General features: G+C 40.9%; 5 protein-coding genes across 8 annotated transcripts; 3 read left to right on the top strand and 2 right to left on the bottom strand.

Annotated features, from left to right (window-relative positions):
* Window positions 1-264,684: 264,684 nt before the first annotated feature.
* Window positions 264,685-410,454, top strand: KLHL29 (kelch like family member 29). The gene is made up of 12 exons (XM_058802019.1): window positions 264,685-264,798; window positions 272,038-272,179; window positions 272,917-273,465; window positions 338,924-339,062; window positions 353,869-354,068; window positions 360,967-361,226; window positions 373,761-373,959; window positions 376,639-376,821; window positions 379,578-379,758; window positions 388,225-388,418; window positions 396,510-396,654; window positions 408,213-410,454. Exons 1-12 carry the CDS (start codon window positions 264,697-264,699, stop codon window positions 408,394-408,396), a joined length of 2,478 nt encoding a protein of 825 aa, XP_058658002.1. The 5' UTR covers window positions 264,685-264,696; the 3' UTR covers window positions 408,397-410,454.
* Window positions 410,455-418,443: 7,989 nt separating this feature from the next.
* ATAD2B (ATPase family AAA domain containing 2B) lies at window positions 418,444-492,266 on the bottom strand. 2 transcript variants are annotated; one of them, XM_058801103.1, is made up of 29 exons: window positions 491,942-492,266; window positions 476,860-477,014; window positions 475,341-475,387; window positions 474,171-474,324; window positions 472,018-472,120; window positions 471,375-471,483; window positions 470,089-470,205; window positions 469,010-469,085; window positions 467,112-467,210; window positions 466,081-466,192; window positions 465,536-465,651; window positions 464,583-464,757; window positions 463,736-463,824; window positions 462,799-462,958; window positions 461,775-461,865; window positions 455,639-455,950; window positions 451,895-452,027; window positions 449,778-449,964; window positions 448,931-449,116; window positions 448,146-448,281; window positions 447,638-447,834; window positions 444,923-445,082; window positions 441,727-441,849; window positions 437,556-437,693; window positions 426,361-426,831; window positions 426,136-426,279; window positions 424,428-424,555; window positions 423,126-423,254; window positions 418,444-421,760 (listed from the first exon to the last, which is right to left on the bottom strand). In XM_058801103.1, exons 1-29 carry the CDS (start codon window positions 492,095-492,097, stop codon window positions 421,719-421,721), a joined length of 4,245 nt encoding a protein of 1,414 aa, XP_058657086.1. In that variant the 5' UTR covers window positions 492,098-492,266; the 3' UTR covers window positions 418,444-421,718. The 2 variants fall into 2 exon arrangements, with proteins under 2 accessions (XP_058657086.1, XP_058657085.1); XM_058801102.1 differs by having other exon boundaries at window positions 426,136-426,831.
* A 627-nt stretch (window positions 492,267-492,893) lies between these two features.
* UBXN2A (UBX domain protein 2A) lies at window positions 492,894-519,346 on the top strand. Of its 3 annotated transcripts, XM_058801885.1 has the most exons (10): window positions 492,894-492,929; window positions 493,258-493,335; window positions 497,762-498,016; window positions 498,222-498,403; window positions 503,843-503,896; window positions 505,320-505,455; window positions 507,255-507,364; window positions 508,922-509,062; window positions 513,781-513,945; window positions 516,745-519,346. In XM_058801885.1, exons 5-10 carry the CDS (start codon window positions 503,856-503,858, stop codon window positions 517,031-517,033), a joined length of 882 nt encoding a protein of 293 aa, XP_058657868.1. In that variant the 5' UTR covers window positions 492,894-492,929; window positions 493,258-493,335; window positions 497,762-498,016; window positions 498,222-498,403; window positions 503,843-503,855; the 3' UTR covers window positions 517,034-519,346. The 3 variants fall into 3 exon arrangements, with proteins under 3 accessions (XP_058657868.1, XP_058657867.1, XP_058657869.1); XM_058801884.1 differs by lacking the exons at window positions 492,894-492,929; window positions 493,258-493,335; window positions 497,762-498,016; window positions 498,222-498,403 and adding an exon at window positions 500,065-500,132; XM_058801886.1 differs by lacking the exons at window positions 492,894-492,929; window positions 493,258-493,335; window positions 497,762-498,016; window positions 498,222-498,403 and adding an exon at window positions 500,157-500,469.
* A 1,435-nt stretch (window positions 519,347-520,781) lies between these two features.
* Window positions 520,782-559,960, top strand: MFSD2B (MFSD2 lysolipid transporter B, sphingolipid). The gene is made up of 14 exons (XM_058801840.1): window positions 520,782-520,832; window positions 526,160-526,276; window positions 530,359-530,483; window positions 533,919-534,042; window positions 535,243-535,321; window positions 539,291-539,460; window positions 543,665-543,755; window positions 543,850-543,971; window positions 546,307-546,390; window positions 547,679-547,759; window positions 553,170-553,279; window positions 554,796-554,939; window positions 556,732-556,908; window positions 557,903-559,960. The coding sequence occupies exons 1-14, from the start codon at window positions 520,791-520,793 to the stop codon at window positions 557,958-557,960; spliced, it is 1,524 nt and encodes a 507-aa protein (XP_058657823.1). The 5' UTR covers window positions 520,782-520,790; the 3' UTR covers window positions 557,961-559,960.
* A 5,964-nt stretch (window positions 559,961-565,924) lies between these two features.
* Window positions 565,925-571,652, bottom strand: LOC131556012 (WD repeat and coiled-coil-containing protein). Its single transcript, XM_058802389.1, has 3 exons — window positions 569,793-571,652; window positions 568,241-568,358; window positions 565,925-566,467 (listed from the first exon to the last, which is right to left on the bottom strand). The coding sequence occupies exons 1-3, from the start codon at window positions 571,641-571,643 to the stop codon at window positions 566,196-566,198; spliced, it is 2,241 nt and encodes a 746-aa protein (XP_058658372.1). The 5' UTR covers window positions 571,644-571,652; the 3' UTR covers window positions 565,925-566,195.
* Window positions 571,653-576,716: the final 5,064 nt, after the last annotated feature.

Genomic DNA, 576,716 nt, shown 5'->3' with positions numbered 1-576,716 from the left:
CAGGGGAGAGCGGAGCCGCGCTGAGGCCGCACCAGGGCTGCTCTGCCCTTCTCTCCTTACTATTTCACACTTTTTCCCGTTAGAACTCGAGCTTTTCACATACTCTGAAATGGCTCCAAATTGTAAAAAACACGTATCCTTTCATTTTCATACTTCAGTAGGACTGTAAGAGATATCGAGGAAGCCAAATTAAGGCAAACGGTGCTCCTCTTGATCACTTAAAGTTTGTGCTTTCGAATTTCAAGTCTGCGACTAAAATGGGCTTTATAAAAGTGGATACTTATGATGTCATTTTAATGTCACTGAATGTAGCAGAGGCTAAGCAAACAGAGTGCAGACACAGGTAGTGGTGAGTGTGGCATGAAATGAGAAAACAACAAAAAAAGAGGAAATAATAAACCTTGTATTTATCACAGGCAGCAGCATAAAAGGGATCTAAAGAGAAGAGTTCAGTTTGTCTCACAGCTTTATCTGAAATGAAAATATATTTAACTGTCTATATAAGGGAACTGACAGAGCTTCTGCCTGCAAGGGGAGATTTCAGAAACCTGAAGATCAGGTTTATGAAACAGAAAGTAAGGGCAAAATCCTTGCTAAATCAGGAGCCCTATTCCATGAAGTCTCTAATTTAAAGAGAGACGGTGCTATATGGCTATAAAACAAGAGGTATTTACAAGGTGAGAAAGTTGACCACTTTGACCCTTTACATTGCTACCTATAATTCAAATAAGAAATATTTTAAAGTACATCTTAAGTTCTGTCAGGTTTTTCTGAACATCAAGCCCTGCTTTGTGTTGCCCATTCAAAGACCTTTATAGGTTGTATAGAGATCCAGGAATCAAAAGACAACAAAAGTATAGTCCCTTAACTTTACTTAGATCCTTCCTCTATATATGGATACATACAGAGATGAATAATTTCATTCCAGAACTGTAAATATTCATGTGAGTGTGTCTCCAACAGCAAATGGATCTCAGAAAGAAAGTTCTTAAAAATTGAAAGACACATTTAAAACCCAAGCAGAACCATTTCGTAGCTGTTGCTTATACGTAGTAAGGTTAAAAGTTAATGCACAGCCAAGGGCCTTTCCTGGTGCAAGCACATCTCTCCTGTTGGAACTCCTTCATACAGAAATGTAGGATGTGTGTGGCAGAAATCCTTCATTCTCTTAAATTCAGTTATTTCCCTTTTCAGTACCTGCTTCATTCCCCTCTCTTTCAATGGAAGGCATCTGGTGTCAGACCACAATCACCGTCCCCCCAAAAAATAATTCCAGTATTGACATTTACAACTCTATATAAATATACCCAATAAAGGCATTTGGATGAAGTGTGGCAGGTAAATAAAGATGATGACATAATGGTGCATGCACTATTTAAAGCAAAAAAAGAGGGGAAAATGCTGCATGCTGGCCCTCGGTAAGATTAAACATCCTGCTCTTAAGGAGGGAAGTGAACCAGAACTGATCGGAGCTGGAGTCAGTGGAGTTTGGGAGAACTGCCTGTCTGTGAGGAGGGTCATTCCAGTTCTTTTGGAAATCGATTACATTCCCCAGCTACCTACTGTTATATTGCACCAGGATATTATTGTACAGTCTTGCTACAGAGCCCTCCATTATAGAGCAGCTCTATTGGCATTTCAATGTTCAATGAAGGTTAGAATTGCCACAGAGGTTTCAATTAAAGAAAATTCAAAACGAAAATGGAGAAGGAAAAAAGAAGAAAAAAGGCTGGGTTGAAAGTTTCCAGCAAAGGTATTTATGGCTGTCTGTGACTTTTCTTTTTTCTTCCTAGCTCCTGAAGGGAAGTCTAAAGCGTCCATTTAAACTGATGTGTTTTGTAGAATTTTTGGGAGGAACCCTAATGCATCATTCCAGTGGTGTAGCAATAAATAAAAAAATAGATATCCTTACCCATTTGGTGTAAACTCAGCACTGCCCAAGTTAGAAGGGGGTAAACTACATTTACCTGTATTCCCCCTTGGCTGCATCACTGCAGGATGCTGCTAGGACATATCAAAAGCAGTTATTCCATCCATAGCAGGCTGTAATCACTATTTTTCCTAACTCTTGGTCTGGTTCAAACACCTCGTGGTACCCACCACAAGTACACAAGACTCCATATATCCTTTTCTAAACCAAACAGCCCAGAAGAACAGGTGTTTACTGATTACTTTATACACATCAACATAGTAAACCAGAGCACTCCCTGGACTGGCAGAGAACATAACTGCTTGAAAAATATGGCTTAAGTTTGCTTCTACTAAGGTTTGATATTTTTAATGCTTTATCTATTGTATTTATGAACAAATTGGGTTAATTGTTTTATTGGCTGTACCAGATCCTATATTTGAGTTCAAGATTAACATTGCAACCAGTTTCTAAGGTGATGGCCATTTAATTATTGTTTATGTAGAAGTGATTAACTAAATGCCAAAAAAAATTCCTAGCTAAAACTTGAAAACAAGGAGGGTCTGTAAAAAGCTAAACAAAAACCTAAAGAATTCAGGCGAGCATGTGAGATCCTGTCTATAAGGGGGTTTAATTCCCTTAAACAATTTGATGTCAAGAACACCTTGCTGTTTACAAGGAATTTACAAATCTTTAATTGCACTTTCCTCATTCAGTTACATTCTTTAAAACTTTCCACAAGACAGAGTCAGATGTTGTTGTGGAGGGCAACAGCCATAGTGCAGAGGGTTCTTTTCATGAACAGGTCTCTCTTTAATCCTTATTTTTACATCTTGATTGCATTTCACAATAGTAACCAGGCACTCCAGGCAGTGTTTTTAGGGCAATTACTACAATTCTTGGGTGGTCACTCTGCATTAGATTTCATGCCTTATAAAACAACATGAGGTGTGCCATAATGACTCAGAAATATACAGCCTTTCATGTCCTATTGCTTAATTAAGGAGGGTGTTTTGCAGGACAGATATTATTGCTAGTCTGTGGTTTTTAATTTTACTACACAGTAAAAGCACCCTAATTCATACCAGGAATTGGCAAACCTGCAAATTAGTGCATTTTCTGAATTAGAAAATAAGTGAATAAAACTGCAGAAAGAAAATCTAAATGTGAACATGGCAATATTAAAGCAAATGTGCTCATTTATCCTGGGAAATATAGCTGAGTCTCATTCTGTTGATATTTAATAGCCTAACACCTCGGCTTTTTTGAAACATAATGAGTCTTCAGACCCCACACCTACAATGAGCTCACTTGTGTGCGGACTCCTGCACAAACATGGATTTCAGCAAGGCTCCCAGGAGAGCTGTCTGAGCATCACTTGTGGCCGTATTGAGAACAGGGTAACAAGGTACTGGAAGGACTTGTTGAGACAGCAGGGTCTTGTGGCAATTATCATTTCTGTGAGGTGGTGAAATAAAAGCCAGTGATCTTCCAGTCACTTTTACATTAGCGTAAATACTGTAACTTTTAAAGCTATGCTTAATTTTTCAGAGGCACTGATAAGCAGATAAGTCGCAAAATTTGACCTACTTGAATAAATATCTATAATCTGACAAACAGTATGCTGCAATTTCCTTCTCCCTTCTTTATAAACCCACTGGTTTTTTTTGCTGACAATCTAAAATGACCAAATGCACAGACAACACATGGATTAAGTGCAGTCACCTCCACCTTGCTCACCTCCCTTTCTCCCTGTGTTAGAAGTTAGCAAAAATGTTGATCCCAACCTTTACCCCAAATTATTTTGACTCAAACAATTTTCCAGATGTAGGCAATGAAGAGTACAATTTCTAACAAATGCCAGTGATGTTAATGCTCTCAGGGTTCAAAGCCTAGTGTTTGAAGGCAGTGGGGCATCACATAATGAGTACAGGATTCTCCAGCTAAACCCAAACATTCTTTTTCAACCCACTGGTCCTTGCTGAAGGCCACTTTGCTCTATCATTTTCCACTGGCCTTGTCTGGACAACTCTGCCTGCCTCATTCCTCATATAAATATACCCTGGACCACAGCACTTCTTTGAGCAGGAGGAGATGAGCAACAACCACTTATTCAAGCTTTGGTGAAGTTGGCCAAAAGAGATTATCGACCAAGTTGGCCAGATAAGATTATCAGCCAAGTTGACTAAACACCTTTCAACCAAGGCTCTGCACAGTTTTGTTGACTCATTCCAGCAGCATACTCCAAGAGCTCAGCCAGAATTGTAGTTTTCATCCTACCTTGGGAGAGTCTCAGCTCACCAAACAGGTGCCTGCACCTGGCTAGCAATCATTAAGGCTGAATTATAGTCCCTAGTCTAATGGAAGCACATTCAGTCAGCAGAGAGCTAGTTGCCTATCTACTCAATAAGTTCATGGGGTCATCCCTACAGCTTCACACAGAAATCCTAAATCATCCATAACTGCCTAGTTCATGGTTTGCTGCTTTTTTCCAACAAATTATACTGATATCACTCTAACCTGCAACAGCAACTTCTGGGCATGAAAGTGTTATCCCATGGAGAATAAGGGAATTTTTCACCTGTATGGGAGCCAGGTTTCATCCTAGGTTCCTGAAGAAGTGTGTGACGTCCCTTCTGAAAGCAAAGAAAGACTGTAGTATTGCCAGAGGAATTTTTCAGGGCTCTTCAGTCTGAGACTTGACTGTTTTGGGACCATGAGCCCCAAAATTACTGCATGCTTTTGAAAATTACTTTGGGTCCCTGACCCACAGCAGCCATTATCTTAACAGCCTGTCTACCGTACAGCATGAGAAAATATTTCCTTTCATTGACTTAAAATTTATATGTTGCATACTTCAATGAAATGCACTTATTTTTCTCTTCCCCTTAGAAAAAGAGTGGGGATAAAAAATAAAATAGCTGCTCCAATTTTATTTATGTTCTCTGAAGTCATAAATATCTGCATTCAGTCTCTCTTTTACATGCAAAGCAATACTGCAATCTCTCATGCCAGGCCCGCTTCTGCTGTCATTCTAGTCAGTGGTCAAAATTCATATGGATCTTACAGGGAACCAGAATAAGGTCTGTATATAAGCTGTCCTTCTAAATCTTACCATCTGCAGCAAAGTAAACAAAAAATGCCATCTTAACATAGCTGGAAACAGAAGGAAAGAAGAATATACCAGCATTTGCTAAATAAAAGCGATGTATAGTTTTAAAAGGTGCTACAAATAATGGATAGCTTTAAAAAAAGAAGTTACAGCTGTACTATATGTGACTTTCTTAAACAGTCCATGTTGAGACTCTTTTTTTAATGATTATTGCCTTTATTAATATATTGCAGCAAACAATATGTAATATTAACAATATAGACAGCAGTATAAAATAATTAAAATTATTGACAATTTTTCAGCCTTGCAAGGAGAAAGATTTCATTATAGCCCCATCTTTGTCATGGGCTGTGTGTATGCTCAAATTTGCACAGTTTCACTTAACAGAGAACCACACAAGCCCTGGGATTTATCCCCAAAGATTTTGCTCAGGAGTGACAGGGTGAGAGTCTCATTCTGTAAAGTACGATGATGTGGCACAGGCTTTAAATCAGTAAAGTATCCCTGTTTAGGAAAATACACCTAAGACAAGAAGCCCTAGGCATGTGCTTATGTGCTTCCATGAATCAGCCTGATTGCTGTATTTTTCCTGAGGCAGAGATAAGGTTTACAGACACAGGTCCCAAATTTGGGCCAACCTAAATATTATTTAAATAATATTTCCTCTTTCCTCTCCCTCTTTTTGCTGAAAGAGCTGGGTTTGCCACACATCTTATTCCTATCTGCCTTTATTAAGCTTTTTATAAATGTGTAAGAAAAAAAAAATAATTCAGCATCCTAGACATCTTCTTGGGTTTAAGATCTTAACAAATGAGGACACAGCTGGGCTACTTGGTCTGTGGATTTGCTAGCTGCAGGATTAAGTCCAGCTGAGCTGAAGTTTATAAACCAAGTTATTGACTTTAAAAATTCTCATACCGCTTATCAAAACACACCACATTGAAAGAACACCCTTCCCAGAATCAAATGTGGCAAAGCTTTCTCAATTATAGACAGCCTCTCCCCATACAGCTGGCCTTACCATAACCTTACTAGTCTCCTGCATCTATTTTATTTCAAGACTCACTCTCAACTTGCTGTAAAAAAATAGTCTTTTCTATCTCCCATCCTAAATAAGCAGGGTCTGAGCAGCAAAAGGTTGGTGGCATATAGCCCAGCACTGAAAGTGGAAACAAATCATGCCCCAGCAGGCATCATCCTCCCCTGGCAAAGCTCAGGCTGCCATTAGGTGCTACTCACCTGAAAGGATTTGTCTCTAGTCTGATGTTAGCACAGCGCCTTTGTACATTGCTTTTCACTAAAGGTCTGATCCAGCTGCCATTAAAATCAATGAAAAGGCTCCCATTGACTTCAAAGGAGTTGAGATATACAGTATATTGCAGCAGATGAAAAATACCAAAGGAAAAGAAAACCTGTCTTTTAGGATATACTTTCGATTTTTATATAGTCTTCACCATAACAATGTTCTGAAGAAAGGGACTGGAAAATTTTCCATGTCTGTCAATGCTGAAAGCTGGTGGTGGGGGGAGAGGGGGGGAGGAGAGTTTTGACAAAAGAAGATACTTCCCCATTCACTTCAAACTGCATTTTTCTGTCAAAAATTGTTTTCATTAGCAAACATGATTAAATTCTAAACTGACAATAAAGGCAGGGAAGTATTTTAAAACAGACCATCTTTGGAACCATACACTTACTCATCAGTCACTAGAATTTCTGCAACTTTGAAGGCTTAATAAAAAGAAAAAAGGTCGAATATTAGTGCTTTTATTGCTTGTGTCTATAGGGAGGATCCCAGTGCCTGAGTCAGCCCAGTGCTCTGTGACAGACATAAGATGGGATAACACATAGAGGAAAGAGAAAGATTTATTTGAATACAGAAAACTGGACCAGACATCCATCTATGAAGCTTTATAGATGCATGTATTTAAAACACCTTTCAGCAGCTTTTTATACCATTACAGTTATTGGATTTTTCATCTTTGACTTAGATATGAATTATTTAATTAGAAACTTCAACACCTGTATAACTATGAAACCCTTCCACTATTATTCTTTCCCCAAAAAAGAAAAAAAAAATATATGCACCTAAGAGAATTTCTCAGCAGTTAAAACTCCTATAGAAAGCAGTAGTACAACTGTGGTAGGCTAGATTATTCAGGGATTTGGATCAGGCCACACTTTGGTTCAGATCACATCTGGCTTTCCTTGAATGTAACGACCCAACATTTGGTTATTGCTTTGTGAATATGATTTACTACCAAATTATTCCCTCTGGATTCACTGGAATCTGACAGAAAGCATCTTGAAAGCACACATATGTTTCCAGTTTTTTAAAAAACATTCAATTAATTCTCTGGTTTTAAAATATTTTATAACTCAGTATCTCCAGCAGGTTTTTCTTTTTTCCCACCCCCAGTAGACTACTTTGAAGGAACGACAAGCTGCTGAAACTCTACGCAGGGCATTTGTCCATTATGGAAGGGAGATCACAAAAGCATTTCACATCCTGCTGTTCAGAGAAAGAACAAGTCTATTTCTACCTCACATGGCAGGGTCGTGCACATGGTGGGTTCAAAGAAGAATGATGGAAAAATACTCTGTATATCAGATACAATTATAAGAGACTTAAAATCGACTGCACAAGTGTAACTTACCTAAGGGATTCCTGCTGACCCTCGCGCAGAATGGCTTCATCTCAGGGATTCCCATCCACCAAAGGGTTCTGCAGACAAACAGTCTTTCCTCTGGGTTTAACCCCTTGCACACCCCGGCAAAGACAGCATCCTTCCAAGGTACCCCAACAGGGGTGCTGGAAATTTCTGCTAGCAATATGACCTGCTGGAGTGTGGGCTGCTGCTGGGAGGGCAACACATGAAGTTCCTTCCCTGCAACCACTGACTCCCATCTCTGCTCAGAAGACCACTTAGAGCTCAGGGGCCTGATGTATGTCTACAGGATCCACTGTCTGTGCTCAGATCAGTCTCACACTTCACAGTTGAGCATGGGGCACCATTGGAACACACTGCACTGAAACACTCTGGTTTGTAAAACATTTTTATTAGTGACTACCAAAATACTACTAGGAGCTGGCAGAAAACCTGAATGTTTGGGTGAATGACTGAATAGCTCAGGGCTACAGCTAATGCAGTTCTCAGGACAGCAGCCCTCACATCAGGCAGGAAGGGAATAGCTGTGTTAAAGGTAAAATCCCTGGTGAGCCTGATTTGAAGTCTTGATAAATAATTAATGTCACAAGGAAGAGATAACACAGTATTTTTCACTGACCCTAATGTCAAAATGTTTCCTTTTCACTTTGCTTCATGTTGGAGAAAGTATGGCGTTAGCACCTCACTTTTACCAACACCACTGTCCTGTGAAAAGCAGAAGCTGGAAGCAATTAATTTTGGAACTCCAGCCCTGGACAAGCTAACCCATGTGCCTAACTCCACATGAGTAGCCAAAGACCAAGGGATTACTCCTGAAACTCAAGTGACAAACATGTGCTTTTCTGGCTGAGGGTTTCTGACACGAAGGAATCCCAGCTTCACAGGACAAAAGGATTAGGTTTCATCCCTAGTGCCTAACAAGATATTGCTCTTTAAAGCAGTCATTGGTGCACAGGAATAGGAAATATAAATGCCAATTCTGAGAGAGACAAAGATTTTTTTCTGTGTAGTAACAAATACCTTGAAATAGTCTGTGCTGATAAGTGAACAGAGGATTAGATTTAAATTCAACATATTAATGTACATTTCTAATCTTAAATTTCAAAAATTATCAGCCATTTATAGGCTGAATAACACCTTCTGACTCATTTTAGCGAGTATAAAAATCATAAAGGTTAGCAAACTGTGTGGATCAGAATATAAACTAATTGGCATCTGGGATTAGGAAGAAATCTCCTCCAATTCATTGGTAAAGGCTTCCTCAAATACAGAACAGAGCCCATTATTGTTTGGCTGTTAATAACTCAAGTGACATTTGCCATATGCCATCAAAGGACCCGGAGTCAATATGGATTTTATCTCTGTTAAGGCCTGCAGATTCAGCCTCAAATTGTGAATTCACAATTCAATAGCGAGTTGAGCATTCCCATTTTAAAACAGTTTTTGAAAATGGTGGGGATTACTTGGAAACCGTGTGATGCCAAGGTGCAAGGGAAGAAGTCACAGAGGAGCAGAAGAGAAAGGAAATAAGATTTTGACATAGGACAAATATCAAAGTAGGTGATCTTTTTTCCTTCGTCAACTGTGCTAAAGTTGTCTTTTTAAACTAGAATCACTGTGTAACTCCAATCAAATCACATTCAAAGCAGTTATTCCAGTATGTCCCTAGATGCATTTCCGCAGTAATTTAAGTACGTTATTCATATGCTGAGTTTCTCAGAGAAAGGGAAATAAACTGAAGGTGGTTTTTTTCCCACAGTTAAAAGTACATTGCAGGTATGACCTTAAAGTAAGGATAAACCTCAAGATATTCCTCATTGGTTTTTTTTCTGGAATAAATTTTTATATATTAATATTAATATATTGATATATTGATATTAATATAGCCTAATATAGGTGGAAGCCTCAGTTTCTTATGCTTCAGTATCTCTAGAAAAGTCACAATTTGTGCTAGAGGGGTCTGCAGGAAAATGTCAATGTCTCTGAAGGTGCCATCTCTGCCACTAAGAATTAATGAGATGTCTTTAGAGGTGGTGATAGTCCTTTCCCAGAAGTAAAAGTTGGGTCCATGAATTAGCATTTTTCTAGAGCTGCCAAGCATCTCAGCCTGGAAAAACCCTCACTCCCTGATGTCTCTTGATGAAATGTCTGCATCTCATGTCCCTGCAGTGCAGACCTGCTGCCTCACCTGCACCTCCAGACAGCCTGTACTGTCCTTGAGGAATGCTGGTTGAAAGACTAGATAGTCATAAAATCACAGAATGGTTTGGGTTGGAAGAGATCTTAAAGGTCATCTAGTTCCAATCCCTTATCATGGGAAAGGAGCACCTTCTACTAGACCAAGTTGCTCCATCCAATCTGGTCTTGAACATTTCTAAGGATGGGGCACCCACCACTGGGTTGAAAAGTTACATTTTCCCCAGAAGAGTCCAACCACCAAAAGCTTTCCTAAGGTTTGGTTACCATCTAAAATCAGAAGTCTGTCTGTACCTGGCACGGCAGGGACCAAGGGAGGATGCCTTGAGAAGAAGGCAAGATAGGGAGCTTATGCAGGAATAGCTCACTGGCATGCCTTCCCTCACTCCAGATAACTGCAGCAGTTGGATTTCTTGGGCCAGTGACAGTGCCTCTGTGTTCAGCATCTCCCCACCAACATTTTGCCTTTGGGAATTCATCCCAGCCCTTTCTGAACCACACAAACTCCTGGCATTCAGTGCACTCAGTGCTGTGCATGTCCTGCATTGAGAGGCTGCCCAGTACAAATCATGAGCTGAGCTCCCTTGGGCTGTTTTGAAGCCAGTGCCTGTGATTTGCCGGTGCTGGCCCCAAGTGCAGAGGTGATGCTGTCACCTGCCTGGAAATGCTGCCAATCATGATGCCTGCCAGAGCAGCCAAACATGCTCCAATTTCAGGAATATGAGAGGTTATTGCTGTTATTTCTTAATGCTGAGTGAGGGTCTGCAAGCCTACAGCCCCAGGACTATGTGAAATAAAGGTTTCCCAGAGGTTCTTCCTTGAGCTCCCGCCAGCAAACACCTGCTCACACACAAAACTCTCCATTCAAGCCAAAGGGACAACACCTGTCAGCACAGTCATGCCTGCCACGATACCTGTTTGGCTTCCCAAGTGGAAGAAAACCTGCTCCAAGCTGCACCAAGTGCCTGATGAACTCCATGCTAATATTTGATTCACAAGTCATAAATCTGCATTGCTCATGTGTATCTGGGGTAACAGTAAAACAACCACTGAAGGTGGAAACTGGCACAATTTCAGACACTGCCAATGTTAAGTTACTGTAGTTTGAATACTTTATGCATTACTGAATCTAAAGTTTTAGAAGACACTAATATGATTCTTGAGCCTCTGGATACCTTCTAGATCTATTCTTTGAGCACTGTAATTTTTAGCTATAACATGTACAGACCTGATGCTGTAAAATACTGAGAGTCCTGTCCTGTGATCTCCAGTCACTATTGAGAGTTTTCTGCCTGGGCTTTACATCTACATGCAATCATTGCCAGAAACTAAGGTGGGTATTCACAAAAGTAACTTCGATTACTTCTGAAAATCACTAAGATATTTGGGATAAAAGACAGATTCCTTGTGAAAAATAATCATACAATCATAAAATAGTTTGGGTTGGAAGGGACCTTAAAGATCATCTCATTCCAACCTCCCTATGCCATGGGCAGAGACACTCTGCACTAGACCAGGTTGCTCAAATTCCCATCCTACTTGGCCTTAACACTTCCAGGGATGGGGCACCCATAGTTTCTCTGAGCAACCTGTACCAGGGCCTCATCACCCTCACAATAGAGAAGTTCTTTCTTTCTAATGCCAATTAGATGTGTTATTATTGTCTGCTTCTTCTAATGTCTATTATAGAAGTAAAAAGACAGATTTCTATTAAACACTCACTCTATAACAGTGAGACTAGTAACAAATCATCTTTTTGAGACAGAAGGAAATATCTCCCAAAATATTCAGACAGAGAATGAGGTGTAAAGAAAAATACTTTTCAGGAATGATAGTGCCTCTTTTTTCGTGAGTATGATGGAGAATACTCAGATAGGGTGAGTCTGTCCAGCCACAATGCACAGAGAATTTAATGGAAAACACAACAGACATAACTACTTGTTGGCAGCATTCATGCTTAATTTATCTGTATGTGATCCCCTGGCTTAATTTATCTGTGTGTGATCCCCTGGAATGTATCCCTTTCCCTAATACTCAAATAAAAAGGGTTTCAAGATGCAGAAAACTTGTATCCAAGTAAAACAGGAAGGAGGATGTTCCCTTCTTCTTCACTGAACAGGCTATGGGATTTATTGCATTGTATTGTGCCATTTCAAAATGGTTGTAAAAGTTTGTCCCTAGGCATAAAACCTGCTCACTTACTTTGTAGCAGTGCATCAACTAATGAGCTCTTATTTGCCTTTCCAAATTAAATTATTCGTTACAGGTAGAAGGAATTTTGCAGTGGTGGGTTAAAAGTAAGAGAGTGAAAAAAGCACATTAAGCAACTTTTCTAGTTTGTTCTAATTCAAAGGTACTTTACTGTTCTTCTAACACAGAAGCACTAAACTCACACATCAAGTAAAAGTTGCTGGCAAACTCTCTGGAAAGGTGCCCTTTTCTTTCACCGTCGTTCAGCAGTAATGCTGCCTTTCCCTCTGCCTCCAGTGGTTATGTCATCTCTGAGGTCAGTTTTCTGCTTCTTGAACATGACTTGGCTGTTTATGAAACGTGAAATCAGCATCAACAACCCGTAGCAACTTCAAGAAAGAAGCCCTGGGCTAACAAATAATAAAAAACCCCTTATTTTTGCCCACAATGAGAAAAATCTACAGAGCTGCTACCTAAGGGCTTTCATTGCCTTCGGCACAGAAGGAATCCACATTTAGAGAGTGCAGCCTAAACATTTTCACTCTCTGAGCTCATCATTTATTTCAGTGGCAGATGTCCCTATGTGAGACAACCTCGCCAGTCATCAATCCCTCTTTAGATTAAACATGAAAGGGGGTCTATCCTCCCATCAACACAGGGGAGATGTACTAATATGGCCCAAATTAATGTACTAATCATCCTTTGACAGAATAGAATTAAAAATATCCCAACTCCACCACTCCAAAATCACACAGCCTGAGTCTGATCCTTTGAAAATCAGTGTTGGTCATCAGGGATCTCAGATTTCAACTGAATTTTTTCAGGGTATTGGGCACAATCACACATATTATGCTGGGGCAGAGGGGAAGAGAAATGAAAGGGACAAGTCAGGGGACCTTGATGAAAATCCCAACACAAGGCAGTTCAGCTAAAGCCCAGCTTCTCCCCAGTTATTTAGTTACAAAACAGAATTTTTGTCCAAGAGTGCATTCACGGAAAACACTACCTTTGCACATACTTGCTTGAATACTCACTCACACGGGTTTTCATTCTCAGTGTTTACTGGGGCTCTGGTTACATTCTCCAGACAATTTACTCATATAATGTGGTTTTTTCTCCCTCTGGCTACCATGAAACAAAGCTTCAGAAGGGGTAGGCAGAAAAAAAAAATTCCTCTTGCTAATGTTTTTCCTCTCCTAAATACTGAGGAATTCTACTTCCCTGGCACGGTTCTCGCTATTTACATGCGTGTAGCTGTGTACATACCCCAGCTTGCTAACCCATGCTCTGCACAAGGGATATAACTGAATAGGGTTATTCATAACCAAACCCTCATACAGCTCAGTCGGTGCCAGGATTTTAGTCTGTGCTCACGAGGCTGTGATTAGTCCTAGAGAACATTATGAAAATCAACCTGGCTAATTATTACTCCAAATAACTGAGACAGGAATGCAATAGAGTCTCCAGGAAATACTATAAGAGAAGCAAGATTTGAGTGTTTGCATTTGTTTGTTTGTAAATGTTCTCATTAGCTCATCTGTAAGATTTATGCTCCATGCAAGAATTACCAGGGGAAATTCTATAGACTGTTCAAAGAAAGAAGGCAGAAAGATGATCATATCACTCTTTTAGGATACAAAAGCCTCTGAATGCAAAAATTTTGTGCAGAATGTTCATCACAACATTGTTAATCATATCCTTATTGACTATACAAACCATATATAGAAAGTTTCTCAGCATTTAAAAACAGAGCTGAGACCCTGATTTTCTATGTATCTCCAAGCAAAATGTTTTTCCCTATTTTAAACCCCTAAATTAAAACACAGCAGTTTAGTCCTTGGGAGAGTACATCTATGTATGAAACAAAAAGAACCTGTGAACAATCTCAAGACCTCTGCAAAAGCACAAATGGAAAAAATGAGAAACATCTAGGTGATCCCAGTATGAACAGTGTGCCCTACACACTGGAGACACCATGTAACCTTCAGGACTCCTGCCAGTCTGACATGAGGCAAAAGACCTAATCAGTTTAACTACTGGAATTAATTTTACCATAAATATGAAAGGAAAATAAAGCACTGAGGCACCTATGATGAGAGGAGGGTGGGTCTGCACCAGTGCAGAACAGTGGTAAAAAGCCATCCAAGGCATCTCTGATACTCCAGATGAATGCAGAAAAATGAAACAATTCCCAAATTACCAAGAAAATATGTGGCCAGTTTCATCCAAGAGAAAAAATAAATCCTTCCTGACAGTCTGCAAGACCTTACTAAAGCAAAGAAATGAGACAGCGATTATTTGCCAATAATTATTCTATTTTGAAACTGTGGGTGTTACAAGGATGGTGAGAGCAACCCTGGCAGTGCTGGTGCCCGGAGCCTCACAAGGGACTGAGGAAAAGGAGGAATAACAGGTTCCCAGAGTGAGAGACAAGGAACTGCCACCAACATCCTGACAGGGCTCCCACTCACACATGCGCAGAAAGATGTACAGATTTTTCCACAAGGCATATGAAATGAAGTATTTAAATATACTTATTTAACATCCTCTTAAACATCACTACCTGTGACAGCTTTTACAGGGCAAACAGTGTTATTATTTAGGGCTCTGCAGGCTAGGAAAACATTTTTTCTTTTAAGAGTGGATTTGTCTGACTTAAGTTGGCAAACACTGGGTCCTGTAATGCCTTTGTCAGGTAGATAAAGAGGCTCCTCCCTCTTGGGTATATTTCCCGTGGGTCAGTACCTACCTGCAGTGACCAAGTCACTTCTCAGCTGCTTCCCTGATGAGCTAAATAAGTTGAGCTGCTTATGCCTTGTGTTGTCATGCTTCTTTTCTGAATCCTTTTTCATACCTTTCCTTTGAACTTCCCTTACTATTTCCACATTGCTTTTGAACTGCAAACACCAAAACTGGACACGGTTCCTAACAGTAGCCTTACCATGTTGTGCAAGTGAGCAACATCAAATCCTCTTATCTGCTTGACATTACTCCTTTTTACATCTCAGGATTGCATTGCCCTTTTAGCAACAGAATTACAGTGAGATTCCATTTTGAGGTGCTTATTCAAAAAGAATCCCAAATCTTTATCATAGTCCTTGTTTTCCAAAAAGAGCTCCTACCCCGCACAGCCTCTTGTCTTCATGCTTTACTATACTGCCTTGCACTAACCTAATGTTCAGAATTTTTTCATTTTATTTTGACCTCTTCATAAACTGAAACAGGGTAAGTTTAAATTAGATATTGAAAAGTATTCTTTACTGTGAGGGTGGTGATGCACTGGCACAGGCTGCCCAAAGAAGCTGTGGCTGCCCCATCTCTGGAACTATTCAAGGCCAGGCATGGGGCTTTGCACAGCCTGATCTAATGGAAGGTTCCCAGCCCATGGCAGGAGAACTGGAATTAGATCATCTTTAAGGCCTCTTCCAATACAAACCATTTTATGATTCTATGATTAAGTACTTCAGGTCACTCAGCAATAATAATTTGTCCCTTTATTACTTATTCTTCCATTTGTTCACCATTAACCTGTGCTATGTGTAAACGTGATTCTGTATAATTTCTTTGATAAGTGATAGAAACACTTGGCCTTTGCTCAAAACTTGATTCCTAAAGGAATCCATTAAAAAAGTGTTTTATATAATGTTCAGAATCTGTGAACAGCATTAACCAAATAAAAACCAGAAGCATCATTGTAATTTTAAACTGACTTTTACAAGACATTAAAGAAGGAAAAATTCTTTTTATAATCAGAGCAATGATACCACCCCCTTCCAGGGTGGGGATGAACTCACCTAATTTCTGTAAGGTACTGAAGGGACAATCTGTTTGCCTCAAACACCTAACTCACATGTAAACTTCGGGGTAAATCAGGCCTTCTAAAATAGGTGTTTATAGGTATGTGAGACCTTCAGTGCCTCCAGGTTCCAAGGTATGCTGGCAAGCCTGGCTGTACCTCAGTTCCATCCCCAGGAAAGCCCAACATATCCTCAGTCTTCCCCTATCAATTTTCTATGGGTCTGAAGGGACCTTCTCTGATCATTCTGCATAGAGGGAAAACAAAGGCTGTGGAGAGTAACACAGTTTCCATCTCACTCCAGAGCCTGGATATGATTCTCTATATTATCAGTAGCAACTAATGCAAGTCGTCACTAAGTCTTCTGAGAGGCTTCAGCAGCACCTACTTGTCTCATTTTCCTCTCTGTGAACCTGCTTCTGGTTCTTTCCACAGTCAGGTTTATGAGGTACTTAACATTTGCAGGGAAAAATCAGTATTTAATTAAGCTGAATTACATCTCAGCATTTTGGTGAGATTGTTTGGGAGGCCATCTAAATATACAGAAAAATTATGTGTATATGCTGAACCAAAATATTATAGCATATATTTTGGTCCTTCTATTAAATGATAGAACAACAACATCTCTTCTCTGTGCCCAGAGTGTCATACCACTGCTTCATTCAAAGCTGCAATGAATTATCTACAATTAAAATTACCAGAATCACAGAATATTCTGAGCTGGAATTGACAAGAATGGGGGGCATGATGCCTCTCCTAAAGGAAATGTGACTGAGTCATTTATATTTTTTTGTTCTCACTCTCTGTTCTAGTTATGCCACAGATGGTAGAAAAATAGAAGTCAAACCAATTTAATGCAGACATTCAGTTCAAAATGGCACATATTTTAGTTCTCCCTGTATAATTATGAGGAATAGGTGGAAACATATTGTTACTGTTTTAGACAAACAAATCAAACAACACAACTCCCTCTAAAATCACCTTGAAAGTCCAATTCCTCCCACATCCTCCCTCATAAACCAGTGTAGTGGAGTTACTCTGATAAAACTCAAGCAGCTGATGCAGTGACTTCAATGGCAATGAAATGCCTTTCCATGTGACTGAGTGGGACTAGAGGTGACTGGAAATAAAGTTTTTAAACAGAACCTTCATAAACTTTCAAGAAGTCCGACAAAAACCTGACTTCTCTGCTATCCCTAATGATTAGAGATTTTCAAATAATTCAAGACAGTGCTCTAGACTCTGCCAGTATAGTGAAATAGATCTTACTTTTTTATTACTGCCCATCAGAAATCACAATCACAACTCCAGCAGAACCCACTTCTGTCTTCTGGGGGAAGTTTTAGCAAATGGTTCTGTCATGGCTAAGAGAAATCAACTCAATATACTGCTTGCTCTTAGAGGATCAGACTCTTCTCATTCCCTTGACAAGTCAGGGACAAGGACGTTTTGGCTCATACACCTAAAATCACACAAATCTTTATTTCACCAATTCCAAGCAAATGACTTCATAACCTCTGCCTGCAGAGACAGGCAGAGTGTGTCTGCAAATGGTTTGTGGTCAGGTTAAAGAGCTAAATGCCTGGGGAAATCAGGGATATGTAAAGTAGAGGAGTTAGAATATAATCCCCTTGCAAAAAAAAAAAAAAAAACAGGAATACAGTCAGCTCTTAGGGGGATGATCACATATCTTCCTCATCTCTTGGTACAATAATTTCCCTCAATAGGTTATCAACCAAACAGTGATGATTGGACACTCCTCTTCCTGTCTGAAGGTTGATTCTTTTCACAATAGTTGCCTGCCTTGATGACTACCCTGTAAATGACATGGACGTGGGCATGGTTTGGGATGTATGAAGGACAGAATTCTTTTCTAAGCAGCTCGTGGTGACAGGACATTGTACCTGCCACCTCTGCCTTCCCACCCCTGAGAGCAGCTTTAGTTGCTCAGCCAAAGATAAAAGATTTGCTCAGAGGAGGAGGTATTTCATTTAACATGGTGTGCCCACTGAAGTCAACTCTGTTTTTCAATAAATTCCACAGGTTAGTAGTTTTAATCCATCTTAAATTCATATTTTGGCAATTAACTCAAGCTGCGCAGATAAAAATTACTTTAAATGTCGTTTCCTGCTTCCTTTGGGCATTATCTTTCTGTTAAATGCTAAGGATAATTGTAACAGATATGTATATATGAATGCTAAAGCAGAAGCAAAGAGTCTTTACACTTCAAATAAATAAAAATAGATGACTGAAAAAACCCCTAAGATATCTTTCAAATCTCCACTGACTTTATCAGAACCCCTAAACCCTGTGAATATACAAAATATCTACTACCGTACTTTCCAGATATTCTACCAGATCTATTAGCATTTTCAGACAGCAGAAAATTGATGCATTGACATTAGAATCTATGTTGTAAACCTGTAATTAAGGGGATCTTCAATAGCTGAAAGCAGAAGTGAAACCTTCCAGTTAAGGTCTGGGTAGCAGATACTCCTCTTTGGTTATGCCTTAAAAAAATCTCAGGCAATGCTTTTGGAGATGAAATTTCATTACCTTTGAAATGGCTTAACCTGCATAAAAAATAATTTAGTACCACTCTAAAGAATTATATTTTGAGCCCCTTAAAATAAATAATAATTTCACTCCCTTAAGCATGTTCAAACCTAGGGGATAAGTTTTACCACAAAGTAGGAAATATTTGTAGGAACCCCTTTGCAAAATCCTAGTACTCAACTACTGTGCTGGTCCCTGTGATACATGCCTACAGCTAATCTAATAGCATTGCCACCAAATATTTTTCAGACTAAAATGAAATCTCCAATAAGATGAATAGATCTGTGTGTCTTCCAATATTTTATCAGAAGATGGACTTGATGCTCTGACAATTCAAGATGCCATTAGCTTTGATATGATCAGCAAAGACAGGGGAACTTGTATTATTCTCATTCTAATACACGCCTTGTAACATAATGATCTATTGCTAAAAGAGGAAATCTCTTCTTTCAGAGGAGCAAGCTTTACCAGCCACCAAAGTCTTGCAGGCTATCAGCTACCTAATCCAAAATTGGGATTCTTTCAAATAATCCTCAACCTGTCAAGCACAACCCTTTAACAGATTCTATTAAAAAAAACACAGCCCCATCCAAATAAACCCCTCACCCAAGAATATCTGTGTTTCTGGAAAAAGGTATTTTGTTTCATTAGCACTGGAAGAATTCTTATTTTCACTGTTATTTTGTGGACAGAGATTTGCATCCCTTAAAACTTAAACTACGTAAGAGTAGGGACAGGATTTCCCGAGTGCTGAGAAAGGATGGGAGCGCCAGTGGGTCTTTTCCAGTGCCAGGAATAGCGTGCCAAGCATGGGGAATTTCTCCAGATCCAGGTATTCATCTTAATTTTTAAAAAACTTGCAGACTGTTTCTTCACTTCGTCAGGAGCAGGATGCCCCCAAACTTTTCAGCCCCCTGACCTTCTCTACAAAACCTGCCAGCTTTTGTCTCAGAATCAGAGCAAAGAAAAAAAGGAATTTAAAGAAAAAAATGAAGCAGTTTCTTCTTAAATTACTGAAGTCACTAAAATAAAATTGGAGCAAGAAAATTAAAGTATAATGGTATATTCAATGTAATCAAATGCTTATTCTTCATGAATATGAAATTGTGATGCTAATTCTGAGTCGAACTGGTTTAGATTTAGAGCAAAGTCACTGAGGATCAAGAAATTCTCTGAAATTCATTACCTGCAACTGAATGCAGAATCTGACCCAATGTCAGCACTTGTAAATCAGGTATTTGACAAAATTTGATGGGAAAACTAAAGTCAAGATTTGAACTCTATCTTCCAGAAGTGAGAGTATGGAAGTACCTTTCTAAACTGAAAATGCAGAAAATGGTCAGTATAATAGACGTATAGAGCTTCATAGCTTAAATGTGCTGTATAAATATTAGCTAAATCCTTACTATAAACCTGTGAGGCAGATAAGATGGAAGCACTTATGCTAAAAATAAATAAAACCTAGAACTGTCTCATATAACTGTAAGATTTTATTAAAAATAAACAGGGCTGGTTGATATCCTTAACCTCAAGGTCACAAAACAAAGTACTAGGCACTGGAGGATAGCAGCAGAAGCCAGTACTCCAAAATCACTGTGTCTAATTAAGGATTCCAAAGACTCTCTGCTTTATGCTCTCTCCTGTCTCGAAGCATTCGCTGCGAGAACATTCAAATGCCACCAGGAGACTGACATGCTACTTGTTAGGTCAACAGTCCCATTGAGACTTCTTCTCATCGGCTTCATCAGATCCTGGGCCAACCATACATGCTGGGCAAATAATGCTCCACCAGGGCAAATAGCACTGGGCAGGGCTCTCCTGTTCGAAAGGGAGAAAATCGAGGGGGCAGAAATAACAGTGTGGAAATCAGAAGAGTGTGTCGTGTGTGCACGTGCTAAATAATTCAGCTTTAAACTGTTCTGAACTTCTGACCCTCACACTCCACTGTGATGTACAGGACTGGAGGTTTCAATGTTAGTCCATGATATGTGAAAGACAAAAATGTATGAAGCCTGCCTGTTCCAGTGTGAGGCCATATTCGGCTAAAAGCATTCTAATATTAATGATGACGGTAGGGTTTAGAACTGTTTTAGTCCACTGCAATAATTTTCATTTGTTTATGAGGTTGGGAAGAGAGAAAGTGAAATTGCTCTGTTAGTGCTGCACTGTGCTTCCTCCAGGCATTGGGCAGCATGTGTCCCTTTACCAATAAAAACACAGATTTTCCCATTTCTCTGGGTTGTGTGCTTCCCTCCCTTCCCTTTGCTGGCATTTGGCACAACTGCCTTACTTTTAACACGTTAGAGCATAAATGCATTTTTTTAAACCAGCAAAGTAAGGAGAAAAGAATTTGATTAAGCTTATTTTTATGCTTACAGGAAATATAAAAGACAAAGTGTTCTATGTTTAAAACTACAGCATATGCAGCTTGTGTGCACATCAGAGAGATCCCTACAAAGCAGCACACGCAGATACAAGATTATACAGAAGAGAGAGACAGATGCAGATTTCCACGCGGAAAATCTCTAGTGACTCCGAACGCGATGGATATTAAAAACAAAAAATCGCGTTGTTGGGTAAGAATGCTATCAACGTATTCCAACACTCCTGTGGACTTGGAGAGGCCCGGGACCAGGACCTGGGGGAGCGGTGATTTCATAAAGCGAGGCAATATTTCTTTCCAAGTATCGCTACTTTCCCGCAGGCAGCGGCAGCGCGGTGACCTTTGGATCGCGCTGTCCCCTCACACGTCCCCGCCGCGGGCCGAGGGCAGAGCTCGGGGCCCCGGCGCCGCCCGCACCTGCGCCCGGCCCGGGGAACGCGGCGGGAGCGCGGCGGGGCGGCCCCACGAGGCGGCGGCGGGGCCGGGGCTCGCTCCGTCCTCTCTCCATGCCTCCCTCCCTCCCGCGGGGGCGGTGCGGCGGACGGGGCGGGCCGGGCCGGGCTCCACCGCCTCCCGCCGCCGCCGTGATTGGCCCGGCCCGCCCCTCGCCCCGGCGCCCAGGCCACCTCCCTCTCTGGCTAAAGCGGGCAGTAGGTGAGGGGAAGGCGGCCAGACGGGAGCATGGTCGCGGCTCCGCAGCAGCCTTCGCCGCCGCGCCGCGCCTTCCTGCCCGGCCTCCAGCGCGGCTCCCGGCGCCCGCAGCCGCGCGGGGCTCTGCGTTAGCGGCGGAGGCTGCGATGCACAAACCGCCGCTGCCGCCTCCCGCCGCCGCGCATCCTCCCGCCGCCTGAGGACGCGGCCGCCTGCGCCCCCGCGGAGGGAGGTAAGCGGCGCGGCGGTGCCCTGCGCCCGCCGAGCCCCCGCCGCCGCCCGCCCGCCGCGCCGGGCATCGCGGGGCTGGGGCTGCCCTGCGCCTGCGCTCGCTGCCCGCATTAAAAACTTCCTGCGTGCCTCCCGCTGCCTGGGGGGTGGCATGCAGGGGCCAGCGGGCCCTCATAATGTTGCTGTGGTGGTTTGGGGTTTCTTCCGGGTTTTTTTCATCTTGGCGTGGGGGTTTCCGCCCCCGCCGCGCACCCACAACTTCAGGCGCTCGCTCGGGGAGCGGCGGCGGCCGCGCAATTCCTCCCCCCCACCCTCCCCGGTCCCGGGGGCGGCGGTGTCCCCGCAGACCCCCGTCCCTCCGGGGGCGGCTGTCCCGGTGGAGCCTCCATCCCATCCCCGGGCCCGCTCTCGGAGCCGCCGCGGAAGTGCTTGGCGCGGATCGGCGCGCACCCCGCAGGCAGCCTGCTTCCCTCCCTGCCTGCTTCCCAAACGCCTCGGCCAGCCCCGTCCTCTCCCTGCGCCCGACATGCATTCTCGAACCCCTTTCTGCTTCTCCGCATCCCCACGCGTGATGCATACGAGGAACTTTTCAGCACAATGTTTCCAAAATATATATATATATATATTTGTGTGTATATACATATTAAAGCATTTTGTACGATTCCCATGCCGATGACATGTCCTCGCCGGTGTGAGGTTTGTTTGGCTGCTGCTGTGCTTTTCCATTGATGCTAGCTTTTTTTTTTTTTTTTTTCCTTCTCTTCTCTTCTCTTCTCTTCTCTTCTCTTCTCTTCTCTTCTCTTCTCTTCTCTTCTCTTCTCTTCTCTATTTTATTTTTTTTCTTTTTCTGAGGGTTGTTTTCCTGTAACTTATCTCCTCACCCGAGGGCTGCCTGGTGCCGTTCGGAGCACAGAGGTGCATCCCTTGGGTGCCGGTTTTCCGAAGGTCTGGCTTAGGCTGGGAGGGAAAAGCTACTTTCTGTTTTGACATTGGGTGGACGTGGCGAGCTGTCCTTGTCGTGTGAGGATGCAGGTCTGTGATCCCCGGGATTTTGAGTTCATGTCTCTGTGCCTCCCCGGAGGGTGGAGGAAGGTCTGGAGGAAGGGACTTGTGGAGATGGATGATGGTGTTTGTCGTACACTTCATAAACAGTGTGTGCTCATCGTCTCAAAGATTATTTTATTTTTCCTCCCCTGGTTTCATTTATTAAACTGAGAATTTCCCTTGAACGCTGGAGACAGATTTATCTCCCCACCACAACCAAAAATGATGGAGCCCTGGTCATGTAGTTGGCTGCTTATCTTTTGTTACTGTATATGAAAACTGCATAGAAAAAACCACAGCATTCTGGTAACTAGATTAAGGGGGATTTAATCACTTTTCCATCAATGAAGGAAAAAGCCATGCATGTTTGCTGCAGGCTTATTATTGTTTAAATGGAAGATTATATAGAGCATATTTCCGATAAATGGAGAAACTTTCTTTTTCCTGGTAATCTTGAAAATAACTGAGCAGTGTGTGTGTGTAGGCACGTGTGACTCTCTTGCACCGATTTAGACACATTTATCAGGTTCTTCTTTTGGGGTACTTCCAAAAACCCAAACTACTGTAGGTTTAAGGTGACTGCAGATAACAGTGTTATTGTTTCTTATAATTAGCAATCTGCTGAAACTTTAAATCCTCCTTGAAAGGTAGGATCTGTGTGAGAAAAAGGGTAGTGTTCCATAAGCTTTATTCTTTTTTTATTATTGTTTGCCTCCAAACCAAAGCAACAGAGTGTCTCTTATTGTTGTATTCCAGCTTAAACGGCTAATAGTTTTATTTTTTTTTGCCCATGTGGAGAAAAATCAAGTACAGCAATATTTTACTCTGACATTTATCTGCGTCAAACTTTAGTTATGCTCGGGAGGTTGTTTAATCTTCTCTGAGTAATGTTCAGGATTGTGGCTTTTTGTTTGTTTATTCTTATAACCTGTTCTTATTGTGTGTATTTCTAGAAGTTGACTTCAGTTTAGGATGAAATATTGGAGCTATGCAAATAATTTAGTGACCCTACCAGAATGAGACTTAGCCTGCATATGTAAACTGTGCTTTTCATTTCCATGTTTTGCATAGCTGTTTTTTTCCCCATAACATCCATGTTGCTATTTCCTAGTAATGCCTAAGGTATTTTAATTGAAAATTAATATTTGGTGTTTGAATAACTAACTCTGAAAAAATGAGGGTATCACTGTGATTTATTTAAAAGGGGAAAAACATCCTGTCATACCAAGTACTTGTCTTGCAAATAATGACCTGTAACACTTAATTTGGATGAATTTCTGTTCGTGTTCATTTTGCATACAATGAAGGGTGTTAAATGAAGTCTGAAATACAAGCTGGGCTCTTGGTCTCAAGCTGCCTGACTTTCCTGCATTTGTTGTCTCCAGTAGCTTATGAAATGTGTGCACAGTGTGTCAACCTTTCCCTTAACAACAAAACCTATGAGCAAATGTTCAGTGTGAATTATATTACGGAAATAAAATATTCTATAGTTGTCATGGTTACAAATAGAGGCAGGGTTACTGGTTTTCATCTGCATGCTGGGGAGGGGGGGATCTAGTTTTGTCACTTTTTAATTACGTTTCTATTGAGTGATGGTCATACTTCAGATACCCAATATATTAAATACATGGCACAGTGAATTAGATTTTGTCCAAGTCTTGCTGAAACGAAACAAAAAGTGGTGGTGTGCAGGAACAAACCCTTGTTCATTGGTTTTTTTGAAGCAGAAATCTTGAGGGAAGAAAGTAACCAGCTCTGTTTTGTCTTGGTTTCTAGATTAGCATGCTGCCGGCGTTGCTGCTCTTCTTCAAACAATAATAAAAAGTGTATAGTGTGTATGTTGACTGGAAATCTTCTCAATGAAAGGAGAGGGAGGCACGGATCTAGGAATTAGATGTGATTTTTGGGTTTACTGAGCGCCGTGTGGTGCTATCACTTTCAGTGCCTGTTTGGGAGCAGAATTCATTATGCCCAGGTTTGTGTGATAGTCTCTCCGGCGATGCTCTGCTCCCACGCGTCCTCCTGTGCCAGGTAGTGCTCCGTGGTGTCCCTGGGAGCTGCTCAGCTTTGGGCTGCGCTGGCAGCCACCAGGATCGGACCGTGAGTGTTTGCAGTTGCTGACGCCTATCCCAGTGCATGTCTCTCCTTCTCCGTGCTCATCTGCAATTCAGTCTTGTCCATGCCTACTTGTTTTCCTGACCTTTTAATTTAGTTCCAATACCTGATGGACCCAGTTCTTCTGAAGCACAGAAAAAAAAAATTAAATAAATAAAGGGCCAAAAGAATTTTTTCCTTCCGTTCTTGTCTTTGTGTGCTGTGGTGAAAACTCACACAGCATTAGGGTGGGAAAAGTACCCCATGATCTGTGAATGGAGAGAGGCATTCCTGGCTGCCCCACCTTGTTCAACCCTTGTAACTTACATCATACCCCTATTGTGCAATATTTTTTTTATCTTAAAACTCATTTGGAGTTTTCTACTGCACTTTGAAGCTTTGGTCTCTCTTTATTATTTTTGTTGAGTTTTTCTATCATCCCTTCTTTAGGTTGAGCATGGTCTTACTTGAGTTCTTGTCATGACTTGTCCACTAAACTCCATGTATGACTTGGATTTGCTGCTGTAGGAGCCCACGCAGGTGAAGGCCTGATCCCAAAGCTGCTCTGCTTGCAGAGCCTCAACTTTATAGTGCAGCACTGAAGTCTGCGTCGTCTTCGCATCACTAATTCTTTGTGCTGCAGTCGAGGTTCCAGCTAGCTAAAAATCTCAGCATGGGTTAGTGACTTACTTGGTCCTTCTGCTTTTTTGTTTTTCCTTCCAGATCTTCCATTTTGCACAGTTTGCTGATTCAGTAATTTTAAATATGGCATAGTATCATTAGGTTCTGTGATTTGTGTATCTAATCACTTTCTTAATGTACTCACCTCTCGGCAGAAGAAAGACAGTGTGAAACCTGTATCCTAAAGCCCATAAACATACAAATTAGATATTGTTGAATATACCTGCAGGTAACTGAATTACTGCATTAACCCTTTGTCATATTCTTAAAATAATTTCTCTTCTTTTATATTGGCTTACTCAGTGTGGAGAATTTCAACATCCCTCTGTGCAGTTAACTCTTCCATAAAGTTACTTGCAGGAAGGTGGAGCTCCTACATGGAGGCTTAAGATGCTCTTCCCAAGAAGTAAACTGCCAACAGCAAATCCGAGTGTGAGGCTGTATGAAACATAAACAGCTTTGACATGCTTCTGTCACTTCTGTGTTTCCTTTGTTACCAGAAGTACAAAGAACTCCTCCTCGGCTATAAAGACATTAAAAGGAAATAGATTGGAAATCTCTTATGGGAACGCCTTTGTCAGGTTTTTGCAAATCACCGGTGTGTCCCAGGGTGTGAATATGCATCATGTACCTGGTACAGTGAAACCAGAGCTGGTGCCAGCGGTGCCCAGAAACCTTCCCAGTGCTGTTGTTATGCAGCCAGTTACCTCTGTGCTGTCTTGACCATCTGATAAATGACAGTAACTGAATTCCTAGTCACACTCTTCCATAAATAATTTTATGTTGTGGATTAGGATATGTGGAACATGGGACCGTTTTGTCTAATTTTTATGTGCTGCCTGCCTTTTTTTTTTGTGTGTGTGATGCTTAGGTTTGGGTTTTCAGATATTCACAACTTGGATTTTGGCTGTAATTGGTATTAACATAAGAAAAACACAGTTTTTTTTGGTGGCCTTAAATTTTAGGTAAAGTATAGTACTGGCTTGCAATAATAATACTGATTCTGTGATCGAGTCTGCTGAAATATAGACAAAGACTTATTTTAAAATGAACTCAGTGTTCCTTTTGTAGTGGTCTGTGATTTATGTTTTTAATTCCCTGCCATTCATTACAATAAGCTATGTGATGGGTAATGGTGAGCTGGGATTTCTGTTCAGGTTTGGTTTTTTCAGGGTTGGTCTCCAATTTTAGAGCTCTCCATAAGTACAGGTAGTACACAGCTTGATTGGGAAGCAGATTATATCTCAAGGTGTGCAATAGAACTCGTTCAGTGCAGCAGTTTGCAAGAAAATCTGCCACTGATAAAATTCCTCTGCAACATTGCTGTTAACTAAAAGCTGTTAAGTATGCCGTGGCAGGAGTGTTTCTTGGACTCTCAGAGTAGTTGAGAGATACTGTGAAGAATCCTTCAGGTTGATATGGCGGTATCTGAGACAATAACCATGTTTGGGAGTAGGACTCAAATCAATCTCCAGTCCTGTTTTTTATTTTAAAGCCCCCCCAGACAAACCCAAAAACCTCCACCCCAAAACCCAGATCTGCATGACAGGGCAGACTTCAGAAATCCTGGGTTTAAGGTGTGATTTAAGGCCTTTTGCTTCAGACACTTCTTAAAGTCCATGCTGATGAGTAATTAATATTTAAATTGGATAATTCTGCTCTGAGATCTGTTTTGTCAGACCTTGTTGCAGGATTTTGTTTTTGGTCTGCAAAAGCAATGCTGGTGGATTTGCAGATTGCAGCATGCTACAGCCACTCAGAGGAAGGTTTATTTTCTCAGTCTGAGGCTTTAAACATGCTTTCTCCCTTAATTAGAGGGAGAAGGATTTAAATGCAGTTAGTTTTTCCAGCCACAGGTAAACCCCAGATCAAAAGGAGAGGTGAAAGAGTTCAGGAAGTTCATTACAGTAATCACATGACATGGAATAACTTTGAAGTGGATGCAGCTGTGTTTACCCGTGCTTTGAAATCTATATGTATTGCGGAGTTCGGTTGATTTGTAGCTTGTTGAGCACCTGAATTCATTAAATGATTCCTAACATATTGTATACTTCACAAACTTCATTTTTCACTTTCTCTTGATTTTTTTATTGTCTCTTGCCTGCCAAGGGTGGAACAATGCCAAATTGGAACACTTCATGTTACAAAATGTTGTTGGGTATATAAATGTCTGGAAAATACTTTTGAAACTATATGAAATGCTGCAGAATGAAGTTAAGCAATATCTTTTTAAGCTTATTCATTAACTCTTCTTAAAGTTTGGAAGAGCAGTGGCAGAGAAGCTGCTAATTCTGTATGAAGTTTCTTATGTTCTAATACAAGCAGTAGAGCACAAAAATATACGTGTATGTGAAATGTATAAACTATTTCAGCTCTATTGACCTATACACAATAAAATGGCTCCTTGGCAGTGCTTATATTCTTAAGTGCATCCTTAATATGGGGTGGCTCAGTAGAGCTCTTTGGCATGAAGTTTTTGCTTGGATTGTGAGGGCCAGGAACTCCGGTGGCACTGGAGGTTGGTTCTTCTGGTTGAGGCTCTTTACTTTTGCCCTTTTATTGAGTGACTTTTTAAAAAGACTAGTTGGAGGTTATAAGGGATATCTTTGAAGACTCCATGAATGAAAGAAGGAAAATAACAGAAGAAACACTTTTCCTAAAATTTTACTGGCAGTAAAATTTACTGGAGTAGAGAGAAATTTCTGGAAGGTTGGAGTAAGTGACTGCTTGATTATGAAATACTGGTTATATTTTAAGGGTTTTATTTAAAAACTGGATCCTATAAATATCTACTTCAAAGATGCATCTTGTTTCTTTCTCATCCTCTCTTCTCAATTGTGGATAGGAGTAGATGCAGCGAAGCTTAGCCAGATGTTCCTCATGACAGTGGACTGCCCTGCTTTCCCCCCCAGACAGTGGGTTTCTCCCCAGTTGTGCAAACAGCTCAATAGATTACATCTGAAAAGCCTCTCTACTACCACAGACACTTTGCAATCCATCCTACTCAGAGAAGAGAAATACCAGAAACACTGAGGATATTGTGTGATGAGAGGTTATGAAAAATGCTGTGCCTTCTTCCTGTGGAAGGGCACAAAAATTGTGTGACTAACACTCTCAGGTAATCTCTGACAGACTTGCTAATAAAATGCAAGGCAAAATGTTAAATGTACTGCATTGCCCTCTTTGTTATGCTATTTTTGGCTGATCATATGAGGAAAGTATGTATCATTTAAACAAAAGTCACTGCTCTGTCTTCCTTTCGTTCTCACCCCCACACTGTTTCACATTTCTAAACATTGAGCATACCAATCAATATTCCATTAAGAGGAGAATTAACTTGGGAGAAGCTTGCATGTATTTGCATGTAGTAGCTTATTTCTTGGTCTGTGGCTTTGTGTTGCCTTTCCCAAGTGTCATATTCTCCTTTTTTTTTTTTTTTAAGAACACTCCAAATATTTGTGCAATTACTGCTAGTAGTGAGGTTTGCCATGCCCCATCTTAATTTTGTCAATATGAATTGCTAGTAGAGCTGTCTGCAATGCCCTGCTTGCAGGCAACATCAGTCAAATGTTTGTAGTTACCTTTTTGCTTCTGTTTTACAATAGCTGGGCATCAAGGTACTAGGCTTCAGATCAAATGTTGCCCCCGGTTACACACATGTAGTTAACAGAAATCAATGTTGCATAGGCGTAAATGAAAGTTGGGTTTGATCTTTGGTGAGTTAACTCTTATCTCTTCTACATTGATGCTAGTCTAGATTTTCTGCAGGCTGGGTTGAATGCCCATTCTCAAATTCAGAATTCGTGAGGTTTTGGCTGTCTGTGCCAACATTTTATGCCTTACGGTCTTTGTATGAGACTGAAAGTAAAAACCTCCCGCTTGCTTTCTGAGGTCTGAGCCTTAAGACTGCAAACAAATGTAATGAGATGTGATTAAAAGCTGCCTGTAGCACATAAGAGTGTGGGTTGTGGCTGCGTGGGACCTCCTGGGGAACCTCTCAGTTGATCTTGATGTGTGAATTGTCACAGGAGCTGCTGAACTGTGGACCAAATCCCGATCTAGTTAACACCTGTGGAGCTGACATATTCCAATATGTATCTGATGTTGCACCGTGCTTCTCTACCCTGAGGAACAAATCACTTGTGAAATTCAACTGTGAAGGTCTTGAGGTCGAAGAAAAAGTCTGCAAATCTCAGTAGATGACAGCAAATGGAAGAGAGGGGGAAGGAAATATTTGCTAGTTTCTGATGTGTATGGTCCAGCTGCTTCAGTACCCTTTCTTCTTTCCCCTCAGTTCTGTATTATATAAAATGGGCCAAATTTGTCCTTGGCCTAGATCCATGCAGTCAAATAATGTTACATTTGGTATCCTGAAAACATTAGATAAATTCTTTAAATTTATTGAATCTTTGAAATAAAGCTTCCTTCCTAGTATGTTTTTTCCTTTTTGAAAGAAAAGTTTATAGTTTTATGATTAAACTTCTGGATAGTTTGAGTTTTGCAACAGTACAGCCTCATCTCTCTGAGAACTAAAAGGTAATGAGAAATTTAGTTACTTGGAGAAGGCAAAAAAAGCCTAGAAATGGTGTAGGAGTTAAGAAAATAATAAGGCTTGCCTGAAGTCCCTAACATGTGAGATTGACTTTAGAAGTGGTACTTGGATACAGAGCTGCAGCCAGAGATGAAGGGAGAATTATGATTGCCCTAATACTCTTTATTTTGGTTTGGTTTTCCTCTGTCTCAGAGAGAAATTTTGAAAGCCCATTTGTGTGTGTATAGGGTATGTTCTTGCTAAAAAAGAAATTGAAGCAAGTTTTCCTTAAATTCACTGTTTCAATATCACACTTGAACAGTTCACAGCAGCATCCTTCAAGCCTTCTAAAAACTATTCTTAGACAAATATTGTTGTTGCAGCAGCTAAGTTACTGAAGTATTGTATTTCAAGAATAATACAAGTAAAACGAAAACCCCAACCTTTGTGCCATGCTGGCATCTTTATTCAAAGAACTGCATACAGCTGCAGTGCTCTGATGGCAGAGTTGAGGGAGCGTGGGCTGGAGATCAAGAATGGCACCCAGTTGGGTCAGGTTGAGAGGCTTAAACACTAATTTATGATGGAAGTGCAGGTGCAGCTTGAGCCCAGGCATCTCCTGCTGGAGGTGATGGTTAACCAGGGCATCATCAGGCACTCATCTGGGGAGGCCAGGGGTCTGATTAGTCTCCTGCTGGAAGTCCTCGTTAACCATTGCCTTCCCATTTTTAGGCTGCACTGTTTATCAGGCAGTTATTCAACTTTAGGAAAACATGAACAGGCTCAGACTTCCTCAAGATATTTACTAAAATGGCATCACACATGACTTAGTAGAAGTCTTTTCCTGTCAGAATATTATCCCGTGAAATTAGAATCTATCAGTTCATGGCTTTCAGTAGACCAGTCATCTCTTGAATTTGACTATAGCCACTTAAGGGTTGGCTTAAGTGGATAGTTTTACTCTATCAAACAAAGCATGAAACCCTTATTTTTTATGTAAAAGAGATTGCAAATTTAACAACAGTAAGAACTGTTCAGCCTTGGGCCATCTTGATTAGAAAATTGAAAGATTATAAAACCTCAAGATTAACCACCAGGATAAGATCCAAGAAATGTCAGTGCTCATTTTACCTAGCTAATATTACTTTTAATTTCAGGCAAAAAATTTAGGATTAATGCCTGGGTGTCGTGTGCATAACTATTACATGCACAAATAGACTGTTTAATCTTGGCTTGCTCTGTCTAATGAAACAAATATGTTTCACTGTAACTGCAGTCAACATAATGTTTAGAGATGCTTACAAGAATGATTATCTGACAGCTCATACAGGAGAACACCAAGTGACAGCATTGCTCTGCAAAACTCTGCCTTCAGAAAAAATGGTAAATGTAACTCTGAATCTCTGTGTGGGCTGTTGGGCAAGAAGAATTTTACACGAAAAGTTTCTGATCTTCGCCAGGCCCGGAGCAGGTTCTAAGCATTGGTATCTGACCTGTCTGCCACCAGAGAGGGAAGGAGCTCTGTACAGAGCAGGGATGCAGGACTTGGATAAAGGCACGTGTCAAATAAATGAGTGAGGTTTTGATAGTTTTTTGGGTTTTTTTTTCTGAGGGCATGAATGTTAAATCATACAATTTCTTTAAACCCCAGAGCAACTTTGTGAGCAAAGTTTTGTTGCCCAGAAACATCTATAAAAAGACAGAAATGCTTTACATTCTATGTATGGAGGAAAGTTGCAAGCATTTTTGCCATAAAGCAACAGTTAACTGCAAATTGTACTGTGGAATCTGGAAACAAATACCTAACCATCCCGAGGAACCAAGAAAGTGCCATATTCTGTATGAAATGGAATCACAAAGACCTTCCAGGGAAATCTGGAAAGCAGTGGAGTTCTTCCATTTTCCTTCTGTGACCTCAGTGTTCTTGACTGGCTTTTTATTTAGCTGCCACTCTGAAGCTTTGCTGTTGTGCACACACACAGAAAAAGTATCCCTAGAAACTATGTGGGGTCATCTTGAGTTCTGTGTGTAACTGCAGCTTTTTTTGGCTGCTTTAGGGTCAGGCTTGTGCAGTCCCATCTGCTTGGTAGCTCTCTCCTCTTCCAGTGTGGCTGGTTTGCCAAAGCAGTCTGCTTTACATAAATCTATATAAATATTCTCAGAGTAGCTGTACATGCACTCTGCTCCCAAGTTGCTGCATTATCTCCTCTGTCACTGCCTCTTAAACCTTCAGCTCTCTTTTTTTAGATTTATCTTGTTTCAGATTAATGAAAGCACCACCCACAATTATTGAGCATCTGAAGGATAAAGCACATCATGTTAACTTCAGTTTATATTTGAGGGGGTTTTTTTCAATCTTTGATTTTTCTGTTGAGGCAATAAGCTCTTCTGGAACAAGGGCTGTTATTTTTTTGCCTGTACAGTTAGAGCTGCCTCCCTGGTTGTGCCTGGTGCTTTAACAGCACAAAAATGATTCATAAACTCTGAAAATGCTGTTCTTTTCCACCCCTCCTTTCTCCAGTTCAGTCGACAAAGATTCTGTTATGCTGAGGCGAAGGAGAAGTTTTCTCTTTCTCTTACTTATTTTTTAAGATGAAAATATATCCTAGAGAGGTAAAATGAAATGTTAAAAAATGTTATGATTTCTATTTTAACAGGATTTAAAAAAAATTTTGAGATTATTCTAATCCAGAGCTAGTGAGCAGTAAGACAGGCTTGTTAGTCAGGGCTGTATCTGTTTCTTCTGGAAGGCAAGTATGTGCTTTGTCTCACTCCATTAAAAATAGTAATCCCAGGAATATATTGAAGGCTCCAAAGTATTTCGGAGGTGGTTGTTGATGTAGAGGTCCACAGTCACGCCCACCAGAGGGCATTTTATCACCAGTTTCTTGGGGAAAAAGTTTTTTTCCTGAAGTCATGAATAAAGTAGTAAATATTGGACGGGAAAGCAATGTATGAAACATTGTACAGATAGCTTTTTTGTTTATATATAAATACATATGCTTATTTCCTGGCTGTATTTATATGTAAATAAGTAATGATGTAGGCTTGAATGGTTGGGTTTCCCCTCTGCTTTCTAAATACTTTCTAATTTTACTTAGGGATAATCTGGGGGAGAAAGGAATGCCTTAAAGCTCTCCCACAGCTGGTGTAGCCATTGGTTACCAGGACTCTGCCCTCCCTTCCACACAAGTGCAGCAGATGCTCTGGATGATTGCAGTGTAGCCTTGCTCCCCCTCTCCAGGGCACTCGGAAGCAGAGGCTGCTGTTCAGGAGCCCTACTCATTTAGGAGGCTGGAATTTGTGAATATAGTTCATAGCGAAGCCCCTGGATCTAAAGGAAGCACTTGGCAGCTGGGGAAGTGTACATCTGCCAGATGGACCTGACATCTTGTGTTTGGCAGCAGTTAATGCTAAGGCATGATATGCAAAATACAAGGATGACAGCTAGGAAATGAATTTTTATTCTAAAAACTGTGTTTTGATTTTGGTTTTTGCTTTTTTTACTCATCTGTTTTCCATTATGAAATAAAGCTCTGTAGGAAGGGAAAAAAGAAATCTGCTCCTGAAAATACCTTTTCTGGCCAGTTTTCAGGGTGTTTCCTCATGTAGCTGACATCTGTGCTGAAGGTTGGGCTGCCCTAGTTCAGATGTGCGACCTTCGTGGGCCTGATACAGCACATAAAATGTGATTAATTCCCTTCGATTCCCTATGGATAAATAGATCCTCTCCAGCAGAGCCCCTGTGACTTGTTTGCAGTCTCAGCAGAGGCATGGGGTCATCTGAGACCAAGCTGCAAACCCAGGCAGGGCTCTGAACAGCCTGCATGTGCTGGGACATGCAGACAGAGCAGTGGTAAAAGCCTTTCTCTTTGCAGGACATTCTCTGTGTCTGTGTGGGATGTGCTCTGAATGATTTGATTGGAGATTTGGAGACTTTGTGATCTTTGAGAATGTGGCCCTTATGCACAGTGATCTTGTTTGGGGTGAAGGAGGCCCAGATGCAAGGCAAGAGCCTGGTTCTTTGGAGCACAGCCTCTGGGCAGGGCCTGCAGTAGGGATGGATGCACTGGTTGTGTGTGCTGCTGGTGAGGAGGCACAGAGTGCTCTGGCTCCCCCTGATCCCAAGGGTTTCATGGGGCTCTGGTGTGAACACTCTGCTATGCAAAATGGGGTGAAGACCCTCAACCAAACGGTGTCTGCGGGGATGTGTGGAAACATTTGCTCAGACCTTAAGATGATTGCAATGAAAAAGTGAGGTGAAGGATTAATCAAGACTAGCTGTGCTTCATCAGCAGCAGGCAGTCTCCTACTAAACTACCTCAATGTTTTTCAGCCTCTTTTTTCAGATGATATATCCTTCAGCCAGGAAATATTTTTTTTTTCCCAGCAGTTAGTGTCTGTGCAAATAAATGACCTATAAAAGAATTTTATTAATTCTCTAGGACTAAAACTTTGAATAACATTTTTAGCTAGATAAATTTGCTTTCTAGAACTGTCCAGATGATTTGATAAAGACCTATGTCTTTGTCACCTTGTCATCACCGAATTTAGTAGTTTAATATCTCCAGGGATTGTAAAAGATATCTTGTGGTTAAGACTTGAGAGAGTTGTGGGGTTTTATTACTATTTGAGGGCTTGAGTGTAAATTAGTGTTAAAAGGACTTTAGATGTGAATCTGTATTTTGTTTCCTTGGGTTTTAATTTTGCCTGTGGTGATGAGCTGGACCACATATAAACGTGAGGACCCAACTGTAAAGACTTAAGTGAGGGAGTGTTGTTGTAGTGGGTGAGTTACTCTGCTAAGAACTTTGCTAGCATAAAAAACCCCAAATCTGTTTGGATGAAAAAAAAAAGTAGATGGCAGCACTAAGCTGTTGTGAAGGAGAGAGAATCTGAAGGTAGGAAAGATGAAAAAGCCTGTTAAATCTGTAATTATTGCAACAGTGCAGAGCTCCCACAACATGATAGCAACTCATATTAGCAAAAGAACCTTGCAATCTGGTTTCCCTGCTGTTATGTTGGGAGTAGATGCTACTGCTTCTTCTCATTTCATTAGGAAGGACCATGTGAGGTCTCAGTGTAACTCTGAGCCAAAACAAGCTCATATCTAGGTTTCCTACAGAGTGACTTAAGGATTTGACCTGACTGCTGTTTGTATCTTGGTGCTGACTTGTTAGCACTATTGTTACTGTATCAGAAACAATTCCTTTGCCTACCAAGGTATGTTCAAAGACATATGTAACCTCAACGTATTTTCATTGAGGCATGTATGTCTGTGGCAAAGTTCTTGAGTTATTTGTTCTGTTCGTAGGACTACATAGCCAGTAGTGTTTTTTTGACAGATTTAGCCAATACCAGACTGAAATCTTATAAAGATGCTGATTATTCTGCATTTGAATTAGTATTTTAATGTGCCTCAGCAGAAGCCTTTTATATTAAAAAGAACGACTTGTCACCTTTTGCTTACTTTGCTGCTTTTCTCAGTCTGATGTCAAACACTGATTTAAGGCACTTCTGGAAGAGGAGGGGGAGGAGATGCTTGCCTTGGAGCCAGGTGACTGCCTTGCTTGAAATCTGTTTCTGAGCAGCAAAAGACCGTTTTTGCATTTTGTGAACTCCAAAATAAGGCAAGCAAAAAACCAAGTTCACTGTTTTTGTTATTGTACTTGCGCTTTGAGGCAGCAAATAAACTAAGGAATTGGCAGCATTGTGAGGGCATAAAACTTGAATACTTTCAGGACATTCAGCTTTGAACAGGACGGGAGAAAATCCATGTGTTTTTAATTACCAAACTAGCTGTTTCCAATGTTTTGTCTGACCAGCACTCTCTTTTGGGAGGAGAGCCTGCTGATGGTGCAGAAGGTGAGCTGCTTGGACTCCAGTCAGTGGTGTGACAGCTTCCCTTGGGGGAGCCTGTTTTAGTGCTCAGCCACCCTCTCAGTGAAGAACCTCTTCCTAGTGTCTAATCTGAACTTTTTTTGATCTTCTTTTGCAAATGGAAAACTAGTTGTGTGGATGGATATTTGGTGTAGCTAATCAGAAAACCCTCAAAGCAATGTAAGAACCAATAAATCAACAAAAAGGAAAAAAACAACCAACCAAAACAACATACCCAACCAAAAGAACTCAACCCAAGAATTTTTTACATGGGTTGATTTGTAGCTTCTGCACTGAAAGTAACTAACTTTATATGGTGGTGATTGCATGTATTGTTTGTTATTATAAGTATTATAGGAATTTGGCAGGGTTTTAGACTGCTAAAATAAACTGTTATTTTAGGAAACAGCAAGTAAGTTCTGCTTCTGGAGAAATGGATATGTTTTGAGGACATAATTTTTAATATTACAGTTTTTATATTTTCTTGAGCAGCTAAGGCGGTTAATTGATATACACTAGGAATGAACTTGTTTATCACATGGATCTTATTGGTCCAGTTGTGACCTCAGAAAGATGGGAAATATGGTATTTTTTTGTCTGAATTTAAGTTTGTGATACTCCTCTTTTTAAAAGATATTTAACTTAGTGTTTTTTTGGAAAAAAATACTCAGTGCTTTTAAAGGTCTTAATGTGTTGTGTCCAGATGAAGCTTAAAAACAGACTGACCATGGAGCTGCCAGACTTTAGGTCCATTTAATGAAATACCTACTCCCAGAAGTTCCCAAGGGGAACCATTTATAAAAGGGGAAATGATATTTTGATTTGGGCTGTTGTAATTATCTTTGTCTCACAATACCTTTCAGGGGTTATCCCAGAAGTCTAATACCTTGTACCAAGATTTGTTTTATCCTATACTCTTTAATCTATTGATGTTCTTAGTCATATGTGTCTGCTTTGGGGCAATTCTTGCTTTTTTTGGCCATGACAACTTCTGGCTTCAAGCTCTGCAGTCGTCTCTGCAGTAGACATTTTTGAGATGATCTTATTTTTATCTCTTCTGTAACTTGTAGCTTTTATTGAATTTCCCTTTATTATGTAACCAAGAAGAGAGAAACTGAAGTTATGATTTCTCTCTGCTAGTGATGATTTTACATTTTTATTTCATCCCTGAAGTCTGCTATCCAGTCTTCAGTCTGCCTTCAAATAAGCTTCTCCACATCCATAATACTGTTGTTATGGTCCTCTGAGCATTTTCTGAGTCTCCAGTATTTCCCATGGATTTGGGTGCCTAGCACAGAGTAAGGAAGCAATACTGATGATTTGATAGTGGCACTTCAAAACTGCATTATTCCTCAAGCTAACACACTGAAGATTTCTTGGTATCGTTTTCCCTGCCTCACTGAGCAGTTGTTGCAGAGTTTTCTGTGACCTCTCCAGACTGCTGCCCATAGGAATTTAGCTGAAGGACTGAAAGTCTGAATTGCTTTCCTTGAGATGAAATTAGTTGATATACTCTGTTTATTTTAGTACAGGTTATCATTGATGTTTTTAACTTTAGGGGTTTCCCTTTCACTAAGATCAGTGGCTCTTCTGAATGATTTTACAGATTTTGGGGAATCTGAATTGGATCTTATTCTATCTTTGGAACTAGGCTAACATCAAGAAATTCTCATTTTTTGTGTGCATATCAAGGGTCCTGTAGTTCCACAGGTTTCCTTTCTTTACCAAGCTTTGCCTCGGTAGGAGATGGTGATTTGCTGAAGTCTGGCTGTTCCCTTACTGTGCTCAGGAGTAGACACTAAGTTTTGTCTCTGTGTGGTTTTACTCTCAGGAGCAGATCGTGGAGAGGAGGGGAAGGATGAGCAGTATGACTCAGTGTGCAGCATGCCCTCTCTGTCTGACAAGCTGTGCAGTCCCTGAGGTTCCTGTCAGCTCGGGCCAGAGCAGTGGTATCTTTAGTGCAGCCAGGCTTGTGTTTGAGTCCTCCAGGTCTTCGCATCCATGTGTGATGGATTCCCCCAGCTGAGCAATGCTTGTCTCTGCTTGTATGTCTCATCCCCATCCCACCTATTTTCCTCTGTTGCCTTTATAATGAGTCAAGTTGAATTTCTTTAAAAAAACTTGATACCCAACTTCCCTCACTGGCTTTGACTTCTGGCTATCATTTCTCAGGTGTCTGAACAGTTGCCTCAAGGCTTCTGCTTCTCTGTTCATTTGTGCTGATTTAAGCTGAACACGGCTGATTTATGAAATGTATCTTAAACAAAGTTGGCTGAATAGCAAGGTTTTTTTTCTCTCTTTTTCTGTTTTTTCCCCTCCCTTCATGGGAACTTAATTACTGAGGGGTAGAAATGATTTTGGTGGCTGGTATTTTTCTGTTTTTATTCAATTTTCATGAAAATTAGATCCAAACTTAAGTACTGTGCATTTCCTTCACGCTGCAAATTCTAAGAAAATATCACTTATAAACAGTGAAACAGACAAATAAAAATGTATCCATTGCTTGTTTGCTTTGAAGTAATACTTGTATATAATCAAATGACTCCAGGAGCTGGCAGGCAGCTTTAAGAACAACATCAAATGTGATTAAAGCAAATACTCAGTTGGCAACCATTGGACCTTTATCACAGTTAAGGCTTCTCAGCATCAGACTTCCAGCACTCCTGAAACACTGTGAGAATGAATAAATAACCATCTTCAAACAATCTGAGGTGATTGCATCTGTTTGGCCTTTGTTGTGCCGTTTCTGCTCTGTGACTTTCTGCATTTCTGCTTCATGACTTTCTGCGTTTCTGCATTTCTGCAGTGTCTCACGTCAGGCTTTGCAAAGCTCCAGGAACCGGGGAGCTGAGATGCAGAGAAGAGAAGGGATTTGCCCGAGGCGCTCAGATCAAATGTACTCCCAGTTCTGGTGGCAGAAATTGCACATTTCTCTCCAGGCTCTAGTAATCTGTTGTCCTGGAGGGCAGCACTGTTTGTTTGTGCCTGGGCAGTCTCGAAGGTGACCTGCCCTCAGGGCTGGGTTGGTGGCTCTTGGCTGCAGTGGGGAGGTGAAGTTTTGCCTGTGATTTGAGCAGGCTGCAGTGGTGATAATAAAACCATATCTGCCCCACTGCCAAAGATTTGGCCAGTGCTTTTTTAATTTTATTTTTTTTAATTCTCCAAAAGTAAAATGGTCCTTCCCCTCAAAAAGATCAAGAAATTTTCGTTGTCATGTACTGCCACAATAATGCCTGTGGCTTTCAGCACTTGAATTTTGCCACTTTATTTTCTGGAATACTTGTTTTTATTTCAGTTGTACACTGGGCTGTAGAATGTGGTAGGCTCCTGTAGCAATTCCCTCAGTCTGCCCCAGTGTGCTTCTGTGATGGCTGACAGTCCAAGAGACCTTACCAGGGAGCTGCTGAACACAGCATGCAAAAAACTTACAGAATTGAGCCCTAGCAAGCAAAAAAAATATTCCAAAGCTGTGACTGAGGCAAGTTTTTCTGAGCTTGGCAAAGGAGGCTGCGATGAAGGTTGCCTTGGAACTGTCGTCGTGCTGAAAGGGAACTCATGGTCTTTGGCTTGGATGTTAGCATGGATTAGAGCCATAGGGTCCTAAAGGGTTTGGCTGTCTTAGATAATTTTAGCTACTGTGAGTAGCTGAATTGAGGCAGCTCCTCCAGACTGCTCAGTTCCTTAAATGAGGTGCCTCTTGCAAGGAGTCAGCAATGTTCTGGTAACCTGGAAGAACATGGGTGACTAATCTGCAGTACAGTGCAGAGTCACACCTCTGGCACCAGTGCTGTGCAGGAGCCTGTGCATTGAATGGAGCTGCTGGAACTGTGTGCAGGGCCATGGTCTGTCAGAAGCTGTCTTGATGAGTAGTCCTCATCCTATAGCTGCTGGATGGCTGTGGGGATTATTCTGTATTTCCCAGAGGTGTGGTTTTTGCTTGTAAAAACTGAGTCATGAGGTAAGAAAAGCCCTTTACACCATTCTGGGTGTCTGATGCCCAGACAGGAGCAGCAGCTGTCAGGCATCTCTTTCTCAGTAGCACAGAAAAGCTGGGGCTGTGGGGCAGCACTGAAGCTTCAGCACAAGGATATCCTTAGAGCACTGAGCTGGGGCTCAGCCCTCAGAGCAGCAGCAGGAAACTCTGCTGCAGAGACAAGGGCTGTAAGGGGAATTATCTGAGCAAACGGTGTGTTGGAAATCTGAAGCGCTGTCCAGAAGGGAAATGTCCTCTAAAGCAAAGTCGGCTGTGCAGGAAGGAGATGATAGAGCTCTTCCTGTTTGCACTTAAAGGAGAATTAAGAGGATAATCTGCTATGGCAGCTGCCCTGTACCTGCTGCACTGCTGCCTTAGTGATGCCCCAGTCCTTGCCCAGCTCCTGTGGTTGCCAGCTGCTGATAGAGGGATGCAGCCATGGATGGCCCAAGTGGAAACACCACTCCTTTTGGAAGAAGGAAGAACTTGGCTTGTGGAGAGTAGGAGAACAATTACAGATAGCAAAATTCTTCCTTTGTGCGTGGAATTGGGAGTTCCAGCTAAAGACAGGTGGTAATATTGCTTATGCAATCCTGAGAACTTTCAAGAAAGGAAGAAGTAGCAACTGAAGACATTGTTCATAACTAATCTTGTGCGGAGACCTGTCAAGTCTTTGCGTTACTTGAATTGTTTTATTTCCATATTTTAAAACCATCTGAGAAGGAAATTACTGTCCATCTGTCTTCCAGCTGTATTTTCATAAAGTTGACCCTGCTTCTAGCTTGAGAATATGTTGCCAATTACCTCCCTTTCTTTGGTTACTTTATTTAAATGCCTTATCTCCTAGTTCTTGACTTGATGAGGTTTCTCCCTATCAGTCATGAACATAATTATATGAGTGTTAGGACAAGTCTTCAAGCTTTGAATGGTGGCTGTGGGAGAAAACATTTTAATTTCTTTCACCCTTTTGGGGGAACATGCTCTTTCTAAAAGTCTGCATGGGCCACGTTCTTTTAGTCAATGTAACCAAGCCAGTGCTGCTGTGATCTGGCAGGACTTGCTCTGACCTGAGGATGGAGAGGTCATGAGGTCCCATTTACCTCTTGGACTCTTTGTGTTTGACTGCCACTTGAGAACTAGACTGAGAGGCTGTCATGGGGCAGCATTTCTTGAAGTGACCTGCTTCTTTCATCTGGCAGTGACACCTCACCCAACCAGCAAGGCTGTATGTGCCAAACTATGTGTGTACTTGGTAGCTCCAGAGTCCAGACCAAATCTTTTTGTAGAATAGAAGCCAAACCCTGGAGTTGGGCTAGTCCTCTATAGTTACCAGCTGCTTGGCTGGTAATCTTGAAGTAGTGCACCCTACATCTAATGTATTTGTCTATAAAAGCTTTCACCTGTATCTTAACTGAGAGGCAAAGATTTGTGCTTTCAACACGAGAAGGGTCAGGGTTTACACTGTCCTATAAAAGCTTGTGGTTATGGACTGAACTCCTTGCTTTTGATGTAAAAAAAAATCCCCAAAAAATCAACAAACTAAAATCACTAGTTAACACTCTTAAGCAAGTATCCCTTAGAGCATGTTGAGCAGTCCAAAAAAGCCTCTTGCACACTTAGGAAAGAAAGTGCTGAATGTTTCCAGAAATGCTGTGTATTACTGGCATAGGGCACTTCTGTAGTCAGTAGTTAAGCCATATTCTAAGCAGGGCAGCAGTAGGGAAATTCCCACTGATGGAGAGCTTGCTTAAACTATTTAAAAACTTAAAATGGTCAAATCTTAAGTCAGATGAAAATATTGAAATGTGTTCTTTCACAGAAAGGGTTTTCCTTTTGAACCCAGCTGGACATTTTTAGCCTGAAAAGAAAATCAGCAGCATAGGTAGATACCAAATCTGTTCTGCAAGGAGCTGTTCATCCCACTGGAAAGATTCCTGAAATGAAAACTTCTCCAACACAATGAAGTATCAGTAGTGCTTCCTTCCCCACAGTGGAAGTTCAGAAACACAAAATGTGGAGCATCAGTCAAGCTGTTTTCTTGAAGTCCTTTGCTACTTCATTACTTATGAGAGGGGGCAGCCAATGCTTGCTGTATCAGTTTGTTTTGGGATAGTTTTTTTGTTCTGTTTTTTTTTTTTTATGGTAGCTCTGAGGAGAAGTGTAATAGCAATGGGAGTTCAGCAAAATAGGCAGCGTAGTCTGCTGGGAAGTGTCATAATTAAAAGTAAGGTACATTTGTCAAAATAAATGAACAAAACAAAGTTTATGGTACATTAACTTGTTTGCTTACTTGCACGTAACCAAATTTTTTAGGATTAGTAATTGGTGTCCCACTCATTAGTGAATGTTAATTAGGTTCTATTGTGATACTTATTGGCAAGTTTGAGAACAGAGAAAGAAAAGGAAACAAGTTATTGGGACCAGGCCCAGTAAACTGCTAAGTACTCTGGTTTGTTCTGAATATAAAGGTATTATTTAAACTTTCCTTCAGAACGGGAGAACCAGCTACCTGCAGCCCGCCAGGATGGCAGCAAACTTGCATCGTCTGTCATAGCCCAGCTGCTCTGTGATTCAGATTTGATTTTTTGGAAGATGTCAGAGGTGTTGCTGACCCTCCTGTGCTGGCAGGCCTGGGCCAGGGTCTGGCCTTCACCTCTCCCTGTCGTGCTGGGGGCTCAGCTGCTCTTGTGTTCCACCCTTTGGAGCTGCAGCTGCTTCTCCTGTTAAGCACAGCTTTTCCAGAAGGTACAAAGCGAAATTGGGGCGAGTCTTGCCAAATCCTTTGCTGACTCTGAGGCTGTGAATACCATTAGTGAAAGCTGACTGTAGAAGAAATTCTCATGTTGCTGTTGGGAGAGGTAATGGCTGTGTCTGAAGGATTTCCATGCTACCGACGTGAGGAACGAGGCACTGGTTTGTGTCACAGTCACAAGCCAAATCCCTGCGACAGAGCAGGCTTCTACATGTGTTTGAAGGTGGCAGAGGACCTGTTTTGGCAAGTGCATTAATTCTTGGAGAATGATTAGGCAGGATGGAGCTCTTCCCCCTCTGTATCAAGGAGGTTTCTCTCCTGATTGTCTGATTTTTTATGAGTAAGGTACAGGAAAGAAACTGCGTAATTCATGAACCATGTTTTAATCAGATGTTAGCACTTTGCTGTTCCATATGTCTTACTAGGTATCTCAGCAGTTTTTTTGGGTAACAGTAAAAAGTAAAACACGAATCAAGCCGCTCTTATCTCTTCTTGCTTCACCAAGCAGGACTCAAACGAGGAGATCAGTACAGTGGTCCCGAGCCAAGATCCTCAGAGATTTTTAGCAAAGACTGCCGTGACAAAGATACTGATGAGGTGACGTAGCAGAAACTTCTCAATGTTTTTAACATTCAGAATGTCAAGGAAGAAGCCATTTTTACTCATACCTGAATGTTGTTTCTTTGTCCTAGGTAGCAGGTAAAGAAGCTTGCTGCTCTCTTTGAAGCACTTACTGATCATTGTCTCCTGCCTGGTATAAGTGTACCATCTGTGGCCAGGGATGTATTCCTTTATATTGTCCTGGTGAGCTTGGCATAGTATTGGTGCTTTCTCGTATAACTCTTAATTAAATCTCACCTGAAGTGTGCATCTAATATTCTAAGTTTTGTCACCAAACTCTTACTTCTATTAGCAATATGATTGGCATATACATTTAGTGATGTTTTTTGAAGAAGTTTCTTTATCTAGAGAAATATGATGAGCAAAACCAGATTGAAGGAGCTGGTTATACTTGGTCTCCAGTGCAGCATTAGCTGCATACTGCTGACAAGTTTGGAAGATACAAATAGCTATCTTTGATGCTAAACCCCTTATTTTCAGGGTATTACAACCTCACTCTAAAATGCTGAAGTACTTCCAATGGCTTTAAAGAGGTGCAAGTTAATTTCAGAACCTGTGGTAAAGCAGATTGATTAGTAACTTGGGGCAGTTAGAGCATGAAGAGCAATGGGATGTCATAACTCTGGAAGAGAGAGTGTCTGTGTCTGAACTCAGAATGATGTCATATCCCAAGCCATTCTGTGATCACTGAAGTCTGCAGAGAAAGATTTTCCCCTTTGTTGTCATGGAGAATCATCTGGATCAACTCCAGGCTGCAACTTGTTTGGACCTTCTGGTCTCTGGCTGAGAATTTTTTCAGGCATGCTGGAAACACGGTTCATTTAGCAAGGCTTATCAGCAAAGCCAAGAGCTGTGTTAAGGTTAATATTCCTGCCTTAGAGAAGGTTTCTTGCATTATTTCCATATGAGTATTTTTATTTTGCTGTGATTGATGGCCAGTGGTTATTAACCAGAACATCTTTGGTTGTGCAGAGCTGAATGTTTGAAGGCTGAGCTGTGTATGACCAACAGTTGAAATACAAAGATTCAAATTAGATACCTTCATACTGAATGCAGTTCAAGGAATCACCGAACAGTTTGGGTTGGAAGGGATCTTTAAAGTCCAGTTCAATCCACCTGCCATGGTCAAGGATGTCTACAACTACGTTAGATTGCTTGGAGCCCCATGCAGTCTGACATTGAGCATTTCCAAGGATGGGGCACCTGCCATCTCTCTACAGAGAAAGATGTGCCAGTGTTTCACCACCCTCATTATAAAAAACTTCTTTGTATTGAATCTAAATAAACTCTTTCAAAAAGTATTGCTTCTTGTCCTATTGCAACAGGCCCTGCTATAAAGTTTTTACCCATCTTTCTTATAGGCCCCTTTCAAGTACTGAATGGCCGGGATAAGTTCTCCCCAAGACCTTATCTTCTTCAGGCTGAGCAACCCAACTCTGCTTTTCCTTACAGAAGAGGTGTTCCATCCCTCCAGTCACTTTTTGGCCTTCTCTGGACCTGCTCTTTCTGTGCTGAGAGCCCCAGAGCTGGATGCAGCATTGCAGATGTGGCCTCAAGAAGGTGAAGTAGAGGGGCAGATTCCCCTCTCTCTCAGTGCATAAGAATTCCTGAGCTCATGTCCTTGAGATAAACTGGATGTAGGAACATTTAAATAAGTTCTCTTGTTGTGCTGTGAAAACACTGTAAGTGCCTGTCTTGGTCCAGTTGATAAGTGAAGAAGTGGAAGTGAGGCTCTCCCAGGGGGTGCACTAGGGCAGCATCAGCCTGTTGGCACCACTTGGACTCAGCTGGGCTTTGATTTTTGTACCTGTCATTAAAAACTTAAACACTGAAAAAGGACATAATTGGAAGAATATTATATCAGGATTATTCTAGTAAAAGCCATTGGAGTTGGGATTCTTAAAACCCATACACTAGGGGCACATCAGTTCCTGTCTTGATCTAGTCTCTGGATTTTTTTAAGATGACTTTATTCTGTGTAAATTAAAACCAAAACTGAGACCAGACTCATTCTGAGGAAATTATTAGACTCTATGGAATTAAGCATAGTGCTTCTGGTCTTCTAAAATCATGCTTTCAACTTCTGCTCCAGGAATATCAAGTTGAGACTTTCTCGCAGTCATTTAAATCTTGCTGAGTGCTTTGAGTTTATCAGCAGGAGTACATGATGTGTTCTTCCCTTCCTACCCTCTACCCCCTCCCACAACTTTTTATTTCTTCATGATTGGCCCTATGGGATATAAAATAAACATGCTTGCTCCAGAAGGCTCTGTAATGCAAGGAAAAATAGAGATCTTCTCTTCCCATGGTGACAGAATGCCTAAATAAATAGTTGCCAGTATGAGCATAGAAGCTGGAGTAATGGGAGTTTAACCACTAGGAAATGTATTCAAAGAACAATTGCTAGTAGAAGAAAATAAGCTAAAAATAAGTATGCCCCTTCCTAATGTTGCATGGTGCATAAAAGGGAAATATTTATCAATTTTCTATACCTCCCCGTCCTCCCCCCCCCATCCTTTATTTGAAAATTCTTGTTCAAAAGCATACGGGGATTGTCAGCAACTGGGTGCACAACTATATATTTTTTTCACCCAGTAAAACTACTTTTATAATTGGGAAATACTGAAAATAGCTGCCTTCCTGTAGGAGGGTGGAAAGTGCTGCAAAATGAGATCTTCTTTGCAGAAAAATGTGTCCCTTTGTTTTAAAGACAGCAGTAAAAGGATTTGTTTTAGGTGTTAAATATGTCAGCATTGTAAAGACCCAGCAACCCACTTTGTTTTTAAATGTTTAAATAATTGTTCCTATGCTATGCTGCGGTGAATTATCATTAATTGTACAAGTCACAACTTGGTAAAAACCAACCCATGAATGAAATACTATATTCAAGGGTTTGTTTTCCTGCACTTTTTTTTTTTTTTTTAATTTGTGAGGTTTTTTTATTAAAAAAAGAAAAAAAAGGTTGGCTAAGAGAGGCCAGCTGGCACTATTATAGAGTGATAGGGGAGAGCTGTGAGCATGGAGGAGGCACAGCGTGACGGAAGGCAGCCAAAAGGATTAAGGTATCTTAGAACTTCTTTGCCGCAGGCTTAGTCTGATGGCAGAGGGAACGTGTAATTCCTGCTTTATTTTATTTGTGGCACAAGTGAGGAAGGGGGTTGGAGTTCTGATGACACATTTTGAGGGATGGGGCCAGTGGAGCTGCTGCTGGGGAGTCATTCAAGTGCAGAGGGATAAAATGGGAAAGATGTTTTAGGTCACCTTTTTTCTAAAGCTGCCTTCGTGTGGGTCTGTTGACATAAAAGAATAGTGAACGGCACTGTCCAAATGGCAGAGATTTCAAGGGAGGACTGGGAGTAAGAAAAGAGTGCTGTGCTTCAGTATTAATGCTGTGTTGGTAGAACTCTGCAAATATTTTCAATTATTTTCATTGGACATTCAGTGCCTACAGTAGTCTCCTATATTAGACAAATGTCCCATTTAATTTGTAATATGATAGACTGCCTTTCATTTCTGCCCTTTTTTAAAAATAAGCAACAACCATAAAGTAGTAGATACTGATATCTTTGAAATTTGTTTCTGTGAAAATTCAGAGACACTATTTTACATTCCAGAGATATCATTGATACCAATTTGTGTGTGTGCATATATTTGCTTACTTATGTATACACTTACATATATTTATGGGTGTGTAAATATATAAACTGAAGGCACACAAAATTAATAATAAATTTTAAAAGGCCCAAATTCTAGTTGGATGTTTTAATATTTTTTTAAGAATCTAGGTATGAAGTTGGTGTCACTTTAATGCTTTCACTGGCAGTATCTCTTAAATACTTCCATATTCAGTTTTAAAACATAAGTACTTGTGCCTCTTATCTTCTGTGGCCACTGTTCTAGGAAAGAAAATCAACATTCTTTGTAGTTTTTTTACTCTCAAGGTATTGAGCCTTGTGCCCTAATCTCTCTCGGAAGGGATTGTAGGAAGTGAAGTGCTGACTTGCTGCCTGTATTTAAATCCTCTTTGAGAACTTTTAATCTTTTTTTATTTAATATTTTCAAGGCAGTTTGCAGCACAAGACTGCTCACAATTGCAGGGAGACTTGCATTTTGGGCAGGTGAGCACAACCTGTGTTGTGATGATTGAGATCTGGACTGTGGCATGGTTAGCCAGCCCTTGGCGTAGAGGGTGGCTGGCCCTTAGGAGCAGCCCGTAAATGCACACACATTCACCTTGCATAAAGCTGCTCATACTTCTGGAAATAGCCAGTGGGTGTGCCAGAGGGCTTATTGCTGGTACTTTGGGGTTGACTAACATCATTGCCTTAGCTGGGCTGAAGTGGACTGAGCTTATGGCCACCCTACCCTTTGGATGTTATTTACAAAAGTAATTTGAGAAAACCTGAGAGCTGGCAGAGATGGGCACATCTCAGAATGGTGGCAGGTAAACACTTGCAAAGGGAATACTAGTTCTTAGAAATTCTGAGTTTGGAAATCCTTGACCACAGTCAAACTTTTTGGAAGGAAATTTTTCAATTCTCCCATACCTCTGGGGCATTCCTGACTCAGAGCTTTGACTGTTTTATTTAATATACTTGTTTAACTTACAGGTCTGATTGAGGTTTTTGAGTTGTGGGTTACTGTTTGTTTTTTTGATTCACGTTTGCTGTTACAGGACAAAAAAATTTTTGTTAGTATGTGTACTTTATAGCTTCCTAATACAATCTAAGCACTCTTTAGTGCAACTTGACTGACCTAAAACATAACAAGCAGGGAATGCTTTTATTAATATTTTTTCCTCTTTATTAAATTGCCGTAATTATGCAAGATGAGCACCTTATGAGGAAGTAGGAGGAAAATTGCAGCTGGCAAGGTTAAAGTCTAGTCTGAAGTGAGTGTTGATAAGACGGATGTGAAGAGGGAGGCCATGTTGCCGCTGTGGCAGTGTTAAATCTCTCTCCCAAAACAATTGCATGTAAAGCTCCACCTATGTGGCTAATCATGTTTACATTGTTGAATGTTTCCATAGCACAGCAGTGCCTGCGTGCTGCTTTAGATTAGATTAGCTGCACACTGTGTTGAATAGATAGAATTTTGACTGTGTGTCAAATGATACAGCCGCTATGAAGTGACTGAAGCAGCATCTTCCCCCTGCCCTACCCAAACCTGCAGGTTTGTCTCCATGAGGCCATTTAAAATCATTAGCATCAACAGCTTAGTAGGGCTGACCAGAAGAGGAGATCTGAAAAGATTTTTTTTTTCTGTCTGTTGGAGATTGAGACTGTTTTACTTGTAGGAGAATATTCATTTTCAAAAGCATTGGTTCCCAAAATCCACTTTGTCCCTTACAAAGGGACAGCTCCACCATTTCTGCTGCACAGCAATTTTGTGATCAAATCATGGATGTACAATCCTTCATAGACTAATATCTGGAAGTAGGTTATTAAAGAGAAGAAATGTTTCTGTTGCCTAGATGCTTAGGCCCTAAGTAGAGATTTTTATTTTTTAAAATCTATCTTCAAAGCATTTTGGCAGTTTGTGGATGCCTGTTGTTGTATAGAGGCAAAAATAAGTACACAGTTGTGGCAGTGTGCATTGCTTGACAAGGCGAGTTTGTTTCCAAAGCAGAAGCCTCTCCATTCTGCTTATTTTTAGAGGGTGGGGGAAAACTGATTAAAGTTAGTTTGGAGGAGCAGAAGCCTTCTAGACCACTTTAAAGCTCTACTGACTGCTGCTTGGATGGACAACTGCCACAGGTTTTCTTCTTACTACATTCTCAGTGTCATGACTCAGGCAAGCAGATACTCAATTATTTATGACTTATCTACAAAGAAAAATAATTAAAAACAAACCCAAAGCAATAGAGCACTTAATTAAGAGTTAGTGGTGGAGTTTCTGCTGTCTCTTAATGGAAAGCTTCCAAGAACAATTTACCTTCCAGAAAGAGTACCTGCATCAGCCTCATTAAAAATGCTTCCTGCATAAACCAGAAGTTGGATCTTACTTTTAGGCTGGCAAATAAACTTATTGATTAGACACTAATTGGAGTTCTGCAGAGCAGAAGGGAGCCTGCATGTATTTCAGAGACTTCAAGTAGAACCTTGCATTGGTGTTGCATTGTTGATGATCCCAAGAACAATTTGCAAGAGGCCTAAGGAAGCTTTGTCACAAAGATGAGTTTTAAGACATTTTACTCCTCTATCTTTTATGGCATCTCTTGGTATCTCATTGGCTTAGAACTCCCTTGGGCATTTAAGCAATGTCATTGTTATTGTGTGTAGAACCATATATTTTTTTTTGGTTTTCATCCCTTTTCCATGTCTTAAACAATTTGTAGCAAAACTCCCCTGAAATAGAAGGAAAGCCTGAATGTCTGAAGTAGAATTAGGGTTTTTTGAAAATGCAAGTTAGCAGTACCTACTCATAAGATGTAAATCCCTTGTGGAAGAGCTGTGTATGCAGCATGTGCAAATTAGTCAGTTTATTTCTCCAAGAGGACGCATCCACCCTGGCTCCTGCTTTCTGCCCTGTTTTCCTGGAATTCTCTCCCCCAGCATGACTTTAAAGCTATTGCAGTTTGGAAAACTCAAGCTTATTCATTACTGCAGTAAGACCTGCATGAATGTAAAGCTGTCTGGGTCTTAGGAATTCAGTCATCACTGTTCCTGGGGCAAAAAGAATATAGTTAAATAAAATCAACTCATTTTAGTGGAATCAAATTTCTGAAGGTGTTTATATCCTCACACTTATGTCTTATTTCTCTGTGTTGCTGTGTGCTTGCTCCTTTCACAGAGTCATAGAATGGTTTAGCTTAGGAGAGACACTTCAAAATCAGAGCTTCATCCAGCCTGGCCTTGTCTTTGGTGTCTTCCTCCCTACCCTGTGCTTCTGTGATTTTTTTTTTTTAATCTCCATGTTTGTAGTATAAGGTCTTTGTGTTTGAAGTCCTGTTCTGTTCCCCTTCCATCTCTGAATGTGTCAGTAATTCCTGAGGATGCACAAACAGAAAGCATGCTAAGTAACTCTCTAAGTGCAATTTGGTAGCTGGAAATAAAGAGCAAAACCAGCAGGATGTGACCAGCAATGGCTTTGCAAACCAAAGGGCTGAGTGTTGAGTTAAATGAAATCACAGTCCTTTCTCTATTATTTTTTATTTTGAAATGCTGGCAGTTTCATTGCTGGAGGGTTTTATTTCCCCTTTAGTCCTCTGTATGCTGTCTTAGCTGACAGTAACTGGCTGGTGAGGTAAATGATCTCATGACATTACTGTCTGTGATGTTTTTGTTTTGCTTTTCTCCCCTCTGTGGGAGGAGAGCTTTAATTTAATTGCTTGGTAAGAAGAGTTGGTGAGTGGTTACTCGAGATCTTGCAGAGGGTTTTAACCTACAACTCGTTAGTGTGACTTGGTAAAAACCCCAACTGGGCAGGCAGCTTTTTGCAATCACTGTAGTCATCTTCTTTAATTATGTTACTATGTTCCCTATATAGAAGTAAGTAGCCAAATTTATATTATATTTCTCAGCTGTTAATGAAGAGTAAGTCACCTAATTTCTGAGTTTTCAGATAAATTAGAGATAATAAATAATTGAAACCTTGGTAGTGTTTGTTCTAAAACTTGTTCTGACTCAGCTGTGCTTTCTCAGAAAAAGAAAAATTCTTTAAGCTACACATTTTCTGTCATTTGTGTTTGAGTTGTGTGGGTAAGAGGCTCAACAGTGGCAGGATGCCCTTTATGTGGATGGGTAGAGAAAATAGCATTTATAAGACATTAGTCTCTTCCTGTTTTACATCACTGATGGACCCAAATTCAGTGGCAGAGAGAAGAATTGAAAAAGGAAGAGTGAAGTGACATCCCTACCTGCAAGATGACTTTGGCAGCAGTGGTGTCATGGCATGCATATCCATGTTGCCATTTTGAGCCCTTGTTCCTTGTGTGTATTTAGTAAAGTTTTGTTTTCTTTGAAGGCTCAGCTTACAATGGTTTTTTGGCACATAGGAGCTCTTGGTTGGCACAGCCAACAAAACAGTGCCTTCGAAGGGGCTTTGTCAGAGAATGCTTCCCCCAAGTGAAGATACTTAGATATTTTTTTCTTTTCTTTTTACTTTAGCTAGTTCTGAAACTTAGCTATTGATCTTTCAAAAACCTGTATAGTCTAAGTTTTTGTAAACTGCCTGTAATGGGAAATCTGAACAGGGCTGCTCCTGCAGGCAGCTCATCCACTAAAATGGGGCCCTACATTGAGAACAGCATGTTCTCCCTCTCGAGACAAATAAATGCCTTTTGACAGGTAACTTGCTAACTGTGTATTTGTGCATTGTGTTACACATGATTCCTGACATACCTAATTACCTTGAAATAACAGATAAAGGTCCCTTTAGACTGACTTGACAAAAAATGTTTTGGTTGTAATTTTTATTTATAAGAACGTGGCATTTTTTCAAAGATATTTTTAAGTAAACCTGTTTATTCTTTAAGTGCAGCTGTAAAACTGCTTTGACAGAGGATTGTTGGTTACCCTTAAAACTACAAGACAAATTTTGGTCCATTTAAGAACTTTGTGTGCATGATAGAAAACAGTCCAGCTGAAAGCATGTGGTGTAGCTGCTCCTTTTCACATGTAGGATGTTTGCCAGTGCGGGATTGTTTGGGTATTTTTTTTTCTTGTCTCTCTGATTCTGTTACTAAATGTTAGAGGAATCTTAAGGAAAATATCATCTGAATTTTTAACCTTGCTGAACAGCCAGCCTGCTCTGAAGCTCCTGATTAGTGCAGAATTTGATCACAAAGCATGATTGAGAGTAGCAGCTTGTCATTGTGTGTGATTAATGACAGCTCCACCTGCCATGGAGCTTCCTAAGTGGTAAAAGCAATCCAAACTGGAGTGTCCTCTTCACTCCGTCGCAATTTAGGTTGCAGATTTATTCTCTCATCTCCTCCCCCCTGGGCCCCCCCGAAGAGTGTGAAGCTGAAAGAAATGATCAGAAATACCTGCAAAGATTCAGGATTACAACAGGAAACTGCTGGCTGGTGAGGGGAAATAGTGGCCCAGAAAGCAGAGCGTGTGTGGTGGTGCTTTTGGTTGAGGGTCAGTGGAATGTATGAAAATGGGCTTGCTGTGCTGCTCCTGATGGAGGAACAGCTGATGCAAGAGGCTGCACAGTGAGTGCAGGTGCACTCACCTTGCCCAGGCAGGGTGGACCACTGGCTACCCAACCTGCTCTGACTGATTTTAGTAATTTTTCAGGCTAGTTCTATACTAAGTCTCAATAAGAATTTTTTTTTTTTTTTTTAGAGCATTTGCTACGCAGCAACACAGCACCTCTTCCAGTTAAGGTCCAAAACCTTCATAGCAGTAGCAGCAAACCTGTGTATGCCCTACTTGGCTTTTGAGGGCAATTCAGTTTGGTACTATACCTGGAGAAATGAAGGTACCTGAAGTACATTCCTCAGTAGTGAATGATTTCTGCATGAATGAAGCCTTGCAGATGCACCTAGTCATCCTGACTGATCTCACTAATGTTATTATGGAGCAGGGTCTTTCATGTGGCCATGGTTTGCACCACAAGCACAGATTATAGGGACATGCCTGGGGAAAGTGTGTATTTCTCTGTAATGGGAAAAGAAATTAAACTTCTGCAAGAAACAAAGCTATCATTAGTAGTAAATAATGTGCTTCAAAATAATGTGCTTCAAAATTGTGTATCAGTGAGGGCTTGCTCCTTTGTTCTCCTGCCTCTGGTAAACACTCCATATAAATGATGCTTACAGGTTTGTAGCTGACAGATCAGAAAAAAAAAAAAAAACATTTTTAAAAAAAAAGTTTTTCTGGCATTCTGCACCAGCTGCAGGAGGTTTGTCCTAGTAAAGTAGGTGGTGGTCACAGGGATGCACAGGACAGTGATAATGTCTTGTGGTAGGAAGCACAGACAGGCTGAGGGAGTCTGCCTTAATGCTGGAGGTCCGGAGGAGAATTTGAGAGGTGGCCTTGGATTGTGAGAATGACTCAAGCACATTCTAGCACTGATCACCTTTCTTAAAATAAAAGCTGTTTGCATTTGAGTCAGTGAGGGTGGGATTTGTCTCCCCTTACCTCAGACATCTAAGTTTAAGCTCCTTGCCCCAGGGTGCCTGCATGGACAGGAGAAAGAAATAGATTGCCCTGACCATGTGCCTCTTGTGAAATTGTTGGTGCTGAGCTTAAGATGGGCTCAGTGTCTCTCTCTTGTGGCTGGTTTGTGCTGATGTAACTGTTTCCTATTGTTCACCTCATGAAATTCATCCAGGCCAACTGTGAGGTCCACCACATGGGTCAGGGCCGTCGCCAGTGTCGGTGCAGACTGGGTGGTGCCACCTGGGGGTGTTGGTCAGTGAAAAACTGGACGTGACCCAGCAACATGGGCTTGCAGCCCAGAAACCCCACTGGGATGCATCAAAAGCAGCAGGGACAGCAGGTCCAGGGAGGGGATTTTGCCCTTCTGCTCTCTCTGGAGGTCCGTGTCCAGCTCTGGGATCCTGGGTACAAAACAGACATGGACTTCTTGGAGTAGCTCCAGAGGAGGGCCATGAAAATAGTCAGAGGGCTAGAAGGGTTTTCCTGTGAGGGCAGGCTGAGACACTTGGGGTTGGTCTGAGGAGATATTGTTGTGGTGTTTCAGTGTTTAAAGGATGTACAAGAAAGCTGGAGTGAGGCTTTTTTACCAAGGTCTGTAGTGCCAGGACAAGGCGTAACAACTTCAAACTGAAGGACAGCAGATTTAGGTTGCATGTAAGGAAAAAAAACAAGATTCAGAAGGGGAGAAAAAATGGTGATTTAGAGAAAATCACTCTTGGGTCCGTCTGTGGTTCCACTGGATGTAGGGATGCTGCTGCATTTGGTACAAATTCAGCATGAAACTTTCTCTGGCTGCCTCTGTGGTGCCGCTTGCTTCCAGCGAGCCTTCTTGGTGCTCTCGGCAGGGTAAAAGCTTGACACTTGATTTTAAACAAAAATATCAGTTTCCAGAGCTTCTGTTTTGAATGCAATATGAGAGAGTGTGTATATAAATACTTCCTCTGGCTCATGCCTCTGTCTGCAGTGTGAATTAACATCAGTGTTTTGTCTTCACAAAAATGTTACCACACTATGTTGTTATGTGCCAGTATGACAACCTAATAGGATCACTGCTTCCAACTTTCCCCTCTCATTGCAGGAAATAATATCAATTTCTCTAATAAGGAACCCAAATACAGCAACTTGCAAATATTTGTATTTTGGCAGGCTGGTATCTCTGCAATATATGGGCCTGTCTCTCCTAGTCCTTTGGTATCAGAAGATGATACACTAGTTATTTCCATTTCCTGTCCTTACCACAGAGTCTAAAGAGCAATGTCTCTTTAAATGCAACACAGAACATAATGTCTGGAGAATTACTTGATCTGATTTGCCTTAAAAATGTGTATTTATGGGAAAGGAAATACTATGAGATGTTTGGATGATAGGAACTTTTAGAGTGTTTTTATTTATAGGTTGACATTGCTAAGTGGACGAGCATATCAGCATATCCTTTGAGATGTTAAGGAGGTATTTCTGTTACTAGTTGAATTTGAGGCCAGGAGGGAGATGGTGGCCTGGCCCAAAATCCCAGAGACCCTGGTAAAAGAGGCAGTGAGAGCTTCGAGTTCTGTTTCCTCTCAGGCTGGTTGGAAACGGGATGTACAACATCTCCAGTGTGTAGAGGAGCATGGCATTGAGACACCATGGGTGTCCTTTGGTCCTGACACAGTTCAGGTGATCCTGGCTGTTACCCAGGCCTGGCAGCAGTAACACCTTGCCTGTGACAGTTCCATGTACAACTTGCCACACAGTCAAGGAAATTAAAGTCAGAAGACAGCAGTTAAAGACTTACCTTATTCCCTGCAAGCAAAGAGGGTACAGCTGGGAACCTGTCTTGCTATCCTGTAGTGACTTGCAATGACTTGATCAAGAATCTGTGTGATTGGAGAAATTAAGTCATTTATACTGCAATGCTAATAATGTTTTTGTAAGTTTTGTGAAGCTGGAGGTAGTTGTGGAGTTTTATTCCTTCATGGGTATTTCAGTTTGAGCAGTTGTGCAAAACAAATTATATTTATTTGGTTGATACCAAAATATATTCCTGTTCTGTAATTTTGATCTATCTCTTTCCTGATACATAATTTAGTTACTGCCTTAAAGGCAGAAATAGCTTTAAGTGTACTGTTGTTTACTTCCATCAAAGCAGGATTTTACCTGCTGACCTATGAAGGACTCTTAAAGTTAGCTTTGCTATACATGAAATGCTGTTCAACTTTGATAAATCTCAGCAGAGTGAATATGTATGTTCTGAAGTCCCAGTAATGTGCAGAAAATGTAGCATATTTTCAAGTTGCAAAATAATAAAAGCCCTTGGTAAAATTGCTTAGCTGATAACTTAGAATCCAGAGGCTTAAGTTGTTCAGAAACAAAAAACCAAAAAAAAAAAGTAACTTTAGTTTCTAGAAAGTGGAAAATAAGTGTTAACATAGCTGCTGTCAGGAAAGGGACTGTAAAAAAGGGGAAGTCTTGCCCAGCAGGTCTTAGCAGACCTGTTAAATTTCTAGTCTGTATTTTAGAGTTTATTTTTCTTGCTTCCTTCTCCCCCTTCCTCCTGATGCACGCTGTGCTCCCTTTGGTTTCACAGAGCTAGCAGAGCGCTGATCCAGGGGGAATGGCAGGTGCAGGAATTGGAATTGCTGACACACAAGCTGTGCCTGGCGGCCGCTGCGTGACCCTGTGGGGACAGAGGATGTGCAGGAGTGTCCCCAGGCTTGGCCAGTGCTCCCAGCACTGCTGGGAGTGATGGGCAGTGAGAAAAGAGTCCAGCATGACTCAGGAGCGTGCTGTGGGGGTATTAAGAGAGCATCTTTTGCTTGTAAACTGAGACTTGAGATAGAAACCTGGAAGCACAGTCAATCTGGAATATCACATAGCCTCTTAAAGTCTTTTTTTACCTCCTCTTCTTGTCCATGTACACTCAAATGAAGTACTGTTTTCCGTCCACTTGAAAGAGAGCTGGTTGCTTGGAGTATGGGAAGAGCACAAGAAAAAAAGCTGAAACTAGTTTCTTCTATGTGGAATGTTCCATTTTGTGAAAATTGCCTCCAACTGATAAGGCTGTGGAACAAGTTCTCTGTGAATTCAGGCCATTTTGTGCCTTAAAGGCTTCTCCCTCAAGAAGCAAAATAAAAAAAAAAAAAAAGGAATAAAAAGAAATCTACCCATCCAATTAAATATTGGAATTTTGAAAACTTAGACGTAGCAATTAAACACAGGCCCCTTCCTCCTTTTATTTTTTCTGCCTATTCTAAACAAGCCCAAAGCACTTTGCGAGCTACAAATGGAGGTCATACAACAACTTAGTCCCTGTGGTCATTAGCCAGAAAACTGAAATACAGATGTCTCTGGGGCAAAACCAAGTAGTTTTTAAGTAGGACACAACTTTAGGACAAGAAAAGAATGTCATCGAGCCAAGCTGAGATTCTCAAGGTAACAAAGAAGTTGAGCCCTTAGGTTGTAATTTTAAGGGTCTGCAGACAGCTCGGAGAGGGACCACAGCCTTAAATATGTATTTATTGTTGCATTTACCTGTGTCTCCAATGCCCTTTCGTGTCCCATCTCCCCCTTGATACATGAAGTTTAGTTTGTAGCATCCTATTTTAAAGTCATTGCTTGGAAATTTTGTGGTTGTTCATTTAAAATGTCGCTGGAAGGTTGAAGGACTTTCTCTTCAGCCAAAGCATAGGAAATATTTTCTTAAGTTGGAATAATTTTACTGCTGTGGTAACTGGAGAAATAAAATAATCCTGCAGAACCTGCCAAAATGGAAGCATAAACAGAGGCTTTGAAAGCCCACATTTCAAATGGAAAAAAGAGCATGTTCTCAAGCTGTGATGGTTGATAGATGTTTGCAGTATTTTGACAATAAATGCCTAAACTATATTAAAAAACAAAGGAAAACATTGGAGTTTTTTAATAACTAGTATTTTTTTAAAGACACTTCTGCTAAATTCATCATCTCACTTAATTGTTTTCTTAAATTACCAATATTCATTGTAGCAATTACAAGTAGGTTTGTTTTTTAATTTTAACCTACAATAGTGTTATCCTGCAGGTTGCAGAAGAGCACCCAAATACATAAGTCTGAACAGTGTTTTTGTGAACATGGGATTTTTAACAGTCTTCCTCTTCTGTTTAAGGTTTTTTTAAAAAAAATTATTGATGATTCCACCATCTGGGGACTCATAATAATTTTTCAGGAATGTGAGAAGTGGTCCCTTTCTTCATTCTGTGTAGTACATTATGGGAGGTGTGGTAAAGCTTATGAAGGCAGTGCTGCCTCTATCCAAAATGAGTGGTCAGGCAGGATTCCTCAGGACTTGCTCTGTGCAGGTGCCATCTGTTTGTATTTCTACCTTAGGCTGTGGTTTGATAAGCAACCAGACCTTGTTTTTGGGAGTTGTGGTGGAACATGGGGCCAGAGTAATGAGATAAGTGATACTGAACTTTCTTACAGAATTAAAGTAACATATACTGCTCTTCCTACAGCTGTGTGATGTTATTTCAACACATGGAAGCCCTAAGCATACTGCCTGTGGGAGGGAATAATGGTGTTAAAAGGGAGTGAGTGCATGGTCTTCCTCCATAACCTACCTCCAGATGTGGTGGTGACCATAAATCTCTGGATGTGGCTGGTTCTAATATTAAACAGGACTCTGCATTTTAATGGGATGAGCATAGAGCTGAGACATTAGGTCATGAGTCTTAATCCACCACTGCCTATGATAATTCATTAACTTTTCTGTCTGCCTGCCTTTGAAGCTGTGAAATGGGTAAGTTCATAATCCCTTCCAGAGGAAACTCTGGGAAGGGCTCCATGGCAGAGCAACCCAAGGGAAGCACTCGTTCCAAGGATGCTGCAGCAAGGTCCTTGGAAAAGAGAGAAAAGGACCAAGATCTACAGGATGTTCACTGTCCCACAGAAAAGTGTGGAGGTGGTGGATGGAGAAATGTCCTGGGGGGGTGGCCTTTCCCAGCAGGGGCTAAAGGGAAGCTGTGGGTTTCTCTGGAGCCCTTTTCTCCAGTCTTTCCGCACAGTGTCCTTTGCTTGCTCTTTTATTAACATGGATTTTAGACCTTCCCTCATCCTCCCTGCTATGTCAGTTTTTCCTCCTGTTTTTTCTTTGCCTTAGAAACATCAAGACAAAATTAAACAGGATTTGAAAAATGACATCACTCACATAAACCTTGTTGCCTTTTTTTTCCTGTAGAGTCTGCCTCTTTTTCTGCACCTGCTGCCATCTCTGCTATTTTGATGGGCTTGATAGAGCAGGCAGTGCCAGTTGTGCATTGCAGATAAAGCTATGACAGTGGTTTGTCCCAAATGATTTTTACCATGAGAATAGTAAGTGCAGCGTGGTAACCTTACTAAAATCTAAATACCCATAAAAGAACAAGAGGCAGTTCCTCTCAGGTGATGTTTGCCTCTTCTCAATTCAACTTCTCCTACTCATCTGCAAGGTCACTGGGGAGGTCCTGCAAATCCTGTGTTTAATTTGATAATTTAACTTTGTCCAGATGCTTATTGTTTAGGTTTCTTGCTGCTGAGGCTGTTGAGAGTGATCCTGCTGGGTCTGTGAACACCCCATCTGTCTGACATGAAGTCTGAGTGGAAACGTAGGTAGTAAATATACAGTAAGCCTGGCTGGTTGCTGGGTATGTTTCTTTTCTCTAGGATTGGGTTTTATGCATAAGGATATTGCAGCAAAATCACTGGAGTTCTTAAGGGCTACTGGTATTTGACTTCATTGTTTTAGATGAGCATTGTTTTAAGAGTGGTAATCTTTTACTGATCTTTCTGATTCAGATAATGCTAATGTAATATATATTTCTATTGATATATGTAGTGGGGAGAGAGCAACTTCTCACCAGAAGTGCAAGCTGAAATGAATGCATTGCACTGAAGAGAATTATGTGTTTAATTTGTTTAGTTTGTGGGTTTTTTGGGTTTTTTTAAGAGATTTTGACATAATTCTTTCAAAGACAGGCTCTTTGTAATTTAATGTCTGGACTTTTCTTCCTTTTAGAAATGTGAAAATTGTTCTTTCCTCCAGCTATTTTCAGTGAGCCGGTTCCTAGAATTTTATAGAGAAAGGATAATATTTAGGTCATAGGAAGAATGCTGTTGGAAGTTGCCTTCAAATGTACTGTAAATATCACAGCAACAGTTATGAAAGAAGGAAAATTGTAGCTTCTCACAGTATAAAAAATCAAGTAGCTCTGTTAAGCTATTAATTAAAACTATGAAATGCAGTGTAGTGGCACATTACACTCCGTGAATGAACCAATAAGATTTTCTATAAAAGAGGAGAAGTAACCATCCAACAAAAGTAAAAGTGGGTAGACTAAGGCTGGAGTATTTTTTAATTTAAGTAGAATAAACTAGAAAGGAAAAGTGATAGTTCTGTTGTCCACCAGAAAAGGCCCTGTAGCTTTTCAGCCAAATCTTTGGGACTGAAAAGCTGCAGATGCCATCCAGGCATACCCATATCACAATGCTGACAGATTTGCAAGGATAAATAAAAATTGAAGACTTATGGATGTAAAAATTAACATAATTTTTTTTCCTGTAGCTGAAAAGAGGTTTTTTTTTAAAGCCTGGGAATGGCTTAACAGAAATTGTTAAAAATTAAAAAGTTTGGGGTTTTTGTAATTGTTTATACCAAAGTTGTGCAGTATCAAAAAAGAATGTTAGAAACTGGCCTAGATAAGCATTCAGCTGAGTACAGAAAGTCCCCCAGTGGCAGCTGGTCAAATGAAGAAGTTAATCTCCCTGCTCTCACAGGCTATCAAACATTACACTTTGGCTCGTGGGTGAGTGCTCGTTAGTGACTGGGAGCTGCTGGTGTTGGTTTTCAGGGGCCTGGGGAGACATTCTCTGGGGTTTGTGGCTCTGTCAGCTCAGGGAATCCTCAGTCAGGCCAGAAGAGGCACTGGCATGGCTGTGTTTCCTCGTCTTTCCCAAACAAGGGGGTTGCTTGAGTGCTGAAATCTCTGAGGGCGCCAGTGTGGAGGTGCCCAGGTGGAATGCTGCAGCCTTGGACCGGCTGTGCAGGGAGTGTGGGGCAGCTGTCCCGCAAGGATGGGCACACAGGAGGCTTTCCTTGAGTTCTGCCTCAGCCCTGCCCTGAATGTGCTGCTGAGGAAAAGCAGGCACTTGGTAGGAATTTGGCCACCAGCCCAGCTTTCAGGCCTGTCATACGGAGAGGGAAGAGTTCTTCTGTGTCCCGCAGTTGGGCACTGTGGTTTGTCTCTGGCAGCTGTAGGGAACAGATACAAGCAAGGGAGGAGTGCTTGGGAAGTTGCTGTTTGGAAAAATGTAATGTGAGAGGTGGAAAGCAGAGGGGTTTTCCTCACCTATGTTTTCATATAATCATTATTTCACATTAGTTGTCATTAAGAGGGGTTGTTGAGACAGTATCGAGTGTGCCCTCACTGCTTTTTCCTTTGGAAGGGCAGAAGGAAAATGTTTGGTAGCCTGTGGCTTGTTTTCATCTTGCCTGACTTGAGGTGTGAGTGGTTCAGCACAGAGCTGCCTCAAAAACATCCACAGCTGGGAAGTGGATTGGGTGAATGGAGTAGATACAGCAGACTATAACTACTTGTCCTTTGAAAAACAGTTAAATTTGCCTGTCACTTGCTATTTAAATGAGTGTAAGTGGTATGTTGATGGATTAGTTTTGGCCTGAAATGCTGTTTTGTAGAGGAGGATGGAGAGTTGTGGTTTTATATGGTGGAGTTCTTTGGTACCTGCTAAGACTGCTCTATAGTAAAAGTTTATGGCACTGAAAAAATGGTTGAAACATACCCTCAGTAAAGCAGATGTGTGAGGAACTCTAAAGCAAAATCCTCCCTTCTTCCAAATAATCAAATTGGGGAAAAAAGCCAGGAAAACCCCAGATTATCTGAAAATCAAGCTCTTCGTCATAAAGTACCCAGCTGCAGCTTAACTTTCTCTTGCTATGCTCCAGACATTGATGGGACTGTAAATGGCTCTCTGTTAAATGTATGCAAACCAGATTGTACAAAGCAATGATTTAAAACAACAACTGTCTTTCATCTTTGGTGAAGACAACAAATATTATAAAATCTAAATTGTCTGGAAAAAGTAGTTTATCTTTGAATCCTGACAGCATTCAACAGCTGAAATATATAAATGCACTCAATTCTAGCTTTGGAACCTAGATTTAATGAGATGCTCAGAGGAAAATCTTTGGAAGGGCTTATATAAATTGTAGAAATGGGCCACTATGTTGTCACAGATAACTACGTTTTTTCAACTTTTGATCCATTTTTATAAGCAATCATTTTATCAGACAACACTTGGGTCTGTGCTTTACCTGTCCTTTTTTGAAAATAATTTTCAACAGTAACAAATAATCACAGGCTGGAAATGGAGTCCTGTCACTGATGCCGCCGAATAACAATTGGCAAATGTGGAGCGTGAGCTGCTGGGATCTGCATGGTGCAGGATGCACCTGCCTGCACCTCAGCCCGTCTTCCACTTTATAAACTGTGGTGCAGGAAGAATGGAGGGGAGACAGGGGAAGGGTGTGGGTTAAAGCAGAAAATAAAGTACTTTTCTGTTGGTTTCTTATCCTAAAAAAATTGTGTACCCTGTATCTGAGAGGTTGCAGAGCTCACACTTCCTCACAACTGACTTTCTTCTGATGCAACAGATTTCACTGAATAATCTGCCATTCTCATTTACTACTTGGTATAGCTCAGTGATGAGAGATGATATCTGGCCTCATTGTCTTCCATTTAGTTAGGAAACAGCCCAGGATGTTTTTCAAAAGAAACAGTCCTACATTAACATGAAAACAAAATATGTTTTGACAAAGATATCCTGATAGGAATGGAAACCCATGGAAATGCTGAGGATTGCATCAATCTTAGGAGAAAGTTATTAAATTTGAACTGGTATCTGCTCACTAATTATAAACCGAAATTCCTGGAAGCCAAGGAATGCCCTTTTTATCTTCCCTGTTGTTGACAGCTAAAAATAAGTTATGCTAAAAGAGATGTGTTCTTAGTTTTGTTTTTGGTGTGAATGTGAGCTGTAGATACTGGAGGCTACTGCTTTTTCTTCAAAGAGTTTTGGTGTGTATCAGAAAAGCAGTGAGGAACCACAGTCAGCAAGCACTGAGTCCCACTGTCCATTCCATCTCCAGCTCAAGTTCCTGAAAGCCATCCTGCCCCACATGGGCAAATTAAAAGCATGGAGCAGGGAACCAGAAAAATGCCACATACCTAAAGCTCAGCTCCCTATATATATTTCTGATGTGAATCTTTTTATTGCCTTGCATTCTGGGTTATCTAAGCTTGCTTCTTTCTTATGCCACCAAGGCCAGCAGTCTTTGATGTGATCTGGTCTCAATTTGCCAAATAACAATGACTTTTCAGGTACAACAGAATTTTTACCAGCCATTTCTGCATTTTTCCCCACTGGCTTAGCTACCCATCTAGATATTGGCAGATGTTGTGGCCTTATCAATATGACAGATTTGAAATATTTTGATCTTTGCCTGGGAAGTACCAGTTATGGTGATTCTTGTTTATTCATTGACTTCACTTACTTTAATACTTGATCCTTTCCAGGGGATTTGTTTTGAAGGTATTCAAATGTCCAGCTGTAGTTTCAGATTTTCCTTTCATTGCCAGGCAGTAAGCTGGAAATAGCTTTAAAGTCATCACCCTTATCCCTCCTCCAGTGATCTGATTATGCCAGCATGTGTCCTGTCTGTGCTGCAAGGGTTTGTTTCTTCTTGGTGATGAACTGTTTGTGCATTTGTATTCTTTTTCCTTCTTTCAAAATGTTTGACTTGAGACTGATCGTTGCATTTTGCAGCTAATTAATGTTAAAAAATATTAAAAATTCAAATGCAAAAGTAAATTCAGTTAATACTTAATTCTGGATGGGTTCCCCTTCCCTGCATACTTCAGTCTTTACTCTGCACTGGCTGAGTCATTACTCAGAGAAGATATGCTTATAAGTAAATTGCATTCTTCTAATTAGAATCACAGATTGGTTTGGGTTTGGTGGGACCTTTAAAGATCATCTAGTCCAACCCTTCTGCCTTGAGCACCTCCCACTATCCCAGGTTGCTCAGAGCTCCATCCAGCCTGGCCTTGAACACTTCCAGGGATGGAGCAGCCACACCTTTGCTGGGCCGGGGCAAACCTGTGCCAGGGCTTCACTCAAGATGTTATTGAGGTGCAGTAGTGGGTAATTTTTCATACATTTTGGAGTGAGGTCTGGGGTAATAGTGCCTTTTAGCAGGATGTGAGGATGGCATGTTGGAACTGATTGGATGTTGGGATTTGGCACTAGTAACTGTTTTAACACCATTTCTTTTGGATTAACCATACAGGATAAATGCAGACTGTGATCTTCTACTTTTGTTCCATGTTACAACATGAAGTCATCATGGGGGGGTCATCCTGTCTCTTTAGTTGTAGAAAAGAGTTTTCCATTTGGTATGCACTTGTTACATTTTGAGCTGGAAGACTGTATGTTAACTCTGGGTTTCTGCTTCCTTTTTCAGTGGTTAAGATGATGCTGGAGGAAACGTCTTGTTTACTGATGGAAGGAGCCTAATATCTCTTTAAGTCATCTTGGTTTGATATTTTGAGTATAATTTAATTTTCCTGTTTTTTTCTGTGTGTGCTTTTCCAGATCTGGAAGAATTTGGGGATTTTTTTTTTATCAGTCATCTCTTTATCCCAGTGTTTCAACATTTTCTCCAGTTGGTTTCCACTGGCAGCTTTCCCTTAAGCTGCTGTTATTGTATCTTTTGTGCCATTGTCTGTGTTGCGAAATGTTAAGCAGCTTAGCCACGACTGTTTAATTTCTCTGTTAAAGCTGATGTTTTTAAATAGACTTGGCTTGCTTAGCACCTCTCCGAAGTTGGTGGACATCCTCCCTTTACTCTTTTGATGCAGGCTTTCACCTTCTAGGTGACAGCAGATGTCTGGGTCAAGCCCCTGAATTCAGAATGCATTTTCTTTTAGCTTCTTTCAAAAACTACTAGTTTAGTGTAGTTAATTCTTATTTTCGGGCTGTATTTTCTTCATTTCAATTTATTCCTTGTGTCAGCTGCAGATTTCTCTGAACTTGAGCATGAGAATTTGAATATGTTATATCATCTTTCCTACAGAGATATCTCTTCCTCTGATTTCTGCGTCTCCAAAATTCATTTCCATTGTGGGAAGTGATTGGTGTACAGCCTAAAACATGTCAATTCTGAATTGTGTTGGATATGCATCTTGCAGTCCATAAAATCTTTTATTGATATTGATCTGAAATTGCTGCTGTAATCGTATTTAGTCCCCCAACGTGGATTTCTCTCAGTACTTTTTATTTTGCCTTTTTAAAGTTGGGGTTTTGTTCTTGCTTTGCATGAAAGGTAATCAGATCAGATGTCAGCTGCACTACACACTTTAATATCCTGGATAAGTTGAGCTACGTTTTCATTCCAGTAGACGGGTTTTTAATCTGATCTATGGGTAGATATCTTAATAGAGGAATGAATATTCCACCAACAAGAAACCCCAGAGCGAATCTGTCAGTCTTTTGCCATAATGACTTTTAAATATTATTTTTATTTATTTATGTACTTATTTATTTCCAAGTGTGCTTATGAATTCCATGCTGGTTGTTGTCTGGCCTCTCCAGTGTAAGCAGGTGTCATGGCTGAGGACCAGACACAGTTTGCTGTAAGATTCAGCAGTGCAGTCATTTTTCATTGTGCGGAATCCTGTAATTGTTGTTTTCCTGTGAAAACATGTGAAATGCAGAAGTTGGCTGCTAATTGGCTCCCAGTCCACCAGCAGCATTTCAGCATTAGAAGTCCTAGTTAAATGTTCTTTCTGCAGTGAGGGAGAACCATTTTCCCATTTTGTTTCATCATGTCTATAATGAATTCTTATATTTAGCTATGTCTTTTAACCTACTCCTCAACATCAACATAAGCTGTGGATTTTGAGAACACACTCCTCTGTTTTCTGTTACTTGTATAGCTTTTGACCTTGCTGATTTCTAGTATCCCAGAGAACTATAATTGCAGCTGGTAGAGAACCACTCATTTTGGAAATTGCTGTTGCATTTGGACTATGTTACTGCCTCTCCTCTGTGCCTTCCCCAGCTGTGTGGTGCTCTGCTGCAAGTAAAGGGGAGATGGGAGCACTCCAGCATCCAGTTTTGTCAGCCAGGCTTGCCTGAGAAGTCATTGAAAGGCATTTGACTAAGCCAGGCAAGGAGAAGAGGCTTGCAAAGTGCAGTAATGAAAACATTACTTGACAGGTAACTATTATGAGTGGCAGAGCACAGTAGCTGTCTTCAGCTGCTTGTGAATGTCCACAGGCACAACTGACTTGTCAGAGCCTCCTTACCCAGATAATTTCTCTAAAGGCTCAATCCTTGAGATATTCCTGTAGCATGGTTTCTTGCAGAGCCAGCCTTGTTTGGCTTACTGAGTTAACCTGCCCTACTTGGGTGCCTCTGTTGGCTTATCAGGTCAGCTCATTCCTGGGGGTGATTGGAAGCTGGTGGGTCTGAAACACAGAAAATGACTTGCTTTTTTGTGTGATCTTTGCTCTTCTTGACCTACCTGACTTGGCTTACTGGAGAAAGTTGCAGCTCTTGGTGTAGCTTGGGAGATTCCCAAGATGTTCTGTGGTCTCTTCTGGCATGTCCACGTGTAGATCCTCAGGAAGATACCACTGGCCCACGTGATTTTAAATTCTAAATTATATCTTTCTCTACTTAGAGATGGATGCTTTCCTATTCCTGATTGTGCTCAGTCTTTTCATACAAAAAGTAGGCACTTTTGAGGAGTGGCCATGATTCCATAATTTTTATACTTGTGTTGTTGTTGCTGTGGGGTTTTTTTGTTTGTTTGGTTTTTTTGTTGTTGTTGTTTGTTTGTTTTTTTAGATCCTGCTTTGTGTGTGTGGCAGGAAAGTACCTGTTCATGTTGCAGTTGCGAAGTTTCTCTATTAAGGAAGTCAAAAGTGATACTTGACTTGCTGTCATGTAGTAGAGGATGCTGATCTTCAGTCCAGTACCACATGCAGGTTTCTTGGCTGTCATTTTAAATCTGTAAATACATATAAAGCTATATGTATGTCATATATTTAAAAAACAGAGAGTGTCTCCTGAATGTAGCAGGAGTATTATGAATGTCTTTTTCATTTATGTGACAGGGAATTGCAGTGGAAAAAATGTGCAGGCATGCATCTCCAGCTTTCCTTGGGATGTTGGACAGTGTTACAGATTAGTGATAACACATGTAATCACAGGTTGAGATTCTGCTGCAGGGGATAATTCTCTTGTTGTTTGTTACATTGAGTGCTTTTTCTTTCCTTATCCAGCCTTTTCATGAGTCCCTTTCTGGGGTAGATGAAGCCTAGTTCTCCTTTTATGAAATCCCAGTTGGTGACTGCTATTAGCAACACATTAACACATTTCCACAAGCTTGCACCTGGTTAAAAAACAAAAAAACCAGCATGTGCTGCTTTGTTTCTTGGGTTGTGAGGTTCAGTTTGAATAGCTGATTCTTGCTCTGTGCTGAGGTACTCAGTACTTTGCTTCTGAAAGAAGTTGAAACATGTATTGTTGTGTTTGTTGGTTACCAAATTAAGTAATCTGGAGAAGTTTAAAATGCAGGTATCTTCTGTCTGTTAAACAGTAGTGGTGGACAGTTGTCACAAATGGTAGGCAGAAGATGAGGTGCTACTGTAGGTGTGAGGATTTTTGGTAAAAGGTAAAGCTTGCTGGCTGGAGGATCCTTGTAGCTGTGATGAGTTAATTGTTTGATTAGAGGTTGGGTTATTACATCAACTTTGAATATCCATGGAGCAGTTACTGAGGTCCTTCATAGCAGCTCTTCTGCAGACAGAAAAGGACTGATAAAGCTGAATGAAACATTCCTTAAAATCAGTGAGAAGGATGTTTTATGTTTGGGAAATTTGGACTTGGTCCTATGATGCTAGAAACAATGAAGTGATTTAAAAACTTGGCCTGTGTTCTTCTTGTTCCCCACCACCCTCCCCACCACTTAGTTTGGGTTATTAATTTTACTGATAGAAAGTATATTGAGTTTATATAGGATTCTTGGTAGTATCTCTATGAGCTTCTAAGATGCCAGCAAAGCAGAATTTGGGGAGACTCTAATATTACAAACTGATGTGGAGCGGGGAGAAAAAAAATTAAATGGCATTCTAGCATATGACCCCTGAAATTTGAATGTGTCATCTGGAGAAAACATAAGTGTCCACAGTTTACATATCTGAGTCTGTGCTTAGTCTTCTGATTGACAATAAGTAGCATTTCCATGTTCCAGCACTGAGTAAACATGTTTTTAGGAAGCAGAATATATCTGTTCTGGCTGAGGAATATACAAGAGGAGTTGTACTATGTCAGTTGTTCAGGTTAAGTTCTTCTTTACCATCTCTTGGGGAAAGAAAGCCAACCACAACAATGTAATAAAACAGATGGAGAACACTGTTTCTTCATATCTTTCTGTGACAGGCAACATTCTTCTAACAGAATTACCTATATTAAATTATGGATGAGCTATATTGCAAAACTAACACAAACTTCTGTATTTTCCAGCCATTCTCCCCGTGTTTGTCCCAAATGGCATTCATCTACAGATACTCATGTCATTTCGTTGTGGAAAAGCAAAGCTATACTCCCATGCAGCAAAGTCCCTGATGAAGGGATCTCAGTGAAATGAGTGGGAGCAAGTCACTCTAGATCCATTCTCTGCAGCCCTCAGGCAAATATTGCAAGAAACTTCCTGGAACTTGCTGAACTTCCCAGGGGAAATAAAAAAAAAAGAAAGCTTTTCTTGGTGAATTAAGTTGCAAATATTTTATGTGAAGGTTGGCTGGGAATTCCATCTCGGCATGAGAGACTGTCACCCTAGCTGCTGGGGAGATGCTGTGTGTTCTCCCTTGGGGCAACCAGAGCCTTTGCCCAGCAGTTTGGAGATACCAGGGAAGAAAACAAGATTGGTGCTAACAAGTTCCCGAGGGGGCTTTTGTTCAGCCCTCTTGCATTGTTGTAAACCAGTCTTCTTCTGGGTGAGAAGCAGCTGAGCCAGAGGAGAAAGCAGTGGGGTCCTTGCAGAAGAGCTTTTAAACACAGACATGCCCTTTTGTAATTAACTCCCTTCCCTGCCTAGTATGTCTTGCAAGAAGTTGGGAGTGTTTCACAGGAAATAGAGCAGCTATCACAACAAATGTGGGGTTTGAGGGGTTTCGTTCCTCACCCAGTACTGACCTCATTAAATTGGAGCACAAGTGTTTTGAGGAGGAGCTGGGGGTATCTAGCCTGGAGAAAAGGAGGCTCAGGAGGGATGTTATTGTTCTCTACAAGATCCTGAAAGGAGGCTGGAGCCACGTGAGGTGTTGTCTTCTCCTGGTTAACAAGCAGTAGGGCAAGAGAAATTGGCCTCAAACTGTGCCAGGGGATGTTTAGATTGAAAACTAGGAAAAATTCTTCACTGACAAGGTGGGCAGGCATTAGAACAGGCTGCCCAGGGAAGTGGTAGAATCACCATCCCTGGAAGTGTTTTAAAAAAAAGTGTAGATGTGCTTAGGTTTAGTGGTGGTCCTGGCAGTGGTGGGTTAATGGTTGGACTCCACAATCTGAGGTCGTTTCCAGCCTTGGTGATTGTGAGCTGCAATTAAAGCAGCATGGGCTGAAGGCCTCACTTGTGACTTAGGTCATCCAGATGTTTGCTGTTACAGTCCTTTTTTAGGCTCTGAATTCCTGAAGGTACTTTAAATGCTGTAATTTTATTTTGGTTTGATTCTGTATAGCTGTCTCTATATTAGTAGACTAAAGAGGGCCAAGGCACAGGCTCAAGTGTACTTGTGCATTTGGGTGATTTCCACATGCTCTTGAGCTGGGTTTTGGGCGAGGGCTTTCCCTAAATCATGCCCAGGTGTGGCCACATCTGTGGAAACAGGCTGGACAGAAATGCATCCTGGGGGAGAGTTCAGGCAACTGGAGTGGCAGCTGCAGTGTACCAGAGAATTGGCACTGACCTGCTAAATGCATCTTACTGGTGTCATACATTTATTAAAGTCAAGAAGCCTTTCTGATGTTCTGTTTAGGGGTTTTTTTTGATGCCTGGAGCTCACACGTCTGTGTATGTACAAACAGGTGTGTGACATGAGAGGCAGAGCTGTTTCTGCCCCATGTGGGAGAGCTGTGGTGGGGAGCAGGTTTGCTTTCCTCCCTGCTGGGAGAAGTGGGAAGAGTTTTACATGCATACTCACATCCCATACCATGCTTTGATAGCCTGGTGGTTGTAGCTGGCTCCTGGGGCTGATTTCAGGTGGGATTTCAGGTCTCAGGCAGTGGAGAGGTTTGAAGCACAGATCTCTGTGTTTAAGGCAAATGCTTTAGCCACTGAGGCGTTGAAGGGAAAGGGAACAATGCTTTCTAACTGCGTAAGGGGAAAAGGCAAAAAATCTCCACTTTTTATTGCTCTTGGCAGAGGGGAAGGGAGAGGAAATGGAGCAAATTCCAGCAGGGAGATCACTCCTGAAAAACAGAAGTGAGGGTTTTACCTACCTGCAAAAGGTCAGATTTCATTATTTATTCCTCTCCATAGTATTTTCCTGGGCTTATGCTAGTCTCCTGGCCACCCAGTATCCCATGATGTGCAAGCCCTGCCCTGGTGTGCCTCACATGGTGCCTGGTGGGGAGCGGAGCACTGCCCTGCCACAAGGCAAGCCCTGCCTCCCTGCTGCTTGCTTTCTGCAAACACTGAATCATCTTTTGTGATCTGTTTTAAGAGCTAGGAGTATTAAGTTGCATTCTCATACTGTTTTAAAGGTGGCATATAACTACAGATCAATGTGGTTTTTATTTTTTAAAAACGTGCTTTACCTGATGTTTATGTTAATTCTTCCTTAATGGTCTTGAGTTACAGTACTCTGAGCTGATTCTGTTACCTGGTCAAATCTCATTCTGGTGCTTTGGAGATACTTGTAAAAATAGTGGTGGGTTTTCACCCCCTTTTTCTAGTATGGTGTTAATTTCTGAAAGAGTTCCATGAAATACAGCCTTAAGTTAATGAAATTAACTTTTCTTGATCCAAGAGATTAAATGTGGCTGTAAATTTTTAAGCAGAACCAGTTGCTGCAATTCTCCATCAAAGAAAATCTTGTGGACTTGAATGAGTAAGACTTACAGAGAGCATTCTCCTGGGGAAGCTGATTAGTTAATACTTGAGTAATACATTTTTCTTTCCTCTCCCCCTGCATCTCCAGACCTGAAACAACAGAAACGATTCCTAGATCAAAAGACCGCTTGAGTCCCTTTTATCGGACAAATACCATAAATGGTAGGCTCTTAACTTTTCACTTGAGTAACGGCTCAGGCTGTCACGATTCCTTTAATAAATTTAAAGTAGGTCATAATACCCACCACTGCATCCTTAAACTGGTATAAATCTTGGTTTTTAGAGTTTTAATTACAGTGGCTGCTCCCATTAGGTGGTCTTGTTTCATGGCAGGATGCTCGACAGCTCTCTTGCTCTAAGTCATTTATGTGGACTGCGGGTATGTCTGTCAAACCATAATGAGCAATGAAAGAATGAAGAATGTTAATTTAACCGATGCTGCTTTTGCTGTTAACGTAAGTACCACCAGCTGCACCTCGTAAACATTTGCTGTTTGCTTGCCGGCGCTTCGCTGTTTAGCGAGGCCTCGCGTGATTGATAGAGGCAGAATCAGACTGATGGCTGGCGTGCCGCAACTTCTCCGGAGCGCTGCTTCTCCGAGTGCCTTTTTGTTGCAAGAGACAGCTCCTAAATTTTAATTGCTTTTCAAGCTACCAAGTGCTGCTCGTGTCAAATGCGGATAATTGTTTTATGACACAGAGGTGCTATAAATTAAGCAGAGGTCAGCGTAGATAATGCGTGCGTTACCTGCTGGAGGAGTGATGGCTGGGTGGAAGTGACATGTAGGAGATGCTCACTCCACTGTGCGGGGGTTCTCGGTGCTCACACACAGCTTCTTAAACAATGGGCCCTAATGGGAAAAGACTGGCTGCAACAATAGCAGTACTTGAAATCACTTTATAATTAGAGAAATTACTGAATAATGCAGAACTCCGCAAATGGCTTTTTTTCCCGACCCATTAAGCATTCAGGTGAACATTCAGAATAAAGCTGCAGACCTCCATTCACCTGTCAGTTGTGGTATGCACTCAGCAAAAGCACATTTTGTTCCCTTCTGGTGGGTCATTAAGAGGGTGATGGACCCCAGGAATTTGACACAGGCCACATGTGCTCCAGTGCAGTTCACCCAGAATCATCTTGCCTTCCTGCTCTTGCTTCACTGATTAAGGTACTCTTGTACTTCTTGGCATGAAGCTGCTTCTCACTGATATCCTGTCCAGCTTTTTCCTCTTTGCCTGGATAGTTTCTTGAAGTGTTTTTGATCTCTAGCATAGTTCCTTTCTCTCTCTCTGTCCTGATATACCCAGTTACTTTAGAGATGATTTACTACAAATCTCTTTTTTACGCCAAATGTATGTCAGGGTGAAATGCTCTAAATCAGAATTACTGCAGTCTTTAGGATTTAAATTATTTAGGGTTAAAACAAAGAAATTGTCAGAGAAGTAATTGATTTCTCTTTGTTCTGTATTGCATATAACTTATTTTCATAATATACTCCAGTTAGTAATAATTGAAATGTTATGAATTGCAACTAAATATCTTAAATTTACACCACTCTTTGCTAATTGTAGTAATATGCTTTTATCTCTGCACACTATTAGGTTTTAAAGCTTTATATTCTCAAAGTAACAAACAATGTACCTTTATTAAATTTTTAACAGATTAATCTGTGGCAAGTTTTTTTTTTTTATGCAACTACAATCAGTGGAACTCTTTGTTTTGAGTAGAGATAGGAGAGATGCAGAATAAAGTAGAACTGGTGGTTATGACTCACAGGACTGGATGGTTATGGCACCAGACCACAGGCCAGAATCTCATCCTGGCTTCTGGAATACTCCAGAGGGATGAGAACTGTAATCACCATGGATAGAAACTTGTAAAACATGCCAAAATTGTGTGTAGGATACCAGTGTCCTCCGTGGGTCAAAACCTAGCCCATAGTGTGTGTGTTTTTAGGCTTTAGAGTTAAGTTTGATTTATTTCAGAGAATTACATTTATGTAAACTTCCGGTGTCTGTGTACTGAGATGCTGTAGTCAGATTTTTAAAAAATGCTTTCATGTATATTTTAGTTCTAGGGACCTAAATAGGTTATTATAGGGATTCATGCCTGTAAGGCTTTGATATTAGGCTGCGTTATCTTTCCCAGTTGGTTCCCTTTTTCAGCCTGTGACTGAGAAATTAACTTGCCGCGGTCTTATGCTCAGTGGATTGGTCCCAGTAAAGAAAACACTTTCTGTGTAACAGATGGTTGTGTTGAAACAAACAAAATAAAAGTGTACTTCTGGATGGCTGAGGCTGAAAAAACAAGACTTCCTGAGAAAGATTACCAAAGAGAAAGACAAATATATTAGCAGTTATGAAAGTAACTTACTTTACTTTTTAATACACAAACATGCTTGAGTTGACTAGATGTATAATTTCAAGTTGTGATCTTTTTGGCCATAATCTGAAGAGAATTCACTGATACAGAATAACAGAATAGTTTGGGTTGGTAGGGACTTTAAAGATCATAAAACACATCCAATAAAATTTTCTTTAAACCTTAATCTGTTTAAACCCTTATATTAAACCAGAGTTTTAATACTTCATTTTTTAAATTAAATCTGAAATTATTGCATTTTAATCTCATGTAACTGAGAAATATTTGTTTTAATACAACATAGTATGAATTTCATTATGCTTTCTTAAGGGATAAAAGATCATTTCACTGTGTCGTAACAATATTTCCATTTAGTGGGCTGTCTAATTTATAGCTACTAAAAATAAAAGTATTTTTTGTGTAACTCAGAGGATTGCCTTAATGGCCCTGACCAAAAAAAATCCATTAAAATTTCATATCAGCTCCAAAGCAGGATGTTTCCATTTACTGTACAGTTTTTCTTTTGGTTACTCTTTTTTCCCCCCAACCCTTGACTGTATTGTGAGCAAACCAAAGACAAGACCATGTGGCTGTATTCAAGTCCTGTTTCCACTGTTCCAGTGTGTAACTTCATCAGGAGACCAGTCCTCTCCCTCAGTGTGGATTCCTCACCCTCTTCCCATTGGCCAGTACAAGCTTTGAGTGGATTGAGGGAAGCAAATCCCAATTCCTCGGTCTGTGTTGGCTCCCAGCAGCTTTTCCAGTGCTGCTTTTAGCAGCAGCCCTGAAAGCAACTGAAGACTTGAGCTGTGGTAGGAGGTGACAGAGGTTATTGTTGGGTCCTCTTGCCACAGAACTGATTTGAAGCTCACACCTGAACACAGTTTATGGAAATGAAGAAGGGATAAGAGACCAAGCAAGCTATGGGTGTCCTTACCACCAAGTATTTCTTACTGCTGGTTTCAGAGAGGTTAATGCTGCATTGGGGATTACAGTGGTCTGTAATCTGCTATATTGCTAACCCCATGCACACAAATATGTGCTTATATTTTTTTTTTTTTTTTATTTTAATTTTTTTTTTTTTTCCCTCCAAGAAGGAAAACCTCGGGGCAGTAAGTCTAACTGGGTTGTGTTCACCTTAGTTTTGTAGGCTGGAGATGAGAAAATGAACAAGGAGATAGATACTCCAGCTTTCCAGCTCTTTCTCTTAACCTATGGGGAGTCTGGATAAAGAGTAGTGTGTTTGTCCATGTGGAGGCCACAAAAGGGGGATGAAATGAGTGAGACCCACAACTTCATGACTTCTCTAATGAGTTGATAGCAACATTTCTTCCTCTCTGGCAGTGGTCTAAATTTTGCTTGAAACAGATCTGCTGTGTGAAGAACAAGAGTGCTTCAGTGGATGAAATATTCCATGTTTAAAATTGAATGGGTGGAGAAAATTAACTTCTGCTGAACAAAAAAACCAACAATGACTTCTGATCTTCTATTAGAAATAGCTGAAGTCAAGTCAGGCTGCATTGAGCAATCAACAAGTAACACTTTTGTTTTTCAACAACTTCACTTACCTCCTGCTAATTTTCATCAAGATTCCAGACAATATAGTACTAACCATTATTTTCTCACCTGGTTTGCTCAGTACTGACAGATAATAGATGATCCTATTACAAATAGATTTGACACTGCATCCATGAAAATGTGAAAATTGGAGTCTCTCGTCATTATTTAAAATGTGTGCTCACTCACTCAAATGAGCTATAAGAGTCTACTTTGGAGATAAAGTAGTCCAGATTGCTGGAAAGGCTGCTCTAGTGTCACCCAGGTTAATGTAGATATATTATGTATTTATATAGCCTATAGGAGGATAACTTTTTAGCAAGTGATTTGAACTGAATATGTACTTGATCAGGACTCATTAATAACCCATGGCCACGCTGTTCTCCTGGTAAGAACTTAGCCTTGCAATCACAAAGATTAATTCTGGGCCTGTCTACTGCACTTTGGGAGAATGCGTCCAAAGAAACGGGTGAATCATACAGAGATCTGTGTAAACTGAGCTATAGATTAAGATCCCGCACTGTCCTTGATATTTTGATTAAAATGACCATTTTTTAGTCACAGTTCTAGAATTTGGAACAATAGTGTTTTTTTCTGAAGGTGGTGGGTGCTTACTCACACTGCATCTTAGTTGAGGGTCTGGTGTCAAACTGTAACTTCTGTGCTTGAAATATCAGAGATAAATTGACTTCTTTCCATGAGGCTTGAGGTCATGTCCATGTTTTCATAAAAAATGCTGTCATGTTGTTCAGCAGTTAGTAACTGATGGATTGACACCCAAAGTAGGATTTGATGTGAAAGAGGGAAGAATTGGTTAAAAGTGAGACAAGAAGCATTTTCTCTTTTACTGGTAACTGGATTTTCCTGTTTGATGGGTCATGAGAGACCAGCATATTTGAAGTTCTCTGAAGAACAGACAACATCCATGGACTGTTAGGAAATTCATTATTTTGCACATCTCTGAATCCTAGTTATTACAGAAGCCCTGCAGCTCAGCAAAACAGTTTTGATAGACTTTCTTCTCAATGGTGTGTACCTCTAGCATGGCATTTGGGGAAGTGGTCTTGGACCAGAGAATTGTCTGGATTAGTCATGTGAAGGCAGGGAGTGTTTTGAGAGTCTCTGAATTACACTTATGACAAATGTGGATTGTAAGAGAGGACACTGAGGGGGGAGCATTTGGATGAAGGTAACAGGTGAGATGGAGAGCTTGCACCTGAAAAGTACATCACCAGAGAGCTGAAGCTGGGGAAAGAAGGCCTTTTTACTAATCCTGACATTGCTGTTAGGCCATGAGTTAAAAAATGAGGATGTAAACAGCAGCATCCCTGGTGCTGGAGCATGATCATTGTACATTCTCTCTGTCATCAGCATATTCTCTATGTCAATAAATGGGAGTGTGGTAGTCTTATTCAAAGCCTTTGATGACAGGCTGCAGGACACTGCCTGAGGCTGTAAGACAAATAACAGTGCTCTTCTCCATGGGTGCTATCTGACTTGTAAAAATGAGTACCTTCCTGCCTGTGCCAGTGCTGGTTTGTTAGACACAGGCAAGCTCTCTGCTCCCTGTGCAGCTGCTGAACTTGCACGTGTTTTAGTCAGAGCTGTAAACAGGAGTTTACAAGGGAAGCACTACACTTTGTCTCCACAGATATGGCAAAGCATGAGGAAGATGGCAGTAATTTAATGATGGAAAATTACTTGTTGTAATGCCTCAATTCAAAGTAGTTTTGTGTCGTCCAGGCTTATTGAGGAAGCTTGCTAGTTGGGAGGTACTGGAGGTAGCAGTGATGTGTCACCCACCTAGTGTGCAACTGAAAATATGTGATGGCCAGGATAATATAAATCCTCTAGGAAAATTATTTTTCTTCACTTATCTTGTATGTAGGCATCTGGATGACTGTGAGCAGTGCTGACTCTCCTTAGGGAAGGTTAGTGCTCAGGCTACCCACTGCTGCAAGTTTCTTGGCACCATATGTAAAAACCCTAACCCTATGTTTTTATATAACCTAATTCTTAAATTAAATCTAGCAGCTCAATTTTAACAGCATGATGTCCTCACACAATTGAATGAATTCTGTGATGGTCATATGTGCTAAATTCAACAATTTACATCTGGAGAACAAGTTCTCACTGTGAAGGAATTGCTTCTTTTTCAAATTATTCTCATGGAATCCAAAGTTTGATTGACTGTAACCTGCGCACCTCCCACACTTCCTTTCTGTCTTTGCTTGCTTTCTTTTGTTTTCTCTAAAGGGGATCTTTTGTAAGTGATCTGCTTGTTCTGCTGTTTCGTTGGGGATGACAAATTAAGCCACAGGTCTTTTTATAGTGTTGCCATTGGGAGGGGGAGAGAGGGGATTTAGGGCTCCACTACTCTGGTGTGCTGCTGGCAGTCAGTTTTGGAAGTTTGGTTCATTCCTTTGGAAGAGTGGCTAAGATCTATGCCTTAATGCTGTGAGGGTTTCACTCTTGTCATTTTAACAGTGAATTAGGATGTAATAAATGGGACAGTTTGTAAAGGGTTGAATAAGAGAATTATAATTAATGCCAGGTCAACAAGAGCTTCTGGAAAACAGATGTTGTCAAGCTAAGCTGGTACTTATTAAGTGTTTTTAATGTGATTGCAAGTTTGATATTTATGGCTTCTGCAAGGTGAAGCCATAAATACTTGGTGAAACTTGACTTGGTGAAACCATTTTGATTAAGAAACAAGAGCAGTATAGAAACATAGGTATAATTTGGTTTTGCAGGTCTGAGGGATGGGAACTGAGATTGCCCAACTTCACTTTTCAGTTTTGCATCCTCTCCTAAGTCAATTGTCCTGGTCTCCTTCTGAAGTCGCTGAAGAGGAGAGAGTGCCATTGCTCCACCCCGAGTTGACAGTAGGGGAACATGAGCTTGTAGAAAAAGATTTTGTTTTCTGTGTCAACAATCTCTATGTAGGTCCATAGGAGAACTTCAGGGAGGCTGTGCTAAATCTGGGTCTGTCCATACTGCAGACATTCCCAGAATGTTGTGTTCAGGTCTGTCTGCACCTCTAGGAGGTGGCTGAGATAGTGAGGAGATTAGATGTAGAGTGAAGAGTGATGATGGTGGCTAAGGGTGGAAAAACACACATTACAGCCACTGGGATTTCTTGCAGACATTCATTACCCTAATCCAAGAGAAAGAATGAATTTATTAGATTTTCTAGAAAGGAAAAGTCTTCAGTCTCTTTAAAAAAATATAGCAAGATTCCTTGTCTAGAAATGAAAACCAAGAAAACTCAAAATAAATTATGAAAAAAAACCCAAATAGGTTTTGACAGCCAGAATAATTAATCACTAAAATCTTTTGCCAGCACCAGAAGGCCTCACTAGAACTTTGGTAACTATTCCAGTCTGAGGGTTTTTTCTTCCTGAAAAAAGCAACAAATTAAGTCATGTGCCTTATAATGCGCAAGAGAATCAGACTGGAGTCAAAAAAGGACTGCTGTGATTATGCAGTCTGTTAAAAGTATGTTGGTCCCTGTGAAGAGGATATGGTTTTCCCTGTTCTGGTCAGCTTCTCAGAGCCTTAATTGCATAGGGATGCTGCATTCTCCTGGCATATGGCAGTGTTAGTTCACATCGTAGCAGAAGTGGTTGCTTTTGCCCTTTTGAGCACAGGCTGTTGTTTCCAAGCTATGGTACTGTGCTCTCCCTTCCCTTTTTTGTAGCATCAGACCCAACAGAATGAGCTGTCATCATCCCTCATGTCTCTGGTACATCATGAACCAAGTGCAGTTCCTGCTTGGTTTCTTGGCATTGTGCAAGGCTTCAGATAAGACGGAGGGACACAAAGACTCTGAAGAGCCAAGTACTTACTTTGCCACCATCCTGATTTTTTTTTGCAGCAGCCTGATCCTATCCTGCTGCTCTGCAGCTGCCTCATAGCATTTCTCCCACACTACAAAAGGCAGGATCTGGCTGCTCTTAACATCACCTGCAGTTGGTTGTGTTACCTGACTCCCCAGCAGTCTCTGAGAGTCTTACTAGAAGAGTAGGGCTTTGTATTAAAAACCATCAGGAAATAGCAAACCAACAGGTTTTGTTCTGCTTCTGTTGGCTTTTGACAAATATCTGGAAAAGACATTGAACTGCAGAAAGTCAGTTCATGGTGTCAAATAAGTTGAGGTCTTCTCAGTCTCAAATGTTTCAGTGCTTTTAATGTGAGTCTCTCCAGCTGCTTCAGTGAAGCATTGACATTGAGAAAATATGTTAGTCAAGCTGTCCTAAAACTTTCAGTCTTTTAATCTCAATGCCTTCAAGGTATTTCAGAAGAAGATATCTTTGCTGGTCTTTGCTTCAACAAAGAAATAAAAGATACTTCAACAAATGTACTTCCTTGCCTGCTATCTTTAAACAAAAAGTTTAGAGGGTTTTAAACTAAAGTTGTCAATGGAGAGGAATCTCAATCCACCCCACTCCTATCAGTGTGATGGCAATGCCAGCAGGAGATGCCCAGAGCCAGGAGAGGGAATTGCAGGTCTGCAGGAGAGTGCCTGAATCCAAGCCAGCTTCCTCTGGGGCCCAGCTTAATGCTACTGTGCAGAAGTGGGGAATAAACAAGAGATAGAGACATGTGTGCCTGCAGGGCTGTGGTCTTACTGGCCTGGTGGAGACATGCCAGGATGGTTCCTGTGACTGAAATGTTGGAATGGAAGGATGTAGGCTCTTCACAAAGTGCAGGAGGTAGAAATGAGGAAGTGTTAGTGGCCAGGGGGAGTGCATGGAGATCTGCCTGGGTGGGGATTGATGAGAAGCTGACTGAGAGTTTATGGGGCAAGATTAAAGGGAGGACAGGGACAGGTAATTTTTCTGCCTTGGTCTTCACTGACAGGTGTTCCAACCCCACTGCCTGAGTTGCAGAAGGAAAAGGCAGTGATTGGGAAAATGAAGAACCACCTGCTGTAGGAGATTATGACTTTGAGAACATCTAAGGAAGCTGCAGGGGCACAAGTCCATAGGACCTGATGAAATGTGTCTATGGGTTCTTAGGGAACTGGTGGATGACATCACTAAACCATTATCCGTCATGTTTGGTAAGTTGTGTCAGTGTCACGAAGCTCCCACTGATTGGAAAAGAGGAAACATACCTCCCATTGAAAAAGGAGGACATGGGGAACTGTAAAACCAGTCAGTCTTACCTCAGTGCCTGGCAAGTTCATGGAGCAGATTTTCCTGGAAACTATGCTAAGGCACGTGGAAAATCACGAGATGACTGGTGACAGCTGGCATGACTTCACTGAGGGCAAGTCATGCCTGACAAATCTGGTGACCTTCTGTGATGGGGTTAAGGGCATTGGTGGATAAGGGAAGCACAACTGATGTAACCTACTGAACTTGTGCAAAGCATTTGATGCGGTTCCATGTGAAATTTTTGCCTCCAAACTGTGGAGACATGAATTTGATGGCTGATGGATAATAAGTTGGCTGGTTGGTTGCACTCAGAGTTGGGGTCAGTGTGTCAGTGTCCAAATGGAGAGCGATGATGAGCTGCATTCCTCAGGGGTCAGTTTTGGGACTGGCTCTGTTTGCCATCTTTGTTGACAACATGGACAGTGGGACTGAGGCACCCTCAGCAGGTTTGCTGGTGACACTGAGCTGTGTGGTGCAGGTGACACACTGGAGGGAAGGGATGCCATCCTGAGGGGCCTGGACTGGCTTGAGAGGTGGGACTGTGGGAACCTCATGGAGTTCAACAAGGCCAAGTGCAAGGTCCTGCATCTGCATCAGGGTCACCCCAAGCTCAAAAACAGTCTGGGCAGTGAATGGATTGAAAGCAGCCTTGTGGAGAAGGAGTTGGGAGTGCTTGTGGATGAGAGGCTGGACAGGACCCAACAATGTGCACTTGCAAAGTCACCAAGGATCTTCTTAGGGCCATGATGATGATCAGAGGGCTAGAACATCTCTCCTGTGAAGAAAGACTAAGAGAATTGGGGTTATACCTTTAGGTACTGGAAGGCAGCAGTAAAAAAGCTGGAGAGAGACTTCCTACAAGGACATGCAGTGATAGGACATGGGGGAAAGGCTTTAAAATGCAAGAGCAGATTTGGATTAAGTGTTAGAAATTTTTTACTGTGAGGATGGTGAGACACTGGCAGAGGCTGCCCAGAGAAGCTGTGGCTGCCCCTGGATCCCTGGGGAGTGTTCAGGGCCAGGTTGGATGGTGCTCTGAGCAATCTGGTCTACTGGAAGCTGTCCCTGCCCATGACAGGGGGTGTGGCAAGGTGATTTCTCGGGTTCCTTCCACCCAGACAATTCTGTGGTTCTGTGACCTTCTTCCCATGTCCAGCAAATCCAGTGGACTTCAATGAATTGTGAAGTTGACTCTACTTCAGGGCAATCTACTTTTTCGCTAGAGTGTATATATTTGTTGTTCAAGAACTGTCACTATTAGGGTTAGGAATTTTTAACTGAACATTTATAATCCATTAAAACTCCATAATTTTTGAATAAACAATCTTTTTAGTACTTTATTTTTACATGGGAATATTTTAGATATCTCTTTTTGAAGCCTGGACATATCAGCAGCTCTTTTTGAGCTTTTAATGGGAGTTAAAAAGTAAATAAACTGGGAATGAGTTAGAAGTTTTTACTTGCATCCTAAGAGTGATCTCATTTTGAGTCTTAACTACAGCATACCACAGAACTTAATGTCATCTGGATAAAGCAATTCTATGTTTAACATGGTTTGGGGGAGGAATAGTGAATTACATCCTCTAAGGATGGGCTCCTAAAGTGTCTGTCTGCATTTCTTTCTGGAATTTTGTTTAGTTGGTTTGGTGTGTATGCTTTAACTTCATTTGCAGCATCAACTAAAGGCCATTTAAAAAAAAGGATGGGACTGGACAGACTATTAATGCTGACTAGCTGATCTTCTAGGTCTCTAAACTCACTACTAACCTGTAATATCTGTACATCTTTTAGTGTTTTGAAAGCATTTTTTTAAATGAAAATGTGTCTGTAAATCATCTTGGCAAACTTTGTCATAATTGCTCATTGCGTTTGAGTTTGCAAAAATAGCTTTGTTTATGATGTGGTATTTTTAATGGCATATTTCACTGTTTCCATTTAAACTTCGAAGTGACATCTTTGTTTTTCCCCTTTAAAAAGGAGCATAATCCAGATGTCTGTCAAAAGAGTTGTTGATATAGCATTTTATGAGTAATCCTTATGTTTGAGGTTTTTGTTTTGTCAGAACTGTTTGCCAAGCTCTTATGAAGCTCCCCATGAATATTATTGATGTATACTTCCTTTTAAAGAAGTGATTATCCAGGCAGGAATACAAACTCAACAGCCAGTTCTAAACCACAAATGTTTTCTCAAAATTTATGTGATGTCACAGGAGGAGTTAATTTGTCGATGTTATGGAACAGGGGGAATACTGAGTGAATATTATTCTCCTCTTCCCTTTCCACTTGTTAACCCTTCAAAACACAGGCCAGCAGTTGAGTCTGGGGACCTCAACTATTGCACAGAGTGACCTTAGGGGTTATTGGGTGTCTAAATCTTTGATAAAGAGATGTTCACAGTTCCCAGCCTGTTTTCAGAGAGATCAGCGCGATTGCGAGAAACTCAGTAAAACATAGCAGGTAGCCTTAGGTGTCTAGCAATTATCATTTCAAACCCAGAGCTGATGGTACAGTGATGCTCTCATTTGTTGCTGCTAAAAAGTTTTCTATAAATATTTGAACATTATGCGTGTGTAGACATCCTTCTCTAGTAGTTTTTTCTCATGTAGTTCCTTAGTTTAGGTGGATATGGCTTAAATTCTTTGGACCTCCGTGAGGACTGGCAGCATTGCCAGGCTTTTCCCAAGCATTTCAGAATCCTTATGGCTTCCAAATGCCCTGGGATCTGCAGACCTCGCAGCATTTTAGCTTGCAAATTAGTAGTTGGCTTGTTGTCAGTTGGGGAAAAGAGAGAGCTGTAAATTCTGTAATAAATAATATATTAGGGTAAACAGAACAATAGTATTCTGCAGACATCGTGGTGCAGAGCAGTCACTCCTTTCCATAAAGTCAGATGGGACTGTGAAAATGGATGCATCCTTCATTTCCAGCCCTGTGTTTTATTTTTTTATCCCAGCCTGCAACTCTTGACTGCAGCTCTGCTGAACTTCAGAGCCTGTGTAGCTCTTATGGGATCTGTAATTACTCCCTTCTCAAACCACTTGCTTGGCTTCTGGCAGCAGTAGGACAACAGGTTACCAGGCATTATAGAGCTTTTCATGGTAAACATGCTCAAGATAACAGATAAAGACAGCAGCACACAGTTGTCCCCAGCCTGGCAGCACTGACACCTTTGGGTGTGTTGGTCTGTCCTTACCTCCCGTGTCCATACAACTTCCCAGCCATGCTGAGCTCAGCTCTTTGACTGATGTGATTTGGCAGATACAAAGCCTATAGCACCCTTCTGCTGCCTGTAAAGCTTCCACTTAGCCTGCCTAGCAAGTGCTCATACTTTATGTTGGAGTTGGCTTTTCCCCCTCCCTCTGATTTGCTTTCCTTGGCCTTGTTTATTTGCAGAGAGGGTGTTCTGTGTCTGGTATTTCATTCCTGTTCTTCAGCCCCTGCCCCAGGCTGTGGTACCTGACTTAGGAGAGGTTGTTTGCAGGGCAGAGCATCTTGTAAAGGGCATTTTAAAAGCACTTTATGCTTCAGAGTTGATTTATAGCTTGTCTGCACAGGCAGGCTTTCATAGAATATTTTTGTCTTAAACTTTTTCTGGGTAATTAACCTACAATAACTGTGTCCACATCCTTGGCTTCATCCTTCTTGTCCAAATACGTTTTTCAACCACAGGTGAGACATGGGAGGGCACTGCATGGAGCATTGCATCCTCACTGAGGTTGATGTTGTGCAGCTCTGCTGCTAAGTGATCTCTTATTCAGGGAAAGTGATCTCTTATTCAGGGAGGCTCTGGAACAAAGAGTCCCTCCCTGCAGTACTGAGTTGCAAAATGTTGCTGCCTGCTCCTTGCCTTTCTTCAGATCTGCTGTATGGCTTTTGGATATTTTGTCTGTGACAGAGAAGCTCTGAAGGACTGTATTGCTGCGTAAGAAAATTGTGGTTTTGGCTTGACATTGTATGAAATCATTGTCTCCCTCATCCTCTCTTGCCTTTTGGACGCTTCTTTTGTAATTTACTATTTAAAGCTGAGCTTTCTGCTTGCTCCTTGTGCTGTTCCCATATCTCATTGTTTGCTGGTGCAGCTGAACTCTTCTTTGGCCAACCCACAACTGTAGAGGGGAGTCCAACTGATGCAGCTCCTCCCTTTAAAAGATCCAGACCTGCTTCTCACTGACCAGGTCTTTCATGCCAAAGGCACTTCTGATTATTCCATCTCTTTGTGAAGATACTTGTGTTGATGAGAGGTGAGCTGACTCCAACTTTTCATACCATGGTCTGCAGCTGACTTAACCTGAAGAAAGAGCTCTCTCCTTCAGAAAAGAGGAGATGCAGTATCTAAAGTAGATAGCTTTAGATCCAGTTGCTTCAAGTCACTTAATTTAGAAGCGTAGGCACAGGACAGAATCCTTAACCTGTCTATTTTGCAGTAGTTAGGCTCCCAAAGGAGAGATAAGGCTGCCTGTAAGGCACCTTCAGCTTCATGAGAATTAATACAGGGAATGCAGGTTTTACCTCTGTGCAGGGTAGTGCACTATGATGAGAGACAGCCTGGGTTTGCTGTTAAAGCTCCTTGCTGTGCTTCTGCCTTTTCCAGTTTCAATATTTTATTTTAGTGCTTCAGAACTGCCTGGCAGGTGTTGCTCCCCCACAATGGTAACTGCAGTAAAGTTCTGGTAAGCTTAAAAGCCTTTCCTATAAGGAGCCAAGATTTTCTAAAGCAGGGGAAAGAAAACTTACCCAAATGCTAGTAAATCATGTAAGTTGCAGTATGTTAAAGACCATTAAGTATGCCTTTGTATTTTCCCAAGTGGTTTTTTACACTTCTCTGGAATTGTATGTCCAAGAGTAAGTGAACAGATTTTGAACTTTGGCCCATCTTTGTGTACCGTTTTCACAGTGACAAGTAATTGCTTTTCTTGTTCCTTCATTTCCTTCTGATTCTTCTTTCTTCAGGTGTCCCATATCCAGCTGTGAGTTGTTTTGCCTTTCTATATCACACTGCTGTCTAGAGCCTGCCATGTGCTTTGTCAGTATTCTTCATGTCTTTCATTACTGAGGTGAGAGAGAAAAAGCTTTCCTTCATGTAAAACTGTCATTGGCTACCCAGGCTTCTTCCCTATCTGAAACCCATTTTAGTTTTATTAGTCTCAAATGTTTTTTGCCATTCTGTGAAGTTCTGGAACAAGAGTCCTGAGATGGCTTTGAGAAGCGTGTGGTTCCCTAAGGAGATCTTTCAGAGTTGCTCTGGCCTAGTGTTGCCCTTGGAGATGATGGGGTAACTATGATATGATGAGTCACTATGCAAAACAGAAATTACTCCCGTGAGTAATTTCCCTTTTCTTCTTTCCATAAAGTGCCTCATGAAAACAGTGCTGTTTTTCAGCAAACTAAAAGCTAAATAAAGATAATATTCCCTTTTTGTTTCAGTATTTTTGGGTAGTCCATGGTATATTCCTTCATTATCTTGTGAAAGTCAGAAATACTAAATTAAAAAGTCAAAGCAATTTATTCAAGTAGTGTTAAATAAATAAATAAGTAGACCAGCTATTAGAAAATCCTTAGCTCCAAAATGAGTCTAGACCTGTAAAGAAGACAGGCTCAGGAAGAGCATGGAGCTCTGTTTGATGGACTCAATGGTAATGATGAGGGATAATGTTGCTTACATTTCCACATTTTCCCCAGCCTTTCATGTGTTTCCTCTTCCATCATCTTTCAAGAAACTAATTGTTTTCAAGAAACTAATTTGCAGCTGGCTAGTGCTTAGACAGCACAGAGTTTTTTCTACTTGGAGCTTTCCAACCCAAAGGTGGCCTTGAACACCTTCAGGTCCAGAGATGGTCTTTGCTCTGATCTTCTCTCATAGTGGGTGGTTCTTTGTTTCCCCAGTCCCTGCTTGCACCTCGGGTAGTGTTGGTGGAGCACCTGCGACTGAAGACTGGGGCAAAAAAGTCATTGAGTATCTATCTGATGTTTCCCATTTCCTTCTGGAGAGGGCCAGCATTTTCACAAGTCTTCTCTGTTGTTACAAAAGTACCTATAGAGGCCTTTGGTGTTGCCCTTGATGTCCTTGGCCAGATTTAGTTCTATCAGCACTTCAGCTTTCCTAACCTGATTTGGGATGTCATTCATCTGGCCCATGCTTTTAAACTTTTTTTTAGTGGTTCCGTCTTTTTCCCCCATTTCTCAGGCTGATGGTGCATTGTGCCTCTCAGCCAGCTCTCATTACAGATCATTCATTGCAGCATGAGCCATTTGGTCAGCTAGTCAAGCCAAAGTTGCTACATGCTTCATTTGCAGAAATATAGTAGGATTTTAGCAGTTTTGTTAAACTCTTAATGGAGCTCATTGCCTGACTGATCTACAAAGTGACCTTGAAGTCATTCAGTTTTTTTATGTGCTTGTACCCTTACCATCCTCACCTTCACCCCACCTCTTTGGGCTGTAAATATTCAGCACTGAACCAATTTTAGGCTTTCACAAGGGAAATTATTTGGTCAGGCTATTTAAACATAGCAAAAGTCATGCATATATTCTGAAATAATATCCTAGCAGTGTAGGGAGATAACTTCCAAGGGTATGTTTAGTGTGCTAAAGTTTCCAGAGCTGGCAGGTTGGATTAGTGAAGTGTTACTCTACCACTTCAAAATTATTATAAATACATAAAGTTTATATAAAGGAAAAAAGGCTTAAGCTGAGGCAATGGGACGGAAGCCCCAATTGCATTGCAGAGGGAAGTGCACTGTAAACTTCACACTCAGATTGTATCAACTCAATTACATGTATGCAGCAATCTTGTCATTGTAAGAATCTTCTTGGTAGAAACTGAAACTCTAGGCCTAAAAACATGAAATCAATAGGCACAGTTATATCCACTTAAAAAAAATTTGTATTGATTTGCAGATAACAACAGCAGTTCATTCTTGCAGGATTACATGCCACTTCCTGTCATAAAGATTACTTCAATATATATTGCATCTGAGATGGAGACTGTAGGGATAAAACTGCTTTGCTTTAATGAATAGTCATTTTACTCTGTGCATTAAAATGAGATATATTCCTTTAAATTTATCTCCAGGGATTATTTTGATTTCATGGGCAAACTCTGTGTTACCAAAGACTCTAGAACACTATTAAACTTTTAAATAGTCTTAGGTTGCCTTGTTTTTGCAAGTGCTTGAACTCATCCTCTCTTTGATAGCAACTAATTAAGCAAAATATCGTGCTCTTTCTGGTCTCCTCCACATCCTTGATTAGAGGGTTAACACCATGTTATCTTGGGTATTAGGTGTTCTTTGCTAAACCCTGAGTGCCTACCAGCATCTAACTGTCTGTGCTTTGGAACAAATCTCTGTCACCTTCTGGGGTTTGAGTTCTCTATTCTGATCATGGTGGTCTCCCATTGAGCAGCTTTTTTCTGTTTTTTATTCTGGTGCTGTGATTCATTTGAAGCCTATTCTCATTACACATCGGTGATTTCATCTTTGTGTGTTAAAGTAACTCTTTTCACCTCTTTCTAGATAATCTGGCTTCCCAGAAGTCTTCTGCTCAATGCAAGGGTTTGCTGTCCTGTTTACTGACTGTTACACCTGAGGCTGATTTTGATACAGATTGTGGATATCGCAGGGTAAGTGCGCAGATGTCTCTTTTTCTTGTGGCTTTTTTTTTCATGGTCTCTTCCTTGCTTACAGAAACACAATTTGGGCATTGCTCTCCATTTCGGTGGCTGCAGCAAGTCTCTATTGCAGCACATGCAACTGAGCATCTGTGTTATAATAGAAAAATACTGTAATATGATAAATGTTAATGCTGTAAACCTGATCAGGAGTGTTTTAATTTGGTGGTGTAGCTCCAAGAGAGAGCAAAGTTTTCTGTGTGTATAGGCCTAGACTCACAGGGCCATATCTTATAAAACTGTAAAAGCTGTAAGAGGCTTATTCGGGTGTAGTGAACTTTAAGTTTTAAGCTGATAAAAGTGCATGTATTTTTATATTACAAATGAAACATTCTTCATAATGTACATAGTTAAAATATCTGTGAAGTTTGCAAGATTGAGTTCAAATATTTGGAAAAGGGAGATTAAAGGTTAGTTGGTTTCTTAGGGGCATGGGAAGGGAAGAGAAAGAACTGATTCCCTCTCTTATCCAAATCTACTATGCACATTACAGTAGAAACTTAAATACTTGACTTCATTGTTGAATGACTCTTGTGGAATTTTTCACCTCCTGCCTATGGGAGGAAAGTTCAATTTTGTGAACAGAGATTTGATTTTTTTTTTTTTTTTTTGCTTCTTCCTCAGTCTTGATCCTGCCTGCTATTTTCTTGCTTATTCCCTTTTCTAGCTTCTTTTTGCACTTCTCTGTTTTTTCATTATGGAGCTAATCCTGTGCCTTTATGCTGTTTCTTGTCCTCTTGGCCTCCTTCAACCAGCTTTCTTGCTTCTTCCATCCAGATACGTAATTTTTTGGGGATAATTCAGGCTGGAAAACACCAGTCTAGTTCAGCCTCCTGTTCAGAGCAACGTCACTTTTAAAGCAGGTTGCTGGGGACCAAATACAGTTGGGTTTTGAATATCTCCAAGAATGCAGACTCCAAAACCTTGTTAGACCCCTGTTACCATATTTCACCACCTCATGAAGGATATTTTCTTCATTTATAACCTGAACTTTCGTTGTAGCTTCTTTGTACTTGTTATATCACTGCCCTTTCAAGAATAGGCTCACTCTGTTCTCTTTGTACCTTCCTTTTGGGGAATTAGAAAATGCAGTAAGATCTGGGGGAGACCTCTGTTCCAGACACCACTATCCTCCACTGGACTTTCTCCAGTATATCAAAGCCTTTGTGTTCTGGAGGGCTCACAAATCCTTCAGGAATGGGGAAGATTGCTTCCCTGGGCCTGCTGGCTGTGCTCTCACCAGCGCAGCTCAGAATGGACACACTTGGGTTTGTGCCAAGGGCATGTTGCTGGCTCAGATTGTACCCACTGTCTGTCAAGACTACTAAGTCCCATATTATTTTTCATATTTTCAGTTTGTTTGATCTTTCTTATACACTGTCATGCATTCCTTACTTCCAGCATTTGCTCTTTCTTCACAAGATTCCTTATTGAACACCTCAGTATCCCCAGTGCACCTTCATCACAATGTTTCTGGCAACCTCTTCCCATAAATGTGCATGAGCTACACTTTGGAAATAGTGAAACTCTCTTGGAAATTAGTTTATTTCTTTAAGCTTAGCTAGTTTAAAGAAAGCTAGCTAGCTTAAAGCTTTCCATGTAACTTTAATAATTTAAAATTCTTTTTCAATTCCTCTCATTAATATATTCACAATAGATCAGGAAATTGTGTGTATGCTTGGGTGTGTACAAGTGTGCATGAGAGAGTGTATTTAATCCTTTTTTCTGTACTGCCAGTACACAACCATAAATATTGTATATAATAATAATATGTATATGAAACTTGCTGGAAATCAAGTCTGAGTTATGAACAAGACTTACTTTATATTCCTTCTTTATGTTTGTCCCTGCATGTGTGTGTGTGTGTGATGCTACAAATTGCAGATGCCAACAACTGTAATTATAGTAGTGGTTAAATCAAACGTTCTGCTCTTTTTCTTTTTTTGGTGGCCCTCACGATGAGTAATGCATCTGCTTTTTCTGTATTTTAGTAGAGCATGTATGTTGGGAGATATACCAGAGAAGAAACACCCAGGAATACAGTCTCGGCCTTAGCTTGACATGATGATCAGATGGTTCTTGGGGAAAGGAGATGTAGTCCTGTCTTCCTGGAAGCTTTGCTGTCTGATTCCCTAGGGGAAGCACCAAGAGGACAGTAGTAGTCCAGTGCTGAGTTCATCATTACTAGTTTGGCCAGGGTGGCTGGAGCTCCTGTGCAAATCCCTCTGTTTGTATCTGCCAAGGATAACAAAAGAATGCACTGGAGTGCAAGTGGAGCAAAGGGGGTTAAAAATACTAAGTCAGGGGAGGAAAAAATTGAGCAAAAAATAAGAGAAGTGGAAAGGAAAAAAAAATGTGCAGAAAGGAGGATAAAGATTTGCAAGAAAGTGTGTTGGTTTTAATTCAGAGGAGTGTTGTTCAACTCATGAAGTAGTTGTTACACTAGTGCAGCTCATACGGTGATGAGTGACAGTTTAATTCACTTTCTGTGGTGGGGAATGTCTAGTAAATCTGGCTTGTGATAAGTTGCCACATTGCCTAGTCACATCAGTATGAAGTGTCTGGGATAATCTTAGGCTGAATATCCAGTTACTGCAAAGTGATTTTGTTGAGCTGTAGGATGCCCATGGGCGTTTCTGCCACGGTGGCTGTGATCTGGTTATGTAACGTATGTGTAACAAAAGAATTAAAAACTAGTAATTTGGAAATGAGAAGCCAGCTGTGTCCAGGCTTCCTCTTCGAGGCTTCTGTTGCAGGAGAGAAATTGTTAGAAAAGGCTGTGAGTTTCAGGATGGACTCCCACTGTCTCCTTCTGGTAGTGAGTTGCATGTAGGAGTTGCACACTTGTCTGTCTCACCCATTTTTGGATATTCCTAGCTCAGCTGTTCCCCTTAAAAAGCCTTTTAACTCAATTTTTCTGAAGGATATAAATAGTATTTCTGCATGTTGACTGTAGCCCTGTATATCCTGACAGTCACGTGTGGTTGCAGTTTTTGTATTCCAGTTGAAGAAGTACTTAACCCCAGTGTTTTCTGGTTCAAACTGAATTAATTTTCACCATATGCAGCATCTCTTACAATAGTACGGGTGGTGGGGAGGAATTTGAAATGATGTTGAGAGCTGTTTTGGTGATGAAGTTATTTTAATAACTGTGGGTCTCCCTACGCAGCAGACTGATTGTTTTTGGAGTATTTCTTAGGAGGAGAAGTCAGGAAGGTGTGTAAACTCTAAGCGAGACCTCAAATGACCACGTGTGTTTAGGAGCTTGAGCAGAGTGATTGTGTTTTGCTTTTCATTTTTCACAGTTTTCAAGTGGGTGAAAGAAAAGATTTGGATTTGTTCCATTTTATCCCTTTCAGAAGAAGGAGCAAGCCAAATAAAGCAAAAAACAGTTAATCACAGAAATCCAGGGTCACACTTCTTGGGTGAATTTGTGATAAGCTTTGGGATGCAGCAGAGAAACCAAACGGCAACCTCACTTGTCTTTGGGATGGTGTTCAAAGAACAGTTCAGTTTGGGAATGACCTTGGAGGGATTATCTTGCCCAAGCTCCTGCTCAAATCAGGCAAACTGCAGAGGCAGGGCAGGTTGTTCAGGGCTGTGTCCGTGTCCAAGCAAGTCCTTTAATACCCCTGAGGGTGAGGCCTCTGCAGCCTCCCCACAGCCATTCTGCTGCTTGAGCATCTGCTCTCAGTCCTTCTTCCTTTTCCCTTCCCAGACTTTCCCTTGATGCAGCTTGCACCTGTTACCTCTCTTACTGCACACCCCAGGGAGGTTCTGGCTCGCCACATCCTCCCCACCTTTAACCATCCACTAAATCATGACAAACTGGGGATACATGGTAATAAAAAGCTCAAATCAGTGCTTCCCAAGCACCTATGAATCAGGCAGTATTTTCTGACTTTGCATCCATTTCTTGGGGTTTTTTTGGGGTTTTTTTTTGAGTTGTTGTTTGGTTGTTGTGTTGTTGTTGGTTTTGGTTGGTTGTTTTTTAGAGGGGGTTGGCCTGTGGGTTTTTTGGGGGGGGGGGTTTTGGTGGATTTTTTTGTTGGGGTTTTTTTGGAGGTTTTTTTTTTTGTGTTTTTTGTCTGTTTGGGTTTTTTTGCTTTTTTTTTTTTAAGAGAACTCTGATTTTACTGTGCTGTTATGTCGGGGAGCAAGGATGGAGTGAGGCACAGACAAGACTCACTCTTAACATTTCTTTAGGTGCCAAAAATACCTGTGTTCATTTCTGCCTATAGATAATACATGTCAAATAGACATGGATTTAGTCACAAAAGCTTGGGGTTGGATATGGTCCCATTCTTGTCTCTTCCACAGCTGTCTTAGTAATAGCTGTGCCTCAACTTCCATGCCTTTAAAATAGAGATTATGCACTCTTATTCACAGGAATTGTAGGAATGCTACAAGTCCTACAGTATCTTTAATGGTTTTAGTTACTTAGGAGAAAACTGCTGTAAAAAAGGTTAAAATATATATTTTTATGGTATAAACTATATGTTTGTACTTTTACAGATTTATGTTAACTCTATACTCTTTGTAGGCTGCTTTTAAACCTTAGAAGTGTTATTCTGCAATGCATTGTGTTACTGTACAAATTGGATGCTTTTATCCAAATTATGTGTTGGAAATCAAAGGTGACACACACAGGGGTTGTTAGGATAGCCTTTTTTCACACAGAAGATTTGGAAGTAGAAAGAAAGCTTAGAAACTTGATTCTTTTTTAAAAAAGTAAGTTCTTTTATAAAAGCAGTTAAGTATTCTTTCTGTCAGCTTTAATAATAATGAGCTTTTTGGTGCTGGGATGAGCGATAATTGCAAATGGCAAAAAGTCATCAGAATGTTGTTGCTCTGATTGCAGATTTTATTAATCGTAAAAGAAATGATTCACCTAGAAAGGCTCTTTTATAAGTACTCATTTATATGAAGATTTTTCTGCCTAATTTATTTTGTTTTTAAAAAAAAATTTAAAAACCCCACAAAACTCCACAACCAGGAACCTGCATAAACGTAGTCCTGTCCTTCAAAGCCCTGATTATTTTGTCCTTCCTATCTAGTTTGCTTAAAATGTCACCTGTGCTCCTTCTTATCAGTGGCACCAATCTTAACTTTGCCTCCTCTTCCTCAGAAGTATACATGAAGCTTCTTGGAATTATTTTGTAGTTGAGTACTGTGCATCTTCTCTGCATGAGTTTCCTCCACTTTTAAAAAGGATGTTTATCTTTTATGAATGACTTCTTGGGTAGATGAGTTGTTTGGCCCTTTACATGTTTCTGATCTCATGATGTGTTGGGATTTGCAGATGTAAATTAAATTTTCATCTGTTTTCTCCCACTCCCTTTTATGTTGTTTTCAACATGAGTCTTGAGTTAATAAAAAAATGGAGCACATCCTTCACTGTAAGAATACAATTAATCAGTGAGCCTGCCCTGTGAGCTTAAAGCAGGGTACATGCTAAAGTATCTCTTTAATTGGGGTTTTGGATGGTAAACTCTTTGGGGTAATGGTGCAGCCTTTACATGTGCCTGCTAGAGAATTCATACAGAGAGCATTGCTACAGCATGAATATTCAACAGCTGCCTGCCCCTTATTCCTTATGCTGAAATATTAATAGAGCAGTGATTCTTCCCCTAATCATGCCAAGATCAGGTGCCTGTCAGTAATCCTACTGACAATATCCCAGTATCCTGCACACAGCCCAGCCTTCTTGAGGGATCACACCTTCCTGGGCCACACTGAACACCAGCTGCTCTCAGTAAATGCACAACTGCTGTTGTTAAAATCGTGACGGGATCTACTCCTGGCTATGTGCCACCAGGTCATCCTTTCAGCCTGTGGGAGGACAGTAACTCTAACGGGGCAATAAAGCTGCTACTCATCACAGCAAAAGAGACTTCAGATGTGCAGATGGAGAAGTACTTTGCTGTAATGCCCATGTGACAAAGCTGTCTTTGAACTTTGCTGTATTGAGATCCTTCACCTGGCATTGTGATCACTTGGGCCTGGGTTGCAGGAGAGTTTGTGGCAAATCCTCTAAGGAAGTGCAGAATTCCTGTGCCCTGCCATGCTTTGGGCTGTAACTTGAAAACAGAAATTCACAGGATTGATGTGGCAGACTTCTCAGTGTATTTTCTAAACTAATATTTAAAGTATGCCCCACTAATTCTGTTCTCAGAGTTGTCTGTTGAAAGTCTAATGTATTTTAACACAAAATTATGCAGGCTGAAGTGAAGTTGGGTATGGTAGTGCAGCAGATTCTTCTGTTTCCTGTGTATTTGAAAGCTGAGAAAGCTTCTGCTGAAGTCAGACAACACTGGCTTGTCAAATTGCTCACGAACGAAAAGATTGTTCTTGGATGGAATTAATTTGCAGTATCTCATTTACTATCTTAGTTTTGTCATGAATTTCCCCTACTCGGCAGCCTGAAATGCCAAGTGAAAAAGTGTTTCAGTGGGAGATAATATAATATATTAAGAAAATGTTATTGATCACAGTATGCTTTTACTGGAAGATGACTTTTTCTGACCGGAACACCAGGGACTTTGCCTTGTTATAGTAGGAAAATGTATTGTAATATGCAAACAGGATTATTGTTAAGGTCACAGCAACTTTGTTTTTACATTCCACTTCTACTGGAAGCAAGCTTCTCCGCAGCTAATGCTGTCAGCTGTGCTAGAGTAAGAAGAATTTCAGTTTTGAACTTCCAAGCAAGAGATTGCTGCAAGTGTTCTTAGTTTTTGAAGTAGGGAATAAATACTGTTTTCCACATCACCAAAGATCAGGACTATAATTCCATAGGGATTACTGTAAGCATTTCATTATGATGATGGACTGCTTTGTGGTGGTTCTTTGTCATAATCAATTAATGTATGTGTCCTCATCACACATGTATTTTATGCGTACCTTGCAGACAGAAAATGTTGCACATTTGGGTTTAGAGTGGCTTCCATACACAAGGACTATGAAACACTTAATTTTTCTATGTGATGTGGGAAGATTAGCTGGGTGGAAGAGTCCATGTTGCTCACAGACATTTTATGTGGGTCCATGGACATAATTGCCCTGCCAAGCATGAGGGCATAAATTTGTGATAGGGTGCCCAATACAGGCAGCCTCAGAACAAAGACACTTTTAAACATGCTTGATTTAAAGAGGGCTTCCACTGCATAAACAGTAACTCATAGCCATTAAAATCCTTCTTGCAGTGAGGTTGCTTTCTGCTGAAGGGCTCAAAATTTCCCCTCAAGGGTAAGCATGTCATTAAGATGATAATTCTTAAAGTTATTTTGAGCTATTTCTAAGGAAACTTATCTAAAGAACATTCTGCAAAACTTTGCTTTTCACCAAATCTTATCTCTGTGTGTTATAAGTTATAGTAGTAGCCATGTTGATTTAGACTGGAAACACAAACTCTCTTGGAATAAATCAGGGATGGTTGTACTGCAAATCCAAGAATATTGTCTTTTCTGTGTTAGTTTTCCTTTTGCCCTGCTCCACTTGCAACATATCCCTCCAGTGGTTTTCTCTGGTTTTGTTACAATAAATCTCCACTTCAGTGAATTTGAAGATACAAAGCTGTCTGCAGAAATTAATCTCAGGTACAGTAGTGGGTTGCTAACCTGCTCAAGGTTTCCAAATGGCAAAATGATTTCTTCACTTTAAGGAACCATTTCCTGCACAGACAAAGCTCTGTTACTAAAATGGTTGTTATATTCTGAAATTTAATTGTATTTCTTTGCAGGTTTTTCTAATTCAGTTTGTACAATGAGAAGTTGTTGTAAATCAGAGGAACAGACCTTTGTTGTGTGCAAGACCTATTTCCCTGCTCCTCTTTTGCAGACTCCTCTTCTAACATGTGCAGGAGAGAGATCACTGGTGTTATTAAAGCAAGCAGAATGGAACGGTTTAGATTTTGGCTTTTAAAAGAGTAAAAAAAAACACAAGCCCCTAGATTTTCTTTTTGCCCTTTTTAGCTGCAGGAGTTCGCTATGGTTTATTTAGCACAAGAAATATGACTTGACATGCAAGTATAGTAAAGGTTAATTGTTGGACTTCCTGAAGAATTAATCCATTGTTTGTACTTAGGATGTTTAAAAATGCGCAAAATACTTTCTACTTTCCTTCATGGCTTAAAGAGAAGCAGAGTTACTACCATCACTTCACTTCCCAGTCCCTATGGGACCTTGGTTTAAGGCAACTTGGCTCACAGGATCAGCTCAGCTTGTGTGGATGCCTGCCCTGTGGGACTCGTGCTCCTAAAGATGCTTTATATTGCCACATGTTTTCCTGCTACTTGGCAGGAAAACGATGCTCTGCCTTTGTAATTCTCTTCGTCTTCCCAAGATGTGCCAGAGCTCACCCCACTCACAAAGCCTGTCTTGTGCAGGCACGAGTCTCCAAAAGGCAGTGGCAGTTCAGGACGGCTGGGAATGTGTCCCTGTCAGCTGTGTTCAGTAAGGATAGGTAGAATTTCAACACGTGTTGTTTAAAAACAACTCTATCAACACAGCTGTTCAGCATTTCCTTGCAGCCTTTTGTGACCAGCTCTCCAGAATGCTGTTTAAAAATACCACTAGAATCAGCTACATCTGGCGAACCCCTTGGATGAACTCAGGTATTAGTTTGATGTGCCTGAAAAGATGAATTATTTACACATAAATCCATTTAGTTTTCATGTTCCCTATCTTCATGAACTGAAAGACGAGTGGGGGGAGAGAGGAAAAAGAACTGCATGGGAGAACAGTTTGTGCTGTTGAAATCATAGTTAAGTTGTTTTATTTGGTTTTTTTAATGGTTCTTGGTGGGCACAGTAAACACAGGAAGGGTATCGTTCACTTTTACTGCGTCTTGTGCTGAGTGTGAGAATTCAGTAGTAAGCAGAAAAGACAACAGTCTATAAAATGCCTTTGTATGTTTGTAGAAGAGTTTGATATAATGACACGAAAGGTATCTCTTTATGTATCTAATTGGAATGCAGTAAAGAACAACTTATCTGCTTACAAGTATGTGAGCAAAAACATTTACGCTGAGCATTTATGGGGACACAAAGAGGTGGTTCCTGAAGAGCAGAAAAGGCTTTCTAATTTGTTTTTCTTGCTTACGGGAGTTTTGGTTTTTTTAAAAAGTCTTTTACACAGAAGAGATAAATGGAAAGATGCAGATAAATTGGAAGAGGTGGTGGGGTTGTAGTGGGAAGATCATGGCCAGATTTGAATCTTCCTTTGCTCAGTCATAAACCTGCTCCTGAGCTGCTTCGTGTCCCCATGAGACGTGGCTCTGTACAGCCTGACTTTGAATAATAAAGTTGCCATTAGAGTCCAGCATAAAAAAGATGATTGGCTGTGTGCTTGATTTACTGGAAGGCAGCAGTGGTGAAGCATACGGTACACCAGGGGATATTTATGCTGCTAATGCTTAAAACACAGCCCAGTGTTTTGTGTGCTGGAGATGCTTTCAAATGGCAAAAACAAAGGTGCGAATGGCAGTAAATCCAGTTATTCTGATAGTTGAATGGCCCCAGATCAAGATCAGGCTGTGCAGTCTCTTCAACATGCAGAGCAAGTCTGTTAAAGCTCCTGTTTAGTTACTGCCTGTTACAGGATTATCGGCTTTGAATCAAAGAAAATAATTTCAAATATGTTAGGATTTAGGGTATATTGTTTCATCTTCATCAGTTTATAATGCAAGAATTATTTTTTCCAATTTATGTGCAAATAGGCTTCCAAAATCTTTTGCTGTGAACTGAGATTTTGTCAGATTTTTTTCCTTCATCAAATTACTCCTGTTCTGCTAATAACTGTCAAATTGCACCTCAACTCAGCATTTTCTTGATTTATCTTCCCTGCAGTAGCTAACAGTAGCTCTCTGAGGTGTATCACTTGGCTGCTGTGCAAACAGGCTGTTCTTAAGGTACTGAGCTGTGCATTTAAATTTTTTTTGAAATGTTACAGCAATTATATTTGATTCTTAGATGAATTCATTGTTGACTCAAACTGGAAAAATTTTTCACATTGTGGAGGGTTTTTCCTCAGATGTTCATAAGCTGAGCGGTCATTTGGCATTCCATCATTCTGCGATGTCTAAAACAAAATATTAACTCTATGTTTTTAGTCTGTTTTTTCCTAAAGAAAATACTAGTCAGATCTTTCTGCTAAATAATACATTCTGCTCCATTTGCACAAATCCACCCCTTTCTGTGCTTCTCCAGGAAAATACTTCATGGGGAGGGAGGTCCTGGAGAAGCTGTTTTGGGGTTGGTTAGTAGCTCCCTTAATATAAAGATGTTTGTGAGGGTTACTTTTGGCTGCTTCCTTTCTAAAGGTGTTTCTAATTAAAGAGCATTTGCTGAGCTTGGATTAATTTTGTGTGATACAGAAAATTCACCTGTATTCCCTGAAATACCATTTCTAAACAATTTTCTGCATTTAAAGCAATTTATTTCTCTCAACCCTCTATTTGGGGAAAACAGCTAGAGGAAAAAAAACACCCTAGTTGTCTACAAAGCCTCTCCATGCAAAGTGCATCTTAGCCTTTCTCCACTCATGAAAGAACTCACAATTTTATAAAGTTGCTTGATGCTAAGAAAATGTAGATGCACACCTGCCTCTATGTGCTGTGTGGACTTGAACCAACAAGATCGATATATCCAAATTATAGTAGCTTTGTCTAGTGTGAATGAGATGCTACTTACATTTTCAGGTAAAAGAAATCAACAACTATTAATTTGGCAGAATTATTTATTTCTTACTGATGATATTTTCAGTGTATCTAATCAGAGCACTCATGAATAGAAATGAAACAATTTAAATAGAGGCAGTGTACATTGTATGATCTTGTTTTCTCAAACTGTTCCATAATGCAGTGAATAAATTCATCTGTTCTACTGAAGAGACTTCTGCAGAAATCATGCACAATGCTTTCACCTCTATTATTAAATACAACTGTTTTATAACTCTTGGAAGATGGTTATTTCTGCTGCTGCTACGGGCATCTGGAAAAAATGTTCATTTTCGGGCAACAGAAGGGAAAACAGACTTAGGGAGTCTGAAAATCATCCAGGAAGATGCACCAGGAACACTTAACTGAAAGGTGTGTAGAAAATGATGAAGTGATCTTACTTATTGCTCCCCAACCCCTGGAATAGCAAGGCTGAGATTTACAGAGGGTTAAGTAATGACTGGAGAGAGGCTGGTCTGAATCAGCATCTGAGCCCCTTGGAGGGCTGTGCAGAGGCAGTGCTCACAGAATGTCCTGGTTAAACTTGAAGTTTACTCTGAATCATTGGATAAATGTGGGACACTCTGGGAGAGAGGCAAGTTTTAGGTGGCCTCACCACCAGGAAGCTTTTGGCTGTCCATCAGGCCTGTTGGGAACCTGGTGGGCTTGGCAGAGGTCTGTGTTCTCCTCAAGGTGTTGTACTCCGACTGTGCAGTTTGGGGTGGTGGTGGCTGAGGGTGCCAGCAATGAACTTTGCACTTGATGCTGATGGAGACCACTCTGTCATAAGGGAATCTGACCAAGATGCTGTGGTCTGCACTGTTTAAAAGGCTTTTTTAGTAAAACTTTTAATCCAGAATTCAAATTTGTTTATTAAAAGTTTGTGTTTACTTAGAGGTCTTCGCAAGATAATTTTTTTCTCCTTTCTGTTTTTTGTTTGTTTGTTTGTTTTTTCTGGGAGTTCTCTTTCGCACACTCCAGATTATTTTACATGAGGAGCTTTGTTTATCCTTGGTAACTAAGAACATAAACTGATCTTAGAGGTGGATCTACACAAGCTGGAAGCAAACTAGGAGATCAACATGTTGTCTTATCCTGCCTGCTGAAAGGATGCAGATACAAAATGCCATCATCATTCCTTTTACCATGCCTTTAAAAATTGCAACTCCAGTGTCCAGGCAAGATTTTGGTAAGCAAAATCTCTGAACTCAAACAGGTTTTAGATTGCCATAGTCTATTCATAGATACCCGAATAGAAATACTTGCTTCTCCTCTCTAAAGCTGCCCTAGGATCATTCAGTATAAGCCATGGCATGCATTTCACTTTTCCACAATTAATTCTCTTAATGCTTGGGAAATGGTTTTGGGCAGTGCAGGTGGAACTGGCTGCCATTTATGATCTATCCTTTACTTTTTTTTTTCACTTGAGGAATTTTAATCCCAAAATGAATTCCAGCACTTACATGCTTTTAAAACCTTACTGGCAACCATCACCTCTTAATCTTTTTACATTTTTTGTGATTAGCAGTGCTTTCTAATCCTAACACCAGACCCAACAGCAACTGTTAACTGCACTACTTGTTTTACAGCTAAATCTAATCCTTCTAGCAGTCTGAGGCCAACATTATATTTATCACTCTGAAATTACTAACAGCAAGATGTTGTGGCAGTTCTTCCATTGTTTTTTGGGTTTTGTTTTTTGTGGGTTTTTTTGTTTTTGTTTTTTTGTTTGTTTGTTTTTTGGTGTGCTGGTTGTGTTTTTTTCTTCTTTTTACTTTCTCATTCCTTATCATGAATTGATAAATACAGCAACTAGTATATTTTCAGAAAAAGATGAAAATAGTTGCTTTTCCCCTCTTTTGTCTTATTGTTCTTTTCTTCTTCTCCTGGTCCTGGAGAAGCAATTTGCTTTCTACCTGACTTTATGATTAGTAGTGAGATGTGTAGGTGGAATGTGTTTTAGTGGCTTTTTTTCCCTCTTCCTTTCCCTCCCCCCACACCTATTAATATATCTGTTAGTAAGCTAATGCTGTTAGGCTATGCAGGCTGCTCAGGGTGCAAGGAAAGCTAAGACAGCCATCAAATCCTCACACTGCCCTGAAACATCTCTCCCTGGTGCCAAAGGCTCTGTGTGTGTTTGTCCATGAGGCAGCAATACATCTTATATGCAGCGACTTCTCAAAGAAAGGGTAAAGAAATTGCTGATGTAGATTTACTGGTGTGAAGTTTTTTACAGAAACTGCTCAGACTTTACATTAGGAAATGGGGAAGAAATTGTCAGAACATTGAAAACTTTTCTTTGTTGCTGCTTGAATTTTTTATTTTTTTTCCCATGGGAGGGGCCAGGGAGGTTTAGCCAGGAGCATGCAACCCCCAGATGACCCTTTATTTACATAAATCCTGGAATCATTTTCAAGGTGGATGAAAAGAATGGCAAAGAGAGGCTGCAGAATAAAAAATAGCATTTTTCCATAATCACAGTAGGTAATAGCTAATGGCATCTTCTGCTGCTGCTGGGGTCTTCCGTCGTCTGTTTTTCTTAGTTGTGATTTTCTTTCTCCAACCAAAGGAAATTTGAGCTTTATTTGTTATTGGCAGCACTGAGAAAGCATTTTGGATTTTAAAGCAAGGTAGGAAGTTTTTATATATGTGTATATACAAACATGTCCATTTGTGTTTATGTATTTAGAGAGCAGTGGTCCTTGCTCTGTGAAGATCTCCTGTCTGCTGGTCCTGGTGTCTGAAAGCTCATCTGTATTCTCTGTCAATTGACTAATAGAAGATGGTACTTCTCTTTTGTGTTCTTTGCCTTGCTTATATACACATACCATGTCAGCTCTGGCAAAAAGTGTTACCTTTTTATTTAAAACAGGAGCAGAATTGCAAAGCAATATGTAGTTTAAAACAATCAAAATGTAATTGTGTCGTTGCCCTTTTCACCTTATTAAATGTATAGTTACTTAAATCACTTTAATCCATTACTAGCAGGATTGTCTGGCTGCTGGAAGAGGATACAGGGCTTTCATCTCTGCTCAGACAGAGCTGCTCCACATCTCTGGAGGGGAGAGTGAGTCCATGCCTGCTCATCTGGGATCTCTTCTTTTTCCTTTGAGCAGCCAGGAAATTTCAATGAGCTGTGTCTTTCCCATGTGCATGTGTGCCTGCCCAACTGCTTCCCTGCTGTGGCTGTCTCCTGAGGAGAGGTTCTGGCTGCCCCTTTCCCTGGAAGTGTTCAAGGGCAGGCTGGATGGGGCCCTGAGCAACCTGGTCTAGTGCAAGGTGTCCCCCAAGGGAGAGGGGCTGGAGCTAGGTGGTCTTTTAAGGTCCCTTCCAATCCAAACCATTCTGTGGTGCCCTTTCTGGTTTCCCAAGGTTGTTTTGGAGCTCTTCATGCTGCTTCTATCAGTTCCCTCTCCACTTTCTCTGTTTTTCTTTTTCCCCATATTCTAGAGTTCAGTCAAGGTCCCTGTTGAGTTTGTACAAGCTTGTAAAATATTTTAACTGTGATTAATTTAGTCTTGACTTTCCAAAGGGATAAGTGCTTGTAATATATTAGGAAATCAGGCTCCCGCCCTTTTAAATTATTTTTCTGATTCACACCTTTGAGTTCCTTCTCCCAGATAATTTCAAAATTTTGTGAGGTGGGGCAAAAATATATAAACATATATAAACTCTGCACAAGTCAAAATTAGGCTTTTTAGTCAAATGCCCTGACAGGGGAGAAGCTGGGATGCTGGTGGGACTTTCCCTGGCAGCCTGGCAGGAGACACTGATCCCTACTGCTCTTGTGAGCTGAGAATACTCATGGCTGTGGAAGGAGGGGATGAAGTGAGAGCCAATCTGTGAGTTGGCACAATATTGTGTCTTAAGTTACAAGTGCAAGTGTGCAGGGCTTTTGGTGCAGAAAGGAGAGGTTGTAGGGGTAGCCCCAAATTTTAGTGTCCTTACACCTTGAATACCATCTTCAGTGAGAAAGTGGCTTAAGGATTGAATTAGGAAACTGTGATGATTAAAGATTGGGATGAACAATACAAGAGAAGCATGGGGTAAATAAACAATACAGGAAAAATGAGGTTGGTGGGTACCCTGCATAAAACATAAAGAAGTCGGGGTGATGTTTGCAGACTTGCTGTAGTGTTGCTGATGGCCAGAGAGACTCTTGAGCTTGAGTGCTGCTGTTGTTCTACTGTTCACATAGTTTTATAATTTCCCAAAGAGAGACATTTCCTGAGCCCTGCCTGCATAACTCTCCACTCTCCAGTCAGTGCTCCTGTTTCCTGCACAACAGTATACCTACTTACAAAGACCACTCTAGTTAAAAAGGCAAGCATATTTATCTGACAATTTTCCATTTTAGCAAAGGCAGAATATCTGTTTCTTTCAAGTCTTCTGACTGAAAGCCATGCCAAGCTGATTTATGTAAGAAGTTGGATCTTCCACCATCTCTTTTTTTAATTCAGCTTTGAGCTCCAACTACAGAACACATGTGGTGTGGGAAGCAGACAATCCCATTACCCTGCTCCTCCTTCTCTATATCTGCCGAAAACCTTTTTTTTCTGGTAGATATTGTAAAAATCAATATTCCAGTTGCTGGGAAGGAAGGAGCACTATGCAGGTTGATGCTGAGGGATCTGCGGTCTGTTAGGTGTGAGATTGCTTCCTCCTTGCACTGGTTACAATCCTGGTCTTGCTGCTTACACGTTTTGGGTTTATATACGTAAGACAGATGCTTTTATGTTTCTGCAGTAAGTTTCAAAGAAGCAGAATTGATCAAGGCTGCTATCATGAATAGTAAATGTTCAGTCCCATAAAAATTGCTTGTATAAGTAAACAGTGTTCCAGAAAGTGACAGTCCTAATGCCTTATGTTGAATTTCATTAATTCTTTTACCTCTTTAATTTCTTCAGTGGCTTTTGAGGCATGGAAACTGATAACCTTCAGGCTACTCTGTTCCTTCAAAACCTCTCTACCTTAGAATAGCATAGGCAGTGACCAGTGAAGCTGAAAGGAAAGAAGATAGTGATTAAAAACATAATACAGAGGTGTGGAAAATGGGAAGAATCTTGAGTTCAGAAGATACTGCGATTCAAGGATAAGAAATTTTTTAGCACTCACAGGGCCCTGAGTTCCAGCAGGGCAGCAATAATCATAGGCATAGCAGTACTTACTTAAAAATCACTTAAAAAATCACTTTTCTTACCAATTCCTCTCCCTAATGCCAGCTCAGGTGTTGGGCTGGAGGACAGGGGTGGCTCTGGCTGTCAGCACTAAGGGTGGAGGGGTGAATCAATATGCAAAGCATGTTTTTAACTGCTTGAAACCCAGGGACACGCTGTACCTGACCACAGCCTATTTCAAGGTCTGTCAGCTTTGAGGAGTCAGCGAGCTGGCGGTGTGGTGTCTCTTTCTGAACATACCCATGAAAATAATTGTGAATTATTAATTTTAATTACTGCTGGCTGAGGGCAGATCCTTGGCTGTGTGGATGGGTTTTATCACTCCGTGTCAAAGAATTGTCTGAGCTAGAAAAGTCTCAAACTTCTTGCTGTTAGAAAGGTGTGTTTGGGAAAGGATGTATCTGCAGAAGGCTCTCTTCCCAGCACTCACAATCACTTGATGATGTAGCAGCTTCAGCAGCTGCCCATGGTGTGTTAGTGCAGAAAGCACTTGAAACTAATGGCGGGAGGTGAAGATGACTGACGGCTGCTCCTGTTGCCTTATGGTCTCTCTTCCACATGTTGTGTTCCTCTAAGCTGAGATAAACAGACAGGATGACTACACCAATCTGAAAGGACTGTATTTCTGTTAGAGCTTTATGGAACACTCCCTCTGCCTCATCATGCAGTGTCTTTTAGGCTCTGTCAGTGGTTAGAGTAGCTCTCCTCCAAAACAATCATGTTGGAGTTGCTCAGTGTGCCTCCTGTAAAGCCTAATCTGGGAGCAGTGATCTGTTTTCTCTGTTTCAGAGATGTACCTGAGACAGAGTGATCAGCTGCTGCTTTACTGAAATCTCTGGCTTTCTCATCGTTTGTGTGGTATCCCAAAGGCTGTTGGAGAGAAATAGGTTTGAACCTCTTCTCAATGAAGCAACTAGTTTCCTCTCAGGCATTAAACCAAAGTGTCTTCATTCTGGTTTAGGTATGTTTATTTATTTATAAAGGTGGACTATGCATTTAGACACCCAAGAGCCAAGAGGAGGTCTATCAGGTAAGCTGCTGGCCTCAAACTCTGAAATCTATAGCTGAAATCATGTGCTCGCCTTCACTCCCAGTTCCCCACTAGCTTGCTTTTTGGCATTGATCAAATAATTTGACCTTTTTTTTCCTTACGTTTTTGCTTTTCTATTAAAAAACATGCATCTGCTGGGCAGAGGCTGAATTTGTTTGTTTAATCCTTTTTATATACTTGTACAACATTAACAGGAAAAAATTTTGGTTTGGAGTGTGTAGATGAGAATTGAAATTGCATGCAGAAAATATCTTCCAGTCATTATGAAAAACCTAACAGCATCCCTAATTTAGAAATGTCTGCTCATGGAAATAGTTACTCTCAGCCAGTGAAATTCAGTTTGGTACTACTAGACTTTGAACTATGAGAGTGTGCAGATCAGCAGCAATGATTTATGTCCCTACAGAGTTTTAAGAAATATTCCTAATCCAAGAATGGTTTTTGCAAAGGTTTCCATAGAAGGCTTACTGCTTCTGATTTGAGTAGAGCTCTGTAGACAGCTGAAGTTCAGTCCCTGAGCTTTTTATATATTCTTAAAATTTTATAATTTTATTATATTTAAATATTTATATAGACCATATAAGCTTGACACGACCTTGCTCTTGTAGGTGGAGGCAAGCACTGCATTTCCCTGGGAAATTGCACCATGGTGTTGGGAGTGGAGCCCAAACCACCTGAACTTCCCACCAGGGCTTGGACCATAAATAATGCCACCTTCAGTGCCTGGCATGGACGGTGTGTGTGACTAAGCTGTCATTGCAGCACACTGTGATGGTAGATCTTCCTGCTTAAACTAATCATGGTCATGTTCACAGCACTTAATGGGGTGCCAAAAATTAGCACACTGGGCAACAGCTGAGTCTTGTTCTAGCCTGTGGTGTTGGTAGGAATATGTCAGCTTTAAAGGTTAGCAAGGTGCGCTTGTTTTATCCTCTTCCTTTAGTTCTGTTTTCTGTTCAGAGCTAAGATACAGTGATCATGGCAGTCTGCCATTTTATTGTCTGTGCAGTTTCCTTTTGCCAGGATAATCATCATCTGGACCCTATTTTAATTAAATTAGCTCAAACAATGAGCCGTATGAAAACTGCGCTGGGACTTCAGCTGCGTTCTTCTGGGTAGACTCGCACGGCATTGTTTGGTTTGGAGACTGATGAGGGGACTTGGCTGGGCTTGCAGAGGTGGGGAGGCATTTCTTCATACTTGAATTTTCTTGGGCTGAAGTCTTCAAATTGGCAATTTGAACAGGAGTAGGCTTTTTAATAGGCAACCTCGGCTTTTACTGTTTCTCAGAGGAAAGAGGTCTTGTAAAAAACTGCTTCCATCTGAAGATTTTTCCTGTATTTCGAGTTGTTAAATGAATAAATGAAGAAATTAAGTTTGTTTCTACCATAATTGTCCAGATCATAACTGGTCAGTGGGAAACCTGCTGTCAATTACTGACTAATTCTTATTAATCTCTAATTTTTCCTAGCTCATGTATGTTTTGCTTTTTTTTGGTAGATCAGTGTACAATCTTTTCCTTTTCACTCCACTATCAACTTCTAACCTCACACTTCTTGTGGCAGCCTTTACTTATTTCCTATATTTTTGTCCTCCCTTCGTTTTTCCTTTCTGTGCAGTTGAAACAGATATCAAAATACATGCTTGTATAATATACAATGAAATAGGGACCAAATGGAAGAAGAGGGAAAAATCATGTACATTATCCTTAAAGCTTGCAATTCCTTTTTGCCTTTTCTTAGGCATTCCTGATGTAACGTGGCTTGTTGAATGACCTGTAATTATGCAAACATCTTTATTTTTTCTAGTGTTCTATATGGACTAAGAATTAAGTTAATGGTCTTTTCCATTCCAACATACATGGAAAAGGGGTATTGTGGTGATGTATGCTTGTACAAGGAGAGTGTTTGTTCTTCCACAGCCTAAGTAGCATTTAAGGTGTCAGAACACTTTCCAAATCATCAAGAAATTTTCAGAGAAAATTTCCCCAGTTACCTGCCTGCCTGTTTGTCAGGAAATGGTGGAGAAGATGTGGAAGGATCTTTCTTTGTGAGTGCATTATGCTGGAGCCCCAGCTGCTGGTTTATTTCTGCCTGTGTACATTTTGATGTGTAAAAAACATGGAGGCAATGTGATTTATCCTCACTGAAGGATTTTGCAAAAGGGTGGATTCCATTTTCTCTATAGCTCTGTTTTGATAACGACGACAATTACACTTCAGCCAGATATCAAAAACCAGCAATGTAATTTCAGCACAGAAAACAGAAGTCTGAGGATGACTCTTAATCATCCTTACCCATCCAAAGCAAGGATAGAAGTGTTTCAAAGAAAGCACATCTGCAAAGTACAGTGGTTTCCACCCAAAAATACAACTGTATTTACCTCCCAGGTGACAGCTTGTTCTCTGGCATCATGACAGTGCCTCTTGGTGCTACAGGATGGTCTCCAGGAGGTCATTATTGCAAGGAGAATGTACAAGGGAGATAGGGGACCTGCCTTAGCTGCACACCTTTATTTAATGCCACATGCATGGCAGTACCAGGGATGTGCACTGGAGATGGTGTTGCATGGATTGGGGAGAGGACAGCTTGAGTCTGAAGCCTTTGGGGGTGGCGGTCAGGACTTTGGGAGCTGCAGTGCCATTGCTTTCCCCCAGGCTGTGGGCTGTGTGTGACTCCCACAGCAGGTGCCCAGTGCTGAGTGTCAGGGAGGGCACGGCCACCCTTGACCGCTTGAGTCAGCTGGTCCCTCCCTCCAGAGCTGCAGTCACCCTCCTGGGCTTCCTGAGCTGGCCCCACAGTGCACATGGATTAACAAATAGCCATGGGTGCCTTCGGGAAACCCTGACTGACCCCCAGGAGATGATTATGATTTGCTCTTTTTTTCTTAAAGGCTGTTTTGATTAAGTGCCCTGCCCTACCACACAGGGCAGCTAAGACATTGCTTTTGTTTGCTGAATAATGGCTGAGGATTTGTGTCTTTGTGAGCATGCATCAGTGTCTGCTGCTGCTTTCTGCAGTACCAGCTCTAAGTGTGGTGAGGAAAAGCTAGGAAAAAATGAAACAACACCCTAAAAATCACAGAAGAAATAAAGAATCCATATTTCACTTTTAATAAGTCTCATGATTTTTTTAAGAGGATGATTTCTAATTTTTTGTGTTGTCTTTCGCTACTTTGAACTACTCATCACTTTCCTTTTACTGAAAGATTTTGCAGACTGCTAGGTTCATATTAATACACTAGCTTTATATTAATAGGAAAATTATGCAGCTTTTGTGCAGTTCCCTTCCATCTCTTTCTTCTGCTGTTTTCTTCTAATTAATGTGCAACAGAGTCCAGCTACATCAGGTAATTTGCCATTTGTCAGATCAGGTGAAGGTAGTTTGGTGCAAAAGGCACTTTAATGACATCTGGATGAGCTTCTTTGCTAATTGGGTTTCAACATAGCATTATTGCTCCCTTTAACTCAACAGAATAATTTAAATCTGATTCCTTTACTGTTATTTTACACTTAGAATTTGTGACATTCAACCTTTATTTTCCAAGGAATAAATATTATTTAGTTATCAGAGATTGACAGAACCACTGAGGTTGGCAGGCCCCTGATATCCAGTCCAACCTGAGGCTGCCCTGTGTCTGTATGGCCTAATGCTTTGTTCATGGAGTGGCTGAGAAAATCCAGAATTTAGTGATCTTATTGGGAGAGTACTATTTAAGGTTAAAAAATAAACCATGCTTATTTAAAATGCCTAAATTCTGGTTTACACATATATCCTTCTGCATCCTTCAGGGAAATGAATGTGTGGTCCCCTGACCTAGGACACCCTTTAGGTACTGTCCTTTATGCCTGTAACTGTAGAGTATCTTGATTTTCATACTACTATGTATTTTCTTTCTCATCTCAGATTCCCTTTTTTACCCAGAAGAGAATTATATTTTCTACCTGTGAGCACTGCTGCTGCAGCAAGTTGGAAAACAGGATGCTAAAGGCATTTTGTTGGTACTTGCTGAGTAGGTTGATGTTGCAGTCACAGAGGGAATTGCAGTGTCATGCAAATACACCCGGTCTAGCTTGGTATCTTCAAATACATCAAACCAGCTCGTTCAGAAGCTTGTACTACTCTACCCACAGTCTGATGGGGTTCATAATAAGCTGGTGTACCCTGCTGCTGCTTCAGCTGATTTATGGTGCTTGTATTTTCCTTGCAACCCTATGACCATGTCATAAAATTGCTGAGGTTGGACAAGACCTCTGAGATCACTGAGTCCAACCAATAATCCTGCACAGCCATGTTCATCACTGACCTGTGTCCCTCTGTGCCACATCTGGATGTTTATTGAATGCTTCCAGGGATTGTGATTCTATCACTTCCCTGGACAGCCTGTTCCAATGCTTGACCACCCTTTCAGTGAAGAGTTTTCTCTTAATATCCAATCTAAACCTCTCCTAGTGCAACTTGAGACCTCTTGTTCTATCACTTGTCCTTTACTCCTGCATGACATACTTGGAGGTGGGTTGTTTTATTTATTCCTTTTCCTAGGAAAAGCCCTTCTTTCTTAACATTTTGCATTTCAAAAGCCCTTATTTCTGTGAATGTGTTTTTTGGTCAGACAAGAGTAAGGTTAATCACTGGCCTGTTTCCCTAGGGGTCACAGCTGTTTGTGGCATGGATAGCATCACCTCCCTGCTGCAAGGGTCCTTGTGAAGAGAGTCTTTGAGGAGAGCATTGTCCTGTATTTTAATTTATCTGACCTACGTCAAAAGCACTTATGCCTGTAGGGCACCATGGGAATGCATAACCCTCTTTTTGAATCATAACCACAGTAATGCAATCTTGTCATACAAAGGAAATTAGAAAAATAGATAATCGGGCTGGAGTTATTCAGGAATTTAACTCCAGGGGATCCTGACTTGCACAGGTGGCACTTGGTTTCCTCCTTCCAGTGCAAGAGCATATTTCTAGCAGCCCAATTGCCCTGTGCCTGGGGAACGGTTAAGGGAGCTGCAACGCAAAATGCCATGAGAACCAGATTTTGTCACTGATAAGCAGTTAATGTTTCTTTAAAACTGCAGAATGTGCAGGATTTGGCAACTTCAGAGAATGTGGCAGCTTTGGAGCAAGCTGGGCTCCCTTGATGTGATGGGATCCACTCCTGACGTGCCAGCCTGTGAGGGCTCGGAGCCCTTGCTCTAATTAATGCTGATGTTGGACACCAATGCACAGAACCACTTCTTTTTGTCTTCTGCAAAAATCTAAGCTCCTGTGCTGAGAATTGTTTTGACAGTTGGCTTTCCATTAAGCAGTGGGGAGAAGAGCGAGGAGCTCCCGTCTAGACCTACTTGCAGAACTGTTATGGAGAAGAATAATCTTACAGGAGAAGTTCCTATTTCCAGGACCTATTTGTACATTCTGACTCCTCTCCGTATAATAGGATTACACATTTCTTATCACAACCACAAACTGGATGTGAGCCAGCCATAAACTGTGCACAGTGTAACAATATGACTGCAGGTGATCTTTTTTTTCACTTCTCTCCTTTTTCTCTCCATTTCTTCCTACTCTGGGTTAGCAGGGGAAAAAAAAATCATATTAGTATAGAATGAATCATAAAGCATCACTTAAAACATTTCTATAGCCCAGTATATAGAGGCAAACCCACCTGACCAATGGAAACTAATTACAGACAAGAAGTGTGCCTTAGGAGGAAAACATATTGGTGTTTGAAGTGTTTCCTGAATGCATACATTTGAATCTGGGGAGAGAATTAAGATTCTGTTGCTTTGAGGGAATCTTCATCTATTCATATGATAAACGTGGGAGTGACACTTAAAGCTGAATGGCTGTGGACTGGCACTCATTGCATGCATTGCTGTTTTCCTTAGCATGAGGGTTTGATTTACATAGTACTGTGACAGTGTTCTGTCTGCCCTGAAGTGTACCGGACTTTAATATAGTGAACAGATAAAGTTTGTTTGGCCTGAGGTATCTTAAAGCTAAATAAAAAAGGGGAAATCTGAGCATGTGGTGACTACCATTAAATAGGATTTAAAAAAAAAAGGGTAGAGGGGAGAAGCCCACCCTCTTAAAAAAATAAAATCATAATATACATAATTAGAAGTGGAAGTCTTTTATGGTTCCTACTGTTAAATGTTGCTGTAGCCATATGTAGGAAAATGTGCATTCCTGGAGTCTGGCCAGACTTCAGACTTCAGCATTGTTCTGGGAGGAGAAGACGACCCAGATTGCCCTTCCCCACGTCTGTACCAAGCACATTCGCTACAGCTATTTTGGGATTTTTAAACCTTGGTCTGGGAAAGTAGGATGAGTTGTAGCAGTCATTTCAAAGATAGAGCCTCTCTTGAAACTGGGCTGAACTATGAACAATGTTAAATGGTATTTGGGATCTGCTCTGCACCTCGAGGCTGCAAAATAGAAATGTTTGTCACTTGCTAACCTCCATTTCTGAAATAAGTTCTTGAAGTGAGAGTGTCATTGTTCTCTTGCTGTTTATACTTATACTAGCTTGCAAATTTGGGCTGAAGAAGAAGAGCTTTTAAATAGTTTTGTACCTTAGTCCTAGTTTTGGAAGGACAACGCTTTGAAGATATTTGCTGGGTTATGTCAGCTCTGAGGTCTTTTGTTTGTCCTGGATCCCTCTTTTAATGCATCTTTTCCTCCCTGAAGCAAATGTGAACTTAAGAAAGGAGTGTGTGGGAGTGAGGATTCTGTACTGGCAGAGATGCTGACCTGAAGGCAGACGTGGATGGGGGGAACTGTAGGGCTTTCTCTCCCTTTACCCATATGAATTAGGGTGAAACAGTTTGTGCTAGATATTTGCATTTGATGTCTTACTGAAGAAAGCCTGCTCACTGACTTGTTAGAAAAAGAGCATTTTTAACTAAATTTTGCTGGCCCTTTGTAGGAGGCTCAAAAACTTCTAATCAGGGTAGAAATGCCTTGCTAAGTATATAATGAAAAAGCATAAATGTTCAAATTGGGTGGGAAAAACTCAAGTCAAAGCTGTGGTCACTAAAGGCACCAAGTGCTTCTCAAGCAGGCGTCGGTGGCATCTTGGCTGGGGCAGCTGCTGCTGTGTTCTTGGCCCACAGATTTTATTAACTCAGTTACAGAAAAAATTGTCAAATGAAACTGTGTTAGTCATGATTCTGAGGAGGGGTTTTGGGAAGGGTGGGGAGGAAGGCTAACACAACATGAACCAGTTCTCTATGGGTGGGGCTTTTTGGATTTCCAAGTCCCCTTCTTCCACCCTGAACCTTAACTGTGTTGTGTCTTTTGAGCTGTGTGAAGTAATTCTGGAGGTTGTTGAGGTTCTAGTCACACATCCATAAGGCTTCTCTAAGTGTTAATATGCAAGGCTCCAATTACATGTGCTGTTGGATTCTGCACACTAACTGTGGTTGTTTCAGTAATTGATTTGAAAGGTATAGATGTGAGGTGGATTGATACATTTAGTCTGTAATTTGTATATAAAAATTGGCAAAAGTTATCTGCATTTATTTCAGTATTCAAATACTGTTTCATTCATTTATTTTAAAAGCATGGGAAATAACAGTTTTTTTAAAATAAAAAAAAACCAAACCTAAACACCACAACCACAAGACAGTTAGTATGAAGCTTTATTGGGAATTTAATGTGCAAGTTAGGAAATTAAAAGTTCCTGCAATAAATGTGACTCTCCTGTTACAAGTATACTGCAGCATAAATTCCCCAGCCTCTACAACAACACTAATTTCTGAATATGTGCAAGACGGTTGACGTAGAGTGGTTAGGAGAATTACAGCCTTGTTTTTCCTAACTACTTCATTTAAATTCTTGACCTTAATGTTCTGTTAGCCTTCCATTTTCTTGCTAATCTGCTTTAGCAAAATAAACAAAGTACAAACTGTAAGTATCTTGCAACTCAAAGTATTTGGAGGGAGAGAGAGATTGCAATAATTTTTTGTGGCTCCTTCAGTGTTGAATCCTAGACCACTAATTTTGGTGCTAACATCCCTTGTCTTCATGGAAGTTGTGAATGGACCTATTGGATCTGCTCTCCCTGAGACTGAGAAAATGGGATAGAAAGCAGTTTTTCATTTGGAGAGTGTGTAAAGCATTTTTGTGTCCCATGTAGGACACTTTTGGGGCTGCTGGAAATGGGGAGATGAGTAGGAGAACACATCTGTGGGGTGCAAGCTGGAACCATTGCATCTCTGAAGAGGTAAGGTCCATGTAGGGGACTACCCTGTGCCCCCCAGCCTTTGAGGTTCTGTGTGCTCTTTGCAGATCTGTCCCTGTCTTGCTGACTTGATCTCCTGCTGGGATCACGGTTGTGATATTACACTCACACAGTTGTGATGTGTAGCATTTTCATGGGGCAGTATCCACTCAGAGCAGGACATACAGACTTCTGAGGGCTCTTTCCCAGCTTTCCAGAGCTACAATAAATCACACTTCTCCAATTTACAGGAAATTTGATCCATCTTTGCTGGGCCTCTATCAGCAAGTGTTTACCACAGGGCATTGTACAATTTCCCACTTGCATGGGAAACTGGCACACAGAACTGATAAGGAATCACTTCTGAATGTGGGTCACCCTCTGTGTGGCATCAGGCTGGATGAGGTGCTGGTAGAGCTGAGAGCGAAGAAAAACTAAGTTTCAGAAGTAGCCTCTACAAACTAGTTAGAGACCCCTGGGAGAGGAAAAACTGATTTTGTAAAATAAATCTCTGTCATATTTCATATGCAATGCAATGCTATTCCCTTTTTGAAATCTCTTGTGACTAAACACTTCTATCATGTCCTTACCACCTGCTGCAAATCCAACAAGAAAACAAAAATAACCAAATCTTAAGTTGTAGCAGCTGAACCCATTTCAAACAGATCGTAAAAGCTATTGTTTACGATAAGTGTTATCTGATTGCTGGCAGAACCTGTGTTTACTGCTTTTTGCATTGTACAGAGAGATTTGTAAGTAGACAGAAGTCTATAATTATACTTAGTGGGACTGGAGAGCATATAAAACATAAAATGAAATTGCTTGGTTTTAATCTGAAGTAGCATCATCACATCAAATTTTCCCCTTTTTTACATATCTTGGAACAAATATTTTGCTTTGAATAACATTGGAGGACATTTAGGAACTATAAGGAACATATTCTGTGTAGAATGTTTCCATGTACTTAACATTTCAAAATGTTTTCACTGAAAGTCAAACAGTGGGTGCTTATTGTGCTGGTGGTCGTGAAGAAAAGCTATAAAGTGCAGTCTGACAAGTGTCATTGACTCTCCAAAGTGAATCTTTCATTTCAGAACAGTAATTGGGTCTTTTTCTCTCTGTGATTAAGAAAACAACAACAAGCCAAGTGCAAATGGATCATATAGTTCATTTTTTTCATTTTTTTTCCATGTTCTAGCAGTCCACTTTAGAGCTCTTTTTTTTTTTTTTTTTTTTTTTTTTTTTTTTTTTTTTTTTTTTTTATTTCCCACATGAGGAATAAAGAACAGAAAAGCCCAAATTATGTATAAAATCCCAAGTTGCAGCTATGAAGTCTCAGCTCAGATATATTCAGCTGTATATTTTTGGGTGTGCTTGGCTTTGTGTCTTTATTTTTTATTTACCGTTTATAATATATTAACTTTTTTGTGGGGATAGAAAAATATGAATATAATATTTTCATATTTTGATTTTCTCCAGTAGTGTCACATTTCATGCTAACAGAGCAGTCAACAACCCAGTCCTCCTGGCAGTCACAACAGTCAAGAACAGAGAAGTGTGATCCACCATGACCAGGGTTTAATTTGATATTAGATGAGCCTTACTGCTGCCCTGTTTTTTGTACTGGTGATGCTGGCCAAGGCTCGTGGTTGTGACATTTCTGCCAGCTGCCTCAGTCATAAAGTCATGGAATGGTTTGGATTGAAAGGAGCCTTAAAGATCCTCTAGTTCCAGCCCCGCCATGCCATGCCAGGGACGTGTTCCACTGGAAGCCATCCATGTTCATACCATCCAGACACAATGAAGTGAATCCTTAAGAATTTGAGATGTTGGCTCAGTGACAGCTGCCCACTGTTGTCCAGCAGAGATGGTTTTAGTTAGGGGCAAAACTGCATGTTGCAATCCCTGCAAGATGAGGAATGAGGTTACTCACCAAAAGAGAGAGTTGTTCTGTGGGTTTTGTCTGTTAAGGCTCCATCTGTACTGGGAAGGTCAGGATACAGGCATTTGACTAGGTAGGAGCTAACCTTGGTGGTGGTGAGTGCTGGACAGTCACAAGGGCTACACCTTTAACCTCCCCAAAAGCAGGGGAGGGAAGGGGAGGATCACGTCTGAAAGAACCATTTTAGGAACACACTGAAAGCATTTCTCTGCTTTTAAATCAAAAGCAATGGAGAGTAGGCCCTGTGAAAGAAAATATTGCTCAGAATTTCATGACCCAAATTCCATTGAACTCAGAATACTTTGTCTTAAGTCTGGACCTTACTATAAATGCTCACTGTCTTGCAGAATGTGCCTGTAGGAATGGCACAATCTGAATGTCAGATCTTTGAAATCCTTTCTTCCTGTATTTGTCCCTTAGACTTACACATGCCTGGTAGTAACACAAATTATATTGAATCATGTGATCATGATGCTGGGTCAAGAAAAATGTATCAGCATGTCCAAGAACAAGAGGAGCAGGCTGGTTTGGACTCTCACCAAGCTTGACTAGTCTACTTAAGTCTTTCAAAATTGCAGCGAAAGCTAATGGTCTAGGTTGGAGACATGGAACAATGATATTATCTGCTCAGCTGGGTGGAATTCATTTCACAGATGCTTGTGCATGTTCTGGTGCTATAAAAATGAAATGGTAGTTGGTCAAGAAGATTTTAAAAATGTCAGACTCTTCAGGTCATGACAGGTATGCCAAGAAATGTAAGATCATGTGAGTACTGTACAAGAACAGGCACCAGCTGTCTTACACATGCAGTCCAGACAGGCCTGCAGGTGTCCACTCTCTGTCCCTTCTTCCATGCTACTAGCTGCTAAATTTATCCCAATAATTTAGAAGAACATAAAGACTTGAAACCAAAGTACACCATTGCCCTCTGCCAAGAGGAGGAGCCCTCATGGGCATGCCAAGTCTTGAGGCTCCTGGAACAGCTGGGAGATCCATGGTAGACCTTGAGCTGGACCTGATGTACATTGTTACTTCAGGGTGCTGCATCAACTCTTCTCCTTTATTTTCAGTATTAAGGACAGGTTTTTCTTTTCACCTTTCAATTTAAATTAGAATTACATTCTTCTTTCTGCTTTGAAAGGCTAGATTAAAAAAGTAATTTTAAAATGTCTTTGTATTGGCCAAAAAAATCTCTTTCACTGTTTGTTTGCTTGTGCTCTTTTAGACCTGTGTCCCTACCTCTGATCTGTGTACCAGACCTGCCAGGGTGAAAATCAGATGTGGTTTAGAGTGTCTCACCCTGGTGGCATGGTCATCTCTGACAGCTTTCTTGCCAACCCGTGGCAGTAGTTTCACATGCTGAAGATGGGTAATAAATGTCTGAAAAGCAAATACAGTTGTAAAGCCCAGTGACAGAGACATTAATTTCTCTCTCTGAAAATGCACCATCATTCCCATTTCAAAGATAATAGAATGCATCCATAGAAAACTAAACCATCTCGTTCACTGTGTTTCTGTTGGGAGCATTCCTTGGAAACATTGCCCGTTGGTGGTATATTTTGGAAACCAGAAAACTTTCTGTGGAAATTGCTGTCAGTAACTGCAGGAAGTTTTTCTGTGTTGCACAGTCCAGTTTGCTCTAGGTGATGCCTCTCCACTGAGACTGCTGTCAAACCAGTGGGTGACATGTGGGCAGCACTTGGGAGCTGGTCAGCAGTCACTGGAGGCCACTAGTTTAATATCTAGAGAGCAGTCAAATTGTAAAAGTGTAGGATCCTTAGATAGGCTGTTTGACTAAAACTGAATAGGACTGTTCTTTCAAAGTGTTTCTGTTATATCTATATCCTACAGCCACAACTGTCTTGAGGATAACAACAAGAAAGGTTCACCAAATATGGGCTATATATGTAAAAGAAATGTTTACTATTTAAACAAAAAAAAAAAAAACAAAAAAAAAAAAAAAAAATCCATTTTCCTTTTACTGGTGGAACAGCTGAAGTTTAGAAAAGATGGACATGTAGAAGTTGCTGATAAATTGGGGCAGATGGTTTACGTGTCATGCCTGGGCTCTCCTTACCCAACAGAGAGATTTAGGCTTCTTGCCTTGAGTATGGGGCTGCCTTCTGCTGGTTGCCAGAAAACCATAGCATTAAATATAGCACTAAATCCATTTCCCCCAACATGTCGAAGCTTCAGGCATTCACATCCATCTACTCGAATCTTATTTTTTGGACCTTTCCCAAAGGCAGCCTCTCTACTCCTCTGACCAAATATCCAAACTGGCATGTGATGTTCTTTTTTCCTGTTGTTACAAAACCAGTGCCAGCAGTTGAGGTACAAAAGCTGACAGGTGCTTTGGTGGGTAAGAGCAGTCAGTTCACTGGTAGAGATGCTCAGAAACGAAACTCAGATGCAGCTGTGAAGTTCGGGAGTTCACATAACTTCAGTTAGGTGGCTCCTGTCTGGGTTGTAATAATATTGCAGCTGTAGGCATGAGAGGCTCCTTCCTTATTCTTTGGGGCACTGAAAAAACTGACAGGTGAAGGAAAACTCATGGAAAATGTAGGATGACTTAGGTTCCTGTGCTGATGTACCAGAGCCTGTGGAGAGAAGCTCTGCATGTGGCAGAGCTCCCCGGGGTTCAGGCAAGGCAAAGGTCCCCCGAGCCCCAGCAGCACTCCTGGCTACACTCTGCACCACGCCCCTGGGATGCTCCAGCAGCCCTTTGGATATTTTTCATGATCTGCAGCAGTATTTTCCCTTGGCCCATATGTTTTCCCTTTTGTATAGGGCTCTGGTTCCTTGCCTGAGGAACTGTTGCAGACATCTATTTCCCTCATCCTTTCTGAGCCTTTTCCAAGCTTCCTTCCCTTCGCAAGTCTTTGATATATTCCCTTCCCTTCCTGATCTGAAGACTGGTAAGCACAGCAGGTGAGGAGTGTTAGTGCTGCATCTGCTGCTAATTGGGCTCACAGGCTCATTCAGATAGCGCTGGCAAGTGATGTACTGAGTTAATCAGGAGCTGGGTTTGTAAAAGAATGTTCATATTATGTAGGGTAAGTAGAGATTTGCATGTCAGCTTTTAAAATGGGAGCTTATCAAAATGAGCCCGGCTGTTGCTTTCTGTTGTTGATATCCCCATGACCCTCATTTACCTGGGGTGTCTCAGCACCTTGACTTTATTTATCCCCTCTAACAGCCTGGGCACATGAAGGGTGTTTCCATCCCCAGCTAGGTGATGCCTGGGAATCCAGGGCTTAGGGAGGAGGTTAAACAGTGCATTGCATCCAGTGCTGGTGCTGGTTTCAGCAAATTCCTGGCTGTTTCTTCCTCCAGACAGCAGCAGGTGAAATGTTGACGTATCATTCCTTCTGCTGCCCTTGCTAGGAGGGCAGACATCCCTGCCAAGATGGCTGGAGAGGCAGCTGGAGAGAGGGAGCCACATTCATCACAAGCGCCAGTGGCTGACGCTGTCCAAACGCATCTGGCAGTGCTGAGGAGGTTCTTTCACCAGTCTTGGACAGCACCTTGTCTTTGCAGCCTTCCTCCTGCTTATTCCAGCCCTTGTGCCGCCATGGATGGGCTTCCCCAGCTTCACCTCTTCAGCTGCTCCAGCTTATTGATTGTGGATCCTTTCATCGGTCCAATGCAAAATTACCCTTCTGCCTGTAAATGACAACTAAAACTTGCTTTTAACATCATCCCGTTCAGTAATTTGGTTTACAGGATAGTGCCTGTGGGCTCTTAGGGCAGCACGAGTGTGGAGGCAGCAAATGACAGGCGGGGGCAGGCAAGAACTTCTTAGGCTGACTTTGCCTTTGAAGCCAAGGTATCCGCTAACTACAGCTTCAGTGTTTTCGCCTAAGGTCATGCAAGAACGCTTGGCAGAGCAAAGAACTGAAGTGGGTCTCCTCAGATCCAGGTTACCACTCTAACTCCAGGACTGTTTTTCTTTCAGCCCTTGAAAATGGTCTAAACCTCCCATGAGGTGTATGTGAGAGCTTTTTAGGCAAAGATTTTGCTCTAAAAAAGCAAGACTGTTTTACTTTGAAAGAGGAAGTTCTTGTTCCTGTTTCCTTTTTGATGTAGTCCTTCTGTTCTTGGCTTGCTAACTTGATACCACTCCCCATGCATTGGGCAAAAGCTATTTTCCCTGTATTCAGAGAGCCGGGGGAGCAGCTGCTCTCCTGCCTCTAATCTCTCTAGTTCTTCCTCCACTCCTGTGCCATGCCAGTGGGAGCTAGGACCAAGGAGCCGTGTGAAGAACACAGATCCAGAAGTGAATCTGAATCTGTGTCATCCCTGAGGCCAAGAAATGGTTCACTTACGTTTGTTCGTGAAGGATCTGAAGTTTGTGCAGCATGTCCAGCAGTGACACGGCTGTGGAGCGCACCCAGGCTCGTTGTCAGAGCCACACCTGCGGCAGAGGAGGTGGAAGCCCTCACCACCTGGTGACTTCCCTGTGACGCAGTATGGGAAATGAGACTTTAGTGCTTTCCACCTGCTGCCACAGGATGCCCATATTGGAGCTGTGGGTACAACAGCATCTTCTGGCTTGCCTGCATGCTGTGGAAAAACTATAAGCAATTAATTTCACTTCTTACAGGCAGCTTCCTTCAGTCAGGTACTCTGACCTCCCCTTCTTCCAGAGGACCATCATCCACTTGGGTCCTTGATGCTTAACTGCACTGATTTTATGTGTTTGGAAAAAAATTAAACTTGCTCCTTTTCCTTTATGTCATTTTCTGATGATGATATCTCATTCTTTTAAAAAATTGAGTAATTGCTTCAGCACTATCCACAGCTCAGTTGTGCAGGTGCCTGACTAACTTATCCCATGCATGTATCTAGTGTTCACTCCGGCAGTCTTCCGTAATTGACAATTAATTTGTGAATCTTTTTCCATGCTGTTCTTTCACCTTGAGTGCTGGGCGTACTGGATCTCTGCCACCTCATATTTCTTGGATAAAGTCACTGTGGCTTTTTGTCTTACAATATCTGACTCTGAGCCAGTGTAACTTGTTGAAAAAAAAACCCTGCAAAATATAGTGTGCGTCGGAAGATGCAATTAAAAAGGTGGAGTAGTTGCTGGACAATAGTCTATAAAGCAAAGAGAAAGTTAAAAATCTTGATGTGTCCAGAGAAATTTCAAGAGAAGGTATTTACCAAGTAACGTGATTAGGCAATACCTTTGTCACCATTGCATTTTTCATTCTTTTGTTGTGTGAAGAGGGGATGATATTAATCATCTTCTGGGATGCCTTATGTCCATCCCATTCAGTTGTATAAAATTACTCTGTGTGGTGCTTTGATTTCTAACCTTTAGAAGTTATGAGCTATGACAAAGAAAATTATAAACTCCCATTTGTTTTGTGTGCTTGTGTGGGGAAATTCTGTCCCAGTCCAAGCACCATGAAGCCTACAGTGCCTTAAACTGATTTATGAAGCCTTTTCCTTGATTTGCTTGCAGCTGGTGTATGTAAAGCCAAATTCAGTTACCACACCTGCAGTAAATCAGCAATATATAAATGTTTTCTAACTTGGGAAAAAATCCATTAGTGGTTGAATTAAACCTTTAAAGGATTCTTATTTCCTGAATGTTAGGCTACTTTAACTTTTATACGTGATTTTAACACATTCTGAAGTGTTAGGCAAACTACAAAGACCCATTGGGTATGTAGGTTGTTAATACATTTTTAGAATGGTTTGCCTCTAATAAAAAGGGTTCTGTCATGTAAATGTTGGTGTATCAGGTCTACTGAGGGTCTTCCAAAGCGATCAGAAGTTGGTGATTTGGTAGGTTTTATTGTTTTCTTCACCTACGAGACCACCTCTGCCTTTCTAATAACATTTAGTTTTTATTAGGGAGAAGCCAAAAGCCTTAGAGAACGATGGGAGAAATGACAGAGCGTCTGCTAATAAACATCCCCTGTATCCATATTCTGCATATCCTTCTTGCCTCTGCAGTCACTGGGACTCGAACAGGGAGCAGAAGTGACCTCCAGCCCCCTCTGTGTTCCCCATGGCAAAGGCTGAGGATGCCCCTGTGCTCCCTGAGCTGAATTCCCAAGGCGTGTCCCAGCAGGAGGAGCCCAGGGTGCAGGGGTGGCAGATCAGGCCAGTCCCATCGGAGCTGCCCTCTGAGCTCGCCTGGGCATTTCCATCACGTCCAAATGAGCCAGAGCTTAAACGGTTCAAGCACAGCAAGGCTTGGATAACTAACCCATGTAATTCTGCTGGCATGCTGGTGGCCATATGGATGCTGCTTGCATGGACTGCTGGGCAGTGGCAGAATTGGAGGCCTGTCCTACAGTTTGCTCTTCTTTCTACTCCTGTAATTCCCTCTCTCCTTCCTTCCCTTTCTCTTTTCTTCCCTTTGCACCTCCCAGAGTATATTTCAGGCAACACAGCTGAGCAGGTACAGAGAAGTAAACAAGTTGCATCACTACACTAAATTGCTTTCTCTCCTCTTTCCTTCTCAAAAGCACAGAAGGGAATAGAAAAGGAAGATTAGTTGTGTTGGAGTTCCATCCTGGAGCTGTTCCTGTGCCATGGATTGCTCAGAGCTGAGCATGTATGCTTTGTCTGGGATAAATAACACTGAAACTCTGTCTCAATTTTCTCTGCAGTTTCTCCCTCTTGCATTCATTTTAAAATTTCATTCCTCACTCATTATTGCCAGGCCTGCTGTTGCGTGCCCAGGGGAGCCAGGTAAAACATTTTTATTTACTTTTGGTTTGGTTTGATTCCACTTTTAGCTTCCTCTCTCCAAATTTTTTTGTGGGTTTTTTGTTTTCCAGTGACTTTGGGAGGAATGGGGGCAGCAAGGAAGGAGTGACATTTATACCACGTGTGAGACGCTTTCAGATGTAAATCCATCTCCAGCAGTGTTAGACTGCTGGCTAATTCTTTCCCTATAAAGTCATCCCAGTCTGGGCTTTCTGTCTCCACCACTGGTTGTAGTCTTGATCTCAAAAACATTTACATGGAATGAAAAGCACCAGGGGCTGAGGAAATTTGGGAGTTCTGGATTGGATTGCTTAGATTATTATTGGATTATGGATTATTTGGCAGTTTAGAGGTACCAGTGAAGTACCCTGACTTTGCAGTCTGAAAGCCCCAGGAGCAGCAGTGGTTTAAAGACTTCACCCTTTTTCTGTGTATTTTCTTCCCTGCAGCCTTTTCAGGCTGCCTGTTCAGTGGTGCTGATGCTGGAGTTTGAGACATGCCATGAAACAGATTATGAACTGGTCTGGGCTAAAAATAATCCTTCAGCATAGGGAGGATGGGAGGGGTGCTGGGGTTTTTTTCCTACTTGCTTTAGTTCATCACTTTGCAGGATGACCCACAGGTGGTTGCTGCAGCTCAAACCAAGGGATGACACAATGGTATACAAGGATAGGAACAAGACAGTAGAGAGTTGGGGAGATGCAGGAACTCCATAAAATGTCTTTCCCCTAGGAGTTTTGACTTCATACTTGGCAGCTGTTTTTTGATGCACCTTGCTGTAGAAGTTTTCAGATGTTCTCACCATGCCTCTCTATGACAATTCCCACACTTGCAGCAGCTGCTTTCTGGTATCTCTGTGCTGTTGTTCTGTACTTGATAGGTTTTTTCAAACCCACCTTTACCAGCAGTTGCTGTGAGTGCTGGAGGAGAGACACACATCCCGTGTGGCTACTGTTGATCTGAGAACAGTAACCTTTGCAGAAGGCCGGAGCAATAATGTTTTAAACCACAGACACTAAATCTGCAAGAGCATATCTGTCAGAACACTCTAATATAAAAGGTAATATCCTTCTGCAGGATTACAAAAGGGACATCAACTGATACAGAATTTACACAGCAACTTCCAAATCAGTGACTAAAACAGCTTCTGGAGTGAGGATGATGAGCATTTTCTTACATGCGTGACAGATAAGTAAGGATGAGGAGGGGTTTGCAGAAGAGGCTCAGAGATGCTCTCTGCCTGTTTGTAGTGGAGGAACCATGGACAAGCCCATGTGGGTTAGCAGACCACTAGACTGTCTAAACACTCTTAAGGGACAAAGTTCAATCAGCTTTTATTCCAAAGAGCATTATCAGTGTGTTGCACTAATCCCATGTAACGGTACTCCAGCCTGACATAGGTACCGTGAAGTAGATTTTGGTGGCATGGATTGGCCATGCTGGTTTAGCAAAGACATTAAGATGCTGTCAAAGTTGATAGCATGAAAGACTTTCTTAAATTACACTGCTCTTCTGATTGATGGAAATGAGGCTTTGCCCCAAGCAGGTTTCAATAGTTAACATGCCATGAACTCTGTGATATTAAAATTATTGCCCAGTTACTTTTGATTCTCCTGACTATTTTAGTGTTTGAGGTCTTGATTTTTTCCCTTAGATGTGGCCATTGTGCCTTGAAGTTGAAAGTGTTTTGCTTGGTCAGTCGAGTATTTGTGTCCCCGTGTGAACTGTGCCAGACTAGGTGACAGAATAGCCTGCACCCTGATAGTACCTGGGTCAGATTTCAGCTCTTCCAGCTTCTGCAGTATCATTTTGTTTTTCATTTTAAAGCACATGGTAGAGGCAGGAGGGAGTAATCTTAAAATATTCACAGATACTCACATGCACAGACGGGTTGTAGCAGAGATTTCCTAATCTTTCCATTTTCAAGGAATGAGATAGGAAAAAACCCTTCAGGTCATTCAAGGCTTTGCTCAGAAAACGCTGGATTTATTGAGGCTGGAGACATCCTGCTGTTAGGGCTGCTGGGAAAAAGAGGGCCTAAGGTTCCTGTTCATGCACAATAGTCCTATTTCCCCCCATTTCTTTCTTTTATTTTCCCTGTGCCTTTGTATTGCATTACCGTGCTCTTGCCCCCGCCCCTCCCAGCCGAGCGTGCCTCTCCATCACTGCACATTGTGCTGCTTTTCCCCCGCTGTGTCACTCTCCGGTGTGCAATGGCAGCAGCAAAGTAAAACTGACTGAAATGCTGATCTCTGAAGCCCTGGCACACAGTGCTTTAGAGATTAGGATTTTAGTGCATTATACTCAGCTGCTAGCAGAGCAGAGCGCTGTGACAGGGAAACACAACGCCAGAGCCAGGGGATCTGGCTTGGAGCTGAAGACCTGGTCCCTCCAGGCAAAGCTCTTCACACATCTCCTCCTGCAAAACATCTTGGTGAGCGTATGCATGGATGGGCTTGAGTTTATGCACAAGATGAAGAGGGATATCCAAAGGCAAGTTGAGAGCTTTTTCATCTAAATTGTATCTATTATTAAGAAATTTTTAAAAAATAATCTTAAAGTGAAACAGAAAAGCTTTTATGGCAAGATTTTTCTCATTGTTCTATCTACATCCTCATTCTTCCTTTTCCTTTGCTGGATTTAGCTTTTTTGTTTTCCTAGAAGCTAAGGAAGACTGATTTTTTCCTAGTTCCCACAGACGTGCAAGCTCATATTGCTGCAGTAGCAATTTGCTCTAGATCCAGATCCCCAAGGTTGGACAGTACAGCAGGCATTTGGGGCAATGCAGTGTTGTAGGAGGACTAACAGCAGGCTTGCTGCTTGTCCAGCTTCCAGGGAGCCTGGCTGGGTTTTGCTGGGCACTTGCCAGCTGCCCCTGGAGCTGCTTGGTCTGTGAGTATCACAGCCAGTCCTGCAAGGTGGACCTTGGGATTTTTTTCACACCTTTAAGGAGGGCCTTTCTAATTACTGCCCTCAGCTAGTGCCTGCTCCTCATTGCTTTTGAAAGAATCATTACTTAATGACATAAAGTCATTTTAAAAACTTGGTAGCCTCTAATACCTTTATCAAATATCAGATAATCACACATTTTTCGGTGTATAGTTTTTCCATTGTCTTAAGGCCACTTAGTTATATAAATATTAACACTTGCTGCTGCCAGGTTTAAATCCTATTTAAAAGTGCATCTATTCTGTATTCAGAAAGAGAAGAAATGATATCAAGTACCAGAAGAAATTCTCTCTTCTGGAACAGTGAAATGTTTCTCCAGCATAAGAAGCTGAGGTTTGTGCTGCCTGCAGATGCTGGTGAGAATCTGTCTCTCTGCTCTTGCTCTGTTCAGCAGCTCCTACTGCTGCTTGCTTCAGCATCCCATTTCTCCTTCACCTCAGCACTATGCTTGGTTCCTCTTCCTTCTTATTTTCTTTGTCCATTGGGAGCACTTAGCCTCATGGCTTCTGCTGATTTTTGTATGCCATTTCTTTCCTGGTTTTTTGCTTTGACCTTGACCTGACCTTCAAACGGTAATGAATTTTCTCTTCTTTGAAAGCGGCATCTTCTTGCACCTCGGTGCTTTTGCACACTTTCTTTTCTGATCTCCTTCTCTGATCCATGATGTAGGTTTCCTTCCTGCATATTCTGTGACTTTAACCATCCAAGGCTCTTTTTCTCCTTTTTGCTTATTATAACTTCCCTTCACAGTCATTCCTAAGTGGGATTTTCCTGTTTTTCCTCCCCTGCTACCCTGTTGCTGTGAAGCCATGAGGCACAAACCACAGATCTCCCACTGATTTCCTGCTTTTCGTGTTTTTAGTAGCTACTTTTAACAACAGTTTTACTTTTTCATCACATGCAGCCCTGCACTTTCAGTGATTTCCAGTAACTTCTCTCAGATTCTTGCTCTGACAGATTCATGGAGTATTCTACCCAGCTGCAGTTCATGTTTTGCTCTCTAGCACATTTTCCTGACTTTGGTTTTTTACCTTTTCTTTCCATGTTCCTGATTTTGCTACCTTCCACTTACTGTCCTCTTACAACCTGTCATCCTTTTTTTGTGTTTTCCATATAAAAGCAGATTCTGGTAGCTTTGAAGCATCCCACAAGTGGCCATTTGTATTTCTGTTGTCTCTTTTTCCTTATAAACATGAGAAGTCAGCACTCACCCTGCTGGGGTTAGGCACAGTGGGAAATAAAAAATAAGAGTCCTTGAGATGAAGTCCTTCTTAGTGTGGTTTGAAGCACACACCTGGCTCCTGTGCACACAGACTGGGAGCTGCATATGCATGAGCCATCCCATACCCCATTGCTGTGGCTACAGACATCCCTCTCTAATCATTTGGAAGCACTGAGCCTGTGAGCCTGTGCATGAGCTGTGCTGGCTGCCTGTGATTTGCTCTTGGTCCCCTCCAGTCACCCTGGATTCTGGCTCTGAAGGGCCTCCCCTGTTTATCTTCTCTCTTTGAGAAGAGGCTGAAAAGACAGCCCTGGAAAGGGAAGCGAGACAAGGGAGAGGAAAATATCAGAGCCAGGAAAGTGGCAGAAAGGTCAACAAAAGTAGGGGTGAATTACAGCCTTTCAGCTTAGCCAGGAACAGCACAAGGGAGACTGTGATAGGTGTTTCTCTAGCAGGGGAACACAGGTCACAGAGTTTCCAGCTTCATACTATACCTTCTAAATAAATAAACCAATAAATAAGTAATGTGCATATGGCAGAATTTTGAATAAAATAGAAAATGCCTGAATTTTTTTTCCAAGTGGAAGGGTTGTTGTTGAAGTTACAGGACATAGCTTTTCACCAGAAGCTGTGGATACTAGGCAAACAGTTCCACTGTCAGGGTTGGTCTGACTGACAGTCCCCAGTCTGCTGCCAACAGACACATGACTGAAATGACATGACAGTGAGCTGTCCTGGGCACTATTTTGTTGGATTTAGTAGCATTTCCTAGCTCTTGCGTACAGTGCCTGCTGTGGAGGTGGCTTGACACTGGGTTCACCATCATGTGCCATGTTTTCCATGCACAAGAACAAGAACCCTGATAGTGGGTGTCCACTGGGGACACATGGTGACACCAGCTGTTTTCCCACAGTCCAGAAGAAACTGTAGCTCATGGGTGCAACCAGTGATGTATGTGAAAAGCACAAAAATGGGTATTTGCATTGGAATTTTGCTTATTTGAGTAAAAGATAGAAAAAGTCTTGCAATTGACACCTTTTTACATTGATTACCCCATATCACAGATTGTGTTGATCATATTTGCAGTCTCCCATCATTGTGCATGTCTGACCCGTGAGGCTGTGTCAGATCCAGGACAGTGCCATTGCTATAATGAAAATGTGCATGGACAGGCTGGATGGAGCTTTGAGCATCCTGATCTAGTGGAAAATGTGCAGCAAATCTGGGTCTTCAGCAGGTCTGTTTGATGAAAAAAATGGTACTGTTCTCTTAAAAATATGTCTGTACATTTTCTGTAAGCAGCCTGATGCCCTGCATTTAGAGTTTCTGTGTGGCCAGTGCTGGTCACTGACCCAGGGCTTCTTTTTGAACAGGGAAAAGGGAGGAAGAAAGGACTGAGAATCCTATTCATTTCTTTAATTTATGCTTTCAAAAAGTAGCTGCTACAATATTTGGGCCATGTAATGATTTCTGAGTACTGGCTGTATTTCACTACTCATATCTGGCTACCCAAGAGTGGGTTTTTTGTTTTGTTGGTCGTTCCCCCCCCCCCCCCCCCCCCCCCCCCAGTCTCTCAATTTGAGTGATGTTTTGGGAGGTCACTGCTATGGGTGTGGTGCAGAGCTGGTGCTTGGTCTGTGCTGGTTGCTGCAAGCCAAGAAGCTCGTGTGATTTCTGACCTTGAGCCAGCTCAGGAGCAGCTCAGAAATACCAGACACAGAGAGTTCCAGTGGCCTGAAATCCTGGGAGCTGGGGACTAATGGCAGTGACACACTGATTCTCCCTGTGCCCCCAGGTCCTGCGGCCTGCTCTGCGCTGGGGACCCATGGCCATATGGCTGAGCACAGCTGTGCAGCCCTGAAGCTCCCTGCTGCTTGCCTGTGCCCAGAGCCTGCCTTTACAGGGCTCTTGCTGCACAGGAGTGAGGGGAAAGCCCGGTGTTTGCTTGGTGCAAGCCAGACTAGTTTCTATCCTTGTGGAAGTGTTCCCACTGTCACTGTGCCTTGTGGTGCAAGGCAGGATTGCTGGGCCACAGCCACAGGGAGCTCAGCAGAGCTGCTGCTTTTCCTTACCTGCTCTCACTGCCAGATTTACACAAGAGAGAAGTTAAAGGCATGGCTTGAACTGTGCAGAGCCAACAGACGTAGCCCCTGCTCTGCCCCAGCTGTGTAAAGCCAGTATATCTGTGCCCACTTGCTGGGTAGAGCAGTGTCGGGTTTGTGAGCAGGCAAACCTTGCTTTCCTGTCTCTTAAGTATTAGCTCTGGGAAGGGCAGGATAAAAACAAACAGACAAAAAAGAGCCACATTCCAGTGGTGACTTTCATGAGAGGATGATGCCAGACTCTTCTAGAAGCTGGTGTGTACAGAAGTAAGATAGGGCATGGTTGCTCCTCTCCCTGGTGGGCAGCAGTGCAGAGAGGTGAGAGCTCTGGGGATATGCAGCTCTGTGCTGCTGTGCCAGTTCCTTGTGAGATTCTCCTGGTGCCAGGCTTTCTGTTTGTGCTCTGCCTTCTGCCAGACCACACGTGGTTAACCTCAGCTGGCAGCCAGTGGGATGGGATGGGCATGAGCTGGTTTGTTCTGGATGTCCCAGGAAACCTTTTCAGTGCTCTGGAAGACTTCACAGCTTAAAATTCCAAACCTGACCTTTACTTTCATACTGTTTATTCACATAACACTGAAGCACCTTTTTCTTTCATGTGGAAGAGAAGTATCCATTTGCTCAACATCTTCCAGGTAGATGGTGTCCTGCCATGAAGGATTTTGCTGCTTCCAGAGCAAAATCTTCTGTTAAGGACAGACGAGATCCATAATCTTGCCTGAGCTTCTGAATCAGATTTTCCTGAGCTGAGGAGGGATCTGACTGGTGGTCAGACCCACTCCAGAGTCTCCTTCTCACAGATAAAGTGATACAGCCACACAAAGGAGCCTTGCTTTTTAATCGCCACTTTAGGCTCTGTAAATAGCTACTTTTATTTACTTCTAGTTTTACTTGTGTCATACACATAGACATACATATTAAAAAACCCCAACTCTACCAAGAAAATTACACTGGAGTGGGGCTCTTCAGTGGTTTTTTTCCTCCTGCAGCTCAGAACAAGTGCTTTAAGCTTCAGATCATTTTCAGAAACCTCCAGAGCATCATCATCCTATATTTGCAGAGTAAGGCATCCTATATTTGTTGAACCACCATCTTCACATGCTTTAGCTATGATGGCTGTGATGGCAGCCACCACTTGCACTACTTGCTTACTCACATATTGGTGCTTCAGATGTGCAGGGTTTTTATTCACTGTTGAGAGGCTGAGTGCTTCCAGAAGGGACTTGCACTGCGGCTGCAAGTGGCTGTAGTGGATAATGAGCACAAACCTATTAAATAGTGAAACATGAGATTCCCTATCAGATAACGTGGTGCTGCTAATTCGGGTGTGAGGGAGACAGGGAGGTCATGAGGACATACCACTGAGTAAGCAGCGAGGGAACAGTCAGCAACACTGGGGGTTTAATCCTTGTACCAAAAAAATACAGGCAGAAATACATATATTGTTGTGATTGCTTAAAAACAACCAAACCAAAACAACAGAACCCAAAAAACTAAACCAGCTGCAAGGCAGAAAACTCCACCAGAAAGGCTTTAAATATAGAGGGAGTTAAATCCAGGTGGTATAGATGGACTCAGATATGGTCATAATGGCATTTTCCTGTTGTAATTCCTGAGAGTTGTTTTTCGTAAACTCTTTTTTTCATATTTCTGTACAGACACTGTATTACATTGGCATTGATTCACTGAATTTATTCATTGTCAATAAAATGAATGAAATTGTAGATGTACAGTTTCAACCACCTGCTGTTGTTTACTAGTGAGACTACCAGTGATCCTTGCTGTCTATAAATACTTTAATGTGAATTAAAAGTAGGGGACTGTCCAGTAGTTTTCTCTTCCTCATCTTTCCCAGAAACTATGATGCTTTGCTTTCCCCTCCCCCCCAGTTGTTCTTTTCAGTCTCATCTCTACCACTTCAAGAAAAGGCAAACATTAAAAGGAAGATTTAATTTCTAGTGAACAGTAGACTTGGTCATTTGTTAAAAGGCTCATCAAGTTGTTAGACTGTGTGAAGATTTTTCTCTGGTCTGTATGGTGCTGACTTTTGGTAATGGCATTTTAAAGTGAAAACTCAGATATAAAATATCTGAACATTATTTTTGGCTCTCCTGAGCTTGTAATTCTTATTAAGGAGAAAGTTGTTTGCATTCATTGATTAGTTACAATTGTAACTTCAAATAGCTTTAGGCAATATTACATCAGGACTGCAGTTTCTAATCTCCTTTTCCAGCATTTTTCCCCTACTTTTGCAAGTTTGACATGGAACAACAGATTTTTTATTTTATCATGAGACATTAAAAAACCCATTGTTTTTGCTGAAGCCTTGTTCAGCCTTATGAGCCACTAGGAAAGATTTTTCTCCTCTGTAGTCTCACCAAGTAAAATTCACCTGCTCCCTCTGTGTCGTGAGCATCTCAGTCAACAAGACTATTACTTGCCTTTTGATAAAAGCTTGGACAACATCACCATCCTCACATCAGAGTTTCTCAAGGCCTTATTAGCTGTTGTTAGAGATTTTGGGCTGGTTGGATGTTCAGCTTTCCCACCTGCTGTGAGGGTATGCTGAGCTCACAGCTCTATGCTCTGGCTGAGAGGAGGGAGGCTATGAATTTGACTTTGATGCTGCAGAGCAGGGCAACACTCCTTAGCTGGCTGTGCTGGTTTGGGCTGGGATAGAGTTAATATTCTTCAGAATAGCTGGTATGGGGCTGTGTTATGTTTGTGCTGAAAACAGTGCTGATAACACAGGGATGTTTCCATTATTGCTGGGCAGGGTTTCCACAGAGCCAGAGCCATTCCTGTGCCTCACCCCACAGCGAGGAGGCTGGGGGTGGACAAGGAGCTGGGACAGGACACAGCTGGGACAGCTGACCCCAGCTGACCCCAGGGGTATCCCAGACCATGGAGTGTCGTGCTCAGCATTCCGAGGGGGAGAAGGAGGAAGAGGGGATGTTCTGAGTGATGGGATTTGTCTTGCCAGGTCACTGTTACACGTGAAAGGGCCCTGATCTCCTGGGGATGATGGCTGAACACCTGCCTGCCATGGGAAGGGGTGAATTAATTCCCTGTTTTGCTTTGCTTGTGTGCATGGGTTTTGCTTTTCCTGTCTTTATCTTAACCCCCGAGTTTTCTCACTTTCACCCTTCTGACCTCTCCCCTACCCCACGGGGGGCAGTGGCTGTGCAGGGCTGAGTTGCCTGCTGGGGTTAACCAGGCTGCTGCCCTCACACCTCTGTCAGGCAGGGTTGATACTGCTGACAGCGCTGGGCTGACTAAAATCTCTGATAAAAGGACAGTTTAGTGCCATTCATAAAAAACCCCGAAGAGCCAGACGGTGGTGGTAGATCTCTGTGGGTCCGTGATGGGATGTGAAGGGAGATCTCACACCTCTCACAGAGCTCCAGACAGCCTCTGTCAGTCTCTGCCAGTAAAGCTGTTCTGGTTTCCATGCCGTGTTTCTGCATTTATGGAGTTGGAGCGAATGAGAGACTTCTCAGCCTCAGGATTAGGGCCACTGGTGTTGCTGCTGGCTGCCCCCCCACCTTTGCACACAGCAGAGATGCTTCCAAAGCAGAAATACGGGAAGGACCCACCCAAGAAAGGGGGGAGTTTTACAGGAGCATCTCCATTTTTACTAAAACTGAGCCAAACCAAACATTTTCTTATTAATAAACAAAGCATTCTTTTGCTTTGTGCTTTATGTTTTACTTTGCTTAGCCACCAATTTTGTGTCCAAACCCTGTTATTCATACAGTCCCAACTGCTACAGGATATGAAGTTAATAAACACCTAAGGAGAGGCAAAATTTGTACTGGCTCAAAATGACAGGCAGCAGAATACTGGGAATATGTAAACGAAAGAAGCCATCGGGTTTGGGGTTCAGCTGCTTTTTGATCATAGGCAATGGGGATTTTTCTTCAGCAAAATACATGTCTTGTTTTCTGGTCAACTGAATCTTCCTAAGGGGATATTTTTTCAGCTACAGCTTTTCTCTTTCACTGATGAGAGCATCTTTTGTTATCTAGAAATAATAATTTTTATGACAGGGTAGCTGAAGTCATTTGAGGACTTAGCCTTGCAGTCTGCTCTCATTGAGCAGCCACAACTTGATGAAATAGTCGAATTTGAAGATACAATTTCCAACTTTCCTCATTAATTTCCTACATTAAAAAGTAAAAAAAAAAAACAAACAAAAAAAACCCCCAAACTGCTTCCAAACTCTCCTGATGAGAAATTCTCCCAAATTTTACTACTTGTGTCCTGACTAAAATGAGAAGCATTCTGTTTCTTTCATGATCTTTGTGGTACCACCAACAAGGACAAAAAGATGTTGATGTTCAGAAGGTTTTGTAGAGAAGCCTATTACTGTTTGCTAGTGTTTTAAACCAGGAAATTAATTCTAAGCTGTTTTGCCTAAATGGCAGAGTTTTGTCATTTTACCTGCAATTAAGAAAAAAACCCCAACTTTTATTGAAGGGAAAAAAGATAATTATATAGTAAAATTCTTGCTATTCTCTTTTTTAAAGACAAAGAAACATCCATCAGAACAGATGTGAATATGCAGACCTGTAGCAGTTTAGAATAATTGCTGTACTCATATAAGCCAGTATTTTTTTTCCCTCTGTAATTTCAGTGTAGTTTATCTTGTGAATTTCCAGGTTGGCTGTGCTTTTTCATTAGCTCCTTCTTGGGCTGGTCCATGTATTCTGAGCTCGATTAATCCTTTTTTTGGAAGTGGTGTGCTTTTATTCCCCATGTTGTTATCGCAGCAGGAGGAAGGGGAAATGTGTGATGATAGAAGAGTTTTAACGTTTATGTATGCCACACATGAAGTTAGAGATCCCATGAGAATTGTTTGTGTTCTTGTATATGTGTGAATGAACATCTGTGGAATGACAGCTTAACAACTTCCTTCTGACATTATAAAGGGGCCATAATGGTACTATTTATTTTTTTTAAGTTGGCTTTCTTTTGTGTTAACACTTCAAGTTCCATGCTGATTTCAAGCTGTGTTCACACTATAATCAGTTAAAAAGTTACATTGTTTTGGGGTCATTTAGACCTCAAATTTGGAATTAATGTCAGAATAGTAAGGCCTTGAATGTTCAGGTAACAAGGGTCTAAATCTGGGCCCTTTCCCTGTTATTTCCTGTACTAATTTGCTCAGATGAGACATTATCTTTTTCCTTCCCCTTCTAATTTCCTGTCCATGGCCTAAGAAACATTTTGCAGGTAGTCAAATTGTCAGTTATGCCTCAGCACCCTGAATATGCAGAGGTGAATATGCTTCACTGCTTTGTGTCTCAGATTAAACATAATTTTAAGGAAGCAGAGAGATGTTGGAAGTTCTCCATGAAGTTTTCAGGCTGTAAGGCTTGGGAGTGCCGGGCTTGGAAGGGCTCTCACTCACTATGTCCAGTCACTGCTGGTGGATCTCCATGGTATCAGCGCACAAATGTGTATAAATGTATCCTGAATAAAATTCAAACTGGAAATGGGAAATCAGATTGAAAGCAACATTTTACTAAGTTTCTACATTAACTTCCCAATAGGAATAATAAAGACTAAAAGGAAAAAACAACCCCAAAACCCCAATAACAACAAAATGCCTCTCAATCTATTTTTGAGGGCCTGATCCAAATCCCAAAGCACAAACCTAATCAACATCCTAATGATTAGAAAGTCTAATGTACTTTCCTGGTAATCTCTGCCTCAAACCCTTAATTTCTGTCTGAGCTATAGCAGATCTTTTAGGACATTAACTTGTCTGGTTTACAAATTCTGAGCGATTAAAAGTCCACACCATCCTTATGTTTTTTTTCCCAGTGATTAATTACTACATGAAACCAACTGGTATTTAATATGTATTAACTATTTCTGTCTTACTTTTAATTTTGATTTTGTCTTCCCACTGAATCTTCCAATGGCTTAAAGACCTGTGTTTAGAGATGTTGATGAAAAACCTTGTTAACCTCCTTCTTGATAACATCGTGTTTCTTGAGCCTGTTCTTTGTAAGCCAAGTTTTCTGTGCATTTTCAGATGTTACTTACTGAGTACTTTTTGATTTAATTCCTGTACTTTATAGTAGAGATAGCAGTACAGACTTTACTTATCCTTTATATTTTTCCTATATACTGAAGGATTTATTCAAATGCATAACTGCGACATTGCATAGAAATCTAATGCTCAGTTGGTAATTTATGATAACCCCTTCTTAGCAATGGAGTATTGATTTCCCCAGCCTCTTCTAAAGGAAGAAGGGGTGGCTTGAATATTAGAATTCTCCTACCATGATAGCTCTGTTTAATATTGATTATCATAACCATATAAACTCTTGAGATCTAGTTGATAGAAAGTTGCTAGAAACTTTGAAAAACACATAATAGCTTCCAAGTAAATAGTAGAATACCCAGAACTGATATTTCTGACATCAGGCAATTCAGCTCCTGTGTGAGAGAAATATGTGTTTATGCTAAAAATCCTGCCATAATTTTCTGCTTGGGGAATTGAGACTTGCTAAAAAAGTTTAATATGCAAAGCTGAAAATCTACATTTTAAAGTCCTTTTTATGCAAAGACACAAAAAAATTAGCAATTTTTAATAAGCAAATGTATAACTTAAAGAAAAATGTGCACCAACAGTATGAATTGTATTGGTGGCAGACACTGAGCTTGGCAGACACTGAGCTCTCCCACAGAGGAGCAGCACAACATTCCCTGCAGCAGCACCCAGCCACCCTGTGGGACTGTGCAGGGTGGGCCCTGCAGGAACCCCACCTTTAGTTGAACCTCTGTGAGGAATGCAGGTGGGCAGAAGGTTATGATCCAAATTTGACCAGGATAGCTGGGGTGAGTGCTGCTGCTCCCAGGATAATTACCATCAGTCTCACTGTGGGGCTCACAATCTCTGCTGAACAGCTCGTCTGAAGAAGAGCTGCAAAACCCCATCCAGTAGCCAGCACTCAAGAGAAGCCACCTCGGATAACTAACCTCACTTTTAAACAGCATTTATTTTTCCTTAGCAAATGGCTTTACTTTCTGCTGTGCTATATAAAGGTTTTCTGATACTCATTGTGAAGTTTGTATGTAATGTGCTTTAATTCAATCTGATTTGAAAAGTGCAATGCATGGAAACAGGCAGCCCAAAAGAGCTCCTGAGCCTCCAAGTCCTGGCTAAGAGAAAGATCCATGTCGTGAACTTACTGTGCTCCCTTGTGAAACTCTTCAGCTTAAAACTGCTTTTGGAAGCTATTTCCTTCTTCTCCTGTCTTGTGGTTAGAAGTTTTCTGGTTTCTAACCTAATTCTATTTAGAGGAGGTTTATAACATGATCTCTCAATGTTATTTTTTCAGTATCTTTTGTAGTGTACAGTCGGGGCCCTCAATTCTAGATTATTTTCATCAGCCATGAAAGAAAATACTGGGTTATGTCTGAAAGCCCTTACCAGATTTATGCTTCCAATGAATGTTTAAAATAGAGTGTGGAACACCCAGTACTCAGTTTGTAATGAAAAACTTGAGTTTTTGTTGGAGTAGAAGCTACTGCAATTACCAGTAACAGTTTTGCTATCCTAGCCTGCTTGTTCTGACTCCTTGTCTCTGAAGACCAGCAGCACTCAAAAGCCATGTATAATTCTATTCTTTAGGGCTGCATGTTTCCTGCTGAAGTTTTGAGTTCTGAGATGTGACTTTGTGACTCCAATGATAGCATTTCCCACTGAGATTTATTGTGAGGCTTTACCCAAACATCTTATTCAAAAACAAACCTAGTTTCCTGTTACAAGGAATTTTTGCTGGTCTACAAGTGAAAGGAGCTTTAGCCAATCTTGTCTTGCTACTCTGCAGACCTATTATATAATAATATGTATTCATTTGACCCTGCAACTCCATTAAAAAATGCATTTTAATCCTGAAAATATATGCATCAGAATATCAAGAGTACAGAATCAGTAGTCATCTTTTCTGTGCTTTACATGCGTCATTAAAGGTTGGGTTCAGTGGTGAAATTTTGTGTTTCACTTCACCCCCCTGAAATTTTGGGTTTGTTTTCTGCAGAAGTTTAGTATGCAGTGGTGCAAGGAGGTTATTTAAGAATACTCCTGGTTTCAGCTGATTTCCTTAGCAAATAATTTTGTGTGCTTCACTTTGCTCCAGTAATTTCCACAGCCTCTCGGATAAAATACTAAAAAGGATCACATAAGCTTTACCCCTCCCTGTAACATTTAGCCTGTCTCTTTCATTATAACAAAATATTGCATTTTACATGCCAAGTCTTAAAACCTTCCTTCTAAAAATGGTAACTGTATTTAATAACTAATTACTCTAATGATCCTACAGAAGTGCTCGAGACCTGTTTTAGTAGTGGTGTCAATTACAACCATCTGCACGATGAATAAAGGAAGCGTGGCCCAGCTGTAGAGTTGAAACATGTTGGCATTTTCCTACGGGCAGCCATATGGTACTTAACGAAAGCGAATTGTTCACACTGCAAACAGCTCTGCTCCTGATGAATGATAACGTTTTGTTCTGGAAAATGGCTCCACAAACACCGGGAGTATTTTTAAATGCTGGAAGTGTGTCTGTAAGTGACAGGCTATAAATGGGAAGGTCTTTGGAAGGAGGAGAGAGGGTTGAGAAAGGAATTGTTTTGATTGCCTAGGGGTGTTCTAGCACAGCCTTCCTGTCTCTAATAGCAGTATCTTTTTTGTGCATACATAGCCCTGAATCTGTAAATTTTATTTATTTTGGTGAGGAAGCAGATAATTAGAAATGTAACTCTCATTTCCCATCAGCATGCCCAAGCTTGAAGCTGGTGTGAGCTTTAAAATAGCGAAGCTGAAGCTGTGAAGAATTAATAACTCTTTGCCTCACATATGTGCAGACATTTTCTTATACTCAGAAGAGGACGCTCAGAGTTGTCACCGCAGTAAGTATGTGAGCACACAAGTTGGGAACAGGTCTCGGCTTCTCAGCACTTGGTGTTAGTCAGGCAAAAAAGGGCAGATAACTAATCAGCTGTAGAAAAGATCTTCCACTTCTTTTTGTAGTGTTTTTTTCCCCCCACACACACAACTGTCAGAGGCTGGCTCAATGAACTCATTGTGAGACTGATGGATCTTTAACCCCCAAATCATTACCCCAGATCTGAGCTGAATCAACAACAGGTTGTTCCTATTTTATGGTTGATAGGTAACATTTGTGTAATATGTTTGGTCTCAGTTCAGTATCTGGCTTAGAGACCTAACAGCTGCTAATGACCAGGATTGATCATTTTATTAATCTCAGAAATTGATTTTTCCATGTGGCTTACTGCTTCTGTACATGATATGTAATCAGGAATCTTGTATCATCTGAATTCCTGTTTGATTAATAAATGCTTAATCTGGGGATTTTTGTTTTCTCCTCTGTGATGCAGCTGTAGGTGGAGGTTGATGATTGTTCCTGAGGTGTCATGCCCGGATCTCACTGGGGTGATACAGGACTCCTCACAGTGAGGTACCCTCTGCATTTTGCAAAGAGATGACTGGTCTTAAGTGCCAGCACTCTCTATGTTTGCAGGCATCAGGGCTGCTTAAAACCTCTTGGTAGGTCTTGCAGCAGTTTTGCAGCAACAGCACAGTAAAAAGCCTCACAAAGGAGTGCCAACCAGGTTCTCATTACATGCGCCCAGAGCTATTTGCAAATGCACAGCAGCAGCACAAGGGCTACAGCTCTGAAGCCTTGTGCTTTTGGTCTTGGAGCATCTGTCATCTGAGCTCAGAGCAAATCTTCCTTAGCTCTCCACAGCACAGGGTGGATCACAGTGCTGAGAAACCCCTGGTAATGAAACCATCGTCTGCTAAAGCCTCCTAAGGCCGAGTGTAAGAGTGAGCACAAGGCCAGGAAATTGCTCCAGAATCAGCTTGGATATTTTTTTCTTGCAGCTGTCTTGTAAGACTGTGTTTTTATCTGACCCTTCTTCACAAGCTGTGGTCTTATGTTATAGGTTTATCTGCAAGCAGGCAAGGAACCCAGACATGGTGGGGTGCAAGCCCACCCTGACACCCATTAAACACTGTGGGGCTGTGATCTAAAAGGCATTAAGCTTTCAACTGCAGCACATTGTGCCTCATATCCTTCTGCTGTTTGATCTGTTGCAGCAGCACTGCCTAATGCAATAAATCTTCCTCACTTTTAATTAATGGTTGTTCATCTGTACTGCAATAATTTCAAGTAATATTTACATTAAAAAGAACGCACAGGGTGGAGTAGGGAAAAATATCTCCAGGCAGGAGCACAGTAAAAAAAAGCTTCTTCATCCAACTGAGAAGTAAATATTATAATTTGGAAGCAGTACATTGAGTGTGTGTTTTACAGAGGAAGGCATAGCCCTTCCATAAGAAGCCAGCATCGTGAATCAAACTCAAATGTCTTAAAGCTCTGCAGTGTTATTTAACATGTAATTCTGCATTGCATTTCCTCAAGGGAAGGTTCAGAGGTTCCTGCAGCTCCTGTGTTGCAGTTTGCAGCCTGTCCACCTTCCTCTTTTACCCTCTCACCCCTCCTGTACAACCTCTGCTTTTTTACACAGCCTTATTATCCACTCCATCACAGAGATTCAATTGACTTAGAATGGAGGGGGAAAAAAAAGAAATGTAGACCTATGGTATCTAAATGTGGAGATATGTACGAACTTGAAGGCAAGGTTGTGAGTATTATAACTAGTACTTCCCAGCGTGTAGCTCTCTAATCGTATTACAGGTTTCCATGATGTTTGGTCCTGAAGGGAATGAATGAAAAAGTCACAAGGCACAGATTCTGGCCATGTGGGCTGCAGGGCCTGCTGGTAGCCCATGGTGCTTGCTCAAAAGGCAGTCTGCAGAAAGCTGATTAAAACCAAATATAGTAGTGATAACCATGTTCAGGCAGAATGTGTTGCAGGACCCAGCTCAGGATGCCTAAACTGAGTCTCAATATTTTGTGTATTTGTTGCTGTTGTTCACTCTTCTGGATTCCTGTGACTTCGTGCTAAAAATGCATTGGTAAAAGCTGGGAATTTTGGTTCGTAGCCATGTGGACATGGAGTGGAACTTGAAAATGTCACCCTCTAAATAGTATAAGCATAAGAGCATTTGAAATAAATAAATGAGTAGTTTCTGAATTGGAATGCTTGTGTCCCAATTCAGTTGGCCCAACACAGGCATCCAGTGCCATTTAAGATGCCTCAGGGTCTCCTGTGGTGCCTCCAGCTTGCCATGCCATATGGGTATGGGTTTCCTGTAGGTCTGTTGTCATGTTTGCCTAGCTGGCTCTGTGAAGATGTCTCATATACCCTGGAGGGTCACAAGTGGTGCTAAATGCCTGTGTTTAGGCAATGGAATCAGCCCTTCCTGTTGGAGAGCTGTGCAGCCAATCTGAGCTGTTTTTATATTCTCAACATAAAGGACATCTTTGAATTTGAATTTCAGATCCAGATTACTGACAAATCTGAGACATTCCCTTTGAACCTAGAAGAAGCCTTTTACTATGAGGAGAGTCAAATGCTGGAACAGGTTATCCGGAGTGATTCTTGAGTCTCTGTCCTTGGAGATGGTCAGAGCCTGACTGGACATAGCCCTTGGACACCTGCTGTACATAACCTGGCTTCTGTGGCACAGCAGGGCTGAACTCTCTCCAGAGGTGCTTCCCAGCCTCTGCAGTTCTGTGTTCTATGTGACTCTGTGACCCTTAAGGCTTAGTCAAATAAAGAATTTGGAATTTAACTGCTATTGCCATGTGTCAAAGGTCGTTCCAGCGATGTGGCAGCATTTCAAGCTTTTCTGTGTCCAGACTTAGGGAGTTCAGTTCCTGCAAAAGATGCTGTGATCTTTGGTATAATTCTCTCACAGCATCTGCTGAATGCATCAGGAATTGCAGTGATCCATCTCTTTTTCACAAATAGTTTTAAGCTGTGAATGGAGAAACTTCCCCTTTCTCACTCCATAGCAATGCTTTTGTGGTAATCCAGCAGAGCCTTCCTTCCTTTAGCAGGGGAGGCAGACAAATAGATGTCTATGCTGGAGTATTGAAACAGCCGTGTTCAGTATTTTGGCCTGCAAGTTTGGTTTTAATCACTGAAAGTCCCTTTTCCAACTCACCGTTTAAAAACAAATTTTTTAGCAAAATGGAAAATTTGAACCAATGGAAGATATTTTGTTTGGACTTAGCAGTTTTTCCACATACTAAAGAAATGCCTTCTCTGATCAAGTGAAAGCTCTTCTCCAGTTTCCTTTAGGAAAATATTTACAATTGTTGTTTCAGTTTGGAAACCTCTTCCATATTATAGCACTTCAGCTACATTAAATATTTAAAAAAATAATGACTGTAGAGCTGTGCCATTGGATGAAAGACAGAAACTGAAACCACTTATGAATAGAATTGGAGCAGAGCAGTGTACTTTCCAAGCAGAATGAAATGCAGAAATGAAACATCTAATCAGTACTTACCCTAGAATCATACTTACTTGTAATGTGTGTACACACCCCAGAGTATTTTAAAGATAAGAACTCAATATTATATTTATTTAGTAAATCTGAGTTTGTTTTGATTGCCACAGTGTAGTGAGACAGACAAGCTTCCATTCACTCATGAATTTCTGCTCCACTTTTTTTTTCATTTTTGACTTTATTTTGAAGATAGGGACAGTCTACTTAGATGAGTGGCATGCAGCAGTTAGGGCACTGGGGTGCCACTGTGGTCCCCAAGCTCTCCAGCTCCTCTTGGTTTCCTTTCTTTGGCAGGAGATCCCAGCATAGTCTGGAAACTTTGTAGATGCATCTCACAATAGACAGTGAGTGACTCCTGAGGTAGGATAAGACAGGACTCTAGGAAAGCCATGACACAGAGTCAGGGGAGGTTTAGGTTGGATATGAGGAAAAAGCCTTTCACCCAGAGGGTGGCTGGGCTCTGGAACAGCTCCCCAGGGCAGTGCTCACAGCACCAAGCCTGAGAGAGCTCCAGAAGCATTTGGACAATGCTCTCAGGCACATGGTGTGACTCGGGGTGTCCTGTGCAGGGCCAGGAGTTGAGCTCTGTGGTCCTTGTGGGTCCCTTCCAACTCAGCATATTCTATGATTCTATGAAAAAAGGTGTTTAGTGCTGGGGAGCAGCACAAAGTAACATTTAGCTGAGCAGCAGAGATCACTGCAGTCAGTCAGATGCTGATGGAATTGGAGCAGCCAAAGTTCCCAACTGCCAAGTTGGATGCTGTGTCCAGAGAAGAAGGTTACAACATGGTGCAAAAAGGTCAGAGGAAAGTGTCAGCTGCTCTTGTTCAACATTGTTTTTATTAGTAGTAAATGTAGTTGATTATATATTTTCTTTACTTAATCCCGCAGAAAGTGCCCCAAGCCAGGCCATGGGTTTTTTATATTAGAAGGTGTGTGCATGTGGAGTAAAACCAGCATTCAATCTCCCTCCAAGTGTCCCGTGTGCAAAGTGTAATGCTGGAAAGATGGGCTGGGCATGGCAAAGGGTGGCAGTGAGCTAGAGCACAGCAAAGCAGTTATTCCGAGGGATAAGCAGGAGCTGGAGCACACCCTGTGTCAAATGGGCACATCTTCTGAGCATGGCACCAAGCATTGTGAAAGGAGGGGGAGGTTTTGGTTGGTTGTGCCCTGGCACAAGCTGTTCTGTGAATGTTGCAGGAGTGTGGGACAGATGAGTGACATTGGAGCGCTGTGGTGAGGTGATGAGGGCTGGCATGGCTGACCAAAGGTGGGAGTGAGCGCACCAGGGGCGCAGAGGGGATAACAACCCAAAAGGGCATGAAGACCGAGATGCATACACAGATACAGTGGGGAATGGGGAGGGCAAGCAGTCTGGAAAATAATCCCTGTGGCAGCCGTTTGAAGAGATCACCAGGCTGCTGCCTTGCAGCCCTTGACCTTGATAAGGTTTGAGATTTCCAGTGAGACGGCCCCAGTGACACAGCTGGGGGAAGGAGGCTTTGGGGGATGTTGTGACTTTCGTAAATGAGCCAAGCCGCATGCGCTTTCATCCCAGAGAACATAAAAAAAAACTATTTAAAAATTGATGTGCATACATTAGACCTGTTCCCCAGCCTTTCTCCCCTACCTTGGGTTTCACAAGTACTGAGAAATCAGCATAGGATTACATTGAAGAGTAGGAACTAAAAACCACTTCAGCAGATCAGAAGTAGCAGTATCACTTTCACAGCATTTGGACAAAATACACATAATTGACACAGCATAGTGGTAGCATGAGCCTCATTTTTAATGCACTTGGGGAGGGAACCTTGAGATACACTGGTGTGATACAGAGAGAGTAGACTTGTTAAAGCCAAAGCTGCATCCAGATTTCACAAACCAAATCTGACCCTATTCTTCCACAATGTCACACAGCTTTTACTAGGAAAAAAAAAAGTAAACACTCCTAAAAATTACTAGAATTTGTCTTGAGATTTCAAAGAAAATTAAACAGATTGAGTTTTATAGTCCAGTTGTCTGGTAAAACCTGCAAGGAGGGTAAAGTGGGGTATATTTACTTCTTCATTTGCTTTATTGTTCAGCTTTCAGTCTCATATAAATGTCAACCAGAGTGGCCATCCAAACATCTGGGTGCCCCTGATGTATGTTGTAATATATGGGAATATTCCAGATACAAAGTAAAATGCCTATGAAAAGGCATGTAAGAATAGTTTGAGGGATGGTTTAGTTTTCATTTAAAGCAGATATTTTTAGTCTTTCTCCATGCCAGAAGCAGATAGCTAACCCATACTAGAAACTCTAAATGGATGTCTGCTGTAAATGGAAATTACTTCAAGGAAAGACCTTTTTAAAAGGTAAATTTTTCATTTTTAATTAGTTATAAAACTAAAAGCTGATATGCTGGTATTGTCACCAAAGTAATTAAACTGGACTTCAAAAAAATTAGTTTAATTATAGTTGTGCAAGTTTCGGTATGGATGGCCCTAATTTCAGAATAAATATAGCCTGTATTGAGATAGTAAAAGTCCACTTTCTAAAGAAAAAAAATTGTGGCAAATTCGGTTTTGGAATCTGAATGTTCACATACATTTACATGGCAGTAATACAGGTGGGAGGTTGTTTATTTTCAAATTTTTTTTTTTTAATACTGGTTCTAATATATTAACTGAAAAACCCATTTCAGGCATTTGCAGTTTTACTCCCTCAGGTAAAATGTTAGAAACACAGAGAAAAACTCTTGGACCTGCTTGTCAATTTTTTCTCAGATTGTCACAAGTATAAAAGGGAAAAGCAAAGGCTAGGCTTTATTAAAAATTCAAAAAAAAAAAAAAAAGAAACAAAAAAGACTCAAATATATTGTATATCTTGCTTTGATGAAGTCCCAGACTCTTTTCTGTTGAAATTAAAGTGGATGTTATAAAATGCCTGCTAACTCTGCGCTTGCCCTGGTCTCTCTGTGTTTTCCAGACCCCACAGGCACTTTCCTCACAGCCTCTGATTTTGGAAGGTTTCTTTCTGCCTGTTGGTGATAATATCAAGGAGAACTTCATAACACCTGAACACAGTTGTTTTGATTTTTTAATTTTTTTTTCCTCCCTGAGGGTCTTGAGCAGCCTCTGCTTACCACAAATCTCCTGAAATCTCTGAAAATGAAGTTTTGTATTTCTGTATCCTGGTTTCTTGCTGTGTTTGCCCATAGCCATCCCAACATGACTGTGAAAAAGTGATGAGGGAACTCAAGTTAAAACTCTGGTTTAAAACACATCAAAACTCTGGTTTAAAACACTGCTTCTGCTTTGGGTTAGGTGGTTTTGTTTGGTTTGTATTTTCTTAAAATGATCTTAAAAGCCCATTAGCTTCCCCACTCGGCTGCAGACAACCGAGGTGGAAAGGGAGGATGGTTTCTCTCCAGCTCCTCCTGGGCCAAGCTGCTAGGAAAGTATTCAACAAATGTTTTAGAAAGTTCCCTCTTTTGGCACCTCAGAAATCTCAGAATGGAACTGTAATTCTCCTGCCCAGCAGGAGTTACAGCAATTAGCTCTTCCTGTCTTTTAAATATCCCTTGGGTTGTGAGATATTTAACATGTAAACACTGACCACATCAGATAGCAAATATGATGGTGTGTAAGTAAAATTAATTCCTCAGACAGTGATATGACACACAGTGTGATGTCCAAAAAATACAGAGAACACCAAATTATTTGTGTAAAAGGGAGGCTTCTATTTAAACTGCAGGGAGCTGCCAGTGCCACCCTTGCTGCCGCCAGGACGTAGAGGGAGAAATGGTTGTAGTTAAGGTTGGTCCTTAATGCTTGTCTCCTCCCAACCATTCACTAACTCGACCTCCAGTCATGGGTGGACAACAAAGAGAAGTATTAACTCTACAGTATGGAGAAGGAAGCTGAGAAAGAATTGAAGTTCCTGGCTTTCATTTTATCTTTCTAATTATTGTTGTCCAGCTGAAGGAGTCAAAAGGGAGATTTCTACAGAAGTCCAGGGTCACTGAAGCCCTTGTTGGAACAAGGAGCTGCAAGTTTTAAGTACCTCTTCAAGCCCGGCGCAGCAAAGCATCTCCTGCCTTCAGTCTTTCTCTTGGAGAAAAAAAAAAATCCAAATATATTTATAAATCTTTCAGTGGTATTTTAACACTTTTATTCTCAGTGCTTTTAGTATATGCTGCTTAAAATGGGCATGTGTGCAGCCGCATTATCCGCCGCCTGAATGACAAATGGTTTATCAAGCCCTGACAGAGCACCCGCTTCATGCTGAACGGAGCAAGGCAGCGGCAAGGACTCTGGCTTCAGAGAGATTAACTTCCAGATAGGAAAATAATAATAAACAACAGCCCATAAGCAAAGGACTAGAAAAGAGGAATCGAGACCATAAAGCGGAATCACAATGATCCGAACGGACAAAGGAAAGCGGATTTGTATATCTGAGCTTGAAATATGATAAATGAGTGGCAGATTAACGTTGCTAGGCTCCATGATCGCAGTGAGATCTGAGAGAGGGAGACGTGGGAAGGGCGCTGCAGGAGAGCTGCAAATCTTGCAGCAGCCAGGGAGCAGGGAAAGAGGGGGAGACTTGGGTGGGGGTGAAGAGTGCCGGTCCCCAAAGGTGAGGCTGGGGAGCTGCACCCTCGTGGAGGGTTTTGCAGGAGAGGGTGGCATGGTCTGAGCTCTGAGATGCCTGGCATATATGTCGGGGGGGCTTAAGGCTGGAAGAAAGGTGGTGAGAACATCCAGTTTAATAATTTAAGCGCTATAAATTAACTATTTCAGTGCCTGAACTATGAACACCCCCAGGATTTTAAAAAAGGAACATTTAAATGATATCTCGGAGTTTATCCTTTCACACTCAGATATTGGCATTCACATTTCTATTAGTATGTGTTGATGCAATTTTTCTCTCTCATGGTGGAAATTTCTTTTGAATTATCCAAGTCTTTTGACATAAGATCCTGTTTGGACCTGGCTATCTGGGTTGCCTTGGGCAGTTACATGAGTGATTGAAAGATACTGCTCACCTGATTACTCTGGAGAGTGGCTCCCAGACTGCTGCCTTGTTTTCAGGTTCCTTTATTGGCTGGGGGGACTTGTAGTTTGGGGTGTAGCAGGCATTGAGCATTAGTGGTAATTCCCAAGGTTATGCCTGGCTGTGAATGCAGTCCCTACCCTGTGATCCTCATAGGGATACTGAGTATCTCATGCTGTGGCATGGGAGAAAGTCAGTTCACAGAGAGCCCGGGAAAGAATGAAAGTTTTGGTAGTAGTGTCACATACCACCTGTTAACCTTCATAAATCACCCTATTACATGGTATTATGGCCTAACAAATCACCCTGTTACAGCAAAGATTTTGATGTTAGTCCTTTGTGCCAATGCATTAATTAGAAATAGTTAATGGAAATACAGCTGATAGCATCTGAGAGCTGAAGAAGCAGCATGGCCCAGTGGCTGGACTTGGATCTCAAACCTCTTATGGCAATCCGTTCATGACATAGTTTGGGACTTGAGTAGGTCACTTACTCCCTGCCTCAATTTCTCCATCTTGCCAAGATCATAATCTACCATGCTTTTATGAAATATTCCATACTCTAGAGCTGAAAACTTTGCATCCTTGCTATATTTGGAAGAAGAATGGAAATGCTAGAGTAGTGATTGCATTTATTTTCAAAGAATTTGATGAAGAACTACAATTCAGATACTTTGGAGTGAACGTGCCCTGATTTTTGCACCTCTGCTATGAGATGGCATCACTCTTGGAGAAATGTATGGATAATAAAATACTGTGAAATGACAGTATTGCCAAATGAGATTGTGATGAATAGAGCCTTGTAGTATTAAATCTATGGGTACTTTACATTGTTATGACAATAATAGTTTGCACTGTTGTAATAAGTTCCACTTCTTCTTTTAAAAAATAAATTTAGTTGGACCTTAATGCATCTTGGAAAACATACCCTCCACTGAAATCAGATATACATCTCTTGGAATAAAATTGCTTTAAACATATATAAATGTACATTGTATGGCATATCATAGGCAGTTGTGAAGTAAATGATGTTTATCAGTGCACCTTATGTAAAAAGACTGCAAATACATGTTCCTTTTTGTAGTTCAGGTTTGACACAGTCATTGCCATAAGTCTTTTGCTTTTAATAAACAAGATTACATTGCAGCTGATACTTAAAACTCTTTTATTAGAAAAACCCAGGTACAAAGTCCTGCAGTGAGGGGCTGCGGGGTTATACAGAGCATTCTAGAGATTTTATTCTCCTTTCCCTAATTACAGATAAGGGGTGCCATGCTTACAGCTCAGCTTCACAGGCCCTTGAAGGATTTTATGATTCTGCAGCTGCCAGTGCAGTTTGTTGAAAATCTTTCATTTTCATAACAGGAGCTGGGATGAGACTCTATTCCTAAACCGGCAGGATAAAAGTACTTTGACTTAATAGGTGCCATCCGTGTTAAAAGGATGATTTTGAAGATTATTAGCTGGCATGACTAAGATTTATGATGCAATCTGCTTTTTTCTCTTCCTTAGTACAGATAAGGGGGGTTATTATTGTTAGTAGAAATACCTATTAAAATAAACCCCATGAAGCAGTTTCAAGGATTTGATAAAAATGAATATAAAGTTGAAGCTCCCAGCTTATCTTTAACTCAAGTGATTTTCATGGGGTTATAACTCTTCTGGCATGGGATGAAGGAGCAGGAGTGTGATTTTTATCCTCACTCTACAATAGAAGGGAAAACCAGATTTTGTATTCCTTTCATTAGCACATTACTGCTCATTACTGCTCAGGTTTGCTTCTGCAAGGGAGAGTTAACAGAGATTGCAGGTAGGTGGGAACGAGTTGGGGATTTGCATGAATGGCTCGTTTTCAGGCTGCAGTCAGCAGTGTCTAAATGTCAGGTTCTGCGAGTAGTTTTAGGGAGAATCTTTCCTGCCAAAGTCGTGCTCAGAAGAGCTGGAGAAGCCATGGGTGGGAGAAGCTTTAAAACACACCCCACATGATGCTTCTTGCTGTCAAACATCTGGGTTTCAGGCTTCCAGTCCTGCCTGCTGAGTCACCTCATCCCTCTCTCCTACTTGTTGCTATCCTCTTACATCTAAACACTGCCAGGGCTCGACCTGTCACTCCTGAGGAGTCGTCAGCAGCATCAGCTGGGGATTTTGGCCACACTGTGTGTTTTCATGTCTCTGTAGGTGTCCATCCCAGGTACAGTGGGAGGGAATGATACTGAATTTGCACAAGAACAATAAGACATGCTGTTGATTCTTTCCTTGACTTCCCAGCTTTTATATTTTTTTCATGCTTCTTGTTCTAGGTTTCAAAGGCAAATAAGCCACTTTTCATTTTTGCACTGGTTTTTGGGGTGTGTGCATTTTGCTGTTGCTGGATTACTCACTCACAGCTTTGTATTCTGAAGTGATCTCCTGTACAGCATCTAGGGAAACCAAATTATTACTTTGATTTAACTAAAAGTTAAAATTTTTAGGTTTCTTTTTTTTTATTAAAGTAAAAGTATCAGTGTGAGTGACTCAGAAAACATTCAGAAAATATTGTTGCTGAATATTAAAGGAATAATATATAATTTGTCATTTTAGGATTTTTTTTTCTTCAAATATTACCTAATTTATTTTTTTAATTAAACCTTTTGCATTTTGGGCCTTTCTGAGGGTTTGGGGGATATTTATAAAGTGCTGAGGGTTTAAAAATAATATGTATACTATTTGTGCTATCCAGATTTGAAATGCTGTTGACTTAGACAACTAATTAAATTAGTTTTGTAGTTTCCTTCCTTTCTGTGCTGAGTAAGATATATTTGCAGGTTGTACAGCTGAGCATGATCTTCTGTCCCCAACAATGCTAGGGAATGCTGCATTTGCAAAAATATTATTTTTGCTTTTGGCTTCTTGTAGCCTGAAAACTTAACCTGGAGTCTAGTGGCATTGGTTTGACCAATATTGGTTTTGGCAATGCATTTTTTTCTTTTTCAGGGGATTTTGTTTCTGTTTCTTCATGTTCTGCATACTGCTGTTTAGGATTTGCAAAAGAAAAGGAGTTGTGCTCCCAAGGAACAAAAGATTTTGCATTGGTGGAAGAGCATGGGGATCATTCCTCAGCATTCAGATGCTGACTGAGAAAGGAGAGATTGTTACTAAAATTGATTTTGAGTTTACCATCAGTCCCATGGCAGAGCACACAGGGCTCTCCACAAGCAGGTTCTCCAGTGCAGGGATTCCTGTCTTGGCAGAGCTCTGGGATCTTGTTAAAAGCATCAGGACCTGGCTCTGCTTTCTCCAAAGCCTTTTTGTGTCTTAGCCAGGTGGTGAGATGTTTTGAGCTGTTTGGTTGAAAGTTTCAGTTCCAGGTATGATCCAGTGATTTCTTGGAAGCTGGTGCAGTTTCCTCTCGGTAGTCTGGGCAGGGAGGTGTACGTGGCATTGCTCAAACAGGTCACTTCAATCTGCCCAGTGCCAAGCCTTTCATTCTCACTTCCTTCATATTTATTAAAAATGACTAGAAGGAAGTTCAGAACTTTTGTATCCGAGATGTGCTACATCTAATATGGTTGTCAGACAACTAAGAAAAAAGTCACTGGCTAATGAGTCTTAATTGTAACAAAACATCAAATCATTGTCACTTCTGCTGCAGTAAATGGCATTCATTAAATTAATCCACTCCATTACAGAAGTATTTTGCAGAGAATACCATGACCCAACTGCTTCTGTAACAGTAATAAGCTGAACATATCACTGTGGCACTATTAGGTATATTAGAAAGCAGTTTGAAGCATGGCTGCATGACCTGGAGCAACATCAGGAGGTCTCAGGTAGCATGTTTGAAAAAATAAGCTGCCTTAATTAGAGACAGGACCAAAGCAGAGCCTAGATGTGAACATTCCTGTAGCTTAGCACAGCAGCAAATCAAAAGCTGGATCGAGAACCTCTTTGGCTCCATTTGCAGAGCAGCACAAGCCAAAAGAAAACTTAGACCTTGAACTGGGAACAGGGGATTTAGAAATCTGAATATTGCTTCTTTTTCTTCACTCATATGATTCCCTTTTAACTTTGGAGCTAAACCCACTGTTCTGTCTCTCCTCTTTTCACCCAGTATCAGAAAACAGAGAACTGCATCGTTGCCCAACGCCGCTTTTACAGCGCTGCCATCAGAAATTTCTGGCAGGAGTTGCTTTGACTTGTAGCTGCATTCAGTTTCATGCCATATGTGTACATACACCCAAGGATGATATAGCGCCTTTGTAGCTGGGGAATGGCCTGCTTTATTAAACATACCCCTTGCCAAGGGGGAAAATGAGCAGCCACAGTAAACACAGATGCAGGGAGGGAGGAACAGTCCGAGCCGTGTGGCAGCGCATTGTACCTGAGGAAAAGCGTCAGCCCTAATTGGCGCTGAGCGCAGCCCACCTACTTAGCGAGAGAGGCTGCCAAGAGCAAATTGCCCCGGTGCTCTGTGCACCGTGCTGCCTTCCCATTGAATTCACTCAAATGGAAGGCTTTTGCCTTCATTTTCAAAACTCTCCATGTGTTGGCAAAACGCTGTCTTGGGGAGAGGCTCTCTGTCTAGAATAAAAACCTCCTGAGGATGCGTTCCCTACTTTGCCTCCTCCAAGGGCGGTGCCACTCCAATTCTTCTCGAAATTTGAAGATGACTGCGGGGGAGGAAGGGGGGTGTATTTGTTTTGGGAAGAGGGGATTTATTTATTTTTTTCTGGGAAAACACATTTTGGCCCAGGAAGAATGAGCAAAATGACAATCTGTCTTGGAGCTCTTAAGCTACTAAGCACAACATTCAGTGCTTATATGCTGTCACATTGCCAGCAGCGGGTATGCAGAGGCAGTGCAGAAGAGAATAAATTAATGTATGCCATCCTTAAAACGATTCTATTGAGAGCCAGTGCTTTGTTTTTACTTACAAATTCATAATCCCCTGTTTTGGCCCTTCTTTTGCACCCAAGCACTGAGATGTGGCAGGGATGCTCCTGGAACAAGCTGCACTGTGGGATTAACTCCATGAATTCCATCACAAATAGAAGTGGTTGGTCGATTGGCAGGTTTTCCTGCTGGTTGCTTACATTTTCCCTTCTAAGCTAATAAAATTAATTGTCCAATACTAAAGTCCCCTATGAGGGGTTAGCTGTAGACGGCTGAATTGGAACAGAATGGGGTTGCTGGTTCTCTTAAAGGTTTCTGCTCAATACCTAATTTAGGAAGGAACTTCTTTTGCCCCTGGTTTTTGGATGAAACTATGCTTAAAAACTTAATAAATTATAAGCTTGTCACTTCCATTTCATCACTGCTACATTCACACCTGCTTCTTCACCTCAGTTTCCTCCTCTCTACATCTGAGAATAGGATACGAGTCCTTTGTTTCTTTTTAATGTTGTGAGCTTGCCAAATTCTTGGTACATCAGGTCACTCTTGCTTACCTAATGACTTCACTTAGGGATTTTAAGTTGGATAAAACAAGGTGAAAAAGGTCTAGTTACATAAGTAAAGGAAGTTTTGCAAATCACCTATTTGAGTCAGTCTTGTTTGAGGACTGGGGAAGGTCTTGGAGGAACTCTCCCTTGGACATGAAGCAAAGAGAGAAAGGGAATCTGGATGTGGTAGAAGGTGGTGAGTAGAAATAGGAGATGTGGTGAGAATAAAGGGGAAAATTTGATTGAAAGCTTAATTAACACTGGGGGAGAAAAGTGGGAAAGGCATCGGGGGCTGCAGAGTCCTGGGTTTAAGCTGCATCTGAAGGTGGGTTGTTGTTGCTCCTTCACCCTCCCAGCCTTCCTCCAGTCTAACTTGGGGTGTCCTTTTCTGAGCTTTCTTCAAGCCTTTCCTTTCACTCTGGGGAGCCAGTGCTGCCAGGGTAGAGAGCCCTGAGCTCGCCCCAAGTCATGGCATTGGAGGGGTGAAAGGATGGGCACAGTACCTTTTAGAGAGCTTGTAGGGCCAGTGAGTATGATTGATGTTTCCTTGGCTGCTTCAGAAAGACAAGTGGTTCAAGATTAAAAAAAGGCAGTAACAGCAAACTGTGTTTTGTACATTCCTGAAAAGGACTTTAATCCAGTGGTGTGTGGTATTTCCCTAGTTGTGACAACTGCGTGGTTGTTTTTCTCATTAGAAAAAACCAAAACCACAGTGACATCATGAGTAAGGTTTGGCTTTCCCTCCACGAGGAATTCAATCTTGGCCATTTTTCTAGGTGTTTTAAAATGCACAAGAAAATTGTTGATTCTTTTTTCTTCCATATGTGCATTACTGCCACCATATGACTTTGTGCAGACTTTACTGTAACCTGTACTTTAGCCGGTCAATGTAATTTATAAGAGAAAAGCTACATTTATAATGCCAGAGATTTCATAATATGTGTGTGTTGCCTCCACTCTGCTCTTTCATGGCAGTGCTGCAAAATATTTTACTAGAATAAGTGCAAATCCTATAATCTTCAAAATTAAATGGGGAAAAAAGAAAAAAACAAACCAGCCTCCATCGAAGCAGGAAGGCAGAAACCTGTACCTCATGTAGTAGCTGAGCATGGGGTTGCCTGAGGAAGGTAGTGGCAGGCTTGCTGAACTGCAAAAACACCAGTGCCCTCTCTCATGAGCTTTGGCTGAGATGAGGGTGTTGGCTAAGCCTGCCCAAAAGCTCTGTTAGAACATGATGGGGACGTGGTGTTCATTTTCCATGTCCTTGGTTGTTTTTCTCATGTCTCTCCAGCGAACTCCGGTGCTCTGTTGAGCTGAACCCAGAGTGACATTGGACATCTGAAAGAGCAGAGGATTATACCCACTCCTTGTCTTGGGTCTAAAGCTGGAGTTAAAAGCCAGCAGCATCACCTTAAAGACTGCTCAGCCCCAGTGCTGAGCATGGCCATGCTGGGCTCATCGTCATCCGGTTTCTGGCATGGAAACTCTGAGCCCAGCAGATTTCTGTAATGCCTTGTGCTTCAGTTATATAGGGAGCCAAAGCTGGAAGCCAGACCCCTCAGCAGGATGAGTCACAATGCATTACCTCCCCTTGGTGCTCAACTCAAAGCATCCCTGTGTTTTGGAGTGACATGACACCAGAGGATTTGGGCAGTGGTACCTCATTTGGGAATTTCCAGCAATCCTGCAGTGATAAATGGGCAAATGATGTTCCCTTTGGTTTATGCAACAGCAGGACATTGGGCACCTAAATAGCTTTGTTAGCAATAATGTGGCTTCCTGCAGATTCTCAGGTACATAAGCCTAGAGGGGTTTTGCACGTTTGAATTGGATATAATGTCTGACCTCTGCTCTCTCTACCTGAGGGCATCTTCTAGTTTTGGTCCATATTTTTTCCATCCTTATCTCATCAGCTGAAGGGGAGGGATAATAACTTTCTTGACCTCAGAAGATTTTGTCAGTTTTAAACAAGTATCAAGGGTATTTGGTTATGGTGGCACCGGAGCAGTGTAAACAGTGAGACAGAATCCAGTGACACAGAGGAGGCAATTGTGTAATATGCAGATTTATTTTTTGTTTATGTTTGGCTCCTACCATTACCATGTTTCTCTAAAATTCTGGGTGTGTTTTGTGTACTGTTGGTCTTGCACATGTGCCTGCATTTTGCAGAGGAATTAAAGAGATCCAGTGTAATGCCAGGAGCACATCCCCCATGTGAGTGGTACTGCAGACTCCCTGTGCTGTTTCCCACGTGTGTTAGCAGAGGATGCTCTGGCACTCAATGTCACAGTATCTGAGGCTGGATTTGGCTTTCCATTCAGCCAACAGATGATGTTTCCAAAAAAGAAACTTCTACAAAATGGGGAGTCTCTGGGAGATAATTACGTGGTTGTATAAATAATGAGTGAGATATTATCTGCTAGCTCTATAGTCACATCCACGGAGAGAAGAGATGAGCTTTCTTCGAGGGCAGTAGAGTTCTCTCAGCTCAATTAAATGGACGTATAGTACCAGCCTGACACTGAACATTTGTTCCCATAGGAGCCTGTTAAAGGGAAATACAGTTAGTGTTGCATACAGCCTGTGTTTAGACCTCCTGCTTAGATTATGAAAAATGTTAAAGCTAAAAAAACCCCCTCATTATTTGAGTTCCAAAAGCTGCCTGGCTCCTGCATGCTCCCTGCAGCAGGGCACACCTTTCGCACTGCCCGATTAGCTCCGTGTTATCTAGTTGCAAATGCCTGGCTTCACTATTCCTGTACTTTATTTTAAAAGGCTTTTGCTGTATGCAATTGCATGTACTGTAATCTTCTTATCAAATACTGAAGCTCTTTAGTGATGCCATTTTGAAATGTACTTCAGTTTTTAAATTGCAGATTCTTCTCTGGCTGGAAGGTCTCTGTTCTTGGTTTAGGCAGTGGTTGAGAGTGTGTGTGTGTGTGCATTTGGCTGTATATAAATGCTTGAAACATGCTGACCCCTTTCCTGATAATGTTCAATTGTGGGTTTCCCTCTAAAACACTGGAAAAGGAAGACAAAGCTTCTGGGTAGGGTTATGAACCTGGTAGCTGCCCTCCTGGGTAATTTTGGGGTGCTTTGCCCGTGTTGTTGTTGTTGTATTTAGAACCTCCAAAGAGCTAAGTTCTCTCTGAACAAGAGCAAGGATTCTCATTATTATTTATATTATTTTAAGTGAAAGAACAAGGCTGGTCTAGTATTGAGTACGGAACTGGAAATCTGAGCTCATATATTCTGGTCTCACATCTGTCAGTAACTTGTGATGTGACTTGAAACAAAATCACTTAACCTGTGAGTCTCTTTCCCTACCTGTAAAATGGGGTTGAGAGTAAGAAGGATACCATAAGCATTAAATATTTAATGTTTGTAAAGTGCTTTGAAGACAAAGAGTGCCACAAAAATGCTTATCATTGTCTTAAAATACAATGAACTGGGTAACCTTGTGTGGGAAAAATTTGCTAGATACTGTAACTTTACAAATGAGGACCAGAGCAGGAGAAGAAGGGACATCTTACAAAATTGAGTATTAAGAGTTTTTTACAAAATGCACTGGAGAGTGTCTCTAAAGAATTAGCAGAGGCAGTCTTCAAGAACATTGAAAATACTTTCAGAACATCATAGGATTCAGCAAGTTGGACTTTCCTGCTAATAAAGAAGAAAAGAAGGGAAAGTTCTCAACAAATGGCTCTGTTTAGCCGGGCCACAGTAATCAAGCATGCAATGGGGCCGTTATGGGAATGCTGGGAAATAAGACATCTAGTTATAGACAGGCATCCTTTTGAAGTGTACGTCTAATCCATCCTCAGTGGATGTGATTACTTACCTAGAAGATCAAGGAAATGGTATGGATATGTACTTTATTCAGGAAAGCAACTGGAAGAGCACTCCATCTGTGAAGATCATTCCAAGCAGTTCGTTCACTTTCATAATCTTAGAAATTTTTTACAAGTGGATAGACAAAAAGATAATAATAGAATGCATGGGGAAAAAAATGAAAGAAACTGGGAATGCACATGTCTTAAAAGCATGAAATTAAGCAAACCCCAGCATTTGAAATTATGTAGAAGGTCTTCTCCATGGTTTCTTTCATAAATACATTAATATATTGCAGATACAGAAATACTCAGTCCTTTCTGTCCCTCCTCTCTACCTCTACAGAGGATGAATGCGTGAACTTCCCTGGGAGATTCTGGGAAAAACTTAAATATCAACAGGGCTGCAGTTCCTCCAGATAAACCTCTTCCAGGATGGATCCTTCTCCACAGGCTGCAGCTCCTGCCTGAATCCTGCTTCAGAGTGGATACCTCTCCGTAAGGAGAGGTCTTCCATGGGCTGTAGTGTGGGTACATGGGGAGAAAAACCAATGCTGGAGATGGACTTCTTGCAGGGGCATAGTAATAGGACAGGGAGTAATGACTTGAAAATAAAAGAGGTTTAGATTGGATATTAGGAAGAGATTCTTTATTGTGAAGATGGAGAGACACTGGCACAGTTTGCCCAGAGAAGCTGTGGATGCTCCATCCTACAAGGGTTCAAGGTTGGATGGGGAATGGAGCAACCTGGTCTAGTGGAAGGTGTCCCTGTCGGTGGCAAGAGCTGTTGGAAATAGAGGGTCTTTGAGGTCAATTCCAACCTAAACCATTCTATGAGGGTCATATGGTCACCTTCCATTATGGTCATCTCCATGGGCAGCAGGGTCACCCCTGCTCCAGTACTGAGAGCACCTTCTCCTCCTCCTCCCTCTTTGATCTTGGTGTCAGCAGGACTGTTTCTTATACTTTTTTTCCTTAATCCTCACTGCCTGTGCAGTGTTCTTGCCCTTTTCTTAGGAATGTTTCACAGAGGCCCCACCAGTTTGGCTGCAGGGCTCTGTGGTTCCCTGCAGTGGGGACAGGGAGCTGGCTGTGGGCAGCACAGGGCCACCCCTGCCTCCCCCTTATAGAATCCCTGCAGCTTCTCCCAGTCAGAGAAACTGCAAGGAAGAAAGCTGTTAAGGGATACATGAGTGTACATTCAGTGATCAATAATTTTACATTTTTTCCCCTTTTTTTTGAGATGGAACTGTTGTGGTGCTCGCAGGCAAGCTTAGACATGTGTTACAATTTTATGTACGACATTGCTGGTCCCTGTTTGTGCCCGGCAGGCAGGCTGCTGGAGGAGCCAGGAGAGCAGAGCAATTGTAACAGCCTCCTGCGCTTTTTGGCCTAAAAATCTATAAATTTATAAGACTTACAGGAGTGGTGTGGTGACTCATCCGTGCAGCAATCAAGGTGTCACAGCAAATCAAAAGTTTCCATCTCTTCTTTGAGACGGGGATTCGGAGAAAATGCTGACGGTAATTAAAAGAATTGCTCATCCCTGGCTGTGAAGCTGCGGTGTGCCTCATAAGATATGCGTCTTATCTCCAAACTATTTATGGCTCTGTCTTGGATAGTGCATGCTGGCACCCAGAGCTGTGGAGCAGGACGTGGCTTCCCAAAGCGGGGTGTGCTGCTGGCACCTCATGTCTCATGGGGCTGGATTTGGCATTTGATGTTTTCCCCTGGTGTCCAGAGCTCTGACTTTGTTCTCTCAAGTGCCTTCATCTATTGGGATTATTTACTGGGAGTGCAGTACCTGTGCCTGATCTTCCCTTGCCTGCTTCTGTCGATGCCTAAGAATTGCTTAGATGATGGTAATTCTCAGTGTCAGCCTTTGACCACTGTTTGTGCCTTCACAGAGAGCCTGAATTTTAAGCTAGACTGATTAGTTAAACTGCAACAGCATAATTGGATGGATGCTTCTCGTAAAAGCTGTAAGGTTTTGCATGTGAGGAATAAATGCTCACAGTGATGTCTCTGTAATATTTTCATTTATGTTTCCTTGTTATGTTTTGGATCTCTGAAAACAAACGGCATAGTAAGTTTTTGTAGCAGTAGTAAAATAATTTGTTTCAACAGCTCACTATTAGATGTCACAACATACTTTTGGTTATCCTTCTTATGTGTATGGGGAAATGGCAATGTGAAGAAAGATTAATCAATCAGGAAAATGATCTGTTATTTCCCTTCTCTTTTCATCTATTCCAAAAACCTGATGGGCTGTGAGGCAGTGTCTCTAAGCAATGCATATAACGTATGCAGTTACTGCATGCTCAGCAGCCAAATGCAAACATTGCAGAGTAGAAACACAAGGTTTATCTAAAAATAAACAAAAAGGAAACAGAAATCTGTACTTCAGATTCTACACACAAGCTGTTCAAACAGTAAGATCTTAATAGTAGATTTAAAAGTGTCAACAGCAATGGCCTTGTGTTTTTGCATGGTTAAAACTTGTCAGCAAATGCAGTCTTTTGAGTGATAATAGCACTAAAAGGCTTACAACAGACTGTCCTTGGTGTACTGCAAAACAAAAAAACCTCACAGGAACAACAAGTATCTGTTGACCTGGGGTCAGCCTGGCAATCGCAGGTCACTCTTGTAGGCTGAGAAGCTTCTTGAGAAAAGAGCAAAATCCATGAAATCATTGCATTGCTTAACCACGCAAGTGGAAGGTCAGAAGGGAACAGACCTCTTCAGATTATATTTAGTAACTATGAAGATTTTGCTCCTAGTAGGTGCTTTGCACTGCACAGTATTTTCCCCCCCAACTCCTTGTGCCTCCTCAGAAAAATTTCATCCGATCCAATCCGAAAGTAATCACGTACTCATCAGCAATTTTTCAGCAGACCAGACAAAATTATTCTAAAAGCAAAAACCAAATTATTTTGCTCTACGCATGTTTATGGACAGATGAGCCAGGCCAGATCCGTTCAAGAAGATGTAGGGATGGGATGGGATGGTGACAAATAAATATGCAGTGCTTCCAAATATTAAACTGTCCCCCGATGCGCTACTGTAAATTGAAGTGAGTACTGTTGCTGTTAAGGTTGGCTTTACACATATTTTTTGCTGGTGTTGACATCTACTGGATAAATTTGCTACTGACAGGAGGAATATGCTCTGTTTCAGAGAACAGGAGAGTGCTGTCCCCTCCTCTCAGCTCTGTCTTGAACAGTCATACATCCTCACCACTGCCTTTTTTGTTGTTTTCTTTTTGTTGTCTTCTGTTCCCAAAATTGTCCTGTGAGCAAAAATTCAATTTAAAGATAGTAAATGGCAAACACATTTGGGCAACAGACTGATGAAGCAGCTGCTGTCTTTCTCCCATAGACCTGGATTTTTCTGTTTTGCCCGAGGCAGTAAAGGGAAATTAGTTTATTAGTTTCACGTTGGTCACTGGTGAATATCATCCTCCCTCACAAAAATAACACTTTAATTCTACTTGATTTGAAATAATTGACTGATCAGGAGTGAGGCATGTGAAAGGAGCTACCAAGACGGAATTACACTGTTGGGCTGGAAGATCAATTGTTGGGGAGGAGAGCTGAGACACTGCAGCCTTATATTACACCTGCCTGTTTATTACACTTGGCCTGAGGGGAAGGCAATGCACCATTCTGATCTGTTGCCTCGGAGAAGTACGGATGTAAAATGAATGCAAAATCAGGGAAGAGCAAGTTGGGTTTTTATGTTAATACATTTTATATTGATATTGAGGACATTTCAGTAAACGGAGCTTCTAGTTTATAGAACAGCATATGTGTTTTTCCTTTTCTCTCTGCCAATATACTTTCCTAAATGTGGTTTAATTTTTATTTTTGTTTGCTTCTCAATAATACTTGTAGTGATTGACTGGTAGCAGTAGCACAAATACTTAGTAAAATTAGTCCCACTGGAAGATTACTCAGATGCTAGAGCTCTTCTTACTCCTCCTTCCTCCACTCTTTCTGCCTGTTTTAATGATTTCATTTTAAGAAAAACGACCTGAGGCACAGCAGTGAGAGAAAAAAAACAAAAGTCTCAAGAAAAAACAATAGATAGACTTATGTTTGGCAAATCCTGGAACAGAAGCAAGTCCAGATGTTTGCTATACAGGCATTTGGCATGTATATAACAGCCTTGGTACAAGACTGCATATAGAGTTTTTGACAGCTTTGGTGGAATGAAAATGAATTATTGCTATTCAGAATAAAATGCAAAACATTTTGGCGAGTGCTTGCAAATTTAGCAGTTTTCAACTTATATTTTTAACTAGATTCTTGGTATTCTTAAATGCGTATTTAAGTAGGTGCTTGGCAGACATGATTTGATTTCTCTGTAGATTGAAAGGTTCTACATCACCTAACATATCTTGAGAGGGATATGGTGAGTGGTTCATGATCTGTTTATTATTTGATCCTGTTACTTCTAAAGCAGGTAATTAAAAGCTGCAGACCTCTGGCCTAGAAAAGGTGGGCTGCTGATTTCCTGCATTCAGCAAACAGCCTTCATCCAGCAGCTGAAAAGATAAAACATGAGTCACTTGGGCCAAATTTAAGTGAGATGCAAGAAAGGGTGGTGGAAGAAATGGTAACAGGAATAGCTTATAACAGGCAGAGGAGCAAGCAGAGAGGCAGCTAACTTTGATACTGCTGTGGTATTAATTCATTAGCATGGTGGCACTGTCCCTCTGGCTCTTGACGCATCGCCTTTCAAAACAAAACATAAATAGCAAGTGGATGTAAGTGATACTTACTCTATTGAACCAGCTGAAAATAAAGTCAGTCCATTTTATGAAACATGGTTAGGCCACGAGAGGTGATGAGCTGTGACTGCAGATGGACAGATAACGTGGGCTCTGGCCTACTCCAGTGCCATGCACTGTGATGGGAATGTTTTGATCCAAAAGCCCCAGGTGTCTGCCCAGTATTTCCAGCCAGATAAAAGGGTGCTGGGTGCTGATGGACTGGCACTGATGGTACCAGTGCCATTAAGCAAAAAGATGGAAGTACAGAAATATACAGAGAAACTCCTCTCCAGACTCTCCATTATCTCTGAAAGAAGAGCAAGAACACAGGTGTCTCCTGAAGTGAAGAACAAGCTTTCTGAATGGAGGCTAGTGGCAGTCACACATTTAGGGCACCAGAAATTGGAAAAATTAGTTATTCTCTGTGGGTCAGAGATGCTGTGTTTTCTCTGGGAATTCACTTATTTACTGGAGGATTGAGATAACTGCACCTTCATACCTCAGATGCCACAAGTCATGTTAAAGCCTTGAAGGGCTTTGGATGCCTGTCACTATGGACTGTGCTAGTCTAATGTTCAGTAAATGTAAAAAACATTTTACATTTGCAACATGTAGATGTGGCACTTGGGGTTTAGTGGTGGACTTGGCACTGTTTAATGGTTGGACTTGGTGATCGTAGAGGTCTTTTGCAACCTAAATGACTTTGATTCTATGATTTAATGTTTATTTTATTTTTTTTTCCTGAGGCAATTTTCATGAAATAACCTCTTTTTATATACCAGATGGTTAGGGACTGTTTTGTGCTGTAAGTGTACGTGTGCTCTTGATTTGGGGGAGTGATACATGTCTCCTTTTAACAAAATGTGTGTCAGAAGATTCTGTGTGGTCAGAGGAACATCAGTCCTGAAAGAGAAAATTTATTATTTCACCTGGTGCTGGCTGAAGCTTTTTAAATGTGAACAGTGATGGGGTGGGATGACCCAAAAATATCCTCTAAGAGGGAAATTTGAAGTACGTTTTCTTTATTACAGCATTTTGCAGCACTGCAAGTGATCCAGATATCTTATGCTGTAAAATACACTGCATTTAACCCTTACCTGGGCAGAGGGCTTTATCCTGTAATAGTTTTGACTGATTGATCAGTCTTCCTTTAGGGTCTGGAAAATATAGAACAGCAGTAAACAAAAGGAAATTTCTTCTACCTTGTCCAAAATGTAATTTGAAGACCTGGTCCCCTTCTCCTCCCACCCCCCCCTCACCCACCTAGGAAACCACCCCCAGAAGAGCCAAAATCCTGCTAATTACATTTTGTGAGATTTATTTTGTGACATTTGGCCACACTGACAGTAGCTTATTCTACGTTTCTGCTTTATTAACCACGAAGTCTTGGGCAAGATTAGGTATGTCAGGTCCTGGCAGCCACTTCACACGTTTTGAGAAGATGGCCCATTTCCCCAGAAGAAATCCAGTCGTGTCCCTGTCTCCCCTCCCCACCTGTCCCCAGCAGGCACCCCTGGACCCTGGCCACCAGCTGTCATCCTGCCAGCCCCCGTGCCAAGGCGCTGGCCACCGGCTCTGCCGTGCGAGTCTTGCTGCACAAACCCTGCACGAACTGGCCTTTAACACGGCAGCTCTTGGCATTTGGTTTCCTTTCGTTTGCTTTTCATGCTAATGAGATAATTTAATTAGGGAAGACAATGTTTTGGGCAGTGTTTTGCAAGCAGGAGTGTTACAGAGGGACATCGTTTTTCTCTCTCTCCGTTTTTAACAAGGCTGGGTTCCAGACACTGCCAGCTACCCTGGACCCTGCAAAGACATCTGAGGAAGTTATTTTGCTTTTGTGTAAAGTTCTGTTGGATTTTAATTTATGAAACTTCTGCATAAAATTCCCGTCTTGTTGCTGTAGAAGGTCCTTGGAACGACCAAGAATCTGCAGCAAGTGGCATCTAGAATTTATTTTGGGGGCTGGAGGGTGGTGAGGGTTGAATTTTGTGCTGAGTTTTTTTGTAAGGTTGTGGGGATGGTTTGCAACAAAGCCATGGAGGAGAACCATATGAGATCTTTCCAACAGAGGCTTGAAGAGAGAGAAGTAGATTTAGTTGTTTTCTCCTAGAGTTAGGAATTTTACCCAAATATGTATCCCAAACCGGTATATTTTGACATATTTTCTATCAATTTATAATTGATGATAAGTACATCTGAGGATGGAGGCCTTCTAGAATAGTCCAAGAAACTTGTTTGGTCAGGAGCATCTGCAGAAGGAGACCCCTGCACGTGGTGTAAACTTCATGAGTTTGTGTGTGTCCAGGTTTGACAAGCAACAGGATTCAAGACAGGACTCGTCTTCACCTTCTATTCCAGCAGTGTGAGCATCAGGACCACCCTGAAGCTTTGGGAGCTTTTCTCACCCTGCCAGTGCTCAGGATCCATGAATTGAAGGATGTGTTACACAATCTGCTCAGACTGTAAAAATATTAGTGTCTGAAAAGCAAATTACTATAGATAGGAAATTATCACAGTGAAGATGAATATCCGAGAAGCTTAGTAATAAACCATACACTTAGAGGTTTTTTAGTAACCCCTGATTTAGGAAGGTTATATTCTGTCACCTGTGAAGGAAAGAAACTCCAAGGTATGGTTTCACTTGCATCATGATTGGGTTTTTCTTTTTTACTTGGATAGTCTAGTTTATCTTTTTACTTACAATATTTTGATATAGCAAAGCAAAAATCTCATTTTTGTTTCTTTCATAGTGAGCTTTCTGCTGAGAAGACACCATTGTGTTCATGCTCAGATTTTTTTTGTAATATGTCCCAAAGCATCACCACCTCCAGCATATATTTGGAAAATTAAATCCTATATAATCTCTTTAATCTACTGCTCCTTTATCACTTACAGGGTTAGGATTTGGGCTTTTTTTTCTTCTTTTTTTTTTCTTTAAGATCTGATTGTAGCAAAGCAGCTCAAGTCTCTGCCTTGTCTTGGATTTTACAAGAGCTTTACAACTGTTTACAAGACTAAATCAGGGGTTTACAAAAGTAGACCTTGCTAGATAATAAAGTTGTTTCCTTGCCTCTCAAATATTTCTGGATCTTATCTTTCTACACAGCTGCTTGTAGTTCAGCTTTACAGAATCTCTTGATTGCATTCTTTCTGCACTTGTCTAACAGAGTTCTTTCATTGAAGTCACCCAAACAGAAAAAAAAAGTAGTTCAGTAAAAATTGTGAAAATCGATTAGTCAGATCCATGTAGGCTTTTAACAATGATTCTATATATGTGTCTAAGAAAGTCTTTGTAGGTTATAAAAATGGTGAGCTTGAATAAAACCTTTTGCTTGGCACATTGCCGAAGAGTTGCTCCTGAAGCTGCCAGGACTGCTAGTACTTTGTTTTATTTTTATTTTCTTGAAGATGTGTATGTATATTACCTGACGATTGAGTTATATCCAGAATTTATGGAAAGGCTGATATATTTCAATGTGATTTTGGTGCCATGTGCATAAATTACATCTGCAGACCTGTGCCTGGGGAGAGGTTGTTGTGTCGGTAGGCTCTGATAAAACTGCATGTCGTAACATTTCCCCTGCAGCATATATGTGAAATCATTCAAGCTTAGGTACTTAGACATCTTCCTTTTTATCAGTTACAGTGCTCCATGCTAGATCTGATTCCAGCAAATCTCTCTTCCTCTTTTTTTTTTTTTTTTTTTTTTTTTTTTAATGTGTGGCATTAAAAAAAAAAAAGGCATTACATGCACTTAACTGCTTTTAAAGCTCTCTGATGGGCTATTTTACCTGTACTTCCATTTATCCTGTCTGAAAACACGTAAGATTATTTAGCTGCGTATTTTAAAGCTTCAGGTTCTTTCTTTCTGCTTTTCTGCCATTTCCCTAATGACCATGTCTCCACTTCCGTCACTGTCTCCCAACATCTCTCGCCTATCATGTTTCTGTAATGTTATTATTTAAAAGGTAAATTTAGAAACAAATGCTTACCCAGGAAAAATTTAAATTAAAAGCTTGACCTTTATTTTTGAAGTCACTTAATGAAGTTGACTAATAGTCTAAGAAATCTGATTCTCTAGCTTCAGACTGGCTGAAAGCCTGTTTTTCCTTATATTTATATCTGTGGGGACAGACACTTTAAGGAGACCTTGACTAGATAAGCGTGGAAAGCAGGGAAAGAGCTGCTCCAAGGCTCGAGCCCGGACTGTCATTTAGAGGAACATGAATAGGAAGCATTTTTTCTGCAGAACAGTGAGTGTTCTGGGCTTGGGGGAAGAAGGGCTGTGTTTAGATGTATCGAGCATAAAATGAAATGTTAAGCACTTGAGTTTAATAAATCTGCAGCAATGATCTGTTTGAACCTGGTAAGAGCCCTGAGGACAGCATGCTGCTATCTCACACGCTGCTGGCCTTTTCCTTTCCTCTGTGTGTGTGTGTGTGTAAGCTGTGGAAACGAGGAACAAACGAGCTTGCATAAGAGATGTGGTGAAAAATGAGTACCAGGAGGAGGGTGGTTTTGTGCTAAGAAGGCTGGAGGATTTCCAAATGGCCAAAGTGTTCAGGGTAAATTTGGAGGCAAGATGTTGTCATCTGTGTAAGTGCTCTACATTTGAGTCCCGAAGACACTCTCATTTTTCCAAAAAACTTTCTTAAATATTGTTTTTGAGAAAGCTGTTAGTATGAGATATGTCCAAATGTCCTTGCTGTAGAAAAAGTTATGTTCTCTAGCAGGGGTACATTCACATTCTACTTTGCCTTGAGAGGGATAGGTTTAAAGTAACTCCTTTTTATGGTCTCTCTCACCTGTACATTGCATGTTTTGGCCTTGTCCCATCACTCAGAAGGTGTTTGGTATTGGTTCATCAGTCTGTTACCCTCTCCTTGTCTACCCTCCCAAAGCCATCTTTCTTTGAAAGTAAATGATGGAGGAAGGGCCCAGATGCATGTATAATCCTTATGCCTGGCTCCTCCTCCATAACCCCTGTCTGAAACAAAGTGGGCCGGTCTGGCAATCTTTTTGCAGCACATGCACAGTGATGCAGTCTGGGGGACTTCTTGCCTTGCCATATCACTGAATCTCATTTTATATTTGTCATGGGATTTGTATTTACCTCTGATTGCCTGATCTCTCTTCTTCAGCTTATAGCCCTTTCCACAGCCCTCCCTTCATACCAATTTGATCTCTTTTTTTTGCTTTGAATTTATCAGTTTATCCAGTAACTGCTATGGGCTTCTTTCTCTTTTCTTCTCTCTCTTTAGTAGGGTGGGGGACTTTTTTCCCTCTAAGAGAGATTTTGTTCCTTTTGGCTGCACAATAAAATCCTTTGATTCTATGTGACAAACGGGAACGAGTTTCCTTTCTAGTAGAGATTAAAGACACTTAGCTACTCCAGTGATTACATCTTGAGTAGAGGGTGAGGGAAAGCCTGTCTCACTGACTTCACCACCTTCTCCAGACAGTGTGTCAGCTGAATTGGGTGTACAGAGGGATTTTCAGCAATAACAGGGTGCAGTGTGCCTCCTCATGGACTACGAGTCTGAGATGCACAAATCATACATTCTCTCTCCTGCTGGCTGTGTCTACATCCTGCATTTGTGGCTCTGATGTAGGGTAGACATATCTGAGATAGCTCAAAGCTTATCTGCTCTAGTACTGGCTCCTGCATGTGACAGTGTGGAGCATCATGCTAGCTGAAAAATCAACCCCACAACTGAGGTTGATAGATCTGTAATTAGCCAGGGCTTAGCTGGTGCAGTGTCTCAAAAACAAGGTAAAAAAATCTTCTTTCTGTTCCTCTGTGCTGTTTAGAGGGGTCTAAAACTAGGTAAGAGAAAATGTCTACACATGAATGTTGAGGAAAACTTCCCTTAAAAAGGTAAAAATACATGAATTAATTGTAACTATTGATGTTGGTGTTCGTAAGTATTAGGCATTGATGCTTCTCCTCTCTGTCTCTGCAAAGGGACAGAGAGAAGGAGAAACAGAAAGAACCCTCAAAAAGGGTTCTTTTTGTTTTATTTTGTTTTGTTTATTTTTAGAGAAAAAAAATGTCAAAGAACATGTCTGGAAAATTGTAGCCTAAAATCAGATCTTGTGGAAATGGTAGTGACAGGGTTAGGGTTGTGGCTGGACTTGATGATCTTAGAGATCTTTCTCAACCTTAAGGATTCTGTGATCTCTGACTGCAGCGGCTGCTGCCCTCCCTGCTGTTTGAGTGAGGTTCCCACTGGCCTCCGTCGCTGCTGTTTCTCACGATGGTTTATGCTACCCTGTGTCAAGTTCTGTGCAGAGGAATGTGATGATTACACTTGACTTGGGACACACTGCTGGAGAAGTTTTTCTTATGAGTACAGAATGTGTTTAAAGCATTATTATTATGATTGTGATCCTCAACATCAATAGTCTAGACAAAGCATAAACTCTGGATCTAAAAATACACTTAAAAATTAGCTAGTCTGTTCACAACCCATTTCTTACCTCACCCAGCAGCTATTTATGAAAATGTTTTCTATTCTTTCTAATTTTAAATAGCAAGCACTAGCAGTTGAATACTCATTTATTAGATAGTTATCCCCTCCGGTTTTTCTGCACATCTTGTCACTGTCAAGTAACTTTGTACCCAGACAAAAATGACATCTTGAGACAAGTGGTGTATATTTAATGCAATGTATTGGGGGGGGGGGTTGGAAGAAGAAGAAAAAAAAGAAGAAAAAAAAAAAGAAGACTGTTCTGATGTTTAGCCCCAGCTTTTATTTTTTCGTTGGAAATATGAAGCACAGTAGCTGGACTGAGAAGTGAATTGCTCATGAAGAGGGTGTTGGGTTTTAAGTAAACTTCTTAATGCATGGCTTAGTCACAGGCTTTTTCCCTGCTTGTTATTGACGTGCTTGCCTGTCAGTCTCATCTGATAGAAGAATTGCTGGGGGCAGGGTGCCTGGGATCGTGTGGCAAAAACTGCTTGCTATTGACTTGTGTGTATGTGTGCCGCTGCTCTCCGCTGAATGAAATGTCAGATGTGCTCAGGAGTGTGGGTGGGTGGGTGGGGGAGATGTGATTTGGTTCTCCCTGGTTGCCTTGTCAAGGAGTACACTAATACAGCTAATGGAGATCCTCGGGCTCGAGCGGAGAAGGGCATTCAGTTGTCAGCCACCATCCAAACAGTCACAAAAGATAGCTTCATACAGCAGTGGAGGCTGTTGGGATTAAAAAGAAACTCTTTTGAAGGCAAGGAATAATAAAGGATATTTTGAAATTGCAGCTTGCAGTTTGCAGGCTCCTTTTTTGCCTGACTTAGCAAAATGGTTATAAAACAAATGAAAGAGTGGTTATATACCTGTGGAATTTCTAACCTTTAAAGACACTGTGTTTAGGTACTGAATTTATTCTGAGACAGTATTCACTGGAGAAAAAGTTTGCTTTCTTCACCTCTACTAAAAGAAAAGGTTCTTTTTGCATTACAGCAGCTTTCACAGCACTGGTGTCTCTGGGTTTTCCTGTGGTCATTGTACAGCTGAGCTCACATGGTCCTCTGGAAAATACAGAATTAGCTTTCTGAATGAAAGTATCAGATGGCTACAAAAAAATGAAAGACAGAGGAATCTAAGTAAATACCAGAACCATCAGCCCTCAAATCATCAAGGCAAACATTGCATCACATTCTATTAGAGAAGAAAATAGTTGGGTTAAGAGGAATGTTAATTTTTTGGTCAATACCAACTACACTATGGTGTGGTCTCCAGTGTAGGTTCTTGCTGGAGGTGTTCATTCTTGGAGAGGGACATCAGATATGCAGCTTATTGGGAGATTTGGTTAGGTAATATACATTTATATTATTGAATTTTTAACTGAGGAAGAGTATTCTTTGTCTCAGCTAGTGAACCAGCTCTCAGCTACTCTCACCTCTCTAGTGAACCAGGTGAATCTTTCATCCTTTAGGCATAATGATTGGTTTTCTTTGCCTTTTTAATTTCTACCAGGTGAATAACTAATGTTGGCGATAGGCACACTGTTTTATAACACTTCTAAGTTTTTTATCTCTCTTAAAAAGTTTCTTACCTTAAAGTTTCTGGGTGAGTTTAGTTCTGGCTCCCTCCACAATCCTTACAAACAGATATTCTTACCATCCATTTTTGTATCTAAGAATTTGTGAAACATTGCTTCCACTGACCTGATATCATTATTACAAAGACCTTAGTGGATTGTGTGATGCAAATAAAATAAATCAGGTGCTGCAGTGACCTAGATACTCATTATTTATTTATGGAAATAAATACATTTAGAATTTATTTCTTCTATTGCAAATGCTGTAAACTTTCACTTACTCAAAGCTCTGCTGGGAAAATAGCATTATTGCCACCATTCTGCACATTAGGAGACCTTGCCAGGAAGACTTCAGTAACTGCTCTAGGCTATGTAACATATAATTATCAGAAGTAAGATTAGATGTTGGGAGTCTTGACCCACAACATTGTGTTTAGACATCCCTCACCTGGCAGATACCATCTGTAGATAACAAAGACTGAGGGGTGATAAGGACAGAGTGATCATAGAACAGCTTGGTCATAGATCACCTATGTGTATTAAGAGTTTAAAGTCTAGCCAGAAACACGGGAGGAGACAGAACATCTTGGGCTGCCTCCTGTAGGGCATCCTCGCTGTAGGGAGGTGTCACAGAGTGAAATATTCCTGGAGGAGCTTCCAGTGAGGAGTCTAGCAAACAAGGGGCTGTGTGAAGCAGTATTGGTTTTGAAAATAGAGAAGTAATGGGTAGATTTAGCAGGTAGATTTGTTTTTCTCTTTGATCTTTAGCATCTGTATTTGGTCGTGTGTGAGGTACAGAAAAGAAGCTACAGAAAAAATGTGAAGGCTACTGAGAAAATGGAAAGATAGAGCTGCTGGGAATGTTTTCCTGTTGTCAGAATATTGAGTTATGACTCTCTTCTAACTTGGCTTTTCACAATTTGTGTGCTTTTGCTTGTTATTTTGATGAAGAGGCAGATGGTGTTTCTTCAGGTCTATGGGACTGAGCTCTCCACTGTGTCCTTGTACTTGTCTAAATTCTCATTTGTGTTCTAGATCAATATTCACTATGGCACTGTGAATAGTGTCTTGCTGTTCTGCTGGGAAAAGAGGAGAAGCAGTGCTCTCCTAAGGCAGAGAACACGACAGGGTGGTGCCTGGTGGCTGCAGAGCACAGTCCCTGTGCTGGGCCCTCATCCCTAACTCCTCTGTGTCCTTACCCCTCCAGGCAGGCTCTCGAGTTCCCCCTGAGCCGCAGCTGCCCTCCAGCGCCATGTCCCGGCACCACAGCCGCTTCGAGCGAGATTACCGCGCGGGCTGGGAGCGCCGGGACTGGAGCTCCAACGGGACCCATGTGGGCAGCACCAGCTGCAGCAGCGCCGCCAGCACCACCAGCAGCTCCCGGCCCGGCCTGCTGCCGCTGCCCATCGTGCCCGCGCGCCTCCCCACGCCCGCCACCGCCGCCTGCACCACCGGCAACAGCGAGGTCATCACCAGCCTGGTGGCCAACTCCTCCCCAGCTTCCAGCACCAAAGTAAGAATCCAGATTTTTTATTTTTTTGCCTTTTTTATTTTTTTTTTTTTTAAACGGGGTTGATAACTTGAAGGGATGTTAGAGATGGAGCGTCATCTGTCCCTTTGTAAGGCTTGCTTTCATGGGATAGCCAGTAGTAGGAAAATGAATTTATATGGGCAGTCTGTGTCTTTTAATTCTTTTCTATGTTGTACATACACCAGAGTAGGTCTTTCTTGCTCCAAGACTGTCTCCATGCTTCTGAGAGGCCCAGGCAGAGGAAATGTTTCCTTCGTTTCACCACTGCCTACGTTTGGGCTTTCTTTGGCTTCCCCTGGAACTTAATGCTCCCTTTTTCCCATTTTGGGAATGCTCTTCTTGTCTGTTGACCAAGGCAGAGCTGTGGTTGACAGCAACTGGATGTGGCTCTCATCCAGAGGGAGTGGAAAGTGTCTAAAAGTCATCATTTTGGCTGAATGGTGTTTTCCCTTTAGCTGATAGTTTCCTGTAAGGTTCTCAAAGACTCGTTCTTAATGCAGGTTGGAGTGAATCTGTGGAACTGCTCTAACCAGGCTCGCTCATTTGTGCAAAAATGCACACTAAGGAGTGAGAAAATGTTAAGCACCAAAGAACAGAAGTCACTTGTAAACTATTGGGCTTTTTTGTTCCAATATATTATTGGAGGGAAGAGGGTGCATTTTCCTTTAAAAAAATAAGCAACAAACTCATTGTAGAACTGCAAAGTACATTTGGTATTTTTGGAGAAAGCTGGGGTTTCTTTTTGCATGCAGATTCAAGTAGAACAGCTGGAAACAGAACAACCTGGCAAATGGTAAAGGTGACCACAGTGCTGGCAAAGTGAGACAGAAGCACTGCTGGGTTTCTTTTTATGATATTTAACATTTTCTTTCAACTTGGTTTCATTTTAATAACTGAAAGTGCCAAATGCAGCAGATGTAGACAGAGGGAAAGGAGACAATGAAGTTATTTAAAGTAAGCCAAGAGCAAGCTGAAATTTTGCTGCAGTACCATTATTATATTGATTTTTTTCACACTGTAGAAAAACAAGGTCAATGCTACAGAAGGAAACATTAGCCTAAAGTGTAGTTGTAAAAATTTGCCATGGCATCTTAAAATTATTATCATTTGGAAGAGGATACTCAGATTCTGATCAAAACATTTTTAGTGTTCTCCAGATGCTATCCAGTGATAGATGCATTTCAATCATGCTTTGTCTGGAGATGATTGAAGCAATTTTGGAGCTAAAGCAGTGGTTTCATTTATTATGACCTTTGTTCCTGGGTCTGCTTAGAGTCCAACAATTGTCTGGAGCTGATCAGCCCTTTTCCCAGATGTTCAAAACCATTTTGAAGCTTATCAGTGCTAGTAAACCATGTGTTTATTGGGGGAGAGGAGGCAGGAACAGCAAGTTAAGTGCCTTTTGATCATATGCTAGATGTGAACTGTCTTCTAAATTACCTTATTAGACAATTTTCTGATGACTTTCATTAGTAAGAATGTTTTGGCATGAATAGATCAAAAGCAATAAATAGACAAGAATGGAGGTAACAGGAGACACTTTTTATTCTGAGAACTGTTAATCAGCTGTGTAATCTCCCATAAAATAAGTGTGTAAAAATGCATAGAGTTTTTGCCCCAGCTTCTTCTGCTCTCAATCAACTAAGGAGCTCTAACTAAAAATTCAAACTTGCATGTATTGAATAGGGAAAAAATGTGAAGAAGTAAGAGAGGTAGGCAGGTAGGTAGGTAGGTAGGTAGGTAGGTAGGTAGGTAGGGTAAACAGAGATGTAAGGGTATGGTGCCTAGCAGGCTTCTTACTAATAATGTGAAATGGTGTCACAAAAGACATCAGGTGCACATGCACACTTCTGTTCACCCTGCCTGCCTGTGTCTCTCCCTCACACACAGCAGACTTACGCTTGTGGTCAGCAGTGTAACCAGCCAAGGCTTTTCCCTGGGAGAATCCAGCTAATGCCTAGGCACAACAAATTGCATCTATATATTGAAGAGATCACAAGTTAGAAAAACAATGTGGTTACTTGCTTTCTTTTAAAAATAAAAAATAAGAATTAAAAATGCAACAATACTTTAACAATAAACCAAGCATGTGCTTAGTTGCCTTGAGCTATGGAGAGATCACAGCCTGCCTACCTTATGCAACAATTTGTGTCAGTAATTTTATTGGGTACCAGGTCATGGGGGATAGGTGACATCTAACAGCTGGATTTGTTAGTTCTGTTTTGGGAGTGAGATATTCGGTTGCTGAGCTGCCCTTCTGCAGGCTGGACCTCCCCCAGCACTATGGCAGGTCATGAAACTCAGTGGCGAGGGTGTGCCCCACACAAGAGGTGAACACTGGATAGGTGTCGTGAAGCCAGAAGATTGATAGCCTGGTTCTCCTTGACTTTTTGTCCAAGGAGATAAGTACAGCCACCAGTGCTGCCCCAGGCTGGGGTCAGAAGGGGCTCTTTCTCCCATGCAGGTACCAGTTTTGACTTCAGTATATCCTCCAGAGCTGGTTTGACAGTCTCGAACCACAGAGAGCTACCATCTATAGCCCTTCAGATTGGGTTCCTTCTTGCTTGTTATCTTCCCAGTTAAAAGTTTGCTTTGTTTTTTTGTTTTTTTTTTTTTGTAAATCAACTAGTCTGTTCTCAGTCCTTTTGTGATTCCTCTTGTTTCCTTCTATTGACCAGTTTCAGTAGCCTTCAAATAACTCTGTATCTTTTGCATCCCCTCCATTCTTCATTTGCCTTTGAAAATATGGGTGCTAAAACTTAGATACCCAAACCATATGCATCCTTTCAGCATCAGACTCACCATTCCTTTGTATGGGGATAAAACTGCTCCCTTCCTCTGTTTCCATGTCTTTATAGCCAATAATTGCTTCAGACTTTTTTTGCCAAAGTGCTTAAATCAGTAGTTATTAAAAATACATATACATGGCATTGTCCTCAGTTATGAATTATCAAACAGCCATAGTATTGTCAAAGACTGAAGCGAAGTCTGTTTGACAGGATCTGTCTTCTGGGTACCTGCATTGGCAGATATCGATCATGTTACCATCCTTCAGCTCAAAGTTAACTGAATCCTAAAGTGACAAATTCAAAATGGGGGAAAAAACTTCCTTTCTCTCTGACATGTAACTGGACTGTATGACTTGCTGCATGATGGAATTGTTCAGGGAATTTATAGATAAATTGTTTTAAGGACCACTAGTCTACCTAATCTGGCTGAACCATGGTCTTTAAAATTATGTAAATGTATGTAAGATTAAAGACTTTGCCAGACTTACGTGATATGAATAGAAAAAGCATTGGAAAGGAGAGAAAAAAATGAAGTCATCATCAGGGGAAGCTTAGGATATGTAAGACTAGCTGTGAGGGGGTTGGGCTTGGTCTATGTTCTCATGCTTCTGGAAGAGCTTTTTACTTTCTGTGGAGGACTTTAGAAGGTTTTTATTACTAATTATTAATGTGTAGGAGAACTTTAGAACTAATTATACTTTGCAGACCGTTGAAATTTATTCTCAAAGCATACCTGTAACCTTCTTACCCAGATGCTTTGGTACAAATCACACTTAGTGGATCTGCCACCTTTAAGTGGTTATGGATGTTTGGTCTGAGTTATTTAAACAGAAAAGCTGTCTATTCCCAAGCTTTTTTGCTGAACAAAATGATACTTTGCACTGCTATAACACATTTCATTGGAGACTGCCAGAAAATATCAGAAAGACTATTTAAGCCTCATCAACCTCTAAGAAATAGTTTGATGCTGCACAGCCAGTATATTGACAGGGAAAGTGAGGCACCCAGAGGTAGTGGTTTTTGGTTTTCTGCTCATTCTGTGCCACTATGAGCAAAGTTTCAACTCTTACTCAATTAGGTTTTTCTACCCTGATTCTGTACCCAAAGGGTTGGGCCACAGACCAGAGGCAGCACAGTTTGGAGGGATGAGTCAGAGATATTTCCTCAACCCCTCTACCAGTAGTCCATAGGAATGGGGAAATCTCGCTAATAAACTCTGTGTTTGGATCAATCTTCCAGGCTCTGAGCTCAGCCATGTATGATGATTAAGTTCAGAGCTGGTTCTATACTTGGTGGGGTTTGGGTTTTTTTCTGTAGTGAGGTTATTTATTGGTCGATGGAAACTATCCAAGAAATCCTTATAAGATTACAGCACTGCTTAAGATATTGGCAACAAAACAGTCTGAAATTCATTTAAGGATGCTGCACACCATTCCAGCTATGTTTTCTGTTCATCTCAGCAGCACCTTCATTCTTTGTTGCTTTTCCGAATTACTTTGCGAGTTACTTGTACAATTTTCTCCATCAAAGCTCCTGTATCACAGCTTCAATTTACAAGTGTTGTCATGGGCTGTAATTTGAAATTTTATTACCAAGAGATTTTTTGGTTATAGAACATTTACTTTTATCATCTCTATATTATTTTTAAATGCCTGAAAAGATTGATACATCAACAGAATCTGTGCACCACCAGGCGATACCTAATTTTTTTTTCAACCTTAATTTTAAAAACCCTTTGCTTGGAACATAAATTGATTCTTCAGTCCCCCAACACTTAATGATTTGTTATTCTCAAGGTTAAACCTATGACAAATTTTACAAAAACACTGGTCTTCAGTTTTGATAAAATTTTCGCTAGCTGAGCTCAGGGATAGCTGTGCAGTTTTAAGTCTTTAAATAGTGTAACTGAGGTGTGATTGTGGCCTCCTGTTCTCACAGTACTCCTTTAGTATTAAAGACTTGTGTGTTTTTGCTACCAGAGTTTATCCCACTGTGGTTAGCCACGGGTTATGCAGTGGGAGGGAAGACAGTGATGATCAAACATTTGTTAACCTCTCTGGAAAGTCAGGAAAGGATTGCAGGCGGAGAAGTAGCCACCACTGACTTTGTGCATCAGTGCTAACTAAATAGCATTAAAAACAAGTGGAGAGGGAAGAACATTCTTGTGGTAAAGGAAAAACAAGTCAGTGTGGCTGAGGAATGCACTGTAAGAAGGAATAAAGGGAAACAGCTCAGAAGTAAAATGTTATATTCTTCTTTCTTTCATGGGCCAAGAAAATGTAGCTCCCTGAACAGCAGCCTGTCAGATGCTGATGATTTGCAGTAGCTTGCAGGATTTGTGTTGTCTGTTCTGTTTCTCTCACTTAGGAGGTGGTGATTTGCAAAGTTGGTGTACAGCTTCCACAAATATTTAAAATATTGATTAAGCAGAGGAAGAATAAACACGAATTGTTTTTCAAGTTACGCCTTATGTTGTACATGACTAATTACATACAACAATTTGCTTTGCTACAGTAACTGAAATTTATGTACTCATTTTATTATAAAACATAAGATGCTTGCATAAAGAGAGAGATTATAAATATTGGAATAGAACAGTTGCTAGAAAACAGTCAAAATATGCAGTGATGAAATAGATGGGATTTGCTCTTCCAGCTTCTCTGTGAAAGCTGTTCTTCCCCTCCCCTAGGGTTTGTACTGAGAGCTGGCATATTTTTGTCACCATTTCAGATAACAGCCTGGTAATTCTTTGATGTGGACATGACATAGCTGACCAGCCCAAGCACAGTCCAGTGGCAAAAGCTGTTTTAAAGATCCTCAGATTCTTTTGGCAAATGACTGTGATGGTACACTAGGCTTCAGTTGCTGGATGTAGAATTGTAGCAATGATTTTTTTGTTTTCAAGAAACACATTTTTACCTCTGGACACATTTCTAAAATAGAGTCATGTTTCATTGGTAAATGAGATGCAAGTCTGTTCCCACCTAAGCAGAGACTTCTGATGCACATGAAGCTCTGATTATGGCAGGCTATGACATGAATGCTTAGGAAATCAGAGCAATGCCCAGAGTACATAACATTGATGGTTTGTAACAGAACAAAAGGACAGGTTTTCTCTGGCACTCAAATCACATTCTCCTGGTTCTTTAGGCTTGAAAACTCACTAAGCTTGTAAAATTTACATTTTGGGCTGACACACAATTTAACTGGATTGCAGCTGCCAGACTGAGGCTTTTGTGAGTAGTCTGCAAGCAAGGAGAGAGAGACAGAGTGAATTACGTTGGCCATGATGTGCCATCACACCAGCCCAGCAAGGCTGAAACCAGCAGAGTGCCCCAAAAAAAAGCCTATTATGGTATCGTATTTGTATCCTCAAACTAGAGAGTTACTTTCAGAGTTGCATTTGAGGAATCAACAGCATGAACAAGGAATGAGAGGAGGAAGCAGATAGATTTGGTCATTGACTCTCAGGACACATTCTTCTTTCCTCTAAATACAAATTGACAAAAAATGTCTGTGAATTGATTTGAGCAATGACTTCTGCTGAAGTAATTGCATTATGCCACTACAGAAAAGTTACAACTCCTGGGCTGTATTCATACCACCAGGGCAGAAGAGAGCAAAGGGAGATTGGTGATGGGTTCCAGAACTAATATGATGAAGGTATTGAAGCAGAGGAACAGATTCTTCCCTTTGAAGGAAGTGGAGATGTCTTAGGTGTTTTCCAGTCTCCTCTCTAAAAGGCTGTTCCTAATGATCTGTGGCCCTAGGGCTTAGACTGTGCTGATGATGTGCCACTTCCTCCTACCCTCTCATTTCAGGATTTTTTCTCAGATGCATCTGTACATATTTTTTAGTACTGTAGAAATTGGAACATAGAAACTTCAGGTTTTATTTGTCAACTTTAGCAGATATGTTATTGGACCAAAATAGGTTGGAAAGCCTTGGCATGCTCATTAATCTGTAAAGTCATAAAAAGCTGCTGGGATTTTTTTACTTGCAGCGTGTTTATCATCTGTTGAAAGAGCTAAGAGGTCTGGCCAGTTTCTAGGCCCAGTTCCATTTGAAGATGAAAGGCAGCATTTTTGAAGCACTAATTGACATCGCCAAATACTTACAAGGTCATAAACATGACAGCTTTTGATAAAGAAAAAGGAGTATTTCTGGGCTTTGGCACTTTAAAGAAAAAAGTCTCTTGACTTCCAAAAGGAATAAATATCAGTCATAAAACCTAAATAAAATTTGTGTTGGCCAGGATTTAAGTGCCTGTTTCTTTGAAATTATTGAGAGTTATTTTTTATTTTTTGTTTCTTTCTCAGCATTGCATCATTTTCACATGTATTAGTTTCAGATTGTCCATTCAAAATAAAGCAAAATATATACTTCTGTCATTCAGGAGTCATGGGTGTTTCATTATAAAATTTGTCCCAGCCTCCTGTCAAGATAAAAAGGCCTGGGAATTGCCTTGCCTGTGATTTGATGTGGGTTACTAGAGGGTTTATTTCCAAGGAGCAGCACTTCTAAAGGAGGGCAGGTTCTCTGAGTCATAGGTGCATATAATCCTGAGGTTGGTTGCTGTAATTTAGGAATGTAATGCTATTGTCAGCATCAAACACGGCCACAAAAAGAATTTTGCAGGGAATCACTTGGTGGTTTCCTATTATTTGGCTGTCAATGCTTAATAGGTAGGGCCTGGAAATTATTTTCAAGAAAGCTGATACTTTCTCAGCAAGGTAATTTCTGATTTTGGCGTTGCATGAAGAGGGTAATGTCAGAGAAATCATTGAGGGGATGGATGGCTTGATTGAGGTATAAAGGAGCCTGATGTAAACAGTTTGAGGGCTGTTCAACTGTTTGGGTGGGATGTCTGGATACCATAATTTTTATTACAACAGGAAAACAATGGTAATTTTTATAAGACGCAGTTTTAAGGCACAGCAGAAGGAAAATGCATTATATGTATGACAAATGTAGTATTTTCTTGATGACATCGATTTCCTCAGCTTGCAAAACAAATGAACCAAATGAATAAAAAGAAAGAAAGAAATAGAAGGGAGAAAAGCTTCACTTCTCCCTATGATTTCCATGGGCCTTGAGTTCCTCTTTGATGCAGCACTTGTCTGTGAAGCTGACAGACACAAAAATAAATGTGTCCCTGGGAGTGATAAACAGGACATTAAACTCTGCACTCTGAACAGGGGGTGCTGCACCTTCAAACCTGGACACGGGCTGGAGTGCCCTGGGCATACCGGGAAGCTCTGATCAGCCAGGGCTGACACTCCAGACTGACGGTAAAACATCACCACTGCCCTGTCTACAATCCTGAAAATCCTCTTGAAAAAATGCCCGGACCTCGAAGAGGAGCGTGGGGATCTTGTGACTCTGTGGCGTGAGGTGTGGGCAGGCTGGGCTGCTCGAGGGAGGGCGGCAGTGCCAGGAGTCCTGTTACAGCTGCGATGTCCCTCGTCCCCACGGTGCCACGAGGTGCAGACATCTCCTGCAGAAATGCAAATACACGGACCCACTTCCTTGGGAGTGGACAAAACAGGTTCATCGTCTTTGGGGGTATTAGTCAGTTTTTCCAGGTTTGGATTGAAGGCACTTGAGATAGCAATTTGTGTTTGGACTTCAGTGTTTATTATTTTTTATTAGCAAAACAGTTTCATTACTGCAAGTTTGGCAGCTTTTTATTAGAAGGCACAAAATGGTTAACAATCTTTTGTTACAAGGTCTTTTAAGACTAAACTATTTCATTGATAATTGACACTTAGATTATTATTTTTTTAACTCAATAACTGATTTTTTTTAACTCAATAACTGATTTCAAAGAGCCCGCAATGCGGACTTTTCTGCTTAATTACAAAATGCCACCCAAACCCATGAAGAAGAATGAAGAAGCATGAAGAAGAAACCTGGGATGACACTCTGTGCTCTCTCTTTTGCTTCTATCTACAACATACTAAAAATCTTAAAACTTAAATTTCTTACTAAGTGATAGACCTACACTAATCTCTATAATCCATTTCACACTTTTGTGGATTCTAGTCTATCTTGAAGTCTAGGAAACTTTCTTCATGAATGAGGGTCAAAGTCAGTGCTCCCTTGGGGGTCAGGGCACCCCAGAGCAGACAGAGAAATATTCCCAATGCCCTGGATTTACACAGTTGTCAATGCCTGTGAGAGCACTGTAAGGGAGACCATGGAAGGAATTCTTCACACTTTTCCCTGACTCTGGTTTCACTCTGTAGAAGCAGCTCTGATGAAGATTTATAATCTCACATTTCTTTTAAAAGGAGCGTGTGTAAAAGGATAACCAAGTTATTTTGTTGGGGTTTCTCTTGGAATTTGAGGCATTACTGAATGTTCAAGTGATGGTTAGCTGCTGTAACACGCTGTTCTTGGATGAAGTGGGCACTTTTCAGGAAACAAAATGCACGTTTGCTTTGGTTTGGAGGAACTGACTATTCCAAATTCTCCCGAAGGCTGGTCTGCCTCTGCTGGTTTTGGTTGTTCTCTGCTCCTGTCAAGATGAAACATATGTGGTTGTTACCCACTACAATTTAGCATGACCAGACTGGTTCACTTTGGAAAGCAGAGCTTGTAGAAGTTCTGCAGAGAAATAAATGCTGTCTGTGAACTGGTGTTTGTGTGTAAAATGATATGCGCCCACCGTATAAATAATGAATAGTAACTAGTAATAAATTCTTCATATCATAGCATTATTTCTTACTGTTTATGATCCCAGGTCTTTTGTGGTAATCCTGAAACAAAGCACTGGGAAGTATGTGAATAATATTTACTATGTCTAAGTTTTTGCACAAACACACCCAGAAGAAGCAGCTTTCTTGGCTGTATCATTTGAATGTTTAAGATTATATACTGCTTACATTATAATATTATATATAATTAATGTTATCCTTTAATTCTAAAGGGTTATACAAAGCCCCTGCTTTCAAAACCACTGAAGTAATACATCAAGTGAAACATTTGTCAGCTGGAAAGTGAAACACAACAATCATTGAGGTTGGAAGGAGCCTCTGCAGATTGTCTGGTCCAGCCCTCTTGCTCAAGCAGGTTCACCTTGACCATGTTCAGAGGACCTTGAGTATCTGCAAGGAAGGAGACCCCAATCCTCTGTGAGCCACCTGCGACAGTGCTGTGTCATCCTCTCAGTAAAACAGTGCTTCTTGCTGTTTATAAAATCACAGGAATATTTAGGTTGGGAAAGATCTTTAAGATCACTGAATCCAACCATTAGCCCAGCACTGCCCAGCCACCACTCAGCCATGTCCCCAGGTGCCACATGTGCACATCTTCTAATACCTTTGGAGGTGATGACTCAACCACTTCCTTGGGCAACCTGTTCTCAATGCTTGATAAATCTTTCCAATGAAGAAATGTCACCCAATATCCAGTCTAAAATTCCCGTGGTGCAACTTTCCTCTTGTCCTATTGCTTGTCAGCTGGGAGAAGAGACTGATCTCCACCTTGCTACAAGCGCCTCCTGTTTGTTACACGTTAGTGTAGGTGCAGGGTCCAGAACTGAGGAAAGTCCCAATACAGCTGCATAATCTCCATAGGAAGATGCACATATTATGCACACTCAGCTGCACGTGACAAGGAATGCTCTGACCTAACATCAAAATGTGCTTTGTTTTGAGCAGGAGACAGCCAAATGATCTGCAGAGGTCCCCTCCAACCAAAAGCATTCTATAATATCCTGACAAAATCCTAGAATTGAATCAACTCTTCAGTATATTTCCTAAGGCAGAGGTTTTGTTGATTTACTTCAAAACAATACCCAGAATCCTCATCGGCCAATAAATTCCAGAACTTTGGATTTATTTTAGGTCTTCTGAGCCTAACTCCTATCTTGGCATAGTCATCACAGTTTTGCTTTTGAACAGCTTGTTTCCTTTAGAATTTTTACTTCATGCTGGGATGGAGTAAGACTGAATAATTTATCTTCCTTTTCCTCAAAAGCTGAGCAATAGTTATACCCCACATGGATTTGAGACATTATTATCTTTCTAAGCTTCCATTAATTATCTTTATCATCCCTGCTTTTAAAGGTCTAGCATTTATCTTTGCAAGGTTCTTCAAGCTGGATTATAGAGGAAAATTTGAGTGTATTAATTCCATTCTTGCTTATGAAGTTTTAAACTCCATTTCATAAACATTTTTTCTACTGCTCACAATAATCCTACTGATAGTTTTCCTGTGACCAAAGTGTCTGATGTGTAGAATTGATGACTTTTAGGGTCATCATACATATGAATAATTATCTCAGATGCACTGCTTTGATTAAGATACAGATGTGTAGAGGTCTTGAAGATATGGATCACACATGCATTGTTTGCAACCTACAAAGCTGCCATTCACCTTGTTTTCTCAGTCTGCTTAGAAATATGGTACTGCTGTGCAATAAAGTTTAGCTCAGGAGCGCTGCAGGATAATGATATTTCAAATTGTCATCTCAGCTATGATTTGTACAGCTGTTACAAATTTTACAATAAATTCATTTCATAGAATCATAGAATGGTTTAAGTGGGAACGGACTTTTATTTCCATCCCCCTGCCATGGGTAGGAATACCTCCCAGTAGAGGAGGTTGCTCTGAGCTCTGTCCAACCTGATCTTGAACATTTCCAGGGATGGGGCAGCCACAACTCACCACCCAGTGCCTCACCACCCCCGCAGTAAAGAATTTCTTCCTAATCCCTAATCAAAACTTACTCTCTTTAAGTTTGAAGCCATTCCCCCTTGTCCTGTCACTCCATGCTCTTGTAAAATAGTCTCCCTCCAGCTTTCTTGTCAGCTCTCTTCAGGTACCAGAATGCTGCAATTAAATAACACCCATGCTGAACAATCCCAATTCTCTTAGTGCTCATTTCCATTTCTGTGTTAAGTGGATCATTCCCAAGTTTTCCTGTAAATTGCCAGTGGTTACTTTGCAAAGGGACAGGGCAGTTCAAGTCTGGTGTCAGTGCTCTTTAGAGACTGGGGGGTGCTCTTGGATGCAGTGCACCAAGTGGGGTGACAGAGGACCCTTCTAAAATAACCAGAAGTCAAATAGTAGAGGATGACAACTCTAAATTGACCCAGAGAGACCCCAACTTTACTTTGTGTTCCCCTTCAGTTCCCTGTGGACTATGTTATTCCTCAGGTTGTGCTAGGTGGCTGTCCTATAATATAGTGCAGTGGAGTCTCCTCAGGAGTGGAAGTGGAAAGAGAAAAGACAATGCACACAAACGTCAGCAAAGGAATTTCTGGAAGGAAGTGGTGGAAGTGGCGGAAGCAAGGAAAGAAAGAAAGAAAAGAAAGAAAGAAAAGAAAGAAAGAAAGAAAGAAAGAAAGAAAGAAAGAAAGAAAGAAAGAAAGAAAGAAAGAAAGCAAGCTAGCTCACACTGAGGATAGGCAGGTACCAGTGCAAATGCACTGAGAAGAGAAGCTACCCAAAATTCAAGTTGTCAAAGCCCTGTGCAATCCAGGGTTGTCTTTGCCTGCTCTGAAGAGGAATTATACATGGTCACTTTCCAGAGCCCCTTCCCATGAAACCAGGTTGGTTATTTTTTGGTGGTGAAAGCTGTGGAAAAGTCTTGGAAGAAAGTCAGTCTACACTCTCCTAAAAAGTTTCCTTCAGAGAAGAGAGAGGTGGCACGTGCCACACAAAGGTAGTTATGGAAGTCACCTTGACCTTGGCTTTAAGTCTGCAAAGGCTGTCTTGCTCACCTCACCTTCTGAGCTGTTGGCAAGGGAGTGAATTTGCTCTGCAGCAAAGACCTTTTGTATCATTCTTTTGGTATGGATCAAAGAAAGTGGTTCAAAACCAGAGAGAGATAAGGCAGTCAGAGCAGTTGTTGAGCAGTGCGCTTTTTGCATCCAACTCTTTGAACTGGGACACAAAGCAAAGCTTAGGCAATGCTGCAAAGTTTGTGGACCAATTAATTTAATTCATTTATCTTTTTACCTTTCTACTTCAGTCTCGACATCTTTCCCGTCCTGTCCCGTTTTCCATCAGACACTTGATTTAAACTCTTCTGACACTTCCCACAGCATTCCTGACTGTACTGGAAGCATCATCACTTGTTGGCTACTGCCACTGAATCATGGTAAGAAATGAAACACGCTGGGCACTTAACACAACTATTTTGACCTTCTGTTGTTTTGGCAAATGGAACAACTCAGTGGAAATAGGGCTATCTGGAAAACAAAGGAAAAAAAGCAAAAACAAAACAAAACCCGAAGAATAACTAAGGGAATCATGACAATGCTTCAAGATTTAAATTTGGTTGGATGCTCTTTTTTTGTCTGTCTTCCAGCCAGCTCTGCTCACAGTACAACTGTGTTTGGCGAGGTCTCCCTGTGCAGATCAAGCAGTGCCAGGGCACAAGCCCAAGAGCTGGAATGTGACCATCTATACCATTAAATTGTTAGCACAGGCTCTGCCTTGTGCTCAGCCTGGACTGGCTAGTGCTGTCATAAACAATTCCCAGGCATGACCTAGGGATTAGCAAGAGCCAGCAGCCATTCCCAACTGGCAGTTTGGATATAGCCACCTTGTTTTGGAGGGTAAAAGTGTATAATCCTGTGAACGTGGCCAGGCCATATAATTTGGCCTTAGAGCCATATAACAGGTCCTGGCTCTGTTTTGTTTTCTAGTTATTGGGACAATTTTGTGTTTGAGGCAAGTGTAATTGGTTTTACTTGACTCCACAGTTTCATACTTGACTGAGTTGTATCTGAACAATAAGGAGCACAAGCACATCTCCACTTTGTCTTTGCTTTAGGGCAGTGTACCTGTGCACCAAAATGGTATAGTCTGACCCTACTGAAAATTGTCACAGCTACTTGAATAGTTTGTGAACTCACTTTTCAATTAAAAAATGGAAATGCATAATCTAAGGGAGTCTAGAAATGTATCTTCTATGGAGTTTTGTCAGTTGGTTTTCAGAAATTTTTGTCAAGGTTTTGCACATGGGCTACCAATATTTGGCAAATTGAGTTTCTGTATCAAAATGAATACATTCTGTAGATGTGCCTTGTGCCAGGAAATTATTTTTGTATTTTCAGTTGTATCTGGAAATAAGAGATTGTGTTAGATATTGGACAGATGTTAACATACATCTGGTATGAAAGATCATGACAGCCATTAAATGTTGAAGTAGAAACACCTCTCACTACCTGAAAAGTTGTTTTTTTTGTTTAGTAGCCTGTCTCTTCTTTTCTCACCACAGCAATCAATAGAAAATAATACTGCTTTCTACCAATGAAAGCCCAATAAACCTATGCTAGCTGCCAGGACTGGATAAATTCCAGAAGTGTGGTTGTATCCTGTTGCCCTGCCCTGTTTTCATCCTCATGCTTCCATTTCCAGCTGCCTGAGGTACAGTTATGTATGCATCTTGATTTTTTTCAAGATGAATTATGAATGCCTTTTATTAATGGAAGTTGCCTGATTCCATGAGCAGAGAGCTCCAGACCACTTTCCTGGCACATCTTACTAGCACTGCAACAAGAAAGACCTGAGGTTTTGGTTCAGCTTCAGCATTTTAGTCATCATATGAACCAAAATTAGTGTTCCCACATGTGGCTTTTTCAGACCACACACTCCTTCTAGCACAGCCACAGCGTGGGCAAACAAAATTAGAGCAGCACTGTTAGTAAGTGTGTCTTCTTGTGGGGTGAATTTGGCCTTGATTTTCCACCAGTACTGACAAATTTGGAGACTTTGTAGTGCCAGATATTTTATCTGAAGTATTTCTCATAGGAAATGTCTGCTGGTCCATTTGTGATGACATCTGGATAGAAATCCATGACCATATGTTATGTTTGAGATAGTTCCCCTCAGAAGAGAGACAAAGCTTGTAGAAACAAAGCTTGGAGCACCTCACCTTTGGTGTTAGATTTTGAAGACCTCTGGGGGAATCACTTTCTTCATCCAATCAACCATAAAATCTGCTGAATCTATCATACCTTTGTAGAAGAACAGTTCATGAGTCTATTTGATGAAGAGCTTAGGGGTTAATAGTGGGGCGTTTTGCCCGTCAGGTTCAGTCAAATGTAACAATATTAGCCTGGGGTAGTTGTTCAGTACTGTTGGAAATGAGCTTCTTTTTCTCAGCTCTTTTCCCTTTGTGTTTCTGCTTCATTGTGTTCAGTGGCCTGGTTGTTTGCTTTTCCTTTGGAGGTGAGTGTTCCTGGACAGAATGAGAGTACAGAGATGCCCAGTGTGCAAATGTGCATTCCACTGCTGAAATCTTTTTATGAGAGCTGCACTGCTTGGAGGGAGACAGAAGGAAAGAAATGCTGTTGCAAGAAGCAAATCTAAATAAGCTCCCACTCCACCATTTTCAATTTACTGGAGGAAATATCTTTCTTCATATAATTTGACTTTTTGATTGTTAGATCAAATTGAGCCGTGTGGAATGAGCTTCGGTGATCAGAACACAAGACCTGAAAACCTCTGTTTGGCTGCTCTCTGGTCTTTGTGCAATTGGTTTGCTTAAATTTGCTGTAATAACCTTTCAAGAGTCATGTACGCATTTTTCACTGAGGACCCTGCTGTGCATTGTGATTATGTTATCTGTTGCCTCCCTGAATGTTTAGCATGTTTTAAGTGTTGTGTTGTGGGACTTGGTTTTGAGGGAAGTTTTTCTTTTTATCTAGATCTGTCCTGTGTCCACAGTACCCTCTAAGCTTTTACGTGTGAAATACAAGGCTGTGTTGTTTGTTATGTATTACTGTCTGTATGTCAGTGCCGATTTTCTTCCCTCCCTCCCTCCCTCCCTCCTGCTTTTTAAGGTATCTACTTAGTAAAGTGTAGAGCAAGCATGCTGAGTAGCTTTGATAATTGTGCAATCTGAATTCGGACATGGATGTTGGATGGCAAGGGGTGGGATGGGTTCTGGGTGTGTTGGAAGGCCGTGTACCCTGTTTCTGGGTAGGACAGAGTGGAAATGCCCTTTTTCTGAGTGCCTCTCACTAGCCAGCCAGAGGGACAGCATTGAACAGGAATGTGACTGCGTGGCCTTGTCCCCCCTCTTCCTCAGGGAAAGCAGCAGATCCTGTCAGTGAACATAGTGAACTGCAAACTGGTAAAATAATGAGCTGAAGTGATAGCTTAATGGAATTATTAATGGGATTTGTGTTCAAATAGTGAATGAGGATTGATTTTTATTAGCATAGGTTTTACACATGTAAACTTATGCAGAAGATTACACCCCACTCATTTCCCCTTCTCCGGTGGAGTGTTTATAGAGTATGCTGTGTGCTTCAAACTTCTTTAAATATTGCCCTTTCTCTCACTTATCTACCAGTGCTTCTCAGTGTGTAACTCTTCATCTGAATCTGTATAATGAACCCAGAGATTGAACTGAACAACGAGGAAACCTTGGAATGGAAGCAGAAGTAGTAGGTGTTCAGTGGGAGTTTGCTGTTTGGTTATTCATTCTCACCAGAATAAAAGACAGAACACGATGGAAGCTCAAAATACTGAAGTGCAGCTCTCCACAAAACGTGGGGCCTCTGCTAGGAGGGGCTGTATTACCTCCAAGGTGGTAGTGAAGATGTTGTAATTATGAGCTGGCATTTAAAGAAATGTCAGAAGCATTCAAGCAACCCCGTATTCAGCTTCCACCCATGTATCTTTTTGTGTCCTCAGTCCTGCCATCTGTTTTCCAAGGACTCTGGTTTTGATTACCTTTTTGTTTGTTTTTCTGATAAATGCTGTGTTTATCCTCTATGCCTGGCATGTGCTTCCAGAGATTGTTTGCAAGCCCCTCGGCCTCTTTGTACGAGGATTTCTCCTAAAGAACTATTTACCACCATGATGCTGGCAAAGACTAATCCTCTGATTATGGCTGGATTGTGAGTATTTCTGAATGCATCTGTATTTAGGAGCAGACTTTGCCGAATACTTTTTTGGGAGTGTGTGTGCAGAAACGCATATGGTACTACTGGACATTGTTACCTGTCATCTACTTGCTTGTTTCTTCTGTTATTTTCATCACATGTCGTTCTCTTGTGATTTTTGGATGTGAGCTCTGCAGGGCATGGACTAGACCATTCCTGGCATTTGAGAAGTTCTTTGTTTCATTTAATAGATTTTTATTGCTACATGTGTTTTGAAAATCAAAGAAAAATGCTGTGTTGCCTTTCTGCCCTGGTACCGCAAAGTCTGTGCAAAGTTCATTGGTGACCATTAAAAAACAGTTTTTGTCCAAAGCAGCTGCCATATTTCACTGGTACTGTGATAATGTTAAAGCATGTTTTATGGTGGTAGTGCTAAATCAGTTCATAAAAGGTAAGAACAGTCATGGTAGGTGAGACTGTGCATTCATACAGCTCAGTACTCTGCCTCCAGTAGGATTGATACTGCAGGTACACTGGGTGCATCCTTCCCCAGAATGTACTGCCCACAGCTGCACCCTGGGGATTTCATTTACCATGTGTATCTTTGTCTTTCTGCCACGTGATAAAACATGAAGCATTGGCTTGCCTGCAAGCAGGCAAGTAGCCCTGTTGAGCTCAGGATGGCTGTCCTCATCCCTACTGTTTAGTATGGGTTTCGTTATTTAGATGAATTGCTGTTTCTTAGGGAGAGATATATCCATGGCAGGTAGCTGCTGTGAGCAAAACAAAAAGATCTGAAGTGTGCTTGAATCTGCCTGATCCTTACAATCTGCTTCCATAAGGGAGAAGGAGTTCCTCAGGCTCACATCAGTGCCTGGAGGCATGCATAGGGACAGGACTTGGTTGTGTCTGTCCATCTTGTACTCCCTGGGCCAAATTACCAAGTAATTTCCTGAGCCTGCTGAGCAAGCCTTGCCTTGCTGCCTGGGAGCCATAGCTGGACACTTCCCTAAGTGCTGGTATTTTAACAACCAGGTGTGTCAGGGAGGAGGAGGTTGGATATTAGGAAAGCTTTCTTTGCCCAGAGGGTGGCTGGGCACTGGAGCAGCTCCCCAGGGCAGTGGTCACAGCACCAGCCTGACAGAGCTCAGGAAACGTTTGCACAAAGCTCTCAGGCACATGGTGTGATTCTTGGGGTGTCCTGTGCAGGACCAGGAGTTGGACTTGATCATCCTTGTGGGTCCCTTCCAACTCCAGGTATTCTATGATTCTGTGACCATAAATGTGCATGTAAATTATGTTTGTGGAGTCAAATGGATGCAAGATTGAGGTCAGATACATGGTGATGCAGGAAGACTAATCTCTGATGGCTGTGATTTCTATTTCTAAAAAAAAATTGCTGACTATGGGATTTTTTTTATTGTAGAACCACGTTAGTCCTGGGATAGAAAATATTAGGTAAAATGTATTGTACTCATAATTCATATTAATGGAAATTCAATAATGACAACCTGTCATTCAAAAGGATTAGAAATGAGTCCAAGTGTTGTGCTATAAAAACATTAAAAAAGCATTATGAATTACGATCTATTGCATCATGTTTTGCTCGTTATAAATAATGAAGGGAAAAACTAGTCCTTGGAAGTTTTTGGATTGTCCATTTTGAGAGAAGCCAGCAATTACTTTGTAGAGCTGACTGTGCACCATTGATCTGACTTATGGATTTCATAAGTGCAGTGGTCTGCTAATTTAATAAACGTGCTCAATCTGTTTTTAAACAGAATACAGAACTTTGAAAAATGATTTCCTTTCAAACTAAAATTAACTCTTATGACTTTTAAATATTAGACTGTGATATTTGCTTCCAGATTTTCATTAAAATACCTTCTGCTTTCACATTTTTCCTGGGATGGGCTCAGTGCTTGCGGCTCATGTTTTATTATATTAAATACTCATATTTCACTTATGTTAATTTGGCATCGAGTTATGAATTGGAGTTCTTAGGCAAACCTCTATTTGGTTCTACATTGTCAGTAAAGCTTGCAGCTGCTTAAAAAGTTTGCCACTGCCAAAAGCTTAGATAAATATGTGTTCAGAAAACTAGAACTTGCTGTGTATTGGACAGAATATTGATAGACTGTATGTGATATCTCGTCTAAGTAGTTTGTATGTAAAACTGCAAGTTTTTGGGAAAAAACTTGCAGTGTTTTCAATAAATTTGCAGCAAACTGAGTAAAGGGAGATTTCCCTGTCAATTTAATGAGTACTCTCAAGCATGAGCTGTGATTATTTTTGTCTCTAGTCTATTTTAGCTGTTGTAACCACAGTAAGTCATAAATGAGTTCAAGCTGCTCTTGCAGTCTGTCTCCTTTTGTGAATCTAAAACCTACCTGTTGGACTTTTAGGTGTAAAAAGGTCAAGCAATATTATGGCAGTGTACATCAGCTGAGTTTCAGGATTTGGTAATGGGATACCCATTAATGTCCAGGGGATCTTGTCATCTGAATTCTTTTTCCCTCTATCTGGAGACTCACCTACTGTGTTGGAGCACAGAGTGTAACTGGGGACCAAAGTCTTCCTTGTTAAACAAATTCTGAACTTTATAATGGCTGGATCCATCCTTCCTTTCTTTCTCCAGTCTATGCAAAATGTATGGTATCCTGAATTAGCACTGACAGGGTAACTGAAGGACCTTTGGTCATGTGCCAGGTTTAATTCATTTGTTATCAAGACTGAGAAGTGAATGTGACAGTGACAGCAATAATTATCTTCTTCTGTAAAGAAATGCAATACAACCCTATGCATTTTGTTTAAAGGGGGCTTAAGGAAGAGTAAGGCAATTATACCTATCATACACTTGTGACCTGTTTTTTTATCAATCTTGACAAGCTTAAAAAGTCTGATGGTACATGCTGGACAAGGAACACCTAAATCCAAATAAAATAACTTTGAACTGGTACTGTATTTGTACTGCAGACTGATAAATTGCTTTTTCAGAAATCGGCTCTGTTGAATTTTTTAATAAAGTTAATGGGCTAGGACAGACAGTAGTGGGTTGCTGTCTGCTTAGTGTATTCTGGATACAAAATGAAATTCCCTCAGTCTTATTTAATATTACAGGTTTGGGGTTTCAGACGGAGAAAATGAAAATCAATGACATTTGCAACACAACACAATATTGGAGCAGCAGGATTCAGGGAAAGTAGCTAGTGACTGTCCTTGAGGACTCCCACTAATTATATTTTTTAGCTTCCACCTCCTGCAGACACAGGACTAATATTATTTACTTTTCCTTATTCTGGCTCTGTTGGATTGCTTGAGCAGCTCTTATGAGCTATTTGAATAGGGACACCTTTGAAATTCAAGCATAGCGAGAGAGCCATTTCTTGCTGATATTCAGACCATTTTGGGGTGTTTCCATCCTGGAAGGTCTTTTGAAGAGCCTGAAAAGTGAGTTGGCCCAAGCATGAGTGTTTTGAAAAATTGACTTGACGAGGCAAACTTCTCCTTGACATAGGGCAGGACCACGGTCACGTAACTTTGGATGCTGATCTCTCTCCATTTGGGTACTGGTATAGACTTTGCAGCCTTGCTTTGGAAAAGGCTCATCTAAAACTAAACAGAGATACTTTGAGAGTAGTGTCTGCGAAAGTACAAGTTTGCAGCAAGTCCATTTGTCTTCAGATGGGGAAATATCAGCGATGTCAGGTCAGCAGCAGAGCAGCAGCGCTCCGTGCCGTGCTCCGCTGCCCAAGTCGAGCTTGTCAGTCCTTGGGAAGTTGAGAAGCCAGCTGAGAAGCTGACAGTGTCATCACGACCAAGTCCTGAAGGCCTGGCCAAGAGGCTGTGTCTGTCAGCTGAAGGGCTGAGCTCGTGGGCTGTGTCTCGTGGCAGGAATTGGCAGTGTTTCCCTGGAAAAGCGCCGTTCCCGCAGACAGCAATCCCTCTGCTGCTCACTGGGCCTTCGGCACGTCGGCGTCCTCTCTCCTGGTCCTGACAAACCTCCCTGCTCTCTGCTGAGTTTTCTCCTGACTCAGCAAGTCTTTCAGCTGTATTTGCGCTCTTCATAATGAAAAAAAAAATAATGGAAAAAGCTGTTTCTTTTTAATGAAATTTCTTGTATGAGATCAGAAAATCTCAAATTGTTTCATTGATCTTTTTTGTTTTGTTTTATTACTTAAGCACTAAAAATGAAATAGATAAGACATAAATGAACTGGCTCATCTGTTGTTTCTTCCCTGATCTTGGAAGGCTTTTTTTTGTGCCTACTATACAGATTTGTCATATGTAATGCACTTTTTTTTGCTTCTCATCTATTTCCATGCCTTTCCATTTATTTCTCCATCCATTTCCATTTATTTTTACCTCCAGCAGTGTGGGGTACCTGCAAGCTCTCTGTTGCATTCCTGGGAACAGGCTAAGCAGATGAGGCATAAGAACAAGTTTAGGAAAACACAGAGCCTGATCCTGTTTCACTTGACAGCTTCTGTTGAATCTTTGAAGTTTGATTCATTTCATATATCATTATCCATCCAAATGTTAGGCATCTGTTTGCAGTTGGCTTGTAGCCCCTCTTTTTATTCAGCAGAGGGGATTAGCACTCTACAAAAGATGATTTTTCTCACCTTGCAGTAGGTGGTTTGGAGGTCTACTTTGGTATCCTTTTCTGTTCCCATTGGATACAGAGGGACCCTGTAGATCACTTTTGGAAATCTGATATTGAAATGAAACCCAACTTCACATTCTTCATCATCTTATCCATCTGTGGCAGCAAAAGCTATTAAAGATCTAAAGATCTCTAGATCTTAAAGATCTAAATGTGAAATGAATGCACATTCTGTAAATGGTTATTGATACTGTAAGTATTAATATCAGTATTAATATTGTTATCCACCTGCTGAGGGAAACAGAAAATAACATCTTGCCTGTACTGAATCATTTGAGTGCCAGAAACTTTGCCTAGTGTTTCACTGCATACATTTATTTCCCCTGTTTGTTATGCTTTTCCTTTTGCTGTTCTTCATTAATGCAAATTTTTCTCATTTGTGATGCTAGTAGGAAGCACTTGGCCCATTACACATGGCTTGGTCATAAACAAGGTATTTGCTCTTTCTTATGAACAGAAAAGTGTCAGGAAATTTCATTCTGGGTTGTTGCTGACATTATCACATTGGAGTTTGTTGTTAGAAAACTATTTTCTCTGCAGATACAGCACTCAACCTCAAGATTTTGAGGTAAAACCACACAAATAAAGCAGTTCACCATTTCTGACCAAATTGCTCATTTTCAGTTTTGTGGAAAGACTATAAAGGAATATATTAAAGCACTAGGAGAATCTGTAGATGCCATAGGGAGCTGGAAAATGAATGAAAAAGAACAATGGTGTTTTGAGGCTATTGAGGGGATGGGACACTGATTTCAAACTGAGAAGGGACAAAAAATAAGCCAGACCATTGGATTCGCTTTGAAATACTAAGGAGGGAGCTCAGCTGCAGCAATCACAGCTTGTACTTCTTTCCAGTGTGTGTTATCTGACAGGACACCATGCTGAATAATGCAGGAGGTGCAGTTGTTTGTTGTAAATGTCTAACTTCCACCACTATAAAGGCAGGTAAACATTTTCCATCTGTGCTACCTGGTAGTGAAGGATTGTGACCACTGCAGTCGTGGAGTGGTGAGAGAACCACTCCAAATGGCTGAGGAGGTCTGAGGTGTTTGTGTTTACCTCTTGAATATGTCCTTCACAGAGGTCTCAGTCTTGGGTAAATCATCCACAATGTGTGGAAACCTGATTTCCCTAAAATATAGGTGTGGACAACTCTGGAGCTGGACTTCATTGTTTTGTTTTGGTGCCTGTGAGAGAGGGGAATGCAGCCATATCAAGGCTTGTGGGGATATACACATTAGAGGTGACAAGGGACTCCAAGGCTTCATCCATGCTTGTACTCTGAACAGTCAGACAGGACATGGGCCCCCAATGTTTTTAAATTTTTGAACAGTGCAAAACCAAATTGTGCTAAGCAGCGTGAAGGCAAATTGATTTAAATTCTACCAGATGTTATAGATTGGTAATATATCACCATTGCTAGAAAAAAATTACAGCTTGCTGAAGGGAGTTGGGAAAATAAAGGTATGAAATCTGGAATACCAAATGGTCCAGGAGAACACAAAATAAGACAGCAAGAAACCAAGACACTGTGATGTCTTTAGGATGATTCTGTTTGCAAGAACATGGTTCTAGGCTTTGGAGACTTTGGGATGAGTTTCTAAACTCTGGGAGGCACAGTGGGACCATTTTTAAACAGAACTATGTCAGCTCTCTGCCCATTTGCCATGGATTCCCTTGGAGCAAGGCCTGCAGGGTGAGGAGGTGTAAGTCCAGCTTGGTTGCCCATGCTGGGGTTTGATTTATGAGTAGAAACCCATCTTTCTACATAGAGCCAATCTGCTCAGCTGCTGCAGTTGAAGCTTGGGTGCACCTTGTATTTGCTAACCCATGGGATGCACTTTGGAGCCAGCAGTGCCTAGGATCTCATGGCTCAAACCACCAGGGCTTTGTTCTTAAAGCCCTCGGGAAAGGGCACCAGAACTTGCTAGATAATCACCTCCAAATTATCTGTCAGTGTAACAGTATAATTAACGAGAGCCAGCAAGGACCTTGGTTGCATAAAAGGAGAAATATCAAGTAAAAGTAGTGAAAGTTCTTTGATTAAAGTCCATTTCATTAGTAAGGCTGATGCTTGAATACTCTGCCCAATTTTGACATTCATGACTGAAGAAGATGGAAAAATACTAAAGCAGTTCTCAAGGAGGACCATAGAAACTATCCAGGCCTGGAGAGCAAGCCATAAAAATGTGTTTCAGTCTATTCAGTTTCTTGAGGGAGGTTGGAAGATGATTATTTAGGAGCTGACAAATGGAAAAACAGCTGAAGTGGAGAACATGTAAACCTTGCAAACAATACTGAGTGACTATGAGGAGCAGTGAGATGATACTGGGAAATCAAGTAGTCCCAAATGATCCCTTCTTCCAGCCTTAGGTTGTGAATCTAGAAGAACTAGAACACTTGATCAAAGCTTCACTTTTAAATTACTAAAGGACCACAGTCTTCCACCTAGCTACTGTGGTGTCCTCTGATGTCCTCTTGAAAGGTTTTCAGTTGAGTAGGTCTTCACTTGGAAGATGTATTTTGCAGCAGTAATAAATATTTAACTGATTCATTTGAAATACAGTCAGTTGCAGAAATGAGGGGGAAGCAAGTTATATATATGGTACACATATATATATATATTTCTCCTTTTTTAAAAATTTTAAACTTTTTGCCATGAAAACTCTTGATTTTAAACCTGTTGTTGTTCCTTCTGGATATTTCAGTGTGTGCATGAGTGCTATGTTCTTGTAATGCTAGATTATTGGATGATGTGACCTCACAGAATCACAGAATATTCTGAGTTGGAAGGAACGCACAAGGATCATGAAGTCCAGCTCTTAAGTGAATGGCCCATACAGGCATCACTCCTGTGGCCTTGGGATTTTTAGCATCATGCTCTGACCGGATGAGCCAACGTCAGTGGGTGAAAGTCTTTGCAGGGAAAATGGCTGAAAATTTAACTCTTGTAGCTGAAGCACTGTTTGGGATCTAAAATTATGCTTAGAGAAAGATGTGTTAATCTTACTGCTGTGTTAATCCTACTTCGCACTTTACCACAATTTTTTTTTCAAGACCTACTGCGAATGTCAAGGTCCTCAGTTGCTAAATATCCACATTTGATTTCTTCCTTTTGTTCCACCATTTTTATTTCTATAATACTATTTTCTTCCCAGGTTTTTTCCCCCTGCCTTCATGGCTTGTAAATATTTCTTTTAATCATAGCACTCATTTTATCTAACAGTCAGTAACATAACTAAGACTATACTAAGTAAACTGTTAACATAAGGCACAATTACTTAGATTGTGCTGAGTGTTTGAGGATCATTCCACAGTGGGGCACCAGGGAGACCATTTCTTGTGTCTGACAATATGTTAACCCATGTAGATATTTCTGTAAGACCTGGCTACAAAAGGAGAGGGAGGTGAACACACACTGCATGACACATCTTAGGCACTGTCACATCACTGAAGGTGGCAGTGAAGGCATTTGGTGACATTGCTGAGCTGATGGTGAATACGGTGTAAGGTCCATACAAGGTAGTATAGTTTGGGGCTCACAATGCTTCATTCAGCTTTTGGATTTTGCCTTGTTTTTACTCAGTATTTGGCATTTCTCAGATTCAAACTTCTGAGAGCCTTATAGGTAGGTGTATTGTGACAGCAATAAAAAAATGGACTTTTGAGTCGTGACAAATCTCATTTAGTCTCATAACAGTGAAATGTTTACATAGTTATAAAACACTCAAGCATCTGCCCTGTTGAGGTACATCTTGCTTATCTATTTTATAACATTTTTCATCCTGTTAGCATTTGTGATTTCTAGTGTTGCCGGCTCCAGGTGTTCCAGTGTTATGACAAAGTCCTCAAAGTCTTGAGCTTTTTACAACATAATAAATTTAGAGTTGCTTTTGTTTTCTTTATGGCTTCTGAGACTTTGGAATACAGTCAGGTTGCATTTCATGTTATTCCTTGTAACAATCAAGGCTGGAAAACGTTTGTCTTTTTCTGAATGAAAACAGAGGTGGCTTTTGGGAATCATTTGTAGCCATGTCACTTCTACTCAGCCATAAAAGAAGGTGCACCCAGGGGGATGGGGGAAGTAAAGTTCAAAGAACAAAATCCAAAGTTTTAACCCTAAATCTTCCTGCTGCCTAACCCAAGGGATAACTGGAAGCTCTGCAGATGCCTTACTTTTTGAAAATCTGGAATACTCCTGACATCTTCAGCTAGAAATCTGTATGTGCAGGACCTGTCCCTTCCTTAGAGTTAAATTTACTGGGATGTGGGAACCAAGTGGTCCTTTAACAAAATCAACAAAGTGGCATTTCTCAGAGTATGCCTTTCAAAAAAAAAAAAAAAAAATAAGGGATTTAAGGAAATCTGAGTACAAGACTTCAGGTCAGCAGCAGCTGTCTTGTTTTGCAAACAGTGTAGCTCCAGGAGATCTTAAAACTGTCAAAAATGGTGGGGAAGGAGAATTTTGGATAGAGATTCCAATGGCAGGTTCATCATCTCTGCTCTGCAGTCAGGTGTGTGCTCTCTGGAGAAGCTTTTTCCCTCAAGACCTAGCAGTGGATGCTCTGCTTATTTGTAAAAGGGAAAGGAAAAAGCCAAGGTCTGAAGAAGAATGAAGGGATATATCCTGCATTTGACAAAAGGAAGGCAAGCCCAGCTACAAGCAAAACAAAACAAAAACAAACAAAAAAACAACCAAGCAACAACAAAAACAACAGCAAATTATCTTTTATTAAACCAAAAGAAGGAAAAAGGTAGTCTGCCAAAACCCAATGCCTGGGAATAAGGCTTCAGGACCTGCAGGGCAATTTTGGGGTTCAGATCCTATGGGCAGTAAAATAAAGGTAAAAGTTCCTCAGTCAGTCAAAATGATATGGCACATAACTTTGTTATATAATATTAAGAAAGGATTTTGCTTTAATTATACATTTAATTTTAGGGGGTTATATTGATTTTTTATAGATACGGTTTTGACTTCACAAATAATGTAATAACACTTCTGGTCTTTCAAGAATATCCTTGTGATGTTTTCACTCTCAAGTCAGTGAGAGTCAGTCTCAGTTATTAAAAGTCAGACTGAAGCTTGCAAATCCAGGATGCATGTGTCCTTTGGAGGTGAAAAATCCAATTACAGCAGCATGCGTCGGGGAACCTGCCAGCCTGGGAGGTGGGTTTATCTCGATCTGAATAACAAGGGTTTGTAAGAGAGCTGGCAGCACAAGTTGCTGGGCCCTGGAGAGAAGCATTTCCCTGTAGATAGCAGCCAGGCTGCTCTTGTTAGAGGTAGAGAAGTTCTCAGTGCACCAGTCAAGCCCCAGATTGTTACAAATACTGAAGCAGTACGTAAAAAAATCCTTTAATTTTATAAAATAACCACAGTATCAGACCACTAGCTTATGAAATAGAAGACCTACTTCAGTTGCCTTCTCAGTTTGAGGAGATTCAGACTTACACTTCTAATTCTCCAGGGCTGTTTTATAACACAGCAGTGTTTCTGAACAACATTCAGTATTCCTAGAGCAAGGATACAAACCTGGGCCTCTGAGCTCCCATCCCACAGCAGGGCTGCAGAGCCACACAACCCTAAATGAAGTGCAGAAGGATTTGAGACTCACTCCTTCCCCCAGCTTTCCTGCTGGGCTCCAGATACTTAATGAGGTTCTTGCCTTTTGGGAATTTTCATCTCAGTTTGCTGGGTTTTGTGAGACATGCATCTGTATGCACTTATAAATATACATACAGATGGTACATGAAGTCCAAATGCCTGACACGGTGTTCTGGGCCCTTCTTGGATAAGGAAAACATGGATAAAGCAAGCATGGTCCAAAAATCCTGTGTCCTTCCATATAAGATGAAGCCACAGAAATAATCTCCAATTCTCAGTCCTGCACATCTTCAGCAGTGAAATTCTAAAGCTCTGGTTCAGAGCATTTCTGGTTAAAATCTGCAGCAGTATCAAGAGTGCCTAGAAGGGACTGGAAACAAGCATCAGAGTATTTGTAGGGTGGTGTGTGGCTCCCAGTTCAACCCTGCTGACAGATGCAGGACATGATGCTGGGACAAGACATGAGCCACTGGGCTTTGGATGCAGGAGGGGAGAATGGATAAGGATTAATGCTGCTACTGTGAAGGTAAAGGTTAAGAATACTTTTGCTTCTGAATTTCTGTTGCTTCGGATGAAGATGAAGATCTGTGAGCTTGACTTTTTGCCTCATTTTTTGCATTGTTTCCATTCAGATCTTTCTTGGATTTATTTAGAGGGATTTTTGAGAATATTTTTAATTGGATGTTAAGAAGATCTGTTTCTTGGTCCATATTTCTGGCCATGGGAACTAAGTCTTTGAGTCTTATTAAAAACTCTACAATGTGGTGTTTTGAAAGTTACTTTGCAAGTTAAGCTGAATTATTTAGTCCTCTATCCTGCTGCTGTCACCACTTCCACAATGTGAGCAGATTAATCAGTGTCAGTTTTCTACTTTTTGATTGTAGGAAATTACCTGAGCTGTACTTTCTCATTCACTTTATATCTGTGTTTTAAAGAACAGTGTAAAAGTCCTGACTGTTGGATTTTTTTACTGTCTTTACAATTCTTAGTAATTCCATCTCTATTAATGGAGGCAACTGGCAGAGCAACCTTGTCTAGTGGAAGGTGTCCCTGTCCATTACAGGGGATTGAAACTAAATTATCTTTAAGGTCCCTTCCAACCAAAACTATTCTATCGTTCTGTGGTGGCAAGGGTCCATGTGCACACACTGTCAGGTAATAAAATTCTGGTGCAATAGGGAAAAATCCAAACTTTTAGGACAATCACTTAATACAGATATCTCAGTGTACCTGTCCAGGTTACATATGGTAGCTGAACTGGTTGAGGGACATGGTCAATATTTCTTAAATGCAAAATTATTCAAGCAAGTCCTACACTCTGGGGTTCACTAAAAGGTTTTATTACAGCTGAAGTAATAGATAGGGGGTGGAGGAAGCTCAGAGAAAGCCCATCTGCTGAGGTGCAGAGAAATCTATGCTTTGTAGAAGCACACTATTTGTTGCATCCCACTCTAGAAGTCTTTGATGTTATGAGGTTGAGATGGTGAGAATACTATTTATTTAGGTACCTAAATATGGCACTTGGTTATTCTGGATCCAGACTTTAGTATGTAATCTTCAGAGCCTTCCATCAAAATGCAACACTAAATGAAAATATTAAGCAGTTTGTACGTAATCCTGGTAACACTGGTAAATCCAGTGGGTTTTCACACAGAAAAGACAGGGGACTAGTAAGAAGTTTGGTGCAGGACTGAGGTGGACAGAGCAGTAAAGACAGAAAATTGACATCTTGCTGCATTGTTTTTACAGCAGCCAGTTTCATATTTTCCCAAGCAGCAGGACCGACATTAGAAGGTGAGTTGTCAGGCAGTTGTGTTAATAAATGGCAATGTGCCTGGACAGGTCAGAAAGGGCAATGCAACACAAGTTGGATGAGTGTGAACAGAGGAATAACCCCACGAATCACCAGAAGGGATGCAGTGTACAGCTGTGATGACTCTCCAGCCTGTAAATGTAGCTGATCTCAGTTGTGGGCTGTATCATCATGTACCTCCGAGGAGCTCTGGGTTAGTGTAGCATGTACTCAACAGATAATCTGTTGAGGTTTTCACTGGAAATAAACCTTTCTTTTGCCTCAGAAGAAAGGATGAGACTCAGTTTCCTTAAAAACAAGTTTCTATAGATATTAGAGATGCAGCAGGCAAACCCACCAGGTCTTCAGCTTCACAAGGGTATAGATCTCCTATAGGACCTGTCCTGTGTCATCCAGGCTGCTGCAGATGTGAGAGTTACCTCAGGCACTTAAATCAGCATTAGACACTAAAGTATAGGCAGCTGAGCCTCCACCACTGGTAATTTATTTAGTACTAAATTGTGAAGGCTTTTGCAAAGGCAGCAGAAATGCAGCCAGTCAGCAGTTGTGGGGATGAGTGAGTCACAGGGCACTGAGGCACCTGTGTGTCCCCTGCACCAGCCATCGGCCGTGGCCATTGCTGTCCTTCACCGAGGGGCAGCAGATTCCCCCAGGGAGGGGTGGGATTTTGGGGACTGGCAGAAAAATTGGAAAGGGGGCAACTTCAGTCCAAGCCAAGGGGAAAGCTGCTAATAGTGAGCTTTACTGCAATGTGGAGGGAGCCCTATTACTCACAACTGCAGAATTGGGTGGGTTATTGCTGAAGAACCCATGTTAGGAGACAACCCTACACTGTCAGTAGGAACTGGGTAAGCTAATGATGTTCTAGCTGGAATGAGCGAAGAAGAAATTACATAGTGGATTTCGTGGAAAATTAAGGCTTTGGGTTGCTGTACATTTTAGCAGTCTTGAGTAAATGTAAACCTCTGTGTATTTTCTGGCATGTTTTACTTTGCTCTAAGTCTTCAGCCAGATGTAGCTCCTTACATACATTTTTTTATTTCATTTTTATTGTACTGGTGAGGCAAATATTTAAAGAAAAGAAGTAGGGGGTTGGGAGAGGACCAAAAGTTAATGTTATAGCTTTTTAATTAGAAGTCTTTTAAATTACAGCAATTTTATACTCTAGTAAGTTTTCAGGGCCATTTAGATTCTAAAATACCTGCCAACTGGGAAACCAGCAGTTCAGTTGTTTTATTTTTCCTCCATTACATCTGCAGCAGAATGTGACTTTTATAGACATTTGCTTTTCCCCCAATGTTTCCTGCTGATGCGTTTCTTTGTGCCACTGCAGTCTTCAAAACGCTGATACCATCTCACTGCTGTGTGTTCAGCACCTCTAATCGTCTTTGTTGGTTTTTAGGTAGGGAATTGATTTTTCTTCTGGGTTTAAGGTGATCCATGTCTGCAGGTCTGCAAGTACCAAGAGAAGGAAGCATCCATTAAATATTCCCACACACCCGTCTCCATTCACTCTTCTCCCTGAGCCCTGTGCTTGCACATGGAGGATTTCTTCCCTCCTTGCCGTGTTTTCTGGCTCCTGGAAGAGTCATCTGGAAGTGGTGACATTGCCATCAGTACAGCCCAGTGGTGTGCTAAATGAGAGGCAAGTCATGTTAATAGTCCTGCACAACCCTACATCTCATGAATATTTTAGTTTACTGGCAGAGCTCCTGTTGTGCTGCATAGTCCATGCTGTGTGGAGCTGCCGTGGTCTGGAATATAATTGGTGAACAGGGAATAAAAGAGTGTTTCACATTTGGAAATTTTCAGTGATTCTTAGAGATAAGCTTGGTAAATTAACATAATGTTGACAGGAAAACCGTGGGGGATTGATTTCTGTCAGGTCAGATTCATAGGGCATCAAGTGGGGTTTGATATGGGAATAGGTCAACTCTACATTGACCTATCAAATACACATCTAAAATAACCCAAATAGTTGGAAATATTAAAAATCAGACCCAGTTATTATCTCAGCCTGTGTTTTGATGAAGAAAAGAATGTTCAAAGGCAAACGGGCAAAAAGCACCATCAACATTTTGCTGTGGGAGTTTTCTCTTTTTTTAGCTTAACAAGAGTTTGTTTTCCTGAGGGTTCAGGGGTGTTTGGTTCTATTCCTTAATCTTCAGGAAGTGTGGATGAGGCAACAAGAAGCGGTAATCAGAGCACAGAGCCCTGATCTAAGTAGATGAGACGCTCCAGAGAGGTTCCTGTTGCGTTCAGCAAATGCCCACAGTGTCTGTCAGTGCTGGTTTGTGTTCCAGTGCTGCCTGACGGGGCTGGGATGGGACGTCAGGGAAGGTTACAGGACGCTCCATGATAAGTGTGAGGCCACCTGTTGTATCTGGACAAGACAAGATCTGACATGAAAGATAGCTGGAGGTGTTCCTGTTGTTTCCCTGTATTACATTCTCTCTCTGTCTCTTTTTATTTTTTTTTCTTTTTTTTAATGCAGTTATATTCTCACATAGAAATACCTACATTCTGATTTTGTCTTAGTTTGTCATTCCCAAGTGGCTTGTGTGCATGTGTGTCAGAGGAATCTCTATTTCAATTATTTTATTTATAGCTTGCAGGGTTAATGTTGTTGCTGTTGATTATTCATAAAGAGCTTTATCAAACTGTTTTCAGCTGGGTAAAATTGGAGGGGGAAAAAAACCTATATTTAATTATTGATATGGCCAGTCTGGTTTGTAGTAGTTGTTGTCCATGTGTCTTCTAGTACATGGACAAAAGCTTGCTTGAACAGTTTTTTTTCTCAGTTTCTGGGCTGCTTTCTCAAACGAGATGCCTTTTGCAAGTTTCTTACTTTGGGGTTATGTGTTGAACCCTGGCTGAAGGCTGACTGCAGGGATAGACTATGTTAAGAGGGTTGAAAATGTCCCCATTCAGTAAAATAATGACGCTTGCAGAAGGCCCAGATGCCTCAAACCCCATCAGAAGGCTTGGAGCTGGTCACCAGCAGTTGGGGGAAGGTGGTGGGCTGAGGGGGGAGCCTTCTCTCAGGAACACAGTCCATGTTCTCCCTTCCATTTGCCTGATTTTGTTTGCTTTCAAGCTTTTCTGCATAGTCACACTGGAATAAAAAACCCACTCAAAAAAAAAAACCCAACAAAAAAGGTTATGCTGTGTATCTCCCTCAGACTCCTAACCCAGAGGTAAGGGTCTCTCCTGGCTGACTGATGTCCCTTCAGCCAGGGAAGAATTTTAAAGGGTCTGTGTGGCTCAGATACATTTCCAGCTGACAGCTCTGTTGCACAGGGTTGTTTTAGGTGCGAGTTAACTGTCAACACTGAAGCACACGGCATGAGGAGAAAACTAAAGCAGGAAACTGAAAGTTTGGCTGCAGTGCACTTCCAAGGCTTCACCTGGGATGCTCTGGGACGCAGGGCCAGGCAGCCATGGCTGGGGGAAGCTGCCACCCCTGCAGAGCAGAAGCTGCAGCAAGGCACTGCCTCCCTCCCGCCTGCTTTTCTGCTGGGCTTTGGCTCACGTGGCCTGAAATGAATGAAAAAATTTGGCAGCCTGATTGGCAGGTCAGCCTTGAGATGCAGCCAGGATGTGTGGTGGTTATCAGGCATTGCCTGGGCATGGCATCACCTGTGCCACACAACAAACACAGATGTGGCAAAGACAAATAGCGGGCAGAGAGGAGGATTCGGGTGGGAAGCAAAAGCGGCTTTTGCATAGACGTGTGACTGGAAAATTTAGTAAACCAAGCAAATTGCTTACCAGAAGCTTAAATAGGATTCCTCTGGTATCCAGCAGGATTCACAATGAGTGAGTGATTTATAAACCAGCACATCCACTAAGAGAAATAGCCTTGCTGAAACTAGCCAGCCAGTGCCTTAGCAGTGTAGTGAAATCACTTCAATAAATAACTTCTTTTTTAAAATAATACTTTAATGCATCAGATTGTTAGCAGCATATTTGTGTAGCCTTGAACTTCGCAAGTGTGTTTTAAAACAAACTGTTTAAACAGCATTTTCTGCGTTTGTAAAGTCCTGACTTGAAAGTGATGCTGCATCTTGTGCAGGGCTTGATGAATCACGATGCCCAAGGCTGAGCAGAGGATCCAGGTCGGGCTTTGTTTTAGGTGTTAGTGATTCATCAGAAGGTTCTGGGGAAATAAACTGGAACTCTGGTCAGGTCAGGCATAAGAGCCTTCTGTTCATTTTTTAATCCTGGAAAATAAAATAGATTTCCAATGAAAAAAAAAAAACAGCAGAAAAGTATTGCATAAAAGCAGGAGAGGGAAGATTACTCTGAACTCAGCAGAGGAGAACAGTTATCACTTGAAGATAAGCAGTGGGTAAAGGCAGGCTTAATTTTGAACCTTTAGAGCAGTGAACAAAAGTATTACTTGGCCAAGATCGAAGGCCTGTTCTTGACTGTAGCTTGTTAATTGTTGTACTGGATATGGCTATTTAGGTACCAATTTGGTGACTATTAAGAATTTTTCCAATGATGGAAGTGTTCCCAACAAGCTTTGCCAGACCAGTGCCACTCAGTATTGATGTATTCACACCTACAGAAATCTCCATGGCCAGGAGAGTCAGGGCGTGCATCCCATGACTGAAGGACCCTGGGCTTCTGCAGCTGGACTGGGAGGTCAGAAGGTGCCAAGAGCAGGGAGAGAGGTTTCCTCTCTGCCCGTGGGTATGGCTGAATTGTAGCTGCTGCCAGGGTCCTTGGGCTGAGTTGTAGAAAGCATCCTGGGTTATTCCTGTGTGCTGTGCTCTGCAATCACACGGGCACAGAGTCCATCCACATTTGGTCTGAGACTGCAGATCCCTCCCTCCCTCCTCCACCAGCCCGGTGTGTAAGGGCCAGGCTGCAGCCAGAACCAGGGTAGCAGATTTAAAGGCACTATAACCACAGTGGAACCACGTCTTCAGTTTGATACAGCAGATCATTTGGCATGAAATTCCAGGGAGGCAGTTGTTAGCACCAGCCCTGACTGAAGTGTGGGAATGAGTCAGCTCTTGGGAATTTATTCATATTTAGTCATAGCTGTTGGATGCATTTTTCTGCCTGCCTTGTTTGTTATAAACAATGCATGTGTTATCCTTGTGAAACAAAAGTAATATGTCTGCCAAACAAAGTGTTGAGAGACTGAACCTCGACAAATGCAGATAAATTCAGAAATCAAGTCTCAATTTTCAGCAGTGAGGAAAATTGACCAAGAGGTCAACATATGAAGAGTTTTTTGCACTGAATCTCCATAAGTGTTGATTTTTATATGAAGATTAGATGCTTCTTTACAAGATACACTATAGATCAAACAACAATCAATTCAGGGAAATTCTGTGGCTTCTATTATGCAAGAGGTCATGTTGGGTAATTTCAAAAGGTCCCTTCTAGCCTTCTCTGAAAAAAAAAAAATTAAAAAAATCACAGTTTATATAAAATACAATTCTCCTCTTGCCTGGTGCTAAATGAATTGAAAAAGCATGTTTGAAGGAATCTAACAGATTGTTCAAAACACTATTAAGAAACTGCAGCTGTGCTGGGGACTGAGACACACTGTATTTTGTAAGGTTAAGCAAATAAAATTTGTTTCTGGCAGGGTAAATATGCATTCATAACCCACATGGTTGCAATTTATCTCACTGTTGATGTCTTTGAGGACATAGTTTTAAACTAGTTAGATCCAAAGTCCTATGTCACTTAGTTCACCTGTGAATTGCTCTTTCATTTATCTCCTGTACAGCTGACACTCTAGTGGTGGGCAGCATGTACTCTGCAGGGCTGTGGGGTGTTTGGTTACTTTGTTTGGTTTACCTTGCTGTCATCTCTGTTGGTGATGACAAGTCAAAGAAATTTAGCCTCCACCGGGAGCTGTGGGGTGAGTAGTGATGCTTTTTACTGCTCTGGAGAGGGGCAGGATTCCCTTTTGCATCTGCCTGGCCACTGCCTTCACCTGATGAGCTGAGTGGTTGACTGCCATCCTCATTCAACAACTTGGCTCAGTCTTTCCAGTTTTCAGGAACAAGGCTCCGGAGCAGCTCAGACAGCGGCCAAGACCTCATATTAAAAGTCCAGTTTGCTGGGAAGGAGAAGCAGGAGCCACAGAGAGGATGTGCTGGGCCATGCCTGTGATGCTTGGTTGGTGTTGCTGGTGCACAACCACCTGAGCTGCAGCCACCGCTGCTGTGCCGTGTGCCCAGGGCTCCGAGCCATCTGCTCCCCAGCAGGGAGCAGTTTGTGTGGCTGCAGGCCACTCAAAGTGCGTGGTCTGCCTTGGTCCTTGCTGCTCTGTGGCCTGAGGGTGAGTGGAGGATGGAGAACAGGAGAATTCCCTGTGGTTTTACTGTCACTCTACATTGCTAAGCTGTGGCACCTCCAGAAATGTACTGCGTGGAACAAAGCAGGATATATGGTGCAGCCCTAGCATCTCTAGTTATTGCTTTTAGTGCCTGTAATCACCTAAAAAATTAGGCAATGAAACACTATTTATGTTTTCTATTTATTTTATTCTTTGTTTTCACTTCAGTCCTGTTGTTCTTCTGGTCCCTTAAACACATATTTTCTAGAGACAGTTTTGTGGAGGCTGAAGAAGACAGTTCAGAAACCCCATCTCAGATCTGAGAGAAATGTGGGCTAAGGCTCCTGTTTGAGACATTTTTCTTAGAGACAAAAACCATAGTAACTGGGATAGGTAATATTCAGGAATTTTATCACCAGTTAAGTGAAGACACTGTGATTATTTCTCTCATGCATGAGTGCAGGTCAATAGCACCTCTTCTGTTGATTTGCGGACACACTGCTATAGAACAGTCAATCACATGTACTTCAGAAAGTCTAAAATTAATTACTTTTATTAATGTTGTTGAAGGTTCATCATGCAGTGGGTATGGGATAGGATGGGGCCCATGCAGCTCTTATGTTTGTATCACATGAGGCACATCACAGCACCTCTGTGCATCTCCTTTTGTGCCATCCTCTCCCCATCTCTTCATTTTTCTGTAATTTTTTTGAGATAGAGACTCTCTCCTGAGGCAGGTACTCTTTCTTATGTATTCCTAGTGTGTCTAGCCCCAGCTGGGATTGTAAGAGGCTGCTGTAATACAAACAAACAAATAATAATAACTAGAGATAAGAAGAAAAAGTATCCAGCTTGAAATATGGATCCCAAGGTGCTTGACAGAGAGAAAACTAAGCAAATCTTACACAGAGGTCATCGAAGGAAAATAAATAAGCGTGCTCAGCTGCCAGATTTTCAGGCTCCCAAGAAAGCTGCAATTAATAAAATACATTAATTGAGAAGTGTGAAGAATATCTTAAAGCCTAATGCATGGAGAAATGTCTGTATACCCAGAAAATAAGTATCACATTGTGAAAAGGCAAAGTTTATATTGCATAGCATAACCAAGCTCAGAATGACTCCTGTAACTAAGTAAAATTTATGATGCACTGACATGAGACACAGAACACTTTGCCAGTATGTAATACATTAGTCCTGATGCAGTACTTCAGTGTTTCTAATGGAGTCACAAACTTAAAACATTTTAGGGATGGCTGTTTGTGATTTTATTTTTACCAATGCAGATAAAAAGACTTGAAAGTGGCTGTGGTAGATCTTGAAGCTGTAACTGTTCTTTCCACATGGACATTTCACTTTTTCAGAGCCCCCTGATAACTGTGGAGGGTTTGTTTTTTGTTTCTTGGGGTTTTTTTTCCTTTCCATCAAGCATTTCTTGTTGCAGTAGAGCAAGAGCAAGTTCCCTACCTTTCCTGTGGAAAAAGAGAAGAGGGGCTTGGTACAACCTAACCCCTGCATTTTTCTTTCAGTCAGTCACAATTTCTTTACTTGGTAATCACTGAAAAAGACATTTTTATGCAGATCACAGTTGTGTTTATTACCAGGTTGATTGATCCCTATATATTCCTTATATGTTTTCTAGTGTCTTCAAATGGTTCAGGATTGGGTCTTAAGACTTTTTTAATTAAGTAGATTTATTATATCTTCTATTTATTTCCTCAGCTACATGAATTAAGCTTCTTGGAGTGATTTTCATAGATTCTGTTCTTTAATCCTGAAAGCAGCTTTGTTATCTCTTATACCTTAACATCAGTTAAAACATTCTTGGGAGGGGAAAGAGAAAGGTTTCAGACTGAAAATAAGGCTAGGACTTGGCAGATCTAGGAGAGGATGATGATTGATTAGAAGGTCTTGCCTTGATAGTGTGGAGTTTTATGATACAGCTTCTTCCATTAGAAGAGATAGAGGGAATCTGCTGAGGTGTCCATCAGTGTTACTTCATTAGGGTTCATGTCTTACCTTCTTCTGTCCCAAAATTAGTAACATGAAAAATGTGACTTCCAGCTGATTTGAGAGCAGGACTATAAGCCTTGGCTCTGGATTCCTTCTTGCATATTAAATGCTGTCCATAATATTATTCTCAGTGTGCTTTTTTGTGATGACTGCTTTTTTTAGCTTTTATTTTGAGTCTGACATTGGTGCCTCAGCCCTCTGCCTCCCGGTCGCTCTGCTGTTTGACTCTTTCTAATGCTGCCAGGGTGTTTGCAAGAGTGAATTCTGCTATTACTCCAGGGTGCTTTCAAAGTCCTTCTTGTGGTCAAGTTCAATTCCATTTATTTTTGACATGTGTTTCCTACTTCAGAGACCACAGTACATTGCTTTATATTTCTGTCAAACTTTGTTTCATAAAAACTTTATGATTCTTCTTCATTGTCCCTCTTTCTGCTGCCAAGCACTGAAGTCCTTAATTTTTTACTTTTTTTTTTATAGACATGGCATTGATCACAACCTAGGGTAGAGGGTTAGGATGAAAAATCCTACACCCCATGGTTATCATGGCAGTAAATAATTGCTTCAAGTCTGTTTTTTATACTTTTCTCTATGATTCATATCATACTCTGGTGTGAATTTCACAGTATGCTTTTAGAGACTCAGGTGCATCCTATTTAATTAGACACTTAAGGTGCCAAAGTTGCGATGATCCCCATATAATCAGAGGAGGGTGCCCAGCAAAGGTCTGACCCATCTCATCGCTGACCAGAGAGGGAGCTTTGGGAACAACATGCCTGGGACACTTCATTCACATGCTAGGGAATGAAATCCAAGTCAAAATTTCCCACTTTCAAATACTGTAGTAGATGCAATTGCTGTGTTTCTTGGTCATTTATTTTGCAGTCCTTTTACATATATGTCCCTGTCATGATTTGACCCGGAAACAGGATTTCTGGGATGCTGTGGATGGGGCCAGTGAGTGCTCAGATTTTAATATTGCCATCTGGCCCAACCACTGGGCATTGGATCCACCTCCGAGAACACAGGGTAAAAGCAGGGCTCTCCCCCTGGCAGTTCCTCTTTGGGTTTCCGGCGGGAAGGAGTTGGGTCTCTCCCCCGGCCCAGTTGCTGGCTGGGCGGGGGCAGGGGAAAAGCCATGCAGCCCGGCCCGGGAGAGGTAGGCCTGGCCCCCCCAAGGGTGGAAGGAAGAAGTAAAGAAATGCCGGGAAGCAATGTGCAGCCTGTTCCCCCCGCCCTTGGAGACAGACAGAGAGAGAGTGCAGCCTTTGTTTGTGGCCGTTACCTTGAAATTTAGTAAACATGTGCTGGCAGCAGGCAGCCCGGCTGAGGAGATGGGGGGGTGCAGCCAGGAGTCCAGCCGCTCGCAGGAGTTTTTAACCCTTTTTTGGACAATGAAAACCTTACAGAACATTAACCCTTCCTAGACGAGGAATAAGAGTGGAGGAGGATGAAGGAAATGAGCGAGTGATGGAAGTCTGGACCAAAGAGAGAGTGAGAGATGTTAGAAGAATGGAGAAGATGGAGTGGCATTTTATGCTGGACTCTTTTGTGTAGCCATGGACAGAGCTATATTTCCGTGTGTGATACAGAGACTGAGTCCAGGGGGAGAAATGTCCCAGTGCCAAAGAAGATTCAGTGTGGGTACCCCTCGGCCCCAGGGGGTATATAAAATATGGGGGGGACAGATGTCCCAAAGGTGAGATACTGTGCTTTTCTGGAACTGGACAAAGCATCCTTAAAAAGACAACCCTGGAAGCAGCCCTGATCCCTGTTCGGTGGTGAGAGCACCGGAACAAGGACAGAAAAGGCCACCACGACACATGGAAGGACTCCCTCTCCTCTTGAGGAACTGAAAGTTGAGCATTCTAAAGGGTGGTGTTGGACTCAGAACTGGTGATTTTGGAGGATGTATTGTATTGGGAATTTAGGGGGGAGGAGGAGGAGAGTGTTTCTGTGAGGTTTTCATTTTCTTTGTGTTTTCTTTTTTCTTTTGTGTGTAGTTTAGTAATTGTTTGTGTAGTTTAGTTAATAAACTTTTCTTTATGTTTAAGCTGGAGCCTGCTTTGCTTATTCCCGGTCACATCTCACAGCAGACACCAAGGAAAGTGTATTTACATGGGGACTCTGGCTTTGCCAGGCCTAAACCATGACAGTCCCTCAGCTGAACATCACATCAATTCTGTTACAGACTTCAGTGAATTAATCAAATGTGCCCTTGAGACTGGTGGACACTCTGTGTTGTTTGAGAGCTTGTCCTTGATGGGAGGAAGAATGGAAGCAGTGATATTGTCATGCTACCAGCGACCATGGCAGGTGATGAGCAGAGAGAGATGGAGAAGTCAGCTGGAGAAAAAGAAGGCAGATTTCTGGGAGTGATTTTGCAAGGGAAAAACTATAAAGATGGGAATATTATTCCATATACCGTCTTTCTTCTGAGTGTTCTGATTCAGAAGTAGAAGTTGCTAAGTTGGAAAGAGTGCCAGGAGTGAGATAGGATTATAGTTCTGCAAAAGGAGGAAGTGAAGGGCTGTCATTGCTCACATAGGCAGTGGCATTGGTACAGTCATCCAGACTGAGAAAATAAGAGTTCTTTTCCTCCTCCAGCTCTGTAACCTTGAAAAATTTGCTGGACTTCTGGCACTGCCACCTCCTCCTGGGAGTTGTCCATCTCACCCATTTAGGACAGAAGGTCACTGGATTTGGGTGGCCTCCTGCAGTGCTGTGCCAGTGCCCAGCACAGCTGGGATCACATTTGGACCCCAAGTCATGTTGAAAGCAGTAATACTTTAATACACTGCCAGCCTAGGCAGGAGGAAATTGGGAAGTGCTGTGTGAAAACTTGGAGTGAAATAACTGCTTTTCTCCCAGCAAACCACCTGGGAGATGTGTTTTGTTTTGCTTTGATAGCTTCTGACACTGTGTCTTATATTGCGACTTGTCAAATTATGTCAAAATTGTGATATGCTGCCGTGTTACAAACCGTATTTATTGCTAATTTCACACTAAAATGTTATTCCATATCACTTTGTAATCTGGTGCCATATTTACTGATTTTTGTATTCCATCTGGAACTTATCAGCCTTTCCATGATGTCTGCCAGTAGCCCAAAAGTTCCTTCCTTGATCTTCTCTAATACTCAGGGATAACTTCCATCTGGTCCTAGAGATTTGTTGCTTTTAAATTCCTCTAGATTATTTTCTTTCTGTCTCACTGGTGCTGAAATCAGCTCAGATTGTGTGTGTGACATGGACATTTTTCCTCTTTTTTTGAAAGTCATTTAGAATATACTAATTTATTTTTAGCTTTCTAGATATCCTGCAGTTTCCTTCAATTTTCTCTCCCATTCCCTCCCATGATTCCAATTCTTCCCATGATTGAAATACTTTTGTAATTCTCCATTAGGAATTAGTAAAACAGCAAAAGCAAGAAATTAATGTCCCTAGCCCATGGGGCATTTCAGAAAGTTAGATGAAATTAAAGCAAAATAATGAGCAGAGACACAACTGAGTTTTTTACATTCTTTGATTTTCTTTTCGTAATTTATGTAATAAATAATTTCTTCTTTCTTTTTATTTTTTTCTTTCCTTTTCTTTTTTTGGGGTATGTGACTTGTTATCATTTGAGTGAAATTACATACTGAATGGATTTTTATGTTGTTTTGCTGCTTAGGGTCATGACATGTATTTATTATTTTTTAAACACAAGTAGTTTTAATTATTTTGCTGCTACTCATGTAATTCTGGATAGCTGCTAGCAACTGAACTTTTACATTTTTGTACATGTTGTTAATAAAGTATTGTTTTTAAATTTGTGAAGGTTTAGTGCTGCTCATCCATGTAAATGAAAACAATCATTTACAGCTTCGGTCATACTCCAGGAGAGTCCATTTCACATTTATTCCAGGTCATGTGCTTGTTCTCCACTTTAACCACTCACTTCTATCAGATCAAAGCTAGCCTTTCAGGTGTGTCAGGAGGTTGGATTACAAAAACATTTCCATTGCCTGAATATTAATAATCTTGATAGCCTCCACTTTTCTTTTAATTCAGCTTGCCAGCACTCTACCTCCTTTAATATAAACATTGCTGCCTTTTGATTTAATATTCAGTCCTTCCATGTCTCCACAGCCCCAGGAGACAACACAGGGCCCCACATCTCTAAAAATATGCATTTTAGCAGGATGTATCAACTCCACTGCTTGCACCAAGGGGTGGCCCTCACATCTACCTTGCATCTTGAGTCAGTGGAATTTATCACTCTGAAAATCCGGAGTGCTCAAGGGAGGGAGTTAGTCCTCGTCGTGTGTGAGAGTGGAAGAGCCAATGTCTAAACTGAATTTTCTCTAGGAAACTGTGTTTTCACTGCTGATCTGAGGTTCCAGTTAATGTCCCCTCTTCAAGGAAGATGGTGTGAGACATCAGGAGCTTCTCTGCTGCTGAGCTCCACATGCTTAAGCCCCTTAGAATACTGCTCTGGATATTCATGGTCCAGAGGTAGGAGATGTGGTTGACCAAATATCAATAATTGTCCCTACTGGTTATAATTAAAATATGCAATTCATACTATTTATCACTCACATTTCTGTTTTTCCTTCTGGTGACTCACTGGCTGAAGCATAGTAGATTCATCACAGCTTGAAACATGGCTTTTTATTATTAAAAAAGGAAGGAGAAGGATTTTCAGTTGGAAGATCAGAAGTTTGTTGCATTCCCATTTCTTCATTGGAGACACTTCACATCTCTTTATTAAAAATTCTTCAGTAGAGATTATTCCTTAAGCAGCATCCAAATTAACTTTTATTAGATCGAAGTATCTTATTTCCAAAATCAGCAGTTAATGCCACCTCAGAATAACTCACAGTTATTAATTTAGTTAAGAATGACAATGGAATTTCACTTTGTTTTTTCCTTTGGGTCAATATTTTCTTAATCAACTTTAGTTTAGCCCAGATTAAATTTCATTGCAGAACTTCTCTTTTTTAATCAGTTTATAAACATGTAGAGGTAAGCTAACTTACAGAGACTGAAAGAACTCTTTCAAGGGAAGCACCAAAAGAAACCTTTGAGATAGTAAATGTGCTAATAGTAATAATCTTATTTTTCAATAGGTCCTGCTCTTCCTCCCTCTCTGAGAAGTAATAATCTGTGCAACCTGGGATTTGACAGAGAATAACAAAAGCTGCTACTCTGTTAAATTGCAAAGATATTTCAGTATGCCATTATAAAAGCAGTGAAAAAGAAATTAAAAGTAGATGGTTTATTGGAGCTTACAAAGCTGTTAAAAAGGGGGGTGGGGGGGAAAGGGGAAGCAAAGAAAACCCAAACTAAGCAGAAGTACTCTGGTAAGTGCCTCTCACCAGTGATGCTGAAGCCTAAATGTTCCTAAGGAGGTGCAGAAGTGCTGGACTTGCAGATTCCTGGTAGCTCCACTGGGTCTTCTGTTCTGAGAGTTTCTTGCTGCAGAAGATTTGCTTGGAAGGAGCCAAGCAAGGGAAGTTTTGATGGGCCAGCTGCTGTTCCCTGCCCCAGCTCAGGGAGAACTTCTGCTGCAGAGTCACTTGTCAAGGTGCTGCTTGAATTCAGACCTAGCCATGCCCTTCCTCTTCTCAGGTTTGGTTCGCAAGCTTCTTCCACTCCTGGATATGGTTTGGGAGGGTGAGACATCAGCAGGGTTGGGATTGCTTTGGTTCCTTCAGTGGAAAACTTTCCACCTTTTGTTTAATCAGAATTATCTTTGTGGTTCTGTCAGGGGTAACTCAATCAAACTCCACTCCTGTTCCCAAGAGTTAAGCATGCATCTCTGAAAGTAAGATGTCTGAATTCTCCAAATTTCAACTCAACTAATTACTCAGTATTTTAATACCCTTTTTCCTTACAGCGCCTTGCAGTCTCAGTTCCTTCTCTTCTTAGTCCCTTGTTTTAGTTTCCCGGTTAACACAATGTTTTATGCTCAGATGCCTCATATTAAAAATTGTTTATAGCATCAAATAAAAACATGCATAAAACATCTTAGCATTTGTGTAAATGTAATCAAGCAGTTATAATATGGAAAGTATGTATCCAAATAAAAGTGTTTGCAAATATGCATCTGAGGAAGAACTTGCATAATCCTTAGCACTGCAAACACTGGTGGTTGATACCCCCTAAGTAAAATTTTACACCTATTAATGTTTTTCTAATTGTTGTAGAAACACAAAGTGCTTAAACATGGATAATTAAGGGGAGATTTGGTCTTTTTTTCTTGGGTTTGGGGTTAGGTTTTTTGAGGTTTAAATTGGAGGCTTATTTTTCCTTGCTGAAAGAAAAGACAGTTTATAATTCTAATAGTCTATCTGGTGCATCACCCCTTCTCAATAATTCAGTATTACCAGGATCCTAAAGTTCTTTCTCATCACTGGGTACTTTCCAAAGGTACACCCATCTTTAAAAAAATTATTATGATAATCTGTACAAAACCATTGTGTTGTACATGAGGCCTGTGTGGTTCTTTTCTGATAAGATGCCCTTGTTGATTTATTTGCTTATTGTCAACATGATTTCTGGAGTCCCTGCCTGCTGCAGAGTGTGATTTGTAATTAAGGATGCCTCATATGAAGTAATCTACAGAAAGCACCATGGTAACCAAGAGACAAACAAGTATTTTAAGGTCAGGTGTAAAAAAATACATACTACAAACTGTTCATCCCAAATTTGCATTTGGGGTCCTCTGTAATCTCATGCTGTAGCAAGAAACCTGGCATTAAGTCTAAGGAGAATGTGTGGTCTTTGGTACTTGTGATCTGTCTTAGGTTGGTGGCAAGAGATCCCCACGTAAAGCTTAAAGGTTTTATATGACTCCACAAGCACAAAGTGGGTGACCCCAGTACTGCAGGACGGGGTGCTGACACAGGGCTAATTCCCTAGAACATAAGAATAATTCAGAATAGTTGTATTTAAAAATACATTTGCTCGCACATTTCCTGCAGGATGGAGAAGTCTGATACAAGTTCACTTCAGGTGTTTTCCTTTTTCTGTGAATATTTATGGTTTTGCTTGCAGAAGGAGCAGCACTTAAACAAACACCTTTCTGTCCTTACAGCCGCTAACATGTTTTGTTTTTGTAAAAATGCAGTGTACACATAAATGTTAGAAAAAAAATGCCCCTCAAGCTTTAGGTTTTTGCCAGACTCGCACTGATAAGCATGGCTCTGCTGGAATTTGCCTGTCCTTTTTGCAAAAGCACTTGCATAGGTAAGATAGCATCTAGTGAACCTCTGGGAAGGGTATATGCTTGTTTGTATAATGCAAAGCAAACAAGGAGATGGAGAAGATATCCTGTGTTTGCAGGAGCAGCATTGGGCAGAGGATGTTTACTGCAAATGCACAGAGAACTTTTGCCTTGCATATTTATTTAGCAATAATACACCTTCACTTCAGCACTACCCAAAAAGTTAAAGGTCATCATGAGTGGATTCAGACCTCTGTGTGGGTAGAGTTAAAAGCTGGAGGTAGCTCTGAAGGATATTACTTCTATTTCATCAGTAAGGCTGGATTTGCTGGCAGAGCTGGGAGGTGATACCCCCTTAGCAATACATATCAGGTCATTTGTACCCTGCCTGCAGTGCAAGGTGCGTTTCTTCTGCTTGCATTTTCTAGTGTAAACAAGCATAGCAACAAATATAATCGCGAGAAATCCAAGAGCAAGGGAAAAAATGTAGCAAACCAAATAAACTCCCCAAACCAGCCCCCACACTCAGAGTAAACAAAGATGTACCAGTGCACACACATCTTTCACTTGAGCTGTGCCACCTGCCTGTACCAAATACGAGGCGCTGCTGAATGCTCTGCTGGGAGCTGTGCAGAGAGGTGCAGTGTGTAAGACTGCTGAACTTTTGGGATGGTTTAGGATGGGTTGAAGGCTCTTTAAGGATTTATATATACATTGTTGTTTTCATGCAGTTTGTTCAGGCTAAGACAAAACCCAGCCCTTACCTGCGGAAGTGCAGTCCCAACCCAGCTGGAATCAGTGACTTGGTAGAAGTCAGAATTTCATCCCGTGTGTTTGGGCTAGCACAGAGAGACCCCTCAAAGTCTGAGTTGCTGTGGCAGGGTAGGAAGAATGACTCTCTACCTTGACTACACCTGTTCATACCCTTAATAGACCTGCATTTATGGAAAGTTTGCATGATCTTTAGAAGGGTTCCCGAAGAATAATTTTCACAGTAGAAACACTGTCATGCACTGTAGTGAATGAAAACTGAGATTATGCTGGGCAAAACTGTAATTCAGCAAATCACTTAATTCTGTGAATGGGAACGTTTTCCTTCCAACTTCAGGGTACAAAGAATTCTTTTACATGAATTCTGTAAGCTTCAGAATTCAACAATGGCAGAAATGTTCTTTGTTTTATACTATCAGATTTGGAGGATTCCCTTTTCACGCAATGCAAAAAATAAGCTGGCTGCTATTGTCTGCTTCACCTGTCTTATTTTCTTTCTTGATTGTTATTGTTCTCACCCACAATATCCTACTGCTTGATCAGTGTCCTCATACGTGGGGTTTTTTATCACACCTACTTAGAATACTTAAAATAGCTCAGTGGCACTTGAAGAATAAATCTGGAGTTAATTTGATTACAGTGGTTATAAGATGTAGCAATTAAGTGCAATAATTTTTAAATAGTATGATTTTATAAACATTGAATGAACATAATGTAAGCTGCAGATAACTCCTGCAAATTTATAGTAAACAACTTCATTGTTTATTTTGACAAACCTTCTGGAAGCTTGAAATATTAATTTACATTTTTATAGAAGTTGTTCATGCCAGTAAGAAGAGAGAGTGCTGTATGTATTTTAAATAGTGCACGTTTAGGACAAGAGATTGTGTGTCTTCATGAATTTTTTTGAGAAACTACTTCAGGTTTCTTAAGCAGGGTATAAAATTTGTTTTGAGATGGCCTTGGTCTTCTTACCAGTTTGGAATTTCTTTAGTCTACGTTGTCCAGTAAAGGAATGAAAAATTGTTCAACACAAACCATAACACACATCTCAGTGAGAGACATGCAGAATTAATTGTGCTCTCCAAAGTGTCTTTGCTATACTTTTTGAAATTCAGTAGTGAGGTCTGAGCCCTGAGTAGATGGAAAAAGTCATCAGAACAACATGGGGCTGGGAGAACTTGAACAAAACGAGAAAGCAGCTTCTGAATGAGGGAAGGCACATATTAATTATTTTGGCTTATTTGCTTTGTTCACTTTGGGCTGATTTTTGTAAGCCATCATTCTCCAAAGGGAAAGACAATAGCCCATTCCCTTCAGGTGAGAAGAAGATCCTTTGTTGCTGCAGTAATTCTTCACAGTCTTTGAAGCCACGGGCACATGTATAAATAAAAAATGAAGAGCTCTCTAACAGCTCACACATATAAAGACTACAGATAAGCAAACCTTTTTAAATAAAGGGTTTTTTAAATAATGAGCCAATAGCACAGCCTCCTAATTCAGTGCTTCACTCGCTTTCTGCTGAGGCTTGTTCAGCTCCCTTGGGAATTAAAAGCCACTTTTTAACCTGCCTCACTTCTAAAGGCAAACAAGTTAGCTTAAATTTCAAATGTACACATGTGACTCAAGCTCCTTTTGCTTCTCCAGAGGGGCACACTAAGAGAAAACAACGATATGTTACTGCAGCTTGGTTGTTACTTGTTTTTTTACAGTAACTTGATTTTTTGTGGTCATCTGTGTATAACCTTAGTTCTGTGTAGAAGAATTTGTTGTAATTCAAAAGAATTCCATTAAATTCTCATTTTAGTTCAGCCTTTTTACATCTGTTATGGTGCTGTTTTGCTTGTATTGTGTGTCAGTCCTGAGGCCTTAGCATTTTAACTTCCCGTGTTTGTGCTGTCAGTTGGGTAAAAAAACAGGGGATTGACATGGAGGAATTAAACTGGAATGAGACATATTGGTTTGAGTAAATCAAGGATAACACAAATTGTTTTATAGCTAAAAAAATCCTTATTACTGAATGTTGAGTGCCATAAAATCTACACTACATAGAATTTAAGATTTGATAACCAAAATCTTAATGCACAACTTAAAAAAAATATATTATGGCTTCCAGCTGTCAGACAAGTATGTTTTCGTTTCATGTCGCTGACTCCTTAATGTCCTTTCAGCTTAACCCACATCCCATCCCTGCTCATCCTGAAGCAGGGAGGTAAACAGATGTCCCTCTGAATGATGGGCAATAGTAGAAGTCTTCTAGGAAAAGACTATTTTTACTTCTGACTTCTGCCTCATTTTTTTTTCTTTGCAAAGTTTTAAGTGATAGTTGCAGACTGTAGGAAACAAGAAACATGTATTGACTAACTATATTGAGTGAAGTAAAAGTAATATATGTTCCTTATCACCTTTACATCAGAGGGCTTTCAGAGCAGCATCTCTCTATTTGAGTTGCTTCATTTTCTCCTCAAATCCACAGTGGCTTTGTCCTCTTGGTGCCTTGGCTGCAAACACAGTCTGTAAAGGCATAAGCCAAAAGGGATCTTGGGGTTCTGTTTGCTTTCTATCATACACAACAAGCCTAAATTTGGACTTGGGTAGATCACCTTCACAGTATAAATGAAAAATCAGATTTTTTCCTCTTTTATTTTCTCTGGTTTTATTGCAATGGGTCATTGAAAGAAAGCCTGGAGGGATATTCTGCAATGCATTTTTCTTCGTCCTGTCTTATTTTGTACATTTGAACTACTTCAGCAATTTCTCTCCTTTTGCTGGACAACTCCTCAGAGAAATTAAAGAATTACTTATTTATGATTATTAGTTTCCTTTCAGCGTTTTAAAAAATGTCTTCAATGTTTGAATCATGCCAGCAGGCATCACAAGCAAAATCTGTAGCAAAGAAAACAACAATATAGCAAAAATAAAGACAAATTCTATCCAAAGATGAGAAGGGAGGAGAGCTGTTAAGCAACAATAATAAACCAAGTTTCTCCATGCTTCAGATGCCTCTAGAAACCACCTGACAAATTGATGGGGTTTGGGGTCTGCCCTGAAGATGGAAAGGTCCGAGCTGTTTCCGTTGCGGCTGAGGAGGAGAGTGGTTAGCTCCTAAGCTACGTGAAAGGCATTTATTTTTATAAACTCCTCATTAGCAATAAAAATGAATGTTAACCATTAACGTTTATCAAACACTGTCCTCTGAAAATGCTGGATAGGCTTCCATTTCAGGCAGGTTTCTGCTAGGCAGCTTTTCCTCTTGAAACCAGTTGGAGAAATACTCTTCCATTGTTCAAGTTCGTTCATCCTGGGCTCTTTGGGTGTTTACAGGAAAATACGAGTTCCCCGTGCTCTGCCTTCCTGCAGCAGGTTGTCAGTGGAGGCACATCACGGGGAACCATCTCTGAGCTGTGGGAACACAGAGCTGGCTGTTGCCAGCCTCCTGAATTCACTTCATTTTGTCTCCTAATTCAGTCTCACAGCATTTTCCCTTGCATGGGAAAGAAGTGTGGTCATGTCTCATGAGAGAGTTTCAAGCAAAAGGTTTTGCCTTCTGGGCTCTTCTACAGTCAGTACCTCTTGATGTCTTTGTTTGGTGGCAGCTGCCTAATCACAGGAATAGAAGTATAAACTCAGGGCAGCAAAGGACAGGGGATGCTGGTGAAGACAAAAGAGTTTCATCCCACAGTCTTAGCCAAAAGCCAAGATTAGATTTGGGTTGTTGGGGCAGAGGCTGAACTGCACCTTCCAAGAGACCTTGGTCTTACCAAAGGTCAAAGATGTTAAGAGACCCCCAGAGGACCCTGAGTTTCTTCACTCTTCAGCAGACACTGAGGGCAGGCTACAAGGGATAAAGAAATCTCTGATTGTCATTTCTTTAGAGCATCCAGAAGCTGATGTGTTGCCATCACATATTACAAAATCCAGTGTTACTTTAAATCATCTTCTTTGTTCCACCAGTTGTTTCTCCTCCCAAGATCCAGTGTCCCTGCAAGGAGTGCAGCTCTGTTTGGCAGTTGTAGAGAACACACAGAGGGTGCCAAAGGCAGACATTCATTTCATAATGGACCTTCCATTTCCTGCAGTGTCTGAACTGTCAGATGAGCAGGATTCTCTTGTGGTAGCAGCAGAAGCTCCCACTACAGTTCCTGGCCTGCAAGGGTCAACTCAGAGATTCTCATTGTTTCAGATCTTTTCATTATTAAAGCAAAAGAAAATATTTTTTAAAATCTTTCTGTCCTATTTCCTTTGAATATCCCCTTCAGATATTGCAGAACAATTTTATCTTTTTGTAGATAAGGCTGTTCCATTGAGAAGGCTGTGGGTGATGGCTTCCCTGTGCTCCTTTAAGGTCTTGATCTTGGTTTTTTGAAGTTAAATTGCCAGAAAGGACCTTCCCTGGAGAGCAGATGCTGGATTTTTTTTCCCTTATGCATCCAAAGAGGTCTGCATGTTCTTTTGAAACCTGTGGGTTTTGTGGTCACAGAACATCAGTTACCCTAATTAAAAGAAGATTTTTGTAATGTCTTTTTATTTTAAACTATGCAAAAATTCTGTGGTGAGATGAACTAGCTGGAAAAAGCTAAATATGCTTATTGTGCCAGCCTGCAGCCACATTACATCCAAGCTGGGTTTCCTCTAGCATTTAAGAGTATTAAACCATCTAAAGGGAGTTGCTCCTGTGGTCATGGACCTCCATTTATTTATGTGGAAACTGGTCTAAAGTGTTCTGAAAGACAGCATTTCCCCCCCCCCCCCCCCCCCAAAAGATGACCTGAAAAGTATCTTTGTTCCTTGAATCTAAGCCCTTGATATTGCATGGAATCATGTTACTGGAAGCACTGTGACCAGGAGTTTCAGTCTCCACCACTGTCTAAGGAAGCCCTTTCAAAGCTCCACTTCTCTGCTGGTGTGTTCAATGGCATGTCATGACCTTTTCCTATAAAGAAAAACCTCATTTTTTGTTTACCTCCCTATTAGCAGGGAGCAATTATACAACCTCACACTGTTATCTCTCTTCTGACAGCTTCCTTGCCATGTGCTCCCTGCAAGATCCAACTTCCATGGTGACAGACTGGACCATGAACTTATTTCCAATGGAAATAAGTTTTGTAGCTTTTAGACTGAGGTTATGCCTGCTAAAAAACACTGCTATTTAGACCTGGTGAGCTCACCAGGAGGATATTAAATAGATTATCTAATCTGTTTGTTTCTCTTCCTCCTGTTGACATCCTGTCAGTTTTGTTGTTAGTCAGAGTTATGAAAAATGGACCTGAAAGGAGCCCACAGCATGAGAGCTACAGCATGTTAAGAAGGTAAGAAAATTGCCCAGGGTGTCCTGCATAGAGATTTCTCTGGATGAAGACAGAAGGAGAAAAATCCACTTGTACCACTTTGAACATGCTCTCTTTTAGATTACTACACAGCCAAAAGGTGAAGTGTAACTCTCTTAGAACTGCAACTGTGAGCAGCACTGTCCCAAAAACAGAAACAAGAGAAGCACTTTTGAGATCATTGAGGTATTTTTCTCTCCCCTATTCATACTCCTTTCAGTGCAGCAACCAAGCAAACTCATTGTATGTCTGCTGCCAAGATCCAGAATACAGCCAGGGGAGCTTGTCAAGTGGGGGAAGTATTGTGAGGTCAAGGCAGTGTGTGTGCGCACTCCTGGTACCCCCATGGGTACAATTACAGTCCCATTTGTTTATTCTGTAGCTCAATCAGTCCTTGAAATGACCACTGTAGGTTCAGCATTTAAAGTGGATCTAAAACCACAGCAATTAAGCCCAAGCCAGCACAAGGTGAAAGGCCTTTGAGCACATAACCAATACCATGGCAAGCATGAGGGGCTGATATCGCTGATCCATAGATTTAAGGAATTTCTGTTTCCATTTCTGATAAAATGAATCCCTGCAGTTTTAGTGTAACCTAGCTGAACAGGATTTGAGCTACTGGGTTTTTGCTTGTTCCTTGTAGGCTGTTCCAGGGCTGGTCAAGAGAATTTGTGCTGTGCTGTTCTTCCCTTAGAGATACAGGGACACAAGGCCATCCTGCTGCTGTTGGCTGGTGCAGGATTTCATGTAATACTGCCTTGCTCCTGAGCTCATAGGGTAGTAGGTGCTACCAGAAGAAAGTGCAGTATGTGGGGAGGGTGTCTGTGTCTGTATGCAGACAGATACTCTTAGGAACATACGACCTGACAGCGATCGCGTTGGCTCCATCTGCTTCTGTTCTCCACCCAAACATGCATACTTCTACCAAAGAAATAAAACCTCAAATTACTTGTGTGGTCTGCAGCTGAGCTACCAACAGAACATACATACATATATATATATATATATTGCATGAGCCAAGCCCTACTGTTCCCAGGCAGCTCAGCTTCTCGCCGTCATTTCAATTACCGAGTTTTGTTTTACTGCGAGATGAGTAAGAATCGTGAGTTTTGGCCCGAGACTGCTTCAGCAGTTATGTGTCATGCTTAATTTTACTGCACAGCAGTTTGCCAGATATACCATATTGGAGACGTGTTGATCTTTGTCGTTTCCAAAACTGACACTTCCTTTTCCAGTCCTGCCTGTTAAACTATTTCAGTTGGACAAAACTGAGCTTTTGGAAAAGGCTGATGCTTCACCCCATTTTGATACTGTATTTTAATTCAAGGGTTTAGTCAAGACTTACATGCCAGTTTAGGTTGTGATTTTTATTTTATTAGTAAACATAGTGATATTGGGATGAAGCCATATTACAAACACAGATACACCCTTGGCTGATCCAGTGATGGAGAGGCGTGCCAAAACCTGTTTTGCTACCCATCAGCTCTTGTTTCTGTGTTGTTTCTAATTTTTACGTGAACATTCTGGCTTTCTCTTTGCTGCAGAATTAGTCCTGGTCATATCAGTACATCTTATGCCAGTACAAGCCTCTGCTACAGGCAGTGCCATAGTCTGTTTTAAAGCCATTATGAAAGGTCAGAAAAAGTGGTGTGAAGGACTTTATATTATAGAGTTCTAGGATTAGGGCCATGACCTAGCTGCTGGAATTTCAGTCAGTAGTTTTTCCCAAGTTGGCCAGAACTTGAGGATGTTTTGGTCCCTTGCATGCTGAATTATTAATCTCCTCTTAAGTCTCAGGTGGGTCTGGCAGAGCGTGTGATGACAGGACGAAAATAGGTCTTTCTGTAAACTGTAGCTTGAGATAAATGAAGCAACTGCTGTTGGTCTTTGGCCTTGTTACCTCTGTGCATTGTTCTGTGTATCTGCCCTCTGGAATATCACATAACTGTAGAACCATGGAATGGTTTGGGTTGGAAGGGTCATTAAGGGATCCCGCAGTTCTGGCTCCCCTGCCATGGGCAGGGACAGCTTCCACTGGACCAGGATGCTCCAAGCCCCATCCAGCCTGGCCATGAACACTTCCAGGGATGGGGCAGCCACAGCCTAGAGTTGTCCATCACATAGGATTTACTGTAACCCCTCATCTGTCTGGATGTATCTTCACCAGTCATCTTAAAAATGTACTGAAGAACAAACAGACAGAGACAGCTCTTCAAGAAATCAACATGTGGAATTTTCATGCTCATGTGATTTTTTTTCTTGTAAAATGAAATGAGGACATCCTAATTTCATTTTCTTCTCATTTAGAAAAAATCCATTTTTACAGAAATTCTTACTTTCTGACATAGATGCTTGCATTTATTTGTGATTGTTTCATTTGAGACTGGGTGAAATCAGTATGTGCTATTGGTTTGTACATCCACATGTATTCACATGAAGCTCTGTCTGCTTCTGTGTAGCTCTTGTTGAAATCCACAACTATATTTATTTTTAGTGTGAACACAGTCAGAGAAGTTAATCCCAGCATCTTGAATGCAGCATTACCTAAAGGCTGATGATATAGAAATAATTGAAAGTAAGTACAGCAAAGTTGTTGAGATAAATTTTGACATAAAAATGTAGGTTGGTTCATAAAAAGTTGCAGTGACAATAGGTTATAGTGACAGCTTTTCAACAACTGTATAAGCCTCCAGATGGAAGGGAATTTGGCTTAATGAATTATAGGCAGTCTGCGTAACACAAGCTCCTTTTATAGGAGCAGCTCAGAATAAAGAATAAACTTATTCATACTGGCATGTGTTAAATAACATCATTGTTAAAAACATGGGGTTGAAAAGAGACTGAGAAATGAAGGAATAAAAAAAAAAAAAAACAAAAAAAAAAAAACCTGTTAATATCTCAACCTTAGGGCTCCTGAGTAGGGTGCAAAGTAGACTTCTTTGTTTGAGAATGATCTGGTAATGAAAGTTGTCACTGGCCAACTGTGCAGGCTCACAGCCTTCTGGTGATGAGGTGACCCTACTGCAGAACCTCTTCTTTTGTGCACTTGCTCTCGGTCTGGAGTAGCCTGAGCTGGTTAAGGTTGTTGTTTACACTTGGGGACAGACAGTCAGAGCTCCTGAGAGCACTTAATTCCCAGTCTGTGGCACAGACAGGCCACATGACCTTGGCAAATTACTTAATATCTGCTTTCCCATCCAGAAAATGATGATGATACTTACCTGCCCCCAGGAGAAGCATTTGGGCTTCATTAAGGATTAGGACATGCTATTAGTTTAGTTAGTTGTGTTGAAATGTGCTCGGTAAGCAAAAGTTATTGTTAAATAATGAATGAGGAGAAATGCTGTCAAAGTAATCCAAAGGACTGAGCCAGTCTGAGAGCAGTATCTGAATAAAATCACATGTGCCATGATGTCAGAGCAGGGGAGTGCAACTGAAAACTAAGAATAAGCAGCAGATGTCAGTGACTCATTAAAATAACAAACTTGTATTTCTAATTTTGTCAGCGTACCGTGGCACTTTCGATAGGACGGATTAACTGGTGATGAGCTTTGTAGGATTTTTGACACACGTGGCGGTGAGTTAAGGACATGGCTGTAGCCTTCTGCCTGCCTTGCTGGATCTGTCTCTGCCTGGCTTACGAGGCAGGATTCAAATACACAGACTGAGGATTTAGAAATGCAGGAAATTTCTGTGAAGCTACTAATCGTGGATGTATAAAATTGCTAAGTTCTCTGGGTAAGGAGCACTGTATTTTGGTAGGGAGTAATTTTCTAGCAGGTCTGTGAGTTCAGAAATTTTCAGGTGGCCTGATTTGCATCCTCCAGCTGCAGCCAGCAGCTATGTCATGGATGGATGCATTTACTGTGGAAGTGGAACTAATACAAAGTATTAGGTATTTTCTTACAGCAATAATCATAAGGATGTGTAATTATTTATCCCACTCCCTGTTTCTTGAGTGCAGAAATCTTGATTGTACTGGCAAGGCAGATGTGTATGTTTTGTCAGCGCAACTGTGTTTTTGATACTCCATCTCCTCAAACTCTGTGAGGACTCATTTTTCTCAGCATATTTTATACTTAGGAGCACCTGGATCGTTACCTATGCACCTCATGAAGCCTTTTTCTAACTCATTTTCTTAATTAGCAGCCCATCCCTGCCTTGTGTGGATAATAACGCTTTTATCCATGGATAATAACACGTTCATCCTTGCACAGGTGAAAGGATGCTCTCCACAGCAGCCATTTTTTTTTCCCCCTTTGCATCTCTAAAATGGCCTAACATTATTTTGGGAATGGGTTTTTGTACCAACCCTGAGCTCTGCCAAGGCACGCTGGAGGTCCTGCCAAAGCTTGTTGTGGAGCTGCTGGAAGAGTGAGTCTGGGAGAAGAAGGAGCTGAGTGGCTCCGTCAGCCTTTGCCTGGCCCCAGGCACTGCAGCTCTCCCAGAACACAACAGAGCCTTGTCCAGCCCTGAATGACAAGCAGTTCTATATTAAGGGAAACATGAAAACACAGCTTATTAGAAGCCACAGGGTTGATTGAAAGCGTAATAAATGGCAGCCTACCAACAAAGATTGTTGCTCTGGGTAGATAATCTGATTAGTAAATATTTATTTCATTACAAAGTCCCTTTTATGGTTTGATCCGTGTGCAGTCAACAATTCTAAGTGACCTCTTCAGCATTTTAAATGGGATCTGAAGGTTCTGCCATTTGAACCAGGGATACCATAAACAAATAAAGGAGTTTCAGTACTATTGGAGGTAGTGGTATGAAATGCTATAGTATTTATTTAGAGAATAAGTGGCATCTGCTATTTGGTTAGGCAGTTTGTTTATTTTGACTAACTTGTTTAATCTTAAACTTTGAGAAGATACAGAAATACTGCACTCATCTGGGGACAACTGAAAAACATTAACTCCTCAGTTACTGCTGTGTGGACATTCATTTCACTGGTGCCACTCACTAACAAATCTCATCACCTAATGGCCCAGAAATTGTTTGTACCTAGGTTTTTCAAGCACTGTAGCAAATGCTTTCTGCCCAAACATGCCTGGTGTAATCAGCAATCAGGAAGAAAGGAAAAATATACAAATTTTTATCAGCTTTGCTGGTGCATTATATGTACCAAAGCAAAGCAAACAAATCTGAACATCTTAATAGTAGCCTTATACATATATATTGCTCAGTCATTGTCCTCAGAACTGTTCAATGTAGTGTTCAAGGTCTGCAGATACAATAAAAGCATTTTTACTTTGTCCAGCATATCAGATAAAGGAATGCAGATTGAGGAGAATGCAGTTCTTTCTCCCACTGGAGGTTGTGGTTTTAGCTTTAAATTCAGAAAATGCTTAAGAGAACCTTATGAAATGTAATAAAGTTCTCTTTCCCCGAGCTCACACTCTCAATCTGAAATTGTATTGAGGGAATTTGGGTTTCAATAGTGTCCTTACGGAGCAGCTATGCTTATTACTTAGATATTAGAGATGCCCTGTTGATGTACAAGCGTTTGAATTCCAAAGGGAAATAAAGTCTGTATTTTCAGCTTATTATTGTACAATATTGTAGGCACTCTGCAGTAAGCGTCAGAAAAAAACTGTTCTTTTTCCTTTCTAACTTTCACCACCTAACTGTGCTGTCTTGCCTTTCTACCTCTGCTGCAAAAGAAAACATCAGCTTAAATTTCCAATTCCCTAGTAAGAGGTTACGTACATTATAACACTATTATAGCTAATGTAGTTTATGTACTTAATTCTTTGTGCTAACAGTGGTGGCCATAGTCTGAGGTTGTCATGACACCTAGGTGCTCAAGGACTAAAATTACCCAAGAGCAGGCTAAGAAGCAGGCAGCATGTCCTCTCCTCCTTTGTCTATTCCAGCCCTGGCTTTTAACACCCTGCTGAGTTTGCCCTGTAAATACAGGGGCATGCCAGTGAGCACAGCTGTGGGGTGGCTCACTCAAAGAAGCAGAAGCAAAACCATGCAGCAGGCACATGGAGGAAGTTGTGGATGCCTCATCCCTGGAAGTTTTCAAGGCCAGGTTGGATGGGGCGTGGAGCAACTTGGCCTAGTGTGAGGTGTCCCTGTCTACAGCAGGGGAGTTGGAATGAGGTGATTTTGAAGGTGCCTTAGAAACCATGTCTTTATATGATGATTTCTGTGCACTCAGAAGGAGCTGCTCTGGGTAAAAATGCCTTGTCACATCCCTCACCATCTCTTTTTAACTTGCATATGCTCCTGCAGCGTTGTGGGAATACCTTGCTTACAGCCTGGCTTGTGAATGCCTTTCCAAATCATCCTTTTCCCCACCCATGCTGAAATGGAAAGCTGAAAGCTCTCAGTTTCCTCTGCTCTCAGCATGAAACAGAGCATGGAGGGGATGCTGCAGGCAGGCAGCAGCTCCAAGTTAACTGTCAGGTCAACAGGGAAGGCCAGGAGCTGGTCAGTGTGCTCCCAGTGCAGCCGGGGTGATGTGCCTGCCTTTTGTAATGGACAGGGTTATTTATAAATGATACACAGAGGGATTCTGAAGTCTGCAAAGGCAGCGCCAGGGCAGCGTCAAAAAATACTTGAAGGTTTTAGTTCAGCCAAGATCGCTGGCCATGTTTTCCACAGCCCAAAAAAAGCTCCAAAATGAGAGGGAATGAAAGACTTCTGCTCGGTCTCAGAAGAACTTTCTCCACTTGCAGTTGTGCAGCCATTAAAAGAGGGACAAGCATGGTGTGCAGATATCAGGAGAGCTCCTCTTCTCTGTTTTATTTCTTTCTGACCCCAGCAAGTACAGAAATCTTGCTGCTTCAATAAAAACTAAGGACAGAATTTGCCCAGCTGAAATGAGGAAGCTTTGGCATTGACTTCAATCAGGATGGTTGGAGCTGACCACCCACATGACTTTTGGTTCATGATTCCTATGGGCAGCTTCAGCACTTTTGTACATAACTATTCTGCTTTGCATTTCATTATGTTTATTGAAGTGGTGTTCTAACTCTACGTTTGGGGGGCTTAGCGCCTGAGATTTATTTAGGAGTGGAGGAGAAAAGTCTCTCTTATGCTGGCTTTTAGGTCTTCCAGATGTAGCAAGATAGAAGACATGTAATAATTTATTGCCACCTTAAATATTAATTTATTATTTTTCATGGCACATTTATTCAAAGCTTCATGCCATCAGGTTTGCACCATCACTCTTTGTGTGTGCACATGTCCACACATCGATACTCATTAATACTGGATGTCCTGTCAGTTCCCTGAAGTAACACGGAAGTGGACCATGCATTTGAAACTGTATATTGGCATTTAAGAATTGCCTGTATCAATCAAAGATTTTTCTCCCAAAGAAAGGAGGAGCCAAGCCAAATAAACAAAAAGTCCTTCTGAGATGTTCAGTCTTTGCTGCTGCAATATTGAAAGGGATTTTTTTATCCTAAAGAACAGGTTTTTGCAAAGCCTATAGTACACAACTCACTGAGCTGGGTTGATGGCTGGAGGTGTGTGTTTTTGTGTGTTTCCACCCTTAGTTCATGGATTGCTTAATAGCAAAGAGGCAGCTCTTCAAGCTGAGGCTCCATACCCATGGCTGCAACCTTCAGAGCCCAGGAGATGATGAGGCAAGCTGGGAGAGCCTGAGCACACCTCTCAGGCAAGCAGATTGAGGCAACTCAATAGCATCAGCCATTCCACTAAACCCTGATGAGCCAATTGTGCTGCATTTCTCCAGCAAAAGGAATATGTGTGCTTTATGGCTAATAAACACACTGGACAAATTGAAATGGAAGCTAAAATGACCAGCTCCAAGGGAGTTCATTGTGGAGAGAAAAATTTCCCGTGCTCTTTTCCTGTTCTTTGGTTTTCATTTTTATGGGGTTGAAGAAGTCGGGTTGTTGATAGTGCATCCTGTGAATTGGGGGTCCTCTGCAGGTGGTGGTAGATGGCAGGGGCTGTCCCCACTTCCCCACACATCAGGGCCTGGAAAATCTAGCTAGCTCTGGGAGTGTCTTTTCAGTAGGTTGACAAGGACTTTGCTGGAAAGAAATAATTGTTCAAATAGTTTCTTTCAGAAAAAAATGGGTGGTCTGACTTGGGCACCAAGCATTTGATAAGCAATTTCTGGCAGTTGTCAGCTCATCACACCACTGGCCTCTGCATCCTTAAGCAACAGCCTGACTTCACATAGCATTTCCTTCCACTGCAAGTAGTTGGCAAAACCAGATCCTTGCATGGATCAGGACTCGTGTCTCAATCTCCCTGTAGCATTGCCATGTGATGTCTTTGCTCTTACCTTCCTCAGTTGGAATTTGAAAAAGCCAAACTCAGACTCAAGAGAGACTGTTGCACTGTAGAGTTTTTAACCCCTAAATGATCAAATTGCTTCATGATTGGGCATATCCACTGTGGGCCAAGGGGTGATGGGGGGCTCACAAGTGATTCTCCACATGTACCTTTTCTATATACAGATGATGTTGATGAAATCCTGGTCTTCAGATGGTTTCTAAATGGGACAGGGCCCCATGTTCCTGTCCATAGCACTCACAGCTTCACAAATAGAAAAGCTTGCCAGCCTATCTCCATGAGGGTCTTGGGGTGGTGTCACCCATGGGACACTTGTTTCATGGGCGACATCAGACCTGAATTGAGCTCCATGGTCACTGTCGGCCACCACTTCAGTCATGTCACACTGACTTGTCCAATGTCTCTTTCATTTATGCCCTCTGTTCTTATGTCCTTTAAGTAGTTTCTTTCCTAACTTCCCTCCGTTAACAATTTTGTGCTAATATGTTTCATTTTCCCCCAAATGTCTGCTATCTGCCCATTTTGTGTCCTGTTTACAGTTGAAACTCCTTTGCATTATGTATTAGTGAGAAATGCCTTGCTCTACAAAATGCCTTCTGCCTGCAAACACCCCATTTCCCTTAAGACTTCCAGCAATGATCTCTGAAAATATCCACACCACTTCACAGAGAGCTTGTCTCTGGTGTATTCAGATGTCAAACTGTTTGTGTCTCGGCTTGGAGCAGACACTGTCTCATTTGTTTGCAAAGCCCTACTGTGCACATGGGACACTTCTCAATAAATAATAGCACCAGATTTGTCTGCTGCATCCTATAGTAAAATTTCAAAATAACTCCAAACTTTTCACAGTTGAAGACTGTCTCTCCTTGCTTTCTTCTCTGCATTTTAAATTATGTTTTTGCTGTGCTTCCATTAAGCTTTTGCAATTGCATTCTTCAGTGTGTGAGAGCTCACCTTGCACAAAATCAGGCTAAAAATCAACCACAGATTCCCTGTGGAGAATCTTCCTGGAAAGGCTGGAATTTCTTTTGATGAAGAAGGCACCGTGGTCTCCAATACCACTTCCTTTTTCTAAGCCTGGAGACTGGGTGAGATGGAGGGTGAAGTGAGGAGCAGAAGGCTGATGCATTTCATGTCAGCTGAATCCACCATAGGTGTAGGGGATCTTACACTATCCCCAGAAGGAAAGAAAGGACTTGTAGTGCTCTGACACACAGCTGGGCCAAGCAGGGCTAAACTGAGTAAGCTCCATGTGGCTGTTTCCCCCCAGCTTTCTTGCCATGCTCGCCTCTGACATGCCCAAACCCCTGGCAGTAGCAGGGCACTGAGCAGTGAGGTGGAACTTTGGTCAGGTGCTGTTTGCCTCCTCCTCCCCTCCCACCTGGATCCCTGCTGTTTCTTTTCCACTGAGTTGCATGAAGCATCCTGGGGGGTTTTGCCCACTGGGAGTAAAATAAAGCAAAATGGGGTACTTTAGGTAGCTGTTGCAGTTAAGGGAGTGGCATTGTGGAAGACATCCAGGCAGTACCAGAAGAGCGTGAGCTGCAGTGGAACCAGACAGCCCTGCTCTGTCCGTGAGTCTGCTGCTTTTGATACAGCACTGTTGGCACTTTCAGGGCAGGTGTGTGTGGAAGCAAACAGGGCTCTGAGGGGGCTTGAAAGAAGGGATATTGTAAATTTACAGTAGCAGCACTGTGTTGCTAGAGGTGCCCACAGGCCTATTTCACCATCCTGCTTTTCTGCCTGTTGTCCCTGATGTTCTTGAACAAGCAGGATATTTAAATACATGAAAAATTGCTGTCTCCAAGGGACATTGCCTACTTATAACAGCAACTAATCTGTGAGGTGACCAACCAACAGCACCACCTGAGAGTTTTGGGTTTGTTTGTGCTCATGAGTGTGTCTGCACATCACAGCTGCTTCTCTGCTCAAGAGCCACTAGAGTATTGTAATATTGAGGAATCCTGCTCTTGCCCAGAAGCTGATTGCAAAACAAACCCTTACTGTCCTGACCTGCAATTTGTACAGTGGATGGCTTTAAAATTAGGGCTTGGCAAATAACTGATCCATCTGGTAGACTGCCAAATTGAAAAATATCATCACCAACACCAGTTAAATGCTCCTAGATGACTAAACAGCACTGGGCCTATTTCTTCTGATCAGCACAAGGGCTGCAAAATAAAGAGGAAAAAGAAAGTACAAGGAGAATGAGGTTTTACTGTCAAACAAAGGAATCCAATGCACTCAAGAAAAGGCTTCCTTTTCTTGAAAAGTGGGGAGAGAAAGGCAGACTTCACAAAGAGGGAGAAGTGCATGGCTGCCCTTTCACCTGGTAACTCAGTTCTGCACCCAGGGTGGCACTGACCAGGGTTGCCATCCCTTTCCTGCCTGGTAGAGCCTGGGTCCATCCCCCTGTGAGCAGCCAGCCTTGTGCACCCACTCTGCACCTCATCCTGCCCCAGCCACGGGTCTGGGTGCTCAGACAGCAAGGGGGACATCCCCACCATGACATTACTCACACCTTCATATTCTCCCTCCTGATGAATAGTGCAGGTATTTCCATCCAACAGACTCCACAAAGTGAATTGCAGCCACAGGGGAGTTTGGACTTCTTCCTGGAAAGTGGAGGTCTTGATTTGCATCTGCCTCAGAGCTGGGCTGCAGCAAGGCTCCCACTGTTTCCTTCCTCTCAAGAGGACTATATCGAAGTTGTTTTCCTTTAATCTCTCCCATTTCACATCAGCTCTGCTGTGCAGCAAACACATAAAACATCCTGTACATATACGTGGCATCATACAGCAGAAAGCAGAAATTAATACAAGTCTGCTCCTGTAGCAGATGTTCTTGCAACTCCCCAGAACAGAGCAGTCAGGCATTAAGGAAAAAAGAAAATTAAAATAGTCAAGAATAGCCCACCTGGCTTGATTTTATGCTGATTTTTTGAAGAAGAAAGCAGCAAGAAGCTGGGAAGCATGGTCTGGGATGGGGCCCTGCCATCAGAGTCCTTTGAGTGAGAAGACCTGACTTCAATCAGAATAAACTGGGAGACCCCAAAGAATGGGTGACATAGAGTCTTGGCAGCGTGTGACATGAGAGAAGGCCAGCAAAGTATCTTGGGCATGAATTGTAGTTGACACTTCAATAATCCAATAATCTTGAAGCCCTTGCTTTGGCAGACTGATAGATTTTATCAGAATCAGATGGCCATTAGAAAAATATATTTTCTGGACTAGATTTTAATTTAGGGATCTATCAACTGTGGCATTGTCCTTTCTCTTAAAGTAAGGTCACCTCCATGTCCTTAGGCTGTAGAATACATGTCTCTCCCAGATATTCAAGTCTCTGAGATACAGTTTAATCTGTAATGTTGTAAATATCTTCAAGTTTGCCAGTTCTTGTGATTTGATTGCAAGTTTTGCAGTACTGTGTGATTTGGAAAGGGGAAAACCTCAGTTGTGAAACTGTGAAGCTGTGAGGAGACATGTTTGGTTGCTGCCTTTTTTTTTTTTCCTGCTGGCTAATACCAAAGGTCTGTTAGAAGTGTCCTGAATATGATGGGTTTTTTCTGAAATAAGTAGGAAAGGCAGTTGCATGTGCAGAGAAATACATATCCATGCCTCAGGTTTGGTACCAGGGAGCCTGGTGGACCCATCACGTTTGGCTGTGTCACAAGGTCTGAAGCCAAGCCTCCCACAAAGATCTCTGCTGTTCTTTCGTGTTCAAGGATGGGTGCCTAGTTGACTGTATAGACGAATCCAAACTGGGGCTTTCCATGTTCTTACTGCATTTAACCATTGCCATCCATCTCCAACTTGCATTGCAGCTCTGAATCTTGATGAGAACAGATTTGCCACATTTTCTGTTAGTTGGGCAGGTAGGAAGTAGGCTACTTTCTTTTTTTCCCAGGAACTGTAGCAGAGTCCTCTGCTGCTTTGCATAAAGTTCCCTGTGCTCAGATGTTTGATTTATCCTAGTCCTTATGCATTAATAATTTCCTTTTCTCTCATTTATCATCTCTGGCAAAGTTAGAACTCTTCATGCAGATACAGATTGTTCTAATAATAAAAATAGCAGTAAAAATAAGTCTTGGTGCTTCTGCTTGTTCTGCAGCAGCTTTTTCTGGCTGGAAAAATATCTTTCACATACATCAGGGAAGTCCTAAGCACAGATTTAGGCTGAATGAAGAATGGATGTGAAACATTTTGGGGTGAGTCCAGAGGAGGTCACAAAGATGGTCCAAGGGCTGGAGTACCTTCTTCACTATGAGGGTGATCAGACACCTGAACAGGTTGCCCAGAGAAGCTGTGGATGCACCATCCCTGGAAGTGTCCAAGGCCAGGTTGGATGTGGCTTTGAGCAGCCTGGGATAGTGGAAGGTGTTCCTGCTTATGGCAGAGAGATTGGAACAAGATGATCTTGAAGGTCTCTTCCTTCCAGGCCAAACCATTCTGTGATCCTGTGGTTCACTTGAGACTGCCCTTTATATTTGACTTTGGGTTTTTATAGAAGTATGTCAATTTTCCTTTTCACTCAGTCATTGACCTTTAGCAAGAAAGAAAGATGAGGGGAGGTTAGAAATCCAAATAGGTGATCTCTGCTGATCTTTTTTAGACAAGTCTGTGGTATCCTCAAGGAGATCCAGTGAGCAAATGAAGCATCATTTCCTCTCTTTGGTCTCTTTTCTCCTTGCCTAAAATGAGATTAAGAAATAAACTCATAAATACTCTTTCTTTGCTGCCTGCATATAGTGTTTCTAAATTTCACTCTTCACATACATTTCTTTCTTCACAGCCCCTTAACTGCTATTTGGTCATTTATGCAGGAAGCCTGTCACCATTGTGGTAGAGCCATCATCCTACAAAGCTATTTTAAAATTGTGTTTTTCTGTGAGCAGAACAAAAGGGATGAATGCTGATGACTTCTCCCTTATCTCAGATTTTATGTACAGATCGTGGTGGACATTTTATTTATGTGTTTCTGGAAAATCAAATAATTTCCTGGCTGTACAGCTCTATTAGGCTCATAAAAAAAAATCAGAAGGTTTATTTTGGGCAGGTTTAGGGTGTGTTTAGTCTCACACCTTTGAAATACTATAAATATTCGCAGGCATTTTTCAAATAACATCAGATCTAATAGATGATATTTAAAGTTACTAAACGTTAGATGTGTTATTAAACTGATCTGAAAAATACGTTCTCTTCTCTTGTAATTAATCTCATTAAAAAGTCTTTAGCTGGTATGGAGAAATAATGGATCTTTAATGTTTTGTTTGATATTGAAAGCAAGTTTAATAGTGAGACATTAAAAAGTAGTTTTAATGTGCCACTCAGCATGCATGGTGATCACTTGCAATTCATGATGCCTAATCTAAAGGTGATGAAAACTTCATCTTCAGTCAAAAAGGTGCAGGAGAAATATGCTGAGGGAGGATGGGATGGGGAACTTGGCACCTGGGGACCAACATCTTCATGCTCTGAATAGAAGAGCCCCAGTGAAAAGCAGCTCATCTTTCATGTCAATAGTTGGTAGTTGAAGAAGTCACATATCCCAGGCTACCAGTGTGTGGTCCTGTTTTATGAAATATATACACATGTACTCCCAACTTTTCTTTTTTATGGTAGTTCTCATAATTCATGAAAATGCTAAAAATCCATCATCTGAACTATTCCTGTTTGAAAAGTAGACCTCAAAATTTATCTGCAAGCCAAGTTACACTGGCCACTAAATGTCTCTGACATATCTTGTAATCACTGGAAACAGTTCAGCTGGACCTTATTCAGGTAGATGGATCTTACTCTTCTGTGGATCTTGTTCAAAGGGTTTCCCTGTCTATTTTGGGAATGGGAACCACCTATGACAAATATCCAGAGACCTACAGGATCCTGTTGGAAGAAGACTGTGAGTCAGCCAGCTCCGTAAGGATTTGGGGCTGGGAACTTAAAACCTTTCAGGTTATCACACACACACACAAAAAAAAAAAAAAAAAAAAAAGAGAGAGAGAAGCAAATATGTTGTTTAGTGAGAAGCCTTTCACTGAGAGTAACTTAAACATTATTCATTGGGGTTTATTGACAAAGTAAAAGACCAACTAATTCTGCTTGCATGTTGCAGGGTGTTGGGCACCCTCTGATAAGTGAGAAGGAAAGGGTGAAGGTGGTTTGTTGGGAATAAGGCAATAAGGTCGGTGATATGGACACATGTAACATCTTCTCAAGTAAAACAAGGAGGAGTGGTCAAGCTGAGAGGGCAGCCCAAGACAACCCCAAGGCTTGGGCTGGCCCCAAGGCTTGGCTGTTCCCTGCTTGTCTCAGGGGCATTCACATGTGGATGATCACCTCCGGGGGAGGAGAGGAAGGCTTGGAGAGTACAGAGGTGACTTTCTGTTGACTGTTTGGTTTATCAGTGCAAGGCAATTCTGTAAACAGATGTGGAAGTAGGAGGGGAAAAAAACCCCAACAAAATGCACAAACATAAAAAGGGAATTTGGGGGCTGGGAAGTGATACCTGAAATAGGAGCTTTAGGTCAGATGGTAGGAAAGTGTGGTGACAAATACAGCTAAGAACTGAATTGGGCTCCTTGGCAAGGTCTTGAATTGTCTTCTCAGGAGACTTGTAAAAACTTATGGAGGCAGGACACTGGCAAACAGCTTTCAACTGTAGGACGGTAGGGTTAGATTATATGAAGGAAGAAACACTTTAAGGGTGGTGAGGAAATGGCACAGGCTTCCCAGGGAGGTTGTGGATGTCCCCTCCCTGTAGATGTTTTTTAAGGCTAGGATGGATGAGGCTTTGAGCAACCTGGTCTAGTGGAAGGTGTCTCTGCCCATGGCAGGAGTGTTGGAGTAGATGATCTGTAGGGTTCCTTCCAACCCAAACCATTGTATGATTCAGTGATGATGAGATGTGTACACCAGGGTCACGCTGTGTTTGTGGGTACCACCTTTGAGGTGTCCAGTTGAGCTCCTTCTGGCTTTCTACTTGTTCCATTTTCTGATAACACCTCTCAGGCTGGGCTCATATCAATATCAGTCTGTAATGGGAGAGTGTTGGCACTGTGCAAGCTCAGCCCTGCACCTCCATTCCTGCTGAATTCATCTTCCTTAACTTGTAACCTATTTCATGACAAATACTGTCTGGATATAAAGTAATGAAACATGCCTGACAATTATGATGGAATTTTTGTGCTTTTAGAATTGCTTTGGCAACATCTGTTTTTTCTAACATTTAAATAGAAAAAGCATTACAAGCTTTAATTTCTGTTTAGGTAGCTGGGAGTTCAGGTGGAAGAGCCTTTGCATCATCCCTGCTCATTGTTAAAAAGACATGGGGAAATTGGCAAGAAAACAACCTGCTTAATGTTAAGAAATGGGACTGAAAGTGCAAATTTTCTTGGCTGTGTTATAAGTTGGGTTTGGCAAGTCATACAACTCTTCACTTTATGTAGCCTCTCTGAGGCTCAGTCTGATCTCTCTTGGGAAGTTTTGGAGTAATGAAGAGAGACAGAGCCATGTAAGTGCTAAATATTATTGTTATTCTCATTTATTCTGTGCACAGTTTTTTATTTAAGTGCTACATTTTTATATCTTCCTTAAGAGGATTACAGGAGCATTTTCTTTCCCCTTTCCCTATAGTTCACAGAAGTTTGTATAACTAGTTTATTGGTAAAAATTGGAACCTCACAGATTTCCCATTGCTTTTAAATAAATTGCTACATTACATGGTCAACATGTTTGTGATGAACATACATGTGTATAAACTGCCGGCAAAATGTGTGGGGCCAGGCAGATACCTTGGTCTTGGTGGTAATACTGAATACTGTAGGCTAAGAAATATTAAGTCACTGTGACAGTGCTGCACACAAAGGGATAACTTCCTCTTTCTTGTGGCACAAAATCAATGTATAACATCAAGACTGTATATTGACAGCTTGATTATAAAGGACACTGAATATACTTGACCCTGGAATAGCACCAGAATGGAACAGAACAAGACATTTATACAGCACCAACAAGGGTAGCATGCATTAAATCCTGCTTGCTATTCTCAGTTACATGAGATATTTTTAACTCTTGTTACCATTACTCTTTCTTTTTCATATCATTTTGCTTTCTGTTTGCTTTTTTTTAACACTTTGGCACTCATGCTTTCTCCACACGTGTAGCTGGCAGTTCAGCTCTGTGACAAAGCTTTGTCATGACACTCTACTCCTTGCTCTCCTGACAGATATTGCTCAGTTTGTGGGGGAAAGGCACAAGCTTGCCATTGAGACTGTGTGAGAGCCAAATGTTACATGAGTTTTGTCCTTTCAGTATCTTGTAGCAGGGGTGAGGTTGTTGCCCTGGGGAGGTTGGCAGGGTCCACACTCACACTGGGGTTGGCAGGAGCCACAGCAGCAGAGCTGGTGGGTCTCCATCACCCTGCTGAGCAGGAGTTTGTCCCTCTGAGCATAACATCAAAGGAGCAATCCCCATGGCATGTCTCTCTGCCTTCCTACGTGTGTTTTCCATCCTGTTTCAGGTGCTATGCCTCTCTTAACACCAACTGTGAGTTAACTGGGCCAGAGTGCTGGTTATCCTACCCACTTCCAGCTGGAGTATAAGACAGGGGACTAAAATGAAAGACCATAGTAAACATTATGATTCATCTCATCCAAAAAGGACAGAACTCTAAAAATGTTAGCAAGAACAATCTCTGCCTTCTCTATTTTAACTTGTGCATAGCTGCAGTTGCTAAAAGCACATTAGGCAGTTGCAAATGAGGGAGAAATTAGTCTGCAGGGTAATTGCTAAAAATGGATTTGGCACTATGAAATTTGTGAGAAGTTCCAGTTTTCACAGGAGAGTGTAACCTCCTGCTTGTAAGTCACTTCTGTGGCTTTGCTTCCTACCTCATTACTGCCTGACCCTGAGCATTGCAAAACTTGATCTCTCTTTTGCCACAGAATAAACCACAGTGACATGATCTGCCACCTCTCCTTGACATGTTCTTCTTCCAGTTACTGTTTCCTCTGTCATTTCATTGCTGGCATAGTTCTTATAATACTGTTATCTCTGTTTCATTGTTGTTGCCCTTATTTTCCTTTGGCAGTGAGCACGAATTTCAAAGAAATGAAAGCTATCTCAGCTGTTTTCCCAAGCAGAGCAGTCTTACCAGCCTGGCTATCTGATACACCCATCCCAAATGGGATGTTGTTCACCCTTCTCTGCACATGTCTTTTCTTTACCATCATCATTTCAGGAATGACTAACTGATGGGAGAATCTCTCCCAAAGCCAAGGAGACACAAGCAGCTATATCCTTTTTTCTTTTTTCCTTTTTCCTTTTTTATCTTTCTTATTTTGAAGGCCTAACATTTAGAGATACATCATTCATGTTTCTACAGTCAGTAAGCAAAGGTCAGTCCATGCTGTAAACAGAGCTGTGATTGTGGTACAAGTCAGGACACCATCCAAGCCTTAATCACAGCAGCTTGTAACAAAAACAGGGAGGTGCAGCAGGATAAATGCCCTTTGTGGCTCACTGTGTGGCTGAGGATCCAGCATCACCCTGGTACCCAAGGAGCTGGAGTAGCATTGGTTCAGTACTGCTGGAGGTGCTGCAGTTGTAATTGCTTCCCAGTTACCATCCAAATAAATTCTTTGGTTTTTCCCCCCTCTTTGCAACAGATCAGGAAGGAAAAGAGCCGTTTTAACTGAGGTGGATGCTCATTATTCCCCTCCCAGTCTCAAGCTTTCAGGCAGGCACACATTCAGCAGGGACAAGTTGCCTTCCGTGATCTCGGTGACTGTTTCTAGCAAATTTAAGCAGGATATTAGATTGCTATTTTACATTCTCTCAGAGCTGCTAAAGCACAGTGTGGATAAAGTTGAGTGCACATCCGTCAGAAGAGGAAACATTATCCCCTTTTTTTATTATTTAGAGAATATTGGTGCATACAGATGAGCTTGGCTCTGGCAAGTCATTTAGGGAGAAAAAAAACTTCAAATCATTGGAATCCACTTACCATGTCATTCTCCCTCTCAGAGTAACTTTCAGTCCTAGGTTCTTTGTAAGAAGCAGTTCTATAAATTAGGGAACTGAAACGTGTTGTGTTTATGTGTATGTTTGTGTAGTATCCATCACAAAATGCAGCTGTCTCAGAGGGGGATTTTGCAGTGCTTAAGAGGTGCACCACATCACAAACCAGATGACAGCACGCAGGGAAGAGAACCTTATGCAATTAGAACTACAATTTGCTACAGAGAATAAATCTGGCAAACTCATCCCTGTCAAGTTGTTTATCTGTTTAGCTCAGCTGCATTAACAAAGAGAAGCCCAAAGCACTGTCTCCTTTTGTGCTGGGGGTTTCAGCACACTGAGCTAGAAGATAGTCCCTGAAATCAGTATCTTAGGATGTTATGATACCACACAAGAGGTGGATGAGCAAACAGATGGAGGGAGCACAACTGAGACCTTTACATTTAACATAATAAGCCATGGTCACACCATCTGCCTAACTCTTCTGGAGTGTTTTGTTGTCAAATTCTCACGTAAAACACCCCAATTCTTGGGAAGATTGCCATAAAACCTTTACTGACTGCAGGGAATCAGGATTTTCACTAAAATCATATTTCTGGAATACTGTTACAAAATTGCACTTTTGAATATTTTATCCATGGCTTTGGTCTAGAAATAATCCATCAAATTGTGATGGGATGCATACTGTTATTAGAGCTGATTTTCCCGCTCTTGTTTGTTGTTGTAATTTGTGGAGAAAGGCCATAAGTTAAATCTCTAATTCACAAGTTTTAATGTAAATCATATCCCATTACAGTACATCATAGTGATATAATACAATATGTTAGTTTGCCCTAAGTGGATGTATTTGTCTCTATTTTCTGGCTCAGATAATAGTTACCATCTGGGTGTGTGTTAATTTTTTGTTGTTGTTTCTTTTAATCATTTGTGTTGCTGCTTGTTCTAAAGCCGAAAATGACTAAAATTTGAAGCTGATTTAGGAAATTGCCTGGAGAATATCAAAAGGAACATCAGACACTTTAAATGTTTCACATTTTTAACCTATTACCAAGAACATTTCAGTAGCCTTGAGGCAAGTTCCTCCCTCCATTCTCCGGTATCTGTCTTTGGATATCTTATAAAATCAGCAGCGTTGGGGTTGAGCATGAGAGAGAAGGGCAGAATCCCAAGCTTCAAACCCTTTCTTTTATCTGGACTGAACAAATATCAGACAGTATTGTGAAGGGGTTTGGTGCCCCCCACCCTCATGTGCAGCATGCAGAGAGATATGTCCAGCCTGACTCCAAATCTGAGTGTTCCTATTTCTGGCTGCTGTGAGCATTTTTGCTGCAGTCAGTTTTGTCTTAGGAGTCAGTGCATATAGCTGTAACATTCATTATCTGTGTATTTTTATATGCATGTATTTTGTACATCCTTCAGGCTCTTTTATTCAATCTCTTGCAAATCTCTATGCCAAGCCAGTAACGACGCATCATATGAAGGAATGTAGATGCCTAATTTGCACCTAAATTTTATGTTCTGGTGAAGATGTCCCTGTAAAGCAAGTGCATAAATTCCTTATAAAGCCACTGGGAAGAAACAGTTGCTTTGAAGGCTCCCAAAGAGCGATCTTTTCTACCTGACTTCGACACTTAAGTTGCTCTCAGTAGTGCTGTGATCTTTTTCCTTCTGATGAAATCTCAGGGATTTGAGGCATGATTTTTTTTTCTTGTTCTGCTCTGGTGCAAGGTGACTGTGGTGGTCAAAGATCACCAAGAATACACTGAATTAAATTTGGCCTCTGCTGGGGAACAAAGTATATTCAGTTGTCTGGTTTGGGGCACCTATGAAAATATTTTAGATGTCAATTTGGAGAACATTAATGCTCTAAACTTGCACATGTTTAGATAAGGAGTAGATGCTTCACAGCATTATATCTGCCTTCTGACTGGTTCCTCATGCATAGGCAGGCATGTGGCTGTAAAAGCTCTGTGTTTCAAATCCTGTAACTTTTAAAACCTGAGCAAATATAACCCTCTTTATCTGGTTCACCCCTGTCCTTAGTGTCCAGAGAGGCTGTGGGTGCCCCATCCCTGGGAGCATTTGAGGCTAGGTTGGATGGAACTTCGAGCAGCCTGGTTTAGTGGAAAGTGTCCCTGCCCATGGCAGAGGGATTGGAGCTAAATGAAAGTTTAGATACAGCTTTCTAAACTGCCTTTGAGCCCTTTACCCAATTTAATTTTTCTCACCACACACAGAGCAAGGGAAAATTTATCCCAATAGCTTTCCCAGACAAAATAAAAAGTGTAAATCATATTTTCTAATTATTTCTATTCAGACATGGAAATCCAAATCACACAGTCCCTAATGATGTTACACACAATGAAAGGAAGGGCCTTTACCCAAATACTTGACTTCATTGTGTCATGATTAGAGGCAACAAATAAATGAGAGAAAACAAGGGTTTGGTTAAATGGAAAAGTCATGGCTATTTTCTCTCTTCAAACTGTTTTGATATGATAAACTGTGAAAAAAAATTACACAGGAGAAAACACTTGAAATTACTACTGGTATTGTCAAACAGTACCATTTGCTTGAATATCTAATGTTCAGAAATCAGTATTCGTCAGAAGCAGTCTTGAGATCAAATCCTCTGAGACTGACTTGAGTTTGAGAAGCATCTTGCTTTGCTATAGAATTTTGTTATTTACAGTGTGCCTCTGATGAAGATTTTTGGATATAACAAGATTTAATTGGGCCAGATGAACAGCCACATGATAGATGTATATACATCACCACCAATACAGATCCGCATCCGAATCAGACAAAAGGAAAAATAAATTAAAAATTAAATTGCTTGACACCTATCCCAAATTAAATTCTTTTTTTTGTACATGCTAGAGTTAAGCATGACTTTGCCCATGCTTTAGGCTCTGTCATCTCCTTTGTGTTTGACTGAATAAAATATATCAGATGAAGTGGTGCAGTTTAGTCAGAAGTTCAAAGGTGGGGCACAGAAGCTTCATGTATCTGCATAACAAAGCTTCTATTAAGTGGAACCAGCCATACTGCAACAGAAAAAGTGGCCAAGGGCCTTAAAGGAAATTAAAACCAGCCATAACAATTGGAATTCACACAAGAGCGTAAAGGATCTTCTGAAGATAAATAATACATGCATTAAAAAGTGTTGAACAGGAATTGATGTGATAATGGAGATTATCTCTCAAAAGCAAAAACAAAATAATAAAAATAAGAATGTTGCATGAAACACAGAGCTCGGTGACACCATGCCTTCATGGGAAAGGCACCTCCAGCCTGGGCCTTCTGTCTGCGCAATCTGAAGGACACCTTTGCATTTTCATTACATGTCCCTGAAATGGACTGCTGGTGCAAGCTGAACTGGCTTAGGTTTGATTGCAGCAGAGAGAAATGTTCTGTGCAACTGTGAGTTAGTGGTTTGGATTATTCAGTTGGGGGGGGGTTGTTTGTTTGGTTGGTTTGATTTTTGTTTGTTTTAATGCACAAGGCACATAAGACTAAAGAGGATCGGGAAATAACCCAATCCTTCTGAATAATGGCAGTGAGGTCATAGGCAGCATGTCCCTGTTCACTCCATAGGCAATATCCATAGGCTGTAATGGAACAAAAGCCATGAGAGTCTGTTGTAACACAGAAACACATTATCAGTGTTCTAGACTGTTGCAATAAGAATTTTGTTTGGTGAGTACATGCTGGTATTCCCATAAAGGGCTTTGCACTGCAATAATGAATGCAAAAAAAGCCATCCCTGACTGATCAAGTCACAACCAATACGCAGAGCTCAGGTCTGCTTTTGAAACGACCCTCTACCACCCCCACCTGGAAGGTTATCCAAATGAAGTCTGAAAATCTCTGACTCGTAAAATCCTTGAGGGCTCATCCCAAGATCATCCGAAGTCAAAGGGCTTGCTTATATTGACTTGATGAGTTTTGGATCAGATGCCTTGGCTCATCACACGTGTGACATCCAGCTCCCTAATTGTGTGCACATAAAAGGAGAGAACATAAAAGCAGTCGAGTTTCTGTGCCCGTGATTGTCCTCAGTGATGCTTGGTACTCTTTTTCCAGAAGAGCTTCTGCTACCTTCTCACTCCAGGCTGTTTTGATGACTTAACAAGGAAAGCTCCTGCCATCAAACAAAGCTCATCCAAATACACATTTTCCTTTGATGCATCCCAGGTCTCGAACTGAATTTCTTCAAAAGCAATAAACAGAAAAAAAGAGAAAACAATTATCATCTTTGTGTGTAGACATCTGAGCTTCTAAAACAAAGCTTGCTTTCATGTCTTCCAAGTGTTCAAGGCTGGAAGTAGGCTTTTGACCTGATTCTCCAGGGAAATTCCTTTAGAAATAACTTACTCTTTGATTTCTTGTCAGGGTTTTATTTCGTGCCAGTCTTCCTAGACTAATATTATAAAAAGGACAGTTTCAGGAAATAGCCTTGAAGCTGTAGAGAGGATGCTAATAGTTCCAGAAAAAAACAAGTTGAGTGTCAATTGGAGAATACAGAATTAGCTGAAAAAATCAGCATCAGCAGACATTGTGGCTGTGGGTCGTGAAGACAGTTTTTTCACACTGGTGGATATGATACACCTTTACACCTTTTGTTCACGTTACTTGCTAGAGTGGTTGTCAAATTTATCCCCACCAAGGACAGCAGGAGCCTGCATGCTCAGGGATGGGAGTAAACACTTTACAACAATCATTTTCTCACATTGTCATATTATTTTATTTTACTCCTTGAAATACATTTTTCAACCAGTGGATTCTCTGGTTGTAAGATGCAGTGGAAATATTTCATGACTGAAAATATTTCATCCTGCTTGCTATATTTTATTTTTGAACTTCCTTGAGAAGTGGCTCAATTCTGAAGAATGATGAGCACATTAATGCTCACATTGAAAACCTGGACTGCATGAGTTTTACACAATTTTTCTCGTTTTCTCTTTAATGCTGCCTATCATTTACTGGGACACAAATGTTTGTAGATGGCTGACATGGAGCTCAGAGCCATAAGACCTGGTTGTACTTCTCAAACCATTTCAGTCCTTCAGTTGTGCATGAAAGGACTGAATCTTTCAGACAGGATCTTTGGATGTTCTTTGGGTGATGACACTGATACACAAGGAAATATTTGAGCAACACTGCTTCACAAGAAGACAATAAAGACAAATAACCAAAGTTCTGTTTCACATAAATGTTAAAATTGCTAAAAGATATTTGGAGGTCAAAGGAAAAGGTAGTATTTCCACATCAGAAGTTAATTCCTCAGTATTCCTTTGCTTTAAGCTCTCCAGACTTTTTACTCCTCACACCTGTCACTTTGCACCGTATTTTATTAGCCCAAAGCCAAACTTATCCACCATTTTTCCAATAAAAAGCACTTAGAGATGATCTTTTTCCATGCCAGGCAATGGTGTTTGTTAGTAGTCTGCTGTTTTCCTTTTACTATTGACTGTTTCTGCCGTCTATGACACATTTTGTTTCCTCATAACCAGTTCAGCCAAAATATAAGAGATTTAGTTCTTCCATATATTTGTAGAGTTTGGGGCCGCAGGTGATGTCTGTGGCCTTCTGAAAGGCAATAGTTTGATCCAGTGGTCCTGGAACAGATCCCATACTTAATGATGGACAAAGATCATGGCCTGAAAATATCCTTCATTCTGAGTCTAATTCATGATGGACGGTTCTCTTTGTCCCTTGACAGTATGTTCCAGGGGTTAGCTAATTGCAAAATCTTCATCTTATTTCCCCTCTGAATGTACCATTCTGCAGCTCCCAACAAATGGATCCCTTCAGTCATTGTCCCCTATGTTAAAGAATTAAAAGGCTTTTCCCATTGTAAGGTAGCTTTGATAAAGTCTCCTCTTATCATTTTTAGTGTTGGAAGACATGACAGAGAAGATATTTTAGAGTCAGAAACCAAATAATGTAGCCTTTGAGGAAGCCTCTGAGGAAGCCATGAGCTGAATTACATGTGATTGTTTATGCAATGCAATTTTGGGGACATGCCAGTCCTTTTAGTGTCATACTGTAAAGATTCTTATTATGCCCTGGAGGAAAACCTGACAGAAGTAGTCAAACAAAGCTATTAATCACAAATCTATGGGTTTTTTTCTTTCTTCATATAAAAAGGTGTCAAAAAAAAAGCAATAAAACTTGTCATTTGTTCCGTTATTCCCCCAGAAAGATGCGAACTGCATCACCCACGCAAATCATACCTGTGTTTATTGTGGAGGAAAGTGCTATTAAATCCTAAAGTGGAGCACAGATAATTATCATAGATAACCCAGTTAGTTCTAATGACAAGTCTATTTAAAAAGGTCTTTTTTCTGACCTAGCAAAACTGAAAATGTTTGTGAGAAACAGGAAGCTTTGTAATGAGAGGAAAGCTTTAATTCTGTGACCTGATGAAGCAACTCTGAAAGTTTTCACTTAAAACCTCAATATCATTTAACTTCCAGTTTGTTTAAGTAATTACTTGAGACAGAAAGTTTAATGAAAATCAAGCATCTTGAATTCAAGTTAGATCTCACATAGACTCTGTCTTACCCTTGTTGGCTCTCGTTGTCTGGCTGTTTGGGGGTTAATGCAAGAAGCCTTTAAAAAAACTCAAGTTACAACAACATTTTAATGCTCAACTAAAACCAGTATCAATTACAGGTAAAACTCTACAAGTGCTATCATTTCTTCAGGTCTAAGTCCAGGTGCAGCTTGTTTTCAAAAATGCAGCTGGATACTTTGGGGGCTGTTTGAGATCCTCCTTTTTCCTCTTCTATCTTAAAAATATGATCAGTGGTGAGTTTCTCTGTGTGCAGTGATGTATTTGAACTGGACAGTAGTTGCCATTCCTAATTCACCAGGTTCTGTAATGCCTTTGAAATTTTGTTTTGAAAAACTGTATCCTTTGCAATATCATTGCAGTCCCATAAATTCTTATGCTTGACGTTCTTAAGAGTGTTTGAAAGTTCTCTCACTTGCATTAGAAAATATAGATTGTGTATATCAAACTCTCCTGGCTTTATAGATAAAGTACTTTGAAACTTTATATTATTAGCATGGCATGCTTGATTGAAGTACTAAAATAGCCTCTTCAAGTGTAGCTTCTTCTATTAAATCCTTCTGTAGGATTCATGTAACTTAAAATTTTAATTAACATGTTTCATAGCCCTGCCAAATATTTAACTCCTCAGTTATATACTTAAGCAATCCCTTAGTTATTAAACAAACAAAATACTGATTACTTGTAACAGAATCTTCCTCCTGTCATAAAAGCAGGTACCTGCCATCATCCAGTTCAAAACAGCATCAAGGTTAAACCACAAGCAAAGTTTAAAGCTGGATATATTATTTTCTGTTACAGGATTTTTTTAATACAAAGTTGAAAGATAGAAAAAAGTTTGAAAAGAGTCTGAACACAGGTAAACAAGGCGGTTGTCACCTCTAAAAGAGGTAATGAATTGACATTAATCCAAAAGGCTTCACTTGAAGTTTCTCAAATGTAGCATTCTTTTTACATCCTCTTAATTCTTGTTAAGTTTGCAAAAGACACTACTGTATCATTTATATTATCATTTATAATAGGACATTTCTTCAGAGGAAAAGCTCTGTGGTTTACAATTACATTGTTGTGAAGGAATTAGGTGGGATATTTTTATGGATGAGCTTATGGCTTGAAATAACTGAGGTTGCTGCATTCTCAGTGTGTTCAATTAAAGAGTTAATTTGTTGGCATCCTCTAGGATAATCATATTTTAAAGGGGAGAGACAAAATTGTCTTGAGTAGAGTCACAGAATCACCCTGATTATAGACATCCCTAAGGAAATATTTTTGCTTGTCTGGCTTGGGAGAGTTTTAGCACCTTATTAAATTTAAGTTTACAGTTTCAAGTCTCATGGTGGATATTTTATATGTGATAAGAAAATTTTTACTATGTTTAGAGTGCTTGGGAGTTTCAGGGGATGTCTGTGTCAAAATACAGAGTAGTAACCAAGTTTCCTGAACTTTTACTGTCCTTTCTTCCCTTTTACTGCTTACTCCCATTTCACTTTATTCACTGGAGGTTCTAATTCTTCCCAAATTGCTGTATTGGAATCTAATTCCCTCATATTGCTGTGCTTTGAGAGTCTTTACGTTGATGAACAAAATTAGTCTTTTTAGCAAGTAATTACTTAAATTACCTTAATTATATAATAATGTAAGGTCAGCAACAAAATTATATATACTTTAGCTGAATTGTTATAATGCTGATGACATTAAGTGCCAAGCACTAACTTCCATCCTGTTTCTCCCAAAGCCAAGGTTTTGTACAATCCCACTGCAGTTTATTCAGCATAATTTAGTTAGAGGTGTTTATCATAGTAGAGATAGCCAAAAAGGTATTTGAGATAATTAGTTAAGTGATTTTATAATTGCTGAAACATCTGCTGGAATTAATTCTGACAAGGTAGCCATTTTATTGAAATAAAAATATTCTCATAACACTTTTGGCAAAATAGCTCCCTTGGAGTCATTGAAATGGCTGTGGGGAAGCATGTGGGGCATTGAATTAGTCTTTGGGTGCACAGTGCATAAACTGCCTGCCCTTCTGCCTTTCCAGCTTAGGAAGACATAGCCAGGCTCAGTGCAGGAAGTCTTTAGCTGCTCATATTAAAACTCTTTCAGCTTCTTCAGCCCTGGGCTTCTTCTGCAGAGTCTGAACAGTCCTTGTGCTCATGGGGTGTTTCCTTTGTGCCTTCCCTGACCTCAAATATGCCAACACCTCAGTCCTTTCACTTCTTGGTGCTCTAATGAGAATTCACAGATCTGTTTGTTTCAGGGTTTTGGTTTTTGTCACTTCAGGCAGCTGGAAGTCTAGACATCCTTTTTCAGAATCCATAAATGAAGAAGAACTTCTACAAACACAGCTATTACTTTAGACCTTTTTTAGAATTTAACAGCAGATAACATTTTGAGAGCTTACATTTTTGAAAATGACAGTGATGCTGCAATTGAGTATCTGTGGTAGAAAAAACCAGTTTCATGGCAAAAACCTGTGGGTAGAGACTACTTGTAAATGTATTTCTTTAGTGAGAGCAGGTGGCATGTTTGCCATTAAGCAGTGCCAGTGAACAGACACAGCCTGGTCTGTGGCATGAATTCTCAGTTGTCTCAGTAGTTCTTGGGACAGTTGTGCCTTGATCCAACTGAAAATGTGATTTATGCACAAAAAAAACCCAAGAGATGATGAGTGGCAAGAAAGTACTCAAGCAAAGTGTTCAAGCAATAGCAATGTGTCTAATGTTCTGAAATTTTCTATGGATATATTGGCGTGATGGGTGGTCAATGGACACTGCTATTAAATACAGGGAGGGAGACAGGAGCTCAGGAGATGTGTATCAAGGTAAGAAGAGCATTTAGACAGGTGTAAGAGGTGATGGAGAAGAGGATGGCATGGGAATGTATAGTTTGTATTTACAGTCATTAAGATTAAAAGAATTTATGTAGTTCAATAGGTGCAGAGCTGGTGTTAGCTTTCACTTTTACCTTTTAGAACAGACAGGTTTAGTAAGGACTGATTACTTCAAAGCTAGCTTAAAGGTATTTAGGAACTTGTTATGTTCTGAAGTTTTCTCACCTCCATGAGAAAACAAGAGAATTTTTAGCTCCAGGTCATTTTGTGGAAGAGTGGAGGGAGGGCAGAGCCACTGGTTGGTTGTCTGCAGGGAGCACGACCTGCTATAAGGAAGCTTTCTGTTTTAAATGGGATGAAAAGTATTTGATGGAACAGGTGTGAAAGGCATTCAGAGAAACATCCCAGGGTATTTCTGCTGAAGTGCTGGATATTTTCTATTTCTGCATCACAGTTATCACTGCTAGAGCAAGACACCCATGTTCCTCCATAGCTTTCTTTAGAGGGGGTAACAAAAAAAGTTAACACAAAAAGACATTGGAAAATAAGGACTTTTCTTTCCTCTTTTAAAAAATGTTAAGATTTTTTTTCCAGTGATATGTGTGGCTGATCTTATTTCAAAGTCACTTTGAAATTTTGGAGAAAAGGAGTCTCAGGGGGACTTTATCTACAGCTCCCTAGAAGGAGGTCGTAGCCAGGTGTGTGTTGGTCTCTTCTCCACAGTAAGTGACAGGATAAGAGGAAATGGCCTCAGGTTGCACCAGAGAAGGTTAAGATTGGGTATTAGGAAAAAAATTATTCACTTAAAGCATGGTTAGGGATTGGAGTAGGCTGCCCATGGAAGTGGTGAAATCACCATCCCTGGGAATGTTCAGAAAGTGCTTGGATGTGGCACTTGGGGATGTGGTTTAGTGGTAAACACAGCTGGGTTAATGGCTGGACTCCATCTTGCAGGTCTTTTCCAACCTTAATGATTGTATGACTTCGGGGGGATGTATGATGGATGAAAATTTCATTGCAAATGAAAAGCACTTTTAAGTTTAAAAAAAACCCTGAAAGAGATGTTGAACTGTATTGCAACCAACAGTTTGTTTCTCAGCATTTTTACTGGTATTATTTTTATAGAAGAGAAACTTTTTTAGTGGCAAATCTTGTGGCTCATGACACAACTAAAGCCATTTAAGAAGTTTATTCTTCTGTGACTAAACTTTCATCTGTCAGAATGTGTGTCGAAACACAAACATTGACATCTGGAATGCTGAAGCTTGTGAAAAAAATCTCACCATTTAGCTGGAGGCAGAGCATGCAGTTAAACTTGTTGAATCAAAGTTTACAGTAGGCAGTCAGCATCACCTCCCTGCCTGAAAGAAGTCATTTGTTCGTGTTCAAAAAAAAAAGAAAGACAAGAAAATATTAGGTACAGTTAAGACTTTGCAGCCAGTGACTGTTATTTGTGTCTCTAAATCCTTTTTTTTCCAGAGAAAAGTTTGGCAGTTGGTAAAAGCAATACAGGCAGCACAACTGTTGTGTATAATAGTGAGAAATTGGTCAGGAATCAATACTTAGGTAGTTGCAAGTTTATAAGTGACAAAGAAGGAATATCTGCTGTAGAAAAGGGTGGCTTATTAGGGTACATTTGCATGCATAAATACAGAGGTGTGTGCAGAAGTGGCAAACAGCATTGGAAACCAAAAGGTATCTCCTCTTGAAAGGAGTAGGGGAGCCTTCAGTTAAATTGTGGAGCATCCAAAACTCATGAAAGATCAGGTAATGTCACCTAAACTCATCCCTGTCATTCATAGCCATAGACTACTTTGTTTTAAAGAGCCTGTTATGCATTTTTTTCCTGTTTTGATTTCTCCAACTCTGTCCTAGCCCTGCTTTCCCCTAGAGTCCCACAGGGGTTGCACCTTAGCAGTGCCAAAGAAATGGCATGATGGAGATAAAAGACATAAAGGATGTTTATGCCTTAGTGCCCACGTTTCCCATGGTATAGATGTGACCAAGTGATACAGGGCTTTCACCACATTACCCCATACTCAAGTGATTTGCTGAAAGGTTTGTGTCCCTTAGTGCTTATTTCTGTTCAGAAGGCAGCAGATAAATAGTGCCTTTCCTTAGATATAAACACCAGTAGTTTTGTCTCTTTAGATGGTGTTCTGTTCTTAGAAATCAAGGAGCTCATCAATCCCAGACTAATCTCAGATTTTGCCCAAGAGACTCTCTCACAAGGACATACTCTCGGTGCATGAGTATCGGGCACTACATCCAAGAAAGCTCTGCTCTCAGGTCTTCCTGGCTCCATTCCTAATGCCAGAGTTTGGAGAATTAAATTAATGTCCATGGTAGAAGAACACTGGACCAGACAAGGAGAGAGCAGAGACAGTCACTGTGACCTAAGCAAGGCTTTTGACAGGTCTCACATAATATCCTTGAATGCAAATTGGGGCTGTTATTTCTAGATTTTGGGTAGGTGGTATATTGTAAGGTGGGTGAAAAGTTAACTGGAGGACAAGTCTTGAATGGTTGTGATCATGGCGTGAAGTTGGTGACTGGCTCGTGGGAGTTTTCTAGGGGTCTGGCAGGGGCAGACTCTTCTCAGAGGAGCACAGCAGGAGGAGAAGAGGCAACAGTCACAAGCTGCAGCAAGGGAAATTTCAATCGGTTGCTTAAAACAAAATTAGGTGGTCTAATACTGGAGCAGGCTGGCTAAAGAAGGTGTAGCATCTCCATCCTTGGAGGTATTCCAGACTCCACTGGGCAAAGCCCTGAGCAACCTGATCTGTCTTGGAGATTGGCCCTGCTTTAAGCAGGAGGTTGGACCAAACAGCCTTAAACTGACCCTTCCATCTTAAGTTGTGCTATCATTTTGTAAACCACAGGACAAAAATCATATTTAAGAACACCTCCAGTAGCCATGTAAAATGCTTAACACTGACTTTGGAGCAGAGCAGGATGTATTTTAAAGTCTCTTCTGCTCTTTTGTGTCCAGGGCCACAGTTCCTGCAGATTCCTTCTTGCAGTAAATTGTGCTGCTCTAATGGACTTCCCAGCAGTGCAGGGAGTGGGTGTTGAACCAAGGACACATGGAGCAGCATTCCAGGGTAGCTTATTAAGTACTATGTCCATAAGGCAACCTGAGTGCTTAGAGCCTTCTGCTCACAAATGAGGTCTGAGATCTTTGGTTGCCCTTTCTCTCCACTGTGCACTGAATTTGGCACATAACAAGGTAGTCGGGGTGTGATGATACCGACCCAGCTGGAGGGCAGGAGGAGATGATGATGGGTGAGGTATTTTTCCTGCTGTCCTTCAATATAAAAAGTTAACATTTAATTGTTGCAACTGCTTTTACAGCAGGCTCTGATGTTGGACAATTACCTTATCAATTTCTAACCTTGTACCTGTACCCGAGGGTCAGATCTGTACTTGGTAGAGCTGCTGCGTTCACCAGGTTTCTGCTAGGGATTGGTTTGGCTTGGGCTTGGGCTATGCTCTGCTGTTGTCTAGCAGCAAAGTTTGGAGTTTCTGAAATTGCTCTGCAGTGCAATTGCTGCACAGAGGATTACAGTGGTTTCAGTGTATCCTGCTTTGCTGAAGGCCACATCTCACCTGGCCAAACAGTAGTTTAATGGCAAAGCCAATTTTAAATGTTCTGTATTAAAGGTGCCCGAATTCACCCTGAGCAGTTTCCATTCTTTTTGAAGCTGTGACCTTTTACTTACTCCAGAAGCCAGTTGGAGAGGGGAAAGATCTTAGAATCATAGAATGGGTTGGAGTGAAGAGACCTTAAAGAACATCAAGTTCCAAGCCCCCAGCTGTGGGCAGGGGCACCTTCTACTAGATCAGGTTGCTTAAAGCCCCATCCAACCTGGCCTTGAACATTTCCAGGGATGGGGCAGCCACAGCTTCTTTGGTCAGCCTGCTCCAATGTCTTACTGTCCTCACAGGGAAGAATTTCTTCCTAACATCTAATCTAAATTTCTCTACTTTTATTTTGAAGCCATTCCCCCTTGTCCTACCACTATCTGCCTGCGTAAAGATGTGGCAAAGATTTTAAGGGACTTTTAGAGAGCCCCTGGAGACAGAAATTGAACAGTATTTTCATAATTATTCCACGGACTAGCCTGCATGACGTCAGTGTGATTCATGCAAGGTCATTACAATATATCTTAGTATCTGAGTAGGAAGTGGGAACAAGATCCTGGGGGGAGGAAAAACCTGGTGTATGTCTGATTTTGGTGTTAAGTACAAACAGAATCATAAATAAATGGTTAGGTTCTGTCTTGAGAAGTTGGGGTGAAATAAGGTGGCAGGCACCTTTAGGAAACCCCACATTTTCATAGGCCATTGACATATTGTTTGATACAGATTATCTGTGAAGCTACAATTTGATGATAACCAGCACAGCAGTAAAAGTGTGTAATAAATAATAAACAAAATATAAAATGTCTGGTATAATTGAAACAGCCAAACATTTATGACCTAAACTTCTGTTAATGCCTCAGCCTCTTCTAAGGGGAGCAGTGAGGATTGCCACCTATTTCTAAATGCAGATATTTTGCAGAGTGATTTCTTTTTGACTGTTCCCCCCCAGCACTTCTCATTGCATCTCTTATTCCTCTTGAATGACTATATTGCATTTTGTACAATAAATGGCATTTGAGTGTATCTTGGAAATGACCAGGATTGGTATTAGAAATTAAATAAAATATTGCCTTTTTTTTCCCTTTTTGTAAATTGCTCCAGTGGTAGCAAATTAACAGTAAATTGATAGAGAAAGGTAAGCGCAGATCCTTTAAATCATAGTGAAGTTTTTGGCATTCAAGCTAGAAGTGTCTCAATTTAACACATCATTGGTTTGTATTATTAGAAATTTCATTGGTTTGTGGAGCGTATGATGGTTATGCTCTAAAATTGAAAGTACATAGACTCAGGACTTCCACAGTAGGCTGAGCTCTCACGCAGTTACTGATCAGTGTGCAGCAACTGCCATGGCTGGTTAATAAGCACAGGCAAGCCACCATTAAAACCCTACTTGCCACTGTATAGAAAGATTTTTAACAGTACTTATTTTCTTGTTTATAGTTCCATATCAATCATGAAATGGGAACTGAGAGACCAGTAAATGTCATTTGCCACTTTTCGAGTGGCATGAATTTATTATCTTCATTGCATTTCATCGCATTCATCTGTTTCCTTCCAAACGGGAGTAGGGGATTAGAGTGGAAATGTGTCTTGAATCATTAAAAGAGACTCTGCTTAAAATAGTAGGGTTAATTAGGCTTGCAAACTTGTTTCAGTTAATACTTAGTCAGTGTGATCCTAACTCTTCTCGTACTGTTTTGAGCCTTGTTCCCTGAAAATTGTCCTAGAACCCCCTTGTAATAGGGGAGATACTGGGTTAAATAGTAAAATATTTTTAGAAGCTTGCTAAACTTTAAGAGGGTCTTTATTTGCCAATTTTTATGGCTGCCTTCTCCACGGTGCATTTGGTGGGCACTTAACAAGGGTTTATTATGTCTATAAAGTCCTAGCACGATATATATTCCTTGTCATGTGCAGACTATGTTAAATGTGCCTTCTGTCACGATCATGAGGCTGGTTTTATTCAGATGGTGGTATTCTCATCTGTGGGGAATGAGAATTTTTCCAATTTTGTGTGCTTCTAGGAGGTAATTATTTGGGACTAAAGTTACGGTGTTTGCCTTTTCCCACGATCTGGTGGACTCGTCTGTTGTCATCCTTTTGCTCTTAAGGCCTGATGTTCTTCATTGTTCCTTGCTGAATGGAACTTGCTAAAATGCTTGTGCTGATGTAGCAGCAGCTGATGTGTCTGAAGCACAGGTGGTTTCACTGACTTGTCCCAGTGGGGCCCATTGGCAGGGCAGAGCAGCATGGGCTGTGCTGGGGACATGGCTGGTGACACAGCCGCTTGGGAAGGTGATGCTTGGAATGCTCTGCAGTCCTGCAGCACCATGGGACATAGGCATGGCATGTCACCAGGCTGGGTAAGGACACTGCTGGGCATTTATCAGGTAATTGGAGGTCTTAGTCGTGGGAGGGAAGAGTGTATGCAAAACACTTGGGAAACCAAGTAGCAAAGGGGCTGCCAGATTACTTCTTTCTCATATCTGAAAGCTCCCAAGAAGAGCATAGCAGAAGCAGTTAGCAAGCTGGACCTTCTCTGCAGGTTGCAAATTAAATAATCTCATTTAATCTATTCCGTGTGCTAAAATACCTCCGCAGCTGAGGATGGTCAAATCCAACCCCAGTATAGGCAGGCAATTCATTAAGAGGTGCAAATCCTACCACAGTCATGCAGATAAATTTGGTCAAGGACACTGTGATTCAGGACATGGGCTCCTTCAGCACAAAGAAAATCTGCACCATCTACACTCTCACTGAGACAGTGCTCTGCAAAACCCTTTTTTTAATGGAGCCAAAACTGGGATCTGAATGAGTTTTACTTAAAAGCAATTGTCTCTCTCATTTTAATTAATCAGTATTGCTTGAATACTACTGGTTGAATAATGTATTTAATGAATAATGCTGTTGTCCATCAAATAAATTATTCAATTAATCTTTCTTTTTTGCATTAGCTAAACACTTCTACAGAAGTTCGGAAATATCCGTTGAATAATCTATTTGAATAATGCATTGCTCTTCAAATATATGATACAACACATAATTTTATCTAGTATTCAGCCAAGTTTTCCCTTAATTAAAATTTGCATGTATATAACAACTGTGCCTAAAGAATCACAAAGACTTTAGGTAACAGCAGACATGAGGTGGAGAGAAGTGTTTCTGTTATTTTGGATGATTTATGTGTTTTAGCTGCTGTGGTATTGTGTTCTAAGAGTATGTCAGGGATGGCAAGAGTTCTGAAGATTCTCTTTCTGTTTGGTTTTTTTGGGGGTTGTTTTTTTTCATTATTTTTTTGTTCAATAGAGTTACTTTTATTGTGAACTCCAAATAAATGATATACATTTTACCAGTGAAGTGCAGCCACCCTTGCAAGAGAAGTGGTTGACAATCAGTTCATTGTACAAGGGTGGAGAATGAAGAAACAGAGACTGAGGAAAAGAGCCAATTCCACCACAGAGAGATTCACATGGCAGATTCTGACATGCAGAGAGCTCTCACTCCTATCAAACAGCTCAAGGAGCCCATCTCAGGAGGGCTGACTACTCCTATGAGGGTCCATAACTGTGAGTGGCTGGGGACCCAGCCTCCAGGACTCATATTTACACCAGTAATGTGCACAGGCACATCAGATGCCTGGACAATAACAAAAACACTTGCTCAAAGCTCTAGTATGAGCAGGGTGATGGCTGACTCCTGCTTTCTTCAGACTTCAACCAAATCTTGTGGACGTGTACAGATATTGGGGCTGGGAGGCAGAAGGGAATGTGCCCAAACCCCCTGAACAATTTGCATCTCCTGCCTCATTTCTGCTGATATTTCAATGCCCCCATGTCCCATTTTTGGAGGTAACAAACTCTCTAAGTCTGAAGGGCCTTTAGGTACCTCTGGGTTGTCAGGCTTCAGGTTTGGCCACCCTAACTCCATCTCTCTGGACTTGGGCAGAAATCAAGAGCCCTCTCTGCCTTGGCAATTACAGAAATCCCTGCAGTGCTTACCTGTGTTATTGAAGACACCTGCCTACCCCAGAAGTGTGGCCCTAGGAGGCAGGGCCAGCTGTGGTGGTCAGCCTGGATGGTCCCACACTGAGGTGCTCTGGGAGGTCAGTGTCCTGTCCCTGAGGAGGGACTCGGGTATGGGGAGGCTTTAGCTGTGGAAAAGTGGAGCTGTGGTGCACAGGATAGCCCACTGGGCATTTTACACTAAAATTCACTTAAATAAAGACTGGAAACCCAGTCCTGTTTTGATTTAGAAGAGGAAGGAAGTCCTTTACTCTTGCATTTACATTTTTCTTTAGCTTCCAGTTTGTAAAATGAAAGAATAATTTAGAGGTTCAGAGGAGCTCCATGAAGTATGAAATAACCCAGCCACTGCTGCTTTTGGGGTCTTGAAGACAGTCAAGGAACTACAATTGAGGCCATTAAGGTCATCTGGTTTTGTCTCAGCAAAATCCTGTGGGTTTTGATGTTTAGCAATTTGGTAAAGAATGCTTTTTAAAGGGAAAAAAAGAAGTAATTTATTCAGGAATTTAAGTCCTGGGCTTTATCGCTAACCCTTGGGAATGGTTTTACAACAGCTCACCGTCTCTCTGGTTTTGAGTGTCTCTCAGAATGATGTAGGCTCTTGATCTAGCCAACTTGCCTGTTTCTTTATATTAAAGTTGCACTTCTTATGATTGTGGATTTAATTTAATGCAAACGGAATTGTGTCTAGGTGACATGATCAGACTGTGTTATGCAAACTCTTACATTATGACATTCCTCTCACACTAACTAAAAGCTTTGTTGCAACATATTAATATAGAAGGGGTTATTTGTTTTGCTAGTAATAAAGGCTGTATATTTGCTGTTTAGAAGTAGTAATAACGTTGACTTTTACACAACCTTGGGGAGAAAGTTGTGTTATATATTTATTTTTGAAGAGTTAAAAATTAAAAATGCATCTTGTGTATGTTCAGCTGAGACGAGAGCGAAGGAGAGTACATACAAATTCTATCAAATACAATTAGCATAATCAGAGACTGGATGAGAGCCACAAATGATTGCACAAGGGGAAAAGAAGTAGTTCCTGGGATCTTGGTGCATTGCCTGAAGCTGAAAGGGACACAAAGCAGTAGAAACTATTTTTACCCAAGGGCAATTTTTGCTGATACTGTCCTTGCAAGCAGCTCTTATTTTATTATTTTTATAGATTCTTTTTCTGCCTTAAATTTGTATACTGAATTATCCATGAGGATAAATGTCAGAGTGGATTAAGATTAAATTAGGAACTAGATACTTCAAAACAAAAAAATGTCCCTCCTTCCTATGTACTCCCTTTAGTTTATTCTAGGGTTTTTTGCAGGGGGACAAAGTTGGCTTTTTTCCCTGTAGATGCACTAGACTGCAGCTACATAGACTGTATTTTCCTTTGAATCTTTTTACATTCAGCTTCTCTGCACAGATAATTTAACTTCCAATATCCCATCTTCTTTGGTTTAGGTCATCATTCTCTTCATAGAGTTCCTGAATTTCTTTCTTCTCCTTGTAATATAGCTGGGTGATGTTCTTTGTCATTTTTTTCCCTTTTTCCCTCTGGTTCTGCTGCAGTGCACACAGGGGCACAGTCAGAGAGTTTACAATGGCTCCTACCATCCGGAGAGTGATGAGTAATTTAGACCACTTGTTATCCAGGGCTGCCAGACTGCAGCTTCTAACAGAGCCGACAGAGAAAAGTAGACATGACACCAAAATTAGGTACCTGTATTACACTGTTTAGCTGCTGCCCCTAGATCTTGCCAAGTTAGTTATAATAACCCTATTGATGTTAGTGGATGAAAGCTCAGTCTTAAAAAATTCCCCCCATGTTGTACACAGAGGTTTTGCCTATCTGCAAGAAAACCTTTTCCCTCCTTGCTTCTTTTTTTCCCAAACCAGTGCTTTTTTCCTGTCACTTTGTGTTTCATCTCTTGTTTTCTCATCATGCTCACCTCCTTTCCACTCCCTCTGACACATGCAAATGTTCCAGAATACATTCATGCACTCATACTTTATTAGTCTTTCTCAGATGCATACTTTTCTGGTTTTTATTTTCTGCTGGGCTTGTTTTGTTTGGCACTCTTTATACATTTTAATGCAAAATATGCTTAAGGGTGTCTATTTAAAACTGCAGTTGTTTAAACACTCCAAATGGTCCCTTTGGGAAGGCAGAGGAGTGCAGGGAATGCAGACAAAGGCGACTGATGATGACTTCTATGTAGCACACCTTCCTTTGTCCACAAAACCGTGTTTACAGCATTGATCTGACCAATTTCTGGCTCAGAGCAGCTTCCAACAGTTGTTTAGTCTTTAAAATATTTTTAAAAAACATGTAAACCCAGTGCTTTCTCTCACTTTGTGCATTCAGAGATCTTCCTCAAGAAAAATTCTAATGGGAAGGAGTTGGTCAGTTGAGCACTACCAAGATGTTTTTGAGAAGCAAGATTGGAAGCACATACAGCTGGAAATAGAGCTCTCTTTCCATAGGGAGAAACACCTGTTTTCTGAACATAAAAAAGATTTGGGGAGGTTTTTAGATACACCGTTCTTTCCCTCTGGTACTCTTCCAGTTCAGATAATGCTACTGATGTCCCTGGGCCTACATCGCAAGTTAAGATGCTGTGCTGGGTGTGTGACAGCTTTTCCAGACATGGAAATGTCACAAGTTTAAAGCCTCCCATTTTATGCCCTATACGGCTGTAAACAGGAATTTTATTCCACTGAGAAAGGCAGGTTTTTAGTTTGCCGGTGGAGTTAGCTCTCCTGGCTAGTTCTGAAAGGGCTTGAACTCCCTCAAGCTTGGTATTGAAAAGCTTTAGACAATCACATTTTATAGCTATTTTACTTTTATTAGTGAAATAAAAAAAAAAGCAAATTTGAGACCTACCTAGTTCAACCTTTAGTAAATAATTGCAATGTAAAAATTTACTCATGAAAGAGAAGGAAATTAAAATATGTCTCTAGACTTCTAGTTCCAGAGGCAAAAAAAAATAAAAATTAAATAACAGCAACAAGAGTATCTTACACTTCTCACCTCTTCAGGAATCACAAAGCTTTTTTAAGCAGTACCTGCTGTATAAAATGTGAACAGGGAAAGCTGTCTTTATGTGTCCAACTTGGTGCTGAATGTGGCCATGATGCAGTGAAACAGTGTGGGACTGGATGAGAGAGCTCCTCAAAGCAAGAGGGGAATATTAGGTGGGCTGGAATGTAATTACTGGAGTTGAATCTGGGCCAAGACAGTGGGACTGACAACACATTCCTGGGAAATGTGCTCTTTGATCGTAAATATCTGTGAAGCAAGCTTGCCAACCATATTGATTTTGGCAGTGGATTATCACTGACAGCCAGGATCTGCTGCCCTCCCGCTTAAAGCAGTGCCCTAATGGGTTTTTGGACAAGCAGCCAGGATATATGGAGAGAACAACTCCCAGGATACATTCACCCCATCACAGGTTCCCTTAGTGTGTTGGGTTGGCCTCTAGAGAAGTCCCGTACAGGTGTTTGGTGCCAGGACAGCAAGTCCTGCTCGTTTGGGAAGTGCTGGCCCCACACAGAGCAGGTGCAGGTGCACTGTGGAATGTCCAACCCCCTGGCATCAGCAGCTCTGTGCAGGTGCCCATCCTTTTGCTGAGGCTGATCTGGCTCTGCTCCCTTTCCATCATGAGCTTTGACCAGAATGAAACCTGAGCAATGCCCGACCTGCATGACAGCTTTTTAAATTCAGACTCTGCATTTGGGAGACAATTGCTGGCTTTACCAAATGTAAGATCCAGGTTTCAACAGCCAACACATTACAAGCTGCTGGTACTTTTGTTCTTAAATGAAATTGAGTATAGCTATGAGGAGGCTGTTGTAAAATAATGAGATAAAACTTGAGAAAGTTTTATGATGATGTTTGTCTTTGTGTATGAAATGCATAGAGATTGTGCCCTGATCCTCAACTGATAATTCCAAGTCCTACTGTAATAGTAATAATAACCAGATATTTAGGATAGATTAGAATTTACTTTTGGATCCATTAGCATTTCGGTTAAATCTGACAAACGATTTAGAAAATCTATATGAATTCAAAGAGCCTGCTTATCATATTTTGTGACAGCTGGGTGAATACTTGACATCTTTGTGCTCTTAAAAGAACATATGCAAAGATTCAATTTAATTTGTAGGGTTGAGGGAATTTATTTGCCTAATTTTGAGCCCACTAGCACATGATGGATTTGAAAGTTCAGTTCTAACAGGAGTATAATTGGGTTCTGATTTCACTTAGAAGATAGCATGATAGAAATGGTGAAGAGAGAGACAGAGACACGAGGAAAATAAAGTAAGAAAATGAAACTGAGAATACTCTTGAAAAAAATTGCGATGAGATTGAAAAAAGAGTGTAGCAATGCACAGCGTGAGAAAAAGCCATACATAAAAATAAGTTACTCTTTAAGGCGACAGAAGAGACAAGATAATACATTCTTAATCATAGTGGCAAATGTCTTTTGGCTGAGAAGAGCTGATGCTTTAAAATTTACTCGCTGTCATAGCTGAAAACAAAGACAAAATATTAAGTCCCTTAAGTTGTGGGAAAGGAGAGATGGATGTTTCCCTAAATACTTTCTCAAGTTCAGGAAGTAAAGCAGCTCATCCAATGTTCAGTCTTGCAAGGAGAGCCCTTCAGCACAAATACCTGGTGTAAATAGTGAGCTGCAAGGAAAGGACACATGGCCATGGCCATACAAACCAGATCCCATGGGTGAATATCTGCCTTGCTGACCAGCAGTTGTTGTCTCATGTCTCCTGTGGTTTCATTTCCGACAAAGACCATCTCACACTCAGGTCAGCTACCACAACACTCAGCTTGGTCTGTTCCCTGCATGCAAGGAAAGTCCTGGGGCCATCACAAGTGCCAAAGTCCTTTCAGGTGACTGGATGGGCGTGATGCCTGCTGGCAGTTACCAACAGAACATACTCAGAGATGGAAGTGGCACTGTACCAGGTGATAGTGAAGGAGTCTTCCCGTACAGTTCCTGAATACTTTCATAAGAGACAAATACTTGGATTTGTTCGTTAGAATCTGACCTGCTTACACCTGCTTTGCCTTTTGTTTTTGTTCAGATTACAGCAGCTCCTTTTCTTACCATTTTTGAAAGATGAGTGAACCCTCTGCTTTGGCCCCTAATGTGCACAGTGGGATCAGTGGCAGTGTAGGTTTCTTCTGTCTCTGTGCTGCTGAGGACTGCTGCCATGTGAGCAGCACATCCAGTCCAGTGTCCTTCCTCATCCCGTGCAGCATGGGGGGCCAGGATTTACAAGCAGCACAGCGTGCCAGCATTCTAAAGTAGCTTTATTAACAGTCCTTAGGGATTACCTCTCTACATCCCTCATTTATCTATTAAGTGAATCTTTTAGCAGAAAAAGAGGGCAGGAATTGAGTCTGGTTTCAGTCTGTAACTCAGCATTTATATTTTCTAAATTACTTCCAAGTGAGCTGGCTCCTGATGTCCCCAGCCTTTCTTTTGCCTCACATTGGACACAAAGTCCCTTTGCAGCTCGGCGCTGACTGGTCCAGTTGAACCAGCCTGAGCCCAAGGCATTTGAAAGTAAATCTCTGTTCAGTGCTGTAGGACCTTGTCAGCTGCTCAAGGTTCAGCTTAGTACACAGCAAATAGAAGTATTTCTCCTGTGATACTTGTATTTACTTTCATTTTTAGGTAAGAACTACATTTTCAGCTGTATCACTGGCAACTTTCATTAATGCTCCTTGTTGAACAGTAGCTTTTTCATCTTTGTACTTTACTAACGTTGTAGAATTAAATGGGTTTTTCTGTCTTTTTGATTGTATCCTGATACTCTGTCATGTTTTGATCTCTGTGTAGTGCACATAGACTAGAAACTCCTTGAGGTACAGACTCCTGGGGAAGGAGGGTGTATGAAGGTGTATATTTTCTTTAAAGGATGCCTACTGTGGCAGACCCCCATATACTATGCTACTGTGAAATAGTAGTAATATAGTAACTATTACTATTTTTTATTTTATTTTATTTTATTTTATTTTATTTTATTTTATTTTATTTTATTTTATTTTATTTTATTTTATTTTATTTCTTCCACATTACCTTTGTAATACCTAGAAAACTCAATTTTGTTTAAAGTGTATTGAGAACTCCAGGTAAAGAGCAGGAAATGGCAACCTACAGACACAGCAAATGGCCTGAAGTACTAATACATTTCTGACTTTATACAGCAACTTTTCCTTAATCCGATCACTGGTTAATTTAATCCTGTTTCCTTTGATTGGATCCCCTGGAACCAAATAATTTGTATTGTGTTTTAGTCTGGTATTTCTGATCATTGTCTTTGTTAATTTGATCAGGATTGATTGAAGCAGTCATTGAAAGTAAATCATATAATTAATCAAATGCAGCATTAGAAAAGCGGGCCCTCAGTGAGTCTGTTAGCTTTTACCTCTAGTTTTTCTTCCCCAGTATATGAAGCTTGGACTACTTTTAGAAAAAGATGATGAACTTTTTTATAGCATCCACAGCTCATTAGTAGAAAGGGAAAGACATACAGATGTATCTATGTACATATGCTTATTTAATTGTGAATAGAATAGAATAGAATAGAATAGAATAGAATAGAATAGAATAGAAAAGAAAAGAATTAGTTAAGTCAGAAGGGACCTACAGTTATCATTCAGTCCAACTTCATATCTCCTCTCAAAGCATCTAAATGTCACAAATTCTGTGACCCTTTCTGAGACATGTTTGGTGGAAGATCTTGCTTAATGGCTCAACTTTCTTGTTAACTCAGTGATTTTAAGAAACTCAGCATGTGATCTATGTTTGAATTTGGCACAGAATCATCACTAAAAACCAAAATATGGCTCTGTGCTTTATTCTAATAACATCTGGAAAATCTGGTAGAGCCAGTCAGGCAGTGACTGAAGCTGACAGTCACTCCAAAAACTGTGGTATGGGCAGAAAGGAGATTTTGGATTCTCAACAAAGATAACTTTGATTTCCACCTGTTGTGTGCAAAGCATACCTATTGGGGTTTTTTTCAGAGTAGGTGTGTGGTCCCATTTTGCTTCTTCTCTCACTCTGATCAATAGCTGTGACCAAAGTTGGCCATTTTGATCTGCACTGTTAGATATTTATAGATTTGTGTTCTAACTGAACCTTTATTACAACAAACCAAGGCTCAGTTTGTATTCTGGAGGCAAAGGTTGTACAAAAACCGCTTGAACTCCCCTTGCTCTTCTGAAGGCCACAGCGAGTTCAGCAGGGGACAGGCTGCCTCTTCAGGGGTATTACCTGCAATGACCCCAGGCTGGCCTCCCTGGCAGTCCATCCAGGGGGAATGCAAGGGCACTGTCTGCCCTGCACCCATCCTAGCAGGAATAGCAGCTTCTGATGGACCATGACCTGCGACAGCGGAGGAGGAGAATTAGGAAGATCAGATAACGACTTGCTGTTGTAGGTGAGGTATCCCTACCAAAGGTCATTTAATTTTAGTCTGTCCTTCCCTTCATGGCTTACAGAACTAACCTGTGTTATTTAGTGCTCACAATAAGCCTTGACATTAACTTCCTGGGAGAAAAGAGAGTGTGAGGTTTTATACTTTTCGTAACATGAATTTTCTTTTAAAGATACATAACAGGGGGTTTTCAAAAACAGAAAAGTCTTTGGCCAAACTTGCATCCTTGCTGGATTTCCTCTTCTTAATTAGTCCAATGGCTCAAATTGGACTAGATGCTTAGAATAATTTAATCTTAAAAGAATAAAAGGTAAAGGAATGTATATCAATGAAGGAGATGTAAGTAGAGCCTAATCTTGATGGTACCCATTTATCCTTGGATGACAAAGGAGTGTTTAGCATCACAAGTTGCTGTGAACAGAGTAATACTAAAGGATCATCCGATTCACACCCAAAATGAGAATGAGGTATCTGGAAGAAATGTGCGGCGATGTAGCACAATTCTGACAGGTGTACCAGTAATGCTAGGCCAAGCTATACCATTATCAGTTTTGCTTTAAATCATGTGGCTGTGGACAGCAAAGTTTGTCTAATAGCCATTTGGTAGATTTATATCTTGGGATGCAATGTGTTTGCCATAAATCTTTTAGAAGGATGGTGGTTGAGGCACCTGAGGCAGTCATGCTAGTCCACGAACCCGTTCTGCTGAAAGAAAACAGGAGAACTGGGCAGCTTCCTATTGGTAGCACAGAGATACAGAAACAAAACAAGCAGGAACCCTTTAATGTAAAACCTACAGAGCAGAAGAATTGAACAAAACAGTTACTGTGTTTCCAGAAAAAACATATATTAGCAGTCTGTTGTAAATCAAATTAAATGTCTACCTCACTGCCTGATCCTGCACTGAAGTTCCTGTGTTAATAAAGCTCTGAATCTGAATGGAAATAGGGTTGTGTCTTGAGACCTCATTCCCAAAAAGCATCTGCCAGTCATGTCTGGTCAGAAGAGCTTGGGGAATGTTTAGGTTCTTTTAGGAACCAATGGGATATCGATGGGTTCGAGCTGGTTTTGCACAATCTTGTTTGAATCTTAAAGGACATTTTCATCTGTCCGCACAGAGGAAAATGTCTTTATAGCAGAGGAAAAAAAGTTTTAATAAGAATCATTAAGATCTGTGATTTTGGGTTAAAAGGGAATGCAGTATATTATTGTAGTGTTTTTCACTGTGAAATACATTTGTGTTTCCTCTACACAAAATAAAAATTTAACAAGACCAGAACAATTACAAGAATACCCAGATTTTCGATGTTATCTTGGATGTAGAAAAAGGGATGGATTATTAAAGTGTATAGTGTCTGAGAGAAATAGCACTCTAATGCTGTTTTTCACATCTTAATTTTAGTGCCTGCATAACTTACCTTTCTAAGATGCTCTTAATTGAACATTTCAATAGAATTTGAATAAAGTCTAATATATCTGGGATTCCTCCTCCACTTCTTAAAATATGATGTGAAATTTATTAGTCTTAATGTACATATCCCAGAGCTAATTGTTCTATCTTGTAAATCAGTTTCTCATCTTTTTTATGGCTTTTACTTTCACATATAAAAAATTAAATAAATTCTTGATTGAAAAGTATTTTTTGTTTTGCAGTAGCAAAAGGGGGAGGGGGTCAGCTTTGTAAGTGCAAAAGGATTTTTAGTTCTTTTTTTAATTATTTACAAATGCTGAATTAAAGGACAGCAGAGTTTAAATTATGCATTAAATTAGCATGTTACTGATGGAAGACACTCGAAGAAAGTTGAAATTTTTAATTGCTGTGATCCTAATTCAGCCACAACTTAATAGCTTAATTGGTGTTGGTGAACTTAAGGCAGTGATAAACCCCAACCTATAGGCTTATTTTTCTTTTTGCTGTGAAAGGTAAGCATGCTGTTTCTACAGTACTGTCTGTCCTTTTGTTTGAGAGTTGACTGAGTATACTTTGATCCTTTTTTTAGAAAAAGAATTCTCTGTTCTCCCTTAAAGAAAGCTTCCTGAAACCTGGATCAGATTATGGAAACTAAAGTGAGCACACAAAAGTGCTTGTTAGAAAGTGAAATATATGTGCAAACTAAATATGCCCTTGATGATAGCCTTATTGATCAAGCCAAGTTAATAAATCACTAATAACACGCAGCACTGTTCAACACTCACAGGCTTATATTGGTTTTCTTTTTTTTTCCCCTTTCTTTTTATGTGCCTGCTGTGTAGGCAGAGAACATGCACTTTCCTGCCACGGACTGTGTACTGCAATTGAAATACTGAGTTCAGAGGGCTTGAATGTAGAATGCTGGCATCCAATGCAAGAAAAAGGAACTTTTAGAGCAGTAACTTACTGCTGGGATTGGGGCATTTTGCTTCTTAAGTATTCCTCTCTTTCTTTCTGATGCTTCAGGCCCTCCTCCAGAATGAAATTTGGGGTCCTGTTTGGATAATTAAAAGAATTCCATGAGAAATTTGGCATGAAAATGCCATATGGAGTGACTTCTGAGCCTACCAATGGCCAGCATTTGCATTCAAGATAAATGTTTAGTTTTCAAGAAGTCAGCCTTTAGGTTCTTCTTCAGTAGCTTTGCCAGTACATAAGGGCAACATCCTTTGTGCACCCTTGGGATTCTGGTCTGACAAGCACTTACTCCATTACTGCCCCTATTTCCTTAAGCCCTCTGACAAAAAGCACTTATGATGAAGTGGATTTATGTGCCCGTGCCATGGGATGCCTGCAGGATCTCTGAGAGCCCTCTCGCGTTGCGCAGTGCATGTTCTCTGTAGCTGTCGCGTTGTTCCCCGTGCCGCGCGTTTTCTTCTCCGTCGTGAGATGATTTTGCATTCGTAGCTTTGCTCTGATTTGGGGTTGATCTGCATGCAGACCGTGTTAGTAGAGGAGGTTCTGCTCAGGCTAAAGTGGGGCTTCTGTGCTCGAACCCAGTGTCGTGCGCTGATGTCCCTGGTGTCCTGGAGCAGCAAGTGTCGCAGCCGGGACCTTGGTTCGATACCTCAGCTCCGTTCCCTGATGTTCTCGCTGAGAAATGAAGGCAGCTGGGTGAGTACCTGAGCCTCTGCTGGTGCAATTTGCCAAGACAGAATACAAAGTAGCATTTATGAAGCACTTCTTGTCATTTCATGGTCCTGCATTCATTCCTAGCTAATGATTGGAGCACTGGTATGAGAGCGGTGGTTGTACTGGGCAGTCAGCCATGAGAAAGAAGTAGACACCACCTGTGGTCAATTCACAACCCTTTTCTATCCCATCTTTCTCTGTTCTTTTCCATAATCTCATTCCTTCTCTTTCCTTCACAAACCTGCAGGTAATGTGGATGTGAGCCTTAGAAAAAGTTGATGAGACAGAAGCAGCTGACCCTTTCCCAGTATGGAGTTATCTTCCATTGCATTGTCAAAGCAAGAGAATTTGAGCTTTCTTATTTATCAGAGTAGCCAAGGCTCGGTCCCAGAAAGTTTGGGTTGATTTTGGTGTTGGGAAGAAGCTGGACATGCTCATATATGTGCCTTCTTATCAGCTCCCAAACTGAGTGGTGAGAAGCTGTGCTGTGCGTGACGCCAGGATCAGGGCTGGGTAAAGGTGCTGATGCTGTGCTCGTCTGGAACTCCTGTGAATATGTGGAATGCACCTCACTCAAGAGAGAAGCAGCAATATGTTTCATTAGTTCAATAAGTTCAGTGGAATTTAACAAAGTTTAACAGTGGCTTACAAAGGTTAAGTAAGTTTGATGGTGAGGTTCACCTTATTAATTACTGCATGGAAGAAGGGCACAAATGCAACTGAGTTAGAATCGAGGCAGAATGTTTTGCACAGCGACTGGAGATGGAAAATGGTAAGGAAGACTCTCCTGATGAGTCATGAGGTACAACATGGTGGAACTTAGGTGCAGCCAGGTCCAGTCTGAGTCTCAGACAAAGATCTATATCTAATGAAAGAAATACAAAGAGTAAGGAAGAGTCTTCTGTTGAGTCACAAAGTTCAGAGTGGACCCGCTTGCATTCTAAACTCATTATAGAGCCTTGGTACAGTTAGATCCAATAGAGATTTCAGACTTGGACAACGGATTACATCTAATGGAATGATCTATAATAAGTTGATAATAATTAATATTGAGTAGCTACATGAATTAGTAATGTTTCATTAGTATTAATTTAGGTTCCTGACATATCAGCCATTGGTTAAAGGTCTCGCTATCTCAAGGAGCCTTCTTAAGAGTTGTCCCAGCTCAAGGAAGGATCACCGCCATGCAACCAGGCTGCCTGGCCAGAAGAGCTCAAGAAGGCTCACTTAGGCTGTCAAATTTCTGGAATTAAGCCGGTTGGGTTATAGTCCAATTGCATGTGATGGAAAAAGTATGCATGTCTCTTCTTGTAACAACAAATTTCTTTGCTCCTTGATTAATGAGTCTTGGAAAAGCCACCAGCTATTCATGTGTTAATCGCACGATCAGTGTTCCAAGCTCATGTGCATTGATGCTCACTGTGTCACTGTTTCCTTAATGGTTTTTCAGGGAACAAGTTCACAGTAGAGAAGTTCTTGGCCTGGACACGGATCAGACCTTTACTTCCTTTGCAACCTCTACCAAACTATCCCAGTTTGGTCAAGGGGTGGAATGCATGCATCACAGGGATGTGTGCCCGCTGCACTCATGGGTTTCTCCAGGCCTGTATCATTAACCTTGAGGTGGGGAGTGTTTTTAAATCTGCTGCAAAGTGAGGACTTTACCCCACTGCTGAGCCGCGTGTCTCTGGTCTGTGCATGGTGCTCCGGAGCTCGCCCTGACTGGTGGCTCCTCGCTGGATGGTGTTTAAGGAGTCCAAGTATTGAATTACTCTGTCTGCTCAAGAGGGAACTTAGACTTCTTTTGTCTTTTATGCAGGGTAGTAACATTTTTCCTATGAGTTAACTGTATTACTCTCTTTCTTGCGGCTCCCACATTAGTTTTGGGAAGAGAAAAACAACGCTGTGTCATCACAGAATTGCCTGGTGATGGGAACTGTAAGGTAGATGAGTTCTTTTCTCCACCCATGAGCAAGTCCTTGAATGAGGTTTTACTGCAGGGCTGTTCTTTCTGTTCCTCTTATATGCTGGCCTGTCAATATCTCTTAGGTTTTTAATATGTTACAGTACATTCATCTCTTAAAACAACAGTTTAATTTCTGTAGCCCAGCCACACAGCCAGTGCTAGGGAGATATTGCTGTCATCAGTGCATCTTTAAAAGCTCTGCTTCCATCCTTAAGAGCTACTTTGGCCATGGACTAAACTCAGAAATATACTTGGGTCCTGTCCAGCACCGTGTAGGAATTTGCTCCATATAAAGATTTATCCCTGTATGGTCAGATTTTACATGCACGCCTACAAATAATACCTGATTCATGCAATATTTAACAGTGCGAACTACAAATTAGACCATAAACGCTTTGGTGCAGAGACCACTGAACTTTTTAGTGCATCAGACACATTCAGACTTCAAACCCAACCAGGGCCACCAGTCATTACCAGTTAGAGGCATAGAGAATGGCTTTAAAAGGAATTCCCTCATTAAACTGAAGTTGCTTTTACCCATGACAGGCCATAAAACCTGAATCTGTGGGAGGGAATGTTTGCCTCTGTGCATGCATGCTCCTTAACCTTTTTATTTTCAATGGGAAGAAAAATAGACTGGGTTGCATATTGGATACGTTACCTTGGTATTAAGCTGCCATTCCCAATCTTTTTTGGAAAATTGGAACAGAGATTCGCTACTTCTCATCCATCACTTTAAATGAATGCCTTATTAAAACAGTTTTGATTGCTGGGAATCACAAATAGTATCTCTCTTTCCAGATTAGTTTGTTTTTGCTCACGAAACTGTTAGAATAGGACTTAACACACTGAGCCATAGCAGGATGTATGTCAGTGGTTCCACAAGCTCTGGGGAATTTGCTAAAATGTGTTTGTAAGTCCTTTCCAGGAGGTGCTTGGTGGTGTTGAACCTGGGGAAGATTCTACTGGAATTTTTGTTGTTGGATTTTTGTGTTTATTATGTTGAGTTCTTTAAGTCCACTAGCATACACTTTGATGCTCTTAGTAGTACAATAGATTTTATGTTTCTACTGATGTAAAAAAGGTCTTACTAGACATTTAGATCTTATTTCATTACAGATTTGTAAAGCTTAGGGCTTAAAGTCAGACTTAGTTGTAGCTATGCTCCCTCAACACCTAAGAGTAGCCATATACAGCCATGATGCTGTATAGACCAAATCACTAATTCCCAATCTTTAACATCATCTGATGGCTGTGAACTCATGAACTTTCTTGTATATATCCTGAAAAGCCTCATGAATCTGAAGGTTTTAATGTTTTAATATAATAAGGTTCAGTCGACCAGCTGTACAACAATTACTGTTGCCTATGGGCCATGGTTTATGACTGCTTGAGCTGCAAAAAATTGACAATCTGGCAACTTGTCTGTGTTAGTCTCATGTAATTCCAGAATTGTTCTGTCTTGCTCTCTTCTGCCTGTACATCTGTATTGCAGTTAATTTCCTTAAAACTGGGAGACTGCTCCCTTCTGGAGTTCAAAGTGGCAGGTGGTGAAATGCAGACTTCAGCTGAACGTTTTTATTGGTTCTTAATGGTGGCTTCAACTAAAGAGGGAAAAAAATCCTGAGATTTTATTTTGGGGTACTCTATCCATGACAAAGAGCACAAATTGAACATTTTACAGGTGCTAGAAAGATGCTGATGATTCCTTAAGTAGTCTTTGTAGTCTGCCAGGAATTTCAGGCAATTAACTAGCCAATGCTGCTGTTGACTAGCCAGGTTTTAACAGACCTTTTAGAAACCTTTTGGTCTTTTCATGTAAATAGACTTTTGGCAGAGATGTATACCCAGTAGATTTTGTAATGCATTTCCTTTTTTCATGTGTTCCATGTTTAATTCAAACAAGCATCTGACATGAAAGCTAAAGATAAAAGTGTAACATAGTACAATTAGTTTCTGTGAAGTCTGTGGATCACTAATGGAACACAGCTCTTCCCCCTGCACAACTAGCATAATACAGGCCATTTTTTGGTCATTTGTGTTGTACATTAAAAGCATCAAATAGAGCACTGTTGTGGGCCTGAGCGAATGGACAGAAAGTTCCTTTGTTTGATAACGCTGGAAATAATTTCACTTTCCAGAGACGCAAATGGGTAATTGCTGCAATCAGATCAGAGACATACAGCACTTGTAATGTAACCCTTCATGTATTAAGAAAAATAAAGCAGAAATTAGATCAGAGACCAGAAGTATGTATACATTTTAAAAGGAAGTTCAGTGAGCTGTTCCTCTCTTTCCACCACCATTACTGTCTGTGTTTCATGGATGCGTGTTGTGATTTCATACCAACTGATCTCTGGCACTTTCTGATCAAACAAACACAAGTTCAGGAGTGCAGTTTGAAAGCAACTTACTGGATTTGTATGTTTAAATCCACTGAGCCTCTAAGAAGCAGGATTTGTGAGCATGTTTAGTAAAATAAAATCGGTCATTTAGTGAAAGTGAAGGAGAAGCATTTATTGATGGCAAACCTGATAACCTCCTTCCTCTTTTTTAATGCTCAAAGTATGGAATTTAGATCTAGTTTTGGCTGCAGACTTTACCACTTTCACATGTGTTGTCTGGTGTGGTGCTCTAGGGTTTTTGGAAAACAAGTTCCAAAATAAGCAACTGGATCTTTTGTAGGATTTAGCAGAACTGTACTTCCTTCTTACCCATTCTGGACAAAACATACAGGTTCTTTTAAAATGGTCGCATGTGTGTCATTCTGTATTATTTAAGGTAGAGGAAATTTTTTTTTTTCTTATTTTGTATCAACACAGTTTTAAAGCAGCTTGGGAATGTAACAAAGTTAAACAAGATGCTGCCTGTCTTGACAATGCCTCACAATAATGACAGCTGTATATTTCAAACCCACTAGTAAGACCCAGTTGATACAACAAAGAAATGCAACACACCGATGCCACACGTGGAGCACACAGGGTGTGATTTGAGTCATGAATCCTCCTTTTGGTTTCTAAAAATGCCCGTTTCTCTATAGTGCATGTACATTTTTTAAAGCTTTGCTTTGGAATAAATATTGGTATTTCTGGGGGGCGTATTTTAGTTGATATATAGGCAGAGAATGGTGGTGGGTTTTTTATTTATTTATGTATTTATTTATTTATTTATTTATTTTTCTACTGCAGAGTGCTTTGGCTGCTGTTAAACAGTTTAGCTAGACCCAAAGGGATACTGCTAAAATGAACTGGTAAACCACCAGCAGTGTTATATCCTCTTGTGTCAAAGACCTCATACAATGTAAAAGCTAAAGGTATTCATATTAATCATTTTCTCAGGACAATTTATAAATAGAAAGCATTTCAAAACCGAGACTTATTTCTTCCCCTCCTGCCCTTTCTTCACCATGAATAGACCAGAGCTCTTAAAGCTCTTGACTGTCTGCATGTCCTCTCTTTATGTCTTTTCTGACTCATTTTTATTTCAATTGCAAAAGTTATAGAGGTAGTCAGAATGGTGGGGACAGAAGTAAATGTGAATCTAAAACCAGATTATCATTGTCCTTGGTGCAAATAAAATAGAAAAAGAATCCAGAGAAATTACATTAAAAAACCAAAAACCATAACCCCTAAATGATGGAAAATAATAAATTCATGAGTTTTGAAAATAAAAAAAAAACAATTTCAGGAAAATATATATTAAAATCACATTTCCCTGTGAACCTCTGCATTTAACAAAGTATAGCATGTCTAGTGGGGGAAATATTCCCATTGTGGCTTCTGGGAGCAAAGAGGGCAGCACAGCAAAACCTTGGTCGTCTATTGAGGTTTGCACACACAACTCCTGAGTCCAGGAGCCCGCAGAGGATAAAGCTCAGGTAGAAAAGGGAGTGGGTGTCAGGAGAGATCAGAGGCTCTTAGGTGAAGGGGGGAACACTGGAGCAGGGCAGGTGCTTGTGGGGGTGCTGGTGGGGAAGGAGGGCGGGCAGGAGGAAGCAGGTGCCTCTGGTGGGTTTGCAGAGAGGAAGAAGGACAGATTGGCTTGGGGAAGGTGTGCATGTATTTGCAGAGGGCATAAATGGGTTTGCTAATAACTTCCTTTCGTGGGTTGATTGAGGTACTGGTGATGGGTGAACAGGCTGCTGGTGTTGACAGAGATTTCATTGGTACAGTGTGACCCAGGGCATTTATGGAGCTGCTGTACCCCCATCTCTGAGCTAAATTACTTCCCAGATGCGAGGCAAACAAGCAATCACTCAGACTGGTCTCCTGTTCTTTATGGCTTCACTCCTCAATACTCATTCAGCAATAGGCAGCTGGTTCCGTTTGCTTGATTTAGAGGTTCTGACACCAGTAAAAACAAAACAAAACAAAAAACTTTTAATCTTCCAGCAATGAAATACACAGCAGACTTAAATAAATGAGACCTGTTGGAGCACCCTTGTTTTCTAGAAGCCTTTTCTTCAGCAAAGGCATGATTGTTTGGGAAGGCCCCCTGAAATTGCAGCAGGGGTCTGGTGTAGCATTTAAATCCATGTGATAGTTTCTTCATCAAGAGATCTCTTTCAGATCATGTCTGCTTTGATGATTATTCAGCCCAAATCCTTCCCCTCCTTTACAGTTATTTTAACCTCTCTGAAGACCTGCCAACATACCCACTTTAGCAGCCAGTGATGTTATGCTTTTTTTTATTGGCATTCAATTTCAAGGGTTGACAGACAGTAAATGCAAAGACTTCTCTTTACTGTTCTACAGTAATTTGTCCTACAGTTGTAAATAAGTCTCTCTTGTTCTACCTCCTGCTAAACAAAACTCGCTATTTTTGGAAGAAATTGAGCAAACAGAAGATTGTTCCATTTTATGTAGCTGCCACTGAGTAGATATTACCATATCTGGGTTGTTGTTTGTTGGGTTTTTTTTTTATTTTTATGGCAAATGAAGTGACTTATTTCTGAAAATACTAGTTTGTTGTGGATTTTTTAAGGTAGATCTATTAAATTTCCAGAAGCAATTTTTTTTCAAATATATTGTATTTCCATACAGACATCTCATGCAAGCCAGGAGGACAATCACAGAATCACAAAATCACAGAATTGTTGGAGATCATGTAGTCCAACCCCCAAATGAATGATATTTAAAGATCTTAGGATATCCTCTTGGACTATAACAAACAAGCAAGCTACTAGTTATGAGGAACCATAATTAATCCCAATAGTCAAAACATTTTTATTCTGTATTTTTCTTTCTCTCTGGTAGACACCTTGCATTTCCAAGACTGAAAATCAGCCTCAAGGACTTGCAACAAGCGTCAGGTGGGGACAGACACCCATCAATCAGTCCACGCCCTGGGACACTGATGAGCCTCCATCTAAACAGATGAGGGAGAATGAAAACCCAGGTATGTCTCTAATCTTATTTGTAATTCTACCAGGGAAAATCGTTCAAAGCAAATTCAATGCACTATCTCCATTTACCTCTGTAAATTAGACTTCATTGTGAGCCCTTTCTTTATTCTTTAGCAGGGGTTTTCCCTCATTGTAAAGACCCCTCAAGTTTCTTCTGTGCTGGGGCTGATACAAATGTATTAAGATGCTGCAAGTTCATTAGAGTGGGGTTTTTTTTATCCTTTTCTACCTTCACTGGAGGGAAAGGCGCTCTGTAATACTTTAAGACTTCTTTTATGTCCAGAACTACCTGAAATGATTTCCAGCTTCCAGACACATATCATACATTGTGCTACTATGCCAGACGCCTAATTACAATGTCTTTGTAGTGGCTGGAGCACCATTATTATACACACAGAGTGTTTGTCAGGGAGCCGTGAAAGCACAGCAGGGAAAGAGGTTAATTTTCTTGGAAGCGTGTGCTTAAGCTGCATAAAGTGCAAAATACATAAAACCGCAAACATGCCGCATGTCACCTGATGAGTATTTTAACAATTGTGCTCACATCGCTGCAGCAATTTCACGCACTTACTGCTTGGGAAGGGCTCCAGATCCCAAACTGCATTAGGTGTAGTGCAGCAGGGCGTGTCAGTGCTGTCCACGAGTGCGGGAGGGGAAGGATGAGGGTGTTGATGTCTGTTCTCCCCCATGCCGAGCCCACCGCCATTGCTGGCCTTCCTTCGTGCCGCAGGTGCAGCACCCTGGGTCACCACGGTGGCAGCGGGCAGCCAGCCCGCCCTCATCACGCACTCCTATGGGATGACACAGCCACCCACCTTCAGCCCGGCCGCCAACGTCCAGGCCCCCGTCATCGGCGTCACACCCTCCCTCCCACCGCACATCACCCCCCAGCTCCCGCTGATGCCGGGCCACTACCAGCTCCAGCCGCAGCCCTCCCAGCCCCTCAGCAACATGGTGGTCAACCTCCAGAGCCAGCCATTGTACACCAACAGCCAGCCCCTCAGCATGCCCTCCATGAGCGGCGTGGGCCCAGTGGCCCACCCAGGCCCCGGCGCGGTGGGCAATGGCCACCTAGCCTGCCCCATGCTGCCGCCACCGCCGCCGGCCCTGCCCTCGGCCGCCCTGCCCAGCAACGCGCCCACCACCAACGGGCAGGCGGCCGCCCCGCTGCCCCCCAGCGCGGCCGCGGCGGGCGGCCCGGACAACACCAACGGGGTGCAGATGCTGCGGACGATCGGCGTGGGGAAGTACGAGTTCACGGACCCCTGGCACCCCAAAGGTAAGGCGGGCCAGCTCGGCCCCCTGGGGCGCGCAGCGGGGGCGGGCGGCAGCTGACCCTCAGCGTCCCGGCCGCTCTCTGTGGGCCCGCCGGCTATGGCGGCTGCCTACGCGCTTTTCTAAAATGCAGAGCTTCTGTGAGTTACTGACGACAAAAAGCAACATGTTAGCAGGAGGTACGACAGGCTGTGGGCGAAAAGCAGTGAAAAACAGCTTTCAGGCCCATCAGATAAGCTGGTGTTCCCAAGGGTAAAGCAGCCATCATCCCATGCCTCTCCCTGTGAAATACACCCCATGTAATGTTTCCATCCAACTACTGTTCTCCTGGCTGCAGTTGTGCATCTGCCACAACAACCTCCTTGTCCAGCCCTTGCCTTCTCCCCACTCTGGTAGGAGCTTAGGCCAAACATAAGTCAAAGCTGACTGCAGCTCAACAGCCCAACATGTTCAGTGTTAAGGGGAAAACTCTTCATTACCATCTTCACTGGGCTCAAATGCTACAAAACACATGACTGAATAGTCATGAGCGTTCTGACCTTTTCTGAGGAGTACTTTGTAAATGAGCCCCTCTACCAGGTCACAGTGGAGTGTTATTTCCGAGTGTCTTACCCCAGACACTTCAAAACTACCAATGCTCTCTGTGTTACAAGTTTCTAATTGCATTTGGAGAGTTTTCCCTTCCTCCCTTACAAATCACGATTGGGCCATGTGTACAGGTGAAGCAAAATGGAGCTTCCAAAAATATTAATGCAGACCTATCAGCAAAATCAATTAAATTGATTTTGTAAAAAAACAGCACCTTCATTAAGTCTGTGATATTTTATGTATGCATTTCTATTCAGACACAATCCATGTGTAAATTATTTATTTGCCACAAGCTATTAAGTTCTGTTGTGTAGCTCTGAATTAAAGACAAGGAGTCTCTATTAAAAATGATTGGTCCAATAACTCTTCCTGCTCTTTACATAAATTGTACTTTGGTATGTGTAAACCCTTACCAAAGTTCCCTTGAAAAGGAGCTCAGATAGAATCTCAGCAGTACTTTTGTAAAACCAGATATTCAGATCGCTTTTAAGTTTCCAACTCTAAACCTCTATGGTGAGGGCTCTTGCTGGATAATGAGCCTCTGAATTTTTCTTCGAGCTCTCTAGATGGGCCTTAAATGACACTGGCCCAGTTGGATAGCCAAAAATTAACCAACAATTATAAGGGTATTGTTAATTCTTTCCCTTTAAAAAAGAAGAAAAAAGCCCAAAGTCCACAAAAGCAATTTGTCAAGTCATGATTATGTGTTACAAACCATTGATTTTGTAGAAGGAGAAAGAAAGGGGGAGAGATTTATACTCTATCCTGGTAGACTGAGTTCTGCTGGATGTCTCTCTTCTCCATAGGAACTATTTGTCTTCTAAGAAACATCATCTCTACTTTCCATAGCCACCTATCCCAATTTTCTGCACTGGGTACTCAGATGCATGATCAAATTAACGCAATTTAAGGGATTACTTGGTGTCACTGGAGACATGTGCAAATATACAATACAAGGGAAAACACATAAGCTTAAACCACTTTCAGGGCAGTAATTTGATCACATATCTGAGCCCTAGTGACACTAACCTAGTGAGACAAATGAGCATGCCAGTGACTGCACACTAGAGGTTAGGAATACTCCTAAATGCCTCGCATGCTTAGGGCCAGCAGCATGAGCTGTTATTTACTCTTCCTCCATCAATTAACCTTCAGCAGATCTCTGGCTAGCAGATGAAGTAAACTTCAAATCAAAGCCTAAGTAAAAAGATCGTAAAATATTTAATCAGTCTTTAATATTTGATTTACAAATTCTTAGTCAGCCTTTTTGCTTAACCTGCTGTAAACCCCGGTCTGGCCTAATAGTCCAAGTGCCCCAGAGACCAGTCAGCCTAGGAGATGTTCATTAAGGTGCAGAGCAGAGTTCCTCACTGGAGGATACCAAGCATGCCAGACCTAGATCTGCTCCTGTATTTGGAAATTCCTGTACTTAGGAGAAGGATCAGAAGGAGAATACTAAAACAAGCAGTATTTCTGATCCATGGTAATTGCTGACACATTAACCATACTGTACCTCACAAACTGCAGGCTAGACAACTGTTTTTTCCAGGGATTGGAGAGCTTCTCTGTGACCACCAGCTATTGAGTTATTCCCATAGTGGTTAAAAGCAAACAAACAGAACAGACTGAAGCATGCATATACAAATGTCTCATAAGCAGAACCTATTTCATAGAGATAAAGTAATCCCTTCCTCTGTTTCCAACCTAGAAAGCCCTTACATCTAAAGCTGTAATTCTTCATGACACACCTGAAGTCAGAGAAGATATATGGTGGATTTGTTTGTGTTGAATGAGAGAGAAACAATCAGGAAAGAGGAGACAACTGGGTGCTGAACCAGACCTTAAAATCTCACTAGAATAAGATTCTTAATATAAGCTCCAGGAGTTTCAATGTGGCTTGATTATCCAATTATTTTATGTTTTAGTTTCTGCCCTCAGGGATTTCAGTCTCGAAAGACTGACTGATTTCACAGTCTTACATGGTAGATACCTTTCTCTCCAATAATGAATGGAAACTAGGAGACAGTATTAAGCTGTTCAAATATACAAGTTCAAACTAGTTCCCTACAAGTTTCATTTAAATATTCTCTCTCTTTCTTAGGGAAACTTGGCCAGTATTATAATAAGGGCCACTGCTAATGGCCTTGAGATCTATCTCATTATCCTGTGGAACTCTGAATTATTATTTCACTTGACAATCCAGTCTTGTCCAGGTTTGAATAATTGCCCAACTATCCCTTAAGTGAAAGAACAGTTCTTTCTGGTTAATATGATAGGGTTTCTTATATTTTTAGATTTTCTTAGGGAGCCGATTTGAAACATCATGTTTTATTTCCCATATTTATCTTTCCTTTGGCTGTGTATGTGTATGGGCCATTTTATACTGTGTTCATGCAGAACTAGATTTCTTCCTCAGCTGTTTCTAAATACGCATAAACAAATAAGTTGCCAAAAGTTAAATGCACTGCTGTCTTATTTGCAATAGGTCAAGAGATCTCATGTGACTGAAAGAGTTATTTCCATGGCTTTGCAAAAAATGCATTTTGATAACAAGAACCATGATATAAAATAGATATGTCATTCTCCAGTGTTACAACTATTTTTTACCTAATTCCATTGAAACTATTTGTAAGAGAAATTGTGCATGAATTAGAGAATCGTCTTGGTCAGAATAGGTTATGCTCTTTAAACAGGAGTTAAAGTTAACTACATGATCTATTTACTTAGTGAATTTATAAAGTTGTTACATTGCAAGAGAAATAAAATTTCAAAGGAATTATTGCTTTTAGCAATGTATGAAGAACTGTAGAGCTGCCTTGTGAAATGCATGGGGTCTTTTACCATGCACAACGAACAGGAGTTTTGGGAGGCGTCTGCTCTGACCTGTAGTTTCCCTTTGGAAAGGATTAATGCCAAATACTCATAGCTGACTTCAAAAGCCATGACACCTTAACACAGGTATGTAACCAACTATTTAGGACACAACCACCTCTTGTTTTCCATCCATGTCCTAAATCTTGCTCTATAAGCTAAAGTTCGAGAGCAATTGATACAGCAGAATATTCAAAAACATAAAGATGTTAATTGTAAATGTATTCGGTGAAAATCCACTGAAGTTCTCATTGCCAAATTTTTACGTGGCTTCTTCAGAAAATACAGAGTTGCAAAGAATATTCAAACAGATTTTCAGGATCTTTAGGCTACGTGATGTGGCCAGCACAAATTGTCACTAGTACAATGTGCCTGCAGGGAAGAGAGAAAATCATCCCTTCAATTTCTGACACAAGGTACCAGTGTCCTGTGCTATAGCACAGTGGCAGAGACCAATGTAAATGTGCCTGCCAATCCAGCTGAGCTAAACAGAGAGGAATTAATCAGTCTGATGAAGGACTGGAAGAGATTGGTTCCCTTGCAGAAACTGAGTAACTGAGATGTAGTCCTTGTCTGTCTCCTGGAGCAACATGCTTCCTGATAGACATGCCTTGTAAATCCAAAGCTGAGCCCTTGGTGGATACCTATGATATCACGTAGAACATAAACATTCCAGCTGGGGCTCTGAGAGCTATTACACATTTGGAAATACACTACCTTCATACATTTGATATACTTTGAAGCATAGTTTCTAACACAAAAAATGAGGAAAATACAGGACTTTATTGCACTACTTACTCCTGCAGTGTAAAATTAACCATGGACATCATGGGGTTTAATTTGTGGATGTTAATGGAAAATACTGATGTTCGTTTCCATAGTATTTGTGTTCTATAATTCTTTGGTTTGCAGTCCTTAACTAGTGGGAAAAGAAAGCAGATGCTAATTAGTGTTCAGAGTGTAATGACTGTAGAAACATAACAATATCAGAAATAAAATCTGAATGTTAATCCTTGTAACACTAATTTCTTAACACTTCATTTTCAAGCATCAGCAAATAGCATGAACTAAACAATAAGAAAACTACAAAGGAATACTGTTGCATCATCACTTATTGATTGCACCTTTCACACTTGACTTTATTGCATTGGAATTCTCATTAGGCCTCAGACAATATTTACTTTCCTTAATCATGAATAGTAACAAGGCAGAGTACAACATTTTGTCAATAACTGTCAACTTTTTCTTCAGAAAAGGCTGAATTTTCAAAGGGATTTCAGCTTGACCAGCATTTCTGTGAGTGGACCTACTTCCAGACATGAATGCTGGGGGGTGGAGAGTGTTTAAATTCTTCACGTAACCTAGCATTTGTTATTCTAGTAACAGTACTTAAAGGATATTGTGTGATAAAGACTCTTTAAAAGAAAGATTCTTTTCCATTCTCTGCCTTGCACCAGAATACATGGCCTGTGTAACCTTAGGAAAACCTCCCTTTTGTCTAGAAAGGTAGAGAGATAGAGTATTAAAATTATAGGTATAAAATTATATATAAAATTGTATGGGGGGCATGTGTATGTGTATATACATATATATGGATATGTATCCACATAGTTGTAGGGAAGGAAATCTACAATCTACTGCATTCTCTCCAATTGTTTGTAGCAGAGTTAGGTTAGCATTGTGCATTTCTCTTACTGTGTCTTCCATGTTAGCATGGAAGTGTTAGCATTGTGCATGTCTCTTCTTGTGTTTTCCTTAGGACAGTGGTGATTTCCTGGGATGGCCTAAATGGTACCAAGGCACTGATGAGTAGTGGTCATTTGTAAGCTCAGCTTGGTAATGATGCATACGAGTTCACAGAATCACAGAATGGTTGAGGTTGGAAGGGGCCTCTGGAGGTTGTTTGGTCCAGCTCCTTGCCAAGCACAGCCATTTAGAGCTGTTTGCCCAGGACCACATCCACATGACTTCTGAATATCTGCAAGGATGGAGACTGCACAAAGCCCCTGAGCAAGTGTCAGTGACCCCCACTGAGGAAACATGTTTCCTCATATTCAGAGGGAGCTTTCTGTGTTTCAGTTTGTGCCCAGTGCCTCTGGTTCTGACAAGTGAGGGTCATGAAAGAAACGTGGCTCCAGCCTTTTTGCACCCTCCCTTCAGGTGCAATTTATAAACAATTATGTAATTTCAATTTATATACATTGATGAGATCCTGCTGAGCCCCCTTCTCTTTTCCAGACTGAGCAGCCCCAGCTGTCTCAACCTCTACTCCTAGGAGAGGTTCTCCAGTCCCTTCATCATCTTCATAGTCCTTTGCTGGACTCTCCAAGTATATCTCTCTTGTATTGAGGAGCCCAGAACTAGACTTGAAGTGAGGCCTCACCAGTGCTGAGTAGAAGAGCAGGGCCACCTCCTATGATCTCATAGCAATATTTGGACTAATTCAGCCAGCCCAGAATACCACTGGCTTTCTTAGCTGCAAGAGCATGCTGCTGGCTCATGTTTTAGCTTGTTCATGTGCAGTAATAAACTTAAAGCAAACAGGTCCTCTAAAATCAAATTTTTATCAATATTAGTTACCATCTTCTTTGATTAAAATAGCCTTAACAGGACTGAGAAGTTGATGAGAGTATCTAAGCCATCACTTGAGTAAAAATGAAATACATTTCCCCTTTCTGTGGTCCAAGCAGGGTCTTTTTCATAATTCCTGTCCTTTTAATGTCACTGTCGGTAGGTCATGACAGACAGAGATTAACTGCACTGAAGAGTCAAAGAGGACTTGTAATCGTCCTAGAACATTGCCTTGCTAAACATACAGCATAAAAAAGGTGATTGAATTATCTTTTGATTGACATCTCTCAGTATGTCAGTGTCTTGAGATTCCACATTTCAACTGGAGGAGGATCTTCTCACTCAGCACCACCAATGTTTTATGTGGGTTATCATAAAAAATAAAAATAAAAATAAAAATTGGGGCGTTGATGAAGTGAGTCAAAACTCTCTGAACCTGCTTTTAAAAGTCATCTGGTCCCTGCTGCTATTTTTTGTAGGTCTGTTTTTTAAATAAATGTCAGATTTGCAACTGTAGTTTATGTGTTACAAATACAAAGCTGAAGAAGTTTCATTTTACTGTTGCAGATATTATGTCATCATTTGCAGATCCACCTAGTTAATTAGACAGTGATACATTTGAAGTTGTCTTGAATTCCTTCCCACTCCCTAGTTTTAAGTTTGCTTAGAATGTGGTTTTGTACCAAATATAGTTTTGTCCATGACAGTGGCCATCAAATGCATTCAACATAAGTCTGAGAGGCGGCAGAGTTCTGTTGAATTACTATTTTCTCTCCCGTCCACACAACACTGTATTCACAAGGTGCAAAATTTCTCAGGGGCTGGATGATAACCAAAATCTAGGATCTCTTCTGGCACAGAATGCATAAGTGGCAACTTTTTATAAATACAGACCAAATTTTCAGGCAGGCTGCCTATCCATACATATATCCATCCATCCATGTATCCATCCTTCCAAATACTGTCCAGCAATCTATTGCAGTTAGCTGGAACTGCATTTGGATGTTCTAGAAGTTGTTAATTGTCAAAATACTTGCAGAGTTGCCATTCTCCTTTCAGAACTCATGTTTCATATCTGGTTTCTTTGACCTTGTCTTCACTTGGTCATCTGTCTCATTCAACTCTTGACACATACTGAGGTGCAACCTTATCTGCATCCATCCCTTTGGGTGCAACAAGAAATATACCAGTTCCCTTTCACTCTGTCCTCCTGTGCCTGGAGGTGCTTTAAAGATACCTTTCCTGAGCATTTAGTTTGCTCCATAAGTTTGGCTTTTCCCAAAATTTCCCACTAAGATTTCTTCTTCTTCACAGCAGCATAATTCCACTTTTTTTGGTATCATGACTTAAAATGTGGACAGTCAAGTTATAGCTGCTACAGTGTCAGAGAATGGGGACTTCACACTCAGTCCAAACTCAAAAAGCTAGGTCCATCCAGCACCAGACTGTGCATTTATGTATGTACATCAATGTTCCCAAAATGGGCTGTTCTGTGACCTCTGGAGATCTCCAGAGAAGCAGATTTATTAAATTGCAAATGAGTTTTGGTTTCCTTACAAGAATGTGGAAATGCTTTTTTTCAAATCAGCAGTCCTCCATGGAGCAGTGTCTAAATTCTGAAAGAAAAAGAATAATTTCTGTCTCACTGCATTCAGAATGAGAATTATTCTGTCCCATGTTAAATTAAAAAAATCTGAACAAATTTGTGAAATGCAAACATTTCCAAACAGTGACTTTCCTCACTTTACTGTGCCTTGAGATTGCTAATGATAAGCTCCACTGTCCCACAGTGAGGCGGGCTTTGAGTCATGGTCAGTAATAACAACAGTAATAATAATAATATAGGATTACCTAACACCTCGAATCTTCTGAAAAATATCATCGGGGATGAAATTATCAGAAGGTAGAGGGTAGATAAGCTTGCAGAGATGATTACTCATAGACAAAACTTCCACCATCTAGATGTGCAAATAAAAGCAGCCTGAATTTTTTTCCTATTAAATTCAGAAAATTGCAGCATTAAGTGTTTTATGTACATACTGCTGTACTGGAAAAATCTCTGGGCTGCAGAAAAAGTCTCTAAGTTCAAGAGAAATACTTGACCAGGCCTGTTTAAGTCAGAAGCATTTGCCTAGAGAAAGTGCCAATATGCTTAGTCAAGTTTGCACCATATGACTATGCAATACTTAGAACAGAATGGAGGGTTTCCCTCAAGACTTTGTGCATTATATTTTGCACAGTTTTGCTCATTGGCATTACTCAAAATAAATAAAAAAGAATGTAGGATTAAAGAGAACATTATGGTTTTTATTGATGATTCCTCTGAGGTTTCAAAGGGAGACAAAATGTGCTTTGCTCATCAGCCTGCACATGGAAATATTTGGGTGAGGGTGAGGAAGATGGAACAAAAAAAGACAAATACAGAGAAAATAAAAGAAATCTTAAGAGCAAATGTGGGCTGACACTCCTGTTCAGTCTGACTGACTTATAGAGTATCCAAATCCAATATAAAACCCAGCTCGTCTGTGTGACCTTTTCCTTGTGAAGGAAGAGGGAAATATTCCTTGCATCCCCAAGCTGTGGTTTCTTTAAACCAAGGATCATTTTGCACAAAACACTACCATCCTGTGGAAAACAGAAGTAGGAGCAGTGGTAGTAGACTTCCATTGCCTGTAACCTAGGAAATACACGATTCTGCTCTTCGCCTTTTCCAGCATGCTATGTGAACTTTGTTACAGATGTGGATTCTCTAGATGGCTGAATTTGCTGTGTTAAGATGTTTTTCTTCTAGATATTCTCTTATCATGGGCATACTGTGCCATTTTAAGAACAACCCTTTTCTTTGAGGGTTTTGTTTGTTCTTCTGTAGGATGGTTAGAGCTCTAATTTGGAACCCCTGTTGAACATCGAAATAGAGAAGCACTTTTTAGGAGCATTTTAGAAGACTCTTTTCTAGATGGATAGTAGGTACCTCCTACAGGAATCACTCAAGTGATTTCAGGTTTAGACAGATGCAGATATTTAATCACCCATATGTAAAGAACCACTCCAAAGAAATACATGAGCCTCTCTTTCATTTGTAGAAATGTATCAAGAACATTGGCTCATATTCCTTCAGCTCCAGAATAACAAACTAACTCTTCATTGTATGTTACTTGCTGGAACAGTACAAGCAAATTTGACATCTTGTCCAAGGATCAGCTGTTCAAGGACAGGCAAATCTGCTCACAAGCAGAAATTCACTACATTTCAACAAGAGCCTATCTGTGAAAAGCCCACACCAATAAGAATTTCTTCCTTGAGAAATTTAATGAATTCAGCAACCCTTTGCTGGAACTGCCCTCATGTCTTTGGATAAGCCATCATTACTTTATTTTTTTTATTTTTTCTTTCTCTCAAAACTGCCATATGGGTAAACCCTGTGCAGTGAGTCTCAATGTTATCAGTCAGGGCTGCCTTAATTCACTCATTTCTGGGGAGATAAAGTGGTGCTGACAGCACCTCTTGGCTTTAAGGGTGAACTCAACCAAGAATTTTACTAAAACCAGGAAATTATTTTATCATGTATTTTTGTCCAAATTTCTGGATGTTGAGGTGGTAAATTCAATATTTCAGTAAGTTTTGGTATTTCCTGAGACTGGAGCCTTCTTTTTGTGTTATAAAGAAAGTAGAGAAGGGCTGTTTATGTACTGAAGATCTATATAACTATCAAGAAATAATGTTTTAACATATATAGAAGACAAATTCTAAATATCAAAATATGTTTTAATGAGAGAAGGGACGTATTTAAAAAATGCTAAGTCCTTTTACATGTGTTGGGTTGGTAACATTGTCTCATTTCTACCTATTCAAATGCCCTGGGAATGTTGGGAGTTTAATGTAATTTCTCACTGGCTTAGGAGGTAGCCAGCCCTGGAGTGGGACAACCCAGGTACCCCATAAAAAGGGGTATTTATATTTTCTCCAAGTGAAATAGGTGATTTAAAAGATATAATTTATAATTATCCAGACTGGATCTAGCTTATAATTGCATAGTCTGGGCCTGCAAAGACACTGAAATTATTATTTCAAGTTTGGAGGGAGGAAAGTGTTTGGCTGGGTTGGTAATTGTTAGCCAGGAACTGAGGACCAGGAGAGTTCAAGGAACTTCCTTTGAATCTTGAATTGATGTCCCAAAACCAGATGATGAGAGATTTACTTAAAACCTTAAATGGAAAACAGAATATGTTTAAAAAGACATTGTAATAAAGAAAAGGCAGTGATAGCATCTTGGATTGTTATTATGTGGTTAATAAACGAGAATGATAAATAATTTCTATTCAAAACTGAACTCTTGGTTATAAAAGCCCTACCCAGCAATCAGGTCTGTTAAGATTCCTTCCCTTGCTTAAATTGAGAAAGTGAAAATGTCACTCATTCATTAAAAGACAGTCAGCTGGGGCCATGTAGATCCTAGATGTGTTACTACATCTGACGTGGTTGCTGAGTACTGGGAGAACAGAGCTTTCCCACAGGTTCTGGCTGTCTGGGGGCACTTGGCTATCCCAGAACATGTTGGAGGTCACCAGGGCCCAGTGTGGGAACAGCTGCTCTGGGCTCCTCTGGTTGCCCAGTTGAATCACTCTCGGTTCTTTACTGCACTAACTAGGTTTCCATAAATGTGATGTAGGTACTTATACACTTTAACAACTTGGATTCATCAATCCTGTTTTAAATTTCATGGATAGGGTCAAGAGTTTCAGCAGATGGACAGCTCAGCATGAACATAGCTCCTCTGTCAGAGGAGCTGGCATTATAACAAAGTACAATTTTTATTAAATTATTTTACTGTCTGTGTGTTAAGAGAGCATTTTGATAATGTTGGTTCAAATTACCTAAAATTAATACAGTATTTGCCTATTGGGTTGAGAAAACAAACACATCAAGCCCCTTTTTGTGATCAATATGGCTTTCGTCTTCTGCCTGTGGAGAGCTACTTGTGGATGTGATACATCCAGTCATTTACCAAGCATCATTTCATTAGCACCACTAAAGCCAATTTGGGCATATATTGTCAACAGTTTTGATTCAGGATTTGTTGAACTTCTACTTACACTGTTATCTCACACAATTTCCAGTGCTGTCTTATACTGTTTAAAATACTGAGGCTTGCTAAGAGGGTTAATGCTGAGAGAGAGGCTTACATACCTCACTGAGGAGCCATCGTTGCAGTAGTGCGGTGTCCCGCAGGGGGCTTAGGCTTTTCGTTCAGCAGTGACTCAGAAAAGGACAAGAGCCATGCTCGGGTTTCCACCAGCGCTCAGTCTTTCCTCAAAGGCTTCCTCACTAATTCCCAGCTCATCACAGTCCTCATCAGCCTGTGTAATGTGCTCATCACACGCTCATTTTCAGCTTTTGATTTGGCCTGGCTGTCTGCTGGGGAAGGTTTCCTCTGGTAGAAGTCTCCAAGTGCATGAACAAGTGAGCTCTAAGTGTTACTAATAAAAAATCCTTTAATCCACTTTAACAATGATAAATTGGAACTGAGAACTCCTCTTACTTTACAGATACATTCAGTTCAGAATTTCACTTAAGTCAGGAAATCATTTTATGGGCAAGAGAAAAGTCCTAAACACCCTGATGCAGACAATGGGAATAGAAGGCCAAGTACTTAATTGCTCTTACTGTATCTGAAGCACCTACTGGTGACTGAATCTTCCACTGACATGGCTGGTTCATATAAAATTCACTAGTCTTTGCCATTATTTTTATTCTTAATTCACTGTGGAATTTCCCTTTTTATTTTCCCCACATTGTAGCTGGTACATGATGAAAGAAAATAACTGATCTGGGCCACAGAAGTTCAGGTTGAGCAAAGATCTGTCTAAAATGTACTTCCCTGGATTTTGATGGATTTGCTACATTGTCTTAGTAGTAAGTACCTGACACCTAAAATCTGTATTCGCTTCTATATAAAGAACATAGCATGATCAGACACAATCAAAAATAAAGTCTCTTTATTCTTCTTCTTTCCCAGAAGCATGGGAGTTTGCACTAAGGACTCATCCACAATGGTTTGTGCCTCTTGTAATCCCTGTAGATCTCTGTTTCAGTAGTGGCACTTGAACATTCCCCAGACACAGCTCACTGCAGTGTTACACCAGGCTCGAAGCAGAGTCCAGGCAGCAGGAGGGCTCTTGGAGGGATGTTCACCCTACCTGGCCTTACTGTGGGGCTCCTTGCTGGGACACCTCAGATACCTCCTCCATGCCATCATCTTACGTGACCTGGTCAGGCTTCAGGAGGCAACTCACATCCCAGGACCTGATTTCCAAGCATCCATCCACTATCTGGCATCAAATACAGGCTCATCGTTTCATGTCTGATTTTGAAAATCTGGCCTCAGCAGCAGGTTTCTGTGCATCACTGTACCAACATCTGGCTTTTACTGGCTTGGCAGACTGGCTGTATCATTAAGTAGAACGAAACTATTCACTGATATGGACAGAGATGATCCTGCATCAGTTTCCAAAAGGACGACAGGGCTATTGGCAAATTAAATAGTTGAAGAAATTCTCCATCTCTCTTCCTTTTCATGATGTATCAGGGACTAAAATTGAGGGGAAAGCAGAAAACAAACTAATGTGAGTGTAATTCCCAAATTTCAATCTTCTGTATATTATGGGTCATTACCCGTTAATTTGCTAAATGGCAGTTTCCTATGAAAGAAAAGTTTTGTTTAGCTGTATAATGATGACAGATGATGTAATTAGTATCATCCTTGCACTGAGAATGATAAAAGCATTTCTTTTGTGTGTCACTGCTTTTAGACAGTATAATATCAAAAATGATAACAGTGTGAAAATTGGACCAGCCGCCTTCGTATTGTGCACGTAGAATACCTCAGTAATATGATACAAGTAATGACAGGTACTTTGCCATGTATTCATTTTCTCCACTCTCTAGCCTTTATATCACAGCAAAATTAAAGCACAGCACTAAGCAGAGCAGACGTGCCTAAATGCAGACCCATCTGATGAGCCTGTAAATGGCCAGCATCCCTTTACTATTGCTGCTTATTATAATTAAGCAATTGCAAACAGGGGTTTTGAGAGAGAACACTAAATCATTTTTCAGTTAAAGAAGTTGGGGGCTATTTTAATTTCAGGCCACATTTGTTGCTTGAATTAGTTTTAATTATATTCTGTATAAGAACTTGCCCCATATCCTGGTCTTGATAGTGGTAGATATTCTCATTTAAATATAAATAAATGCCAAACTTATTTAACATGGAAAAGTGACTGCTGTGACTGTGTAGTAACAATTTTCTCTTTGTTGCCATGGTTTGGATTTTTATATAAGCTTTGCAAATATAATAAACCTAATGGAGCTCTTCATCCAAGGAAATGGGTATATTCAAGAAAATAAATTACATTTTGCAAGCTAATGAGCTCTACTAATTGTGTTTATCCTTGTGAATTAATACAATTTAAGCAAATCTATCCCCCAAAATCAAGCATTTGATTGCATTTTAGCTCCGTGGAAATCAGAACATCCGGATCAAATCTGAGTTTACTGGATATCTGAGGGGTAGGGGGGAAGGTTAATTTTCATTGACTTGTGCAGCTGGCGCTAGATGCTCGTACAGTAAGAAAAGTTAGATTTTGAAAGTTCTGACTTTTGTTTGCTTTTTTTTTAATCCAACTACTTCCCACACAGGCAGAATTCCCAGCAAAGACTTCTGTGTAATAAATCCCATGTAATACTCAGCAGGCATGAACAAGTCATGGTAATTAGCCCACATGCCCACAGGGCAGGATAAAGGAGGACAGAAAAAGGGAATAACAGTTGTACTTTCTAAAAGACAGCTTGTCTTCATCCACTTCCCTCTCTCCCTCCCTTTTCTCACACTTCCCTTTGCCAACATTGGATTTCTTTTTTTTTTCTCCCTATAAACAGGTTTTTATTTCAGAGAGGCATTTTGGGAGATGCAGGACAGATTAGAAAACTCTCAGTATATTCTGGCAGATTTTAGGTTGTTCTCCCAGTTGGCTTCTTGGAAGGATTTCAGAGAGTAGAGCAAATGGTCAGTTTGAACTCTTGAAACTCTGCAAATAGCCCCAAAAACTCTGAAGCAAACTGCATTGGTCAGCGGGAGGAGGCAGGGAGGTGCTGGCCAGGAGGTTTGTGCTGTAGGAGGGTGACAGCAGCTGTCAGCAGTGGCCCTTAGGGAGGCAGTTCGTTGGGTTGCTGCCATTTTTAAAACACCGTGAGCAAATGCATGCCTGAGATGAAGTCTGAGCCTGGCTGACTGTACTTCCTTAGTCCTGGCTGCTTTTTTATCCTGCCACATCATTTTCAGCACTGATGCAGGAGTCCCAGCAGTTAACAATTGTCACAGGTTCCTCAGATAGAGCTGGTGTGAGATCAGAGCTCTCCTGTTTCTCAGCAGCAGACTCCTCTTCATTTAAAGTTGGGATTGGGAAGCAAGGCCAGCCTTCCTTTCTCAGCTTGTGAAAAAACAGCATCTTAAATATGGATAGCAGACAGAAAACAGGCTCAGAAATTAAACTGTTGGTTTGTTTATTGCAGCTTAGTTAAGAGGCAGGCTGATCTTTCCTTGACTGCGCTGAAAAAAAGATACTTCTTCCATCTCTGGTATTCATGTACTGAGAAGGGCTGTTGGGATCTGTCTTCTAGAAGTTTTAAATTAATTGCATTTGTGTAGTGAGAAGAGCACAGCTCCTCAGCATTGATGAAATTGTACTGTTACAAAGATACTTAAAGTGACTTCTTGTAGATGAGTGACAAGCTTCACTCATAAGATTGAGCACCAATATGTTTGTTGATATAAAACAGTGATTTTAGAAAGTTTGACAGTAAGCACAGCAGTGGTTAAACAAAATCTGGTGACAAGATCCACTTGATTATTTACTGTAGAGAGGACAGGGTCAGACAAAATTGTGAGGGAGACCCTGTCCTTCAGTCATGAGGATCAGAAAGGACTTGCTTGCATTCTAAACTCCTTTTCAGAAAGGAGTTTAGGTGCTGCTGGATCCAGCCTTAGTCCCAGCATTTTATGTCTTTAAGAATTATCTGTGTGCAACCAATTCTTTGTATCATGTAGCTAAGATTTTGAAGTTTAGCATGCTATTAATCACTTACTAAGAACCTCTTGTGGCAAGAAATCTTTCCATTTTGAGGAGTAACCTTGAGAGGTGTCCCTACCCAAGGGGAGATCCTGGTGTGCAGCCTGCTGCCAAGCAGGGGAGCTCAGCAGGCCCTGGGCTTTCCACTATTTATGGAGCATGATAATTGACTCATAGTCATATTTGCATACCAACCACACATGTTAACTTCTCCCAAATTTTCCTGGAGTCAGACATTGTTCAACACTGTGGTTAGGTGGGTGCACTGCTCCGATGAGCCCTTGGCTGTTGTGTTGTTATCTGTGTCCACTTTAAGCTGGATGCAGCCACCATGACCAGACACATCCATGATGACCCCACTGGTGGTTTTCACTCGAAGAGAATTACAGAAAATAAAGATCAGGTTGGAGCAAGGGGGGAAAGCACACTGTCTTAGGAAAAGGAAGAAGAATTGAGAATGATAGTATGAGCACACTGGAATAATAACTTCATGGTAAAAGAAATAGAATTGTGATATAGAATTTGTGTAAGTTGATGCACAGAGCTGTTCTGGATTCCATAGATGCCAAGCTCCTCAAGGAGGCATTGACATAGGCCATAGTAACTTAGGAATGCATGCAGATAGATATATAACTATAGGGTCCCAAAGTACCCATTAATGAAACTATTATCTTGTCAATGATTCAGAGTGCAGAGCTATCTTTAGCAGAAGTTACTATGATTTTTCATAAGAGAACATGGAATTTAGTGACATTTTTATTATTTGACATCACATCAGCGTTGAAAAGTAAAGAGGAAGCCAGAAGAAAGATAAAGTACAAAAAGCTTTACATGAAAAATATTGTTCACCTCTGATGGAAACTAAGGCAGCTAGGAGAAAAGAATCTGGAGCTTTTTCAGTTCTTGGCATTGAAAGATTTTGATAGGAGCAGTTTAAAAGTTATCTGTTGCAGCAAAACTGCATCTCAGAAATGAGTATGGCTGTGATGACATGATAGCTTTGGGCTGCTGACTTACTGCACAGACCCCTGCATTTCAGCCAGAGTTAAAATCAAAGTGAAACCTCTGTTTTGAACTTCCTTTTTCTGCAGCATTTGGGCAGATCCCCAGCATTTCATGTCTCGCCGCATGGGGTTGTAGAGGTCACTTCTCGAGCCCCGTTGACCCCATGCAGATTTATTGTGGAATTGTTTCAGTGAAAACAGCTTTGAGGCATCATGCAGGTTGCCTGGTGACTCCCATAAAGTGTTGACCACCCCAAGTCTGAGGGAAGAGATACCTGCACAGAGCTGAGCTCTATTATGGGTTATAAATCTGGGAGAGGTTTGAATGATAAGAGTTCTGGCAGGCTGCTAGCTCTCACCATCTGGGAAAATGGGAATGTTTATTAATAAGAACCTTTGACATGAAATGCATGATATGTGCCCTCTGTGCTAGGCCCATGATTAATAATATTAATTATGGGGAGTTCATTATAGTCTCATGGGGATGTGATATGTAATTCAGCCAGTGTTTCACTGTAAATTTGCATTAATGTCCACTTTAAGTACAGTAGCTATCTATAGCAATGCAGAAGGAGCTGCAGTCAGTATGTACAATAACATAACCTCCTTATTAAATGATGGTAGACTTCTACTTCAAAAAATTATAGAATTATTAACATTTCTCCTATGTTAAATCACTGCTGTGTTTGGCATTGTAATATCTGTTGCAGTCTACCTCCTAGTGCTATTAAAACTTTCCTTGGTGGTGGTAGAAGAGTCCAGCTCCTTTCTCCTTTTCTGTGTTGAAAAGGGAACCAGATGATTTTGAAATCCCTTTGGAAGTAGTCTTGACTGCAGTTTCATTAGCAATTAAAAGAGCATGTAACCTAATGGTTTTTCTACCCCAGTCCTGAGAAATTATGCACAGTGGGCAGCTCTTCAGTTGGTGTAAACCATCAGTGATGTAATGAAAGCAATGAACCTTCACTGATTTGTGCTGAGAATCTTGCCTGCTCCAAATTGTTCAAACATATGCCTTCCTATGGCTGTGCTTTATTGTTAGCTTGCTTTATAATGAAAAAATAGTTCATCTTACTTGGAATTCCTTTTCCCTAATTTTCCTTCCAGGAATCCCTGGTGGAACTGCCACTATCTGGCCTCAGTTTCTTCTGAGCCACCTGTGCTCATTCACTTACCTTCATAAAAATGACCCTTATATACAAACACAGTTTCTTGTCATCTTTAGGTAGCATCTCCAAAACCAGCAGGCACTCAAAACGACTGCTTTCCTGTAGTGGATCCTGGGAATGGCTGGGAGGACCATAGCTCTAGTGGCCCCAAGTATGTATGGTTTAAAGCAGCTGGGGAAGCAGCTGGTGGCTCTGTGGGAAGCATCATGCAGATGCCAGAAATAGTCTGAAGGACAGAGTCTTCATTAAAAGACTGTATATATGTTAAAATATATGACTATATAAATATGGATCCAGTCAAACCAGGAAGAATAGGAGAGAAGGATACAAACCCAGGTATTGTTTCTTTTGGAGAAAGCTGCAAAGCTGCTGAGTTACTATTGTTATTTATTTGTTTGGATGGCAGTGGGTTTTAGAAGTGCAAGGCTAGAAGGGACCTCCTGGGGTTTTGTGTCCCATCTTCTGCAGTCATGGGTAACCTTGTGCAAAACATCTCTTAGGAGAGTCCAAGGATCACTTGCCTTACATTCCAGTGCATACCAGGGGCCACAGTATCCTTCCTCTCTGAAATCTCTCACCTGTAGTGAAAGATGGAAATGCACTGTGCTGTACTGTGCCAAAAAAACTGGGAGAAATCCCAGATCTGACTCCAGATCATCACCAGCAGATTAAGCTGGTGATGATCTGGAGTCAGATTACATTTTCTGTTTGGGAACTTGTTCAATTTTGTTGAGTTGCCCACCCAAACCAGAGAGTTGTAAATCAAAGTGGCATTGCAAGTGCCTGTCCTAGAGACCTGGGTAGCAGCCCGCAGCCATTTGGCACTGAATGATGCAAGTCCAGATCCAGCACCTGTTGGACACTAAACACTTTTCTTAGAATCCATGCAGCTGACCAGCTCCTGGGGAAAAGGCAGCAGCTGCTGGGCAGAAGTGGTTAAATATAGGAAATTAGGAATGCCACACCCAACTGGAAAGGAAAACAGGGAAACAGGAATCTAGCAGCACTGAAAATTCTTATTGGTGAGGAGGGCCCTGCAGTGATCAGGAATTTGAGGCATTTACACCCCCTATTTTCTGTCTTGTCTGTGTCTGCACCTACACTCACACACTACATCAGCCTCAGATAATGCCCAACATAGTTTAGTGCTGACTGTACTAATGAGTGTCATTTCTGAAATGTTTTGGAGGAGCATGTGAGAGCCCTGTCTCTCGCTGTGAGCCACACAGAGTTGCTGAGATATGTTGTCCTTAATTTGACTTGATTCTTTGTAGCACTTTTAATAGCAAAAATGCTGTGAAGAGCTTGAATATGAAGCTATACAGATTTAGCACAGATGGAGTTTGAAAAGGACATTCAACCTTCTCTAATCTTCAACTGATATCAGCAAGTAAAGCATAAGGAGGGACAACCTGAAAAATAATATTTTTCATTGTGATAATCTGGAGTACTTTAATTTCACTGAGGCATTTACATGGCCCCTTATTGAAGAGTCTGAGTGCTCCTTTTGCTTTAGCTGAAGGACTGTTAAAAAAGAAGCAGAAAACCAAACCTCTTTTCTTAGCCAGCCTTCAAGGTGGTGCCAGATATCCTCGCAGAGAAAGACAACAGTGTGAAGTCAAGGAGGCTTAGCTGCAGATTGGAAGATTATCCCTGTTCTTTGGATGAACAAAGCAAAAGAAAGTAAGAAGAACAGGGAGAAACACTCCTGTTTTGCTTTATTCACCTGCTGCACTTGTATACAAGAGAGAGGCTCAGGACACACAAGTATCCAAAGCCCCTGGCCCTGGTGTCCCTCTCCATTCCAGGAGGACATCTGGCCAGCACACACTCCTCTCCTCCCACCCCTTCTCCTTCACACTGGGCTGCAGCAGCTCAAGCTGGCTGAGCCTGTTGTGGTGATGATATCATGCAGCTAAATTAATTCTAAAGCTGGTCATGCTTGGAATTAGTTAGACAGGAGACAAAAAGGGAAGCTGAGAAAGAGGGAAAAATATACTAGGTGTGAAACACCATGCAAGGAGAGGGAGTAGTGGGTGTAGTCCTAAAGGTGCCTTAGGGTTCACTTTAACACAGAGGGTCTGAGCTGGCAGGAGCTCAAAAAGCCTGCACAGATCCCTTATCCCCATACAGGATTTCACTAAGTGCCTCTTGGCCGTTCAGCCCTCCACAGCTCAAAAAAAGTGTTCCTTTCCATTTCAAGGGCAACACTTAAATGGGCATAAAAATTCCTCATCTTAATATACTCCATCTCTGTTTTATATACAACCATCTCGCTTTACCTTATTCCCTGACTTGACCTTGCTGTGGAGCATAACCCAGGCCCAGGAATGAGCAGTGCTGAGCAAGCATCATGTTCACCATTCACTGCCTCAGCATCTGCTGCAAGTTTGGGCCAATTAATCACAAATGTTGGGAGGAATGGGCCACCTCCTGCTGCATGTCCAGACAGCAGTTCCCACAGTGGGCATCCGATCCTTGACTGAACCTCAAGGCACTGCCATATGCAAATAGTAGTAATCTCTGGTTTGTTGTTCCTCCAAAGGCGGATGCACCTGCATGTGTCTGTCTGCTTGGAAGCTTAAATAAACCCAGTTGAGGTTTGTTTGCATTTGCAAGCTTGATTCATCAGCTTGATTTTCAGAATATGTAAAAAATACTTCCTTAGAATGGCTTTTTGCTATCTTTCTCCTAAGTTTGCCTTAAAGAAGTCTTTTTATAAATACATAGTTTTTAGTCTTCTGATACCTTGGATGCTGGCTGCAAAATGGTGAAAGAGTTGGCTTCTAACTCTGTTATTAGAGGGGTTTTTTCATTGTTTCCAACATAACAATCTCAGAGACCCCATGAACAATGGAAAAAAAGAGTTATATTACAATTTTATGGCACATGGTGTAACTCTTAGGGATGGTCCTGTGCAAAACAGGGAATTAGACTTGACAGTCCTTCTGGGTCCCTTCCAGCGCAGCATATTCTGTGATTCTGTGAACTTTATATTTTGAGCAAGGTATAGGGAAAGGAAGGAGAACTTCAGTAAAATGGTGTTTTAGCAGCTTTATATAAAGCCATTCAGACAAACTTCTTTTTAATAATGCCTAGCAGGGACATCAGAATTGCAGCTTCTACCTACTTTTGCACCTTTTCCCTGCAAGTTACCTTGTTTATTTTGTACAGCTGCTCTTTTATACTGTTGCTGCATTATTTTTGCTTACATACAAATAATTTACAGATAGCATTTATAACACAAAAAGAGAAAATAAAAGGTGGCTGCACCAAACACACTGTGAATTATGAGTGCCTCTCTGGTTCTGCAGCCAAAAATAGTGCTCTTCACTAAAGTTGGTGGACTATATACTTCCTAAATTGGTGTACCTGATCAAAAGCATTTTCAGAACCAGGACCCACAGTGTTATACAAGACTTCAACTACTTCAAATACAGCAAGGAAAATTATGATTAGGTCCTTGAATCTGTTTCTAAGTGCTGGTCCTAGTTTTTCCAGATACACTGTTAGCTCCTGAGTGGCTCAACGACTGGTCTCCATCTATCATCAGTGGACTAAAGCATTGCTAGAGGACTGGCCATCTTCTCTCTTGATTGGACAGCAAATTTTAGCACCTGGCCTGGGATAGAGGTGTGTCATTTGGGATGCTGAGCTACAAGCTTGGTACTTCTTGCAGACTGTCTTGCAGATCTCAGTTTCCTCACCTTATCCATAGTTAAGGGGAAGAGGTGCTTTATGGTTATTTTAGATTTCAAGTTCTTCTTTCGAAATGCAAGGACTTCCATATTTCTATTAGAAGTTATTTGAACAGTTCAGAATAACCTAAATTATTCTGCAGTTCTATGAGTCTAAATTTTTGAAGAGTTCCTTAAAAATAAAATTAGGTGGGGAAAAGTATAACTTTCAACTAGTCACAGAGCTAGTTTAAATCTCCTCTTTGAAAGTTTCCCCAGCTGCTCTCTGAATTGCGCACTTTGCCCTTCAGGACCCATTTGCTCTCTCTTGGCAAATCAGGTTCTTAGAGATGAAAAAAATGATGGGAATATTTGGAGGGGAAGGGGGGGAGCCTGCTGCCCAGAATTTAATAGACACCCAGAATCTAATAGACACTGCTTTCCTGTGTGAAAGCCCATTAGACTTCCTATATGTTCCTGTAGTGAGCTGGTTTGACACTGAAGTCAGTACTACCTGGATCTTTTGGGTTAATTAAGCCCCTCAGACCACACCTACACTAATAAATTAAGGATGTATGTGAGGAGGTCCCTGGTACAGACATCCAGCTGGCACTGAACAAGTTTCATCCTTCTTCTTAAAATCATGCACTCATCGAGAGAGGGTGCCTGAGTGTAAATGGTCTCTTGGGAATGATCCATGTCCTGTTAGGAGAATGTTATTTGGCCGAGACCAAAACCATATGAGTGGCAGAGACAACTGAGTTCTAGTGCAGAAGAGTGTTCCCTAGCAAAAGTGAAATTACTAATACAGATATATCTTCAGGGAGCCCAAGCTTACAAACACCTATTCATGAGTTCCAAGTAATGGCACAGTCTTCCCTCTTCTCTGTGAATCTTTTGTGGGTTGTTTCCTCCATTTGTGTATTTTTGGTTTTGTTTTTCTCCCATATTCACTGTTAAAATGGTTTGGTTTTTGTTCTGTTGCAAATTCTGGCCCCTTATTTCATAAGGTCTCTATGATGCTTTCCGTCAAATCTTCCTAATTCATTAGGACTAGGAGTGACAGCATGCTGTTCCCTCAGCCCACATACGGACAGCATCAGATGGACAACATCCTCTGTAGTACCATCTGCTAGTAGAGAAGCTGAACCTTTAACTTCCAATCCTGGCTCTTTGCCCAAATTAAATAATCAAGTGTAGAATGACCACCATGGTTTCTGTGAATCAAACGCTAGAGGGAGGCAGGAGAGACTTAGCTTATTTTATTTTTACAGATTTTGAATTGTACAAAATTTTATTTACTTTAACATTCAGTTTTTGTAGTCCTTTTCCATAAAATAAAGCCAATTTTATACAGCCCTCACTTGTTACATCCTTACTGGGGCATTGGTTATGGGCTGTTCATCACAGACACTGTCTCATGGCTTTGTTTTTATGGGGCATATAATAAACTGTCACCATGTTTGCAGAATATATTGCATCTGAGGGTGGTGTGAAATAGAGGATTTTGGGGTTCGTTTCAGCCAGAATTCTCCAACCATTCCTCTTCCATAGCTTTAAGCACAGCAGAAACAGGCAGTCAAACATTGCAATGGCATGTTATTTCATGTAAGGGTTTTTTTTTTTCTGCTTTCGAAGCTAAAAAGCCACTGCCAGCAGTGGGAATTGATCAAACTGTAACATTTGTGTGCAACACCCTAATAGATGCTATAATGCTGTTAGCCTGGCTTGCAACATGGCAGCTAGACAGGCATATTAGCTGCATCCTTTTACATGCAGACCTTGCTGTTAAATCGTGTTTAGCTAATCTTGCCTTAGGGGAAATTGGATTTCAGCCCCTCTCCCAACCTCAAACCCCACTGTAAGATATAAAATTGGTTTTTAGAAGTCTCTTTTTCTCTAAGGCACTTTAATTGGCATAAGGTAGTTGCTCCTATAGAGAGGCTATTGATTAGCATTTTTATTTTACTATATGTTAAAGTACACCACTTTCAAAAGCGTTTCCTGAGCTACCAAGGCAATAAACCTCACAATAAAAGGCCAGAATGAGGACTGACTTGGCTCACTTACTCCTGCTGGTCTCGTTGGGGTTGTTGTTTTGTTTTTAAAACTGACAAATGGCTGAAGCTGTGTTTCATCAGCCTTCTCACCACTCCTTGAGTGAAACCCAAGCTGGACATGGGAGTTGGTATCAAGTGCACAGCCAGATTTGCCTTGGGGGCTGAGGGACCCGGAGTTCCAGGTAGCTTTGTCTGGTGCAGCATGTTCTTCAGTCCCTACCTCAGAGGAAACAACAGGCACAGTCTGTTCTTAGTCCTCCCCACCTTCCCCACTCTGGAGTTGCTGACAGTACTGTAGCACCAACCCTGAGGATGTGGGACAAAGTCATTAGAGAAAATAGATTGAGGGGATTTTCCCCAAGAAAATACATGTGTCTTAATATCTCATTAGATTTTTCCAGAATATGTTATTAGACTTCTTAAAAAATCTTTAATGCGTTTTTTTATCTTTGAAAAGATGTTAAAATGCCTCCTTTAGTCCTCAACACCTGTTTTCAGCATGAGAACACTGGTGACCACTCTCAGGGCTTTGTTCCTTTGGGCTTCTTTTGTTCCCAGAAATTAAATAAGTTACAGTTTTAAATGTAAATGTCCCTCAAGTTAAATATCTCTCACATCTATGTCAAACTCAGTTTTCTCTTAGTAATGGGTTACTGACAGCCTGAAGTCAGGAAGTTATATGCATTCTAGCTGCAGAGCATGTCCTGAATGCCTCGTTTCTTCAATTTATCTTTTGTCTCCTACTGCCTGTCATATACTAAAAGCAAAAATAACACTTGGCCTCTTCCTGCTTGCTATCACCAGTGAAAATAAAATATAAATATGTAGATGGCAACACTGTGAGTTTGGAAATTTGTTTATTCAATAAAGCAAATACTCAAGTTGCCAGAGCTTTGTAGCAGCAGAGTACATGAGTACTCAAGAGCAAAAAATGTTGAGTGAAAACAATTTGGTGGTCCCAGTCCAATCTCATTACATTACTTATCATCAAAATCCAGGTCTTGGAGGCAAAATAATTTTGACCTAAGACAAAGCATTTGTGTATTTACTCAGTGATTTTTTTTTTATAGAAGCCATTGTGGGGGTACATTGCTTTGCCTGGATCTTGTGTTTAATGGTACTTTGCATCCATCTATGCCACTGAGACAGATTTAATTTTAGAATGTTTCAGAAGTGCCTTTTCACCAATCAGACATTAGCTGTACAAAATCACCATGAACTACTTTGCTTTCTCAGCGTGGCTCAGCTTTATCCTCAGTCAATAGACATCTTATCAATCCTTGTTCAAAGACATTCTCTTGCTTCCCCTGGGCCAGTGCTAGTGATAGATAAAAAGTCTGCAAGCTTGGGTTGTGATTTGTTAGTCCCAAGTTATTTGAGGCAAATGGATAATAAACAAATTTTAGAAGTCCACCCAGTTCATTAAAACTTGAAGCAGGCATTTGAAAGTGTGGTGGGGTTTCTGAGGGCTCTCAGCTTCACAGCATGGCCCGTGATGATGCATGTGCAAACCAAAATGTAATATAAAGTACACTTCTTTCATCTTCACAAAGAGGTTTTATCATACAGCCTTAAAGACCTTTAGATCTTTCTACATCTGAAAGGAAGAGCCAACATATCTTGGAATTTCTCAGTATAGATTCAGAACCCCTTTAGTGACTATTCCTTTGAATCTCTGGGTTAACTCTCATTTTTGTTTTCTATTAAAGTTTCTCCTTTTATTACCTTTGTACTTACAAAGGTCATTAGAGGATTATCCCTAAACTTCAGAATGTGAGCAATTTCTGACAGCTCCTGCTATTTCCCTTCCTATGGTTAACTTGACTTTTCACTTGAACCAAAAAAATAATTCTTATCATTGCTTTATCTTGATTCTAAAAATTTCCCTGAAGAACATCTTCAGTTTTCTTTAGTGTCAGTGTGACAGTCTTCCACCTCATATCAGACAAATGAAAGGTTTAATAAGAACAATTTTTCCTTGTTAAAATTAAGAACATTCTATGTCTGTGAATTAAGATGATGGTTTTGGAAGTAAATCCATTGGTACTTCTGTAGCAATTAGCTGTTATTAGAAAAGTCCCTCAGTTTTTCACAGATTGGTCTATGGGTACATGGAAAAAACATAAACAAAGCTTCTTTTTTAATGAAGATAAATAAAAAATGGTTTGCAATTAAAATATACTCTGTGAAAAACTAATTGTAACCTGTGTTTGTGCCCAGATAGCTTTCTCTCCCCTTCCACTAAGCTTTCAAGACTGCCATTAGTCTAAAATAAACAGCCATTTCCAACTGGGAAAATTACAAAGAACTTCAGAGAAGGCTGAGCTATCTGAGGATCCCCCAGTATGAGAAATCAAACGTGAAAGCATTTAAAAAGCAAAGAGCTTTTCTCTTGAGGGCCAACATGCAAGGACTGGAGAGAAATGAATGTGTATCAGCACCAATATAAGAGTTTATTTTTGGAATGCAGTGACAGGAAAAGTGCAGGTAAATGTGGAATGTGATACATCTGCCATCTGGTTTAGCCCATCCACTTCCTAGAAATCCCAGTATACTGTCATGGAGAGGCATTGATGCTGCTGCTGCTTCAGTTTGCCATTACTTAGGATGAAAAGCTCTACAGGCAGATCTGACTGATGTTACCAGCCCTGAATGCCTGTTGTAGGGCCTGGGATAATAATATTCCCCCAACTTGACAAACGTTCCTGAAGAAGCAGAGGGGTGTTAGACTATTTCCTGACTTAATCTGGAGAGTTTTGACTGTGGATTCCTCATCCTCCTTGTCCTCCTCCTCCTTCTTTTTCCCTACCATTATTTTTACTTTGTTAGAACCCATCATGCCACCAGCTACAAACAGATTTGGGTAGCTCTCAGATTACAGTTTCCATGTCCTTGTTCATCAAAGGTTGCAATAAAAGTCTCCAGAAATAGACTAATGGGGGCAGAATTCTGGAAGGCCCCAGTCTGTCGGGATACCAGAGGCTCAGGAATGCCAGTGGGATATAAGCAGATCACAAAGAAGTGATAGGAATTCAGCATATAGCACTGGAAATTCAGCTGAGTGAATCAATACAATGTCTTTCTGCCACATTTTTTAGGGTTATTGAAACTAAGGGAGCATTTTACTACAAAAATTATGTTACAAGGCATAGAGCTATTATAGTCCTACCTAATTGTACAGGTGATCTCGCTTACAATTATGAAAGAAGGAGAGAAATACTACTACAGACACAAATATTTTATTTTTATTTAGCTGTAGGAAGCAAGACATATATGGGTATAAGTCTCAGAAGCAGATGTGCACAAAATGTAATGATTTACAGGAATTATGTGTGTAAACTTGATAGTAAAGCATGTGGCAGAAGACTAAAGACCTAAGGGGTACCTTGCTTATGCAAGATTACTTACTGATTCTTTAGACCCAGTTTTCACACTATGATGTGACCAGATTAACTACCACCCCTGTGGAACTGATATCCTTTGAGGCAACTGCAGGGTTTTACTCTGCTGTGATTCTGTGATTCTTTCATCTCTTTAAACAAACATTCTATTTCATCAACCTGTGTTACACATAAAAAGTTAAAGGAGAGTAAAAATAGCTAAATTGAAACAGTGCTCTGATCTGTCTGCCTTGGCATCATGTCTTGTACAGTAGTTAGATGTGATTTTTAGAAAAAAAAGTAGAAGAAAATCTGCAGGAGACTTGTAGGACCTTTCCTAGGCTTATATAGCTTATTGCTTTCATTTGAAATCTCCTTCTATTAATATTTCATAATTTCAGAGTAGAAAGAAATCCTTATGGCAGAAGGATGAGAATAGCAGGATTTTCTCTTAGTTTTTATGCAAGGTAGCTGGAAAAGTAAGTAAGGTTTCTCTGGGAGTAGGGAGGATTTGACTGATTTTTTGATAAAGGTTTTCTTTGTTATTGTCATTTCATCATATTCACTTTCATCGAAAATCAGTTCATTTTGTATTGACAACTGAAAGAGACTTCTAAGACTTCTATAAGATCTGAAACTTATACCATCAGTGTATTTCACTATTGTTCCACCGTTTTTAATTTGATTAGCCCTAATATGCTGTAGTTTGCAAAGAGTTCTCAGAGACTGTAATTTTTCTCCCAATATTACTAAATACCTGATGACTAGAGAAGAGAGAATTCTATACTGCTTCATATGTTCTACTGGAAATATGGAAGATCTCAGTAGCATTAGTAAAGGCTCACTTCAAGCAGAGTCTTCTTGAAAACTGGAAACTGAAACCACAAGCCTCTGTCCCTACAAAGTCATCCTTGCATGCTCCCAGACCAACATGTTTTTCTTGGCTGAATGTCTAGTGGTCAAATGTTGCTCCCCACTTCATTACACTGATATACTGAGTGAAGCATTTGGCTTGTTGACTGTTAAGTATAAAATACAATTAATTGCAAAGGTTCCAAGAAATCTTACTTAAGGAAGAGCAGTGCAGCTTCTTAAAGTTAAGTGTCTGCAGAGGAAATATTTTACCATTGTATGGGCCATCATTTTTTTAGTTGGCAAACAGTTTGAGAGGGCTGACACTGGCCATGTCCCCAGCACTTTTGCTGGCTGGAACATGTCCCTTCCCACTCAGTCCCCCTCTCCTTAGACAGGGCAGCCAAGGCCCAAAGTTGTGGTGGTTTGGTATGGTTCACAAAGCAGATCTGTCACACAGCTTTGAATCACAGCCCTTGGTCTCAGCAGTCTGTTCCTCTTTTCTGAAATGAGAGTAGCCCATGCTCACTCACACTCATTTAGATCACAGTCCCTAATGCTGATTTACCAACAGGGTTTCAGCTTCTCCTCACATTATTGCCACACATGCTCCATTTTTCCCCCAGTTAGGATACAGTAAATACCATCACAGTCCTGCCTCACCCCCTAATAGCTCTGCAGGCATTCAGCTTGGCACCTGGGAGTTCTGCAGGGAATGGATATTTGTGGAGGATTACGGACTTGAAGTAGGTGACACTTCATGATTTTACTGACCAAATGATTCCAGCTGCCTTTGCAAACTACCCATCAGGATCCTGCTGAATTTTTCTGGAAGCTGCATTAGTTTGAGTAATCCTGGATATGGAATGAGTGCTCATTATTCTGTCTCTGAAAATGTTTTCTCTGAGGTTTGATACCACAGTTTCTGCTGTTCTGTGATGCTAGTGTATTCTGTTGTTACCATGTGCTTATATTCTTATTCTAAAATGACAACAAATAAAAAATCTTCAGTGTAGAGAATGAGGACTAGTCAGACAAGCCTGCCTGCTAAATTACTTTCATTCCTATGGTGGTTTCTCTGTGATTGGATTAAAAGAGGTTGTCAGTGTATGCTCATCCTGTCCCCTGGCTAGGTATAAATAAAGGCTTGGCAGGTTCTAGTACAGCATCTTGTTTAACCTCTACAAATACCAATATTTACTCATAAATTTGAAACAGTGCATTCAGCTTCTCTTAGTGGAGAGCAGCTGGAGTAAAAAGTGGCCAGTCATGTCCATGTCAGCTCTCCCCGTGGGCTTTCCCTTTCATTATGTCTTGCTGTCTCCTTTTGTTTAACGTAAGAACTGAATTATGAACTGCTCAGGAATTCCAGACCCATTACCACAGTCTGCTTTGCAGAGAGCTCTCTTCAAGGTGTTCCATGATTGCTTTCCCTTACGTACCAGAATGGAGCTAGAAATGAAACATGTGCCATTCTGTAGTTTCCAGCAGTTGGGTATTGTAATAGCCACACTCACAAATCTGTGGGGTTGTGTCCATGCTTTCATTATACAAACACTTCCTTTCCTCTAGTTCCTCTAACTTTTACTGTTACCAAGAGTGCTGTGGATTTAATCATGTGTGTGGGTAAAACAGCATAGAAGAAAAAACTTGGAAATTCTGCATATTTTAAAAAAATTGTTTATTACAAAAACTGTTTATTAAATTCAAAATAAGAATGATATTGCACTACATTTCCATCACATTTCAAAAAGGGATCAAAATTGTTACAAGGGCATGCCAAAAAGGGATCAAAATCCTTGCAAAGGTATGTGATTGGGGTTGTTTTCTATAAAAGGAGTTTTTATTAAAGATAAAAAAATCTTTACCTCTGAAATGGGCTGTATTAGGCAGCCTAGAAAGAAAATGCACTACTTGAGAGAGCCACTGAGTATGTAGCAGCAAAGAAAAAGAGATTGTAGTACTTCTGCATGGTCTAGATATTGAAGCAGACCCTTCTGCCCATTCTTTTGTTCCCTGAATCCCTACAGAGCATTCCTTTGTTCCCCGAGTCCCTATAGAGCCTTGCCTCCTCTTTTCATTGTCACACTTCTGCAATCCCTTTGAGCTGCTGTGGCTTCCTCCCAGCCTCAGTGTGTCTCATTGCTGCCCTCCAGCCCTGGCACAGCAATTCTCTCTGCTTGTGTTCATTTTCTTTTACCCTGACCATTCTCTGTCCCCAGAGAGGCTTAGGCATTAGCACACCAATGCACAGGAGTCAGGCTCTGGGCTGCACTGAGCACTTGTGAGCTGGGCTTAAAGGACAGAGATCACAAGGGGCAGCAGGCACAGCAGGGTGTCACACGTAGGACAGGTAACAGGAAAGAACAAAAGAATTGGTACATCTAAAATCTCACTGCTTTTGAAGACATGGATTCCTTTTGGAAACTTGGATTCACACCCTCAAGCTGCACATTTGGACCTTTAATTCATGAATGACCAAGTAGAGGGGAGGTGGCAAGGAAGAACAGTTATTTGGTAGACACTGCCTGAAAAACAGGAAATCCAGACACAGTACCCTCCTCTGTGTTAGACACTCATGTCTCCCATCTCTCGGGGGAGCAGCCAGCCTAGTCTCAGGGTGGACACTCTGTGGATGTTAGATTGTTGTGTGGCAGTCACAGAGCTAGAAGATCAAGTAGAGAAATCCATTGTGGCCCACTAAACCATGTGTGAGGGTAGGAGAGAGCCCTTTATGGAGCTGTTGGACTTGGTTTGTGGAAAACAGATGTTACAAGGAAGCTGCACTCTTAGGACCTCCCTCGTGGCAGAAGCAAACAGGAAAGCTGCAGGGCTGACAGCAGAGGAGAAAAGCTCAGGCCTAAGTTCAAGTGCAGATCACAAGGAGTGTCCTGGAGCAGTGGGAGAAGATGGCAGGAAGTACGGAGATGTGGGACAGCGTACTGTTATGGGGAAGCAGCAAGGCCTTCAGCCAGGGCCCTTCCCACTGGCCATCCAGGAGCCATGCTTTAGGCTAGATCTAGGCATCCTCATCCTGCTGGTTCCCATTAATGGTTGTGACTGTGGTGCCATTTCCCTTTTCTACCCTGGCTAAGGCTCTGACCCCTTGGGGTATCTGTGCTGGATGTGTGCCCAGTTTAGTCCCTCTGTCATAAATCAGGCTGGCAGGATGGTCTGTGAGGAGTCTGGGTATAACTCTCCTGCTCTTTTATCTGAACTTCTTGGTGATGTTCTCTGTGCAAGAAAGATTTGATGGAAAGGCTAAGGCTATCATTCCTTGAAGATGAAAAAGGCTCCTAGGTGACTGAGATCCTGTCAGACTGGCAGTTTTAAGGCTGCCAAGATTTACTTTAATTACATATATTGTATAATTAATGCAACATGAGATACATGTATACATTTAATAGTGTTAGGGTGTCTGGGGTCTTGTATAAGTTAATAGATAACCCAAAGTAGTAAATAAACCAAACACATGGGGCTACTCATAAAGAGAACTGCTAAGCAGCACAAGGAGGGGCCTGCAGCTTTCAGCAAGCACAGTTGGAAGAATCAAATTTTGTGAATTTCCTGAAAAATGTTTGGTTGTAGGAGTGAGTTAAAGCATTCTTAGTGATCTGTGATGCCCTACGTGATTTGTGGTCTACAGGTCGAAAGGAGACCCTTCTTTTATGTGTGGGCATCACAGCTGAAATTAGGGGAAGCACCTCTGGTGAAGATTTCAGAGGCAGAAAACTGGCACACTGGAGGTTGCCTCAAGCGTTGCCTTCTGGAACATATTGGCTGGAAATGAGATCAAAATGTCACATCTCTGCGTGATGGGGTTGTACTTGGGCTGCTTTCAGGTCCTGCCTCCTAATATGGATCTGGTACAGAGCTTGTTGAACAACTGCAGGCAATCTGAAAGAGCTATAAATTAACTTGGGAAATACAGCCTGACCTGCGTATTTTCTGCTAAAGACTTTTCGTAATTTAAACTTATTAAGGTTTAAAATCTGCTCATATATCATACACAAGTGAGATAAATAAATAAGTGAATTCACAATATTGTTGCCTTTATTTCGCAGAGTGTCAGTCTTACCCTGACTGCTCCTGAGTTCTCTTTCTAAATCACAAATGCCTGAAATACCTGTCCAGCTTTCCTACAGGAAAACATTCACTTCAGATATTACTGTTGCTACTGAAGAAACTGTCCTGTTCATATTGGCAAAGCAAAGGGAACAAAGGTTTTACAGGTGCTGTTAGATCCCTATGAAAGCTTGTGTATTCTCCCACATTAAGACTGAATTAGGGGAGAATCAAATGGACTTGTCAGTGTTGTAAAAAGCTGGTCTTAGGAAGCTGTGCAAAATTAAAATTCAGAAAGGATGGCTACTTCACAGCCATGAGCAAAGGTCCTTCAGCTAGACCTTCTAGTCTAAAGAAAATAGATTCGACTCCAGTGCCTCTAAACAAAAAAAAAAAAAAAAACAAAAACAAAAACAAACAAACAAAAAATAAAAGAGCAAACAAGCCAAACTACATTTAAAACCAAGGAAAGAGATTTACATGTAAGATGGAGTGTGGAAGGAGAAAACAAGGCTGAAAAAGATCTTTGTTAAGAGAAGAAAAAATTAGATATATCCTCTGAAAGCTGCAGTGAGTCACCACAGGTCATGTTTTATGGGGATTTTATTGCATGCTTCGTGTGTACCTTGTAGAATAAAACCATATGCATCTGATTAGATTACTTAGTACTGGGAGTGTAAGGTAAGAGAATAAATTGAATGCAATTATTTTTAAAGGAAATTATATTCCTGCTGCTTTCCGTCTGTCTGCTCTCTTCTATCTTTTTCTCTTTTATTGTCTCTTTTATCTTGATTCTAAGATGGCTCTCACACCGTATCTACCTTGCAATCCCCTAGTTTGTATGAAGGCAATTCACAGCTCAGTGCACTGCCTGTCTCCCCTGATTGTTTACAACTGGTTTATTAACCAGGCTTTGTCTTGGACTGTCTGTGCTTCATCAGGAGGGAGTGGGAGAGCACAGTTGTTCATTTTGCATTGAGCATGTGTGCTGATGTGGAAACATCCACCCATACCTCTCAGTGGAGATATCTGTGTTAAAGTGAAACCAACTTTTATAGGAAAAAAATTAATTTATTACCAATGCAAGGTTATTGCTTGGACCATATAACCCTGTGTAAGTATATGATATTGCCTCCACCTAAGAGTCCTGTATTCCTGATTAAAAATTGCCAGAGGGGAGTATATGCCTTGCAACCACTTATCTGCCTCGTTTTCAATTTCACCTGCTACAATATTCCATTTGAACTCTTTCTTAAAATTTTCCAGCTGAAGTGAAATATTTGACTTTCTCATTGGGCTTCAATTTTGAGGTGAGAGGGCAGGGGCTTGAGAATTTTTTTCCTTTTCCCTGCTGCCTTCCTGATCCTTCCCCTAGAAATATGTTGCCATGAGTGCCTTTGGCAAAATAGTGATTAGCTATAATGAAGATCTGTCTGAGAGAGATTACAGCCTTTATGAGGTAGCATTTTTCAATGTGACTGTGCCTGCACCTTCCAGGCAGTTTGCTTTCTCTGGACACAATTATATTTATTTTGTTCTGTAGTTTTAAGTACCTAGGCTAGGCCAGGCTGATTTATTCATATCATTTAAGTAGACATAACACGAAATATATTGAATTTCATGTTCTGTCATGATATACTATCATCCTTGCCATCTACAATAATGGATCCACATGTAGCTATCCACCTCATTTCCAGATTCCCAAGAAGACATTGCAGTAAGATTGAAAAACTGTTGAGAGGTGTATCTAGTCTAATGATTTTTGGATCTCCCCTGGCTCCAGGCATTTTTCCTGGGGTAAGATTCATCACACCTTGCTTCAGGTGGAGGTTAATATTCGAGGTATTTTATCAGGGCTTTTTTTTCCATCAGTGTAGATCTAGACAAGAGCATCAAGGGGATTTGTGGCAATTCATCTGATCTGCTAAATGTGAACTGTGCATGGCTCCTTTGGCTCTGTTGACTACGTCTCCTCTGTTGAGAGCCCAGCTTGAGATATCTATACCAAGTTGGGTGGGTCACAGTCTGTGTGTCCTACTTAAATCTTGGCCTTTAATTCTACAGATGTCTAACCATCAGTTATTGCTGTGAGCAACAACATCTTCTCACCTGCCCTTTCCAGGTACCATGTTCAACATGTGTGCCTTCTTCTTTGCAGTCTGGTTGAATCACAGTCTTGCTGCTTTTTCTGCCCTTCCATGATACAGGCTTTCCAGGTCATTCTCACAGCCTGAGCTCTTCTTTCTCTCTTCATTTTATATCTTAGCCACCAAATTTTCATGTTCTTTAACTTAGACATTGCCAGCCTTGTTCCTTTTAGAGCTTTCACAAAGCTGACTGGAAAGACTGGACTTGTCATCAGGTTGCCCAACTTGATGAATCTTTTATTGCCCTCACTTTATTCTGCCATATCAAATATGTCACCTGCATTCACAATAAAGGTCCTTAGAAGTCTCTGTCTTTGCTGTCTACCAATTTTTGGTCAATGAAGAAGCTACTTTGCTCAGACATACATGAGACACCATCTCTTTTGCTTTCAACCCAGCACTTTTCCCGTGCTACTTCTTGCACCAGGAAACTAAACATCCCTAAGAGTACCACATAGTTGTCCTGCCAGTTCATCTGGAAAACTCTCCTCCTTCATGTGAGCAGAGGCTCACAGGCAGCTGTAGGTTGGTACTTAGACACAAGCTGCATTCCCATAGGGACATGTCCCTGCCCAGGTCTAATGCACACATCCTTTGAGCTGCCATTTCCCTTGGAAAAGTCCCATCATAGGCATTTCTCCCCTTGAGCCAGGCAGCCTTTCAGCCATGCAGGGGTCCTTATCTATGCTTCAATTTTAACTGAAGCTCTGTAGGACTCCATTACAAGGTTGGTGTTCATGTTTCCCATTGTTTGAACAAACTTTATTGTGACTTGTATTGCCCTTCTCAGTGCTCACCCATTCATGCTATAAAGCAACATTTCCCTCCACCACACACTCTGCACCCACACATGCTGCAAAATATAAGGAGAAATAATTTACTTTTTCTTTTAAAATACGGCAACATGAAGGATTGACCACTTCTTCACCTCTTGAGAGTATCGCTTTGTTAACATCATTTTCAATAGAAGTCTTTTTCTGTGCTTTTACAGGTCTAGCCTTTTGAACCCTCAGCAGTATGCTCATGGACTTTATGGTTTTTACCAGGTCCATTATTATCTAAATACTTGGGGAAGCAGGCAGGGGAGGGAAGAGAGAATGACAAGTGACTTCTTAAAGTGCTGTTCTCGGTAGCTCTTTACAATATACATTAGGAACAGCAGGGAGAAGAGCTTTCATGATAGATCTGAGGCTGTTAAAAAAAGAAGCTATGGTGCATAGTCTCAAAAAAAGGAGGGGTTGGCTCATATCTGTCACCATTGGGCTCGGCATTTCATGTTTGCATAGGGTGATCCTGTTGTGCACAGTCTAGACAGATCGGTGTCAGGTTTGCCCCTGCTGCTTTACAGTCATGCTGGCTATAGTTTGCTCATGAACAAAATCTCTTCAGGTGTGTTGGGATGCACAAGGCTTAAGATCTTTATATGCTGCTTTCTGGAGTGTGTGTTCCTATTAATGGGCCCATAAAGATCTCCTTATTTATTATTGTTTAATTATATGCAACCTGTTGCTCCAAAATAGCTGCACATAATTGCTATTTATTTCTGGGCTGGCTTCTCTGTACATGTATTTAAAACATACATTTTGGGTTTAGTGAATCCTGTGTTACTGATTGTTCAAAGTGACTTTATTTTCCATTGTCTTTTCTCTAAATGTTCTTTTGATATTTAGAGTGTTAGTGATGATATTATTACATTGCTGTTAGCTATTGAATGAATGATTGCTGTTGTATTCTGAATGTGCTGATGCTGAAAATCTGTGATATAAATAAACTTCCTCTGGTAACATCATTATAATAGCACAAGCAGCAGAAATTTATGGAAAGAACAGATTAAATGCTTAGACTTAAATTCTTCAGTGTGCAACTCCGCTTAAACTGCTGTGTCTGAATTTTGGGTTGCTGAATCAGGTGGAAAAAATCAAACTGACACATCGCTTGTCTGTGCATTTTTACTATGATATATTATGTTACTAAAAGAAAAAGCTCAAAATCTACCATTGATAATCCTGGCTAAAACTTAGAACATAAATTATTAAGATCTGTAGTTTCTTTTCAAAGTGGCCTGGGACTTAATGCATATATCACAGCAAAGAAATGTAACATCAATATGTACTTATGCATTATGAGACGTTTTTATGTACGTAATAAAGCACTCACTATGTAACTGTTTATCTAAGCAACTGATAGGAAGGTTGAGAAATTCACACAGTTAATCATATTTATTTGGCTAATTAACAGCTAATAGCATTAATCATAAAATGCATGAATATTTAAAAATTAATTTATTATTGAATATGAAAACTGTTTTCAAACTTGCTTTCTAAACTATATTTTGTTTATTGATATTGATAAAATCTCCCAAGGTACCTAGTCTCAGTATTTCACGTACTCATCCTGTAAATTGAGAATGCAGTACTACACCAGGAATTTACCAGAGATTCACATACCTCCACTAACCATCTCCAATTACACTGTGTAATCACTCCTAGGCTAGGGAAATGAGACTCCCAAAGTCAGGGGTGCTTATCTCCAGATTGGTACAGTCACCGACACCTTGTGTGGAGCCTCAGGATTTCCCAGAAATAGGTTGAAAAGTAATATTATAATTATGCAGTAAGACTAGTGCACTGGTCCCCAACCTTTGCTGCCCCTTGGCAGCAATACTGAGCAAGTAATGTTGTACAGTGGGATCATAATTTCTCCCTGTCAGCCTTAAGTGTTAACTCCTTGATTCCCTGTGGCTCAGAGCAATGCTGTCCATTAACAACCTGTGGGGAATTAATGAAAAAGCTGAAGACATCACCAGCATCTGTATTTCTAATTCAGTAGGTTTGTTCTCTTCTTTTCGATAACTTTTTTATTACAAGTTTAATAGTGCCCAGTGAGACTCACTAATAAATGAATAAGTGTTCATTTCCTGCGCAGGTTTTGTCAAATTTGCCCTATTATCTATCTCCTAAGTCCAGACTAAGAGCAATAGAGTGACAAGTCTCATAGAAAATTGAGGAGAGGAAGATGTGTCTCTCTGGGGGAAGAACAGGAAGACGTGCATAAAGGCAAAATTAAAGTATAAAACTGAAAAATGAAATAAAGCAGCATTTTACCTATATTTTTCAAATGTTTATTTGTAGCCACATTTCAATTAATTGAAGTAAATGGCTGAACTCGGCGGGTATGCCGAGATGAAATTATAACCAGTCACAGAAAGCATTACAGCAGCACATTAGCAGTGCTGTGGGGATGGCTGTGTAGGAGGCATTTTCATACAAGACCCACTTTTTTCTTAAGTTATTTATAATTGTTTCAGCAAAAAATTACCTCCCTTCAGGGCTTTGGCCTGTAGAGTGGGTGCTTGTTTGCTTTATGGTGATGCATTTTCAAATGCTCCATGTTCCCTATGGCCATTAAACCTGCGGAACAACAGGTTTATACCAGCTGAATTTTTTTCCAAATGTTGTTTGTCTGGTTTGGGGTTCATTTTCAGTGAACTGAGCATTAGTTTATTGCAGAAAAGAAAGCTTTCAGTCAGTAATTGAACTCCAAACTGACTTGGAACTTAATCCTGCAATGATTTATGCAGATATTTAATGTGTCCATAGAGCAGCCAGTGAGCATGGAGTCTGTGCTTTATGGGGCTGCCTTCCTTTGGAAATGGGAGATCTGCTGATGACAATAACTTCAAATGCTCACTTAAAGTGGGCTGCAAAGCGCACAATTAAACACATTCGAGTCTCATCATCCTGGGAGAGTGTTTCCAAATATTCCGAAATTACCTGGGTTTAATTCTCATATAAATGCTGTTAAAGATGAAGAAATTCAATGTAAAAATAATGAAATTATATATTTGTATGCACATGTACAATTCAGTATTGGATAATTTCACTGAAATTCTGAACATAAGTTACATTTCTCTTTTACACATAAAAAAGGAAACTGCAATTCAGTCATATAATGATACAAGTTTATACTAATATATTGCAATTTGTGTGCTCAAAATGGTCATTTTAGCTTGCAAGTATTTTCACATTTAAGCTAATGTATAAAATCATATAGATAAGGTCTATAAAATTATACATTGTTGCAGTCCAATTGGATTATAAGAATTACGATTTTCTTTTAAATGTGTATGTGCTTTTGTAAACTTCTCCGGTTACCTAGTTTAACAGAGAATAACATCCTTTTCTGTGTGCTGGTGGTGGGAGAGTGAGAAGAGGAAAGGAAAATGTTTTCATCTGTCCTGTAGAATGCTGTAAAGAAAATTTAAAGAAGAAATTTTAAATTATAAAAAAAAGGTTATAATTTTCTGTGAAGTCATATGGAACTCAGCACAAAGTGCTGATGACTTATTTTCATGTGAATTCTTCATCTTGATGTAATTCACATGGCATCAGCGCTGATAAGTAATCAGACCTTCCTGATAAAACCTAAAGCACAGAAGAGCAAATGAATCCCATACATTTAACTCCTGACTGTAAAGCCGTAGTCTAACCTTGGTTTCAACTGTATAACTCCATAAAATGTACGGGAAACATGCAAGCCAGGGTTACTGCAGTAAAGGTGAGCCTGGCAGGAGCTGGCACTGCTGTAGAGCACAGGATTGCTGCTGTGGGGCACAACCCCCTGCAGCCACCCCAGACTGACTTTAGGGCTGCTTAGCTCCTGCCTGCACCTCAGCCATGGGGCAGAGGCGTATTTAATACATAATTAAAGTTATGCATGCAGGTAGGCTTATGGACACCCTGCTCACTCAGAGCTGAGGATTCTTTGTTCAGATCCCAAATGAATTTTGTTTGTGTGTGTATCAGTGTTCTCTGCTGGCCAGGGACAAAGACATATTAATACTTATTCAGTCTTTTGTAATATCCTTTGCAATCTTCAAATTAAGGTTCCGTGTAAGTATATTGTAGTGTTGTCGGTTGTTCATGTTATTAATCCTGAAATAATAAAATGTGTATTAGATAGAATCAGGGCAGCTCAACAGTATATTGCAGGCTATAAGCTTTCATTAACAGATACAAGAAATTTTTTGTTAACTCAATGTGTGTAGAGACAGGGAGGGAGAGAGCTGGAGGGAGTGTGATTTGAGTTTGATAAAGAGAGATAAAACAGGAGTAGGATTTGGATTCTGGACAGCTCTGGCTGCTCTTCAGCTTTTTCCATCAGTTGTCTTCTGGCAATATATTGTGCTGCTTGCTCAAACACAATAATGGTCCTTTATAATGGTCTTTTAAACATGTGTTTCATGGGCCAGGTAGGTGGTAGGTTAATGTGCAAGAGCTTTTTTTCTTTTACTTTTTTTGTTTGTTTGTTTGTTTGTTCTGTTGGTTTTTTGTTTTTTTTTTTTTTGCATTGCTCTCAGCAAATAGGTGAATGCAGAGTGCTGTAGAATGTAGCAGCTTTGGGGATTTTTTTCACTATGATTAAAGAACAGTTCATCTATAACCAGAGGAGATCTCAGTCACTAGGAGATTGCAGTGGCCAAAAGGGGTATTTAATCATCTGGCTAGGATCAGATCTGGAAGGAAAGGCCATCATTATGGCTGCAATCTGACTGCTGAGGAGAAGCAGCCAGAAGTGAGCTGCCCGCTCCTACTTCCATCCATCTGCTCCGTCCTTTCTCCATTTTTCTAAATATTTCTTTTGTCCCACTTTAATTATGATCAGCAGAGGCACTTGATAGAAGCTCTTTGTTCTGACAGGTGTGGTGGGTCCTGCAGTTTCAGGGAATGGTGGAGGAGCACTACAGAACCAAGAGTGAGATGATAACACACTTGGAAGGACAGGCATGTGTTTATTTCCCAAATGCTTTTGGCTGGAGTGGCATGTGAAAGCCCATTTCACGTGTTGATATGCAGTGCCTGGCGCTCTTGTGTTCCTCAAAGGCATCTGATGTTGCTGAAGCATCATGACAACTTGTCTGTCTGTGGGATCAGAAGGTTCAGCATCTCTTGGGCCTGCTGCATCTGCTGGTTCATTTGGCAAGAGAAGCAGTGGTTCATAGTAATGTCTTTCACCTCCCAAGTTAAGCAGAAGAATATATTAATTGTAGTTATGTGTTGTCATCTGTACACTTGGGAAACAATTAAGAAAAACCTTCCTAATTTTCAGTGCAAGCTGAGCCTCGGGTGCTCAGTAATAAACCAGCAAACTGTGACTTTGGCACTTGGATGTATTGGAACCTTGCATGATGCTGAGCTAAAAATGAAACGATTATTTCTCTCCTTCCTTAAGTCTGATCTTAACACTGTATTTGCAGTTTTCTGAATTTCAGGTTTCTGAAGTTTCCCCAAAGTGGCATTGTTATGTGGCTTAATAGAGGCTTTTGTGTGGGATTATATACATTTGAGAAAGGGAATCAGCAGATTCTTATAAATGAATAGTGCTGCATTTCTTTAGCAATATTTCTCCTTTATCTACATTTCATTTTTTCTCACCAAATTACAAAGAGAAATTGAGTATAAAAAAAAGTTGTGGCCATTTCTAGACAAGGAAGCAATGTGTTGTTAGGGAGGGAAGGTGGAAGCTCTGTATCTTATGTTTTGGTTTGGCCCAGAAGAGGCTGCAGGGCTTGTGCCAGCCCTGGGTGCAGTGCAGAGCAGCACATGAGTGCCGTGGAGTGTGCAGTTAAGATAAGTTGAGCTCTGCCAGTTTAAGCAATCAATCAAACCAGTCTGCCTTCCTCATCAGTTAATGCAATGAATGAGATCCATAATGTACCATGAAATGAGAAGCTTTTCTATGGAGGTTTAAAAACAGAAATGTGACTGCTTAGATACACATTGTACAATTGCCTTCAGTTCCAAATCATATGCTATCAACTTCAATTAGGCTGAAAACTATTATAAGATTTAACTTTTGCATCTGGGCAGGGTCTAAAATTGGTGTGTTGGTCATAGGTAAATACAATCTGACCACTGAAATGTGGAAGAAACAGTAGGAGACTACACTGAGACATTGCAGCTAATGTCAGCTCCTAAACCTGTCAGGCCTGGTTTACCAGTGTTCCTGTAAATCAACTTCCCTATCAGATTTCAGGCATTGGAAATTCTGTAATCATACTGCTGTGGTTAAATTTTCCATTGCAAATGGCAATTGCATGTTGTAGGATGTCTCAGATGCCCCATCCATGGTGCTGATGTTGCTTTAGTGCTAATGGCAATATAACTTTGTCAGTATTAACAGATGCAATGGCTTATCTAAGCCTATCATTATAATAGCCATATGCTCACTGGGAAAGTGCAGTATCTTATTTCACAGAAAGTTAAAGAATTATTGACAGTTAAATGACAGCATGGTATATAAGGAGATGCCATAGTGAAAAAATTGTCTAATGGCTTAGATTTTTTTTTTCCTGTTGAGTTTAAATTGTCAACACTCCTTGTAATAATAAAACTCTTTGCATGGAGAGGACTATAATTTAATTTACTACTGTGAGTATTGATTCCTGGATAGTACATTCTTTATCCTGTAGATGACCTAGATCCTTAGTTCCCTAAGGGTTTTGAATAATAACAGCAGCAAAATGGTCTGGATTACATAAGAGTCTTGATGGAGATTAGTTACTTTCTCTGCTGACATTTTAATTTTATTCATTTAATTTCTTCCTCATATTGCGTGTCTTGCTTTTTAAGCTGGAAACCATTGTCAGTGAATTGGTGTTGATGAGCACTGAGTGTTTTAAACATTCTTCCCAATCAATCAAAACTTACATTCAAAGTAAACCAGAATAGGCCACATTCATTTTGAGACCTGATTTCATTCCTCATAAATTGAAATAATCCTCATAGAGATGATTTACTCCAAGTCTTTTATTGGGAGGATGGTTCACATGTGCTCTTGACAGAATTTCCTTACAGCAATCATTGTGGTGAAGGGTTGCGTCTTCTTTAGAAACTGTGGGGAGTATTCCCACAACACAATGAAAACTGATGGAATCCACAAAATCCCCTATTTCCAACTTCTGCCACTACAAGAAAGGATAAGAGCTGCAAAAGTTGTACAAGATTCTTCTAAAAAATAGGGAAAGGCAGGAAACAAGGTGTGTAGGAGGGAGAGAAGAGGGGTGTGGGAAGGAAGGTGGGAAGGGTCTGTCAGTTGCTTTCTGAACCCCCAATTTAGGGTACAAATGGATGAAATGTTCAGGTTTTTGAAGGCTCTGTAGCCACGGGGGCCAGTGATCAGGCAAGGTATTGGGAGCCTAAGAGAATTACCAGGTCTGTCAAAATTCCCATCTACCCATGGGAACATGGCAGAATTCTGTGTGGAAAACCCTGAACAGAGCACGACGAAGTAGTACAATTTCAGCATAAAGCAGGGGTTACTTCAGCAGGTTTTTAGCAGCACTTCCTTTGCCCAGTTATTTTGAGCCACTCTAAGGCGATTAGAGCGGCTCGCTACTGTCACCGAGGAGCTGAGGAGGCGAGTTGTGTTCCCTTTTGAGAAAACTGCCACTATCTCTGCGTGAGCTCTGATGGAATTGAATAAAAGTCTGTTTTGTGCTCAGAGTAGCCAGTGAGCCCTCTTTTTGCTTTCAGTGGCTGGGGGTTAATACAGTCAGCTGGGGGATCTAAAGCCTGTTTGCTCTGTCCTGCAGGCGCCTGCTCTGTGAGCTCTACTGCAGCAGGAGATTCTGTGTGTATGTACATTAGACACTATTTTCCCTGTCCTCTAAACATTTCAGTGCTGCCCACCAAAGAAGTCTTTACCTAATTTAGTGACTGTTTTCTCCCTGAAACACTTTCTAGTTGAGGACCTGATTAAGTAATACTTCAGGCTTACAGTATCTTTCCACCACCGTTATTAGAAAGAAGTAGGAAAATGTAATTGCCTGGACAGGATTTGTGATGGGCACATTTATTAGCATAGATTATTTCGTATCTATAATGAATACATAAAATTGCTTTTATATAAAAATAGAATTCTAAAAGTGTTGTTAAATCCCTTTAAGTTATGTTTTAGTTCTATCTAAGATGAGACAAAAAAATCTGACGGTACAGCTGTGTATCTATTATGGACATAGAGGGAGAAAATTACTGTCTGTGGGAAGTGATAAACCCTCTAAACCGATCTCTGTCTGGCACCACAACTGAAATATGAGAAAGACGTTCTTGAAATAATTCAAAGATATTTTGGTGAAAATCAAATTTTCAAGTTTTAATAACAGCCTTTAGGTCAGAAGGTTATGTGATCTGTGTACAACACACAAACCTGGTTTGTGTACCAAGAAAACCAGGATACTTAGCCACAGGTTCAGTTTCCAAGTAGATAATTACCACAAGTATTCTTAGGAATAGTATAGCCATTTAGGAAATGGTAAAATGAAATCTAAAAAGAAAATCAGGATGGAACAGCCTGGTTCTTAGTCATAACCTCAGCCATTTGAAGCAGACGCAGATTTTATGTCATTCAACACAGTCACTGCTGTTCCTTATATATCTCCCACACTTCATGTTGCACAGTATGTTCCTACTGCACAATCTTCAGGCACAGAGAGAGAAAAACTGATAGTTTCTGGATAGGTGTGGTTTCTTAATTAAGGGTTGCATTTTAAATCATCAAATATATTTAAATTTAGTCCTGGAAATACTCAGTGTTATTATTAGGACTCAAAATCTAGGTCAGCCTCTCAGAAGATTCCGAGATGAGGGCATGTCAGCATGGGCAAAAGCATTAGCCATTCAAGCTGCATGTGAATATGCAGAGCTTCATATGAATTTTTATTACATTAAAGAAAAGGGTTAAGGAAAAAGCCAGAAGGGTTTGGTGGAGAAAAAAAAATCTGCATTTGTAAGTAACAGGATTTTGCAATTTAGCCCATGTGTTAATGGCAAAATAAGCCCTTAAAAGTATTCTTTCCTACAATACTTCATTTATGGCTACTGGTTAATAAGACTGGTCTGATTTCAATAGTTGCCTTAATTTAAAATGCTACCTTGATTTTCACAGGAATGGCTCTTATTCCATGAATAAATTATTACTTTGTCACTGTTTTTGTCAGCACTATTAACTATGGAATATGTTCTCGCTGGTCATTTTAAGTGTCTTTCTTATCAGTATTGTGCCTGGCATTCATTATCCTCTTATCTCTCCTCCATTTCTCTCAGTAGAGAGGTAATGGATTGATTACTTTCACTGCTATATTGGTCAGGATGTACAACAAATTCTCTTCTGCTCTACAGCTCATTCATCATGGATATCCTTTAATCCCCCATCCCTGAGTTTAAACGTTTCATTCTCTTCATATATATTGGATATTATTAGCAAAGACTAGAATCCAAGCAGTGCATCTTTTATAACTCCTTTACAGTAAAACATAGTTACTGAAAATGTCTTTGTGGAGGGCTATCTCTGTTATACTGCTCAGGGGGTGCTTCAGTGCCACAGAACCACTAATTCAGCAGCATTTGCATTTTCTGAAATACTGAATTCTGTGTTGCAACTGGAGAATTACTGAAAAGAAAAAACACAAAAAGGGTTCTTTGTGGTGTGGTGCTCCCCAATGTGCTGCATATTCCTATGGTTAGTAACAGAATCTGTGCTAGATGGGTGCATGTTTTTAATTTTTAAATGATATTTGAAAATAAAGACCATTTTATTGTAAAAATCATGTGCTGTACATTGTACATTTGTACTATATGGAAAACTCTGTTAGAGCAGCTGAATGGGTATCACAGGGTTTTCTCACTGTACCAAGTGAAGAACAGAGAGTAGCAGTACCTTCCTTGGATTTTGTAAGAAACTTGTTATTTCTGTTTGCACTGTCATTGTAGAACAGTCCAGAAGGCATCAACATTTGCTTGGAAGGATCAAGACAGTAGAAGAATGATAGTACACACTGAAAGTATACATAAAAACTCTTCTGGAGATAGGAAAGGAAGTTGTTCTTTCCTGAGGTGTATGAAGGACACACAAAGTCTCTGTAATGCAAGGGAGATTCCCCAGAATGTAGTCACGTGTGAGAGGTAGCTCTGTATCCCTGACTGCTCATCTTCTGGGACATACATTTGCTTTTCTTGTTACTGGCACTGTTACTGATACTGTTGCTTATCAGTTTGGTCTGCACCCAGGCACTGGCATGAGGTTATATCAGTGCCTCCTGTGCAGGAAGAGCTTAACCTGCACTTTTTGAAGGCATTGGCTTCATCCTGGGAACAGACTAATCTTCATTCCAGAGATAGAGGCAAGAAATATTCTTAATCTTCCCAAAAGGTACTAGTCAAATATGCACAAAGGCACCAGTCACTACAAATCATCTAACTCTGAGAAGCAAATCCCAAAACCACTGATAGTCGTGGGACTCAGTCTCTGTTACTGTCAAGGCCTTCCTGAGTCTCTTGCAGATGAAGGCTTCTTGCAGTACAGTGAGATTCACAAACAGCCTCTTCAATATTCTTCCCTCATATCCATGCCCTACTCTCACTCTCCTCATCAATAAATATTAAAGTCATCTCAGATAGGTGAAGACTGATAGAGAGAGAGCAGGAGAGAAATTTAAAAATTGATAGCCATATGGTGACCTGGAAGAGCAGCAGAGGGTGGTGGTATTCATGCATTTGTTTTTAAACAAAAAAGACATCATGTCAATAAATTAAAATGAAGAGTCATCTGAAATGTGGACAATATTCAAGTTGCAACAGCCACAATGCCTCTGGATGGGGAAGAAGCAGAGAGGAAGGAGGTCTAGGCTATGATCCTATGGACCTGTATTTGAGCGTGAATCTTACAATGCTGTAACAGACTGCAGAGGACAGACCAAGCACAACTGATCCAAGGTTCATAGATGTGAAGAGATGGAAATTTTTCTTTTTTGTTTAAAGCATAAATAGTAAATCACGGAAGCATTTCCAGTAGTGTGTCTGCCCAAAATAAACCACAGAACCGCTGCATATTTTCCCTCAAGAAAAGGGAAAGAGTACTTGCTCCTGATGGCAACACACTTCCTAACATGATGTTTTGCAAGAAAAATACATAATGTCAAGATACTTTTGAGCTGTCCTGCCTCCTCAATTAATATAAAGAAAACTTCCTTATCATTACACCTATATTCGGTATCTGGGGAGACAGTCCAGAAGGAAGATTGTATTGCTTCAGCTGGGTATTGAAATCTCTGTAAGCAGCCCCTTACCTCTTTGACATCTCCTCTTAGATGTCTTGTCAGAGTGTCTGCCTCTGACATCTCTTTTCGATGTCTTTTGTAGTTGCTTTAAATGGAACATGGCCAAAAATTAAGTTCTCATCCTTCCCTATGTCCCTTTTATTGTTATCAACAGTGCTGTTATCATCCCCGTCTCTCAGCAGTTGGCATGTTCATAGTTACACTTCTGAATGTTTTACTTGCCAGAATTTGTCTGGTCAGATCAACAAGGTTTTTGTCACTGCTCTAGAAGTAATTAGGAAGGACAGATTTCTCAGCAAGAGAGAGGCACACAAACAAATCTAGACCCGTGTTAGGATCCGTGAAGGTTACTGCTTAAAGGGATAAGATTTTTAGTAGGGCAGTAGAGCCCAACAGAGGGGAAAAATATTTCTCTCTGTGCTGTTTTAATTTGTACTGAAACTATTAATAGCCCAGGATTTTCTCATTTCCTGTATTTTTCCCAGTGTGTTGTCCCTTTCTGCTTCTGCTCCCACCAGATTGAAAGAAAGAGTTATTTGTTGTCTTTAGAAATGTCATTTGTCCTGTATCACAGTATTTGATTTCCTGGCACCTTTTGCTCAGCTCTGTGGTTCGCAGTGGGAATAATGTTGTGTGTCAGTGACCCCATCATATTATAGTACAACACTGAAATTCTTTCAGGTATGCAGGAGAGGGAGAACTGCTAAGCGTTCGCTGCTGCACTCTCCCACAAAGAGCACTCTCTGTTTCAACCCATCATTTATTTAACATTTGACAGCCTCCAAAAGGAAGGGAGTCTTATCCATGCACTTAAATGGATTCTGGAAGGGTGAAATTCAGCCTGTATTGCCATCAGGCAATCTGCAGATTCACTTAATTTGACTGATTTCTGCTAGTATTTTAATAATATCAAAAACAACCATTGCAGAAGTCTTGCTTTTTCAGCCTGTCCTGTCTTCGGAAGCAGTCTCCAGTATTCAGCCAGAAATTGATCATTCATTGTGTTTAGAGAGGTTTCCCCCTGACTTTGCTCCTCTGGCCCTGGGACAGGGCCCCACCATATTGTTTTGGTTTGGGCAGGGACTTGGGAATGAGAGCAGAAGGGTTGGTGTCAGGGAGCTGCAGCCTCAGAAGCAAAATCCCCAGTGAGTTTTTGGGTGCTCCATTCTCAGGTAGTGCTGATGCACACACTTTCTGTGTTACACTAGAGCTTGTGTCCACCTGAGTGCTCAGGCAACTTGAATCTTCTCCTTGGCAATGACATTTCTGCTTGTCCTGACTGAACTCAGGTATCCTGTTTCTTTTATCTGTACTTGAAGCTCAGCTGCCATTCTCTATTTCATATCTGGAGGGTACCCACCAATGTGATATTTCTAGCTGACAAGTGCAAAATAAGGTTCTTTTCTATTTTTTGAGAGTCAGGAGCTCCTAAAGTACCATCTCTTCTAAACTGCAGCCTTTACCAAGGATTACCTCTGTGACTTTATTTTAATTATTGCATCAAAAACATATTCAAATAGCTGTGTCAAGTTTGTCATCAGGACCGCATAGGACTGTTCTAATACTAATCTAATACTAAGATCATTATTGAGAGACTAAATATTTGTCTTTCATATAGCTCCTGTGCAACGATTTGAGAATTTTTATAACTTTACATGTTTCTGCTTTTGAGTTCTTGTGAGTTATATGAGATTGATTATTTTAAAAAGTTATGAATATAGTGTATTTTCAGATGTTTAATTACTGAAGAAATAATAGCCCAATATCATTGAAGATACACAATTTTCAAGAAAGTAGCTTAAAATATTAAATATTTCTTTATTGACATTTATATTAAAATATGGTACTTAATTTCTGTTTGTTTCAATTTCTATTAGAAATGCTAATTCAAATAAATTCAAGCTGAGAAAACAGTTTTGAAAACTAGCAGTTAAAAGAGATCCGGAACCATCACTGAATAGGATATGGGAAAATTAATGCCATCCTTCTTAAAGCAGGTCGAAAAATGAAAGCCTGAATGAGTATTAGCACTATTCTTTAAAAACATGCAATACAATATTCATTAAGTTTTGATCAAATGTTTTACAAATGGAGGATGATTCAGATCTTTTTATAAACTGATTTTATTGTAGGAGCATTTTACTAGTAGATGATTTGTCTTGCTAGGAAAATACTCTCCTCTTATTACATTCAGATTAGAGTGAGATTTAGCTGAGGAGATTTTGGTTTTTGGTTTCCTAGAGCTATCCAGGATAACTCTCCTGGTTTCATAGGAACAAATACTGTATTGAGTGTTTGCGATGGGAAGTTTGAGAAGGCTATTATCAAACTCTGAAAAAAAAGATCCTGAACTTCTGCTTTATAATAACTTTTTAATACAGTATCAGAAAGATGCAAAAGATCTGCCTGGAGACTGACATTTAGCTATTGTGCTCTTTTAAATTAAATGACAGCTCATAGAAGCATTCCAGGGCTAGGTGTAGAATCCTGTTATTTAAACATTGTCAAAGCTTGGGTTTAATTAACTCTAATTCAGTGTAGTTTCCCCATCCTTGCATACTCTTTCTGTCTTTCTTTCAGTCCCTCTCTGTCTTTTCTTTCTGCTGGCCTTGAAAGGCTTTGGGCACCTGTCAGGGTTACAGTGGAATTTCAAATGCCTTCATGCCAGTTGCTGGGTGCAAGGGAAAATTACATCGTGGCAGAGCAGCAGCAAAGCATTTCATTGTCAGCTGGGAGATTCGTGTTGCAGGATAAAGCTGGAGTGCTAAGTCCAGACTGGCTGGGGCTCTCAGTGTTCCAAATGATGTATGGTGGTTTCTGAGGCACAGAGACACCTTGCTTTGCTGATCAAAAACATGTAGGACACATTTGGACTTCCAGAGCCAGAGTGAACAGGTCATTTGTCAACTTCACCATCAAATGAGGTGGCAGAAGTTGCCCTGTGCCTGTCCTGGAAATCACAGAATCATAGAATGCTTTGGGTCGGAAGGTCGTTAAAAATTGTCTCCTTCCATCCCCTGCCATGGGCAGGGAACCTTCCACCACACCAGGTTGCTCAAAGCCCCATCCAACCTGGCCTTCAACACTTCCACGGATGGGGTGTCAACGACCTCCCTGGGTAGCCTGTGCCAGTAAATAATTTTACCAATCTCACCAACCTTCACAGCAAATAATTTCCTCCTGATATCCAATCTAAATCTATCTTCTTTCATCTTAAAATAGTTCTACTTGTCCTAAATGTCTCAGGAAGGGCTGTGGTGCCAGCTCAGTCTGCAGCTCTGGGATAGCAGTCCAGCTGTGAAAGGGATGAGCAACAGCTCCTAAGAAAATCAGCCAGTAGCGTGTGTGAGGGGATGGGAAAGCCATCAAGGAATGGGGTGGCACAAACATGTAAGGAGATCAAAGTCTTAAGTTGTCTTTCCTTTGGTGCTCATTCAGATTACTATTTTTTGGCAGAAGTAGCTCAGATTAAAGACAACCATTCCTGAATACTTTCAAAACAATAAATGGCTTTCTATCCATACCTAGCTCTCACCTCTCCTTGAAATGCTACTGCAGTTTTTCAGTCTCTATGGATATATGAATTACTAGTCTATTTCTCCAGTGTGATCTTGGATGAGAACTATTCCTAGGCCTTGAATGGCAATTTTGTAATGAAAGTTACAGTAGAATAGGCCAGGAGCCAAACAGTACCCATTAAGGTTTGCTTTTATGTAACCACCATTCAAAAGCAGTCATCCAACCTTTGGGTGATAACAGTTTTCCACATCAGTTATGCCCGGTTCAACAGCTTGGTTGTCTAAAATAAACCCTAAATTTCTTCTTCTTTCTATTTGATTGCCATTTGTCTCTTTGCATTCAGTTCACATTCTTTTTCTTTCAGAGTTTTCAGACATTTATGGCTTCAGAAGCCTCTTCAATTTCTCACAGTGACTTCCCAAATAGTGAAAAATCACCTGCTGATTTTCCCAAGACCAGGAGAACTCTTTTTTGTCCTAATCAGCTGCCAGCATGTGCATGGTGTCTTTCATGCCAGTAGCTCCTGTCCTAGGTGCTCCCTGGCCACTGGGAACAATGGGGGCAGCCCCTAGCTATCTCTGCCTTTTGGTAGGTGAGCATCAACCCAGGGGGATCAAAAGAATTGAAAAATGTGGACAGGTAGTCAAATCTCATCAGCTCTCCCTCCTTTGTACTTAGTAGGGATAGATGGACAGTCCTGAGGGAAACCCAGATGTGCTGAAACAGATGTCCAAGGAAGCAAGAAGACTCTCCCACTGGAGCAGCCTGTTTCTGTCTGCAGAAAGAGCCTGGAGAGCGAAATTAAGGCCAAATGCCTTTTACACATCTAAATGTGGATTTGATAAATTTCAGCCCAAAATATGTACCCTCTGTAAAAGTATGCAAGTGTGTTTATCTTAATTTAATTTTAATAAGCAGTATTTTGAGGAGTGCTCTCCCGTCCTCTGCCTGAGGGACTGGTGAGGAGAGCAAGCACATCCTCAGCCGTCTGCTGCAGTGCCAACAGAGGTGGACTGAAACAACTGTCAAAGCTGACACATCAAAGATCTTTCTAGCTTTTCACAGCCTTGAGAAAAGACAGCCTACTCAGATGTTTTTCTTATTTTTTTCCAGATTTTCCACAAATAGCCCCCTTCTCATTAAAAAAAAAAGAAAAATATTTCAATATGGATGATGCCATTATTTTTCCATCACTCGAGGACCACTGTGATTCTTCTTACTAAAAACATTGATCCACATGGGATACCATTAATACTGGAAAATAAGACAGAGTTAACACTATGTATTGCCAGTGCATGTATAGTGTTTATGTGAAATTATAAACTTGAAAATGGGTGTACAAAATACATATGAAATTGATAAAATGGCAAAAGGTGTGTTACTTTCCAGTCTAGTAGAAATGAATAGGCAGGTAGAGAACATTGTTCTCCTCTGCTGGCTTTTAAGGCACAAAAATCAATTTGAGATGTAGTCTTGCTTTAATGCCATTTTGATTCCTCCCACAGCAACGTCAGTGCCTTCCATGTGTGTGTGGCCACATACATAACGTTTCTATAAAAGAAACTTAGTTCAGTTCTTGATAAAAATGCTTTATTGTGCTGCTACTATTCATGCAAACCCTAATTTTTTTATAGTTCCATGAAAAAAATGCATTTCAGATTTAGTGGTGAAGTTTCCACCCAGCTTATCTGTCCAATGCATGGGGCCATGTGTAGTGCTTGGCTTTAGGTGCCAGGGGGGTGACTTACTGCAATTGAGTTCAAGGAGACTGAAGATACTGAGTCAAACTGTGCTGTACTGTGCCATGAGGCCTTTGTTGTTACAGGTCCTAGTTCAGGCTAGTTATCCTGTGATCTGTTGAGGATGCTGGAAGTCATTCCCAGAGGGATGAAATGTAAGGTCAGGCACAGCCCCACCAGATCAGCCTGAGTTCAGCCCACACACCACCACTCTGTGTTGGGCTGTGGTTCTGTCATGCCCTGGCTCCTTTGGAAATCCAGTGTTGCTGCCCTACACTCCCTTCCAAGGTCTGCAAGTGCCCTGTGAGGTGATACAGGCACAGCTCTGGGACTGAGTACCTCAAGCATCACATCCAGAGTAGAAACCACCTCCATCTCGGAGGAGGTGAGGGGGCAGTTTGTTTTGTGAACTCAGTGCTTTGATTAATCTATTCAAATATTAACATGCTTGGTGAGGTAGAACAAAATATCCTCTGGATTTATAAATATTCATATACTAACATCTGCCACATCTGCATAGTTATAACTCTGTTTTCATGGGAGGAAAAGCGTCTCTTTGAGGAAGGTCCAAAGTAGCAGAGGGTTTCTCTCGTCATACCTGTCACTTAGCAAGTTCCGTAACTTCTAAAGATCTCTAACAGTTGCATTATTTTAGAGTTAGCCTGGTCCACTAGGATTTAACTCCAGAATAACTGCTGTTAATGTTCCTGGATCACTTTTACTATGTGTATGTGAGGTAGTATATTTTTTTTTACAACATATAACAGTGTCTTTGATCATTTGCAGTCTGATTTCTGCCACTGGCACAGTCCTGAAACAGCTATGCTTTGCAGAGCTAACAGAGTCAGGTTTTCCTTATAGTGTTGATCTCTACCTTTGGTGCTTAAAAACATGCCTTCCCTTTTCTATGGCTTGGCACAAGCCTTCAAAATTCCATGTCCTCTCTTTTTCTTTTTCTTTTTTTTTCCTTGCTTTACAGTTTTACTTTATTTATGGTTATTCTGCTCCAAGATGTCTTTTCACTAAGTTTACTCCTAGCTTTGTTCATCTGAATTTTGCCTCTAAGTCTGCTTGGCCTTCTTCTTCCAAGAAAAATAAAAGAAAGTAGCCCAAAAATATAGTCAGCAGCCTTGTTTGTCAGTAGATTCCAAACAAATCTATAGCAGCTAGCTTGCTAGTTATTAAAAAAACCAACTTTTTTAAAAGTTCATCATACTGGAAATCTTTGTGGCTTCCTAACTTTTGGGTAAAAGGAAGGCATTGTTTCAGTGCACCACCAAATAAGTGGGTGCACAGCAACCATATTATCTTTTTGCTTTTAAATAGAACTTGAAAAGATTGCACTTCAAGTAGATTCAAATTGAGTCCTTCTTTGAATGTCCTTTTTTTCCTTCCTGAAGCTCTATTCAGTACTGTACAGTTGTTTTTAAGGAGTTACATAAATTTTTCTCATTTATACAATGAATACTAAGAACCACAAAATAATGGTTTGAATTATTTCTTGGGTCCATCAACTACAAAGGAACAAAAGCATAAGAATGGCTAGAGTTTGCACTTCCAAACTTCCAGAGTTCTGAACTTTGACTTCTTTTACTTGAATCAGTATTAAAGATTGTTGTGAAAATCATGTAAAATTTGTGTGATTAACACAAGAATTATATATCCCCTTCAAAGGGGGACTTGGGTCTTGCTTTTATGTGAAGTTGACATTGCTGTTCCCTGGAGAACAAGCAGAGATTTGAAGCTCTGATGAATGGCTGTTTTACAGAGTAGGTTCTTGCCTTCCTGCTCTGTCTTTTTAACCTCTGACATTACTTTGGTTAGTCAAAAGCAGTTTGATCCTATTATTTCAAGAGAAATCATTATTTGTCTCTATGACATATTACAGATAGGTTAAGTTTTCAAGAGCTATTAAGTCCCAGACTCAGATGTTATTTAGGCATTTTGAAAATTTTAATCTACATTTTCTGTGGTTTTGTTGGGATTTTTTCATTTCTCAGAGTTCTTGCAGACAAGGACCCCAGACGTGCTGCTTCACCTTCAGTTTTATTTTACATTTACAGCATTATGAATCTTTAAAAATAAGTTGCAGCCTACCCAAATTACACTTCAGCTGAGCAATTTGGTGTCCTTAGGAATGCACTGAATTATCTTAATCACATTCTCAATGATATATTACTACCTTTAAAATTATTGCTAGGAGAAAATCACAAGTGTATAAGAAGGAGCTGCAGAATAAAAGTGTAACAGTTAAAGAAAAAGAGAAAGACTAAACAAAAGACAGAAGTGAAGTTGACCAGAAAATTAACATTAAAAATCAGGAAATCAAGAAACAGTGTTTCTTTGGTGGTATTGCAAGTGTGTGTGTCTATAACTGTAATTATTACACAGTACAGCCATGGGGACCAGAATCTGCTCTGGGTTGAAGGGATGTGCTGGTTTAGAACTGGGAAATACTCAGTGTCACTTTAAAAGGCTTTGTGTCAGTTTAACTCCACAAGACACTGCACAGCCACACAGCTGAAGCAAGCTCTGATTATGGCAAAGTAGGTACTGCTTCATGGAGTATTGACAGTGTCTTCAGTGAAATAAATTGTCCTTGAAACTATTTTTTCCTGTAAAATGCCATTTTAATCAGTTTTTCCCAAACCACACTAATTAGAAAAGTCATTTAACCGTCATTAACAAGGTACATATTTCCAGAATTTGTTATGAGAAATGATGTTGTTTCAAAATGTATTTTATATTTGTTATCCAGTTTAATGAAATTTAAATAGCAAGTTGATATGATAGTTCATTAAGATGTAAAATGGTCAAATACACTATTTTCATTTTAGAATGTCATGCTTTTAATTATGTTGTTGCTATTTAGTACTATAAAAATGTCCTATTTTCTAGGTCAATGTTTCATATTTGTGTTATGATTAAAACAGTTTGACATTTTGAATAAAAATGTACTAATTCATTGTATTAATTAAAAATAATGACCTAGGAAAACCATTTCCAAACTAACCTAAAGACGTCAGCACTGTGAGACTTGACAGTTGTGCCATATTGTCACTATTAATGACATTTTCTACAGCAAAGTAAAAATGTACATACAAAGCAAAAAAAAACCAAATTGAGAACTATTTTCATTTTTAAAACTCTGTCCATGAAATCTTCAGTCCACTGAAAGGGTCACAGGTACTTGGAAAGACAAAACCAGCTTTTGAAATATTGACATTTCATGTGAAACATAAAGGGCAGCTTTTGCACAGGTAGATGTTTGTTCTTCTTCAATACATGTTGGCCTTCTGCTGTCAGAGCGGGGAGGGCAAGTACACGAGAGGTGGAATCACAAAGCCCTTGAAGTTTAGCCATAGATTTTTAATGAGGTTGTTCCCAGGGTTGTTAATTTGTACACATAAACTGTATTGCTACATACTTAAGTAAAAGTACCACCATTTTCATTGTGTGTGTGTGTGTGGTTTGGAGACCTGAGAAAAAAGGAATGAATGTATAATTACGTCCCCTGAAACAGGTTCAGACGCACAGCACACACTGATTAGAGACACCAGGTTCTACCGTGTCATAGGGCAACATATCATAAAGACAAAGTAAATGATCACTAACTGTTCTGTTCCTGAGGAATGCAAAATAAAAATTCAAAAGGCCACAGACAGTAAGTGGTTGTTACTTCATTTCCAATCCTGTAGTTTCCTTTTTGGAGCTTTTATCACTGAGTTTAAGGCTGCCCTTTGTGAGGACCTCAGAGGAAGCCCTCCTGTAACTTGGTTGTAGGTCCTGGTTTTGTGTGTCACAGATCAGTGAAGTAGCCCATGGATGAACGTCTATAAATCCCCATCAAGAATCTTCTATTTAAATTAAATCCTGTTATTTTCTGTTTGCCTGAAGCTCTATGCAGAATCCTCATGGTTTCAACAATAGTTTTCAAAGATACCACCCAGCCCTCCACATTTTTAATGCCCACATTCAAAAGTGGAAACAGTAAATGCTTTCCTGTGTTTGTGGCTTTTCAGATCAGTGCAAGTGGCTTTATGGACCCCTGTAAACCTGCAAACTGCTGTTGGGCAGCTCTTGTTCTAGATATTTCGGTCATTAGCGAGAAAACTCGCAAGTACCTTAAATTAAAATAGATCTTTGATTTCCCACTAGGACATCCAGAGAAGAAATTCACTTCAATTCTTTTGTGAAACTTTATAACTTTGTCTTCCCAGTGCGGGCTGGAGCCCTGGTGAGGCTGTCATTTGAACTGGAGCTGTGTTGCAGCCTCTTTTGTTCTGTGCTCGCCTCAGATGCCGGCTCGCTGCCTGCTGGCGTGCCGGAGCGAGCGGGATGACTTGTGGTGACAGCTGTAAAGTTGCGGATGGGAGCAGAGAGAGGGAAAAAAGCCCTTGTTCAGTTAGGAGGGGTTTTATATCTCTCTGTTGCCATAACTACACAGAAGGAGAAAAACATGCTTCTTTCATGCTTGTCTAGATTCAAAATTGCCTGTTGTCATCCTTTCATAGGTTCAGCACCTTTGCGGGTTGGTTTGAGTAGCATTTTCAGATTATGAAATGATTGTGAAATTTGTATATTGCCTTTGCAGTTGAAATTTTGATTTAATTACCATGTTTTCTGAGGTGTTCCTTTGTTTTCATTTGTTTCTGAAATGTTTTAGCCGAGTCTTATCGACCATCTTCATTATGTGAAAGCCATTCAGTTCTCAAAATAGTCTTTATAAGCTTGCTTAATTCTTAAAGAGCCCATAAATTTTAATACTCATTAAATAAATCTGTGTCCTTTAATCTCAACCTACTTCTTAAAAGTGTTTCTTTTTTTTTTCTTAATTCTGAGTTTGGTAAGGCAGCTACTTAAGCACATCCTGATAATTTAATTCTCTATGAACAGAAACAACATTTGCAGTTAAATGGTTTCTTACATTATCAGCTAGTTATGGCTAATATTCTCTTGCCATACTGTACAAACCCCCTGCTCAGGCATGGATACTAGGAAGTGACTTTACTAGGTTTTATACAAAAATATTTAGTAATAACAGAAATACATTTCAAGAAGTTTGCTTAAAATAAAGGCTTAAAAATCAAGATTTTACTCTATCACAGGAAATCGTTAGTTAGGCAGAAGTGAGAAGGACATTTTGCAAAATGTTTCATAAACAGCTACAATACTGTTAGACTTTGAAAACTTTACAGTGCTTTAAAATGTAGGCGAGAAAAAACAATTATAAAGTTTTTCGCATCTTCAGGACAGATAGGATGTAGAGATTTGAAATTATTGTAAGTAGGATGATGTTCAGACAAAATCTTGACACAAATTATGGCTTTTTAAACATAAAATACCATGTTCTTAAAGCTCAAGTGGGTCCAAAATCTAGCTTATTTATCATTTTTTTCCAAACCTGTAGTCATTTATGATTGTTAACAGCCCTATATTTAACTACCACAACAACTTCTGTAGTCATGATTGCAGCCCCCCACAGCTGCTGAAGCTACACAGCAGGGAACCAGTTGCTGAAGTGGAGTAGTTGGATTGCAGAATACCCCAGGGAGGGCCTAGATTTGACAGAGAGCATTTTTTCTCTTTTTTCTTTTAATTTTTTAAAAATTATTTTGCAATATTTGATTACACTTATCTGTTCTGATAGTGTAATGAATCACTAAGACTTATTTGTGGGGACTCACCAAAAAACCAGTTCTCTATGATATGAGATGTCCACTGGACCAAGAAATACTGTCACATGCATTTAACCCAGTGCATAACACATGCCTGGTAGTAAACCATCCACAGAGTATATAGGCCTAAATACTGAGATTTAATGCTTTGTTATTTATAGGTGATGTATAATATCTTCTGAAATGGTGAAATTTCAGTGCCCAAGATTTGAATGCTTTTATTTGCTTTCATTAGGCATCCTGTACAGCAGTATGTGAATGTTAGAAAATATGTGCCTTACCACTGTCTGGTAAAAATGTATTTCAAAGATTTATGTTGATTACACTTACATACATTCCATGAAAAGCCTAAGCCATACCCCTGTTGGAGCTGGGCAGCTCTGCTTTGTTTAAATGGGCAGAGGAGCAGCCTGGTCCTTGCTAATTAATGTATGCTAAGTGCTTTGAAGTCTTTGATTGTCAGGTGTTATACCTCAGAGCTGTGGCATCTTGGGGGTTGAGTTTTTTTGCTCTAATAGATGGAATTTACTCTGGATACATCACTGATTTGTTTTCAGAAGCCTGTCTTTTTTTTTCTTCTTTTTTTTTCTTTTGGAGCATGCATGGATTTTTTTGCTGGCTGGTGGTGCAGATGTGCCTGTGGCTGTTGTTAACACACAACTGGCACCAAAACTGGTCAGTGTTTCACTGGTGCTGCTGTGTCAGGAGACTGTTGGTGATCACACCATCAGTTTCACAGATGGGTGGGTGCTGCTTGTTCAAAGCCTTCAAAACTGGGAAACGTTTAGCTAATGCCTTGTACTACATATAGAGATCAAAAAGGTCCAAAAGCTATCCCTTTGTCTTCTGCTACAAGCAATTAGGATAATACTGAATCCATCCCAGACCACACAGTAATAAATATTTTAGCCTTCCCTTAAGCCTGGATTGATAGTCAGGTCTGCCTCCTGGTAAATAAAACAATCAGAACTAAATTTCCATTTGAATCTGGGCTATTCTGCTTTTCCAGTGCTCACAGATTTGGGGTTTTTTTTTCCTTCTCTTTCTGCCTGTCTCTCTCATTTTGTCTCCAGAGAAAATTATTGTCTGCCTGGAAATCAAGTTACAGTGCTAACTGACATAGTGGCATGTTATATGTGGAGAGGGGACCAGACTGGCAGTTTGCTGGGATCTCCAGGGCTTTGTTTGCCTTGGCCAATATAGAACACGCTGCAGCCAACTTTGTATTTATTCAGGGGTGAATCCTGAAAAAAAACCCCAGCAAATCCTGATATAGGAAGCTACATCTTTATCTCAACATCTCAGTGGGTATTTTTATGCTTGGTCCTTTGGTCTTGCTGCCTTTCCTTACATGGATCACAGTGTGTGCTGGAAAATAAGAGAGATCAAATTGTCACCATATTCTTTTCTCATTCTTTGCATTCATATATGTAATATAATTGCAGTTCATTTTCAAACCCGCTCACATATGCTCACTGTGCATTTGTAACCCTGTTTGATTATAAATTAGCAGGCATGGATACCATAGAAGACTTTACCTCATAAATCAAAGCAGCGAAGGTATTCTAGCCCCCAGAACTCCTTTTTTTATTATTTTAATGCATAACTCTGGTACCAAAATCTCTCCAAAGTTGCATCTAAAGCGCACTTTTTTTCCCCCTAGAGATTAAGGGTGTAGTTCATCTCTGAATATAATCAGAAAGTATGTTGAAATAGTTCTATGGGCTAATGGAGGGGAATATCAACTGTGTAATATGTGAAGGCAGCCTTGAAGTACCTCCTAATGTCAGTTCCAGTGATGATAATAGCCTGAAAATTAGTTTCAAAACATGATATGGTGACTTCCTTGAATTTTTAGTATGTTTAGAAAGGTTCCATTTACATATAGGGCTGCAGTTGTCTTCCTCAAGTGAATAATCACTTCAGCTGACTTTACTGACCCTTTCTCATCCTAAGGTGAGAAGAATTTGCCTATGCGAACAAAAAAATTTATTTAGCACAACAGGGCATCTCATTGCCAACAATCCTTTGGATAGAGTTATCATATGCAACCACATACGTGTTGTTCAGCAGGATTTAAAAATATTTTCCAACTCTCCAGCATCTGTTACTGTTTTCTTTAGCAACACAGGTGTCTAACAGTGTCAACACAGCCAAGATCTAGACAGGTTGGTCTGCACTACAAAGTCCTACTGCCGTGGCTGTACCAGCTTGGAGTATGACAGCTTCACACCTTGCATTTCACATTGCTGTGCTGACAAAACCCAGCAGAAGATGACTCTCGTTGCCTTTGTTCAGGGGCTGGTGTAGCTGTGCCAGCAGTGATACCTCTCCATCAGCATATGCTCCATCTTCACCAGGGTGTGTAGCTGGCTAGCACAGGCTCGTCAGGGCACGGCCTTTCCATGCTCATGTTTAGTATTGAGCTTTTCTCAGTTCTTTTTATCAGGCTTAAGGGCTTGGGAAAGCAAAATGTGCAGGAGATACCCAGAACCAGTCGAGCATTTTCACGTGCCTTGGGTGCAGGATGGTGTCCTGTGAAAACTCCATAATGAACAGAGACTGGGAGAGGAGGATTGGGCACACCAGTATCATGTGACAGTATTTTGCAACTCCATCCCAAGCCTTAAGCAACCCTGGCTCTTTGCAGTGCAGTACAGTACAGAGTGAGAGAGAGTGCTTCACTGTTTGTCTGCCTCCCCCATCTCTCCCATAAAGGATCCTTGCACAGGCAGTCCCAGCTTTCTTACGCCCCTTCTCCTTCTGCTCTTGGAAAAGGAGTTCAACTGAAATTGAGATCCAGTAAGAGAAAAAAAAAAAAGTGGAAGTATTTATCTGCAACAGATTAGTTCTCACCTTCTGCAAAAAAAAAAAAAAAAAAGAAAAAAGAAATGACTGTCTGGTCCCAGCTAATTATTTAATCTGCCTTGGAAATCCCTGGGGAGAGACAGAACATCCTACATGTCCAAGCACTCAGAACTGGTTGGGTTGTGCCTGAGACAGGCTCCAGGTAACTGAATGTATAATCTTCAGGGTCCAGGAAGGAAACTGAAGATCACGGGGGTTCTTCCCCAGAGGGTGGTTGAGCACTGGAACAAGCTTCCCAGGGCAGTGGTCACAGCACCAAGCCTGACAGAGCTGAGGAAATGTTGAGACAATGCTCTCAGGCACGTGGTGTGATTCTTGGGGCTGTCCTGGGCAGGGCCAGGAGTTAGACTCAATGGTCTTTGTGGCTCCCTTCCAACTCAGGCTATTCTATGACCTGTAACATCCTCATCTGATAGTGATTCTCACCAAGCTTCACTTATTTCCCTTTCACTTTTCCTTTCAGGCCAAAAGAGATTAAAGGACCTATTCCTTACCCTAAGTCCCAAGTAAAAAGCTGTTCTCCAGAGGTGTGTACTTGTCTTCACATCACAAGAAATATGATGTAGCTGATTTTTGTATTTGTCAGCTGGGAAATAACTAACTCTCATGCTGAACATCATGGGATACCTTGAGGGGTGGATGATGTTCATCGTGGTCTGCCAGGCCAGGGTGTCTGGAGGAGTGGAGAGCAACATCAGCCACGGCAGTGCCAAGTCTGTCTGCTTAACTTCATCAGCCTGGCCTAATGAGGCTGCTGGGCATGGAGCTGTTACCTCTCTGCAGCTGCTCCAAGCCATGTATCAACAGCACAAGGGTGTATTCAGTAAGTTTTTGGGGTTCTCTGCAGGCTTTGGGGTTCTCTGTGTGTCTGTGGATGTTGTGATGAGAAGGACTTGTCAAAGTGGCAAAAAATCCTGCGTTCTTGTGTGGTTCACGTGGGAAGAGTTCACCATGGTAAATTCCTTTCTGTCACTCACAGCACCTGTTTGGCTTCTAGATCTTTGCTTCATGATTTAGTTTTTTTATCTATCCCTACTCTACCACTATAAAAATAAGCAGGCGTGGGCAGTGCTGGCACTTAATGGTTAAAATTTTTGTTTTGCATAACTAGAGCATAACCTTGGGAATTAATCTCCATGCTTATTAAGAGAAGAAGGTAATTGGATTTTCTTCCTGGTAACTTTTCTTGGCTTTCCCACATTTTCTGTCCCAATCATGAAAGCATGAGGCTGTGTGAGCAAGCATTGGTCTCTTGCACGTTCCTCACTAGAATAATTACTGATGTTTCATCAATTACCCTTTGCAGTTTTATAGAAGGTTAGTTTTCCCAAGTAAATTGTTTTAAAAGCTATTTGTAAAAATCGTTCTTCCATATTTTGTAGCTCATTATATTTTAGTTCTTGCTGCACTCTTTTAAAGCTTTATCTACTAGAATTTAAGTAAAGAGTACTTTATTAAAAATGCAAAGAAACCTGAGAGCTTCCATTGTACCATGGGAATCTGCATTAGAGAGGGTCTTTAAGTATCCAGTCTTCACTGTGCTTAAAATACTGAATAAATAAACTTTGGGAATAAGTTCCTTGTTCATTTTTTATTTCTGATTATAGATAATTTTTTTTAAATACTGTATAATTTCTTTTCCCTTTACTTGATCTGCACTGTTACACAGTTGTGCTTGGTCCTGTATTTGATCCAAAGCTTGTGGGCTCTTAAGTTTAATTTGTAATTTGTCCATTAATTAAGAGGGTAAGATGTGGTATGATGGCTGAAGCTAGGGAGACCAAGAATCAAAACTTCTGAGTTCTTCCTGATTCTGTTTCTGACCTGAGGAGAGTCACTTACACCTTCTGACCTATAATGTCTCTGGGACTCTCAATATAATTATATTAAATGCCCCCAAGCAATGATAATGGCAAGACAGAAATTGCTCCACAGAGATGTTCAGTTGCAGGTTTCAGGTCAAGTCCCCTTCAGGTTCAGCCACTATGTAGCTCATGTAATTTTGGGGGGTCTCTTCTGCAGCTCTTTATGAAGAAAGTATTCAACCAGTCTTTCACTGAGAATGACTTAGCATCACTAGGGAAGGAGGGGACAGAAAGGACTGGCTTGGTTTTGAAATCTCATTCCAGTGTGTGTGTGTGTGTGTGTGTGTGTGTGTGTGCACACCTGTCAGGAAGGAAAAATCCCTTGCACTAGGGTAGAGCAGTGGCTGTGATTCCCTGAGGAGAGGAAACATCAGTGCTCATCTTGCTGAAACTCTGCACCTTAACTGTCCTTGCACTTCATTTTTGCCTAGATCTCTTAATAAAACAAATAGTCAAATGAGGGGAAAAAAAAACAAACAAAGAAAATAAAGTCCATTAGAACAAAGAAGGGAGAGGAATAAACAATCCAGTAGGAAATTCCCAGCACATCCCTTTTTGAAGGTTTCAGGAAATTCCATTTGTTTGAGGAAATGCTGAAAATTAGGAGGAGCTCAGAAGAGGGCCTGGCAGGAGACAGCTGAGGTCATTTTTCACTGCCAGTACTGCACTGTGTTGTCTCTTCTTTTACAACTCATCGGCAGGCATTATTACCTGGTGAAAAAATTTGTTTTGCAACTCATCCTGAGTCCTCATAAATCATTAATGCCTGGCTAAGCACAGTGTGAGCATTACAAATTCTCTGAGAATGAGGGCCCATTCTGATACAACCTTGTGTCCAATACTAATGCCTGCTAGTTATTTAGTAATACAAAGGAGCCTGAGCGAGGAAGATCGATGAATCAATGCGGTCTCCTGACTTCCTTCTGCTCTCCACCTGCCTCTCCTCTTTCTAGTTCAGATACTGAGCTGCAAAAATTCAGGACAGTTCATAGTCATCTCTCTGTGGGCAACACTATAGCAATTTAGGGGAACAAGGAGGAAATCACAGCTTGCAAATATCTGTTGGGAGAAGAGGACCTTTGGTTTCTGATTAGAACTTATTCTGATTTCTGGGTTTTTGTGAGCCAAATTGCTTCACTGCTCCAGACCTCTTTTCTGGTTTGCATCCCTTAATGAATCCATGCAGCATAAAGCACATTCAAGTGTGTAAAGAGCATAGATGGAAGCTGTGCCCAGGACTGAGTGTAATTAAAGGGTGCTCAGCAAGTCCAAATAATGAGCCCATTACCTGTGGGAGCTGCTTGGGGAATTAGATGCTCAAACCAGCTCTCACAATAGTGGAAGCAGCACGGAGAGCACAGCATCAATAGGTATTGTGGCTGAGCTTTGTGTCTTGTTTTTCAGTAATCTTGGCCACAGTCAGGAGTTCAAGGATGGTCTGTACTGATCTGCTTACCCTGAGCTCACTTCCTAAAACCCCCAGCCCATTCAAGAGTACAACTCCTCTCCTCTCCTCTCCTCTCCTCTCCTCTCCTCTCCTCTCCTCTCCTCTCCTCTCCTCTCCTCTCCTCTCCTCTCCTCTCCTCTCCTCTCCTCTCCTCTCCTCTCCTCTCCTCTCCTCTCCTCTCCTCTCCTCTCCCAGGATCCATCTGTGCAGTTGCTATTCATACAGTTGTGCCCTTTGACCACTGTAATAATTGATCATAAGCTTTAAAAGAGGGAGATGGAATGAGGTGAGGTGGAGATTGACCCTTTGTAAGGGTAATCTTAGACCTGTATGACTTAGTCTTGGATGGAGCCCTTGTCCTGAAAGGCCTCTGCAAGGAAGGTTCTAAAGTCACAGATACAAGAGAAATAGAACTTGAATAGGAACTTAGGAAAAGTGCAAATGGGGGTCAAGGACAGTGGTTGGGTAAATTTGAAAAAGGGGAGAGAGTATCAGAAAGTTTAGAGGGAAAAGTAACAGTCTTTAAGACATGAAATGATAGAAAATTGATGTGAGGAAAATGTCCTTGCTGTAAATGAAAGTGGGAAAATGGACCACGACAGAGAATGGGGGGGAAAATTGTTCATATGTGAAAAGGGACAGAAAAATGCTTCCTCCATAAATATATGCAACTGATAAAGCACCTGCTGCTGGTCCTGTGAAACCAGAGACCTCAGTCACTTTGGCCCTCAGTCAAGTACTGCACCCCTTGTGCCCAAGCCATGCTTGATCTTTGGCTGAGGCCCAAAGTGTTCCTTGTGCAGTGAGACTTCAGGCATCACACCTGCAGCAAAAGCCTGAGATTCCCCTGCACCAGAGTGAACATTCAGATCCCATCTTAGGTTTTGCTCAAAATGTATCATTGTGCTTTACCTCAGCTGAATTTGTTAAAAATAGTCCCTGCTATAGCACCCACAGGACAAAGTGGTTTATTTTCCCCCGTTATAGATCTGACAAAAGCCTGCTGTTATTTCTGTGCCCTCTCTAATGATCTGCTTGCTCTCTGGAGAGCACTGACCCATTTCAGCATAGAATAATTAGCCTTTCAGACACTACTGTGTTTCCATTAAATAGACATAAATGTGCAAGGTGACATTTATTTACTTAGGCCTGAAAAATATGCACCGCAGATGTTGGGGCTTGGGAGAGCTTCAATTTCTTTTCATGAAACAGTTGTATATTTACATGCTTTTGTGTCATTAAACAGTAGTGATTGACTGAAATTATTCCTGTTGAGTTTCCTTGGCGAAGCAGGGGAACACAGGGATTATTTGGGTCTGGGTTTCACCATGAGACCCTTTGGCAGTTTTGGCAGCTCTTGCTCAAGCCTGTCAGTGGCTTTGAGCACAGTTAGAGTTACAGACCCTTGAGGTCCCTTTTACTTCATGTAAGGACTCCATGTAAGGAACTGTTGTTGATTTACAGATCTGTCTGAAGAGGAATGTGTTCAGGGTGTTACACTGAGGAAATGAGAACCTTGACCTATTGCAAACATAAAATAAACCCAAAGTCCTTTAGTATTTAAAATCAGCTCTTCTGTCATCTTGATCACTGGCTTCTGAACCACCAGGCTATTGCCCAGGTGAAAAGTATATTATTCATCTTGATAGCCACTTTAGTCTGCAAAGTTGGAGGGAAGTCTTAGCCTTAAAAGTCCAGGCAGCATATAAAACATGTAGGTTGCCTAGTAGTTCACATCCCCACATGGAGACGTGGCATGCTATCTTTTCATTCCATTAGCACCAATAGGCTCTATAAAAGGAGACATCACGCAAGGTAGGTGCTTTATGGCAGCATGGAAACACTTTCATAGGTTATTTTAATCATTATGATTCTTTCATGATGTGTGAAAGTTGATTGTTGCTGTAAATGAAGCCATTGAAGGCTAAAAAATAAAAATGCTGTGATGGTAAAAATCCTTGGAGTGCAAAAAATAGGAATTGCTATAAAAGGGAGTAATTTATTCTCTGCATGAGATTTCTTTTTATCAAAAGGATGCTTTAAAGCTAATTCTGAAACCTATATAATTGTAGTCTATATAGCTGAGGTATATTGAAAGGTGCATTGATAATTTAGCTAATTTTATATGCACTGTAATTTATATATTATTTAGAAGTGCTATTTTTTATGTTAACTGAGAGGCTTAACACATTTTTACTATGTTAAGGATAAGTTATTTTTGCAGGTCTTGTGGTTTTATTATTTTGACCCATATCCAGTTCATGTTGCATCATAATACCATTTTTACTAATATTATTCTAGTATGTTCAAAACTTATTTCCATTTGGATAGAAATTCATTAGCTCTTGGTTTTGATTATAACAAATTATTTTAACTTTCTGTGATAATGCATTCTCTGTGTTTCTGATTTGCTAATGCTGGAATATTTTATTTTCATTTTTAACCCTTCAAAATTTAGGAATTGTTTTTGCTTTTTTTTTTTTCTGTGTATATATATTTCAGTTGTTTAGACCTACTGGTTCCTGCTTTTTTCTTTTTCTTTTTATTTTAATATGTTATGTTCATAACTTCTGACTGTCTGTGTTGAGCCAATCTTACCAACAAAAATATCAATTATTTCCTGTTTCTCTACTTCTTTACAAAAAAATGAAAAGTAAAAAGTAAAAATAAAAAACTCTTAATGGGAACCCTGGCACTGTCTGTCTTCTCTGTTCTGCAGAAATGTTGAAGGAGTTGAACCAGCAACGCAGAGCGAAAGAGTTTACAGACCTGAAAATTATTGTTGAAGGCAAAGAGTTTGAAGTCCACCAAAATGTTCTAGCTTCCTGCAGCTTGTATTTCAAGGACCTGATTAAAAGGTTTGCCTTCCTTCCAGCTGTGATCTGCTCTGTTCTTTTGTAGGGCGCATTTGTGTCGCTTTTTTTTCCTCCCCTCTCTTGCAGGTTTATGAAGATTGAATCTCCTGTCACAGAGCCAGTAGCCATTCTTTCCACCTCCTCTGAATGTATTTCCAAACTGAGGCTCAGATCCATTTGTTACACATCTGACTCGTACAGTGTAATTATTTCTGATGAGTAGAGGCTGGTTTTGGCCGAAGACAGTGTTCCACCACTGAGAGATCTAAGATTTAAACTCCTCTGCTAATGGTGATTCAGTCCACAACTAAAAACTACTGCTGTCAATGTTTGCAAGGGACTCTGTCACACACGACAAAAGTCTGTGCTTCAGGCTGCAGAAAGCCATCAGCATTCAGGTGAACGGTGCTGAGACATCGTGTAAATAAAGCATTTGGAGTACTGTAATCCCTTCACCCTGAAATCTTTGTTACATGCTTTTGTGTGGCTTTTATGGGCAAAGGGATTGATATTTTTATTATTTGGGGACCTTTAAAAGAAGAAAAAACTGATTAATTTCTCTAGAAAATAATCAGAAATAAGATGATTTTGTGGTCAAAATGTAGCTCAGTCTGCATGTTGGACTAACAGTAGCTTTTTCACACAAACACTTCAGCTTAGGGTAGGTACAGTATGTACATTTTCTAAACATCATGTCTCCACCTTCGCATTTTCCCCCCTCTGTTTCTAGCTGATTGATTCTAAACAGTGCATGATAATCTTTTTTTTTCCATTACATTGATTTTTCAATTTGTATGCTTCATATACTTGCATAGGAATAATTTGGTACTCTCATATTATTAGTAAGTTAGAGCAGCAAGTAGGGAGAAAAAAAACACGAGGATAACTTTCATTTTTCTCTCAATCATCAGCAAATTAATGCAGCTGCTGATTTTGCCTTGCAGTATTTTCCTGAGCAGACTGAGCCTGGACTGTGCTAAAAAATGGGATTAAAGAACATTTTGCTTGCTTCAAATCCTGTATTTAAATTTTGCCAACTAACACAATAGTGACTGTATTTTATTTCAGGATGGCATATTGGCTGATATCTCCTTTCAGTGTATTGTGTCCTTTTGCACAAAGCTGGTTCTATAATTATGGATATATATTACATTTCTATGATATAACTGTACTGACTGCCTTATCAATTATTCATAAAAAATATGTTGGCCTAGGAAGCATGTATTTTCCCCTCTGTAAATCTAATGATTGCTAGCAGTAGCTATGCCAGATCTCTCCTGTCCTTTCTCTTCTGTCTGCTCATTATTATTTAATCGTTAAGGCTACAGTATATGCTTTTCAGGGTAATAAGGAGTAGAGTCTACAGGAAAAGAAAAATTATAGAACCAACTTAGAGAAACAAAATCACTGACTGTCCAAAGACTGTCATTTGGATTTTGTTGTGAAGACATCTGCTTGTGTGCAGAAGTCACCAGGCAGCATCTATTTCTAGAAGCACACTGACGAATGTTGCTGCTTTTTTATTTAGTTATTAAATGGAGATATACGTTAGATTGAACACTGCTCTGTTATGAACTTAGTAAAACAATATAAAAATTAAATTCCTAGATTTTGTGAAAGCAAAAGCCTGGTTTTTAGCATGTATTGTCTTTTAGCTGCCCACATAAGGCTTGCATGCATTACAAGAAAAAAATAGTGGAAGGTTTAGACTGTTTGCTAAACTCACCACTTTTTGCCTTCTTTCACATCATCAGCAGCAATAAATATTCCAGAGGTCAATTTGTGTCCACCATCAGGTCTCTCCATCCCAGTTGCTTTCCATATATAACCTCAGCTGCACACATGTAACCTTGATGGAGGCTAATGGAGTTGCACAGGTGTATCCAAGGCAAAAATGCCTTTATTACTGATGATGATGCTTGAATAAGAAAAAATTCAGCTTGATGTCAAGTTGAGTTTGCAAAACTGTCAGGTGAGAAAACTAAATATTCACCTGTAAACTGAGCAAATGTGTCTTTGCGAGACAATAAACTCGGGGCTATGGGGTGGAATTTCTAAAGACTTGCTTTTTGTAGGATATTTGCAGTGTAAAGCTTTGTCTTTTATAAAACCCCATGGAAGTCAAGGGCTCAGATTGCAAGAGGCACTCAATTTTTTGTGGGATCATGCCCTTAATAATACACAATCATTATAGTTCATAGTTAGAATGTTTACAGATACAATACATCTAGAATCCTCTATGATATTTGTTAGCAGCTCCTTTGAGGCAGCACTTAAAGCTTTATGTGATTTATATTGCACTCCTTGTATTATTGCAGAAATCAAAACAAGAAATGGCAGTTTTTCTTGAAGAATAAAAGAGATCTCTTTATATTAAATATAATAGAAAGGCCATTTCAATCAGTGCAAGCCAAGGTTAAACACTAGTGTCATTCCATCCACAGGCACCGATGTGTCACCAGAAACATCAATGAGAATATGATCTATTCATGAAGGTACTATGTACCTCTATAGAAACATGCAGAAATAGAATCTTTCAGAGTATTTACCTCGGCTTATTATTTGCCACGGGCTGGTTATTATTAACCTCATATTCTGCCATTGATTCCACTGTGTGTTCAAGTTGGTATCTGATGGTAGAATAGCAAGTAGTGTCTCAAAAGAATAAAAGAGAAATGTTCAAAATCAAATAAGATCAATTATTTCCTTCTCAAAATAAAACCAAAATACAGATAAAAAACATAATAGAACTAGAGTTATTGCTCATCTTGAGCAACGCTATTTGATGAGAATTAGTCATAGCAGGGAAGAAAATATGTTATTTTTATTTCTCTGATAAAAAGATGATAGCTAGGTTTGATTGTCCAAAACAATTGTAAAGTTATTTACTAAACAAAATTGGTAATGAGAGTGCATTTTGAAACCCCTTTAGTTTCTCAGAAAATGGCTAATCCTGTGCTGAGCATTCTGCTCCTCATCCAGAAAATTCTCCATTCTATGTGATTTATCTTTCAAATATATGAGCCCTTTTGAGCTTGGTTTAGTCCAGTCCTGAGCCTGAGCTCAGCACCATACCAGGCATCTGTTTTGGAAACAGGTCATCCCTGTCAGTAGCTGCACAGCACTCAAGCCTAAGCCAGAACTTGGTGTTCATCTCCCTCCCAACAGCAATTGACCATGGAAAACAATCTCAGCCCTTTTTAGTGCAGAATCATCTGAAAAGGATCATGTGTATTAGGAACAGCAGGTGTGAAATATTCCTGATACCTGTTCCACATCACTGTGCCCACAAAGGGCAAAAGGTGACATTCAGGGGAAGGGTGAGGATCCATACAGGACTACTGCAGTATAGGGCTTCAGGAGAACATGGATGATAAACAGCAACTGGACTGGGGCACAGTCCCCTAAAGGCCATCTTACATATTTTGAGTTCACTGCCAACCACATTGACTCCAGCCTGTTTGACTTTGCTACTCATGGAATCAGCCATCTTAAAACAACGGCTTAATTTATGATACAGACAATGAAAAGGAGAACCTTGAAGGCTTCCTGAAGGATCTTTTTCTCCTAATTTTGATTCCTGTGTGCAGATCGGGCCCATGGATCAATGAAAGGTGTTTATGTCTTGTGTTAACTCACCAACATTTAGGTCCAAGGCTGGTGTCTAAGGCAGGTCGAGTCTAATCTCACCTACTTGACTGTTACTGCAGTCTGCAGAGAGGGACACAGGCCTGTCCAAGAGACAGGACCTCTCCCCACAAAATAGGTGTCTAAGAGATGAGGTGAAAGAGGAGGCCATCCCCCTTTCCTATAAAAGAGAGAGTGATTTGCATAGACAGTGAACTTACGATGGGCGTACCATTGATTCCCTCAGGGGTCCAGCCTAAGCTGGCTGTCTGGGCTTCTCTGCAGCTGGGAGGAAAGATGGGAATGTCTGTAGGATGATACATCCCATCTCACAATAAATAGCACGATTTGCCTTCTGAAGTGCTTATTTTTCATGACCCAGAGAGAAAGACCAGTCACCCAGCCTGAATCATAGTTAACTAAAAGGACGTGAATGATTTCTTATGGCAACTAGTGGTTTTCTTAATGGCACATATTTATGCTTATATCTGTACACAGAAAAAAAAAAAAGGGAACAGATCCAGATCCATCAAAAAACGCTTCTCCAAAAATGTGCCTCTTGCAGAGCACAGATTTTCTTATTTAAAACATTCTTGGTTTGGGGGAGGAAAGAAATGAGCTCTGTTTTTGTATCTGCCCTAGAAGAAATGGTGGAAGGTCGGTGTGGGTGTATGTAGCAGGAGGAAGGAACGAATGGAAAATCCCACAAAGAGCCATCTTTTTTATTTCCAGCTGTATTTGGGATAGACAAATGCAGCTGCTGAATAACTGGAATTTCTGATATTTCCGTAACAAAAAAGTGTTTCACCGGAACAAATTTAATTTGCTACTTTCTTCTTCTTAACCCAGAGTACTGGGATCTCTACCAAATATGACATTATTAAAAGGAAGCAATTGATAAAAGTCTCTTCTTGGCCAAAATGCTTGCTTTTATAAGCAAGCTTTTACAAGTAGATTTCTCTCTGGTCAGTCTCTAAAGACACACAGATCTTGTCCTACAAGCTTTATCTTTTCAAGATAGATTTTAATGATGCATTCTGATCTTTAAGTCATCTTGGGTGTCTGATTCCACTGGCTTAGAGTAGAAGTCTTAAGTCTTATGTACAAAGAGATTCTGTCACAAGAAGCAGTATTTTGGATGCACTGTAATCTGGCCCAGCTATGTTCATCCTTCTTTTCCTACAAAGCAGACCCAGTGACTTCACGGCCAAATTGCTTTTCCACAATACTCTGCCTTTTTCTCAAGTCTTCAGATTTTTGATTTTCTTTTCCTAAAGTACTCTCTGAGGGCTTGAAGGCAGGGCAGGAGAAGTAAAGCATTTAGGGTGAGAAGACCAAATTCCTCTTGCTTTACACCTACGCAGAAGACGAAGATGTCATTCTGCATTTTACACCATTGTGTGGAAAGGAAGCATTTGGATGCACAACAGAGAAACCTGCCACTATCCATCTGAAACAGCCTGACAAAACTGCAAAAGCGTTTAGGTGTCTGGAAAACAGACTGTCTGGTTTGTGTTTACATTCTAAAAAGCCAAAAGTGAGAAACAGCAGGATGAAAGAAAAATCTACTCTTAGTGACCTCTTCATGTTTTCCTGCTTATTAAGAGTCTTGCTTTTAACTCTGGGAGAGAAGCAAGCAGCTTTCCACATCTGCATACTTCAGCTCCATTGTAGAACAGAATGAATGTGGAAACAAACTATAGCGCATAGTTGAAAACAGAGAAATAGGGAGTTAAAGATACAATATTTGTTTCTGATGCCAGAAGAGGTACCTTGTGCTTAGAGAAAGAGCTCCAGGAGTTTCTGTTAAACCTTTTAGACCAGGAGAATGGGAGGTCACATGGGAGTGTAAAATATCTTTCACCCCTTACTGAAAAGGGGCAGGTGTAAATTGTGCTGTGGACAAGGATTTTCTCTTAAATGAGGTAGTGATAATTGCTGTGTATTGGGCTCAAGATCTTGGCATGGGACAAGCCCCCTGCTCTCAGTGGCCTGTTTCCATGAGTGCTGCGCTCGCTCTGCCTGCCCAAGCAGCCACCTGCCCACCCCTCAGAGCTCCCTGCTGGGCTTCAAATTTCTCAGCTGCCAGACCTTGGGAAATGTGTTTTCATCAGACAAAAATGTATGGTGTTCTACATAAATGAATGGCACTTTACAAATATTCAGTGTTGTTCTGCACTGCCACACAACCCATCCCAGGTGTCACAGCCTGGCTGTTTGCTGCCCCGCACGCATGGCTGTGGATTTGGAGGGTGAGTGGCTCGGGCTGGATGCCACTCTGCAAGGAGGGGCAGAGCAATGTGCCCTGCTCTGAAGAGAAGCCCTGGCAAGGAGGACAGAAGGGCTCCTTTTCAAGCCTTGAGATGCAGCACAGAAAATAATCTGCTTGTAAAATTCTGCCATGATGGCAGCTGTTGAGGCACCGAGCAGATCCCTGAAGCTCTCACTCCTCTTCCTCGCTGACAGCATCTCTGTTTACTGTAGCTGGGACTTCTTGCTCCCATAATTTCTAGACTCAAGCACAAATTCTGCAAATCTTACCTAAGGAATGACAGATTAATCACCTCCCCTGCTCCAGCTCTACCCATCCACGAGCCACCCAGCTGTCATGCAACATCTCTCAAGACACCAGTGCAAGTGACCTCCCTGTGATTGCTTACATCTCACAGCCCTGCCTAGGCTTAACTATTGTTAAAATACTGGGCTGAAAGAGAACAGTTATCTAAAAATGTGCAGTTCAAGATAAATTAATCAAAGAAAACAAAAAAATCTTCCACAGCATAGTAACAGGAGTCATATTCTTGAAAACTGTCATTTTGGGGGCAATTCCAAAAGCCAGTCTTGCCCTTAAATGAGGGTAACCAAATCTCCAACTCCAATTTGCTTGTAGGTAGCTTCAGGGATCAGTAGTTCACTCCTTTCAATTATATCATCAAGGATGAGCCATTGCTGGATTGGAATAATGAATTTGAATTAATATGACCAGGCTATGATCATATCTGATTGTGGTGCCCTCATTTTGCTTGCACAGTGCTGAGCTTCAGTGTCTGAAATACTCACAGCAGTTCTGCAGGGTGGATGGGCTGGGACTGATGGGGTGAGAAGAGCCACGTGCCCTTTCCTGCCTGTGCTGTGGCCATAGGTGAGGTGCTTCATGCCTTTCATTCATTGATGTCTCTGGATCTATAAATACTGTAGAAAAGCACTAGCAACACCGTGTAGCTGAAGGAGAAAAAACCAGTGCCTGACACTGACAGAATTAATTTTAATTACTGTAATACTGATTGAGATCCTTGGGCACTGTCATAATCATAGTAGTAGTAATAAATAATAATGGTGGTTATCATTATTTTATTATTGTTTTCCCTCTAGACATTGCAATGATGAGAAAGAGTCTTGGATAGACTACATAGACAATTACTTGTATAAATTTGACCACATTTCTAAGAAATAGATTTATTAGCTGCATGCCAGCTTTGTGCTAAGCTAGTTTTTGATGGTGTAATAAATATCATTAAAAGAAATCAGATAGGAGTTGAGTAAGGGTTTGAGCTTTAAGGTTGATGAGAATATATTTTTTATTCTGTCAACTTACTTTTAATCTTCCTTCCTATATAATCCCCCAGAACCTGCTTGCATCTTTTATTTACCTTTAACAAATAGTAGCTCTCACCCAGGTTGTTTTGCTACTGAATTAGGCTGCCAGACATACTTGCAAACAAGGTAGATGCCACACTATTAATAAGTTGTCCCAGGTTTTTTGTTTCTCCACTACTACCTTGTGAGACACAGTCTATTCTCAGTCCCTAGGAAGAGTCTAGGTCATGAAACACTGTTCTTCCAAGGGCACTTGCTATTCACTTCTTCATTCACTTGCCAGTCGTTTAGGCCAGCATCTTCAAACTCGTCATCTTCTTTCTTAAATCTCAGCAGGGAGCCAGATTTGTGCCTCTGACTGTGATCCCCGACACCGTAGCCGTAGCGTTACAGGCTGCTGCTGATCCTGCCTTTAGAAATGGTCCTGGCCAAGCATTTAGATTGTATTCCATCAGTGAATGGCATTAAGGGTATATAGGAAACGTGGGACTTTTGTTTGCTTTATTTTATTCTGGCCATGTTGTCCGTGAACAAAAGCATTTGCTCTTAATCCCATTGCTCGTCTTGGTTTGCAATGATCATTTCTGTGATGGTGAATTAGCAGGAGCTGCTGGTGCGTGCCCGAGCTCACAGCCATTAATTTTCCTGATTTTCTTCTGATAGAGCAGGTGCAAACTGGCAGCATTTGACCCTAATAAGTTACACTAGTCTTGCCAGATTTTGTTTGCCTGGAACAAGGAACATTATTTGTATCAACATCCTGATAAAAAGTGAGCAAATGGATTTGTTGGGCAGGTGAATTTTCCTGACGAATTTGCAAGCCTGTGTTTAAACAATGTAATTTATTTAATCTTGTGATTTTACTAGTTCTTTATTGTAATCATACAATAGAACCATTTCAGTACATGTTTTCTTCTCTCATGAGACAGGTGGATAGTGACTGAGGCTCAAAGATAATGTTTATCTACAAGATAGAATAACGAAGCAGAGATTTGCAAGTTAATACATTCTGAGCTCATAAAAAAATTCCAAAAGAGAAGCAATGTTGGGGTGTATTTTTTTTTATCCTGTTTAATAAAACATTCAGTGACTTATGACATACGTATTGCAATGATGTTGCTCTATAAATGTCCCTTCTTGTCATCATTTACATGACTGATTACCTTGCAGCTGCATAAACTTGTATATGTCGGTAAATAACCTATTACCTCAGTATGCACATGTTTTTTGCTGCATGTTGGGGAAATATATGTTGTATGTTTCGGCATCTAAGCTTTTATATCTCATGAACCCATAATTACGATAAATCAAGATATTCAGTACAAAATACAACTTTCTATGTAGAGTGCTGAGTCTGATTTGTACATAGCTGAAGGTTGGCTATAATTTAACAACATTTCTTTTCTGCTTTTTCCAAAATACCTAGACATACTGGTTTTGAACCATTAATCAGTCTGAAGACGATAAAAGAATCAAATAGTGGACAGTTTAAATGCAGCATCATTGCACTCTTTTCTTTGCCTGAAGTTTCAGTGCTTTAAGGATTAAAGTAAAAAGTTAAAGTTCCACAATAAACAAGATGTTCAGTCTAAGTTGTGTCGACTTGAGCAGCAGTTTCTAATGAGCACACAGCTAACAGACTCTTAAGCCTCATGAGAAGCTGTCTACCCCAGTCTGCAGTCCTTTCTTTAGTAATCAAAATAATTTGACAGAGATAAAAAGAAGTAGCTTTTCTTTGGTTAAGTGCTTCATCTTACATGAAAATCTTGGATTTCCTGTTTTCTGGAGTCCTAAATACTGTCCAGGGAACAAAGCAATTTAATTTGATTATTTTATTGTCCTGTCTATCTTGGTAGAAAATATGTAGCTCTCTTATAATGGGAACACAATTACTTTAGGGTAAGCATTTATATTCCTGATTATGAAAACAAGCCAGCAAGATCAGCATGTTGAGCTGATAGGGCAAATCCTGGGAAGATGTTGGGGTGGAGATACCAAAAGGCAGCTGGGTGATGGGACAGGCCATTGCTTTGGTCCATGCAGGGAGGGATCAGCCCCTTCAGTCCAGGGTGGAGCTGGAGCTCCTCCCTGCTGCCAGCAATCCTGCAGCCTCCTGTCAGCTCATACACTTGCTTTTAGTGGATAAGATTCAGATCCCTGAGTTGTATAAAACCCTGACCCAAAGATAGTCAAAGACAACAATTTTTTTCCTTACACTGCCAGAACGAGTGTGTTCTCCTATTTCTTAAAGATAGATTCTGAGTGAAATATGAACAAAATTGAGGTTATATTATGGAGGCAGCTCCTTCCTGCTGTCTCCTGCTGGGAGAAGTAGGTAGTGGCAGTAGGCTCACAGGTGGACCTTGGAGAGGAAAAATGAAACAATTACACACCAAGTCCCACTTGTCCAGGGAAATAACAGTTCTAAGTGTGTCTTTATTTTAAATGTTAATCATTTATTTCAGTGCCCTTTTGGAGCACAAAGCTTAAATATACGTCATACCTCTGAGTCTACGGCATGGTGAGTCATATGGCATCGAATGTAAATAGGTGTCACAAACTCTGTCAGTCCTCCTGTTCTCAACCAGGCAGCCTGGGTGGAAGCTGAACCAACTGTTCCTAGGCAGTAATATACATTTACATAAAATGTTTCACATTTTTCATGTTTATTCTGTGCAGATGGCTCCATTTTGAACATCCAGAATTTGTTTTGACTTTGTGACTGTAGCTTGTAAACAGAGCGTTGGCTGACATCTGCACTGGGTATAGGTAGCTTTTTTGTATTTGATCTAAAATTGAGTGAAGCTGTAGCCAAACCATTAGTCAGTCAAAATAATGTTGCAAGCCAGTTAAAGGCAGCATATCCAAACCATGAGGGAAGGCTGAATGAGAGGCGGTAGCGCTGTCCATAAATTGACAAATTGATGCGCTCGCGGTGTTTCACTTACACAGCTACTTTATCCAGCCTCTCAATGTGGCTTTGCAATTCAAGGCATCTCACTATTAAATGTTTTGAACAGAGTCACACAGACGTTCAGTTATGGGAACGTGTTGATACAAATAATGCAGGAAAAATGCATAGATACTCATCTATTTATAACTCAAGATGCAGAAAACTTCAGTTGCATCACTATTAAACATGAAAGCAGTATGACTGATTCTTGTATGTGTGTATTCCATGTTTGGAAATTATTTTCAAGGACAAATAAATAGAAAAAATGTAGATTTCTCTACTTTTTCTTTTGTCAGTTTCACTACTAGATCTTGCAGATGAAGTATTAGGGTTATTTTTCTTGCTATCAGGTATTTAAACATTTTTTCTCTTTCCTATATATTAGTTAACAGAAAGAGACATTGATTCTGATTTGTTATTTGAGAGTGTAATCAAACCATCTTTTGCTTTTAAGGGCTCCCTGTGCCTTTGTCTTCTCTAGTTGAAGCAATTTAGTTGAAGGATAAGCAGCCAAACTATGTTCAAAGGCATTCACTTGATTTTGTTGGATTTAATTATTCCAGACAATGCAGAATATTTTTCAGTAACTCCCCCCTTACCATTCAGAGCATATCTGTGCTTCCTGCTTATCTGCAGGTTCAGTTCTGCTTGCACATTGCTCAGGTCTATCACCTTGCTGTAGAAATACATGATTTGTAAATCTGAAAGAATTCCCCAACAGCTACCATAAAATTAAGCTGTTAAAGAGCTCTTGGAGCTTGTTTAAATGTAGACCTAAACAAACCTCTTTGCTGTTTAGCTCAAGATAAATCTTTTTAAAAGTCCTGTTCTAAATCACTTCCCAATTTTAATGAGTTTATATATCAGCCTTTGCCAGATTTTTACTGTAGCTTTTCTCCAAGATTATAGCCATGATAAAGTAAGGACTAAAATTGTTTATTATATATTATTCTTCAGAAGCAAAACTTTTTCCCCCAGAGGCTGTTGGGAGAGCTATTGATTTTCTGCCACAATGTGAAATGTGTGACCTTTATAATATGAGCAATGATTACAAGGCCAATAAAATGACATAATTCTGTTTAAACTTTAGAGTTCGCCGGGCAAATAGCAGAATGTGCCACATTTAATGATGTTCATGGACGATAAGGGTGCGTTGACTGGTGAGACTGAAACATGAAGGAGGCAGGCTCTCAATCCCCAAAACACCTCATGTTTGTTTGTGCCAGGAGTTGGGGAACAGCAGTGTATGTACCAGGTAGAACTGTGACTTCTCCCAGCTCTAAAGGCAGGAAGTCAGGGCTTTTCTGGTAACAGACTTCTCTAAATGTTTGCATTTACTGCTGTCACCAACAAAATTCCTCCTGTTGTGACACAGGATGAGCTATTTGGGGAACAGCTCTATATATTGCTACAGATTTTCCCAATTCCACTGCATTTGCAGTTACAGGACTAAATTCTATTCTTGTAATATGGCTTTAGCCACTTCATTGCAATTCCTCTAGAGGAGCTAAGAGAAGACTGTCCCAAATAAATGAATTCTAACTGCACAGGGCATATACATTCTAAGATTTGTGAAAACAAAGAACACAGAAACCTTTATTCAGGCTTTGAGGGGAATGCTTCAGCCTAAATCACTGAAATAATTTCATAAAGAAGTCTATGAAATTTCCCTTTTCAGTGACATCAGTCTGTTTCCTGACATTATCATCTTCTTATCCTTCAGACATTTAATGTTTGATCCATTAGGGCCTGCTTCAGCCAATTCCCTGCCCATTCTCCAGCCTCTACCAAACCAGATCCCTGGCATGGAAGCTGGGGTAGCTGTGATTTCCCTGTGCAGGCTGAGTCCAGCCTGTACTCAGTATTTGATCCAGCCAAACATGGAGCCAAAGGGCTGCATGCTTAGAAAGGACAAGGAAAACAGCACAACACATTCAAGACCTTGCAGAAGCAGGAATAGGGATAATTTTCTTTCCCATTTCTGGCTCATTGTGTAATATCAATAATCTCTGTACCTTTGTATTATACTTGCCGTAAGTGGCTCTAGTGATTGATTAAACACCTTAGCTTTTCTTTGGCATTTAATCAATTGCAGCAGCAGTTTATTGCTCGGTGTATTACAAAGTAAAAGAGATTATTACTTAATTATTGTGAAAAATAGCAGCTTGCAGTTGTTGCTAGCATGGGTATGTGTCTGTGCTGACATTGGTGTCACATCATCCTTTCCTTGCTGCTCCTGGTCTCCACACTGGGTGCGATTGTGCGATTCCCAGTAGATCACGCACTGTCCTTCCCATGGCTGGCACCAGCACAGTGCAAGTAGTGGCATTAAATAAAGAGTTGCTTATGGTAGTCCCACAGTGCAAAGAGCCTGACTCTTGCTTGCTGGGTACCTCCAAACCTCCCTGAAATTTTAGGTGGTGTGTTTGTTAACCAGCCCATGTGAAAACGAGCTCACTGTCAGGTACAAACCACTTCAGGGAGCAATTCAGCAAGAATTACATCGGTACCAAGAGGTATTTGACAGCCCAGAATGCAGCACCAGATGTATGTAAACTGGAGATAAATCAGATATGGGGCATATCATTGGGAGTGTGAGAAAGGAAAAAACCCAACATTTTGCGACATCCTCTTGAGGATCTAGGAAATGGCAACTCTTCTGTTTGCCACCAGAGGATTTCTGCCTCAGATGCAGAATTGAATTCATATGCAAGAGTTCAGAAAGAGTACTGTGGTGTGATAAAGCATAAGGATTTAGGGTAGCATAGACCTGTGCTTGTAGGGTACAACAGGTGTCACGACCAGCATGTGTTCTTAGCATCTACTTGAAGAATAGGCTCTAACCCATCTGTGTTGCCATGAAAAGGGACAGTTCAGTATTTAGAATTCTAAAAATTGCGTTTAATTCCTTGGTTTACTCCTGACTCTGTGATCATAGCCAAGTGATTTAATCTCCTTGTACCTCAGTTTCCTCCTGTGAATGGGAGTAACCATTGTTCACTACCTTAGAGAAAACTAAGAAATTAGGCACTGCTAGTTGCTCCTAATTCACATGAATTAAAGCTGTGCCCTTGACTTGACCAGGGCTGGTCAATGAAGGACCAGTGACAAAGCATCCACTGCAAATTTTAAGCATTTCCCCAGATGATTTAGGTTTGTTGGGGCAGGTGGTTGGGGTGTCATGCGGGAAAAAACATGAACCTCGTGTGTTGTTTACTTTTCCTCTGTGATGGCAGTAGAGGTCTGACCATCACCTTTCTAGGCATCTGTGTGAACCCAGGAGGTTGGTAGTGCTCATGGTAGTCTCTGCTCACGCTTCAAGCTGGCGTTGCCTGTGAGTAGTGATGCTGTGGCCAGTCCGTATCTGTCACGCTGCATCGTGTGCCGGTTTTGTGTCACTCGTGCCATGGCTTTTGCAAGTACTCGAGCAGAACTGGAGCGAGCAGACGTTGACTGTCCAGTGACAAACAAAAAGCTCATGTTTCTTTGAGAAGGTGCTGGATGGTCCTAACCATTAAAAGAGTTTATTTTCTTACTCCAACAGATTTCCCCTCCCCTCCTTGATGTTACCAAATTTATCATCACTTTTGTCTTTCAGGTGTAACCTGTCTTTAGTGTTGCAGACACATCAGCCATGCATTAAGAACTGGGCCCTTACTTTATAATTCAGTATGACTTTCTTTTTGTCCAATAATTTCACAAGCACTAATGCACACTTCAAATGCAGGAGATACTTTGATCCCCAAATTGTTCAGCACTTCATGCAGGAAAAACCATAGGCCACAGTCATGAAACTCCTAGAGGATGGCTGCTGGCTTCCTGTGGCAGAGCTGGTTGTTGTTTTCCCCCCTCTCCCTTCTTTGCTCTAACCATTTTGTCTGTCTAGCTTGTCTTGTATTCAGTTTTCAAAGCAATTGCCATGAAGGGCTTCCTTTTTTTAGTGCCTAAAAGGGAACAATAGATTTTTTAGAATAAGCATATATTATATTTGATATGGCTGTCTGTGTACCACAGATATCATATTGATTATATCTGTAATTTAATATAACATACTGAGAAGTTCAAGCTAAATAGAAATTAGTAATTTTTATTACTATTTTTTATGAAAAGGTCTTTAAATGTATGCTTAAGTGTACATGACATCTAAAATTATTCTAGTGCTGGATTCTTGAAAAAGTAGATGACCTTTTCTCTCGAAATTGGAGAGTGGTTTTTCCTTAACAGTTATATTATGCACAGAAGATGAGATGTTAACCAAGATGTTAAAATGTATTGTTTCCCTTTGAAAGCTAATCCTGTTCCTCATTTTCATTAATGTTGAATCATTCATTTTCCTTTTTCTTTTTTTTTTCTTTCTTTTTCTTTCCTTTTCTTTTGCAACTGTTTTTGCATGAAAATGCAAAGTAGCAATAAAGATTTTTCGTAAGACTTGCTTTAAGACTCTTCTCTTTCAGATCCAGTTAAAGTTTTTAAGTTCAGTTATTTTAAAATTCATATTCTTCAGTTCCGTAAACAAAAATAATGGAGAAATATAATGAGGTGCAAAGCGATTTTCTAGCCCTCACTAATCAATAAATGCCAATAAAATGGGGATGGTGTAATGTCCATAATTTAATTGTCTGCTGTTACCAGGTCACCACGAGACAGCAGCAGAAGCGGGGAGAAGCTGGAACTGGCCATGTCCAACCTCACTGCGGATGTCCTGGAGTTACTCCTGGAGTTTGTTTATACAGGTTCTTTGATCATAGATTCAGCCAATGCAAAAACACTACTGGAAGCTGCCAGCAAGTTCCAGTTTCATACTTTCTGTAAAGTCTGCGTTTCATTTCTAGGTAAGAATCACTGCATCTAGTGAGCTTTTAAAATCTTGTGTAAAGGTTTATAAACCTGTCTTTGAACAACTCTTGAAAGATAATGAAGAAACCCAAGATGAAATAGAGTAAAATAAAGTAAAGCAACATTAATTTGGTTTGTGATTTGAATTTCCAATGCTGACATGATGGCCAATGGAAAATGGTCTGGAGAAGTATAGTTTGTTGCTTGAGTGGCAACAGCTTTCACATCTTCTATAACCTATTTTGTTGAATCTTGTTCAACTCTTGGAATCTTGGTGACATTTTGTTTCCCAGAGGATGATATGTGCATTGATACCAGGCTGTAACACACAGGTTACTTATAACTGCGACAGCATATTTTGGGTTCTACACTAGGCCAGCTTGGTCAAACACCAAAAGAGTTTGGAGGTGGGCTCCAGTGGAGGAAGAACTCCTGGAAATCTGCCAAAAAATTAAGGAACTGCATTGCAATAGCTGCAATTTTCTTGCATTTGTGAGAAAGTCCTTCTTTACATGTCCAGTGTTCCAGATTGAATGTTCCTAGGGTTTGTTGCTGCCTACAGAGCTATGGCCTAATGTCATCACAAAGGTGGGTAGAAGGAAAGGTTGCTGTGCCCACTCCTGTAACTGGTGTGCCCTGTGTGTGCAGGGAGCATTTGTCTCAGTGAGGGTCTACAGAGCAACATCTTTGCCAGTGCCTCAGCCCATCCTCTCATGGCCACAAGAAATCCACTCTTCTTGCCAGACTTACCATGTTATCCTGCTCCTTCCACTTTCCCTCTGCTTTCCAGCAGAGGGTATTTCAAAACAGTCCAAGATTTCCAGCTCAGCTAAACTTCACTGGCCAGAACAGGAACCAAACAGACCTGGCATGGCAGAAGAGGAGACACAACTGGAGCTCAATGAAACACGATGGTTCAAATTCCTGCCTGTACCACAAGCCACTCCTTCATTGGCATAGCTGTAATATCAGTTCATAAGACAGTAATAATTTTAAAATTAACATAAATTTATTAATACCAAAAAATTCATCTTGATGTTATATGATGTACTTCCCAGGTGTAAGTACCAGATAACCTTTTTTGACATCTGATTTCTGCTTGGGCTTCCTCAACTTCCATCTTGGTGTGGGAGGCATTGTTCTCTTTGAAGCTCAAATAAATTGTAGGTTTTCCCGGGGCAATTCTCATTTGAAATTCACATCTACTATTGCAGAATGTGGAAAATGAGACTTTAGAAAATTTTGTGCTCAAAAAACAACAACAAAAATCTCTCAAATTAGTCCAGTTTACTGTTGTGTTAATTTTCACTGCTGAGCCAGCCTACTGGCAAGATGAGTGGTGTGACTAGGCTGGTACAATGCAGGCATCAGTACAGAATCCCTGGCATTGTAGTCTTCTTTCCAACTTTTTATATGCCCCTTATTTCAAAGTCTGTTCTAAAATGGGGAGTGTACTGGTGATGTGAAATTTAGGCTTTGCAATCCCACCATATAGACTGTGCAATTTGAGTGAGGCTCTGGCTCTGGCATTGCTTGCTCCCAGCTTCCCTTCACCAGCTTCTTACAGCGATTAGATCTTACAGCCTTTCCAGAAATACAGGATGTGTTTAAGTTTGGATAGCACTGAAGATTCAGCCACAAAACCAAAATACATTCATTTCCCTGAATCACTGTGAGAGTTCTCTTTTCTGATAGTTAATATTTTAATTCAGTGAACCATGTTATGGTGTGAAATAGTAGAGTTGGTTATAAGTTCAGTGATATATGGAGAGTCACTGGAACTTTGTATTCTCATTTGGAGAATTCACAGAGTGTAATTGCTTATTTTTATTTATAGCTGTGACCTGATTGCACTACAGAGACAGCAGAGCATTTGCCATCTTAAAAGTTTGGGAAAAGCATTTTGTCTTCTCTGTGGCTGTGTTTTTACTTTTCACCTCAGACACCTCTGTGCTATACAAAGCAAAAATATGGTAAAAATCAGGGGTTTTTTTCCTGCAGGGCTTCTGGAGGGTTGACCAGTATAAACAGTGACTTTTTCCCATTAGTGCATGTCTAAATAGGGAGAGAAGGGAAGTTCAAAGAAGTAAAAGACGCAAAACATTAAGTCTGTTCAGCATAGCACAGCACAATCTCAGAGGAAATTGGGGTCATCCTTTTTCGGCCATGAAGATCCAGGAGCATCCTGTCGTGGTGATGTCCAAGCAGCTTTTGTGTCCATCCTGGGCCTCTCAGCAGCCTTGGGAAGAGGCACCCCAAATTTTCTTGCACTTTTTGGTGAAAAGATGTGGCAAAATATGTCAGGGAAGTAGTTTCATTTCAATGGGAGATTTCTTAACTGGCTTCCCTGGGATAATTATAGCCATGTTCTCTCTCTTCCCCACATGCTGTCTCCTCAGCTTTGGTGTAGACCATGAGAAATGAGAACAGTTTTGTGCTGACTGATGCAGTGATGGTGACAGGTTCATGCAGGCACCATATGATAACTGGGCAAATGTTTGCAAACTGGTCAGGATATCATAGGTATTTCCTCCACCCATATGGCTGGAGACTTGAGCCTTTTTTTTTTCCATATTTGTTTTTTGCTATCACCACAGTCATGGCTTTAATTGGGTTTCAGGTGATTCACCAGTATCATGGTTTCAGTCCATGGTGCATGGACACCCATCACGGGAGGAAACACATTCTGAGCTTGTACTTCAGCCTGCTGCTGATAAAGTAAAAATATTCATCCTTAAGCCTAAAGAAGCTGGTGGAACCTGGTAGTTTCATGGGCCAGATTAGGAAAGAGCAGGAGCTCTGAATTTTCTTAGTGTCCTGAGCAAAGAGCACAAAATCAATGTTTGGAAAGAGTATTAGAGGAAGCAATGAGAAAAAACTGAACAATATACCAGTGATGGGACCTGCATTCCTCAGGCACCTGAGGAAAAAAGAGGCCTTTATGGTCTTTTAGAATTCAAGAGAAAGTATTATTTTGATCCAGCTGGAGACCTGCACTGCCCACCCCTGGAGAAACTCTAATATATGTACTTCATATAAACTATGTATCAAGTTCAACTATATCTGGAGATGGGAAGAGGGAAGAAGACTCTCACAGGGAAGGGAAATATTTTGGACAATTCGTTAGACAAAGAATGCATCTGATAGTCTTCCCCCTAGCCCCCATCTCCACATGATTTTTGACATTAGTAGGAATACCTGAGGAGTAAGTTTCCCATCAGAATGTACACAGAGTTATCACCAGGTGCACATTTGGTGCTGTTATAATTGATATCCAAATCATCATCTAGAAAGTGTCTCTGAGTGAAAATACAGTGCTTAATGCACACAAGAGGGGATTTGCAACCACCACTGAGTTTCCATCATACTGTTACCACAATCTCACTGAGTAACCCTTCTTGCATACTGTTTATCTCTGGTGTTATCTCGAGTCTCCCCACTCCCAGAAGTGCAGTTGGAGCAGTCTCCTTGGCTGATTGTCTCCTGATGATGTGCACAGGATCCTGCTCCAAAGTCACATCTAACACAGTGGAAAATACCAGCTGGTGATCTGCATTATTGTGGCACATGTAGCAACAAATCTGCTATCCAGCACTGTCTCAAACCAGAGAGAACCAACTAGATTGCATCTGATATCCCTAAAGTCCACTCATGACTCTGTTATAAACTGTCCTTGAGCATTGAGAGTAGCTTTGTAGTCAGCATTTGTGTTCTAAACAGACACAAGGTGAAACTTCAAAAAAATGTGTCGTTACAAGCCCAGTGTCACTGTGGCAAAACAACAATTATTGTAAACATGCCAGTGTCCAAAGGAACACAGGAGCAGGCGGAGCAGAACTGGTCCTTAGCTGATCCTTTGCTGTCTTTGTCATGCCAGCATTGACAAGTACCCCTGGACTGCAGTCATTTGGGATGAGCTGTATTATATAGCAGAAGTCTATGTCTGAGTAGTCATGCCCTTTGTAGCCAGAGAGGACTAATAGACATTAGTAAGGCAAGGTTCTGCTCATTCTGGAATTGTCATCCAAAATGTTACCAGATTAATCCAGAATATTACCAAATTGTTACTTGGAATTGCTTGTTTATGGGTATGCAGGCATATAATTGTGTCATGGTTTGACATTTCAAACCAGGACAGATTGTGAATGCAGAGTTACACGATAGCTGAAGTTGAGAGTCAACCAGTCTTGCTGCCAAATTTTTAGTCAGAACTGAAAAATGGGAGGATGAGGTGGTGTCTCTATTTTCATAGGACAGAGATTTTCCATATCACCTACAGCTGTTGTCCCAAGGTCTGTCTTCCTCACCAGCAGTGAATCTCTCTAGTTCACATGCCAGTCCTCATCTAAACAGATGTTGCTGTGCCCACCTTGCTGTGGTTCTCACCACACAGAAGGGAAGTACAGGGAAGTGTGTCCTGCACACCAGCCTCCTGCACATCCCCTAATCCCACATCCCACATCTCCCTGGGACCCCTCTCCACAGGGCCTCACAACAGTTCCTGAACCAGACAGGGACATCACTGGAATCCGCCACCGAGGGGTTTCTCAGGGAAGAGGAGGGAGTAAAGCTCCAGGGACCAAGATGGAGCTGCTTGGACCAGTGTACCAGGCTGCATCAGGCACCCGGTGTTGTTAGAGCTAGAGAAGTTGTCCAGATCAGAATAAATCCGTTGTGAGCAGTTTTTTCTGCTGCACACCACAGGCTCAGCAGGAAATGTTGTGGGGATCTCTCCTGACAGAGGCAAAACCAGTCCTCTGAAGAGAAAGACTTGAAAGTCTTTACCATGATGTGCTGCTTAATGAGTCCAAATTGATTATTCCCCTCATTATTAACCCTGTGAGGATAAGGTGGAACAGTGGCAGATTGGCCTTTGACTTGATAGTTTGCCAAGAAATTGTAAGAATTTTGGGCTCTGGTAGATGATTACTTTACCCCAAGCCGTATGTACACCATGAAACTGTGCCAGCAGACAGAAGCAAGGAATCTGGAAGATGTTTGTGGTCTTTTGGGGAGTTTTGTGGTTTTTCTCTTTTCTTTTCTTTTCTTTTCTTTTCTTTTCTTTTCTTTTCTTTTCTTTTCTTTTCTTTTCTTTTCTTTTCTTTTCTTTTCTTTTCTTTTCTTTTCTTTTCTTTTTTCTTTTCTTTTCTTTTTTCTTCCCTTCCCTTCCCTTCCCTTCCCTTCCCTTCCCTTCCCTTCCCTTCCCTTCCCTTCCCTTCCCTTCCCTTCCCTTCCCTTCCCTTCCCTTCCCTTCCCTTCCCTTCCCTTCCCTTCCCTTCCCTTCCCTTCCCTTCCCTTCCCTTCCCTTCCCTTCCCTTCCCTTCCCTTCCCTTCCCTTCCCTTCCCTTCCCTTCCCTTTCCCCTTCCCTTTCCCCTTCCCTTTCCCTTTCCTTTTCCCTTTCCTTTTCCCTTCCCCTTCCCCTTCCCCTTCCCCTTTTTTCAAGAAAAAACATTGGTACCTTTGGGCTTCATAGCTATCAGTTTACACCCCATCTCTGGGCAGTCTTTGAGTGACAAAATCTACTGACAGCAAACAGTGCTGCTACTGCAGTCAGCTTGAGGAAATGGGCTCCTTGGAGTCAGTACAATCAACTGATGCAAAATGAGATAACCTAGTTTTGAGACTGCTGGATCTGTAAAAGAAAATAAGAAGTGTTGGGAGGGGAAGAAAGCAAAACAAACCCACAAAACTCCTAATCTCATGTCAGATTTAAATAAAATAGGAAAAGGTGGTTCGTAATCCCATTTTATTAAAAGCCGCATATAGATAGTGTGCAGGTTTTCAATCTGAGGAAGGCAGACACTGGGTGTAGGGAAGAATTCCTGAGCATTTCCAGCAGAAGCAATCTGATGAGAGTTTTGTTTGAAGAGATATGGGGCTATTGCACATTCCTGTCCATTGCTCTGTCACAGTGCACTAGGATATGACACTGCCAAATGTGATTGACTTCTCTGACAGCACTGGAGCCTGCTCACGCCTTTGTGATCTGTTGCAGTCTCACGCTTATTACTTTTTTCTTTTTCAGTTCTATATCTTAAAATAATATATTCTTCTTATTAGTAGTGGCTTGGTTAACAAAAGCTGCAAAGAATCTGAGAGTTCCTCTTATAAATGTCTAAAATTGGTGGGTTTTTTCTTCCAAATAGCTGGAAAGAAAAAAAAAGTACAGTCAAATGTATGGTGTAGCACACTTCTAAGGCAAAGCTACACACTGCGCTGCTGCTTCTGTTTGCTGGGAAGGAGATAATGCTGTCTCCTCTGTGCATGATTTTCTTTGAAACCCACTACACAACGTTTAACAGAAGGCGTTAGTATAATCTGTGTTTTGCATAAGGGATGTCATCACATTCAGCTGCAACAAAGTTCCTTTGACAAAAAAAAAGAGAGGGGAGGAATTTTTTTTTTTTTTATTTGAAGTAGCTTAGTAGCTGAACAGGGCAAAAATTATCATAAAATGACTGCAGCATTCTCAGAAATGTCCTTAATGCTGTTTGCATTTATTCTTAAGTGTCTGCACTGGCGTTTACATCTTTGCTGCTCCTTAAAGCAACATTGTAGGCGGTGGGAACAGCAGCAGTCTCCTGGCTGGGTTCCCATCCCTTGGGAAGCCCCAGATACTGTTATGTCAGTAGGTTTCCCCAGTGCTTTGTGGAGGCTTACACAAAAAGCAAACTCAGAAAGTGCATTTCTCTGCCCATCTCCAACTCACTTTTTGTACTTTAAACCCCAATTCCAAATTAACCCAGGGTGCTGCTTCTAGTTAACTCCTTGAAATTATTTAGGATTGGAGGTTTGTCCATGATGCTGATTTTTCTCATGATCCTGTAACAAATGTGAATCTTGCTTTTAATAATTCTCAATTGCCTTTTTTATTTGTTTTTTGCCCTTTTTAGAAAAACAGCTGACTGCTAGCAACTGCTTAGGAATATTAGCCATGGCTGAAGCCATGCAGTGTACTGAACTATACAACATGGCCAAAGCTTATGCCCTGCAAATTTTCCCAGAGGTGGCAAACCAAGAAGAGATCCTTAATATCTCCAAAGATGACTTCATTTCCTACATGTCCAATGACAGCCTAAACACCAAAGCAGAGGAGCTGGTGTATGAAACAGTGATAAAGTGGATTAAGAAGGATGCCGCCATCAGAGCTCAGGTAAAAATAATCTCAGCAGCCTCACTCTGCTCCATTTCCATTAATGTCTCTTTTGGAATAGAAACCATCTTTATGCAATATTAACCATATGAGTGTGTGGGAGATGGGATGGGCAGTTCAGATAAAAAAAAGGCAAAGGGAATGGAGGCTACGCACAAAATGTATGTAATTTAAAAATCTGATCCCTATATCTGATCATTTAGAATGAAAATCTCATTTGTGACATGCATGGTACAAAGTTGTTGACTGGAGGCTCAGTCAGAGATAAACTGAGAAGAATTACAGTTTTGTGAGATGCTGCTTTAAGGGGATGCATTTTAGTAACAGCAGGAAATAAAAAATCTGTCAGAAAATCTGTATTTCTTTTGATGCCACATACTGAATGAGTATAACTCCAGTTCATAAAATAAAGATTCTGTATCTTTATTGGCTGCTTAGATCCCTTGAGTTTTATGTATTTATTAGAGTTAGCCTTTCCTCTGCCATATGAGTTATGCAGTCTGCTCTTGTCTAAAGAAACCGAGTCTGTAACTTTCCTGGCGCTGTCTCGAGATAGTGACTGGAGGCTGGTAATTGTCCTTGGGACCAGAAGTCATCCCTGGTGATACCTAAAAACCTGCTGCTTGCCTTGAGTCAACTCTGTGGTCTGAACCCCAAACCTCTCCATTTGGAGGCCAGTTCTCTGCACAGACCCCATAAGGGGAAGATTGTTTTCCCCTTCTTTGGAGGCCAGAGTTTTTTCTGTTGACCCCCAGTCATAGTTTTGGCTGTCTTAAGGTGGGCAGTTGCTCATGGACCCCACTGTATCTCAGGGAGGCACTTGGCCGTGTTGCTGATGCCGTCCCACATAGTGACAATCTGTACCTTCTTGACTGAAATGTGAATTCAAGCACCTGAACATGCAGTTGGATGTTAAATGTGTCATTGGACGTGATCCAGAGCAGCTGCACATCCACACCTCACCTCTGAAGTGGGAGAAATAGTAATTCCTGCTCTCCCCAGGCTGCTGGATAAGGACATTAAGGACAGTGGGGTACTGCATGCCAGGCCAAGCCTTGCTGCCTGTGCTGTTTCACCAGCTGAGCTCCTGGTCCTGCCAGAGCCTGCAGCCTCACTGCTGCCCTGTGTGCCCAGGAGCTGTGGCTCAGCAGGACAGTCCTGTGCTGGGCCCCACCCCATGTGCCAGCAGGGCCATTTAGCATTGCCCAATGTTATTATTGCTTAAACATTCACACAGTACCATGGATTCACTGAAATGCATGCCTTTTTGGCACTTGCTGCCCTTGAAAAACACACTGTTTTAGAGTGTTTCCCTGAGTGCTTGAAGTTGGATGGCTCTGTGCCACTCTGAACTTAACACAACCTCAGGGACTGTTCCCAGGGAGTTCGGGAGCCCTGCGGCAGGAGCTTCCTTGCCTGGTGCCAACAGAAGGTGTCACTCACCAGACAGTCTGGGTTATGTTCTCAAAATTGTGGTTTTAAATATTTCCTTCTGCATCCTGCTGAGGCAATGTTGGGAATTTGCTTTTTTAAGTGGTGGTTTTTCTTGCTGCCACCACTGCCATCCCCTCCTCTCTCTTTTTTTGTGTTGCAGTTGAGTTGCTTTTCTGGGGTTTTTTTATTCCCAAGTTCCCTTGCCCTCTGCCCTGGTTCTGAAGTGCTTTTTGTAGTTTATGATGGCAGTTCTATTTGCTTCTCCAAATTTCTCTGTGGTGCTTTAGTTTCATGCATTACTTTTCAGGAGCTTTTAATTTTTAATTTGTATTTATCCAGAGATAAGGGGTTTGAATAAATCACTCTAAAAGATTCCAAGAAGAAACTATTTTCCTGCCCAATCCTCCCACTAAGCTAGTTTATTTAAATAGTGGCTCTCACTTTTCTTAGTACTCTGTGCACTGCTGATCTATTATAAAGCTCTTAGTTAAATAGGTACTTATTTTTTTAAAGTAGGAGTTCACATTTATCATGAAAAGTACCATCTTTACAGTAATGACTTCTGCATTTTCAGAGCCTGGGAACAAATAGCTTCCATGGTGCATGGGAGGGAAGATAGACCTAAAAGATCTTATTTCTAATGAAGATGATGACGAATAAAAATTTGTGCATGATGTGCAGCACAGCCCACCATCCCAAGAACTGCCCAAGCTCCTGTGAGATACACAGGCTGCTCAAAGTTTTGCAGAACTGGGCAGCTGTGGCAATATTGAACACAGGATGAACCTTCCTGCAGGAGCTGTGCCTGGATATTTTTATTTTATTCACATGTTGGAGGTAGATTCTATGAGGTGCCTTTAGACTCTTTGGGGTGGAGGACACCAGGACTGTTGGGGTGTCCTGGGAGGGTTGTTGAATTGCAGCAGTCCCACCACATCACTCCAGCTCTACTGCACTCCTCAGGTGACCCGGTCCGGTTTTATTTCTCACTCCCAGAAGTTGTGCTGGCAGTTAAATCCTTCCAGGCATGGATTTCCAGAGCCCCTTGCTCCATTGTCTCCCCATCTCCCTTTACCTTGACAGTTCAGGGTCTCTTGTCACATTTTTATTCTCAATAGCTCCAATGGCAGGTAACTAAAATGCCTCTTTGGCAGCTTCTTCCAAGTCCTGCGTTGGTGATTCTCCCAAAGGTGGAGGTCTGGCACAAACGGGAAAGGGCTGTGCTCTTCATCTCACCTGCATGTCCATCTTCCCTGGCAAGCCTGGCAGGGGCTCTCTCAGCAGAGACATCCCCACAGAGGCGCTTCTCTCTGAATCAGGACCCTCTGCCCCCAGGGCAGCTGCAGCCCTCCAGAAGTCCTGGTGCTGTAATGGCTTTGTGTCACTCTGCAGTGCCTGGGGACAGTAAATCTCACCACTTGTGCTCCCCCACTGCAGCCTCATGCCGTGCTCTTACAACAACTTATCCATCACTGCCTCCCCTCCTGCCCGATCCCCTGCTGAAAGCCTCTGGGAAGGAGATTTTCAACGGAGCCTCCTGTTCTCCTGGAAAGGCGTTGTTTGCTGTCTACCTGCTCTTCTCTGCCATTCTAAAAGCTTTTCTTCAGATGTCTGACTGTTTCTGCTTTTGTTAATTCTTTCTCACCAGGCTGGAGGGCAGTGACAGGGAAGGCAGCAGGATTTTCTTGGAAGGCAAGTTGAAAAGCTGTGCTCTGGCTGATGTTTAATTGTGCACATTGTGCTCATATGAGCAGTGCTCATAAAAGTGCTCTGTGGCATTACAAAAGACAGCACCTGAGCTTGTTACAGAAAGAGAACAGCAGTGCTTTAAGGGTTGCTGATCATCTGCATAAGACAAAGAGGCAGTTCAGAGAGTGGCATGTTATACCAGGATTTGGTAAATAATTGTATCCCTCTAGCGTGTTGGAGCAATGCCCCAGCTCACATGGTAACATTTATGAAGCTGGCTTAGTGCTGCTGGTAGTGCATTTTAAAATTGGTCTGGCCAGAAAAAGCAGCCTATGAGGTGAGGTCAGGACTAGTAGGTAATTTCTAGTGGACACAGGGCACTGGTTGCAGGAGTCCTTCTGATTGCTGTCACCGAGTGCAGAGCCTACATCTGACTGACACATCTGAGAAAGCTGAATCTACTCTTTTTTTTTCCTATTTATTTCTCTTCTTGACTGATGGATGAGATTGTAGGTTTTATCCTAACAGTTACCCCTTGATAAGCTTATTACAACTCCAGCAAACTCATGCAAAAAATAGATTACATAATGAAGGCTTTGCTGTCTGAAACCAGCACGGTCTGAGCTGCCCAAACAAGGAAAGATTTCTGCCAGGCCCCACACAGTCTTCACCTGAGCACATCCCCCAGCTCTCTGCATGGCCTTGGGCAGGTTGTTTCACCTTTCTGCTCCCATTTCTTACCCTGTAAGCTGGAGGGAAGTGATGCCTCCCATGAGGGCTGTTGGGAGGATTCAGTGGATAATGAGCCACACTGTCCACAGGTACTGATGACTGCCAAAGCTGCTCAGAGTCATGCCCAGCATCCACATGGGATGGGAAGGATGGGAAGTTGCTGGATGCATAGCAAATTGCTGCCTGTCCAAACCATAGACATCCCATCTCACTGGAAACATTCCCACTTTCTCTGCCAAGTCCAAAGTTGTATGTTTACTCTGAAACAAAAAAAACCACACTACCATGTGTATTAATGACAGAAAACCTGTCAGAGTCCCCATTGCATGGAGCTTCCCTCTCACCTGAGGAGGGACAAGACATGAGGAGAGGGCAAATATTCCAACAAGTTGCCCGGAGAAGTGCTAGAAGAGAGGCAAACACTGCAGTGATGAATGAAGGACAAGAGGCTCAGCTGAATGAGAGCCACTTTTCATTGCACTCTGCAAGGATACCATCATGTGCCCTTTTTCCAAACCTTTAAAATCTTGGTGACCAGCAGCAATGCAAAATGTCTCCTCCATAAAGGCATTAACAAGCTTTTTATGAACTTGAGTCCTCAGAGGCAGATTTATCTAAACAGCATCTTCATGGTGTCTGAGAACCAGAGATGCATAGACAAATTTGAGGTAATTTAGAGAAGAGCAACACAAAAGATTAAAAGACTGAAGGAACTGATGTGAGAAAAAAAAAGATGAAAAGATGTGAATATGCATGACTTGGCCTAATGACAGCTAAAGAGGGATAAATGTCTACAAATGTTTGAAGCCCCAAGGAGGGGGGTTGCCTGGAAGGATGCATGGGAATAACAACAGTAAGGACCAATTGAATTTGAGACTTGGCAAATTAGTCTAACACAAAGCCCACCTGTAAGCTCTGTATCTGTCAGTGAGGGTAAGGAAAAGTGATGGAGAGAAGGAGAAGAGGATTTATGTCAAAAAAGCTACAAATGCCCATGAGCTATATTTTGGCAGTGACGGAGAGTGGCAGTTTGAAGGCAGGACGCTACAGAGGAGAAAGGGTTGGTGGCTGTGAGAGAGCACATGGAAGATCCTTTATTTCTCAGACAAATTTTAAAGAGCCTCCATGCAGAAGAGCAGTTTGCTTCAGGAAAATGGAGAATCTGACAGGTAACAATGACAATTCCAACACTGCTCTGTGATGACAAGGAGGTAATGATAGAAGCTGATGGCCAATACCAGCATGTACAAATTACTTAGTTCATCATAATAAGAAATTAATTGATCAATCAGTGTATTCAAGGGCATTAAGTTTCAGGAAAGAGTGTTGGAATAAATATGAAAAAGGATGCTTCCAAGGGAGCCTAAGTGAATTAGGCACTAACGCTCTGTAACACTTCAATTAGGCTTCTTTGAAAAGCCCACACTGTCCTGGTGCTTTGAAATCCATTTGTGGGAAGAGCAGACAAATACAGAAAGATGCCATAATGAAAGTACAAGAAGCTTCAATTTCTCTGAAAGTGAAAAATGCGTAGTAACCCCAGTGATTTCCTGGGGATGGGCTGCTCAAAGAGCTCCAATTTGAATGTAGCTTTTGCAGACACTCAGCTCCCATACGAGCTTACAGAGGGAGAAGAAAAGGCAACAGTAGAATGGAATCAGTCCAGGAACATGCCCTTAGCTATATATAGGAGGAAGAAACTGCATTAAATAACAAAGAGGATGCAGGTGACATAAGCAGCTCCTGAAATTCCCTCTCTACTGAACTTTTAAGTTTTTTTAAAGGGATACCCTTGACAGAAAATCTACAGAATTATTTCTCTAAAGTGTTAATTGGTTGGAGGAGCTCCCTTGTCTCTCAGTCTGATCAGTCTCTTCATTTGTGTCTTTTCCAACACATTTTCCTGTTTTTTACAAATCTTTCTTCGCTGTTGCTGAAGCAACAGCCTCACAAAGACCCACATCCACAAGCAGCTCCTCACAAGTGCTCTCTTGCCTTGTGCTGCATGTGGCCCCAGCATTCAGGACCAACCTCCAGAAAAAAAATCATTTTATATTCTAGTCAAGAAGCATTTTAGAGAGTTATGGCACATGGATTCACATGCCAGTGTATTGTAGGGACAGAGAAGTTTACTTGGTTCTATGAAGCTCCTGAGAAGCTGCAGCTGGTTTGTTTTTGGCAATGTGCTTTTGAGGGGCATTGTTTGCTGTGTTTGAATAGGTGACTGCCCATAAGCAAAATAAACAGCACTTACCCCTGGTATCATCTGGGGGAACTTCGAGGGGTTATTTCAGAGTTTAGTCAGCAAGCTAGAGAATGCATGGTAAGACTGAGGCTCTTTTTAATCCTTATCAGGCACATTCCAAATATGATGGATCAGTGATTTATCTTCCTGTGCATTTAAGAGCCTCTCATCATATTACTGCTGGAAATACCAACCTGAGAGCTGGTTTGCAGACAGGAGACCAGGACAGCCGCTTGCTGGTGACATTACAGTGTTTAGTCAGCTGTGCTGCCATAAAGATGTCATGTTGAAACCTGATTGCAGGAAGACAGAGGGGCTGCTCTTTCCTTCTTGCTGGGCATGAGATTTATGCACATGGCATCCTGCCACCGAGCCACCAGCTGAACCCAGTGCCTGCAAACCAGATTTTCTGCCGCATGTTTATCTCGTGATATTAGGAGGCTGTTGGCTGACGTGCTACCAAGCCTTTGGTTTTAATCTGAAGGCAGCATTGCAATTCCAAGAAGTCAGTGTGGGTGATTAGTAAGTACTCCAAGCGCAGCAGAAAGCTTAGCTGGGCTTGGATATGACCTTGGGTGTAGGAATGTGCAGGAGTTTACTGGAAACACAGTGTGTCTTTGTAATACCCAGGGGTTAAATATATCAGAGCAAGTCCCTTCATTACCAAGTAGCAGGGCAGCACTTGGAAAATCTAGCCCAAAAACACTTACTTCTGAGAATGGCAAAGCAGTGCAGCAACAGCTTTGGCTTCCCCAAATGAGCCAGTTCCCTGCTGGGCTTGCATTTGGCAACTCAGAGATGGCAATATTTTCAATATCAGGTTGGGTGAGCTGTGGGGTAAGCCTGGTTTGGGCTGGAGATGGTGATAGGGAGGGACCACTCATGTTGCCTTTCCAGCATGCCAGCTTGAAAGGCCACTATGCCACATCCCCAGCTGTCACCATTAGCATGAGCCACTGGGCAGTTTGTTACCTGGCCACAGCCAGGTGTTTTTTAATTAGCTTGTCCAGTCCTCATTTGAAGGAATCTAATGCAGTGGGGACTTGGTTCTGCTTCAGATCTGCCTCCAATGGCTTATTCCATCCAGGGAGGTTCTTGCTCTCACACTGGGACAGTGCACAGCATGAGGGAGTCTGGACAGAGGGTTCCTATGAGACAGCATAAATCTCCTTCAATGAGAATCATATCCATTCCTGTTTCATAATGTTTTGAAAACTATTGCAATTAGGCATAAAGGGCTGAAACAGCAGCCCTTTTATTGGAGCAAAACCCTATAGTAATGTGGATACTCTACCTTCTGTATTTGTATTTCTAGCTGAAGCCTGTTTCTCTAGGCAGAAAGTACAAAGGGGTGTTTGTAGGGAGAACAGTAAACTAGAGAGACAGATGAATTATAGGGCATAAGGGAAACATTATTTTGACCTCTTTAGGCATTATTTCAAAAATGTTAAAAATCTTGAGAGCTTTCCAGTGGAGCATTTAAGGAGCAGGAAATATGACTCTAGCAGTAGACATACTTCCTTTAAAATCTAACTGTGTACTGTTGTGGCCCAAGTCTGTGCAGTACAATGAGAGTCCTTTTGGAAAATACTTTTGAGGATTTTACTGGATTAGAGATGTGAGAATAAAAAGATTATTTTTAATGTGATAGTGCAGTGGGTTTTGTAACTGAAACCGAAGATGCCAGAACAAAGCCCACTTGCAAGCAAGCATTCGTAATACTGATGTAATCAGTAGAGAAGAAATGTCATAAAAAGTTTAACAAAGTAAATGTTCTCACTCAAACTACCAGTCAGGAATTAAAAAAAAGCATTAGAGGCTTTTGTTGTCTCATTTGCTGAAGCACTGGCCTGCCTAATGAGATGGGAGTAACTTGTATATGAACAGATTATTAGGGAAAGGCTTGAAAGGGTCAGCCTCAAGGTATAACTGGTCATGTTGATCACATGTTCGTCAGAGTCAACACTGACCCAGTGGTAACACTCAGGCTTCCTCATAGCCTGATCACAACCTTCTAAACACACCCAGGACAAATGGACACAAAAATTCCCCCCAGAGGGTAGAATTAATGCCCTCCAATTTGGATTGACATATGGTTGTAGACATCTTAGGATGCTGTGGTGTGAGGCATGGTCTGAACACAATCCATTTCCCAGGAGCTGATGGCTCACAGTTCTGACCCAGAAGGGGACATTGATAATCTCTGCTTACCCTGGTGCTCAGTGCATCCTCTCAGCTTACATTGCCCTGGGGACTGTTAAGTGTGTTGACTGAATCTCTCTTAATTATAACATGAGTTTACACACGTCTGGCTGACAAGTAAATACTTGGCTTGTAGGAACCCATTTAGGTGTCTGAATCTAGAGCTGAATCTCTCCCCGGAAATGTTTAGTTAATTAGGGAAAGATAAGATCTCTTAAGATTTTTCCCTTCCTGTTTCATATGAAATGCACTTGTGATTACAGACTGGTTGAAGATCCTGCTTTCTGTTCAGGATCACTGAAATATGTACCTTGAAGCAGGACACATAGCATCTCTTAGAAGCCTCTACTCTCCTGTGTCCCCAGTGACTGTCCACAAAGACTTTGCTCATGTGGCAGCAGGGCTCTGGCTCCTGCAGAATGACCCTGGCCATGCACAGGGTATCTGGCAGCATCACTCAGCAAGGACTTTATGGATGAGATCTTCTGCTGGTGCAAAACCTGAGCAGTTCCCTTTGCCCAACAGGAGCTACAGTGAGGTTCATTCAAATCACCTAAAAAAACAGTCCTGATGGTGTTCAAAAACTTTCCTAGCATTTTAAACATAAATATTTAAATTTTTGCATAATGGTGTCCATTCTCAAAGAGCCTGATGTGTGGTCGTACATGTTTATGAGTTAGTAACTCCTAATTTTAGGCCCATAAGGGGTGTTAATATTGTCTCCTTCACCCTGACATGTAATGCAAGCTATAGAGTAGTTGTAAGTGATTCCCAACAAAGGCCAGAGAAATATTTCTACTTGTCCAGTCAGCACCTGCCGCCAAGCAGGCATTGCCAGGGTTACAGGCACAAACCATGACTCCAGGGACCCAAGGTGGGTGAATTTGGCATTGTGCCCTGTGCATGTATTCTGCTGCTTTAGTGATAACTGGTAACATCAGTAGGTGCAGTAGATGTTTCATAGCTGTATGAGGCACAACGGAAAGACAAGAGAGAATGGAGAGCAAATAACAGATGGTAAGGAGGTTGAAATGCTTTATGGTGCTTATTCCAGTCTTAAATGAAAAGGATAATAGTAACAGGATATTTAGTACAATCATAGCTAAGAGAGCTGGGAAGTCTTCACAAGGGCGAATCCAAAAGAAAAAGGCTGCTGATTGCCTAAATCACTTGAATATTCTTAAATCAGTGAGGCTAAATGAAATTCACCCTTGTCTATAGTGCTTACAAGAACTGTGTGAAAAGAGGTTGCTTTATAAAAGCTTCTCCTGTCTTGTGAAGATGCTGCCATGGTTCATACTCCTTAAATCTCTTGGTGAAAAACACTGCAATTCTATGTACCCTTAATGCTCTCAGCACTAAGCCCGAGTTGTGGCTGTGTGTGATCGTGCACACAGAGACACACACACGGAGCCAGCTTTCTGTAGCTGTTTGAGCAAAGGAAAGAATAAGAGTGAAAAGTGACATTGGTTTTTATATGTGACATCAGCTTTCTAGCTGATGAAAAGGAGCAGCATGTTCTAATTATTATTCTCCTTCAAAATAAGCCACGAGCTCAGACAAAAGAGGAGAGAAAGGAGGGGGGGGGATCCAGGAGAGAAACAGAATCACATTTTCTCACTTATCTAATTAAAGCAAGGTGGGCGAGCGAGAGGGAGAGCTCGCTGTGCTCAGGGAGCAGCGCTGCCCCATTTATTCAGGGAAAGGTGGCAAATGGAGGCAGTAACTCCACTGGGCCAATGGGAATTGTCCCATCCCTGACAGAAAGGAGCTGTTCTTGCCATGCTAATTGGCAGTCAGCTTTTGGACACGGTGGTAAGTGGAACACCATGTCCCCATGTAGTGGCACACCCGTCTGTGCTGGTGTTTGGCACCGCTTTGTGTTGTGGCTGCTTCCAGTGCAAACCAGCCTTGGGATTGTCAGGGGAGGCTCTGGCATGTCCCACTGCACCAAGGGAAGGTGCTGGCTCCTTCCATACATTTTACAACTTTATTTAAACTGCCTTTAGCAACTTGTACTGCTTCCTGAGCAGCCTGTAGTGGGAATTAGCCTCCCCCGTGGGATTGTCTCACCCACTGGCAGTGTACACTCTCTCCGCATTATTCCCCTGTCCCGATGCCACATTTCCTTTTGGCTCCTGTGTAAGGTTAAACGCCTCCAACCTTCTTAAAAAAAGCACTTCCTGAAGTCAGAGATTTGCCACCCACTGCCATATGTCCACTGCTTCCTCTCTTACAAGGTAATGACATTAAGATATCTGGAGCCAAGTGCATGACATTTGTGGCTCCGGGGAAGGAGCAGCCGTTGTACCTCCTAGAAAGCACCTCAGAAATGGATTTCAGCAAGGGAGGAGTGTATTCTTTTATGTTTTGAGGTTGATTAAGTGATCTCAAGCCCTACTTGGCTCTGTGCCACACTAGAGGTAGTAGCAAGGAGTCAGGAATGAACTGCTCACAGGGTTTTTTTTCCCCTGAGGAGAAGCAGTGTAACTTTTCCATCCATCCATTTTATATCACCAAACAACTTTTTTATCCCCAAACAATTGCAGAGTGGCCAGGCTTCAAGTCTCTAAGATGTACCTAAAATTGTCAGCTCTAGTGTTGAGGAGAGCTGATAAGCTGGGGACTGGGAGTCAGCCTGACACCCTTCATCTCCTCGAGGCCACAGATCTGAAGGCACATTGGGAGATCAGCTGTTGCAACCCCACAGGTTGTTGCATTTTTGCCTTGGCAGAACTTGTACCATGGTGATGTGGCTCTCCAGTAGGAGAGCGGTGTGAATGTGGAGGAGACATCCTTTGTTTTTCTTCTAAATTTAAGCCTGCTTCTTCAGTTTGGGTGGGGAAAAGGAAGGCCCTGGAAGCCCTCACAGCTGTCACTGCATCCTCCACCTGCTTGGCCAGCCCATTATCCAGTTCAGGCCATATCCCTACCCTCCCTTCTCACTATGCCCCTGCTCCATTCCCATCCCTGCTCCTGTTCCTGCTGTGACTTGGCTCTTACACACTGCAGGGACTGGCATGCTGCTGAAAAAGAAAGTAAGAGCCAAGTGGCTTCTGGAAGACCAGAGGCATCTGCAGGCCAGCAGATGCTGCTGGCGCCCAGAGTTTCTTGGGACCAGCTCGGACCTCAGGAATATTTATTTGCATCCTGGCCTCAATCCCTGTTGGGATCTTTGGATGCTGCCACTGTATGAATATTTATTGCAACAGATTATTATCTTTTCTTGCTACTCACCCTTAGTTTGCATCCTGTTTGTCTGCCTTGCTTCTGGAGTTGTATGTTTTCCCATTCCTCTGCTTTTCACTGTATTCTCCTGCAGTGTTGTGACATACCCAACTGTATATAAAAAGTATATAACTTTTTATATACAGTTGGGTATGTCACAACTGTATATACAAAAGTATATACAGTATATAACTTTTTATACTGTATATAAAAAGTATAATCTGGGGATGGACTCCTGTTTTTTCAATTGCAGTTTTCTCTCTTGGGGTTTTGTTGTCCTTTAAGCTGTGTTTGGTGACAGACAGCTTCATTTGCTCAGATGTCCTTTACCCTCTGGGGTTTATGTAATGGGTTTAATGTATTTGTTTAGGAGATTAAACTTACTGTCAGTATTTCTATAGCACCCTCTGGAGTCAGACTTCCCAAAAAGCTAGAGCTACATAATTTGTTTCACCAACAAATAAGCTCTACTAATTGAAAGATTTTTAGCAATTGGTTGACATCATTCAGGGTCTACCATAGTTATTGAAATCTACCCTATTAACTGACTTCTGTTTCACATTTATAGTGCCAGAAAAGACTTGTTTGGGGGTTTTATTACAGTGCAACAACCACACTTACATTTCAATGTTAATTCAGATAACTCAAATGCTCACTCCTTGTCTCCATTGTCTCCACTGCATAAGGTGTTCCATTCAGCCTGAATTCTGAATGAGCTTTTATTTCCAAAAACTCCTCCATACGGTGCTGTATAAAAGGAGTTGCCACCTTTTGAAGATTATTTTTAGTTTCTGGGACCAAGCCCAGCCTGGGCCAGGGAGCCCTGAGGGCTGCATTGTCTCTGTCCTACTCATTCACTAGGCAGGGCTTGTATGCAGCATCCATGACACATTTGTTTCCAGGCTGGATGACAGGGGATGGTTTACAAGCAAGGAAGTGGAGATGGCAAGTGGCTGAAGTCTGACCTGAAGGCTGCATGTGTTATTATTTCCCCCCTATCACAGTATGCTGCGGAGCTGCTGGCAGTGGTGAGGCTCCCCTTCATCCATCCCAGCTATCTGCTGAATGTTGTTGACAATGAGGAGTTGATAAAGTCCTCGGAGGCTTGTCGGGACCTGGTGAACGAAGCCAAGCGCTATCACATGCTGCCACACGCCCGCCAGGAGATGCAGACACCGAGGACCCGGCCCAGGCTCTCTGCAGGTAAAGCAGAACTTCCTTCAACCACACCAACCCATTGGTTCCATATTTCCTGGACATGCCCTGACACAGGGCACAGACCTTGGCTCCTTCCCAGAATCTGCTGATATTTCCATCTCAATTTTCCATTGTTACTTTCCTTCAGAATTTAGGAGCCTCTCCTAATAGGTGGACATGGGTGTTCAGAAATATGCTTCTGAACTGGGATTTAAAAGGAGCCTAAATTTGAGGAATTATTGTCTTTGACAGAGACTGTAACTTTCCTCTGTTATCCTGAAAATAAGCCCTTTGCCTCAGTTTCTCTAGTTGTAGAAATAGGTGTAAAATTTGATTTTTTTGCCATGGAGCCTCTTGTGGGGAGCATCTGTCTGATCTTCATCAAACACCTTCACTTTCACAGCCCTTTGTAAGTATAATATTTTTATACGGTGAGGCTGGTGAAAATATGTTATTTTTATACTGGTGAGTACTAGATCAGACTGTTTAATGCCTCCAGAACAAATGGATCTCACATAACATACTCCCTTTTAAAAGCACAGCAGCTGTGAAAAACCAAGTCCTCTTAAAAAGTTTCACACATGTTTCCTTTTTGGAAAAATGCATGGAAGAACCCTAAGTGCCCACCTTGCCAGCTGAGCCCATATCACGGTGATGTGAGAAATGTCCTAAATATTGGCTGAACAGAGAATGCAGATGCCACATAGGAAAACTGCATCCAAGAAGGAGTCTGATGAAGCAGGTGAATTGTTTTAACATGCTGCCTGTACTTCTGCCTCCCATAAGTACAACAGAAAGCCAGACAAAACTTTCTGTCACTGCCACTGATGCTAATGCGGCACGGAGATGGCATATCAAACCACGGCATTTGCAGCTTCGGGAGACTGCCTCATCAAGGCACCTTTCAGAAGGACGAAGTGTAGAGGACTTTCAATAACAATCTACCCTAAAAAGTCTTTCATTGAAAACGACTAATGGTGTGATGTTTGAAGGGATTTTTGAAAAGTGCTTATTTTATGTATATAAAATTGTAGGTGTAATGTGATCCATTTCCAGAAGCTTGTTGATGAGGGAAAAGTGATTCTCTCAGGGTAAAGGAGGGTGATTATAGTTTTTTAGGTCAGACTCTAATTATATAGAATCATGTTATTTTGCATATCAACAGCATTCATGGAGGCACAAAGGATCTCTAAACACCCTTTGTGGACTCGCCGCTGCATGTCACATGCCCTCTCGAGGTCATTGATTATAATCAAGTTATGTCTTGCACAGGTGATTAGATTTTCTGGTATGGCGCAAAAATAATGATCTCTTGTTACTGAGAAATATTTATTTTAAACTGTACAGCACTTTATCTTAATAACTTTTAAGAGAGTAACCTTGCTTGAATGACACAAATGTATTTTTTGAAAATGCTAATGAAGAGTGACGATAATCCATTACTCTGCAGACGCATTTCTCTCCGCTGCTGCTCCTAATCCCTCTCGCTGGCAGTCTCGCTCCTGCCCCGCACCTGTGCACACTTGTCTGTGGGCTGGGAACTGTAACACATCTCAGCAATGGCTCCAGGCAGGAGACAGCTCCTGAAATGGTGATGCCTTCCAGCTTGTGGCCTCCTGGTCCTTCTTCTGAGCCTACCTCTCCTGGCAGCACATTGCACAGGGGCTTCCAATTGCTGCAAAAGGTTTTTTAGCACTTCAGCTAAATGCCAACTCCAAACCATCCCCCGCACCTGACTCTTGGATGGAGTCAGAAAACATCCCAGGGTTATACTGTGACCCATCTCTGTGGGAATGAGTCTGGAGAGGAGTTTGGAGTAACACAGAGATCAGATATGACTCAGCTCTGGCTGTGAAGTGGGAGTAAAACCTCAGAGATGTGGACTTGAAAGTTTTGCATGAACAGACAGTTTGGCTTGCTGGACACCTTGTGTGTTATGGGCTTGGGGGAGCTCTTCCAGCACAGATAAAGCTCAGTAAATAACTATATTAATGCAAGGGGCCATCTTTGTCATGTTTCCTAGCACCTGGTAGATCAGGACCATGATCTGTGACTTGAGCACATGTTTTCCGGGTCTGGAAAATCTGAAAATCTGCTTTCCCCGGGAAAAGAAAAAAAAAAAAAAAAACAAACAAACAAATAGCCCACCAGAAAATTATGTATTAATAGACTGCATGCAGAAAGAATGTCAGGATGAAGATCCATAACCATAGCTTCACTTTCTCCAGACATTAGCTTTTAATGTGAGAAGACTTTATTTAGGTTAAAGTACAAACCTGCTTTTGCTGGATAATGACCAAGCTCCAAAGCTATGACAAAATGCCCATTTTCTTCAATGGAAGAGAAATTTGCTACCTGCAAGTCTCACTCACAGACTGTTGAAATGAATGGACATCTTTACATGGAACTGCCTTTTTATTTCTTCCCCCCCCCAAGTTTTGCCCAGATGGCATTCTCCCTCCCAGTTCTCCCAAGAGTGTTCATAGTGTCATTCCTCACCCACTGCTCCCCCCACACACACATTCCTGTTTTTTCTCACCTTTCGTGGTTTGATTGCAGACTCTAAAACAGATTTATATACGATACATTAAAATTTCCCTGACTGATGAGTATTTTTGGATGGGTTCCTGCCTGGTTGAGAGATGCCACTTTTTTATAATACTGTTTTTCTTCCTTGAATCCTAGGAGTAGCCGAGGTAATAGTCTTAGTTGGGGGTCGCCAGATGATTGGCATGAACCAACGTGCTCTAACAGCAGTCACCTGCTTAAATCCTCAAAACAACAAGTGGTACCCATTGGCCAGCCTGCCCTTCTATGACCGAGAGTTTTTCAGCGTGGTCAGCGCTGGAGACAACATCTATCTCTCAGGTAAGCAGCAGATTCCATAGAAACAGAACGACAGAAGGGTTTGGATTCAAAAGGACCTTTAAAGGTCACCTAATACAATCCCTCCATGCCATGGGCAGGGACACCTTCCACTAGCCCAGGTTGCTCCAAGCTCCATCCAGTTTGGCCTTCAACAGGGATGGGAGAGCCGCTGCTTCTCTGGGCAACCTGTGCCAGGGCCTCACCATCCTCAATGTAAGAAATTTCTTTCTTATGTCCAATCTAAATCTCCCTTCTTTCAGTTTAAAACTCTTACATCTGATCCTGTCACTACAGGCCATGATAAAAAGCCTCTTTCCATCTTTCTTATAAGCTCCCTTTAAGTATTGAAAGGTCACCATAAGGTCTCCCCAGACCTTTGTCTTCTCCAGGATGAACAACCTCAGCCTGTTGGCATAGGAGAGGTGCTCCAGCCCTCTGACTATTTTCACACCCCGTCCTTGGACTCAGTTTAACAGGTCCATGTCCTTCTTGTCCTGGGGACCCCAGAGCTGAACACTGTACTCAAGGTGGGGTCTCACAAGAGCAGAGCAGAGGGGGGAAAATCACCTCCTCAACCAGCTGGTCCTGATGCTTTTGCTGCAGCCCAGGATACGCTGACTCTCTGGGCTGTAAGTGCACTTTGCTGGGTCATTTGCTGGTTTTTGTCCACCAGTATCCCCCAGTCCTCCTCTAGAGGGCTGTTCTCAATCCATTCAACCCCCCCCCCAGATTTACTGGGCTGGGAGAAAAGTTACAATACCCAGACAAAGCAGAACCTGACAGAGTTTTACCCAGCTGCTCCTGGGGAGGAAAAAAAAAAAAAGGTAGGAATAATGTTGGGAGAGAGGAATTCCCCTGCTTTTATCATTCTTCATGTCTCTGCAGTGTTAACTTACTCTCAGAGCAGTCAACAACAATATTTTACAGTTGCAATGTGAAGAAAATAGGTCTGACATCCATCAAGCATGCAAAGAGGTTTCAGTGCCATAGAAACACAATTTAAAATACTCTCTGTATTTGAATCTAAATGGTAGGTTATGGAATTTGAGACAGACAGACTGAACTGCTGAATATGTGACCTACACTTAAAGTATTTGCTTACAGGAGCATTCATGTTTTGTACTTGTTGAAACTTCTCTTCTGACAGTAGTCACTAGCCCTATAATCTTCTTAGTTTTGGTGAAACTGAGACCATGCTCTTAAAAGGCTTTAACTTCCAAAGTATCTGACAACACCATGCCCTGAGCATCACAGTATCTGGATTTTTGCAGTCTGTTGGTACCTCTGCTTGGCTAGAGGGGGAATAGCAATTCCACCAGACAATGCAAGAATGCTCTGATGGCACCTGAGTGGGGCTGGATGATTAGAAGAGGAGGCTGGGCAGGGAGGTGCGGATGTGTGTCATCCGAGGATGTCGTTGGGAGCACAGATGCACCTGGCATCTGTACCAGTAAGGGGTTACAGCTGTTGCCTTTCCCTTGCCGAGCTCTCTCAGTGCATTTTCTGCAGTAAATTGCTGCCTGTGGTGTTAAATTCCATTAATACTGCATAGAGACCCTAAGAATTGATTGGAAATTATTTCTTGATGTTTTTTTCCCCATGCTTGTTTGCCCATGCTTGAGAGCAGCTGGAGCAAAAGTCTTCTGGGGAGGCTTTTGTCAGATGTTGGCTTTTAGTTATTCTTAGCTGAGGTGCTTTCCAATATGTACAGCCATTTTAGGCTGTGCCATACCTAGTAACGAAAGCTTAGAGTCCTAATTTTAAAGCTCATTTCAGCTCTTTCCCTTGAATCTGGATGAGTGACTGGATGGTGTTTGGTGGCTGCAACCAGGAGAGCTGGAAATGCAGCTAAGAGTCAGTTGATATTTTGCATTGCTCAGATGTAGAAGACACAGGAAAAATGTGAAGGGGAGCCAACAGAAGTGAGAATGGCCTGCTGCAAGCTCCAAGAACTGGACCTTGCACTGCATAGCATAGGTTTGGAGAGCAAAATACCAAGGAGGAAGTCTGGTTTTCTCATTAAAACATGGAACTGTGTCTAGTTCATTTTCCTGGCTTGACCATTGACTCTGAGTGTGGTCCCAAACAAATAATTTCATCTCTTTTTGCTTCAAAACAGGATAGTAAGACACCCACTAAGTGGCAACCTTGGAAGCTTCAAGCAGAAGTTAAAAAGTGATCAATATAAATGTTTCATGAGATCATCTTGAACTGTTTTACAGGAGTGGTACAGCTGGTTCTGTCTTTTATCTGCAAATGAAAATAAATAAGAAATTTGCCCCGAAAATTAGAAATTAAGCCTACAGTCCAAGCACTGACTTTATTGTGCCCATACATGTGCTGCTTCAATCCATCACTGTATTAAAGCATTTTAGGTTTCAGGCTGGCCTGTGTCTCACAAGCCAAGATTCACTCAGCCTCCTGACACCTTCTTGCAAGTGTTGCAGTAATTTAATAGACTGGAAGTTATTTATGAACACTGAGAAGGGTCTATCCCCTTATGTATGTGTCCCTCATAGTCTGACATCTTGATTTCTGTATGTCATCTTATTAAAAAAACCTCAGCCTTTGGGGCACATGAATAAATGACACAGATATGCATCATCAGAACAGATGCTCAGTATTGAGGGTGATTTATTTTAATTAGTCAAATGTCATTTGAAGAGTTTTTACTTTGTGACTGGCTTTGATTGCTGTGCGCAGAGCTGCTGCCGTGGCAGGATCTCTGGTAACTCTCCCTTTTCTCTGGGTGCCAGGCGGGATGGAGGCGGGTGTCACGCTGGCCGATGTCTGGTGTTACATGTCCCTGCTGGACAACTGGAACCTCGTGTCCCGCATGACCGTCCCGAGGTGTCGACACAACAGCCTGGTGTACGACGGGAAAATCTATACCATTGGAGGGGTCGGTGTGGCAGGCAATGTCGACCATGTGGAAAGGTAAAAAAAACAACAGAACCCACACCTGAAAAACAAAACCCACAAAACCAAACCATGTGGTGTTTGCTGGAGCTTTTCCTTCATGCTACGCTAAAGGACTGTTTGCCTTTTAAAGGACGCATCAAATGGACTGTATATGTTAAAATAACCTTTTATAACAGCTAAGAAAGTAGGAAAGTGGAAGGATTAGATTCCATTTAAAAGCTTCAGTGGAAAGCATTGTTTCAAAACCAAAGAGGAAAGTTGCCAGTTTCTCTCTTTGCTCAGGGGAGGGAAGAGAGGAATTAAGCTTCTTTGGACATTTTTCCAGGTTATACAATGAACTAATAAACTCCTTTTGAATTTAGTATTGATGAAAGTCTTTACAGACCACAATAGTATTTTTTTTTTCCTTTTAAATCAAAAAAAAACCAACAGCAAAGCAAGTTTCTTGTATGTGTTTTCCTGGTGTAGCACCTCAGCCTTGACCTGGCTGGAAGATCCTCCCTTTGGTGGTCTTGGCCTGGGGCTGGGACCTGCCAAGTTCACAGTAAAACAACCAATAATAAATGGAAACAGTTTTGAATTCCTGGCTGAACAAAGATGGGAGAGAATGGAAATTTCTCTTTTCAAGTAGACTCCAGATGTCATTTTTTTCACATGGAACTTAAAAAAACATGAAGGAACAAAAGTGCAACAAAAATATTTCACTAAGTAAAATTCCAAAACCAACTGATTTCTTGTCACCCATAGCATTCAATAAAGCCATAGATTTTATATCTATATCAATGTTTTCATTAAAAAAATAGAATTCACTTTAAAATGCAGTTTATTTTGGAATATTCTATTCCAAAAATATCAATACAGTCTTAGCCTTCCCCAAACACTTAATTGGGAAATATATTTGGGAAATGTTTTTCCTAAGTGAATGTGGCAACCAAAAATATTTTTGTCAGTTAAAACGCTGAATTTGAATACTTCTTCAGTAACATTTTGAAGCAGGCATTTTCCAGTAAAAGTTGCCTTAACAGTCAAGACAAATAGAGATAGGCCATCAGGAAGGATTTCAGGGGAAGAAAAAACAACACATTTTTCAAAAGTTTGGGAACTGGTGTTGGTGATGATGCTCTCAGACATCAGGGAAGTGCAGACAGCAAAAAATGAATGATAACTCATAACAGTGAACACAGCATGTGAACACTGCTCCCCTCCTTCACCCAGAACTTAAGGTGGGCATTGCCCATGGAACTTGCTTTGGAAAAAATCTCATCCTTTTCAGCAAATTTGTTTCTGATATCTGTAGGTATTCATCCCATAATTTAAGTCAGTAAATTTTTAACTGGCAGAACTATTTTTGTGAGCACAGGAAAAAAAGGGCCCAGGAAAGAGATGCTGTTTCATTCCATCTCTTGATAAAGATGAGCAGCAAAAGAATGCTATTGAAGAGTCTTGATAGTTGTCATTGATTAAATTATCTCTTTTCAGTTTTCCTTGGGCCTGATTTCTGTCTCTGCTCTGATTCTTACTGTCTCTGTTAAAGAATCCAAAATGTTGGTCAGCAGAATGAACCCTAAATCAAGCAGAGTCCCCGCCAGTCCTTCCCCTCTCATGTCAGTCACCCAGCCCTCACCACAGATGACATTGCAGCCTGCAAAGTCACACTCAGGCCTTTGGTGGCCCCTGCTTGGCTCAGTGAGAGCAGCAGTGCTGGTTTTCCATTGTAGCAAGCCCACCAGGAGACCTGGATGTGGGAAAGGAGCAGATTTCCTCACTATCATTTCAGTGCACACTGTCTCAGCCACAATAAGGATGTCTTGTCATGGGGATTTGCTAAACCCGTGGTTATAATTAATCTGCTGTTGTCTATAGAGTGGCTTGTGAGACAGAGCCATGGAAAAAGTGCAACATGGCCTCCTTCGGGCTATGCTGGGAAATGAGAGAAGTTTGGGGATGTTTCCTTTTTTATTCTTCATAGTAAAATGACAGTAGGGGGTGACAGAAGTGAAGCACAGCATGGCTGAAGCTGTGTTTTGGAAAGGATATTTCAGGGTCTGCTGTCAGAAATGAAGGTGACAGAAGGCTGACTCTCCTAGCAGTGCTCAACAAAGTCAGGCCTTTTCACACAAAAGCCCTTCCCACTTGGACAAGGCAGGGTTCAGGAATTTAAACTGCTGTACCTATTTTTGCAAGCAGTGAGGATTTCTGAATTTGGATTGCAGCTTTGGGAAAAAAACTCACTAAAATACAAACTAAAATTACTTTTAATTGCTGAATTGGCTGCTGTGTTACAAGCAGCGAATGCCCACTTTTTGGTTCTGCTTTTCTTCCCTCTCCTCCTCTAGAGCTAAAAGAAACCAACTTTCTCCTAACATATTTCTGTGTGGATTGCACATTCCTCTTTCAAATACTGTGTTGGTTTGGATGGGACAGTGTGATACAATCTCTCAGTAAGGGGTAAACCTCTGTGTCATTTCAGCAGGTCATATAAAAGCACTAAATTAAAATAATGTGGCGTGATCATATGCTCTGTGTCAAGTGATGCCAAAAATTACATTTACCTCTATCACTCCTCCCCTCAGTGTGGAATTGCAGACACACACTCCTGGGTTTTGGGGTAGTTTTTCACCTTCTAGGAGGCCTCTGAGATTATAGCCCTGTTATGCCCCCAGATGGAGGTGCAGGGGCTTATCCAGGCCTGACCCTGCAGTCCTGGGCTGTACCACAGTGTGAAGGGCAAGGCACTGAACATCCTCCTTCACTGGACCATTTACCACCTCCCCTGGTGCACATGCAGCTTATCTTTCCCAACCACATTTTGCTTTCTGCTTGCTCAGTCAGCCCAAGCGTGACCATGCCCAGCTTTGGCCAGGTTCTGACGTGTGTCTGTTGGCGTGGTGAAGGGCATGTCTCCACTCCAAAGTGGCTTAGCCTGACCTCACCAGTGAGCAGACCCAGAGGATGATGTCTACAGGGTGTCTCACCGCAGTGGGTCTTTGAAGACAGAGAACATAGCATTTTCTCCCAGTTTCTTTCTTGTTCTCCACATGTTTTTCATGGAATTCTTGTAATATTTGATCCTAAATGGTTAAAATCTTACAAATATGGTTTTTACAGCATCTTACTTTTTAAAAGCAAATGTCAGGCCACCTTAGCTATACATGATGCCACATGCCTGCAGTTCATACATCTGCTGCACCATTACAAAGCATTAAAGCAAGTAGGGACCACTGGACTCATAATGATTAATGGCATCAGCTCCTGTGTCCCTCTCTCTGTGCTTTCAGTTGTGTCATTGATGCTGAAGGGTGCAGCTTCACCCAGAAATTCTGGTGCCACTTCAAACAGCGGGTGTTTTCCCATCAAATTCAAGAGGGCTGAGATTCTTTACCCTTTATCTGCCATTTGTCTGTAAGGAGGCAGCAAAAATTCCATCTCGATGGATAATATGGGACTATCAATCACAAACAGATGAATAGAAGTCATTCGTTACTCATCTTAAAATAATATGCATGTGCCAGAGGGGCTGAGTTATAAGTCCATTTGTGGCTGTGCATGGGTATATGTTCAGGGAAAGTTATGTTTTTGCAATGAGTGTTTAGGGAAATAACAGCATGGCTGCAGTTCTCCATCAAGCCCCTCTGGCAAGGTTCTGTGTGACAGGAAGCAAGTCATTAGGTGTTAGGCAAGAAGGTATTACACTTTCTGTCTTCTTCTGAGATATGAGTTAAGTTGGGAGCTGGTGAAATGAAGTGGATCCACGAGCTAGGTCTTTGGATAATGGATGGGCCCTGTAATATATGCAATTTGAGAGCCGAGAAGGCTGTGTATGCTGACAAGACAATGTATGTGACTGGAAGTGTGGAAATGTGGGTGCTTTGTGGTTATTATATGTTTGGAGGACAGAAGAAGATGAATCCCCTTGACCTGACAGCACTTTTGCAATAACGTTTTCTAAAATTAGGAGATTACTTTTATGGCAGTGCATACATTGAAGACAGCCTAAAAAAATCCATGTGAAGAATAAGCTTTATACATTTTAAAACCTGCTTCAGAACTTCTTGTTTTAGAATCATGTAGGAATTAGGGGTTCTCCCCCAAGGAAGGTGTACATTTCTTCATCAGGATTGCCATGCACTGGAACAGGCTGCCCAGGGGAGCATTGGAGTCACCATCCCTGGAGGTATTTAGAAGTCATGTAGATGTGGTGCTGATGGACATGGTTTAGTGGTGGGCTTGGCAGTGCTGGGTTAGTGGCTGGACTCAATGATTTTAAAATATCTTATGTAGATGAAAGAAAATCACATATATTGTCTTGTCTTAGGATAGTTTCTTAAGCCTGTCAGAAGAAAAGAAAAAAGGCAAAAAATAGTAATCCATTACTGTGATTTTAAATATGTGAATTATCTGAAGAGCAGTTCAATAAGACACTGTACTGCTTTAGTTTAAATAGAAGCTTTCTTGCAAACATAATTAAATAATGCTTAAATAACTGAAGGATTTCCTGCAGACTGACAGAAATGGTCAGTGTGTAAGCAGCTGACCATGATATAAGGATCTTATTATGTGAATAAATGAAGATACACATATCGCTGTTTAACCTAGGAGGAGAGAAATTAAGAGACTGAGGAGGAAAAAAAATACTGTTTTCAGGTACTGAAGAGATCAAAAGTCAAGAAGGCAGTGAAGCGAGTGGCACAGCTTGAAATGAAAGGTTTGCTGCTGGTAACACTGAGGTGATAGGGAAAGAGCAAGGAAGGAGGAGGTGAATGAAATGAATGAAAGACAGGGAAGATCAGTCCCGCAGATTAAAAAATCCTAAGAGTGAAGAGTTGTGGAAACCAGCAAGGTTTTATTTCTGCATGTGCTCTCTTTAGGCCTGAGCTGTATTTTCTGCTGGATTCGGATCATTTGTTGTATCATGGGTATATAAATTATACATATACATACATATATACATTATATATACAGATAATGTGCATATACACATATGTAAGAGATCTAAAAATATATAAGGTATGTGTGAATAATACATAAATCAGAAGGTAGTGAGTGCACAAGGGTCAGATGAGATCCCTGTGCCCAGAGCAAGCGACACATGAATGACAGGTGGGGACACGTGTCCTGCAGGGCTGGGGACAGAGGAAGGAGTGTGAGGCCAAGTGTATAAAACCACACATGAGTCCCTAGCATGCAAGGACTGCAGACCAGGAGTCAGCCATGGGAAAGGAGATGTCTTTGAAGATTCAAGTTCAGCAAATTGGATGGGCTCAGTAGGCCCACGGCCAAGGACAAGCATGGACACACCAGGAGGGAGCAGCGGAGGAGAGGGAAGAAAAACCTTGGCTTGGCTTGAAGCCAGCTCACATTATGTCTCCATCTACAGCTTCAAACAGGGGATTCGAATGCAAAGCTTGACTAATGGAAAGAGATCAAAGTGATTATTCTTTAAATCAGTTTCCTCCCTGCTGGCCCTTGAGCAAGGCTGGTGTGACAGGCAGCCAGGAGCCCCACGAGCTCCAGTGGCCGTGGTGTGATCACAGTGCCAGGGATGACACAACAGATGGAAAAGCCCTAGGGCAGGGAGGTAAAGCAGGTGTCAGTATTTTCTGTCCTGGGAGGTTACAAAGGTTCACCTTCATTCATTTTTAAACCAATTTAGTTAATCTGGTGCAAATCCCTGTGTGAACACATTAAGAGCTGACTTGAGATTGACCAAAATGATGGAAACCTGCCTTGCAGGACTTAAGGAGCTTAGACTACTTAGTTTATCCCATAGAAGGTAAAGAGTTGACTTTATTATTTTCTGCACGTCCATATGTGAAAGAGAGAGATTTGATAAGCAGACAGCTTTATAATCCAACAGGGAAAAAGAAACAAACTTTCTGGTGGGTGGAAGCTGAAGCAAAACAGACTAGAAATCAAGTCTACCCATTCTGCAAGGATGGAGTGAACTGGAGGAATAAATTCCCAGGGGATGAAGGGACTTGGTGAACAGCTGTCAGGAAGCCTTGAAGGCATCAATTTCTCCTCTTCAGCCTCAGGACTAGGGCAGACACTCAAGAGAGTTGCTTCACTAAGCAGCCCATGTAAAACCCACATTATCTGGCCATGTTAGGTAAACAAGGACTTGCGCCCACCTGCTTTATGGTTCACTGATTTTATAAACCAAATGGCCTTCAAGAAAAGAGTGGGGGTTTAAGCTTCACCACATGCGCCTGTATCCAGTAGATTTTCAGCCTTTGGCTTTCAGCAGATAAAGTGGGACTCGTCGGTTTTGGTTTTTCAGTGGCTGGTGAAGGACAATAGGGGAAAGAAAGATCTACTGTGTCATCACAGAGCATAAACAGACAGCAGTGGAAGTGCGTTAAAAATGGGGCCTATGGGACCTGAGGCAAGGACATTCATCCAGAAAAAAAGATGATTGTTTTTGTAATTTGAACCTTTCTCTAGTATTCCTATGGATGCAGGCCTCAGCCACACCCAGCCCCCAGCGTATATTTAGCCCTTCTTCCCAAAAACATATTGGGACACCCAGAATGTTGTTGCCAAAAATCTCCTTGTCTGGGGAGCTGAAGTGTGCCAGGTACTTGTGCCAGCAACAGGGAAGGGACTTGGCTGCTCACCACCCCCATCTCAGACCACTTTGCCCACAAATGTTCCTGGTGCTAAATCAGAGTGGATGGTGTGAGACAAAATGTATCAGTTGACAGGTGGAATGGTCCTAAAGGGGGAACAAGAGAAAGAGCACTAGGTCAGTTCTCAGCTCTGTTGTTTTTCTCATTCTATACCCAATTATAGCCATTTTTTTTAACAAGGCATCAGGAATTAAATTACCAGTTACTGCAGTAGCTGAGTTAGCAAAGTATGTCCCAAAAGCAATGTGTGAAACTTTATATTATGTGAGATTCTTTTGCATATCTGCTCGGGTGGATGTGAGTCTTGCTCCCTCTGAGTGCTGTGAGTGAATGCAGGAGATGCAGCCATGTGGTGATTTCCTGGAGGAGCTGCTTGTGCAGTCAAAATGCATCTGCAGGCTCAGGTTTGGTACAAGAATCAGCCCAGCAAAGGTGTGTCACTGTGAATACTCCCAGCACCATGTTGTTTAATCTTGTTATATTTCTTCCCTTTGATCACTTGTTGTAGATGAATTTAATTTCTGTGTAACTAATTTAGACCATCATACAAGGCAGTTCTCCATGCTCATTATAAGGGACTTTCCTTATTTTTTTTTTAGTTAAAATTTGCCTCCCTCTTGCTTTTGCTTCAGTTTTATGAATGTGTTAATTACTTTCAGTTATGTTACTTAGAAACTCATTAGTGCATTTTTATTAAGCACATTATTTTTTGCTGTTTATGCCATTTTTATCATTCCTCCCTTTTATTTTCCCTAAGTTTGAGCAGTGAAAATTTGAGGGACATGTTACATAGGGAGAATTCCCTTGTTGCCAAATGATATTTTGCAGATGGGTTCATGTTCATCAATTCATTTCATGTTTGCATATTGCATATCACTGTCTTTAAGAGTAAAAGCCCTGAATGGGTGGTGAGGGTTTCTGTTCTGGCAGTCAACAATTCTGAAAAATCACGATGCAGGAAACTCCTCTTTGACTGCATCTGTCATTACATGGAAATACAGAAACCTAAAAATCACGTTATTCTCCACTGTCTCCAAGACTCATTTTAGTACAGCTATTAGGATCCCTGCCACATTATCTTTAAAAAAAAAGGGATGCCTGTACTTGTGATGTTGTCTAAAATGAATCTTCATCCATGGATTGTTAACTGTACATCCCTTATGATCAATGGCTTAATTAAATCAGATACTTATGACCTTAAAACTAATCTAGCACTTTCATGCATACTCTTTTCTGTTTGATTCATGTCAAATACAAATGCAATGGTAAAATCTTACTCCAGCATTAACAGCTGCAGCATCCTGAAATGAAGCACAGTAGCTTGGTTTGCATACTGAAAATTAAATGGAAGCAACTTATTCTGGCACAAAATGAGAGTTGCTGGTCAGTTAACTGGAGTAAAAGGAGCCATCATGTTGCATTATGTTACAGGTGAGATGTGTTCCACAAGCTGAACAACTGAATTATATTAACAGTTGCCTGCCCACAGTCACTATTGGATATCTCTGCACTGATTAGCAAGAATAATCTCATTGTATACTCATTAAAAGAAATTAATCAGTGGAAGACATCTCAACAAAGATGTCCCGAGTTTCTACACCTTGGACTGTAATGAGATTTGAGAGGCATATACAGAAAACAGAACCAGCTTTCTCTGGACTTCTATCCATGTTTTAAAATCTTAGAGAAAAGCATTCATTACACTGTTTACCAAGTGGCTGAATTTGCAAGATGTTAAAAAAAATACATTTCCACCTCTGCTTTCCTTCTGCTTGCCAAGCCACCTTTCTGTGCCTGTCTGTGCTGCCCAGTGCTGCTGAGCTCAGCTCACTGCTCCTGCTGTCATCCCCAGGTACGACACCATCACCAACCAGTGGGAGACCATCGCACCCCTGCCCAAGGCCGTGCACTCGGCTGCGGCCACCGTGTGCGGGGGCAAGATCTACGTCTTCGGAGGGGTCAACGAGGCCGGCCGAGCCGCGGGGGTCCTGCAGTCCTACATCCCTCAGACCAACTCCTGGAGCTTCATAGAGTCCCCAATGATTGGTAAGTGTGTGGGGTGTCACAGCAGATCTCTGTGCTTACAGGTGTCTGAATGCCTTGTTGTGGGGTGGGAGGGGATATCCCTGTAACATACTGGCAGGAATGTGTGGGTATTATACCAGAGAAGCAATTATCTGGATTTCTGCTGAAGGCAATTGTCATTCATTAATACACACAAGTTACCAAACAGCAGTGATGAGTTCAAAGCAGAGAAGAAAAGAAATCAATTAACTAGATATGAACAATTAGCCGGTTTAGATTTTAAAAATCTCCAAGCGCAGTGAAACTTCATGCAGACATCCTGTGTTGTCCATGTGGGCTCACAGCACTGCTCAAGTAGTGGATTATCACTCATGGGTTTGTTAAAATGCTGCCTGTCCTGTGGGAAGTGACAGGCAGCATTTAGTGACTGGGATTTATCAGGGGTGTCCACAGTCATATGTGCTTCAGAGGCTGACAGCTTCAAGATGTAGTTTATTAAAACTCTGTTTATTAGTTTATGAAGCCCTTGAGTTCACAAAACATAAAGAGCAAGACGAAAAACCAGGTTTTCCAGTGTACCAGCCAATGTCAGAGGTGGTGACTTCCTTCCAAAATTAGAACAGCACTCAGAAGTTTGCAACTTACTTGCTTTCTGTGGCGATTTGCACCCTGAGTGTTTCGGCTGCTTTTGGCCATGAGGTTTAGCACTCAGGCAGGCGAGGATGCTCCTGCAGGCGACAGCTGACCTGGGTCATCTGCTCTGCACTGGGCTCTGCCAGCCTTCAGTCTGGCTGCACCCAAGTGGCCAAAGAAACAACTCACACACAGTTATTGCAGAGAAGCTACTTTCAGAGTGGTTTGCCTTCACCTCCTAGTTCAGAGAATCATACAGTGGTTTGGAATCTTTAAAGGCCACGTAACCCAAGCAATAACCAAGGCCATCTTTCACTAATTCATTTTGCTCAGAGACCTGTCCAACTTGACCTTGAAGTTTCCAGGGATGGGCAACCTGTCTGGGCAACCTGTTCCAGTGTTTCCCCATTTGTGTTGAAACTGTGACTTCATTTTTAAAAAAAAATTACTGAGCCTTAGAGCAATAGGAATAGCAAGTAATCATAGAAGGATAGCTGTAAGGTATTCAGGTAAGTCCTAAGCAAAATCAGAAACTTAGAATAAGCTGCTTTTTCCTTTGCAGCTTGTTACAATGATTCCAGCCTTTTGCTGGGGTCCTGGTAGATCAGGTCAGGAGGAGCTGGCACTCATTAGTGCATTTTAGGGAGGCTGCAGCCTCCCTTGCCCAGACAGCGCCGCTGCTGCCGGTCCCACGTGCTGGGTGACATGCGCAGGATGCAGCGTGAGGCACCCAACAGGAGGGTGTTAGCCAGACAAAGGCATGTTTGTGTAAGACAGCAGCACAAACAGCCCCACTGCCCAGCTTTTTCCATCACATGGCTACAGCTATTGCTGCTCCTTTAATTAAAAAAATAAAAAAAACCTGCAAAAATGAGTGCTTTATGTAAAGCCATGTTCCTCTTCCTTACTGTAATAGTACAAGTGCCACAGGAGCTAAGGAATCATCCCCTGGGCGTGTTAGAATCTAGCAAGTATCAACTCTATGTGTGCTTAAAAAAAATCATCTTAACCATCCAGAGTTGGGTTCATCACCCATTGTTCTAATTGAGTTGTACTATTATTTCTTAATAGTACAAAGATACATTAAAGATACTCGTGAAGTTAAAGGATGGTATTTATGTTTTCTTGGGGTAAGCAAAGTTCATTAGTTAAGCTGAAGGCATAAAATAAATGATAAAACAAGGAGTTCGTTGTTGGGTAATGCATAAGGTCAATTTACTTGCAAATAACTTAAAATAACACAAAGTCTGAAAAATGGCACCACCATGGTGAATGTCTGGGAATGTGAACTGGTGTAATGCCTGATCTTCACTACAAGGCAGTGGGAATTTTGGAAATATATTTTAATTTCTCCAGCTCTACAGAAACTATAGTGTCACCAGTATTTTTCAAGTATCTCCCCAAGAACTAGATGTAGTGACAGGTACAGTACAGACTAAAGGAAAGAGGAAGTAGAAGGAGCCTTTTGCAAAATGGAGCTGGGTTCAGTCCTGACATGATCACTGCCAGGGTGCCTGTGACAGTATCAGAGGCTCTTCGTGTTGATTTGTGAGTTCCTAGGGTGTACCTGTGAGCTAAGGCAGCTGAGATGTCTAATGGTGAGTTGTTACAAAGTCACCCCAAAGATCGGTGAAACCTGTTTGACCTCAAATAGGGCAACAGTTTATTTAAAAATGCCTCAAGCGTGCTCAGATATGCAACAGTAGCTGCAGGTATTGAAAGCCCCCACGGTCTGTGGAGATTTTTAGACCAGTAGCACCTGTCTCAGTTCACTGTGGTATTTTATGATAGTGAGTTGAATGCAGTGTGGCACACATTTGAACCCAAAAGGTCCATCTCTGTCAAAGCATCACGTGCCAGCCTAACCCAAGGCAGCACTGGTATCAACCATGGCTCATGTTCTGTTCAGTCTGAGTGGAGGTGAAGCAGGCTGGACACTGACATCCTGCCTGTGCACAGATGCACACTGGGGACTGATAGCAAGTCCATGTAGCTCAGGCCTTGCTCTTCTGCCTGGAATTCTAGGAATATGCATTGAATTCACTCTCAGTTCCCATTTATTCTTTATGCTTCAGCTGTCAGGAGGTGTTGGGACGTGGATACCTGTGAGCAGTAGATGTGAGCCCAGGCTCACTGACACACTGCATGCAGATGCTGTGGAAATCTTTGGGCAAGTGTTGGTCACACACATCCACATTTGGGGAGGAGAAGGCCTTCCTCAATGCCTCATCCTCTGCCCTGTGTCAGTCCTTCCCACCTTGGAGTGGGCAGATGTTCCTGCAGCAGTGCAGCCCACAGCTGGATGTCACTGGGAGCCTCACAGGGCTTTCACACTGCATGTTTGCAGTAAACCACGTTGCACATCCCCATCTCATGTTTTTAGATGTGAAAACAAAAGTCCTACATGAGTAAATGAACCAAGGCTATGTACTTGCAGCATCTGCCTTTCCATTTCTGGACAAGATGTCCTATATAGCTGTGCTAAAAATGTATTCCGTGCCCAGCTTCCTGAGCTTTGTCTTATTTAACAAGATGGCCATGGACATGCTGAAGTCAGGGATTTTAAGTAAGTCTAATTACTTGGTCACTGCCTTTTAGTTCACATTGTGCCTTCGTGACAGGGCAATAAATATTACCTTTTTTTGATACTCTGAACAGTCGGTGTGGAATTAAAAGTTTTTATTAACGTTTTTGGATTGTAAGAAAACCAGTATTTAATTACCATGATTATTAAATTTTTAAATCTGGTGAGAACCAGAAAACAGAGATCTAAGATCTGTGGGTATTTCTGGTTTCTAATCCCAGTATCTAGTTCCTCACCATACAATTTACTCCTGCAGTGATATGTCAGATGTCCCACCAAAGTGGGACAATCACAGACCAAGAATGCAAGCCCTATCTAGAAAACAGCACTAGAAGCATCTGCACATTTTTACTGCACTGTTCCATGGCTTATTTGGGCTAAAATGAATAATAATAATAATTTATTTTTTGACTTTACAAGAAAAATCAGATACATGTCTTGGCACTCTCCCAAAGCCAATAGTTTGGTATTTTTGTAGGGGAATATGGCTGCCTTTCACCTGAAAGTCCCACAGCAATGAGTGTTTAATCTCATTCTTCAGTGTCTTTTTCTTTCCATGGCCAGTTCTTAGTGTTTTTCAACCGACTGAGCTTTAATGTCTTTATCACCCATTTCTCCTCTGTACATGCCATGTGCTCTCTTCAGAATTACTTTTTCCACCCCTCACTGTTTCTCTACCTGTTCTCTGCCCTTTGCCCTGCAAAATCAGTATTTTTGTGTTGCTGTTTATTCAATGTCCCTTTCACTCGTACCTCTCCTTCATCTCCATGGCTGTTCTTTTTCCAGCACTCTGAAGGTCACCAACGTAGTGCCCATAAATTTGAGGCTAAGGCTGCCCTGTGGTGGCAGGTGAAGCCTCCTGCTTTTGCATGGTCCATGCCCACCACACATACACAAAATGTGGTATTTGCAAGTGAGGACACTCCACTGTGGGGTCTCCAAGGAGGGTTTGCTCAAGGGTCAGTGGGGAATCCATAGGGCTGGCAGCCAGTTGTGTATCTGGAAGAGATCAGCTCCCAGGAGAGTTCTGAGCCTGCAGGGTGACATCCAAGCCCTCACTGATCATGCAGCAGCTTCACCTGGGCCTCACGAGCTGTGTTCAGGATGAGATCACAGTCTCCTGGTTATCCTGTGGCTGTGCCATTCTTGAGTTTGTCTGCAGGGTGTTCAAGGAGGAGAGGAGGCACTTACTATTAAAGGCAGGCTTAGTTTGTGTTAACCAAACTCCTTTCTCTAATCTGCTCCATCAAGTGTATCAACCTCCCCACTGGGCACCCAGAGCTGCCAGGAGACAATTTGGTTGGAGTTCTTCCTGGACTGGTGTCCCTCCTGCATTTCCTCCTCCCAACAAAAACGTTTAACCAGCTTGGTTATAACAACCTTTTTGTGTATGAAGTGCTGCTGTCATTCACTGCAGTGCCCCTTCAGTCTCTGACTGAGTGCATTACTGGGAGGAGGTGTAAGATCTTTGAGCAATCACAGAAGGGAAAACAGGACTGTGCTGCTTGGCCGTGTAATGTAGGGAGAGATGTGAGAGCCACCAACACATCCCAAGGGCAGCCTGTCCTCCCTAAGTGAGGAGCACAGCAGCAGGTTAGATCATCAACCCTGCATGAAGGACACCTCTGGCTCAAGGATTGTCATGGAGTGCACACTCCTTCCTCCAATGGCCTGTCACAGAATAGAACAACTGGCTAATCTTCCTGTAGCAACAGAAAAGGAGAAGGATGTTACCATGTTATCCACTTGGAGAGAAGATTACCCTTTTACCTATTATTTCATTTACATTTATTCTGCCTTCTAATCTCCAGTGTGTTCGCTGACCTGGACAAATCCCATTTAAGATTTTCCAGTGTGAAATCGATTACTATATCAAACAGCCTCAACACTTTCTCTCCAATACTTTGGAGAGGAAAGGAGACTGGTTCTCTGTTTCCATGCTTCCTCTCCCCCCTCTTCCTTTTCTCCAGCAGCCTTTTGAAATACCCAGTGGTCCCACTGTATCCCACAGAAACCTCTGACACATAGAAGCCCCTCTCCAGCTTGCTGCACATTGACCAAAAAGCCCAACCAGAACATGCTTTTGCCAAACTAGGCTCCCCAGCAGCTACCTTGCACTGGGACCATGTTAAGTACTTCAAACACTGACAGAAATTGGAGTCTCCTGAGAGTTTGCATGAGCATACCAAGCCCTGAAAAAGACACCACCACAGGAGGAGGGTGGGTTGCACCTGGGATGAAGTAAGGTTAAAGATTGAAGGTGGTCATTCACACCAAAGTATCTGGAATGATGACTTGAGGTTTCCAAAATCCTGGTATCCATGAACAATTTCTCTCCCCAGGGTAATAAAAAACCCCCAAAGCTGCTTCCTCTCTACCTGTTTGTTGGGGGGTTGTCCCTCATGTCTTTTTGCTGTATCTTCATCAGTAACTGGGGACTTCTTTGAACAGCTCTCTTCCTGAAAGAAACAGCAAAGATTTTTCTTTTTCTGTGTCTCAGACTTACTTGATAACCAATTTATGAAATTAGAGCAAAAGACAAAAGCAGTAAAAAGACAACAGATAGGAGATGTATTGAAAAATTGATGAGTATCAAACACAATTGCCTCTTAAAAAAGAAAGAAAAAGAATATCAGACTGTGCCTATTCAAAAAGGAAAAAAAAAAAGTCACTATAAAAATACTCAAGGGTTTTCCTCTCATTCTTTAACAAAAAGAAATGTGAAGTCAGTGATTCAGTCCCCTGAGAAGTCACTGTTTCTGCCGTGAGGGAGCCCCAAATAATTTCCCTGTGAGATTTGGGAGCTGAGGGAATTTTTTTAATGCAAGAGCTTCATTCTCCTTCAAAACAGTGCTAGTCAGAGGAAAAAAAAACACCCAGGAAGATGTGATAATTAAATATGGAAAATTTCTGGTGAGTGTCTTAAGTGGAAAAAATGTCACATATGCAAGTCTGATTTGGAAAGGGATGCGAGCCGGGATAGATGTTGGGATAGATAAGCCTTTCTGATGAATTACAGTGGCTTAGTGGCACAGTGAAGAAACTGAATACTCCTTGTTCTATTTTCTGGATGAATTAGTTTCTTGCCATCTGTTCCCAAGGATCAGTGACATTTTCCTAATACAGCCATGGTTTTTTGACATATGCCTGTAGATACTCAGCATAGTAGGAGCTCAACTTTAACCCATCACACGGGTTCTGTTTCCCTGCTGGGTGCTTCACCCCTATAGGTCCCCCTGGGCACGTGCCGGTGTGGGGTGGGATGAACTGAGCCACACCACACCATGGCCTTGCTGGGACAGAAGCAGACAGCACAAAACCATTATTTTCATTCTAGTTTTACCAGCTGAAACTGCAGTTAAGGGGATACCTCTCTTCTGGAGATGTTCATCAGCTTTTGCTTAACTCCTGTCAAATTAAATCTCTGTTAAATATTTAATGGAATAAGGTAGTTTTACAAGAACGTCAGGGTTACAACACACCATGCAAGAGGTAAGCAAATCCCAAAATAAAGCTGCCAGATCTGGTTTAAGCCCATCCTTTTCTGTGCTCCTAAAAGGACACAGTCATAATGCTGTAGCTTTGGGAGGAACATATAAACCCCTTTGGTGTTATGTAGAGGCTGCTATCAGAGATGTAAAAGCACAGTAAAGGTGGTATCTCGCCTCCTCTCCAGCTTCTACCTGCAAGTCCCCTTGGGAGGAGGCTGCAGGGGCTGAAACCAGCAGGATTGTGTCCAGTCTGATTCCTTGTTGGAGATGCAGGGGGATCAACCTTCCCTGAGCACATGAAAATGCAGATTTTGGAAAAGCTTTAACTTATATATAACTACAAATGGAGAATTTTTGTGTGTCCCCTGACCCCAGGATGGCCTCCCAGGAAACATGCCCTTCACACCCCAAAGGGCTAAGCCACCTGCCTCTTAGAGAACTGGTTGTGAGGCTTATTTTAACTCAAAGAATGTATTGTCCCATCTTTTGTTCCTAGGCACTACTGACTGGTTCCACAGAAATGTTGATTAAAAAACTGTATCTCATCAAGACAGACATCATCATGAGAAATTTCAGCCCAACTGGCTCATATTTAATAATGTGCATATGGTGTGCTAGCAGCATAAGGGACAAGCCAACTAATTAGATCAGAATTATTTTATTCAATAATTTATGATTAGTTTTACTAATATTTCTAATAATGCCACAGCTAACAAGAATTTTAAAGTGTCCTCAGAAAATCTGATTGAACTTCCTGCAGGATGAGAGATTTGCTTAATTTCAAACTCCCAACCTCACACAGTTTGTTGCTAAATTACAGGAGTGCTTGGAGATATACACACATCTGAAAATAAAAATGCAGGTGAATTTATGAGACAGATAAAGGTGAAAAAGAAATCAGGTCTCAGAAAATCTTCTGAAAATGCATGGGTGACATTCCCACAAGCAAAAGCACAATATAAAAGAGTATCAACTATTGGATATTATTAAGGGGGTCTCTGTGCTATGGGTTTTTGCTATACTTAGCTGCTGCACAGGCATGGGAACCACCTGAGCTAAAATTTGCAGCAATGCAAAATTCTGAAAAAATCTGACATCTTAATTTCATGTGTAAATGTGGAACTTTCTTGGTGACTCCATTAGGCTTCAGGAGAAGATAATTGTTCTTTACCAGTTTAGAGGGAGGCACATACTGGGGGATGAAGAAGTAATGAACTTTAAAAGTGCCTTTGAGAACTTGGAGAGAGGAGAACAAAACCAGGAAAGGTTTCCTCATTTTTCTTTCCCTAGCCTTGGAGGTTTAGAGAAACGTGACTTATCTATAAATAAGGGGAATGTATAAATAAAAAAACAGTCTCCAAACCTGAGCCTAAAACTGATCTCAGTGTTGCTTTCCATTGACAGATAACAAATATGCTCCTGCAGTCACTCTCAATGGGTTCATCTTTATTCTTGGAGGAGCTTATGCACGAGCAACCACCATCTATGACCCAGAGAAAGGCAATATTAAAGCAGGTCCCAACATGAACCACTCCAGGCAGTTCTGCAGGTGAGAAAAAACATTAAAATGGAATTACCGGTGCCTTAACATTTTCTGTTGACAAATAAGCTACTACAAGTGAAGGGGAGAGGGGAAGGGAGGTGTGAACCATTTGGGGTTTTTCCTCATCTCTTTTCTGTACGTGCTCAGGCACACAGCATTTCCCAAAGTGTCCATTCAGCAGTCTGTTATGGTTCACGTGTCTCCTCACGTTCAGGCACGATGGATCATGGGGTGGGATGTGAGTTGGGCTCCTCCAGTGATTACAGGAATGCTGTTCTCAGTTTGCCATGTGCAACTAGAGGATGATAAATACCTTCTGTAGGAGAGACCATCATAATGTGGAATGTTTTTGCTAACCAGCTGAAAGTTCCTTGAAAGAAAAAGAATCCTGAGTAAGCACTACACACGAGTATTAATTACTATTATTTATTAGGTGCCTGTGATTGCTTTTCGGGCTCCCTTCCCTGATTGTGGTCTCAAGTTGAACAAATTTCACCAATTGCCTGACAAAAATAAAACTTGGCAGCCATTGCAGGTACTGGCAGCACTTAAAGGCCTTTTAAATAGTTTTACATGGCTGCTACTGAAAGACGGGCTTGTTCTGCGCTGTGCACAGCCAGCCTTCCCAGAGCACATTCCCAGGCTGGGGAAGGGCTGAGCTGCTGGTTTCCCTGGAAAAGCCACAGCTGGGCTCTAGACACTGCCACAGGCACCAGGTGAGGGTTTGTCATCCATGTCTGATGCAGCAGCACCCTGAGGCACTGAGCCAAGCCAGGGTGGAGGGTCTGTGCCAGGCACTGTCCTGGCAAAGCACTGGCTGGGGTGGGAGGAAGAGCAGCAATGGGCAGCAGCAGGGCCCACAGCAGACCCACTTCTTCCAGATATTCAGCCCCTGCACTTTGCTCCAGGAGTGTCCCTGGCGCCCATCCTACTGTTGGAAAACACCTCCATGTTTTAACTTGGATTTAGCCTTTCACTTGAATGCACATGAGAAAATGCCTTTTAAGAAATCATGCTCAGTTTTTCTCTTTTTGCTGTTTTTTTTTCTCATTTTCACCTTTTTCCCTTCCTTTTATTAATTTAAGGGGCACCCTCTCTTGGCTGTTGGAGCAGATATTGCTGTAAGCAGAGGGGTCAGAGCACCAGCTCTGTCCCAAGCCAGCTCCATCCCTGTGGCTGCTGCCCTGTTCCCCTGCTAAGGACACATCCTCCCAGTCCCTGCACTCCAGCAGGAGGCAAAGCAGGATGAGGAGTGCAGTGCTCAGGCAGCATAGAATGATATTTTTCTCCTCAAAACTAGAAATAACAGACACAATACCATACAGTAGTAGAGCCCTAAGCTGTACAATGAAACATGAGGGATTTGGACATTTGATACATTCCTGCATCTTCCCATCCATCATAGAGAGAGGGATGAGCTGCTCTTTGAACATCTTGGGTTTGTAAAAAGTGGCAAGAGTCTGTTAAATATACAAGGGAAATTGCATGGCTGATCTCAGCTGTTGGCTGAGCACCTCACCTGAAAACTTGCCAGGGTTTCTGACATGAAGGGATGCTTTGCTCTGCACCCTACAGTACAGAACAACCAAGGAAAGTGAACCAGTGACCTAAATGTTCCCTAGTGCTTGGGCTCCATAATAATGGGCTTTGTTTAAGTAGAATTTGCCACCCATCCATAAAAAGTAACTTCAAACTTTTAAATGACATTTTTTTCTAATGCCTGAAGCAACGGTGGTCAGGAAACCTACATTTATAGTGGAATGTATGGAAACCAAAAAAAAATACATACAATTGGAAGCAAAAAAGGCACCATTTCAAAGGTTCTTGAACGCACTGGGAAACAGTCAAGGAAAACTATTTCAGCCTAAAGACATGTAAAGCTTGTGACAAAACCTAAATAAATCTGTGTGTGGCAATAGGGAAGATGGGTGATCAGCAGTAACAAATAGGTTTAAAACCTGCTGCTGCTACAGGAGGCTAAGGGAACCAGTGCTGAGGGCTAATGGGAGTAAAAAGAAAGGCACTTAAAAATTTGGGGGACAAAATTTGTAATTTGAGCCAGTTATAAAACCACTGATGATGAGATTGATGAGGTAGCAAAGTAAAATACAGGCCAATTGGGTAGGTGTTTCTCATCTGTATTTGGAAGGATGCAAGGAGGTTTGGGTCTGTGTTCTGCTGTGAGGGACCAAAAGCAGTTACTGCTGGCAGCAAGGAAAGATGGAAACTGAAATTTTATTCTCCAATGCAGCTGTCTTAGACACAGGTGTCTTTAGAGACTTCATTGAGAAGCTGATTGAACCACTAATGTTGATTTTTAATAACTTTTCAAGTTGAGGATGGATCAGGGCACTGCCAGAGTGTTTCTGTACTGTGGAAAGGTGAAAAGGAGAATTTCAGTGCAGCAATTAATTTTGCAAAGTGCCAGCATCAAGGTAAGTGGTCTCACTTAGCCTCATGTTGGTCCTCTGCAAAATACCAGAGTGGTTAATTTGGGATTTCATCAACAAATAACTAGATGCTAATAAAATAATGAAGATCAATCAATGCACTTTTCTGGAAAATGAAGCTTGTTAAACCACCCTGTTATCACAGACTCATTTAGATTTGAACAGACCTCTAAGGTCCTCAAATCCAGCCATGAACCTGACACTGCCAAGTCCACCAGAGGTGTTGGGAAGCCTGGTTCTTTGTTTTGGTTTGTAATACAACATGCCTGGCTGCTAAAGACAACTGTGATGCTGTAATATACTGCAATTTCTCCAAGGTATTTGGCTGGCATTATATGGAATTAACAAGGCACATGGCAGAGAGATTAAATCTGCTTCACTGACAGATCTCAAAATGTAGTTGTTAATGAGAAGGTATCATTCAGCAAGGCCACTGGCAGCAAGCATTTCTTCTTCTCCAATGCTATTTAATACATCTATCAACAATCCAGGTAATAGAAAATCTCTCCTGATAAGGCTGCAGGGGGCTTAACACTTACTGGCTACAAAACATTACAGAAGGAGCTATTTTATCAGTTCCCTGAATATCTCTGTTGAACTGTCTCAAGCCAGCAGTGGTATTTTAAATACAAAGTAAGACACAGAGCAAGCACACTCATAGCAGCCCTGCTCCCTTAGAAAGCCAGGCTCTCAGAGGAGGACATAAATGAGATCACTCAGAGCAGCACAACATGAGCTCACATCACAGTCCTCTGGATAAAAGGTCAGTGCAATATTGGGGATATAAAACATGTCCCAACACCAAAATGAAAACAAGCTAAAGCTGGGTAGAGCAAGTGCTGCTGTATACAGTGCTGGGCGATGAGTGCAGGTCCTGGGTCCTGCATCAACATGTGGAAATACCAGCAGAAGTTCAAAGTGAAGCTGCCAAAATGACCCCAGATTGCAAATCAAACCTTTGACATGAAACTCAAGGAGTCTATCAAAGAAAGGCTGAGAGGTGACTTGATCACTGGGAGCAAATGGAGAAGCTTTCAGTCTCACAGACAAAGGCGTAGCAGGTCACAAGGGCTGGAAAGTCAAGTTACACATCTCGTAAGTGAAGCACTTTTCCGACAGCAAGGATAATTAAACAGAGAAGCAGCAAGGGAAGGGGTGAACTCACCAACACGCGCTGTTTTTAAGAGGAGATTAGATACATTTCCAGGAGAGATGCTGCCTGGGGAAATGTCCATGGCCTGCGTATACACAAGCACAGATTAACTAAGCACAGAGGTCCCTTCTGACCTTAGCCTGTGAATCTATAAATTCCTCATTCCACTCATTAGCATGGATCACAAAAAGCATGGTTTAAAAGCAGCAACATAAACAACTTAAAAATTAACTGCATGCTATTGATCTCCTCTCACCAGGAATCACTCAATACTGAATTTGCTGGGAAAAATCTTGACCGCATCACTTTTATTTTTATCTGCTTTGTTTCTACATGTTAGTGATGAGGGAGCATGATAGCCTCAAGCAGAGGGAAAAGAAATGTGTGTGACATTCCCTGCCTGTGAAAAATTAAAGGTCCATTCAAATGGTTTTAATATCAAGTTAAATTACTTTGAATGAAAAATGAAAAATAAATGGTTCGGTCTCCAGCTCACAATCAACAGAAGAGCAAATTGAGGATCATTTTCAGATTAAGCCCAGCCTGATGGAAGCCAATAAGAAATTCATGCTGATGTAGAATTAACCCTTTGAAAGATGGTGCTAAATGGGAAAAGAGCTATAACAGGCCTGAAGCATTTTAAAATTCACTGAGAGCTTGAACACCTTCCACACAACAGGTGAGGGAAATATTTGACATTTCCCAAACATCAGGCAAGTGTGAGCTTTTTGCCACACACCCTTTCTATGTTTGGCAGCCCCTGTTTATTTGCAGGATCTTGAGATGGTGGACAGCAGCCAACAGGAATGAAAAGCCAGGATGAGATGATGACACCTTGCTCTGCCAGACACCTCCCTCCAAAAAGACTTGCAGATATCCCTCCCCTTCAGCGTGGCACTGCAGGTGGGAGTTCTCCCTTCCTGCAGTGCCCTTCAAGGGTTTATTTTTCCACAAGTGAAAAGAATACCAAATGCATTCCTGTGCATGATTAAAAATTCCATATTCTGCTTGCTTAGAATGCAGGCAGCGTGCAAACAGGCTTGTGCTACAGAGAGCCTCCACGGGGCAACCGCGGCAGCATGGTGGTGCCAGCAATAATTCCAGGGAAGCTAATTTAGTACCAGCAATTCCCAACAGACACCAGAAAAGCATTTTCTTCCTCCTCCTCTGACTGCTAACCAGTAAGATTTATTAGATGGTTCTGCTGAATGGAAATCTTTAATAAAACTTTGACTCAGGCTGAACAGCACAAAACCAGGGTCAGTGTGGGGATTATTTTACACATACACACACCCCCCCACCCCCACCTCTTCTTTTCAAGAAGGACTTGTTTTTGAACAGCAAAGCATGGTGCTTCCTGTAATGACCTGCCAGGCATTGCTGACCTACAGCGCCAGCTACAGCCTCCCCAGGCTGGCTCCTTTCTGCCTTGTAAAGCTCATGGTAACTCCAGGCACTGGAAGGGATTGGAGCACAGCTTGTTTGGATGGATGTTCCCAGGTGCAACTATTATGAAACTGTTATGGAACATTCCTCAGTGGCCATGGGCTTCCCAAACCTACAGGCAAGAAGGTTGGTGTGTTCAGCCAGCAGCACTTGCAGCTGGAGATGTTTGTAGTCCAGAAGGGAAAACCAAAACCTTCTAGCCTATCTGGAAGGAGACATAGGTCTGGGGCTCTGCTCCACAGACAGCAGTGAGAGCTGCTGGAGCTGCTGCACCAGACTAACTTAGTAGGCAGTAATTTCTGTAGGAACTGATGACATGAAGGATTGTGGTGGGCATTAAAGCATAACTGATACAGACAGAGCACTCAGGCCATTACTGATGTGCTGTGGACTGTGGAGTAAAACACTGCTGGATTTCAGCAACAAGTAACGGTGCCACGTGATAGCTTTGGATCATTAGCAAGGGAAAGCGCTCGTGGAGTAGGGGAGAATATAACTGGAGCTTGGCCAGAACACCCACACTAATAATCCTGCTCCAGGAAGGGGTATGATATCCTCCTAATTGACCATGACTAATCTCGACCCTCATTTATCCATCTCATTGTAAAGATGACACTTCTGGCAGCGTGACACGGCCACCCGAGCTCAAGCCTTGTGCGACACAACACCCTGGCTGCCACCACTGGGGGCTGTCAGCACTGCCACCAGGCAGGGACAGCCACCAAGCAGGGACAGCGCCTTAGCTCCCTGACTGCCACCACCCACGGACACAGGGCCTTTTGCTCCAGTGCCTCAAACCACCGTGCAGGTGTCTCAGAAAGGTCCCAGGCTCAACAGAAAGCTCAAGGAGCACTTGCAGCTCTGCCTGGCACTGCCCAGAGCCACACCCTACAGGGGCTGGGACCCTGGAGGCTTCCCTGGTCCTAACACCAGCTCCATCCAGTTGATGAGCATCCTGGAATTACAGAATATCCTCAGTTGGAAGGGATGCACAAGGATCATCAAGTCCAGCTCCTGTCCCTGCACAGGACAACCTCAAAAATCCCATCAGCATCATTCAGTTACACTTCCAGTAAAGCCTTCCTGAAATCTTAGGTCAGGAAGGAAATTCATCCACTAATAAATGCCGGGATCTTTTTTTTTTTTTTCCTTCTTTTAAGCAGATCCTGTGTCGACCTAACTGGTAATACTCAATAATGTTCATGGAACTGCTTTAAACAAATGTGTGCTTCTGCATGCATAGCTAGAAATGAGGAGGGAAAAGAATATTGTTTGAGGCCTCAGTAGATACTAAGCTGCAGGCAGTCAAAACAGTACACTAATTCAGCCATGTCAAATCTTTTGCAACCCTGAGAGTTAAAAGACAGAATTTTTAACAATTATATGTTAACATTTCCTGATGAGGCTGATGTGATATTTAGGACTGAGCAGGAAATTTTAAAGAAGTAATAAAATTACCATTTCTTGTCATCCCACTGCTTGATGCTATGTCCAGCATGTCACTGGGAGAGATAAATGCTGGAGCAAGAGCACCCAGGCATTCACCTCTCAAACACAGAGGAAAAAAAGACAGTGATCCTCTGCTTCCAAATCTTACTGCCCATCAGGAGACTTCCATCTTCTCACTCTACTCAGCTCTTGTCAGGCAGCACTTTCAGTTCCCACAGTCAAAAAAGACTGAAGAGGGTCCAGAGGAGGGTTGTAAAGATGTTCAAAGGACTAGGGAACCCGCCTGATGAGGGAAGATTGAAAAGTCTTTTCTCCCTGGAAAGAGATGGCTCAGGGGACCCTCAGAGAGTATTCCAGCACTAAAAGAGCAGTCACAAGGAGGATGGAAGCTCTCTATTGACAAGGAGCTGTGGGGAGAAGACAATGGGGCAAGAGGTAAAAGCTGCACAAACAGAGGCTTCATCGTGATGCAAGAATTCCTTACATTGAGATCAGTCATTCGCTGGAACAACCTCCCCAGGGATGTGGTGGAGTCCCCATCACCAAAGGTTTTCAGGATGTGATTGGACGGGATGCAAGAAAATCTCATCTGGTGCCCCTTTCCCACAAAGGTTGGAGCTGATGATCTTTCAGGGTCTCTTCCTGCCTGGGTTGTTCTTGCATTTTTTGGTTCAGTGATTCAGTTTGTCCATCAAGAGAGCTGTCAGAGAGGGACCTTCTCTGCGACTTGTTCAGCCTGGGCAGGGACTGAAAGGTGGATAGGCAGGGAAGAGATGTAAAGGGTGTTTAGATTACACAAGCACACCAGTCAGGTCCCCACCAGCCCTTGGCACACCTCAGCCTCATTGGGATTTTCCTGGGAGTGTGATCCAGAGCTTCATGGAGGTCAGCAGATGGATGGGACAACCCATGGCAGTGTCAGGGGACAGTCACAGCATGATCCTCTGACACTGAGCATTGCTTGGGAAATGAGGATGCCCAGGCACCTCAGGAGAATCAGTCACAGGGCAGGAGAAGCCTCGCTAGTGAACAGCAGTAATTACCTGCAGAGTAGAAAGCTGGGTCATTCATTAGCCTGCATGGTAATAATTTGCTGTAACTCATATTTTTGGAAGGAGTGGCTGAAGTGATCTGGATTTGGATGCCCATTACCTTCTCCCCAGGCATTCTGCTGGAGAGATGGAGGTCTGGCTGCTCCCCAGCCAGGGAAGCCACTGCCCCAAAGCCATCAGGGTTTGTGTCCCTGCATGCAGCAAGGCTCTCTGGCACAGAGCTTCCTTCCTTCCTTCCTTCCTTCCTTCCTTCCCAGGCTCTGACAGCCTGTAATCATTTTATCTCTCTGGATTAATGGCACCAAGCAATAAACTCGTATCCTAATTATTGTAATTATTTCTTTCTTTGTATGTCAGCCTTGGTAACGATGTTTTTACAGCTGATGGGATGGAGGGGAGGGGAGAAACGAAATATTGTCACAGTAAAGAAGAAAGAGCAATGAGCATACTCCTTTCAATTCACTTTTCTTAAGGTTTTAGAGCCCACTTGAGTTTTCTGTTCTCTCAGGTCCCAGAAATTAGCAGTGATTGTCCTAATACTACAAAGTAGCAGCAATTTAGGATTAAATTCCTAATTATCTTAAGCATCTACCTGCCACTTTAGCTCCAGAGATGGCTGAATATCTCCAAAGTTCCCTGTTCATGAGGATCCACTGTGTGCTCAGAACTATTTCTTCATGGCAGGAGCAGCTCAGTGCTTTGCTTAACCTCAGGCATGACTCACAAGGATTATGCCAATCTTATCTATGGGAATTGCATACAGAGGGAGCAGAAGTTGCTCTAATCACCATTTAAAATTCATACAGTCTTCCAGAGGGTGGAATTCAGCATCCAGTTCTTCCCCACTGTATTAGCACCATGATGGGAAGGTACAGGATTGAGCTGGGCAGGAATTCTTTCCAGGGCTGTAGCCCAGGTTCCAGAGAACAGGGGCAGCACTTGCCCACTTTCTGTAACCCCAAATCCAGAGCATGGGCTGGGGAGGAGCCCAGACCCAGATTATTTTGAGAAGGTTTCCTTGGCTGCTCAGCTCTGTGGTGACAGCAGCTCTGGCTCAGAGTAGCTCCTACCAAACATGCCACAGAGAAGATTTCACTGCAAGGAGTGTGGGTGGCTAAGATGCAACACAAGAATTTGTAAAGCACCCATGTCCCTGTTTAGAGCCCTAACGTGAGATGTCTGAGGGAACACCAGCACTCAGGGCTGAGCAGCACAGAGCCAGCAAGGAAGGGCTGGTGCCTGCTTGCCTCCTGCTCCTGTGGTCACCTGTAGAGTCTTCCCTCTGGTAATGAATGACTCCATGCAGAGGAATTTCATCAGTTAATGAGCAGGGAGTGGTGGACCAGCCTTGTACATCAGTGGTGACTGAGGACTGAGATCCTCTCTGTATTGGTGGAGGTGCTGCCATCCACACCAACATGTCCACACCAGGAAATCAAAACTAAGGCCATTCATGGACAGCAGACTTTGGTCATCAGCACTGATGGAACCAGCCCCAGTCTCCATGCTCCACACTAATACTTGTTTCAATTGCCCATTATTGATAGTTCTTTAGACAGATCTTTTCTGGGGCTCTTTTGGAGTTGTTTCGTTTTTCCCACTTAACAAAACTTATCACCCATTTAATTTTTATTTCCTTTTTTGCATCAAGCATTGTGAAGGAGTACTGTTTTAATTAGTAATCAGCATTTCATTAGAGAACCAAGGCAGCAGAGTTGCTTTGTACAACAGTCCATCTCTGACATTAGACCTTCTTCCACATCCCAAAAAGCATATCCCAAACAAATTAGCTTCCATCTTTTTCAGCTTCACAATCCAGAAAAAAAAAAAGAGTTAAGCAAAACCAGTGACTACTGCCCAAGAGCCTTATCTCTCAACTCTCATTCTGCTCATTTCAACAGCCCCTCCACCACATCAGGAGCCTGGGGTGGGGCAATCCTTCCCCCTCCTCAGGCCACATTTTGCAAGCTGAAATTCCCAGCCTGCCTAAAGAGTAACTTTTTCGTGTCCAGAGATGGGCTTTCCACCCCTCAGCAAATATCCTAAGTCCAAAACTGTTGTTTAATTGGCACATTTCTCTGATTTACTGGGTCGGCTGGTCCTGCCACCTCTGCTTCCTCCTGGGCATAGAGACTGAGCCTTGGCAGGAGTTTCTGCCAGGCAGTGCCTCTCTGCCACCAGCTCTGGCTCCTTCGGAGGTGAGCTCCTTCACTTTCAAAGCCATCTTTCAGGACGTCACTTGCGTTACTCAAGTCCTTATTCTTCCCTGTTTCTCCCTGACGTTGGAAAAATAATTACCCGTGGTTCAGTAAGTTCATTAGCAAACTCCCTCAGGAGCCTGGGCTATGCATCATCCAGCCCTGCTGGTTTGTGGATAGGCTCTAATCAAATGTTTCAAGTCTCCCTCTCCTTCCCCCTCCTTTCAGATTAACAGTTATTTTGACAAGATTCTCATTATTTCCTATTTCCTGGCGGTACCCAGGGACTAGGCTTATTTGAGTCCTTACTGTTGTCATTGTGAGTTTATTTTTAACCTCAGGCTCTGCTTCTCCACAAGGACATCAGAGTCTTGTGTTCTTCAGAAGCACGTGGCATTGTCGGTGCCATTTTAGTCTCAGTTCATCCTGTGTCTTCCAGCACTCTCTGGCTTTTGCCTTTATCACTTTTTATCATTTGTCTTCCCAGTACGTCAAAATTAGCCAGACAAAATTACTTTGTTTTTACCAAGAGTAGAAGTTCACTAAGCTTTTCCACCTTGTTAGATCTAGGCCACCTTCTTGGTTGCAATTAGTTTCTCTTCTCCCCCTCTTGTTCTCCCTGCTATCCTTTGCCACGTACATACTCTCCGAGTCTCCCTTTTCCTTCCCAACATAATCATTCACCAGCTGCTCTCCAAACGGAGCAGAAAAACCACTGCCAACCCCATCCAGATTAACAACATCTTTAAATCAACTTGGAAGGCAAATTTGGGCTTCCTGGCAGATGAAAAGCAGACAGTCTCAGTTTTGGGTTCCCCCCACACAGTGTGAAGGCAGCACGGAGCACACGGCAGGCCCTGCATTGGCTTTTCCCCCCCAGAGGCCTCTGCCATGCTCTGACATTCCCAAATGCACACATGGGAGGCCAGCCCCATCTTCTTCAGCCCAAAGCAGTGTCCTGCTGTGTGCTCAAGAGGCCAAGGCACAAAATGGAAGGAAGAGGAAGAGATGAGACCAAGGGACAATTTTTCTTTCAAATACCTTCCACACCTGTGCACCTTCCTTCTTACCAGGAGCCTATGGACCATGGGATTAGTCCAGCCCCATTATTCCTGATTTACATGAGGTACCTGAAGTCAAACACTTTCACTTTAGGAAAGCAGTAAGGTCTTTTATCTTCTTTAGATGCCAACAAAGAGCTGCCCTCTCATTCCCTCAGCCACACAGCCCCGGCCACCACACCTGTGTGCCCCAGATCCCCTTTCCCTTGGACAACTCCAGGGTACACAAGGACAAAGCCAGCAGGATCTCTGGGACCCCATGCCAGGACACAACCATGGAAGGGGCCGAAGAAACAGAACACACTTGAAGATTTTTACTCCCCATTTTGCAGCATTCATTAACAATTAAAGAAGTAACTTGATAAAAGATTTTATTCCAGCTGAGGTCTTGGGAACCCCAAATTGTTTGGATTGGTTTTGCATGTGCAAAGTATTACAGGGACACAGCACTCTGCCACTTTTGCTGCAGATCCCAGGTGTGGGCTGGAGAAAGATCTTACTTGGACTTTTATCTGTTGTTTACATTAGAGACAACAGTTACCTACCTGGCAGGAACACAAAAAGGATTAATTTTGGGGAGAGAAAAGGAGAGAGAAGAGAAATGCCCACACAGCTTTCTTTATACAGATAAGAACAAAAGCTGTATTCATTGTTTACCCATTATTATAAAAGACTGGGTTTGTTTTAAGCCTAAAAAGAAAATTGCTCAGTAAGACAACTAACTCTAACTTTTTTTCTTTTTTTGAAAAACACAGTGCTGTGGTTCTGGATGGAAAAATCTATGCTACTGGTGGGATTGTCAGCAGTGAAGGACCTGCCCTGGGAAACATGGAAGCCTATGACCCTAAAACAAACACGTGGACACTTCTACCAAATATGCCCTGCCCCGTTTTCCGACACGGCTGCGTAGCAATCAAGAAGTACATTCAGAGCGGCTGATGTTCCCCAGGAGTTGGGTGGAGAACTGTTTGTACCTGCTGAAAGCAGGCAAGAAGAATACTGTTACTTAAGGAACAAAAGCAGCAAAGCCAGCCAGTGAACATATTGCTCTAAAGTCTTGAATAGTGTCTACATTGAATGTAGAAAAATCATCCTCACCTTTTGGTGAACCAGGAGCAGAGAGCTCCGTGCTATGTAAGATATTGTAACTTAATAATGCAAGGGTGTCACTAGATGTTATAGTGGCACTTGTTCTGGACATCGGCTTTTGGTCAACCCAGGTGCAATAGAATTTCTCATATTTTTTAAGCTGGGGAAGAGAGGAAAAAAATAATCTGCATTTTACTTTAGAGCTCAAGCTTGATTCTTGAAATAACCATGCAGATTAGTTTTACTATTACACTTTAGGCATCAGTCTATTTGAAAGGTCAAAGTGTCCTTACCACTTTGATTCCTACATTTGTTTCTAATACATGCTTTTCAATACCAATGACTGAGAGAAATTTTGTGTGACAGATGGCTTATGTTGGTGTCAGTCTTCCATCAGATCAAACAAATATTTCAGTTCTCTAGACAAGAGCCCAAAAGCAGGGTGAGGTGGGGACTAGGGAGAAGAAGAATAGCCATTGGTAATAAATTCCATGTAAAATGATGAAAACAAAAGGTCTGTTGGGCTGGATGAGTTTCTGCTCCTGGTGATTCTCGTGTGGGCACATGTGGCTGTGCCCACAGTGGCGGGTGGGAGGCTTCTAAACCTTTTCCTCTGGGTTTCTGCTGATGCACTTGGCAGTGAATTCCCTCAGTGCAAAATGGAAACAGCTTGGATTCCAGAGGCATTCTCCTGATAAACCCACTCTTCACTTCTGGCTGGAATCACAGTAAAATACACAGCATAGTGTGGGTTTGCCACGTGCTCATCAAACACAGAAGATGCCTCCTGTGGTTGCGCGCTCGGTTTTGGCTCTCAACCAAAATTCCTTACGTCGGGATACACGCCACTATCTTTTATGTAAAGGCTGAGAAGTTTTTTATTTTACTTTATTTTTCAAGTTCCTTCCTTAGGTGTGGAAGCCTTATACTTTTTATTTACAGATTTTTAACACTTGAGTTTAAAGCCCATGGTAGAAAAATGCATAGACTTAAGCCCAGTGTAAGAGACTTCAAATTATTACTATGTAGAGTTGTACGTATATGCACAGCACAGGGGTTATATTTTTATATATATTAAAATATTGTCTATCCAGAGAGCATTGTGATGTGGAAATTCTTTTTAAATTTATACATAAAAGGAACAAATGGGAGATGGACTGGGTAACACAGAGGGGACCGGGGAAAGAATCTTAAAATTCAGCAGTAGAAAGTAACCCCAAGCTAAGGATTGTCTGGTTTCCTTCCAAGCAGAAGGAAAAATCTGCCATACTTGCCTTTGCAGACTCAAATCCCAAATGCCATACCAGTAATTCAAGGAGTGTCCTGTACAGGGTGTGGGTGAGATCTCGCATTCAATATCTAGTTGAATTTCATACCAAATACAGTAGCCTTTTTATATGAAGGGAGGTCTGCCTACAGCTTTGGGGAAATCAATGCAGATGTTTAGCTAATCATCTTATTTTATTAATAACCATTTATAAAATAAAATTAAAAAAAAAAAACAAAGACATTTGTATCTTGCAGTATTTAAAGAAAATGTGCTCGAGTCAGCTGAGTCAAGCTATAGGGTGACTCAAGCCTCTCATTTTGACAGTGAGGTTCCAGCCTTTGTTATGCAGTTGTTTTATTTATTCTTTAAAGAAAAGAAAAATAATAAGCACAACAAAATTATATACTAGTATGTCATTTAAAGTATTTATGTCAAACAGGGTGCAAGTGTGAACCTAAAGATTGGAGCACAAGTTTCTAACTGCCTGGGGCAGGACTAATTTTAGTGTTGGTGTGTGTCTACCTCCAAAGGAGGTGCTACCTGTCAACAACTGAAACACATTCGACATTTTCAATTTAGCTTATTTCTTCATTTCTCACACTGGAACAAAACTGGCTATTTCTGTGAATAATATTAAAAACAGGGTTATCTGTAATGGTATTGTATATAGTTTATGTTTACTGTTAAGTTCTTGTTATATTATAATAAATATATTTATAGATCTAGATTCAGCATCCAGATTGGATTAATTTTGTCATGATTGATCAAGGAAAAACACTGCACAAATGGGGACTTCATGTTTCAACCCAGCCAGGGATGAAAATGTATTCATTCTGTCTAGTTTCTCTTGCAAATCCAAAAATTTATTGCTAATACTTAAACACTCAGAAGCTTCCAAAGTGCTTTCATTCTCATTTCAGAAAAAAATCTCTTAAAAGTAATTTTAGATTTTATTCAGAAGGACTGGTTTTTTGTTCATCTATTTTCCCAAATGTACTATTAAGTAAAGAACAGAAGGGCTCAATATAGTTTAGGAAACGATCTTGAAGAAAACCCTTGATAAACAGCTTCTTCATTTTTTTAAATGAAAGCAAAAATTTGCGCTGCACTGCTGCTGCAATGTCTAAAAGATGAAAGCTGCATTTGCCCTATGGTCAAAATTCCTTCATATCCAGTGTGGGAGCTCTGTACCTCACTGGATGCATCGTTCAGAGAGCAATTCCATGCAACTGTTCATGGCTTCTTTGATGTTTCATTAGGGTGTCATCTGGTAGTTGTAAAACTGGATCTGGAACAAAGATGAGCCAAATATAACTAGTCTCAAATACCACCACAGTGGAACATTTCAGCAGGATCTGAGTAGGTAATTTCTGTTCTGCACATTAACAGAAAGAGCCTAACATTTATTGAAATTGTCTCCAGTTCTTACAGAGTATTTAAGAGCGTGAACTGCAGTTTTTCAACATTTTAGTTTAGGCTTAGTGGCTGAGGTTGAACAGCCTGTGAAGATTACTAAAAGCCTTGCAATTCAATATTACAAAACCATGCTGCAATAATCCAGACCAAGTGGGGTGAGTTGCCAACCTTTCATCGAGGCTCTGCACAGATCTCTTACTGAGCACTAGTCAATAATACTTGGTAGGATGAACAAGACACAGACTATTTACTTTACTTGTATGTGGAAATTATTTTAGTACCCTTCTGGGAAGTTGGCTGAGTGCTTATGCCAAATGAATCATATGCACATATCTGCTCAGAGATTTTTCTTCTTAAAAGCTTTAAGAAATTCAGGGGGACAGGCTGGCCCAACAGCCTCTTTGGCCCGCTGGTGTGACCCTCCCCTGGCCCACCTGGGAAGGAGAGTGATCTCCAAAGGGGCTACTCACTGTGCTCAGGTAATCACCCACCCCTGACAATTTACACAAGTCATCTCCCTTCTCCTGTTGTTTCATCCAGCAGCAAACACACTGTACTAATAAAACCTCAGCAACCCCATCTTCTAATTAACTGCAGGTAGGTGTTAAGGCTGAGCTTAGCACAGTGTAAGAGCAGCACTTAATTAGGAGCGCTGGGCACACTCCAGCTTGCCCTTGGAGGGGGCAGACAAAGCGAGCCAGCCCAGCCCCGCGCTCTGCAGCTGCAGGGATTAGCCAGGAGAGCAGCTGCTCCCACCCGGCTCCAGCAGCACAGATCTGTTCAATCAGCAGACATGGAACTCGCACAAGTGGCTCCAGGTACTTGACCACCCTCCGGCTTCTCGGGAAGGATTTGTCTGGGAAAAAGGGAGCGGATCCCAAAGCTTTTCTCTGCAGTTTCCAGTGCAAGGGCATGGTCTCAGAACCACACTGCTGCTCTGTCCCCACCGAAAAAACATGACGTGGTGTAATGCAATATCAAATAAAACTACACACAGCACATGCAGTCAGGGCTGGGCAGGCTGCAACCTGTGCCAGGTCTGAAAGAAGACACTGACTCTCTATCTACTTGGACATTTTTAACTTGTAATGCTAATACAAGCTTTTTAAATTGGATGAGACCCTTGAGCTCACCCCTTAATGCCTTCATTCGCATTTGAAGTCAGCTCAAAAACAAGAGCTGAAGCGTGCCCTCAGCTGAGGTAGAGACGCCTGCACGTACAGAAGGCAGCACTAAGTTCCCATCATCAGTGAGTGTTCTGCGTTGATAACTTTAGACTGCAGAAAAGGCCAGAAAGAAAGTGGTCCGGAGGGAAGCAGATGGATGCATCCCAGGCATGGTGTTCCCATCACTCATTACACTGAGCTGGACAGCAATACCAGAGCAGAAACACCATTTTTCCTCCAAAAAGCCAAGCTGTTTGAGGCATGATTAAACACTCACTGAGGTTAGGATTCATGAGAGCAAGAGCTGACATTGTGGGCTCCTCAGCCGAGCTCTGGAAGCCTGGAAACAAAAACCAGAGTGGCAGACTACAGTGAAAACAACTCTCCCTTGGCTGGTCACCAGCGTTTTTTCTTTTGATAACATACACTACTTTCAGGAAGTCCTGTTTAGCCAGCAGATTTCTCACAGAGTAATAAATTCCAATTTCCTTTATCTAAACAAATTCTACTTCAGTCGGCAGCACCTTTACACACAGAATTAAGTGTTTTGGCTCAGTTACTACCTGGGAGAAGGAAGCTCCAGTGGTGTCATCAAGCCGTATCTGCTTCTGCATTTTTCATTAGTGGCGGGCTGTACAATGAATGTTTGAAAGGCTTCCTGCTTTTAATTTCATAATCTGCTGGTTTTGAGCAGAGTTCTTTCTTCCTTTGGAGTCACACATACCCCAGATCTTACACAGCAAGATTCATAATGGCAAAATGCAATATCAAAACTCTGCTGCTGTCCAGCATCAGTGACTTTTTCCTGTGTTTTTGTGGCTAAAGAGTGGACACCTACCTAAGGTCACCTGTGACATTCCTAAAGAAGCATCTGCTTCTCACCTCATTAAAAACAATACATGTTAATAAAAAGTAGATCTTGCAGATAAAAATGAGCCAATCCCTCTTCCACATCTTGGGAACTGCAGCAGTCTCTAATTTCTGATGCAATGTCCCTGTGCTGGTGGACAGCATCTAAATAAGGATCAGGGAATTGAACAGGGAAGGGGACAAACCAAATGCTCTTAAGAGTATCCTAAGCCTGATGCTCCACCAGAATCACTGTCCTTCTACCACAGAAACAATAATCAGCTCTCACAAAGCAAGCCTACACTGCCAAACCCACTGGAATTTTAGTAGCTATTTCCATTAAAAGAGAATCTTTCAGTAAGTTATATATTTTTGTGTCCAGTGAATGCAGTGCTCCATTACTTGTTACATCAATTTCAATTTTACCTATTTCAATTTAGGCCCAGCTTTTCTGCAAGTTCCCTGTTTATGTATTGGAACATTTCAGGCCGAGAAAGCTGAGGCTGTTGAGCCTGGAGAAGGTTACAAGATCACCTCATAGCAACATTCCAGTAACTGAAGGGATTCCCTAGAGGGAATCTAGAGAGGCACTCTTTGACAGGAACTGTTGAAAGAAGGAAGATTTAGATTAGATATCGGGAAGAAATTCTTTGCTGTGAGGGTGGTGAGACATCGGCACAGGATGTCCCAACTGGCAGTGTTCAAAGGCAGGTTTGATAAGGCCTTGAGCAACCTGGTCTAGTGGGAGGTGTCCCTGCCCATGGCAGGGGATTGGGACTAGATGATACTTAAGGTCCCTTCCAATCCCTAACATTCTCTGATTCTATAATAAAAAAGTCACACATAACCTTTCTGGGGAAAATTAAGAGTGGCAATGTGGCAGCTTGGGAATGGCTCATATTTCTGTTTACTGCTTGGCAAGAGGTATCCCCTATGGAGGTCAATACATGCAGACTGCTCACTACCTGGAGAGAACATGAGACTTTCCCAACTGGATAAGGGGTTTTTAATCCCAGAGGTAACCTAACACTCAACCATCTCCAGAAAGCCCAGAAGTCTCTGCCCTGCTGACATTCATTTTTAATAACATGGGGGTATTTCAGAGAGTGCCAATAATGTGACAGTTATTAAAGGGCAAGTGAAATGACCGGGTAATTACAGGGCAGTCACCTGACATCAAGCCCAAGTAAAAATGGAAAGATGGTATCTAACTAAAGTGATCATGAATCAAATGGATAAGAAGAAATACAATGATTTTCTAGAAAATTGGCTGTATCACACAAAGCTGATCTCATTCTCTGACAGGATTACACATTTGATTGATAAGGTAATAGATTTTCAACAGCATGTGACAAAACACTTCAACTTCCTCATGGTAGAGTATTCAGACAGCAAATATTAAATGGGCTAAGAAAAGGCAGATTAATTGAGGAATATCCAATCTGCTCAAGTAATTCTCAATTTGGTACTATCAGAGTGTTTCTAATGGGGGAATCCTTTTCTCCCAAAGTTCTTGAAGGAAAATGTTGACATAAATCTCAAGTCACAGACCTGTGGAAAAGGAGATTAGCCAAGGGAAAGATAATGAGGACTGAACAAGTCATACATATAGTGCTGGCTCCTCTGGCAGCCTGGGACCCATAAAACTTCTTTTCATAAAGCTAAGCAGGACCTCAGAGAGGTGGGAATGAGGAACACTGACATTCAGGATGAGAACTGCATCATGAAAAGCTGCAAGTCTGAGAAGAGTCAAACAACAAGTGTACCCAGCCCAATTTCATGGTATAAAAGGCCTAAATTGATCTTTAGATGTGCAAAAAGTGGGACAGGGAATAGGAATCAGTGATTTTTCCCTCTATAAATGGCACTGGTGGGACCTATGCTGGAATATCACATCAATTTCTTCTGTGAACAAATGTTTTAGAAGATGTTGAAAAATTGACCTACTGCAGAATAAAGCCACAAAATTGACTTAAAGGCTGGAGAAAATGCAGTGAGAGCCATAAAAACCTTGTTCTTCAGCAAAAAGAAGATGGAGCGGCTACTTGATCACAGTGCATTAGTGTCTTCATGGGGGGGAGAAACAGGCATGAATAGTCTAAAACACCAAGAGACGACAAGAAGCAGAGCTGGGAAGGTGAAGCTGGGCCAAAACAAACGAGGAATGAGGCACATGGTTCTACCCACGAGTTTTAACTACTCCATGAAAGTTCAGAGAGCAGGGCAGATGTACTCTGCAGACTAAATGCCTTTCCCAAAACACTGTTAAGCCATTCAGATGTCAGCAGGCCCTGGGCATGCAGGAGATTAAATCATACGTGCCACAGCATCCGATTCCACAAACCAGTGTTTTCTGCTGGCATTATTCCCTGTGAATAAACCCAAATTTTTGTTAACAAATTGCTGAACATTTAAATCATCATTAGATGTCAGCTCATTTCCATTTCCACAATTTATTCTCATGCATTGACAAGATTAACAGTGCAAAATTTATGCTCAGCTTGTGCTTTCATGGCTGTCCTCTGAATCTTGTGAAAAGGAAGCTTTTTAAAAAAATCTTTTTTCCTGCTGGACAAGCTTTAGATCTTGGAGCAAGACTCTGAAGCAGCCTAACCCCAGTATAAAGGTGAGACATTAATTTTATACCAGTTACATCTCCAATGCTTTATGAAAATGTAGTCTTACATGCTTTTATTTATGATACTTCAAATGTCTATAGGACACAGTAATTTATCACTAAACTGATGTTAGCCACATTCAACATGCCACTATCCATGTTACATTTCCTTTCTCACACTAAGCCTTCTGTAATGTCACAGAGAATACAGTGGGCATCACTTCAAAACTCATGTTGGAATTATGTTCATTAGAAACCTAAAACATATTAGCAATTTTCCTTTCCTATCATCAAAATCAGGTATCACTGTTCTTCCAGGCAGCCTCCACACAGAAGGGATTCTGTAAGGTGTAACAAAGTCAGCAGGAGAATGCCAGATCTTTACAACAAAACTGTAGCTGGGGTTTTCACAAACAGGTTCTTAGCTAAAACCTAATTTTCTTTTCCTTCTACAGCAGAAAGATTCCTTCTTAGAAAACTAATTGAGTCGAAATTTAATGTATTTTCTAGGATGAATCAATCCTCTATATTCTTTCACTCCCTTTGATGAATAAATACTTCAAAGGGAGTCCTTTTGAAACTTGACCCTAAGTCTTTCCTTCCTCCCAAGGCAGAGTCCCGAAGTGGACAGGTCACCTCCCACAAACTCCTATTTTCCTGTAGACACAGTTGAGCATCTCTGGACTATGGCACAAATCAGATTTTACACTGATGCAAAAGGATTTTCTCATGTCCACAACAAAACCAGGATGACAAAATGCTGTGAGCACTCCCAGAGCCACCCAGGCCGAGGGACCTGCACATTTCTCACACACACACTGCCAAAATCCAGACTGCTGGAGGACAGAAGCAAACCCAGCGAACCAGAGGAGTCCAGCACAGCAGCACCAACCCCACTTCATCTGCTGGCCAACACATCCTGGGGGCTGCATCACTGACCCCCCAAATGTGGAGCATGAACAGCCCCTGCCCCACCTCTGTCACTGGATGTGAGGAGCCTCTGAACCCAACTCCACATCACCTTTTGCACCTCAGCCTTGAAAGCAGCACATCAGCATTCCAGTCCAGCCAATCACAATGCAAAGGGCCAGGTTCACACTAACATTCCACCAGAAGTGATGAATCCATTTCAAATCTTAGCTGCTTATCTTACTTTTAAAGGGAAAGGATTTTTCCTGATATAAAAGTAAGGCTTAGCACAGCGTAACTCAAATGCAATTCTAAAATAAATGGAATTTCACAGTAGTCACAACCATCGACTGGCAGTGGGTTCAACTAAAATATACTTCCTATGCAAATTATCACACTGGAATAGAATAACTCACCTAGAAATGGAATGAGGCTGAATTAATTAGTGTTAAAGTTTATAATCCCTCATTTTTACATAATAGTTACATGACCACAAGTGAAGCATAAAAGGAGGAGGGAAAAAAAATGAAGTGTTTGGCTTCATTAATCAGTTCATAAGTTTACTGATTTACCTTGCAGAATTTATTCACATGCAGTGCTGGCTTAAAACCCCATACATTACAAGTCCAAATCCTACCCAAGATACAGAAGAAAAGAATCTCATTTTTAATTTATTTAAATAAATTACCTGAAGAGCTTAAGGAGGAAACAGAGAATGTGCAGAACTGCAAATTTAAGGAAATATGGGAAATTGGATTTCAAAACTACATTCAAGGCAGAAACCAACAGCAGAAGAAAGCAGCATTAAGCAGTGAACACTTGACAAATATGAGTGTTGCACAAGCATCTACAAAGGCCTGAGGAACACCCACCCTAACTATTTCTTACTAAATCATGCTTTTGAAGTACCACTCCAAATTCACTAAGTATCTTTACAAGAATCCTTTTGTGAGTTCCCAAATATTTTGTTTCTTTCCACTGGTTATTTTTACAGCCACTGTCAGAAATGAGACCTGAATCTCTTCCCTGTTAGCATGGCCATTCCCACCCCTGGAAGACAAAGAGAGACACAAGACCTCACACTCCACTTCCTTTATTCACACTGCAAACCCAAGCTGGTGCTGGAACCTGCAAGGTGAAAACACAGCAGCCCATGCTGAGCTCAGGCTCTCACCAATCATTATTATACAACAGGTATTGAATTTCATATCTAATTGTGCTTTCAAAGCTGCATGCAAAAGTGGAACTGGAGTCAGACATGAAGTTACTACTACCCAATTCCTCATCTACTCTTTTGCCCAGGAGCTCTACAGTTTAAGGGATACAGAAAGGAAAAGAAGTAAATGTCTAGGGGTGTTCCATGTCCTATACCTCAAGAGTTCATCTATCAAAAACCAAAAATCAAACAAGCCAAAGCTGTAAGAACAACTTTGCTAAATATAATAAATAGAAAGAAAATAGTCTTTCCTTTAAAAAAACCCTCTAATTAGAAGTCATTTCTCTAATGGACAAGCACTGAAAGCAGAAGTTTGGACCAAACTGCTCAAAATAATTGAACAGCAGGATCCCAAAGTGTCACATCTGAACTGCAAAACCAAGGAGGTCTAGTAAGGAAAAGACTGTTTCCAGCCATTTCTTTTAAATACATTTTTGAAGGAGCTAAAGCTGTGTTTTCTTGTCATCTTTATTCAAGTATTTCACAGCAGTTATATTACAAATTACAGTAAAATGTTCAAAATTTCCAGAAGCTCAAAAAAATTAAATAACTTACTTCAAACTAACGTAAAATGCAAAACATCAATTTAAACACAATTCTGAATAAAACTATAGAATTCAAAATATACCATAGCTGATGAAGGAAGTCTACTTAATCCACAAAGTAGACACACGTTAATGAAACCAAACAGGACATCCCAATGTCTAAATAACCCAATGTACAAGATACAAAAGATGCAAGTACAAGCCCAAATTCAAGCTTATGGTGTGATTACAAAATAAAACAAAAACAGAATAAAAGACTATCAGCTGCAGGACCTGCCATTCACGAGACTGAAGGTAAAACCAGCGCTGACTCACCAACTTAATCAAAAAAAAAAAAAAAAAGGAAGACAAGATATTACAAAACCCAGTAATTCTATAAATACATTGGCATATGAGGAAATCAAGTAACAATACAGAGGACACAAAACAAAACAAAACAAAATTATCACAGGTGAGATTCAAGCTTGCAAATACAATTAACTCCAGAGTCATCACCCAAGAGCAACTCTATCACTCCAAAACAGCCCCCCCAGCCCCCAGGGAAACCTCCTCCTCCTCCTCCTGGCTGGCCACATTCCACAGAGTCCAGGACAAGGACTCACACAGGAGTTTATTTGCAATTTTCACAACAAGAAACGAGGAAGAGAGGTCAATTTGTACAAACTCTTGCCAGTGCTATGTGGCAAAAAAATTAAAAACATACAAAGAGTAAACAAGTTTAGACCACATGGATAGATTAACAGCTGTTTTAACTCTATAACCACCAGACATCTGTAAAGGAAAACAAAAACTGAAGTGTGGTTATTTGGGCTAAGAAGGCGAGTATATCATTTTAGGTAAGCTGTCCACTAGAACATCTGATATTAGCTACGTTTCTCTAAAACAACATGGCAGCTCCTCAATCAGTAAAGTTGCCTCTTAATGATTTTTCCCAATCAACAACTGACAGTAAAAATTTTCCTTTAGAAACCTGACCTTTTAGAACCTTTTTTAATGCTAGGCATTAGCTTAAACTTGCTTTTTACACTCACTGGTGACTAAAATTCTCAACTGTTTTAGTTTATATAAATTTATTATCTTCTTAAAAATGAATGCAGTTTTATCTTCCACAAGTGCTGCTGTTACTTGAACAAAAACTTCTTTGAGTAAGTGAAACTGGAATAAATATTTTTAAAAAATTCTGCAGCAAGAACCTGAGACTTGCAAAAAACCCTTTTATCAGAAACTTGCTACAAAAAATCTGCTACATTTCATTTAATCAAATCTTAAAGTTTGTAACAATTTCCATCAAAATACAAAATGCTGTTAATGTACCAGACACATAAATATCTCAAACAGGTATGATGCTAATAAATACTAAACGAAACATGGAAAAAAATCCCATAATCAAGTCTGAGATCAAAGAATCTCATTTCAAATGTGTTTTCTGCTTGTTTTTGTTGTTTTTAATCGCACTTTCCCACCTAAAAAATACAGTGTTTCTGCATGGGTTGCATTTCGGTGTAACTAGATGTACATGAATGCTTAAAACCTTTTCCTGCTATTACCTATGAAGAAAAACAGTGGCATTCAGGGGTGAAAAAAATCTAAGATAGGCTGATGTTTAACCACAACGGACAAAGCACTTTGGATCACTGCAGTAGCCCAAGGCCCATGTTTTCTCTCTCTGCAGCACTACCCTGGGATGAGGGTGGAGACGAGTCCCTAAGCCTGGGTTTGTACAGGGAGCAGCGTGATTACAGTCCTCCATAAACACTGTTGGTAACTAAAATACAAAAAGCTGAGGTAGCTCAGGATCTCTGCAGTAGTCTGTTTTGTCTATTAAAAACTAACCACACTGCATTGCATATTTCTGCACAGACACTTCTGCAGCTACATAGGGACAGCCACGATGAACGGTTCAGGATGGGAACAGCAGCCAACTGCTCTAGAACAGTTCCATGTGGGAGTGAAATAAACCAGCCCAGGTAATGTTCTAAATGTGATAAAACATAAAAACTGCCTAGACTGCTCTCTCCAGCTGCCAGAAAGGAAAGGTGTTGAACCACACAATTCAGACCCAGAGAACTCTTAGCACAGATGGATTCAAAAGGCTCTCTTCCAATCCTCCCCACAGTAACAATGCTTTGCACAGAACATCTCGTGAAACCTAAGAGAAGTTTTTATTTTCAGCTGAGGTTGGGCTCCAGGACTTTGACCAACTATAGTGTCTTCTTGCCTGCATTGCACAGTCCAAGCTATATTACAAACACAGACCTTCCCAACAAAACCTGCCAGTATTAACCTTGCTTTCCTCAGAGAACTCACACTGGAAAACAAGGACACGGTGGGAAAATGCTTCATTTTTAGCAACACAGAAGAGTTTCACTGTGTAACTTGTTTCTAAAACAAAATATATACCAATGAAAAAGGAATTTCACCATTTTGGTAAAGTATGTGGCTTTTTCAGTGTGTCTTAGTTTAGTTCTGTAGAGTAAGACAGGCATTATAGAACCATAATACTGGCTGCCATCCAATGAAGAGAACACAATTCATCCTTTTGGAGATCTTCATTCTGCAGACAGCTTTCTAACATTGCCATTTGCTATAATCCAAACAAATTGCTTAGCCTTATCTTTCTCAATTGACTAAAAGGCACGTTAAAGGCAGTTCTAGAGAGCCTCATCTTCAAATTACTGTACATCCAGTTACTCAAGATTCCTACCACAATGCATCACTGCCTTCTTTAGGACAGATTTTTTTTGTCCATAACCCCAGAGAAGAGAAAAACTGGAAAAAAAAATAAAAAAGGTTGCCTGTTTAAAAATATTCAACTTAGATCTGCTCTTTCCAGTCCTCTTGTATGTGTTGGTCTTCACTTTGCCTGAAGTTTCCCCATAGATAATGCATGTAGAGTGAACAAGAGCAGGAATGAGAACAGTTTCTGTAGCACCAAAAATCTCCAAGCTGTGGCATTGTATTCTTTATTTATATCAGATACAACTATATGAAGTTCCGTTTGGTTCTTGTAGGCTGGTTGGTTTCAGGTACCTGAGACAATAGCACCAAATTCAACAGAAACAAAAAGAGAGAGCACTTAAGACCAAGGCTCTGCACATACTTGGTGCAAATGGAAACTGAATGGCTCAGAGGACTGCTCTCCCATGAGCAGTTTGAGAGGATAAACCCACCCATCTTGACGAGTTCACAGGAATGTTTCAAACACATGAACTGTTCTTTCCATCTCCTGCAAGAGACACAGACCATTAACTATTCATAAATATAGAGACAGGAATAGAGTTACTTTATGTAATAATACTTACTGTGATACTTTTTTTAATCTGAACAAATAAATATATGAAAACAGACACTTCTGTTTATTAGCTGCTACCTGCTAGCAAAATACGATAAAAGAGGGAACTAATTAGAGAAGCATTAATGCAGAAAAGCCCTCTACAATGACAGTCCATGAGAAAAATCAAGGCTTATTAGGGTCACTTATATAATTAATGTGCTCAATAGGAAAGCATTGCAGTGGCACAATGCATGAGTTCAAGTCTTACTGCACACTTCTGCAGTTGGTGACCCAGCTGTAATCACAAGTCTGCACAGTTTGGATAATCTAAGTAAAGATTGGTCTCTACACACTCCTGCTGGACAAATGCCTTTTTAATCTACCTAACATCTTGCTCAGACTTTCAACACATTTTAAGGTGAAGATGGCAGGGAATAGCATGAAAACAGATTGAAAAGTATTCTGTAGGAACTCTACAAAACCCCCCATTATGGCTTTTCCAGGTTTTGTTGTAAATTATTCATGGAGAAAAATATTTAGTGCTCAGTGATCCAACTGGAAAGTAACAATTGTCCTTTTCTCAGCAGGGCTGGTTATCAGTTGAATCAGCAAGCTAATCCAAACCCCTCTGCAGTTACAACAGTGGTGATGGAGGGAATGCACACCCAGAGCTGGCACCAGCCTGTGCCAATGGTAAAATGACCAATTTGCTGCTGATGTACAGGAGGCCTTGGAGGGCAAACACTTCAGTCACAAAGGATGATGGCAAGGCAGACACCTGGCTTCCACCATGCTGCACTGACCTTCCTAAGGCTGCACTTACTGATCAAGAGAGTGTTCACGCTTCTAAGGTCTTGTATGAAAGTCATAATCTGCAACTGCATGGAGCAGAGGGAGGTAAATTGGTTTTGGCCTAGTTACACCAACACAATTAAGGGCAGCAGCAGCAGCAATGCCAGGTCAGGGTACCTATGAAATCACCTCTTTACATCCATTGTTAGTCATGCCACAAACATGGAAACTGCTTCCACTCAATTTTACTCTGCTAGCATGTTCTTTTCATGCTGCTGTATTCTCCTTGTTTTCCTCTCTTCTTCTAGGTAAATTCTTAATCCTCTTCTTCAGAAAACATTCTTAGAAACAACCACCAGTTTCTAAGTTACCACACTAAGCTTTTTCCTTTTTATAGATACCTTCTTCAAAGTCTATTAAGGGCTTTTGCCTGCTAGTAGAACAATAAATTGACAGATTAACATTTTCTGAAAAGCCTATCTCACAATATTCAGATAAAGAATAAAAGAAGCTGTACAACATCACCTCTATAAGTTGTGATTTGTCATAGTCTCTACGATGTCTGTAGATGCATTGACTGAGGAGTGAATACAATCTCTCAAGTTGGTCAACAGTCAGGTTGTCACTTTTCTTAACCACCAAATCAAGCAGTTTCTGTTGGAACAACAAAAGATGAAGTTAAGAGGGTTTCTAGAATAATTCTTTAATTTTTTTTAAGGACAAATAAGAAATGCAATGTGTTTCTGAAGCCCTCCTTCAAAGGGATACACACAAATGAAATGAAATGAACCACACCTGGGTATCAGCAAGGCCACTGCTTCCATGCTTATACAAAAAGGACTTGATGCCTCCTTTCACTTCTCTGCTTATACCCACTTTTCTTCTTGTCTTAAGATTCTTTTACTCAGTACAGCTGGGGCAATGTTTGGTCTTATGGAATGCTATTGCATCCTATTTCATCTTGGTTGGTCATCATAACAAAGCAAACCCTATAAACTGCTTTGATGGCCAACACAGACATTTTTAAGCACTTATACTGGCAGGGAAAAAAAGTACCACCACAGAAAAACATTTGGTCTTCCACAAATGTTGTTCAACAGAACAAGAAAAGAGAAGGAGGACACAACATATGCAAAATTTCTCATAACAAAGGTGAAAGTATTTTACATAGTAGCAAAGAGTGACATGTAAGATTATTTTTTCTCCTGTCATAACAATTCTGTGGTTTCTGAAGAGATCATCATCTGTATTCTACAGAAAATGGGATCTAAATTTCATAGGTCACAGTAGGTCAAGCTACTTTTTACAACAGAAGACAGCAAATTTTTTGTAACTTTAACTGAAAAAAAACCTTGAAGCTTAAAAAAAACTGGAAGAAAATTAACTAGCAGTTTATAATGCCAAAACATCCACACAAATTTCCATTTGCTTTCCAATCCACTGAATTTTCTCTACCAAGTATACCTTGGTACACACAGGAAAAGATGATATTAACTCCCAATTACCAGGCACCCAGCAGTTTCTTGGTACCTTGGACGGCCAATAAACACATGTGAGTACCTGCAAAAATGGGCAATTAAAAGAGTGGACTGCTAGGAATCCAGTGTCATTACTGGATTATAAGGGTCGTAATGATGGGACAGTAAGGATTCAGTAGTTTTATTAACCTTTCATCCAAAAAACACTGATTGACAAATCATTTCCAGAAGCCACTCTGATCATAGTACTTGTTTGCAGTCAAAACTAAAGGAAATGTTGCTTCAGAACACAGAAAGCTTTTTTAATGGAGTCTGTTAATAGTTCAATTTATTTTTTCAGTTCTGTTACCTTTAGTCTATCATGGTCAACAACCACTGAGGGTACGGGATCTGAAGGTTCCTCTGGAACCTGCTCCAAACTAGTGGGCTTTGACTGCTCCACAGCAACTTTTCGTGTTTTCTTGCTTTTGAACAAACCTGTAATTTGAAAAACAATTATCAGCACTGTCACTCCCACAAAATACAGCCTATTTCTTCACTTCAGTTTGATTTTGCTTGTTTAGTTTGTTGGGTCGTTTGGAATCAAGCAAGACTGTGGCAGTGCACATTATTCATCAGCTTTGCCAATTCTAATGCTTACAGGTGCACAAACCCACAGTTCAGAAGGCACACACAAAATGGCAATCCTTAAAACCCAATTCCAAAGTGCCAACTTTGAAAGAAAACTGCATCCCACTACGAGTTTTGTCATCGTATCTCTATTCAACAACAAATTAAACAGCTTCAAAGACAAGTTCACACACTAAGCAAATGCAGAAATTCTTTCTGCTCAAATGAAACAAATCTTCATTTTTCTCTCTAAAGCATCCCATGTCTTCATGACCACAGTATTCCAACATCTGCTCTATTCCAAACCTCATGCTTTTGTTTCACATTTCTGTTTTCTTCCACCTTTGTATTCAACCTATTGACCAAAATATTTTCTTATCTCCTTATATTCTCCCTACATTCATTCACTATTTTTCTCCTCAACTATTTAAAACACCTTTTCTTCTGAGGAGCCCTGCTATCATAACCATCCTAAAGCATACAAAATTCACCCACCAAATTCAGAAATGTAAAGGCTCTTAACGCATCATGCTCTTCTTGTGATATTCCTAGGACCCTTCTTGTATTAGTCTCCTTACCCTTAGAGAAAATGCGTATGTACAAACACAGCCAACATGTACACAGTAATCTTCTCATAATTCAGATCTCTCATTAAAGCTCATTTACTTTGTAAATCTCAGCACTAACTTTTGAAGTAAAGATTCCGTTCTTTTAGATAATTCTGAAAGCTCATTAAAAAGGCAATCATGCACAAGGCTTCTACTTCTGTTCCCTGAGGAAACTCTCTCTCTTGTCTTCAAAGGACATGGCCCCTTCTTTTATACACCACCAGGATTTTCCTTCTCCTTCTCTTATCATTTTCCTGCACGGTTATTGTGTTCACTGTGACTCCAAAGCCAGATACCTTCTCCAACAATGAACAACAATCTGGCTTTTGTGATGAGTTAAACTGCTTCAACTTTTGCTACGCACAGGTTATTAAAAGAATGCATTCTTTATTTCTATACTTTTTTATCCACTGTCAATGATACTGTTATCGTATTCTCTAACAAAACAAGTCAATATCTATCACGTAGATCAGAATAGAAATCAGGCAGAATATACAGACCAAAATATGTATTGTATTTATTGCTATTTATAATATTTTTAAATACTTAATTATTGTTTTAATGTTATCTCAGTATTTCCTACAAATCTAACAAATATGAACAGAGTAGTGTTAGTGTGGGGATACACTTTCTTGCTTAGGATAAAAATATAGCAAGTCAAGATTGCACTTCTAATTTCTATATGTGAAATTAAATGCTATAAGCATACCAAGAGTTCAAATAAATAGCCAGCAATTAATAAAATATTACTATATAATAATTGTAACATATTAGAGTGAAAAATACACACATTAACTTGGACACTGAGATAAAGACAGAAACATGGAAAACAAGCTATACCTTCTTTATCTGCTTCAGCATCTTTAGTTTCAATGTCTGTGCTCTGTAGTGTTTTCTCATTATTGCTGCAATGTGGTAACTCGCCTTTCACCAGATCAGTTCCTTGATTTTCACTGGAAGTTTCCATTTTCTCCTTTGGCTGATCTTCAGATAAAGATTTTTGCTTGTTACTAGACCAATCACTGTTGTCACAAGGTGAAACAGCATCAAGTGATTCTACTTTACCATTATGACAGGCTGGAGCAGGTACACCTTCAGAGCCGTGTACAGATGTCTCTCCATTCACACAGTCCCCTTTCAATGTAGAGTCCTTCTTCAATTCCTTTTCAGCACCCAGGGTAATACTGTCAGTTATTAACAGCGATTCATTTGAGCTCTCCTCTTCTGTGGATGCAAAATTGTTTTCCTTTCCTGATGTCCCATTGTTAAGCCTCTGCTCTGCATCTATATCCATAATATCACAAGAGGATTCATCATTTGTCATAGAGAGGTCTCCTGTTTCCTCTCCATTCTCCTCAATGCAGTCAGTGCTGATCTCTAGCTCTCCATTTTCCAGTAATTTATTGTCCTCACCATGATTTTCATCATCAGCAAACTTTGCATCATCTTCATCTTTCTTTAAATTATTGACTTTCCTCTTCTTAATAATACCTTTGCCCCACTGGGAGCGCCGCCTTGATTTTCTCCTTATTCGAACTGAAAACAAAAACACCAACAAACACTTTTAGATGCACAGGTACCCCTCAGTACAGCGACCAGCATATAAGAATGTGGTGTTGTGTGAGGCAATCAAGTACCATCACTCTTCAAGGAAAAATAAGGTGTCTGTTGATTTGAATGTGAGCAAATTAGAGGAAACAAAGCATTTTACAAGTATAAGGAGTGGACACTCAGTCATCCACTCAATTCCTAAACTACGGAAACAATAAATTCCTACTAAAAACAGCTAAGCAATGGTGTAGTCATTTGGGTAGCTCATTTGGGTAAATGAGGACTCAAAGACAGTTATTCTCATTTTCCCTTTTTAGCTCCTCAGTGATTTGAAGTGATTATACAATAAAACAAATTAAAGTGCAATCCATGGATTCACAGAATAATTCAGGTTGGAAGGGACATGAGGAAGCTTCTAATTCAAACTATTACTCCAGCCAGAGTCAGCTGTGAGGGCCACATTGTGCTACTTAACTTCAGGCAATATACGCATGTTATTCCATTTTTTTCATTATTTCTCCATGAAATTTTACTTTTTCTTATTTCTTAGTTTTACTTTCTGTGCCTTTGAAAAATTACATAATAAACTATTTTTCAGAAAGGCCACTTTATTTTATTAACCTATCTGCAGTGAGATACAACTAAGGTACTGATCTGAAGGCTTTGGGGCACATTTGTAATTTGATAAGCAAATGCAGAAGGAAGACCATTCCAACCTAATGCTATTGTCAATATCCTTTTGTCCTACACCTGTGTCTGCCAAGCACACACTGCGTAAAAGATCTTGCTTTTAAGATACAAGCACTACGCAGGTACAAGTGTTGAGAATTAATTCACAGCCACTCAGAAGCACAGTTGTACTTCAGAACTTCTCCCCACGAGTGCTGTATGTAAGCAGGTAGTTTAACAACTACATTAGGAGTAAATCCTCACCTTTTAGCTTTAAAGCTATCTAAAGTTACAATCCCACTACAATAAAAACATTCTCACTTGGAATGTGTATTTATTGTTACAAATAATCTTTATGGAGAACTGCAAGACTTGAGGGAGGGGGGGAAATCCCCTTTCTCCAGCCATATTCAATACCTGATAGTGACTTCTACAGTGACAAACTACAACCTAATCACATACCTTTTCAGGATTTCATGTATTTTTTCCTAGATTGTGCAAGAGATTTTCATTAATTACTGAAGCAACAAATCTGAAACTAAACAGGGAAATGCAAACTTACAGACAAAAATAAAAATAATACTCTATTAGCCAATGAACTAAACCTCAGCACAACTCCAAAGACGGGTAAATAAAACACAGAAGCAGAGCAGAAGTCTTTTGAAGGAAATCTAGTACATCCTAAATGTATAAATAAATAAGTTGAAAATTTTAAAGATACACTGATTTTTGGCTGTTTAGGCACACTTTGCTGTAATTCAGATAGATATACAAGATATATTGTGAAGTATATTTGACATCTTTTACATCAGTGAATTGCATTTCAAATATTGACTGTTGCATCCCCACTGTGAATTCCACCTGGGATGAGAATCCATAATTTCCCCAAACACACAAGTACATTGCTAAAATTCTTACGTGTAAGAGAAATCACTTTAAAGCAAAATGGAATTAATCCTTGTATTACCCATCTCATTAAATTTCAAGTCTTTCCCAATTGAGAGTCAGTAAGTCCAGTTCACTCAGTGTCTCATCCAGTATTTTTGAACAAACATTATGGGTGTTGTTTTCTACTGCTGTTTTAATTAGGACAAAGCAACAACAAAAAAAAAAGTGAGACAGCAATGTCGTTTGGGATGACAGAGGAAATTCTGGTTCCAGATCCTTAGCAACCAAAGCATTGTAACACAGATTTTTCTTTTACATAGAGTCAAGCCTCTAAATTAGTGAAAAGTTGAGCAAGGAATACAACATCTAAAAACAAAACCCTGCACCAGTCTTTCTGTCCCGCTTAATTCCCCAGTTAAGTTAAGGGAATGGTACAAGGAGGAGTTTAATGGACCAGAGAACCATGTGACAAACTGCAGACACTGACACCAGATTTCATCACCTATACTGGTCCCCTTTACAGTTACTGGAAATGAAAAAGGCACTACTACAAGACTATCATGGATCTGAGAAGCTGCCATAAGAGGCAGGAAACCGAATCCTACAGGACAGTTGATTATGTACTTAAAAGCATGAAGGAGCTACCACAAGGTAAAACTGATGCAAAACTGATGCCAAGGGGCACTGGGGAGGAACTAATGGGTTAACAGATTGCTGCTAAAAAATAAGCCTGGAATCCCATCTCAACTACCTTAATGTTTGTATTTCAGAAGGTTGTAAACTATCAAGAGAAGAATGCCAAACTTTTTATTTTTTTATTCAGTATGATTCATGACTATCAGCTTCCAGCAGGTAACAGAAAGGGACAGCTATTTACAGAAGAAAAGCTTGGAGTGAACTTTGTTTTAAAAATGAACACAGTACATACAAAGGCAACTTAATGCCTTAACACCTTTTCAATTACTCCTTTTAAAACTACTCATCAGAAATCTCCTCATTGATACCCAGTCTTTTGGCAGTATTTGTGCCAGAGGCAGTGGAAATACTATTGTCAGAAGAATCCTGCTTTATAGAACTGAGTTTCTCTAACTCAAACTATTATAATAGTAATTATTCACACATGAATACATTCACTTGCCTTCTAAATTGGCCAACTATTCACTCTATAATCTTCACATAACCTCTACAGATTTGCCAAAGGGATCTTAATTTTAGTGCGAGCTTCTGTCTGGTTTGCTCTTTCGCAAATCACTACTAAGCATTTTTAATAATAAATATCCGCCTGACCACAAGTCACACCTAACATTTTACTCAGGTTCACATGAAGTTGGTATCAAAACTACATTTTGCCTGCTCTTTTTTTCCTAACATGCACAATCTATGTAGACAGTATTTTTAAGTGCTATGCAATACAATGCAATTAATCACTGAATAGAGATTTATTGTACATTTTGTTAAGCAGTATGAGGTTCGTCAATTCTTCCATTCCCATGTTAAGACAATTTCAGAGTCATCTGAAAGACCCATGAACAAGGCAGACAGCATTTCTCCTAGGTATGATTAAAAATAAATTCTGCAATGTCCTTACTTCAGAAGGACTAGTCCTCTAGATGAAGTTAAGTAAAATGAAACCTGTAGCAGACTTTCAGAAATTCTGAATTCTTACCCACTGACAGGTGCTGCTTGGAGATTCTCCAGTCAGATACACTAAGTAATAACAACATCATCTGGTGACATAAGTACCAGCCCTGTCCAGAGCAGAGCACTGTTCTTGGCTATTAAAGAACAGAAATAGTACAAAAAAAACTCCAAAACTAAAAACATCCTAAAAAATACGACACAAAAAAATTAAATTCCTTCCCAGTTTTCCAAAGCATTTCTGCAAGACCCAGAGGTAACGGTGACCTTTCTGTTTACGGTCTCGGGAAAAGAGATCTCAAAAAAATGGGTGAATAGTACAGAAGTTTCAGAGCTGAGGTATGCACTGTTGCTGTCCCCCAAATCCAGCAGTACAGTGACAGAACTGTAGACTACAGAGAAATAAAATTAACAGTGGAAAAGAAAGCAGGCATAATTAGATTATTCAAGGACTGTCAATTATTAACAAGCAAGTCTGCTTCTCTCAATGTGGAAGAACTCTAACAAGATGCAGCAGAGATCTTTCTCTTGAAATTTTTTTAGTTTGACTACTACTACAGTACCATGAGTGCAGCACAGTATTCAAGGCTAACAAGTTCACTTCATGCTGCAGAGAAGACCCTTCCATGCTTCCACACTGCTTAAAATCCATCAGAGAATGTGAATCCTCTGTCAGTAAATGATAAAACTGACATCCATCAAACAGTAATTTCTCTGTTGTTACTGTATTTCATGAAGAATTCCTGGGGATTAAAACCCAAAGAAGATTCTCACGGCAAGGAAGATCACCATGGATCTAGATTTTTAGTCTGCACTATCAAGAACCACTTAAAGCAATTCACGTGTTTTAAGTTTTTCTTCCATGATCAAAACCCTCAACACCTTTCTGATGTGTAAAGTAACTCAAAGCCTTGAGAAATCACTTATAACCAGCAACTTACACTCTCTTATACAGCATCCAGGATATCTATGTACCTGACAGAGTAATTTAGCTCCAGTAGCTCCACATTCCTTACCAAGAGGCACTAAATAGTCCACTTGAAAGTCTCTGGAGTTTCTACTCACAAAGTCCCAAACTGCAGTCAGAGATAAGCAGCAAGAAAGAACAGATCACAGTTCCACAATGGCTTAAAAAGCAAAGTGAGGTGCCAGCTTCCACTAACAAAGCCATTTCTCCCTCCAAAGCCAGCTATAGCATTTCCACTGCCTCATTTGTGCCGGCACTACTGTTCCTGCAGTAAAACAGATAAGGGAACTAAATCCATCTGAAACATTAGGTTGTTGGGGTTTTTTCTGGCTTAGTTTTTAACATCTTTGGTTAAGCTTTCCAACTCATGAATGACAATGCTGGCACAGGGAACACGGTGGGAATATGCCACCAGCAACAAGGCAAGACAGCCTCTTTAGTAGTGACCTGCAGTTTGACCACCTTAAAGTGACAGAAGAACCAATCCCTAAAAGGTGTCATTTTCTTCACCTAGATGGAGCGCACTCAAGGCACAGAACTGACAAACACATGAAAAGAACTGCATGCAACAAATTCACATATTTATGATTTTTATCACCTTATATAACAGCTTATGTTTTGTAAGCAAATACTTGAAGAATCTGGACGTTTCTACTCAACACGGAGAAGTCAAGTTTCATAAGGAGGAGTTGAAATAAGTAAAAACCAAACATGACTGCAACATTCCCAGTATTTTCTTCCCCAGTCAACTGCTTTCCCCTACCATTCCCAATTATGTTCTCCACTCAAGCTCTTCCCAGGGTTTCTCATGGAACTATCCCAGTGTCTCCAATTCCTCCCCACCCCAGCTGAACAGGACACAGGACACACTCCATGTCTGAGGTGTGCATGCCATGCCTGGTCAATACCAGGTTTTACCTGCTCAAATACCATTTTAAATCTACCTCCTTTTCCTGCAGTAGACACATGCATTTTTCCAGCTACCAATTTTCACAAAACTTGCAGGAATCTAATCTTTCAGCTCTTAGCTCCTGTCAAATCTATCTGAACTCTACTAAATGATTTAGAAGTTATTAGGGGAGCAGAGATGGACAGAGAGCACAGGTATGATTTTCTTGGGAAACCAAGATAAAAATATAATTTACATGAAACCAGAGTAATTATATTAGCAAAATACATGGCAAGACTGTCATGCTGGAAAATTAAAAAGGCAAATGAAGTCAAAAGAGAAAAGACAATCAGATTATATGTCATCTGTGGAGATAATTTTTAGACTTTTCATCTCTGTAGATCTGCTTATTTCCCCTCTGTTCTGTACAATAGCAACTAGTGCAGCTATACACATCCTTGGTACCTTCAGCTAGCTCTTAAGAACTGAATGACAACTTCCTGCTGCAAGAGAGCCATGAATAAACACAAGAAAGAATCATGGCTACTGGGTGGTTTCTCTGTCAAGAAGGCAAAATCTGAAGTTAATAAATGGACAATAATCCCAAGAAAATCCACTACGTCTGCAGACAGAAACACTGTGTCTTAAAACAATTTAAGGCAAACATTGTCACAGTTTTCAGAAGGGAGGAAGGAAGGGATCTATCTGGTCTGGAAACTGTTTTTATGACATCACTTGTGCATACCACTTAGAGGGAAAAAAAAACTTCAAACTACTTCAGAAGATGGTTTTACCATGTTTACAAGAAAGGTGATGATAATGCTTTCAAGGAAACCTTAAAAGAGGCTGAGCCATCTTGCATTACTCAGTTATAAAGATGAAAACAAGAGAATATAAAAAAGTCACTCTCTGATCAGGTAAATTGTAGAACCCACTTAGCCCTCTGTCAGAGAAAAAAGACACTTGATTAATTCAATAGGCAGGTTTTTAATAGTGATGAAAGAAAATTTCTTTGTCACTAGATATCACTGAGTTCAAAAGTTTGATGGGATCTCTAAAAAGAACAGGCAGTCAAGATTTATTAGAACTCCCACAAATTCACTAAATTATATTTTAAATTAGAAGAATTTAAAAGCCTATGGGGTTTTAAAGAACTGTTAACCAACCTGGAATCATCAGCTACATTGGTATTTCCTTCAAAATCAGGCATGAAAAAAAATTATTCCTCAAATGTTTGAAACTTTCTGTTAAAGCATCTGGTTGAAGGCAGCACAAGACATCAAACCACTCCAAACCAGAATACCAACTCCTACGCTACCCAAAACAAAATGACAGAGAGACAAAAAGAGACAGTTGTCCCAGCTCTGAGTAAAGATATCCTCACATTCCAGAAAATCTTTTTGGGTGGTGCTTATCAAGTAACAGCACTTGCCTCTGTCTCAAGTGAGAATTAATCCAAATCAAATCTGGAAAGCAGGAGGAGAAAACTAAACAGTAGCAAATACAGGGTAAGTGACAAAACAGCAGCCACTAAGATTTTCATGTTAGCATCTGAATGACTGTTAATTTGCTAATATCCAATTCTTGAATCCAAACTCAGAGCCACACCAAAAGGAGAAAATAGTTCCAAAGATCAAAACCATATGGCATCTGGTCTGCCATGTCCTTTGATAAGGCACTGCTGCAGTCCCAGAAGCCTAAAGTACAGCAATCACTGACACCACTGTCACAGAAAGGTCAAAGAAGAGACACTAAACAGATGAAAATCGGACAAAGACTGAGAACAAAACAGTTTCTGAGAAAGACTGTAAATGAAAGACCTTTTCTTTCTAAAAATCTTTTTTTTAAAAATCTCGAGACAAGACAAAAGTCTTTCCATTATAAAGCAGAAACAAAGTGTTCCACAGGACAGCAAAGATCACCCATTTGGGGGTGAAAAAGAGCAAACCAAAAACCAATGAACCAAAAAAATCCAACACAAAAAGGCAAAGAAAATATTACTTATTTCAAAACAATGTTTTCTGCCATAGTTTTTTAGATCCTTGCTTGGTTTCCCTACAGCCCTTTCTAGAGAGCCCACTAATCACTTAAATTACTGGGAAAAGTTAGCAGGGTGTTTACTTCATATTTCATAAAATGAATTTCATATAAAACTTGTATTTTTAATAGTTTGCATAGCACAAAGGATTTAAATTTTCTTTATTTGCTCCAAATGCCATTTTCACAGTTATGATATTCATCATATGGCATAAAAAACATCTTCTCTATGAAGAAAACATAAAATCTGCAGTCTATCACTACAATATATTATCATTAAATGCTGCAAAAAAAAGATAAGAATGCAAAGCCAAATCTTCCCCACAGAGTTTATCTATATGTAACACTAAAGGAAGCAAGTGCAAGACAGTAAAATGGTAGGTACCATGCCCCATCTACTGGCAAGACGGAGCAGCTGGATACAGTTTTATTATACAGGATCCCAATGATTCAAGAGATGCTAATGCTTTCTGAGCTAACATGTATCTAAAGCATTTAATTTAGCAAACACACTGAACTGCACACTGCTGGTAGTTTCCTTTTCCACACAGCTCCATAAAAAGGCAAAGTAAGAACTCTTCCCAGCAGTGCCCAGTGACAAGAGCCAACGGGCACAGACCGAAATACAAGACACTCAAAATTAAGAAAAAGAATTTATTGTTTGTATCCAAGCACTACAAGAGGTTCCTCAGGCATGACACCGAGCCCTCATTCTTGGAGATTTTCAAAACACAATTGGACAAAGCCTTGAGCAACCAGTTCTGAGGGGAGCTAGACTAGAACATCTCCAGAGGTTCCCTCCAACCACTGTAATTTTGTGATTCTATAATCATAAAATTATTTATATCAGCCTTCTGACATCTGTCCCATTCCAAGTTCCCACCAGAATACTTGCACTTTCCTCAAAATACACAGTCGATAATGGAAATATTTTAAATTGTGGCAGAACTTCTCCAAATAGGTTTTCAGCAACTTCTAGTAATTCAATACTTTTAAAACTCATCTATACTGTGAGACACAATCCACACAGCTGTACCTTCAACAAGGGAAATGGGAGTTGCAGATGAAATGTAACTCAGGAATGTGTATCACTATGCCTTCAAACAGAAAAATTACTTATTTACCACATTTCCAACAGCCCATCTGGTCCAATCAAATTAACAAAATACCTAAATTATCTAAAATACATCAGAAAAATGAAATAAATCACAAAATAACAGGTAACTAAAAAACTATATAATTTTTTATACAAAATATAAAACTTCAGAAAACAAACCAACAAATATTAATCCAACTCTCACTCTCTACTGTACTAGCCCTGAGCAGGACCCTAAATTTGGCAAGGCTGCTGCACTGTCTGCAGTCCTCTCTGTTTTTAGAGAAGATATTTGATAATAATTTCTTTTAGAGTTCTCAAGTTTGTCATCTGAATTAACCTTTGTGCAGCTCTTTTCTAAAATACTGTAAAACAAAGCCCTTAAAAATAGTAACAACTGATCAGGAAAATAAAGTTATGATCGGTCATTCTTTCTCTAGATTCTTCTAAGGGAAAACATTACTTCAATTTCGAACAGCAGAAAACATGCAATTATTTTCAGAATTATTGAAAAGTATGGTTTTATCCTGTTTAAATAAAATACTTCATAATTTTTCTTGTTACTCTGATTGTGCAATACATTTTAGTTTTTAAAAAAATACTATTTCATGATCATAAAAAAATTCCACTCTCCCCCTAAAATAATCCCTCTTCAGAAATCCCTTCTCCAAACTTCTTCCATTTAAACAATCACAATCTGGAGTTTCATTTTCTGCTATTTGAGCTCCCCACAATCTGCTCAGTTCTGCTCTCACCCTTTTCTAGCTTATCCTCCAAATACCCTTTTAAGACCATTTCTCTTCCTCATTTTTAGTCTCTGCTGAACTGACCACATCAATCTTCAAGAGTGCCCGTGTACTACTTGAATCCTTTCTGCAGATTTCTGATTGCTCATCAATTCCTGGTTCTTTCTCTTGATTACTAGATGCATCACATCCCTCCTGGACTAGTTACCTTTCCTGGACTCAGCCTTAAAAGGCAGATTTTCATTTGATCGTAGACCCAAAAACCACTAAGCTTCAATTTTTCTTGCCTTCCAAGCTAGATCATGAAAATACCAACAGGATCAGTGCCTTAACAGTAACTTTGTTGTTTGCACAGAGACACTGGCAATTTCCTGCAGCTGATGGCTGGAGTTTTCAAACAACTGTTGCTGCCTGCACAACAGAGGGGAAGCGAGAGAGGTACCGGAGCTGCTTTGGATGCGAGTCACCAGCAAGGGCTGCTCTGCCCCTTCCCAAGGGATGTCCAGCTTGGAGGTCTATAAACCCCACTGTCTGCTGCTCAGCATGCACAGCCAGCAAAGTGCTCTGCAGGGCAGCCAGAGGGAAAAGCTCTATCCTGGACTTCACAGGAAATTAAAAAAAAATTAACTGGGAATCCCTTCCCTACACTCTCTGCTTTGCACGAGCTGCCAAATGAATAAAGAACAGCTTGGATCCACATCATCAATTTATTATATAACAATTTATTCTAACCATAATTCTGTACGATTGACTTTAATTCCTTTAACGGAAGAAATTACAGCTTCGGGAAATAAAATCATACACCTCTAATTAATTAAACCATTTGACATCAACACTATCATTCATATATAAACAATGTTCATCTCTGGGCAGTTATCACCATGCCTAGAAAAGGATTTCTCATCAAGGAAAAGCACCATGAAGGAGAAGCACATAAGACCAAAATGAAAATTTGACCGCTTCCATCAGTTTGCTATCAATCAGCAATAATTGATAATGCTACTAATAATATATTAATATTGGACTCCACATCTTCAGCAGTAAAGCCAGGTGCAACCATTAGTATACTCCCATACTAACTGCCTCTCATAACCTTTATTTCCTTTATAATGAAAATATCTGCTATGTGTTCACCTGTTCTAATCAACTTACCTCTTGAAAATAATTAGCAGTGCCTCTGATTACCCAATAACACCTCACAATCCTAGAGACTCTGATCACTTAACTGGATTAATTCAGTAGGCTCCAGGAAGTGTATCTTAACATCCTCCAGTAATGGTTACTGACTGTTGAAAACCATTGCCATAAAGGAAAATACAGTTAAATTTGCGATCTCCTCTCTAGCTTTCAGCATGACGCTGAATGTATTGAAGGCAGGAACTCAATGCAGTGCAGGTGAGAAACTATTAAGCAGTGTGGAGGTATTTATCTGCTAACACACACAGTAAACAAACCTGAAAACTCTTCAAACCACCGAAAAGTGTTCTTGGATCCGAGTTGTCTTATACTGAAAACCGTGTTTTACAACAAAAAATGCAAAATACTCATGCTGCATTAGAAAAATAACTATTCTTTATCACAAAACCAGAAATCCTGCTTCTTTACAACTTCTTGGGCAGGGATTTTATGTACTCCTAGAAGGAGCATTTCTTAGTTCCATGTGTTTTATGCCTAAAATTACTTCTGGAAATAATCAGTAAGCAGCAGTAGAGACACATTTCCAATGTCTGGCATTGAAAGGACCTCTAATTTCACACAGTTGTCACCCAAGGTACTTACAAGCACATTTATTTGCAGAGTTGGGCCACACAGCCATGGCGGGTTTTTGCTTGCTCCGAAATGCTTCTTCAACTCTGGCTTCTGTTTTCCGTACAGTGGAACCATGAGGATTTACCTGTTCTGCTGGCACTGAGAAGCCTGCACGCAAAAGACAACCATACCTATTTAAATAAACCAAGATGCAGGAATCTACTGAATCAAAGAAGAAACTTGGAACACCATACTGCAATAGGAATACATCCATTAACGTTTAGCTGGACATTCAAAATAAAGATTTGCATCAAGAATATTTTGGTTTCTGCTGACAAAACAACTTACTGGTTGCATGGTCTTAAACTGTCAGCTCTGATGGATTAGAAAAATGTGACTGCCACTGGTCCCAGAAGATTGACCCTTCTATTCATATTTCCTCTACATGCAAATTCTTACTGACCATTTCAATCTTTTCCTTATTTTAAACAGTTTTAAAATAAGTGGCAATTCAGAACAGCATTGTATGCTGTATCAAAAAGAGTATCTGAATAAGAACCTTGTATTGTCACTGTCATCTGTGTTATGTAAAATGGATCCATTTCAGAGTCAATATGAGCTCTTAAATTAAGAAAATGCAATTCTGCTTTTAACAAAAAGCGTGGTTTGCTTCCTGTAATATAACTTCATCTCATAGCTTCTACTGCTTCATAGGTTTTTTAATTAAATTCTAAAAAAGCAAACTTTCATATTGGTTAAGCACATTTTAAAGACATAAATGAATAGCTGAAGTTCTGTATTTGTGAACTAGAATTTCCCATCCATCCACTAAAATGGTCTTCAAAATGTTATAACACATCTCTAATAGAAACCAGAACCAAGTGATCAAGAGCTGAAAATAAGCTCCAAAACTGATGGATGCAGAAATTAAAATACTGACACAGAATCTCTCATCTCACAATTAATAATTACAGCATAGGTTTCTAGGTACTATTATAAAAATTTTAAACTGCATATCAAACATATTTCATTACTCAAAACAACAATCACTTCTACCTTTTTATTAGCTGGTTTCCACAAGTAGTTGCAAATTCCAATAGTCTAAGATATAGACAGTTGGTTCTTATTTACCAACTTAAAACTTGCTGTCCTTAGGCTTAACATTTTTCAACAATAGCACCTCATTTCAGTAACAGAGGAACAAGAAATTCTAGTTTGACTTCTACATGCTGATTTTATTGTACAGTTTATGTGCAGTATTTTTGAATCTGGTCACCGGAGTACTAAGTAAAAGTGACAGATGTGTGGAGAACAAAACAAAACAAAGCAAAAAAAAAAAAGGAAAAAACCCCAAAAACAACCACAACCCCACACCCCCCAAAAAAGCCATGTAGAACATACTTTCCAACTACAAAAGATTGCTAAGTAACTTGCTGACGAAACTGAAGAAAATGGATATGAAGCTTTTTAGCTTTTTTCATCCCATGCCCAAACTGCTCCGAAACAAGGTACATTCAAAGCCTAGACAAGCAGATGCACTGGGATTGACCTGATCTGATGTCTTGCTGAGGCTGTTCTTTACAGCAAAATGAGAATAATGGCAGAACTGATCAGCATTCACATCCTTTCCATCCACTACAAGGACCAGTGCCAAGACTATACTCCTGAAGTGCCATCATCCAGGTGCTCTGCACCACCATAACCTTTTCACACAACTCCGGATGCCTTGTGACTGCCTCCCAGCAGGAGGCTTCCTCAGACTCTTGGAGCTTGATACATTTTCCTCTGTCCATAAACAGTTCATCTAACACAGCTTCTTCCATGCATTCCAAGTCTTTTGGGCTTGCTTTGGTTAGCACTCCTTTCTAACCCAGTCAATGATCTTAGCCTTGCACGTTGTACAGCTGGACCGAGTGCAGAGCTCAGCTGTCACTGAAACCACCAAGTGTGGGCCAGAAGCACAAGCATCTTTAAGAGTCACCTGCAGGTACCTGTGACACTGTAATGGTTTCCATGCCAATGTACTGAATACACTTTGAATCCTGCCCATTCCCATCTGTGAGTTTTGTCCCACAAACCAGTGCTGCTCATCATGTACCTGTACCTCAAAGCCCTCTCACACCAATGGTACCTGCTTTTTCTGATTTAACAAGTTCACTGCATGATGCCATCAGCCTTAAATATGACTTAAGACACTGCCCTTCTTTCAACAGAGTTTGCAGGCTTTGTCTCCAGAAATATCTATTACTGGGCCACTGCCACAAAAAGGAGGGCAGCATTCCAGTTCTTGCAAACTTGCAAGAAAGGACTACAAGCCATAGAGTCATTCTCTGTAACAAAGAGCTCTTACAAACATTTACTTTAACCTCGGAAGCAATAACCTTTAACAGTCATGGGGACTTGGATAATTAACTGAGCACAGCTCACAGCATGATGCTGTGGCCAGAATTGTGAATATTCTTGTAGTTCTAATAGAAAAGTACAGAGGAGAAATGAAGGCATTATATTAGCTCTGTTTTACAGCCACAGTGAATTACAATTGGTTCATTTATCCACAATTCAAGACACACATTGGAAGCTTGCACAAAATTAGACAAAAACACGCATGACTGAATAGGAAAATACAAAGAATTCTATCTGTTTTAATCTGAAGGAGAGAAAGCCTATAGACACTTGCATAGTTCAAAGAAGATTATTAATAAAGGGTCTTCAATCTACCAACAGAAGTATTTCAAGAATCAGCAGCTGAAAGGTAAGACCAGCCAATTCAACCTAGAAATCAAATAATGGAGCTTTTTACCAAAGCAGGAAACAACTTGCCAAGGTAAAGCTAGAATTATTGAAATCAGTGATCCCTAAATCAGCATGAAATTTTGCTCTAATGTTATAGTTCAGTGATTTTCAACCTTTTTCAACTTTCAAAAGTTTAAAACTTTTCCATGGAGGTATACTCTTTTTATGTAAACTGATCACTGCTGCCACACCAGGAGTATGTTTGGACTTTTGATAACTTTTCCTGGCCACTTAGAGGCTGTACACAGACTTACAAGGGTTGTTTCTTAACCAAAAGAATCAATATGCTACCTCCAAAACGACACTTGTACACAGGCCAAGGTGAACTAAAAGTCCAGTGGCTTAAAGGCTGCTCTCCCTTACCATAATTCTTATTATATTTTACTACAGGCACTTTCAGAACACAGCTCTGGTTCCACCACATCCACATCAGAAGTTAGTATAGCAACCTTAGCATTTACTTGTTCACCAGGTTCTGTAGTACTGTCTGTAAGAATAGGCAATGCATCCTTCTTCTGGAAAGGATGATGATGTCCTATCAGATCAGTTCACAAAACAGGAAAAATGTGGAGGGGTTTCAAGGTCACTCACCCTTTAACCTGCACTGTCTGAATCTGACATGCATTCATTATTTCACATTAAATATAAATTTTTGTATGGAGACCTGTAAATTCTATCCTATATACATACAGAAGCTTTTCCTGTTGCCCTTGTCCCTGGCCAGGTTGAATTCTCTCAGGGCTTTAGCTTTCCTAACTTGATCCCAGGCTGCTCAATTCCTCTGCAGTCTTCCCAGGCTACCTTTTTCTGTTTCCACTCTCTGCAGGCCTTCCTTTTGTGTTTAAGTTCATCCACCATCAACTTGTTCATCCACACAGGCCTCCTAATGTGTTCACCTAACCTTCTCTTTTTTGGGAAACATCACTCCCGATTTTGGAGGAGGCAATCCTTGAGTATTAACCAGCTGTCCTGGGCCCTTCTTCCCTCCAGAGCTTTATCCCGTGGGACTCTACCAAGTAGATCCCTGAAGCCTGCTCTCCTTTAGTCCAAGGTACTGAATTTTGCTGTGCATGCCTCTTGCTGCCCTCAGGATCTCCAACCCCTCCACTTCATGGTCAGTAAAACCGAGCTGCTCTTGAGGTTCACATTCCCCTCCTTGTTGGTGAGAAAAAAGCCCAGCACAGCATCTCTTCTTGGTATCTCCTCTACGACTTGGAGAAGGAAGGTGTCCTCTACTCATTCTAGAAACCTCCTGAATTGCTTTTGCCCTTTGTGTTGTCCCTTCAACACATACTGGGGTGGCTGAAGCCCCCCACAAGGCCCAGGGCTTGTGAACATGAGCCCATTCCTACCTGTCTGTAGAGGGTCTCTATGTGTGTTGTGTTATCATAACTGAAGTTAAACATACCTCTTTTTCTTCTTGCTTCCTTGATTTCTTCACACATCTTATTAAATTCTGGATCCAGTTCAGCAGCAATGATAGCATGAGCAGTGTCCTTCAAAGTACATGCTCTGTGTCTAATTATTTTATCTAGAAAACAGGACAGCACACTTTTTTATCACAAAAATTCCTTAGCATTTCTACATTGGTTTGTATTGCATATTACAACACTGATACAAACAGAAGTAAGTGGGAAAAATTACAGATGCCTGAAAATGCAGATTAATCAATATCACTCAAAAATCACAACCCAGCTACTGAAGAGATATAGAAGTATAAACTGGTACTTTAATCCATGGTGGCAACTATAAACAAATGTAAACAGTGAATGATGAACACACCTAAATCAACTTGCCACAGGCAGATCTACACAGTATAATGGAGTGGAGTGCAAAGAGTCACAAAGTAACAGGAGACTTGTCCAAGAATTAATTTACCCTCTGGGGTCTAGTAATAGTCACAGTTATACTGCCTACACAATCACACTGGACATCATCTGCATCTGTAAGGTAGACCTGGCTCACTTACATTCCTTCCCTGTTGTTTTTTTCTTTAACGTGAAGTTATTGCTTAATTATTATTTAACAACTGATCAAAATTGTGCTAAAACACATTATTTTAATCCTTACATTGAATAGCTGTTTCTCATTTAAATTCATTTTTTTAAAAAAAGGGCAAGAAACAAGCCTTGAGTGTGCTACATTTTCAGGCCTATTTGGGGAACAGAACAAATTGCCCACGCTGGAAGCCTAAATGAAACTCAGGAAAAACCAGACCAGTTCCCCTACCTTTGAAACACACAAAACAAATTATTCCACCACTGAAATTTGAAAAGTAATCATAACTTAATAACTAAGCCCATATGCAGAGAAAATTGACATCTAGAACACAGGTTTTCAATGAAATCTAAAACAGTCATTGTTCAACTTCAGTACAAACATATTTAATTTGTCAATCCATCCATACTGAATTACTTTTTCCAGCTGTTGCAGGTACTTCAACAGTAACCATCAACATTAATGGCTAGAACATATTCTACAACCAGCAGATTTAATGTTTTAATAATCCTTAAAGACAACAATTAAGAATATCACTAAATACTTATTTCACAATATTTGTAATTCTAGAAACAGCAGGTTTTACAGCTGGAAAAACTGTTGAGTGAAAGAGACTATCCAGTATCTAGCTCAAAAGAGTCCAACATTTTTTGGGGAGAACTACTGCCCATTAAATCCACTAAATGTTGGAAGGTTTTGCCCACATATCTGTGAAGCATTATGTTTTATGATCACAAAAAAACCCACACTGCATTAGTACCAGATGTAATTCTGAAATATTAAACTTGAAACTTTTGGTCAGATAATAAATTTTAAGAAGCCCTTGCAAAGGAGGAAGGGATGGGAGGGGAGAGAAATAAAAAGGAATCAAACTGAGGTGTTTTGAACCACTACCTTCCTCTAACCCTGTGCTGGGCAAGGCTTTCCCCCAGACAGTGCTTCAGTGAGGCAAACACTCATGTCCAACATACAGTGGTTATGTTCCCGTGCCTTCAAAAACATTTCCCAGTCAAACAAAGGAGCAAGAAAACCCCAACCTGTCTCACTACAGAACCTGTCTGAAATTTTACAGCAAAGTACCAGGAAAAAAAAATCCCAAGCAGCCAGTTTTTGATATCCAGACTGCAGATAAAATCAGCCAGTCTGGTCAGCCCTTTGCTTTTCCAACTTAACAACAGGACAAAAGAAGGTACAGTGTGAGTTTTCTGCAAGCACAAGCAAGCAGGTATGTCCAGCTTTAAAGAATGTGAACATTTATAGATTAATATTCATTTAATGAATGCATCTGAATGCATGGAATGTTTCCTCTGAACAGCCATAATGTGCTGTTTTAGGTGTGTTCACACAACAGCCCAAAAAATCCTGCATGCCAGAAGAGCAGTTAACAGCAGAGGACAGAACAATTTTTCATTGCCTCCTATCCAAAACTGAGCCTAGAAAGAGCCAGATCAATTTCTCCCAGTTCAGTTCTGACAGCAAGGAAAATCAAAATATCCCTAAACAGGTTCTTTTCAGATAAACTCTGAATGCCAGGTGCCCATCAAGGGCTTTAATTAGTTCACATCAACTGCACATTAGAAGTCCTCAAAAGTGTGTTATCAAGAACACAAAAGAAATGGACTTTTCTAGTTGAAAGAAAATAGTGCGTCATAAACTGAAGAAATAAAGTGAATCTTCTACAAATATGAACTGGGTTCAAAAGGCAATCTATAGCAGACTGTACAGTACAGCAGACTATACTGTATCTGGTCCACACATGAGACACTTGAAAAATGCCTCACAAAACCAAAAATTTGAAAACAAAAATACAGAAAAATCAGGCTTTAACCTGCAAAAGCAATTTCACAAGACGTCATGAAAAACTTTCTAACACATTGGACTACATTTGTAGATGGACCCTGATCTCCAAGTACCACACATATTAACTCTACATTAAAAGGGTGCTTTGTGTTGATGACTCTTGAAGCTGCCAGCTGAAAGGCTTTCTTTTGGCAATGTGCACTGTAAGACAGCCCTAGCAAAGAGCACACAAGATCTTCTATCCTTAGTTTGCAGTGTGAACAGCTTTTACATGTATTTCAGCCTACAAATTCCTTTTTAATTGAAAGCATCCCATCACACTTTGTCAAGACAATACTGTCTAATCTCTCCTAATCAGCTGCAACTCACTTCCTTGCCTGGTGATTTACCCTGTTTTATTTCTATCCCCAAATATGAAGATTTTGATTTCTGTGTATGAATTTCATGTTCTAAGCTGACATGGAAATACAGCAGGCCACCACCAGATTGTGCGTGGATTCTCCAAATTATGGTAGGGTTTTGTTGCCTATAAAAATCTAGATACCCAAAAGGAGCTATCAAATTTGAAAGGAAACTATGAAACATAATTTATTAGAAAACAGCTCTGAATGCTGCAGTTTTCCTGCTCTTCTAATGTCCCCAGTGCACTCCACGCCTTAGAATACTAAAAGCACAGACCCTTAGGACTTGCTTAACCTAATTATCACAAAGCATGCAGCTTATCTAAATGCCTGGATAGCAACAGAATATGGAATTAAGTACCAGGCTTTCAGGTCTAGGTAGGCCAAAAAGAAGTAGGTTCTTACCTCCAGGATCTTTGTCTGGATTGTACTCCAATGCATTGCTGCAGATCAGGTCAATGTCTGTTAGAAAATCCTTGGCTGTTAAGTAGTTGTGTTTATCAATTTTGGTTATTACTGTTGAGAGGTCCATTGGCTCTTTGATAACCTCAAGGTAATCTGAAACCTATAAACAAACAGCACACAAAAATGACACAGGACCTATTGAATACTGGCAATCACTTCTTTATACTTGGATTCATTCCACATGCTAAGCTCTAAGACATTAACTAAACATCTTGATTTCTAAGCAAATTTATGTTAAAAATGGAAGTTTTATCAGGCTAAAAACATAAGACTTCCAAATCTGCTTTTCCTTCAGGAGCTCACCAATTTATCTTTCAAAATTAATTAAACAGTACTTTTGAAGCAGTACAACTTAATGTAAATGCATTTTTCATTTTAGACTAATTTAGTTATAGATTTTTATGGTGCTATAACACTGTCATGGAACTAAAAAGGCAAAATCCATCAATCTAACATGAAGCCCTAAAAAATATTAGGGAAGCTCTACTTTTTTTCACTTTGTAGGTAAAGTTCTCATTAAACTTAACAGCCAAATTATCAGCTTTTAAATACCTTCTATTAAATAGTTTCTTCAATCACTTGTTAAACAAAGAAAAGTCAGGTTTTATTGATTTCAGATGTTAGATTGGCTGTACAGACAGACAATCTAAAGAAAAAGCTTTGTGTCACGGTTTACTATGAGCTTAGATCATAACTGGAGATTCAGCAACCAGTGGAGCACACTAAAAAGTGTTTAACATAATTCATGATACCATAAGGGTCCCAGCCTTAATAGCCAAATGCATCAGCACAGCTGCTGTAATGAAGTTCACCCAAAAAATCAATAAATTTTTTATTAACTTCACAGAAAAAAAAATGTATCAATGTTTCAGTGTGATTTAGATTACACTTAATTAAACACACTGGCAGCCTCTAAAAGAAGTACTGCATTTTTTTCTTTTGAAATCGTCCAGATATGACAGTCACTGTCAAAGCACTTAAGAGTTAAATACAGATTCAGGTCAAGCCATATTGACTCTGTAAGATTTTTTTTAAAATATAGTGCCTGCAGATATATATTACAACATTATATATTACATCTCTCTCTCTCTCTACATATATATATATAGATATATATTATAACATTAATGTATTACTTCAGTAAACAGCAATGCGTCACCTAATTCCTTAAATACAGACATTGAAATTCATATTGACAAATGAAAATGGCAAAAATTCTCTTTTTGTCTCCCTTTATAGAAACATGATGGTATCTGGTTCAGGGATTGGAAAGCTAAGCCACAGGCTTCCTTTTCTTGTTAGCACAGCATGAGAAAATCTTCACTGGAAGCTGTAAATATTGCTACTGCTTTAGTCAGGGAAATTCTTGACTTATCACACAGCAGCATTCTCTGCAATACAAGTAGGAGTGAAATAAACCTAACACATTTTTTAAGGAAGTCAAGCAGACAAGCTGTTGTAGAAAAAGAAAGGCTAGTCCTGTGCTTAAATGCAGCAGGTGGGACAAAAAGGATTACATTTGATTTCTGGTGCTGTGATATATTAGCGGGGTTCTGGCAAGTCTTCAAATAACAAATGCAGATTTTTATTCTCTTCATCTACAGAACATGGACAGTTACTTATTATTTCTCTATGTGCCCTTATTCATGTAAGTTTAGACCACAAATTCTTGACAGAAAGGAACTACCTACACTACAAGTATGAAGAGTTTCCACAATAATGGACCTCCCAGTTTCACAAGACAAATTAAACCAAGGTACTGCTGAGACCATGCTCATACTGTAGGTTGCCACATTGAACAGCTCACCAGGTTGTCAAAACCAGTCAGCTATGGAACACTATGGAAAATTCAAATTAAGAGAGGACTGCACCAGCCCATAAAAGATGCATGTTCCATCCTGCAAGGAATTTACACTCCAAATCTGCTTTTTACAATGCTGGTCTTCTGATGTCCCATATTCATCTTTTAATGTCTTCCAAAAGAGATGTTTCTCTCTTCAGAAGCAATTAGGGATTTCTTTTCAGTTAGTAAGCCTGCAAAGCTTGCAGGGGGCCAGCATCTGATCTCAAAGTCGGAACAAACACAATCCTATTCATACAGCAACCCCTGAAAACAGATTTGCAGATCGAACTGTCTCATCAGTTAGGTGTGTACAGTCCATAATTGACCAGTTAATGCCCTGTAATGTGTTACCATCTGTGATTAATGGCATCCACAAGCACTACTGCTGAAATTATGCAGCAACACTATTAATGCTGAATGCATTACAGAACACAGATCACTTTCCCAATATTATCATGTCTATGATTACAATGCTGTAAAAGCTTTCATTAAAGAATTATATTTGTGTTTTCAAGTATTTCAGAAGCACTGACAAGGGTAGGAGTGTTGGCATTTTAAAATGCTCATTTCATTTATAAAATGGACAGGAATGCACAAGGTTTTTCCAAAGGTCATTGGCAACAGAACATGTTCCAAATTCTTGCAGCATGGACGATGAGGCTGTGACTGTACCACCAGCTAAAAATCTTACATTGGACAGATCATGGATCAAACATCTATTTTTCTAATTAATTTAACCATTTCCTTTTTTAAAACTGCATTCTTTTTCTAGTATTTGCAACTTCATTGTTTGCACATTACTGAAACAAGACCTCTTCAATATCCACCGGTTTGCTGAAGATGTTAAAGCGTTTGTCGGTGGCCAGCCTCTTGGTGACATCCCTGAGAAACAGGCGCAGCTCCCGCAGGGTGTTCTCCTCCTGGTCCTCCATGCGCTGCTTCTCCGCCTCCGACAGCTCCCGGGCAGGACACGGCAGGGCGAGAGGGAGAACTTCCAGGGCACAAAGAGCTAGGGAAAAGAACAAGAAATCAGACAATGGAAACGTCAACAGCAGAGTGGCTCTTTGCATGATGCCACCCTAAATTTCACTATATGTATTCAATATGCATCGTGGGTCTGTCACTGCATGCTTGACCCCACAGCTCTCCATCTTCAACAACTCTTAACAGTAACTATGAAATTTATTCTGGGTACTGATTAATGCTGTCACATGGTAATTAAACTAACTGTTAATTACCCACACCTCTTTAAAAAGGAAAGTAACACAAAATAAAACATTAGGATCACATTATTATTGGTTTTACTGTAACTTAGTTTACCAGCCTGTTTCCTTCTTGGTGGGGGCATTGCTGCCTCATCAAGGATTAAGCCTTTGAAAAATCGCAATCTGTCTTCTTCACTTGGTCTTTGAATATAAAAAACCTCTTCATACTGGATTCTGAAAATACATTTCAGCTAAAAAAAAAAAAAAAAAGCCATAAGAAAAATGAGCCCCCACTGAAAAACACATGAATAATGACCATATTGTAATACTAGTAACAAACTTTTCCAAATCAGCCACAGGACAAGGAGATGGTAAACTCTACCTAAAGCTGTGCTCACAGCAAAGGGAAAATAAACACTTGTAATTCTCACTGAATTTTCTAGAGTAATGAAACTTGCAGTATCCCATGATCCTAACAATGGCCAACACTGCAGTAATAGGAGAGTAAAAAGGGAGGAAAAGAAATCACAGAAAATGTTAAGGAAATAAACCAGGAATCCTCCCCCTATCCAGAGCCTCAGAAAATGTAAAGTTCAAGGTCAGGCCTTTAAACGAAATCTGCATTTAATTATAGTGGAGTCATTTGTCAAAAAGAACAATTGGCATACTGAACAACTTTGTCTTCTCAGCAGAGTGGCATGGAGCTTATGAAAATCAGTAATACGGACATACATCCCTCAATAAGGAAAATTACTAACATTCAGTAATTATTACATTTTATGTCTGACGTATTTTAAATTAAGTTAGAAAGCCACTACATAACAAAATTATTTTACATTATTAAAGCATTCAGAAGAGCACAGAACCCCCTATCAATGCCTCCTTCCATGATAAACTTACCTCTTCAGGCAAATCACTAAACATGGACTCAGAGGTAGACAGTAGAAATATAGGTGAGAAAGATGGTATATCTTGCAGCAAAGTTAGGAAAGTAGCTCTCACAGTTTCACTGACAGCTTCCCACCAATCACCAATATGAGGCATGTAAACTACACTTGGTACTGTTCTTCGAGCTTCACGAAAGATCTAATTAAAAGAAACAGTTGTATTTCAACTAATTGTTACCAAGAGTTGTGAGTAACAAAGTTCTTGCACATTAGAGAATGATTCATATGTGTGGTATTTTCTAAACAAATGTTCCAGCAGAATAGAATTATCTAAAGACTTTTTAAACAAGTGTTTGTGACTCTTAGCTACAGAATTAAATTATTTTGTGTTAATGAGCCAAGGAGACTACAAAGCAACCACTTTGTTTTAAAAATATATATGTTTTAAAAACTTGCTATGACTGAACAATCAAAATGAAAATTAAACTGTTTCACAATTCATGCAATATTCACCAAAAGCTAGTTGGAAATGTAAAACACTTAAAACTAAGCACATGAACCTAGAACCACAGCATACCAATCCATACACAAGTGAATAAAATGAGTATCAGGCACTGAATACCCAGATTAAACTTACTTAGCACTAGGTATGTGATGAGGGGGCAGGTTAAAAATGTAATTACATTCACTAGTCACTAGAGAGTTTTCCATCACCTTCTAGAGACCTCTTTACTTTAAACAGGAAAATAGAAGGAGCCTACGAAAACCTGGACCTAAAGTTACATTCCAGCTGGCTGCCTTTATATTGATACAAGCAGAATTACATAACTGACTCATTACAGGGGAATCTGAAATCTCACCTGTGCACATGACTCTTCAGGTGTTTTGGCACTGACTGAATAAAGGGCTGGCAGGTCCAGCCTGTGTACAGAGAATTTTTCCAGGGTGTGCAATAGTGCTGGAGCAAGGTGCGAAGTCTGACCTGAACCTCTTTCCCCGGAGAGCAGTAATCTGGGTCTGTAAGAGGTTGGCTGGTGATAAGCTGACCTGCAACAGAACAGAACCAACAGCCAATTAACACACCAGTATTATCAACAGATGGATATATAGGAGATCATTTAGAATCCATTAGACTTTCAGTAATGGGTAATAGCTTCCTACAACAGCCTAAAAGATCAACTAACCTGACTACCCCTGAATACTGCTTCAGGTGCCAGTAACTCAGGATTTCTCTTATCTTTGGTTTCACAACCATTTAATTCAAACTCATCTGTGGGAAGCTATGCATATATTAAATTCATTACAATTTTGATTATAACCAGTTTATTTAAAACTAATTCCTTGATCATATAAAAAGACTTACTCAACATCCAGTAAAGACAGCAATTTAATCATTCCAGTTCAGTCCTAACTACTTACATATCTCCTCAGTAGCCTCAAGAATCCCAGGTCAATCCTTTTATCCCTCAAGTGCTGCCCAAGATTTTCAAGAACCAATGAACATTTCAATAGTTTCCTTATTTAAGGAAAAGGACCTGAAGTAGGGTTGAATAACATCACTATGCACTGTGTATTTTAGCCTATTTGGACACTTTTAGTCAATAGACTTCTGCATAGAAGGAATACTTCAAAGAAAAACTGCAAAGGTAAACTTATTTTTTTGGTTCTTTGTTGTTGAGAAAAACCTCTAAGCCCATAGAAGGGGTTTTGGGATTTTGTGTTTGTTTCTTTCTCTTGGGTGTTTTTGCCCAATTTTATGGACAAATGATACATGAAGAAAAATGCATTAAGTTTTTCCATTAGGAGCCTTTCCCCTTTATAGAAAACTGATTATAAAACCAGAAAGTTTTTAATGAATTTGCATTTTCTCTCATTAAGGCATTTCTATCTGCCCATCAATGAACTCAGGCAGTGGAACAAGACTTGCTGGTATTACTTCATGTTAAACATTTTGGGACAGCAATGAACATCGCTGACCTTTGGCTTTCAGTTCTGGTGGTGGTGGTTACACACACAGGTAACAATCAGAAATGCTCAGAAAACAGACTGAGAGAAGCTTACATACTTTGCAAAAATAAACACAGTCTTGAAATTATTTCATTTAAAGACACACATCCATACAAATATATACTGTTATTTTGGGGTTTGTCTTACCCCTTTCCAACCTTGCAACAAAAGCTTAAATTCAGCACTAGAATACTTAACTATGTCCCTCCAACTTTTTGAACTTTAAGCCTTATTTTTAAGCATAGATATCCACAAATTCTGTTCTGGCATTATTTAGCACAAAAAATTTAGCAGTTTTCCACAAGATGGCTCTACTAAACAGTGCCACTAATGAACAGTTTTTCTAACTTCATTTTCTTTATTCAGCAAACTCCCTGCAGAAACTACCACATAATGTAGTCTAAAAATATTCTTAACACAAAATTAAGAAATTTTAATTATTGTTAATGACTGTAGTAAGTCAAATTTATACAGGAAACACTCATCCAAATTTCACACATATTTTCTAAATTCCTGTTTTCCTGAAACTTTCTATGAAAAACAATGAAAAAAGCACATTAGAAATGCTGAATACAATCATTATATATGATGCTTCCAAACAGCTGCATACACAGAAGCTCAACCATACTTTGAACCAAGAAAAAGCACACAACCCCTCCAAAATATTTCTACATACATCTCTTTTCAGTTCTTAATCTTTCAAATCAAAGTAGTTTGTTAAAATTGAAAATTACTGTTAGCATCTTTATTCTTAATCTATATATTGAAAAACATTTCGGATTCCAGTGTGTAGGATGTGGCCTTTCCCAAGAACACCCCCACATCTAAAACTCTTGTCTGTGCACGTACATGTTTCCATTACAGAACACCACTGCCACCCCAAAGCAAAAGAACAACTTTTTTAGCTCTCCTGATGTAAGAATCTCTTGGGTTTACCTATCTAATTATATGCATTTAGAGAAATACTCACATTGTAAAATGAAGGTAGGGTTTATGTATAGCAGCTGATGACTGTTTCTTTGGTGATCCTGAGTGACAGCTCGTCTCAAAAATTGATGAAGCATTCTCATCTTCACTATCATCTAATATTAGACTTGGTACATCTGTTCCAAGAGATGTATTAATTAGAACTTTATCACTTCCAAGTACAAGTACAACAAACAAGACAAGATATTACAATTTTCTTTGTGTCAATTATAATAAATCCTCAAATGTAGAAGAAATTAGTTAAAACTGTCTAAGTATCAGCCTTCAGAATAATAAGGACTTATTAGTTCAAAAACCAAAACAAATTAAATACTGTAGAAGTCTAATCATAATTACAATTTTTTTTAAACAATCAAGATAAACAACTTCTCAAATACAAAAAAGTTTAACTTGTTATAAAATGCTTCCTTTGGGTTTATTTCACAGCTAGAGGTTTTTTTCAAGGATGAAGCTATAAAATTTGTAATTCCTCAGACTACATAGAATTTTGTAATTATTTACTTGTTCCAAGTGTCCAAATTCTCATAGGTACACTTCTTCTAAAATTATTCTCAGCATGACTACCTAGACAATGTATGTTTATGAAGAATTGCTTTCCACCTTCTGATAATCTGCTGAAGAGTATCAAATTACTTTTTATCAAAATCAGTTCAATGCAGCCCATGTTCATATACTATACCTTTACCTATTTTAATTCCCTTGCTAATATATTAGCACAATCAGCTGAAGCACTTTCTGTACAGACCTTAAAAAATAAAAACTTCAAGGACTCATATTCACAAGACACACTGCAGAGACAAAAAGCTGCAAAAATACTAATATGGCACTAAAACAGAACAACCAGGTAACAGCTGAAAATCACCTACATTATCTCCCAGAGCTGCAATGGGATTAAAAGTTACCTGGTGTGATTTGATAATAAGAAAGAACTGCTGCAAGATCTTATTTGCCCCAGGAAAGGAGCTGAGTTGCTTTTGCCCTATGCCTGGCACTCATTCTCATTTCCACAGGGAAGGAAGTCTGCAGTGATGGGATGATTCAGCTGTGCAGCAGGAGCACTGCAGAGCAAGAAAATGCTCTGCAATGGATGGGCAGCATTCCTGAGAGCAGCCCAGAGTCACTGCAGCACACTGCTGCCCAGAACAACCATCAGACATCCCAACAGCAGCTCAAGTTGGCCACAGCCATTTAAGAAAAGGGATTGCTGTGAAATGAAAAGTGTAAAATAGAGAGATCCAAGTATTATTCTCACATTCCCAAACCACTGCATGGCTTGTTGGACTTTCAAGAGGCAATGGCACAGGTCTGGCCACATCACCATGACCAGACAACCACCATGGGACAAAGGAATCACCTTCAAGGCAGTGTTAAGTGTTAGATGGAGATGCCATCTAAACCACAGGAAAAACTGTCCCAGTATTCCAGGAAAAATTGTTAAGAGACAACAAAGGTTCCCTTAGCTGGCTATGTGATGTAAGAAACCAAATTCAGAGCAGGCTGGGCAGGAATGATATTCTGCTGCCATGGGATGAGGATGTGATGCAGCCACCCACCTGACAATCATTCCTCAGGAGCAAAGATGAAAAAGGCCTGCAGACCCCAGGCAGCGGCCAAAAGCTAATCAAGAGCCAGAAAACATGGCACAGAAGCTGCTGGATATTTAGCTAAAGCTAAGGATGGAGACCTCCAAATCAACTGGACATAGGCCTTCTACCTCTGGGCTCACTAAAACAGACAGTCCCTAGAACTGACAGAATTTCCAGAATACCAAATGCAGACATAGATAAGTCCTATGCTCATGCACTGGACAAAGCTTTCTCTCCCTAAAATACATAATTATTTTAAAAGGTAGCCCATCTTTTAATCCCAAGCATCAGGTTTCTGTGACATTCCCTGCTCGAGCATCTGACTCACTGAATTACATGAAAGAGGAATTTTTAGTGAAATGTAGAAAACCTGATGTGCAGATTGTAAGTATAGCTGTATATATGACTTTGAATTCAAGAACATTTGAAGCCCTATTGTATAATCTACATTTATGTATAATCATGGTACCTCAAAGTGGATTTTTCTGGTTTTAACAAAGCTTAAAGCTTGTTATTCCCTATTTTCTTGGATTTAAGGGGGTAAGAAAAAAGTAAATGTTAAAAGAAAACTCAGTTCATGCATCTTCAAAATCAATTATCTACATTTAAAAGTACCCATAGCAGCAAATGATCTAGTAAAACTACTATTTAAATCAACTTAAGCTTCCAAACTCAATTTGTTAGCAGTAATGGGCAATAATAAATAGGAATGCAAAAAATATAACCAAAGAAAATATTGTGAACTTAAACCAATTCTTCAACAAGAATGACAATCTCTAAATTGGGTGCAACTAACAGGTTAGCAGCACACAGAGACTTAAGCATCATAAATACCTTTCAGCTGAAGAAGCCCAATAGGCTCTAACTGCAGCTGCAAGCCAGCTCATTTCCCTCTACCCACCACCACGTGCTCCCAGGGCCCATCTCTGGCCAACTCCAACACTTGTTAAAACCTCCAGATACCCCGCAGTCAGCAGAAAACACATAAATACATCATTTTTGGATGAGTTTTCTGGCTAAAATGGTTTAACAAAGGACCTGGGGTACTCAAGAAAGTGGAAAGATAGAGAAAAAATGCACAGCTGGGCTGGAGAACTGCAGCAGCCAGCAAAAGGATCAGCTTAAGCTGCCTGGGCTGCAGGCTGAAAGCATGCCCTGGAACAGGAATGAGAGGAAAGTCATGGCTGTCACAGATTTGCTTTATGACTGGGCTGTTTTCAAGTAAATCATACACAAGCCCAAGCACAGTTTACAGAGCTGGGGGGTAAGAATGATCCGAGATAAGAACAGTAGACTATATCAGGATAAACAAATCTCAAACCCAAGGTATCTTGTTCAACATTTAACTTCCAAGAAAATTACAACAGTAATTATTAAAGTATGTCTGAGAGAAGAGTTGGGTAGAAAAACCCCAGAACCTATTGACTCATTGCCAAACAAGTCGGTCACAGTCCGTCTTATTCCCTGCCTCCTTGGTGCACCCACACTGCTCCCACTACAGCAGGTTCCTGGCATTCACTGACCCCTTAGTGAGTTGATTTTACTCACTAATTCAGCAAAAAAAGCCAACTTGACAAAACAGCAAATAGTTCTCTACTTGCTAAGCTGACAGAATCAGCTTGGAGGATCAGGAGCGCACTAGGCCAGTTCAAGGACATGGAAGACTCAGGACTTTCTTCTTGAATTAGCACATAAACATTACATAGGCTCATGCACTAAACACCTGCTGAGCTATGAGCCCCCCAAAGTACCAGCGAGCAAAGGACTTGGGATAGCTAACCATTGCTGAGGACAGGAGCACCAATTTTAGGTCCTGTTACACTCAGCAACATTGTCTCACCTTTTTTTCCTAGATCTGACCTTTAATTATGCCCATCATTTCTTATATTTAAATTGCAAATTACTTGTGAGTTCTTTTTATGGATGGCCCTCACACCTATGGGACCTTGCTCTGTATAGGTCAGGTCATTAGATTCTACAACAACTTGGAATCAGCAAAAATAATCATGCAACATGCAAGCAAATAGTACTTACACCCTGACAACACCGAAGGAAATACAGACCAGACTTAAGGCTAGGCGGAGAAGCTGAAATCCTTGCAAGTTGAAACAGCATTTGCAAAAGAACCCCACCTCACATACCTTCACTTTTGTCAGCCTGGCTGAACTCAGCATGGGGGAACACTTTGTGCAAGACCTCGAGGAGCTTGCTGAAGGTGCGCTCCAGGAGCGGCCGGATGACGGGGGACAGCGCGTGGCCCGAGGAGGTGACGGCGCGCTGGGAGGCCGGCACGATGTTCTGCATGGCGTGGTAGAAATCCTGCGCGCTCAGAACCACCGAGGAAACGTCCAGCTGCAGCTTCTGGCTGCTCATGTAGATCTGGGGGTAGCGGCGTCTCAGGGCAATCAAGGCAGCCTCAGTGCAAAGTGCTTTTATGTCGGCTCCACAGTACCCTAGTGCACACAGAAACACAAATACCGTCCGTGAAACAGCACTGCTGTGCCACACCTGCAGCAAACATGCATCCAGCTAAAAACAAATCAGGAGTATTGAATTGTCAAGGTCCACAAAGCATCTAACAAAAGGCATCGGGTCATAATCTGATGACAGTGTTGTATATCAAGAAATCAGACATGTTTATAAGGAATGCTAAGAAATTAATTCCACTGCAAGTTGAAATCACCTCCATTTTCACTATATCATTTGGTATATAGTGTATTTCCAGTCCTGGGTTATAGATCTGTTATTGCTCTTTCTTTCCCCTTAATATTGTCTAACGTATGCGTGCAATTTTAACCTGCTAGCTCCTCTCCTCCTTTTTTCCTGTAATACCTCCACATGAATATAATCTTTAATAGCAAAGTAATTCTGTTACACTGAACATCACCAACTTTAAACTTTTACAGTCTGAGAAAATGAGCAGTATAAAGAAAAATGTTTCATGAGTAGAATAGGGAAGAGATAGAATCTGTTGTTAAAAAAAGCATTACTCTGAATTCTTGGAAAAATGTTAACTTCTACTATGAAGAGAAATGTTTCAGACTTTTAAGAGTTTCATAACTCTACTAATATAACCAAAGGTTGAAATTAAAATGCATTAAAATTTTAATTTAGCCTATCTTCATAAGTATTTACAGGTGGCTACCTATAATTGCTTAATCATCATTAGTGAAAAACATAGATCAGATAATTATGAAATACAGAGAAACTTAATACCTCTGAGTCTTCTGCAGTACTAATGGTTTGGGGGTTTTCCCCAGAGCTCGAAATTAGATTTCAAGTTTTTCCATCTCTCTCAGCAAGACCCATCAATATGCCTCTATATTTTGAGGCACCATAGCTCCATCTTTCAAAAACTGTAGAACAGTATTCCAGTGAGAAAAGTCATTTAGAGAATTAGAGTCACTATAGGAAAATGTGTTGCACTGAGGTACTGCCATATAAAAGTTCATGGGTTTGTAATGAAGTGTTTATAGAAAGTAATTAATCAATTCTTTAGTTAATTCTCATTCAACTGTTGTTTTACCAGACTTCCTCCTCCTCACAAAGTCTTACATTACTTGCATTTTTTCTACTCTATTTTTGTATTAAAACCAAGGAGGGCAGGTTTAGATTGGATATTAGGAAGAAATTCTTTACTATAAGGCACTTGAACTGGCTGTCCAAAGAGGCTGCAGGTGTCCCATCCTTGGAAGTGTCCAAGGCCAGGCTGGATGCAGCTCTGAGTGACCTGGGATAGTGGAAGGTGTCACTGTCCATGGCAGGGAATTAGAATGAGATGAGTTTAAGGACCCTCCCAACCCAAAACATTCTGTGATTCCAGGATTGGTCTTTTGGCAGCACCAGGTTGCAGAACTGAGGCCTGCCTTGCTTCTCTCTCTTTAGCCTCTGATGTTCCTTCAGCGCCCACATATATTTTTACAAGATCCATAAAGAAATAAGAAATAAAGGTAATTCCATATACAGTGTTTAAAAATAAAAAAGGAAGCAATTAATATGGAGGACTGTAGACACTTTTCCATCCCCATCTTTCAGATATATTAATTTGGGGGATAATAATAAAAGATACACACTCTTCAGCTATAAAGGTGACTTAAATTGAACAAGACTTCAAACTGCACCTTTCTTATATATATGTGAAAATAATTAAAAAAAAAGAAAAACAAAAATAAACCCAGATGGACAATCACCATAAATATTGAATAATTCCTGCAATTTTTAAACAAAGCTTTGCAATTTTGCAATAAAAAGGTCAGTAGCTACTCTTGTATAAATTTGGTGAGTCCACATCATGACTGTTACCTAAAACTTATATAGCAATTCACATTCCCAAGCTACCTTGAAATAAATAAAGAATACATTTCAAATATGTTCAGATATATCCACTATATTAATCAATAGACAAATAATTGTTTTCAGCACTGAGGTTATGTTATTTAGGGTTTTTTAGCTTTCATCTAACATGGAATCAAAACTATACAGGGACACTCCAACCACATGAAACTATTAGACAGTAGCTACTGGTGCATCATTAAAACCAAACCAGGGTTCTAAATTTTGCATTGTTCTTTAGGTATCAGGTGTCAAGTTCCCATTTAAATTGGTCCACTTCTCATCCAAAAACCACACTAGATTAAACAAAAAATGAGTGAGGGGAGTACTAAACCAAAGCTTAAATCAAAGATGTGCTGAAGATAGGCAGCACCCTGAATGCCTGTCACCTTAGAAGCTAGTTTAGTATCTTTGTGAAAAGATCAGCAGCTCAGGAGCCAGATCCTTCCCAACTTTTCTATTAACAAATGCTGTAACATTACTTTCTAATAGTCATTTTAATCACCGCTTGTACATCTCCAAAGAATTGCAAAATTAGGAAATAATAGCCTGTAGCCTATTTTTAAAATTAAATTCTCAGGTGATCAGATACACAATTAGTCTCCATTTCTACCTCTCATTTCTCAGGAGCAATTACATTTGAAGACTAATAATTGGTGTCTCTTTTTGAGGGACTCTCTTGTGCATACTGTACATCCATTTCAGTGACAAGAAAACTGCAAAAATCCTGTACCTTGAGAAACATTAAAGAGCTTTTTATTGCTAAAAAGCAAATGCGCACTGATTAAGCAGAAGAAAAACTTAAGTGAAGTATTGTCAAAACAAAATAAAATGTATCATGCCAACAGTAAATAACCTGATGCAGATTGTACCTAAATTGACACTGTAATATAAACTCAGGGTTCGGTGCATTTGCTTCCATTTTTAAAGCATCTCAGGAAAGATGTTCAATTTGCCAAGTAAAAGGTACTGGCACACCTCAACTTAGAACAAAATGAGGATTCCTGTCAAGTAGCCCATTTTCTTCTACCCAGCACCATCAAACTCTCCTGAACATTTCTGAAGTACAATTTTCAAAGAGCAGGACAGCAAATAAGTGGATTCCTACATAGGTTTCCAAAGAATGCACTTTGATCACCAAAATTTTCCAGCCACCTCTACTGTGCAGAAATTGTGCCCTCTTTAAAATGTCTTCTGCCTAAAACCCACCCTAAACCCCACAACAAAGTGCTACTGAACAGGGCGAAGCATTTAGAACAATTTTGACCACTTCTTCCACTTTATGTTGTGCAACTCCCTATAAAACTCTCAAAATGACTGCAGGGAAAAAGAGTTAGCAAACAACTCAGCAAGATGACAGAGATGAAAAATAACTACAAGGTTTATTTTAAAGAACTGTGAAACACAGGAATGCTAATGCCAAAATCTCCCCTACCATCATTATATGAGGATGGGAATGAAAAATCTAAATGGTATCATTTTACCACAAAACACTCCTGCAACAATAAGCACAGAGTATTTTTAACACGCATTTTCAGCAGAATAGTTTGTTTCTTTATAATTCCATTAAATAACGTTATTTTAATAACCCTTACTCCATTGTAAAAAGATTCATCCTCAAAATGCCAGATGGAGGAATTCACACTTTTTCAGTTGCTAGTATGTTTTGTTTCCTGCAAGACTGAGTTTAAAGGGTAAGTCTCTCTAGCTATAGAAAGTTACCATCCCAAACAAGGGAATAAGCACGAGAGATAAGATGGGATTTATAAAGTTAGGAGTATCTGGGACCCATCTCCAGTAAAGAGAAAAAACATAGTAATTATGTGTATTTACTGAAAGACAGGACAGAAGTGTGTGGTCTTCTGAGCAATGCTGTGCTCTCCCCAAGCTGCTTCGTCTCACACACACTGCAGTCACCAGGCCATTCAGGGAAGTGGAGTCTTTAATCCTCACATACACAGAAATCCACTAAAAGGTTGTAATCCATAACACCTGGGACAAAAATCAACCCTCAGGAAATAACCTATTTTTTGCAAGTCCTGGGGCTTTTCCCTTCCAATTTCCTTCTAATTACACCCCTGGATCGTAAGGAGTTCTGAGTTGCACATACACCTGCTTCCCGAAAGGCATTTGCTTTGGAAGTATTTCAGCAGTTTTCTTCATTAGGATCCAAAACCTTGGAGTTAAGTGTTGCCAAGTCTGATGAACTGGAGAGAGGTATCAACCATGCTGTGCCAAAAGCTTGCCAAGTCTAGGCAGCTTTTACGTGGGGAAGAGAGGGTGTTGTTTTTGGGGAAGAAGGTTGTTTGTTTGTTTTTAAAGAAAACTTGTGCACAAGAGAAATATCAGACTGGTATAAACTATATCACAGACATACACGTGTGCCAATGAGTCTCACTGGTAATGGCCACAAAGAATCTGGAAAAGTCTGTTTAAATCTTTGTTGCAGATTTCACATACAGAAACGATGAGGCATTCTCAAGGTGAAGAAGATACACCAGTCTTACTTCAGCTGTTTTGAAAAGACTTTGTAATACTTCAAAGATTTTCATCTTGGATGTATGGAAACACTTACATTCCAAGATACAGACTGGAGACTGTCAAGTGCGCAGTAGCTGGAGAGCAGGAAAGCCAAGGAAAACAGAAAAGGATGTTTTCTTTTGTTAGCTGACTTCCACAGAACTGACAGGCTTTATGAAGCACAAAGAATGTCTTCCAGCCAAATGTACAAATGGCTTTCCCTATTGTCTAAAATTTTAAAATACTGTGTTCTCAGTGAAAAAATATGGTGAATTTTTAAAGAAACATTTGTGGGTTTTTTCCCACCTATTCCCCTCTCTCCCACTAAGCAGCACCACACGTTTGCACAATTCAAGCAGAATTTACATGAAAGGGGTTTGTTGTGTGCTGCTATACCCGGCAAAGCTAAAACTGGAGTTTGCTGGACAGTTATGTGTTCTCCTCACCAGAAGATGTTGAGGTCTTTGTGCATCAAAAGCGGAGGGATGCTGCTTCCATGAGAGGTGTCCCTGCGGATGAAGAGGATAATTCGGATGTACTGCAGCTGACTGAATGGACTGATGATCAGTTTAAAGTTCTTACATTCCCTCATGATGGATTCCAAAGCACAGATATTTGAATCTGCTCTTTGTCTGAAAACTTCAGTGCTCATCCAAGCAGATGACTTACAGAGGATGTATCTTTGCATGCAAGTTGTTGAGAAGGTATTGTGCTGTGTGCTTTAGGGTCATTTCCTCTGTTAAATTCACTGTACAAATATTTGGGTTTGTTTCTGATTCGATTTAAACAGCAGGCTTATCTTGAACAACCAACCTCCATTCAGTACAGCAGGTCTTTGTGAGCTCCAAAAGTGTATTTAATGTATTCATGTTGCGGTGCTTTTTTTCTCCCCTACCTATGTCTACACTTTGAGGTTGTTCTGTGCTAGCAATCTGGAAAAAAAATTCATCTTTAGAAAGGCTGGTTAGTTTGTTGGATTTATGTCAGAGGAGAGCATGCCAGTCAGTAAAAAACAAACAAAAATCAAAAACCCCACACACAAGTACTATTTTTTTTTCTCAGTAAATAGATTGAAAAAAAACCTAAGTCTGCCTATCGCTTTTGTAATTTATCAATTTAATGGGAAGTCCACCTAAAGATTCCAATTCCAACTTCATTTTGCTTCTCTTTAAGAGTATGCATCTTATATAAGGACAGTGATATCACAGAAAGGAAACGTGGTTGTATTTTTAAATGACTACTAGCTACTCATTTGGTGTTTTAGTAAGACAGAAACATACTTGTTACTACAAAAAGAGTATTGTTCAAAGTACAGAAGTTTAGAAAGGCAGAGATAAGAAAATCTTGATACATTTAACATACCTTCCAAGTTTTACACAGAAGAGAAAGACTCTACAGTAAAAGTACTAACAACGTAGCACTCACCAACACATTTTTCAGCCAGTTCTCCTAAGAAAGGATCTGACAATTTGGGGTTCCAATCCCTGGTATGAATTTGCAAAATGTGCTTTCGTGCCTGATTAAAAAAAAAAATAAAAAAATTAGATTAAAAAACTAGCAAATCAAATCCCTATCATAGAAAAAAATATTCTTCATTTGTGTGAATCTATAGTTACTTTACCTGCTTTTGGCATGTAACTGAGACATGTAAAATAGAACTTAGCACTCTATAGTTTCAGCACTCCAAAGAACAAAGCTTTTCCCTTCTTTTTAATGTCATATATATGCAGTACTTTTTTCACCACTTTCACATTTTAATTTCTGTTTGATCAACATTATTATACATTAACTGATCAAAACTCATGTTCTATTAGGAATTATCATAGTTTTATGATTTCATTTTTAATTACTGCACCTATGAGTAACAGGTTCTACTGTCAAAGGCCTCACCAACTAATAGGTTGAGTACCACAGCACATACACATGAATCCCAAAACAATTTCAGCTAAAAGTTCTATAGAATTTAAATAAATCTATCCATATACAAAGCACATTTAATTCTAGGTATAAATTCATGAAGTATTATGGTTGAGTTTATGTAAATTTAGAAAAAAACCTGAAATGTTCCTGTTGCCAGCATTGTAATGCCTGGCTGTGCATCTACATTTTTTACATGCTTAGAAGTCTACAAGATTTAAAGTTATTTTGTCTTACCATAAGTTTCCAGCCCCCAGATAGTTAAGGTTCATTATACAAATCCCTAGTTTTGAGATAAGCAATACAGCTAATTGTGAATAATTTACCTCTGTTTAGTTTTAGCTATATCTTGAAGATCTGAAGCTCAATACAATTTCATATATACAATCTGTTTGTACTAAAAATGTCTTCCTAAATGAAACATTCTTACAAACAAGAATGAATATTTATATTTCATAAGCTTGGTTGTCAGGCATTCAAATGTTTAGTATACTACAGATGTTTATTAATAAATCTCCTTTCCAGGTTTTACCTTCTTGTCAGGCAAGTTGAAAAGAAATTCCCTGTCAAAGCGACCAGGTCTCCTGAGTGCAGGATCTATAGAATCCAGTCTGTTTGTAGCACCGATTACAACTATTTCACCTCTATTATCCAGTCCATCCATGAGGGCAAGAAGAGTAGACACTATAGAGCTACAAGAGAGTTTTCAGAATAAGAAAGTTTTAGGAACACTGCAAGAACTTCTGCATTTACAAATGCAACATTAAAAAATTCAAAAGAAAAAAAGAAAAAAGCTAAGCTACAAACAGGTGCATAACAGTTTCAGGTGTCCTAAGTTCCACTGGCCTCCTGGTCTGCTGGCCCCAAATTTCTTTCAGCAGAGTGGAGGGACATGGACACATAAACACCACCACCTATAGAATGACAGGTACAAGTGTGTTGCCATACAGAGCACAGCAAAACTGAGATCAACAGCCACAAAAAAAATCAGCCAACGGCAAACTGTTGTAAGAAATGTTCTAAAAAATTACAAGATAGCAACACAAGATAAGTTTGTACATCACACCATTAAGAAAAAAAGTCATAGGTGAGCTCAGTTCATTGATAGAACATTACAATTCAACATGCTAGACTAACATTTTTTCAAATGGTTATTCCACTGGGCTGGTAACAGACAATCTGTTTACAGCACAAAACAGCAAATCAAGGAATGGCTGTGGAAATCTTGTAGTTAATAATGTGGCTGAAGGGTAATTGTCACTGCAATTCAATTCCCAGCAAATTACAGTTTGCCTGAAGGACTGAAAAGATGACTTTCAACACCAAAAAACCAATCTGTCCTTTCTAGTATAAGTGGGCTTCAGAAAAAGTACCAAGCTTTCCTGTGAAATGAGAAAAAATTACATTTAAGAGTTTACCAAGATAATATACCCTATACCAAGATAATGGCAGCATAGAAGAAATATTACCTGTGAATCTGATCTTGTCTGCTAGAACGAACTGGAGCCAAACCATCTATTTCATCAAAAAAGATTATAGAGGGTCTCATCAAGTATGCCTGGTATGCAATAAACAAAACAAAAATTGAATTCACTGTTAATTCCTAATTTATCCATCAAAACTGAACACTGGTTTCACTAGAAAGCATTAACATGCTAAACTAACACATATATTGAGACATCTTTGTTAGAAAGTGTAAAGTCTGAAAGGAAAACTGAATTTCCAACTCCAGCAGCGTTTCAAAGCAAAGCAGAGTGCAGTCTACGTTGAGTAAGCAAGATGGCACCAGTGTACCAGTTTTACTGTGTGCTGGACAGGTTAAAGACAAACACACACCTGACACTCAGAAGACACAATCTTATCCACTCAATCTGTTTGTTTAGACAGCTCTGTCTGACAACTACTTTTCTTTGAGCTACTGCTTTGTGTGACTCTGTCCAATCTCTTCTAAGCCAAAAAAGAACACTAAAATAGACACACAACCAAGGCAAGCATGCACTCCCCTCTGTAGCATTTATCTTGAACATGTCAGTCAAACTCAAACTGACTGGGTTTTTTTCCCCAATTTTTACCCAAACTACTTTGCTTCATTAATGAAGAAATCAAGAGACTTCTTCCTCCGAGTTTCCAGAGCAAGAAAAGCTACTGTCAGCATTCCCCTACTCTTTTCATCCAAATATGACATTTGGTAAAATCCTACTTAATTTACAAAAATGTACAGTTATTTAGTTTGAATTGGAAATACCTTTGGCTACCTAAACCACAAAACACAACATACAGAGAAATTATATCAAGAAAAATGCATTTTCTTCTAACCTGATCAAAAAGGAGTCGAAGCTGACGTTCAGATTCACCAACCCACTTACTGAGACAGTCTGCTCCTTTCCTCATAAAGAAAGCCACCTTTTTGTCTCCTTGACTGCATTCATTAGCTAGAGCTCTAGCTACCAAGGTTTTACCTGTTCCAGGAGGACCATAGAATAAACAGCCCCTGAAGATAAATGGATCAACACAGTCACAAACTTATTTTACGTCTCCTGAAAAACTCCAAGTCAAATTTTATAATGAAGACAGGGAGCCTGGAGAAGAATGACTTAAGATCTTGTATTATTATTTTGTAGTAGTATTGTATTATACAAATGTTGTAGTATTAACATGACTTCATAACATCTAAGTTTGTTTTATGCTTTCAAATCAGTAAAACTTTGATTTGTAAAGAACATTAATCAAAGGCATATTAAGTTTCCAAAGGATTCTTCTACATTAGTTAAATATCGCCTCTTCAAGTATTAGATTTTAAGTAATACCTTAATCAATATTTGTTACTTCTTTGGAATGAAGTAATTAAGTGACAAAAATACCCCCAATTTTTCAATTGACTTAAACACCATTTAAATCACATACCAAGATGCCACATTATTAAATATTATAATCCCAGTATACTATTATTGAGAGAAACATCAGCCTTTTCCTTGATCTAGTAAAATATTTAATAACATAATGGGGAAAAAAGGCAAGGTACTCCTAAATAAAAGACATGAAAATTCTTTCTTTAACCAAATCACAAAGTTACCTCCCCCCACAAGAAAAATATACTAGGTTTTTTTAATTCTTCACCCTGCTCATTACATATTCTGATACACAAGGTAGCAAATATGTAAATCTATTTGAACTGTAAAACACTTCAGGGAAAGAATCAACCTCCTATGTGTTTTCAATTCCTCAGAGCTTAATTAAAAAAATACAACAGTGAGAGTAAATACACCTACCTTGGTGGCTGAATTTTGAATTTTTCAAATATTTCTGGATAGAGAAGAGGAAACACTACCATTTCCTTAAGTGCAAGGATATGATGGCTCAATCCCCCTATACTATCAAAACACACCTTAGGGAAAAAAAAACATATTAAGTTTACATTGTAACAGCTTTCCCCAAAAGCACCTTTACTTATAAAACATTTGAAAACAAATTAGAAAAAATATTGCATTGATCAACAGGATTTCCCTGAATTTTGAATGTGTGAAAAACCAGCTAAGAAAGTCAACTCTTGGCTGCCCACATGAGGCTCATTTGGTTTTCAAGTTAACTGTGCAAGGGCTGCCTGGACATCTACAGAGATCCAGTCTAAGTCCCAGAGCAAATGCTTTGTAGTCCAAAGGAATAAGGAGACAAAAGCTTTGGTAACAATAAAATAATATTTTAAAAAATCAATGAGCTTTTTTATGAATTTACTTCAACATCAATAAAAGGCTGTGGAGAATTCTGCTTATGCATAATTCAGGGAAGGAAGATAAAAAGCTCTAACAAAACCTACCGATTTATCAACAATCATTGGGTCAACATCAGCCAAACTCGCCCCAACTTTCACACGTTCCCGAAGGATTCCACTAGCTAAGTCTTCTGCTCGGAAGTTTAGAGGCAGGCACCTGTTCAACAATAAACAAACACCAAATAAATACTGCTTTCATTGCTTGGAGGTAAAGAAACAAGAGATTAAATGCCTTTTACTACATAAAGAGATAACCTTCACAGACTGGTAAACAAAACTAATCTTCTTTTTTTGTGGTAACTATGGCTATATATCTGGAAGTTCCTTAATATTTATGCATCCATACACATATTTCAATCTGAAGAACTAGGCTGGATAGATTATTTTGATTGAACAGAGAAGAAACAATATTTGCTTCCTTTAAGCCCCTACACAGATACTACATCAGGCCAACACATAGTTAAAGGGAGGAAGAAAGGAACTAGTAAGAGACAGGTTACACTCAGAATTACACTTCTGGTCATTGTACGTTGCTTGAATTCCTTGCAATGGAAAGGGAACAACGTGGCGGACAGGAAGAGATGGAAAAAAGATGAGGGAACTTTTTTCCTGCAGAATTTTCCTACCTAGTATGAGTGAACAAATTTACTTATAGATCTTCCATTTTTAGATGGAAGATCTGCTAAATACATGTAAGGTCAAAAAAAAGTGCATTAGGTGTTTAGAATGCATGAACTCTTACACAACAGGACGAGTGAAGAGCTGAGAGTACAACTGAATTAATTAGGACCAAGTTACACCAATTTTAACCAAGAGGAGTTGATTTTTATAACCCAACTGAATCAAACTGCTACTCTTATATTTCCATCTTTTTATCACTATCATTAAGTACCTACTCATAAGACTCCAAAACCTGAATTGATATATAACCATCACTCCTCCTAAACCACATCTGCAGGTAATTACCAGCAGAATCAAAAGTCTGCAGAACTCATAAAACATTATAAAGTAGTTTTGCTTGTTTTCTCATAAATAATAAGATCAAACAATTCTAAAGACCAAGGATGTTTTGATACCTATTTCTTGCTCTGGCTATGCTTTTAGATTTTCTTCTTTCAAAACGTTCTTCATCTGAAGAGGTTGTATCACTGCTGTGAATGGCGTGCTTCTTTCTCCTATTGAAGTGGCAAAACAAACAGAAAACTCAGTCTTTTTTGCAGTGGAATGGCATGTTTTGGTCCTTCTATAAAAATGAAACTGAAATGCTAAGTACAGTATTGTTCAGGTTAGAGATGTATGCAAATTCTAGCTTCATCAAATAATGTAGTATCATCAAGTATCAAAATAATCTGAGAGGGAAACAATAGCTCTTACTGCCACAGCGATTATGTGAATTCAACATGAACATTATTAGAACAGCCGAGCCCTATAAAATGTGTGGTCCAGTCCATGCTACCTCAGCAATGTGATTTGAATATTCAGTCAATAAGCTGCGATTGTACTTAAGAAAATTTCCAACTACTTTAGCCACCTCTAACATAACAAACATACCGAAGTCTCCTTACTCAGTTTGATGCTTCCTTTACATATTCTTTGAAAAAAATCCATACTTCTCAAAGTATATAATCTCTTTTTACGAGGTTATTAATTCTGAATAGCAGAACAGGCTCTCAAAATACCTTTACTTCTAATCTGAATCCAAGTAAAATTACTATCCCAAGTCTCAATGAACCATTTCTTATTTTAGTATCACAGTATTTCACAAAAAGGAGTATTTCAGAAATACTAGAGAATGTACATTAAATCTTCTGTACAAAAAAGCATTGAATTTGGTATTGGTTGAAATACTCAAGAACTTTTGCGTGAAGAAGTTGGTTAATAGTAAAAACTCTTGGATTTTAAGTGAATATGGAAAGCTGCATTATTTGTATGAACATGATAGTGCACTGAATTAACTGTTTTTTGCCAATGGATAACATGGTCTATCAATTTTACTGTTCATTGACCAAAAATGAGATACATTTCAAAATATATCAAAGAGAATATCAAGCAATTGGGAAGATTTCTTATGACAAGAAGGGATAAAATGAGGGCCAAGTAATGAGCAGGCTAAAACCAAAGGGATAATAACTTTCACACTCTTCACATATGAATAGTAAGTACAAGTACAAATCCAGATATTACCCAAAAAATGTGATATGCTCTTCAAGGAAAAAAATCAAACCACCAACTCTTATCTGTATTACAGAGAAACTTTAGAATCCTAAGATTCAGCTATTACTTTATTTACTTTATATATTTTCACTATGCCATGAAATTGAGCAATAAGACAAGAGTTTCAGCTATGACTAGTATTCATTTACTTGGATTCTGCTCATGGACAGATTTGTCTTTTTGAAGCTTTGAGTAAGTTTATTTTTTAAAAAATGTTTTAAGCTGTAATCTCATCTGTTTTGTTACATAAAGCCTACTGACAGTTTCCAAGACAACTTGATACATTCCAGACTTCTCTGACACACAACATAAGAGTCAAAAATTATGCTTGCTAAATATTTTATTAAATTGTTGAAAATTCTTGCATGAAATTTGAACAGAAAGAAAACAAAAAACATTAACCTGCTTTGCTCAGTTTTATAGAACAGAAAAGGGATATTTGTTAAACTGATGCATTGGATTTAAATATTCAATATATAGCCTTATAGAGAAAGCTACAGTGTGCCATGCAGAACTCTTTCCAGTGCTTGCAGCACACCTGTTCCATTCTGTGTAGCACAAAGCTTCTAGTAGGTTTATACAGTGCCATGACACCCCTGTCTGGATGCTGATCAGGATCTGAATCCAGGATACAATTCAAGAGCCACTCACATGTGTGAATGAACTGTGCAACTAACTCAAGAATGGTTTGAAAATCAAAAGCTACCAAAAATGTACCAAAGGAAAGCAAACAATTACACACCAGAAGACTGACATTTACCTGATATGGCTTCTTCTTGCAGGAGATCTGTGAATATCGAACAGCGTATTTTCTCTCTTTTTTTGATGAGCTGGCACTGTAACATCAATTACAAAAGAATAACAAACTAACCTTAATGCAGCACAGAAGTGCTGGATTATCAATTTTCATCAATAAGGTTATCATTGTTTCTCTAAAAGCATAAATTAAAGAAAGAATTGGGCAGGGGGCTTTGTCACTATGACCATACTTGGCTTGATGCAGGCACAGGAATTTCATTCTCACCCTCCCCAAATTACTAGAGCAGTGTCTGTGATGGCACAGAATGTAATTCAACCAGGGCACTATAATTTTATTTGCAGGACATTGAAACCTCTTCAGAGCTGATAATATGGGATGTCTTGAAATTTCTCTGAACAAATTAACCACAGCAGTTCTTTATCAAAGAAATCATACTCTGTGATCCTCTGACTTGCAGAAATGGTTCAAAGCTGCACTAGGGAAAACTCCAACTTAACAGGAAGAAGCATTTCTTTACTGAGAGGGTGGTCCAACACTGCAAAAGGCTTCCAAAGAAGTGGTTGATGCCCCAAGCCTGTCATAAGAGGCATTTGGGCTATGACCTGAATAACATGCTTTTTGTCAGCCCTGAAGCTGCCAGGCATATGAACACTGAAATACCTGAGATTTCTCATTTGTGATAACTGCTGGTATGCCATTTATGCACGGTTATGAATTAGGCTTACCACTCAAGAAGAGAAGCAGGCATAACAGTAACTATTTTTTCTATGGAATCACCTAATTTATTATATTGTTTTCTTCCAAGTATTTCTTGACCTAAACCCCAAGCACCCCCAGCCCTGAGGCCAGCACAGGGTGATATTTGCAGAGTTCAATGAGGCAGCAATGCCACCACCACTGACAAACTGACAGACTGTGTCTCAGCAGTCCCATCCACATGGTGAACCACAACAGGCCAGGGTGGAAATCACACAGCGCTGCATCCCTGTTACTCTGTCAGGGGTGAGAAACAGCCATCCAACTATTCCCTCCCCACATCCACGGTACTCCTGCAGGTCAAGCACTGTCAGGTTCCTCACCTATTGGAGGGGCCTGGTATCTCTCAACAGTTTTTCTCTGTCTGAGATTATATGGCCGATCATTTTCTTCCCCCTCAGCTTCTTCTACTTCTATATCTCCATCTTCTTCCTGAGACTCTGTTGGGGGGTAAAAATATTTTCAGAACACTTCCACTTCATGTCAAAGCTACCTTCATCCTAAAAAATTAACTTTTTAATAGTCACTGAGAATTACTGCCCATTTATTAATTAACACTAATTGTCAAATCAGCGGAAATTTTGAAGGTCATGATAAATCTACAGCACATTGTCAAACGTCCTTCTAGTTTTTTACACAAGACTCTGGAAAGGCAAAAGAAAGAAAAATAAATGCAGTCAAAACAGTTTTAGTCGTAAAATACTTCAAATATCACTTCTATCCACTGTATTTTTCCTTCAATAACTATCCTTCAAATTAAGGATAATTCCTTTCATCTCTTTTCCCATAGGAGCCTCAATAAATCAAATATTTGACACAGCATGAAAATAAGTACAACTTTATGATTCACATCATTTTTAAACAAAGCCAAGAACACAGAAATACACTTTATATACTTTGTGTGTAAAGGCACAACATAGGTACATCTGTTAACAGGATCAGAACTTCCATCCATGGATCTCAGAACTAGGACTGTATTCTTATTCATTGGGACAAACCATACCTTCCACAGCAGTTTTAATTAAAAATTGAGATGCAGTATGCTGAAACCTGTACGGATGCCTGAAGTTTAAACAGGATTTTTTAAGGAGCCCAAGCATGATGCTGATCAGGCAATCAAAGTTAGGCACAATCCCTTCTTTCCTGGTAATTTTTGAACCCACTGACCAGTTTCATTCAAATTTTTAAAGCAAAGTAGAATTTCAAATACAGTTGTGCACCTACAAGCCTCCTAAAATGTCAGTGGACAGAAAGGAGACTTTAATTAATACCTTACCCCAAAGGAAGGATGCAGGCCTAACTATTACAAATTCTTTCTGGTAATTGCCACGCAGCAAATGAGAAACACCAAGTCAGTTAGAACGCACATAGTTGTAGACTACACTCATCAAACCCTGATTTCCACCAGAGGACTGTTACATGGAATGGAAGGAAAGCTCCAATTACTTAGTATTAAGAAAAACAGAAGGAAGGAAATTTACTATACAAACATTTAGAAACCAGGCTTTTTTCTGCTTTCTGAAGTGCAATATATTACTATCTTATGGGAAGGATTACTTTGTTCTATAAGTATTTTGGACAAACCTCCACTATTTTTTACAATCCCTACCTTCTTCTTCCCCTTCTGTGGACACTTCATGGTGGTTCTGAATTCCATAGCTATTTCTCCTCAGTGACTTCCTCCTTCTTTTCACTCGAGAATACATATCCATGTTTTCCTGGAATAAAATTCACATGCACTTCCATCAGTAGTGTCCCACGTCACTGAGTATTAGTCCCAGTGCAGTAAATAATGCTCTACACAATCTCTAGTTCTCAAGTGTTTTTCCAGCAGAGCTCTCCATAGGTAGACTACAAAAGCAGTCTTATATAATAGATGCTAAAGTAAATCTCTGAGACAGTACCTAGTCCACCTAATACAAAGTAACATCAGTATCAAGTTTTCATGAAAAAAGCAGATGATAGTCCCTGGTCCTGCTGCTTCCAGGCTACCAGAGTATGCTTCAAACCAAAGAACCACCACAGCACATCAGGAGAGCACGACAATGAATTTATCAATAAAGGAAACAATGTAGTGTATATCTGCTAATTAAGTTCTGAATTTTAGTTTATCATGTTTTTTTCATGTTATCCATCAAAGAAAATCATAAACCATTAGACAGAGCTATGGATAAATGTATGGTGTTTGCAAAAAAAAACATGCTCTGCCTTGATATGACTTTTATCCAAGATCTCAGAAACTCTGCACTTACAAATTCAGTATCTGTCCACATCCGCAGCCGTTCCACCTCCCCAGATCGCCTGTTCCTCCTGATGTTAATATTATCCATTTCCTGCAGGACAGCTTCAGCCGTACTAAAATATATGCAACAGTTAACACACACAAAAAATCAGCCTTTAAACAATGCCATGCAGAACTTTGGACATAGCATTCAACATCTTAAGTTGTCTATCAATTAACTACAAACCTAACCATAACAAAATTGAAAGAATATAAACTAGTAAGTATGTAAAAGAAAAAATGCTGATGCTATTTAAGTCTGGAGTTCAAATTAGAGAGTAGTATTTTAACAAACTTTTAAAAATAATTTGGCTCAGTATAAATTGTAGCATATAAATCTGCAACTGCTGAGACATTAGATTAGGTGTCAGGCAAGATTAAATTTGAAAAATAAGAAAGTAAAGATTTTCATCTATATAATTATAATAATGGGAATGCAATTAATGCCTCCACCCCATAAGCTTTACAGTTTCTTACCCTGGCCTCAAAGAGACTTTAGAACATATAGGATTTTTATTAAATCAGTAACATCTAGAATCTCATCATTCAGTATTTGACCTCACGATCATTTCCCATCTACTATTTAGTTAGCATTTTCATTATCTGGAGTATTTGTAAACAGCTGTCAAAACAGCAGTGGTATGTAAGTGATAACCCTGGCCAAGATGCTTCACTGCTAAAGAAGAGAACAGCACAGTATTAGCCAGGCCAAGTCAATTATTTGGCCACCTGTCCTGAAGACTATATTACTGCTCTCCATGGTGATTAGAGTAGCTTTTAACTGGAATTCTGCTATATTTGCATAATATTTGTACGAAGACAGAAACCTCCATTTCCTTTTTTTCAAGGTGTTTAAAAGTAAATCTAAACAGTCAAAGACTGCCTAAAAGGAAGACAGTGGAAGTTCTGGTGATGTAAGTCAGTAAGGCCACACTTTCATTATGAGAGCTCCTCTCCATTTTAAATAATTCTTCCAAAATATCTGTGATGAGTGACAGAACCATTTCAAGTAAAATCATGCTGCAGTTTGCTACCAAAGAAAATAGGGTTGGAAGGGACCTGGAAAAGTCAATGTGCTCTGCCAGGCAAGAGCACACTACAGAATGCCTAAATCATTCCCGACAGACTTTTGTCAAACCTGTTCTTAAAAACCTCCAATGGTTATGGGACACACTGTTATAAGTAAAAGCTCATATACAGACTTCAGTACCATGATCTTATCAAATTACAACTTCATGGTAGGCTTTTCCCTACTGTTGATGAGGAGAGGAAGATTCAATTGCAACTAGAAAAATAAATGTAACTCAATATAAGTTTGCACACTGATACCAAGTAGTTACTGAGTAACTCGGAAAAAAAATTAAATTAATAAAAGATTCAACAGAATACATTTAAAAATAAAGATCATACTTGACAATTAAATGTTTACATCATTTTCCAGCTCTGGAGAAAGCAGTCTTTCAGAGATGTGACTGCTAAAACCTGTTTTACAGGTGGGAAGATCAGGACATATTAAATGACCTGCCCAGGGCTAGAGAGAAAAAATAGTTCAGAAAAAGCATTTCTGGCTCCCATTCCTATGCTCAGACCAGACCGTGCTCCCTGACCTACTTTGTCTGCACAGTAAATGTCAAAAAGTGACACCCACCCTATGTGAATTATTAACAAATGGTAAAAAACAAAAACAAAAGAAAGTTACAAACTTTTGATATTTTATGATCAAATCATACAAGCAAAATCTAGAATGCTTCCAAGCACCGCTGCTAATCACCAATTTACATGACATTTAAGGTATCACTACATAAACAGGTTACCAAGAAACAAACTAGGGTGTGGATTTACAGCCCGTCAGGCACTCTGCAGTAACTGCCAACACACAGTTTTATCCATGTGTAAGGACAGAGTAACTTACTCCTCAATGAAAGCCTGGGAAGCTGCTCTGCATTTAGAGCATGGACACCATGGCAATCACAGCACAGACCCAGCTGTAACTCAAACCACAGTCTAGCTTGTCTCAGTGCATCCCCACAGTAAAACACAGACATGGCACTGGAACACAGGGGTTTCTAATTTAAAAAAATCATTAAGGTGCTTTGTGAATACAACTGTAGTATCCCCACATACCTGTTTACTAGCTGATCAAACAATAAACTCTGATTCAAAGTTTCAAATCTGTTTTTCCTGGACCGACAACTTTTTCTGACTTCTATATCTCCGTTTATGCAAGCATGGTCCCCATCTCCCTTTTTTTCCCCTCGAAGGGGGTGGCTTTTGAGAGCTAAGAGAAATTTGTATTACTACTTCAAAATGCAGGAAACAACATTTTCACAAACAAGAATTAATAAGAGAATACTTAGCAAGGACAATAAACCAAAAATTATTAAGCATAGTATGAACTAAAGAACTGTATTTAATTCCTATCAAAGTTATTTTAAAAGTTACTTCTGCATATTCAAGCTTGTTTCCTTAGATGATAATTTTATTTTATTATGAAAATTTGGCATTCAATTAAGCATTCAATATTTTTAAGTTAACATCAATACTAAAATGCACACTTGGCCCACAGTTTCAATTCTTAGTCTTTCAAATATAGTATCAAAACACCAGATACAATACACTGACTTCACAAGCAAATCTATACCAGCTACTCTGTACAGTGCCAAACAAAGAGATCCCACTGCTAATTGTTCCTTAGGCACCACAATAAATAATAAAATACCAATTATGCCTAATGAAATAACACTTTACATAGAGTCAACACAAAATTAAACAAGACAGAACTGATGAAAAAGGGACACAAAAGACAAAGTGGTTTTAGCTGAGATAAGCAATGAAATGGCAAGTTTGTAGGGTACAAGCTTTTAAGAAGACTGTTCAAGGTAGCAGGAGCTGCAGACAAGGCAGGTCTCTCTAAAGCAATAGAGTTAAGTAATGTTAAGAACCACAGAAGGCCAAATTTCAGATGAGCAAAGAGACTAAGTAAATTAAAGAGACCAACTGAGAGAGGAAGGCCAAAATTAGCTCATAACAGTAATTTGGGAATTAAGGAAAACATCAAGATCATGGCCAAGAGGTCTGAATTGAGAAGAGAAATGGATTTTCATCTAAAAATGTTCCCCATATCCACAGAGAGTATCCAAGATGGCAACAGGAAAAAACTGAGCAGCAACTTTTCTGGTCAAAATGGTCAAAGGAATCAGTAAAGTTATCAAAAACATATGCCACTGAATATCATTGACATAAAACTATTTAATGCAAAAGCTGATACAAAAAGCTTTGCTATAATTTACTTACATAAGCTACGTCCATTTGGTAGTGTAGCACCAGGCTGAGAAGTTAGCCTATGGGACAATCAGACATACAAATAATGTTAACATTCTTTAGCCAAGCAAAAGGCACAGTGAAAACAGAACTTTGACTGTAAAATGCTCTGTGATACTCTGATTTCAAAACCTCTCCAAGACAAAGCCTTGGAAGAGTCTACTTCATGCCCAACACCTTAGTAAGGACAAAACTGCTCAATACCAATTGTACGAATCCCCACAACGGTCAAAGCACCTCTTTGATTAATCTCCCTAATCCTTCTTCATGCCCTTATGCTGTTAACTCTCTCCTTAAATTTCAGAACTGAACCTTGGTATAGCTCTCCAAAGGCAACCATCATTCCAACACTTTGGATAAACCAGTAGAAGTAACAGAACTTTTGGGAAAAGTCTTAGTGACTGAAGATCTCTGTTAAGCACAGTGCTTTGGATTTTGGCAGAACCAACATAAAACTTCAGATGCAAAGACACACTGCAGTGGGTTCTAAATGAGCAACAATATGATTTTCAGTACCCTGGTCAAATTTCATTTGACATAACTATCTAAATTCTCCCAGCTGCATTAAATACTTCTTTTTGTATATTGACATTTCTAGGAGCTCCAGTACAAGTCTACTCTTAGAAACAAAAGAAACGGAAGGTGCACAAGTTTCAATACATTCCCAATTACCATGGCACAATAATATGCTAGATTTAATTCATTCTGTTTTAAAAGAGAAAAATAAGAATAAGAAGAGGTAAATCTATCTTGAGATTTACACAGCTTTTAAGCAAATTTCATCCTAGCAGTCAAAAGTGGAGTAGTGACTTACAGTCACTCTTACATACAAATCATTTCAAGAATGATTTTGACATGTACACAAATATGAAATACATATCTGCAAAATAATCAGTATTAACTGAAAGTTCATGGATCAGGAACATACTGTGTACATTGTCTCATAGTTACCTGTAACCATGTGAGGAACTTTATGAATACAAGAATGCTTTGTAAAATACTATGAAATCGTTTATAAAATAAAATTAATTACTTCTGCTCCAAGTTACAAAAATGTGGCAAGACTGAGGCTATATTCAGTAAAATTTACTTATTAGGCTGAAGAACAATAGAAATAAACTTGACTGTTACCCATTCCCTAAAGATGGTAACACTGATTCCCTTATTAAAATATCATGTCTTCTTATAGCTTGAGTACATAAAAATACCAATTACATTACTAAATTTGGATGCATCAAGAATCCAAAATTCAGACTGCATCTCAAATAAAATTACTTTCTATTTTTTGTACAAATATGCACAGAAAGGAAACACAGATGAGACAATTGATGCAATCCACATTCCTGGAGTCTTAAAATGAAGAAAATTTTGTAAAAATAACATGTTTCAAAAGTACACTCCTGAGCTGCAGCTGACTACAGAACTAGCATAAATGGGATAACAACACAGAAAAAAATTGGTATAAGTTCCTTCTTCTTTTGGCACCAATTACCTGGACTGTCCAGTTGAGATGCTCCATTCCTCTCTCTGCCCAGTACCGCGTGATTTTGATTTGTCTTTGCCCACAGGATCAGCATGTTTTGAGGTACGTTTAGCAGGAGGAGATATGTGGCTATCACTCAAACTAGCATCACTACCTTCATCTTTCTGAAAAGAAAAAAAGCATCAGATCATACTTACTTGGCTCATTTGCAGATATCCTTACAGAAAAGGGTAAACTTCAGAGCTCAGTAAAAGGAAAGTGTCTGTCAAACTCTCAGTGACCAATTTGTGTACAATATTAAACGTGTTTATTCTGAAAACATTACCAGAAACTATGAAAATATTTCATTTCAAGTATTAAACTTCTATAACAGTTTTCTTGTATTTCTGAACAAGTATTTTTTGTATAACTGATTGTGTTTTTTATGTATGATAAAACCACAGCAATGATTTATTCTGCTGATATTGTTTTTGTATTTAAAATGCTTAAACATTTTCCTTCTGTAAGAGTTTTCCAGTACCTTGTTCTACCCATCAAACTGTCCAACACATAGCCAGGAGATGTCCAACATGTTCATTAACATCATTATGCACATTAACCACATTACTCTTAACACCTTTTAAAAAGCGCCTAAACAGTACACCAAAAGGGGCCTTTTTTCCATTGCATTTATCAAAGGTAACAGAGACAGAAACTCTAAGACAGTAGCAAGGTACACAAAAAATAGACAGACACCAAACTTTAGAGGATCTGCTTCTATTTATATGAACTACCACAACAAAACATAAAACCAGGATTCTATTAACTACAAATTTTAGCTCATCAAAACAGTCTTGATGCCATTCAGTGGCACCCTGGGCAAACCTCACAAAGTTTAACAAGTCCAAGCGCAAGGTCTTGCATCTGGGTCCGGCAAGCACATCCCAAGCACAAGTACAGGTTGGGTGGAAAATGGACGGAGAGCACCCCAGGAAAGAAAGACTTGGGGGTGTTGCTTGACAAGAAGGTCCCCACATTGTGCTCCTGCAGCCCAAAAAGCCAAAGTGCCAAAAGCAGCAAAATGGGCAGCAGGTCAAGGGAGGGGATTCTCCCTGCCTATGCCCCCACTCCTGAGATCTCACCTGGAGTCCTGTGTCCAGCCAGGGGGCCCACAATATATGAAGGACATGGGAATGTTGGAGCGAGTCCAGAGAAAGTCACAAAGACAATCCAAGGACTGGAGCAGCTCTGCTGTGGAGACAGGCTGAGAGAATTGGGGTTGTTCAGCTTGGAGAAGGCTCCAGGGGGATCTTAAAGAACCTGCCAGTACCTAAAGGGACTCTAAGAGAGCTGGAAAGGGACTTTTAACAAAGGCATGTATTGATAGGACAAGGAATGGTTTCAAACCGACAGTTGACAAGTTTAGGTTAGATATTAGGAAGGAATTCTTCCCTGTGAGGGTGTTGAGACACTGGCACAGGGTGATCAAAGAAGTGTGGCTGCCCCATCCCCGAAGTGTTCAAGGCCAGGTTGGATGCGGTTTCGAGCAACCTGTGATAGTGGAATGTGCCCCTGCCCATGGCAAGGGTTTTCAAGCTAGATGATCTTTAAGGTTCCTTCCAACCCAAACCATTCTATGATTCAAAAACTGAATATCCTTTATTGCAACAACAGAGAACCAATTTTCAAATATTAAGGTCCAGGAATTGTTAGTAAGAACTTGAACTATGACAAAGAGATAGTTTTACTTGAACACGAGGAGATAACCACAGAAGTGCCATTTGTTCATCAGGCTTAGTAACAACAACAATCTGATTTGTACTCCAGATACTTCAACATCACATGGCACATACTCAGAAAACTTTAAAAAAGGCTTATCTTTTAAGAGAGGAAGACAGAATAACACAGCACAGTATTTAGAAAGTGAAATCCAAATGTATGGGTGCAGTTTGACAAGACAGCTCAGCATCACTGTGACACATGAAGAGCCCATGCACTCCTGGCCTGACTACACAGCACCATTCCAACCTCCTCGGATCTTCTTCTGATGTTTCTCTGAGCCATCCATAAAGCAGACCAGCTCACTAAAGCTTCAAAAGCTCACTTTCCTTCTTTTAGGTGAAATTCCTACCTTGTTGGTGATCTTAATAATTTCACTGAGGGATCACACAAGTACAAAAGATAATAACTACCACCACTCCTAAATGCAAAACACCTGCACAGCCCTACAAAATATATGGGCAGCACCTGGCTGTTTTCTATAACACTCTGAAACTACAAAATACCAACTCTGTACAAAATTTTAGTAGCTTTCATATTCACTTCTGAACACTCTAAGTATTTGTGCATATACTTCCTGCTTTATTATCAGTTTACTTGTGAACTTAGAGAAATACAACCCTGCTTAGTAACTACTTTCCAAAACTACACAAGCTCCCCTGTGAAGGATAGAAGCAGAGTTTCAAGGTAAGCCACAGAACCAGTTTAAAACCGGCTAAACAAGACAGAGAAAATGAAACTAGGAAAGATGAAGCAGCATGTAACAAAGCTTTACAAGCAGTAACATAAAAACTATTTGCCAGCAGTGAAATTAGTAATGCACAGGTTCCTGTATTCCATCTCTACCCCTTTTCATGCAAAAAGCCAAACTCCTCAGAGTCCCCTATCATCACCTTTCTCTGCATTTCCTCCAGTGCCTTGCCTCTGGTCCCAAGTCTTAAGTTCAGCTAGGATCTTGTCCTGTCAGCTTGCAGTTAAAACAAAATACTGACAATGGAGACAAATTCTGCTATTTCAGGTCTCCCTCTGCTACAAATATTCACAAAATTCATAAAAGTTGAGTATCTTTGAGAACTCTAATGCTGTCAAATGAACATATACTGGCAAATAGCTTCAGAAACTGGAAAAGCAGGCTGTCGGTGTGATCACGTGAGCGATCAGTTCCTTGCAGCTGCCTAAGGAACCAGACTAGCAATTAAGGGGGTTATTTAATTAGGTTATTCTTTGTTTAGGCTATTATTTTCAGCTGAGCCTCACTTGCCTGCATATTAACTCTATGCACAAACTCAGCAAGTATAAACCAAGTTAAATCTTAAGATACTCAAGTCCAAATATTAACCTATATTGGAGTACATGCTGTGTAAGATGCACTAACACAAAAAATGTTTTATCATGAAGTAGTGACAAAGCTACTATAAAGTTGAAATCACTGAAATTTTAAATACATTACCAAGAATCCAAGCTCCATTTTCCAGTTAACAGACAATTTTAAAAATTCAAGTTCCGGGGAATGAAATCAGACTACTATCCAGAACCTTCACTACCCACAGTAAAACACAGATATAGTTTTCATAACACTCAAGAGATTATCCAAACTGGGATATGCTAGAACAAAGAAGAAAATTAATTTCAGTTTGGGAAGCCTTTACAGAGAGCAGTCTATCCACTGCTTCCTCCCATTTATAGCAAAACAGGTCTAACGATTCCACAGCAGTCAGCTTGCTCCCTCAAGGAACTGGGTCTCAAACCATTTATACCTTTAATGATTAAAAATAGCACTTCAGTTTCAACCCAGAAACTTATTACTTCAGATTAGATATCATGAAAATGTTCAGGGACTAGAAAAATATGATACAAGCATCAAACTTAAAAATTAAGAAATTAAAAATGCAATTGCAGAAGTAGGAACCAAGGCACTGCACTCAAAGCTCCTAATGAAACACTGGCACTGAAGCAAACACACTCACATGCTGAGAGAATGCAGAGAATATGAATTAATAAAATCTTAATCATGTCAGAAATTGCCTTCAAGCATACCAAAGCAACAAGGAAAAAGCAAGCAGAGAAAAATCAAAAAATTACTTTACATAGTGTCAGAAGGTACAAGAAAGAAACAAAATTTGGTGCAACTGCATTAATCCAACAGAAAAGAGAGACCCAGCAAACTCCAGCTGTGATCCAGAACAACCAGAACCACCTCTTACAGAAAGCACTCTTGCTACAAATCAGTAAGGAAATAACTGGCATTAACAGGATACCATCCATGCTCTAGACTGGCAAAACACAGTCTTATCTTTGGATTCAAAAGTAAAATGGAATGTGACAGCTGAATGAATACCACAAATCAGCTGCTGAGCTCAGAGTCAATTTAGGCAGAGGCAGTGGGGGCAAACTGGTAACACACCTTCACTGAAGGCACTTGAACGATGGTACTGATATATCTAGAAACAAAAGTTAAAATAAATAATAAAGCAAGCAAACATATATAGCTGCCTATTATCTCTATGCTTTCTCTGCTTTGTATGAAAAGGAGAAAGACAGAAACACTGTTTAATACCTATCCATGAGCAAGCTACAAATACACTGCTATACATTATTACCTGCAGTCTCTTCTCTATCCATCCCTAAATTTCAAGACACTAATTTGATACTAACAGTTTTATTTAAAACATGTAGAGTACTTCAGTTTTGGAAAACACAAACTAGAAATCCATTAATAAAACTGGCCTTTTCCTTCTCAATTTATCCTCTTAGAACAGCAACTATACCAGCACAGTCTTTCAGCAAGACTGAAGAACACACATAGCAGGGCAGTACTCACTGACAGTGCCTTCAGGTGTATCACAGGAAGCAGTTGGCTAAAGCATGACATTTGAGTAATTCCCAAGTGAAAATACAAAGATTACTTATAGCATCTTTGAAGGGAAGGGGGGGGGTGTTTCTTCTGTTTAAGTTGAATTTCCTGGCTAAGAGAATAACCAAAGAAGTCTTCTTAAACTGCTGGTCTGAACACCCCAAAATAATCCTAATCCAGTAGTCTTGGACACAGAGAATGAGTACAAACCATCTCTACCACTGGCATCTCCAAGCATGTGAACACAAGTTCACAGAGTTCTCAAGTAAGAGATGATATAACATTGAAACCACAACCACACCTTGCAATTTCTGAAAAAGTCTGTCTGGTTTGCCACAGGTTCGTCTGTACTCAGACACAGGCATGCAGACATGAATATCTGAGTTATCCACCATGGTCAAACTTGCTGTCCTCGCTGTAGTTTGTGGGGCACACCCTGCTGAGTGTCTGCCACACCCTGAACACTCACACCACTGCTCACACAGCTCCTCACTCAGGCAACTTTTCAACCCATTCTCTTCAGCACTGCAGCAACTTTTTTTTTTCTATGGCCTCTTCCCATGTCTAAGACACAAAATTAATGCACTGACATTCAATGTTCAACTAACCAATCCTATTTCTCTGCATTCTGTTAAATGCATAAATAGCTTTTCTTTTTAACCCACTAAATAAGCACAAAAGACCCTGAAAGTTACTTTCTCTTAATAATAATGAAATAAACATTTTCAAAAAATCTGTTTCAGCCACAGGTTTTCAAAAACCTCTGCTTCTACCTTTAGTTAAATCCAAACTTCTGATATTGAAATGTAACTTCCACTTCTCTGAAAAGACAACAATTTCAGACATGCCAATCTTATTTTTAGTAACACTAGAGAAACTAAATCCAGATCTCCTGGTTATTTCTAACTTTCTATTTTCTAATTTAAAATACATCTTTTGATTAACAACACTTCTTCTTGGATGTCCCAGATTATTAGTCCGGATTCTTATCTTAAAAACACATGTGAAAAAAACTGGTGCGCCTCTTCTCCTACCAGCTCCTGCAAAGTTCTTGAAATAAGCTGTCCATCAAAAGATTTGAAACACTCAGGGCTCTTTATGGCATTTAATAAACTTTTATATCCTACAGTATAAAAAGATAAAATTGTCTTTCCAAACTGAAACAGTTATTCATGAAAAAAATGTGCCCCAATTAGTTAAGCTCATGTCTCATCCTTGCCCTCATATAACTATTCAGTTAAAAATAACTTGCTTTCACTGAAACTATAATGCATTTCAAACACCAAAAAATATATCAAAAACATTGTCTAGCTGTCTGTCCAGTCATTCTGGAAAAGACACTTGTTCCTTTGTGTATCCAGTTTCTGCAAAGGTAAAAAATATGGATTAAAACATTATATCCTAAAAATGTAATTGCATTAAAGATCTGTGTTAAGATTTATTGATGAGAGTTAGGTAAGAGCTAGGTTTTGCTAACATTAAGCTAATGCATTTTAAGGCTAGGCATACTAAGCAGTTTTAAAAAATCAGAAGGCTTCATAATCTCTTTGAGATTTAAGTTTTGTTTGGTTGCAAATTCTACATACTAGATCAAAATAATTTTCTTATAATGTGATCATGTCATCTGACCAGAATCTAATAAATCCTTTCAAATCCTATTTCTAAGTTCACCATTTTGTTTTAGAGTTTTCTAACAAAAAATAAAAGCGGGGGAGGGAAAGGAGTAAAACTCTCCTTATGTTTGATACAAACATTTCAAGTAGCTGAAACTTTCTCACGATCATGCTCAAACCAGGTACCACACCTTGCCTTACACATCCACAATATGCCCTAATTTCAGGATGACACACCACACTACCCACTCTCTCCAGCACCAACACATCCTCACAAGATCCTCTCTTCCCCACCCCAATGCACATTTTCCTGGCAAATGCCTCCAGCCCCTCACGTAGGGGAGAACGGGCTGACTGCTTAGTGGGAAGAGGTAAGACCTGATACACTTGTCTGGGGAAAGAAGGGAACATGACTGGACTTGAGGTCGAGCATAATGCAGCACCCTGTATTTGTGATGGTACACAACATACTGCTGCAGGATGAACACCTACCTTTGTGTCCTAAAAATCCAGTGTGAAAGCACTTTTGCTTCAAGGCCAGACTGGATGGGGCTCTGAGCAACCTTGTCTAGTGGAAGGTGTCCCTGCCCATGGCAAGGGGTTGGGAAGAGATGATCTTCAACATCCCTTCCAAACCAATTCATTCTGCCTCAGCCTTCAAATGACAAGAAGCTGAGAAATAAATGTATTTGGATTAGAGCACATTAACTACCTTAGTGAGAACTCCAAGTTGCATGAAGGCCCTGATGCATTAACCTTGTTGACAGCTTGAAAAAAAACATCAGCTTAAAAGAACACATCTTCTGGTTGCAGTTCTCTAATTTCCACTTGTTTGCACACAGTCATTTATCAGACATTGGCTCTCCACAGGTGTTAAGGAAAAATAATGTTCATGCTTAAGTGCTTGATGATCTTGGAATAAACAACTATTAACGATGTATTTCATTAGTGGTAATGATAGTAAAGAATGCCTCAATTGCAGGATGATCTGAATCCTTTTAACATTCAGGTTCAGTTTTTGGGTTTTTTTAGTGAACAATGCTCACATCAATAATAGCCACTAAGAACACAAAGAATACCATCATCTAGACCTTTTCAGAATAATAAATTCTTCACCATTTGTTCAGATTAAGAAAACCCCAAACATATTTCTTCCACAGGAAGATCTGCTTTATTATTTCAACAGATTTCCATTTTATTTCCTCAAACCCTTCAACCCTAGAATTCAGGTTATTTAATAAATGTGAAAGCTTTTGAGAAAAGCTAAAAGTTTACAAGTTAAAAATATAAGCGCTGTTAATTAGGGATTTTCACACCTGCAACCATTCCCTCTGTCTGTTACAGAAAAAAGACACCTGCTTTCTGACATCCATACTGAGTGAGTGCCTGTCAACAGCTTCAGTGTGACACAGAAAACACTCTTGCAACCTACAGGTTACTTGGTTCACCAATGAAAGGGAGAGTGACCTACAGAGCAGCCCCTGCCAAGCTGTGACACAGGCCATAAATAGTGAGCTGAGGTGTATCCTCCCATCAGCAGCAGCCTGCTCCAAGCATTTCACCACGAGCGCTCCTCTCTTCTCTGTGCCATCACCAAAATTAGGATGATACTGTGAAATTTCAGCTGATAATCAAATCAGAAGGATGGAGGGGAGGCAAAGGGAAGCCAGGGGATGTGGAGAAGAGGATTAGTTTCAGCTGGACCAGTAACGTGATCCTGATCCCGCTGATCAAATGGCCTGGCAAGCATTAATATTGGCGAGTCTGTTGTTTTCACAACTGCACAGTTCACAGCCAGAGCTCACAGCTCGCAGCACATGTGAAATCACACACCTGCAGAAGAGCCAGTCCACTGAGAAGAGTTCTCTACTTGCTGTATGGGGTCCACACCTCACTTAGAAGTATTTCTAGTAAATCCACTTAAGGGAAGTTTTTAAAACCACTGATCCTCCTTATTCAACACTGAAGGAATAATAAAAGCAACACATTTTTAGTCAGAACTACATTACCCATTTCTGTGAGTTTCTAGACTGTTAACAAAGACTTTTAAAATAGAAATTATATTTATGTGATAAATTGACAATCAAGAATGATTACAATTCTAATGTGGAAAAAATGAAAACATTCAAATGTTTTTTCCTACCCTCAGTCCTCGAAAATCCATCTTGTTTCTGCTTAACAGTCACATCCCAAATAAAGCTTATAGGACACAGCCTCCTTCAATACTACTATAAACCTAAATAAAGATGTAGAATTATGTAAATGAGGCTAGCAAAGAGGAAAATAGAGCGAGAAGCCCTGAACCAGACTGCTCCCCAAGGTTTGGACACGACCAGGAAATAGACTCAGTAAGCTAAGCAGAAAAGTGTCTGTAGCAAGAGAAACTAGGAAGGTGGCCTTCCGTGAGGTAAAAACATGGGATTAAAAAACACTTCTGCACCTCTAGCTGCAATGCACTTGAAGACAGTATTTTTAAAGGAGAAAAAAATTAAAATTGCATACAATTGTGATAGAAATCGTGAGATTAATGTACTGAAATTTAAATCATCAAAAAATCAAAATTTTAAGCCTGAACGATACATTAGAGAAATAATAATGGATAGCTATTAAGTATTTGAAATGAGGGATTGCTGAAGCACAGCAACAAATTTCACTGCAAGTAATCTCTTCCACATGTAGAGAATGAACAGCTTCTTCATTTCAGGTTATTTAAATAGTTTTGGCTCAACTATTTATTCATTTAAAATGAAGGAACTGACTGGAGGCTGGAGAAAAGCAAAATGCCCCCTTCCCACATTAGGAAAACAACCAAACCAAAGCATCTGCTCCAAGTGCAACTGGACACAAACTTTCTGTCAAAGCTTTACATCAGTTAGGCCATCAACAGACACTACTAGAAGCACAAAGGTAAAACCAGAAAGTTCAGTACAGGCTACAAGAACTATGGAACCTGGAGACATTTCTAAGTTCTGTATTTCTAGTAGGAGAACTAAAGCTGCCTCCTTCATAACTAGCCCAGCTGGAGCTGAAACTATCACAGCATACACCTAGCCAGTGCAAAATGAAAAGACTTACAAAAGAGTACACATTTGTCTTACAACTGGTTGAAAAAGTTGCCTGTTTTAGTAACTACCAAGCGAAAAGAAACTAAATTTATTCAGAAAAAGAATCCAAGCACGTATAAATGCAAACCAACACTTGAACAATTTAAACCAGAATTAATGGTTAAAATAAACCATGAAAATCCCATCAAAGGTAATGAAGACAATATTTCAAGAGTGAAGTCAGACTGAAAAATTGTTTTGAAAAACCAGCAAAGCATGAAGTGTACACAAAAAAAGGATAAAAACATATTGTCAGTTCCCTTTGCAATAAATGGGTTCATGAGTGATACTACCCACAAAAAAAGTAATCCATTAGAGCTAAAACATCTAATAAACAATCAGCAATCTTTCAAAAGGTCACAGCTACAAAACAGCACAGCATTGAAAATTCACAGCAATGAAAGCTTCAGCTCATTGATGTCTACTTGCTGCATGCTTTGTTTCAAGATGGGTTTTATAAAGTCTTACAGAAAAATCATTCAAAGCATCATTAGATTGGAATTAAAACTCTTCCACAGCATAGCAAACATTCAACAATTTAGGGCAGGATGTGCAAAACCATACTACATGCAACTGAAACTGCAGGGGGATAGAGGTGATCAGAATATAATTACCTGAGCTAATTATCTTGCATAACCCCAAGCTGTATGCAACTCTTGCAAAATTGTCATGGGCTGTCTCACAGCCGTGGGTCAAACCTTCTGTTTGAAGTTCAAACAGAGACAGTAGTTGGAGAAGCAGCTTTTATTAATAATACTTTGGGACAAGCCCAATGTTCAGAGGAAGCAATGCAGCACACAAAACATCAACACCATTTCCTGAGTACTCTTTGGAGGTCTTATCCATCCACTGGATTAGCCCTTGGATTGCTTCCTTTGAAGGCCCTGGAACAGTGTGACAGCAAGGATAGCCAGCTTTGAACAGGATGCACCACTGCCTCCCAAAACAAACCACGGACACTTCACATGTCCTGACTGCTGAGAGGGGCCCAGACTGATCTGGCACGATACGTAAGAATTCAAATTCAGGACAGCCCTTCAGAACCACAAAAGGATCACAAATGCCAACTGTATGGTATCTTGACAGAATCCTGAACAAAGACTGCTTCCAACAATTGCTCCATTTCCCACTGCTCACAGCTGTATTAACACCATACAGCCAAGGAATGGCCTGCATGACTCATTTTAGAACACTGATTTTTCCCTGCTAAATCCCAAAAGAGCAGCAGACCACTAAAACAGAAAGAACCCGAGATTTTATTACACACCAAAAAGATGAGCTTTCCTGGGAATCCTCCTTTAAATTAAATTGTTTGGAGTAACTTCACAAGGCTTTATATTTCAGGATGTATTTCAAAGAACTGTAAAAGGATTAGCCTCAGCACCTTTACTGATGCTACTGCAAACTTGAACACAAAGGCAATGCAGTTCTTTAAAACATAGATATTGGACAGGAGCTTTTTTCTTGAAGAGCTTTGCACACAGGTGGCCAGCAAGTGTCATTTATCCAGCCAAAGGAGGAAAATCTAACTTTTTCTATAGTGTTATTCTAAACACCAGAGCATCCAGAACACCGTGAGACACTATGTAGAAAATAAATATGCCAATCAGGGTCTTTCATAAGGGCAAACTTGATTTTTAGAAAGCTCTACTGGTTATGTGTAAAACTTGTAATTTAAGAGAAATCATAGTAAGTTTTACATTTTCTATGTTTTCAACTGCTGACCATTAAACGCTTTTCGAAGAGTAAAATGTAGCAACAAGTTTATGCTACGAAAGCTGAAATGATCACCCAGAAATCAGAAAACACTTCTACTGCTACAGACTGAGAAACCACAGTGAGAGACTCTGAAGCACACTGGATCCCAGGGCACAGAAACGCTGCTTCTCTGCACCTTTCCTCGCTGCAGTGCCGGTGTCACTCCCGCAGCCCCCGATCGCTCCATCGGCGATTAAGTACAATGGAGAGCTCTGGGTTGCACCGCGCAACTTGAACAATGTTGGCAGCACTGCTTTTAGCGAGGATCATGCCTTACGATTATCACCATGCCCTCAAGTAGCTCTTAAGGCACTGCTAATGCTTTCTTGGCTAATTAAATTAAGCTAACCTTGTATACATTGCTAAAATGTCTAACTAGTACGCTGACATGATTTAAGTGTTTATTACACAGTAAATTCTTGATCAACACTTCTGATTTGTGCTTTGAGATGACTAAGAAAAATCATTTCAGTTGCCAAAGAAGTGTTACCAGCAATCACAACTCAGTGTCTGAAAACATCAGACATCAGTAGACACAAAGTGCAAATTTAACCACTTATGGTCACAGGATCCTCAATTTTTTCATAGTGTGAACAAAGTCCACTGAACCTATAAGCCTTGTGTTAAAATTCTGTGTCTCTGCAGAAGATTTTGATGAGCTTTTCCTGTCAGAATGCTTTAAGATAAAGCTAGAACACTTCCCAAATTTTAATGCTGAAAAGAATCAGTATTTTTATACACATATGTACAATTTGTGTAACAACAGAATATATATTTATGTAAGCATAGCTTCAAAATCTACTGAACAGTGCACTACTAAACATCAGTCCTGGAAACGGGAAGAAAACAAAGCCCAGTTTTTCCCCTCTGTACCCTCCCTATGCACTCTGCTATGACATCATCTCAGACAATAAACTTCTTGGCTCCTTGATCCATTTAGTGAGGGATTTTGTTCATTTTAATCTGGCTTCTAGTAAGCAGACAGACACACACGTATTCATCTCCATCACTGACTGCGTGATCGCCAATCAATAATTCAAACCAGTTTACTTTTCAAAGCCTGACGTCATTGCTTTCTCCAAGCTGAGTGAGTACTACTGAGGGAATACACTGAACATGATAAAGGCATTTAGATTATTACAGTCCATTCCCACAAATGTTGCCTCCAGATTCAGATCAAACAAAAAAGGACACTATTCACATACAACTCAGCAGAATATTGAAGCAGAAGACTAGAAACTTAAGTTCTTGGGAAAGGAGAAAGTCAAGCCTATCCTTATAAATATAAGCAAGAAACCCAAACAAATGGAAAAAAAACCAAAACAACACAAAAAAGTACATCCGAAAAAGCCAAGTGGAAAAAAATAAGAAGGAAATAGATACAAAAGAGGTAGAAGAGAAGTCCTATCCCCTTTTCTGGTCTACTCAGCAGCTTACAGGATGCCATTAGGTCACTAACTTGGTTTTTGTTGCTAATAAGGAACAGACAGATGATCTTTTAAAACACATTCTGAAAGGTGGCTGCAAACATTCCCACTGAAGAACATTTCTCAGGGAGTCCCGGTCAAAAGCTCCATGCAAGAAAATTAAGTCACACACTGCAAACAAGAAGTGTCCCATCTCTGCCAGAGCTCCAAACTAGCTGCTCATTAACCCGATTAACTGCTGGTAGCAAGGCTGGTTTCCTGATGTGACACCCAAAAGATTTAGAAAGGACAGACTGTTTCAGTCAACTGCAAAAAAAAAAAAAAAAAAAAGGAAGAAAAAAAATACAACTGCAAGAAGACGATCCCAGCACGCTTTCTGAACACAGCCTCACTATCTGTCTCCCGACAGTCATTTCCAAAAGCAAAGGCTTTGTCTCCCTACTGCTATACTTATTCATGTCCTAATCACTGAGATCCTTCTCTGGCACTACTTCAAGAAGATTCAGAAGCTCAGAAAGACACTGTATTGCTGACAGTACTTACATCTGAAGAATAAAAAGAGTTGTTCAAAAACAACTTTAAAATACAGTGAGATATTCATATTTTATAAAACACACTGGATGGAGGAAATAAGAAAAAAAACCTTCTTGGATAACCTCTGCTCATATTTGGCAATTACATCTTAAAAGGGAAGAAAAAATCCACCTCAAACACATGAGACGTACTTGAAGCGAAACAAGTTCATTCCCATACACCAAAATTTACATTTAACTTCAGAATAAATGCTCTTTTAGAAGTGTGGGCAATATCTTGAGAAGTGTTTATAGTATTTTACACTATTTTGCACAATCTCCTTTCCTTACACCATGACACTAACATAATTTCAATGTTTTAATGATTTGTAGTAAAAAACCACTGTTATGAATTAAAAATACTTGGAAAGAAGCCCAAGCTAGTTTTCTAAGCAGCAGTAAACTCCTTGAGAAGTAAGCCAGTAAGGGTTACTTCAAACTTTGCTTCACAAACCACAAGACCCACGATATGAATAAACAGAAACTGCAAACTAGAACAAGCAGAACAGCTTTTTACAGCTATGGGGCTGCATCCCCAGGAGTCCACTGAAATTAAACAAGGAAGAAACAGGGAACAAGGAAAAGTAAGATGGGGGAAGGGAAGAACTGTGAAGTATGAAAGACTTGAAAGAGAAGCACAGAAGGTACAATCTCATACATATCAGTGATTTGTATTTGCTTTATATTTTAGATCAAATAGATGGGGTAAAAGGTTTTTTGAGAATTCCAGGTGACATCCTTCTGACATGCCTCTGTCTGCTGCTGCTGTTTTTCTAATCGGCTGATTGACTTCCTCCTTTGCATGGCAGGGACATGGTCAGTTGGTGCACGACTGTCAAACACTGGGACCCTCAAATTTCACTTACATATTTGCGTTGCTTTTATTGATTTTTATTGCTTTTATTGAAAGATCCCTTTAAAGCAATACGTGAAGTTTCATCAACCACAGAAAAAGTCCTGCCTACAATTCCTCCTGTGGGAGGAATTTCTTCACAGACAGGATCACTAAACATTGGGAACGGGCTGCCCAGGGAGGCGGTGGAGGCACCGGCCCTGGAGCTGTTGAAGGAAAGGCTGGATGCGGCACTCGGTGCCATGGTCTGGTTCACAAGGTGGTGATCGGCCATAGGTCGGACTCGATGATCTCAGAGGTCTTTTGCAACCTCATTGATTCTGTGATTCTTCGATAATTAAAAACAAAAATTACAGGTTTTGTCAACAGAGCTGTTTAGAGACAAGGAAGAAAGGAGACTCCCGAATTCTTTCTTCTATTACAATTTACCAAATGTTAATTCTCCAAATCGGGCTGTAGAATTTAACTTGCAGTTAGCCCGTCTAACCCAAGCAATCACAGCCAGTTCGGCTGAGAAAACATTCAACTTAAACTTGACGGCAAAAATCACACCCTCCGTGCCACAAATAACGGGGCGGGGGGCTTTGCTGAACACCAGCTTCCTCCCGTCGCAGCCGCCAGCCGAATCGAGGTCATTTAGGGAAAAGGGGAAAAAAAAAAAAAAAAGCACACACATACACAAACCAAACCGGGCCGAGGTTTATTGCGAAGTTGCTGCGGGCGCAGCTCCCAACTTTTGTCTGGCGGCGGCAGCGCCGGGCGCGGCCGCAGGGGGAGCCCCGCGCCGCCGGACCCCGCCGGACCCCCGCCCGCCGCCGGCCCCGCCGGGCACCGGCACCGCGGCCGCTGCGCCGCCTGTGTCCCCGCCGCCCCCGCCCCTGTCAGCGGCCCCCACCGCGCCGGCGCTGGCCCCACCGGGACTGCGGCTCTCCGCAGTTGCCCCCCGGCGTCCCTGCCGGCTCCGCGGTGCTTCCTTGCCGCGGGCTGCCCGCCGGCCCCACCGTCCCTCCGACAGCCGTCTCGGCACCCGCCCCCCGCCGGCTCCCGTGCCCGCAGCCCCCCCCGCCGTGGCACCAGCGGCGCTGTCCCCAGCGATTCCCCGGCCTCGCCGCCTCCCTCCCTCCGGTCCCCCGTGGAGCCCCCGGTCCTCACCCGCGCTGCCGCCGCCTCCTCCAGCCCGGCCGCATCTGCCTTGGTGCCCCTCTTAGAAGAGCGGGTGCGGGACGAGATGAAATGGCTGCCGGCCCCGGCCGCCGCGGCCGCCGCTTTGCCCAGGGGGCGCAGAGAGCTCTTCCTGGTGTTCACCATGGCCCCGGCGAGGGGGGACACGGGGGGCGCCGCCGCCGCCGCCGCCGCCGCCGGCGCGGAGGGAGGAGGGAGGGAGGGCGGACAGGCGGGGGCTCGGGCAGGGAGGGGAAGGGGAGGGAGAGGGGGGAAAGGGGGGAGGAGGGAGGAAGGAAGAAAAGCCCTCCGGGGAAGCCGCTCTGCCGGGCAGAGACGCAACCAGAGCCGCGCCGGCTCCTCCCGCCGCTGTCGCCGCCGCCTCTCGGGCTCAGCCCGGCTCTAACTGGCCGCCATTACTGTCCCTGCTCCCTTTCTCTGCTCGCTCCGCGCCGCCCCCGCCAGTCGCCGCCGGGGGGCGCTGCGGCCCCGGTGCGGCCGTTCTATCCCGGCGCCGCGCGCTCTATGGGCCCGGCCCGGCTCGGCTCGGCCCGGGGGCGGCGGCGGCGGCGGCGGCGGCCGCGGGTCTCTGGGGAGCTGCTCCGGCCCCGGCTCCGCGGCGGGCACCGAGCGCGCACACAGCCTCACAGCCCCGCCACGGCCTGGAGAGCCGCCGGCCGGGCCTGGCCTGGCGTGACCCCGTGGGGCGGGGGAGCCGCCACCGCCGCCACCCCCTGAGGGTTGAGCCGAGGGCTGGGGAGTTCAAGGGCAGGGGGAGCGGCTGCTCAGGACCGCGGGGCGCGAAGGGCAGCGCTCGCACCCGGGAAGGGGCTCGGCCGCCCGTCCTGGGGGGCTGGAGCCGTCGCCTCTGCTCGCCCAGGGAGGCTCTTGCCAGGAGCTGACCGGACAGCTTGGGCGAACAGATCTCCCGAGGATGAGATTTCCATAATTCCCTGTGGAAAAGTCTTTTCACAGTCTGGTGAGCCTCATTTTTAAGAAATCACCTTGCTATCCAGGCTATCGGGAGTGCGCCCTTGCTTCTCCCATCGCGCCAGCCACCGACAGTGTCGCCTGTGTTTTGCCTCAACCTGCGCTTCATGTTCCTTGCTCGGTCCTTGGAAAGCTCATTTCTCCCCATTATCGCAGATGCAGGTCAGAGGGGCGAAGAATACAATGCATTACTCCACACCGGATGCTTAAATGCTTTTCAAATTACTCACAAACTATAACCCTTCAGCCTATTCACGAACCCAATCCTTTCTCGCCGATGTAAGAATCATTCTCTCTCCACTTGTTGCCCTATACAGAACTTAGTACCTGCACGTAAGCCCGGAAACCAAAAGCTTTGTGAAAGAAACGTAGCTGAGGAACACAAGCATACAGCTGTAAGTGACAAAGTCTCGACCTTTTAATTTTCACACTGACTGGTTCGGCACTGCTGGGCAAGTCATTTCAGTGCTTCTTACTTCTTTAACCAAAAAGAATAGATCATGAAATTACTGAGCACGTGATTCTGACTGTTAGGCTCAAGCAAGCTTTCTCAAAGTATTTTTGCCGTTTAAAGATTGAAAGTGTGATAATCTTTTAGTAAAGAACAATAAATTTTAAAAATTATTATTCTGTTTTACCTGCATACTCCCACATCTTTCTCTTCAAGATTACAGTCTGTAAAAGTATGGTAGAATGTGGGCTTAAAAATAGAAAATATGCAACAATGACATCAGGCTTTATAATAAGAAAATCAGCTTTTTAAGTATCAAAAAAATACTGTGAATAGCAGCAAATTTTTAGTTTTATGAGATACTCCAAAATACAGTGCGTTTCAGGATGGGAACTGTAATGTCTCATCTGACATTCCCTATTTAGAGCTTGTAATCTATATTAACAACAGTGCTTCATCTCCTGTCCCAGAATCTCCAGTGTCTTTCAAAATTAGAGTAGTTCTACTCCATGAGATTGGTTTTGGTAGGTTTTATATCCTTTGTTTCTAAATTTATTTGTTCAAGGGTATGAAGGGATGTAGTAATTTCATACACTTGCAGGCTAAATGAGTATTTTAATTAAAAGCCTACAAGGGGTTTTGTGAATGATATTTGGAAATCACATCCTTTTAGCCTTCAAAAGAAGGAAACTGCAAGAGACTGCCCCTTACCAAACACCAGAAGATATGTTCAGTAACAGTATCACATCATATATATAATGATAAATAATAAACTTTAACATTTCTGTCCTGTAGTACCGATAGGCCGTGAAACTCAATTACGGTTTTCAAATTCTGTTGGTCTAGAAACAAATGTTGATCTTCAAGTTTTTGTACTCGTCACAAAAATATCCCCATTTTGGGAAAACCAACAGATGAGTGGCCCAAAAAAGGGCCCAGGCTGCAGCAGTTACAGTGAATGTCATAACTCAGGATTGCAGTCATTGGCAGGGCTGTTTGGGAAGCTTGCATAACATCTGCTTGCAACATGCCTGATTCAAACCAGCACTCTTCCTCTCGTGAACAGTGAAGACTTTTTAGAAGTAAAATAAACTTAGTCAATATGCAAGCAAACTGATTTTCCTGGGTGCCTGACCAGATCTGCTTGAAAGAACAGAAATTCCCCAACTCAAAAGCTATTTATTCAAATTTGCTAGATATTTATACCATAGTTATGTCCTTTTTTTTGTTGTTGGGTTTTTTTTCTGTATGTGTTCTGATCTCGTTCCTGAGAGCCATACCCAGAGAGCACTCTTTACAACGCCAAAGGGACTACTGGAGAGATTGATGTAGTTAAAAATCCCTAATCTCTGCTTTGAACATTTGTAGTGCTTCATTCTCATTATGTTAGCATGGTAGGAAACATGGAAAGACATGCTTCATTTTGGATGTTTACTCCCTGTGTTGCTTTTCACAGATGGTTTTATTTACCGGTTTCTTAGTTGTCTTGTTCCTCTTAGAAGGTGTGGCTGGTTATTTTGACTGAAATAGCTTATGGCTTTATAGCTTCCATGTCAGCCTCATCACCATTTTTAGTACTGACAATATAAATAAATCAATCATAAGTTACAAGGTTTGCTTGGGTAGCTTTGATTGGATTTTTTTTTTAATGCAGAGAACATGGTAACATAGGATTAATATTTTATATCACACATACTTAGAGATTTAAATGTGGTTTTACAATGAAAGATGAATTACTGTAGAAAGGGATTTAGAATAATTTCACTAATCCAATAATTTACTTGTTCCCATTTTTTCTATCTGTTGTTGGTTCAAGTGTCATATGAAGACAGAACAGCATTAGAAATCTATTCAGACTCCCTTCAGCACTCTATGTGCAGGAAATGCTTGAGGGGAGAAAAAGTAAGAACTCTGAGTAGTGAGAGACAATGAAAAAATTAGGGGGAGAAGGACTGAAGGTGGCTTCAGTCCACTATGTATTACATTAAAAAAAAACTGTAGAGCCCATTCAGTTTCTATATTTGGTCTTACAGACTGATGTCTAAATGCTTCTACAAATAAATGCCATTGGGAAGGACCATATTTCAAATGGAACCAGTTTATAATGAATGCTGAAGCTTACAGCAGTATTCAATGCCCTTTTACTTCCAGTTGTTCAGAAAAGAGATTAAGGGATCTGAAAAATGTATTAAGAAGAAGCCACACCATCTGCCAAGGCAGGTACGCCACTGGGAAATTGGAAAAATATGAAAAATTACTTGAGCAAAAGAGTCCCTTTCCATTAAAAAAGAGTTGGGGAATGAAGTCATATCAGGACATCATGATGTAAAAAGACGTTAAAAAATTACACAGGATGGAAAACCTTGTTTGCTATGTGAATGACATTTCATGACACAAGAAATATTTGGAGATGAAAGATTTTGTTGTCACATGTCCCTATTTTACCAGGAAATCAGGAATTACAACAAAAGAAAAAGTCCTTCCTCCCTTATTCAGAACTTCTGCAGTTTCTTTTTAGTAAGGACCAGAGGGCCCTATTCAGTAAATTACCATTTGCTTCAATCATAGGCAATTTACCAGAGATTACTTTGCAATATCTCTGAATAGCAGTAACATTCCAAAGAATGGAAATCAAATCATCTTTTCAGGCCTCTATTTATAAGCTCATATGTGTGCCTCTCAATCATGCTGTCAACTCCTCCTGGTTTCAGTTGAATCTTGAAATAAAAAAAGATTCACAAGAGATCTTGCTTTTGTAAATGCACCCTAAGTTTTTTCCTGAGGGGCATATTAGGAAATTAAGATTGTGCGGTTACTCCTTTGAGAATTGTCCATTATGAAGAAAGGTCCATGGGATTTAAGTTTGGAAACTTCAAACAAGCAGTGTCCAGGAATCAGGATTGGTACTACCTTGATCTGGAACAGAGGACGTGATACAATCACTCCACATTGCAAGCATTTTGCTATGTTGTTATAGAAGGCTCATTATTTGAAGACTACCACTGTCATTTTAAAATGGATAATAGTTATGATTTCAAATTAAACACCTAATGTCCAGTGCCATTATCAGCACACCTATCTGAATATTGTTTTCCACACTAGATAACATGAGTGCAACTTGAAGAGGGATCAGAGAGTAGGTTTCTTAGATAAAGGAGTGGTAAAACTTCCCTCCTAATATTTCAAAATTATCTTGCCATCATATCTGGCCATTAGCTTCCATAATATTTTTCCTGTTGAGCTAAGGTCACGGTAGATAGTTTTTCTAATAATAATAATTGTGTGAAACTCATAAGCTGATGATATTGCAGCCAGGCATCTGCAGGGTCTGTTTTTCACTATCATTCAGGCTGTAAATTACTTCCATCTTGGACAAAAGTGGCAAATCATCTCACTTTGGTGCTTATAATCATTAATCATATGAAAGTAGCACTGCCAGCCTGTTACTATGCTGGGTGACGTATAGCTTTGTAGTAAAAACCAGACTCAGTCCTAAAATGCTCACAATAAAAATAGGCATTTATGAACACGTGTGTAGATAAGCTTCAGCACCATACAAATGCATAATGGCTTGATTAGGATCACATGGCAAGTCATCAAAAACATTATTGGTTCATAAATCTCTCTAGTCCTCACACACAATCTTAGGTTTCGAAGTGTGGTTTTTTTGTCACTGGTCCAAGAACAAGCTCATAAAGTACACCACCATGTCATCATTGTAGTTTCACTTAAAAGTGTCTTTGAGAATTCACCATACATTATTTCCAAATGTGTGTTATCTGGAACAAACAGTTGCTCAGGCTGCCTTGAATTTTTCATGGGCTTATGCAATTCACACAAACTTTAAAATTGAAGCTATATTCAGTTTTCTTGTGTATTTACAGTCCAAGAGTCCAGCAATGTGTGGATACTTCTTTCAATGCATGGGGATAATACCCTTGGCACGAAAGCTGATTCACCCATGAAACAATGACTTGCTTTTCCAGTGCATAGCTGACTTCCTAGAAACATCAGTTCCTTAAGCTACTTCCCTCTGTGTGGCAGCCTAGAAGGTTTAACATTCCTTCAAGGACCACTCATCCTATGCAGAGGAATGTGCTGTTTTAGTCAGTGGAATTGCCATTTACAGGATAAGCAGACCCTGTTCTCCTATTTATTTTGCAGTCCCGGTTCCCTTACAATGTGCTCCTACTCTGTGTGCCCACACTTAGAAAAGGCTTCAGGCAACAGCTCCTCTCTCAAGTTAAGGTCAATCAATACGGCTGATGTTTAATTATAGGTAGCTGACAGTGTCCTCTGGCATAGGCTAACCTTGTTAAATATAAGGTTTAAAAATATCCCTTCAAAATTAATTTTCTGCTTGTTTTTAGATGCCCTGTGTGTGCTGGTTCTTCTGTGACCTTGACAGGTCTGGCAGTGACAGCTAAAACCCTGCTTTACTTTGTCAACACTGAGATTCACTCCTACATTATAAAACAAGTCTGGGGGTTGTCACTATCTTCCACGCCACTGCATCTGATCTCGTCTGACAAAGGGGCATGAGATGTTGTATTCATCTCATGAATACCCTGTTAGAGGTTTTTCAGCAGACACAGTCTGGGCTGTTTGCTTCTATTCACCACACGGTAAGAAAAGGACCATTTGCTTCTGTTCGTCTAGTGTACTGCCAGAGAATAAGCTGTATTAAATGCACAGAGTCTAAAAGGATTTTAGTGATGTCTTGATTGTAACACTCTAACTTGAAAATTTCCAGCTTTAAAGAAAATATATTTTACATTATACAAGAGTTGCAGATCTTTCTTAAGATTTCTTCCTATGCTTTGTCAACAGTTTGGCTCCTAAGGGAGGACAGCACTACTTAGAAGAGCTTTTAAGAAACCAAATTCACTAGGACACTGATTCCTATTGTAGTAGGTCAGCACGTCTCCAGCTGTACTCTGATTTCCAGTAATAGACCTAATCTTCTAAATCAATAAGTGATTGCAGCCAAGACACCTGCACCGTTACACCAGGTAAGTCCAACCTCACCTCCATCTATGCTTACCTTTGGGTCAGTCAAATTGTTGCTGAAAGGGCACCCAGGAAAGGGTTAAGCATATTAATGAACTTGTGTGTTTAATGAAATGGACATAGTGTACTTAAAATACTGAAAGAAAATTTAAAACAGCCCAGCACTGCAAAACAACTTTATGATGTTTTAGCTCAGGGTTTTGTAAACTCCTTCTCTACAGTCATGATATCTGTGGTTTAAGTTCTAAATATATAAAACCTGTTTAATAGAATCAGTAACACTTGTAACAAAGAAGTACCTTCTATTCTAAAATGTCAAAGTATTTTAAACACTAAACAAAACCAGGGAGAATAGAATCTCTGCAGTCAGTGTTTTGAAATATAAAACTCCGTGTATTTTAACTGAAACAAAAGGCAAATTTCTTAGTATCTTCCCTGAAGATTCATAAGTAGGAGCTCTAATTAGATCTCATCCAGTTAAAACTTAACAATTAATCCAAACTGTCTTCAAAAGGATCAGTGCATTGTGACGTGCATTATAAAGAGAAAGAAATTATAGCTGTCAAGTGTCAGATTTTACTTCTGTTACTCACCCATCACTGAACTTTGAGACTAAGCATCTTATTTTAATATTTCTGAGCAATGTGATTTTAATTGTTGTGATTAAGGGATTGCAGAAGCGTGTCCCACGTGAAGACGACACTCAATGAAGTATTACCTCTGCTTTGATCGCACTTGTAAATTCGCAGTGGATTTCCCATTAATTAGTGTGAATTAGATAGTTGTGGCTGTTCAGTTTAGGTTAATTTTAAATGTTTTACAGTACATCACTAATTATTGGGGGAGACACCCAACCCTTATTAAACAGCCCGCAGGTGCAAGGGATGCGTTCACCTTGCTCCGTGTGTGTTTCTAGGGGCTGGCAGCTTCTCCGCGGCGTTGGCCTTGGATACTTGCATAGCTCCTGGCACCGCCACGGGACCTCCTCGTCCCGCAGACAGCGGCTTCTCCAAGGCCAAACACAGCGCAGGGAACTCAGCTCAATCCTTCTTCCCTCCCCGAGGATCCTATCCCATTTCCCCGTCCGATTCACCCTCGGGAGCTCTGCTTCCCAGACATCGCGCCGCTCTTTTGTCCTCGGTGCGAGGCCTCGGCTGAGCTCCTTTTCACATGTGTCAACACTGGCCCGTAATTAGCGCTCGCCGCACAATGAGCCATTGGCGCTCTGCAAAGGGCTCGGCGTGCGGCTGCTCCCGCCGGGGCCGGGGGGCCGGCCAGGTGCCCAAACACAGGCACCATTCCCCTCTCTTGGAGATGCCGCGGCTTGACAGACGGACACGCAGACCGTGTCCTTTGTTCCGCAGTCGGGACAGAGCTGCCTTCGCAGTCTCAGGCTGGGCAGAGATATTTATCTCTGCTGTGCTGTGCCAGGTCCTGCAGGGGCAGCGGCGCGGGGGTTCCGGCTCGTAAAGCTGGGCCGCAAACACGCCAGCCCTCGCCTCTCCCCGGAGAACAGGGCAGCGTAGCTCAGGGCAATCCCCGGGGAAGCCGCGTTTCCCCCGGCACAGCGGGTGCGCATCCTTACGGACACCCCTTCGCTCCCCCCGCGGCACCAGGGCGGAGCTCTGCCCGCCCCGCCCGGCGCCGCCGCGCCTGCGCCGCTCAAGGCGGGACACCGAGGAGTTCCGCGGCGGGCGGTCGGTCCCGGGCTGGGCGCTGCGGGACGGGCGGGTGAGTTCTCTGCGGGGACAGGCTGGGCAGGGGCAGCGCGTTCCGCAGAGCCGGCGCTCCCTCGGCTCCTGCCGGCGCTCGGACTTTGCCCGCAGTCGTCCCTGGGCGGGCGGGCTGAGCCTCCCCGCTGCCTCCGCCCTGCGGCTTCGCCCTGCTCCGAACCGGCCGCGTCCCGCAGCAGGAGCGACCCTCGGGGGACCCGGCCTGGCCGCTCCCGGGGCGTTTCGCCTCCGCGTCCGCACCGTGCTATTGCCTCATCGCCTAAAAATACCTCCCGGCTGGTTTGGCGGCGGCGGGAAGCGCGGAGCGTGTGCCCGGCCTGGCTCTCGGGGTGCGGGTGAGTTCAGGTGTCGCAGCCGCGGGGTTGTCCCAAAATAGGTTCTTTGACCTGCTGTGCATGAGGCTAATCCGCACACAGAGCCGAGGTACTTGATTTATTTGTGGTTCTGAGCATAAAGAAGGGCTGGGTGGTAAATCCACAAAGCCAGCGCGACTATCAAAACTTCTCACGCTTTATACGTGTTAGCGAACATAGACTTCAATGTTCACTGGCTACAAGTTTGCATAGTTCTCTTATTAGTGAGTATTCTGTCTTTATTGGTTAAATTATTCTCTTCCTTCTTATGCTAAGTAGCCTGCGTACTCAGTCTTTCTCTTCTTTTAGGTAGGTGATTTTCTTGAGTTGCTGATCTGTAAGTTGCTTGTCATGATTTTGCCCTGCCAGAATTACCTTTTACCCACTTGGAAGTGATTTCAGCACAGTTACTGAGCTGGCTTTATTAGTTTCTTATCGTGGAAGTTCTGCCCAATGTCCTTGTGGCCTGTAAATTGTGCATTCTTTGTGTCCACCGTCAGTGGTATATCCTTGTTCCCAAGCTTTGTTTAGCCTCCTCCCCTTTAGATCTGAGACAGTTGAAGCATGTCAAGTCCTAAACCTTAACAAGGCAATTCTACAGACAAATCATTTATCTTTCTAACACCTGGACATCAAGGTTGGGGACAGGTTTCTTTCTGAGTGCACAGCTCCTTCCTCCATTCCAGCTGGAGAGGAAGCATGAATGCTGTGGTTTGTACCTGAGCACATCAGTCACGTTCAGGCCATTAGCTTTGATCCTCATCTCACTATTAATTTGTACTTGCTATTTCTCTGCAGCTTCCCAGCGCTCTGTGGCATGGTACAGTGCAATTTTCAGCTGTAATTTCTGTGCTGTGCAAGGACAGACTGTGCTGTGCAGTGAGCAGCTCTCAACTGGAGAGTTTGTTCTGCCAAAGTTAATAAGGGGTTAGCAGGCTTTCAGGGGAGGGGGCTGCATGTGCTTCTGTGGGTATTTCTGCCCTTCACAGCGAGGACATCCTCACAGATAGATAGTTTCTGTTTTGTTTCTCTTGTGTTAAAATACCTGGAAGTGTGAGCTCAAAAGTATTGACCATAAAATTATTTGCCCGGAAAAGTATGCCCAATTACTGTTTGGAAGTCCTGGCTGTGAAAGGCCATTGCTGGGTCAGTGGCCCATCGTGGTGGGGTTGGAAATCCCTGGGGCTGTGTGGGAATGGCCAGGAGTATCCTAACCCCAATTAATAGATGTAGCTGTGGTGGGCTGCTGGCATTTGCAGCTTCTTCCTATGTTTTAAATTTAGTTTCTGGAGGTGGTAGTTCAGTTCTGAGGTACTTTTTGCCACTGACGCAAAAATTATGTACCAAAATTCTTACCATTTCCAGCAGCAGCTAGGGATGTCTGTCAGAAGTTTGTGGGAGGAGGTGGTTTGTGCTGCCTTGGTTGACATGCTGAGCTAAAGTGCTTGCAGTGTGTTCTCATGGCTGTGTTCTAACAGCTTTTGGCCATAATAAACATCAATATGCTGTATAAGATGATTCTTCACCTAGAGAGATTAGCACAAACATTTCTTCTAAGTGTAATTGCTGTTGTACTTTAGAAGGAACAGCAGCTTTTACAGATGACCAGTTTTGAATACTATTCATGCACATTTGAGGCCAGCCTAATGTAGCCAAAGAGCTAATTTGAAGAGCTGCTTCATTGTGTCTGTTTCTTTTTAACAGCTCTGGTGACAAGTCACAGAGGATCAACAAAAGCAGATGGCAGGAGGTGGCTCTTGTTGCTTTGGAGAGTAGCCTACTGGAGTGAAAGATTAGAAGATAAGCACATTAACATAAACCACAAAGAATTACTTTTTGGCTAAACACAAAAAAAACCCCTACATGCCAGAATGTTAAAACTGAATTTGAGAGAAGTTTGAAAAAATTATACTTTTTAAGCATTCTGGTTTCACTCTACTCACTTGATACTGAGAGTTCTTTTTTTTTCCCAAGTGCACTAGGGAGTTCCAAGAACAATAAATAGATGTGCATATAACATCATCATGTACCAGCACAGGCTTGCCTGATAGATGTAGGGCTCTGGCAGAACATTTGTGGGGGGGGGGGAAAGACTATACCTCATCTTGTGTGACATGTCAGAGGTGTGCAAAATATGTTTTGACTTAATGTGTAACAGCACCAGTTAAATTAAATGTTGACTGGTTTTGGGTTTTTTTGGAGGCTTACATATTTTTCTGCAGAATGTGTCTTACATGGATTTTAACTTTCAAGTTGAGAGAATACCAGTATTCAAGTACCAAGGAGAATTAGTACTGCATGTGGTGGGTTTTTTTGTAGTTTTTGTTTTTGTTTTTTTTTTAATTTGTGCTGCAGTGGATGTTGTTTTCCCCTAAACTCCACATCTTGTTAAAATAGATCTCAAAATCACGTAAAATTCATATTAGTGGTGTTGTGCATACTGCTTTGTTCAGGAGTGTGATGGCTATCACTGCTTAGTTTGATGCCACACACAATGTCATAACTTAATCCTCAACCTGCCAGGAGCACACCATCATCTTTGTAAGCAGTGGTTGTCAGAGTTAACTCTCTGAGCACAGTTGCAACTGAAAATTTCTGGTTTCCTGTGGGTTTTTCCAATTTTAGAGTGATTTTATTTTTTAAGGGTGTTTTTGGCTTTTAGTGACTTACTGTGACTTTCTTCGGAGCATTCAAAAGTGACTGTAATGAGATCAGTGTGGGATTCTTCATTTCTTTTGACTCAGCAGACTAATCCTGTATCATATTTAGTACTTACAAATCCAAGATTTTCATGCCAGCTTGACAGTAGGCCAGAAATGATAATTCACAGTTTCTGAATTGCTGCAACAATGTCTTGAGGTAAGGTAGGATGGGTAACCTGACAAATCTTGCCCCTTTAAGTAATGCACAGTTAAGGTGAAGGTCACTCAAATGCCTGCAGTGGCAGTGCAGTTTTTCTGCAACCATCTCACAATGCTCTGTAAAATCAGGGAAGTTTTAAACCATGCCACTCAGAAAGGATTGTGATTTTTTTCCCCTCCCTTTACAGAAGTATGGGCATGTATTTTCACATCATACTGGTATTATTGTGAAATGTATTTTGTACATTTATGAAAAAGTAACCTTGCTCCTGAACGTCTGGAACAGATGTGTGGTTCATGTGTCATTAAATTAGAAACTGCAGGAAAACAAAGAACCATCTGGAGACTTGGTGGGGGGCAAGGTTGAGGTTTCTGGTTAAATGTATTACCAACACAGGAAAAAATATAAAGAGTGCTTCAGCTACAAAAGGAGACAAAGTGTGATAGGCATTTTGTTTTGTTTTGGTTTTAAACGATTTTCTTTTTGTAATTAGGGGAAGCACCAGAATGAAAGACATGGACAATATCAAAACTGTAAAGAAAGAATGGTAGGTGCCAGTTCTCCTTATTTTTTGTCTTCATTTCCCATTTCTGTTTGTGTGTCCTGTCATTACTTTTCAAACTTTATGTTAAATTCTAAAATACAGTATTTTTACTGTATTCATCTGTTCCACATACACAGAAAGTTTCAGAAAAATCCTGTTGTTTTGCTGAAAGATTTTTCATATACCTGAAATGTTTCCTAGATGCAAGAAGCTGTGTAAATATTTTAATTTAAAATATTTAAAGGCAAGGCAGCCTTTCAAATTGCTAACTCACTGTGCAGCTCTGCATCTGATGTGGAGGTGTTTGCTCTTCCAGTTTTGTTTCTGAGGTAAAGCATAGTGAATACCTACATTAATGCTTCAATTTCTTTTGTTCTATTAGAAAACTAAAATGTGGACAGCATACTTTTGAAATTTCTTCTTTAAAGTTATTGAGGTTTTCTTTTGTGTAAGATGTTAATCTCCAGGGATTCTTAGTGGTGCATAGGTGCATTGCAAACAATTCAATTTTATGCAAATGTATCTAATTAGCATTCCAGTAAGTATTGCTGCCCTTGAATTCAATGCAGAGTTTTATGTAAAATTGGATAATTTTTCAAGAGCTGGGATTTTTATTTTCTGAATTGCTGAAAATAGACTTTTCTGAATCTCCCTTAGGAGTAAATCCTGCAATGTTTATGAAAAGCTGCATTATCTTCTTACTATGCAAAGAACCTATACTGAGATAATAATTCAGTTGCATATTTCTGCATTTTGATTGGTGAAAATCTTACAAACAGCTGTCACATATACAGTGTTCTATAAAAAGATGTGGTTGATGCATCTTTTTTAATATCCTGGCAGTCTCCAGATTGTTGAAGGCTTCCATTGTATTTCTTCAGCATGCTCCAGTGGTGTTGAGTTACTTGAGTTTCCCTAATGCACATTCCAAAACAGTAATGGTGGTTCTGGGATGGTGCTAGGAATGGGAAGTTTAAGTTGGGGTTGATGAGTAAATCCTAGGGCAATTTTCTTGGGTTTTTTTTTTAACTTATGGCAAAGGAGCCATATCACAGAATTGCTTTAAGGAAAGCATTTCATTGGTGAGCAGCTAGGTGTATGATGGTTAGAAGTCTGAATAATTTAACTTGCAGTCCTGGCTCTGATACCAAGTTTAGAAGCTTTGCATAGATTAGTTCATCTTTTTTGATGATGTTCTTTAGCTTGTGCTTTTGAAGTGCAAATTGTAGCAGTTAGAGATTGGTAAGAAGTTTATAGAGAAGGCACAATGCCAAGTTGACCTGATGTTTTATACTCAGTAAACTGAGTAAGGTGGGGGCAGCAGAGTGTGCCTTCTATACTTCTTGGTACTGAGACTCTGAGGTACCTGCTTGTCTTCTAATGTGTCCTCTGAGGAGTCATTTATGCTTCTGTCTTTGTTCTGCAGGGTGTGTAAATCAGGAACTGATGATCAGATTTTGAACGGTACAGAACAAAACTGTGACTACTTTGTAGATAACCTTTTTGAAGAAGCTCAGAAGGTTGGTGCCATGTGTGTGCCCCCAACTACAGTCAAGAACCAGGTAGGCAGTGAAGAAAAAATAGTCATGTTTGTTATAACAGCACTCCAGCACTATTCTGGAGAACAGATACCGGAAGTCCAGCAGTCTTTTCCAGTCCATCAGTAAAAAAAATACACACAGAATTCAGAAAGCTGTAGGAACAGCCTCCCATCTCCCAGTCAGCCAGGCCTTTGCTGCTGGGCTTTTGGCTCTCACTGCTTTATAGCTGGTTTAGAGTCATTCTAGAACTGATGCTGGCATTGGCTAATGCACTTCTGCTTTATTAGGAAGGAGTGAGGTGAGCAGGAGTTCAAGGAATGACAAGTACTGTTACATAAGAAGTTATTTAAGGAGCTGCAGCCTTTTTATGCAGAGGCATAGCCCAAATATTTTTCATTTGGTCTTATTCATATAATTATGGTTGTAGTGGGATGTTCAGTGTGGGTTTGTATCTCAGTGATTCTGTCCTTTTCGTGTTTTTCTGTTACTCATCAGTGACTGGTAAGGGGAGGGAGAAAAGGCTATGTAGGACAAAGATGACAAGAAGAAATTTGGAGTGGGCATTGCTAGAAATTATGTTCATAGATCCTTAATTGACCCTGGAAGAAATGAAATGTCAAGAGCAATATCTTAAATTGCAGTCCTGAAATAGTGTTCCATGGCTTTAGTTGTGTCAATTCTTAAATGGGAAATTGGTGTGGAATAATTAGTCCATGTTAAATTTGCATTCTGGCTCACTGTAGAAGAACCTTCCCAAAATTAGAACTCTTTCCATATGCATTGGTGCCATGAGACACAAGAGGTTTTGATGGAATCTAGTCTTGCTGAGTGCTGTCTGCTTCTATTGACAGATCACCCAGTAGAAAGACAAGGAATTCTATTCAGCAGTTTGCACATGCTGTTTATTTATGTAGCAATCACCTAACAAGTCAGACTGGGAAAAAACAAAACCAACAAACTTGTCAGGTGCTATCAAGCCTCATTCAAACTCATTTTCAGCTGAGGTGAATTCTGCATTTGTGCCCTCATCTGTGGCCAAGTCTCTGCCAAGGCAGCGTTATTGCAGGGATCAAACCACGATAACCAAATACTTCCTTAAATGGCATGGTGAATTAATATGAAAATACAATCTCAAATATTCATGTTATAGTTGGAGAGATTTCAGTAAGCATTGCAATGGCTGCAGGTTGGAGTAGTGGATGATTTCTGGCAAAGTTAAGGAATTACTGAGAATTTATTTTTTCATTCCCCTAACCACCAAGGTTTTGAATATGCCCAGGAATTCTAGGGTAATATACTTATATGACTGTCTGAAAGTAAAGTTTCTGACACTTGCTTCATTTCCTGAGGGAAAGGCTTCTGCATGCATAATCTCAATGCCTTTACTTTGAGAAAATCCTCCTGAATGATTGGAAGAAGGCTTTACCCTCATAAGTCCCCAGCTGGACTATTCTGGCACTTGGTGTTCCAACACCAGGCATGTATGCTCTCAAATTAGCTCTTGAAGAATTGCAGCTGGCTGGGATAGTCCAGCTATTTTATTTTTTTCCTCTGCTGAATTGAAGGAGTGTTCTTGATCTAGGAAGCCAAAATGATTGGGGGAAGGTTTGTTTATAACCCTGATAGACACAAGATACTTAGAAATGTCACTTAGCCCTTGCAGTTGCTGTGCCTGTTGGCATGGGGCCAAGGCAGATTACAGTGAGCCTGCTCTCAGTATTTTTAGTCCATGAAGTGGATGGTTTATAATCACAGGGTATGTGTGTATACCAAGCTTCTTTTTCATCAGTGTTATAATGAGAATTGTTCTTACTCTGTAGGTTGATGTAATCATTAAACTTTGGAAAAACGGGTTTACAGTAAATGATGGCGAACTTCGGAGCTACGCTGATGTTGCAAACCAGCAGTTCTTGGAGTCCATTAAAAAGGGGTAAGTGAATTTTGTGTTCTTAACCAGCCTGAGTTAATGTGCTTTGGGCAGCACTTAGCTTATGCTCTAAATTTTTTACGTGGCTTTGCTGCACTGCAGTGTCCCTGTAGGAGCACAGGCCCTGCCAGTCTTGTTCCTGCAGTGCTAATGGCTGTTGGAACATCAACAGGTTTAACACAGCTCTCAGTGGCAGTAGTTGTACAGTTGCTGATGAATAGATAAAAGCCAGTGTTGGCAGGGGGCACAGCAGGTGCACAATGAAATAAAGAATAAATCAGTGCCCAATAAGAGCTACAGATCAAATGGTATTTTGACTAATGAACTCAGTGCAAAAGGGGTTGAGCATTTCTGGTTTTATGGTCTTTTTGTTGATGAAAAGCCTTAAATGGGCACAGATGTTCTGTGTATCATCAAGCAACTCTGATCAGTCTTAAATTTCTGACATTTTTCCAAGTACAAACTTGCTGTTGTGTATATATAACAATCTTATATAAATTCCTGTGTTAATAGCCATCTTACATTTTTCCTTATTAAAAGTTTACATGCTGTCCTGATTTCTGCTAGTTTGCAGTTGTTGCTTTAAAAAAGGAGTTTGACCATAGTAACCAGTGTTATTTTGAGCCTTTAATTTGTAGTCTGTTTCCTCACCCTGTACAAATGGAGAGAAGAATATAATTTTATGGATAATGTAATTTAATACCTCCTTATCAAGCATGTGAAATCACTAAGTCATTATATTTTTCTTTTCCATATTTTGCTAAGCCACCCAAAATACTAATTTTACACTATTTCTCCTGTATGTCTGTCACATGTGTTAGTTGTAATAGCAATTAACTGCACTGTTCAAAGCCCTTTGTGTGCATTCATCAAAAGTTTGCCACTTTTATTCCACTGTTTGCCTGTGAAGATGCTAATTATGAGATGGTTTCTGCATAATCATTGATGGTGGAGAAGTGTTCAGTACAGCCTCTGTGCCAGCTGAGCCCCACCACCCAAAATTGTACTGTCTACCTCAGAGCTCAGAGACAAAGGCATTGTTGTATTCTGCTTCCTGCAGTTAAAGCATTACCAAGGTGATGTTACTGCACTAAAGAGTGGAGCTGTTAGTGATGATATCATTTTTAGAAGCTGAGATCTGTGTTTGTCATTAAATACATTGTGTGTAAACTCAGTTCTTCCTCTTTAAAAGCCTTTTTCCTTTTTTGTCCTATGGAGATAAAATAATGGAACCCTTTGCAGCAGTGTATGGCAACACTGAACTTCCTACACATTATTTGTTTAGAGTGGTAACTGCTGAGTAAATTTGAACATCATTCAACAACTTGCATCATAGGGGTTTTTATAATTATATACTTTCTAGTTAATTTGCTATTCAGGAACTTGAACTTATTTGTATGCTGTGCATTTAACCTAACTCTTAGTAAATACTTGTGAAGATGTTTTTGAAAGCATCATCCTTGAAGGGTCAAATGCTTAACAGGTATTAATCATTGGTCTATTTTGTGTACTGAAAACAGCATAGTACTTTTTTTTTGACCTTTTGTTTTTTTTCTTAAGGGAACTGCCTTTTGAGCTGCAAAAAGTGTTTGATAAGGAGGAGGTAGAAGTGAAAGTGGAAGATAAAAAGGATAAGGTGTATTTGTCATCGAAAAAGCCAATGTTTCATCCCTTTTCTGGACATGGTTACAGATTAGGAAGGTGAGTAGGCTGGTGTGATCTATGACTGAGTAGCTGAAGGGAACTATACCTGTGGTGAAGGATCAAAATTCGGGTGGCAAGCAATCTCTGGAGTCTTCTAGTCTAAATTCCTGCTCAAAGCAGGGTCATCTGTGGAGACAGATGAGGTTACTTAGGCTTTTATCCAATTGGGTCTTGAAATCCCATAAGAGCAGAGGCTGTGCAGTGGCTGTGCAGCCTTGAGTGCTGTACTGTCCTTATGGGAAAGAATGTTTTCCTTATATCCTGTCTGAATGCCTCTCATTAAAATTTCTGTCCACCATAATGAGCATCACCTCCTCCTGCAGACCATGGCAGGCTGCTTTTATGTGCCCCACAACGACCACCATGTCTTCCACAGGCTGAGCAAGCTGCTCAGCATCTGCTGACAGTGTGAGTGCTCCATCCTGCAGGCATCTTGGTGTCTCTTCATGAAGCTTGGGGGATAATTGGCTCCCACAATCCACTGGATGTGTTGCTGTGTTGATACAGCCAGGAAGCTCTTGGCTTTCTTTGTTCAAGGTCTCAATATTAGCAGAATTGTTTCCAGCTAAAATGCTGTCACTCTTCTATTCCATGATTTTAGAGAAAATAATCTCTTTTTAAGCTGTATTAGCAATAATTTGAGAAGAGGGGAGAGTATGACAATCCCATAGAGAGAACCAAAGAAGTAAGAGGTTATTTTGCATTCTCTTAAAATTGTTCAGTAATTAATCATGCATGTATTGCAGTAAGGCATTTTAGCATTCTACAGTGATCCGTGTCTTTTTTGTAGTTGGAGCGTGTCAGCCACTCATGCCAGTGCTGAAACTGGACTTGATTTGCAACCAAACAACTATTGTCTTTTGGAAGGCTGTTGTAGGGCAACGCGCCAGGAGTTCGTTTATTTGATCCCTGTGACTTTTGTTTACTCCAGCCACATTACCTGTTTGACATATCCCTGTCATGCAAGACTTGTGTGCCTACAGAAGCAGGCTTTGGCCTAGGGACCAGGACATGTTCAGTGACCAGGTGGCACTGCTGAGTGACCTGCAGGCTGGAGTTCCTACGCTGTGGTGCAGCCTTAGGTGAACAGCTTCTTTGAATTAAGTGGGAAGGGTTTGGCTGCTAAGGCCCAGAGCTTGTGCTGAGGGAAAGCCTGACCTGGGCAGGAACAGCTGAGGCAGGGGAAGATGATAATGTGCAGAGCAAAAGACTGATAAAGGTAAAGGGTGAGTGGTTCCAGGCTGACTCAGAGAAGCAAGTATCTGTTTTATGAGTTTCACCTGTTTCTGTAGTACAGACCATTGAGTAGATACAATGGGAAAACCTTCCCTTGAGAGATAGGTGAGATGCTGGAAGATTTGCTTTTGGTGGCATGGAAATCCTGAGCAAACAGGGGTCAGAACTTAACCTTGTTATATCTACAAGTAGAGCTGTTCATAACAAAACCAAAAAGATCTTCAGTGTGCTGGGTTTCTGCTGCTAAGCAGTGCTAAATGCTAGGTTGTTCAGTCACTTCTTGTGCTCTGCCATGCCTACAGCAAGTAATGATCTTGCTTCCCAGTAGGCAAGTTAGGTTTCAGAAACATGCTAATCTGTGAATTTCGGTTCACTGGTCTTGTACACGGAGACATTCTGCAACTTGCTCAGCATTTTTTATTTTTTTCCTACTCTTCTTTGTCTATTCTGTGCTGTGCTATCAAAGCCTTTTCCTTAAAAACAAATAGATATTAGTGCTGATGTTAGAACCATGAGCCATAAGTATTCCTACTCCATAAAGTAGTGCTCACTTTCTGCTGTTGATAAATGTCCATTGCATGAATATGCCACACTTGCAGCAGAAAAGCTTTGTGGGGCAGCAGCAGAGCTGACTGAGACCTGGAACAAGTTTTGAGCTATAGAACTCCTTTTCTACAGTTGCATTCGTGTGATTAGTCAGAAATGAGAGAGACAAATGACTGAAGAGTTTACTTTAGCGTATAGCCCACCTAAACCTCTGCTTAGCAAATAGACTTATAAAATTAATCTTGTATATTTTGTCAAGTCTTTCCAGGTGGAGGGATTTTGTAATGGATGAACCATTTTGAATTGGTCTATTGACTAGTTCTCAAAAGTTTAGTTGGAGAATCTGGAAATAACATATATGTTGATATAGCTCAGACAAGCTTGATCCTCTGCCTTTTTGTTCTACAGGAGAAATAAGTAAGACATATCACAATTTTCCAATGTGCTTTATGAACCTGTGTAACTAATGGGTATGCTCTGTTTTATCTATCACTGTCCAGCTGAATTTCATAGTTTGGGATTTATGACTAGATTTTCAACCCCACTTTTCTATTGAGCTGATCTATGCATCTCTGAGACAGCCTCAGAAACATGTTAATTAAACTATTGACTGAAATCCCTTGTAGCAAAGCAAGCTTGCTCTGTAACCTCATTAGGCTGAGGCATTGTGTGTCAAGCTGCCTAACCATCAGTCAGGGTAAGGCATGACACCTAACTGCTGGGCTATTTCTTGTCAGAAAATTGACAGGATGCTCTTAGGTCTCTTTGATCTCTAGTTTACATCTTCTGTTGATAATCTTAGAAAAGAATAAGCCTTAAAAGGAATTACAATGCTTCGATCTCAGGCTAATAAGAATTAGGTTCTTGGGTTTTGGCTTTAGTCAAAGCTCCCACCACTAGATGGCTTTATCTGTCAGTTCTGCAAGAGAAAAGTTTTTACAAATAGAAGTGCTTTAGATCTTGGTGAATACAGATGCTCTTTCTCTTAAAGCTTCATTTAGTGTGCTGGCTTCAGTCTCACACACACTTGCTATTGAAAGAATCACCTTCAGTGCCTGCTGCATATGGAGATGTGACTGTGAAGGAGGTTGCTTTGGGAATGACACCAAAATCTGTGTCCTTCAAGGCAGTTGTGTGAGCTACAGCTGAGACTGATGTAGCCCAGCCCAGCCTGAGCCAGACACTACAGCTGGACACATCTGCAGCCTCTGCTGTCCTGGAGGCAGCTCACTCACAGGAGTTCTGCAGTGTCTGAACCAGCAACTGAACAGCAAGAGCTGGGCATGGCTGGACTGAAGTATGACTTGAAATTATTTTTTTTTCTCTGCTTGCAAAACTGTTTAACATTATCTTGCTGGTACTCAAGCTTTTATTCCTGATCTGGAGGGCAATTAAGTTTTATTTCGTATTGAGGTCAAGCATGAACAGAAGCTGTTTGTGAGGCAGGTGGGTGCTAGTACATCACCTGTACTAGTAATGCCAAAATATTTTACAGATGTGCCTCTTGTAATTTGTTGGTGCCAAGTCCTTGTGCCCCAGCTGATTTATGTGTAATGCAAAACAGTTCTATAACTTTTACCTGTCTCCAGTCACAGTGAACATCTCTTATTGCTCACTTGGAAATGAGATTTCTTGATTCTCATTCTTTTTGCTGTTTCTGTGGAAGATGCAAAAAAAGCACCTCTGCTGGCCAATAACCTAGAAGTTAGGGCAGCACTTAAATGGGCAATAAAAGTTTTTGAAATAGCTCTGACTGAACTTGCACTTAAGACTCCAGCTTTATTAGCCTGAACATATTAAGTCTTTAGCTAATAATAAATTAGCTTTGACCTTTCTGCCTTATGAATAAACTAATACAGATACAAGAATGTAAGAACGAGGTTTGTCTGCAAAGCAGGTGTGCAACATAGTTACAACTGTTACTCTGTGGACTTCAGTTACCCACTTTTCTCTCAAGAAGCTGTAACTCAACCAATTTTCTGTGCCAAGAGAGCTTTTCTGCAAACTGCCATGTAGTGCTCATGTAGTCTGTGACCACAGCTGAGCTCAGAGGAGAAACTCCTTTAAATCACTGCTATTGTTCTGCAAGCAAACATCTGGTTATACTCACGGGAGCTGAGAATGTGCCCATTGGATCAGACCCAGTGAGGATTTAAGCTGTACATGCTAAACAAGCTTAGTCATGAAAGAAGCACTAAGCTCTAGGCATTTCTTCAGCATAACATTTTTTGCCAACAGTTTTTTTGTTTGTATTTTAAGACTATGCACTTGGACTGAGGTTGATGTATTCTGTTAAGTCATTTTATGAATCTTTGCCCCTGTGGTTTGGTCAGCTGTGGAAAATGCCTTAGGAAAAAAAAAATCCAACTGCTGTGTGCATCAGTCTGGGTTTTTCACATTAAGTCAATTTTTCTGATAGATGAGTAATTCTTCTAAGCTGAGATAGATGATGCTGGAGTCTAAATCAAGGCTAACAACATTCAGTTAAATTGAATTAGTGTAATCACATTACCCTGAAAATTAACTTTGAGTATGCAAATTCAATACTCAACCCCCTTTAAATTTCACCTGTGTGATTTGAGTGCAAAAATGCATGAGGAATCTTCAGACAGTTTTGTCTCTTGTATATTCATATTTAATCCTCTGACATTTAAAGCTCCTTTCCATCTTATAAAAATGTTAAACACAAGCAAACTGAAATTCTTTAGCATGTTTTAGTTTGTAAGTGAAAATAATGGCATACATATAGGAAATAAATAAGGAAGAAAGAAAAAAGCTGATATTTATGTTAGTGTTCCTGTATTTGTTAAAATAAAAAGTCATCAGCACATTCTGCTATGGGGCAGAAAGCTCCAGAAGCAGAGGTCTGGGGGGGAAGTTTGAGCTTGCATGTGAATACAGAAGCCATAACCTCATGTGACTTTTCTTTTCAGTGCTACTCCAAAGATAATCTCTAAAGTGAGAGACAATCATCCAGGACCTGATGACAAAAGACGCCTGCCTTTAGTACCCTTGAATGATTTGGAGCCTATCACCAATGTCCAGATCTGGTTAGCTGATGGGGAAAGGATAATTCAGAAATTCAATGTTTCTCACAGGTAGGATTTATTTAACCACTCTCATATATATTTGCATCTGAACTATATATGTTAATGCCGGTACATTTAAGTCTTTAATTTTTATTACTAGTCTGCCTCCTGAGTTTACTTAGCATTGGACTGCTCTTCAGTTGTATTTGAGAAACCTTTGAAAATTTGAGAAACCTTTTAGCTGACAAGCAAGCATAAGAGAAATGTGAACTGTGAAAAGTCAGGTCATAACTGAGTGTAAAGGAAAATCTGAGGAAACTGTAGAAGTTCTTTGTAGATTAGTGGAAGCTGTACATATTGCTCATTACTAGAATAAATGGCTTTTAACGTGATAGATCTCTCACAAAACAAATATATCTGGAACAAATGGCATAGTAAAAAGCCTGCTGGTCATTGGGCATAGGCAGCACCACATGTGAGAGCTGGAGAAAGGGACTTAGAGTTAAGCCAGAGAAACCTCTGGGGAGGGCTGGAGTTGGTGCACTGGGCAGGGAGGTTCATCCCCTGCATGTCAACATGGACAGAATGGAATGCACACAGTATGTTTAATTCTTAATTAATAAAATTTCTGGTTCCCAAAGAGGCTTAGAAATGAGGATAATGTCAGAAGGTGTCAGCACGGCACATGTATGCAGGAGCTTTGAGAAAGTGGAATTAACACCTTACCATTAAATTGCAGAGCTACTGTCTTTAGAGACCTTTCTCAGTTCTGAATCTGAGAAATCACTGGAGTACTGTACAGTCATGTCATGTGGAAAGGAGATGTTGCCTGTGCTTCTCTGTGAAGCAGTTTAAATGTATTACAGATTTAATACAACCCAGGCTGCTGTCAAGATAAACTCTGTATGTCCGTGGCTGGTCAGAAGGAAAGCTCAGCTCTTGAAGGTTAATGACTGTAGTGTTTTCTTTGACTTGTACTAATTTATTACTGTTAGCAGCCTGATCTATGAACTGAAACACTGTTGTGATGTACTGCTGAAGGGTAAATTGCTATTTTAATTATCAATACTTCATTGAAGGGCTTCATATCTCAATTATTCCAGGTCCCACACACTTAAGTATATTTAGAAGCTTTTTGTCTTCACGGTAAATAACCATTTGAACAGCTGCTAAGTGTTTTTGAGAGGAAAAAAACATCTGAGATAAGCAGAAAAACAGCTTTACTGGTGTAATGCTCTTTTTGAAGTACTGTGCAATAAATATTCTATCATAACATAGCCCCTTCCACAAGACCAGCACGTTTGTCGTTTGTACTGCTGTACACAGTACTTGTGTATAGCCTGATAAGAACCAGGGGAAAATCCTTTTAGAGCAATACCCTTAAGAATGATGATTGCATACACAGCACTCCTTTCAGTGCACAAGACAGCTATTTGTTAATTAAGGTATAGATTATTAGCATGTAACACATATGTAGCATATTACCCAGTGTCTGGGTAAATTGATGACTTAAAGCTCTTGGCAGTTAGATTGTGTAGGTGCTGGCTTAGATGTGAGTTGATTATTGGTGAAAGATGGGAGCAGAAGCACAGGAAGCATTGTAGTGTTGCAGTGTGGGGAATTGAGACATGAGAGTGCAGCAGCTAGGAGAGCAGAACTGTAGGAACAGCACACAGAGCTGTGTCCTGGATTGAGCTGTGTCCCCTCTTCAGCACTAACTATGTTTGGAGCATCAAGTATGGAGCCTGAAAGGAACTTGTTCACCCAGAAGCAGAGAGCTGGTGGCTAATTGCCTGAGTTGCTCTTAGAACCCAATGAAATTTGATATAATGCATGTAGACATCTGTAAATGTCCAACCAAAAATTTAGTCCTGCTTGAGGTTTTTCAGGCTCTTGACTTACAAGACCAAGCAGTGTCTCTGTGTTGAGGTCTGTTGCACAGGAATCAGTTTTTGTTTTGCTGGCTGTGTCTGTCCTGGGGAGTGTGGCTAAGGCTTGGAAAATCTCAGGCATCTGTACTGCTAAAATGTTAGGATGTCATTGCCCCAAGCCAGCCAGCACTTCCTCAGTCAATACCTAACCATCCATGGCTCAGCTGTTAGCTCAGGTTGTGGACCATTCCCAGGAGACAGTAAACCTCATGGGAGACCCTGTGCATGGGGGAGAGGAAGGATGAACTAGGAATTTGCCAGCAGCCAGTCTGCTAGTCTGGCCTCAGGACCAGAGAATGGACATTGATACATCATTGTGAATAAAGTTAACATAGTATCTTCTCATCTTCATTTTCTAATTAAATGAGTCGATCCTGATTCTTCCGCAGCAAAACTTGTGTCTTGCTCAGCTGTTGCAAGGCTCTTCACAGATTGAGTCTGTAGTGATTTCACCATGCCCCTGCTTTGGGAGGATGGGACCATGCTTAGACCTAGTCAGTGTATCAGCTGTCCGAATAGTTGTTGCAAAGCCTTTTTCTTAATTTTTCTTGTGGTTCTGCCGCATGAACCACGCACTGGAGGCATCTTTATTTTAGCTCTTGGCTACCGAACCCTCAGGTCAGAGCTCCACCAGCTGGTTAGGAAATGGTAGGTGTGTGTAACTGCCATCTGAGCCACAAAAGTGCATTTGAGTGCTCAGAATAAGATACTCATGCTCGGCCCCTTGGGACTACCCAGGGCATGCAGACCTTGGTCCTTGCCTCCCAAGTGGATCAGGCATTTCAAGATACCACCTCATCTGTACTGCTGCAGTTCTGTGCTGTCAGGCATTGCATGCAGTGGTGTTGCATTCCTGTCCCATGGTGGCTGTGTGTTATGCACGTGTGTAGGGACTGCAGTACCAAAACTCTAACACTGAGATTTTCTCTCTTCTCAGAATCAGCCATGTCAGAGACTTCATAACAAAATATCAAGGATCTGAGGGAAGTGTTCCCTTCACACTGACCACCTCCCTGCCTTTTCGTGAGCTGCAGGACGAGACACTCACGCTTGAGGAAGCAAAGTTGCAAAATGCCGTTGTTGTTCAGAGACTTCGGAAAACAACTGAACCTTTCAGACTCTTGGTGATAAAAGCACCTGACAATGACTACAAAAGTGCTGCTACACCTAATGGACAACTCAAGAATGAGCAAAAAAATGCTATCAATAGTACACGTTCAAATTAGCTTTGTAACTGACCAAAAATTATCTGCAGGGTGAACTAGGCAAAACCAAAAATGTGACCAGCAATATGTGGATGCCCTCACATCCTCATGCACTGTGCTCCTAGAGAGCAGAATGGGTGCTGTGCTGTCATCTGCTATAATAGAGGTATTTTCAGCTACCTTGGGTACTCAGAGCCTGGCTGTGTAATGTAGCAGAGCTAACTGTACAGCAGATCATCCTTAGAATTTCCTTAGGTTAAAAGCTTCATAGTATTTAATAAGTGGGTCTAGGTGGAGCAGTTCTCTGAGACTTAACTACTGAGAGCTACCTACTGATACTTAACTACCTTTTAAGGAAAAATAGTATTTATTTTTGCACTTTGGACTAAAGTGAAGCATTTCACTTACATTGTAGTGTAAACTGCTGCAGTTTGCATTCTTCTCACAGTAACTCTTTGACAACCAGTACTGCAAGCAAGCTCACATTTGAACTCTACCTTGAAAATCTTCAGGATGTAACTTTTGTCACAAGATCTGCAGTGTAATAATGTTCCGTCAAGTTTCCGCATGGTGGTAGGTGCATGTGTGAGAAGATACAAACGAGATAGTTTGGTGCATACTGCATATGAAGTGCCTCAAAGTAAGCTCTGAAGGAATTGTTCTTATCAATAGTTGAAGTGGTTTCTGCTTCTTTTGCGCCGCTACGGGTGTCTTGCAGATCAGGTGATGTTAAACTACCTAGCTCATCAGCATAGGGACCCACTTGTAGCTTTGTCACACAGAAACTTCAGCTGTTTTGGCTATCACCAAGTAGGAGTAGTAGTTGAGAGGGACACAGTTGTTTTTGTACTGTTTGTCTGCCTCTGTCCTGAACTGCCCAGCTGATGGAGACACTAATTGCATGTGGCCAGGTTTCAAAGCTGTTGAAAATCCTTACTTGAAAACTGACATTTTTCTCTCCACTTTGCCCCATTTCCATCCAAATCTTTTATTTTGCTGTTCATGTACTTGAGGAATAAAGTTTGTAGCGAACTATTCCATGTTTTGCTAAAAGAGAAAACAGTGGAAAGACTTAATATTTTGTACCGTGTTTACTAAGCCTGTGGGTTTGTGAATGGAACTAAAATCTCCAGGTAAGACATATCCCAGGATCTTCAGCAAGTCCTGGCTCTTCTGTGCTACCTCTGCCAAAGGATGGTTGTTGGGGCTGTACTTCTTCTGTGTGGTTAAGTGAAAGTTGGGTTTGGGTTTTCCTGGTTTTGTTCTAAATAGAAAATTGCTTAATTGGAGCAACTTTTATTCTAAAAAGTAGTGAGACTTCAGAGTAGAGATGTACTCTCCTTCCTTCCCAGGGATATATATATAAAACTGGTTTGCTTTAGCATCTCTCATGGTGTGTTTGAAATGAAAGTCAACTGGGCAAATATCTATTTAGTGTCCTCAGAAAAGAACTCTCTGGAAACTATGCCTTTAAACACTTTCCAGTGCTATAAACTTCCTGTGCTACTGTGCCATTCAGGTTTATGTAGCAAGTGGTACAATTAAATTTTCTTTGTTCTTGCACTGACTCCTATATGAAGAACAAAAATATAGGTGCTGACAAATACATTAGTAAAATTGAAAAGACAAACCGTGTCCAGACACAGCTCCAATCCTCAGTACCCAGAGCTTCCTGAACAGGGAATTTTAATCAGTGCTTTCAAATTTATCTTAGTATATAAAACATAGTATTAGAAAAGCACATGTGGTTGATTGTGAGTTCGGCTGTTCTATCTAAAAGGCTCATGAAATGTCAAAAGTAACAGTGTACTACTATTCATGCATTTGCAGCACAAAAATTGGAAGAAATAAATAGTGTAAGTTTGAAATTGAAGGGGGGAGTGTAAAATTCTGAAGTGGGTAAATTTTGCTTGCTATCCATTGGAAGGAGAAGTAAATTTTGTATTTCAACGTTGATTCCTGTCTGCTACCAGCATTTTAAGAGATTGGACAGTTAGGCGCTTGACTAAAACCAGCTGTCTGACTGCAGCTTTGGTGTACTTGAGAGTGCATTTGCAGTTTGAAAGTGTTATGATCTTAATTACAAAATGAGAGAAAATCTTTGGGAAGTCTGAAGTGATGCTGGTTGCATTAATCCCATGCTAGATTAGAAATTGTCTTTATTTAAAGGCAACAAACTGTAATTAAATATTTTATTTCCTAATTTGGAGAAAATCTTTGGAATTAATAGAAGACTTTCCTAACTCTAATTGGTTTTGGTTTAGCTACCTCTATGTCTGTAGATAGCAATTGTGCATTGGTCAAACAACAGCATAAATGGCGTGATCAGTGCTAGAATTTGTGAAACACACAAATACCATCAATTATTCATTGTTTCTTCACAAGCCTTTGCTATTTTGACTAAAGCCTTGCCTGAAGATATTTTACATTAAAACTGAAACAGCCAAGAGAAGAACAGCAAAAGGAAATGTTTTCTTTAGTTTTCCCTTTATGAAGAAACATGCAAATGCAGGAAGAAAGTGTTTAATGTGTTATGAAGACAGTGTGTAAAGACAAAACAACCTAAATGTTGAATTTGAATATTAGATGCATACCTTGTATTTAGCTTGGTACTGGCCAGTCTGTCTCTGTTTTGAACCTCATCTGGCATCAGCCTCTAGAGACCGCCTTCAGAAAGTTTTCAATAAGGTGTATTAGGGCCACAATCTCAGTTTTTTGTTAAAGGTCTGGTTTTTAGAAAATCCTTTAATATCCTGTTCAGAATTTTGTGAATATGCTGTAATTATTCTTACCAAACGAGGCTGCACAGGATTTTAGTTAGTAGTTCATGGCATGGTTTGCAGTGCCTGCCCAGTACCCACCAGGTGACCCTGTCAGGAGCAAAGCCCTTCGAATGAGTCGCACCAAAGAGCTCTGGGTGTCGAGATTGATAAGTCATCGTCTCCCCAAGACAAGCTAGTCACAAGTCCTGTTGGCTTCGTTAAACCCTCTTCTCTTAGGCTACCTCACTGTTGAAAGGATTCATACTTCAAAATGCAATTTGTATTTCCTCTGATGCAGGGCATGCATGCAAGAGCACTTTCCCAGGGGCAGGGTGGTAGTGAACTGGTGTATCCTAGATAAGAGTGTTGGCTCGGGGGCAGCAGAATCACAGAATCAATGAGGTTGAGGTTGCAAAAGATCTCTGAGATCATCGCGTCCGACTTCGGGCTGATCACCTCCTTGTCAACCGGACCATGGCACCGAGAGCCACATCCAGTCTTTTCCTTCAACAGCTCCAGGGCCGGTGCCTCCACCGCCTCCCTGGGCAGCCCCTGGCCATCTCTATCCACCCTAAGGGCAGAATTAGCAACCGCTGTCCCCACAGTGTCCCGGCTCAAGGGCGGCTGCTGTGAGATGGCAGCGTTCTGTCCGGAGTGGTTCTACATCCCTGCACGTCGGGAAACTGCACATCTTTTCAAGGGGCACAGGAGGCGTTTTGGGGCTGGATGAAAACAGCCCCGGCCCCCTCCACCCCCGGCCCCCATCCTTGAGCCCGTGGAGCTGTGGCGGCCGGGAGCTGCCCCTCTCCTCTCCCCGCGGAGGGACCGAGGGCGCGGGCTGTGGGGCTCGGCGGGGCGGGGGATCCCCGTCCCGGGCCGTGAGGGCAGCGCCGACGCCTTCGCCCCTCAAGGCGCTGGGAGAGGGCGGCGAGGACACCGCCCGCTGTCCCTGGGCCCCGCTCCCCGCCCCGCCCCGGGCGCGCAGGTGTCGCTCGGGGTGGGATGTCCGCGGTGCCATGGCGGGGGCTGCGAGGGACACCCCGGCGGGCGAGCAGGAGGTAGGGGCTGCGAGGGGCAGGGCGGCCGTCGGGGGGCTTGGGGAGCCCCTCGGACACAGCCCTGGGCGAGAGCGGGGTCCCGCCACGCCGGCGTTCCGCTTCCATCGCGGGCGGGTCGCGGGCACTCGGCGGGGCCGGGGCAGCCCGGACGCTCTGAGGCCGCCCGGGTCTGTGCGGGGCTTCGTGCGCGGCCCCAGCCAGGGCCTGGAATAGCTCCTGGACCCTTCCCGCCGCCCCTGCGCCCGCCGGGCAGCGCCGCGACCCCGGCGCTTTTCCTGGAATGCCCTGCACGGGATTCGCTCGCTGACCGCTGCGGTGCCAGGGAAAAGCGCCTTCGCTTCCCACCTCTGTCCCATCCAGGGCTGTCTCCCGGACAGAGGCAGGTGGGATGCGGGAGGCAGGTGGGTTCGCTCCCCCAGAGCCTCAGAAACTCCCGATTTTCAGGGGTGTGTTGGGATGTGAGCGAGGGGATCCCACGCTGCCTGCCCAGACTCGCTGCTCGCCGCGGGAGGAGCGGCAGGCAGGTGAGGGTGAGCGAGGACTGCCTCACTCCATGGCTCTTGAGGGAACGCCAGGTGAAACTGGGAAGGGGCAGCTTCCAAACGGAGCGGATGAGGAAGCCTTCCACAGCATATTGGGGGCATTCAGCCCATGGAGCTCTTCAGACACCTGGCATGTCCTGTTCGGGCTTGAGTTTTTGTGTTTGGAAAGCATCTGGGTGAATTCACGGCATAAGTCTGCAGATGTTGCACAGATGCACCATCTTTGTCTCATGGAGTTCCGCAGAGCTGCATTGCCAGCAGCTGAAAGACTACCCAGAGAAAGCACCCCTGTATCCCACCTTACTCACACTCCCTTTCCTAGGTGTCTGCTCACAAGCCCTGCTCCTGTTTTCTTCCACTCAAGGGTGGGCTGATGTCACTAACTAACCTGAAACCAGTCCTCAAGATGCTCGCTTTCTGTGAGGGACCTGGGATGCCACCCGTGGGGCCACACTCGTGCTTTCAAGAGGCAGCTGTTTGGTCACTCACAGAACAGAAACATGACCAGTGTTAATTCCACGTTGAGAGAAAAGCTGACTCCAGAGCTGCTCCTCGTTAGCTACATTTCATTGTTTCTCAGTTAAACCTAGACTAGCATTTATCTTTGAGTCACAGGTTTCGCTCTCTGTTCTTACTGCTTTTAAATTACTTGTTGGTTCAGTTCTGGACTCCACTGATAACGAATAGCTCAGGACAAAACTCTGAGGCTGCTCCCTATGCCTGTAACACAGTTGCTGAGTTGTTTTCAAGGAGCTGCAACACTTTCTGTAGAAATAAGATATTCTGCTATAAATATTGTATTCAATTTCTGTTCTGTTGGGGAAGGGAAAATTTACAAGTATGGTTTTAACTTACAAGAGAATTAAAAATAAAGGAACTACAGTGTAGGAGAAGCATTAATTTTCCATAACAACGTTTAAGCTTTCTATTTAAGGAGCAAAATAAAATCTCTCAGCTATTATGCTTTCTTGGTTTGCCGTGAAACACAATTAAATTTGATATGATGGGAGTGTGTATAAGTGAGAAATTTTCAAGTTAATCTGAGAACAAAAAAACTTCTTTGACCTTCTGTCCCCTTTCCTCTCATTCCATCATCTCACATTTCTACTAAAGCTTGTAGAAGCAATTTGATGTTGATGTTCAATTAGGCCACAGGGGTCTCAAAACAAAATTTTGGTAGTACTTTTATGTTTCATTCCTTATTAGACCTATGCATTTCTGTCTCTAATGATTTGTGGAGTACTTTCAGCTTGCTGACAAACCTGCACAGATGAAGAGGCTTTTACTGGATTTCACAGGAATCAGGCATTTGTGTTTTTTTGAGGAAGCAATGCAGCAGGGACACCCAGCCCTTGGAGGAAAGCCCTGCGAGCTGCTGATAGCCAGAGCTCTGCCCTGCTCAGTGTTATCCTGCTGCTGTCAGCATCTGTGAGCAGTATCATGCAAACCCAACCAAGGCTCAGGGACTTGCTGCTCTAGATCCTGGAGCAGACAGCTGCCATCTGCTGTAGATCCTGTAGCAGACAGCTGCCATATGCATTTTGTGTGCCCTTAATTGTAGGAAGTTAGAGAGAAAGAAATGTGTCAGCTTTACTGGTGCAGGGTCCTACTTCATTTTACCACTTTCCATTGGGTACTGAGGCAGAGAATGTGGTCATCATCATATGAATTCAACATGGAGAGGCAAAAATCTACTGTAGGCTGATTCTTTTTGAAAGACACTCCAGAATGTAGACTCTGAGGGATTGCTTCTCAGCAGCTAGAAGCTCAGGGACACTCAATGAAATTAGCAGGCAGCAGATCTGCAGTGACAGTGGCATTTCCTTTCACAGTATGTGTCATTGCCATGCAGAACTGCTGTGGTGTTTACAGCTTAATGTACAAACAAGTTCCAAAAGCAATTAGGCAAAATAAAAGGAAAACAGGTATGGAACAGTGATCAGGATGTAACTTACCTTCCAGGGGGCTCATGAACTGCAGATTCCCTGTGTTTCTGTGGGTGACCAGACAGGACACTTCTGTATGCCATTTCTATCTCATGAACTGCAGATTCCTTTTTTCTGTGGGTGACCAGACAGGACACCTCTGTATGCCGTTTCCATCTGACAGCTTGTTTTATTCTGAAAATAACATTCATAACCAAAATTTAATTAAAACTTAACTACTGCTGTGACCAAAGTATTAACTTTGCTTCAAGGAGATCGGGGAGCACGGTTCAGAGGAGTAGTTGAGCAGCATTCTGGGTGTGTGTGGAATTGCAGTGAGACTTCAAAAATATGTACTAAGATTGTCAATTTTCTAACCATGAAACTGCTGTAAAGACAGGAGTACCACCTGCAGCCTGTAAGTTTAGATTTTGGTTGACCATTTTGTGTACCACAGCCTTAATTAGATTACTTCATGAGAACTTCACATTCTTCTAAAAACATTTTGGAATCATGTATGTTCTATAGAGGCATTTGCTTTTTCTCTTTCACCACAGCCTTAGCTATTGAAAGGACAAGGGGCAATGGTTTCAAAGTAAAAGAAGCATGTAAGAACGGAATTTTTCACTATGAAGGGGTTGTGGACCTGGCACAGCTTGACCAGAGAAGCTGTGGCTGCCCCGTCCCTAGAAGTGTTCAAAGCCAGGTTGGATGGGGTCAGAGCAAGCAAGGTGTCCCTGCCTATAGCAGAGGGGTTTAACTGGATGATCTTCAGGAGTCCTTTCCAGCTCAAACCATTCTGTGAGTCTATGAAAATTACTAGTGAAAGTGAGTGTGAAGGCAGCACCACAGATCTAAAAGGTTTTTCAGTTTTTGAGGTTGCAATAGGACACAGGATAAGGATTTGCATAGCAGTGGTTTATATCTCGATTTCAGGTGAAGGTCATCTTGCCAATGCTTGGAGATCAGGAGGGAAAGTATCAAGGGAACCAAACTTTTAAAGTAATTTAATGACTAAAAAAAATAAAACTCAAAAAAGGGAATGCCTAAAAAATAAAAAAGTGAGACAAAGTTTTAAAGTACACAGCCCCTAGAGCAAAGCTCAAGGGCATGGGAATGAGTCAAGCAAGTTGTGTGGGCTCACAAGTCTAGGAAAGCTCATATTTATTAGTACTTATGTATGGAAAATGAAGAGTTACTTTGGACAGCAAATACATAGTCTGTTTGTTTTGTTTGCAATCTATTATCAAATTAAATAGAATAATTGTTACTATGAAGTCTGTCTTGTGACTGTTTATCACTTTTTTTCCCCTGCAAAGAAGAAAATTGCCAACTGCGGTGTAAAGTGAGGCCTGCTGTGGTGATAACATTTTGCAGTTCATGCCCTGACAGTGTCCACTTTCCTTGGGTGTAGTAATGGGATCCCACCCTGTCTTTTTCTGGGAAAACACAAAAAGGAAGGAGTCCTGATACTTGTGCTTGTTTGTTCACACCCACTCTGATAAAACAGTTCAAAGGGAAATGTTTAGATGATGAAAGGCATTGCCTAGAAATCTACAACTTTTCAAAAATGTTACAGAGTAATGATGATGGGTTATTAAATTTAAAAATGTTCAGAAATTAGGTAATGTGTCAGAATATCATTGTGGTGGATTTCATTTCCATATCTCTATTTTTATCCCAATCTAACATAAGAATTAAGGGCTTGTGTACTCAGTTCAGAGAGAAAACAGACCCAGGATTAATATTGCTGCTCCTCTTCATGTTTCTTGGCTCCTGTTGGCAGCGAATTTTAAAGAGAGACTGAAAGCCTCAAAGTTAAAAATTTGATTTGATGTGTTGTCCCTCTGAAAGGAATACAGATTCACAAAGAGTCATTTTCTTTCCTAATTTTGAATTTTATGGCATAAAATTAAATCTTACGTTTTTTAAAGGGCTTTCCAGTATCCCGGACTTCTACAGTTGGGAAAAAACCCTATGTTCTTCATTAGAATCTCTATTAGAAACTGTAGAAATTTTTGTATTTTAATTACTGGTGTGTACCCTTATTTTCAACATTTATTTTATTTGCCTGTTGTATTTGAGAATATTCTTGCATGCTTATGGTACTTTTCAAACATCAAATGACAAATGAGAGAGCACAGTTTTGCAGAATGTTGTAAATACACATGGAGTGATTTTCTAAAAAAATCTTGGGCCCAAAATTACTTACCATATGATGCCAATTTTCACAAAGATATAGAAAAGTCAAGTCAAAAGGAAGATATGCAAAGTCAAGTGATTTTGCCAGTGTCACACCAGCATTTTGTGACAAAGGAAGAAACAAAACACAAATGTTTGGGATCTGTTAGGTCTGTGGAACTTTCTGTGAATGATGTATAATTACTGTGGTATGAGTGTATTTATCAATTATTATCTGAAAGGTTAATAAAAGAAATATTTTTTTAAGGTACAAGTTTTCAACCTTTAAAATATGAATTAAGCATTCAAAGACAAAACTAAGCTCAAATAATAGTAAACAATAGTATAGCACTTCTCTGCTGCTTCTTGCTTGTTTCCTTTTAATAACTTGTGAGAGGAAGACAGGTAAGCCTGAGGGTCATCACAACTCAATTTTAGGAACACTGTAATCTGTTTTCAGGGGCTGAATTAGAGAACAAATCCATTAAAAATCAAAGTAACAAGCACCCAAATGCTTGTTGATGATAGGGGTTGAGGGCATACAGATTTATTAGTGGAATAGCTGTGAAGCAAATACATCAAAATGGTGTTAACTATAGACTTTAACCTTATCACTTGTGTAGCTTTTGACTTGTGCACCTTGGTTTACTCATGGCTTGTTCTGCTTCCTCTCACACAGGGCCACAGGCTCTCGATGTGCAGCAAGATCTGCTATGCCATAGGAGGGGCCCCAAACCAAGTGGCAGGGAGTGCTGCTTCCTTCTTCCTGCAGATCTACCTGCTAGACATAGCCCATGTAAGTAGCACAAGAAACATTTGCAGACTGTAGACTTCACTCTGATATTATCAGCCATGTCCCTGGAATGATAAAAGAGGAATTAGTTAATAAATATTTTAAATTGTCTCATTGTCATTGCCTCTATCTGTTCAGCATCCTGGAAACTGCATTAACTTGTCCAGAATTAATTTTTTTCCCTCTAGTTTTCTTTCTGTCTTGAGATGTCTGTTGTTCATTTTTAGTATGGGTGCTGTAGAGTTCACACACTTGCAGACACAAGGAAAATCAGTTCTGAAAATTCAGTGTCAGGAGTCAAAGTGTGTCAGATAGGAGACATCTGAAAACGTTAACAGCACCATGCTGAAGTTTTGTTCAATTGGTTTAGGTTAAAAATCACTCCAGTTGCAACCAGTAGCCACCACAGTCTTAAGCTGTGCCAAGGGAAATATAGGTTGGATATTAGGAAAAAGGTTTTTATGGAAAGAGTGATAAAGTTCTGGAATGGTCTGCCTGGGGAGGTGTCAGAGCTCTTTAAACACATCCCTGGATGTGTTTAAAAAAAGACTGGATATGGCACTTGGGGCCATGGTTTAGTTGAGGTGTTAGGGCTGGGTTGGACTCTATGATTTTAAAGGTCTCTTCCAACCCAGTGATTCTGTGATAATTTCACACAATTTTTATTTTGTTTGTCTAAGGTTATTTTGTGGCAAATAAAGCTGAGTTATCCTTCCTGAAGGTTCTTTGCTTCCAGTTGTTCTCTGCTGCAGAAGCAGACCTGGTGAAACAAAGCATTAGGAGTCATCCCATTCATCTGACTTTCAGCTGCTCCAGCTAGATTTCAGAACAGCAGAGACACAAAGAAAATCAATCCATAAGCAATTTTTACTGTTCTGTCTTTTCTTGTATGCATGCATGGTAACTAGGACAAGGTACTAGGATAGAAAAAAGGATTTTAGGGAGCTGAGGTCAAATTGCAAGGACTGTGTGAACAGCTGTGAAACTACATGTGGGACTTCAGCACTGATGACTGTTCCTATTTGCAGGAAAAACCAGAATGTTCTGGGTCAGATATCATTACCCATTTGCTGTCTAAAGACATGATATTGTGACTGCAGGTGTCCAAAAGTTAGGTTTTATAGTTTTCTTGTAAAATCTGGTATTAAAAGCTGACTTGTAACTTGATAAAATTTTCAACACAATAAGTTGTGTTGTACAGCTGAGATCATCTTGAGTGTATTGTTTTGATTAAAGATGTAGAATGTAGAAGATGCAGATGCAGATGCAGATGTAGATGTAGATGATGTAGAAAAGGAGCCAGTTTTGGACAGCAGTGCCCAAGATGTTGAGTGGATGGTGTGGAAACTGAGGAGCTGGAGGTGGAAAAAGGAGCTTGGGGGTACAGCAGGGAGGTGGAGCAGCTCTAACTAAAGCTGTTGCACACTGACATGAAGGATGGCAGTGCAAACCATTGGAGATGATGAAGCAGGAACTAAATTAGAAAGCTTCTAACACGATTTCCCCAGGGTGCTTAGAAGTATGGCAATTTCCTCATTCTTTGCTTGTCACACAGACTGAAAATTCTGGAAGCAAGAGACTGATCCTTCCTGTGTTTGTGTGCAGTGTCCAGAAAGCTGGGATCCCATCCACGCATCTTTGGGCACTACCTAAAAAAGTGACAACAAAATAATTATTTTATTAACAAGCTTCTACTGAAACCAAATAATTTTGCTTAATGTTGGTGGTGATATACTTACACTTTCATTAAGGAGCTTAATTATTTGTTCCCTGGTGGTTTAATTTGTTCTTTAAAGTAGTCCTGCAGGGACAGGATTTATTTCAAGTTCTGATAAATAGGTCTGAAATCCTGTGTTCTTTCCCATGCATTTTCAGGGGAAAGAATGTAATAATATAGTCACTACCTGGATTTATTTCTTGCCCATTTAGAGAGCAGAATTGTTTTAGCTACTTGAGAGAATGTAAAAGTCACAAAGTGTAATCTTTCATGCATAATCTGGATCTTTCCTAAGAAAATTTTATTTTCTATTAATTTTCTGTAACTTCCAGTTAAATTCTTTGTTCCACCTAAGTTACCTGTGTAGACTACAGACATAAATGGAACTCCAAACCACATGGGATCCTTGAGACAAATTGCTAGAGGACACCAGAATTCTCTGATTAAAGGATTCTGGTCTTTATTCCTTTTGAGATGGGTGAATTTAGCATATTTTAGCTTGTATTTTATTAACACTGAGAAGTTTCTGGCATTGCTGCTGACAGACACTGTCTAGATTTAGGAGATAAGAAAATGCAGCCAAGGGATGTATAAGCCCATCCCAATGATGAAGACAGGGTGACCACACAGATTCCACTCCTAACATGAAAGAGGTTTTGCTTTTTCCTGAAAGCTTTCTTTCACAAAATGTCCGAACAAAATACAAATCTGGAACTCACCTAATTTGTAGTTTTTCTTCTTGTTCCCCTCATAACTGCAGTACTTCAACGCCTGTATCTTTCTGACTGCTGTTTTGTGCTTATTTTGGCTGCCCTGTCTCTTGAGAAGCAGTAGTGGCCTGTGGGCAGTCCTGGTGCAGCCCCCACAGTGAGTTTTTCTCAGGGCTGGTGGGCTGCTCGCCACCTTTGGTGGCTGAGGGAGGGCACAGGCCAGCTCGGGTGGATCAGCAAGAAGGTGGGACACAGTCTTGTGCTCATCCCAGCTCCATCCCACCATGCAGCAGTGGAATGGAGAGCCACTGTTGTTATCTGCTGGACACTGCCATTCCCAGTCCTTCCCTGTTAACAGACTCTCTGGGGTGGACTGTGTGTCTTGGAGCTGGCGGTGACAGGAACATTGGCTGCCACTGCAATTTCACCTAATTTGGGTTAAAATGTAAGGGGTGTGATGCTGGAAATCTGTAGCACCTGCCTTTTGTGCTGGTCATCCAGGACATTCAGAGATCACTGCTTCCTTCTTTCACCTCTGAGAGAGCACCTACAGCAAATTCTGCAGGCAGGGCGCCTGCACCAGCTGCATGCCTGGTGCTGCTGCCTGGGAGACATAATCCTTTGAAGGAAAGCAGGGGACACCTGCTTAAGCTTGGTGTTGTGTCAGCTGTTTTCCAGGCCTTTGGAGCACTGATATGGTGAAGCACAGAGATGAAGGGACTGCTCTTGTCTGCTCTTGCCGTTTAAGCCACAGAGACTCTTTCAGGAGCTTCTCTCAATAATTGATGTGAGGAACATTCACATTTATATAGATTTCAGTGACTTTTTTTCAGGACTGTAATTGCAGTGACATGAACTGAACACTGGGAAGAGAACCCACTTGTTTTAACCATTGTGTGATGGGAATTCCTAAGCTCTGTACAGATACATGTGAAAGAATAACTGCCTTGCCTGGGATAAACTGTATTTCTACAGAAGCACAAAAGTATGGTCCACTTGGGTTAATTTCAGAGGTTTTTCTACTTGGCCATTTTATTTTTATGTAATCCATGAACATTTTTGAAGTGAGATGCAATGGACATGTGCTGGCAACTTTGACTTGAGCAGATGTGCCTTACGCAATTCACTTGTCACTGCTCAGTCCCAGGTGGATAAAGTCTGTTGTGCAACAACCTCTTCCTCAGCCCCATGCCACCAGTTGGCAGCCTTGTGATCTCAGGAGAGGAAAAAACATTGCTGCATGTAAACAGCCCTCTCTACCATTTTTTTTAGATCACGTCAAGATAACGATATGGGGAGATGGAGATGTGGTGGGGGGAAAGCAAGAGGGTAATTACAGAGGGACTCTGTCAGATTGTATGACTAAAACAAGAACTTTGCTATTTGACTGATTCATTTTCCTCATCCCAAACACATTCTGGATGTTTCCTTCCTTGCATTTTTCCCTTGTGATCCTTTAATTCACAACACCAATCTCAATGTCTCATTTGTTTGCTATGGGTAACCAATAGGAATTTCTATGACAGCAGCAGACGTGTTTTGTAAATGATCATTATTCTTTAAAACACTGAGGTGTTTTTTTCTGGAAAGTTGCTTTATGCTGTTTCATTGTATTGTGAAACAATGGCTCTTGTTTACTGTATTCTGTCTACTTTCAGATTACTCCATTTCATGCCTCTTTGGTGCTGTTCATTGGCAAAGCCTCAGGTGCAGTTACTGATCCTGTCGCTGGCTTTTTTATTAGCAAAAGTAGATGGACAAAAATTGGCCGGCTCATGCCTTGGTAAGTATAAGTGTGTACATATATTTACATATATATGTGAATATTGAGTGTTGTGATCATATATCCCCCCCACTGAATTAGACTCATGGATTGTATTCATTCCACATATATAAAATAAAAACTAAAAAATTGCCATATTGTCTTTAACTTGTTCACACATGAAATCACAGAAGAGATTTTTTATCACTGGAGATGCAAATAAATGAAGCCAAGAGACTCTTTTTAGCAAAACTGGAAGCTGAGTTCTAAAACTTTCTTAAATCTGTGGTTGAATTTTAATCTTTGTCTAGATTTGTTTAGTTTGACTTCAATCTTTCACTTCCATAAGTTCCAATAAGTTGGAACTTATTTCTACTTATGTCCTAGAGTGCCTTCACATGTCACAATCAACCTTCCAGGAGCTCCTGCCCAGGCCTTTCAGTTCAGGGAAGGATGCATGCACAGCTGTGGAACAGATGTGTGCATGGGTGTGGAACAGATGTGAAACCATGGCACCAAAGGGCCCAGCAGCCAGTGCTGCCATGGCGCTGTGTGGGGTTCTTACCACTTATCAGAGTCCTGCTTCTCTTACACCCCATAGTCAAAAAAGTTCATTAAAAAACCACCATGACTCTTACAGTGAGTCATGTAGGACTCTCACTAGTCATGAGATGCTGCAAGGTTTTGGTTTTTTGTGAAGGAAGTGTGTGATGTTTCACTGTGACATCTTACCCATGGGCACGTGCTCTCCATGTGCTCCAAGGAGAGGTTGGAGCAATGAATGTTGGTCATATAGGAATGAGATTGACAGGTGTGAAGCAAGAAAAATTGGAAAAGATTGAGCCATGCTAGAGGAACTCACCTATGCCACAGGGCATGTGTTTGTTGGATTTTAGTATTTTGGAAGCCAAGGGGAGATTGATGAGTTTGTGAAATAGGGAGCCTTTCATCATTTTTTCTCATACATTATATGGATGTATTTTAAATTAATTGCAAAATTTTAATTGATATAACCCACAAACTTGATTTACAACAAAAATCTAAGAGTAAATGTGTCCTGAGCAAGGAAGTTGAAATTTCAGGGGAAAATGAGCACAGTTTTTAGCTGGTTCTCTTGATGTTATACAGTTTTATGGCTACAGAAACTTGTCCATGGGCAGCTTATATCTGACAAAATAGAGAAGGCAAGTACTGATTGGAAAAAGCTGCTCTTGGCCCAGTAAACAGGGTCTTCAGATTGAAGTTAAGCTTTTTGTCAAGACTCATGGGAAAAGAGGAGTTTACTGCTGTTTCTCTTTTCAGGATTTGGTTGGAGGCCAGATAAGTGGTATGGTTTTTAATGACCACTGAATTAACCAAGTAAAAAAATCTATCCAAAAGGAAAACAATGAAATTTTAATACAAATGCCATTAGAAATATTCTGATGCTTTTCCCCCTTTTTTTAAAGTTCTCTGAAAACACAGCAAGTGCATGTGTTTATTGTTAGTGTTGCATTGATGTTAGAATGATTCCTGTCCTAGCACCAGCATGAACTTATCAGCCCTTTTGACTGTAAACCAGCTCCAGCACATCTTGCACTTCTTACAGGAAAAGTGCTTATCTAACCCCACCTTTCATCAAACAGATGCTCTTTACAGGAGGATTTTCTCTGGAATTTTTTTGGTAACACTAATATTTTCATGGCAATTCTGTTCCTAGACTTTGAGAGTCAGGCCTTTTTTTTTTTTTACAAAGCAAAAAATGTGTCTTCCCCTAGCTTAAAAACACTTTAGCATTTTGATTTTTTTCTGACTTCTTAACAATCTAGAATGAAGCAATGGATTTTTTTCAGTCAGAAAAGCTTGTCAGCAAAGCAAGAACCTTAGTAAGGGAGGTGAATGTTTAACTATTGCTTAATACTGTCCTCAATATAACACAAAGTCATCAACCACTTATTTAATGGCTTTAAAAGGCAGAAGCAGGCATTGTCTTGAAATACTGGTCTAACATTTTGTCAAAAGAGATAATAGCTGACAATCAGATATTCAGCAACTCCAGCAAGGCTTTGAAAATTCCCTGGCATTAGAGAGGAAAGGAAAATGTGGGAAAGAGGAGAACAATACCAAGAGGGTTGTTGCCAAAAAGTTGCATGAAAAAGTGACTGTGAAGATATTTAGTGTGATGACTGCCTGGACACCATCTGGAAGAGCTCATGCTTTTGGAGTGGAAGGTAGATTCCCTGAGATGTGTTAGGATTTTACCCTTGTTTATATTTTCCATTGTTGTGGGTGAACTGTGGGCTGGGGACCAGAGGGGCAGAGAATACCAGAACCTGGCACTTTCCTGGTAAATGTTCAGCTCTCAGTGATGCTGTCCATCCCAAAGAGCAGTGTGGGAAAGCCATTGTTTTACTAAACTATTTACCCACATTACTCTTTTGTATTCCAGGTTTTCAGTTCACGATTGCAAAATAACCAGCTGACCCCCAATGTCCGTAGTGCTGTTGTGAAGGGATTAATCTGTTTTCTCTTTTATGTGTTTGGAAATTTTTTGTCAGGATCTTGGTCATCTAAATACATTGTTCAGTGCCTGATTTACAAGAATACAGGACAGGCCTGATGCTGCAGCTTAGACTTTTAGGAAATAATAGCATCTGACCAGTTCTGTATCATGGAGTTTAACAAATGCTATTTGCCTGAAATAGGTTTTAGACTAATGTCATTAATTGCTGGTTAATGGCAATGTCTGGAGTATAAGTTTCTGTGGTTTTTCTTTTTAAGACACCTTCCTCTCTGAAGATGATCCTTTTGTGTTTGAAGTGATTAGGAGTTAAATGGAGGAAATTATCATCTACCCAACTAGACACAGTGTAGGAGCTTTCACAAAGGGTTGTCCATTGTCTCTTTTGCTTTTTTGAATATTTTTAAGTGTATAAACATATTTACACTTGTTTGAAGTAGCTGTGAAGAGACTAAGTTCAGGGAGAAACCAAAGACACTATAATTAGAAGGGGGAATCTCAATAATAAGTAAACTCATGTAAAAATTTCTGGAGTATGCAAAGACATGATAAGAGATCTTATTTTTTAGTGATTCTTTCTAATAAATGTGTAATCTGAGAGATATGCCAAGGAATGGCAATATAGGTGTGCTGTTACAGTGCATGTGAAAGGAAATTTTGTCACTTCTGAGTGGGATATTAATTTAAATGTAGCTCTTTTCTTTCAGACTCACTGGGGTTTTTTCCTCTTTATGAAAGTATTAATCTGTGTATTTATATATTTTATATTAATATTAATATATTTTATATTAATCTGTGTATTTAATGCACACTAAATTTTGATATTTAAAAGCATACATTACTGCAGTTAGAAAAATTGCACATAAATTGTGTTATATTGATTATTAGCAGGAAAATTTAATGTGCTTTACTATCATTATTTTAAGATTGTTGATGTGTGTTAATTTTCTTCTCAGGGTGCTGGCATGTACACCCTTCACAATAATCTCCTATTTTTTAATGTGGTACCTACCTCCATTTGTCTCAGGAAGAGTTGCTTGGTACCTGACTTTCCACTGCCTTTTTCAAGCACTGACCACAGTAAGTAGAATACAGGTCATGATGTTCTCAGCAGGGACTTGCTTGTTGTCTGTCTACATTAGAGCACTCATATTTGGTAAACTTGTTTTCACATTTTACTTCTAGTTCTAGTGAGTTTAAGGGACAAGCAGATGCCCTTTTATCAAACTCTGCTGGTTGGTGGTTTCTGTCAATGCTTTTTCCGGTAAATGAACTGCTAATTCATCCAGGTTACCTCCAGTGCCCTCAACTCATTCTTGTATAGATGTTCAGATTCCTAATTCCACTTGGACATCCAACTTCTCATAACTTCTCAGGAGAAGATTAGGAATTCTGTATTCTCATGTTAAGCTTGAATATTTCCCTAAGTCCTTTGTTTTCCCAGTAGAAAGAAGGCATCCATAATTGTTTTAAATAATTTCTTTAAATAATTTCTTTCTTTTAAATAATTTAAATAATTTCTTTCCTCTTTCTTTTGAAAGAGAAACACAGGGTTTCCCTGGCAGTTTTGAAAATGTACACACGTACCATTTTTGATGGAGGTGAACAGAAAATCGTTTTGTACAAACATTGTGGGATGCAGAGTGCAAGACTTAATTTGGCTACAGATTTCTGGAGTGGTGGGAACACCACAGAGAACTTGGTTATTCAAGCAGGTTCATGTCCCAGTTCCACTTTGCAGTGGTCTTAACTTATGCTTAAATTAAGGAGCGTGTGACAAGTGGTGCTGAAAGAGTAGTTTTCACTATTATCTCCTGGATTTACATAATTAGACAGATGTTTGAAATATTTTGGGTATTTGTATAGTCTTCTGGCTTGAATAAAGTGAAAAACTGTATTTCTTCTTTATGGCTTGGCTTCCTGTTAGTTAGCTCAAACTAGGAGCACAATGGTGTCCTAGTGCAAAGAAAGAAAAGTTCTTTTGAGTCTCTCAGTGAAGGATGTTTTTCCAACGAAACTGAAGGAGCACAACATCGAGGTAAACCCTCTGGGTATTTTATTATTTATTATTTGTATTCTGAAATATACTGTTTTCCTTTTATATGCTTTTCAAACCAGAAAGAAAAGGCAGGACTGTGTGCACAAAAATTAGTTGAGGGTTCTTAGTGTTCTGAATGAATGTTCTAAATTAATTCCAAGGTCCCATTAAACCATTTTCTTGGATATCAAAGGAATACAGCAGTTTTACCCTGACATTTCCTATGTTCTTTCTTCCCATAGTTATTCCAAGTACCATACTCTGCCCTCACCATGTTTCTCAGCACGGACCAGAAGGACAGAGATTCTGCAACAGCCTATAGTGAGTGTGATCTGGGCTCTCTCTTGGGGATTGGACTGAGTTTTATGGAAAATACTTCTTAATCTATAGGAAGTTCTTAGTGATTTGTGTCCCTAAACTCGACTTCTATAAGAATGTTTTAATATGTGATGAAAATTAATTTGTCTTCAAAGGAATTGCATTTTTTTAGTTAAATAGGAGACGTTAATATTTAATTGTCTCAAATTGTCTGATCAGCTATAAACTCTTTTTGGTTTATTGCTAGCCAGAGGAAACAATAAAAAAATCACTCCTAACCAAATCAGGGTAAGGAATAATGGTTTAATTTCAAGGTGATTTGTAGGGGGAAAACCAAGAAACATTCAATTAAAGAAAGTATAAAAGTAATTTTGAGGAGTTTGTTGTTTAGGTTTTGTTTGGGGTTTGTTGTTTTGTTCTCTCACCTTCTTTTTTAGTTCATATTTCCTCAGATTTATGTGTTTCATGTTATAAATTCAGATGCCAAACCTATTTTCTCAGGTTTGAGGTTAGGTTTTCTTGGTTCTATGAGTTCTCAGAAAAAAAATTGAGAAGTCATAGAACCAAGACACCTAACCTCACCAAAAAGGAAAGTAATTTTGTGTGCATGTTCACACCAACTGAAATATCTTTTTTCATTTAATCTGTGTTTTTTAAATTAATTCTGGCATACACCAGGTAGTTTAAAGGCAGATCTTGTTGTAATACAGCTAGCACTCTGAGTGTATTAATTAAAAGAATGAGGCTTTCCAGACCATATCTCTGTCTCTTCAACTACCAAAACCAGACAAACTTTTAGCTTTGAAGCAAATCAATCAGACAAAAAAAAAGTGCAGTGAAAATATTTTCAAGATTTCCTGTATAGATCATAAATTGAATGCAAGAACAGTTTCCTCCCCTCCTACTCTCTTCAGCTCTGTTCTCATGCCTTCTTTACTGTGTAACTGCAATAAGCAAGATAAAGAGAAAAAAGTCAAATATTACATGGAAGACTTCTCTATGTCTTAACTAGTCCTTAAAGTGTTGCTTTAGAATATCTTTTAGGTTTTTTTGTTGCATCTGTTTTGTCTTCCTGACAAGATCCCTTTTCTCTTCCATTAGTCCTTCTAACTCTCAACATCCTTGATTATGTTGAGACCCACAGAGGCACAGTGAAATAGCAAGAAGAACTGAAAATGTAATGTCAAAAATTCTAGATATGATATCCCCTGAGAAACCCAATCCCTCTCCAGAGATAAGAACTGTTGTAATTTGCATTATCATCAACTGTCTTTAGGAAAAATTCTGGACTGACAGCCACAGGACAGGACTAAACAGCAGGAGATTCCAGTTGTGTTATATTCTTTGGCACTGACTGTATTCTGAGTCATCTGGCCTAAATTCTAACTAAATCTATGTACCTAGTGTTTTCTATTGTCTGGTTTTATGTCTTCAGAGGCTCTGATCCAAATAAATGTGATTTCTGATCTGCTAGTCCCATGCAGGGCTTCACAGGCATGTGAAACTTGTACTCATAAAAGCTGTTGAACTCCATGGCTGAAAGTTCAGAAAATGACTCCATGTCATTTATTGTTCAGAAAGGGTTTAACTTTTGAGTGTGCAGCTGTTCTCCTAAACCAAATTAAGGTGGTGGAGTGAACCATAGTTTTGACTTTTCAAATGTTGGTATTTTTGTGCATGTTGATACAATATTTGTTTGGAGGAAAGGGTTCTTGTAATGGTTATGCTTATGTGAGAACCTTTTTCTTTACCTTTTCCTTTTTTGGTAAGTGTTTTACTTAAACACTTCTGCCTCTCTCTGGGCTTCATAGAGAATTCTTCCTGTTGATATACTGTCTTGGATGCAGTCAGTTGTTCAGGCATTTCTTCAACTGTAAAAGAAAAACAGCTGTGTCATATGAAGTGTGCGCTTAAAAATAAGGTTGGGATCAGAGGATCCATTACCCTCTGCTGGAGACAAGCAGAACTGCTTATTATAAATTTTATTCTGCTGTTGCTATTGATGCAAGGTAGAAACACTGGATTCCAAAGTTGCTTTAACATAACTCCTACTTACATTCTGGCCAAAATATAACCTACTTCAGGGTACAATCTGCTGGCAGATCAGCTTTCTTGGCTGATGTGGAAAGTAATACATCATAAATTCTGGGCACACAAGAACTTTGAAGGATACCTGTTCCTCAGCTCTTGCCACTACTTAGAAAATAGTTTCACAGTGGTTATATTTCTGGTGCCTCTAATGATGCTTCTGGGTTTTATTCTATACAAGTTCTTGATAAAATGCAGATGTAGAGCCCTAGACAAAGGTGATGAATGTGTAGGTGGTGTTTGAATGAAAGGTGTGATTTGAGTGCATTGCCTTTGCACTGAGTTTGGAAGCTCTGCAATGCCCAACTGAGACCAGTTTGTGTCCAAACACTTCAGACCAGGTTGGAGTTTGATTTCCACCATCTGCCAGGATTTTTGTGTGCATGGACTGAATTGCAACATTGCTGGTAAGATTGGATGTGAAGCTCGGGGAAGGGGCTTTTTTTACTTCCCATTGGTTTAAATTAATGTTGCATGGCGCCTCCGATTTTCCACTCAAAAGTATTTTCAGTTAGGGAACAAAGTAGCAATAGTTTAAAAGGTCCAGGTCTCCTAGGGAGCCTCTCTTCTCCTTACTGGATCTTGCATAGCTACAGACAGCCTGCATTGCTGCAGTGTCTGAACCCCTCACAATCTGTGTCCATTGCCCTCCCTTTAGATGGTGAAGTATTTTTATTCCTTTACAGGGACGCACAAAAAGTCACGTGTCTGAGGTCACTGAAGGCTGTTATAGATCAGGGGACTTGAATAAACATGAACCTAGGAGCTTTTGAAACAGCTGTCAAATCCCAGAGGGAGCATGATAACCACCAGGACACAACCTGCTCTGGAAGCATCCCTTCAGAATCCTCCATGGTGCTCCTCAGAAAGGAACATATGACCCTGGGAGCCACTGAAAGAGAAAAAATAGAAAAAAAACTCTGAAGTTTGGGTCAATGAGAAGTGCGTTCCCTCACAAATGGGAAGACTTTTCCGCCATCTTTAATCTGTTCATGCATTCAGCCCTAATGTATCTTTATGCAAAATGTGTAAAAAGTCTCTGGAGCTAGGACAGGAATTCAGTTTATCTCCTGGCCATGGGGATGCTGGATATGGCCGTGTTGCAGGGAAACAGGCACAGCAGGCTTGAAATCCCTCAGGGTGAGGAGGGTTTAGAACCCAAATTTCTCACCATTTGCCTTAACACAGCTGCAACACCTGGTCAGGTTGTTGATCGATTTCACAAGATGATCCCCAGGGTTAGATTTTTGTTTTCCTAAGTGAAGGCTTTGGTTGTTTTTTGTTAGATGATCCCTTTTTCTGGTGAGAATTAGTGATCTGAATTGTTCTCTGAGGTTGAGGTAGATAGTTCTGCCTGACTCTGGCCTTAGGCAATTAAGAACAGCACCCGCTGTTTCCAAGAGCTTTGTAGCTGTACTATTTCCATAAACCTGAGGCAAGTATCACTTTATTTTACAGCTGGAGGACTCAGAGGTCTGATTAGATAAGTGCTTCACAAGTTGCTGCCAAGTTTGAGATGAACAGTCTGATATCATGACTCCAAGTCCTACTTTGGAAGAAATGGCATTTAAAAAGTAGTTCCACTCTGGTCCTCAAGATGAAAGATCTCCATGTTATCCCCTTGTGGCTCCCAATCTCAGCATTCACATTTCTCATGCAGCTTGTATAGAAAAGGCTCTTTCATGGATGCTTCTTCTCAAACCTGATGAGAAAATAAATGATAAAACTCTGCCGTTGAAACCATTCTATTACTGACCTTTCAGTTCTTCTGTTCTTGGCATTGCTCATTCCTGTAAGAGGAAATGATTTGATAACATTTCCCTTCAGTGAGACAGATGAACAAGATTCCCATCCTCAGTGCACATTTGTGCTTTCATTCTTTAGGAATGACCATGGAAGTGCTTGGGACCTTGATTGGAGCTTCACTTCAGGGGCAGATTGTGGCCAGTGCTCATGTCTCTCCCCACTGCACTGTGAATCCCTCAGTAAACACCACTGACTCCTGGCATGACACTCCCAGCATTCCAGACCCCTCAGATCTTCTGTCTCACCAAGTAAGTGTCTGTGAACACACTAAAATATCCTATGGAGAAGGGTAGGGGATGTTTCTCTAATACCAGATCATGTCCAGCAGGATGAGTGTGAACACGACTCCCTTGAAATCTGTGATGCTGGAGCTCAGGCAATGACCTTGTTGCAGACAATGCTTTCCATCTCTGCTGTCCTTGCAACTCCTCCTCAGTGTGACACCAGAATTTCTTTGAGGAGCTTTGCAGGAGGCACCAAACCCATAAAGCAGCTGGGAAGGACTTGGCCACCCTTACTTTTCACTAGGGGCTGATTTACAGTTTATAGAAACTTAGTAAGAAAAGCACATTTTACCCCTCCAAAAATACTCCATCCAGTCCTGGGGACCCCAGCACAAGAAAGACTTGGATCTATTAAAGCAGAGCCAGAGGAGGGTCACAAAAATGATCAGAAGGTTGGAGGACTCAGCCTGGAGGAGAGAAAATTTCAGGGAGAACTTATTGCAGCCTTTCAGTACAAAAAGGGGATTTTAAAGATGGAAGAAACTTTTGACCAGAGTTTGTAATGACAGGACAAGAAGGAATGGTTTTAAACTAAAGAGGGTACATTTAAATTAGATATTAGGAAGATTTTTTAAATTTTTTTTTTTTTCAGTGAGAGTGACAAGGTACTGGCACAGGTTGCCCAGAGAAGCTGTGGATGTTCCATCCCTGGAAGTGCTCAATATCAGGCTGGATGTGGCTCAGAATCTAGTCCAGTGGAAGATGTCCCTGCCCATGGCAGAGGGCTGGAATGAGATGATCTTTGAAAGTCACACCCAACCCAAAGCATTCTATGATTCCATGAAAAAAGTGTGGCTACAGCAGGATCTTTCAGTTCAGCAACACTGATTTCCAGAGGAGGTACCACTGGAGATCTGTACACATTAATGGCAATTTTGTGAACAAAACCAAGTCGTATTTGCAATCTGTACTTTTGTGAAGGTACAAAGCACTGTTGAAAGCAAATGATTGGTAACATGCCATTAGTGGGGGCAGATCTCAGTGGTTAACATGTGGAATGAACCTAGGGATCCATGCTTATTTATTTAATTTTCCATGACAGGCTTTTCCTGTAATTTTGCACAAATAATTTAATCTCCTCGTACTTGAGTTTTATATTTTTTGAGAAACAAAGAAGGTTTTGTATCTGGGAGGAAAACCTAAAATCTGATCCAAACCTCAGTTAACACAATTTGATAGTCTTCCATTGTTTGCAGTGGTCTTGAAACAGGCCCTGAATTAAACAATTACATGGTGTAGGGCTTTTTTTCCCTAGGTCACTTGTGAAATCAGCAGATTGTTGGTTCCAATTTACCAATTACTGGATTCATCCTTTCTTTTTATACTTTCATCTGTTGCTATGTCAGTGCAAGCACCAACCAGTATATAAAATACCCTATGAAGAAGAAGATTCCTTGACATGAATCTAATCTCAAATGCTTGATGCAAAAGAGGAAGTACATATTTGTGCTCTTCCTAATGCAAGGCAGTAGCTCCTATTACCATGCTTCACTAGCAGTAAAATCACAGGCTAAGGCATGTTTTTATCTATGTTTTGGATTTGCATAGTCTGGTATCAGCACTGGTGGCCCAGGGAGGGTCAAAGCCTTGCCTCCCCCCATTTCCAGACACTATTCTTTGCCTCTGTGCCACCTAATTCTTGTTTTTTTTGGCACAGGCTTCTCACAGAGCTGATCTGGGCAAAAGTCTGAGGACAGCTGGGCTGCTTCCCTAGGTGGTCATGCCATTCTTTGGTTGAATAATGTGTTTTTGGAGATGCCTTTTTGGTAACTTGTAGTGTGTGTTTTAACGAGACACAGAACTTCATCCTGCCTTCCTTTTTAGCTTCTGGGACAACGGTTTGATGCAGAGCACTACTGTGTTTATTACACCTCTGTGAATTGTCAAGACAAGAAGTTTGAAAAGTCACGGAGCAAGCTGAATTTCATTGTACAGCAGATTCCCTGTCTGAATCTACTTCAGACTAAAATCCCCAATTTATATTTTGAAACCTCTGAAATGGCTTTCAAGGGGAAAAAAATACACAATCTTGATTTATTTTCTTTCTGCTTAACCATATGTGTTTTCCTGTCCTTTCAGAGGGAGATGGAGAAAGAAATTTCACAATGGCTTGAATGTCAAGTAGTTTTCTAATTTGAAAAACTAACAAAAATCCATAGCTTAAAGTAGCCAGAGTTTGTAGGTAGAGGCAATATCTTCCATTAAACTAGATACTAAAACTGGGAAATTATGGGAAAGCTTTCAGACACAAACATTTATCAGATCCTGAAGTTGCAGTGTGACTGGAAACCTGCCCTTTGTTCACACCACACAGCAGAATATGCACCTAATTAATTGCACAATAAAGAGGAGACCTTGATGGATCTTAATTTTGGTTGTATGGCTGATGGGCATTAAGTTACAAGTTGAGGCAAGACCAGACTAGATTAATTTAACTTGAAGTACCTCCATCAGGAAATATTTAGAAGAGGGCAAATCTTGACTTTCTTTTAGTGCCCTTCACAAATATGACCCTGACTCTTTTTGTCACAAGGACTAATTCTCAGCTGCTCAAGAGCACACCTAGTTTAAAAAGCACTTAGTGAACAACTGGCATTATTTTGCTCCTTACTGAAAAAAAGGAAGTGGAAAAAATGGTAATTTTTAAGCTCTCCTGAAGTTGTTACTATAAGCTTATGAATGGATCTTTATTACTGGAAACCAAACATGGGTATTGATGGAATTGTGAACAGGCTAACAAGTTTTGTTCAGGGTTAGAGAATCTTATCTGGCCGACCATGAATACCCTTGGTAGTTTAAGTTCATTTAATGATGGCCTATGAAACACAACATTTAATTCAAATGTTTCAAGCAAACTAACAAATACATAAAAACAAAATATGAAAATCATAAAGGAGTCCTGTTACTATCCCTTTTTCTAATCCCCTTCTCTCCTGCCCCAGCTTCATTTTAGGCTGAAATAGGTTTGTTTAAGTGAATTCAGATATCTCCACTACTGTAGTCTATATTCTGTGCAAGCCATAACCAACAGTGTGAAAGTACTCTGTGACTTAATTTATAGCTCTGATATAAAAAAACCCAAACCTTTATTCCATATAAAGAATAGTCCTGCAATCCTTTATCTCACCAAGTTATTTTCTGAAATGTACACATCTTAACAAAAGCTGTTTTCTTGAAAATTTTATATTCTTACATGGTTCATTTGAATGCATTTGCACCTATACTGTCTTTATATTTTGAACTACATTCTTGTAATTGCATTTTTTTGCCAATTTCTTCTTAGACTTATAATAATTTCATTTACAATATATAACCAATAATTTGAAATTCAGTTTTCATATCAAGTAATCATTGTTTTAAAAAGCTCTATTAGCTATCTTTGATAACACAGTATATGGTAAATTGTTGCATCATACTAAAGCAAAATATTTTTTAAAGCTTTAATTCAAAGTCAGTGTAATCAGAGTTAGAAACAGTAAATGAGATCTGGTGGTGTGGGAGGTATCCTTGGAGGCTTTGCCTCCCTGGCTAAAAGGAAGCAAAGATTTTGAATTTGCTTGGATATGTCACTAAATAACTGGGAAAACCAGCATGCAAGGTACCATACTCTCAAAACATTGGCATGTAAGTATGATTTCTAAAATTCATTATTATCATCATGTGTCATTATTATCATTATGTGTAAATGCAGAAACTGTAGTAACTATGTTTACCTCAGTACTGAGAACTCTCCCATGCACCATGAAATTCCAGATTGCAGTTTGTGTAGCCAGATCAACTGGACTTACTGAAAATTAGAATGTCTCTGTGGATGATGCATGGTTTTGATTAGGTGACTGTGTATGTCTGTGGTTAGTCTCAACATAAGCAAATTTTTAAAACATTCAGGTTGCCAACACAGTAACCCTTTTGTTCACTGCTTCTTCTTCTTTTCTTTTTACTTCAAGAAATATATACTTATATGCCCTGAATTTATCCTAAGGCAGGTGTGGTTTATAAATGAACTGCAGAAGTGAACATTTTTTCAGAGAGGCAGCAGATGCATTTGGCTGTATGCAGATGGGCATTTCTTCATTTGCAGGTGGCTTACCAAAAAGGGACTGAAATTTTCATAATGATTTGTTATTCTCCTGTCAAGATTTCAATGTCTTTTTTTTCCTTTTGAAAGGCAAAAGTTTACATGATTGCAGCAGGGGTCATAGCAGGTGTGTATCTCCTTGGAATTGTCGTTCTTTTTCTTGGAGTAAAGGAAAGGGATGGTAAGTTATATTTAAATATGCCTCAATTTAATAATAGTTATTTCAAATTCCTTTATTGAAAAGGTTTTTATTTTATGTATTCTGCTTCTCTTAGATCCTTATGCCTTAAATTCAGACAGAGCAATTCCTTTTTGTAAGGGGCTTGCACTCACCATGAAGCACGGTCCATATGTGAAGCTTACAGCTTCATTTCTTCTCATCTCGACAGCAGTTCAGGTAACTTCAGACCCTCTCAGTCTGTCTGCTGGCCTCATTCCACTCCCAGCATGGGAGAGTCTGAAATGCAAATAACCTTTGGCTGGTGACTGGAGGGGTGATCTAGGGGGTGTTGCCTTCCCCTGTAAATCAGTAGGGAACCAAGTCCTCTTCTGGTTCCTGGGGTCTTGTGTGGCTGGAGATTGTTCTTACAAAGGAGGGGCAAAGCCAAAGTCATGACCATTTAAAGACTTTTTTCCCCCTTTCTGTTCTTTTTTTTTTTTTTCATAAAAGGTGAAGAACTAGTCCTAGTGACCCAGTCTGGGTCATTCTGTGTTATCCATGCACAGTCTCCTTTGGTTTCAGTTGCTTAGAGAATGCTTTTTCTCTTCTGTCTGTTCCTCTCTCTGTGTACCCTGTTTAAACTGTTGCCCCTCTCCTTTGTGGAGGTGACTGCTCTCAGATAGTGGCTGAACTGGGTCTTGTGGAGTCTTTTGTGGTGGAAGGCATTAGGTCAGAGTAAGAAGACATTCAGAGGCAGGAGGTCTCACCTGTGTCAGAGTTAGGTAGAGCTCATTTTGAAATGAGGACCTGCAATTGGATGTGGTTCTCATGAAAAGATGCGGTGCATCCTCCCAAAGAGAGGAGCTGTAGAAAAGCCACTCAGTAAGAAACCCTCACTCCCCATATGTACAGCAGGCTTTTTAAGCCTGACTTTTAGCACATGTTCAATTCAGTAAATACATTATTTTACTCTGAACTTGTACATAACAGCTGAAGTTTGCTTTATTTTGAAAAGCAAATAATTATTACATTTTTACCAAGAAACTCTTAGTCACATGAACCATTGTTCAAGGGAATAGCAGGACAGAAGGCAAGAAAATGACATGTGAGAGAGCAGTGCTGTGCTCACCAGCAGTCCTGGTGAATTATTAAGTTCCTTGGAAGGACTGCTTAAAAGTTTGTTTGCCAAAGAAGCACTGAACTTTTTTGTTGGCCTGGATTTGGGCACAGCATCTGCTAGTCCTTGCTGGAATACCCAAGGGTGAGAAACAATAACAGAAGTTATTTCTGCTCACGTCTGGGATCTGCAGGTACTGTGAGCAACTGCAGAGACAGGGAGGAGATGAAAGATGAAAGGTCCCTTATTGTCCACGTCCTTCCAGCATCCTCTCAGCCAGCAGGGATACAGAGCACATCTGGTTGCTGGCAGCCAGCTACTTGCTGACAGCACCCAGAGAGGAAGAGATCATCTGTCAGTTCATGTCTCTCTGTTTTGCTGTTTGTGCAGACTGAAGGGAAGGTGTGAGGGGAGGCAGAAGCTGGAAGCTCAGTTACTCCAGTGGAGCAAGTATGAGCAACCCTTGCTTGCTGTTACTCAAGGGAGCAACACTAATTGTGTGGAAATTAGAGAGTGGATTACTGCTCAGCAAAATGAATAGGCAGGTAAAGATGCATTGGCTGTAATTCCAGAGTGTGATATCCTGTGTCTAAAATTAGGGCAGCATAAACAGGGACACAGACTAGGGAAGGGTTTTGTGGCAATAGAGACAGGATACAACCTTTTGGATATCCTAATTTGTATACAGGTGATTGGACACCTGTAATCTACCAGCACACAAAGGGAGCAAGAATTGATCGTGCTGCTGTGGCATGATTATTAAATCCTCCTCTGTCACTCTGCTTCTGCAGAATTGCTGGAGCTGGCCCTCTATCATATTCTGGTGTTCAGAACCCCCCTTAGTTCTGCAGAGGCATGGTGGTGGCAGTGGCTTCACCTGTCATATAACATAGGGCAATTAGATCCTCCCATCTGCTGAGGATTCAGATGTAGGTAGATATCTGACCCAAAGCTGCTCTCCATTGCTGAGGGTGCATATAAAACCAGCTGCTTTACTACAGGAAGTTGGCAGGAGTGTTATTACAGCTGAAATGTTACTTGTTTTGGAGTCAGAGCTTCTGGAGAAAGATTTATGGCCTTGCTGGGGAAGAGAAAGGGGAGTTTCTTGCAGTAGCCTGCAGCTGAGACAACACAAGGCACCTGGGACATGGGGAATAAAGCCTCCAGACAGAATCTTTTCATAGGGCCATTTGTGTTCTGGTCAGTTTTATGCTCTGTTAGGTGTGGCTCACCTCTTGCTTGGCCCAGCATTGCTGGCATGTTATTCCAGTGATAATGGGACAATTAATACTTCTTTAAGTTGTTGCAAACAAGGGAAGAATGAGACTCCTAAACCCTACATTTAACAAATCAGTCACCATCTATATTTAGCTGACATGAAGTGTGATGCAATTTTTGTCTTTTTAAAATTCTCCTTTGTCTTTTGGTGATCACCAAATGTCTTAAATTCGACAGCTGGAACAGGGAAACTTTGTCCTGTTCTGCACTCACGCTGCCGGCCTCCGCAATCACTTCCAGTATTTGGTGGTGACCATCTTGGTGAGTTGCACTTCTCTCCCAAATATTATCTGGGCTTTGGCACAAAATTACAGAAGGCAAGAAGAGTTTTGTGTCTCAGCAGGGCTGTTAGGAAGCTACACTGTCTTCTTCATTGTCTGTTTGAAATAAAGCTGGTGTTCCCTATTGCACTTATTAAAAAATAGTGGTTTGGAGCTTTTAATCCATTCCTTGTTGTTTTTACCTGTAAGCCACAGCTTCTATAAAAGGCAGAAGCTGCTTCTAGAAAGGAGGTTTGGAATTTTACCTCCTTTGTCCCTTTCCCCAGTCCTATGTGCTGAAAATTAAACAACTTCAATTTGCATATTCATACACACGACTCCTCTGGGCTAGGCAGCTTGCAAGGATAAATATTTAAAATACCCAGAAATACAAAGATTCCTCTCTAGAGCAATTGGCAGTGTGACAAAAAGATCCTTTTACAGAATCTTTTTTCTTAATATGCAGAGGTAGACTTCTGCTTGTTTAGGTGATACTTATCCTTTCCCACATTATAAGACATATCTTTTCCAAACCCATTAAGACTAAGATGTTGGAGAGCAAAAGAGTAGTGCTGGGTATCTTAAGGTTCTGCAAGTGATGGTCACCAAGAAGAGAGACAAGAGACAGTAGAGTTAAAGTAAGTAAAGACTGAAATATAACTAACAATTAGATGACATTTAAATAAAGGTCAAGTGTAAGGCTGCCATTAGTAGCAGTACTTCAGTGCATAGGTGAATGACATTGCTTGTGGTTGTTGCTGCTATGGGGGAGTATTTCAGTGTTTGAAACAATAATGTCAACTGCAAGCAGCTATTTCTCTTACAGATTGCTCCTAAGAAGGGACACTCAGTATGGAATGTACTCTTAAGTGTATCTTAGGATAGGTTTATCTTGCACTTCAGCTTTCTTCCTGTACCATGGGGTAGAGCTAAATTCACTCATCATTTGTCAGGTTCAGGCACTTCGGCAAGAGGCATTAGCACAAAGTATGGCTGTTTGCAGTATGTTTGAACCTTAATGAATGAGCACAGCTTTGACTGCTGCAGCTTGCACTAGAAAAGGAAATTTTAAGACACTATCTTCTGAGATTTGACTGTGGAAAACCCTCTGATGGATAGCTTAACAATGAATTTTAAAAAGTCGGTCAAAGGATGAGGAGAAACAAGAATCTGCATGTTCACCTTCCTTGCAGGCTTTTAGGTACTAGACAAAAAGATGTCTGTGAGCTCAGAGCTGAAGAAGACGGTGGAAGTAAGCACAGTACAGACATGGGTTTTTGTCCTTGTAGGTATCAGCAGTGGTGAGCGTTCCCTTCTGGCAGAAGTTTCTGCAGAGATTTGGCAAGAAGTGTGCAGCATGTGGGATTTCGGTAAGCAAATCCTCTGAGAAAAAAAAATTCTGCTTGTGCTCATTTTGTTTGACAATGAGCCACTTCAGGAGCTCTTTCAAGTGCTTATAACATCAATCTATGTGAAATTTGCTCTTTTCCAGAGTTTGTTTTAAATCACTGTACCAAATTTCAGACAGATTCCAAGTTTCCAAGGGAAACTTTAAAGAAACGGATTGATGCCGGGGGGAGGTCCCAGTTTATTTAAGAATCTCCACAAATTCTCCTCATTTGAAGCTCTCAGAACTGAGCTTCAATGAGGTTTTATAAATTCAAGTCTGAGTTGCCTAGTGTTGACAAGTTACCTGTTGTGCAAGGCTTGTTTTGTCTTTGTTATATGGTGCTGAGGTGTCTGTAATTCAGTCTCACAGAAGGAAACAAAAGTCTGTTAGACACCCCCTCTAGGAGCATCCACATCCCTCTGAATAGGGAGGGACAGTTATTAGTGAAGTAAAGAAAAAGGTGACCTACCTGAGAAAAGAGGCCTACTTTAACTCTGACACAGCTCTGCAAAGCCAGCTCAGTGAGCCTGCCCTTGTCACTGATGGATTATTTTAAGTCCCTTACTTAGTGCAGACAGCAGCAATTTTCTGTCATCATCCTTGGTGAGTTATTGTATAGGCCTGTTCCTCCCCATTTTCCCCCTGTTTACCTTCAATTACTTATGAAAGAGGAAAGAAAAATTGCCTTGTGCACAACAAAGCAGGAGGACTTGAAAAATCCAGACCAAAGCTATATGTCAAAATTTGAACAAAGCTGAAAAATTTAGGTCTGGTGACAGAGTTGAACAGTTATAATTTTTGGAATTAAAAGCTGTGTTGTAATGACTTCCAGAGAATCAGAAGTAACTTTAAAACCCAAGTTCCAAATATGCTGAATTGTGTTATGTGTTTTGAAGTAGGCATCTGGAATTCGAGCCCCATTCTTATTTCTTTTTACCACTTTAGCAAAGAGAATTGCCAAAAGCAGTATTGGCCCATTGACTAGACCTGGGAATGCAGATTTCCTCCTTAGGAAATCTCCTCCTCTGTCTATTTGGCCACAAAAAATGCTTTCTTCAACCAAGTTGGCTCTATAAATTTAGTTTTACATGACTGGAAAGCCTGTCAGCACCTCTGTAAACATGGTTTACCTTAATTTTACAGTTGAGTTGCTTGACTGTTATGGTCTAAGTGGGGGATGGATTGAAAAAAAGCCACCTCTCTGTTTCACCTTGGAGACATTTCTCAGGGGACTCAGTGTGTGCTCAGTGATGGATTTTGTGTCTGACAATGCATCACAGGAGCTTCCTACCCTACCACCTTGTGTGATCTGTACAACTAATCTGTACTCTCCCACTATGAAATACAAGCTCATCATTTAAGGCTCCTAAGTTTGTCACTGGGAAATGTTCTACTGCAAGGGGAGACAGGGAAGAAAACTTTTTTTTTTTCTCTAAAACCTCACTCAGCCTTCAGGGTGAACATGTGATTGGAAATTCAGTTTCCTGGAAAAAAAAGTCACAGGGCTCCAGACTAATGTGTCCTGTTAAGGTGAGTCTATGTTGAAGAGAGCCCTCAAAGAGTTTAGAAACAGGCAGATAAGCAACAAGAATCTTGGGTTTCTTCCACTGATATGTCTCCCTTTTTACCCATTTCCGCAAAAGAGATGACCAACAAGTCTAACTACTGATTAAGTATCTCAAGTTTCTAGAAGTTTAAAACCTAGAATTTCTGGAATTATCAGGAATTAGCCTGCTCCCAAGCAGGATCCTTGGGAGGATAGGAAGAATGCTATCAACCAGGTTGGTGCACAAGCTGGAAATTATTCTCTTGTGTTTATTTCCTTCAGCTTCCAGGTGCTGTGTTCATTTAGGTGTCTGCTCTGCCCTCACGGGGCAAATACTGAACTTACACTCAGTGAGTCTCAGCTGGTGACAGGAGGTGAAGTTGTCAGGAGAAATTTTAACAAGTGTGGCCTCTTCTTGGTTCATAGTTTTGGCAATGTGTCTAAAAGCAACGACGGCTCTCTCCCACAAATCTAGCTTCCATCCTGGCCAATAATATTTTTTGGCCATGGGTTTTGCAGGATCTAGTAAAAATAAGAGAACCTCCTCACAGATATGCAATTGTTTATTTGCCATCTATGAGCACTGTGCAGCATGGAGAGATGCCTTTGGATGAGTCCTGGTTCTGCAGCCCCATTTCCACTCTCCCATCTTGTTTCCACTCACATCCTCCCTGCACCTTTTCCTCATTTGCCCTTCATACTGTGCTGCTGCAGAGACCAGTGCCAGCCTCAGCATCCCAGCAGGGTCACCTTGCACGGCGCTGTCAGGGCATGGATGGAAGGCACGGGATAGCTGTGGGATGTTGTTTATAACTCAGAGGGCAGCAGCCCTGTGGCAAGAGAGCAGATGCCAATAACAGAGTATTTGCTTTACAAGTAAGAAAGAAGGAGCTGCATTAGCTGTTTATTGCAGTGGGAGCACTGCCCCCATGACTGCGCTGCCACTGGATGAGGGAGGCTTTAGGGCATTGTAACCTCAGTCCTGCTTGCCCTGCTTCTCTTTCTCTAGGAAATTACAGTTACAATTATTATTATTATTGATCTAGAATTTTGTTTAAGTGCTTTGGTTTCTGAGTGGGTGCCCCATGTGGAGCATAAGGCAGTCATAAAATTGCTTATAGACAACATAAAATCTGATATTGCTGGAGTGCTCTCTTGTGGTGAAATAACGATTTTGCCACAACACTGGGCTAATGCAAGGATTATCTGCCTGTGCTGGGAACTTGAAGTCAGGAAAGGTTATTTTCTGCCTCCTTAGCTTGAGAGCAAATGCTTTAGATGGGAAATGCATTTAAAACATAAACATAATGGATTAGACTGCAGGACTCCCAGAATCACTTATCATACAGAACTGTAAATAGCAATGCTTTGGGGAATCACTCTCTGTGAAAGCTCTTCTCATGCCCTCAGCTCCCAAGCTGCACGTATAGAGGATTGAAACACTTAATGTTAAACTAATCCCCATCATTAAAAAGCCCTGTAGATAAGCCCCTGGCTCTGGATTCTACATGTGCTGCTGTGCCTGTGGTTCACAGGCGTGGGAGATGGAGCATGTGACGGGTATAGGACAGCTGGGCAGTGGCATTCAATCAGCATTTTAAAAAGTGGATTTTCAGTCCTGTAAGGCCATTGCTTCAAGTTGAAGTTGAAGAAATCTAGTGACTATAACTACTGCCAGAAAATAAATCCCAAGCATCCCAAATTAATTTGGTTTTGAGGGTAACCTCGGTGGCTTGTCATGCAATGTCACGAGTGGATCCGGCTGTGGGGAGTGGAGTGAACCACTCAGACTTTTGTGTTTGTTTATTTATTGCTGAGTATGTGTATGGCTTTAAAGAGGTGATTGGAAATGAAAGCAAATTTCTCTTCATCAAGATTGAAGGTGATCTGTGAAATGATCTATTTACAGTTTAAAATGACCACTGAAGCCCTGCCACTACCCTTGAAATGCAGTGTGAGGATGTTTTAAGGCATTGCCTCTAATAATAAATTAAATAGTTCCAGTGGCCTAGAATAGAAATGGACATTTGATCATCTCTGTTATTTAACTGGCAGAAAAATCTTCACCCAAGCTGATTAGCAATCTCCCAAGAATTATCAGTGTTCATGGATAAGGGAAGAGCAACTGAATGTGTCTAGCTGGACTTGTGCAGAGCATTTGACACTGTCCTGCATGTCATCCTTGTCTCTAAGCTGGAGGGACATGGATTCAGTGGATGGACCACTCAGTGCATAAGGAATTGGCTGGATAATGGCAAAAGAGCTGTGGTCAATGACCCAAAGAGTTGTGGTCAATGGCTCAATGTCCAGGTGGGGACCAGTGAGGAGTGTCATCCCCAGGGGTCTGCACTGGGACCAGTGAGGAGTGTCATCCCCAGGGGTCTGCACTGGGACCAGTGAGGAGTGTCATCCCCAGGGGTCTGCACTGGGACCAGTGAGGAGTGTCATCCCCAGGGGTCTGCACTGGGACTCATGCTGTCCAACATCCTTGTCAGGGACACGGAGAGAGGGACTGAGGCATCCTCAGCAGGTTTGCTGGTGACACTGAGCTGTGTGGTGCAGGTGACACACTGGAGGGAAGGGATGCCATCCTGAGAGGCCTGGACAGGCCTGAGAGGTGTGACTGTGGGAACCTCATGAAGTTCAGCAAGGCCAAGCACAAGATCCTGCATCTGGGTCAGGGGGATCCCAGGCACAAAACTAGTCTGGGCAGTGAATGGATTGAGAGCAGCCCTGAGGAGAAAGAAATGGGGGTGTTGGTTGACAAGATGCTCGAGATGACATTGTTCAGCAATGTGAACTTGCAGCCTACAAAACCAAATGCTTCAAAATCAGTGTGGGCAGCAGCTGGGGGAGAGGATTCTGCCCCTCTGCTCTGCTCTCATAAGACCCCTCCTGCCATGCTGCATCCAGCTCTGGGACCTACAACCTCAGAAGGCTGTGAGCCTGGTGGAGTGAGTCCAAAGGAGGACTGCAAAAATAATCAGAGGGTTAGAGCACCTGTCCTATGAAGACAGGCTGAGAGAGCTTGGGTTGTGTAGCCTGAAGAAGAGAAGACTCTGGGAAGACCTTAGAGCCCCTTCCAGTGCCTAAAGCAGCTTCAAGAGAGCTGGAGAGGGACTCCCTACAGGGGCATGGAGTGATAGGACGAAGGGGAATGACTTTTATCTGACAGATAGGTAAATTTAGATTGGATACTAGGAAGAAATTCTTTACTTTGAGGGTGGAGAGGCCCTGGCACAGGTTGCCCAGAGAAGATGTGGGTGCCCTGTCCCTGGAAGTGTTCAAAGCCAGGGCTTGAACATTTGGATGGAGCTTGGAGCGGCTTGGTCTAGTGGAAGGTGTCCCTGCCCATGGCAGGGGGCCTGGAATGAGATAATTTTTAAAGATTCCATCCAAAACCAAGCCATTCTATTATTCTACCTAACGCAGTCTGGGAATCAACTGCTTTAGGGCTCTTCACACAAAGTATTTATATGGCCTTGGGTATTTTGGAGATCATGAGTGTTTAGAACCATAAATGTGGCCAGGATCTGTGAGTTGGCTTCACGACTGGTAAATAGGCTCTTGGGTCTGTTTAATTTACTAGCTCAGTTGTAGCCCTAATACTGCTAACAGAGACAACACTACTATCACTTGTCCTACTTTTCTCCAATTATTTTGGGTAGTTAAGTACAGATTGGCTCAGGGCTTTTTGGAAATGCAATTTGACCAAAATACTGAAGTATGAGACATTGCTGTGTGTGTACTGTTCTGTAACACAGTTTTGTATTTTGAAGGGAACAATCTGTATGATATTGAGTAGTGCATGCTGTAACTTAGACATAATGCTTTTCTTCTTCAGTGGATGATTCCTTTTGCAGTCATGCTAGTGACCATTCCAAACCTGATCCTGGCTTACTTCGTGGCCTTCGTGTCTGGTCTGAGCATTGCAGCATCTCTTCTGTTGCCATGGTAGGAGAATTTTACATTTGAGCTGGAGAATGGATGTATTTCTGCATTACATGTATGTACCACTGCATGGAATTTGCCTCTGAAAAAGGCAGAATATGACAAGAGTCGCTTCTTCTAAGAATGTTTTTTTGGTTTTGTAGTGGATGCTATATGCCGTGATACGAGCTTTGTTGCCCTGTTGTTAACATCCACTGTAGCTGTAGCTGCTTTTTGTACACAAGAGTATGTAAATTAATCAATAATCTAAGTAGCTGTACAACGTGTGATAACATTGCCTCAGGAATTATGAAGTTAGGCAAATCAATTAATGCTGAGCAATTAAGAATGTAGCAGAGGACACAAGGCAAACTATGTCTAACCTTACTTTTTATAAGGGCATGTACTTATAGAACAAGGGGTAATGGCTTTAAACTGAAAGATTATAGATTTAGATTAGGTTTTAGAAAGAATTTCTTTACTGTGGGGGTGGGGAGGCCCTGTCACAGGTTGTCCAGAGAAGCTGTGGATGCCCCATCCCTGGAAGTGTTCAAGGTCAGGCTGGATGGGCTTGGAGCAACCTGGGATAGTGGAAGGTGGCCCTGCCCACGGCAGAGGGCTGGAATGAGATGAGCTTTAAAGTCCCTTCCAACCCAAACCATTCCATGATTCTGTGTGTCCCTGCTTGAGTAGTCCTTTCTAATGGATCAAATACACAAGGTTATGATTATAAGAAGCCAAAAATTCAAGGTCTTTTGCACTTGAGGACTGAAAATAATGGGGGAAAAACACCTCAAGGATGAGCATGGCAAGACATTTCCTCTTCAGACTGAATAATTGTTATTAAGATCACATTAACCAGAAAGCAAGACCATTGCTGAGAGCACTGTTTTTTCATAACTTGTTTGTACCATGCCTTGAAAATTCCAAGAGATCATGGAATACATAGTTTGAAATTAGTTGTCAGACTATGTAAGCTTTTCTGCACAGAGGGTGAGAAAACTTTTCTTTTTCCAACAGTAAATGATTACATATATTGGAAAAAAAGTCAATTCACAATTAACATTCAAGCAGCTTCCATTCTAATTCCCCATTACCTAGTTCAGTCTCTTTGAATTAGAAAGAGAATAGGTTTCATTAGTTTCTGAAAATGTTGTTACCTTGTCAAAAGAGTTATTTCAGAGTGCAACTATTCAGACATTGAGTCCCTTGAAATCTTAAGAAATGTTGGGGGGGGGAGTTGTTCTTTTTTAATATCACAACTTCTGACTGGAATGACAGGCAGACTAGGAAATTCTGTCACCTCTCAAGTGTTTGATGGCTTTTCAGTGATTTTCCACATTGCAATATATGGCCATGCTTTTCTTACACATTTTTTGCCCTTCTTTCCAGGCGTAGAACCTTTTGAACTGGATTCTTTCATGTGCATGGCTACATCAATCAGCTTAAAAATGGAGGAGGGCTCTGCTCTATTTCATGAAATTTGGACTTTGAAAAGAAATTTTGGCTTGAGTTTTTCTTTTATCTTGCTCACTTCTAGGTCAATGCTGCCTGATGTTGTTGATAACTTTCGCCTGCAGAATCCCCATGGGAAAGGACATGAAACCATTTTCTATTCTTCTTATGTTTTTTTTACCAAGATGTCAGCAGGAATTGGCTTAGGAATTTCTGCAGCAGGACTGGAGTAAGTAACACTATGTTTCCACTTAGTGGATCTACTCTGAAAGCATTCTGAGGTTACAACACTTTTACCCTGTGGAGTTAATTGCATGCACTGAGCCTGAAAGCGCCAGCAGCTCCAGATGGCTGACCACTAAAGACAGGATTGGTGCCATCTAGGCCAGACAACTGAGCATTAAGTTACTTGCCCTGACATGGTTCTATTCAGAAAAACCAGACTTCCCTTCAGATTTTCCTCCTTTCAATTACTCATGTAAATTTTAGTGGCTTATATGAATAAAGAACCAAACACAAAAGTGCAGCAGATGAAGGTCCCCCACAGGTGATACAGGTGCTTTGTGCACTCCCTGTTGCACCTGAACTGGACTGTCTCTATGAGCTTGTAGGATTTTGCATGGACTGGAATGCTTTTGGGGGTGCCAGAGACCTGTTCAGCATGAAAGGATCACTAATTCCTGCATCATTTTAGGGAACTGGATACTGATCAGAGTCAGGAACAGCCTTTCTCACAGCTCTGCCTGTCACCTAGACCATGTCACTTTAGGAGAGGGTTTATGGTCTCTTCCCATTTGATCTTGTCTGTTCTGACCAGGCAGGCTAAGTGACATCTCTGCCCTGCCTTTTGCACAAGACCTGGCAGAAAGGGCCTGTGCCTGTCCCTGCTACAGCACACAATAAATACTTAGAAGGGAAATCTGTCCCTCTGCTCCAGATTAGGTTCTAGTAACCAGAATGTTTTGCTTCGGGGCCTGGAGCTGAAATTGCTAAATAACAGGCAATGCTGGCTGAACATTTTGAGCTTAGGAATTTTGACTGCTTATTGCTAAAAGCCTCAAACAATTTGCTGTTCCCCAATTAGCCACTTTTCAATTACATTCCAGTTGGGTCCCAGCAATTTGCCAAGGCAGATGTTTGTGGGAGAACACAGAAGGCAGAGTGATGCCAAATGAGTTTTTATTAGGTGGATTTTCAGAAGAAAAACTCATTCCACAAATAAGAAGTAGGAATTTGAGTATATCAGCAGTTGTGGGACTGCAAGGAAGCCCTGAACCAGTGAAGTGTACCTAACTCTGAGCACTTGAGTAAATTTGTCTATCTTGAGACGAGTGCTTAAGTGTGTGTTTAAATTAAAGTTAATTATTGCTGTTGAAATTGGTGAAATTACTTCCATGCTTTTAAAACAGAGCTTGAATACTTTGCTGAATATTAATAGGAAACACATAACAGATTAATTTCACATAACCACAGAATCACAGAATGGGTAGGGCTGGAAGGGACCACAGTGGCTCATCTGCTTCCAACCTTCCTTGCTCAAGCAGGGTCATCCCAGAGCACAGGCACAGGATTGTGTCCAGATGGTTCTGGAATATCTCCAGTGAGGGAGACTCCACAGCCTCTCTGGGCAATCTGTTCAGGGCTCAGTCACTGCACAGGAAAAAAGTTCTGCCTCATGTTCAGAACTTGCCAGGCTTTGGTTTATTTCCTTCCATGGGATTCCACAATCCTTTCTTTAAAAGTATGCAAGCAATTTGATCAATTTCAACAGCAATAATTAGCTTGTGTTATATATAATAAAAAGAAAATACAGAGATAATGCAGTTATCTGAAGTTGAGCACAAAAATGAGGTTTGAAAAACACAATTTGAAATGTAGTGGGGAGAAGGAAAAAAGAGAGGTATAGGGAAAATGGGAGAAAAGTCTTGAAGAGTGGGGGGAGTGGAGAGAAGGAAGCCTTCAGGTGAACAACAGCCTTTTAGCTTTGGACATACGCACACCACTTGTTTCCATTTGTTTAGGTTTACTGGGTACAAGCCAGGGATATGCAGACAGTCAGATGATGTGATCCTCACACTGAAACTCCTCATTGGAGCAGTCCCTGCCATCCTCATCCTTTTAGGTTTGCTCATACTCTTTTTCTACCCCATCACTGAAGAAAGTCGGAAAGAAACAAAGCTTGCCCTTGAAGAGTTAAGGTAAGTTTGGACTGGCAGTAAAACAGCAGCAACAGCCCTACAGCAGCTCTTAATCATACTGGGAAAATTATTGTTGTAATGAATCCCTATATGCCTTACAACAAAATAAAACAATGTGCTCTTAGTCAAATTATTGACAGAATGGTACCATGACATGTTCCAGTATCTCTTTTTTGTAGTGCACTACAACCTGCTTAGAGGGCTATTTATCAGAAATTTCAGCTGCTGTATTTACATTTTCTCTGGAGTGGCTCACAAAGCACTATTGTGGTACATTGTTTCAGGCCAGAAATGAGGAATATTCTACATAGATTAAATTTGTGGGGGTAATGTGAATAGCTACAATTTACTTTAATATATAAGAAAATGTTATGTTGTTGACTGCATTCTTGGTGTTTATGGGATACAAGAAACATCCAAACCATTTAGAAGTGTAGGCAGAAAAGATTGTGGGAGAAAAAAAGAGGTCAGCTTTGAGCTATTCTTTCCCTTTTTACTCTGTCACTCCCTTCCTCCTTTTTGCTCCTTCTCCAAGGAAAATCTTGTCTAGCTCAAATTCATGCACCTCTGTCAACTCTTGAGGACATCCGTAAGGAGAGTCCTAGCAGACTGATGGATAAAATAACAATAAATAGGTTGTTCCTTTGTCTTGGTTTTATTATCTTGATTTACTGGAATTGGAAACTGATTTCCATGCTAAGAGGTCCATTCCAGGACCTAAGCAAGGGTGGCTGGGACCACTTCATGCCCTAAAATATCTAAGATATGTGCATGGGGTTGGCAGATATGACAAAGGCCTCTGTGCAGACTGGAGGGGACAGGGTAAACAATCTGAAATGGGACTGGTTCCTCTGTTCAGGAGCTTCAGTCATTGTCCAGAGCAACCACACCTTGCTGGGGGCTCTCAGCTGTTTGAGATTGCCAAACTCAGCTCAGCGAGTCAGCAGTGAAAGCCACAAGTGTGTTCATGTTTCATTTGTTCTGCTTTTCCCAGGAGGAGCCACCAAAGCACGGAGAACTTGGACAGCCATGAAAAGGACACCTCTGTCTGAAAGCTCTGAATGCAGTGGCTTTCCAAATACAGACTCACATCCCACCAACAACTCTGTGAGAGTTTTCTAGGTCATTTCTCTGCTCACATTTTACCAAAAAGGACAAAGGATGATTCTGACATAGCCAGTAATAAAATGAAGAGAGGGCACCATTGTGCAAATATACACCTAACCCCATGCACTGTGCTAAAAAAGACATTACACGTGTTCAGAAATGCAAGCTATTGGAGGCTTGGGTATTTTGATTGGTTTTTTTTCAATGATTAATGGGAAGCTCTGGTCTTGTTCATGGGAGATTTTATGCATTTGTAACTTAAGAGGAAGAAAAAAGACCAGAGAATCTTTGAAGGTTCTGAATTGGAAAATACCCTCTGAAGGGTCATTGAGTCCAATTCATGATGCACCATACAAATATTAACTCACAATATACTTCACCCTTGGGGGCTGGGGTGGATTCTGAGCACAATCTCTATCTGTAACTTGCACACTCTTGTGTTTGGAAAGCACTTGGGAACTTGAAGTATACTATATGAAGTTGGGATTTATTTTGTTTTGAAATTAAGCAAATCACTCATGCAGACCTATTTTGCAGATTTTTTTTATATTCTTGAAAGAGATTTTGAGGTAATCTAAGTTAATAGATGCTATAAGAAGTAGAACCCTGAATTTCCTGTTACTGATGTTTCTTGCTTCTGAAACCTGTAAACTGATCTTTGTCAGAGAATGAGAACTTTGCATTTTCAAAATCAACATCTCCCATGAAGATATGAAAAATCAGAAGTTCCTTCCAAAAATTATGTAATTCAATTTTCTTTAAATTTTGGTCTTTAACTAACCACCATACCCATTTCTCACATGGTGTAGGCTCTCTGCCTCACACAAAAAACATGGCATGGGTATTAATCTCAGCTTGCACCTATTTTGTAATAATGAGGCTCCACCAGTCTTTTAAATGGTGATTTTTTTTTTTCAGTCATGGATGTTATCATGCTTTAGATACATCAGCTCATTTCTATTATAGATTTGTACTGTTGAGCACACTTTTAAATTAAAGACACACCTAATCTCAGGCACCTTCTGGGGCACTGAAGTTCAGACCTGTTCATTTTTGGTTTCTGTGGTGGTTCCAGAGACTGGCTCCAAGCTAAAATGGTGGGACTCTGAAGACATATCTAAATCTGGAAGGGAGAGTGAGGAATTCAAGAGTTTAGTTCACCTTGAAGAAATTAGCAATGCAAGACAAGACATGAATTTCATCCCACTGCCTTCCCTGTGTGACTCTGTGAGTGCCTTTTTGCTGTACCAGAAGTGCCTTTGGAGGACAGGCTTGCTGCTGTTCAGGAACACCTGCAGCAAGGGCCACCTGAGATTTGCTCAGGGCCATCTGGGAGTGGCTCACAGTGCTGGGCTGGAAAATTGGGAAAGATTTTGCTGAAGGACACTGGGATGTGAAATCACGGAGCGTGCAACCACGGAGCATCTCGTGTTTGATACTGAAGCCTTGTCAGGCAAATTTGAAGTCAAAGGCCTTATGAACTGTCCTCAAAATGTTTAATTATGAGGGAGCTTCTAAGGGTATGTTTTGAGTGTGTGTGGGTATGAGTTAACTTCATTTAAGATTTCTGTTGACTTGCCATGTAAAGCTGGGGGTTTTTGTTTTCTTCCTTGTTTCAGCTTTTGGACAAACCAAGATATGTATGCCTGGGGCATATGTGTTTACAACAATAAAAACCATAAGCCGGTTTACAATTTTGAGTCTGATGGAATTTGAAATAGCAGATTTACTGCACTTTGAAGTAGGTAAGTTATGTAGCAATATCACATAGCTCCAAAACATCACAGAGAACAGTTTGGGGCATTCAATTTATTCTGTAATATTTGTGTATTTCTGAATAGCCACGTTTAAAAATAACCAGAAGGCTCAGTAAAGGCTGTTAATGTTTTTTAATGACTTATGTTTGCGGCTACTATAAACCTGTAGCTACAAGGCAGTGGGTCTGTGTCAGTTTGTATTAACTGAACACTCAGCCCAGTGATAAAAGGGCTGCAGAAAATGCTGGCTGGGGTTGAGTGAAGCCATTTGAATGTGACTTGCAATACTATTTCTAGATCAGTTGTGCAGTTGCCTCTAAAATTGCATAACACCCAGTCTGAATTCAGACTCTTGGAAGGTAAACTTGGCTGATTGTAAACTGTTTTCTTCTTCTCCAGAGAGACGTGATCTTTATCTCACTGAAATATACTCAGTCCTCACTTTGCATATGGTACCAACAGGAACTGCCAAAAGAAAAGATAAAGCTTCTGTAGATTAAGTGAAGCAGACTATTTTTATATTTTGAAAATCTCATTATTTTATTTCATTATCAGAAATATAACGTTGATGTAATTTTGTTGAGAAAATGGGTGTATTCTTGCAAGTCAGAAGAATGGAGGATTAAGTGCAGGATAAGATTATTTTTGTACGTTTCTTTTCTTAGACTCAACGTTGGTGCAGTAAAATGAAAGAGATTTATATGTCTCTTGTCAGTTTTAAATGATGTGTATGCCTTATGCATGTTCAGAACACGTGACTGAAATAAGCAATTTTTTATGTTGACAAGCATTCAGATTAAATGCTAATCTAATGTAAACCTCTTGCCTTCTCACTGACTGGCAGTAACAGGGGCCAGGTTTAATTCCCAGGGGTTCTCCTTCAGGTAATATCCAGAAACATTAATAAGAATATGGGAGACTGGATTAAACCAGCTGGGTGCATAAGGGACGGCACTTTCCCACCTGCACATAGGCAATTCCAGCAAATATGGGAAGAAAGACAAGGATAACAGAGTGGTGTGTCACTGGGTATTGCTCTGTAAGCAAACCATGTCCAATTCCTTACTGAAGTGTAGTGAGGGCAGCCCAAATCTTCCATACTGGGCTGGTTACTGGCACTCAATAGCTGAGCTGGTCACCAGTCAAAGAATCATGGAATCTCTTCAGTTGGAAAAGACATTTAAGATCATCAAGTCTAACCATCAACTCAGTCTTCTCTTCCAGTTTCATTGCTTTTCCTGCCTAACAGCAATGCTGACACCTTCCAAGGTTTCCCCACCTCCCCAAAGGTTCCTGCTGGTGATCAGGTAACTCCATACCCAAGCTGCTGTTCCCACCAGGCACTGGTGGAGAGGGTTGCTGTTGGCCACCAGCTGTGCCTCTGTGTTCACCTGCTGCCTCACTGTCCCCTGCCTGCCCCTGAGCTCACTGACCGACCTTGGCTTAGCTGGATCAGATCCCTTCTGCCAAGTCCCCCACGTTAACAGGTGGGCACCACCTTGGACATCTGTCCCTGGGGAGTCTCTGAAGGCCAGGGCCTTCTGTGTCAGGTCACTGGCTTTTCAGGAAGAGCTCTGAAGATTTGAGTACTAATTCCTTAAGTCACTCCTGAACCTGAATTGCTGCTTGATTCAATCCCTGCTGCATCCTCTCATCTTTATTCACCTTCAGCATTCCGAGCAAAGTAGTTGAAGAGGAAAATGTTTTGAAGCAAAGTGCTTTTGAGTTCTGAGTTTGTTTCCAAGTACCATTTGTTCATTTACTTCTCTTCTTGCCTTTCTGGGCTGTAGACAGAAAACATAGAGTTAAATTAATCTTGTTGAGAGGAGGAGTTTCCACCAAGGAAACTTGGATCCTTTCAGACCTGGTATCTGTTGTTCAGCTGTAAGATGAAGAAGAGAGGGCAGGTTAGCTCAAAGTCCCATCCAATAGATTACAGCAGTTTAGTGGTCAATCACATACATCATATGAATTTCATATCATAGTTGTGTAAAAACAGTCTCAAAGTGTTACAGTAGCCTTTTCCTTAAGAAATCTTCTGGACTGATAGAAAGCTCAGTTGGACTCATACAACGGGTGAGTGCAGGAGGGAATTTTGTTTTCATGCAATTTCACTGAATGTTTGGGGTTTTTTTTTAACTTTCTGCAATTCAGAAAGTTAGCTACTCAGCAAGAGTGCTGGGTGTTATGGTTACAAGAATGTGTATATGCTGTAGGCTTAAAGTATGAAATCAGATGGCTTTCACTTCACAAACAGCAAACCTGCTGCACAAGCCAGATGCTAACTCACTGAGAAGCTTCATTCAGAAGATGAAGCAGCAGCATGTGTCCCAAGGCAGAGGACGAAACTTTTTGCTATGTAGCACCTGAGAATTTACAGTCTCTGAAGACATAAACTGACACAATAGATCTGAACAAAGAGAGGACACTTTTAAGCTGTGGTGCTTTTCTGAGGGGTTGGTCCTCAGTACCACTTTTAGAGGCATTACAGAGAGGCAGCCTCCAAGCCCAGCTGGAGAGCAGCAGAACTGCTGGATGGTAGAGGAACATGTGTTTGCTCTGGAAGTGTGGAAGCAGAAATAAACTTTATTTCCTGTTCTATTTCTCACTCCAAATTATCTTAGATGAGACTGAATTTCAGGTACACCATTCAGATGTCTGTCCTCACTTTTGCTGTGCTCTGCTGTACATGATGAGGAAGAGTTGCTCAGGTCTCATGGAACTGATGATGGCCGTTTGCTCAGCTTCACTGATAAAGCTCCACTTTGGAGGCCCAGCACCCATCCCGTGCCAGCCTGTTTTTGCTGATGTACATGGCATCATCTACATTCAGAAAAGGATCAGAAGAATTTCCCTCTCACCTTTCTCCATCATGGAATTTCATCTGTTTCACCTAGAGGATGTTTTTGTCTGCCTAGGGCTTGTCACTGCGATGATGTAACAGGTTTACATTGGCGGAGAAGTTTCTGTTCAAACTGGCTGAAGCCCATGAGGACTTAACTTCCCTTGTGTTTCCAAAATAAACTCACCCTCTGGTCACCTTCAAAGTCATAGAATAGAATCTGCACATTTCCACATCCAGCAGGTTCAACAATTCCCACAGTTGCTGGACGTGTTGGATCATGAGTGTCGGTGCATGGAAGTACCTGCTGACATCAGTGTGGGATGAAGCAGAACTGCAGCCACCCCAAACTCCTGGCAAAGTCTCAGCTGTACTGAGCTGGCCTAGCAGAGAGAATGGGCAACTCCAGAATTCTCAAAGGGACTTGTAGGCATGAAGGAAAAGCCATAAGAGAAGAGAGATTGCTAAAACCTGCAGTCTTCTCTTAAGGTTTCTTGGATTAGGCTTGGTACTTTTTCCAACTATTTGGCCTTCTTTTAACATTCAGCTTTGGTGAAACTCATCCCATAAGTTTAGAAATAGCACTTTGATTTGAAATCAAGCAGCCCTGAAATACTTGGGTGTGTTAGTTGATGAGAAGCTCAACATAAGTTGACAATATGTGCTCAGAGCCCAGAAAGCCAAACGTGCATTAATGTGCTTTTGTTGTGCATCAGTGCGCCAAATATGTCCTGGGCTGCATCAAAAGCAGCATGGACAGAAGGTGAGGGAGAAGTCCTGTGAGAACCCACCTGAACTCTTGTGTCCAGCTCTGGGGCCCCAATATATGAAGGACACAGACCTGTTGGAGTGAGTCCAGGGGAGGCCATGATGATGCTCTGAGGGCTGGAGCAGCTCTGCTGTGGAGACAGGCTGAGAGAGCTGGGGCTGTTCAGTACGGAGAAGAATCAGGGGAGGCCTTAGAGCTTCCAGTGCCTACAAGAGAGCTGAAGAGGGAATTTTTAAAAGAGCATGTGGTAATAGACAAGGGGGAAATGGCTTTAAACTGAAAGAGAGCAGGTTTAGTTTACACATTGGGAAGGAATTACTTTCCATGAGGGTGGTGAGGCACTGGCACAAATTGCTCACAGAAACTGTGAATGCTTCATCCCTGGAAGTGTTCAAGGCCAAGCTGGATAGGCTTGGAGCAACCTGGTCTAATAAAAGGTGTCCCTGCCTGATGTCGTCTTATTGCAGGGGTTCCATAGTGTTGTCTCCTTATTGCAAAAGTTTCATACCTTCTGTTTCTCTTGGGCATCTCCTCAGAGCACTGCCGCCTTCTTCACAAAGTGGCCAACTGACTTCAACTCCTCTCGCAAGCAGCCACCCCACTCTTTTATAGCACTCTTCTTCTCATTGATTACAGCTGTGGCCTGTTAAAGTCAGGCCTGTTCCTAATCTTTGCTAATTGGCCCAGCTGCAACTCCTTAGGGGTAAGATTACTTTCTACACTATCTTTATTTTCTTATATTCTATCCCCCTACACTTGCCCACAGCAGGGGTTGGAACTAGATGATCTTTCAGGTCCCTTCCAACCCACATGATTCTGTGATTCCATTAAATAAGCAAGTCCCTCAACTTAAGAATTTTATTCTTCCAAGATTCCTAGGATTATATTTCAAATGCGGTATTTGTCCACATGCACAGAGCATACCATGAAGAGCCAGTGTAATCTGTTGACCAAACTATTAACAGCTTTTAGCAGGTGTCTTGCCCTTGCTGTGTCTGCTCCACTTACCCTACATGGCACTGCCCTGTGCACAGGTAAGCCCTTGGTACTCACCTGGGGAACTGGAAGAACTCCACAGGTCTGTTTGGTACAATCTGAGGCTGAGCACACTTCTGGTGGGAGACTTTCTCTTGTCAACCTAACACAAATAGGAACAATTCCAAAATAAGCAGCTGATTTTTATACACTCTTTGGCTACATAACAAAATTACAGAAGCAGCATTTGAGGCATAAGAAATTCAAAGTCAAGGTGTTCTGCAGAGCCAAGAGTGCTCAGCCCTGACCCTCTCCTCCCATGGGTTAGTGGGATGTTGGAATCAGGAACAGGCATGAGAAAGGACTGTCAGGCAGCTGTGAAGAAACATGGGCCGTCCCCAGCATCCAGCCTGCTTTGAACCCACACCCAGTGGGAACAATTCCAAAATAAGCAGCTGATTTTTATACACTCTTTGGCTACATAACAAAATTACAGAAGCAGCATTTGAGGCATAAGAAATTCAAAGTCAAGGTGTTCTGCAGAGCCAAGAGTGCTCAGCCCTGACCCTCTCCTCCCATGGGTTAGTGGGATGTTGGAATCAGGAACAGGCATGAGAAAGGACTGTCAGGCAGCTGTGAAGAAACATGGGCCGTCCCCAGCATCCAGCCTGCTTTGAACCCACACCCAGTGCTGAGGTGTCAGTGACTTTCTGGTAAGGACAGGTGTAATCATGGTCCACCTTTTGATGAAAGAGTGACCATTACTGAGAAGACATGATATGTAAAGGATTGAGTCCTAAACTGCCAAAATATTTCACTTTGTTTTCCTTCTTCCCTGTTCATCAAAACTCTAACTTGTAGTTTCACCACTCAATGCTGAGTGCTCTCTGCAGCTTTTGCTAGTGTTGTATCTTTAATACTGTGTTTTTGTGGATATATTTTGTTTGACAGCGGCTAAATTTCCAAATAGGCAATAAAAAAAAAAAGGAGATTATCTTTGTCCTGAGACAGCAGCTCCAATTCTATAATCTAGCTGCTTGATGCCTTCTCACACAGTAAGTGCCACTGTGAAAGCCTGATAAACTGCTTAAAGTTATCATGCTGTGATTTTATGGGGAGCAATCTTGGATTAGTCTTTTCTTCAGCGCTGCAATCATGTTACATAAACTTGTGCTTACATAAACTTTTTCTACATCTCCTCATTGCATTTTCGGTCTCACTACAAAAGCCCATAGAACATTTTCTTCTGTCAGACTTTAGCTGGATGAGACATGTGGCAACCACTTCCCCAAATCCAGAGATGGAAGCAGAGAAGTGTTATGGGCAGGTACAGGAGGGGAAAAGGATCTTGCTTCCACACAATATGGATATTTCTCATAATCCTATTTTGTCCCAAACTCCATGACCTTCCACTGGTGCTTACAACAGTGCAAACCCAGGTGCACTCCTAAACAACACCTGCGCAATATTTCAGGCTTTGGCAGAAAAGAGGAAATGGGAGACATTGCAGCATTTTCAAAGATTTCTTTATTATCCAAGTTTACTATTATCTAAAACCACCAATGTATTAAAGACCAAGATGGAAACTTGAGCTCAGAAACCTGTAAGAATGCACATTTTCAACCTCATCTGTACCTCAAGAGACATAGTTAAAAAACACTGCTCAGTATAAAAAAAAAGTTAACATTTCCAAGGATCAAATAAATAATTTACAATGCAACAAAAATTATAGAAATTGTACAGACATTTGAGACTGTTGGTAATAATTTGCAGTCCCATACAGTAAACATAAAAGCCTCCCATCATCAGAGAGGTATTGCAAAACCACTGCCAAAAACTACATTTTATTGCTGGGTTGTTCTGAAGGGCTGATGCTGTCCAAGGTCTTGGAGGAGCAGTCCCTCAGTACTTCCACAGAACTGGTGATGTCCAGGCTTTCAGAAGAAGTGGATCTACACCCCTGTGTGGAACTGATGATGTCCAGAGTTTTGGAGGAGTGGGCACTGTAGCCTTTTGCAGTGGCATCTCTGATGAGGATCTCCTGTGTGGATGTGAACATTAACGGGACGAAGCCCTCGCTGTCTGCTGTGAGGACGATCCAAGAGGAACCTGGGAAGACAAGCACATGGCTGTTGATAAATCTTTGTGTAATTAGGGTACCTTTAAGGTAAAAATTAAATTTCTTTTAGAATTAAATGCTTCGGTATATTTACAACTTTGTAGAAAAGAAAAAGTATGAAAATATACAGGTTGTACAATCTCAAAAATAAAGGACACTTGGCAACTATGATGGATTTTGACATTAGGAGAGGAGACAATAATAAATGCTTCAAATGAGGAGGAGGATTGAAATTCTGAGCAGAATTCATAAGCATCCACACTTGATTTTAATTAGGTATTGATAAGCTACTTCACAGTGCTAAAGCTATGCAGATACTATAAAAAGCAGATATTTAGTAAATTAAATGACAAATTATTGTAATAAAGACAATTTAGAGATTGCTTTTATTACATAATTTCCCTATACTTAATTCCAAGAAATACAAGGAAGGAACACTTCACAATACTGTACAAACCCAAAACCTCTGGGCCATTTGCTATTTGACTTCATCGCTAGTTTTTTTTGTCTACAATTTGAATCTGAAACCCTGACTTCTGCCAACATAAATAAACTAGAAAATTTTTATATTTTTATCCATTAAGCTGATAAAGCAAGAAAATAGAGCTCACGAGGGGTAAGGGAATTCAGAGGAGCCTTTCCAGCTGTTTGTAAATTTGTATTATGTAACTTTACGTCACAAGTAACGTCACAAGAAGATTGTAGCTTAAAAGCACACAACCATCTAATCTTTTGGCTTAATTTGGACCAAACTTGAAAATCAATACAACTCAGGATTTGAAAATACCATTTCTACTTTGCATCTGTATATTTCAAACAAAGATACTCCCTCTAGAATTCTTTAGGAGAAATAAAACTTGGACAATGGCAAGAACAGCAGCCTTAGGCTTTGGGATGGCTGCCCAGCGATCTGCAAGCAGGGGGAGAGCAGATACAGGGGGCAAGTAGATGGAATATAGCACAGGGAATACCTGGAGCAGTGGGAAATCATACCCCAAAGTGTGTTTTCTACTTCTGCCCAGAGTGAGCCACTCAGAACTGACATGTACACAGACACATGGAATGGGCACAGCATGAACTGGAAACAGCAGAGGAGAACACGGCAGGAGGAGAGGCAGTTTTCCTCACAGCAAAACCTGATGTGAAATGCACTGCTGAAGTGTACAGAGCTGCTTCTGTGCTACCGGATTTCCTACAGCAAGTCTAGATGCTGAAGCCACAGATTCAAATAGAGAACACTGTACTCCCAAATCAGTCAACCCTACTCTCCTTGCTACTCAGACTTCTCTCTATAGAGCAGCTGAAAACAAGTAAAACACTGGCTGAAAGCAATTTTCCTGTATAACTAGTTACTTGATAAAGGCATCAATATGTAAGTTTGCCCTTCTTTTTTTTTAATAATGAAAAGACTCTTCTCAGTAAAAGAAGAATCAGAGAAGAATTTTCACATTATTAGAAAAAACAAAAGGCAAAATTTTATTCATCTTTCATTATTTATTTCTTGGGTTTTTCCCTGGATGGAATGTGCATATTGCTATTGCTCACTAAGAATGACACACAGAACCACAGAATGGTTTGGGTACGAAGGAACCTTAAAGTTCATCCAATTCCACTCCCCTGCCATGGGCATGGACACCTTCCACTAGACCAGGCTGCTCCAAGCTCCATCCAACCTGGCTGTGGGACACTTCCAGGGATGGAGCAGCCACAGCTTCTCTGGTAAGGTGTATGAAGTGTTTTAGTCTTGGATAATCCCAACATACCGTGCTGCATTTCTACAAGGGAGAGGTTGAATATCTGCTGCACGATGCTTAGGCGGAGTTTACCACCACAGAGGAGAACAGCCCGACTTTCATCTGCATCACTTTTGGAAAGCTGCCTCTGAAAATGCAAGCAACAGTCATTAGCTACTGTGATGTATAGTTAAAATGGCATTAATCACAACAGGATCACAGACGTGTCTTCAGTGGCATTATTTACAGAAAGTCAAATGCTTCACACATTCAGGCCCATTTGCAAGATTTATCCTTTGAAGTCTCAGCTGTCAAAGTGTTCATGAGTGACAGCAGCAAGGAACAGTGCTTATCCAGCACGTCAGAACAGGGGAGAAAATCATGCACTGCTGCTGGAGTGCATGAGCTTCATCCACAGCACAATCCTCATCCCCATCCTTCCATCTGTGAGGGACTTCCCCAGGGAGCTTGTAAAGCTTCAAGTTTTCTACCCTCACCTTTCCCCACCCATCCCTGAACCAAAACTTCAGAAGTGAGAACTCCTACTCATGAATGCTGGGGTGAGGAACAGACTCACAAGTCAGAAGGGCTTATCTGTCCCACCCCAACCATCACTGCCCCAAGCCTTAAATCCAAAAAGCATCTTCAAAGAATATGCCCAGTTGGGCACAGGAAGGCATTCTTTAAATCTGTTATTACAATTATTAAATGTTTACAATGGAAAACAGTGAAGAGAGTGAGGGAATATGATCTAGAACTTGAATTCAATGCTACAAAAGTTGGGACTTTTTTTCAATAATAAAGCTTAAAAGTAAGAGGTAATTGAAAGGAAAATGGCAGGTTAAATTACTTTGAATATTGACTAAAGTTAATTAATCTGAATTCTAGAAATGACATAGTAGATCTCTGCCAGGTTTTGATAATCAGGTAATTTACCCTTTCTAGCATGAGATTTGCAAGGGCAAATCTTTCAGCCAAACAATGTGTTTTTCATGTGAAATTTCACTTTAAATCCATTTTTAAGCCATGTTAATGGAATTATCTATAGTGTCCCTAAAGGTCTCTTTCCTCCTTGGATGGTGCTCTCAATGCTAATTAGCAACATTTCTGTTTCAAAGCCAGGGCAATTTGCTTTTGTTTCAGTCTCCATTATTTTAGTTTTCCTCACAGGAGAGCGGGAGATCGATACCAATTCCCACACATGGAAATCTTCACTTGTCTAAATTTCTATACAGAAAGCTTTAGATGTTGCCTAGGAAAAGCATTCCCTTCCTAGATCTCTATAAAGGGCTTTAATTCTGCAGCTGGGCTGCAATATGTGAGTCCTCTGGAGTCCCAGCAGCCTCACTGCAGAGCTGAGGGGTTTGGCCCAGTGTGAGGTGGGGCAGGGAGCTGCACATTCCAGGATATCCCACTGCTTTAAAAACACTGGAAGCCTGCAGAGTAATGGGATTTATAACCATATATAACTACCTGCAGGAACAGGATGGAAATCTAATCCTACTGACTGTTATTTGAGCATTACAAAGAACATACAGCCATAAACAGGTTTCACCATTAAGGCTTCCAATATTAAAATTACCTGGCAGGTGATTTTAATAAATGATGGCTCCTGAGAAGATGGGTACACTGGAAGATTTCTCTTCCCAGATTTTAGCAGCTCAGTTAATTCAGAAAGATGGTGCTGCAATTCTGTGAAGTTACCAGACAATTTTTCCACATTTCTCAAAAAGTAACTCGCCTCCTTCTCACTGAACAGGTTATTCTTGTAAGAATTGGATATTTTGGAAGCTGCCTCATGCTGCCTTTTTGGGGACGTTGGCCTGTTTGAAGCATTAGACAGTGCCACGCTCCGATTAACTGGCTCAGCATCCAGAGTCTCAACAGCTGGAGGAAAATTCATGGAAATCTTTTTCTCTTTGAAGTCACTGATGTTCAACACCAAGTTTTGCTCATAAGCAGGACTCTTGATTTCTTCAATGAGCTTCCTTCGGCTTGTGGGGGACTGGAGGGCAGAGCGATCTGGAATCAGGAGCCCACGGCTGAGTGGGTGGACATCTCTAGAGGGATCATGAGTAACACTGGAAGGGTTCAAACTGGAGCTGCCATCAGCTGACACAGCCTTTGAAGGACACACTTCAAGTATCAGTTCTTTAATCATCAATCGGATCATGTATTTGTCTGATCTTGAGGAAGGAAGAAAAGCAGGGTCAGAGAATTTTTGTCTTCCAACCAGTATCAGTAACAATTTATTGGTCAAGAAGCATAACCCCTTCGGCTTCTCGCTTTTCTCTAGCTGAATTTGTTGAATATTGGGTAAATTGGATGAAGTCAGTGAATAGACTAAAATAACATTACAAGTATTGGAGGCAACAGATACAGTTTGAGTTTTGGAGTCAAAAGCCATTATATCAGGAACAAGAATGCCTGGGATGCTCACTTTTTTAGTAGTGGTAACCTTTCTTTCAAAAGTCACCAAGATGAGGTGCGAGGAATCCTGGCCACTTCCCGTCAGGTAATCCTTGGGCCTCAGGTGAAGGAGAGGGCTGGAATCAGCACTCTGCTTGCTAGAAAGTATGTGAGTTAGATCCACAGGAGATGTAACTACAGACAAGGGCTTCTCAGACTCCAGTGACTTCTTCCCCCCATCCAAAGAATACTCTTCCTCCCCACACAAGCTGGACTGCGAGGGGAAGGACTCGGTTTCAACGCTTGATGGAACTTCGAAGGCAACACCAGCATTTAAGCCACAGATCTTGTCCAGAGGGAGCTCAGTGGCAACAGCGACTTGTAAATTCTGCGTGGCTTCCACGGCGCAGATGTAGCCTCCCACATCAAAGATTGGGCAAAAAGAGCAAGCGCTGAGTGTTTTCTGAGCATCGTCCCAAATGTAGGAATGGAGGGCACTGCCCACCCCCACAACCAGGCGGTTGCCCTCCTTGGTCCAACAGGCACAGTGGATGAGCCCGCTGCCCTTGATGTCCGCGTTAATCCTGGAGCTGTCGAGGTGGACAGAGGGCAGGACAGAGGCGTCCCGGGTAGTCAGCACGGCCAAGACCTCCTTGCTGGGATGCCACACGCAGCCCTGGGGGAGCACGGGGTAGGGCTCGCTGATGTCACACACCTGGGAAACCAGGAGCTTGTTCCTGTCAGCACCGTTGAAGCAGAGCTGCCAGATGGTGATGTGCTTCTTGTGCTGCACGGCCAGCAGGGCCGGCGCCTCGGCGGGAGAGGGGCCCCAGTAGAGCCCGTGCACGTGCTCAAACTGCCCCACCACGCTGGAGTCGCCGAAGGTGGGCTCCCCGTTGTGCAGGTGCAGCGCGGTCAGGATCACCTGCTTGCCGTCCGTCCAGGCCAGCCCGTGCACCGGGTGGATGGCCTGGTGCAAGGCGTTGAGGCCGGTGCGCAGGAGCTTCGCCTTTCCCAGCTCCATGGCTTTCAAAGTGGAACATCTACACAGACAGAATGAGAAGGAAAAATAAATTATTCTAGAGGACAGTACCTGGATAATTACTTAGCTTATGACCCTGCCAGTGCTGGACTCTTCCTTCCAGTGAAGTCAATATAAACATAATGTTCACCTATGCTTAATTCACAGCCCAGTAATTTTTTTGTTTATGATGTTTCCACTATGAAATGCAATTTTAAGAGGAAGAAACTTTGCTGTTTCTATAGGCTTACCGTCAGATTTCTGCTGCATTTTCATCACATGACCAGTCCTTTCATTCTAATCAGTAACTTGCTGTTCTCAGAATATTTTCTATTTACTTCAATATCAACAATTCTCAAAATATTGCTGCTCACTCTCAACTTCCCGGAGCACTTGTGGTCAGATAAAGTCACCCCTTACAAGTATAACCAAGCATTAATGTATTATCTACAAATCTGATCTTGTATTAAGCATGTGAGAATGAGGCATTTGGATGGTTATCCCAGAAAGCTGTCTAAGAAAGCAAATGCAATTTTGAAAAGAATTAGGATGAGAGCGGATTTTTCTGAGGAAATGAAAGAAAAAAGAATTTAAAAGAAGGCATACACAAGGCATCAACACTTGGGAAAACTTCAGGATTTTACACTAACTTCTAGTTTTTGAGCTGTGAGCAATCCCTACTCCGTGCACAAAAGCCAGTTCAAAGGAATTGATGGTTTCCTAATTTCAGATCTCCACAAAATTTGGCTCAGATGTAAAGCCATGGCACAGAATGAGTTGCAGTTTTAGTTAGAAACACAAAGAACAAGAAGAAAGTTGTTTGAGACTAAAAACTGTCAAACTGGAAAAGTTTATCACAATGTGCAGGGCCTTGGCACCACTCAGTATTTTAATTATTTGTGGATGAATCTAAACTCGTAGGAAGAGGATTGCAAGAATGGATTTCAAATATAAAAACTGTATAGAAAGTTATGTTATTATGACCAAAGTAACTTCTTCTCAACCTAATAACAAGTACAAAACAATATACTTAGTAAAAAAAAAAAAACAAAACCTGCCAACTTGGATACGTCTCCAGGAATAATTCCCTAGGTAGAGGTATAGCAAAAAAGGATGTGGCTTACAATGAATCACAAGCTGAATATTTCAGTAATGTGAGATATGTTGCAAAGTAAGAATAATTCATTCTGGAATGTTTTAAGAGGGATGGAGATACACAAGGGAGATAATTGCCCTACTTCCTCATTGCTAACAGCACCTCCACTGAACCTACTTCTGAGTTCAAGATGATAGAAATGCCCGACAAGGCTAAGGGATCAGAGAAACACAGGAGGTGGGTTCTCTGTCTGGAGAAGACTGTGAGTGGGAACCAGAGAACATTCACCAGCCCAGTGACATTAGATCCATCCACTGGTCTCCAGGTATACTCTGGACAGGGCATGATAATAATCAGCTTAGTTTCAACAAAGATTTAGGTCAGCTATTAAGGAAAAATTCTGACTATATGTGACAGCTTAGCATTGAAGCAGGTTACCTTGGAGAGGAGGGGAAGGTACTCCATGAATTTCATAATCTGTACGAGCCAATTAAGGAAATGTCTGTCAGGGATAAGTTTAAGTACACTGAATCCTGCCTCACAGGAGAGTACTCAAGATACTTCCAATGCAACTTCTCCACCATTTACCCGGCCTCTCCTCTATAACCAAACTCAGTCATGTTAAGCAGTGACCAGTTCCAGGAAAATTAACATTGGATGTTCCCTGTGCTCAGAACCCACACTGCTGGGCAATACTTACTGATGGCAGGGAGATGCGAGATAATGTGCCTCACAAGGCACTGAAAGATGCTAAAGCCTCCTGGGCCGTCTGGAGAGGTTCCTGTGTCACAACGGGCGTTTTCACTATCCCAGCTGCCCTGGAAAAGCAAAAAGAGCAAGAGTGGCCAGTGCATTCCTGTGCCCAAAGCCACACCGCCTCCTGCAGCGCCCGGCCCGGCCGCAGCTCCCCGGGCAGGTGTCACACCGCAGGGCAGGTGTCACACTACAGGCCGGGTGTCGGCGAAACGCGGTGTCCGTCCCACCCCCAGGGACAGAGGAGCCGCTGCAGGGACCCCCCTGCACGGAGCGGCCAAGGCAGCGGCGGCCCGGGAGCCCGCACAAACCTCCCGCCTGCGCCGCCGCTGCCTGCGCGGGCCCGCCCGCCCCGCTCCTCCCCGCCTCCCGCCGGCCCGCCCGTCGCCTCTCCGCCCCGCCGCGGCCGCGCTCACCCGCCCTGCCGGCGGCCCGGCCCGGCTCCGCTGAGGCGGCCCCGGGCCCTGCAGCCCCGGCGGCGCTGGGCTGTGGCGGGCACCGCCTTCCCGCAGGGCCCGGCCCGCCCCTCCTGCACCGCCCGGCCCAGTACAGCCCAGCTCCGCCCGGCCGCAGGGGGCGCCGGCTCTGCTCCGCCCGCCCGGCCGCTCTGCGGCGGCGGCGCTCTATGGCCCCGCGGGCGGGGCCTGCACGGGGTGGGCGCCTCGCACCGGTGCCGCCCCCGTTCCCCGCAGCGCCCCTGAGGGGCCGCCGGCGCTGGGGGGCGGCGGGAGGTGATGGGGGCTCTCAAATCAGAGCATGTCCGCAGCTGGGAGGCACCCAGGAAGACCATCGAGCCTAGCTCTTGTGCGCAGCACACCGCGTGAATCGCACCGTGTGCCTGAGAACGCTTCCTCAGCTCAGGCTTGGTGCTGGGACTGCTGCCCTGCGGAGCCTGTTCCAGTGGGCAGCCACCCTCTGGGTGCAGAGCCCTTTCCTGATATGCAGTGTAAACCTCCCCTGACACATCTCCATGCCATTCTCCCGGCTCCTGTCATTGCTTGCCAGGGGGATCAGTGTCTGCCCCTCTGCTGGCCCTCATGAGGATGTTGAAGATCACAATGAGATGTCCCCTCAGTCTCCTCCAGGCTGGACAAACCAAGTGACCTCAGCTGCTCCTCATAAGACTTTCCTTCCATACCCTTGCCATCCTTGTGGCCCTCCTTCAGATGTTCTTTTTATATTGTGGCTCTCAGAACTGCACATGGAACTCGAGGTGCGGCCACACCAGAGCAGAACAGAGAGGGACAGTCCCCTCCCTTGACCAGCAGTCAATGCTGTGCCTGATGCACCCCTGAGCATGGTTGGCATCAAGCAAAGCATCACCTGCCAGGCTAAGAAGGTGATAGTCCTGCTCTTGTCATTTCCATTGCCCCCAGGGGTCATCCACGGTGTGACACTTCCACATTGGACCCACAGCCTGCTCACACCCATGTGGCTCCTGGAGAGGCCTGAGGAAGTGGCACAGAAGAGCAGAGATGCCTCCAGAGCGAGAATATCCAGGCCCTGGTGTTGTGTATCCCACCCCATGAGGTGGTCACACTGAAGTGAGAAGCCATCTAAATTCAATGCAGAACTACTGCAATACAACCTACCTGGTCCTGATTTATTGTTTTGAGCATAGCTCTTTGTAAGTCTCTGAGGCCCTTTAAAAAAAAGTTAATTATATTGTGTGACTGTGCCACTTTGCCACTCCTCAGCACTGCAGAGCAGTGTACCAGATCATTGTACCAGTTTTGAAACCCACACTCCTGCTAGGATGCTGGAACGCTGGAAAAGGTGCCATAAAATGAGCTGCCAAAGGTGTGGGAAAAACAAAATGCTTAAAATAGTTGCAAGGTCAAATATGTAAGTTGCTCCAACTTGGCAAAAGAAGAACACTAGGTGGTGACTTGGCCATATAGCATGAGTGCCTGTACAGAGGGGAAACAACAGCACAAAAAAGCTCTCAAGTTAATGAAGGAAGGTTTAACACAGAGCTGTGGACAGATTCAAATATGTGAGACACATCTGTGAGTCTGACTGACCAAACTGCCATCAGAGCATCTTCACATTAAATCTTGGTAATTTTCAGAGATATACAATTTTAAATAGTAAGTCATAGAATAGTTTGCGTTGGAAGGGACCCCAAAGATCATCTCATTCCAACTCCCTGCAGCAGGTAGGGAGACCTTCCACTAGACCAGGTTTCTCAGCCCCATACAGCCTGGCCTTGAAACCATTTGGCAAAAGACATTCCCACCTCCCCCTTCCCCATCACTGGCTTACCTGAACAGCTCAGTCAAGCCAATTTCTCAAGAAGTTCTGTTACACAAATGTGTAATCTGTTCTTACCTTCATAATATCATTTTCCTCAGTGGTGAGTCTGAGCAAGCAGGATTGTCCCTTGGTGTCTGGGACCCTGAGCCACCAGCTGGCTTTATTAGACAAAAACAGTTTTCTGACTATAATTTTAGTCTCACAAAGAATTCTGTTGAACAGCAATGATTTCACTATTTTTTAAATATAAAACTTAAATTGACCATCCATATTAATAAACAGAAATAAACATTTAAACCACAGAGACCACAGTTTAAGAATTCCTCAGAGACATTTTCATGGTAAATGTCTATTTTTGTTTCCTATGCATGTAATTATATAATTAAGTACTTTTGAAGACTTATTTTCATCATGTAACTTGTGTTATATGTAAACTGCTTATAGAGTTCAACAAATGAACTGAAAATATCACAAAAACTCAGAGTTAGTTGAAAATCTGCAAAATAATATTTCCATTGAAACGGAATTGACTCAACCTATGAGAGTGCCAGAATGGTGTGCAGGTAGTTATTATTACACCAGTTGTTTATTTCCATGCCCTACAGTGTGTGTCTTATTTGTGTAACCACAGCCTGGTTATTTTGACATGTAGAACAGCATGAAAAAGGCTGGAGGCTGCTTGGCCAGCAGCCATGAGCCATGGCTGGTCACACAGCCACAATATGCATAGGCACAGTGGTTGTTCCTCAGCAGCTGTACTGCAAATAAATATCTTTGGTTTTCTTTCTTTCTTTTCCAGACTTTCCAAGCTGTTCACTGCTGATACATACAATGTGGCTGTGACTTTGGGGGTTATAACAACCTAGAACCCCCTGGGGTAAGTCTGTAAGGCAGAAAATGGCTCAATGAAATTATGAAAGGAAGTGTTTTTAAAAGGCTGAAATTAGAGAAATCATTTCCTGTGGTCATGC

The sequence above is a fragment of the Ammospiza caudacuta genome, chromosome 3 (genome assembly GCF_027887145.1).
Source record: "Ammospiza caudacuta isolate bAmmCau1 chromosome 3, bAmmCau1.pri, whole genome shotgun sequence".
Taxonomy (NCBI): domain Eukaryota; kingdom Metazoa; phylum Chordata; class Aves; order Passeriformes; family Passerellidae; genus Ammospiza; species Ammospiza caudacuta.
This window is presented reverse-complemented; position numbering and strand designations above follow the sequence as displayed.

What these genes read in the sequence shown, in the direction of transcription:
- ATAD2B (XM_058801102.1), bottom strand. Translation starts at nt 492,097, where the DNA reads ATGGTGAACACCAGGAAGAGCTCTCTGCGCCCCCTGGGCAAAGCGGCG. An exon ending in CAATGATTGTTGATAAATCG is followed by an intron (nt 465,652 to 466,080) that starts GTAGGTTTTGTT and finishes TTTTTCCCTAAG; the next exon opens with GTGTGTTTTGATAGTATAGG. An exon ending in TTCAAAATTCAGCCACCAAG is followed by an intron (nt 464,758 to 465,535) that starts GTAGGTGTATTT and finishes ATTTATCTTCAG; the next exon opens with GGGCTGTTTATTCTATGGTC.
- MFSD2B (XM_058801840.1), top strand. Translation starts at nt 520,791, where the DNA reads ATGGCGGGGGCTGCGAGGGACACCCCGGCGGGCGAGCAGGAG. An exon ending in TCATCTCGACAGCAGTTCAG is followed by an intron (nt 543,972 to 546,306) that starts GTAACTTCAGAC and finishes TAAATTCGACAG; the next exon opens with CTGGAACAGGGAAACTTTGT. An exon ending in GCATCTCTTCTGTTGCCATG is followed by an intron (nt 553,280 to 554,795) that starts GTAGGAGAATTT and finishes GCTCACTTCTAG; the next exon opens with GTCAATGCTGCCTGATGTTG.
- LOC131556012 (XM_058802389.1), bottom strand. Translation starts at nt 571,643, where the DNA reads ATGGAGCTGGGAAAGGCGAAGCTCCTGCGCACCGGCCTCAACGCCTTG. An exon ending in TTATTAAAATCACCTGCCAG is followed by an intron (nt 568,359 to 569,792) that starts GTAATTTTAATA and finishes TTGCATTTTCAG; the next exon opens with AGGCAGCTTTCCAAAAGTGA. An exon ending in CCTTGTAGAAATGCAGCACG is followed by an intron (nt 566,468 to 568,240) that starts GTATGTTGGGAT and finishes TTGTCTTCCCAG; the next exon opens with GTTCCTCTTGGATCGTCCTC.
- KLHL29 (XM_058802019.1), top strand. Translation starts at nt 264,697, where the DNA reads ATGTCCCTGGTGTCCTGGAGCAGCAAGTGTCGCAGCCGGGACCTTGGT. An exon ending in TTCAAGGACCTGATTAAAAG is followed by an intron (nt 339,063 to 353,868) that starts GTTTGCCTTCCT and finishes TGCTGTTACCAG; the next exon opens with GTCACCACGAGACAGCAGCA. An exon ending in CACTCCAGGCAGTTCTGCAG is followed by an intron (nt 396,655 to 408,212) that starts GTGAGAAAAAAC and finishes TGAAAAACACAG; the next exon opens with TGCTGTGGTTCTGGATGGAA.
- UBXN2A (XM_058801885.1), top strand. Translation starts at nt 503,856, where the DNA reads ATGAAAGACATGGACAATATCAAAACTGTAAAGAAAGAATG. An exon ending in CAACTACAGTCAAGAACCAG is followed by an intron (nt 505,456 to 507,254) that starts GTAGGCAGTGAA and finishes CTTACTCTGTAG; the next exon opens with GTTGATGTAATCATTAAACT. An exon ending in AAATTCAATGTTTCTCACAG is followed by an intron (nt 513,946 to 516,744) that starts GTAGGATTTATT and finishes CTCTCTTCTCAG; the next exon opens with AATCAGCCATGTCAGAGACT.